At 39.4% G+C, this 563565-nt stretch overlaps 2 protein-coding genes and 5 long non-coding RNA genes across 8 annotated transcripts; 2 read left to right on the top strand and 5 right to left on the bottom strand.

Annotated features, from left to right (window-relative positions):
* Positions 1-11690: 11690 nt before the first annotated feature.
* Positions 11691-69891, bottom strand: LOC131578580 (uncharacterized). Its single transcript, XR_009277532.1, has 5 exons — positions 69635-69891; positions 66191-66299; positions 57708-57772; positions 14027-14122; positions 11691-12541 (listed from the first exon to the last, which is right to left on the bottom strand). It is a non-coding gene; the product is annotated as an uncharacterized LOC131578580 (long non-coding RNA).
* Positions 69892-101909: 32018 nt separating this feature from the next.
* Positions 101910-103603, bottom strand: LOC131578579 (uncharacterized). The gene is made up of 3 exons (XR_009277531.1): positions 103134-103603; positions 102832-103024; positions 101910-102416 (listed from the first exon to the last, which is right to left on the bottom strand). It is a non-coding gene; the product is annotated as an uncharacterized LOC131578579 (long non-coding RNA).
* A 6753-nt stretch (positions 103604-110356) lies between these two features.
* Positions 110357-130854, bottom strand: LOC131578581 (uncharacterized). The gene is made up of 3 exons (XR_009277533.1): positions 130488-130854; positions 116756-116826; positions 110357-115146 (listed from the first exon to the last, which is right to left on the bottom strand). It is a non-coding gene; the product is annotated as an uncharacterized LOC131578581 (long non-coding RNA).
* A 121-nt stretch (positions 130855-130975) lies between these two features.
* Positions 130976-495665, bottom strand: PPARGC1A (PPARG coactivator 1 alpha). 2 transcript variants are annotated; one of them, XM_058837699.1, is made up of 13 exons: positions 495110-495665; positions 194055-194234; positions 163784-163978; positions 162697-162819; positions 161595-161799; positions 157521-157566; positions 157339-157412; positions 148608-149520; positions 147960-148064; positions 147429-147549; positions 138183-138304; positions 137677-137828; positions 130976-134836 (listed from the first exon to the last, which is right to left on the bottom strand). In XM_058837699.1, exons 1-13 carry the CDS (start codon positions 495194-495196, stop codon positions 134733-134735), a joined length of 2427 nt encoding a protein of 808 aa, XP_058693682.1. In that variant the 5' UTR covers positions 495197-495665; the 3' UTR covers positions 130976-134732. The 2 variants fall into 2 exon arrangements, with proteins under 2 accessions (XP_058693682.1, XP_058693683.1); XM_058837700.1 differs by lacking the exon at positions 495110-495665 and adding an exon at positions 199316-199914.
* LOC131578676 (uncharacterized) lies at positions 224710-226158 on the top strand. The gene is made up of 3 exons (XR_009277549.1): positions 224710-224950; positions 225219-225275; positions 226039-226158. It is a non-coding gene; the product is annotated as an uncharacterized LOC131578676 (long non-coding RNA).
* A 166-nt stretch (positions 495666-495831) lies between the features above and the next one.
* On the top strand, positions 495832-498994 carry LOC131578997 (uncharacterized). Its single transcript, XR_009277616.1, has 3 exons — positions 495832-495979; positions 496074-496428; positions 498644-498994. It is a non-coding gene; the product is annotated as an uncharacterized LOC131578997 (long non-coding RNA).
* Positions 498995-508864: 9870 nt separating this feature from the next.
* Positions 508865-554479, bottom strand: DHX15 (DEAH-box helicase 15). The gene is made up of 14 exons (XM_058837089.1): positions 554269-554479; positions 548060-548408; positions 543169-543362; positions 541892-542051; positions 541313-541531; positions 530770-530937; positions 526963-527049; positions 525332-525481; positions 525061-525169; positions 523748-523939; positions 520548-520670; positions 518196-518386; positions 510654-510823; positions 508865-509431 (listed from the first exon to the last, which is right to left on the bottom strand). Exons 1-14 carry the CDS (start codon positions 554334-554336, stop codon positions 509314-509316), a joined length of 2298 nt encoding a protein of 765 aa, XP_058693072.1. The 5' UTR covers positions 554337-554479; the 3' UTR covers positions 508865-509313.
* Between the last annotated feature and the right edge of the window lie 9086 nt (positions 554480-563565).

The following is a 563565-nucleotide window of genomic DNA, read 5'->3' as shown; positions in this document are numbered from 1 at the left end:
TCTTCTGTCTTCAGACCGTAAGTGCTTCAGGACATAACTGTACATATGCATGTTGTCAGATAAAAGCAGCAGAGGCAGGCAAAAATGATGGTGTGGAAGAAAATAGTTGATCAAAATGGTTGAACAAATACACTTATAAATGTATCTTTATCTTCAAATTATTCATAAAATGTCTGGCAAGGAGCTTCAGTTCCTTTCAGGAGGTTTTGTAACTGAAATTTACCTTGAGAGCTGGAAATGTGTGTCAAGAGGAAGAGATGTAGGAGGAGCATGGCAGCAGCCCAAGGGTTAAGACAGCTGCAAAAAAAAAATCGAGGAAGATGGTAACACAGCAAACACCTACTCAGCAGAGTTAATGCCAAAGATCAAGTTATGGCATGTAGCTGGTAATATTGCTGAGGTCAAGAGGCTGCGAACTCTTTCATGATGGTTATCTCTATCTTTCAGCTTCCTATATTTTGACTTTACACTCCATTTTTCTTTCACCAGGCCTCATGGTAAGTGCCTAGTTGATGGCTATTCTGCTTAGCCTTTAAGAAATAAGGGTAAGCCCCAGCCAGCATTTCTGTGGTTTCTGTTTCCTGTGTCAGCAAATAACTCTGAGTACAAATGCATTCCGGAAAATCAGGGCCTGTTCATGGACAATTTGTGAACATAAGAAGACTCAAAAAATTCAATTAATAGCTGACTTGGTATGAATTATTATCTCCATCTCTTCTGTTTGCTGCTCAGCAACTGTGTGTGGCCAGTTAAGCCAACTCACGCCCCCAAAACCATGAGACGCATGCATCACTTCTGACCTTGTTCTTCCTATGACCTTATAGCACTGGCTTGCAGAAAGAATATGTGTATACAAATACCCTGGCGTCACTTCAAGAGCGGTTCAGTAAGTAGTTCACAACTGCTGACCATCTGGCTGTTAGATCTAAGAGGGATCTATTAATGTTAGAGCTAGAGCAGTGCCGAGTTGCAGCAGAAACTGCACGACCAAAGTTCATGCAGGCTGCCCTTAAAACCCTGACAGAAATCATTGCAATTGTTTTATCCACCCATTTACTCAAGTAATGTCACATTATTGCTTGTGCTGTCACATCCAGAAGTGCTTCACAGGAAGGAGCTCCAATATTTGATAGAACAATTATAGGCAGCCTCTAACAGCTTTAAATCTGGGTTTTTGTCTTGATGATATACTGGAAAAGACAAGTTTTTGTGCATTCTCCTGCTCCTTCCTGCCCTTTGAGATGATCAAAAGCAATGGAATAGATAGACATAGGTGCTGTTAAGACAGTGACAAGCATCAGGTAGAGGCAACATAAATTAAATGGAGCTCTGCATTGTAGGATGGTTTTACCCTGCCCTTGCCCAGATTAAAGCCTGGTAGAATAATTTTGTGTCATCCAGCAGTTTTACTGCATTGGCAAAATATACAATAAGTAAAGAACAAAGAGTGGGGGGTGGGGATACACGAATATATACAGTTTATGGGTCGATTTATGTATCATGGAAGCTGATACACAAAATCTGTACTCAGACATCTCTCCACACTTCTATTTTGTTGGTGTCACAAAAGAAATGATCCTGTGGGATTTGCCAGTATCATCAAGCGTGTCAGTTTACAAAGGTCCTTTCTTTTACTGGAAGCAACAAGAAATAAAAGCTGTGAGAAGGATAAAAAAAAGTATTGTATTGGCATTGCTACCAATTTTGCAAAACACTAATTAGTAATTTTGAGAACAATAAAATTTAATAATAAAGTTTGCATTTTATGTTGAAGAATATTTGGAAAACTGTCCAAATACCCATTCTTTCTCTTACAGATACATTTATATATGTTTGGAATATGTATTGAGTTTCAGGTAAAAGTTTAAAATTCATTTTCTAAGTATTTTCTCTTTTTTTATTACTGGCCTGATTGGTCTAACTTAAAATACTATCTCTAAGTACTTTTACCTCTTATGTATGCTTCCAATGAGTAGATCAGTCTATGAAATTTAGGAAGTTGATCTGAACCAAAGCCAGTGTAAAAACCTTTTGAGGTTTACCCATCACTGCTTACAATGCTGTTTTGAAAAATAACCTCAAGGCTATTTAATTAATTGTTCATTCTTTTAGTCTCCCAACCCAGGTAGATTAATACCTATGCTGCCCATGGATCAATGAGTTCTGGAGTTTCCTACAGATTAGCACATCTGTAGTTTAAAGCCATTTTGCCTTAGAAGGAAAGAAAGAAGCAAAGAAAGAAAGAACAAACGTATTCCCGTGAGGAACCTTTCAGGGATCAATTCATAAGCAAAGGAAAACATGCTATTCTCAGCAGGGAAACAAAGTATTTTTTGTCTGCTACAGTGATTAATAACATTCTATAGCTGGAGTCTATTTAAAGGGCTCCATCAATCCATGTAGGCCAAAAGCTGACCCACTTTAAATTCTTAAAATGCAATGAGAATTGCCCTCAACATTTTTTTTTTAAATTATAGGAGTAAGTAGGAGCTATAGAATTGCCACCAACAATATCCTTCATCAAGAAAATTTAGTATCACTGTTGAGAAGATTCAGAAATAGTGACAGAAATCCTAGAGCTCTAGGCGAAGCAGCTTAAAAATCTCCAAGTCTCAGGGTAGATAGGGACCACAAAGTATCATGTTGTTGGGTTTGTTATGCATACAACAATTCAGAAGAGGGATTTCTTTCCAAGATTTAATTTCAAAATCCCCAACATGGTTCTGCCTGTCTTCTGGCTTCAAGGTTCATAAACAGATTAAAAAAAACCAAAGTTCTCTCTGCCTGTTTCTGTGTAGCAGAGGTGGTGATGTTTTTCTGGAACTGAAGAAATAAATTCAGCACCTATAAGCATTTAGGAGCTCAGAGATCACATTTTAGGTTACAGTTAGACTCAACCCTCCGCCTTGAGCCTTCCCTCTTCCACATTAGCTGGAGATGAATATTTGCTGGTCTTCCTGGGTCATGACTCTGAAAAGGACCAAATCCTTTCAGGAGATATTTAGTCAGTAGCCCAGGGAGTGCTTGATTGTCTCAGATCAGACCCTTGAGCTCTCCTTCAGCAAAGTATATAGCTTCTCAGATGGTGAGTAATCTTGATATTAGTAAAACTACTCAAATATGCAAAGTCACATTGGGTTTTTAGTGGGTAGGGGACCTTCTGAATAAATAAATTCAAAAATCCTCAAAGCACAAGAAGGCTGAAAAAATAATTTTTAAAAATCATCAAAATCTTCAGTCAAATTAGATAAGGATCTCATTTTTGTATCTAGTGAAAAAGTGCAATTTACTGAAGACAAAAACTGAATTATTAATACACAGCCAATAGCCAAACATAAAATAGAGTGTATGCTAATTTCAGAGTTCAAATAGGCATTTATGATCCTAAATTTAGTCTCCCATTAAAAAAAGTACCTTGGCTGAGCTGTTTAAAAACACATCAAACCCTTTAAGAGTGAGGCAGACAAAAATAGGGTAGTGTCTCCAGTCTCAGAAAACCAGGCAGCAAAAGAGCAAGTGATCCACGCCTCGACCCTCAGCACTGCACGGCTAGCATGCAGCAGGAGCTGTGAGCCCCCACCCCACCTGATGGGATGGATAACAAATAAAGTTAGCAGGGATGATGACAAAACAAAATCCTTGACGTAAGATGGAACAGGTGAATAATGAGACAAATTCTTGGGATCCAAAATATTCTGCCATGAGAAAAGATGTGAACTAATGGGTGGGGAAGTGCAGCCCAGGTCTGCAGCCCGTGTGTGCATCTGGGTTATACCGCCTGCTGTCAGGCTGGGACTGAAGGAGGCCAGCAAGCAAGGCAGCAAACAAGGGCTACTTGTTTCTGTGCTCCAACATGCATCTGTCTGGTCCCTTTGATTCATGAGTGTCTCAGATTTGTTTTTTCCACCCTCTTGGGAACAAAGTCTTCATGCTCCCTTTGCTCTCTTTTTCATGTGAAACTCATGTGGTGCTGTAGGACTCTGGATTCAAAGGATTTAAGGCAGTTTATAGCATCTATATATCAGGCCCACAGCACTTTGAAAACTGGGGAGCTTAGGCTTATATGACTTTAATGTTCCCCCTAGATATGGTCCTACACTGGCAAGATGCACAGAGGCTGACATCACCTGCCTGTAGTACATAATGAAATTCATACTTGAATGGCAAGTACTTAACGTGCTTTTTTGTAGTATATCACCAATGATTTTCTCACTCTAGTTATTACCTATTTCTAAAACCTTCATTACAGAATCAGTTAAAAAATAACTTTCTCCTTTTAAAATGTTGATTTGTTTTTCTTGCAGAGAATGTGTTGCAAAATGTCAAGGTAAGCATTAGTTAAAGGACTACTACACCATGCCAGCAGGAGCAATTTGCTTCTTATGCATATATTCCTGAATATTATTTTGTTCCCTTTCTTGTTGTGAATGGGAACCACTTCCTTACAGGAGCTGAGGGTTTTCCTCCCCCCTCTCCTGCCCTTTCTTCACCAGCTCAACAGCAGGGGCACATTGAGGGCATGGGCAGTGGAGGCACTTATAGCATATCTGTACATTAAGATACAGTTGCCCTGAATAAATGCAGTCAGCAGGCATCATTTCAGTCTGAAAACTCAACATTTTCTGTGTGTTAAAACTATATTAAGCCATTTAATTGTTTTGTGATTACCAGAACACTTACCTTGCGAAGATATTAATTATCTGAGCATAAAAAGACCAAGTTTTTCTGTAAGGAGAGAACCATTCTTTTTTTTTTTTTTTTTTTTTTTTTTTTAAGTTATTCAAGTTTATTTTACTCATTCCAGCTAAATAGATCTTGCCTGGGAAAGAGGAAAAAAATGGGTCTAAATGCAAATTAACATTGCTGTTTAAATATCACAGACCATTTTCTCTGAGCCCAGTTACAATAACTAGTAATTATAAAAATTGCTTGCCTTGGGCTTCTGGCTAAGCCAATGCTAAACTTGTCCTTTTATTAGATCTGTCAGACTGAGTTAATTATCTTTATGATAATAGATGTGCCTTACCTCAAACAAAACAAATACCCTTATAATTAGCTTTTTAGTTAGAATTTTAATTTATTTATAAAGACTGTTTGTTTTGTTTCTTTTTTTTTTCCCTTTACAAAGAAGTTTTGAGCTTTAACAGGTTACTAGTCAGCTTAGTAATATTTAAGAAAAAACAGACCCATTAGGTAGACCAAAATGTTTTGTGGTTAACATTGTTCCCACCCAGCCACTGTGAAAGCTGTTGCGTTATGTGAACATTCAGGTGTATATTTGTGGAGAAGACAAGGGAGAGGGAGAGAGGAAGAATGTTCTTTTATTCCAGAAAGTTTTCTCGGAGCTGGTTTTCAAAATAGCGCATTAACCAAATTTAATGGTGAGGCATGCTAGCAAACACTAATCCTGGCTGCATATTTTCTTTTGAATCCTTTTTCTGAAGTCAGAGATGAACTTTTGTTAGACTACTGAAAATAGAAAGCACAGTCTTGTTTAATATATCTCTGTCTCCACAAAATCCCTTTCAATCTCTCTCTCTCTCTTCTTTTTTTCCTTCTTATCTTCCTCATATATTCTCAGAACTGATCCTGCAAGCCCTCCAAGCAGAGCTCCTGGTAAGAATTGAGGGCTTGCAGAATGGGGTCTGTACTTCATTCAGTATTTCAGATGCATTTATTCCACTAAATAAAAAAATGTGCTTTGTGCATCATGGCTATCTATTATTTAAAAAAAAAAAAGAAAAAGAAAAAAAGAAAACGTTTCAGATTTGGGGTTGGTGGAAAATGCAATCTGCAGATTAATGAATTAAAGAACATGGTTAGGAAACAAGTGCCTTGTGTATTATTTTAGTTCTGTCACACTGATAGGATCGAGATTAAATTTGTCAGATGAAGCCTGTTTAAATCAGAGTCATAGTGTAACTTCTCTTGATGTGATTGTCCCCGTGGGAGTAAGGCAGTCCTATCTGACAACATTGTCAAGGTCTCAGGTCATTAATATTTCTGTCAGAATTTGAGATCCAAGGATTATTTGAGGCTAACTAATACTGTTTTATCATCTTATTTCCTCTCTATCGTATCTCGTTCCCTCTCTACTGAAGTACTGGAACAGGCTTGATATGCAACCAATGTAAGGGGAATGTGGATAAAAAATGTGGTGGCAATTACAGTAGGAGGAGACATTACCAATATTTACTAGTTTTTCAATTAATAAAGTAATTTGAAAAGTAAACAGCTTTGCAACCAAATGAACGCAAATGCAGCTGTTTGGTAATGAAAAAAACCCAACCCATTACTATGCACCTTGTGTAAGCATGCAAAATGAAAAAAGGACCCACTGAAATCAACAGACGTATATCTTTCTTCTCTATATAACTTCTATATGATATATAATTTCTATATAAATAAATTTATAAGCTCCTCAGAATTACAGGAAATACTACTAAACAATGAAAATGTATTATTAAATAAAAGAATAGTGATAGCTAACATTAAAAGCAGCCCAATACTGATATATTTCTCTTAGCAATTAAAAAATCTTCATCTATTTTTGTAAGTTAAAGGTTTTTGCTGAAAACAAATATTTCTGTAGCTAATAATTAAAACTATTGAGACAGAAGGTTATATTTGCCTAACTTTGTACAGTCTATTTGACTCTCCTAAGTCACCATTAGACTGTATGTTTATTCTATATTTTTGAAAGATGGCAGAAAAAGAAGGAAAAGGAGACAGGAAATCAAAATATAAATGGAAATGTTTCAAATGTAAGGTGTGTGAAATATAACCTCCCTCCAACAGACAGTCTCAGAAGCAAGGTCTTGTTGCCAGCCATATTTGCTTGCAGATCTAGAAGTGATGTTAAATCTACTATTTAGGATGGCCGAGTTTATAACTTTTTGAGTCCTTCTTTATTCTTTCACTAGGCCCCTTGCAATTTACAGGGCTATGTGGCCACTTCTTTTTCTGGCCAAGGAGACAGGCAAGGAGACACCCACATCACCTTTCTGGAGAATCCAGAGCCCCTGGTGCCAGGTCTGTGCTGATTTCACAGGCTAGCTGACAGACCCATGGGCAGGGTTTCTGCACACACAAAGTCCTAATTATCCTTCTCAAAACCAAACAGAATTTGTTTTTCAGCACTTGTACTGCAGCTAGAAAAAGGTATTAGAACTATAGATAACCTCTCCTCCCAACCCCCATCATACCCAAAGGTGGCATTGTGTTCTTGCCGATGGAGAAAGAGGACTCTGGTTTGGTGCATCCCCTGGAGTCCCAGAAAACCTTTGCTGCTGACAATAAAAAGCTGATCTCTGTTTTTTACTCAGCAAGACGAAGTGCAATACTGTACCGACATTAGTGAAAGTAAGTTGATGCTTCTTCAGTCACCCCTCATTCCCAGCTCAATTTCCTGGTCCTTTGCACCAGTTCTGGTGCCTGTCTGATCCTTTACCGAGATGGTTCACAGAGCTGAACTAGCAGTAACTTATTTTCTGATTTAGACTTATTTTCTGATTTTCAGCAGTAGCTTGTTTTTCTGATTTTCAGTGACTCTCTGACCCCCCTCCCTGTGGCATCAGATGAATGCTGGTTGCAGGACAGGTGGGACTAAGAGGCTAGAGGCAAACTTTCAGTCGCTGCTGCTCACAGGTCTGTGACGCCAGGCATTGCTGCCACACAGCTATGCACCAGCTGGGGTTTTGCAGTGATTGCTGGGATTCTCTTTGCCCAAGCCAATATTTTATCTTTCCTGAGTAGTTTCTTAAACAAAACATTTTGATCTATCTATTTGTCAAGCAGTGTAACAGAAAAAAAACCCCTCACATAACACAAAACAAACTAGATAGATCCCAGCTTTCTGTACATTTTGGTTTTTTTTTTTTACTTTCTTATCTTTTCTTTCAGATGTCCCAGTTAGATGGGGAGAATACACTGTATACAGATAAAGAAACTGGGGTTAAATTGCATTGTTGACATTATTGCTTATGCTTGTACTAGAGAAAAATTCTGTATTTTCTGTGGCCATATTAGTGCTTTTTTGTACAAAAACCATAACAGCTTCTGTTCAAGGAATTGGTATTTTTCAAGGAGATGCTTCAGTACTATAGAAACAGACCTAAGATTTAGATATTCTATACATAACCCATAATAATAATAATAAAGATTATAATATGCACTCTGTTTTTAGTAGTCCTAGAGGACTCTACATGAACAGAAAAATTTGTTGTGAACTCTATCAACGTCAAGAAAATCTTCTTCCTCTGCAAAATTTTCCGAAGTTCTCATTAGCATTTGGAAGATCCTGATTGAAATAGAAATAATTTAATTTCCCTAAAAAACTAATGCACAACACCCTAGAATAATCTATTTTTACAATTATGTGGTCAGTTATATAAAAACAGAAAGCTTCTTACCATTGAGCAGACATCTTGAGGAAAAGTCATAGCTGTACTTGACTCTGTCCTGCTCTCTTACGAGTCTGATGTTCTGTCACCATCCTGCAAGGACACCTTGACACGGGCATGGCAGGGCTGGCTCTTAAAAAGACTTTAGAGTGGCACTTTAATCTTTTAGCATTTTAAAGTGAACTTCAAAATGGAATGGATCTGTTGCATATTTGCTTTACAACTGATGAATGAATCCGTCAGAATATGAATGTTCACTAAAGCAATGGGAAAACAACATTCCTAGTTTGCAAATTCAGGTTTTCCAGTTAGGAAATGTCACAGATAGGGCTGCAACTTCAACTCCACCCCCTTGGACATCATGATACAAGTTTTAATTAGTTCCAGTCTCTACTTTTCCACAGTACTATTGCTTTACTGGATGGAAGCACAGTATGCATCCCTTCTGGCTGCCCATAAAATATAAAATGATGAATAACATTGTTACACTGGCCAAATATTATTCCTAAAACATCTCAGTGAAAGGTAACTGGTGTATATAAATTCTTTGCATTTGTATGTACTGTACATTATTGTGAAAGTTACTCTTCTCATGAGAATAATAGTGTCAATTAGGCTGTCAAGGATGAGCGAGCCCATCATGTGAGCTTTGACAGAATGCTTGGGTTGATTAGCAGTTATCATAGCTTAATATTTACATTTGAGTGGCTAACATTTTACAAAGTCTCTTCAAATATTTTCTGCTTACAGAACTGCATTCATAAATATTATTTGTCTTGAAAAAGAAACATCATCACATCCTGTACATCTCTTAAATATGTTCATTTAAATAGGTTGTGGGCATAGTTATCAAATCAAGATTAAAGCACCATTTTTCCTTACTATATGAACAGGCAAAAAATGAAGCAAGTCACACTGTTTAAGACTGTTGAACACAAGGTTGGGTTTCTCATTCCTGTATAGTTTCTAAGACTTGTCCAAAATGAGTGATATTTACTGCTTGCACCTCTGGGAAAAGTAAAATCTTCTACCTGTGGAAGAAAAAAAGGCAGACAGTGTCCTGTAGGCTGGAGTGCATATCAGACTCAGCACTTAGCTTCATCCTTACAAGAAAAGGAAGGATTTACTAACCATCTCTTGGACACCGTGTCTCTTTTCTTGGGGTACCCTTCTTTCCAAACAGACATCTTTCAGCTTGGGAACTGGACAGGAACTGGTCTTCCCCTTCATGTAGCAACAATGGAATGAGGTGGACATACAAGGAGGTGTATTATATACAGGAGCTGGCAGCATAGCTCCTGCTTTGCTCTGCAGTCCAAAGGCAGAGCAGGGACCAGCAGGATCTGGAGTGTGTGTTTTTCCCAATTCATAAAAGAGATCTTAATTTTTTAAATGATAGTACAAGGTGTCAAAGACAGATTTCCTTGAGAATGTCATATATTGCTCTCAGCAGGGCTTTTAGTTTTCAATGATTTCTGTTATATATGCCATCTGCTTTCAGTTGCAACCTGACCAAATCTCCTCCTGGATGCTATTTCAGGGCTGCATATCTTGGACATTGCAAGGTCACAATTCTAGGCAAGGTACGATCACTGTGCCAAAAGATAAACACCTTCTCAATTTTCATTTGGTCCCTAGTCAAATTAACCTCTCATTGACTTCGACTCAGGACTCTGGAATTTCGCCCAAAATAATAGTTCTAATAAAATGAATGAATATCCAGTATGAAAGAGGATGCACAAAGGTATGCAATATTTTAAAACATTGAATAAAGCATATCTTATCCCAAGTGCCTCCTCCACATGGTGGCAAACACACAGACTAGGTTTTCTATTTTGTAGCAAGAATTTTCTGAATTCCTTTTCTGTTTAGGTCTTGTGTGTTCTCCAGTGAGACTGTAGGGGATGGATGCTGAGCACCTAAGTGCCAGGCTGTTACAATCTCAGTGTAAACTTCAGTCTTTCGATACCTGTCTGTCCATAGCATGAATGAGGACTGCCAATGGGCTAATCTAAAGCAAAGTAGTTAGTCATTCTCCCTCATACTGTGACATTGAAAATGTCATGGGCTCACTAAGTAAGGGATAAAGGCTGGTGGCTCCTATCTTGGGTTTTCACCACACCAAATCCTGCTGTGTCAGGGATACTAGATCACTGTTATGGGAATTAGTAACTATGTGGGAAAAGACAGGAAGAAGAAGAGTATTTTAAAAGAAGATTGAAAGAAACACCAAGAGAGGAAATGAATAAAACATGACAGAAGCAATCAGAGTGGTAAAGGAGACAAAGAAAGCATTAAGGTGAAAACATTAAGTGAATGATAGGGAGGAAAAGATGCATGGAAAGTAAAAATGGAGATCTGGGATAAGTAAGGTAAGATGGTTAGGGACTTGGCCTGTTCAAGTCAATAGCTTGAATTCCCTCATTACACATTTACATTGCAGCCATGTCAGGAGCCCAGGCAGCTGGCAGGAAGGTGGCATGTGACAAAACACAGCATTTGGAAGTGAAAGAAAGAATAGATTTGTCTGGCACCTTTAGCAAAAAACAGTCAGGAGAGTACATCTCTGATAAACTGTTCTTGAATATACTGCCAGAAATGTAAACATAGCTGAGATTGATCTGAACTCCTCATTTTTCACACAAAACCTCTTTCTACTTCTCAGCGATTAGGGTCACTAGAGAAATGGTGGAGGAGAGAGAGAAAGGCTCACATTAATTACAGATTTACTATGTCAACTTCATTATAATATGAAAGAACAAAACCCAGTGCTGTGAGACAAGTAGGGAGAGCACATATGAAAACTGGAAAGGTCTGAGAAGGCACCTCTCAAACTCCACATCCCTTACTGCTCCCTTCACCAAATAGTAGCCAGGGTAAAGCTCCAGTGAACTGGAGGCTGTAGCTGGGAATAAGAAACTAGGGAATAGAGTTCTCTCTTCTCTTATTCAATATTGTGGACCATACTAAAGATAACCAGAAGGGGATCATGGTAAAGAACCATATCTGCATATAAACTCACCCATACCCTCCCAGGTCTGGCAGTGTGCACAGCCTGATATGGGTACAAGGGTCATACCAATATGTAAAGACATTATATAATTCAAGATCATATTGTTCAATTCCCAAGATGAAAAATTACCTCCAATTCACAAATTACTTAAGCCCATCTTTACAGATCAAGGACATTTTCCAGAGGGGGAAAAAAAAAAGAAAAAAAAAAAAGTCACTGGATTATAGTTATCACAAAACCAGAGGGGAAAATTGCACAGTAAAGCAGTATATTTATATCTACAAACCATAGAGAGCAAGCAAAACAAAATAAAAATAAAATACCCCTAAGCAGCCTAAATTGCATTGCAAATAAAACTTTATATTAAGAGATACATTTACATACCAGAAAAATTAGATGTGAAAGTAACAGTAACCAGAGATCAAATCATTAAAAGGAAAAAGGGGTCTGCAGAAACCTTGATGGAATGATGACACAGAAAATACTTATTAAGGACTTCAAAATTTGACCTAAAAATAGGATTTGCACATCCAGTTTTAAAATGAAACCCCATGGAAGTCATTTTCTCTTGATACATACACATACTTCAGTCTAACAGTAAAGGAAGATATGTGAACACATTAAGGATGGAATATACCATGTAAGAATCCCAGAAGGACTTAACTGAGTTTAATTTAGATTAATAGGATACTATATAAATACTTCTTGCTTTTTAAGCACTTTTTATTAAGATATAACCAATGTCTAATAATTTTCCATCATTCACACTCTGAAGGAATAAAGAGAATAATAATTTCAAAAGCAGTGGAATTCTGTTTTCAGAAAACCAAGACATTCAAAGCTGGGTTTGTTTTTAAGAGCGTAGAAATGTCATACAACTCCTAATTTTAGTTCTTGCAAGGACAGTTTAATCTTGAAGTTTAATCTAGCCTTAACTAGCTGTCTGTGTGTCCTCTGCAGTCAGTGAAGAGCTACAAACACCTCCAACAAATTGTTCATCCATTGTAGAAGAGGAGAGTGGAGTAACTGGATTCTGTCACTCTCTGATGATGTTTATGAATGTCTCCTCATTAACACTGATGTCATGCAGATGACAATCTGAAGACAGATTTGTACATTTACACACCTAAAAGGAAGTTAGACGATCATCAGCTCACAGTGGAGTTTTCAAAATCTCCAATCTCACATTACCAATTATTTCAAAATTGCAGGCTCATATGCCCCTAAGCACCTTTGGATGGGACATTGGTCCTCTTAAATCATCTAATTGGTTAAGATTGTGTGTTTCCTACTGTTTAGGAAAACTATTAAATCAGCATGAGGACTGGAAGATGTTTGGGAAAGAAAATCAGGTCCTAACTTGTCACTGCTTTATGTTAAATGTATTAGCATACTCAGTTTCACCAATTATTGTGACAAGATATATGTGATTATTACTCTACGTAAAGAGTAATAAGCAGAAACTCTGCTTCTTTACTCTGAGCTGTGAGTAGTACTGATCACTACCCTTTGAAAATAGTGAAAGCTACACACAGTGGGATCCAAGTTTCAAATTTGTATTTCATGAATATTCGGGAAATAGCGACTATGAACTACAGCAGACAGATGATAAAAGATAGGAGGAAACCCACAAATATTTAAGTACAGAGAGAAGTGTAAAGGAACAGTGATTACTACTGCCAGAGAGACCTATTTTCATGTACAGTTTTCCCTTCCAGAACTGTTGTATCTGAACTTTTTTTTTACAAAATTAAGTGTTGTATCTTACACAGTATTCTGGGATGAGAACTATTATTTGCATGGTGAATAGTGAGGTTCAGAGAGATTAGAGACTTCAGCCAGATTAATTAGTGTGCTAGACTTTACTGTCAATGGGAACCATAAACTTGACACATGCCTAGAGTTTTACTCAATCCAGACCATAATTCTCTTCTCAGTTCTTCAAGGTAGCTAGTAACTAAGATGGATAAAAATTGTTATTTAACTGTGTACAAGTTATAGCTTTTCCACAGGACTAGATTTATTATGTATATAATCCTATTGATTTCATTTTTATTTAACTCCATTAGAATGCTACTGAGAATTAAAGAATTCAAACCCAGATTATTCTTACATTTAAAATCCCCACTGAAATATATTATTATTCACACTTGTAAAATGGAGATAAAGACTTAAAAATACATTTTTTAATAGCTCCATAATTACCTGTTGTCACCTAGAACAGAGAGAACAGAAGACAAACAGTCATCATGATATTTCTGACAAAAGTCAGGGAACTTTCATTACTGTCCTCCTCCAAATCCTCTGCTTCCAAAACATAACTTAGAAGCTGCTAAAATATCTTTCGTATAATAGATATTTCCTATGCAGCTGTAAAAAATATCTGGTTACCTAATTGCAAATATATGATGTTTATTTTTTTCTATTGTTACTGGTCTGTAAGCAAAGTATCCCATAAACCTTTTAGAGGAAAACATGGTTGAACTCCTTACAACCACTGAGTCTCAGTAGCTAGCAAGTTCCAGTCTTGCCAAGTTTAAACATTTTTGTAAAAGGATCCACATGTCTGGATGATTAAATAATTTAAAACCTCAGGCTTTATGATACTCACCTATTTCTAGTTTCTTTTCTTTGTATTTCTTCTTCATTGTCTTGTAGGGGGCTTTTCTTGAAGCAATCAAAATTCTCAAGGCAAAAGGGGATCTTCCTAATTAATGTAAGCTAACAGTAAGCATTTCATTAAAAAATGACACTTTATCTAAATATGGAAATATGGGGTAAAATCCTGATTCAGAAAGGGAAGTAGTTTGAAACCACCCATGAGCTCAATGTAATCAATGTGAACAGAATAAAATATATTTTTTGTACAGTTCCAAATACCATGGCTCCCCTTTTTACATGTATCCACCCATATTTAGGCACAGCCCTCTTGCTTAATGTTAAGGGATGCTTTCATCTGATGTGTTTTGGTGATCTCCATCCAGTTGAAAACATGCCACTGATTATGGTAAACAGATTACAATGAAAGCTTTTTGCATCTTTTGCGATCTTCAGCATCAAAATATTGTAATTACCTTTTTTCCTAAGGCTCATTCTCCTGCTCAGTATCTCAATGGCATGTGTTTTAATCCCAGCATTTTCAGTTTGTGACAGGGTTCAGCTAACCACAGTATCCTCAATTCAACACCACCCACGGTTTCTATCCATTCTGTCCTGTCAGAAGCACATCAAGCAGCCTCTGAGAGTAATCACATCAAAATCGATTTTCATGGCTGAGAGAAAAATAATGGAAATTTCTCTAATGTAGAAAATGTATGTGTTCCTTTTGGTTAACCAAAATAGACTATATATCAGGACTGTCAAAATTAAGTTTTCTTAATTCAGTGCTCTTCTCCAGACTTGTGTACAAATTACAAGCCCCCACTACAGAATATCTTTAACATGATATTCTGTTGGACTGCCTCAATGTGGTTCCCACAAAATGAACAATCTACCCAAATGGTGGACTGCAGATCATTCTCCATAGCAGATCTACAAGCAAATTAACCAAGGGATTATAAAGAGTATCCCTGAACCTATACTGAAATGGCCAGCCAGGACTTTATACTTGCACAGAGCCTTGTGATGTTGCCAACTGCTGCACAAAGCCAACAACAGGGTATAGAGGCCACACATGAAATCATGGGTCACTTCTCTGCATCTATAACCCTTCAAGAAATGGGAGATTCTATGCAATACTATGCAAGCAAAGCTCAACAAAATTTCCAAGAAGAATGCCTCAACAAGGATATTGTCTAAAGGAACAAGAGCCTCTTAAATATAACAATTGTTTTTAATTGTTTGACAGCATTGTTGGAAAATCATGTTCAAATTTTGGTTTGCTGTTCTGAATATTCTCCTCATCTGTGACTGCTCTAATCAGTTGTGCAATATTATGTTCCAGAGTTAGATTTGCTTACCTCCTTTAAATAGTTTTGAAATGTTGAAACGGATGCTTGTGAGCTTACTCATAGAGGTTCTGGGAGGAGCCATAACAAGAGAAAAGGCTAAAATATCTTACGGTATTTCCTAAGGTTATCTTAGAACTAGGTGCTAGAGAAGAGACTGGTAGCAGTAATAGCCAGGCACATGTATTTGGGATGCAACAAAGGCATTTTCTGTGGAAATACTTATTAAAGTATTATAATAACATAATTATAATAAAGTATAATTATAATTATATAAAGTATTATTATATATAATTTAATGTTAATATATTAAATATATAATAAGGAAGTATTATAATGTAATATCTTTTTTACTTACTATAAATTTTTAAAATTTATTAAAATTTATTAAATTTTGAAAATGGATATATATGGATATACCTACATTCTTAAAACAAGATTAGCTCATTAATCTAAGTGGTTTTTTGTGGTGCATATTGAAAAAAATAGAAATGGCAAGTTTTGATTTAGAAAGGCTTTTTTTGTTGCTTTGCTAAGGAGACATAGTCTAAATGAAACTGTGATGTCACGAGTGAAAACTTGGGTTAGAAACTTTATCCAGAAAGTAGTTGTCGGATGACATCCTACAACAGTCTATTCTGGATTTTGTCCATTGTCACTAATAATTCAGACAGTGGAATAGAAAATATGTTTTTTAAGTCTGCAGCCAATGCAAAGCTAGGAGGGATCACACACAGAATTAGAAATCCAGATGGTTTTCACGAATTGAAGAAATAGTCTGAAAATATATATGGTGCTGTTTAGTAAGTGGGAAGCATTAATGACAAGTCAGAATGAGCAGCTGCATTATACAAGAATCAGAGAAGCTGATCAGTTCAGGAACTGAGGGTGCAGAGGGTTATAATTTGAACATGGATAGCAATACCAAGCTGGTATGACAAAGGTTAATGTCACAACAGGACACATAAACAAAAGTTTAACAGTAAGGGATATAGCATGGTTCTTCCTGCACACCTCATCCTAGTCAGGCTTAGTTAAAATAACACATCCATTATATAACACAAACACATTGGGTGGTGTGCTTCAGCAAGGAGAGACTTGGAGAAATGTCCAGAGCAGAGCAATCAGAATGAGCTGAGCCCCAGGAAACACGATCTAACAGAAAAGATTGAAAGCCCAAGTTATTAAACTTAAGAAAAACTGTCATGAGACCTGACAAGGCTGTTGCACAGTGGAATGGAACAATAAATTCTCCATGATATCGCACAGGCTAAGAAGAGATGATCGTAAATTACAACACTGAAGACTCAAGTTACAATTTAGGAATGATTTTCTAAATATAAGGCAGTGAGGAGATGACTGAGCTTCCACTGTCAGGGACCTTTAAGAACAGGCTGAGCAAGAATGGCACAGATTTAACAGACCTTACCCATAACGAAAGGGGTGGACCAGAGGAAGCTTCTTCCAGCTCTATTTTTATATGAGCTGATGACTGTGCACTTAAGCGTCTGTGCACAAGTACTTGGACAGGTCTAACCAATTAACTTGGTCATGATGGTATGCAGCAGCTTTTAGTGACAGAAACACCTGAAAAAAACATCAGGTGGTGTTGTCAGCTCCTGCAGTTTTACATTGGCTCAGCTCCTGAACCCATACAATAACAAGAAAACCTTTCTTCTCACAGAGAAGAAAAAAAAGTAATTTTCTAATCTTGCCTTTGTGAAGAAGAACTTTAGAACTTGTCTCCAAATAGCTTAAAAAATCAGATGACAAAGAAAAAGGGACAATGTTTCTACACCATTAAATTCTCATGGTTTTGGGGGGGCCTGACTCACGGTTTTTCAAAGGAGTTGGCATTAATGGTAATGGGCTAATTTGAATAGACAAATTTAGAAATTGATATTCCTGAACTTCCTATTATAGAGAAGGCAATACTGCCTGAACAGCAGGTCTATTTCAGGAAATTAAAACCTCCCCATATCCTTTCAGATGACTTGATCGTTTCTACATTTCAGTCAATGTTACACAGGGGACATTGCACAATGCTTAACATGGTGGCAGAAAATTCACCTAGCAGAGAATCGTGAAGGCACAGTGTGTCTGCTGACAGACTCTCCAGCTGGGAGCAGACATAATAGGGGCACAAAGAATTAATTTTTGGGCAATCTCTGTTTGGAAGTTGTTGTCTCATTAACAGTACTTCTTCCACAGGGTGGTTCTAGGTAGAAATTGCATGCAGAAGAGCAGCTCTCTTTTGTACCAGGCAGGTTAAGACATCTGCATTCTCAAAAGACACACGAGTTAAAACATATAGATGTCAAATGTGAGATTTGTTTAAGTGAGTTTCTTTCCGCAGAAACACAGAGAGCTCAGAGCAATGTTTTAAAAAACCTAAATCAACCAGTATTCAAGATATGTTTCTCTTGAATAGCTATGATCTTCATTATAGATTTTATTTTCTTTCTTCCACCTTATGTCCTTGCTGTTTCTATTTCTACTTTCCCAGAAAACAGGTATTTTCTGTCATCCCTTCCTTCCTCACAGACGGAGGGAGGTAGGAAAGCCAGTGGTGTGACAGATCCCTTTCAAAGGATGAAAAGAAAAATAGTAGAAAAGACTTTTCTGATTAAGTAGTCAAGCTCTTGCAGCACTTCATCACAACTTGGAATAAATGTCATGCATGTTTTACAAAGCTCTGATTATTTTATTATCATGGTTTGGGCATTTTAAAATGCTATTTGGGCTGCACTGGACTTGGCTAGCCTTTACTAAAGCCCTTCTATGGGATCTCCTCTTTCCACTTTCACAAACTTCTGTGAGGCTCAAAATGCAGACATACCACAGAGATGTCTTGACGACTGCCAGCTTCTACCTCCTGAGAACTTGATTTTTTTTCTTTACCTTTATCTCTACATTTAAAAGGTCTTCCTGTATCACATATCTTCCCCAGGCATTGCTAATCAACTTGTTCTTTGGCTTCTTCTCTGCTAAGATGAAAAAATGAGTGCTGCAATTCTCTCTAAGTGAGCAGTATTTTTCACACTCTGAAGCATTTTCTGTAGCTCTTTTTCTGAATTCTCACCCAATTTTTATCATCCTTCTGATGATAAACTTCTCAGGAGAGAAGTTTTATCTCCTTCCAACTCAAGCTTCTCAGGAGACTCCAGCTGAGACAGCCATTCCATTTTGCTCCTCTTGCTCCAACTACCATCAATAAGGCCAGAAGCCACTGAAACTCCCCTGACAAGCAATAGCTGTCCTGCTGCTTCCACTGCAATTGCTTGTTTCTTGAACTTTCCAGTTCACCAAAGAAAAGCAAGAGGATCTCTGAAGCATTCAGAAATGCAAAGGAAGGGAAAGAGAGATGTTCTTCCTTTGGTGGGGCAAAGAAGCTCTGTATACCCACACCATCTCTAAACTTGTTATCTTCTTAGAAACAGCTGTGATCTGAAACCCTGACAGAGAAGGTACCACGATGGGAGTTTGGGCTCCACGACTGCAGGAGGGGGGAATTCTTCCTAGAAATCCTTGGAGCACAGTATTTTTCTCCCAGAGCTGGATTTAACCTACTGAATGCAAATATGCCTTAAGTTACATATAAAAATGAGGATTCTCCTTGCAAATGTTAAGCACAGTTATAATGATTCGTACATAAAGACTAGAGACCACAGAGAAACATCTATTATTGTTGCTGCAAAACACAGTAGCAACTCATGAGAGTTTTACTTTTATTATTCATGTTGCTATTAGGAGTTGCATTATTACTAGATCCTAGCTGGCACAGATGGCTGCTGTGCTTTGAGGTCTGCTTTAGTCATGTTTTTAGCCGCTTTTTTCTGCAGATTTTATAGGGTTTGGGCTGATTTTAGCTTCCTTCATTTGCTTGATAATTGTTTTGGGTTTTGTTTTAGTTTTTTTCTTAATTAGCAGGAATATGTTCATGTTTATAGTGTGCTTTATTCACTCTTTTTGAACTTGTGGTAACCAGAATCAGCAATGCAATTACACCTTCTGTTGTTTGTGTGGGACTTGCTCAGGCCAGATGCTTTGATGGGGGAGAAGTTTTCTTGGAAGGTCATATCAATTTGCTGGAACTGTTGGACTGGTGTTTCTCACCTGTTGGCAAATCCCCACCTTGTAAATCTTCTTTCCCAGCACCACTTCTCTCTACTGCTAGAGCAGGGGGGAACCTCTCATGCGAATGCTTCCGTTCCCCTGAGACCCTCTGTCAAATCACTATCTGAGCACTGGTGAGGGTTTCTGTTTCCTGGGCTCCTCCACTCACTTGTCTCAGCCATCACCTCCACTGCTGCTGTATTTTTCTTGCCTGACAGGTCATCTGCATGTCCAGTTATTGCCTTAGGAATAATGAGAAGCATCAGGAGAGGGTTACTTGCGCTTCTGCACATGGTCAGCTCTTGTTGTGGGTACCACTGAGCAGAACCTAAATGTCTGTGGTCTGTTAGGCAGAAGTTCAGGCTCAGTCATAAACAGCTGTGCTTGCTCTGCAGTTTGCTTTGGCTACATCGTCACAGCTCAGTGGTAAGAGATCTGTGTGCAAGCTCCAGCTTTCCTCTAAAATGCAGCATGTGAGCTAGGGAATGAGGTTTGGTGTGCTCCCACATGCCTTCTGCTCTGCAGGGTCAGTGTGTGACCCTCCAAGTCAGACACAGACTGACTTCCAGACCTGAAATACATTGTTTAGTTATCATCATGTAACATTTCCACACACATGCCATACTGTAGTCTTCAGTTATTTCCCACAGTCCTCTTCCTTGATTGCTAAATGTGTAAGGAGGATTCACAAAAAGCTTCAAGTACTGCCCCTGGTTGCACTACTTCTTCTCTTGGTTCCTCTGAAGGTCACCACCCCTTTTTGATAGGTAAAGAAAGATTTTAAAATACAAAGTTTGGAAGTAAAAGGATTGATTTTTTTTTTCTTTATTTTTTTTTTTCAGGAGTATGTGGCAAAAATGTTTTGAAAATCTGAGAAAAAAACCTCTCCAACTGCAGGAGGCAAGAAATTAATTACTAGTGTCATAGGATAGTTTTCAGTGTTATGACCAAAGGGAAAATAGCTCACTTAGGATGCACTAATTTACAGTAATTGGCTCCTAATCTTTTTCCATAGGATTTGAGTAACTCATCTTTAAAGTCCATGGCAGCGCTTTGCATGCTGTGGCAGAGGGCTGGATCCCTTAGCTTTTACCTGCTCTTCACAGTAACCTGACTAGAGTCTATGAGCCAAAACTATAATCCCAGTTCCAGATGCCCCCATAATTTGGATCTGGATAAAAATTTAGCAGATCGGGCCATTTCTAATTACATCAGACAAATTATTGGATAATTTCTTCCCCTTTATCTTTGCAATTCACTGGAGCAGTTAATTTCTCCAAAAGCAGGCACATCCTTTCTCATTAGGAATCCCTTTTTGGCCTTTTTCATTTGAGTTTCTTATATGAAAAACAAACACATGCACACATACGCATGTGCACGCACACACACACAGAGTTTTGCTTTTGTTTTATTAATGCTACCTAAGAGAATATGACATGCTTAACAGAAAGTTTTCTTTAGCCATTAAGTAATCTCCTTACTACTTCTCAGAAGAAGAGGAATTATGTTAGTCCATATGTTTCCACAGGACAGACCTGGTGGGCAACAAGGAAGAGCTGGAAGAGAAAAGGACTGATGGCAACTGATTTGAGTATTCATTTCATGGCATCATGGATCACAAACTTCTGGCTTCTCTTTTTTGAAGTTTCTGTTTCTCTCTTGCCTATGATGGAAGTGAGGTATTCGTTGGTTTCTAACTCTGATATTTTTATTACCTGTTCTTTCCCTTTTGGATATTTTTTGTTCACTACAGGTATACCCCAAGTCATTATTTTAAAGACCTTAACTGAAATATATTTCAGTCATCCCTAAGGGCATCAAGAGATGTTTAGGATACAGAGAGGTTACAGTCTGGTACAGACTAAACAAAAGCAGGAGCAGGATGTTTGTGCTAGGTGGAAGTGCCAGGCTGTGCTTCTATAGTCACCCAGAAGCATGATCAGACATAAAGCTCTGGATTCTTGCTTCTCTTCAGTGCCCTCTTGCTCTTTCCTCCCATTCATTAAAAAAAAAAAAAAAAAAAATACTGCTGAAAGGAAGTCACATTTTCACAAAATACCCTGGAAAAGGAAACCTTAAATATCATTCTGCTGTGCTTTATGTTTATTGAGCATTGCATTTTTCATTTTGAAATGGGGAACCCCAGGGGTTTAGTCTGAGACTTCCAGGGGACAAATAATGGCACCTATGCATTTTGAAGCTGTTGATTGTGATTTTCTAGTTTCAAGTGTTAAATCAACATTATTACTTAGGAAGTTCTGGCCTCTTGACTGAGCTACAGAAACGTATTCCTCTCCATTGCATAATATTTTGGAAATGCATGCTTCATTGAAGTGTCATTGATTTTCAACTAAAGTGAAAATACCCTCATTTAATGCTTTCTTAAGAGAATTACAAAGGAGGCTGGAGAGGGTTTGGACAAAGTCATTATTAATTGCACATCACAAAATTTGGAGTTATGTATTTATAATGCAGAAATTCTTCACAGCTCCTAAATCAAAATACTGTTCTAAAATTATGTCTCATTTTATAAATGGAAAGACCCTATTTTGTTCAAGACTTTCAAATTCCTTTGCTTTGTTCAACAAACCCCTATACTTGCTGTGAGGGGATTGCTGATTGCTTTGTCAGCAAGACCAATGATATTCAATCTTTGATTTCTGATTCATTTGCTTCTTCCTTCCCTTTGATGATGAGAATAAACGTCTAGCTTTTCCTCTCCTTTCAAAAAAATTTCTCTCGCCTCTCACTTCCTTAGTAGTGAGAGCGTTTTATGTGAAGCATTCTGGCTGCCTTTTGGACTATCTCCTCCTCTTCACCGAGCTCAGAGCTGGGTAAGTACTTTACAGTCTTTCGTTAGAGAAAACAAATTTTTTTATTTTTCTGTCATTGGCTCTGATGTTGGGGTGTCAGCTTCGTCTCTGACTGCAATGCTCCCTGGCTTCCCTCTGGCTGTTGCCTCAAGCTTTTGCCTGGGCATTTCTCTCTGAGGTGTCCCAGTCTACCTCTGTTCAGGTAGACAATGGGTAAGAAGTTCAGAAACAGGTTGAACATGAAGGAGACTGTGAGATTAAGGAGGGAATCTTAGAGCAGGGCCTAGCAGCTGCCATAAATTAGGCCAATCAACCCTGGTGTTGGCATATAAATTTCTGCTAGTCCCACAGGGAAAGGCCACGGCTTAGGTATGAGCACAGAGGAGCACTTTAAGTACAAAACTCACCAAACACTGTGAAAGTGGTGACAGTACCCTCAAGAGGGGTATGTGGTGAGCAACAGCAGCAGCAGGAGTCCATTGTCAGATGTGGCAGGAACCTGATAAAAACCAACCAAGAAGAGGGTGATTTCTACCTGCTCCAATGTCTGTCAGCAGTCAGAAAGCCTGGGCTTGGTCCTGGGAGCACCCACCAGGTGGTCCCAGCCTTGACACTGCCCTCCATGGCTTTCCCCCCACAGAAAGGTTGTCAAAAGGCTGGAGAACCTACCCCATGAAAAAGTACTGAAGGAGTCAGGTCCTTTTTCACTGAAAAAAAAAGGGGAAAATCACAATATTCATATCGTTCAAGGCCAGCTAAAAGGAGAACAGAGGGTCTCCATTTCCACAAGGAGCCAAATGGAGAAGACAAGAGGAAATGGGTACCAATTGAACCAGGAGAAGATTCATCTTGGCATAAGAAAGGAATTTTTTATGGTAAAAACAGCCATTCACTGGAATGGTCTCCCCAGAGTTCTTGAAGGCTTCAAGATGTAATTGCACGGGCTGTTAGACATAATCATCTAGGTTGCATTTCCCACAAAAAGATGATATTTTCATATCCTTTCAAACCTCTGCTATTCTATAGTTCTTTGTCATGAAAAGGTGATGAGGTACTGACACAGGGTGCCCAGAGAAGCTGTAGCATGTTCTTCTCCATTCCTGGAAGAGCTGAAGATCAGGTTTAAGGAGTCTTATAGCAACCTTATCTAATGGGAGCTCTCCCTGTCATTGCAGAGGGGTGGAACAAGATGGTTAAGGTCTTCCCACCGAAGTATTCTATGAGTCTGTGAATCCATGATAAGTGACTGATTACCTTTATCCGTCATTGAAGTGTTTTGGTGTCTGAGTCTCCACTGAGTCTCCACTCGGTCGTTTGGTCTTAACTCTGACCCAGGTTCCTGAAGTTATATCTTATTAACATTTGAGAAAGTCCTACAAACACCATCAAACTCAGTGCCAAACAAACATGTCAAAAGGCAGTTCTTGTCTTTCTGAGTATGATTTAAATCCAAGGTGAATACCAAAGGGGAGAAATGCACTACCAGCATCTCTGTTTAAAGACGGAGAAGGGGGGCTCTGTGGTATCACGGAATCATTTAGGCTGGAAATTACCTCTGAGATCATCAAAACTAACCTTTGAATGTTCACCATGTTGCCAACTAGACCACAGCTCTAAGTGTCAAGTCCAGTTGTTTCTTGAGCACCTCCAGGGATGGTGACTTCATCAATGTTTAACAACCCTTTCCATGAAGAAATTCCTTCTGATGTCCAACTTGAACTTCCCTTGGTGTAGTATAAGGCTAAGTCCTCTCACCCTGTCACTAATTGCCTCAGAGAAGAGACCCACCTCCACCTTGCTACAATCTCCTTTCAGGTAGTTGTAGATAGTGATAAGGTCCCTCCTGAGCCTCCTTTTCTCAAGGATACACGTCCCCAGCCCCTTCAGTCTCTTCTCATATGACTTGGTCTTTAGAACCTACTTCATTGCTCTTCTCTGGATGCTCTCCAGCACCTCAATGTCTTTCTTGAAGTGAAGGGCCCAAAACTGAACACAGGATTTGAGATATAGCCTTGCCAGTTTGGAGAGCAGAGGGCACAGAACAAACTTTTCAAGGATTGGGCAGCATGTCTGAGAAAACAAGAGTTAAAGCATGATGATAGGATTACAACTATCTTATGAAATTAGAATTGCTAAAGCTTGCCATACTTGGCTAAAATGTAAAAAGCAGAGTTCATATGAGCTGTAAAAGTGTTACACTATATTGTAGCTAATATGAATTATCAAATACTAATGGTTTGGCTAAAAATAAGATCTTTGACCTGTGAAGTCTTGCCCACTGTGCTTAATTGCTTTGAAAATCCATGGGTGCTTCCTCTGAAACACTGAGTACAGCTATGTTCTACCCACCTCAGTAAATAGTGGTCTCAAGAGAAAGAAAAGCATGACTCATTTCAGAGAGAACACCTTGCCATGTTTGGGTTTGCACTATCTCTGGACAATGAAGAGGTGTGAAGGTCTTCTTTTTGTCATGCACCCCACTGGACAACACAAATAACAGCCTTTAGGCACAATTCTTGCACCAAGATTTGTTAGCTGTGCTCCTAAAAAACCTGCTGATTTCAATCAGTCTGTAGAACTGTGAAGGAATATGTAATCAGAGGTCTGCAGGTGAGGCCAAGATTGAGAGTATATCTTAACATAAAAATGTCTGAGTGTGAGGAAGAAAAATCTAAATATTGATTGCAAGGTTTGATCAGTTGAGCTTTTCAGAGGAAACTTCAATCTGATTTGTCATGATATTGATTTTTTTTCTTGCTTTTTGAGTAATTATTTTCAGTTATTCTTAGCTTATTGCCTCACTTTGAACTACTATCAGATATCAGATTTAGGGGGTTTTATTTAAATGTGAGAAAATATTCAATTTAAGAAGGATTATAAACTCAGATCTGAAAGAGAAAGCTTGTATGTGTCCTTCCAGGAAAAAAATGAAAACAGAAGCACTTTCTACCTTCCTGTATGGCAAGTAAGACCATTCAAAAGTGTGAGAAAAGTTGAACGTTTTATTATGTTTAAAGGTGCAAGATAGCTTATCAGGTCTGTAATTCATCACATGCTTTAAGTGCTATTTACCTAGAAATCATTTCCAAATATAGCCAGAACATTTGTAAATATGTAATAACATATCTTTATTGCAATAAGTATTCTGCATGATTCAGCAGGATATTGGGTAAAAGTTTGCAGCTATATCAGTAATGGGTGGTAAATCTGGATAGACGACATACTGCTCCTTACTATCTTCATATCCTGTTCCTATTTTTTTTTCTTTCTTCAAAAAGAATGCATAATTTATCTTAAATTCCTCCTGAATATTGCCCTCTTAAAAAGGACTTGTTCTGAAATCTGTGTCTGTTTCCTCTTGTGCCACACCTGTAAAAAGAGCTTGGCTCGATCTTCTTTACAAGGTCTCTAAGGCCAACAGCAAGGGCTCCCCTTGTCTTCGCTTCTTAAGGCTCAACACCAGAAGTTCCCAGAGTTTATATCAAAACCCTCAGCTCCCTGAATAACTTGACTTTAGAACTTCTCAGGGTTACGAGGACAATATATGATAGAGTTATTTTTCATGGAGACATAACTAGGATTTCTTAAATGATGCTACAGAAACTGATAAACATGATTGTGTTAAGAGAATTGAAAAAAAAAAAATCTTATATTATGCTCCTCTGATTAATTACAGAACTGAGAAAAATAGCAGTTTAAAAGAGATTTAAGGTATTTGCTTGCAAAAGCATTACTCAGAGCCAGCTTTATTTTTTAAGTATGCAATTTTTCTGTCAGTCTATAATGTGGTACTGTGACTGGGTAATATATCTTGAGGTTTTAAAGACTCTTGGCATGACATACCCTTTGAGACAGTAGATCTTAATAGATCCTTCTGCATTAATCCTGGCTAATGAGAAGATGAATAGTTAATTAAAAATGCTTCACACAGACTTGGACACAGTAGACCATTTCAGCTTCACTGTGTTTTTTGCTTTGTCATAGATGAACACAACCTAACTTTCATTTTTTCCATTAGCTCAATATGGTTGAAAAACTTCCATTACAGTTTACCAGATCACTGATCTATGAACTAAACAGTATTTAAATATTTCCAGATTTGATTTACTATGGTATATGATCTCCTGTGCCTTCACTGAAACCATATAGTAAAAGAGCCATTATGTGATATCCTCAGTCACTGATCTAGCAGATCATTAAGAAATTTTTCCTTCTGTATACATTACACTTTACAGGCTTGATTTTTTTTCCTAGCATTCTCATCGTGCTCTGCACGAGGGGAAGTGCTTTGACATGGGTGGTTCTTCAAGTAGGGCGTGAAACCATATGCAGCAGCCCATATCAAGTTAAAATAGGGTCTTTTCCATCTAAAGAGAATCCTGTTTTTATCTCCTAAATTATACATTCACCAGCTTCTGATGATGCTGCACATTTGAAAAGTGCTGGCAGGTGTAAAAGAATGCAAAATGACAAGAGATGTAAGTAATACCAGAGAGAAAAGTAGCCCTTTACTCCTTACTGAACTCTCAGTAAGCTTTACTTGTGGGGCAAACTTCTGCTAATGACCCATAGAAAACCAGGAAAGAACTAAATAGCAAGGGTAATGTGACTGGTCTCAGACATCTACAGAATTTGGATTCAATCACATCAAGATATTGGTCATTGTAAGACTAATTTTTTGCAACTTAGTATTTAAAACATTCAGTCTTCAGTAGCAAAGGAATGGTCAAGTCTTTACAGAGGAAAAGACAAGACTTCATTTTCCTTTAAAGAAATCCACTCTGCTTAGGAATAATTATTACTCTGATCAGCAATCATTCCATTTTGTTTCATTTAGCCAAAAGCACATTGTCCTCTCTCCAGCTATACAATTTGGGGCTACTTCTTTAAAAGACAATATATTTTACAAGAGGGTTTTCTCTAACTTTTTGAATGTGAATTTTTCTGTGCACAGATTCTGTGTGCAGATTCTGCACACAAACAATACATTTAAGCAAGCATTATTATTATTTTTAAACTATCAGTATTGTATTACAAAAAATGCATCAAGCTAGTATCCTTGGTCAAGCTCGTAAGATCATTTGCCATGAAAATGCAAAGTGCTATTTGCCAAAAGTAGTGACCAATTGCAGTGTTCATGGTTTTGAAAGATTCAGCCTAACATATTTCCCTTCAAAATTTTGTATGGCTAGAAACAAGGCCCTCAAAGGAAACTGCAGGAAATCACAAAGAAGAAGACTGAGGAAACATACCTATACTAGACAATTTTAAAACATTGCTTAGATCAAATATGTAGGTTAAGGGCCAAAATTTACTTGCTTTTTTATTTAAAAATGTGTTCTCTCTAGTATAACATTATTGTGTGAAATATCTGTTGATAGTTCTGATGCCTCTCAGTGGAATCAAATGCCCAGGTTAGATTATGCCAGGTTAGAGTTTCTTGCGGGATATTTGATCAACTGTAAAAACATTCTAGACAGAATTACCAAACCAGTAGAAATTACAAAGAAATCAGTCATGGTAATTAACTTCCTTCAGGAGTCTCATGTCAGAACCTAAATGTTACTCCTTCATAGAATTACCTCAGGTATAATATTCTACCTACAGCTGATAGAAACAAATGCTCTATTAGTAAAGCAGAACTTTTATAAATATGATAAAGTTGATGCTTAAGAGAGCTGAACACCCACTAAGGCTGATTGTTTTACTACTTTGATGCCCAAGTTTAAGGCTGCCTACGTCCCACTTTATTTTGAAACTCATTAAGAAAAAGAAAAATGTCTAACCTGCAAGAGGTATTATTTTCCTTCCAGTAATAAAAAAAATGCTCTGCTGGAAAACGACAGGAACACTGACCAAAGAGCAATAAAGAAAGATCAGGAGAACTTCTGAAACATTAATGATGTCCTTCTGCCAAAGCTTGTAAAAATGTGCTAAAACTTTGAGCATTCATGAACATGGCAGCTTGAGATTTACCTCATCTCATCAACTCCCTGGGCTAAGTTTTCACTTACCCAATATTTTTCCCAGACGGGATCTCGGTAGGATTATGAGAGATAAGAGGGAAAGACATGCATTCCTTAGCCAAGAGATAATTAAACAGAGTCATCAAGGCCAGACCTCTGACTGGGTTGTGAAATCTACTGCCAGATGTTGCAGATACATCTGTCTAAGTACTAACAGGATCCCTTTTATCACAATATCTAAGCATTTCACAAATATTAATGGATTTTCTCTCTGGGAAAGGACTGTTTTTTCCATACTAGCATAGTACAGGACAGAGCTGAGCAAATAACAGTGGATATTTTTTGAGTTTTGCATTTTGCTTTATAACTTTTCCTATTTGATATTTTTTTTTGCACACAGGGAAAAAAACACCTCAGACTCTATGAAACTTGAAAATCTAGAGACATCTAGTTGCTTCCACTTAGCAGACTCCTTCCTCCATTATTCTTAGCTATTAAACAATAGCACATTGACAAATGGTGAACCATTTATTGATCATTCACTTCAATATATTTTTAGTTCTACAAGTCTTACACAGTGTAGTGGTAGATAGCTGTGGCCTAAAGAGTGAAAAACTGAAAGAAAAATATCAAGGATCTTCTATATGCTGATACATACATACCTATTTACAAGAATAAAAAAAATATTAACTATAATTAAATTGTGTATTAAAAATTAAATGCATATGCAAGCTTATGTTTTTATATAATTTAATATGTGGCTGTATATACTTATGATTACGCACATTAGGTACCTTTTATTTCGTCTATTGCATGACACATAGGAGTTGTCTCACATTTTGAATAGCTGGGGTTGTCCATCCTGAACTTCCTGCACTAAACTGAATATGATGTGTGAGAGAGAAAACTTCTGTTTCTTAAATAACTTCAGCTTTTATACATTGCTGTGGGTTATCATCTGCACAGTGCACAGTGAAAGAGATAATGGGAAAGGAAAGGTGGGAAAATAGCATCATGTCTTGTATATTGTGTCAGAAATTTGCATTCTTCTCCACAAAGATCCAAGCAGGCTTTCCTTAGACCTCCCAGACCAGTGGAGAAGAACTTGTATGCATATATGAGAGCAAAAATAGGACACTTCCATCAGGTCTGAATAATAATTTCAATAACTGAAATACCACCTGTAGGAGATCACTATAAAGAGCCAGGTGCTGCAACAAAATGTGAAATCATTTGTTTAAATGTCTGCAATACTGCATTTCAGTAAATTAGTACATCATAATTAGAGATTCTCACTGAGATTGTACCAAGCAAGGTGCTAGTAAGTGGGCAAGTAAGAGTAAGTTCACTCTTGCTGGAAGATGTCCAGGTTGCAGTAGTTGCTACTGTGAATAAAAAGTGTGTGTTTTCCGTCAGCTTCTGGTGTCCAAAAAAAAGGTACATTTCATGCGTTTACAGAGTAAAATGGACTTGATCAGACTTCACCTCAGACATGCCAGCCTTCTCCAACACTTAAAAAGAGAACCCAAATGATCATATAATAGGGCACATGTTGTCTTTAAAAGCTGAAGAGGAGGGGTAGGGAAACTTCCCTAATTCAGTAAAATCTGAATTAAAAGCCCTTTGTGGAGAAGTCAGAGCAACCTTTTGCTCTTCTTGAGAGCAGGGGAGTCTCTCTGTCCTGGGGTCTCCCATGAATGTGCTGAGGTCATCTGTGTGACAGACGTGCTCACTGGGGACATCTCCCCTCTGACAGTCGTCAGTCCCTGCCAGGTCTCACCCTCTACACTGAGCAGGGAAGCTCAGTTTACACTACACAAAGACTCAACTGAAGTTCAGTAACCCATTATGTGTTTTCCCAAGCATTGCATGCCAAATTCAATGGTAGCATCACATATATCACATACAGGCCACTGCTGCAGACTGAGCTGGCATTTCTATTGCTAGCTGAAGATGGAAGTTCACATGTTCATTTATAATGCAACCCTTGCTACACAAATACTTTTGGTTTAATAAAATTGTTACTGCTGCATGCAGAGTTAGGATGAAATTTTGAAGATTCTAGATAAATTACAGGGTTTTATTAAAATTTTGTTTGGTACACACTGTATATAACTTTTTACATAGTTATTATATTACAGATGAGCTCTAGATTTTGCCACTCTGATCTTATTGGTAAAACAATCCATTTGCTTTTTTGATCTTATACTAAGAGTTTGGTTAGACCTTGTTGGACCTTAAGAGACTATTGTAAATAAGGGGTTTCTTTTCATGTTTGAGTATAAGTTTTACCTCACATTATATTTTTAAGTGGATTTTTTTAATTCACTTTAGAAAATGAATTTGTGTCTGGCCAGTAAACACATTTAGAGTTGCTAAGCATTTCCCTAAAAAATGGGAAAAAAACTTATTTTGGGTCCATTTAGCTGTCAGTAAACTCTGATGCTCACACCAGAATAATAATTATATACTTGTGATATTGATGTATTTGAAAAGTATATGTACTTTAGGCCTTGTGGCTTTTTAAAATACACTTCCCAGGATTAGTTAAGTGTTTCCTGTGATGATGTATAACACAATTGATGTTATAAAGTACTTTACCAGTTCTTTTGGACACTGCAGGGACTTTTAGCGTCAATATTTTCTGACCATGTTCTCTAGTCTTTTCAAATCAGAAGAGGGAAAACAGCCCATGAAGAGCTGCATGTGCTGGGAATTACATAAAAGCCATGTTCATTGTACTCTTGGAGGCAGAGGTAGAATCTTGTTAAGTGTGTGCAGACTAAGTTGCCAATTATTTATTTAAAACTTTTAATTGGTGCCAGAGAGGTTGAAGGCCTTGGCTACATTCCCCAGCAAAGCAAATGCATAAATCAAAATAAGTGTGGTTTGAAGAATATTCAGTGCTTTGAAAAGAAATATGCCCTAGTTCAGTCCTGATCTTTGATTCCCAAAGCTGCCCAATTCCAAGAGGATCAGAAGATTGCCCACATATCAGGCTGTTAACTGTTCTTTAGTTATTTATCCTGTTTATTTCTGTATCTTTCAAGTTATTTACTGATGAAAGAATTCATGCATTCCTCATTAATGCAAATATTTTAAGACCTGTGTTAGATCTAACCCTCCACTGTGATCCAATGGCTTTGACCTGTTGGAAGCCAAAGCACATCAATTTGCTGGAGCAATGCGCTGGAAGATTTGGACTGCTGTAAGTATTTCTTTACCCGAATATAGTGCTCCAAATGGAACAGTATAGATTAGTTTCAAAAAAATGCATGCAGTACTTACTTATTAATTTCTTAACATTCTCTTCATTTTTGTGCAGAGATAACTCATACAAATCAGAGGTTTCACTAATATTTTCTTAATTCAAAAAAATTCAAAGTGGGATTTAAAAAGCATTTTATCAGCTAAATTAGAGTTTTCCAGGGACACATTACTTACAGATTCCTCTTCTGCACAGTCAATAACGGGGTTTTTATTATGTTTCTTGGGAGAATTTATAACAATTTAGTGTATTTTATCACTAACAAACTTGTTCGGCTTGTCTAGATTACTTTTTTCTAAGTAACTCTGTTACACTTATTTGTATCTTCCTACATCTTACTAAACATTTTTTTTCTACCCTTTATAAATATTTCCAAAAATCACTTAGAAATCCTTTTCAAGTTGTTTAAACATATTTTAAATAAAACAGATTGGTCTCAATAAGTCATCTTTCACATCTCTTAGCCATGTGTTTTCATAAAATATTCTGTATTAAATAGATCTGCTATAGATCACCAAATATGTTCTATTCTCCTTTTTAAATTGCTTCATCTTTGCAGACAGAAGATGCATTAATTTCAGCTCAAAGCAGTCATCAATAAAAAGTCATTATTCTTATGACGTTCCTTTTATCTGTGTATCCCAGAGTTTATGACAGATATTATACAATCAATTCCTCCTATTCCTCACTGGCAAAGGTGTGTAAGGCCCCACTGGTAAAGCTGGAAAACAAAGCATCCCTTAAGACTATAAAGTATTATTCTGACTTGAATTTACTCAGTTTGAAAATCCTTGAAATCAGGCAATATTGTTGTCAAGCAGGATATCAAAAATGAAGGAGAAGAAATTTGCAGCTGGGCTGCATTAATCTCTTGTACTTCCAGATTTAAAATCAAGCAGGCACATGCTTACATGTAAAAAAGTGTTCATAACCCACTGACTTCAACAGGACAAACATGTAAACACAATTATGAAGTAACAGTATGTTAGACCCACAGATTGATTAGTTTGGAAAAGACCTCTAAGATCATGGAGTCCAACCACTAACCCACCACTGCCTGGCCCATGACTAAACCGTGTCCACAAGTGCCACATTTACCTGTGTTTTAAATACCTCCAGAAATGGTGATTCAACCAATTTCTGACTGCACGGACACCTGGTATACCCACTGGGTACTTACTATACCAATTCACACATTACTGCCACACAAATAAGAATATAACCTTGCTTGTTCACAGAAATGTGAGTGTCTCTTCTTTTCTAGTTTTAGAGAGGAATTGAAAGGAATCAAAAACAATGGCCAGAAGACTCATTACAAATGGTTTTTTCATTCATAATTAAAGTGAGCCAGAAGTCTGAAAGCAAGCATTCAGAACAAAGTGGTCAAGGTTTCAAGGCTAACTACATTAATCCTTGGTGAATGACAAGCATAAATTCTCATCACTTCTAGCTGACAAACAAGAGAAATTAGGGTGATCCATCTCTTGCTTTAAGCAAGCATTCCTCACCATCGTAATTGATGTCCTGTGGTTATTATCGTACGTATTTTAAGAGATACCCCTTAATTAATTAAATTTTGCAGATGTTGCTTACTTTCACTGTAATAATTCATTCTCAAAAAAAGCTATGGATTTTTGACAATCTAAATCAAAAACATAAAAATGACAATTCCCTTTCCTAGCTGTCCTGAAGTATTAAACAAGCAAAATACAAAGTCCTGCTCTGAGCTCACAATTCCTGCAATTGCTTCCCCATTTGAGCAGAGGTCTGTTTGCAGGGGAGCAGGCTAGAAAGTCACAGCCACCTCCTGCCTGCTCATTCATTAGGTCATGGGCTTACATGTCTTACATGGACCGTGGGCCATCCTTGAAGAGCCTTAGCTACAGTGTGACCATGATTTGTTCTGAGAAACCAAGGCATTTGTGAGAGAGGCAGGGCTTTACAAGTGAGTTTGTGTAGCAGCAGCTCTGCTGTACACTTAAAACCAGAAGACACTAAAAGATGTGTTTGCAGAAATTATTGTATAGATATGCTATCAGCTGCTATAGAAGTGGAAAAAGACAGTTTTGAGACACATTTCCAGAACTACATCTAGCATCCTGCACATTAAACTGTTCGTTATCTAAAGATTATTTTGTTCCATGGATTTATCACAGGCTGAATACTGGCTTAAAAATAGCTAATATAAATATATATGTTCCATATACATAGAGAGCAGTTGGTGAGCATGTTCTTAAGCAGCATTTAAACATTATTTATGTGGTTTTAATTGACTGAATTATAGCTCTGTACATGGCTTTCAGCCTTGACAGTGAACATTCCGTTAACAAATCAAGATACAACCTGCTAGCTGTCTCATAAAGATAGGGCTACCTGCTCCTTTATTAATTTCATGCCTCTGAAGCCATTATTAGAAAAACATTTTTCCTCCCTTTTTGTAGATGTGCAAAGCAGAAGTCAAACAAGAGCTAAGCTGGCTTTTCATTCATAAACCAACTGAAACACAGAAACCAGCAAAACCTCTTACAGGCTGGTATCACAAAAATTCCAACATGGCAGGACAAGATGAATAATAGGAGCCAGAGATGCCATCTTGAGAAAGCGGAGAAAAAAGACTGTCTTTTAAATATATATGCCTTTTTACTTCAATAAATTCATGTCTTTGTTTTTAACTAAATCATTCCTACAATTTGTCTCTCATCTTATTTGTTTACTTCATTTTTGTGTTAGTGTTGTTGAAATTATTCATTATTTTAATAGCCTGACCTTGCAGTGTCTTAACACATATAACAGATAACCTTATTTTTATAGTGTAATTAGTAGAAAGTAAAATTTCCCTTTCTGGGTAAAAATCTACATGTACAGTCTTGCCCACAATTCATTCACTTCTGCCATGCAGCAAAAGTTCTAATTAACCAGGCCTCTCAGGGGCCTGGTTAACTTCTACTAGCACAGCTATATTGCTGAAAATTGTAATATGGTCAACAACTCCCTAAAAAGAAGAGGCTTTGCACTTTCTGGAATGAGAGAAGAAATGGTTTTGCATGGATCAGTAAAGATAGCAATAATTGCCATAAGGCTTACTGCAATTTATGCAGAAGAAGTCTCTCAATTGCTCATAGTGGACTGTCAGATGTGAGACAGCATGCAAATGGAGCAGATCATAAAAATAATTTCTAGCTTGGATTCTTAGAACAAAACTCTTGAAACCTTCTTTTATTGCTAAGAAAAGTAGGAATAGAGAAAACAATGTGACTGCTGGAAACGCAACATAAGTACATATTTTATTATTCATACTTTTTTACAGAGCTACAACAAGCTAAATAATACAGTTTCCCAAGATCTGTGCACAGCTATATCTTGGTAGAACAAAAGGTTCATAAATTGCCAGCACTGTATTAGTCTTCTTTCAGTTTAGAAACAATTAAAATCTTTGTTGAAAGGTTATATCTTTTTCTGTAGCCACTGGTGCCTTAAGACTTGGAAATACAGAAAAAATTCTGATCATTGTTCAATACTATACAGTTAAGTATCTTATTAGGCATTGTCTGTTTGATTAATTTCAAGACAGCAATGAAAATAAATTAGGAATATTTGGAAAAGTAAAAATTATACTGAAATAACAGCATCTGATCTTTGGCAATTATGTTAGGTGCTATCATGCAATTTTTGCAAAGCAGGGAATACTTGCTGGCAGCTGATTGTACAGCTCTTTCACTGAACACCTCAGAAGAGTAAGGAACATATAATATTGAATATAGCATTTGAAACACTCTCAGTCATTTTGTGACACCTTCCCAATGGTATTCAGTGTTTCAAGACATAGTTCTCTTAGGTAATTCTGAACATGTAGAAATACTGAAGCATGTCCTCCCAAGATGACTACCTCCTACCTGGAACTTGAAAATATCTTAAAGTATTTTTTAACTGCCAGTATTTATCTACATGCATTAGATGTAGGACTCATCTCACCTAAGTTTAATGGTATAAAAGCATACAATTTCTAAGCTAAAGTAGTTGCCTAATGCAAACGTCTTACAAAATTACCATCTTTCGTCTGTCAGAGGAAAGTTTATCCCTCATGCTTAGAGAGTGTCTAACATGGGTTTGAAGTGGAAAGAAAATTGTGAAGGAATAAAGATTGTGTTAAAGTTCTAACACTTTCTGACACTGATAGCTTTACAGCATCTTTGAACCTTTTCCTCAGACATTTATAGGCTTCTCAGAATCTTCACTCAAAGCAAGAGTCTGTTTTCTTTGTGGATGCAGTACATGCTGCATTCACAAGTCTCTAATCTCAGCATTTTGCTTAGGGGCTTGGTATGCCCAAAATCAAAAGACAGACACCTCTGGATGGACTGAGTGCAGTGATTCTAGACATCCCTCATGAGTACCTCACTGAGACATCGAAGCATGATGATAAAAGGCTGTTGTCTTCCATTCCCCAGGTTCTTATAAAGGTCTGCTATTGATGGTGAAGGAGAAGGCACTGACTGTCTTAAAAGGAGAGCTCAAAAATGTGCACCTGGCAGTGACCTATCTTTTTTTTTTTTAACCAACATTACGGAGCAACAGTAGACATCTCTCTTTCTTTTTCTTTTAGGAAAATACATTGCTGCTTCACCTGTTCCTCATCTTGTTTTACTTTACTTATCTTTGGGAATTATGCTTTGGAGGGATTTTCTGTGCTATTGAGTTCTTGACTGCTGGAGATCAGCAGCTTTAACATTTGCCTGTCAATGGCAGTTTTTGTAATCTCATGTTCCAAACTCAGAGTCCTGGACGTTACAGCCTTGACATTTGGCCTAAGATTGAGGACTTGCTATTAGTATTTCCCCAGGAAACTGACACTTGATGGACAGGTTACATAATCCATGCTTGGATACATTTCTTAGTGAATTGATCTCCATTTCAAATTGATGTGGGCAAAGACACAAATGTAGCACATCACCATCTATTCCCCACCCATAGTGTATTTTAATAAAATGCAACATACATCACAGCATAAGCTATGAAGCACATAAATCTGCAACATGCAGTTTGAAACTTGCTTACAAAATACCATAAATGCCTTCCACATTTCCCTTGTGTTTGTTTACTTATGCAGGAAGTCTAGAAAAATATTTTGATGTATTGCATGCCATAATTTTTAACATTACTCAAAATGTTCCAAAAGACTTTTACTGAAAGTTAACCCACATCAATCACGACCTTGACATGAAAAATAACTGCCAACCTTTAAATAAAAGAAGGAACAACCACTCTAATACTCCTGGCTGATGCTGAATTGTTGAAAACATTTAAAGTGTTATGCACATATTCTGTCTACAGTGGAACAATATAAAAGGGAGCCAATCACTTATTACCTTGGCAAATATAATTAAAGATCTTTTATCTTCTCAACTTATATGATTCCAGAATGTGCACTTTATATAGTGAGAATTATATTTAGTAACTATTGTATTAGTAACTATAGTAACTCTTTCTACTTTAGATTAACATAGATTCCAATGAATTCCCTGGGAGCTTTTCAAAGTTAGTAAAAATGTGTATTCAGGCCATGACTTTGTCTCATATGTTGCACCTTCCTTATTGTATATCCCCAGCTGAAGTTATCCAAACAAAAGGTGATACTAGACTAAGCAGGTTGACCTGATTTTCTGGTATTCCTCTTATGAGGGAACAACAAGGAATACATGCCAAGATCTGGTTGTCTCACTGGATCTGAATACAGAGATCTTTTTATTCATGGAAAGCACAAACAGCATGGTCTCCAGCTCTGTGCCAAAAATTCAATAATGTGCCTACCAAGGTGGCATATGTCCTTTAGTTCCTCCGAGAAAAGTAAGCTTTATCAGAACTCTGAGACTTATGTCATTGTGTCAAATTCCATACATCTCTGCAGAGTTTTGGTCAATCTGATATCTTTGGACACAGAATTACATATGAACCAAATGAGGAAATGTTTCTTTTCTCTGTTATTATGGAAATTTTCAGCCTTGAAATATTTTAGCTGTACATTCCTCTAGACTGTATGCTTTATAAAACCTTGTTATTACAAATCCAGCTTATTTCAAAGCCTTGATCCACAAAGCCTCTTTATATACAGATTCTGATGGTTTTTTGCAACACATCTAAATCATATCATCTAATTTATTCAAAGTTCTGACTGTGGTTTGCAGTGTCTTGCAGCATTTCAACAAGTTGTGCAAACTATGAAATTTTATGAAAATGTGGCATTTACCTGAGGATATGAAAACTGCTCTTCTGCTTCATCTGACTTGTTATTCTACTCTTGCAGTGGTCAGATTCACCTGTAAATGTTCTATCACACTTTTGAATCATGTAGTTATGGATCTCTTAGGGAAATAGATGAAGGCAATTCCCTTCTGCTCACAGTGGTAGCTTTACAGGCTTAACTTCAGCTCTTAGTGCCAATGAACTAAAGGCACTTTAACTGAGCTAGTAAAAAAACAACCAAAAATTGTTGTAAATTCCCAGGATTTTTGAAATAGTTGTCCCACATCAGGAATCAATCACATTGTTAATTTGAGAAAATCTGTTTCCAGAAAGTAAGAACAATGGACACAAATAAGAAAATAAATGTAACCAAAAGCAGATGAAATTAATCAAGGAGCTCTTTTCTGTGATGTCTTCTTACTGCCTGAAACATAAATGTAAATTTAATATACATCAGCTGTGTAAATAAAAAGCACAAGACTGAGTTTCTAAATATGAAACTTCAATACAATTAGTAAATTGAAAATGTTAAAGGAAAAACCTTATGAAGGAGAAGATGAGATCTGTGTAAACATGTTTCTCTTTGTCTTATTTCTCACCAGCATTTGCTGGTTCAACCAGATAACTACTGCTTCCCAGCATCTTAAGAACTGGTCAGCCTTACAGCTCAATTTTTCAAAGAAAAAGACTGGTAGCATGTACTCTAGCTGTTTTCAATCACTCTTAGAGTTGATCACCTTTGTTTTAAAGAACTCTAAAGCCTCTAATGAGTTTTAGTTTCTTCATTTGTCTACTTTTGTGGAAGATGTTTGTGCTGATTTTGACTGGGATAACTATTTTTCTCATAGTAGCTGCTGTGAGAATGTTTTGGATTTGGGCTGAAAAAGAGTGTTGACAGCATAGAGGTGTTTTTGTTATTGCTCAGCAGTGCTGACACAGAGTTAAGGCCTTTTCTGACCCTCACCACCACCACCACCACTAGCAAGGAAGCTGCAGGCGCACAAGGAGTCTGAGAGGGGACACAGCCTGGACAGCTGACCCCAATCAACACAAGGGATATTCCATATCATATTGCATCATGCCCAGCATATACAGCTAGGGGAAGAAGGAAGAAAGGGAAAATGTTTCAAGTGGTGACATTTCTCTTCCCAAAACACTGTTGCATGTGACAGGACCCTGCTCTCCTGGAGATGGGTGGCTGAAGCCTTGCCTGCCCATGGGAAGGGGGGGATGACTACCTTGTTTTGCTTTCCTTGCGTGAGTAGCTTTTGCTTTACCCATTAAACTGCCTTTATCTCAGCCACGTTCTCCAGCTTTTACTCTTCCAATTCTTTCCCTCATCCCATTGTAAGGGGACTGAGAGAGCAAGTGTGGGACTTGGCTGCTGGCTGGGATTTACCAACACCAGTGCTGAAAAGGTCTCTTCTCTCTTCTGCCTGTTCTCAGTAATTGTCTTGTAAAGGGAAGGAACACTTCAGGAGAATCTATTGGCCATGTTAGGTTATGTTTGACCACTAGACTGATGCTCTGAAGGCTATAATTCATGGGATTCTGTGCCATAATTTTTCTTCCACTTCATTTACAATTCCTATTTTTAGTATCAATGTGAGACAGACACAATTATACTTGAAGTTCAGTAGCATATAATAGGTGTCTGAATTTGACTCTTGAATTATTCTAATAATCATTTTCACAATTTAACATAATTTACACTAATCTATTTGGCTTTTAACGTCCTGGACTCGAAGTCACATGTTTAAAATCAGGTATTTTTCAGAAAAACCCAAACATAAATTACGAAGAAATGTATATAGTCAAGTACCTGTGATATGCTATGTTTAGCAAATACAGAGTAGCGTGTGAGAGCATGTTTTTAGCAGCTGTATTCTCCATTAATATTTTTTTCTGAATGCTGAGAACAACCATCCAGAGTGAACTTGCACTCTTTTGAAAAAGCTGCTGTAAATTTGAGTTTCCTTTTTTAGCTGTATTTTAACCCAATTTCTACCTGTGCTTCATCTCATTTCTATTGGCTCCTGTTCATTCAACAGCAATTTCCATCTCTTTGGAGCTGAGCTGAGCTCCTCAACATTCCAAGTGCAAACAGGTGGGAATCTGGAACCCTGTGTTTTTTTCTGACAAGTTCTTTCATATGAACCAGTAGCAATGAGTTTGAATTGTCACAGAATTCTTTTGCAGACCCTAAGTATCTGAAACTCAGTCTCCTAACTACAGGTCTACCAATTATTGCCTGGGATTTACTGCAGAGAAGCACCTTCACATGTGCAGTGAAGTTAATCAGGTGCCATTATAAGATAACTTTGACCATTTGGGGACTGGCTGGATTTATTTTATTGCATATGCATAAAAGAGCTATGCAGTGAAAATACAGTAAGTCTCTCAGAAACCTCTCCAAAATTTGCAGACACCTGGTAATCCTATAGGGCTGAATGCTGCTATGGATATGGAGCTAGCCAGGCTAGAAGATGTCAATAAATCACAGACACTCACTGCAGATATGTGCCTGGAGTTACAGGAATTCAAAAGCCAGACTCACACTACTACATATGTTCAGCAGCAAACAAACTCACATTGATGTGATAGCATAATGAGTAAAAATTATTCTACAAAAGCAAACAGTAACCTCTCAGATGAGTTTTCATCTGTTTAATTAAATGATAAATACATGATAACACAAAACACAACAAAAAAAGCCTCACCAAAATACTGATACATTCAATCACCTTTAGTTAGGCAAGCTACTGAGAGCAGGAAACCCAGAGGAGTGGAGATGGCCCCAGCAAGTCATGCTTAGCATAAGATTTACAGGTAGTACATTTTACAAGAATTTCTAAAAATATTTTTAGCTTAGAGCCTTCTGAACCCCTTTGGAGTGTAACTTTGAAGGTCTTAACTGAGTCATAACTAGAATTGTATCTAAAACATACTCCAAGAGACTAAAATATCACTGCTTCTTTCAAGTACAGATATGGAAAACATCACTAGTATTATCCTCACAGAACCTCATGGTAAATTTTGACTTGCATATGTGTATCTAAGTACTGTATACATATATCCTATTGATGTCAGTAGCATATCACAGCTGAGACCTGCTGTGCATATCTGAGAGGAATTTTTTGTAACTGAAAAGATTTCTTAGTGTCTAAAAGATAAAAAATTGTGATGAGATTTGGTCATTGTTCCCAGAGCTGTATAATTAGGCTTAAATGTTCTAGTTACAGTCTTGCTGTGGATTTGCATGTGTAACTCCTGGTGATTAAAGCGAAACATGAAGAGCAGAACTAAGCTTTTGCTCTTTGGGAAGCAATATATGAAACTGTGCCCACTGAAATCACTAGGAGTATTTTCTTTTCTTTGCTGGGTCAGGATTTTCTCCTATGTCTGGATAAGTGCTCAATAGATTCATTTTCAGAGACTCTATTCCCTCTCCCTTTTTTCCTGGTTAGATAAGATAAAGTATTTTCAAGAAAAAAAGTAAAAAGAGAACTAACCCAAATAAATGCATAACCTCAATATCTTATTTCTCCCCAGTATAAAAGGAGAAAAAGAGGGTTTATGTTCCTAATGTAGTTTTGATTCTAAATCCAATGTAAATATAGAATGAAATGTAAATCCATTGGGTTTTTGTGTGGTGAATTTTACAACATTTTTAATATTGATTCAACTATATGCTGGAAAGTGTCTTTCATCAAAAAATCCATAAACATTTGAGGAAGGAGTTGAGGTAATGTCTTTGTGTCTGCTAAAGCCCTTCTTGTATACAGCCAGGTGAAATCCAGAAGTGGGCAAAATTATGTAAACCATGTCCTTCTCTGATCTCCAAGATTTTATTACATGCTTGCCTTTACATTTGTAACTCCTTGGTTATAGTTCAATTGAGTTTTGCCTCTCTGTGTCACTGTCTTAAGTATTTTTCAGTTTTCTAATGTCAATAGCTCTTCTGTTGAGAGGACTCAACAGGAAGTGGATGCAGGGAGTTTGAGCTCTGATGAGATCCTTTAATCCACCCCTAATCCCCCTCAATTAAACCTCCATTGATGACAGAAAAATCATTAAGTGCTGAAGAACAGGAAAATGAGTGAAAACAACCCTGCATGAGGAATCAGATACACAGCTTTTAACAGGGATGTCCTGCTCTTTCCCCAGCACACCTCCTTTCTGTGCCATCCCTGGCGAGCCAAGCTCTTCACTCTTACAGGTGAGCAGGTAAAAATGTAGAGTCTGGCTGGCAGCTCTCACTGTTCTGCACAGAATACCTAACCACACAGCCCACTGCTGGGGGAGCTGAGGGGACCTGGAGGCTTAAGTGAAAGGTCCATTCAGTGACTGCTCTCTTCTATAAACACACAGCTCTAGTAAACTCTGCATGTCTGTTCTACTGATGCACTGCTGCTTACCTGTGTATTTCTAGAAATAATTTCTTGTGATGAAGTTTGCAGAGTTAGAAGGAAAACTACAAGTAAAAATATTTTTAAAATGTTGTCTTTAAATAACTTTTAATAGTATTCTTTCCTAATTTCTACTGTAAACCACAAAGGATATTTATTGTTTGATATTTTTACAATGAGTGTGTCCATTGTTCTACTTTATGGATTTTCTAATGAAGTGGGGGAAAAATTAAGCCAAGAAAGCAATATTTAATGTTACCTCTCCCCTTTGCACAACCCTCTCCTCCATGGTTTGTAGGTCATAGTGAAAGAGGAAGCACAATAGAGGGTGTACAAAGAACTAACAAGCAGCAGGTCTGAAAGATATTTTCCACTGGGAAACCTGGGAACCATATGCTGCAAATGTTGAGTACAGTTTATGTGGCTTGAAGCAGCATTAAATCCATTTACCCTGCATGAGCCCCCTCTCTCCAGAGTGCACACATGGGTCATGGAGCCAAAAGCAGCAGAGAAACCAGCTGGACCTTGTTAAGTGTTCTGGTGGTAGCCAAAGAAGAGCTTTTGATGAAGGCTTTTTGCAAGTCTATGCTGAGAATCTATAGCATCTTGGTCTTGATTTAATTGATCTTGATTTCTCATGGCTTCCCAGCCTTTATTTTCTTCCTTTCTTGGTCAGAAATAACCCTATTTGGAATCTCAGATAATCTCACAGACAGCAGAAGGGTATGAGGAAATTAATAGAAACTTAAGACCCTAACAACTGTAGTCTTCTTGGACTTATTTTGTTCCCCCCTGTGATTTTACACTATAAGGCAATATGTAAACTTCCATCTTTCTTCATCACTGCTTAAAAATGGAATGGCCTGGTACTTTTCCAGGCAATCTGTGTGTACCTATAAACTGAAATGCAGCTCATAAACATTAACCATGTTGAAACAATACATTCGCTGTTTGCAATCACATTATAAACAACTTAGATGTAAGACAGAACTTGTAGGCATCTGTAATGTCCCAGCACATGGAAACCCAACCTCCACACCTAAACCACAGAGAAATTATCAGCACAGATATATTTTGCCCTGTACATAAACTTTCAACCAATATGTATATCATCCCTATGTCATTGTTTTTAATAAGTACTTCTTCATGAAATATTGGTGGTATTAAACCTCTGACCACTTTTACACTCCTTTAATGCCTTTTCTCTCTGTTTCCTCGGTACACACTTACTGCTGCCTATTTCAAACTGCAGATTTTCAGAACTTCTTTGCTATGTGCTTAAGTGCTTTGTTCGATGCCTTGTATTCTAATTCCCATGTAGTGCCCCTAGGGGTTGCAGTAAAAACAATAATTCACGGATCCTGACCCTTCAGATACTTTCTAGTACAAGTACTATCCACTAACACTGGTAAGCATGTCCAAGAACAGGCTGATGATTTGTGCACTTGGCAGAGGCTCAAGAGATTCTTTAGAGGTTTCACTTGATAAGCAGGAGAATGTTGCCATGCATGTATTCCCTGACATTTGGTTGTATCAAAATAAAAGCTTTTGAAAGATAGGCAATTTCCAAGTATTGAAGTACCTTGTGAGTTGCTTGTAGATCTCCCTCAGACAGCTGGGAGTCATCCCACTTGCTCCTCAGCCACCAGAGTCAGCTGCCAGTCATCAGCTTCAGCTGGAAAATTATGGGATCTCAAATCTTCCACAACTCCTCCAAGTTCTATTTCTAGAAATTTACTAGGACCTACACTCAGTGGGTCTGCTCCTGTTGATAATTTTAGAGGGGACTTGGCTGATTTCTTCCACCTCTTTTTTTTTGAACAATTTTGATACAAGTAAACGTAAGGTCAGAGTCAAGACCTTGCAGAACAATTATCTGTTTTATTACAATGCAAACTTGTCCATTTTAGCACTTAGTGCTGTTGCAGAGTAGTCCACTAGCAGACACTATCTGTCAGTTTATTTTTGTATAGTGAAATAAATAAGGCACCGCTGCTGTTTTTTCACATGAGAAAAGGCTACATAACTTGATTAATCTTTCGAATAATACTCTAGACAGATTTGTTTTCTTTAAGTCAGATGGACAATTCAGTTACACAATCCTCCTCAGGAGTCAGGGAACACATATGGGGAACATGACACTCAAATGGGTGCCTGAGGTGTCAGTTCCTTTATCAGCTCTATTACAGATATCCTGCTTCCCTTTCTCTCAGTTTCCCAATCTGTTAGGTATGGTTGAAGTTCCTGATCTGTTGAATGAAGACACTGAGGTCTATAGGTAGCCAGGCTACTTTGCCCAGATAAATTATGGTCAGACTTCACCCTGTAAAAGACCCACTTGCCCGATGGCAAGAGGATATTAATGTTGACGTTTAGAAGACCCGCATAGTGTGTGCCTTTTCAGTAACACAAATCTAAATAGTCCTAAAGAGAAAGCCTACATCTCTAAAATGAGATGTGTTCATCTATTCAACATCTGCTGTTCCTAGATACCAGGATCTGTTCACTGATTACGGGTATTTGACCCTGCATTCCTTTAGAAACACAAAAATTATGCAGCCACGTAGGCTCTTTTGTGACCACAGATAAGGACCTTAAGCCTCTAAGCATCACCAAAGAAAACAGAGGAAGCTACAGATGCCCAGCATTTTCAATATGTCCTGTGTATGAAGTGAGGTGCTCAGTATGCTGCCCTAGGCAGCAGTCCAGGAGTGTCTGCAGTCCAGGAGAGACCCAGCCAGTGCCTTTGTGGCACCTAAGGGATGCCACCACCGCTGCCAGGGCATGGCTCAGAAAGGCAAAACCAAGTCTCTGCAGCTTTTCTCTCCTCACTTCTTCACTCTATTAACCTGCACAGAGAAAGTTTTGGTGCTAATCAGGCATCATTTGCTATTGCAAATTGATGAAAAAGGGTTTTCAAAGCACTTGATTTGGTATGCAGCATAAGTCTCTATGTAGCCTAGTGTAAGACATGAAAACAGGTTGGTGTCTTTCTTCCAACTGTTTTTTTTTAAGCACAATTTTGCTAAAGTCAGCATTTCTAGCATCAGGCATTTGTGGCCAGCCCAAACTAGAAAAGTATCTACACAATTTCTTGACTGTGAAAAACATTAGTCAAGGGAGAAGGAAGAGGTGTGTACTTGTTAGATGGCACTATGGCAAATCAGTAGGCTGTAGGAAAGCTGGAACTGCAGGCACAAAAAAAAAAAAAAAACCAAAAACAAAACATTAACCAGAAAGTCAAAATTCAGGTCCTGTCTAGTCCACGAAAGAAAACAGAATCTTTTCCAGAAACAGTTGATCAGGGACATTTGACTATTTGCTGAGCTAAGGAAGACAGCCCAACACTCATTGCTGATGGGCAGCACAGTGGCAGGCTACTGAAGTCCCAGGTGCTTTTCTCCCTGTCACTGAAGATATAAGATTGGAAGCAATCTGGACAAAATTTTGGGATGCTTCCATTCACACTCAATGAAATTAAAATAGTTTAAACAGTTCCTAAAAGCATTCAGTTGCTGAGACTTGAAACACTGGGTCACTTTTGCCTATGCTTTGCTCTCATTTCGTGCAGTTAGCACTGCAAGCCTCACAGACCCTTATACATTGAGCAGTGAGGAAGCAAGACCACAGCCTTGATCTAATACTAACACCATGAGATATATTCATTTATATCTATCTTGGTTTCTAAACCTTGTTTAACTCAGGTGAAGTGCAGAACTGTAACATTGCTCTACTTGTATTCACTGATTTCCAGCAAATCAGTCTTGTGAAATTTAGCTTGAGCAGAGAGCAGAAAGCTTCGAGAAAGATCTTTCCCAGTACTTTGAGCTGAACCTTCCTTCAGGTCTACTTGATGAAAAATAAATTCCAGTGAAAATATGAATGTTTCTAAGAACTTCTTACACAGATAAAAATTTCATTGATGTAATTCAAGAGGTTACTTCCAAATGCGACTAGTTAATGCAGAAACATCCAAAACAGTTTCTTAGAGACTGCTAGTGAGTTTTCATGCAAATTCCCAGCTCAAAGTTTTATAGAAAAAAATTACTAAAAATAATTTTGCATTATTGTATCATTATTTTGAAAATAGTGATTTTGTTTGGACTTGAAATATCAGGGTTGAGTGATGTAAAAACAAAATACATCAAAGGGATTTGGATACTCTCTTTGTATACTAATTTGGAAAAGTAATGTTCACATTTCTTTTTTCTTCCGGAACTCACATTCTTCTGAGAAAACCAATAGAAGTCAAAACATTCGTACCAAAAAAATGTGGGGTTTTTTTTTTAAGTAGGATCTTAGAAAATATTTTGTGTTTTTTTCTTGAAAAATGTATTTACTGTCAATAGCATTTAAATGATGTCCAGCTATTAGGAAAAAAAAAATTATAAGCATCTTTCCAATATAAAGTCAGATACAAAGACTAAAAACCAAACATATAAAAGACAGTATTAAGGAAAAAAAAGATGAGCTGCATTATTTGTTCTTATGGATCGTGCAACTTGGCTCTTTATGAGTTGTTGAATGACAACTTAATTTGCAAGTAGGAGAGCAAAGAGAATAATGGGATAATTTATCTCCAAATGAAGATAGAGCAGTAACATACACAAAATGTATCAACTCCTTTCACAGAGAGATTTTTTAGTCTTCCAGTAAAAAGTATTTTAGCATTTTTTTAAAAAACAATTGTAGCCAGCTGAAATTAATTTCACTTGTACTTTTAAAAGCCTTTTACATGGGAAACTAATGCACAGCTTGCTACTTCATTGGGCAGAGTATGGGTGCATTTTAGTTCCAGAGGAGAAGGGGGTGTTTTAATATGCAAATCAAATAGTGCTATTGGGTTTTCAAGAATCAGAATGATCTAACTGCCTCTTAAAGCACATCTAAATATCATGGTATTCAGAGACATGTTGTGTATTGTTAAATTTTTTCAGTAATATATAACAAGAACACAATTGCTCCAGTAAATCAAACTAAAATGAGTGATTAAGTACCCGATTTAATACTGTGCATTAATTTTAGTTCAGATGGTCCTTGCTTTGTTTTATAATACAATTGCATTCAAGACTACATCATTTGCATGCTACTGGAAGGTGCATTAAAAAATTATCTTAAATTATCAAGAATGAAAGGGAACAATTGTTAGGATACATAAATCCATAAATCAAAGACAAGTCTCTCAATTCTTACTTAAGAACACCTACTTCCTTGCCTTAGAATGCTTGAGTTTTTTCCTAAATCCAGTCACAGTTGTTTCCCTTCAGGTTTCTAGACTCTTAGCCATTATTGCTACACCTGCAAACTGTCTGTAACCTCTTACTTAGCAAATTTTAAATTTTCCTGCATCTATCTCAAAACTACAGGTGTACAGTATCATATTTTTCCAAAGGATTCAGAGCCAAAAGGAGAATTTAATTCTAAAGTACTGCTTTAAAGTTCTGTAAATCCACTCATCTATCTTCAGGGTCTTCTATCTCTATTCAAGCAGTTATTCCACCTCTCTTGGCTCCTAGCTGTTCATTGCTCCATCTGAAACCCACAACTGGCTTTGGAAGAAAGGCAAACAGTTCAGAGGCAAACACACGGTGTATTATTAGTTATACTGGTTATAAATAAAACAAAAGTGGCCAAGTAGAAAGATATCTGCTATAATCTTTCTGAGTGTTATGGTCATGTCACCACATGGAACCTATCCTGTGTCCATGGTCCTGCCTCCCTGTGATCCTGCTGCTGCTGCACATGGCTAACATGAGCAGAACATGATACTGAGCACAGCATCCATCAAGAAGAGTTTTAGCAATATGGAAAAGAACCTAATAATAAAAAAAAGAACCTTAATAAACCATCTAAGGCCCTTTCACTGTGGATTTCTTAATCTGTATCTAGTTTTTTTCCAGTGCTGAAAAAGGTGATAAAAGCCCCTTTTCGATGAGACAGTGGAGGAGCTCCTCTTGAAGCCTGAGGGTCCCTTCAATGCCCCAGGGAATAACCATTCAGCTTGTTAAGAACTGCTGCCCTCCACCTTCCACCTCAGCATGGTCCTTGAAATGCAACAGAAAGGCAAATGCACTGGGCTGTTAAGCTGAGAAAATAAGGGCCTTGTTGATCCAGTCTGAGTGGGTAATAAGTCTGTACATTTGTTCCTGTCTCCACGTGGAGGAGAAAAGTCTCAGTGAGTGTCAGCGACAGATACGGGGACCAGCAGATTGCAGGGCAATCCATAATATGGTATAAAATGGAAACAATGGGCAGTCATGGGAGGTATACAAACCCTTAAAAATTTTGTAAAGAAAGATATATAGATATACATTTTTTGATGCTTATTAAGCTATGCAAATCTTAACTACTTATTAATAGTTTTATTTAGAGTAGTACTGAGCAAACTAACAGATTAGAAAAATATTCATATTCATCATAACTCATGATCCTCTGTGTATGATCATTCCAATCTCCATCCTCTATGTAAAGAAATACTCCAAGAGCAACACAGATAAGAGAACAACCCAGCATTCACAGAAACATGCCTTATCACACTGGGGGAGAACACTGCTTCATGCTCTCCATGGATCTGTTTCATATAAACACAAGGATATCAACACAACAACACTGATCACCTAGTTCAACTGTTGACTGTAGAGACAACAATCTATACTGCAACGCACAGATCAACAACTTCAGCTCTAGAACATGAAGCTTCTTTACCCTTGTAACTCTTTGGCAGTAAGGCTGCAAAACTTCAAATGTTGTTCCTGTTCAAATGGCTACCTAATGCCTTTTCAGTCCTCCCAAAGGCACACTACATACATACACCTTCCTCTGCCCAAGTTTGGCAGCGTTAGCGGCCACTTGGTTCTCACCAATTTCCAAATCGGAGGAGGAAGGTCTCTGATTTGTGGAGATCTCCAGGTCCTACTGTGTTCAATTGGAGCTATGGGGTGCTCAGACTATCTGTAAATCAGCCTCTAAGTGGAATGTCCATTGACTGATAAAATATTAAAAGCCTATAATTAGTGCATAAATTTTAGGTAGTGCCACAGTTCCTCCAGTCACACAACAAACTTTTGAAATTTATCCATAACTATGCATATTTAGCCATCCTTAGATATTTCTTACACTTTATGTATCTATATTTGTGTAATGACAATTACTAAAGAAATAATATCTAGTAGTAGATACTATTGAGCCTGTTTCATAGAAGCAGCTACATCCCTGTAAAAAAGCTGCCAATTTGGCTAATAGAAAGCTCTCTCATTAACTTGTTTGCAGTACTTCTTGCTTGAGAAACTTCCTTTGTTCTCATCAATGTGACTTTGAAATGAGACTAAAGGGAAAGAAGCTGGCTGGAACAGAAACTTCTTACACACTACTCCAAGCCTTCATAGAAGAGTTTTTAAAGAAGACTACAGTCTTAAAAATCAACAGCATAGTTGAATGGTTTCCCATAGATGACAGGTCTCCAAAGTACCATAAATTTAAAGGTCATACCGTAAAAACATGAGTCTCTAATCTCCTTAAAACTGTGATGGATTTTACCTTAAATTAAGGATTTTACTTTTTCTGTAAAACTTATCCCATATGACTTTTGCCAAGTTGAATAATTTTTTGCCACTTTTTAGCCTCTTGAGATTCCAATTCTCCTAATTTAATAAAACCTGTGAATGCAATCAGCAGGCTACTCTTCTTCTCCCACATCCCTAATAAAAGATGTTGTATGAGTCTATATCCAGCAAAGATCCTCGCATCACACTTCTTGTAACCTCCTATACTGTTACCTTTCACAATGTCTCAGCAAAAAAAGACTGCATACTTCTCTCATCTGCATATGGAAAACCAAATTTGAGATGCATATGTGTAAATTCCTTATCTGACCTATATTAGAGAGAGAAGTAACAAAAGACCTGGAACTGGTTTCCCTCTTTTTCTAGCTGTTATAAATAAGCCTGTTTTTATTTATGTGTGTTTTCCAGCACTCATTTTCCTGTACTCAGTTTCCAGTAAACCCCCTAGAAATCCTCTAGCATTGTCTTTGTTTCTCTCATGTTTATATATTAATCATTTCATATGACAATGCAAAATATTTCAGAAACAATAAAAGCCAACTGGAACGCAGCTATAGCAAGCATAAAGGACCAAATTCTAATCCAGTTATATTAATGAGCTGCATGCTCGTGTCCAGCAGGACTCTCTTTTAGCTTGGTGTACTGCCTTATAGCAACAGAATAAATGGTGTGAAGTTTCCTCTTTGTTTATGTGAGTCTCTCTTAGTGTAAGTTCATGACATCCAGCAAGAGAGAAATATGCTAGAGAGAACTTGTAGCACCTCAAAAGTCTCATTTGAAGAGTGCCTGCTGAAGGAGGGAACAGGCTCCATATCCTATGGCAAAAGTCATATGAGACATGAATGGCCCAGGGTGAAGTTGGCCTCTTTCTCCAACCAGGCTTCTAAGAAAAGCTGAAGGTAACATGACTTTCCTCTCCAAGGACATAACAGGCCCTCTGGGGAGTCACAGATTTGTTTGGTGGAAGAAAGTCACACGCCAGCAAGAGGCCTGCATCCTCTCTCCTAAACTGTAAGTTAAAATCCATCGGTCATTTTAAAAATGTCATACACAGAATTCTACCCTACAGCATTAAAATAAACAGCATGATACTGCCTTTGTGTTATTTTTCTTTCATCATAAATAGTCATAAATAGTCTCTCTTATGCACTCCAATACTACAGTAATGGGCTCTGGATAATAACTTAGACTCAGACTTTAACCATATTGCAGTGTTTGTCCTTACAATACCACAGCACCATGGATGGTATTTTTCGGCAAAACACAAGGGAAAGAAATGAGAATGAAAAAATATGGTTGCAGTGTATTAGGAAACAATAGGCTAAATGCCAATCTTCAGGCATCTCTAAGTGATATCCTTGTGTTTATACTATTAGTTCAACCAACATTACTCTGCTTCAAACTAAAATAATAACAAGAACAGAACCGTTTGTTCAGCCTGACTGCTGGAAAAGGAAAATGACGTTGTGTGTAGAACTGCAGGAAATTATGTTGACTGATAACAAATATAATTATTTCCAAATTATTATGATCGTGTCACAATCATTCCATGAATGCAAAATTTATTTTATTTTTTTCTCCATTCCTCCTTTTCCCCCTACAGCACAACTCCTTTTCTTCCTTCTTTGTTCCTACCTTCTGCAGCAGTTGCAACGCTGGCACTGTGCCCCAGCACATGAAAGCTATAGTATTGTGGATTATCATACTTTTGCCTGCAATAAGATGGATGCAAAAACACTCTATTTAACAAAGGTCCCTCGTTATCTTTTCCCAGGGTTCTTCCCCCTACTCTTTGAAGTTTTACTAGAGTATATTGTGTCACAGGACAGCGTAATGGGTAGCTAGTTCCTGAGAGGGATTACAGGGTGCAGAATTAGTTTGGTTTTAAGAAAACAGACCTTAAAACAGTAACTCATGTCACTGTAAATTCAGGGCTGTGATTCAGGGCTGAGGTGTCAATTTGTTGGATGAAAAGGCTCATGAGATGGATTCTAACAGGAAAAGAGTACAATAAGGAACAATGATTGGAGAAAGCCCCCAAATTGTGATGTGATGATGCATGCTATAGCAACTGAAGAAAAAGGAGATGGATTGTGAAAATTAGACCTCGATGAGAAGCAAAGAACTGTAATAAAATAGTAAATTAGAGCTGATTTACAGCAGCCTGTTAAGTAATATTGGAAAAGGCCTCCAAAATGGGGGAATAGCTCAGATGCTGAATTCTGGTTTTGCGTTAACTGAACCATGGGAACTTTTTTTCGATGAGTAGTTATCATGACCTGAGACCTGTTCCAGCTACGCTGGTGGGAAAAATAAGTGACAGCTTCAGTTGTTAAAATTCACATGCTATTGTAGAGAAAGCCTCCGGCCCACTGCACAACGGGCTTTTAGTAGCACCCACACTAAATACCAGAATCTAGGAAATACCACAAAATGAAGAAATATCCAAAAATACTGCTAAGATTTCAATAGATTCATCTGCAGTGACTAAGCAGCAACAAATAGTGCAGGTTTACAGTGAAAAATTGCAGTGTGTGTCAAAGTTGAGTACCAGCTTCTGTGTGGAAAACAGCATTAGTTGGTAGCAGAGGCCAATGTCCCAGGACATAACATGTTCTAGTAGTCCCCAGGCACCCTTTTGTTGTGCTATGAGCTGTAGGAGCTGGAGGATAGGAGGCAGATTTGTTTATTTGATTGCTGAGCTGCAGAAGGCTGGCAGTGAGCTGCTGGCACCGGGGAGTGGTCACTCAGAACCGTGAAAAGTCTTTCTGCAAAAGGCAGTCACGACTGTCTGCCTCACACAATGTAACCAGTCACATCTCATCAGAGATGTCTGATGTCCTAATGATGTCTGCACTTCTTATTGACTGTGCACAAAAGAAAAGACTGTCTTAGACAAGGATACTTTATCCCAAGCACTAGCTCTGGACCAAGTCTACTTAAATAGGGTTTAAACAAACCCTATTTAAATTGTAGAAGAAGATTGCTGTTTTGAAAAGGGCTGTGTTTATCCTGAGCACTTGAGTGTCACATCTGTGTCTTCTCTTTGACTGCCAGGATCTGGAAGCTTGGGATCACAGCAGCAGCTCCTAATCAGGTTTTCCAACGTGGTGAATATCTTTTTGAAGTAATCCTGTTAAAAGAAGGGTTTCAGACAAAGCTTGAGGCACAAGTCCAGCCACCAGCTCTTTGAGACCCTGTTTTTTGTGGAAAAATTAAAAATATCTATATTTGCCTGGGATGTAGGTTTGCTTTGTAATAACTAGCTTAGAAGGGGAGGGTACAAAACTCCCATGTTTGACCTCTTAGGGTGTCACATGGAAGGGAAGCAACCACTGTCTGATCATCCCTTTCATAAAACACACGGACTAGTGGAATAACACAGACATCTCTATTTTATATGAATCCGTTCGGTCTCTGACCAGGCTTAACATCCATTCCTCCAATTATAATGCTTCAGCTACAAATATCCTGGCAACATTCTGCTCTTTCTATCTTCATAAAGATACATGGCAAATCTACTTTTCTCTCCCTTGCCTTGGTAACAGAGTGAAGCCTACAGTATTGTCCCCAAATTGCCTTGCTGCTTTGATTCCTTAGGCTACATTTCAGAGAGTAAATATCTTGCAGCACACAAGATGAACACGGGATTTCCAGTTTGTATAAGCTACTAGAAGTGAAACAATATGAAACATTCTGAAACAAGTATGGCCTCTTGCTCCAGAAAGCGATGTATTAAAGCTATTTTAGCTGCAACTTGACAGTGTAGAAATTATCACAGCGTCTTATATAGGGGAACTGCCAGTAAGCAACATTAAAGGAGATGGGTCACTAACTCCTCAAATAACAATGTCTTAAAATAATGAAAATGGAAAAGAAGAAACTTGAGACATCCAAAACCTGCATGCTTATCTTGGTAGATAAACTACTGTTACTAGCTACCTATTGAGCCAGCTAATGTTTAATTTCACTAACCTTGAGTGAAGGCCTGTGTAAGAGGCACAATCAGACAATAGGCGCTAAGGAAGAGATAAGGAAAAATGTAGAAAGATTAGCAAGGAGAAAGGCTAGTAGGGGATTTTGTCTGCTACAAAAAGAATTATGTCCTTAATGGGGGGAATAATACATAAAAGAAAGGACATTGGAACACACTAAAGAGATCTGAGCTTTACAAAGTGTACTCATTAATATATATTTAAATATAAATATATACACACATATATGCATTTTTTTGCAAAGATATGAGAAGCTTTATGCCTTGAATCATGTTCTAATCATACTTTCCCTTTCTGAAATATGCATGCTTTGATGTTGGCAATGGGATAACACTATTTGTGTTCTATTTATCTATACTGCATAAAACCAAGATATATATTATGCTAGAGCCAAGGCTTTGATAGACGGGAATATTTCCTCTTTTAAATTTTTACCACTCCTTTTTACTCATCAGGAGCTTCATCACAGCTACCTGCCTGGAAGAGACTAGATTTATTCAAAATGCCCTTATGCTTTATATTGATGTACCAGGCAATTCAAAATTGGGACATCTGTCTGTGAACACCTGGCAATAGTTTGCTGATAAGAGCAAAGAACATAAAGAAACATTGTTCTAGACCCCATCACAGGAGCCAAGTACAGAAGTGGAAAGAGACTGGTTCAGGCTTCCTTTCTCAGCTGTGAAACACACAGAGTAGGCAGTCACAGCTGCATTGCTGGCTAGTAACAAAAGCTTTGGGCTTCTGCAGCAAGTTTTGAAGTATCAGCCATCCCTGAAGCAGATCACTAGCTCAGGAAATTTCTGGACTCTTTGAAGAAATTCTAAAGTTGTTTCCTACTGCCTGGATATTTCTTAGTACCTAAGGCTTTCACTGGTTAGTGGAAAACACGAGGTATTTGGTGTTTACCGGAATTTTCAGCATCTGAATATGATCCTATCTGATAAATCCTCAAAGTGCTAAAAGCATACAGGAGGAAAGACTCAAAACAGTGGATTTTTTTTGTCCAAATTCCATCAGCCATTCCTGAGACCAGAGAGCAAAAGGAACTATGGAGCCTAAGAAACACTTCATTATACTGTGCACACTCATATTTTGTGCTACATGTAACGACCACAAGACATTATTCTGATCCTAGTACATATGTCTATGTTTATAAATTTCTATATGTACGTTTGTAATATATACATTTTATATAATTTTTTGGTAAATACCACATACCACATAACAATTCTACTGCTGACATGCATGTATATACTAAAATAGAGATATAAGATAATGTTACTGAGTGTAATGAGCAAGGATAGGAGTAGTAGTACTAGAGTAAGTAGAGCTAGGGAATTTATTGTAAGTTTTAGACTAAAGGAATATGTGAAGAAAAGACAACAATGAAGTCTCTTAAAGGAGCACACTATATGTGGCACACTCATCCTGCAAACATCATGAGCATAACAATTTAAGTATTTAAACTTGTTGGGTTGTTTGAGGATTTTACAGTCCAAGTGAGTTTCAGGCTGGACTGATTCCCTGATCTGTCTGAAAATCTAGCATAAACAGCTGTGCTGACAGAGAAGGAAGAGAGGGAATGGGGTGGGGATGAGCAGTCTAGGGAGGAACTCCTTCTACCTACTTTGCTTTGAAATTCCAGCCCTGGCAGCACCTGGGAGTGTTGTGCAGACAGATTATAAGAAATCACTTCTGTTGCTGCATACAGCCAGAGCCATATGTGCATATCAGAGCATTATAAATAATGCATTCTTTGAATCTTGTTACCAAAACAAACAGACCATTGTTAAAACACCCTGCCAGCATCTATCTCTTGTTTCCACTAAAAATATTCCTTGAACTTTCAAGTTGTAACTGTCAGCCTTATAAAGCAAAAGGCAAAGGTCTCTGACAACTTGTTAAAGAAAAAACTTTGCTGGAAACTTCAGGGTAAAACATGTTTTAAAACCTCACCTGTTCAAATCATCCTTTTATTTCAGGATGTTTTACTATTAGCTCAGTGGCTAATAATAACTTTCTGTGTGTTTATTGGAAGATGAATGTGTTTTATTTTCCTCTTTAAGTTCTAGAAATCTGCTCTATTTCAACCACATATGAAGATAGAATATATTGGTTGGTGAAGTATGAGCAGGTATCAGCAAGGGCATAGTCTGCTGGGATGAGACATTAATTCTTCCTATAAGGGGATATATCAGTACGTTCCAAGTTTCCACAGGTGCTTATGTTGTAATGAAGACAGATATTTCAATTTCCCCAAGTTTTAAGGAGGGGAAAATAGAAGTATTATGGTTAAAGATCCCTTCTGAAATTTGTATATTAGTTTTGGGCAAAACCTTTAAGTCTGTGCCTAAGGTTAAATCATCATAAATGGATATGCTCAAGGAGTGAAAAAAAAAAAAAAAAGCTGATTTAAATAGAGTACTGGTCATAGAGGACACATGGAGGAAAGGCAGGAAGGTAAGAAGACTCATCATCCCTTTTTCCCTTGAAGCACCTCTTCTGAAGCCTTGGGGGCAGCCATCCAAATTACTGCTGACAGTATCCACTCTTCTGTAGAGAGGATCTGGAGGTGACAGAGGAGGAGTCTTCCCCTTTCTAATTGCCACCTCTGCAGGTGAACAAGGTTTTCTCCTCTGGTGTGCATTGTTAGCCACAATTTGAATATGGTCCTGTGTTACTCCCAGGGCCAGATAAGATTCCCCAAACCAGTCATAGCTGCCTTGTTACTGTTTGTTTATACTGCAGTATAAATAGCAGTGCCTCTCTGTTCCAAGTATTTATATAGTTCCTATCATAGCTGAGCCCAAGTCCCTCCCAGTCTTAAATGTGTTTATTCTCACAACAGCACTGTGAGGGCAGTACTGCTAGCCCATCTAGGAGGAGGAAGCCAAGACAAAGGACAATTAAGGTCTGAACAAAAGCATGCAATCATCTGACTTCACTGACTCCAGTAGCGTTTATACATCTAACCAGAACTTCATGTCCATGCCTTAGCAGTCAGCACACCATCCCTTGACAAGTTATGGAGCAGGGAATTCAAGTCAGCTCCCACCACCTAGCAGATGTCTCTCTTTTCCACGAGGAATGTGCCTGGTGAAACATGGGAATAACACTGCATAACAAGGACACCGCCTGCCCTGAGGGGTAAATACTGTGGTCCCTTATTGCTGTGTAGATGATTTTCAGAGATGAAAGTGGAAGAACACTGAGGTAATGTAAAAAAAGAAGTAATTGTGGAGTGAAAAGTTAATCACTTCTTCCCACAGACTCAGAAATATCTTTCTAAAGTTACACCTCCTAGAGGCAACTTTTCCCCTTGTAGGGATCCAGGTAGGAGAGTCACATATGAGTGATGGAGTTTTCCTGCTGTGCTGTGGGTTTTCTTGCTCAGGACAGTCTGTGGTTCTGAATTTTTCCTACCTAATGACTACAGGATTTGGTCTTTTAATTGGTTTCTGTGTATTAATTGCATATGAAAAGCTAAGGTATTTATCTTTGTAAAGCAGATCTGAATGCTGAATAACCAACTATTTTTCATAAAGAGTTTCACTATACAGCCTGAAAGGGAATGCAGATTTATACGATAAATACAACTGCTCCAAAAGAGATGAGATTTATCTTTGCAACTAGCAAAGTCTCTCTAGGATTCATCCCTAGTCCCAGTCTATCAGTCAGTGTATCTTTCTTCTAAGGTTTCAATGCAATAAACCATACTCTTTCATAAATTATAAAAGTCTTATACTGTCAGAGACATGAGGAATTCATTCATGGGAGAGATTTTATCCCTTAATGAATCACATTAATAGCAGTAATATTAATAATTTACTTTTTATCCTAATCAGGATTATATCCAAATTATGAGGCACAGCCTTGAGCATAAATGAACAAGGGCAGGGGCAGCTTAGGGTTACAAGGCTAATACAGTCTCTAGACCCAAATAAGTAAATAAATAAATAAATAAAAATCTTACCAGGAAACAGCAGAATCTTAACAATTGCCGAGCCAGCAGGACACTGGAATCTTTTCGATTTCACCCTTTACGGCCCAGGAAAAATACATTGTTAAGCAATTTTGTTGTTCCTACCAGCAGACCTTGAAGTGGAAATTAACGAGTGGTGGTATTCTCTCACACCCAATCCCCTGTACATTTGCATTCATTTGCATATGAATGCCCAGCTAATTGTTTTGAAGTAACAATTAAGAGAACAATAGAGGAAAGAAAAGGGACTCCAGGCAGCAACTGACACCTGGGACTCTGTATTAAGAAAAGCTTTTACATATTTGAATTAAAAATAGACAAAGGAACAGAAACAGGCAGGCATAAAATTCATTACTGTAAGGAAAGTAGCACATCACATCCGTGCACGCTACCATGCTCCAGAATATGTTTCACACTCATCCAGCCAAGAGATGTACAATATACTGGATGGTAGAGGAGGTTTTTCCTTCTGGTGTGCATTTTAGAAAAAGTTGTTTTCTCACATTCCCCATATGCCTAAACCAAATAGTTTGAGTTCAGAAGGAAAGGATTATTTTGCCAATTTGGCATAAATTTCAAAGTGGATTAACCTTTCCTGAGAAGTTCAGATGTGCATGGATTCAGCAGTACCTTTAAAACATTTGCCTGCGGTTAGAACTGGATCCATTGGAATATCATAATAGAGGTTTAATTTCTGTATAACACCATCAGTGCCATCTGAAATTATTACTCAGGCTGCATTTCCAGTAGGGATCCAATTATACGATTGTTGGTGCAATGTGATTTCTTAGACTCAGTCCTCCCTCCTGGTAATGATGATGTAGCTCTTTTTATCTGGAGCAATTGCTGTTGTTAACTGCATCACTGGCAAATGCTTAGGCTCTGCTGTCCCCTCCTGCAAAGAGAAGCTCGGGGTTGGCAAGTAGGCTAGAAAGGGAGCTAGGCACAGCTTCGTTCAGTAATAACCCCTGCTACTAAAGAGGTTTATTGACTCCAAATTACTGATCACTAAAAGCACTTTTGTACCCAATAGGATCATCTGAGCCCTCCTGTAGAGAAAAATGCCAGCACACAGCAGAATGGAAGGAAGTTTGAGGCCACAAGAAAGACCCACAGCAGCCAAAGAAGTGGGAAGCAGTGGGGCTGGAGAATGGAATAAAGCTCTGGGTGAAGAATCGGCAGAAGTGGGTTCTCTTGGGGAGATAGACACAAGCAGAATCCTGATAAGAGCTGCAGCCCAGGAACTGCTACAGTTCTGTTACAGGACATTATTTTTAGCCTAAAGCTCCTTTCGAAAGATTTTCTTTTATAGAGCAAAGACAAGGTAAGTTGTATACTGTGTACATTTCAAGAAATTAAAACAAAAACAAAACTAAAAACAAACTAACCAAATCTACCCCCCAAAACCATATAGATTAACTAGGAAAACCCAGGCTCATGACCAGCTATTTCTGATCCAATGAGACCAAAGTCTGCAAAGGATGTCTGGGTGGTACTCTTAATGCAAAGATGAAAACAGTAATCTGACCATAAATTACATTTCTCAAAATGCAAAATTACTTAGCTTCGAATAATTGTGAGCTATGCTGCAGGTAATAGTATCTTGGTACTCTGGTGGTCATGGGTGGCAAAACTCCCTGAATGCCCCAGGCCTTTTCAAGTGAGATGTCTTATTATTATTCAGAGAAATAAAAACTTCCTCTTTTGCAGTTAAATAGTTCATTTTAAATAGAAGAGACATACAGTCACAGGATCAAGTTATCTAGCTTTTTTATTGTCCTTCCCTATATATCTGTAATTTCTGGTTTATTTTGATAAAAATTATTGTGAGATAACATACATTATACAATTGTATTTATCACACCACAGCTAAGGCATGTGAATGTACAACATCATGTTTGAAGATGATCCTAATCATGAAATGAAATATTTATAACACATTCTTCAGTATTGTCATATTTGAGTTGCCTGAATTGCTGAAAAATAAATGTCATATCTATATAGGCCTGCAATGGCTTTTCTCTTACTTGATCACAAAGGTAAGTAAGATAGATCCATGGAAAGGCAGATAGAACTTTCACTATAAAGGATTTGAAAAATATAGAATAATCCATCTCTACATTATTTTTTAAAATGCTCTGTGGGAGGCATTTCTTTCTCTTCCTCTTTTAACTTTTCCTGTTTTCACTTTTCCTGTTTTCTCATTCTTTTCATGTACTCCTAATACATTAAATAGAATGTTATGGATTGAAAAATAAAGGTCTCTGTTATGGATGAATTATTTTTTTCCATCAAGTTGTCTGAAGGTTAGACAGTCAACACCTACAAATTACACAGATGTGTCATATTCCTAAATGAATTGTATTATGCTGGCACACCTATGAATACTAAAAGAGATCTGCCACAAATCTCAGTATAAAATGCACCCCTCTAATTCATCTGGGAATATACTGAATACAAGAGCATTGTGCCACTCTAAAAAGCAACAACATGCTGTGGGTGATGCTCTTTAGCAATTAGTTCTTTATGTCTTTGCTCAAATCACATCTCTCTTTCCAAATTTGCAAATAAGGGAGTCACTATGAATTGGTGACATTATTACACTGTTTTTATATTAAAAGCCATCCTCATGTGTCGTGTATGAATCAGAAGTGAGGAAGGAAGATACTAGCAAGAACAGGGACAACTCTGCTGCCCATTCTGAAGGCAACTGTTGCCTTAAAATGCAATGCTAGACGTATACTTCTAAAAAGTCCTCCTTAAAATAAGATCTATCATTTTCTGTGAATGATATGGTAGGAAGAGAAAGAGTTGCCATTTTACAGCAGCAACAAACAATAACACTTTGTGCAAGGGAACCAACTCTGGAACTGTCGATTGAGGAGCCAAGATACATGGCAGTGTGTTGGTCAGCCAAAACTACAATGGGGACAAAGGGAAGAGAGTAGCTTAGCAGCCTCAAAATTTTCCTACAAGCCTGGTGAGAGCAGCACTGGAGAATGTTCTACCAAAACCAAGGACATTGACTGTTGGGATCAATTTAGTGGAGAAAAGACAGGGGAAAGCTGAGATGTGTGAACAAGCAGGTACAAGACAAGGGCACTTCTTTTGATATTATGGGAAGATAAGATGAAGAACAGACTGAAAATACGATTTTAGGAATATTTACTGGGACAGGTGGATAGTGGAACACCTGGAAGAGGTGGAGTTTTAAGGGTGATTGGAAGGATTTTGGAAATTGATCAAGACTGGTGCCTAGGCAGGGCGGGAGGACTGTAAATAGAGATAAAATTTTATCAGTTTTTCAGTGTCTAGCACAGCTGGGCCCAAACTTTCATGTGCTACCCTAATGCAAACAATACATAGTAATAATAGCTTGCCATAGAACTCCCCATACCATAAAACATTAAACACATGATGTCATCATGACTAGGGTATCTTCTAAAACTGGGGTATCTTCTAGTTATTTAAGTTATTTAATAAGAAGATAGCCTAATTTCCTCATTTTATGCCATTTTAAATTGTTAATTTAGTATTCAGCGTGCTATGAAGTGTCCTCCTATTTCATATTTATTAGTGAAAGCTAACCTAAGGTGTCACAAGTTGCAATTTTGTGGTGGACCTGGTGAAAAATAGATTCTATTTTCAACATTCAATTCCAATGGCAGTACAGTAGTAAAATAATTAGAATGTATACGTGAAAGCTGAAATAAAATGATACCCAGTGGGCGAGTGCTAATGCATATGGTACTATAGTAGAAATACATAAAGAAAGATTATACACTAGGTAGTCCAAAGAGATTTTAGTCAACCTACCATGAACAAGAATCATAATTGCCATAAACCACAGTAAAAAGTACACCTAGTCAGAGGTCACTTTGTAGTATGAGGAGGACAAAGATAATGAAGTGTGGTCAAATTGTAGAACCCACCCTGCAGGGCTTCGATTAGGGCACTTGCTAATTCTTTAATCTTTAATTGTGCATGTGTAAGGTGCACGCTCTGCCAAGACAATTCAAAGTTGCATTTTCTTCTGTGTGAATGTGTGAATCAATATTAGTGATTGAGTAAGACAAGCTCATCTGTTCACTCTGTCTTGAAACATGACTTATGTGGTGAGACTACATCTAGTGGGAGGGCAACTGAAATGCTTATAGCCAAATGAGTGAGAGCTTGCCAAACAGGTTTTCTGATCTGTAACCAAAGCATCTGGACAAGTGCTAGTGCTAAAATTGTCATTTAGTTTGGGATCAAAGAGGTCTGCATTTACCATAGCTTCTGCTATTTTTTTTGCCTCAACTGAGTTGTTAAGTGAAAATCAGCTGTGTCCATATGTCTCCATGTGGAGCCATGGACGCAACAGTTTCATGTTTTAAGAGAAATGTTTCTAAACACCTGTGGGTTGTTGTTTACACATATCAAATAGAAAAGAGGGTATAATACAATGCTTAAAGAGAGTAGTTTTGTGCCCAAAGTTTATGAAGTTGGTATTTTCTGTTCTTACTCAAACTGATTTCCAGCACTTCATATTCCACAGACAAGTAGGCAACTGTGCAGACCAAAGGCTTAGCCAGCCTCTGAATAGATCTTGTAACTTGTCTTGTATTTCAGGTTCTCGGATTTTGAAAAGGAAAAATACTTATTTTCTGTTAGCTGAAGGATGCTGCTTTGCTAAACTATGCCCTGATTTCCAGAGAGCATTGAGGCAATCCCCCAAAACCAAAGATAAAGAAAAGTCAGACTCAGAGAGTGTATGGGTAAGAGAAGAAATACAAAAAGTCATTAGGTATAGTAGTTTAAATGTTAACACAGCATATGAAACTCTCAGTCACTTTATATTCATTGACAGTTATTTGTCCATTCTATTTATGCCTGTAAGGCCATCCACTTGAATCATGGCACATGGAAAATCTGTCCTCTGAAGGCATGCTTTCTACTACTAATGCTGGTGTGGTTTCTTTCTTTGCTTAGAAGAGAATACATGACTGATGATTGTGAATTAAATGTAACCCAGTGAGTTGTCAGTGACAGATATGCCTTACGTGCACTAGTACTAGTCCAGATGTCATTGCTACACTCTACTATTTTTCCTTTAGCAGCTTAGAGCCCATAATTAAGGTTTAACTTTCTTTTTAACACTTTCAGATCCCAAGGCGGCATATAATAAAGTGAGCTTTTTGTATATTAAAGTTAGTTATTGGAGAAGAAAGAGGGCGTAGAGACACATGCTTAAAAGTATGCAATAATTTTGAAAAAAATAGTATTTCTTAATAAATGGAAACAGTAATTTTGATGAGTATAACAAAAAAGGAGTGCCACCTCCTAAGACATGAAAGATTGTCATTTGTTTTCTTTTCAAAATGTTTATGGGGTGAAAAAGCTAAGAGTAATCTATGGCCACAAGCATTACTCTCTGGGTGCATCCTCTTATTCTCTAGCAGCTTTCTTTTCACCCTTTTTTTTAAACCTAGTTTCCTGAATCTATAGTATTAACCCCTATGCTTCCCAAATTGCACACAGCATTCTAACAACATGACTCCCACTGACTTTAATGAATCTTGATGCTGAGGATTATGTAGTTGACTGATGGCTGAAGTCGACATGTACGGTAGGCAGTCACAGATCATTACACCGCCTTGTCTCTCTTGCGAGCTATAAGCGGTAGCTATAGTCTCTAGGCAATCAGCTTAATTTGCAATAGGTTTAATACAAAATATCATGAAACTGGAAGGAAACATTATGCTTCCCCACCCCATGCTGAAAGAAGACCTGATTTCATATTATCTATCAGAGAAAAGCTACCTTCCCTCAAGAAAAATAGCACTTCTTGTTTGCTTTTAACTGAGGAAAAGCTGAAATTTTAGCCAGCCTAGCTCCTTAGGTCCCAGCAAATTTCTCTTTCTGTGATTTTCCAAGTTAAAAGTTTTCAATTCCAGTCTAATCCACTATTGAAGAGAAAATTAAGAGAAAATATATCAGAGTTGTATGGGTCCTGAGATTTTCCTGTCAAAAATGGGTAGGAAACTGGCATTTTGCCTGCCTTCCCCCACTGTCACCTTGGAGGAGAATGGGAAAGCAGTGAGTACATCTGGAAAACAACCCCACCTTCTCAGACAGAAAGCCTGATACGTGGCTCTTCTGGGACTCTGTGAGAGCACCAAACTAAAATGATGATCTTTCTTTTCCTCTTTTCTTTTTTTGTCCTTTGTTCCAAGTCTGGAAAAGAAAGTCTGTCTGGCAGCAATACTCTTCTCTTGTCTGCTTTGTTCTCTCTGACAGGAGAGGCAAAGTTGCAAGTAACGAATGAGGGCTGCAGTCATTTGTAGTTGGTGCATTAAATGCATAAAATGAATCCAGAATGAATGTCCTGCTTGATCCTGACACTTTTCCCTTGGCATGGCTTAGTTGCTTCAGTAAAAGCACCTGAAGATTTGTATCTCCAGCACCAGCCCTTGTTCTCATAGGGGACTTTACCTTACCAAATGTCTCCTGGAAATTCAGTACAGTAGAGGAGACATTCTAGGAGGTTCTTGTGGGGAAGAGAACTTTCTGACAGAGCTGGTGAGAGACCCAACAAAGGGAGATGTCCTGCTGGAACTGCTGTTTGTGAACAAAGGTGGGTAATGTGATGGCTGGAGGCCATCTGGAGCCCAGCAGTCATGAAATGATACAAGTTTTTGATTCTCTGAGAAGGAAGGGGTTCAGCAGAATACTTTGGCCTGTTTAGAAGGCTGGTTGAGACAGTCCCTTTGGGAGGCAATCCTGAGGGGCAAAAGAGTCCAGGAAGGCTGGACATTCTTCAAGAAGGAAATCTTGAGGGCACAGGAGCAGGCTATCCCAATGTGCTCTAAGATGAGCCAGATGGGAAAAAGATTTTTCTAGCTGAACAGAGAGATTTGACTGGAACCTAGGATAAAAAGTAGAGTTTACGACCTTTAAAAGAAAGACAGGCAACTCAGGAGGATGAAAAGGATGTCATGAGGTTGTGTAGAGAAAAAAAGAAGGACCAGGGTCCAACTAGAACTTCATCTGGTTACTGTCATAAAAGAAAATATAAATTCCTTCTATAAATGCATTAACAACAAAGGAAGAGTTAAGAGAATCTCCAGCCTTTAATGGATGTGGGGGGAAACGTGGTGATAAAAGGGTGAGGAAACAACTGAGTTACTGAATGCCTTCTTTGCCTCTAATAGAAAGACCAGCTGTTCTCCAGGTACCCAATGTTCTGTGCTGGAAGGCAGGGATGGGGAGAAGAATAAAGCCTCCATAATCCAAGGGAAAATGATAAATGACCTGCTACACCACTTAGACACACACAGGTCTACTGGGATGTGTAGGAAGCACACAGTGATACTGAAGGAGACTGCAGAAGTGCTCACTAAGCCTCTTTCCATCATTTACCAGCAGTCCTGGTTAACTGGGGAGGTCCTAGTTGACTGGAAGTTAGCAAATGTAACACCCATCTACAAGAAGGGCTAGAAGGAGGCACCACAGGACCAGAGGCCTCTCAGCCTGACCTCAGCACCAGGGAGAGCTTGACTCCATAATCTCAAAGGACAACCTAATGGTTAGATGATTCTATGTTCCCAAGGTGCTTTTAGATTTGAAAAGAGAATCAAAGATTTTTATTTCCCTTCTGTTTTGTCCAACTCTTCCCAAATAATTAAACATCTTTCTTCAGATTGTAGTTTAAATCTGTTGCATTCCGGTCTCACATATAAGTTCACCAGCAGGAATGAAGCAAGAAGTATAATAAGAAGAAGCAATATTCCTGTGCAGCAACATTAACAATTTATTTAATTTTTACATCAAAGTTGTAAACAAATAGACAAATCAAGGTTATTATTGCTTCTAATGAATGATATGTGAGAAGTATATGTTTCTGTTGTATGAAACAGAATGATCATTAATTGGGATATCTTATGAAAGCCTTGCAAGAAGGATGTAACTTTGGTTTCTGGCAATGAAATAGCACCAAATTGATCCAAAATATATTTAATATAGGTGTATGAGTTATTATTGGACATTATACAAAAATTTGCAGAAAAGGACTGATAAATTAATAAAATTCTGAGTGGTTTGTAATTTAAAAGGGCAGGTAGGTAGTAGATACGTATATGATCATATCCCTAATGCACATAAAATGCTAATTCATGTGTTTTGTATATAAATAATGAATAATGATTATAATAAGCTGCTAATGAGAATATGATTAAACTTTGTTCCTGTAAATAATATTATGTAATTAATTGGATGTTATTTAAGCATTAACGTCTAGACATATTCACACAAAAAAGTAAATATCAGCGGGCACATGTAGGCTTGGTGTATATATGTCCAACCTTATCACATTTCAGAGCAGTCTTGTAATTAGTGTGCATCAGACAGCACTGGGATAAGTGCAATTACACACACACACACACACACACACACACACACACACAGACATGCTTTAAGAATTGGATATGACTCACAGTGTAAGGAACTGGAAAGTCTGTGCTGGAACGGTGAATTAAAGGCAGCTCTCCTGGATCTCTGGCTAAAGCTCTAGTCTTTTTAAGATCCTTTCAGATCAGGAAATACCTAGAAATATTTATAAAATTATAGTACTTATAAATGAACAAATTTATTTTAGATCTTGCACAATATATTTTTTTACAGCTATTTTCAATTCTGTCTTGTTTACAATGACTGAAGAAACATAAGAAGAAAATTCTTACCAATAAGAGTAAGTAGCTGTTAAGATTGTTCATGACATTATAAGAAATAGATTAGAAAATGAGCAAGACTGTTTTATCCAATACTCTGTACAACATAGAGCTTCCCAGGACTGCATTTAGGAAAATGATGATGATAATGATTAGGGAGACAAAAAACTTGGCACTAGATTGTCTGGTAAATCTGATAAGCTGGTTTAAATGTGCGCTTGGATCAACTTGCCTGTCTCCTGGAGTCACATCTTCATTTTTGTCTTTGGAATCTTAGGACTGGGCTCCTGTCATTTGGCTGCTTTCAGCATTGCCTTTCTATGGTGTTCTGTTGCATTTAGGCAGAAGACCCCCTTGTGCTCAAAAAAAACTGTTTCAATGCAGGAAGTAAAGCCAGCACTTCCTTTTAAATCTGATGTATCAATTCTCTGTGTCTGTCAGGGCTCTGTCACAGTGGGTTTTGCAAAAGGCCCCTTTGGCTTCTCCTGAGGTATCATGTACCTCCAGCTGTTGCATAAATACCTTAGCATCTTAAAACCAGTGCTTGCTTATAGATTTATTTATTCTTTCAACTCACTTCAGAGTCTCCTGCAAGTCCCATGCTGCATCACTGAGGTGTCTTAAGGTTTCAGAAGTATCTCAAGGGCATGTGCAGAATGCAAAAAATTACTGAAAGTTTTGCAATTTTTCCTTCATGTCTGCCAGCCTGAGCAGTAAGTGGCAATAGATACTGAATTCTTTCAAGTGCCCTGCTCAGTGGTTTTGGCTCAGAGCAGATCCTAGGTTTACATGAAGACTCTGACTACTTTTCAGCTGTGCTGCTGATTTACTCTGTCTTAGTTTCAATGAGCATAATAACATCTCTTGTTTGCAGCCTTGTCAGCTCTTTCTTCACCGGCCTCATCACAGCTAATGGTACTTTGCATTTCAGTCGTTCTACCTTGATTTCACCCTCAGAGTGTCCTGAAATATGTCCTTAGGTTTCAGTTTTTCACAGACCCCGAGATAAAATGCTCTGGTTTTCTCTATATGTTGTAAGTGTAAGTCTGTCCTGTTATGAGAGTACTGTCTATTGCCCAGAGGGGTGATAGATGTACCACCCCTGGAAACATTCCAGATCAGGTTGGATGGGGCTCTGAGAAACCTGACATAGTTGAAATGCCTCTGCTCATCACACTGCATTGCGGGTTGAACTAGATGATCTTTAAAGGTCTCTTCAATCCAAACTATTCTGTGATTCTATATTATGACTCTGTGAGCTGCTCTGCATTGTTGCTCAAGCAGCCACTGATATCCTTTTGTGTCGACAGCTATATGCTCCAAATAATAGCATGGCCTGCATCAGAATTTTTCTTATTGACAGCCTGCATACGTCCAGTGCCTTAGGAAGCTTTTACTAAATATAATCAGTCCTTTGTCACATTTCTGAAGTCTGATATTAGCACTCAGATGCAATGCTGGAGCTGTGCTGCAGTTGGCTCCACAACTCAGCTGGACTATTGAACAGCAATCGGCTGCTGATTATTGAGTAACCCAACCAATATGGCAGCTTTCAGTTGGCAGCCTTCTTCTGCTGTGTGTTTGTATATTTGAATTAGCATATAACTTTGAATTTGTCAAAGTCACTTTGCAGATGGTCTTCTCTGTATTGGAAATCACTTTTCTCAGTCACTGCATGTACTGCCATTTTCATTTTCTCTGGTAACAGTGAGATTAGGACATGCTTTTTTTTTCTTCACTTCTCTTGAGTGACTTCTTTTATACAAGGCTGAGCATTTTTATTTGTGTATTCGTATCTGCTTTACAGAAAATTTATGCTGCTTCTAGACCATTGCACTCTAAATCCATTCTCTTTTTTCTTTTAAGGTTATTCTAACCTATATGCTTGTTCTGTGCAACCAGCTGTCACTGTTTTGACACTGGGCATTTCAGCAGTCCATTTTTTTTGCAGAAAGCCCTCTAGGATTCAGAACTTATTCTACCACTGTCTCCCAGGGTCTCAGCCTGTCACAGGAGAACCTGTTTTCTTCCAGAGACAAGAGTAACTCAGCCACAGAACGAGAGTTCTGAGCTCTGCTGTTTAAATGTTCATCTTCCTTGAGATTTCTCAGATTTGGGTAAAGAACTTACTCTGTTGCTCCATATTGTATTACCTACCAAAACTTACCACTGATTCATGTTTAATGTATTTTTCCATTCTGACATCTGGGTAGAGACTCAGTTCCCATTTCCAGTATTTTCATTCTTGTGTAAGGATATTATAGAAGCAGCAATTTTATGGGAGGACATTTCTGGTGCTGCTGTCATGCTGCCTCTTTGGTTTTATTCTTATCCCATGTTTGCCTGCACACATGCAGTTTGTTGCTGTGAGACTCTGTGGCCTGAGTGTTGCCAGCATGTCTCATACACTGCCTGCTGAGTCAAATCATGGAGGCTTCCAAGGTTCCTACCTCATCCTGACAAGTCATGTCCACAGAGATGCTACAAACACAACCAGAACTTCAGGCTGGGCTTCCCTGAGACGCTTCTAAAATTCCTCACACCAGCTGCTTAAAGTATTTCCTCCCAGGGCCACGACATTTACCACAGGCAGATGCTGACAAGTAGATTTTTCTGTAATGCTAGTCCAAATATAATTAACTTACTTGAGAGATGAATAATACAGAGCTATTTGGTCAAAAAGATCTAGCAGCTCAAAACACAAGTGGAGAGAATAGTAATCTCTTTTACAATTCAAACTTCTATAAACTGAGATGAAAAGAGACTTCTTTTGCTCAGACTCCCAAGGAGGTCAGAGAAAGTGGATATTTGTGTCTATCAGTTTGTATCTCTCTGCTAATAACTTGTGACCTCATTAGTTAATTTCAGTCAAATTTGACTGAAGGGTACCTTTAACCTTCATTCTTGAAAATAATTAAATCTGCATTTTAAAATAATTAATTAATATAATTAGGTGATAATTAATGAAATAATAAATCTATACATTTAATGAAATTGTGAAACCACAAAGGGAAAAAAAAGTGTTCCAGCATTCCCCACACGGAAAAGAAGAATTCCCATGTGAGCATGAATATCTTTTGCATGCTCTAGACTAACAAATCTGCAAACGAGAAGTACAGTTTATAAATTACAAGCATTTTTAAAAATATATATAATTAAGGCAAGATAAAACCTGGTGGGAATACATGTTTCTCGAGTTCCAGGACTCACAGTAGTATTGGTAAATATTCTTGTCTTCCTTTCAGCACTCTTTCCAGGTTTGTCAACATGACAGACTTGTGGGCTGCCTGGACAAGTTAGCATATTAGTGACAGTACTCAGCCGTAAATGATGTAGAAAGGACAAGTGCAACCATTAGAGCATGAAAAATCCTAATTGCAGGTACAGCTGGAGGACTTCTCTGTTATGTCCTGAGTCTTCTGTCCACCATAGAACATCTGCAAAAGGAGTCATTCTGTCTTGCCTAACAGAGAGCAGATGCAGTGACACAGGATATCTTTTTCAGTGCTCTTATACTCCTATTCCCAGTGACTGTGACTAACTGACACAAAATCAAACAGGCTTTGTTTATGCCAAAGACTTTTTGTCTATTCAGGCTGTTAAACCATGCTTAATGTCAATGTAACTTCACTAATCTTGTAACATGATGCCATACTCTAGAAAAGGCTGCCTTCCTAATAGTATTTACAATGGATAATAATTCTCAGTAATTCATCTCATATAAAACTGGGCTGTAAATGGAACATATTTAATACAGAAAAACCAAAAAATTTATCCTTGCACCTTGAAGAATATTTGGTGATGATATTTACGCTGCCTGTTTTGATGAAGGAGACTCAGTCAAAACAGCTGCAAACACAGACCACCTATTTAATGTCTGCAGAGCTGCTGAATCTGCTTTGATTTTCCGTTCCTTGCCTCAGAATAACATACTGGAGTTCAACCTTCGTTATATGATTATGTCTGTACTTCTCATGGTAATTAAGTGACCTTCCAGAACAGTGAACAAAACTTTCAGGCTGAGAGATTAATTCTGAGAGGTGTGAACTTTTCTGTTCATCCCAATCGATGTTAACTCTGAAGCCTTACAGATGGCTTATATTTCAGACTCATTAACTATTTCACTGCTGATCACTTTGCATGAAAGACTCACTAATAAAATTGAGCCACAAAAGTAGCTTCCCCCAAATGACTGAGAGCTCCAGACTCACCAGATCCTCTTATCTGCAGCATCTATAACACAGTAGTTTGTACCAAAATAGGAATCTGTAGCATACTGAAGACCAAGACCAAAAAGGTGGTCTTCACCAAAATGTGAGGAAACCACAATAAATAAAATTTTATATTAAAATAAATAAAACAGGGGTCGCTGTCCTGAAATTATTATTATTCATGCTCATATTTATTTCAAGAAATACCTTTCTTAAATATAAAGGAAGCTGCTGCAGAATTTCCAAGCTCACTCTACGGGTATGCAAGAGAAGGCAGGAACACTGCAGCACAGCATGAGTCCAGCTGGAAAAAAGCATACATTGAGCCCTGATCTTAGCTAAGCAGATTAGCACCAAGATAGAGCCAAATCACTTTTACAGGTTATTCTGATTAGAAGCTATTTGGACAAGTAAGAAGGTGACTTTGCTCTCCATATAAATGGGGTTGAGCATGTTTAACTCTTGGAAATACTCAGTACTTCATAGCAGCAGTCCCTCTGTTACTTTTTGTGTCTCACGTACAAGGGCTTGTCTCCACTTTTAGGTTATGCCAGGGTGAAGTTGAAGAGGAATGTGAAGCATCTGAAACAGTTCCTCCGTAACCCCTCTTGCTCAGTAGCACTCTGGCACTGCAGATTAGACACCCACCAAAGCTCGTCCACCGCTCAGCCCTGCCATGCCCAAGTGCCGCGTGCCGCAGGGCAGAGTTTGGGACACTGGCTCAAGAGTTTGGAGGTGCTCAGCCCACCATCACCACAGCTGGGAGGCTGGTGGGTCTAACCACCCAAACATTCCTTCCAGCTTGAGAAGAGTGCAGGGTGCTTACAGCTGTGATAAGGGCAGGCTAAACAGTTCTCAGGGGAAAGAAGCGGATGGAACAGACTTGCTGAAATCTAAGCACGGGCTTATGAAATTTCTGTTCACGCTGCTGGAGCTAGTCAGCATTATATAGCCCCTGGATCATCGGGGACTTTATGATCTTAGTCTATTTGTGTGCTAACAATAACTTCAGCTGCTAGTTTCATGAGCTCTGCTCTTTGCAGGAAACAGTAAACGGTGCCTGAAAATCAGTATGTAAAATAAATCGTAAGGGAAGGGAATTAAACAGGGCCACCCCAAAAAAAAAAAAAAAAAAAAGAAAAAAAGTGACAAAAGGCTGTAGGAGATTAATAAAACTTAACTGGCTACAAATAGAAAGAAATAGAATTGTTAAAATAAAACTTAGCTGAAATGAGTTTTTTAAAAATTTTCATATCTGAGATCTACAAGGTTGTATTTGCTGACAAGTCCGTAGCTTGTTATTTTTATACTTTTGGGTTTCCATCTCTTTATATCAATCTGGTGAAAGCTTATTAAACCCTTATTTGAATTTTTGTATCTCTTTCTGCCTAAACCTTTACAGTGACACACATAAAAAGCAATATTTTAAAAATTCATATATAAAAGCTAGAATAGTAGCCCAAGTTTTATATCAACATATTTTGATTTTATCGGGTCTTGCTAAGCAAATGATTGGGAAATAAAATGCTATTTCTCCTTGAATATTTAGATGAAGTGAGTATATTTTGTGGCTTCTGTGGAGAAAACAGGACTCTACTGACATTCCAGCCTGAGAAGTCTGCTTTGCACTTGGGTTCTTTTGGAGATAAGTTGTTCTAATTAACTGTTCCTGCATAACTCAGCTGCTTGTCAAATGTTGTTCTTTTCCAGTCTTCTTCATCAAATCTCAATGGAACAGGTAGTTCATCATCCTGTATGTCCATATTTGTTGTTTTGCACTCACAGTGAGTAAATGTATTCAAAGGTTTTGTGAAATATTAGTCTATTCATTCTGTATTATCTGAATGAGGCACATCAGTTCAGCACAGGTAACTTGTTTTCATGTGCAGATTTTTTTAATGAGAAAGTGTTTGAGTAAATTTGCCTTTTTTGCAGTCATAAGGTTGGCTTAGGCAAAGGCGCCTCATTTTTTTTCCCTTTTTTTTTTTTTAACCACTGCATGATTTAGTACTTCACCTGTTAGTCCTGTTAAAATATTTGGGTGTTATTGAGATCAAGATTCCATGGAACTACTTTTCCATTAAAGAATGATTTGTTTCTTAACTTTCTTTACTAAAATCTTAGCGATGTCAACAGTGACTCACTCAGACTTTGGCATTTGTCTAGCACCATTGGAATGATGTTGCAGTATGGAAAAAAATCACATTCTTTGGCATATTCTACCAATTATTGAGAAGTCATGTAAATTCCATTATCTTAAAGTCAATCAGTTGGGATGGTAAAATGGGAGAAATGCCAATTATTTGAGGTGGTCACTGCAGTGATATCCAGTTAATCTCCTGATTTCCAAGAGGCTAAAAAGTGTTCTATAATGCTTTGGTCAAAGGGCCTATCTGCATTTCTTCCCAGTCCTTCAGGAACTCTGCAGATTTACATTAATTTTTTCTTTGAAACTTGGGCTGCCATTCACACAGTTTTACCAATTTTTATTTGTGGTGTCTGACCACTATTTGAAACAGCTTTTTCCTGTTCCATATTAGCTTCATAGCATTTCAGCTCTGGACAGTCTGAAACATGACATCGCAGCCTTTATGTGTGACATTATCTGGTGTCTTCTACAAATTAGTTACAGTGTGCTTCAAAGGAAAATGGACCGTCCTTTCAAAAGGACATTCATGAGCATCTGTTTTTGTGAATTTCTTACAAGTTGTCTAAAATTTCATCAGAGGTTCTTTTTAGCCTCTGCTCTTAAACTGGCATAGAGGTAACTTAGTTGATGCTGGCTGTCATTTCTAAATTGCTATGAGGTCAAGATTCTCATGTTCTCTGTCCTGTCAGGCTGTTCCGGATAGAAAATTTACTAAGTACGTATTGATCATTTTCTTGTAGTATTCATCTAAAATATGACATTGAAGCTCCAACAGAAAGCACCAGATATGTCAAAAAGCTGTTAACAGAATTGTGTAGAATGCTGTGCAGTGGGCATTTTCCATATTGGGTTTTCTACCTTTGAAAAACAGATTAAAATTTTCCCCATTTAAGAGCAATTGGAAGTAATTCCTCTTCCTATCCAATACGTTTACATGGGTCTGATATTTGGTGTGACTGCCACAAATTTAGATGATGACAATTTTTACCAGAATGCTTTGATTTTCAAAATATCCTGTGTGCACTTAAATTACCAGGTGATATTGCTTTTTCACATTTCTTTAAGAGAGATTATTAAAAAAAGAAAAGTGGAAATGAAGTTTTTAAATTACATTGCTACATTTTCCGGAAGTACTTAATATTGAACACTATTTTAAAAAATTACAGTTGACTGATATATGGGTTTTATTGGTAAACTGTCCTTTTGGATAAACATATTTTTCTGTAGTAGTGTCAGTGGTATTTTAAGTGTTATATTCCAAAATATGTAATACTAATATTAATGCTAATACTAATACTACTAACAATAATAGGTATTAATACAATACCTGTATTAATGAAGGAAATTAAGTATTTTTTAAATCACAGCTATTTCTGTCTCTCACCCTCATATGGAATCACAGAGAATTACAGAATGGTTGAGTTGGAAAGGCACCTCTAGAGATCATTTAGTCCAACTCCCTGCTCAAACTAAGGTCAAATAGAGGAGGCTTAGCAGGGCAGTGCCCAGTTGAGTTTGTAATATCTCCAGGAATGTAGACTCCAAAGCCTCTCTGTACAACTTCATGTGACTTTTGACTATTCTTGTAGTAAAAAGGTTTTTTCTTATATTTCTGTGAACCCATCAGGCAGGGCCCATGGATATATATGTACAGCTTGTTTGAATGTTCCTTAAACTGAGCCCCCTGCAGTAAGGGTAAGCCTTCCTTGCTCCAGACTCTCTCCGTGGTGTCATGGACCTGGGATTGCTGAAGGTCAGTCTTCCAGTAAGGACAGAGGGAAGAGGGAAGGAGACACTGAGTGCCTGGTGCCCTGTCCCCAGGTACCCCGCCCTACTCAGCCAAGAGCCTATGTATCCCGCTATGTTCCTTTTGCAGCTGGGAGATCTGTAGAACCCCTTCTTGTTACTCTTTGTACCCCATGCCAGATTCAGCTTTGAGTGTGCTTTTATTTTTCTAACCCCATAGCTGTACACAGAGCCTCTCCAGTCAACTCCCTCAAGGCAGCTGCAGTACATGGGCTGCATATCCACCCTTTGTGAGACTTAACCAGCCTTTTTAAGTCTGGATTTCTTGATACGCTCACCCCTTGAGACTCCCATGATATGTCACTTACAATTATAGAGGAGGAATACCATGATTTCTTTTCAAAGTATGAAAAAAGTATCTGCAACATATTTGAGGGAACTGGCCACCAGAGAAGTTAAGACATTCTGTGGAGCATAATGCGCCTTCCAATAGGGTTCAGGAAATTTCACCATTTCTGCTAAAAATGATGAGTGCATGGAGAAGTTTGTTTTCTTGGAAAATATAATCACCTCATTCATCAATGAAAAATGAGGGATTTTGAAAAATTTGAAAAATGGAATTTATTGTGAATGCAGTGCCCTGAAATTAAGAACACTAACTGCCAACTTCAAGGGACTGGCAGCAAAGTGTGTTCCTTTCACAATGTAAAGTATAGCCCTTGGACAAGCTGCATTTCTACAGAATGTAAAATGAGCCTCATACAGCACCTTGCTTCTGAGGTCACTTGTTCTTTTCATATGAAGATGCCACCCTATAAGCTTGGGAAATCCTGGGTCACAAAATAGCTGTGGGCTGGCCAGAGACTATAAATCATGTTTTGGAATTTGGGGTGTTATCCAATATGAATGAGGCCATTCCTTTTATATAAACAACTTTCTATTTTTTTCCTGTCCATTATGCTGGAGCTAAATATAACATACTAATGGGCTCTGTAGGCTTGCAGTGGATTTCCTCTTGTGACTCAATATTTTTTCTATTAATTTATTTTTTATGTGTTTCCACTCCTATTCCTAGCAGCACAGCGTGTATCTTCACTATAAGACAGAAAAAGAAAAAGAAAAAGAAAAAGAAAAAGAAAAAGAAAAAGAAAAAGAAAAAGAAAAAGAAAAAGAAAAAGAAAAAGAAAAAGAAAAAGAAAAAGAAAAAGAAAAAGAAAAAGAAAAAGAAAAAGAAATATTGAAAACCATGATTTATCTTCTATTTGAAAAAAACATCTGCAGAACAAAATGAGCCTCTTGATGCCGGAATTGTCATCAATGATGACTTTGACAAAATGAGCAATACATAATTTGCTAGCTCCCTTGCGAAGCTAAAACAGATTGTCAAATAAAACACTGGAGGAGATGCATATGGGGTGAGTAGACCAGCTTTGAATATGAACACATGCAGGTGGTCATTTAGTAGTGGTTCTAAGAGGCAGGACATCCCTAATTTGGAGGGTCATTTGCATTTGGAAATGCTCACTGATAATAGTGATGTATTCCCTATAGTAAAGCAGGACTGATACTGCCAAAGTACAGCTATTTCTGTTGCAGGGTAACTTGAGCAAACCAGACAGCCCAAGGCAAAGTAGAGAGTGGTTTACACTCCAGCAAACCTGCCATTAGTGGTGGGTTTGCAGAATACAGATTAGTAAGATTTGAAAAAGTGCTTTCTAAAAAATAGACAAATAGAACTCCTTCGCTCTCTGGTAAGAAATGATGGTTTTCTTGTAAGGCAAGGAGAGCAGCTGTATTGACTGAAATGTTGTGTAAAATAGTCAACCTTCAAAAATGTTTTATCACAACCTCCAATTTTGCCACTACTCTGAATTCTCAAATTACACACTCCACCGTCAGTCACTTGACAGAAGCTGCAACACTCAAATATGTATGTTCCTGTAGCTCTCTTACTCCTTTGCTTGACTGTGTGCCTGTGTATACTGTTAGATCATGAAGGATACTATTTTAAGAACATCTTTAGGAAATGTCATGCTTACCATGTATAAATTTATGCTTGTTTGAAGAAGGGTGGCATATGATCATTTTGACTAACATTTCATTGCATTCTTAGTATTTGCCTGTGTCAGCCAAATTAATTAAAATGTTCCATTAAGGAATTATTAATCTACCAATCAAGAAAGGTTTCTCTGAGATGCTGTTCCTGCAAAAACCTTTTGTTTGTTTGAAGCCCCCACAAGATGTTCTGATTGCCTTCAACCCCAAGGAGATTAAATGATATTGTGAGCTTTTCAGGACTGAGAACATTCTTCCAGTTTGGACAGAGGATGATATCCAAAGGCCTAACTTCTGACTAGGACCTTCAGATATTAGTATGCTATAAATAACTAATGATGATGTCAGCCTGGGGGCACTTAGCAATGTGTGAGAGCATGCTGCTCCTTCAGCAATAGTTCTGTAATCTCAGCCTTTTAGCATATTACCTCTAAAAGAACATAACTTCCTCTGGAACTTTCATTTTCATTTAACCAGCCTTGTCCTTTTTTTCAGATATACTCCCCTTGACATGTGTAAAAGTAATACCCCAATGAAAACTTGTTCAGAACCGCTAATTACTTTTGACCAGACCTCTTCCTCCATACCTTGGTTAATAGTGTAGATTGGAAAAAATAACAGCCAGATCTGTTATCCCAGCAATTATTGAGAAACGAAAGTGACAATTTGCTTACTTGCCTGAAAGATCAAACAGTAAAACCCTAATTTCAGTCACTTGGCACTGGATTTTATATATTGAAACTGGCAGGCACACTTTATGCAATGTCCAAGCAGAAATGACCTCAGGCTTTTATGGACTACAGCACAATGTTCTCAGAATCACTGTGCCTACTGACTGCCTGGGTTTTCAGGGACTTCTTTCCTTTTTTATTGGTTTGGCTTGGTTTTCTGTTCATTTGTGGGTTTTGTTTGTTTTGTTTTGGGGTTTTGCTTTTGGTTTTGTTTGGTTTGGGTTTTGTGTTTTGTTTTAGTTTGTTTTTGTGTGTGTTTGGGTTTTTTGTTTTGTTGTGTTTTCTGGGGGTTTTGGAGGGGTTTTGAGTTCATGTTGACCCTACATACATATAATCAGAAAGAAAATTTGAAAAAAAGAAAAAGTGACCTAATGAATCATACATCATCCAAATACAGTGTAGTGTGCCTTGGCACTGAGTGTTTAATAACCCATCCTTAGAGACAGTGGAAAACTGCAGTAATTGAAGAAGGAAGAATATTTGACTCTTGAGTATGACTTTATGAACACTATATAGTTCATAGTACACTAGGGATATTTTAAGTGCAGACCATTGGTGTACAGTAAGTTTACCTCTTTGACAAATTATTATTTTACCACATACTCATATAGGAATCTTTTACTACTGCAGATGAATGAAGATAAAAAGCTGCAGAGCATTCTCATTCCCTTTTTTTTGTGTTTCCCTCTTCCTTAAATCTATTCTCCATGCTGTCCTTCAGGTCAGGGGAAAAAAAAAAGCTTCAGGACTAGTGTGAGTCAACTCAGTTGGCTAAAATCAGCATGATGAGATTTTCTTTGGCATAACAAAATTGCTTTACAGACACCTGCCTTTCCTCCGCTGATCTGCACTCTGAAGTTGAAGTGCAGACCACTCACTAGTAAATTAACTAAAGAGTTCATAATCTTAGGCTATAACTTCTGCCTATGGGAGAGGTTCTTAGTTCATTGAACCTACATGAATATTGAACGATTTTTGGCTACAAACGTCTGTGCACAGCGCTATGTAGCTAGCTAAATGCTAAAAATTAGAAATCTTTACCTCAGAAAGAAATGGAAATCTGAATGCATTAAAGAGTTCTTCTGCAGAAAAAAGGATCAGTACTGCTTAAGCTTTGCACAATGCAGTCTCTTTTGAAGCCAAGTGATTCACAAGGCTATATATACACAACTAAAAAAGTTCTCTGCAGATTTTATCATATGGAAATCATAGTACAGTCCATTAATTACCCTCTCTGATGAAAGGAAGGGTGAAATTTGTTATAGAATCAGACCACAAGATAGGAAGTCCCAGGCATCCATTATATAATTTAGTCCTGACATAGCACATTAAATTCTGAGAAAGGAAGACCATTTTACTGTAAAGTCAGCAAAATGCCACCAAACTAAAACCCTGCTGCCTGCATACCACTTACCATATCTACAGTGAATAACTACTTTAATGATCACATCGATATTAATGCTATAAGAATTTTACAGTGGTCTGTGCTTTCACTTCAGCCTCACATAGGCATTTCTGTTGCTCCAGCAGACATTTTAAGCTTTAAAATTTTGATGAAATATCAAACCTCCTATTTACACCATCATGGCTTTTCAATCTGCAGCGGGTACACTAAAGGCACACCTGTTGAATTAACATGCCCTCCTGCTACCCCTTCCCAAATCTGTTTGCCAACCAGGGGAGCAAACACACCAGGCCAGAATTTCCAGGAGCTGGCTAGCGGTGAGGCTGTGGCTTTGGGCTCAGCCCTGAGCTAACAGCACTGCCTGGCTTGGGCTCTGCCACCTGGCACCCAGTATGACACACAGGTTTTAGAAGAGAACAGTTTCTAGAGCTCAGTACTGACCACATGCCTTCAGCCAGAAAACAGAGGGACAAAACCAAAATCCTGTCTTTTCCTTGCCTCCAGACAGGAAAGAAAGGTGAAGCGGAGCTGTCCCTAAATGCATGGTAGAGTAACATGAAATTCCATATTTTTTACTGATTTCAGTGAAAAATTTGATACTTTTTTGGTTATAATACTGTCCTAGTTTAGGGCAAATTAGGAAGGAAAACTCCAAAACACCACAGTTCAGGAGCGGGATGTGTGGGAGTGATGTTTTCTTTAACACAAACTGCGCGCTTCTTCTTCCCCCTCTCTTGCTCTCAAAGCCAGTCTTAAAGGTACAGAACTTAATATATAACATAAACCAGATGATTGGGGATACCAGTATCATAAAGTCACCCCAGGACAAATACCAAAACGGTGCTTTCACTGGTGTCAAAGTCCTAGCGCTCAAAGATGGCATCACAGGAGATGAAGACCTGCCCTGTCTTCTTTCACAGTCCAAGTCAAGGCATAGCCCAGAGCCAGAAAGGGGAACAATATTTGGTTTATTGTGTGCAATTAATTAATTTCTGCAGTGACGTCTAGTGGAATGGATTTAATGATTTTTGCCATGTTTATAAACTGCCCAAGAATGTGCTGGGTGTTTTGGTCACCCCTCGAGCTTTTGGACTCACAGCCTTTGCTATCCTAAGGCTGTATTTTCCCCCTCACAGCTGGCTGCACAGTGTGGAGCAGCTCAAACAGACTGCATTCAGCTGGGTATTTACTTAATTTACTTTTTCATACAACCTCTGATTTAAGTAAAATTATGAATAAATTAGAAAGCTACCACATGGCTTTCCCACCAGGACAGCACACATTCTGCTGCTATTTAAATCCAGTGATCTGTTTCTGTGCTAAGGTTCACAATGAGGCATTGCTGTCTGACAGCCAGTCAGGTCAAAGTCCAAAGATCAAAATGAGACCGTGTGTGGGTCGGTGTTGAGAACAAATGCAGTACAGTAATGGGGACAACATATCCTAAGACAACAAAGAGAATATTTGTTTTCAGCATGCTATTTGCTGAGCAAGGTTTTACCCAAATCCATTAAAGAGCCCAGCTAACAGCCCTGCTGTGGCTATGAACACCCTTATGTGAGTCTACTTCGTTACGTGTTAGCCCTAAGAGGCCTCAGTAGACTAAACAAGTACAGCTATACTGGGGGATGAAAGGATCAGAGATCAATTTATAGGAAAAACAAACTCTCCCCGTACCTCCTCCTTCTCAGAAGCCGGTGATTAGGCGCTGTGTAAGGCACTTGAGCAGCAATGCCAGCCAACATCAGCATCCTGCTCTACACCCCCCTCAGCGCAGCCCATCCATCGGAATAGCAGCAACTGGAATCCATCATTTCCCAGCAGCAGATAAGGCTCCCCCTGGTTATAAACAGTAGACTGGGGGTAAAAAGATGTTTCATGACAATGTTATTTGTTCTGTATCACAAATATTTGCATGATTTGCATGAAAAATCCCTCCTTAACTCAAGTATCTGATAGCCTCCGCATTATATGTCTTTTTTCCATTTTAATAGGAAGAAAAGTCCATAAGTTTGAGGTAATAGAGGAGCCGGATGTCTCAGAACAGACCTTTTTGTTCCCATACAAAAGCACACACCTTAAACCTTTGTCATGAGTTTGGAGAGTTTCCTGGTTTTTTGAAGTGTTCAGTTTCTCAATGTGTTTTTTTCAAAAGACAGTGTTTCTTTGTAGAGGTTTTCCTTGTTGTCTATCTAAAAAGTTGATCTTTTCTGCTTCTACTAGATAATTTTTTTAAAATTAAAGCATCAACCTTGGCAAAAAAAAAAAAAAAAAAAAGAAAATGAAAGGAAAGGAAAGGAAAGAGTCAGAAGAGAGAGATGCCAAATGCTAGTAAACATCTAACTGCAGCACTCTCTGCCAATAATAAAGGTATATTTTACTTAAGAGTTCTAGGAGAAAGTTATTTTTGAAATATCTTTTTACAGCACAACCTTCAGTGAAAGCCTTCTGAATTTATCACCCCAAATTTCTTTTTACAGAGCTGTGTCTAACCAAAATCCTTAAAAACAGCTGAGTAACAAGCTATCAAGGCTGTTCATGTTAACAACATACATAAAAATTCTTGATTAGATACTTGTAAGAGATATATTCAATTTAGTAGCTTATGTTCAGCATGGAAAAGGTAAGGTCTCTGTTATGAACCAGAGTGTTGCTTGTGTCCTCTTCCCTCATCTGCTACCTCAAAAAGAATGCCCCATGAAAGTGTAAGGAAGGCATATGTTATGTTCAGAATAAATTAGATTTTCCCTTGGTAATAATCAAGGCTGGTCAGAAAAATATGTCCTATCGTCCTTTGATTTCTGGAACTTACCCAATAAAATAACCACATATATTGTTTCCAAATGCATTGCACAAGAATCAGGAAAGTCTTATTAAAACCATTGCAGATGTTACCATGATGCTTAAAATCTCAGTGCTAGTCCTATCCATTCAAAGTCTTGTGATGGAGTTGTCATTGTTCCATACTGGAAATTGGAGTGAGCTTTGGGGCATCTCCCTTAGTCAGTGAATGTGAACAGATTCACAATAGCTGAGAGGCTGAAAAATCAGTGTTACTGGAGTATTCCATAAGCACCACACATAGTGGTGATTGACCTACTTCAGTGCTTCTGTGAATATGAATGAAGCATTCTCAAATCCTTAAAATGCTGCCAAACATATCTGTGACAGGGTATATCCCTTTCATTCTGTGCCAGGATAGCAACCTTGATCCTCAGGACTTAAAAAATAACCTCCAAGACTTCTGGATGCATCCCTATGAGTCAATTTAATCTCATCTTGACTATCATGGGTTTATCATTATTATTATTAATTTTTTATTTAAAATAATTACATAACAGTAATTATTTAGGAACTGCAAGAAATGGGGGAATATTAGACAGGTTGTAGTGTTTACCTCTAAGCAAATAACCTTTTATAAATGAGTGTTAACACTCTAAAACATGGCTACTCAAACATGCTATGAAAGCATGTTAAAATCAACAGCTCTTCTTCCACCTATATCTCAGAGATGCCCTTTGAAATCATTCCTCATGGGAAGCTATTATTCTGCAGAAACCTTCCTGAAAGCTGCTCCCACACAAGAGGAAAAAGCTAAATACGTTGTGTAACACAACAGCAATTACACGAAAAGCAAACAGAGACTCTGGCACTCTCCCGCATGCTGCAGCCCCTGTGCTCTGGTCTGTGACGTGGGCACCTACTTGTTGTTGGCATGGCTTGACCCCTTCCTGTTTTCAAGAGAAATACAGTTGCTGGACCAACAAACAGCCCCACGTGGCACAGCCCTGCGGGCAGGGTTCACCACAGCTACAGCCAGCACGTCAGTCGTGTGGGCTACCCAGCCAACAGCGCCTTGCCTCTGCCTTTGGACATCCAACCTGATCCCAGAAGAAAACTACCTTTATGAAGCCACCATCTTTGCCAGTTTTGCTGGAAAACCTCTGTGTGTAGCTTGTCAGACAGCAGGAAAGGGTTCTTGATGTGGGGTTTTGATTTTTCCCGTCAGAATTCCTGCACTAAAATACATTAAAAGATTTTTATGATCAATGACTTACACCAAGATTCAGTTTGATTTGTTGTCTGCTGATACACAAAAAGTAGAAATATATATTTTTAGTCAAAAAAGGAACTAATTGGCTGCTTTAATGCAAAATCAAACACCTTTTATAATTGCTTTATGTACACATAAAAGTTCCCTGCTAGCTCTGCCAGTGAAGCCTGTATTTTATCTGCATCATCTGCTTCTTTTGAGATCAGAGGATTTCTGACTCAAACCACATACCCTCTTTCTCAGTATCTCTCTGTACGTATATTACTATTTCTTCTTTCATATAATCTAACAATCTTCTGAAGATGTTATAATTGTACCTTAAGCATCTACATTATCTGAGTGGAAAAACCCTGTAAAAAATGGGGGAGGGTAGAAACATTTTATTTCAAAACCATGTTCCACAAAGCTCCGTTAATTTATGTTTGTGAAGATTTCTTTTTTCTCACCTTCATATATGGGCATCTTGGTCTATTTATCCCTTCTGAAATAACACAGTGGGTTTCCATTATTGTAGCTTGTAAACACTTTAGACTCGTTGTTTATGCTTGAACACCATTAGGAGGAAAGAAAGCCTTACTCTGTCTGATGCATTACTATGACTAACATCTGGAACGTGAATGCTGCATGTTTTGCCAGTCTCATTTGGTATAATCCTAGTTGTAAATGTGCTAGATGTACACCTTTATATTTTGTTTCTGGAAGCATCAGCTTATCCTTGTTACAACTGAAGAGCTAGGCGTCATTTGACCCAAATATCTGTGAAGAGCTGGTCACATAAAAGATTCACAACAGTCATTCAGTACAGTTTTACTATAATCAGCTGTTTCCAACTAGGCATTTTCTGTTTATCATAAGGAAAACAACTATTTGCTCTATCTCCTAGACCCTAGGCTAGCATAAGAAGTTAAAACTGGGTGTTCTGCAGGGGCTGGTCACAGGGTGGCAGTGATCACAAGATGACAGCCATTAAACTGATGTATAGAGTGGCCAGAGATGACTGGAGTTGATCCTAGCACATGGTACTAGGAGGAAAAGAAGTGCAGTGCACAGCATTAAGTTTTATTAGCTTTCCAAGTCCTAGGATCTATGTCACATGGAAGAAGGAGTGAGCAAGCCAGGTGGAGTACCAAGACATTGTCCAAGCCTGCAGGGAAGCAATTAGGAAGGCCAAAGCTCAGCTGAAGTTGAAACTAGTAAGTGATCTGAAAGACAAGAAAGAAAGCTTCTACAGCACATTATCAGAAAAAGTAAAGCAAAGGAAAACAGGATCATGCTGTGGGGCTGAGGCCCTAGTGACAGCAAAAAAAAAAAGATGAGATACTCAGTGCTTTCTCTGCCTGAGCTTTCACTAATAAACTGTGCACATACACAGCTTCTTAAGCCTTGTGAAAGACCTCAGCAGTGAGGCATGACATGAAATAGAGAAAGGTAGTGACCACTTTAACAAGTTGGGATACAGAGGGTATCAGTGGTGCCGTGGGAACTGGCCAATGTCATTGCAAGGTCACTCTACCATCTTCAGGAGGTTATGGCACTCAGAGGAAGTTCCTGATATCTGGAATAAGGCCAACACTGCATGTCTATTTCACAAGGGCAAGGAGGAGACTCTGAGGAACAAGAGAATTGTCATCCTAACCTTGGGTTTTAGGAAAGCAGAAAAAACAAAAGAAACAAAATCTCCTGGAAGCTATATCCAAACACACGGAGGACCGCCAAGTGAGTGGGAACAGCCAGCATGGATTTGTTCCTTTTCTACACATGAATTCTTAATTTGCCTGTAAGAATAGCAGATCTCCATGCCATTGTCCTTTAACCAGTGGAGAAATATCACTCAACAGTTCCATGTTTCATGAGCCTGACATATGCTCATGCAGGGGCAGCTCATGCCTGTCCAACACCAGAAGGACTAAATGTCCTGTGAACAGTGTTGTGCAGATGTGGTCATACTGCTGTGTACTGAGGGTTGAAGCAGTTGACACCATTTCAGGTAAATGGACAGTGCTCCAGGGTACAATGTCTGTAAAACAGTGAGTGCCTTGAGCTTCCTTGACTTGTAGTCAACTGGAACTGTGAAGGACAGTCACTCTTATCTGTGTCTATGGCTACCTGTCTGGCAAAGCCTATAAAACACAGTTTAAAAATTTTTCAAAATGGGGCTGGCTGTGCTTAGTTTAGCCTCTTATGGTTTGTTTCAATAGGAGATGTAAATCAGTTCTGCATCTTTGGCAAATTTATTCTGATTTTTTAATGTGGTATGTCCAAGAAAAACAGCAACATCTAAATAGTTCACATATCCCTCTATATTCAATATGGTTTCCAGTTGTGACCCCCATACATTTTCAAATGTGTGCAATAGGATTTATATCCACACCTGGATTAATTGTTCTGCAATACAGTTGAAGGGGCTAAACCCAGCTTTCCTACCTGGTGATGGTATCAAAAAAAAAAAAAAAAAAAAAAAAAAAAAAAAAAAAGAGGGAATTTTAAGCAAAATAAAAAGGAAAGGCTAAGCCGGCTGTTCCTTCCCCTGCAAAGTCTTCCTTTGTAGGTCTTTTCAGCCTGGGTGTCTCCAGCTGGTTTATACACCTTAGCAGGTATCCCCAGTTCCTCATTCACACCCTATTGATGCACCTACATCCCTACAGTCCTGGTCTTATGATTAAATGCTCTGGGAAGAAGTACAGCTGGAGAGCTGCTGGAAAGCCTGAAAACACATGGCTGTTTTCCACTAGCCTTTGGAATTTTTTTCTTTATTTAGTGAAAGTTAATTACTTTGGCATTTTCAGATTTTTATTCAATGTTTTGTAAATCTTCTTTTCTTATCAACAGTCACTTTCCAAATCTGTTATTACAAATTTTAGACACTGGTTAATGCAAAATGCAGTTAAAAAAATCTTCAGACAGATCTTAAACAATTCCCAATTTATGAAATGGATTAACTCTATTACACATTATGAAATCTAACAGCATTCTGAGTCTCCAAATGATGAAACAAGACTGTTATATTTAGTATATTCATATGGCTGTGCCCAAAATATTTCTGTAGAAATTAGGGAACGATTTGCAATAATATCAATACTGTAAATGCAATGATACATTATAATCTTCCGTTTCCAGATCTCCATCCCTGCCCAGCATGCCATGGCAAATTACAATCAATACAAAGCTAAACTTAGCACTGTTATGTCTGCCAAGTGATGGCCAGATGCAGGGGCAGACCTCTCCAATTTAGGGACTGTCCATTCTAGGGATACAACTCTGTGTGTGTTCATCCTCTGCGTTCCTGCAGGAGCAGCTCAAAACAGAGCTGTCAGCTGACTCAGCCCTGCTCTTCCTTGATGCCAAGGAGAGTTTTATCACTGATTTCAAAGGGAACATGCTCGAAGCTTAAAATATGAGTGGGGAAAAATTCAAGGTTGAATTTTCTGAGAAACAGCAAAGAAAATTCTATTCTCAAAACACAAAGTTATTAGGTATGTAACCACAAATTCCTAAGAGGATGAAAAATAGGGGGTATTGGGCCCTCTCTGAAGAAATTCCTGTACCAGAATCCAATATGACCAATTTTTCTAGCATCGAGATCTCAAAGATGTATTTTTCAGGGTGACTTAGAAAACTGCCAGTTCATGATCCAAATGAATAAAACCTATAGAAATTTGCTGTTTCCTAATGTCCCTGCCCTAAAAGCCTTGTCTGTACACTTAACTAGTGCAAATCAGTGTAATTGTTGAAGCCAAAACAGTCTATAATGATTTATACTAGCGGAAAATTAGGGTTATGATCAGTAGTACCTAAAAGGCATTCCTTTTAAAAATGCCAAAAAAAGTTTCAATATGTTGACTGAAGAGGCTTTTCCATTCTTATGCATGAAACCTTAGAATAGGGAGAGAGAAACTGAAACCTCCATTGCCATATCTCTCACATGAGATTAAAGTGTCTTCGTCTATCAGAGGTGTCACTGCTACTCCACCAAAGAAATTCAGGATACATTTGCCTTCACAAACAAGCCTTATCCAGCAGGATACTTACACTACACTAAATGATGGTGTCTTCTACTAATTGAGTCACTATACAGGAGAAACCAATACTATGACTGTACAAAGGGGTCTTTGTATACTGAGCTAGAAGACACATGAGAGCAGCATTCATAAATACCTAAGGCACTGAAGAGCTTTGTCAGTGAAATCAGTTAACAAATGCATAGTACATATCTCCTGAAGATGCAAAACATACAGTTCCTTCTCCAAGTCAGGCTCATAAAACATGGAACAGCTGAGTGATATCTCTCCACTGGTTAAAGGACAATGGCATGGAGATCTGCTATCCTTACAAGCAAAATAAGAATACATGTGTGTGTAGAAAAGGAACAAAGCAGCTCTCCTGTGTGGTGAGCCATGCCCTAAGGCTATTGACACTACCAGAGGACTCAGCACCTGAGCTTCTGCAGGAGGGACAAAAAGGAAAGCTCATTTTTTTAAAATTCTGTTATAAAAAAAGGGCTTGGGACTTATATTTCTCTGTCCTGACTTCACAGGTCCATTTATATGCAAGGAGAGGAAAGAATGAGGACAAAGTGCCTCAATTCATTTAGCAGTACTTCGAACCATTTTTTAGAACTAGAAGTAATTTTACAAAGTTCTATACAATGGCAGCAAACCACTAGAGTAGGATCATGATTTCTTTGTTGGTTGCCTCCCCATTAACGGATTCAGCACCTTGCAATGTTTGGGTCCAGTGTTAACATGAATTGTGAATGAAAATATTGACTTAACTCCAAAATGTTTCCAGTTGCATTGGAAAAGGATGTCTTATAGCCGCCAGAAGAAATCCTGTGAGAGCCAGGAAGCAGTTTTGATAAATTAGCAAAGTCAGTTTTTAGCATTTCTGTTTTAACTTGAAAAAGGTTTGCTGCCATATGCATTTGTACTTTGGCAATGCTTGCTGACAGAACAGAGGCTGTCTTGGCATATTACTTGTCAGAGCAAAATAGATTTGGCTGTCATTTCCATAATAAGTATAATTCATATTGCAGTATCTGAAAAACATATGCAAAGAGGGGATGTCAATATGAGATTAATTTGCCTTAAAAGAGCTTGTAGGGGACTCACAATAAAACAGGAACAGGTCCAGATGAAGTTATAATATGAAAAACTCCTCCTCCCATCATAAATATATTTCTTTTGTGTTCAATTAATGAAATGGTTAACTAAGTATGCTACTTCAAATATTTAGGGGCCAGTTTACCCATTCTTGCAAAGCTCATACCCATGTAATGCAATTAACCTAAGCAATTTATATCAAAGACAGAGCTATAAAAATGAATAGCAGAGGCTTCTATGCAGATAAGACATGACTTTTTATTCCTAGTGTGTGCATGCAGTATCTTGCCAGAGGTTTCAGCCAGCCTGTCCAGTAGCTATTGTTAGGAAAACACCAAAGCCAGCTTTATACAACCTGCTTCTGACTAGAGTTGGGAAGCTGATTCTTCATACTGTGCAACTTGAATTTGTTCTGCTCACACATAAAATTGAGGAAAAACAAAGTGAACAAGTATGAAAGTGTTCTTACCTCCCTACAAAGTACCATGTAGACAAACTTCTGATATAAGAAAGTATATGGCACCTTTGTATATTTTACTGGGGCTTACAGATCTAAAATCTGTTTTATATTTGTGGGAACAACTGGTGTTAATTTTTGTACTGGTACAAATAGTTGCACTGATACAGAGCCTAAGACCATAATCGCCATCATCCCACAGCTGGCAGCAGCGTGGAACCAGGCTTGTACAAGTTTTCAGTGACGCAGAACTTACTGAAAAATGCTCTTGCCTATAGTTGAGAGCCACATTTTTCTGCCACTGTAAGCAAAACAGGGTACAAATGAGAATTAGACCCACACATGTAGATACAAATTTACAAGTCCCTTATTGTCTTTTACTGCTTCTGTTTTTTAATCTAACTGGTTTTGTAATGTACAAGGATTTATAATACAAAGAAATGAGGACAGATGACATTCCATAGCACTGATGTCTGGCATACTAAGATTATGTAGTTCAATAAAAGGGAGTAGCTGGTTTTCAAAAGGCACAGGTGGATAAATAAAATGTGATGCCTATATCCCAACCTCCAAACATTAGAGATATTATTCAGCTTTTACACGTAGGCAAGAAATCAAACAGGCTGGATTTGTGCTATAACTGTGCTATAAATTCTTTCATTTTAAAGTTTATACATAGACCATGATAAGTACAAGGGACAGTTGAAGGAAAGAAAATAAATCACGTTTCAAAAGTATGTGAATTAGAAAACTCGGGTCCACCTTCAGAAGTGAATGAATCTCTTGAACACACATCATCTACCTGCTGTGCAAGCTAATTATGTCTTTAAGGGTCTCCATGATAGTGTTTCCTTTGCTAAAGATAGAGAGGAGTAATTGGAAGAATTTTTAAAATGCCTTGGTATGAAAATCCCTTAACATTTTCAAATTTAAATCACTTTAAAGATCTGATTCATGCTGCCCAAGTCACTTCGGAAGGTGCAACAAACTTCCAAATTATGTAGGTCTTTTTCTTTAACAGGTTTTGTAACCTTTAGTTTTCAGCTGTTGCTTCTAAGTTCCCTGTAAAACATAAAGGAATAAATGTTACACCAGGCTGCTCAGTTCCATCAAGCTGTCCAAGCCATAGTTTATGTCAAGGAAAAAGTAAAAGTTAAGGTCTAGCTGCCTGAGTACTTTGGTGTATGATTCTAGGATGATGGGAGTTGTTATCTCCACTTCAATCCCCCGATATAGGCCCTTTCTTTGGATGAAATATCTAATTCCTCTCTGCTCAGTCAGAGCAACCATTTCACAATTCCACTACTAGTGCATAGAGGCAACCTCACTATTCCCTTTCTTTCTTTCTTTCTCTCTCTCAATTAGCACACTGCAGCTGAATGAAAGAAGAATTAGGACATGTACAAACTGAAATTAAGAATGTCAAGATAGTCTAACAAAGTAGAGATGAATAACATGAAAAGTTTTGTGAAACTCAAATTTTCATTATAAAGTGGAACATAAGTACTATTCAAGTTGTTGTTTCTATGCAGCAGAAAGTGTAAGTTTTGATCAGGCTATTAAGACCTTATTTTTAAGGACTGTCCTCTAAAAGAACTCTTATATTTTGCAAAAGCATCATGTAAAAGGTGAATAAGAACATTCATTGATTTTAAAAAGCCACATTCATCCTGCAACACCTTAATGGTGTTTGAAGGCTTCCGTGCAAGCTCTGAAACAGTAACCCTCATTAATATGTAAAAACTTATCTTCCCAGGGATATATTATTTTAGGTCAGAAAAAAAAATTAAATTCTGCCAAATAAGAAAAATAGGTATCTAAAAATAGGTATCAAAAAACCCCTGAAATCTGAACTCTTTCTTAGAAACAGAAGAACTACAGAACTAAAAGGATTGAGGATAATGCTTTGCAATTAGAACAAATTAGCTTTCACTTTGCATAAATATACTATGTATAAGTTTTATGCTTAATTTTACAACATTCAGCAAAGGGACTACTTATCATAATTTTGATGTTCTATAGAATAACAGTGGCAAGAAGAAATAATAAAAATTATCTGAAGGTTGTTGCAAGTGGTTATTCACTTCATAAATGCCAAAAAATATTAAAAACAGAAGTGCTGCAGAACTTTCACACAGCCCTGAATCAAAAGTCACTGCAATGAAAATTGAGGCTGTGCTTACTCTTCTGTTTTTGTTTATCTACATTGTAAAGCAATGCTAACCACGATCCCGGGCGTACACACTCCTTGCTGAGCGGAAAAAGAGTATTAATCTGAGCTAGTGATACTACCAGTAGGAAGTTTGAAATGCACTGCTATCAAAATTTCAGCTTCCCAAAAAATGTAACTCATGTTCTTGTGTGTGAAATTAGCATATATATCCAATTTTATTAATCTAAAAACCTTAGTCTCCTTTGATGAATGCAAAATAAATCAATATGATTATCACAATGATGGGTGTGAGAAAAAGCACCCTTCATAGTCAATATATCTGACAAAACATGATCTCCTCTACAAGTTATCATTATTCTATGTCTAATGACTCTCAGACTTAAGACTTGTTAAAAATCTGTAAAAGCCAGTTGTCTACAACTTCTCCAGCTCACAGTGACCAGCAAGGGACTAAGGTGCAAAGTCAGCTTTTCGTCAACTTACTGTACCTGAAATACTTCAAGTGTTTGGCATATATCTGCCAACTCCTGTGCCAAAATTCCCTGCTTCCAACACCAGGCCATTTTGTTCTTTTCTTCCCCTCCTTTTTAGAGCAATGATGCCTTGAGAGGCTAACCTAGAACAGAGGCTAGACAGAGTTAAGAATAAAGTAGGTATTTGTATAGGCCTTAAAGGATACACCTTGGGCAATACAAGAACCTGGCCAGGGCTACACCCAAGATGGACCTAGGAATGGTCACAAAATGGATGCCTGGTCATGTGGTCTCAAATTTTTATAAGTTTTGGTCCATCTGCACATCAGGGTTAATTGTCCAATCACTGCTTCAGATTATGAAGTCCCAACCTTCTTGTCTTCCCTCTTCAGTCCACCATTGTTCATGTTTTTGGGCCTGAAACTTGCAACAATTGTCCTTCATATCAAGCTGGAAAAGGAATTGTTTTGTCTACCCTCGCAGCGAAGAAAGTTTCCTAACACTTAATATAAAGTTAAGAACTACACACCTAGGCAGCACTGAACCTGGAAAATATGAAAGCTAAAACTTAAATCACCAGCAAGAAAGAGGAATAAACCCAGAAGAGATGAGTTATCTGCAGACCAGTTCTTGTTAGACCTCTGCATTGCAAATTAATTGTTTTGGTGCAGCCATGCACAGTTAAATAGAACAGGACAGCAGCCTGGGGTCAATCCTCAAATTGAGGTCAATTGCACTCCTGTGGGGCAACCTGAGGTCAGTCTCAAAAATGACTTTAAAATATCCATACTGGCTTACTCATGGTACAAGAAAAATTCTTTTTTTGCCTCCCAGCCATCCAGTTTATTTTACTTAAAAAAAAATCAGATCTTTGATATTTCTTGGAATCAATAATATTGTTTCACTTTCATGACCAACGTTAATGCTGAGAAAATAACTTAGATTAGACACAAGTCAATTACAGAAGAGTAAGCTTTAATATTGTCAGTCACAGCAGCCTTCCGGGGTTTTTCCTTAGTAAATTAAAAGGCTCTTCTTTTCTTCTAGAACCATCTTATCACTCATTTTGCTATCAGAAAAACACTCTGAAGATAATAGAGAGAGATTCTTTTAAAGAAAAATATATCTCGTTTAATTTCATCTCCATTTTAAGAGGGAGGGTTTTTCTATATTATTAATTTGGGTTCATGTTTTTCCATGCATACAGAAGTGATAACAGCAACATTTATATAAGGTGAATTGACTGAGAACTGTGATTTCACTTACTGTGCTCAACTAAGACTGTCCCAAAATAAAGACTGTTCTTTACAGCCGTGCCTCTTACATTGCTTGTGTTTTGTATGATGTTTGCTTGTAAACCAGCAATTCACTCCTGCCCTGCCTCGTAACTCTTTATTCCCAGGCTCTACACTTTCTTCAGGATTTGGCAACGTTCATCATTTTGATAATGTCACCCATTTGCTCAGGAAGTAATTTATTATCTTCCTTTAAGAATCAAGATACTATTTCAGCGGTAACTTCTAACATTTAAGGCACTTAAGGTGCCAGGTCCAATTTACTTACTGCTAATGATTGATGCCTAGTTTCTCTCTTGACTTAAAACTCAAGTCTGGATTCCTCTGTGTCTGTTCCCACTTTGCCTTGTGTGCAGTGTGGATGTGGGAATTTCTCATATAGAGTAGTACCCCTAAACAGATACCAAACTTTCACAGTATTTCATTCAAATAGAGAAGTTCAAAATGCTTTCAACAGCCTTATCATCTCTGAATGTCTGGGTTTCATTTCTCAGCTTCAGTTCATTTCCAAAATATAACGAGGCATTGATTTTGCAAGACTGTTTTGTAACAGTCCCAAGATGCTGTAATCAGAGGTTTTTCTATCCTATAATCAGAAGAGAGGATATGACCTAATTCAGATTCCTTGCATTATGCATTATAATACCTTACCACATACCTGTTGCTTTCTTCACAGCAAGATAAGGCACCAGAGCAGTGGTGCAGCTGTGGAGCAGGGTCCTGCCAGCCTGGTTCCCTGCTTCCAGCTGAGGGTGGGTGCTGTGGGGAGGAACCCCAGGCAGGGATGCCATGCAGGGTGAGCAAAGCCCGCCTCTCCCACAGCACTCGCTACTGGAATCCTCAGCAAGGGTCAATCCTACACCTGATTTAGCTTTTCTCTTACCCACAGCACAAATCTCTTCTAAGGGCTTCCCCAGTCTTCTCCTGGGGCTTTGGAGGCATACAGTTCAGTGAGGAGCTTTACAGGTCTGTTACCTACAAGTGAAAACATGTCATGACACCTTGATTCCTGTAGAGGAAGAGAGAATGAGCACTCAATTCCCGATGGTACCTTTCCTACACCATTCACAAATTTCAAAGATGCCTCTTTCCCCACATGTAGGCCCTCTCTTTTCCAGTAAGAAGTTCACTTTGTTTTAGCTTTGCTGGTGCAGACACTGCCACAAAATACTTGTCACTCATAATTCTCTTCAGATTTTTCTCTGTCTTACCATACACTTCTGGAACAAGAGGACAGTAACGGTACAGAGTATTCAGGGCACAGTCTGACCATAGCTGCAGAACTGTAATGTTGTTTTCCTGTTTGCTTTTCATTCCTTTTCTTATTTCACCTTAAAATCCATTATTTTTCTCTGAGAGTTGCTGAGCAGTGAGCTGACATTTTTCTGGAGTTGTCTGTGACAAGATCCAAGGTCTCACTCTTTAGTACTAATAGGCATGTCAGAAGCCATTATTTAGTATGCAAATTTAGGATTATTATTTCCCATCTGCACCACTTTATCTATATAGAATTTTTACTTCCATCTTGCTTTCTAGTCTCATAAGGCCACTCTGCAATTTTTTAGAGTCAGCCTGGAGGCTGACTCCCCCAGCTCAGCTATTTTTGTCACCTCGCTGTTTGCTGTGCTTTCCAGGTCACTTACAGACATGTTGTATAGCACAGTTCTTAGAAGAGCCCTCTTTTCATTCTTGAAAACCCAAGATTTAGTCCTGCCTGCCTTATGTTTCTGTTGTTAGTGTCCATCCAAGATAGAACCTTGTCTCTTATGCCATGGCAATTTCGTTCTTTAAAATCCTATGTTGAGGGACTTCATCAGAAATTTCTTGAAAATTCAGGGTCATTCTTAATGATTTGCTCATTGTCATCTCAAGAGCCTTGCATTGTGTTTAAAGGGAAAGACTAGCCTTTATAGAAATTATGTTTTGTCTTTCCAGTAAGTCATTTGTCCTGGTTTCTGCTAATTCTATCTTTTATCATGTCTTCTGTTAATTTACCAAGTGCAGGCATCAGGCTCACAGGGTTGGTGATGCCATATTTACCACTCTGCTCTTTTCAAAAATGAGTGATATCTTAAGGTAAAGTTTACACACCACCATCAATAATTCAACTGTTTCATCCTTTAATTCTCTTAAGACTCTTGGGTGAGTATCACACAGTCACAGTGATTTCTCAGTGTTTATTCTACCTCTTTATTGAATTACTTCTTCCAGAATTTCTTCTGTTTCAGGCAATCTCTTGCTGAGTCCTCTCAAAGGGTTTGGGGCTCCCCTCAGTCTTCCTATAGTGAGCATCAGAGCAAAACACTTATTTACCATCTCTGCTACAGCCTTGTCCTTGCTGAGCTCTCCTCAAATAACCCTATCACCAGCTGACCTGCAGAGTTGGCAGTGTTTCCCTCTGCTCTGCTGGGAGAAGGATTTAGACCTGCCTTGATGTAGAGTGAAGCATATTGCCATAGGGCCTTTGCATATTTTCTATAAAAAGTGGTTACTTGGGCAAGGATTTCAGGAAGAGAAAGGTGGTCTCAAGTTAAGACAATTGAACAATGGTCTGGAAAGCTGGATTTATGTCACTGTCATATGAACTGGGCAAGTGATTTATTTAAGTCTTTTGTTGGTGTTATTTGTGCACTCCTGATTTCTCGAGTGACTGATTCGATAACTCTCGTATACAAGCAGTGCAGTGCAATTTAGAATGTGTAAAGTAGCACACCAAAAATTCAGAACTCATAACCTCAAATCTTAGAGGACTGGAGGGATTATTTTCAACTCTCTGTGTCTCAGTTCAGCACTTGCAAAATGGAATAATGCTACTCCTCACCTCAGAGGGGTTTTGTGCATATAAATTCATTAAAGTTTGTAAAATGTTCAGGTACTATAGCAACAGGCACCATAGAAAAACCTGGAAGGGACATAGTAATTATCTTCATAGCAAGTTTGGATACTGTGCAGTAAATAAGGCATGGGGGACATATTGAGCAATAGGAAGAGAACTAAAATTGAATATTTGCTTTTCAGTTAAGCTCCTTCTGCCCTATGCACAGACTGAAGCACAAATAATTTAGAAAAAAATTCAAATGTGACTGTGTAATTAGACAATGTCATAATGCTCACACCCACTGGGGCTCATTTAGGGCCATACAAGGCAATTCTTAGGGTTTGGCAAAGACACCAGCCATTAAAAATAGGGTTTTACATTAGACAAAAGGTCAGGAAACTGTAATGAAAGGCAGTCCAATTCTCTTCTGCTACTCCACTGAATTGCAGTTTGGAGGGGTAATAAATATTGCATACAATTTTCAAAAGTACTTTAGAGATTTGAGAGCCTAAACTCTACGAGTGTCATCATAAACCTAAGCTGCTATTACTCCAGCTAGAGGAAACTCTTCTCATTCCAGAAATGGATGCATTAGGATGATATGTCAGCATGGCACTCCATGTGGAGAGAAACACCACGAGAGGAAGCACGTAATAAATTGTCCTTAGCCAATATGTTCAGGCTAGTATCCTTGCATACTGAGCAACTCAATGTGGACAAGTAAAGTATTGACACAAATTTGATTAATACAATTGAGTTTGACAGAATTTGGTGCTGATTTACAGCCAATTTTTGCTGACTTTACTCAAACTGATTCTCAGACTACTCCACTGCTGAAATTGGTGGGGTTACTAACAGTGAATAACATTCAGTGTGAGGGGTTCACACTCTCTACATTACAGAGAGAGAGGAATAGAGAGGAGTGAGCATACAGAGGCATTATGAGGAATTCTTTAATTGTGTTGTTTAACTAAGTTGAGCAAATTCTTTCTCAAAAACAGAGAAACTGTTAGAACATTAAATTCCATGCAGAAAAATAATAATTCTTTATTTTAAAGTCTGATATGAAATGTCTATTTATATGTATGGTGTTGTGGTTGACAGTAAAGGCTCCATCGATTACCACTAGGCCTAACTTTCACCCATAAACAACTTAATCTACCTTGAAATTATGAACTCACTTGACCCTGCCAAAATTTCATTATGGAGTCCAAGGAAGGCAGGTATTTTGAGAATGTAGGAGGCAGCAACTTTTGCTAGAAATCTGAGCAGCAGACATTATTTGTATTTTTTAATAATATTTTCTATAAATAATAGTTTTTATTTGTCAGGATTATCCTTATGATTTATTTATTTTTGTTACTGTGTTGTTAATTATTTAATGTTTAAGATTTTAAAAACCTACAAGAAGTAGAAAATAACTTATCATCATAATAAACATCATTAGAGTTCTGGAATCCACTTTTTTTTTTTTTTTTTCAATAGGATTGCATTTGTTCTACTAGCATGCACAAATAGTTGATTTTTATGGCAGAATCTGATTTGGGCATTCGTTATCGACACACACACAATCATTTCAAGTGCATTTAAGTACACCATCTGCCTTTTCTTTCTGCCTCTGTCTGTGTAGCCATACACAGTGATATGCTATTCCAGGAGTGTCTGGTGCCTGTTATAGCTGCACCAGTTGCACTACAATCAGCTGAATACGCATTTCCCTTATGAACCCTGATTTTCAATGTTTAACAACTAATTTGAAATTGCATAAAGCTCAAACATGGAATGCACATTTGCAAACCAGATGTGTTTCTGTTTATTCTTTTACTTTTAAATGCTAAAAATGGCAGGGTTTAAAGAGTCCATACAAATAATATAACATTTACAGTCGACAAAGCAGATCTGGCCTCAGTTTGGGGATGTGGTTGAAAGATGTTTGGAAGTGGGTCTTACTTAGCCTTTTGGTCATTCTTTGTATCTCTCTTCCCTTAGCTAACTGCTACCAGTACACAGCATGGACTGCAAGCCACATTTAATGAAGGGGCTTGAGCACATCTATGACAAACCACTGGCATTTGGCATAGAGGGAAATTGTTCTGATTTACCCAGCAGCTAGACAGGCTTGATTCTATTAATCCCAGGGTAGAAGTTAAAACAGTCTTTATGTTCCTCTCTGAATCTAACAAACCTAAGGAGAGAGATAGAAAAGCCCTCCAGAGACAAATTTTGTGAAAGAATTCTAATTTATAAGAAGATGTAAAAAGGAAAGAAGGAGAAGAGGAGGGAATGAATTAAAAACATTTTCACTTAAACACAGTTTCCCAGTTTTTTTGACCATCTGAGCTTTATGTTGGGAAGATGCACTGCAGCAACATCTCTAAATTAGGGATTCTATACCTACCAAATATCTGCTGAAGAATTATCAGTCATATCCCAACTTCATTTGCAAGTTCCCAGGGCATTTATTTTCCCAGGCAGTCTTGCAAATGCTTGTCCTGGGGCAATGACTGTTTATCTCCTAGCAAATACTCTGCTGCAATCCAAGGCACCAGCTACACCCCACCTCTCCTTAGGAGGTCCTATTTGCAAACCAGTGCACTGGTCAAAGCACTCAGCACTCAGCCAGGTTCCTGTGCACAGCACCTGCGGGGTGCACAGCCCACACCACCTTCGGTGACACAGAGTTTTCAGCCAAACCCTGAAGTTCTAAAAGAATTTCAAGAGGCTTCTTTGCACATTCCCCACTAATTAGAGAGACGTGTTTGAACCATTTCATGCTGAGGAAGGTATTGAGCCTGGGTGTCTCACTTCCTCAGAAGGTGCTCTGATCTCTAACAGGAATTGAGGAAACCACCTCTCCCTGCCTGAACATTAAAGGGAAGAGAGAGCTGGGTCAATTCTTTGAAGAAATAGTTACAGAAGACTGCTGTCAGGAGAGGATTCCAGATCTATGATACCCAGTGCAAGAAGGCTCTTTCCAATTCCTTGGAGTGAAGCCAGAGGAGGGAAAGAGTCACACTCCAGGTGTCACCTCCTACCTGCTTCAACTTGACATGGTCAAGAACAGTAAGAAATTTAGATCAATGTGAGGAGTAGTTGGGTCTACTCAGAAGTCAGGCACTATCATCTATAGATATTTTTATTACTGAAAATAGTCAGTTTTTCAGTTTTGTGCTATTTTCCCCTTCACCCTCTGCTATTCCCTGGCTCCAGTGTGATGCTGCTGCATCTTCAGTCAAGGGCTGCAGATCCAACTGTTGGCCTGGTTCCCACAAAGAAAGGTCCAATGCTGGCTGATTTGTTGTGTGGTTTGTGGGTCACCAGTGTTTACACTGGTAAGCAAGATTATAGGTCTCACATCTGAGGCAGTACCTTAATGTAAGGTGAAAAGTGTTCTAAGAACAATTCTCCTGAAAATGTATCTTCAGCAGGGGAGACTATAAGTGTGTGATTGATCTTAAACACATTAGCAGTTCTAATGAAGTCAGTAGGGCTACTCACTGACATGAAATTAATACATAAAATCTTCATAGGATGAGAATATATATATGAGGAAAATTGCTTTGTCATCTCATTTCACAGACATCCAGGACCAGTTCTTGCTCTTGTGATGGCTTCTTCTCACATCAGCTACTCAGCCAACCTCTTATTTTCCAGCTGGTCTTTTTAGACCCTTCTATAATCTCTTGTGCTCTCCCTCCATGCACATACAAGGTGCCAAAAGGGTCTTTTTTGATTTCTACATTGGTCACATATTTCTTCTAAAAGACGTGTTCAGAGAGATTGTTAATTGTTCTTGACATTGACATAAAAACAGATGGAAAAAAAGCAGAAACCTAGTTAATTCATGTTAACTGAGGTCAGAATTAAGAAAGGGGCAGGTGAGTTCAGACTCCAGTGGGTCACTCTAGCCTCTTTGCTTTATGAGCCTGGATTCTTTTGATTTTATTTATGGACTAATCTTTATCAATATAATGAGTATTGGCTCCTCAAGGACATAGCTGTTACTCACATGAGACTTAACTACTGTTTAATACTGTGTGGGGTGTTTAGGGGGAGAGTGGGAGATGTACAGGAATGTCCCCTCGTGTTACTCAGCACTGAGCATATAAAGCAGAGGTTTAAAGAAAACAAAGAACGTGTAAATCAGGAGAAATTAAGAAAGTGAGAGCAAACAAAAGCAGGTGAGATGCAGATAATCTGAAAAAGGCACAGTATCATGAAAGATGGATGGAAAAATTACTTAATATTGTTGCCTGCCTTAAAGTTTCTACCACCATGGTGATTGCTTTAAATCCCATTCTTGGAGCCTAGCTGCAGTGTTTAGTCTATAAGGAATATTGATGCTTATCACCATGAATTCTGCTCCTTCATGCTGGAATTCTGGCTATTGCACAACTAAGCCTTGCACCTTGCCAAGTAGCCAGAGACTTTCCTGATACAGAAAAAAACTGTGCCACAAATGACACAAGCATTGAAAAATTATCAGCATTTTTAGAAATGTTAGGACTGGAATGAAAAATAAAATCTATATTTATATTCCAATCATATAACTGAGCAGTTTCTGCTATTTTTGACAGATTTTGCAGAGAGAATTTAATTCTGAGATAGATACAGATATGTATATAAAAATTTTCATTGGTAATTTAATAAATTTTGAAGTTGTTACATAATCTACTTAGAAACAATTTTTAAAAAAATATTTTGGAAAAGCAGTGTGAAAATTTTACAGTAGTGTGAAAACTACATCTGGAAAAGGTACACGTGGGCTTTTGGTCACAATTGGGTAAGTCAAGATACATCCCAATTCCTTCTCCAGCTGTCAACTGTTCCCTAGCTAATTTTCAGAAGTCTTTGCAATATACAAAATTGTGTGTTAGAAGCTCACATTTCTGGGCTGCAGCAACATCTCTCCTTGAAAATTGCATTACTTATTCATGTCTATCTTTTCACCATAAAGAAGGAAAAAGTAGATGGCCATAACAATACAATTTAAAGAGAGGAATTATTTGTTCCTGTTATAGAAACACTGTTTTCTTTTGAATTGGTTTGCGCAAAAGGCAGCAATAAGACTACTTAGCATGGTAAAAAGTCACCTACCTATATTTATTTTCTTTTCAAAACCCTTTATTTTTCAATTCAATGAACAGTTTAAAACTATTTAGACACATAAGTTAACGGTATTGGCAAATAAAATACCAATATGATGTACTCACCTACAGATCTCTCTTTATCAGTTTCTGTAATGCCCCACATTCCAACCATTTCTTTGTAGGATTAGATTGCAAAATGGATATCATTCAAATATGTCAAGAGCATAAATCTTCTCAAGGAAAATATGGTTCTCATGGAAAAGACTGCAATGTTTATACACTCCATACATTAATGTACATACATTACATTACTCCATACATTAAGTTGTACCTCTACTTCACAATTAGTGAAACAATACGAAAACTAGAACTAAAGAGGACTCAAGTTGATAACAAAAAAAAACCCAGTACTTTTGGAGAACTAGCAAACAGAGCCAAATGTGCTGTTTGTGTTCCATATATTCTGTGTACAATGTTTCCTAAGACATTGTCCACACTGAGGAATGATAGCAATTGCTGAAGTTCATTGCATCACTGTCTCCAGATTTCAGCACTGTTCCCCTGAAAAGGTTATTAGGTCTGAAAGTGCATAAGTGGACTAAAAAGAAGAAATTCAGTGTTTTTAAAAATAAATAGGATTATATCATTATGGTGTGCCTAATATACTGTGCATAAATAACTAAGAACAAGTTCCAGATGTCATAGGTTCTACACCCATATATAAGAAGACTCCAAACTTTATTTACCTGAAGAAGGACCTCATATCTAATTCCCCACCAAAAAGGTTGTTCTTATTTTCAATTTAGCTTCATTCAGGTGAGAACACACACATTTTCTGTGAACATCAACTTGGATTACATCACATTGGTCGCACACCTGTGCACAGGTTTTCAGCTGAGCTCACACAGACACAGTAGCAGGTAAGCTTAGCCCTGAGATCAATGAGAGAAAATTCATGTCAAATATTACAGGTTAGCCAAAGGAAGCAGCTCACAGATTTGTATAAGAAATGGGATTCAAAGGGTGCTCTGTGTCCAGTCACTTCGGGAGCAGAATGGAATTCTCTGCTTTCTGTGCTCAATCAGAAAAAGCTCATTTGTCAAATGAATTGCTTTTCCACAGTATACTTGAGGACTGAGACAGAGGCAATGAAATATTCACAGAAATGCAGACAATTCATGAAAAGTCTTTTTCTTTAGGATCCTGCAGTCCATTTTGAAAAGGAGCAAGAAATGTAAACCATGCTATTGTGTGGCTCCTGTGTAAATTAGCTCTATGGGAATCCAAAACAGAGAAAATTTATGCAAACAACAGGCTGAGGGAGATTACTTGCAAACAACAAAGGCAGCAGGGCCAGCAGTTTAGGCCTTCTCTTGTTAAGAAAATTTTCCCATCTGTAGCTAAATCAATTAGTTATACCAGTGCAAACCCCTGATAGAGACATGCTGCAGCAGCATGAATTGGGGCTTAAAGCCATTTAGGTTAATTCAATAAATCCTTGTCAGCATTGCTTTGAAGGAAAGGATACCATAGAAGCAAAAGTTTATTTGGGGTAAAGAGACTGACTGACATGTAGGTAGGTACCAAGCTGTCATTCTTCTGGCTACAAGCATGTGCAGCTGAGTGCAGATATGTGGCAGGCTGGATTTGGATCTCATCTCAAGCCGATGTAATGAAGAATGACGCTTTTCCCCTTGCAGCCTTTTCTATTCAATAACTGGTCTTTAACTCATTTTCAAATGCTTTAATCATGAGATGCAACAAGACAATTACACTTGCTGACCCTCAGCACCCCACGCCTCCTGGAATAACACGAGACTGTCATCTTCCTCTCCAGCTCTCTCGTCCCAGCCCTCCCCATTTCCATGTGCCATGGTGGCCAAGTCTAACACTTCCATTCTCATCTGCAGGAGCACAGTGTCTGAGGAAACTGTCAGGGACTGCAGTCCCCAGAAATGCTACGTGGGCTAATAGCTTGCATATTCAGAGGTGTGCTCTGGGGAGGTCATCAACACTGCTACAAGAAGAAAGAGCAGCTACAACAAGGCGTGCTGCTGTCTCCCCCTCATTAGTGCTGACACTGGTCACTGGCTGGGGCTGGGAGAGAGGCAGCAGGGTGTCAGAATCAGATCAAGAGATCTCATTTTCTCCAAGCTCTATTGTTCGTCCTTCCCAGCTGTAGAAGAGAGTTTGTTTAAATTGACTGCTTGTCCAGCTTTCCTAAACACCTGATGTTCTAGAGAAAAAAAATTTAGAAGTTAATGGATTATAGAAAATTATTGCGTCAATGTTTACCTGTGTCACCTATAAACCATACATTAAACATTTCATCTGGTTCTCAAAAAGTCAATTCTTGTTCCCTGGACTTCGTAAAACAATGTCTGCAGAAAAATACATGTATTTGAAAGAAAAACCTTGTACTTGTTAGGTGCTTGTTACAGGCTGGTCCTCAGCATGTTGCTTACATCAGATACTTGCTACTGCCCAGGAACATAGGACTGAAAGCCTCTTAAGACACAGTTCATGTCCCTGCTCTTACAGGCTTCATATCAAACAATTTTTCATAGCAAATCAATCTCCAGTCTGACAATAACAGATTTTTTTTCCCATCAGACAGATGGTTCTGGAATAGAGCTCCCCCACTTACTGACCTGGCATTGATCTTTTTGGAGCGTGTCTTACTAGAGCTGTGCACACCACCCGCCATGGCATGGCCTTCATATATGGACTGACATTTGCAATTGCTTCACTTCAAACAGCTTCCAACCTCTATTCCTCATGTACTTTCCAGAGTGTTCCTGTTGTGGGATCCTGCTGCATCACTACCAGAGAGAAGGCAGTAATCTGTGGTGTGGAGACAGGAATGTGTGCCTTGTGAGACATGGGAAAAGAGGAACGGAAAGAGGAATTACTGACAAACAGAACACAGAAGGAATTTCATTTTCCTACTCACCTATAGCCAGAGAATAGCCCCAAGTCTTTTCCTTCTCTTTATTTGTTTCCAAAATATAGGCTGACAATCCTTGGCAGAAGTTCTTGTTGGGCTGTGACTGCATGACCTTGAACTTTGTGCTATTAAATTTCATCCATTTCTTTTTATTTCAATCTTTAGTCATCCATCTCATTCATATGATATTTTGATCCTCCTCTACACAGGCAGTGCCACCCAGCAGTGGGTCACCAGCACAATTTTTAGTTCACTGCCACTTTTGATCCTCAGTTTAGAAGTAAAAATACTAAACAAACACAGAGGCTTGTTTTATTTAGCCACACGACCTTCCAGAAGTAACCTCACTCCTGCCTACCACTACCTCTTCAACACTCAGCAGGGACATGCTCACTTCAGTCAATTTTTACCCCTCTTGTGTAAACTCAGCTCCTTCCCCTAGTTTGACTGACATTAGTCAGTGAGAATGTGAAAAAAATTAGTTAGGTAGCTACTAGCTGCTAGATTGGTCTTAAGAATATATGGGTTTTCAATAACTTTTAATGAAAATAATTGAAGGTGAGGAAATAAAAATATATTTATAGAGATTAAATGCAACTTCAACCAAGGGAGATTGTTCCAAATACATTTGACACTGCTCTTCAGTGGAATTTTTTTTTTCCAGGAAAAGAATCCCAAATAATCAATGTCATTGGCCCGGGCTTCAGTAAAAGGACAGCAAGTGAAGACAACTTAGCCTGTGGAGTTTAGGCAGGGAAAGGGCAGAGAGAGTTAGCATAACTTCATACCAGTTAAAAATAACTGTTGGAACTGAGAGTGACTGCTTGGTTGAGTGATGCCATTTACCACAGCTTTAAATTACTGTGGAATTGTTTAGGCATTAGTTAACTGTCTGCCATGAATCCCATGAAGGATCTCTTAAGTCAGGGTTAAGGAATGGTTTACCATAGCCTGGTTAATGGTTATACAAGCTGTTCTTTATGTCTGATTAGTTTTTGTCTTTCCATTATTGTAATTGTGTGATAATTAACTAAATTCCTTTACTTTCTTTTTTAATTTTTGTTTTTTATGTATTTTGTGATTTTAGGACTAGCAGGTTTTTCCTGGGAAAAACTCTTCTATTACAGAGGATTCCACCATATCCATCTTAGGAAGCGGAACATGACACCCCCACTGAGAAATATGAACACAGAAATTACAGACCAGCAGAAATCACAACTACCGCAGATCTGTGCTTTGCTTCATGAACCTATGCACACACTCTGAGTTTGTTGCTTGGAAAAAGAAGGAACAAAACATGGAAAAAAAGATTTTGTCCATGTTGTTGAATATATATCTTCATGAACTGAGGTGTATTTCAGAACTGATGCCTAAAAATTAGTTCCTATGATGTAAACAAAGTCAGAAATAAGAAAGTTTTCACGGTTTAAACTTGTTTCCTTATTTTATGCAAACTGTAATACTGGGAAATCCAGAAAGTGAGGTACGTTTCAAGACATCCATGGCCAAGAAAATAAGGTCGTATAGCAACAGGTGCAGAAAAGGGTCACTGACATCATCAGGGGACTGGCATAAGACTGGGGTGATTAATTCTCAACAGTGTACCAAAGTGAGGGCTTTATTTATTCGTGGTAAAGCAACAATATATAGTAAAAAAAATCACATAGCATTATGAATTAAAAATGTAAATGAAACTTCCACCATACATATACACAAATAGCTACACCAATCCATCAAAAAAAAAGTTAAAAATTTTAAGCCATCTCTAATTCCATGAAAGGCAGTTTCACCTTCTGTGAGTAGGCAGCAGATTTACTATCATGGGAAAGCAGAATGAGCAAGTCTGTGAACAGGAGCTGATACTCTTATTCATTTGGGAATTTTTTAGTGCAAAATTCAGATTAAAAAATATGAATAAATACAAATCTCACTATGTATGCATTTATCCAGAGGTAAAATTTCATGGATAAGCCCCTTTGTCTTCTGCCCACTGATAAAAGTTCCAGCAGTGAATCTTCAGTCTGTCAGGTCTAATGTGCTCCTTCAGCTCAAGGATTTGAGCAGCCATTTGAGTGTTTTATAACAAGCTGCCTATAAGTGTTCCTACCATGTGATGCAAAGCTATGTGGGTCCAGGAGCAGCACCAGCTGTGTCATCCAGCTTGCACGGCATGGTGATAATCCGGCTGCCCCAGTGCTCCCCTGGGAAGCAATACCAACAAGCCACTTCCACAAGCAGGCTATGAACTTGAACTATGTTGTTGAACAAGAAAATATTTCAAATAATTGTCACAGAAAATCACTGAGCCTCAATTCTGGTGCAGCATGCAGGGTAAATTGCAGGAGCGATGCTTTTTCTGTATTGCAAATTATACAGGGTACAGCTTGTTGGAATAGTTTTAGACAGATTCACAATGTATGACCAGCAGAAAGGGAAGATCCTCCCTAGACACACCCCCCCACTTCTTTTGTCTTGATGCTCCTGTCTCTGTGTGGCCACCATTTACCACCAGAGCTTGTCTGAACAGACTCAGCTCACTGGCTCAAGAAAAAGACTAAGTAATGGAGTTAGCTGCCTCTTTAGTTAGTGGAAAGGCTAAAACCTACCTGACCTAGTGGAAGGGAGAGGTCAGGATGGACGCAGCTGGGTGCAGAAGAGGGACAAGGAGACAGAAGAGAGAACAAGTGAGAGCTCTTTTGTAGCCCTACATGGTTAGACTCACATCTGTAGGCATCACTGTAAGCTAAAACCATAATTATTTACCTCAGACTACCAATGCCAGTATTGAAAGAAACTCTGGGTTATAAGAAAATGCTGATACCACAGTATAAGGTGGAATTCAAGCAATCTTTTGGTCATTGGTTGAACTTTCAAGACTATTTTAAGAGAGCCTGTGAGGTCTGGAAATGTCAAGAGCTCTGGACTTCAAAACTCAGCAGGTCTGAAAGTTGGACATCTGCAGTACAGTTTGTTGCCTTATACTACCAAGGGAGAAACAAGTTCTATTTTTAGTTCACCTTGTGCAAGAAATGAAGTCATTACAAAGATGAAAGAATTGGTCTGCACTAAAAATAGTATGCAAATGAGGCAATGCTTCCTACAAGCTTATCTTTTCCTTTCACACTCGTAGCCATGGTCAGTAGCAAACACTTTCCCTGAAAATAGCCATGGCATAGACACAAATATTGTTAGTGTTCTCTGCACTCATGAGGAGTAAAAAGGGAAAAAACTCAAAAAAACAAAGCAGTGTGCAATGGAAAACACAAATTACATGCACATTTATTTAAATAAAAGATAAAATACATTTGCAACTCCAAATAGTCTCTTATTTTGTAGACCAAGGTCAAAATAAACATTCTGAAAATAAATCTTTCTTGCAGCCATGAGAAGGAGTATCCTGGTTTCCAGCATATTGTATCACAAGTTAAATACTTACATGGTCTCTTATGCTCTTTCTTGTCCCTTTCCACCTGAGGAAGAATAACCAGCAATATGGAGTTTCAACCTCAGTGCTTTTTTACCTATTGATTGTCAATCTTTTAAAAGTGATTGAGGAAAAAAAAAGCATATTTTTAGAGAAAATTAGTGCCAGGATGGAGAATAATTGTATTTAGCTTCATCTTGATTATACAAATTAGAATGGTCTTGTTACAAACATCTACTAATAAAACAGTGTTTGGCATAGAAATATTGACACACGCTTGACTATAGTTCTGCTGGCAGTGCCATTATAATAAGAGGCTAGGATACAATGCAAAAATGGAAAAGAACATTCAGCATAGGCAATTTCTGTTGTGTTGGTTGGCTACTGAATAGCTGCTTTAGAGATTGACAGAACAAGATGGGGCTTTTAAATGGGACAAAGACTTAATTCAATAGAGAAGCAATACAATACAAAACAAAAAAATTGAATCCTGTTCATTTACATGCAAGCTAGTAAGTGGATGAAAAATGATTTTTTTTCCTTTAATTTACAGCTTTACAGAGAAATTTTGGGTTTGCAATGTTTTTTAAAGTTGCTATCATATTCTATTTTTTCTTTGAGATTCAGAATTTTTCCCACTTCATTTAGAGACTAAACAAATTGCCTGAAATGGTGAGCTGCTTCGTGCCCAAGCTTTATCAGTCCTCCTCCATTATTCTTTCTGAACTCAGCTGAGTCAAGAAATGAGTCATGGTTGTGTCATATGGCTCAGCTACTTCTGAGGACATCTCAGTTCCAGAAAGAAATACAAACTGCCCTTGACATTCACAAGCCAAAGAGAATACTGAAATTTGGAGAAACTCTTCAACACATCAGTGTTTCACCGAGAACACTTCCTGGGAAATCAGGATATACCTACACTGCAGAACTTCAGTTTTCTCCATAGTTATCTGTTCCTCTCGGGACTTCCTTTTAAATTTGTGATCTGGCACCTTGAATTTTTTCTTCCAAAAGTTTGGCCATTCCTGTTCTCTGTATTCTGACTTTAGTTATTTAGCAGATTCTGTGTATTAATGAAATAACTGAATTTTGTCTCTGTTATCAACAGCAAAGGAGTTCACTTCAGTGAAGTGAACCACTCTAAATTCACTTGCTTGAGTTGTCACCAGTGCTGATACATTTAATGCTGAGTTAGATTAGAAGAAGGGATTGAAATAAGTAAGGGGAAGAAATATACAGAAAATTATGTATTTCTAGGACTAGGAAGCAGGCAATTTTCATTTTCAATGAGAGCATCAGGAAAGAAATGGGTGTTGTCACTGGAATAAATGTAGCGCATAGCCCCTCACAAGGCTTCGAGTCTTTGTGAGACAGATCTGCATGATCAAATAGAGTACCTCAGTGATTTTCCAGGTATAAACCTATGCCCTTCACACTTGCATTCAAGCTTACATCATTATCAAAAGAGATAAGGCAGCAGCAAAGGAAACAGGATTAACCATGAAAGTCATTAGGTTTTAAATTACTGAAGTAAATAAACTTCCCGCACTGTGACCCAGAATATCTAACTTTTCCTTAAAAACTGTTAACACAGAAAACTTATCAGTCATTTTAATACTTTCTTCCATCAGGCCTAGAGTAAATACCAAGTGCAACAGCCTGGTGCCTACAGCTCTGATTCAGAGAGTCATTCACATATATATATATTTATATATATATATATTTTTATATATACACATATATAAATCTGCACAGTTGTCACTGTGTCATTGCATTCAGTCTGGAGGAGAAGAGCAGTAGCCCATTCCATGGGAAAAAGGTGGAATAGCATGCATTCAGTGACCAGAATGAGAATGATCGTGGATGAATCTGCCCCCTCGCACCCGTGCATTTCTCACCAGCAGTCCCTCACTGTGTGACAGGACACACAAGGACTCACATCCAATATACAACTAACACACAAGGCTCCCCTACCCCTCTCATGTCATATAGACTGGTACATCCAAGCTGTTTTGCATTATCAAGTAGCCTCATGTCCTGGGATTCCAATTCAGAGATATAAGAAGGCATAGTGAGCGTGTCCAGCCTATTCCTTCACGTCCAGCATGTACGTGCAGGTGCTCTCTGGTTTCTGATTTCAGATGAGTCAATCTTTTCCTACATGAGCATTCCTTGAGTTCAAGAGCATAACGTTCATTCTCTCACAGCCGCTGCTATATTAGTACAATGCTGCTATATTTCCATTTTTATTTCTATCCCCTTCGGGCTTTCAGTTCCCTGCAAGCATATGAAAACATTAAGAATGATAAAGCTTAGTTCTTATATATCATTTTCCATGTTTAAGCATAGAAACTAATGATGCTGTAAGTCCCTACAACAGTGCTTTTTAGAGAGTAGTAAGGCAAGAACACCTTATTGGAGAACCAAGAAGGTGTGAAATGACATTTAGTTAAGAGACTGTAGTGTAGATTAAAGAGACATTAAAGTGCTGGTTTTCAGCTAAGAGCAGAATCTAAATTAAAATCCCAAGTTTGCAGGGGAGAAAACAGGACTAATTTGATATATATAAGTGTAACTATAAAACCAATCTACTAGGTACTTACAGCAACACTGCAGTGAAGACAGTAGTTGGAATATGACAGAAGGCATAAAAGACCTAGCATTTATATTGTGAACTTGGTTAAGAAATGAACTCAAATGTTTTTTTTATGAAGCTCATCCAGTCACTTCATTGGATTCTACTGGTCTGCTATGATGTACCTATAAGTTGGGTCTCTGGAATTGTAAGCTTTACTTTGTGCCTGGACTGCCTCCAGCTATCATTTCTGGGTCTAATTCATTCTATTAAATAGAACATTATGGGCTTCTTGCTTTACTTGTAAATAGGAGACAGTCTTACAAAAGAAAGCTCCTAAACTAACCCTTCCCATATGTTTGTTCTTGAGGGCCATTTCACTTTTAGTCTAATGACTTCAAGCTACTGGAAGCAGACAACATTCAATACCTGATTTTTATGTATTTCACATAAACCAAGATATACAGTTTTATGCAAAACATGCAACATCTCCATCTCCACCCTCTTCCTCAGAATCCCAAAAATCTTACTGACCTTTGAATTACAGGTTGCTCTTGCTGTAATGTATTACCCAGATAGAGTCCTTTAAATGCTGTGCTTTGTTTCTTTCGCTTTCTCCAGTGTTTCTGTTATCTTGGAAGTCCTTAACTAAATCCATACCTGTGTGACTCCCTGCTTCTCAAGCCTTTTTTTCTTTTTTTTACTTTATACATTCTCTTTCTTTGTTTCAAGGGTTTTTCTAGTCCTTAAAACTCTTAATTGTCATCTGCAGACAACTAGAGAAAACCTGTTTTGCTGTGATTGAACCCATTTGATTGTGATGAACTCATTGCACAGTTTTGGTTGGAGAAGAGTAATTTCTAGTAACAGTTTTAATGCTCGTATTCAAGCCCACTATCCTGCCTCCTTGACCCAAGGAGGAAGTAGAAAGGGTATCTTAAACAATGATGTAAATATGCAGCAAGACCACAGTCCAGAACAGGATTTATAAACACAGAGACAAATTCCCGAATGAAAGTAACATTATTAATCATTGTGGTCATTCTGAAACAGGAGCTGCTCTGTAGTACTAAGTATTCAATTGTTTTCTTTCACTGGATTTTTGTTCATTGACAACAATGATGATTAATAACAGTCTGGCCAATAGTGTTACTTGCATTCCAGAAGATTAAGTGCTACAACATCTAGCAAAAGAGAACAAAACAAAAACACAGACATATGGGTTGTTAAAATAGTATTTTATTCAACAGTAGTGATACTCTAACAAGAAGTACATCCTCTGATTGTAATGGATAGTCAGATGGTTGAAACAATTAATCTGGGTTCCATGTATAAAAATGAAAGAGCCTGATGCACCAGAAATCATTAGGATTTAAAGTAAGTAGAACTTTCTCTGTTTCAGAATTCAAAGGGCGAGGGTGTTTTTCAAGCTGCTAAAATACCATGGGTTGTTAATACTGCTAAAGACAGTCATCAGCCTTCTTGTTCCCTCTAAGCTAAAGCACACATTTCCCGCTTAGTTTCAGACAAAGTTTCATGAGTTTCTATTTTTCTGAGAACTTAAGATAACTCTTCTGGAACTCAATTTAATTTTGACATCCTATTCATCTTCCTGCTTATTTCCCATCACTGACCCTGATCTTATTAAAAAAACCTCAGAGAATGTCAGCAACTGCAGGGTGGGGTTTTTTGACAAGTTACTCTGGAATGTGTTTAATGCCCTAAAATTGTCATTGATTGAAACTAGCAATTCTAAATGAGCAATTGAAAACTAATTTCCCTCTATTATTTATTTCTGTTTCTCTCCAGCCATATATTTGGCACTCCTGGGATGATTTCAAGATGGACAGCCCCATGCCCATTAGGGACACATCTTTCTTTATCCTAGTGCCTGATTTAGCCTCTTTCGGGTTATAAGATCAGGATGTTTCTATGGCACAATGGACTAACTGGGCCAGCTGAAAAGACTAAGCACAGGTCCTGTTCCATGGAATAAGGGCACCACAAAGAAACACAAAGCTGATCATACCCTCTGCATATGTGTGTTTAATATATAATATAAAACCTAGTGAGGAGTGTCAGGACAGGATAAGCTAAATGCAAATATCTAGACAGTGGTGTTTCCCTGTGGTAAAGTCATTCATCCTCTAGTGACCTGCAGCTTGGACTTTTCAAGACTACTCTTGAGTTAAAAATCCTGGATTATTTCTTTCCATAAGTTTGTCAGGTGCTTTCTGAACATATGCAAAATTTGGCAGTAACCACATGGACCTCCTGTGACAGTGAAGTCCACAGTTTGACTGTTCACAGCGTCCCAAAACTTCCTCCTTTTGTGTCTGAGACATCCTAGACAGTTAGATTTTATGTCCTTTATTTTGGTATTATATTACTCAGTGAATAATAATTTTCTACCTGTCTCCTCTTTCAATTTATTTTTTCTCCATATCCATCACATCTGTCCTCATTAGGTCTCCAGGCTGAACTGTTATTGCCCATTTTAGTCATTTTTCATACAGAAGTTGGTTGTCTCATAATCTTTTCTCTTTCCATCTTTTTTAATGCTGTGATGTACTTTTCAAAACTGAGGACAGAGAACTGTGTGTAATATTAAAGTTTAAACAATAGTTTAAACAGTGATATAAAAAAGTTTGCTGCTGCTGTCTTCCTTTTAGTACTTCCTGCCATCCATCTTATTTGTTCAACCAGTACAGAGAATTGAGCTAACATTATGAATATAATGTCTAGATATTTTTTGAAACACATGTCAAATTGCATTTATAAACTTCAAATATATCTGCAATTTTATTGCTGGATGGAATTGACTCTGTAGAATCCCTTGGCAACAGTCTGCCATTATTCTGGTCTTCCTTAAACTGAATAGCTTAAAATCCTCAGCAAATTTAAGCTAATTTCTAGAGCTTTTTATGCATATGCCATGAATCATAGGCAATTTTCCCTTTTTGCCACAGATTCTCTTGTGAACTCTGCTTGCTTCTTATTTCTCTTGGTTTCTCAGTCTATGGAAGAACTATGAATTGCCTGTGAATGTAAGGATGCTGCTAGGAAAGTCAAAGCTCGCCTGGAGCAGATGCTTAAAAGGGACATCAAGGGCAAGAAGAGTTCCTAATGCTGCATTCATAGTTAAAATAGTAAAAGGCTAAATGGGAAAAATGTGAGATTTACATCTTTTAAATATCCACTCTTAATTTTCACTTTCTGTTGGATTTTGGAATTCAAACCAGGTTTTTGAATATAGGTACATCATAGGCTTCTGTGCTGGTTTACTGGTAGCAAAGTTTCGAACCAGATCTTCTGGTAGTACAGAGTTGCTTTTCTCCTCTGGGATGTCTGGCTTTCTCTCCACTAAACAATCATTCATTATATCAAAAAACTTAACCTTGGCATCATATTGTGTCTCTGACATCTTAATTTACATCCTAATTTACTACTGAAGTACCCTATCATAATAGCCTCTTGGATCTTGCTGTTTGTCACAATGAGGTATTATAACTAACCTGAACAGGTGGCTGATGTCAACAGGCAGTGCAGGCATTTTTCTGTGTAGGTGCAGAGTAAAGATCTGTACAGAATCCATACTATCTGTTGATATCCTTAAATTAATCAGAAAGTTTAACTCTTTGAATGCTGTCACATGCTGTACCACTACTTGCTCTCCAGGAAATCTTTATCTTTCCTGAAGACTTTGCCCCCCTGACAACACACAGTTAGAGCACAAGTCTTACGAGGAACAGCTGAGGGATTTGAATTTGTTAAGTCTGGAGAAAAGGAGGCTCAGGGAAGACTTTATCACTCTCTATAACTACCTGAAAGGAGGTTTTAGCCAGGTGGGGGTTGGCCTCTGCTCCCAGGTAACAGGATGAGAGGAAATTGTCTCAGATTGCACCAGGAGAGGTTTAGATTGGGCATCAGGCAAAATTGCTTCATGGAAAGGATCACCAAGCATTGGAACAGGCCACCCAGGGAAGTGGTTGAGTCACCACTGCTGGAGGTATTTAAAAGACATGCAGGTGTGGCACTTGGGGAAGTGTTTAGCCGTGGGTTTGGCAGTGTTGGATTTACAGCTGGACTCGATGCTAAAGGTATTTTTCAATCTAAATGGGTCTATGATGCTAAAATTCTAATTATTGTATTTCCATAAAGTTTATGATATTCCAAATTCATGTTTGAAGCCACAAAATCCTCTTTTTTAGGCTTCTAGCATTTGTAAAGCAGTGACAGTCCTTAGTCCAGATGACGTTTGGTCACCTGACCTTACTATGAGCTGGTTTAATTTTTTCAGCTTTTAATGTGTTCTAGCTTTGAGATTACAGCATCTCTATGGTTTCAGCTGAAGAGCATATCCAGAAAACTGTGATTTTCTACTTTTATATTTTTTCTCTTTATTTTAAAAATTCCCCAGTCATCTTTCTAATTTTAAATGCCATTTCACTGTTTCCATTTTGTTTTTAATGAAGTTATTTTTGCTTCCAAAATCTTAGTTATTCAGTGGATATGTGCAGAATGTTAATATTTTTTACCAAAGGTGAGCCCATATGCCAGAATGGTTCCCAATTAGAAAACTTCAAAACACAGCTGCAGAGGAGTAGCTATGTAGTATCTGCTTTCACTTTTTCAAAGAACGACATGCTGCCAAAAGGAGACTGAGGATGATAAACATTCAAAATAATGGAGAGACAAATTTTTAAAAAAAGCAAATAGGCAATACTTACCTGTAAACTTAATACTGATTCCTTGTGGTTTTTATGTAGTCAAAATCCTCAAAAAGATTTTCTCTTTTGATAGCTTATTGAGTTATTTGGCAGGGCAGGAGTGTTTCATCTGAAGTGCTGGTAGAAATGTGAATTCTACTATTACACCTTTATGGTTCTTTTGCCTTACAGAAACCCAACCAAAATCAAGAAATGTGTCAAATTATTCCTGAACTTCAATAAAGGTTTGTTTCCACTTTCCTTCCTACAATATGCAAGAAAGGCTTTTGTCTGGACTGTTTTTTCTATCCTGGATTTTCACTCTATCTACCTTTGAACAGAATATTTTGGATCTGCATGAATTCCTACATTCTCTTCATAATTTGTACAGACTTTTCTCACGGTATTAGGTAGCAAATGCAAAAGCATCAGAGAGAACATCTTATTAGGAGCTAAACTTTAATCCTTTGTAAACAGTTAACTGCAGAGCTGTGTGTATTATTTTGACAGATACATATACTATGCCTCAAAGCCACCGTTACTTGAAAAATACCAACATAAATCCATCCCTCTGAATACTTTCCATATTATTTCCAGCTTAATACAATACCCAAATGCATTCTGTGAAGTAGGTCCATGCTGCAGCTAAGGTTTATTATTACAGATATATCACAGAGGCATACCCCAGCTATCTTTCAGATGGAGAAACTTCAGCAGAAAGTCTGTGTGCAGGGGTTCAAGGAAACAAATATCTGAGGATGTATTTTGACAGTAAAATGGCATTGAAGCAGCTAGACTGCTAGGCTGTCTCTGCAGTTAAAGGTAGACTGGATAGGTCATATCTTAATGTCAGTGCGGATAAACAATAAGAAATTAAAATAAAAGGGAGGAGAAAGAAGGATTAACTAGTGTGGTAGCTCTTTCTATTTCCCCCCCCCCATTAGAGATGCACTGATTTTCAGAAATACCTAAGGACTGACTTACAGGCTGCTAATGGCACCTGCCAACAAGCAATGACAAGAATTGCTTGTATGGACCATCAAGAGCTTACAGACCAGTAGCTAAATAGCAGTGCACACCTTCTGAATCAGGAAATAGTCCAAGGTCTGGAGCTTCATCTTTAGCCAATGTTTTCTGTTCTTCATCTCCTTCTTTATATCTCCTTCCAAGCTGTTAAAGGAGGCTTTTCCAACCATTTTATTGCCTCTTGCTTTTTTGTCTTCCAATGAAAATATTGGTCCTTTCAGTATGGGCAGGAGATTCTGTGTCCTTAAAGTGACTCTTTGCATCAGAAGCTCCCTCCGTATTGCCCTGGGATGTCAAAAAGAAACCATTCTCAAAGGCAAATATAGCATATCACTAAATGAGGAAAGGAGAGGCTGTGAAGGGACATAATCTGAAATACATTAGAATATGTGTGCACATAGGTGTTAAGAGGAAAAAGAGGGACTTCCTCAGCTATCCTGTACCAGTCATTTCAATGATCCTTTGTTTCAACATTTCCTTTAAACATTTAGTGTATTAATAGATGAGTCCTTTGGTGTTTTGTTGGGTTTTTGGGTAGTTTTGAGCAAACCGTGAATGCTGCAGCTAAAAATCATACAAAGACAGCAGAAAGCAAGCTAGAACAAAGATGAAAGTACAGGGAAGCACAAAGGAAGTAATATAATGGAATATTTCTCTTTTTTAATATTCACCTGGAGCCAAAGAGAATTATATTCCACACACATATAAATTCATCGTTGAGTCAATGTCTCAATAAAACAAAAACATCTGATGCTTGTATCTCTTCAAAAGCTTAGTATATACCATACTGTCACTTGAAATGTTGACATCAAGGACTTTAAAGGTGGATTGATAGTCAAGGCAGGGACTTCTCTAAAGATTGGTGACCTTTCCTCCAAACCTTCCCCTTCCCAGTATGACCTAGAGTACTCATAAGAGCAGAACTCTGCTCTGTGCATGGAAATTTTATGAATCAGATCTAAACTAACTCCAACATTCATTTGGAAGTTCCTATATAGCCAGTGCTACATGTCTAACTCCAAGACTGAAATCCATGGATGGTAAAGGGTGCTGGTCAACAGTAAAATTCCTTAAAGGTCAGCTAAAATATTATGATGTGATACAGACTTGTGACAAAAGTTAGCTGCTCTAATTTTGCAAGATTTTTCCAAATATGAATATTTATCACTAAAGGTTCTATTCTAAGCCCATAAGGTCTCTTAGGTCATAAGCTGTGGCTTTGCCTTTGGCAGGGGGAAAGAGAAAGGAGAAAAGAAATTCCTGAAATGCATTATAGGAACATTAAAAGATGTATTTATGAGTTATCATTAGTAATTATTATTTTAAGTGTTGGGAGTAAACACTTTTAAATGCCACTAAACCTGCATTTGCAGGATGTAATTCTGGTCTGATTTACACTATTCAACTCTCATTTAACAGAACAAAGTTACTGTCATGCACAAAAGAGCAAAAGTGCAACTACCTCTTTATTCCCTAAAAAAATCCTCCCTGCAGGGAGATACTTTCATAATAAAGCAAATTGGTATGTCCATTTGTGTATGTATCATAGGTGATCTGTTTATCAAGAAATGAAAGAACATTTCCTTCCAATTTCTGTTTTTCTTGTGATTGATATTAATTAGGTTTTCTGCAAAGCACAGCTTATCTTGAACTGAACCCAAAGCACATGAATATGTTTCTGTGCAGTAAGATTTTCTTTTCTTGAAATGAAGAATGGGATGAAGATGCTTATCTGAGATCAAACAGGCTTCAGGTAGAGTTTACATCAGCAGCACTTTGAAATTCATTGTTAGAGTATAGTTGGTATCAATAAGGAATGAGAATGGTATCCTGGATTGTGACTGCATTTATTAACTTTTTTTCCAGCAACTAAAAAGGGAAAGCTGTCACGTACCTCCAGTCATAGTCTTTTCTTCCTGAGATGAAAGAGGCAAGTATAGTTCATAATTAAAATTAATGGAATCACTGAGAAAGAAAAAAAATAAAAAATAAATCACTGAATCACTGTTAAAAATAAAAGCTTGTGAATTTGAGGTCTAATGTTAGTAACAGAGTTGAACAGAAGTTTGCAGTGTAAGGGCTGAGAGTTTACTCCACTGCCCTCTTTGTCTCCTGTCTGTATGCCATGGAGAGCTGTTCTACAGGAATGCTCTGACCAGCCAGGGCTTAGGACATCACCCTGACTGCACCAGCTCAGGTGCTGAATGCCATGCCTGTGCATCCCACTGCCAAGCTACCATGTCCCATTTCTCAAAGTGGAGCACCACACTAAGACTCTCCTAGTACTTGATAGAGCCTGTTTATACCTAATATTATAGTAGAGTCTTATTCTGAGCCTTGTTTTAGGAAGGTTCTAGGTACAGATGCTAAATCTTTCTTTTCTATTGTACTAGCCAATATCCTCTGATGGAATATTATGAAATAGATCCAGTGAGTTAATTTAATTCTCTCTTTACACCACACTGATGTAGGCTCTTTTTCCCCTTCAGCTTCCCTCTAATCCCCTGCTTAGTGGTTGTGCAGCTGCCTTCACCCCTCACTGAGCTCGTTGTGCTCACACAGCCCATGCAGCTATCGCCCTCTCCTTCCTGTGCAAGCCCTGGTTTTCTCAAATCACCTCTCTGCTAGAGCTTCACCACTCCACCACTGGCAAAATAGTTTACACTACTCTGTTGTGTACAAGTGCAGCTTATCCCAGTAGTGACACCTTTAAATCCCAGGACAGTTAAACCCTTCAATAGTGTGGTCATGTATGACATGTAACTAGATAGATGTATTACCCAGCAAGCATTTCTCCTGCTCTAGGATTCAGAGAGAAGAGCTTTTGCCAGCTTCCAACATCATTGCCTTTCTCCTTCGGCATCTTTGTTCCCCCCCCCTTTCTCTTTTTAGCAGCATCCATTTGTTCCATGTACCAGTACTTTCACCATCACTCTGCCACTTACGGTAGTTACTAATTTCTTAATAAAAGAGAATAGCTGCAAATTAGGGCTGCCATATGGCTTTTATTACTAGAGAATGAGCCTTTTCCTATCCCTTATTTTTATTGTACCAAAGAAATGCTGAAAAAAAGAAACAATATGGTTTGTGTATTTCTTTTGGTCTCAGAGTCCCAGAAAGGGCCACTCTGCTTTACAGCTGAAAGAAGTGATTTAGTTTCCATGCTAAATCACTCTTCAACTTCTCCTAAGCATAGACAGCCAATTGTGCCTAATCGTGTGTGGTAGTTCAGTGATATGGACTACTGTTCATTGGGGATTGAGCTGCTCATTTTAGTTAGGACCAAAAATTGAACTCAAACCAAGGTCCCAAAGAATAAAGCATGTGTTTTATACATTAAGTCATTCCTCCTTTCTTACTTGGCCCGTGAAATGAATCAGGGAAAGATTATTTTCTGGGTAAATTGGTAGTAAAACCCTGATGCAGACAGTTCCACCATTTGATTGCAGCCTGACTTCCACTTATTGAATATCACATCAGGCAGTGGTTCAGGGGTTTCATATGACAGCTTTAAAATCTGCAAAGTTTTCAAAGGTACTTACTACATTGTGATCAGGTCACAGATCTAAATGTCAGTATTGTATGCCTGATTTGCGCATTTCAAAACGATTTAGTAATTTTTTCATTTTATCTGCATGCATGAAGTGATTTGGAATACAGAAACAATTTGGAATCATATTTAGTTTGTAACAGTTCAATTAACGTAAGTGCTGAAACATGCTTCTTTCTTAGTAACTAGTTTAATTGGTTACTATTGCAAGAATAGGTTTTGAGAGAATGCCTAAAAGGCCAGGGGCAAAGTAAAGCCCACTCTAGAGAATCCATGTTCCTGCATAGGCATGTGTGAAAAAGAAATAGCAAACAGTCTTTGGGGTCACGGTGTAATGTATGATTGCCAGTGGGAAAAGGAGCAAGAAAATGGACCTAGTAGCAACTGCTTTTCTTTGACATAGTTACTAGCATAACTTCAGTTCCCTTTGGCTATTTTTATTACTGTTTGATAAGCAAGAATGGTAAAGCACAACAAGGTCACAAAAATTTAATGGTTCATTATATAAATCATATATTTAAACCTTGGTCTGAGCAATAAGTACAAGGATAAGGTAAAATAATATAGTAGTGTGATTTATAGGACATTACAATGTGCCATTGTTAGGAAGTGTTTGTCTAATTAATTTAAGGAAACATCTGCTTTTCTTTTGAAAGTCCGACTTTTATTTTGCTAGACCCAGAGATCTATTTTTTTTAATGGATTTGCACTTTGAAGCTTTTTTTTTCCCTTAGGTTTAAAAATAAAAAGGACATAACTTCTTCAGAATTAGTAAATCACTACGAACATTAATTCTCTTCTGTTACCAATGAATAAGGAAAAAAAACCTGCATGGATTTTGGTATCTCTGTATCACTGCAAAGGAGTGCCTGGGATTTTGGTGAGATTTTAAAACTTCATTTCTTTCTCTCACAAATCTGAATCATAGCTCAGTGCAATGAAATAATGAATGTCTATGTTGGATTCTGGGCAGAAGAGAGGACTTGGAGCTGTATTTCTGTATTTCAAACTCTTCCAGCCACAGGCTTTTTGCTGCAGTAATCCAGCTGCAGTTGGCTCAGAGCACTGACTGTGCCCACATTGCTACAAGGAAGAAGTGATGTCATTCCTCTCTGAGATACTGGGAAGGAGGAAAACGAGTAATATCCTTCTTTATGGGGTGGAGACTCTACATATCAAAACTTCCTTTGGTTCTTCAAGAATGGGCAAGTTATTGAGTGCTATTTATTTGGCACACAGAGGACTCATACACATGTTTAATAAATAAATGAGCATGTACTCTCCTCATTAGGTAATGACAAACACAGCTACTGCCAGGGGCTGAGGTAAGGTATACCACAAGAGTAGGTGTCATTACATATGATTTCATCCATCCAAATTTTAGGTCTCTAAATCATCCCGTCCTTCCTATGTAATTAATGAAGAGGAATCAGTACCTCAAGTGACAACAATTCACTCCTAATCATTGTAAAAGCTGCATGGGCTACGAGAGTTAGGAAATGGCACAGAAAGTCCCCTGACTGGGAGCAAGTCTTGGAACCTGACTAGAGTAGTTCTAGACCTAAGACTAGGTGAACTACAGCCAGTACACAGCCTATACATTCTGAAAGTGTATAGGCAATGCACTCTGCAAGGATAAAGTCAGTCAATCCTTTAAGTGAGAGTATATCTTGACAAAAAAAGGAACTCATATTGTTGCCATAATCAGATTTAGATATACTCTTGGCTTTCAGATAGTATGTTAATAGATAACAATGACGTAATGTTGTAAAGATGTGGTATGATAATAATGATGCAGGACAAACTCAAATTTCAACTAAATAAGCTTGGAAAATGAGGATTATATAGTATGTATCCTGAATTCACTAATAAGATTAATAAATTCAATATATGGGAGTTACAGTTTCTTAATTCAAGAAAATTAATTAAGAAACTTTATTGTGAATAGCTATTAACTGTTGGTTGCATCTTGATGAGTTTAACTGAAATAGCAGTAACATAATTTTGGATATTGTTTTAAAGATTATTTATCTTTTCATTAATTAAAAAGTTGAGCTGACTCTCAAGGAAAAAAAAGGTCTTTTTTTAAAAAATGAAAGTTTCCTTTTTAAAATGTTTTCTTCTGCGGTAAGAGACGGGTTCAATAAATCTGTTGGGCTATCTTTAGATTATGGTTTTGACCATGAGACTGACAGAAGTTGGGCTTCTGGTAACTGGAGCTGCAGGGCTGGGGAGGAGCAGAGATGGGCCCATGGGTCCACCACAAAGGTGGGAGCTTCTTCTTCTTCTTTCTGGGGAGATTTTGCATAACTCAACACAGACATACCCAAATGCACAAGCTCACACTGAAAACTTTTATCTACCAATGGTATCAGTTCAGTTCCCAGCTCAAGGCACAAAATGAATCCAGAAGTCAACTGATCCAGGAGCAGTGATCTAAACTGGACAAGACTGAAAAATCTGTCATTTTTCAAGAGAAATAACCCCACCTGTCCCATCAAGGGCTGCATTACATGATGGGTCAAGAGGAGCACTAGATGAGAGCAACAAAGTGCCTGTAGATAAATCTAGACAAATACCTGATGAATAAGAAGCTGTTGTGACCACAAAGATGGAGACTGGAAACAAAAGACAAGGAGAAGATGAGAAAGAAATGAACAGAGAGAACACTGCAGGTTTTCTCAGCCTGTGATCCAAGAGCCTCTCAAGTTAACTTTCACCAGAACTCTGGAGGATAATTAAGGAAAGTAAGTATGCATGTAACAGATAACATTTTGTGACAGAGGTGCCCACTACTCCACTGGAAAATTCTTAGGGACTAAAAGTTGGCAAAAGCTAAAAAAACTGGTTTTAGAATTACTTTCCAGCAACCTGCTTTCTCCCATAGCTGAACCCAAGTTTTGATTGTGCCCCTTGGCCTAATATTTGGCCTTTGTTTTCTTATGTAAATCAGGATGCTTAGTACAAATTAGCATTATGGAAAAACAATTGCCATCCAAATTAATATTGTGCCTTTCATTTAACACCAAACCTGCTGGGCTTTTTTAGATAAACCCTGCATCAACTTAGCTATAGTGTTTATGACTAAATTGATTCATTTTTTTTGGCACAGTACGCCCATTTCTCCAATTGCATAATGCCAGTAGCAATTCACATCTATCAGACCATCCTCAAGGGTCATCTGGGGTTTCTCCTGTGAAAGGTATTAAGCAACTCCTTCCAGAATTTGTTCTCCTTATTCAAACTGGGAATATTTTCAGAATAAAGATATATGCACATATATGCACACATATGCATGTGTTTATATGTGTGTATATATATTTACACACTGTTAGTACGTGCCACTAGACACAAATAGTTTTATTTTTATTTACTTTGTTAATTGCCTCCATTTATATACCTGCAATTTACCTAGATATTACTGGAAGGGAGCACCACATAATAAGGAAAATACACAGAGAGGGAAAGTAGAACAATGTTTGAGTGCAAAAGGATGCCAAAAATAAATCCAGAAGAGGTTTTTAATCAGATCTTCAGCCAAATGGGCTGGCTGGAGACTGTGCTTTGCCCCAATACATAATTGCTATGAAGTTCAATGAGGAGGCAGGAAAAGTCCTTTGTTACATATGCCCTAGGAAAGTAAATTTAAAAAAATGATATAAATGATGTCTTTTCAAAGTAATATGATGAAAATTTTGATGTTATAACTCTGAAGACTTCTGATGAATATTTTATCCTCAAAGAGCACTTAATTCACAAAGAAATATCTCTCTAGCAAAGTAACCCAAAGCCTTGAAAAACAATGTGAGCATTTGCAAAGATTTTGTAGTATCACCAGAGAGGTCTAAATATGTAGACTGAAAAGCATGAACATCTTTGGAACAAACTTGACTTTGGGATCCCAGATAAAGCACTTTGCCAGAGCCCATTTTTTCAGTGATTTCATCAAGGAGGTGATTTCATCAAAAGCTGAAGGAAAGCTAGTGTAATGCTGAAGTGATAAAAACACAAGGAAGAAATTGTAAAGCCATTGAAGAGTGCAGCAGGGGTATCTTCAAATCTTTAAATACTTTTTTCCTTAATAATAGACAATCAGTAGAACTGAGCAATTATCTCCCTTTACAGATCTGAATAAAAAGATTTCTTAAATGGAAGTAGATAGATCTTATTAAATAAATAGTATAGTGTCACATATTGTAAATGGAAAGTCAGACATCAACAGAAATGACATACACTACTTACCCCTGAAGGGCCATGGTACCAACACCCAAAAATAGACTGGGAACTTTCAGTGCTGAGCCTCTATGCAACACAGTACAAAACTTAGACTTTAGAGTAAGTAAGTGTTAGTGTGGGTGTCCTGGGCACTCCTGCAGGACTCAACATGCTACCACCATTTTCCTCAAAGCTGTAGTGATTTAAGGTGACCTAGGAAGGCTGTGCTGAGAACCCACCTGGTGTTGCTACATGTAATGTGAACTATTCCAGTTTAGAGACACTATTGAAAAGTACCAAAATGTGCTGTAATAAATAAACAATCAAACAAATAAATACAATTCTTAAATACAGGAGCTGAAACAAATTCTTAAAATGTCATCACTGTTAACTGAAGGGGTTGAAGGAGACCATTTACTGATTTATGACCAGGGACTGGAAATGGCATTTAAAATACTGCAGCCAGCTATAAATTTAATCACAATGTGAACATATGAAAATGGGGGGAAAAAATCAACCCCTTTTTCAGCTGTGAGATCTAGCCCTGTCTAAATGGAGAAAGGGGTTCATAGCAGTTTGTTAGCTAAAAGTAATTCTTACCAGTTCACATATCTTGGACTGGCTGATACACCATCCCAGATTCTAGGACACTACAATTTCCTTCATGTTGAAATAGTGCCTGATTATACCATCATCATGCCAAGCCTGGCACTTGTTGGATCCCCAGGCCAGTTTCTGTTCCTGAGAAGAAGCCAAGATGGTGTGGAAGTGCTTTGGACTCCACAGTCTTGGGGACTAAGGACACCTACAGAGCAACTTCAATGGATGCCAGTTCAGTGTGAGTGAAAAACAGGCACAGCTGCTTTCCATCTTTTAGCTGGTCATGGGCTCATTGGGTTAAACTCTGAGAGTCTTAGTCTGCCCATTACTAATAGTTCATGGAGCACACAAATCTGTTTCTAAATAACATCTTAAGGAACAATTATTTCTTTCTCGGACAGTCCTGAATTAAGTTACTGTAACTGCAAAGCTATAAATTACCACAAGTTAAGCTGGAACTGTGTATTTCATACCAGTTTCTGAACAACGGTGTGGACACCAGTGAGCTGCCATGACCACAGAGCCCAAGGCATTCCTTTTGACTCCACTCATGATGGTTACCCTGTCAGGAACGCTTTTTGCAATACTCTCAGCCAGAGCACAACTGAAATCAGAATTTCTTGCTGGCCTAAAGGACAATTCTTCTGCAATATAAGGGTGTAGATATAGCCCATGGCCTTGTTTGGAGAGAAAACTATTATTGCAGTCTATGCAGTCTATGTTTTATTGTTGTAGGTGACAAATCTCAGATGAGGGCTCTACATGCTTATACATATTTTAAATATCAGGGTAATGATATGCATATGTGCATATATATAATCCTACTTATCTGGTATATATGCAGGCATGTGCATATGCTGGCTGAAGAGCAGGCATGACAGAAGGGTTTCTGAAGATTAAACACACCTTAAAAGATTAGATATTAAACAAGTTTTACAGCCCTTGTAAAGGAACCAAAGATCCGTATGACTTTCAGTTTGACCAAAGGAATATTTTCCTTGGCATTACCTGAACCTGTGTGAGCAAAATGGAACAATGAAAATATTGCTCAATGTTTCTCTCTGCACACAAGTAGTTCCAAGAACCAGATACTGCCCTTGGCAATATAATATAATAAAGACAGATATAACCAGGAAACAGAGAGAAAACATCTTCTGTTCCTCTGAGAAGAGCCACTTTAACAGGATTTGACAATCCACTTTCCCACATTCAGAGGTGCTTGAATTGACAACAGTACTTTTCTGTGGCAAAGGACAAACTCTGGTGCTGACCATACTCCTGCTGCACTATGTTCTCATTATCATCAAAAGGTATGACTCATTCCTCTAGCTACAACACTAACCAGCATAATAACAGATGCATTTCCATGCTCCCCATTAATCTGCATCTTTCAAAGAAGTTCAGATTATTGCCTTGACCAGTTAAACCAAACTTTTTGTTTCTCCATCTTAAGCATTTTAGACTTCTGAACATACTAATTTCCTGTCTTGTAGAACTGTCCCATGCACACTGTGGCAGAGAAAAAATCCAACCCTAAATCTAAATAAGAATAATGAAATCCCTTAATTAACATTACTATTAGAGAATAAGAATAGCATCTGTGTGTTAGATACAATCAACACAAATAAGTCAGAAGAATCTCCAGTCTCATATTAAGATGTAAATCATCTATTTATTACTTTGTGGAAATGTTCCATTGCTATTTGCACAATGATTAAGAGTAGTTTTCAGAAAATAAATCTTTCTCTTAATAGTGCAAAGAATGAGAAGGATGTGAGAATAAATGTGAGTTTAAGGGGATCCTAAAGTCCTCCCATGAGCTTGGATTAGATTTATGTGCAATGTGAATAAAAAATGTATAGGACAGCACAGGATTCACTTTGTTGTTGGTTCCCATTCCATTTGTTTAGTCTAACTGTATTCTTTGCCTCCCAGAAATATAGTGAGTCTGGCATTGTTGAGCAAGTGAGGGAATAAACTGTCAGTCAGCAGCTATTTGAGGCAGCTTAACCTCATCCAATCTCATCAGACCCAACACTGTGTAGCAAGACCAGTGCCATGAGACTTGGAGTAAAAGCATAAATGCTACCTGCAAAGCTGCTTCTGCAAGGAAGAGGCATTCTAGGAGTCTCACTACAGAGCACTTTTTATTGCTATGCCTTTTCCATTTTTAAATGATTAAGTTCTTCAATTATGTATCAGCTTCTGTACAATGTCAACAGCTTAGTAACAGGACGAGCAAGAGCCAGTGGGATTGTGATATATGTCTGATATGGCTCTTCATGCAGCTTCAGAGCTGTGAGGCTTCACACTTGATGCTTGATGTCCGTTCTCTATCTACTGTCATTAAGGTTTCCACATAAATCTCTCTACAGTTGCCTAGTTGCAAATCTGAAACTACGTATTTGTTAGATGAACAATATCATGGGGCTAGGAAATAATACCAATACTATTCAGCCATCATAGTGGAGGATTCTACTGTGGTTTTTCCCTCATTTCCTGAGAGGATTGAGACTCAGGTGCTTCTGCTTCCTGCCTGTGTTGTTCCCTCCTGGCCCTCATTCTCCAGTACCGTCTGATCACGTTAAGCCCACTTAAGCAAAGTTTGGTAGCAGGGTAGAAGCCTTCAGCATGGAGTTAATGTAGCACACCACATTTTATTTCAGGAAATCAAGGGAAGAAGCAGAGGCAGAAACACTCTCCATTATGTCTGCCACAGAGCCACCTCAGATTATTACAGATGAGAGGATCCATCCAGCACAGGGTAGTGCTGCAGTAAATGAGCCTGCACATGATCTACCTCTCAAGGAACTACTTGTGGAAGAAAAATCATATTTTCAGCTGCAGAATTATTCCAGCTGTTGACTGGGCATAGAACAGCCATTCCATGGTGTCCATCATGGTTGTACAGCCACCCTCCTGCCAGGGTGGTGGCACACTCCATCAGGCTCCTGGAAGCCCACAAGTGCCTCATGGTTGCCTTGTGCTCCCTGAATAGAGATGTCATGGGATGCTGCAGCTGGCTTTGCCATGTTGTCATGGCACAGAGATGCAAATCCAGGACTTCCCATCCTCTCCAGAGAAGGAAAAGGCCTATTGCCTACCAAAGCCCATGTCAGCCTAATCCTAACCCTCTAACACCTCAGATTTCCACAGCTTAGTTGCTGAGCTTGATCAGCAGGGCCTTAGACAAAAACAGTAGAGATCCTGCCTGGACAGTCAAATGACTCTGGCTGAAACCAGGAACGACTAGATGTCACTGCTCTGCCAGTGATGCTGCCAGCTGTGGACCCAAGAACCCTGGGACAAGGGTTCTTGTTTCCAAGCCCTTCTTGTTTTCCAGATAGCAGGAGCTGAGAACAACTAGATCACTTTCCCCCTAGGGTTCAGAAGAGCTGTGGCTCTAGGTTTTAGAACAGTACTTCTGAATGCTCTTCTTCCTTAGACCAAATACAGTTCCTCCACCTTGCAGGGAGGAACTGCATACCAGCTTCCCACCAAGAGGCTGGACAGGTGTCAGCAAAAAATCCCTCTCATACAGTCCACACATAGTGGCAACCAAGTTCCTCCCAGAGTTTGTCTGCAGGTTGTCACAGGACAACTCTGAAGTTGAGGCTGGAGATTCCTGAAGAAGCCATCACACTGTTCTCATCCAAAATGTCAGCACTGCAGAAGAGCAATGGCAGCACTTCAGCAGTGCAGTGACGTTTTGTACCCTCTGGCACACAAGGTATGTAAGTAAATGGGTTTCTGTCTAAATTCCATTGTGTGCAGATTTGTACCAAAGAATTGTTGTGATGTGCATCATTATGTCTCATTATGTGATTGCAAGTAACCTTTTGTATAGCAGACACAATCCACGTAACATGCTGTGTGACCAGTTTACAAAGCAGGGCTCCTTCAGAAGGGCGAGTAATTAATCATTATTCAGCAACAGCACTCACCACTCCATACTTGCTGGCAGGAGTGTGTAACCCAGGGCATGCTTAGCTATGACAATAAATTATTCATGCAATAGAAAACTAGTTAGCTGTGGTGCTGTTCCAGTAAATGGTTAAAACAAGAAAGCACTCCGTTAGTTTTCAAGTGTGGGGATGATTTTATTTTTTTTTTAAATAAATTTACTGCCAACACATTGCATAAACAAGCATAGGCCTGAGTTGCAAATGCAGTAGGAAAGAATTAGTATAAGGCACCAATGTGTGTTTTTCATAGTGCCAAAGTCAATAATCCAAGGATGAGAAGATCTCTTGAAGGTATAGTGCAGTAACTTTATCGCTGTAGTAATTTTATTACTTTATAAAGTACTAATTTAATAGAGAATGAAACACAGATTGTCAAAAATAAACTGCAGCAAATATTTTATTTGATGACAAGTCCTAAGAGAAATTTGCATATTCTGCTCTTTAGGAAAAGTTTTACTTCGTACTTAGCTTTGGCTTTCATTTACATTATACCTGGCTAACAATCTATCATGACGCAAATAAGACACATGAGATTATTAACATTTGATCACTGTCCACTATTTACACAAGCCAGGGTTAATGCAAAAGGCTGACGAGGGTTAGAGTTTAATCACTGATTTTGGAGAGGCTGGAACAGTACATGTTTTCTCGCCAGTTGCCTTTTCTCAGGGCAGCTCAGTTCCTCTCTACTAGCAAATAGCAGAAGAAAAGTCAGTAAAGCAAGCACAAATCCTTCTACCATATTGTACTTTGCCATGCATGTCAACCAAAGGTACATTTCATCTCAGATTTCACTGTTTACCAAACCTGTGAGTATAATTTTTTCAACTGAGCCCATTATTAATTTTTTAAAGAAATATTTACCTTTATATTAGAGTATTTTTCTCCCCATTATTCCATTTGAATTAGGAAGAGCTTAATTCATCAGATCTGGTCGCATCATTAAGATTATAGATTTCTTTTTATAAAAAGAGAATCAGAAATGCCTTTGCACAACTATTATTCCAGTAGACTGTTGAAAGCAAGCTGCAATAATTCAAAGGAATCTCAAAAGCTAAACATGTTTTGAGGAATATGCTTCCAGCTGAAGAACAAGTATTTTTAACTTCAAAATTTGTCACTGAAATAAAACACCTTTCACTTTGCTTTGGGTTCACAGACTGCTAAGATTTTGGGTTGAGGTTGTTTGACAATAAAAGCATCATTTGAGGAATGAACACCCATCAAGTGCAACATGTAAGATTTATATATGTATTCCAGCTGGTTTCCATAATTGCATTGCACAGACACCAGCCGTTTAGCAGAGCACATCATGTAGCGAAGGATGAGTTGGCTTTCTCTTTACCCGGCAGAGCAGTGTAAGGAGAGCACAGCGATGGGAAGCAGAGGACATACTCACTTCCTCTCATGGAGGATTTCATTTTCTTCTTTGCTGAGAAGACTAGTCTCCTTTGCCCTGAAGTATTAACAAATATACCAGCTCCCAATGAAGACAGGCTGCCCTATATCTATCAATAGAATCTATATAGAATCTTTTCCCTTAGGGATTAATTCAACTTTTGATTCAATCTTTCTGAGCTTTAAATTATGATGTTACAAACCTCCAAGGAACTGCTGTACTATTTGTGACCTTCTTTATTACTTTCTGCTGTTTGATAAAGCAGTGAAAATTGATTTATAGATTAGTTTGCTTGTGAACATTGAATATCAATGGTGAGAATGTGATTCATGGAAAAGCAGGAGAAGCTGGCATTGGCTAAAGTTTAATATAGCAGTTTATTAATTAATGGTGAAGGACAATAGAATAACTGCACATTAATCTTCAATGAGATTCTGGAAGTGCAATGTGAAATAATAGCAATGAATCAAGGCATCTTGCAAGAATTGGATTTAAGGTTTTCAAAACATTTTCCACAAAGAATAATTTTGTCCATTGCTTCCACTTCTCTGCCCTAAACCCCTCTCTCTTCCCCTTAAGTAAGACCTGATGGCTGTTTTTGTGTTTTCTGTAAGCATTAAAGGTTAAAGGTGGTAGGAGAGGCAGTTTTCCAAATGGAGCCTAAAATTAGGTGTTGGTTTCCATATTTGGAATCTTAGGCCCCAATCCAGGAGTCTATTTTTATTCAAAGCAGCCGAGCACTTGACTTCAATGGATCTAAAAACTCTCATGCTTAAGTGCTTTGCTGAATCAGGACAGACTTAAGCACAAATGTAAATGCTGTGCTGAATTGGGGCTCTAAATATGCGGCTTGATTTTTAAAAGTGCTGAGAGACAGCAGGTCTAATTGAAGTCGATGGGAGCTGCGAGATGCTCAGCGTTTCTGAAAATCAGGCCACTCGTAGAGGTGCCTGAATCTGATTTCAGGTGCTCAGCTTGCAGTATTCACCATGGGGAAAAATGGTGACCCAGGATAACAGGCAATGGAAAACCCTGATTTTACGCAACAGACTTTAATAATGCAAAAGGAGGAGATGGGACGCAATAGTTTCCTGGAAATCTAATGTGGAGTGCTTTTTTTGGCAAGCATCAAAAGTGCTATGCAAAAATATGAAATGAATAAACAAATGAAATTAGAAAGCCTAGTAACTGGAGAAATACTGGGCTAAATTCATGCCTTGCAGAAAAGCAGCAAGACTGATGAAGTACATCAGGAATGATTTGGCCTACTACGTTTTGAGCATTAATTTGATCAGGAGCAGTGAGTCAAGAACGCAAATCCCACAGTGAGGAACTTCACTCTACCACCCGTGCGAGAGCCAAGCAGAACAGTTTGGATTAGTAAATGGTAAAAATGCAAAAGCTAAACATTTTTGCAAGTTATGGAGCATAAATTAAACAGCAATGTTAGGAACAGAGATGAGGTGGAGGCTGGTTGTTTTGAGAAAAGCAATTTTTTCAAGTGAATTCAGTAGTCCTTTCCTTAAAAAGCACTGCCAGGCGGTTGAGCAGCTGCCCTGTGCCGCTCCTCCCATTGCAGCTGGGTCCCTGCTGAGGCGACATCCAGCGAGAAGACTCAGCCACACCATGCTGTGCTGTGAACCCCTGGAGAAGGCTGCTGTCACAGCAGGACAGGCCTGCAGCCATGGAATGGCTACCTGTGAATGAACCCTGGACAAACCAAACAAAAGTAATTCTTTCCCTACTTCTGTGCACATAAAGGAGAGGGGTGAGAATACCTTCATTCCCAGGCCCACCTGCTGCCTGCCCAGTGGCAGAGCTTCTGTGGAAGCCCATATGCTGCACACTGTATCATCCTCAAAGGAATCAGGAAAGACATACTTGTCCAGCCACCTACCTGTCTGGTCCTCCTGGTCTGTCTGCTGAGACAGAGGCTGGTGAAGGGCTCTCATGACAGGTTTACTCCCAGTACAGGTGGTTCTCATCCCAGGATGGAAGATACCGACCATTTGGCACTTCTCTACCTGCACTGGGATCCACTGTGGTCAGATAAGAAAGTCCTTAAATTCCCCACCCCCTTCTAACTCAAACCAGCAACTCTTAAACTCCACTGAGAATTTTTTGAAAGTTTTCTTACATGGTTTATGGCACAGCTCTTCAATAGACATGGGTACTCAAAGCACAGAGACACACAGCACCTTTCTACGGTCAAATATATTAAACCTGATGATGCTGTGCTCTGTACAAAGTGCAGTAATGCAGGCATGCTCTGGCTGATAATCTGAAATAAATTACAACCACTAGAAAGAGTAACAGAAAACCCACTACACAACCAATTTTGGGGGAAAAAAACCTGTCACTTGTAATAAAAATGAGAAACAGAAATGGATTTGAAACATTCGTTTCCCTTTATTTTCTCAGTGAGGCTGATGTGTACTGCACATTAAAAAAAAGAAAAAAATCACAGGAATTTTCATACAATGAATTAAACCACAAAAGTACATGTAGAATTGGCAGGTGGAAAATAGCCCAGCTTGGGCTTAACTACTATCTCACTTCCCCTGTTCAGCATAGTCCAACCTACAACTTTACATGTTCACCTACTGTACAAATCTTACAGTAGTTCCATCAGGTCAGTGGCTCACATTATTGAAAATGTCTGTCACATAGGTACAAATTTAGAATCATTGTATTATATTACATGGCTATTCTAGGTCATTTATAGATCAGATCTTACACTACAGTGATTGAAGTTCTCATTACAGCCATTAAAAAGGACACATAATCATTACCTACTGTAGGCTTACATCTAAAGGGATAAGGAGGAGGTGTGGTTGTTTTATGTTTGTTGGGTTTTTTTTCAACCGACCCAAATATTTTTACCCCAGAGGCACAAACTCTCCTCTCAGTGCTGCTCTTGGTGATGGCAGCCCAACTGCTTTTCAGTTTCAGAGTAGTTTAGCACACGTGTTTTTCTTCAACTTTAGGCTCTCTCTGCTTGGATTAGTATTTAGATAATTTTCCATTCTGTAGGAATTACTCAGTTACAGCTCTAGGGAAGACCACAGTTCCTAAGTACCAGTTCTGTTACCTGTATTGCGGATGTGGTACTTACCACAGCATGAAAGCAACAGTACAATCTTCATATAAAAGACACACAGAGCTACGCTGCAATTTGCCTCTGGTGACAATGTGGTATATTTGAAATGTTCTTGGGGAAGAAAAAAAGAAAAGTAAACACTGAGTCTATATTTTGATGGATTTCCTACTACAGTGTCTATGAAAGATCCAAATAGCTTTATTCAGCAATCCTAGTTCTATTAATTTCATATGTAATTTGTAAATCCACAGAGGAAAGCCATCTTCAAGATGAAAATGTTTGCCAGGCCAGTGAAAAAAAAAAATAAATTTACTCACACCATTATGCCTGCTTGGTGAAAAATAAATAATGCCCGCACACAAGCCCCACACCAATTTATTAATATCAGCAATCTAGGGCAAAAGAGAACGTCTTAAAATTTAATCACAAAAATGTAAAGGCAAAATAGGTAATGCATCTGGTCCTTGAACATATAATATGATATACTAAATATTGATTTCTTAAAAATAATTTATTGCTTTTAATATTTTTCTTTACAACAGAAGATACTCAAAATCCAGAAAGAAAAACTGTAAACTTTTAGTTTGGCATTCACACAAAGTTAAAATACCTGCATTTTTTAACCTACAGAGCAACAACAAGAATTATGCAGAGTAAAGGATGTTACATTTGTAACACAGAACCTCCAGAAAAGTTCTTTTCTTTTTTTTTTGTTTTTTTTTTTTTTGTTTTGTTTTATTGCTATCTATCTACTGAGAAATAAGAAGCCAAAAAATCAAGCAAGCATCCAACAGGACAGACAGTGGAATCTCTCAGAACACAATATGCTGGTGATAAAATGAATGCAGCCATCAAAATCAACTGCACTGGTATGGGGGTAAGAATCAGTTTTTTAAGATTTGGAGTGGGAAGGTAGATTAAATAGTTAGGTGTGCCATATTTTTAAGAGGAGACATGAATGCCAAAGAGTAATAGAATAACAAATCTATACATTCACAAGCAAATTCCAAACTTTGCTGATTCAGTAGAGACTCCGAGTTCAGATGAAATTCTGATGCTCAGAATAGCAGTAGTTTATACTCTTGTGGTTTTTTATTTCCTGAAATTTCTATTTAATTTAACAGAAGCAATGTCATCAGCAACAATGTCCTGGGCACATCTGAGGCCATGCTAGTGCATAGTGAAAAAAAAAGGAAAATACCCAAAACCAACCCACTGCTTCTGCAAAAGCGGAATTTCCAAACAAAGCACTTGCTTACTCCAAACTGACAACCATCATGCATCCTAGGTATAAAATTTCCACTGGCCTTTTTATTCTTTTAGTCATCTCATAATTTATAATAAATAGGATAATTATAACTGATAAATATGTCTCTTTAGTAAACAAAGGAATGAAGGATTGGTATTTATACAGGATGCATAACTGTAAAAAATATAGATAAATACCATCATTAAACTCTGCCAATGAAAAGATTACTGGCTTCAAGAACAGTGTTTAGACACAGAATTACTGTAAAAATCATACTGTACTTAGTACCTCAGCATATTTTTATCAAACTAAAATCACAAAAATTAAAACAAAATAGCATTTTAAAAAGATTTTTGACCTCTAGTTCCAAAACTACTGTTGATACATAAAATAAAAACATTTCTTAATGATTTCCCATTTGAGAGACTTTACATAAAATTATGATTTTTCTAGAAAAATTTAGATGAGAAAATTTCATTCCCCTAACAAATTCAGTGTATAAAACTGCAAAAGAAAATCAAGCAATGAGAAAAATGTGGAAAAATACTGCAGAAGGTGGTTAATATCTTTTGGGCTAGGATAATTCTTGACAAAATTCTTATATAAGCTCACCAAAGAAGGGATGAATGTGTATAATGCATTTTTGCACTCAGACACACATGCACACATATGCACACTCACACCCTCACCCACACGCTTTTCTCTTTTTTTTTACAATCAAATATATATAAGCGTAAGTTCAGCTTTCTACATATGTTAGTGTACAATAATTGTTTCACTTCATATAATTACATTTGAGTATTCTTGATTAAGAAAAAATCAGCAGTTTTTGAAAAGAAGGCTGCATTTACAGTGCATAGCTGTAACAAAAAAGAACATCGTCATACAGTATGTACATAAATAAAAATACTCCATTTAACATTTGTAAATACTCAACTACTTTAGAGAATGTAGCAAATAAACTATCTGTGCACACACCCAGATAGTTATATCCAACTCTCATTAATAATGTAACACCACGTCCGCTCATTAGAATAAATCGCTGAACAAGCTGCACATTTGACCATTAACAAGGCTTTGAAAATTCTGCTGTGGAAGATCAATGTTGTAGACATTTACATGGGTGTCAGAATTAAAAGATGAAACTTCAAAATGTTAGGGAAGCTTGAGCCTTTTAATTTTCTTCTCTGCAAAAAAAAAAACCCCACAAAAAAACCCAAAAAACAGACCAACCGAAAAAAGAACAATCTTAAAACAAAGCTAAGACAGATTGCAGGCTTCTGGGACCTGTGGTTTCTTCTGGATTGTCATATTATCACCGTGTTGTGAGAAGAAGCTTCTTTACATAAAAAAAAACAAAACACCACGCAGTGTCTGATCCCCAGACATCAGCAGCCATAGTTCTCACACTGGGGTTATTTTTCTGTTTGTTTTTGTTCTTTTTTGTTAAAATGCAATATGTACAGATTTTGCAGTTCATCATTGTACGTGTATCTCTGTGGAACTGCTGCCATGTCTTGTGATTTGCATTGAACTCGCAAGGAACTCCCGGCTCCCCCGCCACCGCTCGCCCGCGAAAGCGCAGCTGACACCCATGGACATGCGTGTGCTTACTGGACAGCATCCTGCCCCTCCACTCCTCGAGCAGCTGTGTTCATGTAAACCATGGTTTTGAACAGAGAGTGTGAAGTAGGAGAAATTCCTAAGTACGACTTTTTAGTTGTCCATTATTGAAGGACGTGATGTCCGTGAGGTATTCGCCATCCCTTTGTTTTCCCTGGATGACATGCTTGTTACCTACGCAGGCTCCGCTGTGCCTCTTTAAGTAAACTATCAAAATCCATGGAGTCATACTTGCTTTTAGTGGAAGCAGGATCAAAATCATCTGAGTTTGAATCTGAAACCCAAAGGATGCAAGCTTAGGTAAGAGGCAAGAACTACTTATTTTCTCTGTATATTGGTACAAATGAGGCACTGTCCACTTACAAACACAACTTTATGGGATGATAGAAGTATAGAAATGACCATCACAGAAGCTTTAGGCATTCCTGGTAAGAAGCAGCACTTAACAAAAGTGGAACACATCAGCAGCAGTGGGGAGAACCATTAATTGCATATACATTTAGAGCAGGTTAAAACAGTTTCCTCAAGGACTTGAGCACCAGTACACTTGTATATAGGTCTCAAAGTAGTCCAGATAGTCTTGACAGATGCCTTAACCAAAATTCCACCTTTGTCTTCTAACTCATGTTTCATAACATGCCCAAGACTTAATTCTCATGAGAAAGGTTCTGAAGAAAGCCAGGGCAGCCTGTGAGCAGCACATGGAGGATACAGCTACCTCTGCCTGCCTTGCCTTGGGGTCTTGCAGAAGTTTTTACACCTTCCTGAATCTCTGGTTTTGCTTCGATTTGTCTTTTTGGGTTTGCTTGTTTAAAGTGTGAGCAATTCTGGGTAGGGCCCCTACATGGCTGCATGAGCAGTCTCAGGTGAGCTTTTGGCATCACATGGGATAAGCCATAGCAGCAACAACAGCTCCTGTGGCCTGGGATACCTGTTCCAGCTTTGTCAGGCACTCAGACATGGACATCAGTCTGTTCCCAGCACAGAGGAGGGATTGTACGTTTGTGGTCACACAGCTCCAGTACAATTATTGACATGGCTGCAAGCAATGAATTTCCTTTTGGAGTCAACCCTGCTTAACACTGACTCTCACCAGTTCCTATGTCACAGCTCCTTTATGAGACTGCCCTTTTCTTGCCATTTCTTGTGTTGAATTAATCAGAAATCCCCATCTACCACTATAAGACACACTGCGCATTAAATGTTCATTACAAGTTCTGTTAAGACAATATCTTCTCACAGAGGAGAGGTGTTAAACTTCTGACTACTATTTTCAAGTGTTTTCTTTCTTCTGTACTCAACCCAAAGCTGATTAATTCTCTCTGTCCTGGTACCAGCTCATGAATTTTAAAGTTCATCCTGCCATTTCCTTATGTTGCTCTATCAGATACTCTGCAAAATACAGGGAATGCAGTCTGAAGTACAGAAACTCAAGCTGTCAGCAGGACAAAGTGAAAACAGTCTGCTCAGATACTCTGGGAATTCCACTCACAATGGAGAGAGCTGACAGGGAATACTCCCAGTGATGAATAATGTTCAAGAGGGTTCCCTTCAGACAACTTATTTTAAACCCCAGATTTTCTGAGATACAGAGATGACCTTGGCTTCCATTGCTGAAGATAAGTCAAATCAAGGCAAGACTTCAATCAGGTTTTACTGTTTTTATCAGCCTACATTTCAACAAATGCCTTGCTACCTTTTATATTTTCTACATCAACCCTATATCTCTTCAGCAGTCAATTGCCTTTTCTTAGCTTTACATTATCTGTTTAGCCACTGAAGTGAATTATAGCATATTCATTGTGAACAATGTGTATCATCTTTATAATTTATTTTGAAAAGACATCAATTGGTTAGAAAAAATGTATCTGTATTCACTTTCTGCGTTGTACAAAGCCGAGGGCAGCACATACAAGATTTCATTAGCACTGTGTTACAGGGTTATGAGAGATTTTAATGACTGTGGTCATTTATTCATAAAAAAATCCACAATATCTGATTAATATAGATTCAACAGCAAAATGTGCCTTGCTATATTATTCAGAAAAGAGTATTTTCCATGTCTTTAGTCTATTTATACAGGTATTAGGAAAGGTTTGACATTTAATGAATACTTTACATTTTAAAAGGTAATTAAGTAAGAGGTGAGTTTATCATAAATTGTAATATTACAGAGGCTGTTTTGGTAGTCTGCACAGTCTCTTTATGCATATACTTAACATCAGTATTCCTGCTGTAAGACTTTGAACATCTCCAAAAACCCCTGCAAGGGGAATCACCACACCCTGACCAGGAGCATAAGACAGAACCATACTTTTTTGTCCAGGCAAGACTCAGACAGACCCAGGTGTGTTGTCACAGCCAGGATACACACTTGGGACTGGAGTTATCACAGCATACTGCAGGCTGGAGACTGGTATGCATAAAGCCCCGCATCACCATAACTGCAAACACCAAGAGATTTGCTAAGCTCTCCACAGGTTGAAGTCTCTTACATCATGACTGGAAAGCCCTCCAAGGTGACACCTTCATACACAGATGCTTATGCACTATTTTAGAATCACCAGCTGATCAGTGTCTTTTGCCACACTAAGGGTCAAATTTGGCCACAAGCTCTTCCAGTTTTCAAACTATGAACTGTGTTTAATAAGTGTCCCTGGCCAATTCTGCCCATCCACAACAGAACCCACGGCAAAGTAAGAATCATGAAATTTTTGGGTTGAGGCATCTACTTTGTCCTCTGTTTACTGCTCATATAGGTTAGTGAGGTATTGGAATCAAACAGTTACAGCAATAAATAGTAAGGCATGTGTGAGGTTTCTGCAGTGCTGTATTTTCAACTTGGAAGTGTATAATTGAATACTGGGCACTTATTTTTGATAATGATGGAAATGAGCTTTAAAAGAATATTCACAGTTTGGAATATCTGAAAGAAGCCAGCTGAGATCAGTAGACTTGTAAACTTCTTACAGCAAGTGAAAACCACTTTCTTCAACACCGCTCCAATCATTTAAATGGTTATCAGCAGTAAACAAAAAAGAAGCAAACCTTAAATTCTCCTGAGTTACAAGATTCCAGTTATGTACTTCAATTCACATAGAGCAAAATACCTACCTAGGTCTGCATAGTTAGACTTGCAAAACTGCTTGCGTCCACAGAAGTACAGCTCAAAATCAGGCTCATTTGACCTGCGTAAAGTGTATCCATTTTCAAGAGCAGCAAAGGCGTCACAAGTATAGCGGTAGGTGATGAAACCATAGCTGTCTCTGCCATTGAAAAATACAGTTGTGAACAAAAGCTGAGAAGAGTTAACACACATTAGTGTAACCCTTTCCTGAAAGCAAGAACTTGCCAGAGACCCAGCAGTGGAAATGCCAGAAGTACTGCATCCATTTATCAGCATGATTGTCCTGCCATGCAGCTAAATACTTATTTCTGGGACAGGAAATTTCAACTATCAAGATTAATAAATAAGGATGAAAGAAAATAAGTACAGTTTTGAACTCAGCATGTCATCTGTCACAGGACTTGTACTGGTAACTCCCATACCAGTAATCTTACTGCCATAATTTTTTACATATGGCAGCTCTCAAACAAGAAGTAATCTCAGAAGTTCCTACCCATCATCCCGCAAATTTACAGTGCACTCCTCAATTTCACCAAAAACTTCAAACCGGTCCCTCAGTTCTGTTCGGGTTGTCTCAGGTCGGATTTTACCCAGATAAATCACACGACGTTCTTCCTGTTGATAAAGAGCAACCACGGAGGAGTTTTTTTAACAAATGTGTAATAGAGATGAACCTACACATACATGCACACAAATACACACACAGATGCGCAGAGGATCACAATTATAGAAACAGTCTTTTGTGGAAGCCCTACTGCATCCTGCAGGTACATGAAATAGTTCTCTCCTGGAAAGCATCTAAGGTATTTAAGTGACACTACATTTGTCAGGTGGTGTGGTCCTGGAAGGGTGCACCAATTGCTGTTACTGTTCTGTACACTGACAGATGCTTCCCTTTGTATCCTACTGCACCTTCTTTCCTCTTAGCCTTTCTACCACTTCCCCTCCAGCACTGCAAATTCATTCAAACTAGGAACTCTTTTTCTCTTGACATGTATACAATACTGAGCAAAACTCGTCTTAGTTGCAGAGGAGCAAAAAGTAACACAGTAATTGCATAAAAGTACCACAGACAAAACATATTACAAGCATAACATTATAAACTCATATGACTCAGTAGCTGATTCATCCTTCAATCCTGTTCCACCATAATCCATACCTCAAAATAGAGGGAGAATTGTTTAAGGTTGTCACCCCAGCCAGCAACTAAGTACCATGCAGCCCCTAGCTCATTCCCTGCTTGCCAGTGGAACGGGGAGGAAAATCAGAAAAAGGTGAAATGCCTGTGTTAAAATCAGCTTAATAAATGAAATAAACTAAGATATAATAACAGCAATAATTATAATGACAGTAATTGTAATGCAAAGGGGGGAGAGAGTAATAAAGCCCAAGAAAACAAGTGCTGCACACTACAATTGCTCAGCACCCACTGACCAACACCCAGCCCATCCCTGAGCAGTGGTCTGCCTCTCCCAGCCAACTCCTTCTGGTTTATATACTGGGCATGATGCCATATGGTATGGAATATCCCTTTGGCCACCTCAGGTCAGCTGTCCTGGCCATGTTCCCTCCAAACATCTTGTGCACCTGCTCCCTGGCAGATCATGGGAAACTGGAAACCTCTTCATTTAGAGTAAGCACCACTTATCAACAATTAAAACATCAATGTCTTATCAACATTAATACTAAATCCCAATCACTGTCCTGTACCAGCTACTAAGAAAAATTAACTCTATGCCAGCAGGAACCAGGAATTGGCCCAAAAGTTGTCTTTTATTAAAATAAGTATTTTGGGGGAATGACAGGAAATAAAATATATCCCACTGTCACCACTACCTTTTGGTTTATTCAGAACAAAAACCACCTGACTGAAGTCCTTAGGCTAGGGTATCTTCTGCATGTTCTTTCAACATTTGGAACAAAGCATCAGATACTTTGTTATAACAATCAAGACACGGTCACATCATTCTTTCCTCAGTACAAATGCTCAGCGGAATGAGGGAAGGACTAGAAAACCCTTTAAGAGTCACTTAATGAATTTTAGGATAAACACTTTTCTGAGGCCAGAGCCACTTAATGAGCTGGAAGAAAAGAAAATGGGAAAAGGAGATCTTTAAAACACTGACCTTAAGGAAACCAGGGCAAAGAAAAACCAGCTATACATGGCTTGGTTGTTCAGCCTTCCTGCCTCCAATTGCCTCTGGCCTGGCACTACCGGCCCTACTGCCCATCCCTTACACACCCACACAGCAGTCCCATAAATTGAACTACCACCACATACTCAGCTGGTGTAAATCTGTCAGTCAGTGGAGCAATGTCAGTTTAAACCATCAACTTTGGCACCTGAGACTTGTGCAGAATTTCAGTGCCGAATGCCGAAGGAGCTACACTGACTGCTGAGAATTCATGACTATCGTAACCTGGAGGTGCCTAAAGGCTAATGGCACCTCAACTGTGCAATGCAAAAGGCACTAGGGACCTAAATATAGACTTGCATTCCTGCTCAGAAACATTCTAGCCTGAAGAGACAGGTAGTTTATAGTGTTACAATTCAGATATAGTGAGAAATGTATCTTTTCCATGAGTCCCCACAGAGGTATAAAGCACTAGTCATTCTTGGACCATGGACAATACAATTGAGATTAGACCAAAACATAGGTAAAACCAGAAATTATACTGATATCATTTCTTTACTTGTTTGAGTATTCATTTGCGATAAAGAGACCATCAGAACTCTTGGTTAAGGGTGCTGAAAATCTTGTCTTTCTGTTCCCAAAAGAGCACTTTGCTCTGAGGAACTATTTAATGCAAAATAAATAAACAATTCCTGCAGCAGGAAGCCAACACTAAAATATCTGTCTCCCAACAGAAACTCCTTCTTACTAGCACATTCAGTTAACTATTTTTGCTGACTCTTTTCCTGGACTCACAAATCTCAGGGGCTCAGATCCAGTTAATCTAAGCTCCTGAGAAATGAAAGTTTAAAACTGCAGAAAACAAGAGATAAAAGAATCAAACATTCCTACCCAAAAGCCCTGCCTGCTAAGGAATGGCATAAGAATTATCCATGTCCTTTATAGGTCCCTGGTCAGCCCAGTGGAGGCCTTGGTTGTACATACCAAAGTACGTACCAGCTCTCCTAAATCAGTGGAATCAGGTAAGGATCTCATTTAGATACTTGAAACTACTCCCTCTTGATTATGTAAGTGCCATAGGTGGAACCAAGGTGAGTGCCTTGATAGTGTAACCATGCTGGGACAGCCATATTCACTTTTAAATGTTACACCTTCCAAAATGCAAGGTCCAAAAGCTGCCCTTGTTCTCTGCCACAGCAGCGCAGTTTAGAGAAGCTAGTGTGGCTAAAAGGACTGGTGCTCATGGGTAGCCATACATTTAGGGCACAAGGGTACTTTCCAGCCAGCTGCTGCTTTTTATCTCTGTCTCCACTGTGTCCCAGTCCACAGCCCTGACCTTCCTGACAGAGGAGTTTGGGTAGGGCTTCCGTGAATCAGGGACTGTAGAGTGCAAGCTACAGAAATATGCATTTCTTCCATTTTCCCCATTCTAATTCTGCTTATTTTCACTATGGTTGGGTGCCATAAACTTCAGAAACAGGAAAATCTGCATATGCACAGTAATTACTTTTTCAGACTGTTTTACCAAATCAAGGATTAAACTGCACTGAAACACTTGATAAGAAACAATTCCATTGATACTTGCTATTGAACATAAATGACTGACCAGATGGAGCAGAACATAACACAGCAGACTGCCTAATATACTTTAGCTGAGATAATACATCTCGACTGAAAAAAACATAATGTTTCACTCACTGACATGGAGATTGTTATATTACAGTGTGATGGAAATATCTACTGCACACTCTTCCATAGGTCTGTCTGCATGCCTGTGCAATTTTTCCTTTTTCTGTCCCTCTAATAACCTTTATATCTAATATCCCTTTAAGACAACTGTAATAAACCAAAACTGAACAATTAAAAAAAAATGCCTGTTAAAGTACCGTTAAGGGAATAAGTTAAACCTGCAAAATTAAGGAAATTCAAATTTAAAGCTGAAATGTACCATATGTTCTCCAGTGTGTACATATGAGGAGATGGGTTCAAGTAGTTTTTTAAGCAGAGTGCCATGACGGAATAAGATATTGGAGAACACAGGATTCACACAGCATTGTCTTTGCCTTGGTTAACTTTGGCTTATTTAATGCAACTATGAATATTAATATTTACAGAGATGCCTTCCTTTTATTCCCATGAATAATACGAGCTATAGAAGCCTAACAAGATTGCAACACACCTCTAAATGTTAAGGACCTTTTCTTGATAATAAGTTACATGTGTAAGTCTATATGGACATATCAAGATGTTTACTGCAGTTTTGAGAGGATATGACAGATGACTTGGAAACTTGGAGAAGTGCAGAAAAAAGCTTTTGTTTTCAATTTCATGTGGGCAGAAGGAACCTGCAGGAAACTTCAGAAGCTATTTGTTCATATTTCCCTCCCGAAAGTGCACATTATCTGTTTTGCATCATAAGCGTTAAGTGTGGCTCCTTGCTCTGCCAGGTTAAAAAAAAAGAGAATAGTCCAACCAACACCCTGGGGCCTAACATGTCTGCCTTCTTCCATAATCCTGCTCGTTCTTCATCACAGTAAAAACATTTGAATTAGAAAATGTGGCAGAAAATCTCAGAATGACAAGCAGTATTTGAAGTCTCACATGAAAATACTAAAGCATTAGAATAACAAAACATGAGAAAACAAGACTGGAATATACCTTACACATCAAAGGGTAAATTAAAGGGACCACGCATCCTCTAAATACTGACTGATGCTAAGGATCTTTTTGTCTTGCAAAGGGCTTCTCCAAAACTTTATTTTCTTTATGCTTCCTTATTACTCAGTCTTTATTTCATAATTATTTCACTGAGCACTGACCACCAGATGTTTTCCCTTGGGTTTTTTTTTGCTTCTTCCCCAACAGGCTTTGCCTGCCTATGGTGCTGCTGAGCCAGGCCCATCGGAACTGAAGGCAGACACTCCAGAGGTGCTGCTGTTCCCATTTTTCCTTTTGTCTGCATGTCTGTGGTGCATGCCTAGTTCTCCAAGAGCCAGCTAATGTTTTATGTGAAGCTGAGAGGAGAAATCCAGGAGCACTTTAAAGCTGTGTTCTGTTACGGATTTTGAAGGCTCTGCTGCTCACTCCAGCACAGGTGTCTGGCTGGGTGCACACCCCATGTCTGTGTTGCCTTCCATGCCAAATGATTTCTCTGCCAGTAGAGACTTGAAGCCATGAAGACTTTTATCCTTCGAGCTGAAGGCCAAATACCATTTTGAAAATGCAGTGGGATTGTTTGGACAGAGCTGCAAAAACAGAAATGCTAGGGGTGGAAAAAAGCCATTAAAGCTTAAGCTTCTGATGTAATGATGATGAGAAAAAATTCTTTAGACTGAGTAAAGAAGAATTAGTATGGCCTGTGAGTAAGTATGAATGGAAAAAGTAAATATCACAAGAACTGGGGGGGGGAAAAGAACATCATTATCACATGCTGCTGTGTGGGTAACTGAGGGCTGAACAGGACAGACACACTCCATGGTGACTGCTAGAAAAATAATGATGGACCTGTAAAACTCAAAATTTAGGTAGAAACATATACAGCAAAATTAGAGTACCTGGGATCTAGAGCAACAACAAAAAAAAAAATCCAAACTAAATATACAACATATATTGACTCCTTCATAAGTGGAAATGCATTCTATTGTAGGCTGACTCTGGTTTTAGACTTTAGAGAAGGCAAGCACTCATTTATGAAACCACCTTTCTCCTGCCTTCCTGTTTTAGAGCAATTTATTTTCTTTGAAACCATGTGTTTCTTTCCACTGCAGTGGCCTCACAGCACATTTATCTTCTTATGTCTGTAAGCTCTCTGGGACCAGGACTCTTGATACTTGTCTCAGAGAGGCTGTCAGCATTTAGGAATGAAAACTAGTAATGTTAATTGTAATTTTCTACTTGAGTATAACCTGATTTTGTTACATCTTTTAGCAGTAGCCAGTGCACACAGTAAATGAGCTGCATGAAGGATGTGACTGTAAGTCAGTATCATGGCCAGAGTTGTAGAGTAGCAGACAGCCACAACACAGCTTAACCTGCAACTCTGGTGCACCACATCAATGAGGAATCACCAACTAGTGACTCCAGAACTGGAATCTGCTATTTCAGGTGCCATGCTTCAAAAAGCATTTGCCACATCGTCTAATGAACTGCTGGAGTAAACACAACCCAGAAATTTCCTGGAGTGTATCAGAAGAAAAAAGGGGTCCTCAGGCCTTTTGGCAAATCATTGCCTTGGTCTGCCTTGGTTGGGGGTTGAATCCCAGTTTCTACAAAGCACTAAGCAGACTGCGCTGTCCTGCAATGCTCCTCAAGTTTCATAGTCCATGTGTCTCCACTATGATCTGGCTTACATGATTAAGCAAGTCTTGGCAGACCATTCTTATGTTCAGTAAGGATCCATTCTAAAAAAAATATCATGACCAGATGAAATAAAACAAAACAAGATCAAGCTAAACTATGCTAACATTTGGTCAGTTAGGAAAGGAATGACAACCAAAAGTATAAATGAATGAATGAATGAATGAATGAATGAATGAATGAATGAATGACAACTTATTTTTTTTTAACTCTCTAAGTACCTTGTAGGCTCAGCCCATATTTCTCAATCATGCCTGCTCAAAATTAAGACCTCAATCCACAAAAAAGGCACTGAATCTCCAGTAACTGGAGAGGGGAAAAGAAGAAAAGGAAGATGAGAAGAATATGATAGTACCTTTTGAAGTCAAATCACCTGTATACAGCTGTAAGACTAGACAGGAATTCAGAATCTATACAGGAAAATACTATCCCAGGCTTCTAGCTCTGAATCTTCTATGGCAAAGATTGTGGTGGTGTGTGTGTGCAAGACTGAAGGGGCAGTGTTCAAACATGCCCGTGCCACACAGCATGAGCACAGGCTTCTAAAAACAAGCCTCTTCAGCATTCTGCCAATATGTCTTCACATCTGCCAAAATACAAGCTGCCTTCACAATCAGAGGGCATTGCTTCACATATGGTTTTGACAGATTAAAATTTTTTCCTCATTTCTTTTTCCTACATTTCCCGTGACTGTTGTCCCACAGAGACAAATTTTAGATACTGCTTCCACAGTACCTAATGACTTTTGGCTCTGTCATAACTTCTGTTCCTTCTTTACTGTGCACCCTTTCTACAACTATCCCTTTAGATCTCAGCCCAGTGCTTCTCATGAAGAAAGTCACCTGCCCTGTGTAATAACAGGCATTAGTCCTGCCCAATCTTTGGGCCACTCTTCTAACAGTATCTGGAAGTATGTGGCCATAAATCAGTTCTGGCAGCATGAGAATGGGCTAGAAAGAAAATAAAAAATTCCCCAATACAGAGAGCAAAGAAATCTAAATTTATGGGACTGTAGAAAGAGCTCAAGGAAAGAGAGAGAGGACATTCTTGTGGCTGAACGATAAATAAGTTGAGTCCCTCAAGAATGAAAAGAGTAACACAAAAGAGACCCATAAACCAAAAGATATAAGAAAAAGAGCAGAGAATGCTAGAAATTATACAGATTTTATCACTGAAATAATGAGATCAGAAATTCCCTTACTCTGCTGTCTCCTAATCCTTACTGTTTTCAGAGTATAAAACAGCACAATTCAGTACAGATTTTTAAAGTGAAAGTGCTGGTAGACTTTGGATAAAGAAGTTAATAGGACTTAATCTACATTTTCTGCAGAACTCACACAGATGACTGGATTTTAGATTTTTTGCCACGTTCTGTTTATTGATATTTATTTTTAGTTTTGATTTATTTATTTATGTCTATTAATAAATAATTCCATTAATTAAGTTAATTATAATCAAAAAGCTCACTTTAGAAAGAAAATGAATTCAACCTTGGTTTTGAATTGTCTAGAATTTTTAATGCAGTATGATGCAGCATATCTGGAGCTTTTTAAGTTTCTTTTCTTTCCTTTTTTCTTTTTCTCTTGATTAGCTACTTGCCAAATATTTGTTTGTTTTAAACTAAATCAAATTTTCTACCTCCTCAGCAGGATTCATGTTTATTTATATGGGTAAGGTACAGTAATTGAGAAGTAGCAAGATACACCCATGACAGAGGTCTACTTGAATCTCTAATTTGTGGTAGCTCTAAGAGAGAACAGCCAGTATAACTTACAATTGCTGGAAGGTAGTGTTCATCTCTAAGCAGATGGAAGCTAGATATTTTAAAAATAACTGCAAAAATTGACTTAAATATGGCCTTGTCTGAAGCTAAATAAAATTATTCCATTGCCTTCACTGCATTCAGAGCAGCACAGCAGAGCATATTATAGCTCTAAATCTTGTGCTTTACAAAACACACCTATCACCCACACTTTGTAGACAGGACACCTGAAATGGAGAAAAGTGAAATGATTTGCTGAAGCTCACTAAGAACAACAGTAGCAGAGACAAAAAACAGGCCATAAAGTTGTCTGTTCACTCCCAGAACTCCCCATTGCTGTAGACTATGCCTGTCTCTGTCAATCTCTACACACTCCTGGTTCTGTAGGTGCATTAGGAAAAATGCTGCCAAGTGTGCGACAAATCACCTTTTGCTACAAAGTCCACTAATGGCACCGGGAATAAGACCTATTCATTTTGGTGACCTCTGGACAGAGCACTAATGGAAAACCTGGGAACGAAGATGAACTATCCTGGTTTGTACCAGCTCATGCAAGAGCCAGAGCACAGCCAGAACAGCCATGTAGCTACAACCAAATGGAAAGAGTAGGACACAGAAAATCAAAATGTTAAGGTGAGTCACCAAATGGGCTTAGCAACTTTGACAGCAACAGATTTACAGCAGATCCCAGTTTATGCAGTTGTCGATGGGGAACTCAAAAGGGGAAAAGGTCACCCATCCATTTAATAGCCATTCTTCCTTCTGTCCTACTGCTACAACAGCCAAGAGAGCTACTTATCCCCACATGGGTTATTTCCTTTGCTTCAGGTATTTCAGTTGTTTCATAGAGAACACTGATGAACAAAATAATTAAATAATACATGTTCATTATGAGAGGGCCAGTGCTAAGTGACATTTTTAAATTGCATCATGTCTTCAGACTATTTTGCTAAATATAAATTAAAAATTAACCAAATCACAGACACTGAAAAAACTGTAATTCAAGTCAAGTCTTTGGATCCCAGTTTTGAGCTCTGCTGTCTGCACCCTCTGTATAGACAATTACAGACACTCTGAGAGTTCAGGAATTGGTAAACCACCTGACTCCTTATTTTGTGTATGTCTGGTAGGAGAAATACAGTATAAAAGGCGGGTTCACTCATTGATGTGTGAAAGAAATAGACTAGTTCTCTTCTACTATTGTATTGTCTGGGACAACCTCTTTTTCTAGTAAGTTCTCTTATCTGTTCATTGTGAAAAACTCAGAGAGTTGCAATTTATAGAACCTGAAAAAATTAGTAGTGTGACACCAAACCAGAAATTATTATGAAAACACGTATTTGCTTAAAATGAAAAATACTAAGAAATACACATAAGCAAATTTCTGTATTTTTATAAAAAAGAAAACGAAGTCTGAATTCTAGAGTTAGAATCTATGAAAAGAAACAGAGATGTATTTCAATATGTAAGTTTTTACAGTACTTACAATTGCTTTCTGCCTCTGTCTCTCCCTTTGCTTCGCCCTTTCAGATTCCCGTTTTTCATACTCTTTGCGGTATTCTTCCCTCTTCAGCCTTTCATGCTGATATTCCTCATAGCTGTCATATCTAGGAAACACAACTTAGTCATCAAATCAAGCACCTACATTTGTGAATGCAAAATTAGAAATACAGTTTCTGAATACTTTATTATCCCAGGCAATTAGAGAAAGGACAAGAGGAAATGGCTTCAAACTCTACCAGAGGAGATTCAGGTTGGACATCAGGAAGAATTTATTCGCTGGAAGGGTGGTTGGACATTGGAAATGGGCTGCCCAGGGAAGTGATGGAATCACCATCCCTGGAAGTGTTCAAGATATGAGCGGTCGTGCTATGGTTCAGGTGACGTGGTGTTGTTTAGCCAAAGGTTGGACTCAATGAACTCAGAGGTCTTCTCCAGCCTTAATGATTCTACGATTCTAAAATTATCTCCTGAGGACCAGCTGCAAAGCAAACCAAATGCAGGCCAAAAGCCCTACCTGGGTCTGCGACTGTACGGTGATCTGGACCGTGATCTTCCACCTAAGGGAGAACTTCTGTATGCTTGGTGTCTACAGTGGCTGGACTCACAATAGCAACAAGATCTGCAGGAAGAAACACATTCACCTCTGTCATTTCATTTGAGTCAATTGACACCATTTTCTATCTCTTCCCTGAACTTACAATGTCCTCTAAGCTACCACTGGGATTTACCAGTGACAGTTTGCAACGTCCTAGTCAACTAAGGAGCCCCACTGGCCTTCAGTAATGTTCCTTACTGAGGCTAACACAGAGCAGTCAGCCACTGTCAACTCCATCTGACAGAGGCTGCAGCAAGATTGGCACCAGGCAGCTCACAGATAATGGGGAAGGTTAGTTGTATACATCTCTCACCAACTGCTCTGCCTCTGACCTGACTGCCTCCAGTCAGAAAGTGTAAACTTGGCAGATTTAAAGGATACTGGAAACAAGTGTTTCTGTAGCAAACCCGTAACCTTCAGAGTTAATCAGCTCAGGAGCAATAGAATGAGTTGCACTGGATTAAGTTATTTCTTACTTTTTCTTCCTTCTTTCCTGTAAGTTTCTTTATATTTTTGCTAGTCCTCTTATTAACTACAGTGATCATACATGAATTTGCTGTACCATACCTTGAAGAGGATCTACTACAGGGCGACCTTGATCTCGATCGGGAATATGGAGAACGGGAACAAGACCTGCGTTGAGGAAAGGACCTTGATCTAGAGCGTGTCCTTTGGGATCTTTGAGAAAATAAGGATTTGGGTGGAGACACTGAATCTCTGCATGGAGAGTTAAAAGAAGAGCAAGAAGGTGATACATCAAATAATGAATAGGCTTGTGTCCCATCCCAAGGGTAGCATAGTTTATCACTTTCGTCTTCACTGTCATCAAACAGACCATCCATTGCTAGTCCTGAATTTATAAACATAGGTAGTTTGGAGAATTGTTCATTACTGTAATCACTGTCCCTTAGTTCTCTGGTCTTATCTGCTTCTTCATCAAAAACAGCTTGGCTGGGGTGACCAAAATGCTTATTCAGTTCAGCCCGAATTTCCTGGTCTTGGAGCTGTTTTCTGTTATTACCATGGGATCCCTGGTTATTTGTCTGTAAAGTCTCTTTCTTGAAATACTGGTCTTGTTCTAAAGAAGAACAAATCTGACACTGCCACCCAGGTGAAGAATCCTTAAATTCTGGTTGTCTGGAGTCCTGAAGTTCCTGGGATATTTTAATGTGTATTTCCGATTTCGAATTCACAGATTGACAGTAGTCATGGTCACCAAACAGCCGCAAACTGGGCCGTTTTGTCTTTCTCTCCTCATGTCCACTGGACAGTACTGTAGTCTTGTTAAGCTGTGTGTACAGCTCAGACGGTACTGAACCCTTCTTGATTGGGTTATTTCCTTGAGAACTGGAAGACTCACTATAGCGGGGCTTTTTTGAAGGTGGTACAACAGTCTTGCATGATGACTTCAATTTAGGTGAAGTCCTAAAAGGATTATCTTGGTTGGCTTTATGAGGAGGGGTCGTAGGTGGAGTTAGGCCTACAGGGAGTAAAAGGAGGTACGGAATGCTTTTAAGCACACATACAATGTTTATAAAGGTGGCTCATATGCTTCTTAAAATAGATACAAAGCAAGTCCCATTTATGTCACTTCAACACTGCTAATACTGAGAATAAAACTACCAAAGGTCTGGTAACAACAAAAGCAACAATACTAACTCATCACCATCAATATCCAGTATAATTTCTGCCCCTCCCCTTCCTCCATGACATCCGCCCCTCTCTCTGTAGATTTTGATAGAAAAGATCAAGAGATAAAACCCCAAAGACATTTTTGTTAAATATAAAATAGATTTTGATGTAAAAATGAGAAGTCAAAAGACTGGCGCCATCAAAAACATAAAGAACCTAGCAAAGAAGAACCTGGATAAAAGCAAGACCAAGAGAAATAAATGAGTGATACCAAAGGATGTAGAACTTAAATGCAATGAAATACAGCCCCCCTAACTCACTGGCAATGACTCTTTGTTTCCAGAGTTCATTAACTTAGAAAACCATTGTGAATATATAAGACACTCCTTAAGTATAACTAGTACATTCTGCCTGAAATGTGGTTCTGCAACTGAAACCCCAATGAACAATAGGACAACCACAACTGTAATGAACCATTGCATTTAGAATGAAATCTTGGGGAGAACTGTGCAGTAGGGACTAAAAATGAAACAGGTAAGTATTAATATTAGTCATTAGGTTAGTATTAGTATTGGGTTTGTATTCAATGGCTAAATATACTGCTAACAAGATTATTTACATAACTGTAATAGATTATATTACTGTGATGAGACAAAAATTGCAGGAAGGACTAGAACACATTACATTAAAGTCTGGGAACTGAAGCAGTATCTTCCCATCATTTTTTATAAGGGTAGAATACAACTTTCAATATTTTCTATAGAAATCATATAATTTTTTCAGACTTTACAGAAGGATAACCCCAGACATCAGTGCAGAGTAACAGCAAACAGCAGACACTGTTCAGGAAATAATTTCTCTTCAGGAAGGTACTTAGTATGTTATGTTTGAAAAATTTGCTTCTGTCCAATTGACACTAATATAATTTAGTAATAGATGCATAAAATTCAACAAAATAGACAGAGATTAGGGACTTCTCCAAGGTAATCCAGACCATCCCATAGCAATCCAGAGGCTCATGCTGTTCAAGAATACTTCTAGCAATAAGCTTTCCATTAGTTCCTTAGCAAGAATGAAAAGAGAGAGGCAGAGAGAGTTACAGGAAATGTGTGCTTCAAACACAGCTATAGAGCTCTGGTTTGTATTTTTAAACATGCATCACAGCTCGGCAGATCAATGCAAATGGAACATGTTTTATAGTGTTTTGCTGTAAAGAAGGAAAAGCGTCCATCAATGCACAGTACTCCCTAAGGAGCATAAATGGAGACTGGGAGTCCCATTGCATTATCTGCAATGAATTTCCTTCAGAAAGTAAGAAAATAGAAGCACTAAGGCATGAATACTTGATGTGAAAGACATGCTTGATTTTGTATGAATGTTTGGAATAAATGCTTATGAGCTCCTCATGGCTATGTGAAGACTTTGCCTAATTGCCACAACATTCAAGGAAACTGAGGCAAAGATTATGGCACCTAAAACTCTAGTTATCCCAAATTTGAATTTAATACTAAAAAAAGTCTGTGCAGTCATTACTGTTAAACGATTTCCTCTACATGTTCAGTTTTTTTCTTTCTTCTTCCCAAAAATTCACTTGAGACAGCTCTAACTATTTCATACGGTATGTACTTCCTCACTGACAAGTATTTTTTACTACCAAGTGAATTTTTGCTAAAATGAAGAGAACAGTCCTATTCAAAAATCTGCAGTAATACTTTCAAGGTTAAAACTTCAGGCTCAGATTGAACAAATACTTCAGTAAACAACTTTCTAGAAAAAATATTTAGAAACGACACTTTTACTTGAGAAATTATACGGCCCATGAGAAATTATGGAATTAGTTACTGGGTTTTTGGATGAAGTTTTAAAGAAAGAATGAAGCAAAAATACAACCACTCCACAATGAACATGTATATTTAAGAATTTCAGGCAAAGAAGCCCCAGAGATAATCCAATATTCAAAATATAATCTTATTTCAAATTCCACTTCTTTTAAAGCTTGTCCTGGAAGGAAGCAAGTAAAACATACTGTATAACATTTCTAGAAACCTGACAAGGAGCCCAATAATCTTCAGAAAAGTGGGGGTGGGGGGGAAGTACCAAAAAAACCCCTCATGAAAGTACAGACTGAGCTAAATTTACTGGCACTTCCCTTGCTGGCAGAACAGGGCTGGGACAGCCTAAGAAAGGGCTTCCTCATGGCATTCTGGCTTTTTTCCTGGTTTTTAGCAGAAGCAGGAAGTGCACCAGTGAGTAGAAACAGATAAAAGTTGGAAAATGTTCATTTAACTGTTGAAGAAACCTACCCTGGGGGATGGAGGAGGGAGTGAAGTTTTGAATTCACATCACCACTATGGAGTCCACCTCCAGTGTCCCATGACCAATCTCCAAGCCATGAATTCTGAGAAAACTACTTGCCTGCACACTTGTTCATCTTCACTCTAATCCCTGGTAATCTTCACCGAGGGCCATGATCCCACATCAACGGCATTACAATATTCTATAACCACTGGATTATTTCACACGCACTGATTTCTCCCCAATGTGTACATTTCGGCGTTGACAGTACAAGGTATATTCTGTACTCTCTCTTGAACTTAGCAGGTTTTGACAGATTTATGGAAGGACAGATGGCCATTACAGGCTGAAGGCTGACAAGAGGCAGTTCAGAGCATTGTTAACACACTTGCACAAACTCTCAGCAGTGCAGCGCTGTGCAGAATGTAATTCAGACTATAGCTTTTTTATTGCTGCCTATTTTCTTTTGTCAAAAGAGCCTGCTGTGCACAGCAACAAATGGCTGCCATTACCCAGAATGTAATGGGTGTCAGACAAATCACGTAACACAAACAATCAAGAGTATGTAGGTCATATTTCAACAGAGCACAACCTTAGCAATATTTATGATTACTGCATTGAAATGTGCTCTATAATAAACAAGTACCTCTACATCACTCACACTTATGTACTTCTGCACAGCAAATCTGTTAGAAGTGGTACATACTCTACAATCATCCCCCTTAAACAGTCTTTTTTCTTTTTAAAGTAAAAGGCAAGTATTTTTTCATGACATGCTATAAAACCATTTTCTTTGTAGGGACTTTTCCTTAATTGAATAGCTTTGGTAAATGGTACGTTTGCACTTTGCCTTGCTCTGTCTATATACTATGAACTCACTCAGTGATCTTGTGCTAGAAAACAGCACACATCAAATTGCCAGCACTGCTGCCAAAGCAGCACCATCCTTCCCATGTCTGTGCAACAAAAGGTGTTTGCATACGTGCCAAATCTTGACACCTTGGCCAAGCAACTTCTTCCCAGAAAGTCTCTGGGAGGGTGAAACTACTTTTAATACATTCCAAAACTCTACTTCAAAAAAAAACTTACAGTGTAACTCACTTAGCCAGGTTGATAAGCAGAAATTAGGGGAGTGTCTTTGCATTAAAAGTGATATCTGGACTTCTTAGGACTGATTTTCAATGCTGTTTTACATGGAGACATATTTCTAAATCTCTACAGTAACTCAGCATTCAAATATTTGATGGTGCTTGCTGTGTTTTCAGGGGCCTGGTAATTACTGTCTTTTGGCAAATGCAGCCATGGAACCTTTCTACACATACACTGAGCTTTTGAGAGGCATTGCAAATGTATTCTTTCATACCTTTTGAGTTTGAAAATAGATTGTCAAGGGAAACATCATTTAAGGCCACTTTAAACACTGACCACAAGATAACAGCTCAATTCAGTAGAAGAAGAGTGTTTGTATGGCACTAGATTGCAGAAGCTAGGAAAAGATAATAAAATTAAATAGTCATCATATAATAAAAAACTACATGCTTGTTGAATATTCAGTTTAATCCTGTTGTCAGTGCTGGAGAGAATAAACACAGATGCCTGAAAACGTCAAATAATCCACTAGATCTTGTTCCCTCTGGACAACTCTCTCCATCTCATATCTCAGTTTATCAGAAATCATTCTGAGGTCAAAGAAGTTCTTAGATGACAGATTTTAAGTATTTGTTCTGACAACTAAGAGGTAACACAAATCTAGAGGTGGGCAAATAGCAGGGTATCAGTATCCTCAATGATAGTCACAAATTCCAAATCACTCTTCAAGCTGACTGTGTACATCAGCTTTTCTGATGGCAAAAATATAGCTTTTTCTGCCATCTTTTCAGAAAAATCAAAATTTTCTGCCAAGACCAGTGAGGAGTTTTACACTACAATAAATTGCAGGGATCTGTATCAAATGAGAGACTTTTCACCAAGAGGGTGGAAATAGTCTTCTAGTTACTGATTGAGCCTTAAGCACATAAAACAACTTCATGTACTTAAATGATGGCTTTGAGTATTTAGGTGTGAAGGCTTAAGAAGACACAGAGAACAGAGACATTAATTAGAAGCCATGCTATCTAACATCTGGCATTCAGAAGTTTGTCTAAGACAATCAGAAGTCTAAAACAATGACTGAGAAGCCCTTGACTGCCAAGAGACACACTGTCTCCTTCAGAAGGTGACTCATCCTCCTACAGTCCCTGTGCTTGCACAGTCCCATCCATCCCCCGCCCCCCATCCTGACAGGTAACAAAAAGGAAAGAGGTGACACAGAACCATCCCAGATTTCTGGAAGACACTGGAGAGGTTCAAGCCCATGGCCTCTTTAGCAAGGCACTGGCAGTGCAGCTGGCTGTGGAAACAAAGAGAGACGGACCTCTTCTGAGCCTCTTACTCAGAAGACTCATCTGACACAGGAATTTAATTCACTAAATTATCATCACCTAGGAAACCCTCCATATCATCATGTTCAGGCCAGGCTTCCTTAGAGTAACACTAGAATAACCAGGTTCAAGAGATAGAACTTTAGATAGCAATCCACTTAGGACACTCATTTAAAGTGTATTGAAAGAATTCCTATGTGTGGAAACACTTCAAAGAATATTTGCTCCTTATAATTTGACAAATCAGTGTTTTGACAGTTTTAGGGAGGACAAAGTTACACTCATGACTACAAACAGATCTGTTGTAAAGCAAGATATAGCATTGGCAAGAGAATGGTTCCGTTTGACTTTAGATACATCAATCCAAAATGTGTGTGTGACAAAGATTGATGGCTCATGTGGGAAATGTTTTTATATATTTATTTTTCTGGTCTATAGTTAATTCATCAGTGAAGGAAGCAATGTTGTTTTCAGCAGAGAGATCAAGGGAGTTGCTATTTGTATTAAAATACTTTGTGCTTCGATAGTGCAAGCAGCACTGCTAATGGTATTTTCAATTCGGTAGTGAGATCAAGGTAACTCCTATTTAAATTATTATAAGTAGTGTTTGTACAGTGCAAGCTGCCCTATATAAGGACAATGAGCAATGCGGTTATCTGGATATAATTTGGAGTTGCCAGGGTCTCACTAAAGAACTTCAGGGTATTATTAATCAGTACTGCCACTACTTTTTCCTTATTTTATATTTGGTTGTTTTTTAAACTGAAGTGGGTCCCAATTCTGCCATGATTTACACACACACACACACATGTTGTAAGTTCTTCAGTACTCCAGGCTGTTTCTATTATGTACTTTGCTTCCAGCACAAGCAGACTCAGGACACAACATAACTGCAGTACAAATTACTTAAAAAATAAGACATGCATCTTTTTATAGATTTACATACATGCATGAATATAAAAATAAAAAACATGTGAATATGCAGGCAGAGAATAATAGAGCTACCACATGATCTCCTGAAACCTCCTCACCAGGCATTGTGAACACCAGAGCAAGTGTAACATGAAGTCCAAGAGCCACCGTTATGTACACTGCTTGGTAACACTACCCAGCTCCCAGGCCACACAACACTCCAAATCTTATTCTTCCTGAATATCATCAGTTTATTTCCTAGCTAACTTCTATTTATTACCAGAGGGTAAAAGAAATCATAGAATCATAGTACAGCATTCCTGTTTACATATGTGCCCAGTCATGCTGTTTCCCAGCTCCTGTTGCTTTTTTTTTAATGCACCAGTTCTCCTGGCTATGTTGTCCAAGCAACTACAGAGCTGTTTTGTTTCCTCCTCTGTGCACAGCTGATGGAGCGGAATGAATTTGGTAATACCGAGACCATTCCTGTTGCCACCATGGACGCAATACTGGAAAGACTATCCAGGGGTCAGCCTGACTCCCAATTTCTGTCTAGTCAGCTGATGGGAAAAACAGGCTGCTGACTTTTTGGCTGGGAGAAAACACTGCTTCCTTCAGTGATTTCAACGGCTGCTTGTACCACTCTGCTGTAGTCACCTCATCTGCCCCTTTCTGTTGGCAGCACTAAGCAGTGACTTATCCATGTGCTTACAAATGGGCACCCTTGTGCAGACTTGCTGTCCAGTAGTGACGGAAGAAGCTTCTCCATGCTTCACTTCACTCCACTTATTGGCACTGAACAGGATTATCCTTCTGCATACAGTGAGTTTTGCCATGTTTACGTTGGTCTTACAAAATGAAGATGTATAGAAAGAATACTTCCTTTTGTCACGAGAGCAATGATTAAAACTGCAGGCATTCAGGAGACAGCAGGGAAAACTGCTCATGTTTTAATGCTGAACTAATGAAAAAGTTTCTGAAAAAGTAAAATCATGGTTGTAGGAGGGTGAAAGCCCAGTGCACCTACCCAAACCCAGCTTGGGCCTGCTGCCACTGAATTCAGGAGCACCAAGCTAATTTGTGGTACCTGAAGACATATTTTGCAATACACCCCTCACCCTCAGTGCTAGAGATCACATATTTTACAATCTACTGCTATCCTGAGAGGAACACATGCCAAGTACATCTCTTATTTTTCAATATTACACAACTGAGAAAGAAAATGGGCTTGGCAATAGCTCAGGTGGAGCTCAATGTGTTCTTTTGTGCGTGGCTCTGGACACTTCAAGAAAAGAGAGGCAAAACAGAGTGCAGAAGAAAGCCATAAAACAGATCTGAGACTAAAGGAACTGACTTCAGCATAAAGAAGAGCATATGAATTAAATGATTGATTAAATGGGTGGTGCGCGAACTAAACCACTACATGATAAAAAATCCCACAAATCTTCAAAAGGTACAAATCCAGGGATCAGAAAGGAGGAGGAAGATAAAGGGAAGTTGTGTGAAGCGTGTTAATGGAAGAAAAAGCAAAAGCAGGAATATAAAATACCACTTTTTAAAATTACCTCTAAGCTATGGAACGGTTGCTCAGTGGTAGAGGAGAAAGCTGTTATTTGTGACATATTAATCTAGAATTGACAAAGCACTGAAACATGCAGTCATGTACAGCCCTAGACCAGCTTGGAGACAGACTGAATGACATAACTTTTACATCTGTAACATCTATTACACTGTGCTCTGGGTTTTGTCTTTGAAAGATGGTGCTCAGCAGTACACAAATCTATGGGGAAATGGAGAAATATAACAGATAAATGGTTTCATTCATATTTTCTCAGAAATTATGCTCTCCTGTGTAGGTGTGGAGCCGTATTTTCAAACACATTTCTTCTCAGGTAGCTGGATAAAAAGTAATGCTAAAGTGCACTGAAGTGAATCTGCTGGAGACTTCTGTGAGATGTCAGCATACCTGTGGTATATTAAAGTAAACAAACACACACAAGCCATGCTTAAAGGAAGAGCCATCATTCTGCATTTCTCACCTGCAGTTCCAGAGAGTTCCACACTTAAGGTTTGTTCAATAGTCTTGTTCTCAAATGGGGAACCCTTGGGATCACTGGAAGACAGGGCACATTTATAAAAACAAGCTGAAATGGAGTTGCTGTAGCCAAAATCTACTGAACCCCCCTCCCTTTTATAAATGTTTGCACTTTTTAGTACTTACTTTGGTGACTCGGGTGTCAATGGAAGTGATAAACTTGTTGGTTTGGCTAAAGTAAAAAAAGAAAACAATTATGCAATATTTAAACACTCTGTACAGTATGCTGTAAACATTTCTTTATATTTAGGCATTGGAATCCTATGGTAGTCATTTAGGGCCAAGCTCTGATAATTCAATTGTCATTTCAGTGTATCTCAGATAAATAGGGACTCATCCTGATTCCTTATTTACTAGTACCAAAAGGGTATCTAAATTTCAACAATTATTTACATCAATTACCCTACCTCTGAAATACAGTACACAACCCAAATGACAAGTCCCTTTCAGAAGAAGAGTGGTACATGTTAAAAATCAATGAAGAACTCTACAGGATATACTGTGAAAATGTTATTTCTCCCAGTGTTAATTTAGACTACAGTTCACGTTTTATTTGGAAACAGAAGCAGCAGAATAACTACAAAGTAACAGAACGTTATGAATATTCAGTTAATTTTACTTCTACAAGATACAATTTTATATACAGCACTGAGAATAGGTTGTTTCTATGAGGCCAGAGTCCAACCAGTTATAGTCCTAATTTTTGCAAATTAGCCTGCAAACTATGACAAACCATGGACATAGTCACAGATGGTTAAAATGGGGTTGAAGCTCTCAGCACTACAATCCCAACATAAGCAAAAAACAAAGCTCTGGCTGTCAAAATGTAAGTCTTTGCAGCTTTTACTCATGCAAAATTCTATTTTCTCAGAGCAAGCAAAGAACCAGGATATTGTAATACAATTAAGATTCCTTTAAAATTTAAAATTACAGTACTTGCAAATTTTACTTTTCAGAAGTTAGATTGATGTTTTAAACACAGAGAGCATTGTAGCAAGAACAACAGCAGGGGATCTCTTCTGCAGATTAATTACTTAAGACAAAATGTTCCCCTTGAACACTCCTGCACTGCAGATCTTTTGTCCAGAGTGTCACTACTGCATATTTCATATTCATTACAGGCTTGGAGCTCCCATCAACATTAAGGGATTTTATATGCAAATTGATTACTTTTATATGCTCTAGAGCATTCTTGAAGTAATATAATGTTTTTAAAAAAATTAACTCAATTATCAAGAGCTGCACATTGTTTCCTCTCCTCCCCAAATGAAAGTTAGGAATGGAAGCTCAGGTGTTCACCTCAGGTTCACCTTCCTCAGAAGTCACTGCTGGAGTGAGGAGATGCACCTCAGTGAGTTATTTGTCTGGTCCAGCACAGCCACTGATTTGTGCATTACACCAGGTGCAGTAAAACTGAATGTAACCTGCCACATCTTTGTGTCTAATTTATATACATCTAGGAACACTAATGTTTGCCTGTGGCTACCTAGAGGTAAAACTGGCTTAAAAAAACCCCAGATCTTGCAGTAAGGCTCTGGAATAAAGTTTTAGACAAATGTTTCCTTTTTTTTTTTAATAAAAATCTGCATACTCTTAACCAATTTAGGCTAAGGAAGCTGAATGTGTAAAAGATATTTACATCTCTAAAAATTGTCCTTCTAGCTCTTATTATTCCCATAAATTAGTCCCACATCAGAATATACACATCTTCAATTCTGAAGCACTGAGGCACAGTGCAAATCTGCCAGAGATGGGCACAGAATCAAGGCATTATCTCACACTCCCATGTATTAATTTTAGGCAGATATCACTGATCTCTCCCACTGAGAAGTTCGCATACCAAAACACCCATCAGTTTTCTTATTCCTAGGCAAGAGCTTGACCAAACACTCTTTCTGCAAAGGATTCATACTCACATACAGCTATTGATAGTGAAAATATTTAGCCAAGGCACTGTCATTTTCCATGGTGCCTGTTTATTAGAGTTTCAAGGTCTACTGTGGTCTGTTTTTTTCTTATTAAAAAGAGTTCACATCAAGTTGCTTGTCCCTGTAAATTGAAAACATTCAGGTTCAAAAGAACTACGTTTCCTCATGGGCAAATTTCAGTACAAAACCACAGATGATCTTTGGCATGAATGCGTTTGTGGACATTCCCGTGGGTTTGCAATATGTTTGCAACAGTAACCCTAAAGGAAAATAACATTCCACTTACCCTTTGTGAGTTTTCCCTAACTTTGAAAGAAAATCTCAGACTGTGACAGTTTTTTTAAAACAAAAGGAGTCAATTTTCTTGGCTTTTGATTGAATGTATGAACCAATGACTGCAGGTCTGCAAATATCAGTTAAATTTGCCAGGTTGATTCTGCATGAATTGACTGTCCAAGCTGAAAGCATTATATTCTTGTATTTGTATTATATGCAAATCCATTGATATTGAAGCTATATATTGGTGTATGAGGCAAATTTGCTGAAAAAACAACATTTCACAAGCCTTTAAATTAAGGCACAGGAAAATTAAAGAATAAGGTAATTTCTCTCTGCCTGCAAATTCACCTGTAAGACCACTAAAATCACAGTTGATAGCTCTGTGTTCCTCTGGACTTTTGTAACCTCTCCTCCATGCTGTTTCCACAACCCAGTGTGCTCTGACTCTTCAAACTGAATCTACACAATTGCTCAGCTGGGGAAAAAAAAGCAGCTCTGATCTGAATAGAAAGACTTTACAATCTGCATATATGTTTGTGTGCACATACATCTATGTATGGGTATACTACACATGTTCATATGGCATGTTGTACACGATAAACCTCATCACCTACCACCTTAACATCCAACAGTGTTACTGTAACTTCTGACAGTTCTGTTTTTCTATACCATTGAGGTAACAGACCCAGGTTTCACATGTAGAGCTCAGTCTGGATTCTGCTGTGAAAGCAGACTGCTGAAGCCACCCAGGAGGAGTGGCAGTTGGCATAAGGAAGCTTTAGGGGCAGTTGGATTTCCTTCTTATGAGAAATATTGCTCAGATAATTTGAGACCGCAGTGGAGAAAACCCATACTTAGAATGTCAGAATGTGCAGCTGCAAGAACAATATTAAGTGACAGGAAGGGAAGATTATTTTTATTACATTTGCTTATACTTCCTAGTGCAGAATGAGAAAACAGATTTGATGGAGGCTGAAATGCAAGAAAAAAAGGAGAGGAAAAGAAAAAATAACATACAGTTTACATCTGTTGCTTTGAAAATACCAAACAACACATTTAGGGTCACATCCTGATCTCTGCTGCAGACAGGGAACTCCCATTGACTTTAGTGGAGTCATCCAGGATTTGCACTGATGTGTTTGAGACAGGCACATAGCCTTCCAGATCCCAGGTCAACATAAATACATAGATGTATTTTAAAGCAGCAATAACTTAAAAAGCTCCCTTTGGGTTTGTAAGCTTTTACAGCTTTCCTTTATCTTGGGAAAACAGATATGGGAAGAGAGGGAGAAAAAGTGAGAGAGAGGGCTTTAAGTTCTTACATCTCTGTCACAGAAGCTACTTGCAACAGAAACCAGTTTTTTATACATCCGGGGACACTAAAAGTCAACACAAGTGTTTAGTTTTGACCATAAAGAATCCAAAAACGAGAGAGAAAGATCAGGATGGCATCTAAACTTTCAACTGTTTACAAAATAAAATTACAAACCAGCATTCCAGCTTTAACAGGAATGACACATTTATTGTTTTCTCTGTAGCAGTGAGAGCACTATTTATTGTCTCTTAAGGGCTATGTGGCAGGTTAACAATGCCTTCAGTTTTACTCTGGCAAAAGAGAAAGCAGCTCACTAATGAACTGGCCTGCCGAGCTTGTTTAGGGGTATAATGATTTCTTGGTGGTACAGTTCTCTGTGAATAAGTATCTCCAGCTAGCTTGGTACATTACCATACAGTATTTGTTAAACTTTTCCTGAGATCCTTTTCTGAGGCTTGGGGCAATAAATAAAAGGATCAAATATATCTAAAAGCTAAATCTAGCTAACTAATTCCAACTTCATTATACTGTTTTAAAATTCTCTTTACACAGAAGAGATGCTGGATTTCCAATACTAGTCCAAAGAACACGAGTATTGAGGGCATTCCCAAACATGGTACTTCAGCTTCCCAGCCTTACTGCTGGTACCAAAGCTGTATTCTGCAGTCCCACACCTACCCTGCAGATGATTTGTCTGAGACTGCAGATGGGGCTTCCTTTTGGAGGTGCATTTCTCTTTGCTGCTGTTCCTGTTCTCTGCTGGTTTGGTCTGAGGAGGATCATCATTCGTAGTCAGATATTTGAGAAGTTCAGAGCAGGGACGTCTTTGAGGCTTTTGCTGTTGACAAATGCTCTTCGCTTTATTGCTCCATGAATTCTCAGTCTTAAAACAGGGTAGAATAAAATAAAATAAAATAATAAAATAAAATAAAGCTAAAATTAGTGAGCTGAACCTTATCAGAATGGATATAGGTTTTCTGAAGAGATGAGATTTTCAATGAAGTGTTCAGTCTAAGTGTACTAGATCTATGAGCTGTGAATAACTGTTTGCAGAACAAGGAAAGAAAATTACATTTAAAATTCCTAAATGACATTTATGCAGCTTTTTATTTCATTTCTCCAACATTGCAATGTTCCTACTCAGCAACATGTAACTAACAAGACCCTACAGCGCCTTTACTGTGAACAAAAAAATAAGCTGGTTTAAACCTTAATTTGCTGCTGATTGCTTGGGCCCAGTATTCACAACTCTCTTAAGTACCCCTAAATGGCCTGTTTTCAGTTACACTGAATGGCAAGACAAACATTGTTTAATACTGCCTGCTAACAGAATTATGTCTAAACCCCCCATTCCATCCAATCAATGTCTAATATACATCTTTTGCCAAGAATCCAGTGTCATTTGTCTTAGCTCAGACAGCTGGGAAAATGGCAGTTCCACATCCTGGAGTCACTCATAAACAACACCAGACCATCAGCAAATTTTATCACACCCCATCCTACTCTGTGTATCAGTAAAGTAGGTAAGAGTAACAGACGGTGTGACTACAACTGAACTCTGCCAAGAGAAAAGGCATAAATGAAATATTCAGAGCATAAAAGAGCTCAGATGATTCTCAGATGAACCCAGTCTATAACTCACATTTTTTAAAAATTATTTGCAAGATAGTAAGCATATTAATAAAAAACATTCAGATCTACTGCTTGTTTGATCACTAAAAGCATAAAAGACCTTGTTACACCCTCTTTTTTTTCCTTATTATAAAGATTAAGTTTGTACCTTAACAACCACAGGGCTTGTTCTGATCCTGTGATTAGTGTTTGCATGGTTTTGTGTGCTGAGACCACTGCATTCATTGTAATTTAGCTGAGTGTTGGCTGGAGCCAGCAAGAGCTTCTTAAGCTACAAACAAATCAGGGAAAGGGAAGTGGAAGGAAAAAAGTAAAGTTACACATCTATGGATTAAAATGACTTATCAACATTTTTGCATAGTTCCTTAAAGTTAGTCATATCGATTTCAGCAAGCAAAGTACAATAAAACAAAAAGCAGGACTTGGTATTCCTCAGAGTAAAGAGATTTCATTTTCTTCTGTCTTGGCAGCACATTTCTGCTCCCTTTACTGCAGTATACTGCAGGACAAGCAGAAATGACAGGGATCTTGGATTTCTGAATCCATGGCAAGATGAAATTCTCAGTGATCTGTATGACAGGAAGAGGCCTCTGATCTACACAGAGACATTAACTTTAACAGACTAACAGATACAGTGTCAAGATTCAGGTACCTGGCTCTGTTCCCACTGAAACCAGTGATAAGAGGCTTTCAGCAGAAACAGAATCACATCACGGACTAGATTTACTGGACAAAATGCATATAATGTTTCACCCACATCCTCATCCAAGGTTCAGTTTTACCCTGGTTAGCACTAAGCTGGTGCTTACTGGTCAAATCAATGTTAAAGACATAAAATCAGCCCTGCATCCCAACAGACTCACTGGGCGTTTCTTCTCAGATCACCAAAAATTATATCTAAACATACACAACAAAAAAGAGCCCCGAGAAATGAAATATGAGTTAAGAACCATTACCCCAACTTATCTGAATAGAATGATAAGCAAAAGTGTCAGCCCCATTAGCATAAGACTTTCAAAAACAACCTTTTCAACAACTTTTTAATAGACTGCCATATTAATCATCCTATGGCTATTTGGTGGGGGGTTTTTCCCCGCTTAATTTTCCGTTCTTTACTTGATTTTCCTCTCCAGTCTAAATGAAAAGTCCAGACCTTACTGTGACTACATCATACCCATGCAGCGGGTAGCCAGAGGCACATCCAATTCCTGTTAAACAGTAGGAAGGGTTCTTACTAGAGACGGCTCTTCTGCCTCCTGAGCTGGAGGGGTGCCGTCGGGCATTGGGGAGGGACTAGCGGCATTTTCGTTGGTCACATCTCCATCTGTCAGTGCATCAAATGAAGGCAATCCATCCTCATCCACAGGGATGCTGTCCAGTGTTTCAGTGAGAACAGCTAGCAAGTTTGCCTCGTTCTCTTCATCTATCTTCTGTGGGAGAGGACAGAAAAAAAAGAGGAACCAGGTGAGAAAAGGAACAAAACGATGCCCCTGTATGGGAACAAGCAGACAACAGGTAGTCAAACTGACCCTTGAAACAGTAACCTGCAACAGAATCTCAGACAATGTAACCAGGTACAATAAAATGGTCCATCTCTGCTCAAAGGAAATCTCTTTGCACTCGTAGTGTATTGCTGGTTTACCTTGCTTCCACAATTCCTTTTTTTTTTTTTTTTTTTTATCAGGTATTAACAATGGTAAGTAATCATCCAGGGGATTGTATTACAGGATGAGCCTAAAATGCTGACACCTAATGATGGTGTCAGCCCAGACTGTCTCTTTCTTTTGCTCCTCAACATTGAAGACCAGCTAATTGACCCGACAAAATTACGAGAATCAAACAGCTAATCAGGACACCAAAATGAATCACAGTAAAATACAGAAAATTTCATTCACATATATGGTTCAGTGTAAGCAAGTAAGGGTTTCCCTTCCACACTTCTGCAAATCCTTACTGCAAAACCAAACGAACAGCTTCTAATTTCTGAGTATTCTGGTGTAAGAATAGCCAGCAGCACTCACATGGTAAATGACAGGTTGTTTGGGGTTTCTTTTAAAGAAACGTATTAGGCAGGTTGCCTCTGAAGTTGTCCTTTCGAATTATGTCATTTGAGTGCTCAATGCACTATTGTATGCATTTATCAAATTCCAACTGCAATTATAAAAAGTAGATTAATTTCTAATCAGATGTCGCTGCAATGTTAATTTATATCTTATTTCAGCAACAAGAGTTCTTTTTGTCAAATTGAGCAAATTTAAGTGCCTCCTGATTTTTTAATGAAATATAGTCCCTACTGTATATTAAGATACAGATATTTTGAGTGCTGAGAGTTAGAACTGAGAAATAGAACTGTGTAAAAATCATTATATTTATTTTTCAGAAAGATTGGAAATTGATCTTGACAGATCAATTATCTAGGACTCCTAGGCTGATCCTAGCGCCATCGAAGTAAATGAAAAGCCTTTCACTGATTCAAGTGATATCAAATTGGGAGTTTTTCCACCTTCCACCAGCTTCAGAGTAGCTCATCATGTTCCAGGTTCCCACTGTGAAAAAATTTCAGCTAAGTTCAAATCTCAAAGTATAAGAGTGAACTAGCCAGACAAATAAACAAAACAAACAAAAAAAGACAAACAAACAAAAAAGAATTTAAAAAAGCAACAGCAAAACATTGCCAAGTTACACTTTGGAAAAAAAAAATTAAGTGGATCTGGGTATCCCCTTAGCATGACTTTTTCAGTAATACTTTTATCTAGCAGACTCTGTACAGAGATGATCATAAACCAGACAGATAATTGCTCCAGCTAGGCTTCTTTGCCAAATCACACCTCACGGCTTCTAACATAAAAGCTGCCTTTGAGCTAGAAAGCTAAGGCAGAGCACAAACTGTTCTGGTGCTTACAGCACCATCTGCAAGAAACAAATAAATACTCAGGCAAACTAAGGTAAGGAGAAGCATTTATTTAAAAGGCCTAAAGGTACTTGGCCAGAGAGAAAAAGTATCCAAATTTTGGTATGAGGTGATTTCCACCATACTAAGCAGACATATGTATACAGCTCTAATAACTATAATAAATAGTGTGCAGAGGATGGAAAGGCAGAAGGGTGACAAATAAAACCACACTTCAAATCCATCTTCTCACAGCCACTTTCTGAGAGGAAAAGAGGAAAATTATGGCATCACTTCTAGAATAGCAAGAATAGGCATTATTGGGCAAGAAAGTGTGACCAGCGTTTTTTCCCAATGGCATTTCAAGTCCTTCACAGGTGGTGTGATGAATGGTGTGAGAGCCACCCTCAAGCCTAGGGTGTCCATGAGCTGGTCTGTCTGCCTGACCCCCAGCCTTATCGAGGAACTTTTTCAGCAAGTCCAGCTGGTGGGGCACACTGCTGAGCCTTGCATCTCATAAAGCTGACAACAAAGCTGGAAGTGTTGCTATTTCTAACAGGGAATGCCTTCTTTAATAATACCATGCTAGGAAAAAACCTGATATTTGCTGTTAGCTACTCAACTCTCATGCCTTAAACAGACATTCAAGTGCGCTGACATTCAAGAACAGAAAGTTGAGCGGACACCGGTCCTCATCACAGCAATTTCAATTAGTTTTGTACAAGTTTCAACATTCAAACACCCCAGAGAAAGCAGAGGATGTGACAAAGAGGACTCTGTTAAACAATTAATGTCACTTTCCATTATTGCTTCAGTCCCAATTTACAGAGCAAATAAATCAAAGTCACCACAGATGAAGCACACTAGCTGGCTAACACATGTCTATTCACAAACGACATGGCAGCAGGAACACATTAGTCAAGAAAATGACATTGCTAGATAACCTTTTAAAGGTTTAACTATGCTACTGCTCCTAATTGTCCTAAATTACTGTTTATAAAGAAACACAATTATTAGATACAGCAGAAATGGTGCTAAGGAGAGATGCAGGGGGAGAGACGGTTGGGTACATCAATGTCTAAGCAATAATCACTGAAGCAGCAGCTTTCTCCTTTGCTATTGCAGCCTGAGTCTTGGTGTTGACAGCACTGGGGAGAAGCAATGCCATGGCCAAATGCAGGCTCTTTCACAGTTTCAGCACTGTCACTGCAGCAGTTCACATTCCAGACTGGCATGCAACCTGCTCATCACACAGGCTCAGAGGGACAGGAGGAGCTGAGCACCTTCCACCTCTGCTGAGGCCAGAGAATGTGCCGTGTGCTCTCTGGAACTAATTCTACAATGTCCCTACCTTCAAGCAGGATCCCACAAGAAGGATTTGCTTCTTTTTTTAGGGGCAGATCCAAGGTATTTAGACTACCTAAATGAACTACAGTGTGTAAGAAAAAGGACCAGAGGATAATCTCAAATGCAAAGCTGCATGGCAAATATATGCAATTATTAAACTTTTATGAAAACAATTCATAATGACTGCATACTAACTTGCCTTTTTAATGCAGAAGCAGTTATGCATCACTTCCAAATCCCACCATTATGTTAGCATAAAGACATTGGGGCCAGAGATGTTTTGATCCCTGTAAATTTTCACCCAAATGAAGGCTAGGAACACAAGTATGCCACTGAATGCATGTGCTTCTGTGCTTCTGACAAAAGAAATCTCCAGCATATCCAGAATTCCATTAGCTCTGAAAGGAAAATTTGGCATTTGTGTCACTCTTTATGGGTGATTGCAACAGAGGTAACCTGCCAGAACACCAACCAATTTTCAAACGTGAGTAATCTAGGAGTCCAAACACCATGGAAAGTTTCTAACTGTGTTCTTCTCTGCTTTTACATGCTTTGCTCTAATACTTTAGTATTTCTGCAGCACTAAAAATAATTTTCTGTCTGAAAACACTGTAATAGTTGTGTAACAATCTAATTGCATTTCTGCCTTCAGTAAAATGTCTCCAGAGATATTCTCTCTTTGGCCAGTGAAATGAGTTGATAATTTACCCACACAAAGGTATTTAAATCCTCTACCCCTGATGATTCCTTCTCTTTTGCTTATTCTGACTATTGATGGATCTGGGTTCACCCTGTGGTTAGCATTTTACGTCCATAATACCTGTTACTTGCTGGCAATCCACAGAGGCCATAGACTGAGCTGTAACAGAGGCTTGTCCATGTTGCCATTCACAGGCATCTCTTTAGGGGGCATATAGGGAGCAAAGCAATAATTTATCCTTAAATTTTCTTCCTTTGAAAAAATCATGCAACATTTTAAAATCTCTGTCATTACCATTAGATTGGGTTAGAGAAAACCTAGGAAAACTTGAAATCCACAAGCCCATGGGACCTGACAGAATGCATCCATGAATGCTGGAGAGAGCTGGCAGACAACATAGTGAGCCTGCTTCATGGTCACCTTTGAAAGGTCATGGAGATCAGGAGAGGTATCTGAGGACTGCAAGAAAGCAAATGTCACCCCAGTCTTCAAAAATGGCAAGGAATCATGAGTGGGGTCATGAGTGGTATCCCACAATAGTGGCCTACCCACGGAATGACCAGCCAGTCAGCCTCGATCCCTGAAAAGGTGATGGAGAACCTCATTCTGGAGGCCACCTATATCCACATGGATCACACAAAGGCGATCAGAGGTCAAGCATGGTTTCACTAAAGATAAGTAAATCATGCTTGACCAACCTGATTGCCTTCTATGATGAAACAACTACCTGGATGGATGAGGGGAGAGCAGTGGATATTATCTACTTGACTTCAGCAAGGCTTTTGACACTGTCTCTCACAACATCCACATAGGCAAACTCAGGAAGTCTGGGTTGAATGAGTGAACAGTGAGGCGGATGGAGAACTGTCTGAACAGCAGATAGCAGAGGGTTGTAATCAGTGTCCTGGGCTCTAGTTGGAGGCCTGTCACTAATGGTGTCCCCCAAGGTTCAATACTGGGCCCAGCACTGTTTAATTTATTCATCAATGACTTAGATGAAGGTCCAGATGTCTCCTCAGCAAGTTCATGGATGACACAAAGCTGGGAGAAGCTTTGGGCTGATCCCCCTGACTGTGCAGCCCTTCAGAAGGACATGGACAGGTTGGAGAAAGGGCAGAAAGGAACCATCTGAAATTCCACAAAGGCAAATGCAGGATACTGCACCTAGGGAAGAATAATCCCAGGAACCAGGACAGGCTTGGGGCCAAACTGCTGGAAAGCCCAGCTCTGCAAGAAGGACCTGGTGGACACCAAGTGTCCATGAGCCAGCAGTGCCCTTGTGGCCAAGAGAGCCAATGGTACCCTGGGCTGCATTAGGGAGAGCACTGACAGCAGGTCAAGGGAGGTGATCCTGCCCCTCTACTCAGCCCTGGTGAGGGGCATCTGGAGTGCTGTGTCCAGTTCTGGGCTCCTCAGTAAAGAGACATGGAGGTCCTGGAGCAGGTGCAGTGGGGGGTGACAAAGATGATGAAGGGACTGGAGCATCTCTGTTAAAGGGCAGGCTGAGGGAACTGAGCCTCTAGAGGACACAACTGAAAGGGGAGCTCATCAAAGTCTTTCAGTATCTGCAGGGAGGGTGCCAGGAGGATGGAGCCAGGCTCTGCTCAGAGGTGCCAAGCAATAGGTCAAGAGATAATGGGCAAAAATTGATGCACAGGAAGTTCTACCTGAACATGAGGAAGAACTTCTTTACTCTGAATGACAAGAGTACTGGAATAGGTTGCCCAGAGAGGTTGTGCAGTTTTTGTCACTGGAGATACTCAAGAAGTCTCTGGATGAAGACCTGTGCCACATGCTGTAGGATGGCCCTGCTTGAGCAGGGAGGTTGGTCCAGCTGACCCACAGTGGTCCCTTCCACCTGTGTTTCTGTGATCTCTTCTAGAAAACCCTGAAGCCAGTGTGCAGATGTCCTGACTCAGGATTATCGTGTAGCTCTTGTCATCAGCACAGGTAAGCTGATCCATTCCAGAAGAGGGTCAAGCCCATTTTTTAGAAAATATTTTCAAAATATTAATAGTATCTCCAACATCTTCCCTTTGGGTGACTTCTCCTCTCCCTTTCAATTGTGATTAGTACATGCACAACTTCTGCTGACTATATCTCAAGGAGTGAAATCAGCTAATGAATGATGATGCTCTGAAGTTTCTTTACTGACAATCTGAATAGTGCAAGGCCCCATTGTGATTCATACTGAAAGATCAGGATCTAAACTGCCTTATTAATCCACAGCCCCAAGGAGCTGGGAGCAGTGGCAGCTTGCCACATCTTCATAAAAAGCCCAGGAAACTTCAGGACAGATCCACAGCTGGTAGAAGCTGTCACCACTCCAGCAGCCCAGCTTGGTAAGCAATTCAGAGCAGCCAGGTGTACCAGAACTCACAAGAGATCACCATTTCAACATATCTACTCATTTCTCCTCATCAGCCTAAGACCTATTCACAACACAATTAAAAAAGAAAAGAAAAGATTGTCCTCCAGCTGAAAATATCTGAGTGATCTAAAAATAGTAATACATTATGACACTAGTTTCAAACCAAAAAAAATGACTTGTGAGCACATCATGGATTTCCAACAGGACTTAATTCCTTAATGACAAATTTTGGAGCAAGGATGTCCGTAAGATTGTCTTTTCCTTAAGAAATGAGGGGTACAGATTCACCCCTTTTTGCACATATGGATGCAGAGGTACTGAAAAGCTCATTAACACCACTCAGGCCCTGAGCACCTCCTGTCAACTAACATGCAGGAGTAGGGGCAGATGGTGTCTCAGCCCTGGCCCCACAAACCGAGCTTTGTCACAAGAGGAAAAGGAGCCACAGGCTGGACAGAGTCACCGGGAGGGTAGGAGGCGATTAGGATGCAGGCTGGTTGGTAGTCTTACTCCTGACAGAGAAAAATGAGAACTGAAATCAAGGATGATGAAAGGGAATGAAAGGATGAAAGCCCAAATTTTCCCTCTTCTAGTACAGAAGGAGCCAACCTGCCATGGCATGGCACACACAGAACTGTCATGTTGATTTTGCTGCCTTTTCCATGTGCTGTCCAAGGCAAGGACTTCTTTCTCCTCAACTTAGAGCTGGCTTTACCCAGGGCCAAAGATTAATTAGTAGTCCAAGTGGTGAACCACTTGTTCCACCTTACCTGCTCACAACCAGTCCCACGCCCTTATATATCTGAAGAAGTTTCTCAGCTTTTATTTTACTGTTCAACTGCTTTGCAAATCCTTAGGCGTCCTGCATTGTCTTACAGTAAAAATTCACATGATGCATTTGCATTAGAACATCTTTCCAAGGTCTGTTACTCTGGTCCCCAAGAGACACTCCCATAATTGAAATGCTTAAGTCCAGAGCTATCAATTATCTTTAAAAACAAAATGGAGTCCCACTAGGAGAAAATTACAGTCAGATTTCTTTATATGAAGTAGAAATATGGGGATTAATTATCACCACCCCTGTGCAAATGCCTTTAGGGTATGGAAAGGAAACAAGATATTTTCTTTTCTTGAAGGAGACAGCTATATCCTCACATGCACATGCAGGCAAAGACCACTTGAATCCAGAGCCTGCCTTCTGATTTCAGCAGCCCCACTGCCCTTCATATGGAATGTAGGACCAAACACTTGCCCATATTTACATAAAAGTTTCACTCCAGTTGGATTTCTCCAGATAGAGACTTACCAAATACCATACCAAAATGCTCTCCCACAGAAACAATGTTAAATAAATACTGTGATTCTACACATTGCAGGTACTGCAATGCCTAATATCCAGAGCTAGGTCTCAGAGGGGCACAATCCCACAGCATCACTCCCAGGAACATTATGGCGCAACTGGAAGGATCTGTTAAATGTCCACAGGCTGAAGGAGATGGGAGCACCATCAGCATCCGTGCTCCCCCTCCCCTGTTCAGGGTATAAAAACATAAAAATGGAATGGAATGGAATGGAATGGAATGGAATGGAATGGAATGGAATGGAATGGAATGGAATGGAATGGAATGGAATGGAATAGAATAGAATAGAATAGAATAGAATAGAATAGAATAGAATAGAATAGAATAGAATAGAATAGAATAGAATAGAATAGAATAGAATAGAATAGAATAGAATAGAATAGAATAGAATAGAATAGAATAATAAAAATAAAGTAAAAATTTTTTCATCATCATTATCAACATGTTGCTTATTTCTCAGAAAGTTTTACGTGTAATCTTGGTAACTCAACTCAAATTGCTTTCTCTCTGTGAGATGCTCTCCTGACACTGTAAAACTTCTGTCTAGTACTTGGTATTAAAGCATCACAACTCAAAACCACAGCACAGACCAAGTAAGTGAGCCACTACAAATAGGCTTTTCTTTGAGACCATGCCCTTGTATCACTGGAAGTTATGCTACCATAGCTCCTGTGGGATGGACCGCCTTTTCAAGTGAATGATCTAACCTTTCAGCTGTAAACTAAACATGTCAGTTTAAAAAAATCTACTGAATATTATTCTACCACAAAGTCAAAGAAGTAATTTTTTATTACTTCTAATGAGTTGCTGCAGTTCAGAAGTTTCCATTACAGCCTGAAAATTAAGTTTATAATAAACTGAAGACTATTAATTGACTTACTCATCTCACTAACATGAGGATCTAGCTAACAACCCATGCTTTACATCTTTTGACCAAAATTCATCCACATTTTGCAAGCCATTGCAATTTGATTTGTGTAAACTGCATCCTTCCCCTCTATCATAGTAATCTTTGATTCCAGAGAAAAGATAAAACAAAAAACAATCTGCAGGGAAGCTATTGTGCTATTGACTGTATTATGGGGACCAATGATAAGATATTGTGCTGGATTCATTTCACCGGGGGTAGACCAAATACCAAAAATTTATAGCAAGTGAAACCACAGAATCTTTGCAAATGCAGTCAATTTGACTCAGCATCAAAAGGTCACTCGATTCAATTTATACTTGATCCTGAGCACAATATTGAGAAAACACCTGAAAACAAATCATCAGTTTGGGCCTCAACATTTGCTGACTATATAGACTAATTTGCTGGTAACTAAATAAATGCTCTACCCATGTTTCTTACTGAGTTAGTTCACCCAGGGGGGCTTTTTAACTTCTACAGGACTTGACACTGTAAATGAACCATGTGTCTGTAATACTGAGCGAGGCACACCATGGAATTACTATTGTGTTGCCTTGTCCAGTGCTCACAAAGGCCACCTGGTCTTCATGGGTAGGGAACTGCAGCCAGAAAAGATCTGGCATGTCTTGTTCAGCCCACAATGGGCTATGTTTGAGCTGAGCTCCACAATGAAGCACAAAACTCCCTCTGTGTTTCTGGTGGGTAAAACCAAGAGCAGGGAAAGTGCAGAAGTGCAAAACAAAGAAAGCGCCTGATGAAGCGCCACAATAAAAAGAAAGGCTGTGAGTTCTTCTCCCCTGTGCAAGAGTGAAGCCAGAGAAGCTGGGGTGGAGGTGAAGTTCCCTGTCTTCCAGAACTGCTGAGGAAGCACAGGTGAGCAGAGGAGCGAGTGAAGGGGAAGGGGATGCAGGACAGGTAGCCTGACCTGCATGGGTAGCTCAGTGCCCAGGCTGTGAGAGGTTAGGCAGGCTGCCTCTGAGCTCACCATCCAGAAGCTTTGCCACTTGGAGAAGCAAATGGCTCCTCTTACCCACTTTCCCTTCCCCACACATAGACTGTCACTCATGCATGTAATAAGGTCCTAAGCAACAACTCAGACAGCATTTTTTAATTATTATTATGCACATAAATAATATACAGGAAGGTAGAGAGTTAAACATCCTGGGGTCCCAGTCTGGACAAGCTCTAATACAGAGTGGGTCTTGTATAAAGAAAAAAAAGGGAAAGGCAGGGTAAGCTTAAGGTAGGGAAGACATTTGGGACTCTCCTGTTGCAGAGCTTTCAACAACAGTGTCAGCAGTATTTCAGTCCAAGGAGTCAAGCACTGCTTGCTCAGATTTATTTATTTACTTGATTTATGGTCCATGCCCACTCTAATCTCTCTATGCACTGACATAAGATTTTTCAACATTCATATACCTTTGTAAGGCAGCATAGTATATCCTGGAGAAAAAAGAGCTACATATATTTTGCAGTGCTGATTTCACACATGTAATTGATGTAAAAACTTGTTTGTCCTCTTTATCATGACAAATATCTCTAAAAACTGCACTTGAGTGGCAGTATGGACTCTTCCTTTGCCAACAAGAAGCATTATCTTGTCACTTTTGTTCATTCTCTATTTCAGTGCTGCATTTCCTTTCGTTTTAATTATAGTGGATATGTCAGGATGTCTATAATCATCCCTACTTCTATCTTGAGATTTACGACTCTAAAAAAATACAAATTTAAAGGTAAAATAATACACAATATAACAGAGAGGAGTTTTCACAGATTTTTAAATTTTGTTCATTTATGGGGAGACTGTTTTTGTACAAATTAAATATACACTCAAAAATTCCTTTTTAAGCTACAAAATAAGACACTTCTATCTGGTGCTTTTACTGTTATAAAATTGGAATTTAATTTGACCAGGAAATTAGCATTTGTGAAGTATCAACTTCATTAAATGCTTTTTATGATGTTTTAATTTCTCAGCGTGTTCAGCTTCATCAAGCCTAACACATGCCCATTGAACAGGTATTACAAACACAAGTCATGTCTCACAGGAAGAAAAGCACTGTTTTCCCTTACAGTTGAAGCATGAGTGGATCACTACATCATTAATACCTCTGGACTTCCCATCACTTTTTATTGTAGTTTAACTGGATGGCAGCTATCTGGTTGAGTTGGTTAAAAGAGTTTACTCAGATACAGCATAAAAACTTATTTACAAGACTAAACATGTATTTCCTCTGTATATTTCACCTGTGTAGCTATACATTATTTTTAGATGGCAAAGCAATGTCCTTCAATGTCCTCCTTGTTTGTACATACTAGCAGGTGTGTTGACTGACACACACACCATTTAGAGAGGTGGTTTAGATAGATAAGATAAACCTCAGGTACCTGTACTATGAGTGTCCTAGGCTGAAAGCAATAAAGGCTCCCTTATAATGAAGCACAAAATGAGAATGTGGAGATCCCATAGTAAGGAACATACTAGCAGGTATAGGGTTTAAAAGCACAGATCACAGGTGAATTTTTCCTTTTCAGAGTGCCTTCACAGTCCCACAAAAATAAAATGAAAGCCTCTCCCAGCAAGCAGATAAATCCTCAACTCAAAAGGCAGTGATTGAACAGTGAAACCTGGTAAACCCCTACAACCTTCAGGATGAGGAGATGCACCTGAATTTTCCACCAGCTAAACTTAGATATGTATATGTCTGATAATATCCTGAGTTGTGTATCTCCTTGATTTGTCATTCAGTGCTAAGACTTTATTGGTTTTTAATCCAATTTTGTGTATGCAAATAGAATTTAAAGTAGAGATGGTGATTTTAAAACAGAAAACATAAAAAAAAAATATCACAGAAGAGCTATCTGTTGCAGTTTCCTCCAGGGCATGCCCACTGTTGGCTTGTTTCTAAGTTTCCTGGAACCCACTAGTCTTCACAGATAATATTAATAAAATGGGGTTGACAATAAAATGTAAAACTAATTTGCTAGTTTACATTACCATGTCCATTTCCCCTCAACCACTCTGGCAGAGTTATGTAGTGCATGCAAACTCTGGTGCACACTACAGTTCCCACTGTAGTTGCCTCTCCTCTATTTACTCCTTAGTCAAGACTGAATTTATTGCTCATTCTCTACTAGTCTTTTAAAAGTCTGCATGTTCCTGATCATGAGCCCTCCATCTGTGTGATGTAAAAGACTGCATTTTTTTTAGTGAGGGACTGATGTTAACCAGTCCCTTTTTCACCAGAAATGGCAAAAATCAAACTGGGCATATTTTTTTCATCCTCTTAAAAGATGAACAGAACAGGCAGTCAAGTCCAGATGTACTTACCAATGCACTAAATAACATTATTAATTAGGCCATAAGTTCCTTTGGACAGGGACTGTCTTTTTGTTATGTGTTCACACAACTCCTTTCACAACCATGTCCTGCTCTACCACTGGGCTTTGAGATGCTGCCACAGCACCTACAATAAATAATTTGGGGTACCTCTATTTAATCCTGCTGGTAACCAAAAGGAAAATAACTTAGACACAGATGTTCAGCTGCAGTAAATTAGGGCCTCTCCACAGGTTTTAACAGAGCTATGCAGATTTACATTAGCTAGGGACCTGGTCCTCTGCTCTTTTTGCATGTTGATGCTTAAGCTGAGAACAGCAGGTCCTACAATGTGCACCAGTACCAGGACTAACAGCAGTCCAGCCACAGGCCAGCAAGGGCTAATTCTCCTCTAAAACCAAGTGGGTTTTGCAGCTGAGCACTACCTTGTTATGACTAGGACACTGAGTTTTTAAGTGACTTGGGCTCCTCTTGCCTACAAAGTGGTACACGCTGTGCTTGCAATCCCTACTGGAAATACACTGACATTATTTGTTCATGTCAAGTGCATCTTCAGTTTAAAAGTTATCCCTGCTGAAGTTAACACAAATTATAATTTGAGCCTGCGTAGCTGCTAAATTCACAGCCAAAACCCCATGGGATGTGCCTAACCCCAAGAATAGTAAGAAAATTGAAACCATTTGAATACTAAACCAGAGATGGGACCCCGCATATCACTGGGGTCAACACAGCCTACTTTCCTTGGCTAAGGAAGCCTAGCCTCCCTTTGTATTGACATATTTTTCCCTGCTCTTTCAGCACCCAAATTGAGGGTGAAGAAAGAGTGGAAGGGCACTACAGATTGAAAAGAGTCCAAGATGAGAGTGTCCAAGCCTTGCTCAACTGGCTGAGAGGAGCGGGTGGGACTACTCATGTTTAGGAAGCAATAAAATCCTGTTTTGTAAATGCACATAAAGATTACACATACCACTGGGGGTAGGGAGGGGAAAAGGGGGGAGAAAGAGGAAGCAGGGAGACAAGAAAGTAAACATAGCTGCACTTGAGTCTACACACGAGGGAGTAGGGGAAAGGACACCCTACCACAGAGTATTTCAAATAAAAAAGGACTAGCTACCTGTAAGTGAGCAATATTGCAGTCTTATCCTCATGAAGCACCAAAACACCAGAGTGCAATGAGCACCACAGTGTTTTACAACTGCATCTGGCCTTGGCCCATTTTGATGGCAAAGGGTGCTGTAAATCCGAGTGCTGGTGGCACAGGGAGCACAACGCCAACTCCAGCTTGGCTTCCCTTGGATTAGAGCATAACCTGGAAAAGCCGATGGAGTTAAACAAGGACAGATTAAGTGTAAGTGAGAAGGAAATCAGACCCTTTATGTCTGCCCTTCCTCCCCTAAGAAAAACTAAATACATTCCTTTTTCTTCAGACACATCAATAGCAATAGCTTAAACCGCCCTGATCGGGTTTCACCATTGGCAATGTGGAAATGTTTATTTCCATTAGGCTGAGTCTATAAAATCTTCCTTTCATTCCTGTGCTTCTACCATTTCCAAACAGCAAACCCTGACAATTTAGTCTCTGACAAGCAAGCTTAATACTGAGACATTTGGAAAAAAAAAACCAATCCATACAAAGAAAGCTCTTAAGACAAGATAGGCTGAGCGTTTGCACCACAAATGGTTTGTTTCAGCTATCTCTTTGCCTCCTGTAAGACGGAAATCAGACAGCTTACTGGCTTAGCTTGTTAGGCCAGGTTAAAGGGATGCAACGCTGAAAGGCTCTTACAGAAGCTTACCCTTGGACTAAAAATAGCAGGCACTAGAGAATTATCTTAAATACTACCAAACTTGTTCTGCACTGTGAATGCAGATAACTGTAATATGTTTCCATTTTTGGTAGTTTTAGAGCTTTTTTTAAGTTATGCTCGCTTTAGCTGACTATTTAATTAGTTTCTGATTCTATTTGCCACTTTTTCTCTCAGAGATATAGCCTGAGGGGTATTTTGCCTATGAATCCTTTGTATTTAGCAGTGTTGCTATTGTTAACATCTAATGAGCTGTTGGATTTGCCAAACACTCAGTATAGGTACAAACGCTTCTTTGAAATATAAATGTTTAACACATAGCAAATAGCAAATCAAAAGATACTCTAATGCAGCATCCTCATGCTCTCATTGCGTGTCTCATCAAAAGAGAATAAAACTAAAAATCTCCTTTATTACATTTAATTCTGAAATTCAAAAATGCATATTTGAATGAGTCAATTTTAGCTCCTTGTCTATGACTTTAGAAGAAAACTAAATGATTTTTAGTACCACAAGAAGATTTGTGCATATGACTGAAGCTCCACAGTCTGACATGGATCCCTGCCAGCTGAACTGTGGAGCTAGCCGTGTTTCCTTTGGAGTAAAACTACAAGATCCTACAATCTTTAATGAAGCCATCTCATCTTTAAAACACATAAATTGAGATTTTGGTGGGTTTCTTAGGCTACAAGCAGTTTCTCTTTAAGCTCTGTTAAGCAGGATACCTGTTCATCTGTTCCTCACTGAAAACCATGACAAGATACCAAAAAAACCCCAGAAACTCCAAAGCAAAGCACAAATGTTCTCTGTCCTTACATACATTTCACTCGTGCTACAGCCAGTCTGAAAGACATCACCACAGAAAGCAGTCATGCGGTGTAACACCCCTGCTGCTGCTGTTGCCTCAACTTTGCACCTCTGCAGATAACACCGTTGTGGGTACTCCCTGTACGAGCTCAGATCAGAACACCACAGGACTGAAGCAGCAAGGGCCTCTGCACACTGATTCCTGCCCACTGCCTTCCACATGATGCCCCTGGTACTACACCAGTCTTGGCACCCAGATTATTGCTATAACAAGAATATCAAATGGAAACTGATTCAGACACACATTTTAGTATGTTTTCCAGTACTTCTTCCTTCCCTGCAACTCTTTAGTATAAGTAATTTTTAACATAATTTTAAAATCTCACTTTGAGTGAAGCCAATTTCTATGCAGAAAAGCTGGGCAAGGTCAAGCTAAAAGCCATCCATGCAGCTGAATGGAAGTGTCTTCCCTTACTGGGAAGACACCACATCCAACTGCTTTGGAGCTGGTAGAGCTTGTCCTCTCAGACACCATTTTTCTTTTACTTTCTTTTCAGAGTGAGGAATGTTTTTACTCTTAAATAGTGGTGGAATTCACAGATTCACTCACCAGATATACATCCTGTGTCTTTCTAAACTCAAAAGACAAGACATGTGGCATAACCCAGACACATGTCTTAGAAGCTGCCATTAAAACCCTCCATATGTCTTCATTTGGGAAGCAAGTTTTCTTTTTGAGTCAGGAGTTAAGTTCACAGACTCTCTGTCAAATAAACAACATGTCTGTTGTCACCTGATGCATGTCTGTTGGCTGCTGAGCAAGTCCTGTTTTTGAAAGTATTCACTCAGTGATTTTAGATATGTATCTCTCAGCCTTTCCTTCTGCTGCCATACAGCAAAAATCATGCTCCATCTTCATTATGATCATTAACATTACTATCCATCTCCTGAAATTAGAATTTTTAAGTAGCATGCCAGCACTACCAAGGAAATACCCCTAATACACTGAATGATCTCAAAGGAAAGTATCTGCAGGAAGTACTCACAGTTCAAACAGAGAAGATCAAGAAAGGAGGATTATAATCCTTGCTTTATAGAAGGAGATTTGAAGCTCACAGATTAGTCAACTTCTCCTGGTCAGAGTGCCTGTAAGCCTTAGTCATGGTAGGAGGGCAGGGCTCCAACAAGCAACACCACCACTCCCTTCCAAGCAGAGGACATTTCACCAACACCAACAGTGCACACATTCCCCATCCCTAAGTACTTTCAGTTGAACTTTTATTTGTCAGAAGAAGACTGAAAAAATGGTTGTCAAGAGTGTTGGAGTCCCAGCCCACAGCTAAGAAGCTCATTTTGTGCATTCATGGAACTTGGTGATTTTGCTGGTTTTTGTACAGAAAATGTCACAATATTTTCTGACGTAAGTCTTTATCTGTACAGACAATCATATCAACTTGTTTGTCCCAAGGAATGATATGAAGGAGAAAGTGAACTGAGGGTGCAGCAGAGCTTTCATCTTAGAAGGTTCCCAAATTATTATAAAGCTAAGTAGGAAAATATTTTACTTCAGACTTTGGATGGCCATTGGGATCAAAAATAATCACAAAAGCACTCCCTGTTGATTTCCATCAGGCTGCCATGATGGCAGCTGTACTGAATAAGGGTCCCCAGGAGCAGAGCCTACAGGAGGGCAGAGCATGGGGTGTCTGCAATGGGTGACCACCTGCCAGTCAGAAAAAGAAAATTAAAAAACAGTGTTGTGTTACTTTGGTTTTTTTTTTACTGTATACTTTTCCCATTCTTTTGTTTGCTAGTGAAGAGACTACACTTGCTTACTATAGTAGTAGCTCAGGATCAGGGATCTGCTGCCAGGGACCTTCAGAGCCAAAGTGACAGCCTGGGATGTGGCACCCATTTGCAGACTTTTGTATGTAAGAATGTGTCATCTACCACAGCCTGGAAAAGGCCATTATGAAGTCCATAGAAAGTCAAACAGCAGCGACAAAGGAAGAAAGTGTCTTCGGCACAGTATCAGGGATAAAATGCCTTTCTCAAAGGCATTTGTGGGATATCAGGCAGAATGAACTGGAATTAGGATGAGGAATTGTGCCATTAACACCAGCAATGGATTAAGCGCTGATGGTTTTCCGTGTGTATAAGGTGGAAGAAGACAAGTTAGATATTGTGTGTTTATTGAAGCAAGGTTAGAGATAAGATATAATCTAACCAAATCATGGAACGCAATATGGGAAGATAGTCAAGAGTTACCGAGTCTGAACCAGTGGGTTTGTCTAATATCTCTAGGCACGATTACCCCAATGCAAAACAATTACTGGATTTCAGAGAAGAACACCAGGTGAAGTTGCCCTGACCCTTCATTAGTTGCGTAGCTTTAAAAACCGGAAAGGACACCTGCATATATCCAAAGCAGCAGGAGGAAGAAATCTCCAGGAGTTTTGGAGTGTAGAAATTTGGCACCAGGAATTGCATTTTCTTTGCACAGAAACAATTCAGATGTATTCAAACATTTTAATATTTTCTAGGTTTCCATTCCAAGTCTGTGAGCATTTTCACTCCTTTGCTATAGAAAAAAAGCATGTTATTATACTACAGTACTGTCTGCGTGAAATGCAGAAGTTTCTAATGAAATCTGTTTTTCTTTTTTGAGGTCATTCACACTCAACTCTTAAGAGCTGACTCTCTAGGGAGAACAGTGATGAAGACAAAGGTAGACTATCTCCAAATCCCTACAACTTTGATTTTCACAAAGATTTTTTTACTTATTTATTTTTTTATTTGGAATACACCAGCATTGCTGAGGGGGAATCTAAAGAAATAACAGCGCATTATGAGCCTGAATCAGAAATGACTAGAGAATATAATGGAGTTCTGCACAATACATTTGAGAGATGTCTTTATAAGAGTTCTTTTAAAGACAGATTTTGGGGAGGAATTGGGAAAACCCAGCCACTCCGTTGAAAGGGATAGAAGGGCAATGAATTCTACCGTAGGATCTCTTCTTTTGCTGACTCAGTGAAGACACATTTGTCATTCAAAGACAAATTAGAAAAGGGCATGGATCGTGCTACATAGATGCTTAGTCTCAGTTATCAGCCACATACAGGCAGCTTCCAACACATCTACCTCCAAGTACACCTGAAAAAAAAGCAATCTCTTCTGGTGGATGTGGACAGAACACCTTTGTCAAAATTTGAGTTTGAGCAAATACGGCAAAGCGGTTTAGCACAGGGAGGATTTGTCCCTGCAGAGATTGACACAAATTCCTTTAGGATGGGGCAGCCACCCCAGCCACATAGCTGGGATTGCTAGCAGATAGAATTAGGGGAACTGGAAGGTCACACTGTGGCCTAATGTAAACTCTTAAATCTGCTGTAAACAGAGAAGTAACACTGGCACACAATAAAACTGGTATCTGTCACTACACTCCCAGAAGCAGGTATAGGGAAGGACAAGACACATGAGTGGATTTTTGTCATCTCTGTGAATTTGGTTTAAGAAAAAATACAAGCTGACAGAAACTGTGGCAAACAGTGATCATTCTAGTGATGGAGGGTAGCTGGAGTGATCATGCAGGAGAGAATAATGAGAGATCAAGTGGAAGGGTCCAGTTTGAAATTCTGCTATGGGCATAGAGCAACTTGGAGTAGCAGCCCTCAGATGGCAGCATTCCTGGATGTTTCAAGCTGGAATGACCAATACCCACAAAAGCAATTTATTAGGAAGTTTCTGACATACATATCTTTAAGAACATACATCCATCATTTCCAAAGACACGGTTTAGGAAATAGGAACTACTACAGGCTTAAGTTTAGGGACATGTCTCTTTCCTTTTTTAGCTCTTGGTTTAGAAATCAAAGTTTCACAAGTCTCATCATGTGAGAGATCCTGAAAGAGAAAAACCTCTGCACATCATGGGGTTTCCCATAACAAGCCCTCTTGGGTCCAGATGGCATCCACAGAAAGGCAGCTCAAGTACATCTGGACCACTTCAGTTCAGAGAGCTGCACACACCAGGAGCAGCTCTGTAAAGTGATGCTAGTGATCCAGCAGAGAATTAGCTCCCTGTGGTCTATTAGCTCTGACCATACTGGACTTGAGCTGACCAGTGTGGAGACCCTGACGTGATTCCAGCTGCAGTGGAGTACAGATTCCTGGAAATCATTTGTGTCTGTACAGGACATAGCCAAATAGTCCTTCCCCGTACAGTTCTGAAAACACAATACAGAGATACTAACTCTGCAGGAATCTCTTTGGTACACTAGTCATCTTTAGCTAGAGCTCATAGCCCAGTAGGATCCCAACTCACTCTTCCAGATCTACTCCAGTATTCCTTCATCACTTCTCTGTGTCTCTATGCTCCTCTGAGAGAGATGTTTGCTGTCACTCAGAGGAGAGCCTCGGAAGAACATCAATATTGAGTGAAAGCTAATAAATCTGCCCACAGCAGCCATCAGCACAATGCAGAGGCATATATACGGCCCTGCAAGGGCTCGCCCTGATCTGCTGAAGAACACTGTATCACAGATAACACACCCTCTCTGACTAGTTACAAAGGGACCAGAGCATCTTCCATTTCTTAGTTCCTAGTCTTCTGCGGGTTTCTGCCTAGTTGAGTTTTAAAAATTTTTTAATTTAGTTTTCTTCTTCATCTCAGGTTTGGAGATAAGTAAGTCTCCATGTTCGGATATACTACTTAAGCAGCTTCTCCTTGGGTTTGGTAGTCCCACATCACATTGACACAGCTGCAGCTCTGACCTGTGTTGTTTCCTGGAGTGGGCAAGCTCAGCAGGCTGTAACTGCCTCCAGCTGCCTGGGAGGAAGAGGAGTTTGGTTAAAGTGCTCACAGGCCTCTGAAGGAAAAGTAAGTTGAGTTTATCTTCACTCATAAACCCCAAAGACTAGCTCTTTTCTTCTTTGCTCCTTCCACGGACTTCAAAGTGCACAGCATAAAAATGGGATGGGCTGGTCACTAGTACATACAGACTCTCCCCCTACTACATTGTAGTTATTACATTATAACTATATATTCAGTAATATTCAATATTATAACTGAACTGTGTTCAGTTGTTAAACACTGTCTTTATTTACTTGATTTGTGATAATGCTTAAAAACCCTACTACAGGGTTTTTAGGCATTATCACAAAACAAGTAATAAAGACAGTGTTTAATAATTGAAGGGGAAAAAAAAAGAGTATGGCCCAGCATCACAGCCATGGAACTTTGCATGCCAACTACTAAAAGGCCACATGCAAATACTTAAAAGTTAACCTTAATTCATGGAATGAGATTTTCAGGAGGGTTAGGTATCCAGTGGCAATGTTTAAAAAGTAAATGCACAAAGAAGTAATATGCCTCCAGAACTGTAACAAAAAGATTGCATAGAAAGTTATGCATTATGGATGATTTAGCAATATCATAGATAGCAAAGGCTCCAGCAAAAAGAGTGAAATCATCCCTATCTTTCCATTTGTCGCAGAATTTTACCAAGGGGCTCCTGGGAGCTCTTGGGGGCTCCTCCATGGCTCAACAGACAAATTAACTCATCAAAGGGAAGGTAGGGATGATTAACTAACAAGAGCCCCCTCCAGCCCATCACTGGTACATGGTTATTTCACCCAGATGGTGTTCACCTACCTGAAACTGGTAATGACAGTCTCAGATCGGGTTTACAGAAAAACATAGATAATAAGGTGCCACAAGAGTGACATGATAGGAGTTATTGGTCTGTGATGCTCCAGACTGCGCCAGAGGCAGCAGAGCTGTTTTGTAATGTTAGCCTCTGTTTTGTAACATTATCCTCTCCGCCCGAGAGATTTCCTGCTGCAAATGGGAGACTTGGTCTTCAGAGAAGCATTTGACCTGACCCTTCCTATAGGAGAGTGGGATCAACAGCAAAGAGAATGACGAGACGTGGCAACACTCCCATCACATACAAGCAGAAGCACTTTGACATCCTTTCACTGGAAATGGATGAATGTTTCTGCAGTGCTAAGGAAAAAAATCCACAAGTTTTTTTGGCTTTTTCCCAGATGCAATTGATGTGACAATTGCCAATGTTTTGCCTGATGTCTTCATACTTTTGTGAAGAGTGATTGTTGGGCTTTTAAGGACAGTCAATACAGCCAAGAAAATCCTCACCAGTCCTGGTGAGAGAAAAAACAGTAAAGCAAACACAAAACCAGAAAAAGAATTTCAAAAATGCATATGTTTCCCCCAGACAAGTAAAAATAAAAGCCTATTGCTCCTTTGTGTATGCCTGGAGGGTCAAATGCCTAACAGAGCACATCCAAGAAGAGGTCAGGAAGCATGCACTTATGTTTTGTTTATGAAAATCATTGCACATGCACCAATTTCAACCTGACAACTTTACAGTTTCACTAGTCCAACAATAAGTCATGAAAATGGATAAGCTCGGTACCTGTGGAAGCTAAGATTAGCCCAAGAAGCAGGTTTCCTTATATGAAAATCTGTCATGAAAACCATGGCCAGACTGCAAACGCTTGACTGCTACCCATCTTTCTCTGAAAACTAGGATTTAGCAATAATAGGCTTCTAGCTATATACAGGCATGTCTCAAAGAAATTCCATAGCTGCTTAGGACTATGGGCCAAGATTTTCAAAACGGGATCAGAAACTCCTTGCCAGTACTAATAAAGTAATTTCAAGGATAGAAGAAGCAGTAACAGAGGAACACAGAAATATTTCCTTGACTTCTTGTTCCATGTAGTCCTTCCTGAACTGGCTGGGTTGGGCCAAAATGGCCTCTTGAGATCCCTTCCCACTTCAACCACTCTATGATTCTGCAAAGCCCTTACCTGCTCCAAGTTCATTCTCCATCCTTTACCACCCATGCTGTCACCTGCACTACCTGGCTGCCTATGCCTCACCCAGAAGCCCTCAAAGTGGATACCAACAGATCAAAGACCCTGCTCATTCAGTCTCAACACACAGGGCCTGGTAGAGTGGAGAACATCACTGCTAAATCCACCTAGCCAAGCAATACGTATTTACAAGCAAAAAAAACACCAAAGAAAACAAACAACCCCTAATACTAGAAGAGTTTTAAAGCTCTGGTAATATCTGCTTTTCACTTCTGGTCACTGACTGCTCTGTGGAAATATGCAGCCTGCAGCATTCTCACCAAAGTAAGAATTGTCTCACTTCCATAACATTTATTACCTAAGGCCTCTGATGCACTTCCTGAGTCATTGTGTCACTGCTTATACAGCAACATGGGAGAAGAAAAACTAGATTTTTTGCACAGGTTTTGGGAGAACCTTCAGAAAAAAATTTTTGTCTTCCGTTCCAGGAGAAAACTTCCATTGTTTCTTTTAGCAGCTTATGTGGAAGCTCCTCTGACCAAACCAATCCTCCAGATAACCATTATCACCACCTCCTTGACGAGAGGTGAGAAACTTTTCTACCCAATTTCTCTATTTTTATTCAAGTATATCTCCTGTAGGAAAGATCTGCAGTCCCTCACGCCATTTGATGGCAGCCCCTCCAAATCCTGATAAAGATCTAGTATCACTAAGCCTTCAAGGAGCAGATACGGCAGCAGCCAGAAGTAAAAGTCCTCCCTGCCCATTTGACGCCTCTAGACCCATAATATGCTTGGAAGGGATGATCCTCCTAAACTTTATGTGCTAAGCTGCATGGCTGTGAGCAGTTCAGGCAACTCAAACCTGTCATAAATCAACAAGGCAACAACACTTGCCTGAGGCTGCCACCGCAGTTCCTCACAGAAAATACTCTGTTCTTCTGATTATCATCTTAGTGATTAGAAGTACCCATTATGGACCAGCACCCCATTGTGTTACTCACAGTAAAGCACAAAAGCACAGATGTGTGTGACGAAATGGAAGTATTATTCTAGTGCATCACACAGCTCACGCTTCATGACAACACCAAAATCTCAATAGGTTTTCGGTTTGTGCATTCATAAACAAAACCCAGTGATTACTGCATGTGGTAAAAAGCAAACTCCAATCATGGCCCTTCAGACTCATCACTGCCACAAAGTGCTAATTAATTTCTCAATCATTACGAAGCAAGACTGTTGCTCTGTTGTGTCAGAACGGAAAATTCAGCCAAAGCAACCAGCTATGCGTTGCAAAGGGGATGATTTCCACTGAGACCTGAACCCAGCCTCCATGGCTGAGTGTGCCTGCACACACAGTCAGATCTCCATGCCTGCCAAGGCTGCAGCCCATCACTTGCAAAGGCATCAGGATCCTGTATGCACCTGCACAAAGCTACCAAAATAAAAATTAGATACTGGAGAAAAAGAGGCCTATAAATTTGGCAGGGGGCACTTCTCCAGAAAGGCTGCAAATTTCCAGTGCATCTGAGGATTACCCAAAGTAGTACAAAAAAGCTAAAAGTAGGTAAGTTTTCACACTCATATAAACTCCTCTTTGTATTTTTCCTCTGTTCAAGGGGAAAAAACAGTTTATCATGATTCAATACCAAAACTTTCCCTGCAACAAATATGCTCTGTGCAATTTCCTCCTCCTGACCTACACATGCACAATAGGTTAGTGGCACTAAGGAAAAAGAATTCCTAAATGAAAACTTGTGATAATTTTATCCTTCTGTAATGTCATGGGCCAGTCAATGTTAAATGGGATGGGGCAACAGGGAAAGAGCATGCCAGGGTTAAGATGGACTATTTAGTAGCAATTAGCAATGTTGCATTGAGCAAAAATAGCAACAATGGAAAAAAAGAGGTTACACTAGAAACAAAACCATTAATAGAAATAAATTTAATTTAACCAATTAGCGTTTGTATAAGAAAGGCAAACTTTCTGTTGCTGTTGGTAAGCCAATGGGGAATTAAAAAACCAGAAGAATCTTATCAGAAATATTTACTTCCCACTAGCAATGAGTCTGGGATTGTTTTTCCAACAAAAGACAGAGCTACTGTCCCACATTTTTGTGACCCTCTCTGCAGTTCCAGGGAGAAAATATTTAGTTCAACATTATCGTAAGCTAGAATATGGCTCTATTTATGTGACAAGTTGACAACATACAATTTCATGCTTGTTGAACTGATCTGTGTTATATATTCACTGTGAATATTATGAAGCCTCACCATTATAAATATGAAACAGTATACACTTATTCAAAATAACTCCAGCAGTAGCAATTTATAGCTGGGTTGTTTGTGTGCTTATGAAGTCCAAACGCCACCCTAAGAAGCTGCATCTCACTAAAACAGATGTGGAGTGTGACTGTGACCAAAGTGGATTTAAGATGACCTCTGTGAAAGGAGGATATTACATTTTTGTTTGCATGCCAGCTGACACCAGTTCGTATTTAGCTACGTAGCCAGTGGGAACACAGTGTAACGCAATGTCCTCAAGGGCTAGTTTTAACACAGGCCAAGACATCCATCTAATGACCTAATTAGCTTACTACTGTTCTGGTGAGTGCTAGTCTTCTCTCTCAGAAAAAAGGGCAGGTGCTCTACAGAGCTGCAGCACAGTGAGCATCTCAAGCCACGGCTGCTGTAGGTGAAATGTCCCCTTAATGGGACCGTGAAGTGGATCGGTCGCCTTCTCTTGATTGCGCGCCTGGGGAACCATTTTGCTGGCCACATACATCAAACAAATTCTCAAAGCAATTGTTTTTTTGCTCATTTGGGACTTCTATCCTGCCTGAAGGTTTCAACCAGCATGCCAGGTGGTTCTTGCACTAAAGCATTGTAGTTTGTCCAAGAGGGAAAGAAAAAAGGAGCAGCAGCACACCTTGGTAACACTAGATACAGAACATTTGCATAAACTCTTTCCAATTACATAGCAGCTGGTTCAAATAAAATAAATTCCACTTACTGCTTGAGCCTTTTTAAATGTCAGCATAGCTAATCATAGATTATCGTTTACATACATCATCCCACATAGACAGGATGTTATTGTCCTGGTCTCCTGTTTAGCAGATGTAGAGCCCTGAGTCAGGCCACAGACATTCGTAAAGGTAATGTATTCAAACACACAAGAAATGTGACATTGCTCCATTAGGAATATAAAAAGTCTGGCACTTTTGTCAAGTGTCTGCTGTTTTCTTTCCCTAGAAATGAGGGTCTTCTCCTAGTTTCACAAGTAGGCTTTATGATACATTGTTACCTTTTATCATTCTTATAAAGTTTCCTATCCCAAATCTGCATCTTTTGCCCTTTATGTTTATTGTTGTATTAAACCTATGACGTTGTCCGTTTCACTATTAAATCTATCCCATAACCACATACTGTACATTCATTTCTCTAGGACCTCAGTAGCTCTTATCTGTTTGCTTTTATGATCTCTTATGAACTGTTAGGAATAACAACTTGCAGGAATGTTTGTAAAGTCATCTCAGACTGAATGCAGCCTTCCCTTTTTTTACCATACAGTGATATTCTCTGCAATGAAATCCAATTTGCCATGGAAGCAGTTCATTACAGGATGCATTATAGAGGGACACAAATTCCCGAATACCCAAATACATGTGCTTATCATGTAAAACATTCAATCTGCATGAATCTGAATTTCAGAAAAGCCTACTTATTAGAGCAGGGAAGTACATGTTGATACAGCTTGGTCCTGTGTTGCTTCCAGATTCACCAGTATGCTCTACGCTACTGCCCAGAGCTATTTTGTTCATGCCCCCTGGGGCCTCAGACAGGCTGCTGTGTGGTGCACACAATCACAGTCCTTTCAAGCACTTTGATAAGCTTTATTCTGCCATTATGCCATCTAGAACATTAAACACAATGTTTAAGTTCTATGTTAAATCACAATCAGCTCCTATTAACTGTTCCAAGCTCCTCATTTTTATCAACAGTTACTTTATTAAATCCTTAATAATATAGATGGAATAGTTAGTTAATTTGTGTGTTGAGCCATGGATGTTAATTTGTAAACATAATAACATACTGCAATCATTTGCATAATAGCATTTTAATCTTTTTAGTAAAAGCTGTAATTCCCTACAAAGTACGCTGCAGTAGAAACTAAGTGACTATTGGTAATAATAAAAAAGGCCTTAAAATTCTGATCCTATTATAGTGTTGGAACATACCCAAACTGCTACCATAATCTCTGAAATGTTACTGTTCTCTGATTTAGGTGTCTGTGTCAAGAATAAAAATGAAGTATAACTGGTAGCAGTAGACTATTTCCTAAATGTAATTTAGTATTCACTAAGCACCAGCACTTTGCAAATAGCTTTGAGGCTTTCCTTCAAAGTTCAGAGCTCTAGTTATGCATATTGTGTGAGGTACACCATGCAGCTCACCTCCAGCCTCTGTTGTGCTGAATAGATGGCTATGATAAATCATGCTGATTTGGCACTGAAGGGCATCAGCCATCAAGGATTTGACTACTATGTCTTTTTTTTTTTTCCCTGAGATTGTATCTCCTTGAACTGCCTGCCCTGGGCTACTAGTTTTGGAGAAAATTAAAAAGGGGAAAAAATGCTAGGGAAGGCCACTACAGAAAGTCTGTATAGGCTCAGTTCTCTGGAACCCATTAACACCAGTCACAAGACAGGCAAAGAAAACATTGGTGGTTGTTTAAAAGTCAGGCCAAGTCATTTTACGCAAGATCTGGTAATTCATTAATCAATCTGGCTACAAACCTTGAATGAATAACCTGCAATGGTGAAAGAGACTGGCAGCACCACAGAACACGAGCAATTTTATAATCTGAACCAATGCAAATTACCCTGGTGATGTTTAAGGCTTCCCTCAACACTCATCATCTCCCTGATACAACCCCTTCCAAATAAATAAGAAATCATTTATCTCCATGCATTCCTCTGCTGCCAGGGGAGAGAAAGTCTGCATTTCATTGTGTATTTCTTTCTCTCCTCACATTCTCACTGCTTGTATTACAGCCCTTTTTGGCAGTCTACAATAAAACAGTTATCTTTTTAGGCTTTCCAAATAGGTAGCACATGGAATGGCCTTGAGAAGTAACCTGGGATATGCCTATACAAAACAATCAAAACCAAAGCCATCAAATATGATAGGCATCACTTTGGAACATAGAATTATGTAAATAAATCTGCAAAAGGGCAAGCAATGTGGGTTTTCTGAAGTCCTTTTAAAGGCTAAAAAAAGTGTTTTGCCAAGTACAAGATTTATGAATTTACACAGGTTCATTGTAGTTTAACAGGTTATTGCCTATCTACAGGCTGAACTTTCTCTTCCCATCAGCTGAGTTACTTGCAAAAAATGCCAACAAAGAGAAACATCCTCTGTAGATATCTTCCCTCTTCATAATGCTAGGCATGGATCATAAATAATTTTAAATATGACTAATCTTACATGATATGGTACAGTATATTTCAAGAAGCCTCAAGGGACAACAGTTTTCATGAACAAAGCCTTCTCACTCATGGCACATGAAGTTGTATGTTTGTTCACAATTTCACATAGCATTGGCTTTGAGAATGAAAATTTATCCATTTTGATTTTCTGAAAGTAGCCAAATTGAACTTTTCACAAATACAATTTTTTTAAGTCTAGTTATTAAAAAAAAACAAATCATAAAAGCGAATGGTGCAGCAAACCATCTAAACAACTGGTTTTGGGTGACCTGTTAACTATTTACTTGCATGAACTCATGTCAATAGACAGTGCCCTGAGGGGCAAGAACTCCTTCATTTTATCTTTTCAAACAACAGGCAAAGAAAATCAGGTGAAAACCAGAAGCCATCAAGCTGTCAATAGAAAGAAATTACCTAATTCATAATGTACATAAGTACAAACATCAGTAAGAAGAGCCTCTGTGCTGGGGCAGTACAGCCTTGATTTGGGACTCCTATCGGTTACACTGGCATGTGAGCAGGATGATGCGGTGATGAATTAGGTGTGTCTGCAAAATACTGGTGTGTTTTAATCCCAGAGTGAAGGCCAGTATCTCATCACACCTAAGCGGATGAGAGCAGGGATTTATACTTAACACTTACATACTATCTAGACTAATTGGACCTTTATCTCACTTGGCTCCAGGTTGCTACCATAATTATTAATCATTTCTAGTCCGTGAGACTCCCAGTGCCACTGGGAGTGCCTAAGATTGTGGGTGCTCAGCTCAAGTGAGCTTTCAGGAAAATGATCTGCAGAAAAACTGAGAATTCACTTTATGAAATACAAATCTTTCTTTAAAAAAAAAAAGTGCACCAAAGACACCCAGGAACTTTGTAAAGGGCTTTTGGACACTGTCCTTCACATAGACAATGCACTGCATTAATACCTCAAAGGAGAGAGTGTGTTTCATTCAAGGCTAGATTTGGGAATTAACACTGTACAGCTTGAGCAAGTAATGCTGCTCGTGTACTTCCCATCATTTCCTCGTCATTCTGGTTCCTTCCTTTCCACCCCAAATAGTCTGTATTTCTATTTTTGTATGACAATGCCTCATCTGGAAGCTTAAGTTAGATAAAACATACTACTCCCAAAATAACAAGAGAGAAAAAAAAAAGTAAAAAAAAGGTATAAAAAGACGTTATTTTCTTTTTTAAAAATCCAGTGATTACCAAATAAGAAACTGCACAAAACTTCCATTCTCTCAGCAAAAGAAATAGTTCCTCACAGAGTATGTGAGAGTCTCTGGAGGAAGAAGACATCTTCTGATCTTGAGCACCCCCAGTCGTCACATTACCGAGCAGCAGAGGCAAGAAATAGTGCAAAGTATCCAGCTGTACAGTGGAGAATGGGGACAGGGTTAACGTAAGGGAGGAGAAAATAACTGTTTCATTCCCATCTTCCTAGGCCAAGCAACCAAGAAATGTAAATGCAACACTCAAAGAAGCTGAAAATAGTCTAATTTTGCACTGCAGTACTGTAAAATACCATTAGGGCACAATTTGTCCCTACAGGTAAGTGTGGGCCAAGCTGTGATGAGACAGCAATGCAGCCTGCAGCTGAAGTCAATGAGTGTGAGAAAAGAAGCAGTGTATTTCATTTCCAAACTATTATTTCTGACCTATTACTTGCTGTGTAGATTAATTCCTCCAGCTGCATTGCCCCCATTTCTCCACACATATCCCTGTTTCTTCACACCGGGGCAGTCATCCTCAGACAGACCCAAACGTGCCCATGAGATGTTGCCCTGTCACCATCTCCCAGTGAGGTTAACTACCAGCCTATCTGGCTGTCCCTCTGTTTCCAACATACTGAGATTTTCAGAACAGGAATTGTTTTCCTCTACAAGGTATGTGGGGGAATGGTCACTACCTATCTGAGACAGCTTTATACTCCGCAGCTGTAGCCATCAGAGCAGACAGGCAGTAACACACAACAGAAGCAACGAGGTGGTCGAGTTCCATTGGTTTTACTGCAATAATTTGTATGCTTAGATTTGGCAAATATGTAATTGTATTACTTATCTGGAACTTACACTTCAAAAGTCTACATCTTCAACTGATTTTTCCGACAGGAAAATGCTTCTGCATTTTTGGATTTTGATGGATGTGGAAAAAATATGTGTCCTCAATTACAAAAAAAGCAAAACAAGTGTCCAGCACATTTGCTGCAAATGTGGACCCTGCCCCCTGCCTCCCCGCTGCCACCAACATGCCCTACCCTGCCTGAGGCAGTACAACTGCAATTCAAGAACCCGATGGGATTTGGAAACTTTGTAAAACAAAGTGTGGAACATTATACAACTAAAGAAAAAAAGAGGGCTTAAATACAAGGCTTTGCAGGGCTATTTTGATTCAAATAAATTCCAAGTTACTTGGATGTAAATTACAGAAATTAAAGAGAGAAGACCAGTTTCTGCTATCAGTTACACTGGCTTAAATCCAGAGCAGTCCATCATCTGCATCAGGGAGATCACTGTGGCTTAAGAGCTGTATACAAAGGAAGGAGAATTTTATTCAGAACATCACATCCTAGGTAAGCATTTTACCAAACAATTTCAGTTAATTTTTTCCAGCCTTCAAAATTCTACCATGATAATCAGGGGCTTTCTGAAACCAGCAGGCTAGCTGTACTTCCTGGAGCTGTGGTACCTGCTGTGTAAGAAACAGCACCCATAGTTTGCTTTTGTACAAGGTCTTCCTGCCAGCTAATCAATTTATTGTCCAATTTCCCAGTCAGTGAACGATCTATGGCCTCTCCCATCAACAAGAAGGGAAGGAGGTTAGAGTTTAGGAGAAGCACAGCTGCCCAAAACCACAAAGTGGAGAATTATGAAGCCTCTACACAACAAAAGAAAGAAGACCAAGACAGAGATAAAGCCGCCAGAATCCTCCTCTTGTACACCCTGATCTCTCGTACAACCTAACCCCCAATGCACAATTGGAAAAAAAACAATTAAATCTCTCCTATCACACTTTTATTTTTAGAGTGCTCGCCACCAGGAGATCTATGAGACATCAGAACGCTGAGCTCGTCCCTGAGCTGCTGACTGTCCTCACTGCCTTCTCTGCCACACTCACCTTTGCTCTCCCCTATACATAAACAAATTGTGGACCTATCAATTTGTGTGCAAGTAACTTGCATGGTAAGGCTCTGACTGGTAAAAATCTTTACTAGAAACGTTCCAGCTACTCATCAGCTAGCTCTTGTGCAGCACTCTGCATCTTGCTGAGGAATACAAGTGGAAGGCAACAAACAAGTTTCAATTGCTGTTTTGCTCTGTAGCTGACAACAGTGCAACTCCTCATCTTGACACCACAGGGCAGTGTGCTCTAGGCACTCCTTAGTTGTTTCCCCTCAAAAAATCGGAAGTTCCATTTAAATCCTTTTAAGGCTTCTCCCCCATACCCCTCAGGGTTGCAGGTCTGGTTTCGCTCATGAGGATTAAAGGAACCAGTCAGAACCCGAAATACACCAGCAGTTTTCTTGTCTCTTAATGGCAGAAAAACAGTAAACTGTTGTCCACCAGGCTAATAAAAAAAAGAATCAGAAAAAAAAAGCAAGCAAGGACTTTGCAACATGCACTTGCATCACCTTGCCTTACCTCGAATATATTGGCGGGTTCATTGCTGTACTGATTGGAGATGATCTCTGACTGGTCGCTGTACCACTTGAGTCCCCCCAGAAAGCTGTCTGCGTCCAGGTCGTTCACATCTAGTTCAGAGAGGTCAAGTTCTGGGAGATCTGGGCAAAGAGGCTGGTCTTCACCAACCAGAGCAGCACACTGCAGGATACAGAACCACAGAAATAGTTTCATTAATTACCAGAAATCTATTAACTAATATCATGTGATAAGAATTAAGCCTCAATTAAGCTGTGGCACAGGGTCACCGGGATTGACTTTGTTTTCTGAAAAAAGAAACACATAGTATTTGGTCATTGTTAGCTCTATGTAAAGGGGCAGGGAAAACAGCAGGGCATAAGCTGCCTTCTCTATCACATCTCTGTCCAGGGACAATGACCTTCCTTCTCCCTATGCCATTTGATAATGATCAGATTCAAAGCTTTAAATCCAACAGCAGAGGCCAAAGCATGGCCTTATTCTCCTTTCAGAGTGAACCAGTGCAGGTAGAAGTTACAGATGAATACCTCTGGGCAAGGTCTGTCACGCATTTCCTGATACATTCAGGTTAAAGAGGCACAGCCTGTTACAGCCCTCAGCCCTGGAGGCTAGCTCAAGCTGGAGACAGTCACAGTTTCACTTCTACAGAACCTTACTGTAATTCTTACAGCCATTCATGATGGTGGTTACGATATGGGCAAAAAAAAGTATGGGTTAGTGGCGCTGCTGTACTCCTTTCCTGATGCACAAACCACAGCCACCCAGGTTTGCATAAGGGTCCTGGCAAACAAAGTGTGGCTTGAAATATCCCTATATTCTCCTCTCAGTGATGGGCATAGTTAGTTCATGCAGCCTTTCACCTGCTTGGTGTGAACATATCTATTATCCTAGCTGGTTTCCTAAATATCTCCAGAGAGAAGCTGTAATCAGAAAACCAAATGGGTTTTCCTCTTCTAGCAGCCTCTGATTCAGTAATCCTAAAAGACGGTCTGTGAAACATTCAGGTTGAGGCAGTTAGCAAAGTTTGGTCTGCAGGAATCCTCTTCAGCAATCCAAAATGTTTTTGTCTGCACAACTTAGGAAGAGAGTGAGGATAAATAATAACAAACTTGGAGTAAGTTTCCTTTTATATGACAGTACAAAGCTACATAGGATATTGACTGACCTACTATGGAAGAAAAAATTAATAACATACATCCACTTCAACACAGCAATTGAAATGTTAGAGTATCCACCAAAACCATTTCCTAATTATAGAAAACACGTAGTAACAGTTTGGCAAATAGCCGAGTCCCATATGTCAATGCTGCTCAATTAAGCAATTCCTACTGCACTGCACCGTGTATCCTTGTAACTCATCTCCGAACATCTACGTCGATACGGGCACACAGCAAAGCACATGTGGAGCTGCAGAGGCACCAGGCACTGAATGGTTAAAAGCCATCTGAAGTCAACTGAGTCTAAAGGCATCTACTGTGAGTATTTCTAGCACTCTGTTAAGGATGGCCAACAGCAGGACCTCCTCAACTCCTCTGTCAGTTGACTGGGTGGTTTGAATGATTCCCCAACTTCTACCTGGACTGAAGTCAATGGAGAAAGCGCCACTTTCTGAAGGCAGATGTCTGTAGGGCACTAACAGTGTCCGTGGATGTGCACTGCTCAATACTGGCTGTGTCACTCTCACAAGGACCGCCTTTTACAACAATGCAAGCGAGAGCTGCTGAAGGTGCATTTCATTGAGGTTTTTGTCCCTGGAATCTCGGTGCGTCTGCAGTGCACGGGCTGGATGCAGCAGCGCAGCCGTGAGCAAAGATTTTGTCTGTTGGCACAAAGACTCGGTGCAGCTGGTGTGAGCTATAATTTACCAGACAACTTCTACATCCACCAGGACACTACAAGATAATCATAGAGTAGGCCAAGGGGCAAGGAAGCTGAGAGGCTGCAAAACGAGGCTCTGGAATAGCAGTTGGTTTTCTTCCTATTATTTAAGGGGCTGTAGAATTATAAGAAGTCAAAAATCCCACTTAAGTAATCTTAACTTCTTTTTTTTTAATCTGGATTTTATAACTATAATTTTGAGTGTAAGACAAAAAAAAAAATCCATTTAAAAAAAAAAAAATTAAAGAGTTTCCTCTTCTTCAGTGCGAGGCACAACCTTCTGGCAGCAATCTTACAACACAGAGTTGACCTTTTTTGATGCTTGGCCGAAATCTCTGATCTCATTAAAGGATAATCTAGTTTTTGACTGAAAAGGTAGATTCTCAGCATCATTCTCAGGTTTGTGTTCTGGAGGTCAGTAGCTTATAACTGATGCCATAGACTTCTAAAGTATCCTGCTGATCTGTTACTGCTTTCATTTATAAAAATAGCTTCACCCTGTGAACCACCTACTTAAACATGTTTACTTTTGGTAATCTGCATTTTTAAAGTTCCTACAGTGGGCTTTTGAAGCAACATAAACAATGGTATTAAAAAAATATCCTGCTTATTGCAGCTTTCATTTACCTATAGTGACTGCGACGTCACCTAAAAATGTGACTGCTGAAATGAAGTATATATGCCTTGCCAATGTTGACATGATAATAAAATCAATGTTTCTGAATATGACATTATGCTTCTGAGCACACAGAGCACATTAATCTGAGACACATTAGCAGCAAGTGTTCCTGTTATTAATTTATATTTGGCCTTTGGATGATGCCAGATTTAACACTCCAAGTCCTAAAACTGTCCTCATCTGACATGCTGATATTTGCTGTTTGCCTATACATCTGTAACAGGTGCACCTGCATTGCTACCACACATTTTACTGTCTTTCCACTGTTATTTGATATGATAGTTATTCCACGACTATAGCCCTCATTTTACAGTAACATTTAGGAGGATAAAGCAGTCACTAAACACAAAAGGCTAATTACTGTGCGTTATTTCACTCCAACGGACCTCTTTTCTTAGTTCAGGCGCAAACAGTAAATTAGCTTAACTGCACTGATGGTAATGAATCATTATAATTAAGTATAATTCTCCATTAACCTATTAACCTTTTGGCTGGTTTTGCGCCTTTGAAGGTAAATTAAAAAAAAAAAAAAAAAGAAGAAGAAGAAGACTGGAGTTGTGCCATATTAATTATATTAATGAAAATATAATCTTTGTTTTATTTTTAACAAGTTTTTCAAAGTGCCAAGGGGATGAACTCAGGAAAGAAAGAGAGACTTGACAAAATGTGTGTCATGTGGATTCTCTCTATCAATCTTTGCAACCTTACTGTACATCACCTTCATTAAGCTGTGAAGCACTGGGGACGCTGATCAGCTACAGTGATGCAGGCCTTTATTAAACAACACGCCATCCTGTCATTATGTGAGCGAGAATATAATACATTTTACATTGACAGCAAATATTAATGATTCAAAAAATGAAAGCTGCCTCCAGTACTTGCTGCCTGTGTTATTTTAGCTCAGTAAAGGTGATCCCCTGAGCCAAAGCAGCACGCAGATGCTAGTGTTGCTACAGGAAGTGCAGTGCAGGAGCACACTGGCAAATTCCTACCCACAGTTAATCCATCCACCACACAATTAATATTAAGATCAAACTCTTTTTTTTGGTTCTTTTTTTTTTCCTCTCTGCACTATGAAAAAGTCATTGACATGAATTATCTATTCTGTTACTAGCTTGAAATTACTGCAGGAACTCTAGTGATTAAAATAAATCTTCAGTATTTCCACATAAGCTGGTTCCACAATCAGTTCCTAGCAGCATTAAGAATAATACATGATGGAAAAATGAAGCTACGGCAGCTGAGACCCGTGCTACGAGCCAGACAACAACCCACAGGATACTCCAGCTACTCAGAAACAATTAGGACTTTGGAGCCAGAAAGTCATCCACTTACTGCCTTGACTCATAATAGCTACAGGACATATGAATTATCCATATCTATTCCACTTTACCAAGAAATCAAAACAAGATAAGACCAATTACAATATGCAAACAGAAATCTGCGGATACAATGGCAAGCTGCAAATATTAAAAACATGACAAAATTACTTGAGAATCCACACACATGCTCTGCCAGATAGAAAAAAATTTACTGGAGAACATGGAAACAGTTCACTTTAAATGGGTAGGTCTCTAAACGTGAACATCTTATTCAAAAAGCATTGCCTGTAACCTGTTTTTCCCTCCCCCATTGCCCAAGGGGAGCATTTTAAGTGCTTATTCCAAGCCTGAAGCCAGAGGATTAGTTCCTTTGAGCAGGCCTGTATTCGGGATTCCTCTCCATGGGGTCCAAAGAAAGTTTGCCTCGCTTCGCAAGTTGCCCGAACTTTCAGGTAATGCTCCATTTTGCTGAATGCAAACATGTAGAAATCCTCAAACCTCACATTATACTCCAGAGATTACTGTGGGGCTGCTTGACTTTTTTTTTATTTTTTTCCTTTATGAATTGTAGCCAGCAGAAGCTGTGGATTTGATGTATTGCCGTCTATTTTTACACAAGCAGCAGCAGCAGCGGCAGCAGCAGTTCACACAGTCCTGCATAAACTCTATTCTCATGGTTCATCCTGTTGTCTCTGCTGTACAGTGGGATTTAACCATTTCTTGGACTACTCAGATTGACTGCGAACCCTGCTCTACGGGGCATTAGCTACAGCGTCAGTATTCCAATACCATAAGTAGCAGGGAAACGTCTCCTTCTAGAAATCTCTTTTAAAAAAGCATCTAAAGCCAAACAACAGGGTATTCATTCCTGTGTGCGTGTTTGCATTCTGCAGCTCATAAATAAGGAAAAAACCTTCGACAGAGCACAGTGAAACAAGGAATTAAAATATGAAGACATGAGTTAATTATAACTTTTTTTTTTTTAAAGAAATATTAGTCTTATTCTAAATAAACATGGCATTTTTCCAACCAGGCCACTAAACGCCACTGGAAACGCCACTTCAGACACCGATTCATATCAGTATCTTAGAGCATAAATATTGCATATGACGGGAAAGCGAGCCAGAGGCACATGAAAATAGTTTCCAACTGCAGGAGATACTATACTGATGACAGGAGCTCAGCTTTGATTTGCTCAAGGCATCGCAGAGTAACCTTAAAATAGCAAACTTACTGGAGTTAAGATAAGATACGGACTTGTTTGCAAAGTACGCCGCCTCGGCCGTCCTGCCGGTGCCCCGGCGAGCCCAGGGCCCCCGCCAGCTGCCGGCACCCCACGGCCGCCCACGCCGCGCCCTCCTCACCTCGAGATCACTCCATACAGAGTCCTGGTTGCACATGTCCCACGCCATCCAGCTGCGGAGCGACGGCAGGAAAGCTGGCAAACTACAGTCCAGAGGCAGGCAGGCAGGCAGCAGACACTCATGCAGGCAACGAGACCCTCTCTGAGAGTGAACCGAAGGCACCTGTCTTACTACTGTTCCCCGTCACATGACAAAGCTATTAAAAAGTAGGCTGGGCTGTCACTCATCCAGCCTTCTGGAGCCGCTGCTCCAGCCCGTGACGTCAGCCAGGGGCAGACCCAGCCTGAAGTGAAGTAAATCTTCGCAAAAGCCGCTCCGAGCTCGGCGGCCGCGGCAACACGCAGCGATTCAAAGCAGATTGCCGCGCCACACCCCCGGAGCGCTGCTCCTGCCCCAGCGCACCTCCTACCCCTCCCCGTCTTTTTTTAATTTCTTAGCTTGCTTTCTTTGTCCTCCCCCCTCACCGCAGCACACAATAGGCAGAGCTGTGCTTATAATAAAGAAAAAGTGAAGTGACTCCCAGCCGAGCTACAGCCTGCGTGCTCTGAGCAGCCCGAGCACCTTTCCCGTGCCTGCGCCGGCTCCCCGCCGCCGGTCTCTTTGGAGGGGCTGTCCCAGAGTTCGGCAAAAGTTACACCCCCTCCCGGCGTTGTTTTGCCCTCGGAGATTTTGCACCTCCCCAAGTATTTTGGTTAGGTTATGGTTTCTCATAGGCAATTGCAACTCAAGTAAGTTTTTTCACGGTAAATGTATCGGCAACCCCGCCCCCCGCACACCCCCACCCCAGCACTTCTCTGAAATGGATTCAGCATCTATAAAAAATGTTCCTACAGTTCTCTCACCTGCTCCGAGGGGGAAGCCTGATGCTGTTCCCAGATGGATTACAGTACTTGGAGCTGCTCTTCAACCACTCCTCTGTATCCGTGCATTCCCCAAGAAACCACGGCAGTCACAAGGAACTGCCTCCGTCCTGCCCACGGCCGCCTCTATGAACTGCCCCAGGGCACTGCTCTACCCTCCTGACCTGAGTTCAGGGGTTGTTCACTGAAAATAAATTAATTAAAAAATCTATAAAAAGATTTACGACAAGTCGTGTGAAAATCCAGACACACTGTTAACACCTGTCTCCCCGTCAAAGCTTTTCCCAGACAATAGGGGCTGCTGCAGGTGCAACTGGTTTATGATACCCCTTAGCATTGCATACACAACAAATTCCATGTACCGAGCTGAACTGAAAATTGTTGTCCAGAACAGGGCAAGAAAACCCAGAAATAAAGGTCTTGTTTAACTATCCCCACCTGCCTGCTTATTGTTTTAAGCTGCAGTTCTTTTAATTATCTGGGCACAAAAATTCTCGTGAAATGTAAATGCTGGCTCCCTTGTGCTGGGCTACCAGTCAAAGTTACAAAACTATAGCTTATCATCCTCCATGTCATGAAATATTCATTTTCATTGTTATTTGCAAACTTGAGTATTCTAAAGACTAAATGAATTCAATTATTATTCAAGGCTATGGCAATTTTGCTGAGAGGAAAAAAAAAATAAATACGAAGTACAATTCTTGAAAAAGCCTTTTTCCCACAGACACTGGAACCTTCAGAAATGGTAGGAAGTATCAGATATATTCTTAACTTATTTGTGTTTCCTTGTAATTCATTATTACCAGTCCTGATAAAATGTACATTTTTCCAAGCTTGTGCTTAAGTTGCAAATCACATCGCACTGTCGTATTTTTACCAAGAACTGATGACAAAAAAGGTATTGTTTTTACTTTATTTAATTAAAAAAAAACCCCAGAAAAATAGAAAATAACTACAGAAAGCCTTTCCTACAAATAATAAAATTAATGGTATTGCTTTGCTTCACAACAAAAAAACCCCTAATTTCCTTCCCAATTATATGCTGATTTAATGATAAAACTGCAGTAAATTATTAAGATCTGTGGTAAAGGTGAGTACCTCTACCCCCTGAACAGTCAACTGTGAAATAATACTGGGCACCTGCCTGCCTGGAGTGGAGTCGGTTCTTATTAATTATTATCTGTGGATCCATGGTTGGTGGAATATTCTCCTTCAGTACCTACTTATAATTGTGTTCATTGACTGTGCCGAATCCATCATCTGGGGTTTTTTTTTGAAGTTTCATTCACACCTTTTATAGAAATGTATTTACACTGGAACATTTCATATTGCTGTTTTGGATATTTTGACCTGCTCATGTTGTTTCTATTTTCTACATTTCCACTTCAATGCTTTCCCTTCAAATTAGCAAGTTAACTGATAAATATAAACTGTGACCTTAGTGGTGCTCTCACCATACAAGCTTTAGATATTGAAGAACTTTTCTAGTGCACTATAGAAGGAGCAACCAAAAGTGCTAATTACAGGGCCCCCAGAGCTTCTCAGTGTCCCTGTCCACATTAGAGCTTGAACTTTGCTGGCACTTCCATAGTTACCTGGAAGAGATGCCAAGCAAAACTCCAACTACAAAAGACTATGAGATTTCAACAAGGGTTCCAAATTGCTTGGGAAGAATTTTATTTATTTTTAACTGAAGTGTCTAACTCCAGCCACAGTATAAATTTACCCACTAGGACCTTTTTTTTCCCCATGTTTTAATGTGGGTTTTGAGCACAGTGCCCCAAGGAGGAGAAAAGCAAGGAAGACAGCTGCAGTGGTGGTGTAGTTTGGAAACGACGCAGCCACCACAAATGCAAATGAAGCCTGTGAAACCCAGCCAGCACCTAAGCTGCTTCCTCAAAGGAAACCTTGTCTTCTGAACATTCCCTAGAAGCTTTAGCAATGCTCTTCCCTCTGTTTTGACAACACTAAAGAATTGCACAAACATCTTTTGTGGAGCAATATCTGAGCACATACACACACGATATTTGGTTCCATAACAAACACATACAAAGAAAATTCTCCTTCAGCTGACAAAGTCTAGGGGTCCATTTCACACAATTTGCCCTGTTGAAATGTCCTTTATCAGACCACCTCTTCAATCACTGCATTTCCCCTGTTTTCATGTTAGTCTGTAGCAGGTCTCAGCAATTCCCAGATTTTGCCTTTTGTTCTTTAAGGGCCATGATTAAAGAAAGTTCTGATAAGCCTTCCAACAGCATTTGGGCACTAATTCCCAAATCCTAATACATTTCTAACAGGACTGGAAGGTACGGCTGCCTGCAACAACAGGAAATACAAATCAAAGACCAAAGCCTTCAAGCCGTCTGTCCTTGACTTTTTCCTGGATTCAGCAATCATTTTATCTCTTTCTCCTCCTCTTTCACCCACATTTTCTACCTATGGCTCAGGTTTTCCTGTTTAACCTGTAATTTAGGGTTCTCAAAGAAGCTCCTGATTTTGGAGACCTCAAGACCAAAACTTAGCCCTTTCATTATGGCACTGAGGAAAAAATATTTTCTTTTCTTTCCCCCAAGACTATGGTACTCTGATTTTTGGGAAAGTTTGCTACTTTCCCAGTGGAGTAAGGATAAGCAAACTTGTACAGAAAAACAGTGCTGGAGTTTCAGACAGATGAGGTTTGCAAATCAGTTCTCACATTTATTCAACCCTTTCTGCTCAACCCTCCAAGAGTGAATGGCCTTAGAGCAAAAGATCGGCCAATGCTGTATATAAAAGAGCAAACTGCACTCCAAAGATGTGTTAGCGTGAATGGTGTTCTATATAAAGTATATGTACCCTATTAATTTTTTATTAAAAATCTTCCTTCTGTGCATCTTTACTCTTATTTTTTGCACAGTCCTGTATTTGTTCTCCAGTCCATTCTCTCTGTTCCACTTCTATCCTATTTGTTTGCTCTTTTTTTTTTCCCTTTCTCATCTTCTTTTCCTTATTTATCCAGTTCATACTACCCAGAATACACCCTCAATAGCGTAAGCCAGTGAAGCAAACTCCTTGAACTTCTGGGTTCATTGGTGCAGTAATTCTACAGTGGAATAAAGCCATCTGCTCTCTCTGATTTTGTTAGGGCAGTTATGATTGGAGAATTATTTTTTTTTTAAAACAGAGAAACCCAGGATAGTGCTCTGTACCAGCTCTGTGAAAAACTCAAGGGCCAAGTTAATTCTTGGCCCAGCTCTGGGTCACAGGCTGAGGAGCTGTATATTCGAGAGTCCAAAATAACTTTCTCTGAACAGCAATGCGTTACGGACATTACTGACACCAGGCTGAATTTTGCCACATCTGCCTCCACAGACTGGGGGCTCAAATAAACAGCACTGAATGCCAGGGCAAATCACTTGCTTGTGTCATGTGCAACTGGACCTGACTATGACTATTTACTATCAGTGCAGATTACTTGATTATCAGCATTAACCAGGCTTGCAGACATGCAACTCTTTCTAACTGGGTGCTTGTAATAAAGCCTTCCAGGAGTGTTCAAGTGAAGCAGGAGGATCACAGGTACTCAGTACAACAAATCTTATAATTCTTTTTATACCTCCCTGAACATCACCCTCTTTATAAGCATGTTTCACTTATTCATTACTATAAACAAAAAAACTAACCCACTCCAGCTGATTACATAAAAAAATACATTTGTCACTTACTTCCCTCCAACATTTGAAGCTTTCTCCAGAGCCCTCATTTGCTGTGATTTGCAGGAAAATCCAGCTTGTCAGGCTTGCTAAAAGCAATATGAACAATGTCTTTCACTTGGATGTTACTGTTTTATAGAAGGCCTGATCTGTAAAAGAGTATCTACCTTTAAATTTATGACCTCTATATGTTTGAGAAACAGAGCCATGTAAACACATCCATTTCCTGGGGAGGCTGTGGTGCTGTCTGAGCACAGACATGCAGGCAAGCCAAGGAGACAGATTCCAGTTTTGCACTGTCTTGCAGGTTGGCAGAGCAGACAGGACCACATCAAAATCGCAGACCGTTGCAGATCTTCATCATCTCTCCTTTACTCACCTCACTGCTGATATTTCCTTGGAACAAAAGAAGTCATAAAGTTCTTATTGTCCCCTTATCCTTCCACACATTCAAGTCCCTGGGAAGAGACCAAAGCCTGCTCATATCTGATATTATCAGACCCAAGGAACTGGTTTCTGATATTCCTGTTCAGGGGCCTTGGAACATCTACCCTTACTCAGAAGTTGAGCCCTTCCTGTCCCACTCCCAGCCTTGCTGGGATGCTCATGCCCTTCCAGCAACCAGGAATCATCTTCTCCAGCTTCAGACACACAGGGCAGAAAGTGGGGAAGTTTCAGGAGCACACCTTCCCTTTGGAACACTCTGCAGAGCTCTGAACACCCCACCCAGGCCTTTCTCATTATGTGTATTACCATCCACCTTGATCCCTTTCCCTTGAGCACCTAGAGAATTACCCTGGAGCTCTTCCTCCCTGACTTGTTCATAGAAAGCCAATCTAGTTTTTACTGACTTTTCTGAGAGGGGTCTGAAGAGGATGATTCCACGAACAACCACCATGGATTTGGTATCTTAGGGCACAGAAAAGATTCTCTGGTGCAAGCATAAGCAAGTTTGTGGGAGGTATCAGCCTTCAAAGCTACCAGCCTTCACTGAGGTGGCCACCCAGCTGTCACATTACATTTGGGGTTTGCTCTGCCATCTGGCCATTTAGTCACCCAGACAGGGCCTCCCAGCCCAAGGGGGATGCCCAGGCTGCAGTGCAGGAGAGCACACTGCCTTACCAGATCCATGCCGAGGCTCGCAGTAGCTACTGGAAGAAAAAAATCTCTCATTTCCGTAACATTGGCTATCCCCTCTCTAAAATGGCTGGGTAGGCAACTGCAGTGGAGCACACACAAGGCTGCAGTACAGCACTGGAGAGAACAGTAACCTTTAAATACTCTAAAATCAAATCTTGTTTTACACAAAATCGCTATGGTAAAGTCGATGTGAATGAAGCACCTTTGAGTGAAGGAACAGAGGGAAAGGCAGTGGACAGTTTTAGTGCCTCCTAGCAATTCTTTTTAATAAACTAGAGATGACAGCCTTACCAACACATCCCTCATCTTCAAATACGACTTTCTTCAGACAGAGCTCAGTGGAACTGAGTCAGCCTTTTTTCTTGGGCCTAGCTCTTGGCATTTTTCATATTAAAACGAAGTATAATGCAGAAATAATTCTGGACTCTAGTAATCTGATGGGATTTTAGTAACGCAGGCCACAGATTAGATCTACAACAATTTTAGGCAAACAAAATAAAATGAAGATATCACACAAAACACCTGATGTGTATGGGTTTTTTAAATATGCTTATGGATCAAGTTACCCTTTATAGGGTTATGCCTGCCTGTGGAAGTGTGCAAGCTTTTGAGGAAATTCCTGTCAGTGGAGAACATAGCTCCACTCATGCAGCAGCCAGCACTCACTGCTTGGCCTCTGAAGCTCCCAGGCTCCAGCAAAGGTCCCCTTCCCCAGCTCATCACAGCCCCTGCACCCCATTTTCCTGAGTCAGCCAAGGACAAGCCAAGCAGAGATGGGATCACCTCCCTGCAACACCCAACAGTCTCATGCAGATAAGGCTTCTTCTGAAGGATCAGCTTTGCCTGACCTCATAACTAGTAGTCCCTGCCAGCCAAAATTGAGCCCTGGAGTTATTTTTAGCCAGAACCTTTCATGAATTGCAGTTAACTCACAATATGCAAACTAGTGACTACTAGAGGAATCCCTATGGGTTTCGTGGTTCCACTGCCTGCTCAAAAGTCCAATTATTCATTTTTCTTGGAGCTGCAATATTAATCTAAAAAAGTTGCACAAATGGCAAGAGATGTCATCCTCCCCCCATCCCCAGTTCAGATAACTGAAAAAAAGGAAGATAAGCATTTAGCTCAGGGCTTATTAGCTATACAAAGTGCAGCTGTAAACCTTTAGAGTCTGACCCTCCTCCAGCAATGCCTTTGACAAGAAATTTGTCAGTACTTTCACCTCTGACTCGGGGCCAAACATACTAGTGCAGAGATGGAATAGGACAGCTAGCCATAGGAAGGTATGGGTGAGTTACTACTTTATTTTTATTTTATTTTATTCTAGCCAAATCACTTGCTTCGATACCTGTATGAGAAAATGCAGTAAAGTAAAAGGGGAGGTTAAAGTAGCTGGAAGGGGTGACTGCTCTAAATCCTTTGGAAAGGAATGGAAATCTTTAAATGGATTTAGGCAGGCTTTGAATCAGACCTTATCACAGAAGGAATGACCAAGACAGTTCAAAGCAGAAACGCCTTCACCTTTTTTTTTCTTTTTTTTTATTTTCATACTATTCAGGCTTCCCCAGCTTTCCCCTGTGAATACAACAGGAATAAAGCACATAGATTGCATCACCTATCACCATTTTAGACATCTTTGTTCCCAAGAAATTTAGTATTTGCTGGACATCTTTACCCTGGGACACTGATTATATATTATTTTGTAAGAGGGTACCAGGAAGATTCATGCTTCCTCCCCAAAAGAGCAATAACTGTATTTTCATTACTTCATGTCTGTCAACAAATATGGCAAGTTTGCTACTTCTGTGTTTGTCCCTAATGGATCTCTACCATTGGAAAATTCCCCAACAGTCTGGCTCAATTAAACACTATTTGTTGTTTCTGCTCTTTTGAACTCCACATGTGGAAGTGCAAGTCAGGGCAATACATTTAACCAAAAGCATTGAAAGGACTGTGTGAGTTTCACTCTGAAACAGAGATTTCATCAGAGTGCACCTTTTCCTTTTGCCTGTTGCAACCTCCCCCCTTCTCTCTGAGGAACAAAGAACCAAGTAAAAATAGGAAACTGTTAGAATGGAAGATTATTTTAATTTCTGTTGGAAGTTGCTGTGTAGAGAAAGCCCACTGAAACAACAGCAAACCAACCCCAAAGAGCACTTAATCATAATATTATTACCAATTTATTAAACTAAGATTGCATAGGCTGGAGAAATGAGTGTGACACATCCCTGGGGGTTTTCTGGAGGTAGACCTCCAGCTGTTTTATTCACACATGCACTCCTGTTTACAGGGACTTGGAAAAATATTTGCACTTCAGTTCAATGCAACACCATTTTATATTGTTTACTGATTTTCCTTAAGGAAGGGTAGAAGCATGCACAGCAAGCTGGAGATGTACACTTTGGGAGACAGGGCTACCATCTTCCAGGGAAAGTGGGGGAAAACACATGGTGGTTGTTAATTTATATCCTGGACAATGCTATAAATCGAAGCATCGCTGACAATTCCTGCCCAGTAAACATGCTCAATTTCATCTCCCGTAAAAAGGCGAGCAGGCACTAAATAGCAACACATTTTGATTTTCATTTAGCCACTTTAATGATAGGTGATGTTAGTGGAAAAGATCATTTATCTTCAGATTTATTTTATACGAGATAAAAGGCCTTGCCAATTTTTTAAAATTCATTTACACAAGTGAATAAATCTTCCCAAACAATAAGTAGCAAAGTCATATTTCTTTAACTTTGCTAAAATCTGAAAATGCTGATCTTGGAGTGAAATAGACAACACTGGCATTTTAATCAAGATCATAAAGACTCCTCTTCTAAATAAGAGGCACAGCTATACTTCAGGAAAAAAAAAGTCTGATTCAGAGATGCCTTTTTTAATGCATTTTGTAAAAAAATCTCTGATAAATCAGGAGAGACACGTGCAATCTTTATGTCCCCTTCATTTTTAGATCAGTTCCAATGTGAAGGCTACCTAAAAATAGACAGAACCTAACCTTTCAAATATCTATACTGCTGCATACCACGAACACAAGCTTTCAGTGCCTCTCATGGCTTTCAAGAGCCTTGTGCTGTGCCTGTTTGCTCCTCTAGCACATTACCCCACAGTGCCTATTGCACCCAGGCATGAGACAAGCTGCAAGTTGCAATGCGCGGTGCACTGCAATATGCGATATTTGAGACGCACAAGCAGAAAGATCATGAAAACCAGCCTTCCCTTTTGGCTATTTGATTTTTGCCACGAAAAGGACACTGACAACATTGAACCTAGTAAGTGAGGATGTGAAAATGAAGCTGTGCTGGCTGCCCTAGCAGCTCTGTTCAGAAAGCACAGGCTGTCTGGTTTGCAGCACACTACTCTTAAAAATATGAAGGGAACAATAAGCTCTTTTATTGTTTTCTACAGCGCTTGCAGACACAGTTCTACCCATCTAAAGGAGAGATTTTGTAACAGTGCACTGAAGTGAGTAACTGGTGTAGAATTACAAGACAACAGAATACTTGGTAACTATTTCTTTGCATTACACTTTCAAAACTGTGATTCTGTTTGGCCTAAACTGTATAGGTCAAATACATCCCAAGTACAATCCCAGCAATTTCAGGTCAGTGGTACCTGAAAAATCAATAGCATTTAAGTTGATGAAGTTGTAACAAGGAGGATTTTGGCCCAGGCTGTACAAATACTTATATACTTATTGTATATATTCTTCACTCGGTATTATGCTATGTTTAATTGTTCTCTAACGCTAAACACTTTACTTAGCAGGTCCTAAGGCCACACTAGGAGCTGGAATAGGAGGAATCTGTACTAAAATCTCCTTGTGGGGCTGCCCTGGAGGCTTTGAGTGACTGTGACTTTTGCTTACACGAAATAGAAAATCACCCTTGTACCAGTTGTTAGCTAGCCACTCCTAGCAGGAACGAGCTCGTAAGGACTTGCTTTTCTTTGTTTACTGTCATGCTCTGCTCTGACGGAGTCACAAGTTTGTCAAGGCATTTTACTCTGTCAAGAAATGAATAAAATAACTTACACTGATAAAATAATGAAACAAAGCAGCATCAGACTAAATGAATTCCTTCAAAGAATTTTAGATGGAAAATGTCTTACCTGCTGACAGGAAGGCAAGAATAGCAAACAAAGGCATAGGAATAAAAGCTATTCAATAAAATATCGATTTCATTATCACCACCTATTCAACTTAATTTTCTTGGCATCCATATCCCTAATGCAGGTTTGTGATAGATCGTACAATCACTTTTTAATTAAGCCCTACTGTGCCTTGTATTAAGAACAAGACAGTATACATTATGGCACAATATATCTACCAAAATATTTAATGCTTATCCTTTTCATTTTGGTATTTAAAAGTTGTTCTCTTAGGAGGTGGTATCAGTATTTAACAATATTCTTGACAGTAAGTATAAAAACAAAAAGCTTCATACTTAATCTAGCCATGTCAAAACTGAAACTCCTTAAAATAATTGCTTTCTGAATATATAGTATTTCTATTGCATTATTCCATTACTACTCAGCTTTCAACATCTTAAGATGCAAAACTTGTTCCTTCTCCTACATACTGATGAGATAGGAAGTGGCACAAGGATAGAAAACTCACATTTGACCAGTTGAATGGTACATGAAACAGATGTTATCATGTTACAAGAGATATTTAATGAGAAGCTGTAGAAGACTGGCAGCTTCCTGGGCTGGCTATATTTTTGTTTCAGGTCTCTCTTGGTGTCTTGCAGTTCTGCTGCTTGTGATGGGGCAGATCCTCTGTAAGAACAGCACTCATCTTCCACTGTCGTACTGGCACTTTTCAGAGGGCAACATTCACTTTAATTACTAAAATTTACCCATCTTCTTCCAAGTAAGAAAAGGCTGTTGTTGCATGTATAGTGTGGTTTTATTTTTTAATGCCAGAAATGAATCAGTAAACATAGTTACATTATGGTATACTATTTCTTATTCTGTACCCACAGTAACCAAATTAATCTCAAGGCACTGCTGGCATTAATTCAATCTGAAGCTCATACTTTGGATTTCACATAGGTGCCTTCATCCTATTCTTCTCAACTAATAAAATGTTAATATATGGCCATGTATTTATTTCTGGTTCAGTTCAAGTTGAGGTGTGCACTACTTCGCAGAAACCTAATTAATATGAATCATACATTAGAACATTCTGTTTAGTATACAAAAAAAAATGATGCTAGCACATGAGTATGAAACAGAAGACCTAAGAATTCATTTCTAACTGTAACTTCTCTGTCTCTAGCATAGGGAAGGCCAGTTCTCCTTACCCTTAAATCTCCATTAAAAAAAAATCCCTAACATATGGTGCAGCTCTTCACTGAAGAACTACACCAAACAAATCATATATTATTGAAAAAATAACAGGACTGAAGAGATCTTGGAAGATGAGATAGTGGCATCTCCTCCTGTACTACTGTGAGTTTGGTGCACACTAGCAATGAACTGGTTCCCACAGTGATCCAGGTGTACTGTCTTCAGCAACACCCACTGATAGGAGTTTTTCCACAGGAACAGCCTTCAGCGAAAAGTACCCATCCAGTTGATAGTGAAAAACCATCTCCACACCCCAGGAATTGTGCCTGAACTGCTCAGGAGACATAAGCAGCTCAACAGCTGAGGTGTTGACTAGATCTTCTCTAGACCTCAACAAGAAATCCAGTTTGTTTGTCAGAACTTAATTTGGGCAATCTGATACGCCCGGCATGCTACTATCCCAAATACTGCTCTTTTGCTCAGAGAGGTTTTGCAGCAACAGTTCACATTTCTTGGAGCCCTTCTTACCTAGCTGTTCCCAGTCCCAGGGATTCCCAGGAGCACTAGTGTCCCCACGTATTTTGGTGCTTTCAAAATACCCAGCTAAGAGAAATTACTGCACTAAACGGTGCCCAACTTGATCCAACCACTGACAAAGTAACAGGGCCAGATTCTGCCACTCCTGCTCACCACGTACAACAAGCAGTCCCATCAAAAGGGTGAGCTGATGTGAAGAGCTAAGGCAATGCTTATGGATGATCAGAGGGAGTGTAGGTGATCTGTGGCTCACCAGGTGAAGATCCCCACTCTGAAAAGAATCACCATCATGCCAGTGCTGCTCTGCATGGAAGCTCAGGCCCCAACCTGCAGCAAAGCTTGTATTTGGCTGACAATGTTCTGTTCTTACAATGTTCTGCTTGTCATGTTTGGCAAAAGCCACAGGGATGTTCGAGCAAGCCCACAAACAGGTTGCACTGGCAGCCCCACACCCACCACTGCAGGACACAGAAGATTCAGCGGATCTCTTCATCAGGCACATCACTCAAGGCTGTATCAAAGAGAAGCTCAAGCCCAGCCTTTGCAGAATGGCCCACCTCAAACAAACCTCCACAACACAGGACCGCATCAAACAGCTGGAGTTCAAAGAGCTGGCGATCATTTCAGGTTCTTGCCTTGGTAACTGAGCAGCAAAACTCTCAGGGGGCCCTGGTGTGCCCTGGGCACTCCCATAGGGCTCCACTGGCCTTGAGCCCTGCCTGCATACTGCACCCAAGGGCACGATACAGTCCTTCACTTTTACCAACTGCTACAGAGTAAGAATTCCTAGAACGGCTCAAACACACACCAGTTCAAATATGGGTGCTTTCAGACTTCTTTTCTATTCCAAATTATGTGCTTTGCCAGCTTCAAAAAAACAGATGGAAAACACATCCCTAAATGTGCACCCTTGTGATCATTCCAAAAGGAAAGCAGCACCAAGTAGCTTAAAATGTTTGCTAGAAAAAATCTTTTCCATATCATGCAAATAGCAGACAAAAATAACCACTAGGCAATTGATATACATACAAATATTGGTTATTTTAAACAGTAATTTGTTATTGAGGACATCTCACTGAAATATTATAATATTCAATTTCCTCTGCATTTGCATGGAAAAGGAGCTGGAGAGCACATGATCATTCATTTAACTATTACATAAATACGTCTATCATAAGATCACACGGTTTTCGAGCCAGAGTTCAAATACATGTTTAATGCATGAGAGTATGATGAAGAAACTTGTGAACTCACAGGTCTCGTAGCACAATCTCAATCAGATACAAGCTTGGTGTAAATATGTACAGTATCGTGTGCTTTCCAATAGCACCATGTCTCCAGGCAGCAGTCTGACATCAGCAGAGGAGACAGGTGGTTCCCTTTCCAGCCCCGGAGGGGTGAAAAAAAGGAGTTAAGACACTGTGTAAATATAGCAATATTTTTTCCTCAGTGTTTTGCTACACTTTTCAACCCTTAATGAAACTGCAGTGCATGAACAATTCTCATAACATCTTCGCTACAAATCAGTGAGTGGATGTCATGTCCTAAGATATTTATAACCTTAAAGGTAGTGGTAAGTGATACTGTTTGGCAGCCTCAGTTTAGAAGTGCTGAAGTTATTTGCCTTTTGGTTTCATAAGAAAGGAGCTCCAAAAAGCCACAAAAACCCAGTTTCCTTGCTCTAAATGTATCCCTTTCCTATAGCAGATCACTGTTACTAATAATGCCTGTAAGAATGACAAACAGCAGTCAAACACAGGCACAGAGCAGGTCACAACTGCTTTTAGCTAGCTCAACTTTGTAAACTCTAACAGTGTGAGATATGCTAAACCCTGCACAATCCACAGTAGTTTTATTTTGAATCTCACATTACAAAAGTTCACACATATGCTAACCTGCATATAGAATAACCCAATTTGACCTTTTTTTTTTCCTATCTGTACATAAATAGATTTTATTTTTTTTTTACACAGTGACAGCCACTGCCTCTTAAACCATTTTCTTTTGTTGCATTTCCTTAGAAACACAAATCTTGTTCCTTGGCAGCAGTCGCTGTAAGTGCTGTACCACATGCCCAAACTAGTTCTCACTCACAGCTTTAATTCACAGTAAGTGGCACGAAAGGAGGTCAACACTTCTCAGAAACCACTTTCAGTTCTTTGCTGCTTCAGTATCTATTCTATAAAGCCATCCGCCCTAACAGAGAGAAAGTTGTTTCTTATATTGTGTCCCTTGCTTTTTTATTATTGTCATCTTTATGGAATGGGCTGCAGAATATATCTGATGGAATAAAAGAAGATTATTCCTGAAACCACATTCCTTGTCTCCCTTTTGCAAGATCCTAAAAATATAAGTAAAAAGAAAATAAAAATTAGTATTTTCTGCAATGAAAAGAAAATGGCCCTTTCTTTTTCCATGCAGAAAGACTTTAAATAAATGGCAACTCAGTGTCAACCACCGGGTCTTACTTTCAGTTCAATTTACTTGCTTACAGAATGTTTATTTTTTTTATCAATCCAACCAAGACATCATGGAGGTTTAAAATCAAACAGCCTTCTTTTTGCCATGATGCATCACTGGTAAGAGGAATGGCCTTGCTGACAATATTTTGCTGTCACATTTGCCTCTACAGCTTCACTGCCTTCTCTGTGATCAATGAAAACAGATTTTGACCTCATCTATTTCATTTCAAATCATATTCTGCCCTGAGGCACACGAGTACAACCTATCATAGTTATAGTGGCAATTGGGGCAGAATTTGTTCCTTTCCTGACAATTCAATATGTGATTCATGAACCAGAATTGAATCCAGTTCTCCCTTCCTAGAGCTCCTCTGGTTTTTGGCATCAGTAAAAAAAGCAGCAAAGATGAATTTATGTTGGTCATATCAGCAGAACTGGCTGGGTAGTCAATAATCAGACTGCTCAGCAAGATGCTACCTGACCAAAAGTTAGTTACTGTATTTTATTTACACAGTTTATTCTGTAGTCTGCTTGCTTGCTTGCTTGCTTGACTTCTCCCTCTGTTGTTTAATGGGATCATAAGACTTGGAAAAACATCTCCTTGTCTTGAACATTTCTAATTGGCTTAATAAAGCAAACCTAAAAAAAGATAATCCTCTCCACAACCACCACCTTAAAAGCACACCCCTGCCACTAGACATGGAATACCCGGTGTATTCACAGGGTATGCAGTTGGAGGCAATAACCAGATGATCAACTTTCTCATTAATCCCCAAGACAATGGACCACTTTTGAAAATACAGGCTCCATTATATTCACACATGACTCCATGTGCCAACACCTGCATGCACTCTTTCATACAATGCGCTGCACAGCTGAGGCGAGCACACTTCAGCACACGCTGTCTCACACGGACACGCAGCGATGTGAGGTGTGCAGCACACCTGGGCTGAGGGACACTGCACCACCTACAGAAGTAGGAGAGCCTGTTCTAGACCACCCTGGGAGTGCTAGCACTCCAGAGCCAGTACCAGGAGCTCTTTTTGAACCCTGGGAGTCCCCAGTGTCTCAGTGTCTCACTCAGGATGACAGGCACTGCATGCATCGACACTGTATTGTGTTTTTCTGCAGGACTCAGTTCTCAAGTAGAGGCAAGGTAGACATCATTTTGAAAACCACATCCAAGACAGCTAATGAATTGCATACAGGAGTCTAATCTGTAGTAAAGTTGATGTATGGTAAAAATAAATTCCTTATTATAACAAAAGCACTAATCACTAATATTGCATATTAGGCCTGCAAAGCACCCATTATCTGATGAAGAGGAGTAATACTAGATAGTTCATTTCCCCAGCTATTTAACTACTTATGTCAATGGAAATCAAGGAAAACAATGTGTACGGAACCATACATGAAAACACATGTGAAGGATTTCAGCCAACATTTCAGTTTAGATTTGAATATAAGGAGAAAAAAACTATTCAACAATAAAACAACAAAAATATAGATCAGGACCTTGAAGTCCTGCTGCATACTGCTATTGTACCAGTTATGAGAAAACAATTTTTGGAAGCAAATTATTCTAATTTCCCTCACCATTTAAGAAAAATGCATTCAAAGCAAACCACAGAGCCTGATCCTGCCCTTCTGCAACCCCATCAATAACAGCCTTACCACAAACTCCAGTGAAGCAGGATTTATCCTTTCCCATGGGCCATGCCCTGAGTCCTTAATTCAACACCTTATTCACCAGCTTGTTCCATGAGATTAGCTGTGGTTTCAAGTGTTATTCATTCAAAGCAATGGGTCTACAAACACCCTCTTTCTCTGTTTTGCCAGACTGAAGAAGATATGAACAATTTGGGGAACATTACCAAAGGCTCAGAGAGAACCTCAGTATCTTCTGTGCGGTTTTCTTTGGAGTGAGAGAGCTTCCTGAGTTTGAAAATCAGGCTTGTAATGAAATAAATAGAACTCCCTTCTCTTCCTTTTTTTTTTTTTTTTTAGGTAACATGACCTAAAAAAGGATTTGAAATACACTTTCAAATGAGGAGAGCAACCTTGCGTTTATTGGATTTTTGTTTATTTTCTGCAGTTATTTCAGAGAGTTTCTCAGAATTTTCAAACGTCTTTCAGTCTTACAAGGTTCATCTTTTCCAAGAGCAATGTGTCTAACTTAATTTTCTTTTATTTCTTAGTGTATTTATTACACTTACTAATCATTACCTGAATGCCCACACAATGTTTTAAATGGGGCTTCAAATATCACCTTGATCACCATCTGCAAAAAGCTTCTCCTCCTAAAGCAAAAAAAAACCCAGTGCAACTTTTTGATCTACTGTTTGCTGTTTTTTAAAACTGCAGGAAAACTTGTGCCTTAAGGGCCGAGCCCTGTTCCTTCGGCAGCAGAGCAGCCCAAGAGGGGTCTGTGTGCCGCATGCTTGGAAGCAGAGCACGGGAGCGACAAGCCTGCCAGAAGTGCTGATTCACTGCAGCCACTGAAGAGGTTGCTTAGTAGCTAAGCTGGGGAGGAAAGATGGCACAGAGCAGGGGGCATCTTCATTGGTACAAATAAATAAACAGGAGGGAATGCCAAATCTGTTGCAGGGACTGGATTCCCTGAGATCTCTGCTTATTACATGCGTGTTAGTTCATTTATTGGAACAAACCCTGTTAATACAGCTCTAGCCATAGGGGGAAAAAAATACTTGCAAATGCACAGAAGTCATGTAAATCAGAACTGCTGCTCTATTTTACAAGAAATTTTCTCCATTAATTAATTTCATGACTTAGAGCAAATGAGCATGGTTGGAAACAGGGGACCCTGCTGATACCAATCTCACAACATAGGATACTTTCGTTTCCCTCTCTCAGATATATAGCAGATGTACTCCCTGGCTCAAATCCAGGTGCAGACTAGGTATTTTTGTGGCTAAAACACCACCTTCTAACCTGGTCAAGTCTACTAGTAACCTTCTCTGGTTTGGAGTTAGAAAATATCCCATAAACCCCCCAGGATTTTAAAATCCAAATTCTCAGAGTTGTCACATTTATAATTAGAATGATCTGATACGACTGGCATTAGTGTGAGGTAGGAACATATCACAGAGGGCCAAGCAGACAAACTAAAATATTTCTCACCGTTAAAAAGGGAATTCTTCCAAGTAGAAATGTCAGTTGAGTCACAAGGGCTCTGTGCAAAAGTAGCACCTCTTCATCCCCATACCTACTCTTACAAAGTCCTGTGCTGCTGCCTAACTTAGCCCAACAGACCACACCACCTACCAAAGCCCTGTCAACAGCTCTGGCTCCCTGTGCTAAACCCAGATCTTCCTCCAAGAAGGAATTACTTTTCTATAAGTGCAGGTTTCAGACCTATTTGTAACATCCCCAAACCCTACATAAAGACAGCATCTCTGTTGATGCAAGAAGATATGCCTCCACACTGAAAAAAATGATGTTTGATAAAACACTTTGTCACAGTATTCCTGGATGCAGAACTTGTTGCAAGAGTAACCTTCCTGCGTGCTGACGGAAGTACTTTTCAAGTTGTTTACCCCTCTACTGGAGAAAGAGAAAAAGAAAGTAGGAAAGAAAGAGAAGAAAGGAGGAAAGGATGGAGGGTACACTATTTTAGTTACTAAATTGGCAAACAAGCCAGCAACTGACAAAAATGTGAACAGCTGTAAGGAACCTGGCAGCACCAGCATGTTCAGGGAAACAATAAAAAGGAGCCTGGAAGACAAGAGAAACCCTGGATGCAGATGCTAACTTTTTTTTTTTTTTTTTTTTTTCCCTGGAAGAGGATTTATGATACTAGATTTTGGTTGACTCCTAATACCCACACCTGGATAAATACAAATTAAATTAATTTTACAGCTGCAATCTTTCCACATTTTGAACATGGTGATTTGCAGTAAGAAACCCTATCACGAGGTGTCAAAAAGGAACGTAAAATATAACATGCAATATTTTTTGAGCGACATCAATTGTAATTATATGAAAGCTAAGCAAGCAACTCTAGGGAGAGGTGGATGGAGTCACACAGCAGAGTGCCTGGCCCGCGGTGCAGATGGCAAAGCTCAGTCCAGGCAAATAGTGGGAAGGCCACAGGAGCTCACATGTATCAAATAATAACAGTAATGTGTCTCTTCCTTCTGCCATCCGGTCACTGAAATCAGCGTGAAAGCAGCATGGAGATGAAAATGCTATGGTCCAGGTATTAGCTTAGAACTTCCTACATGACCTGAGATTACAACCATCATCCTTCATCCCTCTTACTTCCAGATGACAACCCTCATCCCTCTTATATCCTAAACTAAGTCACTGGTCTCAAAAGTTTTACTAGCACACGACAGCTAGTCTTCATTCTAATGTATTTAATTTTTCTTGAAAATCAGTAGTACATGATCTGTAACATAGACTTGGTATTAAAACACATCACTGATGTGTGAAGAGGTGGTGATACTCCCCAAAGACAATACGAAAAAATTTCAGAATACTATGTCTGAGAAACAATGGGTGATACTTAGAATTAGAGCAGGAGGAATTCACATGCTCACAGTGCCTCCTGTCTTCCCCTATGACCAGACTGGCAAATTTTCCAGCACTTGGAAGAACCAAAACAGGTTCTGTTCTTTAGTCTCTGTACCACACCTACAAAATACACCTCCAGGAATGTAATGTTTTCCTTGTTGGCTTCTACTGATGAGGTTCATATTATTAATGTATTTGGCTCACCTTCCTGTAGCCAGACATTCCCACAACAGGTGTGGACACCTACAAACTGGTCACACTAGTACCAAAAAAGCATCAGGTCCTTTATAGCACAAAATCCATGATTTCATAAAATGGGTCAGTGTTGAAGAAAAGTCTCTTTTCTGGGAATTAAAATAGGCAATTTGCTTTCTGGTATTTCACCTGCCTCCCATATTGTCACAAGCATGACAAATTAATGGTATAGCTACATTATAGCACCAATATGCTCTACACTGCCATGAACACTCAGAAGGATATTGCCCCTGTGAGAGAGAAGGCAAACCACTACACTAGCTTTCCTGGATAAACTATGGGTAAAGAGATGCCTTTCAAACTAGGAAGAATGACAACCAATTTTTACAAATACACCAAAGAAAACTTTTTGTAAGGTTTGGGTTTTTTCTTGTTTTGGTTTCCAGTATTAACACTTTGGGCACCTGATATTAATCCCTCCCGTATTTCTCAGCTCTCATGTGGAAAACACAGTGCAGTCCTACAGCTGCGGTATTTTGAAGTCTACACAACATGCTGTACATGCCATTGCTTGACATTTTATTGACAACAAAGGCCCGCAGCACAGCAGCGCTTTTAGAGATGGGATTAACATAATGAACTCCATCTTCATGGCTTTTTCATGGCATTTCTTTATAAGAAAGAGCAAAGAGAGACCCACACCAGAAACAAACAATTTTTTTTTAGTCTTTTAGGACACAGTCCCCTCTGAAATAATTGCATAGTCCTAAAGAACAGGAAAGTCTGCAAGTAAAGGAGCACATTTGTACTTGTAATGAGAATATAACTGCTGAAGAACTAAGGTGAAAAAAAGATACTGACCTTTCTGTAGGTCAAGAAGAGCTCAAGTGTGGGGCCTGGACTAATACAACATTATAGCTGATAGAGTAAGCTCCATTATGAGAAAGTAACATGAACAATACTGAGCCTTCCACATGGGATCTTCTACTACTCAGGGACAGGCTGAAAGGGTCTTGCAGCAATACATACACCAAGATCTCAAAACCCCTAAAAATACATGTACAAACCCCAGCAGATATTGCTTTTTTCAGTCCCAAGTCAAATGGTCCTCATGCATGAGTAGTCCAGACAAGCATAGCCACTGAACGCAGCCTACGTTTGCCAGATGTCCAGCCCATATTTGCAAGATGGCCCTAAATGCAGGAACAAGAGTAGAACTCTGAGCAGGAATCAGCAATTTTGTCTGCAAAGCTCTGATCTTTCCCTCTTAAAGCTTCAAGAAAACTCTTCAATGAAAAAGTGCTTGGCAGAGTTTCCATCTGTTCTTGGCTGGACTCACTAGCCAAGTCTGAAACACACAAAGCTTTGCTTTATTTTTTTCCTGGTACATAAGTAAAACTCCACAATAGTACTACTTTTTACAGAATGAAATAGAGCAATCATACAGCCATCAGTCCAGCCTAACTGCAGTTGCTAAAAAATTAATTTAGACAATTAGAAATTATGGTTTCTGATTTTTGTGAATTTCCTTTCCTTTTCTTTTGGTCTGTCCTTTTCTGAAGTCCTGTACCCCAGACTTCCTTTTTGTAGCCTTCTACAAACATGTAAAAAAACTAACTAAGTTTCTACATGAGTAACTTATTCTGAACCTTTTGAGCAACAACAAAAGAACACATCAATTTGGTATGACCTCAAACAACAATTTAATCAAATAATGTTGCAAAGCTACCTTAGTAAGAGATCAAAGAAAAAAGATCACGATAGTCACCAATTGCAGCAATAACCCATCTACAAGTGAATTCTTGGCTTCAAGCTAACACATTAAATCCACTTAGAAATTAAAACTGCAACCTCAACATGTGAACTCCTTGCAAAAATGGGGAAAATTACTCTAATCACCGTCAAAATAACAGGTATTCAGCACCTGTCCTAAAAGCTCTGTCAACTTGCAGAATCATAATTCAATTTCTCTAGGAAGTTCTGAGATGCTTTCTGAAAACCAAACCTCCACCCTGGTTCACAACCTTTGTTTAAGGAAGACAAGTAATCTACACTGTGAAAAGAGGCTGTGCTCATTTTCCTGATGTACTTTTCTGTGACCTGAACCCTCAGTTATATAAGAGTAGGAAGCATGGACAATTCATTCTTAATGCTAGCTCAGTCCTGGCCTCTCCTGGGCACTGGCTGAAAATAATACTAAACCATGCTGAATCATTTACAGTAGCTTTATGATGTGGATTATCATTCAGCAAGGACTGATCTGACCCCATCACACTCATTTCATGCAGCAACACAGACTGGACTCCAGAATCTAACAAATGTGACTCACACTGGCACCAGCACAAGTCATGCATTCATGCAGAAGGCTCACTCTAGAATAAAGTTGCTTTAAATTTATCTTGGTACTAAGCCTTCGGTAATTGTCATATCCACGGCCTCTTCTGTCAGCATAGGCAGTGCTTTAAAACTATAAGCTGGCAGACACATATGCAGTTCTTTATTTCAAGGTGCTTCCCCACTTCTGCTTTCAGAAGGGTACTAGCCATTATGAGAAAATATTTTGTTAATCAATGTTTCCAGCAGTTACACAGATTTCTAATGCCTCTGCTAAAATAATGTTCCTTTATTCTGCTTCTTCCTCCAGACAGAGATTCTGGTCACAAGGCATGGGAACAATTTACCTCCTCTTGGACACACAAGATACTGTGTGCTACAGTGCAATGCAAAAATGTGAGCTCCTCAGTCATGCAGGACCTGGTCATATGGCTGCCCACTGAATTCCTTCTCTTTCCACCATCATAAAAGGGAGTACAAGATGCTGTTGCCATTTATATTCCACTGATTACACAAGCTATTTTCATGGCAGGACTCTGCTACTGCATTCCATCTCACAGGCTGAACAGATTGAGGTTTTTTAGTGGATTCTATTAAAATAGATGTTCATTCCAATAGGACAAATTCATCAGGTAGGGAGCTTTTACAATGAGTCATTTTAAGGCAGTCTTTGTACACATCCTTTTCAAATAGCCTGAACTCTTTGAATGATAAAAGTGCACAAAAACAATAGTGGCTGTGAGTGGAGAAGAAACATTTTAAAAGCTGGGTTTGTTAAATGTTAACAAACATTGTCTGATTGTCAGATTTTAGATTGGATCTTTCTATGTGTATTCCCATCCCTACTGTTTTCTTTCTACTTTAAACTAAGGGAAACAAAGGTTTTAATTGCACTTTTACTCATGAACTGTCATTATCAATCATTTATGTTTTCTAGTGAACTCTTACACTAAATAAAAAGAGAATATAAGAATAAATCTTTTAAAAGGAATCAATTTCCTGCATATCAATCCCTGCAGGCCATGTGCTCATAAGTCAATAGTTTAAAATGAAAACATCTGATCAAGGTAATACACCTGTTAAAGGAGCATAAAATTCCAAACCCAGTGGTAAAATATAAAGATTATGAAGCCTCTTAAAGGAGCCATCAAAGTAAACTATTACACAGGTACATCTGCTTCATACCAGCACCCGTTCCATCAGTGCCAGTCACGATAAATAAGCATTAGGACAAACATTTCATAGCGCATCTGCGGAAAATAGTTTTTTTTCCAAAAGTGAGTAATTCAGCTCAAGAAAAGAAACAAGTAATGATTTAGCCTTCCATGCAATTTCTAATACAGGATCTCCAAGCAATGCAAACTCCTAATGATCTGAGCTCATCACAGATCTGCACATTAGCAATTTATCAATCGTGTTTTACAGACAAAGCAACTCCCATACATGATAGGCAGGGCAAAGTGACCAGTATGCCTGAGTGCTTTGAGAGATGGGCTCAAGCACTGACTAAAGCTCACAGGGAATCACTACTGTCACTGCTTCTATGATTATTACTATTAAATAGTTCAACCACTTGTTCTCTTGTTTCCTACTCAGTGGCTCTGTCTTTTGCAGCTTTGCTGGAAGAGGGAACAAAGACCCTCACCAGCACAGGCACTTCTGCACTTTCACAGTGTGTCATTCTCCCTACCTCTCAAGCAACACAAATCCCACATGTGCTCTCTGAACACATACTCACTCGTGCATGAGCTGTTGGTAGAGCCAAGGGGATTTTTGTTTGCTCCTTTTTTTTAATTTCTTTTTGTTTTTAATTGAAACACAGTGTGCTCAGGGATTTTTTAACCCCTTTCCAAAAGCTTATGGGCCTTTTGAGTCTCAGTTGCAGTTAGTCTCAATCAGGTTTTGTAGTGCTTGTGATCACACTTGAGTTTGCCCTCAGTTTAAAATGGAGGGAAGGGTTGCTACCTGGTGTTCCTCCTTCAGACTTTCTCCACCTTTCTCCCTTGTTTCTTCCCGAGGTTTTGCAGACAGGAGACGAAGAGAAACATAGTTTCATACAGAGGGCCAGGGGAGCAGCACAATTTCTTCTTCACACAATACCTTTCTGTTGGCCTTCCTCCTGGCTCCCAACCAAAGCAGTGGCCAAACCTCCTCTGGCTTCACAGCCCCAGGGAAGGCTTTCACAATGCTGAAAACACTGATTTCATAATCTTCCATCTTCCCTTTGTGCAAAAGAAAGCTGATAAATTTATACCACCCTGCTCATGGATGCTGCTGGAGGGGAACAGGGTGGCTGCAGGCAGCCCCCAAAGGGAGAAAGTGAGTGTCTCCTGTCCAGCAGCACATGGGCCCACACAGGGATGTCACTGTGAACCCCATCCCACCAGTGTTTCCCTTTTTACTCCAGAAGCTGCTGGTGTAATGTTACCCTCTGTGTTATCACGTAAGTAATACCACTCATGTGACCAGGATTTCCAGGTGCAGAGTTTAAATTCTTCGCACCTTTGACGTTACCTCACGATGGGGAGACGCCATGGCCCCGGTCCCCACCAGGAGCCCAAGCTTTTTTGTCCAGGATCCTCACAACACAGCTTTTAACACATCTGCGAAGTGGCTGAGCAGTCAGGGCCACTGTCATGCTTTATATATAATGCCACATTTTTTGCATTGTTTTTGAAATGCCTGGTGCAGGTGTCAGCCTGTTTAAAGGGTACAGTCTGTGTGCACACCTCGCCTTCCCTGTGAGTGCACAAATTGTTACCTCTCAGAACACATTGCCTTGCCGCTGCTGACATTTATGTAGAACAGTGAGGTCTATTTTGCCAGCTATGACTTCAGTGTCATTCTCAATAACTTTAAAGATCAACCATAGCAAAACAAAAAGGCTTCTGAATTTTATTGGCACGTGCTGACACAGGAAATATGAAATAGGGGTACCTGTCATAACTGATCCTTCATATTCTGAAGAAAAAAAAAAAAAGGGAGAAAAAAACCCAACCAAACAAACAAAAAAAACTAATAATAAAAAAGCAACTATAGAGAACTGCTCTGAACTGTAAGGCCACATTGAAACAGGAATGACTCAAAAATAGCCTTGACTGAAACAGAGCACCCAAGGTAAGCGTGGCACGGGAGCGCTCACAGGCAGGGCAGGGCAGGGCAGGGTAGGGCAGGCATCTGCTACAAGCGTCGCTCACAGGGCGAGAGAGCTGCTCTGGAAAGAAAGGGTTAATATTAGCCACATGTTATACTCAGTGATGCCTTAAATAATCATCACATGGCTCCTGTAATCTGTTCCATGCTGTCAGCACTGGGTTAGTCATAATAATATCAGATAAGAGCTGTTCAAAGTGACATACTAACCAACATGAGAGCCACATGACTTTCTGGCTACATGGCTGCCCTTCACCTGAACTTTGGCTTAGATAGTTTTATACCAGCACAAGGTGCACTGGCGTCAGACCCCCTTCCCTGCATGGGCAGTGGGAAACTGCTCCCCCAAGCACTCTGCAGCCGTCCCCTGCAGAGGGGATGTTCTCCTGCTGGGACACCCTCTGAACATCCCCCTTCATTTTTCTAAGCTGGCTGCAGGGTAACAGAAACACTTCTGGCACGGGGCATCCAGGGTGACTTTTCCTTTTTTAACAGTACTTCCTGCATCTCCCCTGCCTCCTTTGTTGCAGGCAGCCAAACAGAAGAGCAGAGAGGCACAGCAGCAGGAGGGACCCTAGCTGGGGAGCAGGAAGGAGGCAAGAGCAGGGGAGAGGAACATGGAGGGGTGCAGGTGCCAGGAGGAAAAGCAGCAAGGCTGTGAGGATCTGCAGCAGAGAGGGCAAAAGTGGGCAAACTGAGGTCGTCAAAAGACGGAAAATAAATCTAGGAAGCAGAGAAATTGGTGTGAGAAATTGAGTTTAAAAAAAATACTGACAGAACTGGTCATTATATGCCTTGAAAGACACAAAAAAAAAAAAAAAAAAAAAGCAAGAGCACCAGCACTCAAAAGGTGCCCATGGCCAGCACCAGACACAGAGAACAACTTCCTCTGTACATTATGAGCCAGCTCCTACTCATCACTTAGCTGCCACGTCAGCCCAGGGGGAGTTAATGTGATCTCCCCAAATAGCTGTCTGCTGTTTTCTTTTTTAGGCAAGAGAGTGCCTTTTTTTGTTTGTGGGTGTAAAGTTTCCTGCACAATCATGCCTTGGTATTCCAGGAGGTTAAATAAGTACTAATAATTAATAACAGCAAACCAAATCCAGCAGCATGCTATAAACTGGTGCTGAGCAAACCAGGAAAATGGTACAAATGCCCTGTTTATAGATGAGATGAAAGGAAATCCATTGCAGTGTCACAAGAATGTGAAGACATCTTTCTTGACAAGTATCATGTTATCCTGCCAGAGCTCCAGTGGCACAAGAATGCTCATGTCCTACGGCTCCACTCTCAGGCTCTACTAGGGTGCATCTCAGTGAACAGCAAAGCTCCAGCCGCTGCCAGCCTGGCCACACGGTGTGGAGCAGCTCTCTGGAGAAGGCAAGGGGACAGCTGCACCACCAAGAAATGAGAAGAGCTGAGCAGGTTGGTGCAGAAAATCAACTTGGGAGGAAGGCAAGGGGAGGAAAAGGAAATGCAGAAAGGAACCACAGTGTGAAGGAAGGGAATTCAAGGGAAAAAAGGTAAAATGAGTGAAAAACACTGGGGAAAGAAAAAAAGACAGGGCAGCACAGAGAGAGAGAGGTTGAAAGAAAATGGAAAAAGCAGTGCCAAAGTATATTTTGTTTTATTTTTCTGAATTATCTTTTCCCTTATAAATTGCAACACACTCCATCTATACTCCCTAAACCAGCAAGTTTTACCCCCTGAGGAAGAGATCTGGATTTTGAATCTTACCGCCAAATGTCCGGTAAGTGTTTGTCTCTGTAACATTCAACTGCTGTGGGCACCTAACACCCTCATATCCATATAAGACCCCTCTAAGCCAAAAAAAGGATGGTGTCGAACAAGATTGGTGAAGCTAGGGCATTCCAAAGAGAAGGAAGAAAAAGGCAAGTGTTTGGTACCTATCTGCCAACTCAGGCTAGCTGCAGAGACTGCTCATACAGATCTTGTCCTGGAGACAAGGGATGGCTGGATTAGGCCCTGGCTTGCCAAGAATGATGATCAGTCTCTCATTCGGCAAGACACCTTCAGCAGAGAGAAAAACTGCATAATAGAAAGACATTCCTTCCCTGGCACTCACAAGTCTCTTGAGTATTATGTAAATACCTGCTCTCCTGGATATTGGAGTTAAGGAAAAGGGGCACTCACATTAAGACTTACGTACAGAGGCTGGGCTGCATACAGTCAGTGGACATAAACTGGCACCCCTTGGCTCAGTTGAAACTTGAATTGCTTTATGGATGTATCTGTCTTGTTCTCTTCACTGCACAGGGAACCAAAACCAACTGTGCCCTTAAGTCCTTAAATTAAATTGAACAAATCGAGGGCCATAAATTTGTTTCCTAAGATTAGGTGGTCTCAGTTCCTGCATTGTTTTTGTGAACAATCTCTTCTAGGACACAGTCTGGATACCATGGGGAGTCTTGCTGGTGTCATCTCCGAAGCCAGCACTCTTTTTTTTCCTACCTAACTGAAACCCACGTGTGTTTTCTCTTCTGCTAATGCAGGTCAAGACCACTGTTACACAATAGTGAAATGGTTGAAAACAGCTCCCTGCTTTTTTAAGACCTCTAACCCTAGGCAGGGTGCTAGGATGCACTCACATCTCCTTCCATGAGATGTAGAAGGTATGTTTGCCCACTTCTCTTACTGAGCTGTGCAAAATTGTGTTCCAAACGATGCCATTTATTATTCATTATTATTTAATGGGACCAAAGAATGCAATATGTGTAACCAAGAAATGTGCCAAGTAATGTTCTTTCTTTTAATGGCTAGATCAAAAGGAAGTTTATGAGGCTGGTGCTGTCTAAGACAGTAGTCACATTTGCCCCTCTGCTGCATACCTCAGTCACCCACATGTTTTAAAATCTTCAAAATCAGGGGCCAAAAGGTGTGCTAGACATCTTAAGTTCACTTGCCTTTGCGAGTTTTCTTTCCCTTTTCAAATAAATGCTTTTGGAAGACATTTCTCTAAGCCAACTTGCAGTTGAGTGCTTAACATAGCATCTCGAGTACTCAAACAGTCCTTGGAGAACACTCTTCCTACTCACACTCTAATGCATGCAGTGGGTGATGGAAAGGCTCTTAGACATGCCAGAAAAGGGATGGTTTTCTGATTTTTCTCTTTTCTCCTTGAGTTACCAGCTGCTTTGTCAACAACCAGATATCCCCCGCTCCCCTCCCTGCCTTGCCCCCAGTAAGATTTGTAAATGTCTCTAGAAAAGTTGTAAAACTAGCTCTAGCAGGATATGCATTCACACTAATGCTGAAGACTCTCAACTGTGATAATTTAGCAGATCATTAATCCCACTCTCTAAAGGAGGCTGTAAAGCAGAACTAAATATGCAAATCCTCTTGTGCTTTAAACTTGCATCTGTCTGTCCGTCCATCCAACTATCTATCTATTGTAGTGGAATTCTCCTAAGATCATGCTGTATTCTAATCCATTAATGTAGCTCAACTGGAGCATACAAGATTAAATAATAATTAAAAAAAAAAAAGATATAAAAATAACATAGAGACCTCTTTACAGTGGGCAGTCTCTCAGACTTTATGATCTCCACTGCACGTGCAGAAAGGGGGTGCGCCCAGCACTGGGGGTGAGTAAATTAGCCTTTTATCACTACCCACTGACATTCAAGCACCTATTACTGTAAGGGACAAGTGCAAATGAGGTGGGTGGCCTCTTTCTAGTCCACTTCACTGCACTGCAACGCAATCTGCCATGACCTCCAATTCCTATTCAGGACAGCAAACACTGTGGTATCAGGGGGTTTGGGTATTCTGGCATGACTGCAGGTGGTATGCTTCCGCAGTAACTACCTGCACAGTGCCTGGGGCTAGACATTTTGCTCACATGAGCAATAAACTCTCTCAATCAAACGTAACTAAGTGTATAATTTACTATTTGCAGCTATTCTAGCATGGAACTATTCCTGCTTTAACTTACGATTCTTTTAGGTTTTTCTTCTGGCTTTAAATCAGAATCCTAAATGAACATTTAAAAACGTAATGATCTTTGCTCCTTAAAAATTGCAGTATCAACGTCTATGGGGCACCTTCACAGCGAGCACTGCAGTGACTTTTAAGATGCAGCACAAATAAGACTGCTAACAAATGTGAAGTAACACTGCGGGTAAGAACTCAACAAGCAGTCCTGGACCCTACCATACGTATGCAATGTCCAGGTGGTAAGAATGTGCCCCAACTCCTGAGCAGGTCTGCAGAGCAAAACACAGGGAAAAGAATATGCAAAGCTCACAGAACCTAACCCAGTGGAAAATACCAGTTCCTGCTTGAACCACAGGAGCTCTGGAAGGCAAGAGATGCCTTATTTGTGTTCAGGGGAAAAAGGGGCACTGTACAGATGGGGAAGACCCAGCTTCAGCAGTTTGTGTCAGAGAATAACAGATTTATTCTTGGTTGGAAAGCCCTGTGGGGAGTTGCAGCAATCTTAAGGCTGGAACTAACACTATCTCTCCAACAGCCACAGGACTCCACTCCTGTCTGGAAGTGCAGCTGATGCTCCCATATGGGATTTAGCTGCTGGCAGAGAAACTCTGATTTGCTACAGAAATCTCCACTCTCCTCCCTCAGCCACTTCAGTGTACTGTGAGGAGAGCTACTCATCTAGGGAGACCTAATGGACTGTGTCTGCCTCTTACACCTTTATAACCCTCCTAATTCCCTCACTGAAAAGCTCATGTCCAGAATATTTCTCTGAGAGGCTTTTGGTCTAAGGAACTACTTGGGCTTACAGAAGGTCCACCTCTGGCTCCCCACTGCTCCAGCAGAATCTGGCACAATGCTATATGGAGCTTGCCACTGGATTGGGTACATCAGAATCCAGCAGAATAATGGTTGAGAACTGTGGATATACTCTGGTGTCTTGAACACAGAAGAAATTACCTACACGTGCCGTGGGGCATTTGTGTGCATGTGTGGGCACATGAGAACTTTTGTATTTTCTTATATATACAATAAACCTGCAAGCACTCCAGAAACCAAACAACATAATCTGAAATATCATCTAGACTTTTTTTCCTTCTCTCCAGCCTGCTACAGGCAATTTCCTCTTCCCACTGTTCATGCCAAGATCCCCTGGGTTCAGCTCAGCTATTTGAGCTAGACCAGGAACACGATTTGCTGTGCACAATGGATGGTCCAGTGACTGCTAGGCAATGGAAGTAATGCAATACTTGTATCATTTCATGTCAGACATACAGGACAACACAAGCAATTGCTTTACAGTAGCCTATAAAGGTAAACAAACAAATGTAGATGGCTACTGTTCTTGCTACTGAAACCACAGATTAAAGTAATACACAAATATGGGCCTTTGGCATATTGACACTTCTAGCTAATGAAGCAGGACATGGCTTTTGTTGGAGGTGTTTGATAAAACAAGAGAAGAAAAAAAATGCATATATAAATGTATATGTATATATAATTTAAAAGTACACAAGATGCAGCTGGATTCACAAGCAAGAAAAGGAATAGTAGAAGCAAGTACTGTAATTTATTTTGAAATTAAGTTCAATATAGAATGACAATAATGCTAAACCAGTTCCTTAACCTCTGCTCCAGTGTAGCTATTGTCTTCTGATAATCCCATGGCTCAGGTCAGGAAGCACTGGGCTTTGTCAGTCAGCGTTGATGTATGAACTCGGAGGGAGGGAAGGAAGGAAGGAGGGAAGGAAGGAAGGAGGGAAGGAGGGAAGGAGGGAAGGAGGGAAGGAGGGAAGGAGGGAAGGAGGGAAGGAGGGAAGGAGGGAAGGAGGGAAGGAGGGAAGGAGGGAAGGAGGGAAGGAGGGAAGGAGGGAAGGAGGGAAGGAAGGAAGGAAGGAAGGAAGGAAGGAAGGAAGGAAGGAAGGAAGGAAGGAAGGAAGGAAGGAAGGAAGGAAGGAAGGAAGGAAGGAAGGAAGGAAGGAAGGAAGGAAGGAAGGAAGGAAGGAAGGAAGGAAGGAAGGAAGGAAGGAAGGAAGGAAGGAAGGAAGGAAGGAAGGAAGGAAGGAAGGAAGGAAGGAAGGAAGGAAGGAAGGAAGGAAGGAAGGAAGGAAGGAAGGAAGGAAGGAAGGAAGGAAATATGATACATATGTGTGCATATCTTTTCTCCTACCAACTAAAATGGCAATAGAAATCCAGCCAAAGCTGTGAATATTCAGTGGCTAAATATTATTGTTGTTTCCCATTGTTCCAATATGAAACAGCTCAGAAATTAAAAATAGGAACAATAGGGACTTAAAAAAATTAAATCCTTGCTCACAATGCACACAAACACATTAAGCTATTTATTTTTATGATACGTGTCAGCTCTGCATTGAGATAATTTCACAAATAACTCTGAATGTGTCCCATGCTCTATTTCATGCATGGGGTATTCAGAAGAACAAGGGTTTACTAACCAGACACCATTATAACTATAAGAAATTATAGCAGGTTTTGGGGTATTTTCTGCAATAGTTTAACATGATTTTAATTATATATGTAGTAAAATTTGAATAATTAGCTTTATAAAAAGCTGTCATTTACTTCAGTAAGTGTTTAGCTCTTTTCCTTAGAACATGAATCACATCCATCCAAATTTCAGACTCACAACAATGAGCTGCTCAAGAATACAATGCAACCTATTCTGAAAGCATCTTCTCATTGCTGAAGACAAGGAGTTTACAAAGGGGACAGTAAAAGTAAGCAAGCAGTCCTACTCGGTCTGCTATCTAAAGGATCCTCCCCAAATCCATCTACTTGGTGTTTGTGTGCCACAAGCATTATACTGAGGGGGCATTTTATAGATTACTACAACATTCTGCAGAATGCTGCATGCAGTATGGCTGAAAGCAAAGTAGAAGATCTAATAATTCTGCTCTTATAACACCAGCATAAAATGCACCCCTGCAAAGGGAAAGATTAGCATTAATTGCCTGTTGTCAAATTCATCATTTCCCACAATTTATTGGAAGTTTTGTGCATTGCAGCACCACCAGAACAAGTTTGTGAGTACTGCAATAGACCAATCTTTAGTCTCTCTTTGGCAAATTAATGCAGATATTTTGCCTTATGATAATTCCTAATTAATAAGAGGTTTAGGGAAAAGTCCCACTCATTTGGAACTTCAGTGCTACTATCATTCATTTAAAATTCAACTCTTAAGTTAAAAAAATAAAAAAAAATAAAAATGCAGCTCTCTTTACCACATCCCATTTATTGCAAGAATACTTAATATTAGTAAATTGGTCCCTTTGGGAATCTAAATGTAGGCACATATAATCATACAAGTTGAAAACCATAATTCTATCATAATCACTTCTCATTCTGGTTTGTTGGTTTTAGGCTTGGGGGGGGGAGGTTTTTTTGGAGGGGAGGAGTTGTTAATTCAAAAAGGAGAGTTCTGCAACTGAGGATGTACAGTAAGATTTGCCTATTTACATAAACAGTTTAAGTTTGAAGTGCAAGCTCATTCATGCACAAATAACCCTTTCACATATGAAATTCTTACATGTAAAGCTAGAGAGTCTGGACTACAGATCCAATTTGGGTAGTCTGTACAATTTTCTGCATAAAAGACCTTTAGGTCAGCCTGAAAACCACTTGTGAATTATTTAAAATATAGGAAAAATAATACAAGCCTGTAGATCAAAGCCCGGGGCTGTATTTTTAAAAGGTGTCTAGTGTAGATGACTCATGTGCACAGTATGTCCTTACATCTTCCAGGTTTTTGAGCAGTGGTAAGAACAGGCAATTTTAACTCATTTTGAGTCTGCAGCCTTAATAAGTGAAAAAAACTGTGAGGGGGACTCCACAGTCAGCTAAAGCTTCCCACGCAGCGCACTCCAGTGAGCAGGAAAGAAGGGTATGCGCAGAGCAAAGACAACCGTGAAGAGGCTTAACCTGATTTCCCAGTTTGTGTTTCCAGCCCTGCTGACGCACGCCCGAGAAGGCTGCTCGCATGAGATGTGCCGAGGTGTCGCTGCAGGGATCTCGTCCCCTGCCACCCGCTCCCTCACCCTCCGCGGCACACGGAGCGTCTCCAGCCCATGGCCATCAACGGGGGCTGCAAACCACCACTGAAGCAAGAGAGCAGGGGCAGCATCTGGCCTGATGCGCTCCTCGGAGGCACTGGGCACTCGCATTTTAAAATAGGCAGGTCTTCCACAAGAGAAAAGGAGGGGAGGATAGAGTATTGTCTTTCTTTAAAAGGATAGTACATTAGTGACGATGTTTTTTTGTTAGATCCCGGTTTGTCTAGTTGGGGAATTTATGGACTTTTAAAAATAGATTTTGCCAAACAATTGTGTGGGCAACTGCTGACTTGCAGTCTGCAAGATATCTTTCCGTCAGCCTCGGGAAGATTAAAGCAGGTTCTATTTTCATCACAAGGGAGCTAAGGATGTAGGCACAAAGGAGAAATTCACTTTTTGTCCACATCAAGCTGAGCCTCTTGCCAGACGATGCAGCATTCACTGCAACAATTGCCAACATAATGTGTTGCCTTCTATAGCTCCTTCAGGTTGAAGAATAGCCTTGTACTGCTGCATGTAGAGAGCAGGAGAATTTCCCAGTCCCTGGGTCTATAGTTTAACACCAGGACAATTTCTTTCCTAATTTTGCATGCCAAAAAGCTGACAGAAAAGTAACATTGGCATACAAAGGAGTAACATCTCCCTGCATCACGTGTGTGTGAAAGGAAATAGAGATGAAAATAAAACATCCTCTGAAAGATCACAGCATTATGTATTCCTGTATCTTCAGTTAAGTCCTGATTCTAATCTCAGCAGTCCAATGCTCAGAGAGAAAAGCATATCATAGCCTGGTATCTACCCGTCTTAGATGGAAGAGGGGGAAAGAAGCCCTGCCAGCATATCTGTACAAGACAAACCTTGCACTAAATAGGGCAACAGGGATTCAGGAATGAAAATTATCTTCTTGGTCATAAAATCCAGGACCCTGGTGTCACAGGCTACAATGTGATGCATTCCCTCTTGGAAAGCAATCACCAGCTTCCAGAAGAAAAATCCCCTGCTACCATCAGCAGCAAGCCCTTCCAGAACTTGACTGTTCATGGTTTGAACTTTCAACAGTTTTCAACCTGCCTTCACTCATGGCTAGTTTATATCCTTTTATTCTTCTGGCAACATTGTTTTGTAGCTTGAACAGTCCTTTCCCTCCATGGTGTTTATCCTTCTGAAGTATTTATGGTAAGCAATCAGATCCTCTCTCTGCCTTTGTTTTGCTAGGCTATCCGAGCCAAGCTCTTTAAGTCTTCCCTCACAAGACAGACTCTCCATTCCTCTGATCTTCTTGGTACCCATTCTAAACTGAATTTATCATTTGTGCACACAAACGACCTGAATTGTACATAGTATTTTTGATGGGGTCACATCACTAAATAAGCCATGGAAATAGCATAAGCAGAAGAGACGTGGGACCAGATCTCTGGGATGTTCCTGTTATTCTTGAATACACAGACTCATAAATGTATTTGGCATTTTCTGACTCAAAATAAAGATGTAAATATATTAAAACACAAGTATTTAGACAAACAAAGACAGGAAGCTTTTCCTTTGCTTAGCAAGAAAAAAACATATCATTATACCCTGAACCTAAATGAAATTACAGAGAAAAAAGTTTACTGTGCAATCTACTAAACTTAAACCACAGCTGTGCTCCCATGAAATATCATCTCCCTGTTTATAACAAAGTAAGGGCTCTGTGCCACAGTTCCTATTTCAAGCCCTGATATATTTTGTATGAAGTGCAAAATGTAAAAGAAAACTTGGGGAGAAGACCAGCATCTCCATGTTAGCAGCTGTATCTTTTTCAGTTTGACCTGACCTGTTCTGCTGCTGCAAGAGAAGCAAACACAGAGCCTAAAAAGCAGAGCAGCTCACCAACTTCTTGGTCAGGCAACTGAACCTCTCTCACTTGTAAGCACATGAGAAGAGCCTATTACTAAGGGCCCCAAGCACAAAACTAAAGTAAACCAAACCAGGCAGTACCATACAGGTAGGAATTGTATCAAGGTATGCCAAAAGTCAGCAGGATTTCAACAACGTCCCACATACGGCTGCAAACACTTGTGCCAGTTAATTAGCAGTGGCATTAAACAAGAAAACGGACACTGAGCAGGACATTGGAGTTAACCTTACCCTATGTGATCTATGCCATATGATCTTTTATTCCATCTGTTATCAACATACTTCAAGAGATTAATCCAATACTCATAATTTTGAATGAGCAGATACCATTTTGTTACTCCATATCATACTTCACAAGTCTCAAATACTCAGCGTCTGATTGACAGCTTGAAAAGGTGCCACAAGGTTAAATGACAGCCTATAAATTTTTCAAGGGCAAGAAACCTTTTATGAGACATTCAGAGGTTTTTCCTTCTAGCATTTTTCCATTGTTTGCCTAACCTAAACCTCAAACATACACCAGAGTTTAAGGACATGCTGCTGTAACAGAAACCATCAGTCACCAATGAAAAAAACATCTCAGAAAGATGCACCATATGCCCATCCTGAAAACCCACATCAATTATGGTAGTCATATGAGATCTCATCGGCTCTGTTTCTATGGCAGAGCCACTGCCATTAGTTACACCACACCCAGTGCTGGCACCCACTCCAGAACCCAAGCACAGCCCTCCCAGCAGTTCTAGAGGGGACTTCTGTAGGCACCACTCACCACAAAGACACCTTGCTGCTCTAACCCTGATAAAAAGCTTTACACCACACCAAGGACAGCACAAAGAAGCTGATAGCTTTACTAGCCACAACAATGCAAGAGGAAGATGAAGCTATGACAACCCCTGCGCTCAAGGAGCCGCTCTACTGGACTGTGAGCGAGGGGAGCCAGACACAAACACGCAGCCAGGCACAAGCAGTGCTGCCTTTCTTTATAGAAGGAGACAAGTGATTTCCTGGCATATGTGCAAGTGCCTTGGAAAGTACCAGCAGGAACATATGAACATTGCCTGGTAGTTGGCAATGCCTGTGAGTGTGGACCCCCACTGGAAGGTGCCCCTTGTCCACCCAAGTGAGAGTCACTTCTGGCATGCATACTGGGCACTGCTTCCTGCCTCGTCCTGCCTGGCACCCACACCGTATAGGACAGGAGCTGGACAAACATCAACAGCAGCTTTTTATCAGCCACTGGAAATAGGGCCAGTTAGTATCAGCAAGTCATTAATCTGGTGTTATGTTGTAGGTCAAAATGTCCTTCTGTTTAGACCTTATTGTCAAAGTCTTCTTCAGCATCATGATTTAGTGTTTGTAGCGATGTAACTTCATGTCACTGTCACTTTTGCTGCATGTGTTCTGCTCTTTGCCTCTGAGACATCTTGACACATTGATATACAAACCAGAGATGCAAAGATGGTTGTAAATACTGCACTAGGATCCATTCCTAAAAAGTTGAAGAGACTCTAACACAACTAATTGCACACGTACGAGGAAGAGATTGATGTGAGAAATTCATAAAGAAAAAATATTGCATTAATAAATTAAGAGCTGCAACCTGTCTAAAGTTCAGTGGTATCGACTGCTAGAACATCTGAATGATTGCTATAATTACTGTAGATACCAGTGCCACTTTGCAATATGGCCGCTTGTGTGTGCATTGTCTGTTCCATCTCTGCAGCAGCATTACAGCTTCAAAGGCAACTGTTGCTGAATTTAAGCCGGAGTGCCTGGAAGGCAAGTGCTGTATTTTATACCACTATGCTTCTGGTGCTTAATTGGGTCCTAAACTAAATATGCTGAATATATACTTAATTAAATGTGCTAAAGAAATATTCTAGGTGCATTTAGAAAAGATTTGTTTGGTCAACTAAGATGTTTTGCAACTGTAATTGCATTATTGTTATTGGCATTTCTAAATCACTCTCTGCATTTCCTTTGGAATAAATGTCTTAGTAGCTCAACAGTATAATGTATTGCTATGCTACAAAACTGGAGGAACACATTATATATTCATGCACACTTGGCTTTAACCACTTACAGTATAACAATGAAGTCTGGATTATTATGCAGTAAGTTTGCTGAACCATCATCCTTTTAAACCATAAATATATTTGGCATAAACCACAAGATTCAGCCAGTAAGAAATTGGGTAAACAGAACTCACTTATATTTTGAAATTGAACGGACAGTTAAAACTGAATTAACTGGGCAAATAATAGCATATCAAAAATATCAAGTATAGGTCACAAACTATGGTATAACACCTACTTCTCTTGCCATACAGGCAAGAGAGAGTTAGTATCACACATGTTTCTGACACCTATACACTGATTCAAAACCAGGTTTTGATAGTGGTCTTAAATAGCTAAAATTATAAAAAGATATAAAGTCCCTTTATATTAAATTTTTGAAACATCATCAACACTGCAGCAGAGCAAGGGCAATCCAAATCCATTTTATCAGCTTCTAAATGTAACATCTATTACCTCTGTGATAGTATCTTCTGTCAAACTGTATCCAGGACATCTACTTTCTCAAAAGCCAAAATCAAAAACAAAACTAAGGAACACAGGACATTAAAACAGAAAAGGGATGGCCTTTAGAGCAAACCGGCTATACTGAAAGTTGATGGGAAAAAAATAAAAGCGTATTTAAATTTGGCACTGTAGCAGTTTTGTAATGTACAGGGATTTTTCACTGTTTCTGCGTATTGCAGTTTTGGTAATAGGCAAATCCCAGGCATATGCTTGCATAACACAAAACATATCTGGTTTTAGTATTAATAATTTCTTTAATTACTTTTTTATCACTTGTGTCATATTTGAAATTTTCCCTTGCATCATTCACACTTTTTAAATATTTGATCTCTTGAGAACCTTCTCTTCAATATTTTAGGGTATTTCACATGGCATGAAACACAATAAAAATTAGCTGACAAGATTAAAGTTCAGAAGGCACAGGAAGCAATCCTGCTGGATGTGGTACATCTCTTGACAACAGATCTGATTTTGTATGGTGTCTGAAGGAGTGGGACAGGCCACGCCCCAGCCTGGCAAAGCTTTTAAGCACACACTTAACTTTGAGCATATGATTACTTAAAATTACTTCAATAGGATTATTCACATACTTAAATTAAATGCTCTTCTCAATTTCAGACCTTATGCATGACACACAGTCTGACTCTCCAGGGGCTCCCAAAATGCAGAGGGTACGTGGGAGTGGAGGATGAGACACCTGTAGGTATTTCCAGGACCTCATACAGCACCCAGGTGAGACGAGGCAAAGATGTCTTTTAACATCAGTTGGAAGCTGCAGCTGCTTTCCATTGCCGTGATGGGTGCCTCCAGGGTGTTGTTTTTTTAAAGCCTATTAAAAATGTGTTCATAGAAAGTCATCCTTTTGAAGAAGTAGAGTTATTGATCAGAAATCTCTCTTTTCAACTCACATTTTATCCAGACAAAACCCATTCTTCTTATGAAGCTACTCATTTCATTGTTTGGTACTGAATGCTTTTCAATAATTTTTGGGATGGGGAGGTGGTACTTAGCCAAGAAAAGACAAAAAAAAGCCCATCTGCTAAGAGGAAAACCTTCCCAGTGTTCTGATTTTCAGGACTTAGGAGTGTTAAAATACAAAAAAAACCCCTTTTTTTTAATTTCCTTCTGCTTAAGACAGAATAGCAACTCCATAGTATTTCATGGCCAGCTTTTGATTCCTGATTGCCCGCAGCAGCTCTGTTACACACTTGTGCATATCTTGGCAGACCAAAGGCTGGATGGAGCTGGGAAAGGGAGCTGCCCTTTAAATAGACACACAAATAGCACAACTACAAGTAGGTTGTTTGGGGATTTACACGGCAACCCCTGTAACTATTAATGGGAATTTAAGGTGTAAAGAGATACTAGAAATCCAAAGGTGGGGGAGGGGGAATCTTTGATGTTTCTTTGGCATCAGGATCAACACAGAACAACAGCATGTACCTGGTAGCTTTCACAGGTAGAACAAAATATTAAACCCTTGTATCCTAATATACTTAATTTCTCCCAATGAGAACTGCCATGCTAAAGATGGTTCTAAAAAACAAAGACATGTAGCCATTGCTGTTCAGAGTGGTTTAAAATCAGGCATTATTTGTCTGTGTCAACATTTAGAAGTAGAAAGTATGAAGGCATTTGTTAATTTTGTACTAATGAAGATCCCAGAAACCTGCAAGGATCCATAAGCTCCTTCAGTCTTTACAGAATATGCCACAAGACCATGTCGTATTCCCAACACTGAATCATAGAGTTCTGCTGCAGTCTTGGTACTTTCACTATGTGTCACTGTGCATCAGCATTAGCTGAAGAACTGAGAGCAAGGCGAACGGCAGAGAAAAGTAGAATCAGTGATTTATTTTTTTTTTCTGAAACATCACATCTCTTGTCTATATACTAGGAAAAGGTTATGTTCCTTTTGTTTGTAATTATAAAACAAAAATGTTAATACTACAAAGGTTCAGCATAAATAAATTTCAAACTACTAAGTTATCAGACAGTGCTTGCAATGAATTATATTAAATGGGTAACAAATCCACGGCTAGGATTTTTTGCTGATACTTTCTAATTGTATCAAAAACACTAGATAACATTTATGTTTCTGTTAAGAACTGCTAATTTTTTTGCACCTTACAACCACTGGAAATACATTTCCTTATCTGCAGTGAATACTAAACAAAACTGATTTATACTACTAGAATTGTGTTTGAAATTAATAAAAAATAATTATGATGGCATAAAAATCTCAAACTAAGTTATATATAGAATTTTTAAATGTGCAAGGGAGCTATTTTAAAGGCTATCCTAGATTAACAGTTGTTACTACTCCTGTTCTTGAAATTATTGTTACTATTAGTATTAGTAGCATCATCATAATAATATACAAAGAAAGGCTAAAAAAAAAAACAAACAAAAAACCAACCCAAACCAAAAAAAAAACCCAAAAAACACCCAACCCAGAAATCATTGATGTTGCCCTGTTTAGGGTCTGAACCAATGCCTACTAAAGAGATCTCAACGAATATTTCAGATATACTATTAAGAATGAATCAAAAGATCATGATGATTTATTTTCAATTCTATAATGGTATTTTAAAGAGCAGTGATATATTTCTATTATACAAATATATATATATATATGTATATATATGCATTTCTAGTTTAGAGTTAAAGCTGGGATGCAGCAGTTCACACAAAATCCCTTTAATTAACAGATAGTCCAGCATGCTGGCTAGGCTTTCCCACCTGCTTCAGATGGGAAAGCAGTCCCTTATAAGAAAGAGAGAGAAAGAGGGGGGAAGGGAAGGGAAGGGAAGGGAAGGGAAGGGAAATTTTTCTGTCTGATGTAATGTTTTACTGCAATACTTTTTTTCAGATGTGGATATTTTAAAACATATTTTAAAAGATAGAGGATGTTTCTGTTAAGAAATAAGAATTTTTATCTTGATGCACAGGAGTTGTGCAGTAATCTCAGGAGCTCTAATGAGAAGATACCTAACCAGTTTGTTGCAGGAATTGTCCAAAACCCAAAACTGCTGTAGCCCGTGTCCCAATATTGGCAGTTACCTGTTGGGCAGACTGACAGGAAGAAAATACACAATCTAAAGAACTCTTCCTTCGCTGTCTGATCAAAGAAAGGTAAATAAATGGCATCATGGTGATGGAAGGGGAGGTATCATATTCCATGTGGTCACACAGAATGAACTCTGCAAAGAGTGAGAAGCTCCTCTTTTTGACAATGAACTAGGCAAGCATGTCATTTAGCAAGTCATAGGACACCTGGTCATTTAAAATGCAGCAGGATTGGAATGTCAGGCCTGTTTGCCAACCTGCTGCTGCAGTTCAGAGCCAGAAGAAGTAAAATGTGTTTCCCTTATGCATTTCAGCTGTTATGCTGTATCAGAAGGCACTCTGGGCTGGAATGTGAAAACAAAGCATTGCACTGGATTGTTTTCCCACAGTTCCTACCAGCTTTCACACTGTAAAAACCCATCTGACAAATACTGCCATTAGTGCATTACCTTCAAATTAGGACTAATAAAGTCCTGTCCCAGCTTGATATAAAACAACACATACTTTTTTGTAATTGCATAAAGCACAGTGTTAATTCCATCAATTGCATGGGCAGATGACAGACTTGTGGGTACGGTAAGTACATCCAACCTGTAAAGTCCAACATGTACTGGTAATGAAGAAAAGCTTGCAGTTTTCCTTTGCTTGGCCCAACTCACATCAGCAGTATACATCACCCATAAAAGTAACTTCCTGCACTTGTTTTCAGCAATTCTTTCAACTCCTCTGAAAGCTGATTATATGAACAGTGCCTGACAGAGACCACTAGCACCTCATGCAACCTTCTCATTACTCCTTATCCTCCCAGTCAGAACCACAGCAAGACATTTTGGTGCCCTTGGCATCTTCCACCCAATGCTTGATGTGTCTGGGCTGCTCCCATCCCCTGCAGCTCCTCTCACCTGGCCCTGAGGCATCATCATACTCTTGGTGCGCCACCCAACCTGCACTTCACAGGGTCCTGCCACTTCTCACCAGCAGCTGGTCTCACTTAAGATCAGAAAGTCCCAGTTAAGTCTCTTCCATACACAGACACAGCCCCCACACTTTCTGTAGAGAAAAGCTCTTCACTATTCAGCTGCATGTTCTACAAGCAAATATCCAAATGCAATGGCATTCATCAGAGGGAGTTACGGGAAACATTTACACTAATTATGCTTCTGTCTAAATTAGTTACTAGTCTTAGATTATAGTTAAACTACCAGAAGGATTTCTAAAACAATAGATTTTTTTTCTACTTAGTGGTTTTTTATCAGACAGATATTGGGAGACAAGAAATAAATAAACTCAGGGAGGTACAATTACATCATCTTACTCTTTCAGCATGATAAAGAAAATGGTATTCACTTCCCTCCCCAGAGTGCTATGAGGCTTATGCCATTAAGGTTTGTCAAGTGCTTGGTTGGAAGGCCTTGTAAGTGCATGGCATTATTAGTAAATATTAAATAGAAAACCAGATTCTAATTATCAGGATAAACAGGCTAAGTTCTGCTTGGCTAAATGCACTTGGGAGAGGAGCCCAAGACCACCAGCATGCGTTCGTACTGTGCATCCTTGTCAGATCCAACCCCTCTTAGCCTCCAAAGGGTCAGGTTTGCTCAGGTGCAAACGCACCAGAACTAAAATTCATCATCCCTATCTCTTCCCCAACACTGAATAAAAATTTTACTCCCACTTTAGGGTGTATTATGCATAGAAAACTGATGTAATTTATTTTTCAGGCATCCCCACGCCTGCTCATCACCACATACAGCTGGGACAGAAACACAGCACACAGGTAAAGCACAAAGGACTCTTCTCCTTCATGTAGTGGGGATGTCTGCCCCTCTGAGTACAAGGTTCACAGTATCATCTGTCACTGGCCTTGTGACTGCCTTGCCCCTTACATCCCAGCACCAGAAGGAAATTCCTGTTTCATGGTCTTTCTGCCTTTTGCCACAACGGAGAGAGAAAAAAATACTACCCTGTAAACATTTCACCACAGATAAAAGAGACATATAAAGTATTTGTGTTACACTGCATTAATGAAGCAAACTGCCTTTAATATCATGTGTGGGTAAAGGAAGGTCAAAAATATTTTTTGTATTGATCACTCATGATTAAAACTAATGTCATCTAGTAGCTTTTGTGGTGGGTTGTTTTTTACCTTTGCTGTCAAGTCAAGCCTGTGCTGGGCACAGCCATCAGGGGCTTTACATCTTCCTTGAGCATGCTATGCAGTCTGATGGCATCTCTTGCATAAAAGGCAAAGACTGACAGGGATTCAAAGGAGACACAACTGCTGCAGTAAAGAAGCTTCTTTCACATCAGGGGAAAAAGGTGGGGATGGATAAAGCTCTGAAAAATAACAGTTCCGGTGGGTAGAATAGGAATCCTAGTAAAGATAGAAGGGCCTTCACAAACAGGATTATCCAGTTTTTGGGGAGCGATGATTTTGCCAGCTTTAAATGACCTTTAAAGGGAGTCAGGCAATCAGTGCCTACAGAACTTCTCCCAAAGATTGCAAACAACACAGAGACCCCAGACTGCAGGTGAGGGGTATTAGCTAGTTTCTAGCCATGTATTTTGTTTGAAAGGAAAACTGCCTTCACTGTGCTCAGCATTAACTTGACCACTGCAAAGAAAGGAAGTTTTTTCCTACCAGAAGTAAGATCGAAGGTATTTTGAAAATATAAATTTTGGATTACAGTGGCCTCTCCCTAGTGGGGACTACTTACTGAAAAGCAACATTTGCAAGACTGATGGTTTAGGCTTTCATAGAAAAATCCCCCATTAGAAACAGGACCTGAAACACCAGCAAAACTGGAAGCACAATCACTAAGAATGATGGTTTGCAACCTTTCTACCTCTCTTCCCCAAAATCTGTAACAACAGGCTGAATGCAAACAAACAAATAAACAAATAAACAGACAAACACTCTGTGAAGATGTAATGTCAGTAATCAATCAGTAATCTGCACTGAGTAACACCAATAATCTGCACTGAGTGATTCTCAGAATGGAAGACTTTCAGCCACAGTCCTTCTGAACTGAGATGGAGGGAGACTGGGAAGGCTGTTTCAGGCACACCCCGGTAGCCAAGCTGCATGGAAAGCTTGGTTTTAAGAGAGAAATCACCATGGATGCCCATTTATTAAGTTCTCTCTTCATATAGTAGCTGTAGATTTACTACAGCCCTTGCAAGCAAGCCCTTGCTCTGCAGCTACAGCATGGTCAGGCATGAGCTGAGGCATCCTGAAATGGTGGCACCATCTGCTTTTCAGAAACCACCTTCCAACACTAAGCAGCCTGAATCAGGAGTATGGACTGAATTGGAACCATGCAATTTTTAATGCATCTACTTATTGAATTTTTAATCTGCAGATTATTGACTGTATGGACTGTAATGGCTTTGAACAACAGGGTGAGTGTGTATGCCAGACATCTGAAGTAATTCTATGTGAAAAGAGATGGCAAATTGCTGGAGCCTTTAATTACACAATTATTTGATAGTATTTAGGGCGGGCCTGAAAAAACAGAATACTCTCCCCCTGCACATTTAGCTACATCTCAATAAAATAAAATGTGATTTGTGTGAGGGGAAGGGAGCAGTGGCTCTGAATATATATACTGTTAAACATCTCTGAATGGTTTGGTATGAAAAGACAGACCATAAAGAAGTAATGGTTTCACTCTATGGGATTTTAACACTTGTTGCTTCTGCCATCCTATAAGCCCTCAACATCAAGAAGCCATTAAATGAAAAGTAATTGGTTTTCTGACGTGCCTTTTTCTACACATATGAAGATCATAAAAAGAATGATGCTGTCACTGATCCCCACATGTGTCTGCATATTGTGTGCTTTATAGATATAGGGCCTGCTGCCACCACAGAAATGGGGACTCCTAGGTATTTTGGGCAGGCTCTTGACAGCACATTCAGCACGCAAATCAATTCTCAGTGAAGCAGCAGCAGCCATGGGCTGGCCGCATCACCACAGCCAGCCCATGTCATGCCAGGCACTCCTTCCCTCCCTGGCAGCAGGGTACTGCTCTTCTTTTCTTTTTCATTATTTTATTTGGAAACAAAAAGAAACAACATCCTGTCATCGAACATCAGTAAGGCATAATTATTATAGCTATGTTTTACCTACCACAGTGAATGTTATTACTATGTGAGGATCACAAATATCAAGCCTCCAGGAATGTCACATGAGAATGTCATAAGTAAGCCTATGTCTAAAATAAACACTCAGAAAAACCCGTTCGAAAAATCACTTTGTCTACCTACATGCAAATGCATGTTACTAAGGGCTGTACTTTACAAGATTAGAGAAACAACTTGTGAATGAAGAAGTCTGTTATTTCAGGGGCAAAACCAGCAACTGTGCAGAGCTAATATTTTACCATGATTTCTCTCAGACTGGTGCTGTTGGAAGAAGCCCTGAATACCGGCAGGCTACAGCTCAGCTGAAACCCTCTGCAGCTGCTCAGGACGTGCTGCCATCAGAAACAGGTCTGAGGCCTGGCTCTTCTCTCTTTCATGCCACCGACTATGAGCCTGACTCGTATTTCTGCTGCCCTTTGCCAACAGCCACATCTCAGGCAAGGAACTCAAAGCTCCATGATAAAAAGCACCTTTGCTAAAATTTAAATAAACTGTGCCCAGCAAATGAATTTAAAATGAGTGAGTGTCAGTGGCTGCTTTAGATAGATACATTTTTACTCACTGCTGACCAGCTCATGCATTTAGGTCTAGCAGTGTTGAAAGATGACACAGGAATACATACCTCACTGGAAACGGAAATGGCACACAGCAGGACAGGGTTTGTCAGTGCCAGGATGAGCCAGGGAAGGGAATTTTACAAATTCCTTTCAATGTCAGGTCCTTAACTTTGCAGTGTCAGTTCTGTATGCTGAAGTTTTGTTTCATGCCCTATATATATTCCCCTTTCATAGAGAGAAGGCTGGTGACTGTGCTTACTATTCTTGGAGTGCTGTCGTGAATGGGTGGAATACTAAGAGAACCACATCTGAAAATGTACACTCACAACGTCTTATCAGTATTGGACATACATAATTTTTTCTTGCAAAGTTTTTGCTATGAAATTGGTTGTCACACAAATTCATGTGCTTCTCCTTGCTGTTTTTTTTTTTTTAAAACCCGCTACATTACTATATTTTTGATGTCCATTTTAATGTTCCTTACAGATAAAGCCAACCGTCTATACTGAAATTTCATGCACCCTTTTCTTTGGTTGAACAGAACTGCATTCTCACTAGACAGTAGTATTTCACATACATTTCTATAACTGGGTACACTCCACATGGTTGAAAATATCCACCTGTAAGCACACAATACTTCTAACTTAATTGAATGTAAATGCAACCTTCCCCAAGACACCTTCTCTAGGCATAAGGAAGTGCGAGCTCCTTTGATGTAAAGCACCACTGTTTAATTTGCTGTTGTGGGAAGTAAGGATGGTTTAGCTGAATAGCTGAAACACTGGCCCTCACTTTGGTCTACCCTTGGAAAACTGAAATCTAAGAGTAAAAGGAGTTTCTCTCAGGAAAAGTTTTTGATAAATCGTAATTTATTGAAATAATAACACCAGCATTTATCTATTTGATACAGAGACTTCATGGAATGGTTTAAAGGAACAGAATGTATGGAAAATTGACGTGTTCATGGAGAAACACAACCTGGAAGCTAGAACTGATGGTCCATCAAGCATACTGTTCTTTTAGTGAACTCCACTTTTGAGCTGAAAATCACTACAAATTTTCAACCCACTATAACTGAGACAATGGCAGCATTAGTCTGCAGTTTTGTTTGAAAACATGAACTATTATTGATTAAATGTGGAAATGTTGAACAATGAACCAATAAATTTGACTGATAGCATTTTAATCTCTTGAGTTGAGCAAGGTGGTCAACCAAGCCTTTGCATGCTCTTTGCAAGACTCACATGGAAGTGACTGGCACACAGTGCAGAGCTGCAGTGCTTGGAGCCGAGATCTAGGTAAGCAGTGCAGAAGAAACCACCAAAATTACTTATTTAGTATACGGAGGGTCTGAAAATGAGCATTGTTTTGAGCACTGTGCATATTAAAGTTCTTTGTGGAGGCTGGCTGGGATCACACCAGCTTTGATAAAGCAGGGCTAAGAGAAGTTGTACAGGCTTCAGTCACAGAAGAGCAAAACACAGATGCCTTCCAGAAAAATTTTAAGGTAAAGGACTTGGAGTAGAGCTGGCCACCAGTAGGTCCCAGGATGATAATGATGGTGATGATGATGACAATGATACTAATAACAACAGCATCACCACCCCCAAATTCTTTATTACAGGGCAGATATTAAAGTAACCAAAGCCATCTAACACAAACATGTAAGTTGTTTTCCTTAAACGTGAAGAAGGGGAGAGCTGCTTCTGTATCAAGATATAGTCACTCTGATTTCAGAAAACAGCTACATTGGACACAGCAGTCAGCAAGCAAAGCACCTGAGAGAAACCATGAGAAACCAAAGAATTGAGACAGCTGAAGCACAATGGAAAGACACAGTGCTCTATTAATAATGCTTACCTTTAAAGAAGCATGATAGGACCGTGGCATTTAATATCAGCGCTTATCACAAGCATCTCAAGAGATTTCAGCTCTTTTAATGTATGTCTTACAAAAGAAACACCACTAAAGAGTGCTGACTTCAATGTTTTCCTACTGCTAACAGCTGCCTTTCAGGCAAGATCCCATGAAGCTTTCCTCTTCCACATTTAACTGACTGTGGATTTCCACGTTTAATTGAATGGGATTCAATAGCAGGAGCAGAGAGAGTTCAAACTGTCCCTTTGGGGATTCGCTCAGGAGAAATTACTCATTCATACCATGACATTTTGAGGGAATATCATAATGTCGTTTTGGACACGGTGTCATAACTTAGAAGAACAGAAGAGTAAGATGGAAGCATCAATTACGATAAAAGAAAGGGTCTAAAAATTCATGGTTTGCCCTGTTTGCCTCCTTTCACAGGCAAGTCCCAGTCTGAAAATGGCTGCTGTGCATCTGAAGTTGCTACATGCATTCACCACCCGTGACAGGTCGCCTGCAGGCTGTACCCTGCTGACTCCTGTTCACCCCAGCCACTCCAAAATCCTGCTTGGCAGGACACAGGACAGCAGTGCCATGGAGACCAGTACAGCAGGAGACTGGTATTGGCTGGGTCTAGCCCTTTCCCACAGCACAACATTGTCAAACAGAACTGATGTGGACATGGTGGGCAGAGAGGTATGATGGTAGCACAGGGTGCAACTAGAATGCAAAACCTTTCTATACACAGGTACACATGAATAAGTATATGTACATGTATACATAAATATGTTTCTATGTATATATATATATATATATAAAGGGCACAGACAGTTATTTTTCTGATTCTATGTCATGTGCTGATACTGAATTACATTAGCAATACCACTCTACAGTATAACATTGTGTCCTAAAAACATGAAAAATAAATGTGAAAAATAAGGCAGATGTAGAACTATCATGGCAAGGCTTGGAGTTTGAGGCCTTTAATACAGGGATACATGTACATCTCAGAGACAGCCCACCAAGTCCTTTGTGAGGACAAAGGCTCAAAACCCCTCCCAGAAATATTCCTTCCATGGCTGATGAGCTGGGAGGTAAAAGGGTGGAGGAATGTCCTAGCAGGTTTTGTATGGCTTGCTGAGAAAGTTGACTCAAGACTAGCCTGCATGTAGAAGACTGTATCATAATCCCCCCACCCCCCGTCTCTGTTTGTGTTTTCAACCTGCTATCTGACTTAATTAAATATAAATGTAAATAAGACTCAATTGTTTTCATCCTGATTAAATATGTTAAAATGAATCCATCTGGTTATGTGGTAATCAAACTTCAAGGAACAAGAGTTTAAGTTTGCAAAAATTTAAACCAGTGCAAAGCGACGCCTTTATGTTTGGTATCTGATTTTAAATTACTGATTATTTTTTATTCATTATTTCACCTACCATATAAATTTTCACTTTTCATGAACTACAGCTGCTATGCCAACATTAAAAAAGCACTAAACATTTTGCTGTAGTGCACTGAATGGTGTAAATTATAAAAATTTCAATTAATATTTGTAGAAAGGCTCTTTCCAGGTTGAAGGGACTACCCAGTCCCACTGCCACCTGTCCTGGCTGCCTCACTGGCAAGCCAAGCAGTGGGAACCACCAGAGGACAACATACTCCTGTCCTCCATGAGCAGCTCTTTGCAAAGAGCTTAACCAGGAAAGAAAACTATCACACTAGGGTTTTGTTTTCAGGATATTATAATTATTCAGTTTTTCAGTAACTTCTGCCACTTCATTTAGCAGTAGGCTTTTTAGATTACAGTCCATTTATTATCAATGTGTTTTTTGCACAGAAGGTTACAGCAGTTTATTAATCCATCAATGGGCTTCCTAAAAATATGATCAATGATGCTGTATGAAATGCCATTCATTAGACACTTTAGGAGGTTTGGCAATTAGCACTTCAAAACATTATGACTGCATTGAAGGTTTAAAAAATACTTGTACAGAAAAAACCCAGAATCATATCCCTGAAGAATTCTGCTGAATTAGAACAAAACATTGTAAATCTTACCACCTGACAACATTACTTTTATGAAATTATTCAAAAAAATGCATGTTATTTGCAAAAGTTATAAAAAAAAGTGTTAGTGTTAGGATTTGATTAATGAGGATGTGTCTAGAGCAACTCCATACTGCTGTGGTTTCTCAGAATCATGTTTCAGACATACCTGAAAGCTGGGAAGCACTGCTATTTTCCAAAGCATCTTTTTAAAAGAAAACAATCTGACAGGGCTGCTTTCTCAATACAGTGCAGCTATGAACCGGGAGAGGCTATGAAACACATTATAGTTCACTTTTTTGGATGAAGAGAGGCCCTTCAATTATAGAAGAGTAAACGGGTGAAGATTGAATCACGGCAGTGAAAGTCCCATAAATACATCTCATCACTCACTGCACACCGTGCTGCAGATACAGCAGCAAGCAACACCTTGCTAAAGGTGAGACAGAGTTAATGTTATCCACTTCCTGCACAGCACTCACGTTACATTCAAAAGACAGCACACTCCTCTGAGCCTTGTTTTAAGAATACCACTTACTGTAGCAGCATGCCAAATATTTTGGTTGATATTTAAATAATTTATGAATGCTAAACTCATCTCTTTTTTTTAATAGAAGAATAAAACTGTCCTATTCGGAAGCTGACCTTTTTACTCTGCTATATAAACCCATTAACAATACAGAAAAACATATCCCCAACATAAAAAGCTTTGAAATATCAATTTTAAGACTACTTTCTGCTATATCCTTTATTGTAAATGCTACCAAGAAAAAAACAGAAACCAAAAAAATCAATTTTTAATATATTTCTTCCTACCACAGGGCATCGGAAACATTAATGGTTTCTATATCTACATGGCTACTCTTACAAGCTCTGCTCTTCCCACATTCTCCTTTAAAACATGATTAATGTATGTTTGCATATATATTTGAAGCACTTCTGGATGTAAATTAATTAACAATAACACAGTATAAACAAATTTCCCATTGTTTGATTACCCAGAATAACAGTTTGATATTTATATAGCTGCTGCAACTTAGGCAAGAGAAAATGTTGCACATTTTTGATTAGCTAACTGGATTGCAAACAAACCAGGAATCCAGGCAGGAACCAGACTGTGGAAGTTAAGTTTTGAAGCCATTGTTTTTCTTCAGAACTCAAGTACCTCTAGTCCTACTTTTTGGGGAAGTTTTCTACCTTTAAATTTCCAATGGTCAAAGAACAACTCATTAAGTTGTAGAAGTTCTACTGAAAATAGGCATCACAATAAAATTATCAAGCAGTAGCTAAACCGAAGGGAGTGCATTTGAACAATAGCTATGAACAGCCTTATGTAATCTGAGTGTAGAAAAACTCCCTTTCTTTTTCTTTTTTCTGGTGCTTCTGAAAAGTCTCCCCTTTCCATCATAAACCCATACACACAGACACTTCTGCATAATTTTTTAAGTTCCATATCTTAAGTAAAATTTCATCCAATTGTTCCCAGTCACTCCAGTTTCCAGGCTTTCTTCACCACTATTGTCCAACCCACTCCATCATGTTTTTGGAGATGAGGGTGGAAATTTTCTCTGTAATCAACAAAGAGAAGTAGATGCCTTTGAAAGCCTGCACAGAGGGAGATCTGGATTAGAAATCTAATTAATTAGGGATTAGGAACCTAAATTACATAGTCTTCTCTTCTGTTCATAATGCATGTATTTATTTCAGGAGGACTAGTTCACTGTGTGCTTAAATCATGAGGACAAGATATAATCTAGATATTTTCCCTAGGTTCACATCACGTCCTCTATCACAGATTTCATGAGACATTTTTTTTCTCTCTTTCCAGATGAGCACTATGGTATATATGTATGTTATTAAAACAATACCACATGCAAATCAGTACTATTAACATCAGCCTGGAAGTAGCACACTGGACTGAAAAGCAGAGAAGACAACTGGAGAACATTGAGAGGCTGTGAAACCATTGCAGAAAATCATTAACCTACGTTTGCTTGGGCTTTGTTTTTTTCTCTTTTACCTACTTTTAAATAGCAGCCACTTTTTCACATTGTCCCACAGTCAGAAGTCTTGGTCAATCTACTGGCTGGCTTGTGGGAAAGACTAACCCTGGTATTACTGGAAAAACCTATGTGAAAATATCAGTATTTCATAAATATACCATGGTATTGTCACAGTAATACTGCAATATTACAGAAGCATTAGAGAAAATTCTCCTGTTGCCTATAAACACATCATTTAAAATCTGTAATGAAAAAGCCTCTTCTCCAATCAACTAGAACAGACCTGGCTCGACAAATGCAAACTGGAAAACTACTACTCTTAACATATTAAAAAGAATCAATGACATAACCAATTTTCAATATCATATGAAAATCATCAAAGTATGTCACGCCATTTTAAAGTGATCTTTTAAGTGTTAAAACAAACAGCAGAAACCTACACAGCCATGAAAAGTGGTTTTGTTCCTTTTTGGAGAAGGAAGAGAGTAATCCCAGGGATTTACAACTAATTGTATAGTTTCAGCACTGAATAATTGGAGTAAGTAAAAGTCTATTTGACTATCTCACATTTGTCAGGTCAGTGCTGTCAGCTGCAAACTCCACTCACAGGGTATCTCAGTTGCTTTGTACCTACTGCTGCATACTGCAAATACTATTAGAACATCTTGGTGCATCACACTAAGAACAGACTTGTCCCCAGTTTTAATGATAATCAAAATCTAGATTTTATTTTTGCCATGATCCCTGTCAAGCTGCAGACATGGGAATATGCCTCTGGGAAATCCTATTGAGCCCCTGTAACAGAGACCAATCTCTGACAGTAAGAAGGGAGCAAAATATTCCTAAAACAATGTGGAAAATGTGAATTCTCTCAAGAGAAAAAGGATTTAATTCACTTTTTCATGTTAATCATTGCTACCTATTGATGTCCTAAACCTGCTGCTGAATATTGGGCAATTCAGAAGAAAAAACCATAAGGTAAAGCTTTTACCAGCATGTATCTGAGCATTAATTGAAATGCCTTAAGGCAGAGGAAAACTGCTTCTGAAACATTTACATGAGATGAATAGAGCTTGGATAAGGAAAAAAAAAAGGGGTATTCACAATAGTTTTCCTTATAGCTATCCCCATCACTTAGTCTTTAAATACAAGGACTTTATTTTTACTTAAATTCTCAGAACTAAAGCTCTTTGTAAAGAACCGCAAAATCTGAGAAAATATGACTGGATGAAATACCCCAGAACTATTTTTAACAAAACAGTGCTTATAGGATTGGTCTTTTTAATGGCAGGTTTAAAAGGCACTGGTTTGGGGTTTTTTCTATTGGAGACTATTGGAGACAGAGTGTTTGTCAGGGAGCCTTTGGGGATACATAATTTAGGTACATCATCCTCTGTGTACAGTACACAGCACCAGACACGCAATTATGACTGAATCTTAATCCTCCTTCCACTCTATCTTTTGAATAATAACCTGTGTTATTACAGAAGAACATTTTTTACTGCAAATGAGGTCATATGCCAGGATAACTTCCCCTCATTCCATTTTGTCTGCAGTCTTGGTGAGCTACATCAAGTCCCAGGTAACATGGAAGACACAGCATGAGAAGCCTGACCCCAGGGTCCCTGTGGGGCAGGGGGCAGATGCCTTGCTGCTCAGCAGGGAAGGATGGTGAGGAACTGGCTGGAAAGCACTAACCCACACCCCATCCAAGCAGTCTTTGGGGAGGAAATTCTAATTCTGGAGGAAATTCTAATTTTGTTTTTTCAGAAGTGACATGTCCACACTGAAGTGTAGTAACTGCTATCTGCTGGCCCCTGATAACAGGCAGGTTTTGGGACCATTAAGCTTTGGGCAGCCTAGCATAGGCTGGTCTCATCCACATGCTTTTTAAGTCTGCTTTTCTAGCTACTCCCTGTCACCTCTCTTGTCACTACCATGTGCCACATATACCCACATGTCCACAGCACAGCTGCTGGGAATGGCACTGCTTGGGTGAGATTTCATGTGGCTGGAAGCTGCAAGGCCAAAACTGGTAAAACTTCTTGAGGGCAAACTTCTGGGTGCACTTAGTGCAGGGAGATTTTCCATAGGTCCTGGCACCAGGATTCCAACAGGGTCCTCTGCCCCCTGGGGAAACAAGGCTCTGAAGTTGTAATCTGACTTAAAAGCTCCCAGCAGGGAGCTCATTCCCCTCCCAACCAACTCATTGTCACAGAAGTTTGGGATCTGACTCCTGAGGAAGAGTTGCCAAGTCCTCCTCTGAATTTGCTGGGATCATCTTTTAACCCTGGCATCTCAGTCTGCCTTTTTCACCTCGATTAAGCAGCTATCCACTACTGACCATATCGTCTTCAGGTAATACCTTGTAGACCATCATCACATCATCTCACATCCTTCTCTTGGACAAAGTAAGTAGATTGAGCTTCTTAAGTCTGTAATTGTAGGACCTATTTTCCAAAGATTGAGTGAATTTGCTGCCGACTTTAATGCTGTCAGGATTTACTCTCAGAGCCTCAGCTGGGGTAAGTTCTGTGCTTAGAGGTCAGAAGAAAATGTAGCTAAACCATTGCTGAGATTTTCTGATTCTAAGTATCTCCTGCAAATCTCTCACTGTACACTTACTACTTTGCAATCTGCTTTAATTAAGGCTTAGCAATCAGAAGGAAAAAATCTTTGAAGTTTAAAAATTCAATAGTGTGTGAAAATGTTAAATGCTAAGCCCTTTTGTATAAGCCTTATTCTGTTCGTTAACAAATTTTCAATATATAAAAGCATTTGTTCAAAGCAGATGAAGAAAAAAAGACTGGTGTGGATAATACCTTGTGGCTAGCACACTTCTTAAATTCAGTTATTTACCAAATGTTATGCTGGTGACAGTGGAGTGCTTGGCAAAAGCCAGACAGTAAATCATATAAAATTATACTTCCATGCAACCTTAAATTTTGCATTTTAATTGTCTTTAAACAGATCATGCCAGTGTTATAGCTTAAAATATGCAATATAGTAACAGTATAACAAACAGAGTAGGTAACAGTAAACCAAACAGAGATCAGAGAAGAGCAGCAACAATTATGGTTGGATTTGTTTCCTCCCAGGGCAGTGCATTTTATGCCTCTGAAATAATGAGTGGGCAAAGTGGAGCCTCCCTGTACCTCCAGGTGGACTGGTCCCTAAGTACAACTTCCTGGCAGGGAAGGACATGCAGTAGTCTATGTAATGGATATCTTCATGCCTGAAGAGCTCAAATCAAAGTCTTGCAGGCATGTGACAAATCAAATCAAGGATCTTAATATTTGAGAAGCCTGGGGTTGCTTTATTTCCCCAAGAGTTGGGCAGAGAGCTATAACAATATAGTATACCTAAAGCATGTGGAAGGAAGTACAACAGACTAACCATAACTTTTTTTTGTGTTTTGGTCTGGTTTTGTGGGTAAGAAGGTACTTGTACAATCCTGTCTGCATCTTCATGAAACATGCTACCTAGTCTAGTTTTCTGGAGCACCTGAGTACTCTCACAACCAACTGAACTCGATACACAGGAAGAAAAACCTGGTCAGAAAGTACAATACAAATGCTATATTATGTATCCTAATAGCTTTACTGCTGAGACACTGGTGTTTGGTTTCCTTGTTCATAAAATTTGTATTGATAACTACTTAAGCTATACTAATGACTCCCACATATGACTTTCCTAATAATCTACAAGGCATGAAATCTACCATTTGTGGTAGGACCCACCCATGAAATCAGGCAACTTTGTCCAGAAGTTTTTAAGTAATACTATTGTAAAGGTTTCGGTAAAGTATGTAATATAAATGCAACTGTACCAAAATACCCCCAGAGTATGTATTAATGCAACTATTAAACAGAATAGGACTGCCACAACATTAATACATTTTAGATTACAGCAGCAGAATTAATACACATTAGGTTACAACATTTTCCTACAGTAATTACTGGAGTACTACATTACCCATACGAAACTTCAACCTGCCTTTGAGAACCCAAATTTACCTACCCTTTCAGAGCAGCAGGAGCACAGTTTGCCTCTCTGGAGACAGAGCTCCAGCAGAGGAGCAGTAATACGCATTTCAAGAAGAGCCAGAGGTTCACAGGCCAGTGTTTTGGTGATGCTGACTCTTTGGAGCCAGGTAAGTACCACTGACATGGGAAGCTCTTCGGGAAATGTTTGCTGCTGAAGCAGTCTCTCTTGGAAGCTGCGGATGCCTGGCACTTGTGTATTCTCTAACTTCTGTTCTCAGCCAAAAAAAATCTGATGAAAATGCTAGAGGACAGGACAGGAAGAGTTTTGCTTTGTGATGGTGAGAGGCAAAGGCGTTTTCAGATTAATTTACCTGATTAATGTTGATCCTGATCAATGAAGATGATGAAAGGCCATAAACTCCTCCTGCGATACTCAGGGTTTTTCAGCTTACAGAAAAAGCATAAATATTCATTTCCCTAATAATGTAAACTGAAAATCTTCATTTGACCAGTTTTAAGGGCTGCCCTAAGTTCTGTCCAGAAGGAATCCTCAATTGCTTAGAATTTCAGTTCCCAGGAAAAATGAAATGACAGCCTCATGGCTCTGATGTGTCTGCCCTTTTGGGACTGAACTGAGCATCTCCTGCCACCAAACAGAGTGTCTTTGTTTCTCAATGCACAAAATGGAGAATCTCAATCCCACAGAGTATGTTCACAATGGAATAGGCCTGCTAATTAAACAGCTTTCTGATTACCCCAACTGGAAAAGTAAAAACCTTTTTTCACAAAACTACAGAAGTACTCATTTCAGTACAAAATATTTTCTACTTGCAGAAAGTGTGCAGAACATGAAAAGACACTGGGATGAGCCACACAAAAATTCTAGGAAGGTAAGAAAAGTGTTACATGACCTGGAGAGCCAGGTTCTCCATTCCAGCATCTCACATTCCCATGTTTGACTCCAGTTATTTTTATGTCACTCATTTGTAAGACATCTAAATCAGTAGCTCAGGACTTTCTAGTACCTGCAAATCTTGCGTGATATTAAAATGCTAGACATGTGCAAATACCATTAATTACTAACTGAAGTAAATTTTCTTCTGGGTCTCTCAGAATATCTTTCTACTTCCATTTTCTAGATGAGTACTTCTTAAATGGGCACTGCATTTCCAGAGCAGAAACGTGATAGGTCTGGATCAGCTCAGGCATGGGCTGGGCTGCAGAGAAAGCTTTATGATGGAGGATGGAGCTTTGCTACATCCATGATTTACCCCGTGCACTGACAAGTCCTTCTCCACTTCCAAAAGAACTCTGAAACACATCTCATTTCTTCCTCCTCTCAAGAGGCAAGTGACAGAAGCAGCTGAGTTGAGGACAGGGATGAGCTTGATATGGCATCAGTTTGCCCTCTCTTTCTCTTCTCAGTGCTCCCTGCTAACTACTATGGAGTCTTCACTGTATCCCAGCCACATCCAAAGGATGCCTCTTGGCAGGGAAACCACTGTGAGAAAGTGCAAGCAGGTGAATGTGAAGAAGTGACAGAGTTAGGAATGAAGTTGCAAAGGCAACTAAGGCCCTCTGGACTCAGGTGGCATCTCCCACTCCATCCCTGCTCAATATCCTAATGTAAAACTGGTTCTCGGAGAGAAGCAGAGACACACAGTATGGCAAAAGAGAGAAAGACAGTCAAGTAAAGCAGAACAGCATCTGGTCCAAGAGAATCTTGCCCCTGTAACTATCACGGGCAAGCCTGTAAAGCATAAAAAAGTCCCAGGATGCAAACTGTGACCTTCACACCAAGGAAGAACTCCCTTGCTGTTACTCAGTTGATAACAACAAATCCTGATGTGCAAGGAGAGTTGGTATCCTAGAAATAAAAGGTGTGCCTGAACTAGAGTAGCTGCCTACCATGGTACAAGAACACTCAGGAGGGCTCAGGACAATAAAAACTCTACAGGATGCTGAGCTGCTCCAGACAGCCAACGGGGAAATCCCACATCCCTCATGCTGCAGAGCACTGCAAGGACACCCATGTGGAGTGCCCCTGTACTATCCAAGTTTATGCTTGCCCTTGGGAGATGAGGTGAAGCGCACGCACCCACACCTAGCTCAGGAAGCTCCAACTCACCCCCTTGTTCTCCCCACTGCTTGAAGTGCTTATCTGAATCACAGAATATTCTGAGGGAAGGAGCCCTAAAGGATCATCAAAGTCCAACTCCTGGCCCTGCACAGGACAGCCTCAAAGATCACGCCATGTGCCTGAAAGACTTGTCCAAACACTTCTTGAACTCTGTCAGGCTTGGTGACCACTTCCCTGGAGTTACTGTTCCAGTGCCCCACTACTGTTTTTGTAATATGCAATCTAAACCTCCCCTGAACAACTCTATGTCATTACCTCAGATCCTGTCACTGGCCACCAGAGAGAAGAGAAGAGATCAGTGTCTGCCGCTCCTCTTCCTCTCACAAGGAAGTTGTAACTGCAGTGAGGCCTCCAGTCAATCTCTTCTATCCCAGTCTGTGCAAGCCAAGTGACCTCAGCCATTCTTCATACAGCTTCCCCACAAGGCCCTTCACCATCTTTGCTGCCCTCTTTTGAACACTCTCTAATAGCTTCCTATCTTTCTTACATGGCGGTGCCCAGAACTGCCCCCAGCATTTGAGGTGAGGCTGCCCCAGCTCAGGGCAGAGCAGGACAATCCCCTCCCTTGCCCGGCTGGCCATGCTGGGCCTGGTGCACCCCAGGACACGCTTGGCCCTCCTGGCTGCCAGGGCACTGCTGGCTCATGTCCAGCTTTCTGTCAACCAGGACCCCCAGGTGCCTTTCCTGGCACTGCTTTCCAGCATTTCACTCCCCAGTCTGTACATACACAGAGTTACCCCATCCCAGGTGCAGAATCTGGCACTTTCACCTGCTGAACTTCACGTGGTTGGTGATTGCTCAGCCCTCTGTTTTGTCAAGGTCTCCCTGCAAGGCCTCCCTGCTTTGAGGGAGTTAACAGCTCCTCCCAGCTTTGCATCATCTGCAAACATGGTTAGTATCCCCCCGCAGTCCTCCACTGAAGTCATTTATGAAGATGTTGAAGAGCACAGGGCCTAGGATGGAGCTCTGTGGAACCCCACTAGTGACAGGTCTCCACTCTGATGCAATCCCATTCACTGCAACCCTTTGTGCCTGACCCATGAGCCAGCTGCTCACCCATCCCATGTGTGTTGGACATTTTGTCCAGAGGAATCCTGTGAGAGAAAGTATCAAAAGCTGTACAAAAAGATTGCATCAACTGGCTTCCCTTACTCAGCTAGGTGGGTTACCTTGTCATAAAAGGAAATCACATCTGACAGAATTGAAGATGGGAAGCTTTGAGGTGACCTACAGCCAGTCACATCCACAACACACAAAGACCCCACTTCACCAACTCCTTCTCAAGTGAGAAAAATTCAGAGGAGAGAGAAGGTGGGCCCCTTTAACAGACAGATATAATTAACCATTCCAACAATTTATCAAGGTTTCTCAGGCATTTCCTACCATGGCAATTTTAAATCAAGGTTGGATGCTTTATTTCTGAAATAAATGCTCTTGTTCAAACAAGAATTATTTCAGGGAAGTTTGATAGTATATGTAGTAAGACGAGGTCAGACTAGATTATCACAGTATTCCCTTCTGGCATTATAATCTATGAATCTATAAAAGAGAAAGGATTTAATTGATGAAGTTTAGCCCCATTAGCCCCTCATTACCAGATGACATTCTCATCATTACTCTCTGACTCCAAATGACTATAGATCCAAATTCAACCTTTTCTCTCCCATTTTATATACATTTTATATCTATGATATACACACATGGTTTCAAGGGATTATAAAATCCACCCTTTACCCATTCCCTGCATTAAGTACATGGAAAACATTACAGATTTCAGAATTATCCTATTTGCAGGGCTCTGTCACTTTTCTTTTTTCTCAAAATTCAGGCTGTTTTTTCCAGTAGATTTCCAAAACAAAGGAAAATTGGTTCAGACTGGACAAAGACATCCAGGAATTGCTGTCATCTGGGGGTCTGCAGTAAATCAAGTGCAAATGCCATGCCCAGGTAGATGATACAAGTTACTATTTTTTTTTTTTAGCTATGTGATAACCTTAAACAGACATCCTCGTCTGGATATGGAGATTATCCTAACACTGCTACCAGGGAATAATGATTTACAATTCATTGCTGAAGTCTGGTTTGCATTGTTTACATTTCATTGTTGAAGTCTGTTTTGGGGTATCATGTAAATTCTCATCAGCAATTTTTGTATATCCATTTTTAATCCACTCTCCCCCTCCAAGTCTGCAAAAGAAACCAGGAATAATGGAAAGTCTTCAGACAGTCCATTAATTTTATACCCACTCGTATCAAGTAATTCCAATTAATTCCTCTGGCATTTAGTTCACTTTTTAACTACTCCTCCTTTCCAAATTCCAGCCTCAGATAAGAAACACTACTTAAGAAACTGGACTGTAGTGGAGGAGATATTTCATCTGGCATCATTACAGGCAACCAAAGAAAACAACCTGCTGAGTTCACTTCTGTTTGTATTGGCCTGCTTCTGAAAAACTACTGTAATTTAAGGATATCTGAGACATGGAGTATTATAGATAAAGAAAATGAGCATGAAATATTGAATTGACAGTGGCAAAGCTGTTAATTTTGTTTCATTCCAAGCATAGTCTTTCCCCCACCCCTTCTCTTTATTTCACAGTGCTATTTTTATTTTTAGTAAATAAGAATTATTAAGAGCAAATGTGCAATATATATTTTTAAACGTTAAAACAGAAGTTTATGGAGACAATTTCTTCAGGTATAGGTGGAACCGTCTTCTACCTTTGGAAACAGAGGCTGTACCTTCCTGACGCTCAAGAGCAGTCAGCACTGGGTGCCTCATGCCCATGGCTGCCTGAGGGTTAATAAGGCAACAGGCAGCTTTACAACAGGAGGCACTCACCAACTGGAGGGCACACACCAAAAGCCTTGTCTTTATTTTTCTCTTTTCCAAATTAGAAGTGTTTTTTTCTCTCTTTCTTGAATGGGCAGCTGAAGAATGAATCCATGCAACATTTTCAACAGTTTGCTTCTCAGAAGAACAAAGTAAAGGAAGATATTTATAGCTCAAATCTAAAGTAAACCATACCTGAGAAGTCGGATTAGACAAAAAGTCCTTTTTTATCTGAGGTTTTTGCTACAGATTAGGGAGGATTAAGAAAGCATCCAGCTCTCACTGTCGTGTGAATAACTGCAGCAAAGTGGAAGTTTTAGCAGGCTCCCATTAACACGAAAGGCCAGCAATGTTTAGCAGTAGGCACGAAAGAAGTTTTTCTACCAGTCTGTGTCACTTCCCAAGAGCTGACAACAGAGAGAGTTCAAAACAAGTAGTTTGGGTTAATAGTGTACTTGCATGTAAATACATAAAAGCTTCAGCTGCCGTAAAGCTAATTTAAAAAAGGACATTTCTCTTTATAGTTCCCCTGAGTATAATAGAAGCTATGATATTCTTTCTACCATAATGTACGTTTCATTAAAGAGCTGGAGCTATAATTGTCTACATCAGTATGTGGCGGCAGACTGGATAAATTGTCCACACAAATTGCTTAATACAACTCTGAGCCCCATTCCAGAACACTGGTGGCTCCTACAACTGCATCAGTGAGTCCTACCTGAGGTTATGCCTCCACCTGCATCTTCACAAGGCCTAAAACACCCTAAACAACCCCTAAAACCACCTGGTACTGAACTCCACAATGGACACTACTCAGACTCATTCCCTATGTTCCACAATGGACACAATACCTACCAGTAATATTGCAGATTTATGTGACAATTATGTATATGAAGTAATACGCAGGCTATAATCATTCTTAATAAATCAATAAAGTCAACTGAAAAATTAAACTGAGCATGTGTAGAATATCTGACAGCAAATATATTTCAGTCTCTTAAGAGCTGTCATTTTCATTGCAATTTACTGCCTACCCTACAAGAGGGTTAAATCAGAAAAGTGAATAAAGCAAGAGAAGAGGTCTCAGAAAAGAAGTACAGTTACTGAATTGTAATTTACCAGTAAATCAGCATGGGAGGAGGGAATTTTTTGGGCTGTTACTTTTTTTTTAAAGCCTGTTTTGTCTTTAACTTGAAGATAATATTCATTAATGACAATTTTAGGACTGTACTCAAATATAACACACACTACAATCGTAGACATGTAATTTCATTGGTTTAAGTTTTCTGTGCACTATTCCTCATAAAATATGAATGCTTTTAGCAACTTAGTAGGTAGGATGCAAAGAATCTCCTTTTGAAGCCAAAGAGAAAAGAGGGAAATCTTAGAGACAATGTGTAGACTCTCACAACCGAGTGTTTTTTTCATCTTAACCACATTGTGATATTCTACAGTAGGTCTTTGCATGAAAAATCTAAGTTCGTCCATTTTTCATCCTGAAGCAAAACCGAGAATAGAACCATTTAGAATGTATGGTCTCTCAAATCCTACACAAATGCAGCAATGAACGGTGGGCACTTATACATAGAACTGACATAAATATATTCATAGGAATGCTACCTCAGACAGACATCCCTAGCAAACGTGTGAAAGTTTGCTGTTGTTAGTTCACAGTGTTTTAGGCCAGAGAGCAGTAACGAAGTAGGCAGCATATGTAAGCACATTCATATGTACCAGGATATTAAATGCTGTTTCGGGAGCACCTTTATGAGCCTCCGTATTCCCTGCCCTTTTTGAGGAAGTTATCGCTGTATTAGATGTTGTTGAACATATTTGATATGAAAGCATTGTCTGTTTGCTACCAGTATCTAACGAGTATCTCCCCTAGAGTTGCCAGCAAGGTGCTGATTAATTAACTGAAGTAGTGAAGCTGAATCGTACAACAGCTGTTAAGAGAATTGTCATTACCTCCGTCTCTTTCCCCATCTATTCATTCCCTTGTAGTGCTCCTACGAAATTGTAATTTGGGAAACTTTCCATTGCTCCTACCTTCACTTGTCCACGCTCCATACCAAAGGGAGAGGCAGCTGGTCAAGGCTTATTAATAAAAAGAGAAGGGAAGCAAAAGAGGAAGGGAAAAGAAGATAAACTTCCTGTAAATCACAGCTCTGCTGTCACTTGTCAATAGCAGCTGACAAAAGATGGTCCTCCAGGCAGAATATCAAAACAGGAATCACGTATATCCTCTGTTGATTGAGAAGTTCAGGTGTCTGACAGCCCTTCCCTGGGACTGCTGCGTCCCAGGGAGGCGGCTCAGCTCTCTGGGCCAGCAGTGGCTCAGATAAGGGTGGCTAAGCAGCCACAGCCCACTCCCACGGCATAATGGCACTTGGCACAGGATCCCAACCTGAGGACCTCAGCTGCCCCGCCGAATAAAGATGATTATTCAGGAGAGTATAATCGGTATTAAGGGGCAGACGGAGGGGTGGGGGAAAGTGTTGATAGGACACACACTTCTTGTTGAAACACACAGGATAAGCTTTCTGCACTTGGAGTAGCTGCAGATTCCAAAGGAGAAGGTGTGATGACCGTTTTTTTCATTATAACCTGAGAGAAATTAATGCAAGGCAAGGTTTGGCACACTCTCCTTGGGCTGATCACCTGATCACCTGAGTAAGCTCAGCTTATTCCACTTGACATGCTCTGCCGTGACACGCTAGAGATCGAAATGTTAACACCAGCTGCATCTCTAACTGCTACTCTGTGCAATTTAATTTAATATTATGCTTCTTTACATAGGCCTCGCTTTATTATGCTTGAGAATTATGAAGACTAGAAATTACACATGTGATTAAACACCATCTAATCACTCCATGTACTAAATAAGCCAAACTGCATTGGAAAATAGATCAGGTACAATTTTGGTGTGAAACAAATGAATGCAGGAATGTACTGCATTGATATAGATGGAGCATCTGCCTCGTGATAAAATTAAGTCTTGTGACAGAAATAAATCACTGTAGGGGAGAATGCAAACCATTATCCAATAGGATTTTCTCTTTTCTTCTTATGTGACGGGAGTTATTGGATTCCCTGATGTTAGACAGCCAAGTGCATCCATGATATGATGATAAATCAGGAAGGCTACACAATTTGAAATTTAACAGCTACTTATTTTTGAGATGTTAAGATAAAGGAGAAAAATACTTTGATTTCTGAAAGTAACTATTAAATTGGGAATCTCCTTCTCTGATAATCTGATACTCTGTTACTCTGTCATATCATCAAACAATGCCAGCAACCAGCAGTGGGTAGAATAGATTTTGGACTAAGATGAATACAGGAACCACTTATCTTTCTTTTTTTCTTTTCCAATATTCAGAGTTTTATCTAAAGAACACCATTTAAAGGTTACTGTTGACATAAGAATGCACAGTTCTTATTACATTTTCATTTTTGCATGAATATGTACTTAAATGGAGGGGGGAAAATGGTTTTGTTGCTACTTTCCACATTTGAATGAAAAAATCCATACACTATGTTAAAAATACAGAATAAATAATAGAACTTCAGCATGTATAGTGGTTGATAAATGTGATTCACAAAACATACCTTCATGTTTTAATAGCTTTCCATTGTTACAAGAATGCTATTAATTAGTGGGAAAATGGATTCATCTATCCAGGATGTACTTGTATTTCTTGCCTTTAACCCTTTTTTCGCTGTCATGACTTTTGGCTAATATCTCAAAACATTAGCAAGTTCTGGAAGGGATGTGACTGGGGGAAAACAACTAAAAGGACTTCTCCATGCATCCTTAAGTAAACCTGTGAGGAATGCCACTTAAAACAAGAATCCAAATTACATAAACTATGAGTATGTGATTACAATACAAATGAACAGATGAAGATAAGGAGTATCAGTACAGCACTGCTATGCAAAGTGCCATTTCAGTTGCCTTTGGTGGAAATACAGCAATAACCTAAACCCAAAGGTCTTGCAGGTAGGCAGTGATGTCACCCTTCGGGCACAGTGTCTGAGAGTGGCTGTCACCAGGAAGGCACTTTCTCCAAGCAGCCTCTCTGCAGTCTGACCTGAGACAAGCCGTGCTGGGAGGGAGGGCGGAGGGGAGAAAGCACTGAATGTTGATCACTTGTAATTATGGTAATCTCCATCAGAAGCTTTAACTGCTCTAAACTCTGGCTGTCTTCATACAGACCTAGCTCCATGAGACACCGCCATGAAAGCCTTTACAGAAATGCAAACTGCTACAGCTGAGTACCACCTGGAACGAGCCTGTGGCGTGCAGACACGGGCGCCTCACGCCAGGCAAGGAGGTGCTGTGACTCAGTAGAGTCACAAGCTGATGGGAGCAATACCATTGGCAGACCCCTTCCTGCCACAACACAGAGATAGCTTAAAATCACAGGCTAACTGAGGGGGTTTCCTCACAGATGAAACAAGGAAAAACCAGTAAGTTTTTAATTACCTGTCCCACCCTGTTTGAGAAGCACCGTGCTGCACAGGTGAATGCTACTTATTATTTGACATCCTTTGGCTGACAAGGACATGATAACTGGCACTTGCTGATGTACCTCTGGACAGGAAAGGCATCAGAGCAGACAGTTAAGCATTCCTGCAACACTCGATGTTAAGAAACCCCAATACACACCAATGCCTGCAAGAGGCATGAAGGAGGAAGACAGAAGATAAAGCAAGCACACCAGCCATCCAAAGCTTAGTCTGGGCATGAGGAGTTTGTATCCAGGAAGAGTTTTTCTATGGGAAAACAAATGGAGGATGGATCAGAAAGCACAGTTGAGCTTGATGTTCTAGCCTTGGTCAAGTACAGGCCATAGAATAGGCAACCATGGATGTGAAGGAAAGATCTAGAAAAGTACAACATATGCTGATATCAAAGTTTTTGAAACTGTGTAGTTTTGTAAGGCTGCCAAGTAATGCAAACAATAAGCTGATTCTGTAACTGATAGGAAATTTTTGCTTGGGGCAGTCACTGCTTAAGGCTGTCACTGCTTGGGGTTGCAACAGTATATAAATTGAACTTTAAAATCAATAGATAACTTCAATGACTTCAATAAACTACTTCAACCCCTTTTTGCTTAGACTTCAACTCAAACTTCGACCTCTTGCTTGGGCTTTGATTTCTTTTTGCTAAAGCTTCTTGCTTAGGCTTCTTTTTGCACCCCTCCTTTGGAGTCCTGTCTCTCAGTCATGTGGCATTTTTCCAAATTTTCCAACACACAAGTAAATTCAGACTAAGGTAGAGAGACCACTGGCTGTAAGGCTGCCTTGCATCCAGCCTGACAGGAAACAAACCTACACTCTTGGTCAACAACCCCATATAATATGTGGTTCCAGACACACGGTATAGGCAAAAGCAGGTGGTTTAAATCAAGTGCCATACCTGAAAGCCATGATTATTGTTTGGACAAAGAAGCAGACTTTCTCCAGGCATGTTTGCAACCATTTCTTTTACCTCTTCAGCAGGCAAGTTTGACAGATGTGTTCAGAAAGAGCAAGTTTTAAGTGATTAGAATGCAGCTGATTATCCTATTTGTATCACTACAGGTGTAAACTTTCCAAAAACCTCCTAAGGTAACTTTTTTTAACCCTGAAATAGTGGCCTACCCTGAAACTACAAGTCTCTTAGAGTTGCAGCACCAAAGCCATCAAGAGTTTTAGACCTGACAGAGCAAGAGCAATGCCAGATGTAAGTGTAATTATCTGTCTAAAGCACACACAACTCCCAAAAACATTCTTTGTGGTGTTGTAGCACAAATGTTGAAATCAAGCACTCAAAAAGGCAGGGAACACAGAGCTTGAACAGATTATTCAACCTTACTTTTGTCTGTGCTTATGCCTTTCAATAATTTGTGTTTCTTTAATTAAACTGATAAACACCATTAAGAAATCTCAACAGGAAATACCACAGGTTGACACAAGAACATTATTATAATGCGGTGTTTTGCAAAGAAAGAAACCACAACAGTGTGCCAGAAAACACAGATTTTTAACTCATGCTTGCTGAAAACTGTTGCATCTCATGGGGGTTTTTGTGTGTTTTGATTGTGGTTCTTCAGCTCTTTGCACTGACTACCCCTTGCAGTCACCTCCCGTGGCTGCACCACTATGAGCTCTAGTGAGAGCCCCAACCCAGTCAGCTGCAGGGAGATGGAATCATGCTGCCATGGAGCCATGGATGGAATCATGCTGCCATGGAGCCATGGATGGAGTCATGCTGCCATGGAGCCATGGATGGAGTCATGCTGCCATGGAGCCATGGATGGAGTCATGCTGCCATGGAGCCATGGATGGAGTCATGCTGCCATGGAGCCATGGATGGAGTCATGCTGCCATGGAGCCATGGATGGAGTCATGCTGCCATGGAGCCATGGATGGAATCATGCTGCCATGGAGCCATGGATGGAGTCATGCTGCCATGGAGCCATGGATGGAGTCATGCTGCCATGGAGCCATGGATGGAATCATGCTGCCATGGAGCCATGGATGGAGTCATGCTGCCATGGAGCCATGGATGGAGTCATGCTGCCATGGCATTTGGTCCCTGGAGTCCCCTTCCACTGTGCCTCCCCTTACGATGGGCAAATTTCCATGAATGCAAAGCCAGCTAACTTAGAGTCACCTCAAAGCTTAGTCCCACCTCAGAATGGGGGAGGTAGTGTCAACCACTGAAGTGTTTGGACTTCCCACATCACTCTGAAACCTGGGATATCAAGATACTGTATTCACAGGTAGCCTAACTCAGTTTCAGGACCACTCTTACATCTACTAAATTTACGCTGCTAGCTCAGGAGCGGAGATGCGTTTTCTTGCAGATCCTTCATTTAGATAGCTTAGAGTAAGCTCAGCTGGAAGACTAGTGAGATGGGCCATGGTGGAAATTGGTGTGAGATAACCTTTTTAATCTACTATAATCAATATATCAATGGAAAAATCTGAAGAGCAAGAGGAGAGAAGATGAATACATGCATAGCAAATTGCATTTCAAATTATTTCCACAGAAAGTTTAAGACTAAATTTGTTTTAACACCCATCTATAAAATCAGGGCATAAAGCAACCAGTATTTTATCACCAAGAGCATTCAAGTTTGGTTGCCCTTCAGAAATGAGGAAGATCAGACTATAATAGCTTTATATGTGAAAACAGTCTTTGATTGACAGAATCTAATCATTTGAAGGGCAGCAAACCCACATTAGGAAAGCAGAATTCTCTGTTCAAGTTCTGGCTTGCAACATCTATTAGCATCTTAACATTCGTCTGTATGAGTTTTTGCTAACTGAACATATTATTATTCTGTTACTGTGGTAGAAAAATAGCAACCTTTCTTTTCTATGATAAAAAATATGTGGGCACGTTTCCTGTAGTTTATATATCTTACACTATAGGTCATTTTTAAAGGGTTTTCTTTTTTAGGTCCACCATTTATCTTTTTATTCTGAGAAAAAGCTGGTTTGTTTAGCACAACAAGACCTTCACATAACTTTCCGGTATCAATTATTACAGCGACACAGCAACTCCCGTGTGAAAGGTTTCCTGTAATGTGTCTTGTGCAGACAAATAAACACAGGGAAAAAAAAATTAAAAAAAGACAAAGTACACATAATCTTCTTGCTGTCTATCTTATAAAAAAACCTACAAGCAAAGAGAATTAATAGAAAGTTTGATTGTAGAAACAAAGCCTCGTACTGGCAACCCAGCATTAACATAAAATTGCAAACCAAAAAAATCTGAAACAAAAACCATGATACAGCATGTTTTTCAAAAAAAGGCTTTTGAGTAGGGTGTGGGGATTTTCTGGTAAATGTGTATAAGAATAATAAAAGTTTAAGGACCCTGCACAGAATCTTGTGCACATGAAGAGGTGTTGAGACTGGGAAGAGGCTGTTTCTTGTGGTGTGTGTTTCTATTGCTGGCTTTGTGCTGGTGTCCCCTACAAAGCAAAACTGAGCACAAAGTGTCTCGTTCTGGGTGAACAAAGGATTTGGGTTGACTGCATGGGAATAAAACTCTGTTTTAAATCCAGCAATTACCCCAGGATTTGAGCCTCTCCAGGCTGACACATCCTCCATATGTCAAGACTCATCACGAAGAAACTAAGGAAAGGTGAGGGCATCTGCCATAGCTCAATTTGGAATAAGCACAGAGACAAACCACAGGAATAGCCACAGAATACAAGAAGACAATACATACTGATTTTGTGAAATAGTACTGGGACACCACGGGTTTGGGACAACAGCTTGAAATTCCAGTATTGCTGAGTACACAGGTTATCCAGGAACTTGGAGCCTGAGCAACTGGGCTGGCTTTGTGGCATACATTTCATGTGAAACACGTTGCAAACTCTACCTTTTAGAACAATTATTGCCTTTTTAAGGACAATTATGTATTATGTACGATGTATAATTTATTCCGGAGGTTACTGGTTTATAAAAGAGTAGTGGGCAAACTGCCAAGTTATCATCTGAACTGTAGTTATGAGTAATAACAAGGGTTATAATTTACATTCGTACTCTGTTTTTAAGTTAATGAGCTATCCAATACGAAACCCAGCACTTGGCTTTTTGTTTCTGTGCTTTCTTATATTCATGAATACAGATTTGTTTTACAATTTGCCTATTAAATTTGTAGCACCCCAAATACCTTTGACTAAACTGTCAAGGGAGTGACCATTTCCCCAAACAGAGACACCATCGTGTGCTGACCCATGGTTCTTAGACAAAGACCATGACATTTGTACTTGCTCTGGTCAAAAACAAAATACCACCAGGACAATAGGAATATACCTCCTTCTTTAGAATAAAAAAAGTAAAAATCTTCTCTGGGATATTTCCACTTCTACCTGGCCACCAGCCACCAGGACAAGGTGTTTCAATGCAGCATTTCATCTACAGTGCTGTTCCTCAAGGAGCCTGGCACTCAGCTGCAGCACTGGGGATGAGCCATGTCCTGGTACAGGACTAATGGAAGTACAACCTTCTGGCCTAGGGGAAAGGATGCCAGTGAAAGAGCCACAGTATCACTGCACTCAATTTTCCCAGCTGACCAGATAGATCTTTCATATTAAAAACCTGGAATACAGGTTTTCAACTTGCAGTGAAAGACTGCAATAACACACCTGGTAAACCATCTTTTTCTTTCTGGCAATGGAGCAATAAAATAGAGTTTAACACCAAGGATAAGACTGAAATCAAGGAAGTAAACTCACTGAGCTCAACTGAGAATGAGCTACTAAGACATCCTGGCAAAATATTAAGAGACAGAATTGATATGAAGGACAAGAACAGAAGGGCAGAAAATACATAAAGGCTTGTTGTTAACAGGGCCACTTATGTCTGTCACCAGAGAATAATATCTATAAATCCCAAGCCAGGCTTTGTTGAATGTAAGCCTGGCAGGATCACCAAGCTTAATTTGCCCTTCATACCCATGGCACTGCTAATGGTAGCCCAGAGGTACCTCTGCTTCCCATAAGAAACTCATAATCACTTCTTCTTCCCCTCGAAGAAGTAACAAATTATTAAGTCCTTGGCACATACAAAAGAAGCAGTAATTAGATGATGCCAGGCTAGACTTTTCATCAGTGATCTTCCAGTCATGGTTCTAAAGTGCTACTGCAGAGCCAAGTATTAATTATCTGAAAATTAGTGCTTGGTGATGGACCAAGTCTTTTCTCATCCTAACTCAGTACCATCAGTGTATGAAAGAAGTGAGACCAAACACTAGTCAAGAAATGGAGGGTGGAAGTAAGCATGGCAAAACTTTCAATGGAAAGTTGGTTCACTTGATTTTTGCTTATTCCTCTCTCTGAGGCCTTGCTTTATCCTCTCAACCCAAGGACTCAGCTAACCTACCCAAGTCAGGATGAGGAGGATCCCACTAAGTTAAGGAGAGCCAACTGCCGAGTGTGATTCTTTCCAACTGAAGACCTAAAGAAAAAAGCTGAAGAAAAAGCTCTGCAGGTACCACATTCTGTGCACTGACTACTCAGGGACTCAAAGGCTGCTCCACAGTGGGACCAGGTTTGCCACCTTCCCTTTCAAACCTGTTGAAGCCATCATCTCCAAGCTAGAGGTAAAAACTGTGTCTCAGCCATTGCTCACACGAAAGCAAGAAAATAACTGTTTCAGTAACTACCTTAGGGGAAGAGACAGATGAATGCTAGAAGTGGAATTCACCTCTATACAAAAACGGGCTTTCTTCTGCAGCTTTCCCAGTGCTCTGGCAGCCCTGTGGACCCATGGCAAGCCTGAGAGTAATGCTTAGGCAGTAAGAATGCACACCGTGGGCTCAATCCTCCTTTTGTTTTACATTTTCACAACACAAGATGAGTGAAGGAAGCTGGATGCTTTCTTCTGCAACATCCATGTTCCAGAAAAAATCTCTTTCACACAGTTACTGGATTACCGACTATCCTTTTTGTCCTTCTGCTTTAAAAGATTTGCTAGTCACTACTGCTGTATTTCCATGGGACAAAACCTTCTCTTTCTATGCAGCCTCCTACAAACAAAGCAGTTATTGTAGAGTTCTACAACCCAAGCACAAGAAAACTGGGGAAAAAGGATTTTTCATGAAGAAATGAAGGATCACAAGCCTTCCAGAAGACAAAGTCAAGGGCTTTAGGTTCAAAAAACTCAATAAAAAAGTGCCTAATCCAGAATATTTTTCTCTGCTTGACAGGTTTTGAAAAGAGACTAAGGTTTTGTAGGTTTCTCAAGACTCTTAGCACTACTGTTCCATGCACAGTGAAACGTCATTAAATACTCACTAGAAACCTGGAAAAAACTTCCAGACTGGAACCCCAACTCCTACACTATGCTTGAAAAACAGCACAGTGATGAGAAAGATCTACCACAGAGCTGCCACATCCTGTGGCTTCATCACCACCAGGGGAGATGCAGGAGCTGGCCAGCTGATGCTCCCTGAGGCTTTCAGCCTCCCAGCCCAGTCCCATTTGTTAGGACACAGTGCTGCTCACGGTCAGTGCTGCTGTGGGCATCCTCCAGAGAGTCATTTACAAGAGGACACACTACACCTGGCAATAAGCCTATGAAAGGCAGAGTGGACACAGTATTAGGCTGACATCTCTGTTGAACCCCTGCTGCTTGAAAGGAAAGAAGGAAACTTTGACATGATGGAAGGATGAATGAAATCTGGGAGCAGAAAGAACAGGAAATAATGGGAATGAGGGAGAAGGGTGCCCCTGAATTTTGCAAACTGATGGTGTCCACTAGGAGTGCAGCTGGCTGCTCTTAATCAGAGAAACCCTGAAGCTACTATCATTTATTTGGTTTCCTGAGCAGTAATTGCTTGAGAAGCATGTTGTCATAAATAGCTCCCTGACGGTCCTCCCACTCTGTGCTGGCTACTGCTGGAGCAGCAGAGAATCCTGCCCTGTACTTCTGATATTTACTTCCAAAAGGTAAGAGCAACAGAAACACCCAAACCATTTATGTTGGCAAAAAAGGCTTACTAAATCGTTAACAGGTGCTTTTTAAACATAAACATAGAAAGATTTATAGATTAGAAAGATATAAATACAAACCATCTATATTAAACTGAATTGCTTAGCATTTGTTCCTCAGCACACAAGACGCCTGTATTCATACACACATGTAGCAATATATGATACTGAAAATTAAATTAAAAATGTAAACTTAAATTCCTCCCATGATAATTGCATAGTAAGGATGTATTAGAACCCATCTTATCCCCAGTCTGCTTAGCTATAAAAGCAATGCAGCTCATCAGTCACTGTTCTATGTTACTCAAATTACAATATGGGAATTTTTATGTCACTTGTATCACTCCTCTTTAGATAGGTTTAGCAGGAGCCCACCTAAATATTAATGTCCTCCACTCATGCTCTTTATTACCCTAAATCAGTTTCAGTCTCTGACTGCAACATCTAGTTGTCATCACCCTCAAAAGCAGGACCAGCTGCAGGGTGATACCACTCTCTCAGAAACACATTTCAAACCACTACAGAACATTTTCCCCCTTTTCAGCCTAGGCAACTACTTGGGATTTTGCCTTTCATTACCCAGGATGTCTGGATCAAGCCCTTTGTTAAGGGCTTACATGACTAATTTAAGTTGGCTCGGGAATCAAAGAAAGAAGATACTTAGAGAACAGCTGTAAAACCTAACAAGGAAGCAGATGGAGTTTCTGTAACTACCCTAATACTGCAGGTCAGACTTTGCCAGAATAAAGAAACACAGCTGAGGAGTAAATGCAGACTTTCCACCCAGTCTGTTAGACACCAGTAAACAAGGGTAGTTTTGGTAGCTTTATCAATCACTCCATGGTACTGCCATTGCAGGGCAAGTGTCCCATGCCTCTTAGAGCAAAGACATTAGTAAAGAAAAACACAGGAAGGTGAATGCTTTCTAAGTGATGGTACTGGCACAGTGTCTCAGTGTTGTTCACTGAATGCCCTTTGCCAGTGCTGGTATTGCCCACCCATGCAGCTGTTCCTGCACTTGTCCCTGGCATGAGCTCGGCTGTCTGCTTGCCTCTGGGACAAAGATAAAACGTGCTGCCCTGGTCTTGCAGAGTAGCAGCTTGTTCAGCAGTACTCATAGACTACCCCAAATTTCCCTGATTTCGATAATTCTTTGCAATTGTGTTTGAACTGCTGGGAAAAATACCTGAAATGAAATAGTTTTTAAGTTCTCTCCCTCCCCACAGCAGTGCAGCTCCGTATCCATGCCTCTATAGATGTAGAACAAAACAAGATTCAGCAAAGTGTTTAAAATGTCACAGGTTACTTTTTTCATATTTCTACACAGATGTGAATGCTTTGCAAGATGTAACCAGGCTTCTCCTTCACCCCAATTTATGAAAACTTCAATTTAAAAAGAGGGGAAGGAAATCATGCCTTACGCTGCCCCTAAATGTCAGTCAACCTTAAGACTAGGGAACCGGTCCCTGCTTTTCAAATGTCAGTAAGACTTCTCATAAAAAAAACATGGTTGAGATGTCTGTATAGTTCACATGCTGTATGATCTCATTTTCAAATATTTCTGATCTTTCCTTTCTTTCACGGTTTGGCTGTCAGAGTAAACCAATTCACAGTTCCTTCCCATCTGCTTTGCCATCATAAAAACAGTCATATGCCCCCTGATATCTCCATCTTTTAACACAAGCTTTTTTTCCTCTCCCCTTTCCCCCCATTTTAAACAATACCCTAAAGTTAGCTTTTACACCTCAAAAAGAATGCTATAAAAATAAACAAAAGACGCAGGACAAAAATTGAACATAAAAGTTGTTGAAGATATTGTTTCTTGACAAATAGCCTCTCCAAACATCATAAATTGTCCAAAACATCTTAAACCTTTGCTCTACATCATCCACATCAGACTGCAAAGGGAATACAGCCAAGGAACTGCAGGCTAATTGAAAAATCATTCACTTGAGATACGGTAAGTATCATGCTCCAGTTCTATGAAAGTATACAGAAACTTGACACAAGTGACATCCTCCATGAACTAAGCAATTGAATAATCAGAAAACTCAAAAGGAAAATAATCTGTTTTTTCCTCTTTTGCGTTGCTGAATTTGCATTTAATAATTCATATGAAATTAAAAAACAAAAAAGAAAAAACGGTCAAGATGCAAGTGTGACACTTTCCCTGCCTCCAAGACTGTTACCTTTCAAAAAGAAAACTACAGTATTGACTGGTAAAGCTGGTATAAGGACCCAGGAGCTGCTATTTCTAAACCCCTATTATTCAAAGATCATTATCACAGTTTTCCATTAGCAGAAGTAAGTAAAAGCTCTGCTGTATAACTGACAATGTTATTTTGGGGGAAGGGGAAAGAAGGTTCAATATTGTACTGCAAGACGTATCCTATAGATCCTGACTGCTTATAAGATTTTTGTGCCTTTTTTCTTGAGGCCATTTAGCATCGACTTTGCCTATTATTAATTTTACAGTCAGTAGGAGGTTCTGGATTTTACAGGTTCAGTACAAATAGAAACACCTGTAGAATCTGTTATTAACATGATATTTTTAATATTATGCATTCTGTCCCCCCAGATCCTATTTAGTAGATTTAGTATATCCCTCTATACTACAAAACCATCGGACACTCACATTTCAAGCTCTGTCCTTCCACTGGGTTCATGATGCAGTGAAAACAGGCCACTATGCTGTGATTCCCAAAAGTCTGTTCTGTGCTCTAGCTGCATTTACTTTCAGACTCTCCTTTTATGCCTCAGTAACTGAATTTTTCACTGTCACTAGTTGCCTCATCCTTCTACTCCCTTTGAAGCAGTAGGTAAGTACACATATGCTTGGGCATGTATTTCTCTGCCTCATATTGAGATAGTATGATAGTAGTCATACAGAGAAATATATCATACTGTCCATTTTGCAATCCCTACGAAAATAACATCAGGGATACTGACATCATCTTCAGAAGATCCCTCCATTATCTCTTTTCGATGAACACAGTGTGGGTCATCCTCTCAGCACAGCAACAAGCTGCTAACATGACAAGCCAAAATATTCCATTTTTGAAGGCTTAGAATCAACTATTGATGAGGTAATTCCAGTTAAAGCTCAGTATATATTGTGTCTTGCACTTTAAAATACATAGAAAAATGTACATCAAAACTCTATCAAATAACCTGTAAAAAAACGTACTTTGACAATCTCCAGAAAAAGAATACTCAATATAGACATAGCTCAAGCAAACAAACAAAAGAAACCTCAACAGAAAAATTCTATTAAAAGTACCAGTTTACATCATAGAACATCATACCACTTTTTAGGTATAGCATGAGTCAGCAAAGAAGGCAGACAAAAAAGGAAGCAGAGGGAAGAACTGGGTGGATGAGAGGTATGTACACATGGTCTGGGAAGGGAGATGCCAGATGATGGCCACAGACTGCACGAACCCGGGGAGAGGACTGATTCCAGCTTGAAATCAACTCTTTCCAGTTACATGAAAAAAAGCCCCTGAACTTTCCATAGTATAAAGCAAAAAGGATAGTCCCACAGCTCGTGTAAGAAAATCCTTATGCAGCTCACATGTATTTATTGTTTACTTAGGCAATCCAAAGATTCCTCCTTAGAAATGTTTCTAGAGATTCAGCAGTTACCAGCTCTGTAATTAGGCCCTTGAAATTAGGCCCTCTGTTTCAAGGCCGTTGAAACAGTGCTTTCCAAGCTGTGGTCCACAGATTCTTCAGCATCTCCATTTCTAAGGACTTTAGGAATTATTATTACCAAACCTGAGACTTCTAGCCATGGTCTTAATGTTTCTATGCAGAGCTTAGTATGTCCAATATAAGTATTTCAGAGTTATTCATATCAAGGATGACCAAAGACTATCAAGGTCTAGAATTCACAAAATTGTTTACTAATTCATTTCGACTTAGAAAAATCTGTTCAAATGCACCACCTGAAATTATATTCTTAGTTCACTGGAATATCAGTTGCTCAGTAATTTCTTGCTTTTCTTCCTTCATGAGTTGTATTTCCTCCCCTTTTCCAAGCCATGACCCTGCACCTGTCCCTGTGAATTCGGTGCTCTTGGACTCCAAAGAATTTCCCACATATCACAAAGCTTTCACAGCACTGGCTCTGATACCCTGGGGTTCGTTTGCTGTGCCAGACACCAGACAAAGTGTTGGGTTAATAAAATAGTTATTGTAAGTGTTGAATGTTGAAACAATACCAGCTGAGGTACATTTGGGCTTCTGAAAAAGCTTCAACGGATGTCTAAAACTGCACCTCCAAAAATACAGGCCATCTTTAAAATAATGAAGTCTAGCTTTCTGTGCACTGCTTTGCATAAGCTAGTAATACATCAATTTCTGTAACCCATTTTGAAATTTATGGATGGAAAAAGAGACATAGTCCAAATTTTAAACTGATGAGCAATCATCATCATCTTACACAGGAGAAACCTTGAGAAACAAAACAAAGGGAAAAGACACCCTGACTGCCGAGCCCTGTTCTAGCTTACCCATGTCTCACCGCACCAACACCCTCAGGATGCACCTTCCCAGCAGGAGACACCCAGCTCCCAGGGAGCAGCAGAAGAATCCATCCCTGCTGTCTCCAGGCTAACCAATTTTCATACTCAGCCACTGAGACAAACAGACGGTATTTGTACTTTTTTTTTTCTTCTGATGTCATTAAAAATGAAGAAAAATCAATACAATTAAATACAAAAATACAGAGAAGGAAATTATAAAATATAATGCTAAATATTTAAATAGACAGAGTTGACCACTAAGATCTTGAAGGTTTTATTACTCCCAGATGAGAGTGTAAATGGATCAGTTACTTGCATAAGATAAATAACAAAATTGTCTTAACTTGGCAATACAAACTGGTAACTACAAATAAAACAACAACTGAATCATATCCTAATTCATCCTGATGCTTCCTTCTGATTCACAGCTTTTAAGCTGCAGCAGTTTCCAACCTGAATATTCAAATGGAGATAATACATCAAAAATTGTGGTTTATTGAGAAACCATTTTGCTTGGGCAGTCTCTTTTCCCAGGTGACCTAAAGGAGTTAAACATGTGTGTCCCCAGCCTTCCGAGGCATGTGCCGTAATGGGCTACATGGAGCATAACACAAGGACAGAGAAACACTGACAAATATTTGTTATGCCTAATATTTATGTACATTTATTTAATCTCCTATATAATACAGGCTGACAGTATAAACAGGCCAGCTGAAGCTAATCTGTGCATGTTCTTAGTGTATGTAAATAGTCTTTTTCTCAGTTTGTTTCCTTAAAGTACAGAGCCTGCAATTATCTTGCACAGTGACAAAGGCATGACATGTTACTTAGTACCTTTAATAATGATAAATTCAGTCCTGGTGACAAGGGAGTTTAAACCTGCCACGCTGTAAGCTGCAGTGTAAGATTTTCCAAGACACCCCAAGAGAAATCTTCTTTCCTACAGGCTCACTCACTTTAAACCTCTCTACTTGTTCTGTCCTGACCCCCCTCAAAAACAAAATTCCTTCTCCAGTCATTCATTAAATCACTTTCTGAAGACTATTCTTCAGCTACTAAATCAGATAAATTAATTCAACTATTAGAAACACTAAATGTGTTCCCGTGTAAACGGGACTTGAAGAGAGAGAAAACCAAACCCAAATAAAAACCCAAAAACTAAACCAAGAACCTACAAGGCACATCTCTGCATTTCATTAACATTAAACTTCAAATAAACACCTGTGAGACTGTTGATACAGTTGAATGAACATCATCATCTTCATGTCATGGTTAAATCATTGTGTTTTGAGAATACAACAGCTATCTAACAAGAATGGGAGATTCTGAGATTAGACAGCCTTTTCTTCCACTCCTCCTCTTGCAATTTTTCATGTTTTGACAGGAATAAAATGTCACCCAGATTTTCCTGGGACTTTTTTTTTGTCTAATCTTCTCTGTTTAACTTAATTTGACATGCCTGTAATACCTATTTAAAACTGTCTCTCCCTCTGTCTAATACTTCACCCTTTAACAAATGGATATTTTAGCCTGCACGTAGTTACAGGCAAGGCATCCAAGAAAAATACAATGCATATGGTACAGGGTGAAGTTGTGGTTGAAGCAGTGGTTCAGCAAAATCTGAGAGCAAAACTAACTAGTCACAATAATGCTTCAAAAGTAAAAAGGAAAAGGCAAGGAAAACCTGGGATTAGGATGCTTCAGATGGCACAGAGAGCTTATTGGATTTATTAGCTATTTGGGCTGTGTCTGTATGCTGAAGGTCACCCTGGGTGGTTGACAATCACATCTGAGCTCCATAGCACAGCTCTAGCATGACCTCTCCAGCTGCAAGCTATTTTAATGTATCTTGATGCTCCAAACTTCTCCTTGTGGCTATATGGAAACACAGCTCATTGTTTTTTGTGGCAAGACACAGCAAGACTCTTTCCCCAGGTGACTGTGTCCACCATGAAACAAATTGCACATCCCCCAGGAAAATGGTGGCAGTAGATCTGGGGTTTTGTTGGTCCTCAAGGGATGTGGCTGGCCCCCACATGGCAAAGAAGGCAACTTCTGCTTAGAACCCAACCCTCAGCTGGACATTTATCCCATGTTTGCACCTGGGTAGACTTTCTCCTGTGAGGGTGGAAAGACAATATGTTTAAAAGTGGAATAAGAGTGAGGATTAACAAAGCAGGGTATTAATAAACCAGAGTGAAGAACCAAAGGCTATGTAATATTTGCATATAACTAACCTAGCACAACTGATTTGGCTTAACAAGGGTGAGCCATTACTGGTTGCAGTGCTGTGGAAATGCTGTGGTATGAGCAACACCTTGTTGTCATCCTCTGAAGGTTTCTCATCTGTGGTCTGTCCTCTTAAATATTCATGGACTGCTTGCTCCAAACACACATGCTAGTCCAAATAATATTCATGTGATTGATGTAATCTCCAAAATTAAAAGGCATCCATTCACCGTGGCATGTGCTACATCTAACTTTTACCCAGGATGTGACTATTTGCTCTCACATGAATTTCAGCAGGAGATAAAGATGAGAGCAATGAATAACTAGAGATGGAGCCCTGAAGAGCCCAGGATTGGCAATGCAATGTCCTGCCAGGATACTGACCTTCTATTTTTCTGTAATGAAAATACAATAAAATGGCACTAAAAAAAAGTGAAACAGTCACTTTAAAAGCATTTAATATCTCCAGTCTCAATCCCTAGCTGTACCACCCAGTGCTTTGAAAACTCTTTGGAAATCATCCCCAGTGCCACTTCAACCCTTGCCATGTGCCCTTACAGCTTTCTGGCTTCCTGTGGGAATGGCAATCCTAGGTCTCACAACCCAATGGGAACCTATGCAGAACTAATCAGACGTCTCTCTCTGTGCCTGTGAGCAGTGTCCCTGCTGCATAGGGGGAAGTTCAGTCACATCCCTTTTTCATGCTAAACATCCCTTCAGAGGCTTCTGCTGAAGGCTGTCTTGTTGGTGCTACGGGTTCAGGAGGAAATGGACTTAAGACCATAACTTAATTTTATCCAAACCACACAAAGCCACTGGGTCATGGTAACTGATACAGCTCGAATTCAGCCGAGGAACCTCAGGCTGAAACTTTGCACAGCCCATTGCTGCTCCCCGTACCAACCCCAGCATTAGCTTTCGAGACCCGTATTTCTTGCACAGTGTTATTTGAATTTATTTCTTTGTAAATCATCTGCTTTATGCTTACATAATCACAATAGCAGCACTATCATTATCAAGCTGAATTTCATGTGGTACGCAGGGAATTTTATGGCTGTTCTAATAAACATTATGCTGGTTGGAAATTCTATAAAGTAAACCATTTTTCAAGTTAAATACCCCTTTCTTAAGTGCTAGGCTGCTAAGAGGGGCAAGCACACAGAAGCCTCACTACAGATCTGATTGCCATGAATATTTGTTCTAATACAAAGATGAAGCAGCAAAGAATGTGATACCTTTCTGTTGTGAAACTTTCCAGGCATCCTTCATCATTAATTTCTGACAGCATTTAAATGTCCTTTCTTCTCCTGCTAAGTAACATTATATATAATGCTCATTCAATACTTAGAGATTTATAGGTTCATGCATAATGTCATTTTTTCCAAAGTTTTACAAAGCCCTTAATTCTCTCTAGTCTTAACCAGGCCCTTCCCAATACAGCAAATTCAACCTGACTGCCTAACCCATTCTTCATGTTCTAACCCAAAACTGACAAGACAAATGAAAAACAGAAGAAAGGACAGTGAAAAAGAGCCCTTCTGGATATCACTGGGAGCACTCCCTCCTGTAGCAAAGTAGAAGAAAGTATAACAGGGCAAGCAGCTTTTATTCACTCTTGCAGAAAACCCTGACCCATGAGCAGACTGCAATTTAGCACTGGAAGCATTGTCTTCTGCTGAACAATTATTGGAGACAGAGTTGCTACATATGATATTTCCCAAAAGATGTATTTACCTCTAAAACACAACTAGAGCCAAAAAATACCAATAATCCAGGTTCCATTTCTTCTCCTGCTATATTAATAGCTCATATTTACTTTAATAGAAAGTGAGATTAAAAATCAAGCGAGAGGTATTCACATCAAGCTGGAAGTGAATCAGACCCTTGGATTATCCTATTAAACACAAAAACCCAGGAAAATGCTGTAAGGAAACAGTGTAATAGAGGAGGTAAATATAACATGTTGGGCTTTCATTGAAAGGGAGGCTTGTAAAATAAAACCAGCATTGCACAAAGATCTGATTAGCTCCCCAGCTTCTATTCTTAGACAACTGAGGCACAGATATGACCACAGCAATGTGTTTCATACAGTCTGAAGACACCGTCTTTCGAATATTGAACTTTACTATCATCATTCACTAAGGTGACTTTTTATGAATGACTAAAAGAATCAGGTCATACACAAGCGGATAATTTGCATATGCTACTGTACTGAATTTAGAGATGCTGTGGGAAACTTCAAAGGGTCTATGCACTGGTCAGAGTAACCACCTGAGCTACAGCTGCACATTTGGCATCATTATTAAGAGTCACAATGTTTCCCTGTGTTGGGGAGTTAATGTAGTTTACCTGCACTAAGTGCTTCATGCTGGATGATGCCTCAGCCCACCAGGAGAGCTGATGCCATGGGCCCACCACAGCACACTGGTGCAAGCACCAGGGCTACTGCTATTGACAGAGGGAGGGGGATACAGCCCCCACAGGCTCCCTGCTAAATCCCTCCTTTAACCTTTCAGTGTATGGCACAGAGAGCAGAAAGCTTTTTTTGTTGTAGTTAAATTAGGATGTTTAAACTAGGTTGAACTGGTTCCTGTGAGTTCTGGCATGTGGCACTCCAGGCTGCAAAGCCCCCATCCAAGGCTCACTAGCATGCACCACTGAGACTACCCACTGCTGTCCTGCCCCTGCAGCCAAGGGAAAACTGGGTTTAATGGAGATTCACCTCCCCTCACTGCCAGTGAGGAGTTTTCCCACTCAGCAAGTCAAACAGGTGAGTCTGGTCACTTTTTTTAAAGTCCCCCAGTACTCTATCTCCTTCCCAAAAAGCTGCTGTAGGATACTGGGTCACATCTGGATATACTGACCAGACATTTTGCTGCTGTTGCACGTGAGCAAAAACCACAGTCTTTCTCTGATATCAAATCCCAGTACTTACTGATGGAAAGTTTCCTGTGAATATTGTTAAAGTAGGTCTTGCTTTAACAAAAAAGCAAATAATTCCCAGACATGTAGAATTATTCCATATTTTCAAAAAATGAGCAGTTAACTGCCCATTTTCCTGCTTTGTTCCCTACTTTACAATTTTCTTTACATCTTTTTTTGTTGTACTATCTTTGTTTTGAGAGGGGAAGGGAAGGCAAATCCCAAAGCTGAAATACTTTATTTGGGGTTGCCAATTCAAGGGACTTAATACTTTAACATTTTCATGAAGTGGAATTATTTTTTTTATGAGGCATTAAAATTGTATTTATCAGAGCTATCAATTTTCAGACTTAGAATATGACCTGTGGTTTTCAAGCTACATAGTCATGACTCAGGGATTATCAATGGAAGAGATGGTTAAACCATTGAGTCTTAAGTACAATTAACAAAAAATTACCAAAATCTAACTGCAAAAGACCCTCTATATTCTTTTTGTACAAGTATTACAACTTCAGTTCAGCACAGACAAGGTTTCTGGTGGGTTGTTTTATTCCATGGTCCCTCAGTCAAATTCAATCCTCACTTTACTGCATACCAGGCAAAATCTGTTTGCTGATCTTCAGGGTATTATGCAAAGCATTTGGAGAGAATGACAGGAGAGAGAGACTGAATTTTGAGGCATTTGTTTGATCTATTGCTTTGATGATTTAGGCTGATTTATATGATGGGTTTGGGTTGTGTGCTATGGTTTGCATTTTACGCAGTACTTTTCTATGGCTGGATTCTCAGTGGTGTTCAGTGTCCTGCATCTCTTAGTATGAAACACAGATTTCAAATGAATGAAAATTTCCAACATTTAGCACCTGCTCTCTGGCAACTCATACCAGAATTTAAATAAGAACTGCACTGGCTGCATTTGAGGGCACTGACCACTTCAAAATCTGGTCTTAAGCTTGGGTTTATGCGAATTTAAGCATCAAACCAACATTCTGAATCCCATCTGGGGAATCCAAAAGAAGACAGAGTAGTTTTCCATATGTGCCTGCTATGTGGTCTCAGGAATCGCTCTTCTATGAATAGAGAACGAAAAGTCTTGGCCTATCTATTTTAAACAGCTGATAAATAAAGAAGGGGCATAAAAAAAAAGAAATGCTTTCAAGATTGATTCTCTGACTGCTGCAAAGAACGCTCACTTCTTATTTTTCACATTTATTTTTATAGCTTTTTCTTCTTTTCTTCTTTGCCTTCTGTTCTTTAATATTAAGTCAGAAGCAAAATGTTCTTTTGGTCAGAAGCTATTGTTAGCATGAATTTTACAAATCTAAACAGATGGGATGGAGGAGTTTCCTTTTTGGAAAACTTATTCAGTGCTGGATCACTGAGAAGGAGCATCTCTATTCAAAGAGCTGCACTTCTAAGTCAATGTCAGGATTCATAACTAAATTCCATGCGTAACTTAAGAGGTTTCCACACAGTCATGTCCCAGCAGAAACACATCTCTCATGCTGCTAGAAGCAGCAAAATAAGAGAAAAATCTGCTAATCACCTGAAAATGAGAGGCATCAATCTATGCAACTTAGTTTACAAGGCTTTTGCAAAAGAAAGCAGTCACCAGAGTAAACATCTGTGATCAAACACTAATTTAGCACCAACAGAAAATTGACTTCAAATCATCTCTTTGTCACTGTAATTGATTAAAAGTCAAATGAAAATTGATAACATGATTTTCTATTTGTGAATGTGTATGTGGCACAAACTCTCAAGAGCTCTATTGGCTTCATATATTGACTTTTTTCCAAATAAAGCCTCTTAAGAGTACATTAGTCAGGCCACTACTAAACTTAAAATGCAGACTAATTACAACAACACAGGGCATTAAAACACTCTTGAGACTGTTGAACTTTGGTGCAAAAACTAAATTCTGAAGAGAACTTTGAACTCAAGTAAAGCAACAAAATGCATGAACTATTCCATTATTGCTGAGGTTTTTGATGATGAAGGAAGCTGAGTGCTTCTCACTTAATTTACTTTTCATGTAAAACTTTCTCAACATTTTATTAATTCTTCTCCAGTCTGAGTGCCACATGCAACTGTTCTTTCCTAGTCTAAAGATGCTTTTTTTTTTTGCAGGTTACAGATGTATGTATCTTTTTTCTTTAACAGATTATTTTCTGCATCACAGAGCAAATGCCAGTTTGTATCGACCCTTGAAGAGAATGTAGCCAACAGAGAACTCAAATGTTATTTCATCTACTCTATGGAGAGTGATTTTTTTTAATATCACATATGTAAATCCAACAGAAAAAAATGTTCTGCCCCAGAAAAGTATTTGCTTTATTATTGCATATTCCAAACTGGACTGAAACTGGGAGCAGAAACGTCTTGCAAAGAACATCAATTACACTAATTCAAATTTTCAACTTCTTCTCTATTGATGGGAATATGAATAGGTATGAGAAATGGAGACAAAAGCATATCAGATATTTGAATTTATGAAGAAAGCAAATTTCATCCCAAATTAAAACATAATGCAAGAAAAACAAACAAACAAAAAAGATTAGTAAATAAGCTCTTTAAAAGAAACATTTTCAAGGCTTTCCAAATACCTTCATTTTACAGGCAAGATCTGTTACACCACCGCAGTCATGCCACTGGCCAAGGATATATACACAGGTCAAACAGAAACCTGTGGCAGACAGGTCCTCTGCCCTTGCCTCAGAGGAGGAGGACTAAAATCTCCAACTGCAGATTTGAATTTTGGCTGCTAGCACTGATCAGAAGAGAAATGGAGAATCCACAGATGAAAGGGATCCCATACCAGATGGCAGCAGTAAAGCAGTAAACATCTCAGAAAGAGCTGAAACAAGAGCAGGAGGCTTTTACAGCTTTTGAGGTGGACTGGCCAAACTTAGAAGAAACCTAGGTTTAAAGAGAGAGCTAATGTGGTGCTGCTGAGTGAAATGGTCAGCTACAGTCTGTGAATGATGCTATCACATTCAGCAAGATAACTGCAGCAAGACCTATTTTAACTTTAAACCTAAAAAGCTGGCAAGAAATATGACCATTTGATACCAGAAAGAAAAAAAAAAAAAAAAACCCAAAAAAAAAACCCAAAAAACAAAATAAACAAAGCAAAAAACCCAAACAAACAAACAAGGAAACAGAACCACAGCTAATCACTTATTTTGTGGTGTTTTGCACAGCGAAGCAAAAACAAAAGCATCAATGGAGATTCAGTTGGAGATGAGTTCCAGCACGACGGTATCACTTAAAACTCTCTTGGCATGATCTCTCCAACACGAGCTCAAAAAGAATCTCATAGTGACTGAACAGGTGAGCAGATCTCCTCGAGCCCCTCTGTCCAGCACTGAGCCCCACAAATACCCTGACTACTGTGGTGAGGCTTTCTGATCACTACACCAAAGCACTTGCAAAACTTGCAGAATTGAACATTTCAGGAGTGGGTGTATGAGAAATCAGATGCAGGTTTTTCCAAAGTACCTGCTTATATTAAAAAAGCACAAGCTGGGTGATGGACAGCTGAATTAAACACTGATTTGGGCTGCATGGTCATTTTCACCAAAAACCTGCTGTCCCTAAACTGCAACGTGCCACCAGAACCTGCAGAAAGTTTTGAAGGCTGAACAAACTGTTTTGAGTAGCATAGAAGTTTTGTATTCCATACAGGTAGGGCTTAAGGCAAACAAAATGTAATTAAGTGTCTTAAAGGTTGGAACTTCCATGGCTACAAGGAATATTCCATTACTCCCAAGCAGCGCCAGGAGGAATTTCAGTTTATAGTATGTCCTGGACCCTTCATTCCTCACCTCTGCAACCAGATGCCCTATCCTCTGCTCCCAATATCTGCACAGGCAAGTAAGCACATTAGCTGATCATTTCAGAGGTAAAACAGAGTTTGCACATGCAAATGTTATCACCTGTCTATTCAAGCAGTGCAACTCACACAGACTTTAATGCCTGTGTCCACTTTCACATTTGCACCATCGTTTACCTTGGCTCTCAACGATTATTATTCAGCATTTCAAGTGCCATCTGTACTGCTGGATAAGTAAATGCCTTCAAGTATATTGAAAACAGATTTTCTGAAGTTTTACCTTGTACCAGGCACAGTCATAATCAGTAAGATGTTCTCTACAAATGCTGACATGTATTTAGCTGTTTTTCCATAGGGACCGGTGTATTTAAATTTGAAATATGTATATCCCAGTTACCAAACAGAAAACAGGCACAGATAATGAAGGAAAATCACTGCATCACAAAAAGATCTTGCTCTCTGTGGATCAAATTCAAATCCACAGACACAAGGGAAACATTCGCTTGCTCAAGGAGTAATTTAGTCTTATAATAGTTAACTGTATCTTGAGACAAAACCCTATTAAATAAGAGAAAATATCCTTAAGTTTAATGTGCAAATGCCTCAACGCTTCTTGACATCTACATCAGTCGTCATTAAAATGAAAATGTGAACTATAATGACTGATATCCACAAGACACATGAAGCTGACTATTCTAAGATGCTTGGTGACAGTTTAAACTAGTCAAAGTGACACATGGGAACAGATCCAGACTAACAAGTCTCTGCCCAACATCTTAGTGTAAATGTCAGCATGGAAGTAGAGTCTGTGAAAAAATATTTTAAAAAGACTTTTTCCCCCTTTAAAAATCAATAATTAACCACTGTTTGCTAATAAGTCATGTTTTCTTTTCAACTAAAATCATAGCTGGTTGTAGCCAGCTATTCACTCATTCTTAGACGGATAAAGCCATACAAGCACATAAAAAACACCCAAACCTAAGTAAATACTATACAGTGAGTTTTCTAAACCAAAAAAATAAACTGTGGGGAAACCACAACCACATGGACAGCTCTGAAGTATTTCAAGTCACTGAACAAACAGACCATGATAAAGCAACAGCGGGAATCTCCTTCAGTTTCCACTCCTGATGCTGAACAGCATTCCCGACTGCAGTGACATTATTTCTATGACAGTCAGGCCTGACAATGCAAGGCACTGCCAAAGTCACTCGGAGAAACCCAGCAATCCATGGACTGGGCACCTGAAAGGTTTAGTGAATGAGAGAGGTGGGTTGATACAGCCCCAGCACCAAAGTCAACAACATGCAGTCTAGGACCTGGGCAGATCTGATGCTGTCTGGGGCCTGTAAAAGACTTGAAATACGAAGTAAAGTGAGAGAGAAACATTCCAGCCCACCCCACATGCCAGGATGCCTTTCCCAGTGGAGATCCACCACCTCCAGCACAACCAGCAGCCACCTCTTCCCCAGGATGGAGGAGAGGAGCCGAGAGGCTGCAGGGAGGGCCCTAGCATGTCCTCTATTGTCCTTCTTCTTCCCACTCACCTCGAGTCAGAGCTCTGCACAGTTTAATTACAAACCACACACATGTGCAATTCTATTAGCCAGCCTAAAGCACTGGCATTAGATAAGCTTGTGCTCTGAATCCAGTTACTAAGACACTGCCAACAAGCTCAGAGATTCGGAGCCTCTTTTCTATGCAGGTCCATTTGGCCTGGAAATAGCATACATATACACTGACTTGAGCTTAACAAAGAATGTTAATTTGGGTCAGTGAACTACCACTAATTGAATTCTAATAGATGTCACCATAACTCAAGTGCTCCAGCTCTCTCAAGCAAAATGGCAGAAGACTGAAGCAGGCACTTCTACAGCACCGGGGGAGAGAAAGTCTGTCCTTCAGCTGCTTGGTTTCCTCCCTTTCCAGTTTTAACTACTGCTCAGATGTAATAAAAAGCAAATGAGATGCTGGTTTGACAGCTCCCTCAAAAGATCTTCAAGAGGACATTTTAGGTTTTAAAGGTGATGCTTGCTCTTTTCAAAACTGAACAAACCTTGAACCACTCCATACACAGACTTGGCTGCAAGGATTTTGAATACAGAACTAATACACTTTAAAAGCATAACACACTAGTTCCCCAGACCCTCTTTCCCAAGATCACTTATTTGAAACCCACAGTTTTGAATTGTTTTTACTCAAAGCCAGCATCCCTGCAGTGGGTAGGAATAGTAACCCCAAAGCACAGTTTTTCTAAGACTTGATCCTGGCAGCATGGAGATGCTGCTGTCCAAGCTGCACAAACACCCAACCAGCAGAAGTATTGAGAAGCAAAACAGGATTTTATTTTAGCTGAGGTAAGCTTAGTGTGATTCACACTAGCTTAGCCATGGCAATGCTCCTTCTTACAAGGCTCATCTAAAAGTAAGAGATTTACAGTCAACAGACCATGAGGGTGCTGGTTCGTGCCTTGGTTAAGATGGAGCAGAGAACACAAGGTAAATTTTCCAGCAGCTTGCATCCTCTATAGTCAGTCATCCCTGCGCAAAATGGATGTGAAACTGCTGCAGAAGGACAATGGTGGCAGTCTGCACAGCTACGAGTAGTGACACAAGGGGCAGGCTGGTGGAAAATCAGACCTTGTGAATTCTATCTTCTAGGCAGGTCTGTGGTAGCAGGTGGCCACATGAGTGATGCCCACCAAAAACATTATGCAACTGCTACACTCCAAATGTAAAAAACTCCAAAACTGAAATGTCAACCTAAATGCACTTTTCAGTCATACAGGACAGGGAGTTACACATCCAAGCACTTAGCTGAACCTCAAGAGTGTAGGAGCCAAATGAACACAGAAAATATTTGAGTGGGTGGGAAGGGAAGAAGAGAACTTCTATTTTATTTGCTGAGCAGAAAAGAAAAATCAAAACTAGCAGATTAAAGATACACAGCTTCAAACAGGCACTGCAGAATCTTTTCAGAAAATCATCCCCTCTCATTCCTCTGCCCTTTAGCCACATATTACCACGTGGCATTACAGAGAGAAACACAGCAGAAAGAAACAAAGCTGACAAATTAATTCTCAGTCTGGACTAGTAAGTAAAACTTCAGTTCAGTGGGACACAGGCATGCACACACAGACCATTGCTATAAAAAAGCCTTCCTGGAAGGATGAAGTTGTGTGGGAGTTGCATGACAAAGTTTTTGTAGTGGAGGGGCTACAGGGAAGCCTGTTCTTAAATGCAACCAGAAGCTTCCCCACATCTAACAGAGCCAGTACCAGCTGGCTTCAGGAGGGACCCACAGCTGACCAAAGCCAAGCCCACCAGCGACAGCTGTAGCACCTTTGAGATAACATAGTTAAGAAGGGGGTGAAAATGGCTGTGCAACAGCAATGGGAAGAGAAGTGAGAATGTGTGAGAGAAAGAGTTCTGCAGACACCCAGGTCAGTGAAGAAGGAGCGGGAGGAGGAGCTCCAGGTGCCAGAGAAGATTCCTCTACAGCCTGTGGTGCAGCCCATGGTGCAGCAGCTGGGCCCCAGCAGCCCATGGAGATCCCCAGGGGTGCACAGACAGACCTGCAGTCCCTGGAGGAGCCCACAATGGAGCGGCTAGATGCTCAAAGGAGGCTGTGACCCTGTGGAAAGCCCACCCTGGAGCAGGTTCTGGCAGGAGCTGTGAAACAGTGGAGAGAGCAGCTCATGCTGGATCAAGTTTGTTGGCAGGACTTGAGGGATCTCTTGGGGGATCTATGCAGGAGCAGTCTATTCCCGAAGGACTGTGCACCATGGAAGGGATCCAAGTTTAAACAATTTGTGAACAACTGCAGCCCAGGATTTGGAGAAGTTCATGATGGACAGTTTCCCATAGGAAGGACCTCACACTGGAGTAGGGTGGAGTGTGAGACATCTTCTCCCAAAGAGGAAGGAGCAGCAGAGAAATATGTCTGATGAACTCACCACAGCTCCCATTCCCTGCCCCCTGGGCCACTGTGGGGATGAGGTAGAGAATCTGGAATTGAGTTTGACCCCAGAAAGAAAGAAGGGGTGGGGAGAAGTTTGTTTCAAGATTTGCTTTTACTTCACATTATCCTGCTCTGAATGATTTGGTAATAAATTAAGCTAATTTCCCCACTTTGTCTCTGTTTTGCCCTTGACAGTAGTTGGTGAGTGATTTCTACCTGTTCTTATCTTGATCCAGGAGTCTTTTGTTATATTTCTCTTTCCTGTCCAGATGAGGAGTTAAGTGATACCTGGCATCCAGCCACAGTCAACCCACAACAAACACGATGCCTGAAATGGCTCCGAGTCATCCCCAATTAGAGAGCCATCCCTTGGTAATACATATGCAACTGGTTGTCACCTAGGGAATGACCTGATTTTGCAGTTTGCATCAGGGGTATCAAACATGGATCCTGCAAAGACTTCTGGCTCCCCAGAGAGCAGGATGAGCACGCTGCACACACCAGGTCCCTCTAAGTCACACGCTCCTTAGCATCTGTCCCACTGGAGATCACCTTAGCACATGTGTGCTAGGGCTGGCAAGCACTGAGAGCGCAGATCCCCCCATCCCATGGGGAACACTGTGCCACCAGCCACTCTGTGATGACATGGGACCATCAGAAAATAACACAGCATCAGCTTCTGAGGAGCCACCCTACACACAACCTCCAGTGTGTCTCCACTGTGAGATGCAAACGTATCAAAGGTGAGTAAATTCAAAACCTTTGTAAATATACAAAGGTGTCCACCTTTGTAATATTGCCTAGAGTTAGCAGGACAGAGACACCAAATAAGACAGTATTCTTCCAAATTCTGCTGTGCCTTTGTGTGCCACAATTTAAAGTATATTCACTGGAAAACATGGACGTGCTGAGCAACACCGGGGCCATTGCAGAAACTAACCCTGGCCTCTCCCACACTGTTACCTTTCTTGTGTTATTAATCCCATACCATCTTGTTCTTATAGTCTGTTATCACTTAAGTTTTCCATCTTCTTCATGTCTCCCTTTTGGCCAGATCCCACAACCATCAGTTCAAGTGTCTTCCCTTCCCATCACCCATTTCATACACCCTCCAGTTAAACTTCCCTATTCATGTGAAAATGAATAGCCCTCAACTAACTACAGATAATATTCTTTAATGAACAGGTCACATGTATTAGCTTATTCCAGTAAAAAAACTCATGCCTTTCTCCAAATGTCTCACACAATGAGCTTTTCTGCAGCCGATGTCCACCAGTAGTCAGTGGGTTCATCTCTGCATTACTGCAGTAAAGACAGATGTAAAACTGAGATCTCGATCATCTGCAGCTTAAAAAAAAAAAACCTCTGGCAGTTTTCATCAGAGGAACAGTTTTAAGCAGCCCTGCTGCACAAATTCTGGCTTCTGTTAACTTTTACTGCCATTTCAAGGGGACCTGTAATATTTTGTCCTGAACTGTTACACATCACTGCAGAGTTCAGCTGAATAGCTGTCATATTCTGCACCAATACAGGAGGTGTCTCTGTGGAGAATAAGATAATCCTTATGTGTAGTTTCTATATTAATTTATATAATTTGTAAAGCTCTTTGGGACTCTGTAAGATGAAAGAAGCTACATAAATGTAAAATATATCACTATTATTGCTATGTTCCAACCAGCATCTTCCATTATGTAGTTGGTATTTTTCTCCCATAGTGTATGACCTTGTATTTTATCTAAATTAAATCTCATCTTGTTAATTTTTGCCCAGTTCTTTAAACTCTCAATATCCTTTTGTTATCTCTCTCTTTCTCTGCTCTCCACTGTGTTTATGATCCCTCTTAATTTGGCATCATCTGCAAATTGTATTGCTCTATATATTGTTTAGGAAAGTATTAAACAATATTGTGATCAGCACTGACCCTTGTGAAACCTCCCCTGATATTTTTCCTAAATTGACGTTTTAACATTTATAATTAGGTACAAGAGGACACAAGAAGAAGTAGCAGCCAGCAATTAAGGAAAGGAAAATACAAGCTCTCACTAAAAACTCTGACAGTGAAATCTATCAGAATGTACAATAGCTTCCCAAAGGAAGTGTTGAAAATCCCAATACTTACTAAAAAATACATTAATAGTAAATAAAACACTAAATAATAAAAATGCTTAGCACATGGTGAATATACTGCTTGACACGTTCAAGCCTATTCACCATAAATAGCTAGTTCGGGGAAATGGTGAAAATTCTAGAAGACAAAGCACCCAAGTATATTTTCTTTTCCTTTTTGCATATGTAACAGCCTCTCCCCAACCAGCGTGACTCAGGGACAAAGCATTCCTGCAAATAAACCTGCGCTACCAAGGGGATACGTGTATGCCTGAGAAGAGGACGGGATGACCTAGCACTTTTCATTTTCTCGGCTGCTGTACCCTACACATCCCACAATACACACTCTATGGGATAAGCTCTCAGTCACCAAAACCCACCTTTACAAATCCCTGTTCTCTTGAATGTTTTTTTATTATTTTTCTTTCTCTCTCTTTTTTTTTTTTTTTTTGATACAATAAACATAGAGGGTAATTTCAACCTGCTGGCAAAAGATAGGACTAAATCCCTTGTGAAGTGAGCCTTGAGAATCGACATTTTGAGACTCAACAACTGCCAGGAAGACTCCTCTCAAAAGTGTTAGTTAATCCATTTATTCTCTACAGCCAGCGAGAAAAGAATGAAAGCAGGGCAAGTCTCATACCTGTGCCTGTATTCAGGAGACATCTCAGGACCAAATCCATCAGGATGAGGGGGACTCTGAGCCTGCTAATGGATTATTCTACACCAACATCTGGCCCCTCCTATCCTTCAACTGAAGCAATTAAGGGAGATCTTGGAAAAAAGAACTGGGCACTTGGAAGGATAAAGATTTCTGCTACAGTATCTTCCAGAGGTGGACAAGTGCTCTTCCATTTCAGCCTTTACATCTCAGCCCTTTCACCTGAGATGATCATCTTGTTCTCAAACAGCAGCAATTCTAGAAAGCACAGCCATCACCCACAGGATCCACCAGCCAGTCCACATATACACTCAAGGAGCGGCAACCAGCCCTTCCAATTAAATTCTCGCTCCCATATTCTGGAAACAATGTGCTCCACTGCAACAGAAGTCTTTCACTTACTTAGACAATATTTCAATTGTCTCACTTCCTAATCCATTACAGCTTTTGACCTGGGAGTGCAAGTAACTCAGATGCTCCACCAAACCATGGGAAATTTAGAATATGATGAAGATTAAGTGCATTATTAGTCTAACCCATCTTCACTCAATTGCTGGCATACTTAAAATTAAGCATATGGCCCAGTGTTTGCCACTGCTCTCAGATGCCTGAGAGCTCACAGCCTGAGCACTTACTCTCTCCAGAAGTTATGGCAGCCCCTCGGTGGCTTGATACCTACATTGCATCATGTGGTATCAATGGAGTTTATTTCTGGCTCTTACTAGAAAAATCTGTTCCACAAATAAGTAAAACTATAGCAAAAATTGTCATGTGTTCCCAGTCCTTTCACAGATTTAGTAATAAACATCTGTAAAGCAGGATTTATACTCTAGGCATGCTTATGCAGATAGAGAAAAATAAACAGGATACAGGTGGGAACAGAGAGACCTCTAGAACCACAGCATATGAGGAGCAAAGCAGAGAAAGAAAGGAGAGCCTAGCAGGATGCACAGCTACATACCAGTATGGTCTGGATGATTAAAGAACAGAAAGGACAAAGAATGCTCCAGGAACTACAAATCTCACATTAAAAAAAAAAAAAAGGAAAAAAAGAAAAGGAAAGGAAAGGAAAGGAAAGGAAAGGAAAGGAAAGGAAAGGAAAGGAAAGGAAAGGAAAGGAAAGGAAAGGAAAGGAAAGGAAAGGAAAGGAAAGGAAAGGAAAGGAAAGGAAAGGAAAGGAAAGGAAAGGAAAGGAAAGGAAAGGAAAGGAAAGGAAAGGAAAGGAAAGGAAAGGAAAGGAAAGGAAAGGAAAGGAAAGGAAAGGAAAGGAAAGGAAAGGAAAGGAAAGGAAAGGAAAGGAAAGGAAAGGAAAGGAAAGGAAAGGAAAGGAAAGGAAAGGAAGAGTAGAGTCATGTTCCTACTCCTACAGCCAGGGAGAATTTGCATGAAGCTCTCCAAAAATGGGCGAAAGAGGGGATGGCTGGTCCAGGCACTCTGATGGGAGAATAAAGCTAGAAAATAGTGAAACTAGAAGGCAGGGATAAAAAGCTGAAAAGCTCAACAGCTGAAAAGAAGAAGTATTTTGAGGAATGCCACCAACCTACTATGCTGCTTGGTGCTACTTGTAAACTCTGTCTTTGCTAAAAACGGTTGTCAGAAACATACAACATTCAACCCTAGACACTACAGGCACTCAAGTGACAGCAGATGAATGCTTGTTCTTTCTGTAGCCATGCTATATTTTGATTTCCAGAGAATGAGCTACAGGATGGAAGGTTTCAGCACTCTGGAAGACTGATCTGAACAGCCTCAGCCATCCAGCCTCACTGACCTCTCCTGCTGGAGTTCATGTGGGGTGAGAAGTAGGTCCTGGTCACTAAAGAAAGAGGACAGTCATCACAACATCTTGAAATCTTGCTGTCCTTGCAAGGCTGTAAGCCTTGTAACCTAGGCATAACGAATAGGTGCAATGCCTTTTCTGCTGCAGAAATCAAGACAGCAAATTCCAAGTGGTGGATACACTTCCAGATCTTTTGCAATCCTTACAGTGCTGCCATCTTGTGTTTCCACCTATGCCTCCCCACCTAAACCACTGCTTTATTTAGTTCTAAATAGATTTTCTACCCAGTCATGTAACAGGCATTGCTAATGTTTCAGAAGTCTCCTACTCTGCAAGTCTTTTAAAAAAAAGAAGATATTTTTTTCACTTCCATATATTACCTCAGGTTCCGTAGAAGTACATGTGATAAATGTACTGAATTTAAGAACTAATGCCACATTAGAAGGCATTGATTTTCTTTACAGTAAGATGAGCATCTTTGGGAGCTGGATGGAGGTAGCGAACTGAGCAGACACAGCATGATTCTGGCGAGGCGGAGCATTTGGGGAATTGCTCCCACAATAGGAAAAATTTGTTTTAATTAGGTTGGTTGGTGGTTCCCAAAGCAACGTGCTGTGAGTGGGAAGGAGAAATGAGGATGGGACTGTAAACAGCTTGTTGTGCTCTCAGCATCTGAGTCACAGCACAGAGAAAGAACTTGTGCTCCTGGCTCAGCTGCCAGAAGAGTCTTAGGAGCGTGAGGAGAGGCAAGGGAGGTGATACATAGAAGTCCTTTCCCTTTTACTTTACTCCTCAATTGCTTATAAAAGCAGATGAGGTTTTGCTTTCCTGGACAAGGGAAAAGATTCGAGGAAGAAGATAGTAACAAGCAATTAAGGCAACAAAAATATCCAGGAACAAAACTGACCAAAAATAATAAAATTAAAAAGTGAGTGAGAGAGATTTTGTCATTCTGTCTTAAATTATGTTGAGGAGGCTGAACTCAATTTTATTGAGAAATCAATTCTAATTTGGCACTCCACATGCTATCTGGCAGAGGACGCAGGTAACATTCTCCATTGAAATCTGCCAGCTAATTTACTTCTGCTGACTTTACACTAGCAAACAGAAGCAGGAAAAAATCGTGTCATAGGGATGACATTTCCCACTAAATATCTCATACTAATATGCATTCTGAGTCCTCCTACGCTCGCTTTAGAAACCCATCACCTTGCAAAGGGAGACAACAAGTAATAAAATCCTCCCCTGGAGAAAATGGTCGGAGCACTTGGCTAAAGGTCCTGCACATACCCTGCCCACTGGGTTTGCATGTCGTAAGTTTAGCTGGAAAGAAGGGCTCGGGGACATATCAGCTGCTGTAGGAGTTCAGCATCATCTGTCCTCCAATTAAACTGACCGTGGAAGTCCAGTACCAGCAACTTTTATAGACGCTATGTCCTGCTATTGATTGTCAAAAGGCAAAAAAAGCTTTTAAAGGGTTGTGAATTATTGACGAAAATGTGTCCATAGATATTTCAGAAATGTACTGCATAAAATTTATCATGGGTTACGTGTCTGGGAGCACAAAATGTACTGTTTAATGCTATGCTTTACTGACCTTTAAGCAGTGGCAGCTATCCTAACTGTATTCACAGCTTCTGTGTATTCACTCAGCATTTATATAAAATATCATTTATTTTTACGAGGTTTGTGCCACTGAAAATTTTACTTGCACTAAGAAAACTATTGCTGAGTGGATTGTTCATAGCATTGTTTCCAAACATCAATATAAGCAAGAGGTGTGATGTTCTCAAACTGCATGCTTAGTAGCACTTAGTTTATTTTCTGAAGTAATTCTTACTTGTGGACAGAATTACAAGGAAGGTAGAAAAGAAGGAAAAAGAAAACATTTTTATTCTTGTGTTTGCTTATTGCCTTTACTTTCACTTCTAATGAAGCCCAAGCATTCTTACCTACCTGGCACAACTGCATTTTCTTTTTCAGCTAAGGTTTCTGTCTTCAGTTAAGTAATATCCATACAAAAGTCCCAAATTTAGAAGTGCACAATGACTTACATTTCCTCACTCCATTTATAAACCAGGTTCAGTGTTCCATAAGGACCCGATTTCATCCCCTCCCTCTCAGTAACATTCTTTAAGTCTTTACAAAGATCCATTTTCTCTTTCTTATTCCCAGAAGCCTGCTAAAACTAGGGCAAGATGGCCTAAAATTATTATTTTCCTCAAAGTCCCAGAAAACCTAAGGCCACTGGCACCTCTCCCGTCCAGCAGGGCTATAGCTGGATGAGACGCATGAGAGCGATGCTGGGAGCACTCAGGCACCCCCCATCTCCACCTCTGGAGAACTTCTGCCTCATCCATTCAAGGACACGCTCCCACTTAGTCTCACGACCTGGTTCATCAGAAAGCTGATGAATGGACTTTTGACCCAAGCAGGCATTTCATGCCTCCAGAAACCTGATGCTGTAAAGACTGAACTTTGCCTCTGAGAAAAGAAATAGGGTAAAAAATGAATATAATGACATTGTTCTAAATAATTGATGTTGCAATCTCATGCTATTTCCTTTTGTATCACTGCAATCTTCTTAAAAATATATTCTCAAGCTGTTTATTATAGCAATAACTATAATTTTTCCTTCTCTTTTAGCAACAGTGCTTTACCCATAATGTTGCCTACCGATAATGTATTAAAGATATAAATAAAATAACACAGTATACGTGGTACAGCAACATACAGGTCGTTAACCAGCCAAGCAAAGTGTGGTTTAGAGCTGGATTAGCCAGAGCTGAATATTTGAGTGCCTGTTGTCTTTTGATTTATCCACTGTCTGCTTTCTGTCTATCTCTATCTGCATTTGCTTTGACATTATGACAATGCTGTGAATAGAACCTAAACACATTCACACTTTTCTTTCATTCACCTCACCAGGAGGAAGAAAGGAGATGCAGCAAACAGCTTTGAATGACCAGAATATAGAAATCCATTCCCCAAATGTAAACACCCTCTTGTCTACCAGTTTTTGTCATAGCTCAGAAGTTTTTCCAGAAAGCTGTAATTTCCTTAAATATAAAAATCCATTATAAAAATGTCTCAGTCTCTTCTAGGATGGACCAAAAATAACCCTGAGTGCAACTATTACCCCCTAACCTCTAGCTTTGGTTCAACCGCATATGCCACCTCAGGAAAATCGCCAGCAGCAATCAGCACTGTTATTTGTATTACAGCAGCATCTCTAAACCCTTGCCAAGAGTAAGCCCCAGTGAGGTAATTTCTTACATGATTTTAATGTAACAGATAGGCCCCATCCCAAAGATTTTAAATGGAAAAGAGATTTTGCCATGTTTATGGCCACATTTCCACCTAAGCAGGGAAGTAGACCCAGCTGATAAGGAGGAGACCGTTCACTCCCTCCACTCAGCCGAGTGACCAGCGAGTACCAGCTCCCTGAAATGCTGCAAACAGCACCTCCTTCACATGGTGGTGGTGCAGGCTGCCTGGCAAGGCTCCCTACCTGGAGACACTATCCACATTAAATTTCTGTATCTGCAATTCTGAAGTGTATTTCAAGACAAATGCTGTCCTAATTTGCTGTAGGCACTGAAGACCAACATGCATTTCAGTGGAGAAAGTTATATGTTTTAATTGCTTCATGAAGACAAAGCATATGCCATGACACAGTTAAATGATTAACAGATTTCTACGAATGCCTTTGGCATAGAATATCTATACATTCATTAGCTGGAACAATTCATCTTCTTGATAAAACTAAAATTAGTTATACAGCAGGTTTACTTTTTATGATTAATAAATGATAAAAATCTAAATTATCCATCTGAAATTACTGTTTTCTTAGCTATTAATCTCACATTTATCAGCTCCTATAATTCATGTTATTAGTTGAAAAATCTGTTTCTGAAATATTTTTAATTTCCTACAAAAACCCAAAACATGGAATATTAAGTTTTACCTCTTTCACTACATTATTTTGAAATTAATTCTACATCAAGTATAAAAAGAGGTAGTAGTTGATGACTTTATGATAAAAACCAAATAGAGAAAATATACAACTGCATTTATATTGTCAACATCATAAATAAATAAATAAATAAATAAATAAATAAATAAATAAATAAATAAATAGCTCAGTAATAAAGTAGCTCTAACAAAAGATGTATCAGCTCATTTGGATTTTCCTGCTCTATATAGTTATTTTTGCCAAGAAGCAAAATCCATCTCATTTTCCAGAAAACCAGCTTAGGGCAAAGCAGAGCGGATAATATGGTAAAAGTTCAAAAGTACAGCACTGTCTGTGTCCTGGAGACGGATTTGACACATCACAGGTTTAGCTAGAGGGAAGGGGTTGAGAACAGATACCTCTGTCAGCTATTTAAAATGTTGAAGACCTCCTGTCCTCCCATTACAGTGATCAAGGAAGTCTGCAACAGCTTGTGTAGAACAACTGTGCAGCATTCCTAGTAAAGATCAAGTTTAGTCGTGTAATTTGTGGTGTCAAACAAAGAGTGTTCCTACATCCAGCAATATTAGAAGAGAGGATTCTTCTCAGAATCAGAAAAGCTGACCATTTTCCAAAACCAAAGTTTACCATTTTCTGCTATCTGGCAATAAGTGGGTGGGGTTAAAGAAGAATGAAGTGGAGGCATGTGGAGGAGTGCCCAGACAGCTACGCCTTGGGTGGTGGTTGAGTGCTGCCAGGGGCACTGCCCTCCCAGAGCCCCAGCCCTGCCCTGGCTGAGGGCTGGGAGTCAGCTGAGAGAAGTGTGCCAGGATCTGCTGGAAGGAGCAGATGCCAATGGTAACTTGCTGACCAACTGCCCCTTCTTCCCAGCTCAGAGTGAGATTCAGGGCTTGTGAAAATCCCCCAGCAAAACAAAAGTGATAAGCTAACAGCAAGATTAATTCTGTGCCACAATGTTGTGGGAGATAGGATTGAGAGATGTACGATTCATCAGCCAGAAGTATTTAGGGGAGAAAAAACTCCAACAGTATTTTTTTGTAAGAACATGCATGAATTACAGAAGTTTCATGAACTCTGAACTGCACGTTGACCACATATCGCTATCTGAATTACACTGGAACATATTTTCAAGACCAGTCATACAACCAAGAATGTTATATTTTCCTTTGGAGAGAATTTGTTCACCTCTTTCAGGCATGCCCGGCAGTAATCTTCTATGCAAGTAAAAGACTAAATTAGCAAAGAAATGTAAACAGGTTAAACTCTGCCTGGGATAACCTGGGAAGAGGGAGGTGAAAGTTTTTTCTAAGGCGCCAACTATCTGCCTCCAGAGCTGGCATATAATTGCCTCGAGTCTGACAGAAAGCAGAGCAGCCACAGCACAAAGCCTTCAGGGAACATTTAAACTGTGGTAACACCAGAGAAGTGAGTTCATGATGGCAACCAGTGTTTTCATATGAATTAAAATATAATTCATAGAAATTAAATATGGTTTATATGTAAAACATTTATGTCTGAGAAATACTTCTCTAATATAGATGTTTCCTTATAGATTTTGAGAAAATAATAAACAGAGAAGTTGTTCATACAGCACAGTCAAAAACGTTACTTGATTGGTTTTTTCAATTGTCAAATAAGCCCTTTTCCAGGAACAAAAGTCTGTAGAAGATCTGAGTAGGTACAGAACAAAACCACCAGCACAGCATGATGCAGGAAGCCCCCAGGTTTCTATCAGCAAACCAATAGCTCCTTGCTCTCTACAGCTTCCTGAAGAGGGGAGGTAAAGAGAGTAGTGCTGATCTCTTCTCCCTGAGATCTGCTCCAGAACCTGAGGGATTGGTTCAAAGCTGTGCCAGGGGACATTTTTACTGGACATCAAGAAGCATTTCTTTACCAAGAGGGTGGTCAAACACTGGAATAGTTTTCCTAGAGAGGTGGTTAATGCCCAAGGTCTGTCATCATTTGGGAGGCACTTGAACAATGGCCTTGATAACACGCTTTGACTTTTGGTCAGTCCTGAACAGATCGTGCAGCTGGACTAGATGGACATTGCACACTCACTCCAACTGAGTTCTATTCTATTCTATTCTATTCTATTCTATTCTATTCTATTCTATTCTATTCTATTCTATTCTATTCTATTCTATTCTATTCTATTCTATTCTATTCTATTCTATTCTATTCTATTCTATTCTATTCTATTCTACTCTACTCTACTCTACTCTACTCTACTCTACTCTACTCTACTCCATCCCATTCCATCCCATCCCATCCCATGTTTCTGTCAAGCCAGAAAGTTAATGTAGGCTCTTCTTTGGCACATGCTTAAGGGGTTCATTACTGGATGGATTTAATTCTGCCTCCCAAGGCTTTGCAGGAACAGAGCCACCCATCTACAGATTTTTCTGAAACAACACTGGTATTAAAAGATGGAAGTATAAAAGGTGGCTCTGGATGCTCATCCTAGTAGTGCAGGGGGAAAACACAAAGCCTGACTGATTCTATGAACAAACCCAGTGAAAAAAGGTGGCAGTTTAATGAATGTTATTCTCAGACCCAGATGTCTGCCCATCAGCACGCTTCACATTCATACCTCAGGACAGCACAGCCTTCTATTAGCATATTTAAAAGAAGCTAAGTGGTGTCCTGGCAAAACCAAAAGATAGCATTTTTGTCACTTACGGGAATACACACGTGCATATTTTTAATATAAATATGTCACAGAACAAGTGATCTTCAAATGAAATGTTCTTTTTTACTATCAGATGTCTTTAATGTTACAAAAACATAAACTCAGCTTATAAATAAAACTGCATAAATGCTTTGGTACCGGCAATAAATTGAGAATAATTGACCTTGTCCTATCAAAGGATGAGTGTATCTTTAGATCTTAAGTGCTGTGAATGGTTATGAACAGGCTTAAAGTACTGAGCAGTGGCAAGCTAAGCACAGCATGCATAGTGCATTTCACAGGATATTAAATAGCCAAGGTTGGTAGAATCTCTTCCTTGGCTTAGTCTTAAGGCATTTGATTTCTAAAACTACAGTCCATACAATATCACACATTGGTCCTATCTCTCTTTACACTAATTAGGTATTTTATTATCAAAAAGACACCTTGTACTATCCTGGTGCATCAGTGTCTCTTTGCTCATGGCTACAAGCCTGATCCCAATTCTTAGAAGGACTGACACCATCTTGCCTTACGAATATTTCCCCTTACGAAGGAGAAATATTCCCCTTCTGCTCCACTTGATGAGGAGCACCAAGGAGAGAACATTTCCTCTGGTGTGATGAAAATAAGGCAAATCATTTTGTCCTCATGGTATAGGGCCTAACCCTCACCCAAGAACCGACAAATCCTTGCCAGCAGCCTGGAGTGGGATTAGCATGTCCACCCCTTCTAAAGGCCAGTGCCTCATGGCACACCAGCATGTCTGTGGAAGGTCAGAGGTTGCCCAAGTCACATCACAGTCAAATACCAGCACCACAGTCTAACAATCCCAAGACATAACTGCACTGCCATTCCTTAACAGCCTCTACCTTATGTGTAAGAATCATTTTCTCACAAATACTCCTAGGTAACAGTTCCCTATGTCAGTATCACCCTTGGAAGCATGATGTATATATATTACATATATGAAACAAAATAAAGAACAGCCAAAACAGCAACTGTAGAAAGAGCTGATAAAGAATTTCCAGTTTATATGCTTCTGCTCAGTTGCCAGTCATGTTGTGAAGCCTCCACAATATCCTTTGTCATGGTAACCCATGTGGATGGAGAGGTTGGAAGTCCATTCAGCACACCCACCCCTAGACCATGAAACTTACAGCCATGAACCTTAAATATCAAAACAGCAATAAAATACACAAACTTAATCCAGCAGTAGATCTTTTTATGATGATTGTTTTGAAAACTCAATATTCAGAAGAACAATAAAAAAATAAATTTCAGAAGTTACTGGTCTAAGATAATTTGTGTCCCTTCCTTATTTGTGCAAACCCAAAAGAACCCAAACCAACCAAAACTAAACCTGAACAAAACAAAAAAAAAAAAAAAAATACCCAACCACATACACAAAAAAAATTTACTCAACTTCACTATTTGAAGGCATTTAGTGTTAACAGTAAATACAGTACATTGGTGCTATTGGATATACAACACCTGAATCCTGCCTTTGTTCAGCAACCAAGAAAGATTTTCCAGCACTTTCACATCCAGTATCATGGACAAACACAGGGAAGACTTGTGAAATAATACAAGAAGTAACAGGTAATATTCCATGCTAGAATCACTGGGTGTTTAATAGCACTGCTTTGGTAACCACTAACACAGAACTGTGCCACCAGCACTACTGTGATCAGTAAAAATATAAATTAAGAAAAAAAGAAGAAAGAATCTGCAATTCTTCAAAGAATTTTGCCTATGTTTCTAACATCACAGAATGGCATTTACATCCTCATGAAACAAGGAATAAACAAAACCCAAAATTTTTGATGGCTTAACATTTTGCATTGTATTAGTAGATCTGAGAGAGCAAATACTTAAGAAACTATCGAATTAGGAAATGGAAATTTTACAAGGTTTAAGAAAGGCTACTCTAGACAAAACAGGAAGTAACATGAAAATTTTACACACTACTTCAGAGAGGGATTTCTGAATCTCCCTTTCCAGAACATTCACTCTTCAGCACTGCCATACCTTGAAGATGTGAACACACTACATGCACATGCCCACACATATGGACAGATGTACACCTGCACATATAAGACATAAACATATCCACTGATTACCCAGTGTTCTTTTCCAATTAATATTAACTTTATGGGCCATACTGGAAAGGAGAAGAGAGGTTATTGTGTCTCTTGCACTTCACACTATGTGTTGCTGTGTTCCCAGCCTTCTGAAAGCCTGATAAGCTCTCATTTCAGAAAAATTACTCCTGCTCTCCACAAATGTTTACGAGAACTAAAAATTAAATGAAAATGGCAAGAGATGTCTGCTTTTATTATTCCATAGGAAATGATCATCAAACTGCTGAAGGCTCTGAAAAAATGCCTGTTTTCCATCAACAGCACGCCTATCTTGATGAAAGATCCCAAATTATTCTGGAATGACTTAAATTTTTCTTGTTCTGTACCCCTCCCTCTGCAATACAGACTGTATTTTAGGCTATACAGTAACTCAGCACATCAAGGACAAAGCTTAATGTAAGCTTGAGACAAAGGCCATACTCTGATTGAGCCGTCAATTAGGAAGAAAATTGTAGCTCTCAAGATCTCAGTATGTCAGCAGAGGGATTCATGGCTCTGACAAGTTGCTGGGATAGGTGCACTGTTCTTTTCTCAGGACATTTGGATTACTGTTTGCTCTCAGCTGCAACAGAAAAATTCACATTTAAACCAACTGGAGTTACTCTGTCATCTCAGAGAGCACAACTTTCTCTGGATGGGTAAATGTGAAGGAAAATCCATTTGTTTCTATAAATATGCAGGACTTCTTTCTTTAAATATTGACATCTAGACCCTTATAGATTTCTTAACCTTTAGTCTATCAGCACAGTTGCGGTCACCCAAATATGTGCCTGGTCTGTGGTAAAACTGTGCTAGCTTTGTGACAGCTATAGATCTGTCAGATGTCAGAAGCTGTTCCCAAGGAAACATCAGGAAAAGGGGTTATAGGAGGTTTTGAAAACCTGTTCTGAAGGTCTGCTAAGAGGAGCAAGAAAGCCCTCCTTTCTCCATTAAAAAATCAAAAATAGATATAGACCACTACAGCAAAGTCCAAGATGATGGGAACAACAGAAGACAAAAATTTGAAGTTCAGTGATAAAAACATCATTTTAGCACTACTTTTTTTTTTTTTTTTTTTTTTTACTTAAGAGAAAACTCACTCCTTTTGGAGAGAGAATGTGATCTATTTCCAAACTGTATATTCATTTGAAAGAAAAACTGTAAGCTTCTTCCTTCTTTTACTAGTATGCTGATGTTTATTCATGTGCATGGAGCTACCGCACAGACCTCTCACAGCATGACGAGTGTGCTGGCTGAAAGGTATGATAGATGACGACTATCACCAGAATTTTTAAAGCAGGATGCTCAAGCTTGGCTGCTTAACCTATATTTAGCCTGCTAAATAAGCAGCCTGATTTTTCAAAGTGCAAAGTGAGAATTGCCATGTCTCTCACTTTGAGAGGGAGACTGGCACACTGGCCCCTCCGTGGCGCTTGCCATGTAACACCACAGCTTGCCTCTGACCCCAGGACCATGCCACAGGTACCCACCACTACACACCCTGAAGCACAGCTCTCACATGTTGAAGACCAAGAAAACTGAAATGTCTGTTGGCTTCCCAGGATACTCAGCACTTCAGAAAACCAGGACACTTATTTAGGAGACTAAATAAGGATGTAAGACCCTAGTGCTAAAAAAAATTGGCCCATTTAAGAAGAAAGTATGTACGCCATCACCTTGGAGCTCCCCAGCAGACAGGACTGAGGAGAAGCTCCGGCTCTGCAGCACTCACTCTAAATTCAGCTCCTTTCAAGACTGATGCTCTGCCCTACCTTGGGACTTCTGAAGACCTTAAAGCGTGAAGAAATATGGGATGAGTTACAAGCAGAGTGAGAACTGGATAACCCTTTCCCAGGGGCCTCTCTGAACATCTCACTCAGATGTAACAGAGTTGCAGTCCCTGAACAAAACATCTACTACAACTGCCATCCCTGTGTTCCTGCTGAGGGGAAGCTGAAAAAGTCAGCCTGGGAAGGAGAGGGACATTTGAGCACCCACGCAGGGGTAGCAGGGTACATTGTCTCCTAAGAGGTAAGATTTTACCTTTGTCCATCTCACAGCTGTAGGTATGGCACATACGGCACACATAGGTGGGACTCCTTCCCTCACTGCGCTGCCACCACTACTGTGTAATGGTGTGACACTCCCTGACCCAAAAAGAAGGCAGAACCACCTGACTGGAAATTGTTGCCATGGCATGCTTGGTTTGCAGCCAGGTACTAAAGGAAAATTGTTTCCATGTTTTTCCAGCTCACTCTTCACTCTGACCCAGCAGAAAACAGCAGATACCAGGGAAGCAGGACAGATTTCCAGATCATTTGGAGGCGTATATAAGCTAGCTGCAGGTACCTCCAACACACCAGATCTCTTCCTGCTTTGTCCTTATCGCCTCCATGTCTTCCACTCCCTCACTCACTTGTGGAGCCCAATCCTTTGGGGCAGTGGCAGTCTCCCATGCCCTGCCCACAGTGTGACCATCTCCTTTACCTCCACACACCTACTTTTACAGCTTTATAGAGAAAAGGGATCATTTGGCCTTGATATTCACGACATCCTGATTTTAAACTTATTTTTGCCAGTGATTCAGAGACATAATCACAAAGGCACTATAACTCAAGCCACAAGCAGTAGTGCATAGAGTATCATCTCCTCTGAAATTTGTATTTGCTTCTCTAGAACAAAGTTATACAAAGGGGACCAAACCAAACCAGTTTTTCTTCTGGGGAAAGGGAGTACACTTTGTAGCATTTAAACTACTGCAGTAATTCTTACCAAGCTGAGACTCTTGCACAGCTTCATCTGATAGGAAAAACTCAAATCACCACTTTTTCTGAATTTGGTATGATGGCATAATCAAAATATAGTAATAAGTAGCAACAACAACAAATCTTTTAAAACTCTTTGTAAGAAGCAGAAAGGGAAAAAAATAAATAATTTTATTACACAACTCGTGAATATTGTTGACTGACTAATTAAATGCAATAGAGCAGAAAAAAGTGCACAGACCATGCTTAGGATGTAATGTAAAGAGCAATCACAACCACTCAGTGGGGCTTAGCAGGTCTGAAACAGTATCTAATTCTGCAAACTCCAGAAAGGTACTGCATAATGTAAACCCTATTGCTCTGCACACTTTAATGAAAAATGCCTGCTTTTGGATTGAATTGCATACACATCTATTGTGAGTCCAGCATGATAAAGAAAACACGCATTGTGCATTTAAAGATGTTGCCTCATTAAAAGAAGCTGAAAGAAATCCATTGTTACAGTTTCTATGACAGAATTAAATAAGAGGGTGACAGGTGGTCTATTATTATTATTTTTAAATGGACTAAACTTGCATATATACAGACACAAGGTACATATTTCCTTTGATATTACACTAGGCACCTGCAACTTGTTATTGCAAGGATCTTTATTAAGCAAGTGTGCATTTAGTAATGTCTACAGATTTATAAAACTACTTACTTGCCCTACAATTTGGAATACATAGCTTTGGAATCTTACGACTATTCTTTCTAAGAAAATTACAATGATAACTGCTCTCATAGGAATATGCTTTCAGGCATTGTTACAAATAAACATACATGTTTCACCTATGCTTAGGTAAAAAAGTTCAAAGATTTTTAGTGCTGAGATTTAATCCACTTGCAAGCATACATCTTTGTGTCACTAACCTGCCAGCTAGCTTCCCGTCGCAGCCCTTTTATCCAGTTTTCTTCTAAGTCCTTATTCTCTCTCGTGGATGTTTCATCCATAGCTGATGGAGCTTGCACAAACTCGATTGGCCACTGGCTGTTACACTCTCTTTGTGAGCCTTTACCGAGGCAGCAGCAAGTGCAGTTCTGTGACAGACTGTCATGAAGAAAATGTCACACCACGGGTGGGGGGGAAACAAGGGGGGAGAGGGAATGGGAGGGGAGTGAAAGGGTCGACACGAAGGATCCACACGTGAAAAGACCTGGGGGAGTGTGACCGCGGTCTGACACATTCCCGCTGGTCCAGCAAATGCATCGCTGCAGCCAGGGAGTTCGCAGGCTAATGACAGAGGGTTGGTGACATTGTGGAACAGCCCTAATTAGATGTAAAGTATAGTAGAACTGCTAATACTATCCAAAGCCTTTCCCAAAAGTGTCTTTTTCACGTATTGCAATAATTGTCTCATTTGGTGTCACTATAATTAAGACTGCATTGGGGGTGTGGATTCAAGCAGAGGAAATACAAATAGCTGCTGGGTCTGTTTAAAAGAAAATATTTCAGCGTATCTGTTTGAAAAGTGCTTCCTGAACTGCTCTGCAGCCAATAAACATGAATAATAATACAGGCCATTTTGATAGAAATGGGCTCATTACCATACTGGCTGCTGAGCTCTTTCAGAGCGCAGGTTCAGCAATGCAGAAATGGGTTCAGCAGGACACAAGTATTTCAACCCCAAACCAGAAAAAATTAGTCCCAATGTAAGCTATTTTAAAAAAACTGCTTGCACTTGCTCTCTGTGCATCACACTGAGAGATGCCTGCCACATACCCTGAACATGGCTAGGTTCTCTTTATGATGTTCTTTATCACTCCTTCACCAAGCACCACCATCTTTCGTCAAGAGACAGCTTAGTCTCCCCATCAACTCCTTAAAACATACTCCAGGTTTTTTTACCAAACTAAAAAATAGACAAACAAAAACAAACGAACAAAAAACAAACAAACCTAGAGTTTTTCCTGCTACTTCAATATAGCATTTATCACAGATTAGCTGAAAATATTGAGCTCAATGCACATGGAAATCAAGGTTTCAGTCAGTGACAAGGAAAAAACTCCTGTTTCAAAGTACTGCTTCGGTACAAAATCAAATATTAATTTTTAATTATGCTTTTAGCTGAAACAACTCTTTCCTGTAGAAAAAAAAAATACTGTGATAACTTTAAAATTCATAAAGTTTGTGACTATTAAGATGAGATTTGCTTTTTAAAGTGTTGACTATCTGTCATTCATATTGTTTATTTACTAAGCAGACAAAAAGAAATGGATTCATTTTTAGGTTCATATTTTCTCCTGGGGATTTTCATTTGCAGATCCCAGCCATCCTCCCTGGGCTGAGCAAGACCTTTGCACAGGGCTGCTGAAATACAAACAAAAGCCCTTCCCTTTACACATTTCTTCTAGGATGCTGGAAAACATTTCCATTTTTCTCAGGCTTCACACACACCAATTGTTAAAAATTTGGGGTCTTCCATAGGTTGACAAAGTCTTTGCCATAAAACTAAGTGAGCCAAGCAGTACTTAGCATATGTTGCTCCACACTGTGGCAACAAGCCATGAGCCTTCTTCCTGCAGCTCTGAGTTTCTCCTCTGGTGTTTTTTATTTTCTTCTCCTTTCTCCTGATAGTTAAATGATCAGAGAAGCTTGGGCAGTGTGGGTTTCTGCTGCATTCAGTGTGACTTTTGGAATTGTGTTACGTACCGGAAATGTGTGCGGACACCACCAGTATGGATATTTTATTTTTAGACCCAGCAGCACAAGGTAAAGCAGTACAAACACCAGAAGGAGCCAGATGCTTGCACAGACACTGAGGGAGCATCAGGCTGGTAACAGAATTGATGCAAAGGGATTTTTCCTTCATAAATTGTTACAAATCTGTTGTCTGGATTTAAAAACATTAATTTTACTTAATAAAACAGAGACACCAGGAAAAGATAACCCAAAGACACTGACCTGGCCCTAATGGAACCCTGTGCCAAACACTACCCACCCACTGTTCAGCAGCAAAAGAGTGCTTGATCTACATCAGCAGGGTGACAAAGGGCCTGCAGTACTGCCAATGCCAAAACCTTCCTCCCAGATGACAACAAAATATAATGACACAGATAACAAATCCTTGAGACTTTTAAGAGTGCTGGCATTTGCAAAAGGCAGCATCTAGGCAACAGCTGGTCTGATTTTGGAGGGGTACAATAAAAAAATTAAAAACAAAGCAGGATGATTTCTTGTCTTACTCTGCATATGTCACAGACAGATGCAAACCGACATACCGACATACTCACACTGGGCCAGAAGCGTAATTCTAAATCTAAGATGGACAGTGCACAGAAAGGGCTTGGTGGTAATTGTAAATATTAGCAATGCTCCCAATCTAAGCTCCTCTGGATTGCAATGAATTGTTTTGTGATTTTTCCCTTGTCTTTTTTACCACCATGTAAGAGACAAAATTACGCGTGAGCTGCAAGAATATGCAGACGTTTATTGACAGAAATCAAAGTACCTTTTTCACCCACAGTGTCTTTGATATGTTAGAGCCTGAAGCAAAGAAAACATAATAAAAACAATATATAGATGAGAACTTCAATTTTCCCCTACATATGAATCTGTCACTTATTTGCTAGGAATCAAATCTAACTCCACACAGTTAAAGAAGCTCCATGCATCATTCTCCATAATCCAGTACTCAGCTCAAATGTACCTTGCTTCAAGTTCATACAACATACTTGATTTTACACTAAACAAAACATCTCTGGATATTACAGCTTTGAGTCTAAAAGGCTTTTGCTGCAATTCTACCTCCAATAGTAAGAAACAGTGTGAGAATGGATTTACCAGAATGAGGTAACAGGGATGCTTCAGAAATCCATCCTGAGGATTGGTTTTGACTTTTAACAACAGGCTAATTTTTTTTTCAGATATCCCCACTTTATCAATGTGGTACTGCTATATAGCTGGCAGCAGCATGAAGAAACAAAAGTGAGAAAAACATAAAGGTGTTTTTGAATACTGAACTGCTACCCATGCATATCCAGTTTTTTCAAAACACTTGAACTGTGAAGTGGGTGCTGCTCCTGGGCAAGGACTGGCTTCTCACACTCACACAGCCCTTCCCTGCCTAGCCAGATGAGCACAGTAGCACAACCTACATTGGATATAGTCAGGAAGATACATCTTCACCACGTCAAGGCCGCTTGGAGACCTCCAATGGCATAATCAGGAATGACAATGAAGCAGGAAAGGATTTGGGTGCCTCCTGATGACATCAATGCTACAAAGGGTCTAGTGGAGAGCTGAACTCCACTCTTAGGAGATGCAGCATCATGCTGGATACCAGTAGACTAACTTATATGGCTATCGAAGGGATGCAAGGACAAACACAAGTGATTTTTGCCATCTCCTTCAAAAGCTATGGTGAGGTCATCTCAGACACAGCACAGAATGGGTTCATAAGACTTCAATGTATTTCTTTCTAAGTTCTCCTTACAGTCCTAGATAAGCTCACCTTTCATTTCCTTTTCCCCAACCAAACACTGATCTCTGTTACCAGTTCCACATGTATTAAACCCTGAAGTCTACTACCTGATATGCATGAAGTTCTTGCCACAGTTTTGTTTTCCTGCCATGCATACCCACTGCAGCCTTGCAACAGCCCTCATTTCTGAGTTTTCTCATCCGAGGATGATGGAGTGAACTAGTGAACTTACTATGGGATCCTTGGGATCCCTCAGTGCAGAACATCTCTATGCATTTCTGCCCCTTGGATCACAAGTTTTCAGCACAGACCATGTTGTCAGTGCCAGACTCACGGCTGGCACCTTAACTCATGGAGGTATGAGATTTAAATTAAAGAGACCGCTCTAGCACTTTATAGGAAACCGAAGAGGAAGAACTGATAAATGTCTTCAAGTATAACTCGTATCAAGGAGCACTGTGTGGTAATATATGAAAGGAAAAACTCCTGAAGTACATCTTAAGTTTTAACTATTTTTCTGAGGGTTTCTGAGGGTAAAATATAAGTTGCCCCTGAACTAAATCCAAGCCATAGCTGCATAATTTCCTACACAGCCTATATTAAAGCTACTCACACAATGTTCTTACTCGTCAGCCAGGCTACCTTTAAGGTGTCTGCATAACAGCCCAGAGACAGTAAAGAGTATTCCACAGGGAACTGTTGTCAAACTTGCAGTACTCAGGTTATGTCCCAAACACAGCAAGGACAGTTTCTGATGATGATATTCGTCTCAACTGCATTGTGGAATGTAAGTGCCCTCTGTCCACACTTGATTAAGGTCTCTTTACTAAAGGTGAGAGAAGAAAGGCAGCTATGGAGAGCAGGTCACCCCCCTTTAGCTCAGGCTGACAGAAACCACCCACCCCCACAGACATGCCTTTGCCAACAGTGGGAGAACTGAAGGGAACTCCCAGACGTGCACACCTATTGCCCAGCTGGTGCAGCAGAATTCCCCACTCTTGGATCCATCCAGAGTTGGTATCTTTCTGGATGGAGTTTACAGTCATCTTGTCTCTCTAAACACCATGCCCACATACTGCGCACAGCGTATGGCCAAGACTGAGCCGCACACAGTGCAAAAGCGTGTAACACCTTTCTGGCTACCACTGCAAAGCACAGCATTGTGTGAGGGCTGCTGTGGGAAAATGAACTCCATCTCAGCCAGACCCAATACAGAACCTCCTAAGTACTAAGAGCTCCACAGATCCCATTTTTTTTCCCAGGCCCTGCCACTAAGGACTCCAGCATCTTCTCACATATATTTGATACTACATAAAGCTCGTATCTCATTCCCAAACTTAAAACTTAGCTTAGAAAGTACCAGTGAAAAAGGAGACCTGATTCCTCCCCTCCAGTGAAACTCAGACTCATAAAATCTCCTGATCACTTCTAGAAGGATAGATCAGACTATTACCCCCAGTAGAGGTTTTGGGTGCCAGTTGCTGAAGGCAGCTCCCTCCTGATGGAGCCCCTGAACACTGCTGCAGCTGCAGAACTACAGCACCTGGCAAGCTGATGGTGTGGCAGATCAGCGCAGCTTGGATGTACCTGCTCTCATATGTATTGCTACATGTGCTGCCTAAATTGATTACCTGTTGACAAGCTAAAAATAAAAGTTGCCATTAGAGCACCACAGTGTGACATTCCACAGGCTGAAGCAGAGCTGTATTTTCCCTACCTTAACCTAAGTGTCCTCTGACTAGAGGAGCTTGCTTTGTCTGCTAACCACTCAAGGAGGAGCTTGTTTCTCTCTGTCTTGCCTATCTTGCAACTTTTAAGCTCCTGCCTGAAAGAATTACTCATTTGTTAGTGCCAGACTGTCATCTCTTTGAAAGCAGAGCCACGAGATCTTAACAGACTGGATGTACATGGCTGTTAAATTTATTAGTTAAGAAAAACAGCAAATGACAAGTGAATAAAGCACTCCTTGGGACATTTGGACTACAGATTTTGTATAAATCAATAGCAAGTGCTATAAAATGTCAGAAAATACCAAATGAGGAGAAAGGAATCAATAGATACCTTCTGGATTAAATGAGTGATGAATATTCTTTACCAACAAAAATAAATTAAACTAAAAAAACCCCTATACTGAAGTGTTATCCAACCTCTTATTTGAAACCCCAAAGGAAGGTAATTCAGGGTTAAGGCTGGAAACTCTGTCCTTAAACAGCACCACTGAGGAAAAGGGGGATAGAAAGAAAGAGCAGGAAGAGAACAACTAAATTGCTTTGACACAAGTTGAAAATGAAATATTAACTCAGACATGTTCCTCTTCATCCTGAATTCGCTTCAGTTTTCTGGGCTTGAGTCACAAAGACAGTGACCGTCTGATTGTAATCTGTCTATGTATGCTCTGACTAATTTCAATACCTGATTTCTGATGTCAATAAAATAATATAGTCCTGAACAGTTTAATGAGGTTATAGATATTTTGTCTTTGTGGTTCTGGATCCCACCTTCTGTAGCTAGCTCTGGACCCTGGCTGCTGTAGCATCCTAGGCCAGGCACCCAATGGAAACCCTGCTGCACAGTCAGGATAGTAAAAGAGAAAACAGAAGACTTGGGTTCACACTTAAAGTTTTTTAACAGCTATGTGTCTGCCCTCAATGCATGGTATCACTTCATCAAGGTACTTATTTCTGCTTCTAATTGGCCCTGTTTACAAAAGTCCCCTTGTCACACACTGTCACACACAAATCACAACCTGCCATAAATTAATGCATTAACTTTTTCTTTAATAGTGAAACTAGAATGCTTGCAGAAAAAAAGTCTGGTATTACATATAATGGAAATGCACTTATATATGTCTTCCAGGCTCCTGATGAAGACTGCATATTACTACATACTCCTCACTCCACTTTGCAGAAGTCGGTCAAAGAAGGAAAATCCCTCCTATGAAAATTGACAGAAAAGGTTAGTTTTTTCTTTTTAGTATCAGGAAGAAAAATTATTAGCACCAGAGATTATACAATTTTCTAGAGAAGGGAACGGTAAAAAGGAACAGGACCACTCTTTCTGATTCTCAAAAGGCAAGAACATACAACAAAAGCCAAGGGTGGCAGATTCAAATAAACAAAATAAAATGTTTTTTTCAGAAATATGTAATTAGAGTGGAATTCAATGATGAAAGAAGTGCCTGAGGGAAAGAAGGTATCAACTTTCTACAAGTATTAGTGCAACTGTAATAGTAAGCTATCCAAACTTTACACAGACACCACTAACCAAGATATGTTCTTCACAGTACGTGGCAGCCTGGAGAGCTGGAGGTTCACATCAGGAGCAATGCAGGATGACATGTCTGATCACCCTCATGATCACCCAACACTTCTCCATCCTTGGCTGAAAACAGCTGGTGCTGGCCTCTTTGAGACCCAAGCTCCATCTACTCTAGGTGCACTAGAGGGCTGAAGAGATGTTGCAATTCCCATGGCCTTACAGATCAACTGGATCCTGTTGCTTTACCTGAGTAGGCAGCTATTGTTCTTGAGGTAGACTACACTGGAGATGTCTGATCAGGGTGTTCTCAGGGCTGACAACAGTTATAGTTTTATTGCATTTATAATCCTCAGTGCAAAGGGATCGAAAGGTAAGCATCAGAAATCAATCTTATTTCTCTGTATCCTTCTCACCTCAACACCTATTCATTAACCACCACTTAAATCTTTCCAACCTCCAAGCAAGACAGGCCCCAAAATCTAAGGTGCAGCCAAAAGAAACTGAACAAGTCTACAAAATTGCCTTCAAGCTCATGATCCTGCTCTGGCAAGACTTGAAGGACTCTGTTAGGAACAGCAGAACTAATGTGATAACTCTCCCACTCCAGGGAGCAGAAGGCAATGTTTTCAATTTGTGAAGAGAGGAACCCTTCATCATCTGAGGGGAACGGGAACACGGGCCATCTATCATGCTGCACTGGGCTTTGGGAGATCTGCCTTCCTTTGCCTGGGCAAATGGATCAAGCCAAAGATGCTGCCTCATTTCTCAGTAAACCAGAACCAGTAGAGAGAATACAAAAGACGATGCTGGCACATATTGCTGCATCGAGAACGCTTATCAGCGTTTCTCATAGAACTCGAGCAAAGCAGATTTGTCATCAAGATTTAGGAGAGGCTGACCAAATGCAGGAGCACTCCACTCCCTATTCCTGCCATCCTAGCACAGCCACAGATTCTAGCTAATGCAGCAAAATGGCCTTAATTTCACTCTGCCCTTTCCTGACCTTTCTAAGGAGATCTCTTCTGCCACTGAAAGAATTTCTGGACAATGCTAATGCTTTCCACTGCATGGGGTCTGTGTGGCAAGGTTTTGGCAGTGGAGGGGCAACAGGTGTGGCTGCTGTGAAAAGCAGCCAGAAGCTTCCCCCATGTCTGACAGAGCTAATGCCAGCTGGCTCCAGGACAGAGCTGCCACTGGCCAAAGCCAAGCCCATCAGCAATGCTGGTACCACCTTTGGGATAATATAGTTAAGAAGGGGGGTAAAACTGCTGTGCAACTGATGCCTAAACTTTTTATATATTTTTCATGTATTTGTAGCTTTGTAGATTTCTAATACATAGCTGTAACTCCCAGTACTTTTCTTACCCCTTTTCCCCTACATCTCAGAACAATGAGCTAACCTTTTAACACATATTATGATACATTACTGAAATATTATTTAGTCTTGCATCTTCAGCCAATGACATCTTATTTTCTTTTGTCATGTATCCTAGGCATAATAAATATGGGGCTAGAAACTCAGGGGGAGGGCCTCCAAATGGGGCAGAACACAAAAGAGGGGATTACTTATCTAACTACTCTTCTAACTGGACACAATTGTCAAATATGCTATTTTTTTAACTTACAAAATTGTAGAAGTCCTGTATCATGTGTGCATTTTGCCATATTTGCACCTGGAGACCTGCAATTTACCTGCTTTTACATTACTTCCTTTATAAAGTACCTTTTTTTATAAAGTATCTGTTTTGTTTCTAGATTCTTAAAGGCATCACAGCAACAACCAGAAGAACCTATGGGAGGAACAGCCCTGCAGACACCCAGGTGTGTGAAGAAGGAGGGCAGGGAGGCACAGGAGGGCACTGGAACAGAGAGGAGGCACTGGAGGGCGCATGGTGCAGACCACGGTGAGGCAGGATGCGCCCCTGCAGCCCATGGAGTTCCACAGTGGAGCAGAGATCCACCTGCAGCTCATGCCAGGGAAAAGTGGATGCACTGTAACCAGTGTGTGATCTTGTGAAAATCCCACAACGGAGCAGGCTTCAGGCAGGACCTGTGGAACAGTAGAGAAGTTCACGCTGGAGGAAGTTTGCTGGTGGGACTTGTTAGCCCTTGGCAATCCATGCAGGAGCAGCCTGTTCCTGAAGGACTGCACCCTGTGGAAAGAACCCACACTGGAGCAGTTAGTGTGAACTTGAAGAAGGTCATGGAGGACTGTTTCCCACGGGAGGGACCCCATGCTGGAGCAGGGGAAGAGTAAGAAAAGGAGGAAGCAGCAGAGATGAAGTGTGACAAACTGATCACAAGCCCCCTCATACCCCACCTCCCTGTGACTCTGAGAGAAGGAGGGTTATATTTCCTCTTCCCAGTCTAGCTGAGGAGAGGGGTGATGGAGGAGCTTGGTAGGCAGCCGGCATCCAGTCAACCCGCCAAGATTACAGCTGGCTTCACACACTTGCTCTGTTAATCCCTTGTGACCCTATTCCAGTGCTGGACATATACTAGCCTAAATCTTTTGCTGAAGCCTCCTTATTCCTCCTAAAACACCTACAGGGAGACTTTTGGAGATGATCCCTGAGCAGCTTGAATAAGAGACCTATTTTGTTCAAGCCCTACCTGTTGTTTGTTATTGTAATAAGCCTTCTCAGTGGAAGCTGAACTGAAAGCACGCCAGCTCACTGGTGCTGCTTGCTATTTCAGGCAGTGTCATGAGCCATACAGTCTGCTGGTATTTGTGCTTCAGTTTCACTGCATGACTCCAGCCACTCAGGATCTTTATGAAAGTAATACATTCCAACCTAATCTACAACTAAATTAATGTCAGAAGCAAGACAGCGCCCAAGTGATCAATAAGTGGATTTTTCCCTATAGAAATATTAGAAGCAACTCACATCAATAAGCCTCAAATTTATGGGGCAATTCAGCTCTTCCATTTACAGCTTGAATAACTGGCCTTTGTATAAGATATTACATTACTAAATAACGTGTGCTAAAAGGAGCTTCTCTGGTGCAGTCCCTGCCCTGCAGCAGCCACAGATTTCAGGGGCCATCAGCAGATGTAGTGAGGGACCTGAGAGGTCCACCTCAACCATACCCCTTTCAAAATCAACACAAAATTATTTCTAAATGCATTATAGGCAACTAAATGCATTATACTCAAACCCACTTCTGGATTTAAACAGAGTGTTGATACTGGGACCTTTGAAAGACAAATGAATGACTTTAACTTTGATCTTACAACCATCTATATGGCCATCTTTAAAATGAGTTTATCAGAGACAATATGCTCTTGAATATTCTTGTTCTTATCAAGGAAGTCATATAAAACTAATCTACAAGAAGAATGGTGTCTACGAGAAAAGAAAAATCCTTCACTAACAGGACTCTATAATTTCTTATTTTTATGATTGATTTTGTACAAATTAGAAGACCTGATAAAAGACCTGAGTCCAAGGATCTGCTTGGCTAAAAGTAAGAAAGTACAGAAAAACCCTTCCAGGTTTTTACCCCATATATTGGTATAGGTAACGCAGCTACTGAAATGAGAGAAAATAAGCTGAAAATGCTATGGCAAGCCATTAATTACAAACTCCCACTCCCCTACCCAAATAAGCAAACCCCCCCCCACAACTCTCTAAACACTTCTTATAAAGTCCCTGTTCCTCTTGCAAACCTAACAAGCATGCTGCTCAGATTTAACAAGTAAATAATTATTGACTGTGGTGAAGAGCAGAATAGGTTGGTGTGCTTGGTGCCCAGTGGAAGCCCACTAGACTGGCACTCCAAGGGCAACAGACAAATTCAGCCCTTCCAAAGGAGGACACCTCCTCCCCAACCACCCTGCAACTGCCATGGGATCCATGGGGAAAATGGTTGGGAGTTTTCAAAAAAATGGTTTTCAATCTGTTAGAGTTTTATTTTCCTGGGGTCAAATACCAATTTAGCATCACTAGCCAAATATTCCAGCATTATTTTGATCAGATCCACGTATTCAGCTTCATTCTCTGGGGTAGGTTCACCATTTTCTGCTACATCTCTCTGGACAATATAAAGCTTCATGGGAATCACAGTACAGCTATTTTCTCCTCTTCTTTTCCCCAAATTGTTGGCTGAGCTTAAGACTTCTCTTAAATTCTTTGAAAATTATTCTTCAAAATAGAAGTTAATAGTAACTAAGGAAGGTGTTTGACTCCAACAGAACTGCTCTCTGCTTAGGAAACTTGAGGAGCTCAGTAAGGTCACCAGTGGCTGTTTTCATTTATAAAAGGGCAGCAACTGCTGTGCCGTGCTCAAGGCAGAGCCTTGTCTTTCACACATGCTATTCTCCTCTCTCATTTAATATGCTGATTTTATTTAGGCATTATAATAAAAAGCAGGCAGTCCTTCAAACTAATAATCTTTAGTTTCTCCACCTGATCAATGCCAATGTGGTGGAAAATTTCCAAGTGTCTTCAGATTAATTTCTCACACACCATCACAGACACTTGGGCAACAAATAGCCTTGATTATAGAAGATCAGTAAAATTAACAACATACAGAACAGACAAAGGGAAAACGGTAGAAAACTTTGAGATTGTGTCAAATCTTGAGGCAGGTATCCTAGTGACAGGTGCGAGTTCCTGCAGCCTTTGTGTATGTCTGTAGGAGACACCCTCACTTTGTGAAAAGGAAAGAGAACAAGAATCAAATTCATTGTCATTTTCCTCTCATGTCCTCTTTAGAGAGGAACTGGAATGAAATTTGCCTACTTTTCTTTCCGAAGTAGGCCTCAGTGCAAGTACTGCCAGTACATCTCCATGTGACACCAGCCCTCAATGTGATGACTATTGTGGAAGTGTCACGGTCTGTCAGGAATTTGGCCGCAATTGAAAATTACTCCTTTTTTACTTATTTGAGGATGCAAATGCTCAAAAAAAAAATAAAATTAAAAAGGAATCCTGACTTGTCCCTTTTCCTTCCAAAGGAATATTGGGAAATCCAGCTAACAGTGCAAGAACTCTGACTGGTCTCTGAGGTTTCTTTGCCTCCCCTTTCACAGTAAGTTTTTTTAAAAACAAGCAGCCGTAAAAGTAGTGTTCATCTTAAATCACATAAAGCTTTCCTTGGCTCAACATGAATGTGTCTGGAGTCTTCTAACTTTAGCCCTAACCTTCAATTGTAGTGCTATTAAGAACTATTATAAAATTACAATTTTAATGATAGAAGGACAGACTAACAATCCCCACATCAAGAGAGTTGTCAGGATCATCCCTAATCACAGAGGATAAAAATTCTTGAAATGGTAAAACACATGGATTTGAGTGAGATTGCTTTGATTTCTTAATTTTCTTTAATCAGATGTGCTGCTTACTTACAGCTAGAGGTAACCCCTAAGGTGCTTGGCACCCTGTCTTCCTCCATAGCCATTGGGTCTCCTCTTTCACCTTGCCTCACACAAACCTATAAAGGTTCTCATGGATAGGAACCCCTTATGCTGAAATCTTTTTCAAGACTGTGCCTGGATTTGTTATAAAGCAATATTGCTTATATATATAAAAATATTATATATACTTATACATGTAAGCTCTTTCTAACATGCTTCTGCATCTTCTGGAGATTCTTATCACCCTGTGTGGCTTCAGGAATGCTAGGAATCCATCAGAACAAGGGCAAGAAGGTAAGCACATCTCAAATATGGGGTAGCAGTGTCTTTAGTAAGGCTTTTTCATTTTTTTGGTCACAGAAGAGGTAGCACTGGTCACTCTAGATGGTAAACCAGGTAAGCAGGCTGGCAAAGGTGAACAGATGAAGTATTTTTCATCACCAGTGCAACATGGAGAATGTGTGCAGAGGGAGAAGGGAGGATGAAACCTTGTCATAGCTCCCTCTTCACAAAGTGCAAGGCAGCTTCATTTCAAATGGAAAAAAGAAGACTCAGATTGTTTATTCCACATGTTCCAGCATTCCTCAAACCCATGACTTTAATCTCCTTAAGGCATCAGTACAACATCACCTGCCTTGTTCCCCTTCATCTATGTGAATCTGAGCAGATAGACGATTCTGAAAAAAAGCCAGGGGATACTCATCGATTCATCACTTTTATCTACTCCTCTCATTTCTTTCTTTATTTGAAATATTCTGTTTTGTTTTGTCTGAGTGAAGTCATCTTGTCTTTACCTTCTAGGCCTGTTTCTTTTGTCCTCTTTTTTTGGTACCTTTTCCTGCAAAGGTAGCAGACTTATAGCTGAGAGCACTCACGTATGTTGATACTGACAGCAAAGTGGCATCACTGAGTTGGGCAGCACTTTCTGATGCTGCTCCAGGAAAAGCATGTCAGCTGTACCTGGGCTTTCAGCACAATGACAGTATCAGACATAACCAGCCACTTCCTATGGCCTTACTGCAAAACATCCTTTACCGACCACTAACCCACTGAACCATTCCCTGAACTCCATTTCCTTTACACTTTCTTTTACTTCTCTGTCCTTTTAAGCCTCATCTCTCTTTATCCTCATAGCCAGACACTCTCCCTCCCCCATCTTCTCCCCAAAACTTCTTAAAAGAAAATAGGTAAAAAAAGAAAATTAACATGAAAACTAAATGAAGGTAGTTTTGATCTACTCTCTAAAAATCATCTATTTATTTGTTTTGCCTGCATGCTTTCCTGCCAACCCCCTCCCAGTCTGCCCTGTCTGTTTAAACAGAACACTTTTTAGCAGACATTACTTATGAATTCCTATCACTGCAGAGAATAATTCAGTAGGGTCAACATTTCAGACATAGTTTGCAGTTGCTGCAGTTAGATGATATTATGTCCACTGCAACTGTAAGAAGATAAAAAGTCATAACTGCAGTGACTGGGTGGAGAAAGGATGAGAAGAAAGGATAGATAGGTAGCATCTAGTTCAACTACTAGATTTTTATAAATTCTTTGAAAGTAAGTATTTGGCCTGCAGAAAATCCCTGGAATTATTCATTCATCACCTGATAATAATCACCTAGGATTATAATAATTATGTGACTATCATAAAGTTATCCCTCAGCATCTAAGGCTCCAAAGAACTCTCATGTGGCATACTGGGGAAGAAAAACCTATGAAGAGAGCAGGTGTGCTGTTTTTGGGATTCACTGAACTGATCCAGCCTTGGTGGTAAGCTACTGTCCACTCTCAGCTTCTACCATAAACCACATAAAGCATATTCATAAATGCTAAGATGCCAACATACCCCACAAGAGGAATGGCTGTACAAAGAACAATGAGTAAAAGAATAGATGTTTTATTAGGGAAGAGCCCTGCAGCTACTCATATTTTGGCACCAGGCTGAGCAGAGGCGCCTGAACAGCCCAGCCTGCAGTGCAGTTGTGGGCAGCTCTGTACAGTTGTGTGCAGATGTGTGCAGCTGTGTGCAGCTGTGTACAGTTATATGCAGTTGTGTGCAGCTGCGTACAGCTGTGTGCAGTTATGTGCAGTTGTGTACAGCTGTGTACAGCTGTGTACAGTTATGTGCAGTTGTGTGCAGCTGCGTACAGCTGTGTGCAGTTATGTGCAGTTGTGTACAGCTGTGTACAGCTGTGTGCAGTTGTGTGCAGCTGTGTACAGCTGTGTACAGCTGTGTGCAGTTGTGTGCAGTTGCGTACAGCTGTGTACAGCTGCGTACAGCTGTGTGCAGCACTAGCAGCGGGTGGCTTTGGCACAAGGAGTCCCAGCAATGCGCGTGGCCTGCAGGGACTGCCGCTGTCAGGGGCACCCGGTGAAGCGCCAGCCTAAGGAGCTTTGTCAGCTGTGCAGCAGCAGTGACAGGGACCGGCAGCAGGAGGGAGCAGATGAGGAGGGGAACTAACTGCTGGCATCTGGTTTGTGCCAGCGGCAGGGCACCGGCTGGAGGGCAGCTGGAACAGGGATGTGTGCCTGGGATGGAATGGCAGCAGCGCCAGCCTGGGGAAGGATACTGCCCACACAGAATGACTTTCTACCGAGACTGACAGCTCAGGGACTCTCCTTTTGTTCTCATTTTCTTGCAGATAATGGTTTCCTTGTACGCCTACCAAACAATATTTACGCAGGACTGGATATATAGCTCTCATTAGAGCAATGCTACTACCTAAATAGGGCTACTTGTGACTCTGCACCTCGAGTTTCACTCATCCCTGGTTTGAAGTGCACTAAAAGCACATTATTACTGCTTAAGATGCTAACTACTATGGTGAAAAATATCACTTTTTACCTTCAGTGAAGGAAGTTAAAAATTAATGGTTAGTTGAAACTAAGGTGAACCGTAAACAGAAACTCCTTGTGACCATGTGCAAGCTATTCCCAATCTATAATGAGGTTATACTTACTACTTAGATTAATTACTCTTTTTCGTCTATCTTAATTTATTTTATGCTTTAGGAAACCAACATGTCCACTAACCACTCTGTATGTGATAAAGAAACACAATAAAAGCAATTTCTCTCCTAACCCCCCCAAAAATCTGTTCTCAGTAATGCTTTTTTGAATCCAGCATACTTTCTCCTAATAAGGTTTTGGTATGCCATAAATAACACTAATGAGACTTTGTCTTGCCTATGTAATATATTTCCTTAATATAGCTTTAGATTTTCTTATGTTGCATGGAAAACTAACAGTCACCGAAAGAAATGTCCTCCAACAGCACATTAAAGCCAAAAGTACAATTAAATATAAATTAATTCAGTAATTTAATTGCACTATTGTCATTTTTAAAAATTCAGAAGAAAAGTAATGGTTCAATTTTTTCTATTGGTAAATAATAAAAGTGCTGAGGGAACTGGATAATATTTAAATAAACATTATAGTGACAATACATGATACAGAGATACCTTTTATTGCCAGGTAAATTCTGTGCTAATGAAGATAGAGTTCAAACCATTTACCTTTGCAAGCTGAGGGACCAGTCCTGCAAGTGTTGTGCAAGCAGTCCCAGGTAAGAGACATTAAGATTTGATTCCGGTTTTAGAGACCTCATAGTCTAAGTGCATATTTCCAGCCTCAAAATGCAGAAACTTTAAATATCATCTGCAAAATTCAGCCTGCTAAGGAGAGGTTTACATTGAACCAATCTCTTAGGTTGACAAACAGTATATATTTATGCCATCTGCAGCTCCCATTGTTCTACAAGCAGACCAGCATTGGGTAGATTTTTCCTCATCTAAAAATAATAGCTTGTGGGGTTTTGCCCCTAAAAAAAAAGACAAAGTGTACTACTGCAGAAAAATTGAATTTTTATTTGGGGCAGTATAGATTTGAAGCCTATTCTGTTTTCAAATACAAACACATCTGTTACCTGTTTTTGCTCAGAAAGCAATACAACACTTGTGCAAAATTTCAGTGGGAAGTAACATGCACACCAAATTATAAACCAGGCATCTGAACAAATGATTAAGCCAGGATAGAACTATATGGCTAAAGATTAGCAATAAAATGACTTACATACTTCAGGAAGGGAGATTCATGAAAACATGAGCCTATTAATCTCATTTTACTAGCATGTAAGGCTTCAGAACAACTCTTTCATGAAGGAATACCTAAAAGAGGTGTAAACAAATGGCAAAAGGCATGAAAATCAAAAAATTATCAAGAGAAGACTAAATCTAACTAACAGCTTCCTTTGGTGTGATTAATTTTCAAAAGAGCATAATGACCTTAACTCTCTGGACTCCAGCAAAGTGATTTTTATGTATATGGGAAACCCTTAGTTCAAACAAAGATGAATTTAAGACGATAACTGTAAGGGAAACAAGAAGCAGAAGGGAAGGGCAAGAAGATGCATACATGGCTCAGGTAAGAGCTTCTCTGGAAGCCCAAGCACAGCTTCAACTGCTGGCTCCTGAGAAGGATACAAACCTCACTGGGTGCAGAAAGAAAAGGATTTTTAAGAGAATGCTAATATGCAGAAAATAAGCATTTTCTCAAAGTAAGGGAATTCTCCTAGACTGAGACACACTTAATATGTGCTGATTCTTCTTTCTGGTTTTTCCGCTTTTTCCTAGCTAAATATGTTGATCAAACAAAAGAATATTAATCCTCCACAAATGTTGCCACGTATTTTTGGCTTTTCTCAGTTTACTCTAAGTTAAACAGCAAAAACCCAACTGTTTATGGCACATCTATGTGGTCTATTTTGATGGGTATGCATAAAAGACCCCCACAAGGTCATGCTTTTGCATGTCTCCTGAAAATTCAGAAAGTTTTATTAAATCACAACAAAATGTTGGGACTTCAAGCTCTAAAAGCTTCATGTTTCTTTCTAAACTTCTCTAGTGCCTGAGCTCACATTACACAGTTTTAAACCAAGAGCCTTGCAAGGTAAGTATGTTTCTCCCATGTGTTTTTTCTGAAGAAGGAAAATTACTCCTGACAAACCAGATCTTCATGAATGCTTGCTCAAAATCACATTTTATTTCTACAGGTATAGGCAAGAATCAGGTTATTAGAAAGATCCCATGAAATTGCGAAACATGGGTCAAAATAGAGCCATGTTTTTTTCAGAAGAACTTTTAGTAAAAAAATATTTTTTACTAAACTACCTTTAAAATATTAGACCTTCAGCAGAAAAAGCTACAGAAGTAATATTAACTGCATTTTTTCAAGACTCCACAGACTGGTGCCAGTGGGTGCTTCCACTAAGAAAGAGGGCTTTTTGTGATCATAAAGTCATAGTAAAATGCTGAATTTGCCATGTAAGACCAAATTGCAATCCATGAAATCAAGTACAAGAGAGAAGCCAACTCTAAGGGCAGCTAAGAGAAATGACAAAGGGAGCAAGGCTGATCAATATTAGGATTTTGATTCTAGCTCTAGATAGATAGAGAGATCATTCCCCCATGTCCCTTTCTGGCAGGCAATATTAGCAGAAGTGATGTCAAATATTGTCATTTCAAATCCAGACAATTGGCATTACTACCTCATTCTCAAAGTATGGAGAGGCATGCCTGGACATACATTGGGCCACAAATCTGACTAGACATCTCTGAATTGAGAGATGCATCTGCACTTTGTCAAACTATTTTGACTCACTTCCAGTTGGAATCAGACTCAGGATAATAGTCCTTGTATTTCATCAAGGTTATTTATGATGCATCTCTTTTTATTTTCCCACACAAGATACTGTCTTTGAGTTATTTTTTATTCTTGCATCACTGCTGTTTTTTGAAGAGCGACATCTGAAAAAAGATTAATGACCATTACTACTCACTTTGCTGGGACTGGGTGGCTACAGCTTAGCTACAGCCAGACTCAGGGCACCCCAATAACACCAGCAACCTAGAAGAAATTAGCCTCCACATGCATTTTACATGATGTCAATGACAGAAACCAGACAGTCTGATATTCCTATTAAAAATACATCTTCTCTTCTACAAGGACTACCAATACTACACTAATACTATAAAATGCCTATAAGGGACCATCTTAACCTGGGGCTCTACACAGGTGAAAATCTTGTATGAATATACAAGGTCCAGAGAACAAAGACGCATTGAAGATCACAGAAATCCAGAGTTTCACAGTAAGTGCTGTGTTTCATTGGGTTGATGCTTACAATAGTCAAAGCACTTGGAAGTTAAAAGTCCTCTTCACACTTTCAAGACTACACAGATTTTCAACTGCGCTCAAATCTCTGCCTTGGTAAATTCAAACCCAGCCAGCTCCAGATCACGCTGCTCCAGCAGCCTGTGCTGAAGACCCAGCAGCAGATCAACCCTCACAATCGGTACCCAATATCCACAGCACCTCAGGATTTCAACCCTGTCTAGGACATGGCTTCCTGCTAAACCTGCACGTCCCAGGTCAAGTGCCTTGGAGTTTGACCTGCCTTTGCATGTTAACCCTAGACACATCACTTATGTAAAAAATGGCAAAAATCTCTTTCCCAGTTCAGAGGCTGATACTGCTTCAGCAACCACTGACAAATATGAGGTACAGCAATAACAGAATTCTGCCCCCACAAACACACACAATTTCACATGACAGATTAACTGGAAGTCCTGTCAACATAGTATTGTTTTCATTCAGTTCTGTTTCATAACATGACAGGAATACTGGCTCCTAATACAGAAAATATCCACTCGATGTACAAATATCCAAGATGAGCAAGGAAGTCATCTTTATCCTGCTCTTGGTAGAAGATATCTCCTGTGTATCAGCAGTGGTGGCCTATCAGGAGCAAAACCTTCTACAGTCAATGTGTGTCTTTGCCAGGCACTCATTTATGAAGAATTTAATTGCATGCTGCTTTAACTTAAATTGATGCATACAGTACATATTTTAATTTAAGTGTCATAAAATCTTTTAGGCTGGTTTCAGTTTAATAACAGGATCATTAGATAATACTTTCTTCAGTAAAGATTATGGTAGTCTTTATTTCTGCAGCAATATTTGTGGGCATGCCCTCCCTTTATTATTGACCATTGGACATTTGTTTTCCTTAAAGAAAAAAATCTGTTACAAAATGTTTTCAGAACCTGAGAAGTTCAACACACCCTTTAGCTCATCACTGTAATATCTCCAATACAAATAAGATATTATCTATGACACTGAACTTAATGCATACACAAATGTGATAGCATACTAACTTTCTTGTGCCAGACTCTGGGTAATCTGTGGATTCACTGAAAAAAGAACAGACAGTGCTGCACTTCCAGAATTTTAACAACAGGTTTATTCTTCTGCTTTTGCACTCAACCGTCTGTTATTTCAGACAAACACGAGGATCTAAAATTACTTACACCCTTAAAACAAAATGTTTTAGGAAGCTGAAGAAGAAACAACCATATTGAGAAGATAAATAACCATATTGAGAGAAGTGCAGAGAAGAGCAGCTCCAGAGTGCAGAACTGAGCTTCAGCTGGGTCACCAGTCACCACAGAATCCAAACACCCTCTGAGAGAAGGAAACCCTTTGAATCCATGTAAACTTAAGGGAAATTTTGTGAGAATATTCTTGAGCTATTGCTTACATTACTCTGTTTCCATTTTTCTTAGAAATATTGTGAATAAAGTCTTTTTCAAGGTACTGAGTAATCCAAGGCAAAAACAGAAACCCTAAGAAAGATACAGCAGTAAAAAGCGAACAAAAACAGGTATTTTAGAATTTTTCAGGAAAGTTTAGAAAATTCTTAGCATCAAATTTTACTTTTCTTTTTTCTTTTTTTTTTTTTTATTTCCCCCTCATACAATTTCAGCCTTTCTACCAGTAGTTCCAGATAAGGCATTATATACAGTAAAGATACCAATACAGTCTTCAGTTTTTTGTCAGATCTCTCACACATTATGATTTTTGAGAAGATGAAAAATTTATAGTGTCCATCTCTCATTTAAGCAGTTTCATATAAGCATAATATATACATAATCCACCAAACTGATGGCAGGATTTTTAAGGTCCAGGTTTTGAGGCACATCTGGTATTCACATCTTTAAGGAAATTTAAATCAGTGCATCTCTGGTATTTCTGCTAGGTGTCCTTGTGACACATTGCAAACATGCCCTTATCTGAATGTGAAATGCCTGTTATCCTGTAGACAACATGTATTTTATCATGTTGGATCAGAGCCTGCTCTGTGAAGTAGAACCTCCATTTTGTAAGAGCACATTTCTGCTTCCTACAGATAAGAAGAGAAAAATCACGAATTATGTTTTTTCCTGTGCTCTGGCAAGTAGCTCCATTGCCTCTTAATGGCTCTCCACACAGAAACCAACAGGCAGGACTAATGCTCGGGATTTTTATTACCAAAGGCAAAAGAAGATGGAAAAATTGTAGAAGAGAATCAGTTTGTGGGGACAAGAAAGACTTATAACCAGAGGCCACTAACCTTCCAAAGCAGAGGAAAGGAAAGTCATGGATCCAAGGCAAGGGCTGACTCATTATTTTCTAGTTTCCCATACCACTTGTATGTGATGGGTAAGAAATTACTGGGCCTTTTTCATTTCCTTTTTGCTCATGTTGTCCTTGAAGGAGACCATTGCTCTGCAGCTGAAGGAGGCATAGCTTGGGACATGGGATGCTGGGCACCCAAATTACAAGAGCTCTTTTGCTTAGGGAGGGTACTGGTATCCTTAGTCTAGGATAGACCCAAGAGACCTTCTGCTGGACAAAATGACAAAACAATGCACTAGGAAAGCCAAATTTATTAGAACTTTCTTCCTGGAATTACTTTATTATATGAATTTTTTTTATGTTCCTACCCTGAAAGTAAGAAATCCATCCTCTGGTTTTACTGAATCAGTAAATTTTCCTTTGTCCTTGATGATACCAAAATTCTTTAGTCCTTCAGGACAATAGCTGTTAGTTAACCTAACAGGGAAGAACTTCCAGATCTCAAAATAGTTGTCTGTTTAGTGCCAATCAATCGACTACATATCCACAGGGCTCTACAACTAACATTTTACAAATTCTAGTTATTAATACTTGCATTTAGCTTCAGTGTACTTAGAAATAATTAATCTTTTCAACAACACTTTGATTTAAGCATGTTGTATTATTCACCCTATTTTGCAGGCTGGAAATGAAAATGCTATAGTCTCCAAGGATGCCACAGGCAAAGCTGGGAATGAAGCTTGAGTAGCTACTCCTCACCCACCCACCATCTCACTTTTAAAAAAACAGAGAAACCTGACTGCCCACTCACTTGAATCTTAAGTTTTGCACCCATCCTGCAAGCAACCATACATTATGCAAAACAGGCAAGAACTCAGCTCCGGACTTTTAATTTTCCTCCATCTGGGGACCAGTCCTGCTTTTCTGCAATCTCAATGCAAATCAGAAATGTATCCATTGGAGTCATTAGCATTGCATCAGTCAAATCACCGCCAGCAATATCAAAACTGCAATGTTTTATTTTAATAATGAGGAAATACAAGCATTTTAGAATAGGCTATCATATGCGAACAATCAGAGGAAGACTTTCAAGGATTTTTAGTGGAGAAATGGGATCATCACTTATCAGTGCTAGAGTCAGCCTTTTTCTTAAAAAAAATAAAACAAAATCTAAGGGTGCAGAAATATAATCAATTCAAATTAGTATTGATTTCTAAATAATGTGGAATTAAGTTAGACATTTACAAACTGTAAATCACTGTTATTTAGTAAGAATCAGCAACATATGTTACATAGCAATGGACAGAACCACTGATAGATTGGAGACAGGAAATTTGCTTCCATGAAGTTGGCTATGGCACTGACATTGTAACCAAGTTCATGTCCTACATTTGAAGTAAAAGGATAGAATAATGTCAGGTCTAAGCCAAAACTGACTGCTTCTCATAGCCTTCTCTAAGCAAAATTAGAACGATATCAAAAACCAAATAGAAAATCCAGACAAACTCCCAAGACGTCAGGCAAAGTACTGTGGATTTATTTCAGCTTAATTGAGACCAGAATTTTGCATCAAGCCTGTGATGTACTCATACAGGAGTCTCAAGGGAGATGCAGGGAATAATATCCAATCAGGAAATGGTGGTACAGAGGTGTAAATTGGTGACCTCTATAGGGCTACACAGCTTGACTGTTACTAAGCCAAAAGTAGAACACAAATCACTGGGACTTTTATTTTCAAGACAGTGAAATTGTCTTGTATTCAGACATGGGCTCTTACCAAGACTACACCTAGAGGATTGCAATTATTTTCATTTTACACTTTTTATGTGCCTGTGTGATATCTGCTTTCCAAAGCTGATTTCACTTCCTTTTAAAAATGGATGTTGAGAAATACCACTTATAGACAGCTCCCGTGAAATCATATCATGCAGTACAAAGCTTTGTCCAAATACTGGGGGTGATTTCAGGTTCCTCTTGGAACCATCCAAACAGCATGTAAAATCCAAGCCACTTCCAAAATGTCTGCTTTTGTAGAAGAGGAATAAGGAAATCTGTCTCTTTGTTGAAATATGGAACCAAGAACCATGAAACAGAGGCTCTGCATGTGTTATCAGCAGTTTGATAATACAGTGCTAGGTGCTATACTTTCCACAGAAAAAATACTCAGTATTTCTGTGGGAAAATTCAAGGCAAGCTTTTCAGGAGCAACTGAATAATGTGCCTCCAGTTTCCAAAACAGATGCAATTTTTAGAAAGTTTTTTGTTTATGTTTGGGCTAAAACATGGAGAAAAGCTTTTGCAATCACCTTCATAACAGTTTCTTCTGCCCTGGTTTTCCTGTCCCTGAACAAAAGCAGAATACCACTATATGCCATCAAAATGTTTCATTAATTCCTGCCTAAAAAGGACCTTGGATTTAGGATGCTGGAGAACTACACAGAACCTTCATAAAGCAAGGGGTAAGTGAAGAAACAGAGCTGCTTATGCATTCATTTCACTGCTTGAAAACTACTGTTAAGGGACAACAGTCATGTCAAACACACATCAAGAGTTGTTATGAAACATCGGGAGGCAAAACTCAGCACTCACTGTGGGGATTTACGTATGTCCCAAATTCCAGCTCGATGACAGTATCTGCAATCCCAGACTGTGTCGCAGATTCTTCCCACTTCATAAACTCCTGTGGTATATATGCATACAAACGTGTGCCTGCATATGAATTACGTATACAGTCCTGCGCTCAGTTTATGTAAGTAAAAAGTGAGCTGAGAGCAATTTGCAGGGGACAACTCACCCTTCCCCTGCTGCCTCTTACAGAGATTCTCACAGAGCAAGTAAGCACTCGGGAAACTAGTGCAAAATATGTTCTGCCTCTGAGCATTTGGCTACTCTCATCTCTTTCTGGAATTAGAGTTATGACCATCTCAAATACCCAGATGAGAGGCCACAGAAAATGTTTTAAAGAAACATAGAGTTATCACTACTTACACATTCCAGACTTCTGTTCAGCTGCAAATACATTAATGCAAGCAAGAAAAGAAGAGTGTGATGTGGGAAAGGAGGCTGTCTACAATTTATCACTGCTGTGCAGACATGCCCTGAGAAGAGAGCTGTGCTGAAAACCCAAATATAGGAACATCTATATTAGCAGCAGTTATTTCTGATTTGGTCTGAGGGACTTTCCAAACTCAAGGGGCTCACAATGAAGGACTGGCCAGCCATGAAGAGCCTGCAGTAAAGCTGAAAGGACATGTAAATTGCTCTGATATCCCAACAGACTTCTGCTGTTTCAGGGATGCTATTCTAATCCCTAGAAACAAGGAGTCCCATTTTCTGCTTTGCTCACTAATGCAGCAGGTTCCTATTTGGGCTTTATCAGGGGATTTTATCTGCCAAATTACAGCTGATAATTCAATTTGATGCAATTTCTTAAAAATGCTGAGTCTGAACTGGATCAGATTCTCAGCTGGGAAAAGTCACTGCTTCTGTGTAAGATCCGAGCATGAAATGGGTTAAAACTCATAAAAAATAAGAGTATATTCTGTATTTTATTAGAGCATTAATAAAGAAAGGCATACAAAAATTATAGTTTTCTAAAAGGTCAAAAGACAGCTCTCTGCTCCTTAGAACATATTTTGCACAATATAGAAAAATGATGAATAACTTGGGGAAGTAACTCAACCGTATCTTCTTCGATGCCTAAAAAGACTGCCTTTGAGCTGTTTGGGAATTAAACATTTAACAGCAAAAAATGAAAATGCCTGTCAATACTTTGTGAATCAGCTACATGAGCAAAAGCTGCCAAAACTGGCCCTCTGAAATTGCTCCCACTACTAAGTGTTTCTCCTTCAAGGTTTTCTTGGGTACAAGTAATCCAAAGCAGTTTTTCTAAAATCAGGTTCTGTCTTGCAGTACTCTACTTTTAAGTCTTTACTCTTAAGTATCTGTATATATTACATATATATATAATTGTGGAGTTTTTCAAACTGTGTCTTTGCCTCTGCGTTCAACTTTGGTCTCTCCTCTCTCCCTTACAGGACTTTTCTCCACCTCTAAAACCAACATATTTTTCCCCCCATCTAGTCTCAGAATCTTTTTCCAGCTACAGACTGTCTCTTCCCAACTGCTCACAGGAGCAGCTCCAGCCTAGTGCACCAAGGGCCAACGTTCAGCCTTAGAAGAGGAAAGAAGAAAGACGTACACTTACTACAAATGAAAAAAAAGATCCAAAAGCAAGCTCTAATCTCACTATCTCCAGTTGTTCCCAGTCTGTGGTTTAATTTACTGCTGGGTTAGCAGGGTGTTCCACAATGCCTCTCATAATTACTTTCTCGAGGCTCTAATTCAACTGCAATTACCCACTGCGGAAGTTAACAGAATTGGATCACAGCTCTGCTAAGATCCAGCTAAACCACCTGAGCGAGTGGCCAGCCCCCAGAGCTTCTTCCCTCACTAAGGTGAATCCAGACCTTACTGATCCATGTGGGGAGACCATCTCCTAAGGGACTCTTCCACCTACCCATCCCAGACATCTTGCCTCTGAGTCCAAAAAATCGTTTTTGCAAGAAAGGAAACATTTATGTATGGTTTTTAATGTGGACTAAAGAGTTACACTAACAAAGCAATCCGGCAAAGCTTCCTTTCACACCCACAGCTGACCAGCTGGGTTCATGGCTCACAGCTGGCCAAATGATCTAGATAATTAAAGAAGAAAAAAAACCTCTCTTTGTTGTTCAGGGATTTCAAGTCTGTTTCATCAAGAACATTATGTCCTTGATCTATCTCTGCTCTTTTTTGACTTTTTTTTTTTTTTTTTTTTTTTTTTTTTTTAAACTGCCAGATTTAAAGGCCAGTATGACTCTATGGAAACTGCCTATCAGCCATCACGGGCCATACCTACATAAAAGAAATGTCAGGACAGAAGGATCTCTAACGAATGCTCAGCAGAGTTCCCTTTACTCACAAAAGGCCATATACTGTATAGGGCAAACGTTTATGGGCAGCTCCAAAATGCCCACTATGGGATGGGGGGGTAGCAAAGCAGCAAGAGCACTCTGCATTCAAACAGCCCATTGCTCTGCCCGGCTCCCCCTGCTTAACCTTAAGCACATGGATCAGTGTGTCCACACTACACCCTCTAAAGAGCTTTCTGCATCACACGTGGGGGTCTGGCCATGCAGACAGACCCATCACAGTCTCCACGGATCCTACAAAATTCAGCAGTGTCAACACCAGTGTCTGCTGAAGCAGCTACTTGTCGGGGAAGGACTGAAAAAGGCAATGGTACGGATTAATTTATCTCTGCGATCTGCTTTGACTGTCACTTTGCTTAATGCCCAGCACCCCATACAACTTTCAGCGCAGGCCCAGGCTTATTGCATTTCAGGAGGACACAAGCTTATGGCACAAAAATGTATTTACTTGATGATTTAGCAAAACCCTCTTCACACATTTTGACTGCAGAGCCAATGTCCAAAAATGTACGCTCTGCTGGCAAACAAGAAACCTGTGCACATTAAAAAGATTTCAATTACAGAGCAATTGCAGGGGGAGAGGAGAAAGAAACTGACTTATGAATTTCAGTGTGAAAAACGGTTTGTAGCAGGATGACTTTGCCAGGACAACATACCCTGTAGCATATCTCCATAGCTAAGTGGTGCAGAATTGTCAAGTAATACAGCGCTGCTAACAATGCTGTCATACAGATGCTGTTTAGTCAGCAACTGCACCTCTATGACACTCCACACTTGGTGAATGCTTAGGTTCCCAAATGAAATGTGATACCTTGCTAATGCAAAAGACAGCCTAAACCACATTACCCCCCACGCGCACCCTACTGACCTTAAATTCGGTGCCTTTCACGATTAACCTTCTTGCAATTGAAAGATTTACCATAATCCCACTTAGCTATTTTCAAAGTGTACAAACTCCCTACGTCGGCGCTGTTACTGCAGCTGACTGCACAATTTCTTCCAGTTTTCAGAAGGCAAACAATACCATTTCAGACGCACTTGGCTCCTGTCTCCACCACTTGACCTCCCTCATTTAGAGCGCAAGCCCCCAGCGTGGCAGTGGTGGTGTCTTTGTTGAGCTGTTGCCCTGTGATAGCTAATACATGCATACATTACTGCTGACATTTAAAAACATTCCTAACAGTTTGTGTGAGTACATGGTAAACAGATGCTATGGGACTTTTTACCCATTATCAGTCATCTCTGAAGACTGCAGTAAAGTGACAGGTTGTTTGAGACTCTTCGGTCTAACAGTGAGAGATTTATTTTTAATAGAATATTGATATTATGGCACAAAATGCCATTTGGTGTTTACTTTTTTTTTTTCCTCCTAGAACTGCAGTTTATGGGTTTTTTAAGCTTTTGCAAGCCTCTGTTATATCTACTACTCTTCTTTTTATGAAAAAAAGTTAGAGACTTTTATGAACTCTCTGATTAAAGTATCTCCATCGGAATGTAGATTAAAAGTTCCAACACCTGAGAGCATTAAAACCAATGAATATTTATATAGAAAAACAGCAGATGAATGCACTTTAAATCTTCAATGCAAGTCTAGTCATGGGGTTTATCTTATTTTAGGGCTTACTTTTTATTAAAATGAACTCTTGCATATTTACACTACAGAAATAAATTTTATTTGCAAGCACAATACAGTAAGAATCTTACAAATTGATGGCCTTGGTGAAAAGTAAATGTACTCCTCAAACTAATTTATTTCTTTTTCAAGTATATATTTAAGAGGATTTTCATTGTGTGCTGCTAACACAGTTTGGTGCAGAGTAGGTGCATTCATTGGACTGGTTCTGATTTCACACTCATGTAAATCAAGCAGTGTCCATGGAGCTATGGTAACCACATCAGTGGTCCTCGCTCTTTTGGCAAGGACCACTGCATATTGTTATCCCTGGACTTCAATATTTGTGTGATACCACATGCGCTTGGTTGCTACAACTACAAGCAACTCACGCTGTACCTCCAAGTTGCCGTCCTTCCTGATAGAAGGCAACCAAAGTGAGCAGGAGCCAGTCACCAAACCAGTTCTTCCCAGAAATGGTATGGGACTGCAAGGTCAGCCTAAACCCTACAACCTTCTTGAATGCTGACCCCAAACCTGCCTCACTCAGCACGTGTAGTAAAAGTCAACATCATCACTGACCCAAGTCCCATGGCAAGTGAACCATCTACAGAAAGGGTGCAGTAGTGCAAATGAAGGTGAACAGAGACTTCTGTTCTGCACAGAAAGGAGCTCCTAGACTCTCTGCATCCTTTTAGTGGCAAAAATCCCACTCACTTACTCCAAGATTTGTTCCTCATTTGAATGGGAAGAAATACATGGTTTCAGGGAGATGCAGCACAACTGAAAATGAAATCTTGATGCAGTCCAACCTTTTAGCAAACCCTTTTTCTCTTCAGATCTAGTGCTTTGTAAGAAGATTTGTTGCACTGTCTCCAAGCCTATGCTGTTCTATTTTGGTTTTAAATGTAACCTTAGAAATAAATGTTTACAAATCAGCTCATTGTGTCTTTGTTTTGAAGCTTAAAACTTCACTTTGATTGCTGCCTTTTTGACATTTTGCATAGGAAATATGTTTGCATGTTCACAGCACTATTGAGACAGCAATTAGATCACCATATTCCAGCTGTTACAAGGTTTTGTAATGCATTTTCCAATAAACATTTTGAAGAAAACAGAAGTATTTTAGTATGTCAAACAGATACGCTGAGATTTTGTTTTGTTTAGCTTTTTTCCGTCTTATGCTTTTCTGCATGGTACCATACTTTTTTAGATTCTTCTATTTCACTTCCTTTAATTCACCCAAATAAAAAGGGTCAGGTTTTCAAAAGTAGTGGTTGGAGAGCTTCTGATTTTGGGGATATGGGAAGATGAGCCAAGACAATTTTCCGAAAATTGACCTCTTTGTCTTATGCTACCAAGCACTACAACTGGGACAGCTTTTAAAACACTTGCTATTATTTCGCTGATCTTCTTTAAGCAGGAACATTTTTAGCATTTCCAAGAAATGTCTACCTACCCAGTTTCTTTCCATTCTTCCTCAATAATTTTTTTTTCACTTCAAAAAAGAAAAAATACACTTTTTTTCCCCTGCCTGTTAAAATGAAATGCCCAGCTCCCTTGACACGGAAATGATTTCCAGCCATGCAAGAGAATATGTTACACATTTCACACCAAGGCAAACAGCATCCAGGCACAAGGGGCAAAGGCAACGGGACCTGAGCCTCAGTGGCCAAATAGATCAGACAGAGCCTTGGTTGCGAAAACCTTGGTCCCCTTTTCTAACTCAGCTCATGCCAGTCAAAAACCAAGCTCATGATGCACACCAGGCAGCAGCAGTTTCCTTGGTGAAAGACAAACAAATCTGCAACCTCTTGCTTTATGCTTAGGATCAGATAACAATTATGGAATTCTTTTCTTCTTATCTGGTGTTTAATGCTTCCTGGTATAGATGATTAAATGCAAGAAAACTTCCTTTTCATTTATTTTATCTTTTTCTGATTCCGGACCTCACATGTCACAATTTTTGCCTTATCATTTTCTTTCACAAGAATTGCTATGAAAATATTCATACTTGTTGCTTCGTGCGATAAAAAGAAAGTCCTGTTCTGTCTAAATTTAGTCAACTAATTGCAACTGAGATGGCTGATTTATCTTCTGTGGTTTTCAATTGATCACTTTGAATCTGGTATACTCTAAAGAGATCTATACATTGACTACATTTTTTGGGTGTTGTATATAATTTTCAGTGTGTAACTGGAGTCCTTTTCCTTATGGTAAAAAGGCTGATAAGTACCGAGAGAAGAAAATAAATTTGCCAAAAGACTATGCAGCTGTGGTGGGAAACAATCCTCCTCAATCAATTTCAGTATTTCAAACATGGTTGTCAACTAATTTTTTTTGATGGCAGTTGTTAGAAATTTAACAGTAGTAGCAAGACAAGGAAGACTTGCAAACCTCTTGGGAGGTTTCCTCTTACCTCCAGATAACTTCCACACTTGCACTGATGCTCACAGCAATTCCACCATACAAGAGGCTGGTACATACAACCCAAAGAAGAGCAAAGCCTAGGTCTGCACAGGCCAGACTTTATGCCTGCCCACTGCTCCAAGGGGATTGCCATTGCTCCATCTGACTCAAAGTCTCTCAATTAGAAGTGCAAACATATGAGAGCTGCAGCAGAAGAGTTTATTTTAAGTTTCCCTCTCATCTTTCAGGAAAATGAGCCATTATAAATTCTGCAGCTGCCTGTCTATCACTGGTGGGACAGCACTGACTTGGGGCCATTTCAGCCTCCCTCGGGTTTCAAAATAATTATGCATGATTTTGTCACATCAAGATGAGTTTATTTGCAATTCCCAGGTGTCGTGCATGTCCAACGCAACCTTGCAGAGCACTCTAGTGCTGATAACCTAAACATACTCCTTGTAAAAAGGGTTTGCTCTTCATATATTTCACCCAGTTTGAAACTAATACCTTAGCTGCCAGTTAAACAAAAGTATTGATTTTAAAGTTGCTCTTTTAACCTACAAGGTACTACATGGCCTCTGTTCAGTTTCTCTTAACTTTATGTTCTTGGATGTGCACTTGCATCTGCTGAGGGAAATCTATCACTTGCACTTAGTTTCACTGGCCAGCTTTAGGAAGTAACAGCCTTTCTTCAGGAATTCTGTCCTGGAAATGCAACAGGTAACAGTAAAAGAAGTTAAAGCAGGCTAACAGTACATGTTTTACACTAGATTACAAGGCTCTTTTTATTGCTCTTACTGTCTGATGGACTCTGTTACAGCTTCTATATTGCAACATTGTTTTATTACCAATTAGTTACATAAAATACTCAAAGACACACAGAACAAATGACAATATAACCTTGCAAATGCATAGTAGTGAGGCAACTTTAACTCTTGCATCCTAATTATCTTTACAATGAAAGGAATCAAATAGTTTTTGCAGCTGGCAGGTACTCCAGGTTGTTTTTCCAATAGCTTTATTATCAGAGTACAGTGTTAAAAAATTCTGGAGGAAAAAAAACCTAATCTGGACGGCAATCCATATGTCATTTTAACCTCATAGGCACCGTATCTTTCAGTCAATTAACACAAAAGAGTAACTATTAAATTATTTAGGCCATCTTCTTGTCTAAAGGATTACTCTTAGTAATCCTGTCTCTAGATCTACTAGATCTACTGTCCCTAGATCTATTGAGACAATTCTTTGCAGCTTTTCAACTACAATCCCTGAATGCTGGGAGCAGAACACAGTGTTCTCTTGCTTAAAAACGGATGAGAAACCCGAACTTGCTTATGAAACCAGACAAAGAGGATACACGTAATATAATCAGTTCAATTCCTTCTCTTCCCATGTCCTGCACCTGTACTACTCTTGCAATTTTACTTTTCTGAGCATTAATATTTAAGAGAATTGGAGACAGATACCTATCAGGAAAATATCTGCAGAGAAGCTTAACAATTCCAGAAAAGAACCTTAAACTCTGAGAGAAATTGTCAGGACCAGGCTCTAGCAAAAAGCTGCATAATTAGCCAGGACATTCTATCTAAACTGGATGATCAATAATATATTTAGCCATTTTACTTTCTGAAATTATTGAGAATGAAAACATGACCCATGGAATTTGCACATCCCTAGTCATTGATGCACTGATTGTTGGAACATCTGTGACAATGAAGCATCACCCGGTGACTAACACATTCATCTGGAAAGCAAGCAAGCTGTTGCTATCTAATACTCAGAGCAAGATAGGCTTTTGGTTTTTCTTTGGATGTGCCATTACAAGAACTAGAAAATGCTGAGCCAGGAAACTGTGAGACAGTTCAAGAGAGAAAAGACATTAGAGGACCAGAGGAATTTGACAGAAAATATGTCCCTTGTTACTGCCTGCTACTACATTAATATTACACCAGCAGGGCAGCCTCTAAAAGGTAAACTATTTCTGTTCAAAATTTTTAAGATTAATACATGTCTTGTGTAGAGGGATAAATTGCATAAATGCTATTCAGGAACCTCCAAGGAAAGAACTGATGGGTAAAAAGGTACGAGAAAGGAGCAGATGGTCCAATAGATGTGAAAGAAAGTCAGTTATGAGCAAATACAAAGCTGAAGTCTGTGAACATTTCTGAAGCCTTCAAATGGAGGAGGTGAATCACACAAACCTTATAGCTGTCATAACAAATTAGTCTGTCCCAAAATTGAGGAAATCATTTGATAGCAAATTACCTGAAATAATTAAAGAGGGATAAGAGGTTAAGTCACCTACGGGAACAAAACAAAAACCATTTCTAATATCCTTGACACTCCTCTCTTACTGAGATCTCCTCTCCACATCAAGTTCAAGCAATTCATCTTCACTTCAGAAGCTGCTCAGTTTTGACCCTGCATGCATGTTGATGTCCTGGTTGCTGGTATGTCTTCCTGCTGCCTTGGCTAGCCCATGTTCTCCATCAATGTCCCTTCATGTCTCTCCTTCTTCCCCTCCTTCAGGAGTAGCACACCCTCCCCTCTCTAGTGCCACACTCCTCCTCAAAGTCATTCAACAAAACACAGTAGGAAGCTTTTTCATAACACACCAGAATAAGACAGAAATCAAGAAAAAAAAACTCTGAACCACCTTTAGACCAAGTCTTTGTCTAATCAACTAACATCTTGTAAAGATACAGGACAACCTCCTGCTGTGGGGTCTCAAGCTCAGCGCCTGCCAGGACTAGGTCCTTTAACTGAAACTTGTCATGTGCTCAGGGATGGGGAGAAGGAAGTTTTTGAGCTCTGAGGGGCTTAGGAATCCATATGTCTCATATTAATCCATCAGTACTCAAAACAACAAAAAAGCAAATGCTCCAGCCAGATCTGAAACACAGAAGAAATGAATTCTTTAATTTAGTATTTTCCGTTGTACAAAATGAAAAATTCCAATAGAATGCTGTTACAAGAAAGCATTTGCTAATAATTCTTCTTACTTGTTTAGAGAAAAAATTGGCTGTTATTAGAAGAGTTTCAGAGACATGTGGAACTGCAGTCATATGAATGCAGAGGCTGGAACCTGGCATTAATTTCAGTTTGCTGGTTTACTGCATCTTGTATGTATCTACAAGAGAGAGCTGTATTTCTGCACACACTATTAGAAAACCTATTACAGGAAAGTCATTTAGGATGAACACCCCGCACTCGTAGCCATAGGTGTCTTCTTCAGCTGAATTAAAAACCATTGTCTTTTCAGGTCATAAAAATCATCAAAATTTTAGTTACAAATTACACCATGGTAAGTGTCAGCATCTTTTCCACAGATTTAGCATTGTTTGAAGATAAACTGAAACAGATCGGTGCAATACTTAATTGAGCTCTCAACAGCATCATTGATAAAAGAGTATTAGTACTCTTTGGCAGAGACTTTATTGATAGCTACTAAGATGCCATACAGCAATGCTTCTAAACAGAGTGGATCACATTTTCTCTGGTGCCCTAAGGCCTTTCCTATTGCTCTTGTGGCATAAAGAGGCTTAAAGACAGCAGACCTCAACCTCAGGGATATTTCCTGCTTAACAAGATTTCTCAGGTAATAAATAGCTGCAACTACCTCTGTTCCTCAGCATATTAAGTACATGAAATAGGAATGATGTTCTATTCTGTGTCTCTTCTGCCAACAGCTCCTAAGGTAAGGGTTCAAGCAAAATTCAGGTAGTCTAAAGATCTCAGCCTCTGACAAGCAGAGAAACTACCCCAATCAAAAGAAAATCAGGAACAACATAGATAGGGGCATATTTGTTGCTGCTTCTTTTTGTATGCAAAGGGATGGACAAATCAAGTAGTGAGGCCGCAGTCACATCCTAAAGCTCTGCTGTGTCAAAACTTTGTTGTCTGGACAGATTTGACTGCCAGATACTACTTTGATCCTAAGCCCTCTTGAATACAGTAGGGCCATCAAGAACTGTTCAAGCTCCTCAGAGAGAATGAAAATGACCCCAGTGATGTTACTGCTCTCTACAGAATAAGAGCTAAACAGGACGATGAATACCTCATTTTTTCCCCATAAGATCTGGTATTTTGATTTTTGCAGGAAGTATATTAAAGCCATACAATAGATGTAAAAGATGTTTATGTATTCAATAGAAACATACCTGCATCTGAATCTATTCTTGCACGTTTTACAGAAAATCTGATGGCACAATACTAGTATTCAGTTGTAATTTACTGATTCCCAACAGAATGAATGAGTATCTTTCAAGAAAGCCCTTGGAAATGCTGATGACTAGCAACTATTGGTACAAACCAGTTTTACAGATCACAGAAAATCAGTTACTCATAGAAAGCATGACAGATACAGAATATTCTTACTGCAGATGGGTAAAAAATTGTGCGCTATGATCCGTAAATCGATAAATATCCAACAAATCAGCAACACAAACAAGATGAGAGAACTTTATTTCATCTTCAATCAGAGAGTAAGATATATATACATTGGGTGAGAATACAGTGAAATAGCTACCATGCTAATTTTCCACTCATCTAGTAATACAGATCCTTTACATTTCAATATATTTTTTTCTCTCCTTTGTGATCATATTTGTATCTGCAGAGCTTTCAGGCCCAGGACACAAGCTGTGAAATATGTTAAGCTGGTGCTGGTTTTGTTTTTTAATAAAACGGAAAAACAACAATATAACGCTTTAAAAATCAATATGCTCTTTTACATTTAAAGTACCTTAGGATAGTATTTTAAAACCAAAATAACAGCAAAAAACGGGCTGGATTCAGGTGATAGAAAGCAAACACAGAGGTATGCTAAAGAAGCCTACACATACATATAGCCCTCTACCTACAGAAAGAACATGATTAAGCCTTTATGCAGCAGGGATTTAAGCAGCACTTCTTCAAGTATTGGGATTTTTTTTGCAAATCCACAATTTAACCTTCATCTAAGAGCTGTCATAAGTCCCAGCTTCCCCAGGAATGACCTCTTTTTCTACCTGAAAGTTGATTTCCAAGTGACGAAAGAGGAATTTGGCCAGATGCCTTGGACATACAAATCTCTACAGCCACAGATGCGGATGTCACAAGTCCCAAGCAAATGGTTTCAGCGCATGTGCAGGCCACCTGTATAGGCCCCTGTGCCCATTACTCTATCCAAGAAATGATACACAAAACTAGGGTAAACCCTGCTCCCTTACTCCATAGGAAAAAATATACAAAAGCAGAACCTATTTGTAGCTGGACCCACAGCAGCAAAATTCAAAACTTTTGTTGTGTGCTATCCATATAAAAATTCAAGTATGAGGGGAAGAGACAGAAATGCATGTGTAAATTTCAGATCAGAAGGGGCAGTCTAGGAATCTTTAGTAGGCAGACACAGGACATCGTTTATATCCCTCCCCCATGACAGCAGACAGTGGTGCTTTACTGCAAGTGAGAATCTCTGGTGCCTTCTGCTTCAGCCCTTCAGCTGCCCTTCTAGAGTATGCGATATGCACATCTGGAGACTCAGAAACCCTCCTGCAATCCAGCAGCATCTTCCAGCACTGGGATGGCTATGGATCAGCTATTCCAGTGGCAGAAACAACAGCATTTTTATCTTTAGCACTTATTTTTAAATTACATTATTAGCTTGTCTAGACACGATTACATTATTATCTGTGTCTTTGCCAAGACAGGTTGGACAAGAAGATCTTTGAGGGCCCTTTCAACATGGTGTTCTACAGACTACAGTTCTGTAATCTGTACAGCATCCTAAAAGTAGTGAAAAATCTCAAACTCTTTACAATTTGGAGCAACATAAAATGACTGACATGCTTATCAAAACAACCAGCTCAAGATTTTACATTTGTTTTCTAGTTGCTCAAGTATTTCTACAGGCACTACTTGGGAACTAGCATATGTTTTGAGAAAGTCATTTTCCCACTGTATGCTAGCTTGCATGCATTATGGTTTGTACTTTTCTTTAAAAAGAAATGGGAGACTACTGAGATATTATTGTACTCCACATTTACCCAGTTATCCTTTTTTAACCAGACACATTTTTCATTCTGTTGAAAAAATAAGTGTTTGATACTTATCATATGCTCACAGACTTCAGCCACAGTTACTATTAAAAAATGCAGGGTAGCTTAAGAGCCCTTTTATTATTTATGTTTGCTGTGTCTCCACTCATACTCTACTTCTTTCTAAAGCAGTAAGACCAGTGGTAATGAGGGCCAGACTCTTAGCCTGATAAACATAGTATTTTCCAAACCTCCAGCATAGGTTTGTAAAATACTGTGACCCGTAGGTGACTACTGGGCCTACCTGTGTAACCACAGTGGCTGCGAACTCTTCATCTGTGAGCTGCTGAGAAAGCAGGAAATTCCTGCTGGGACACCCAGAGCACATCTCCCTCTGGCATTCTGGCTCCATGCATGGTTGAGACCACCAGATGATGGTGGTGGTACCTGTTCATGTGGAAAGAGCCTGACACTGGTGCAACAGCCTGCAAGGAGCATTGCTTCACCTGACACAGCAGACAAGCAGCCTGTGCAGGCATGGTGCTGGAAACAGATTTTGATACCCTCCCTCCTAATGAGTCATGCAGTGGGCCAGGGGATAAGCACAGGGCTACTTGTGGGATAAGGCATTTTTCAGTGGAAGGTTCTGATTTGGTCTATTCTTTAGTGTTTTACAGAACAACAGACAAACAGAAAAGAAAGCCTATCTGTTTCTATATTTGATGCACTGGAATTCTTTCTGTATTTGATGTAGTTGACTAAGTTCTTGGTTACAAGTTTACATTAAAGGAAAGCAAACTCCCAGGAGGCTATGTATAAAGACTTAAAAAATATTAAACATCTCACAAAATAGGTCTGTTTCAGGAGAAAGATATACCCATCACGTGTCTGCATATGGTGTTCAACATGAGCGCCTAGATCACAAGGCTCAGCCAGAACTGCCTGGTCCATGACAGCCCCCCTCAACTCTTCCAGCCTGATTCAAGAAGATCAAAACTGAAGTCTAGAGTGACATACATCATCTAAAATTGCTTCAATATTTTTTAGATAAAAAGGAAAGCTGGGGGGATCTAGATCTGCTGCCAGCTAGCTGTAGCATGGGCTGACAGCTGTAAGCAGATGATTTTCTTTTGGGTGGTTGCCCAGCTGCAAACACTCACTGGCAGAGGTGAAAGGCCCCTGACTCACATGTTTCCAGTTCTTCAAAATACACCCATTTGTCAAAAAGTGGCATATTAATTACCATGTTCCTTGTTCAATGCAAACACCGTATTCCTTGTCCTCCAAAGTCCCTTCCAATCCCCACTTTTGGAGCATCTCCCAGTGATTAAGTCAGGAAGTAGGGAAAGCACTCGTGGTGCTACCAAACTTTCATTTGCTGCAGATAGAGCAAAGGATAGATAAAACTTTCCTGCTGAAACATGCCCCCACAGAATCCACCCTCCCCTCTGCCTCCACCTCCAGACGGCTTCAGCTGTCCTAAACCCAGAGTTCCTCTTCCTACTCAGAGCAGGCAGCACATCTGCCCCCATCCAGCCTCCTCTGCACTCTGCCTGCACCTCCTCCTCCCAACAAGGGCAGCCCAGCCAACACTATTTGCTGCTTCCTGCTGGGAGAAAAGGAGGCATTCCTCAGAAGTCCCTTGTGGCAGGCACCAGCATGTGCCATGTGCACTGGGAGCTGGGTTATCTCCTTCTCTTACACGGCACTACCCTTTGTGACTCCCTACAGCTCTGCAGCTGCATGCCAGTGAGAGCCGTATCCCTCCTTGCTGTTTTACTGCCCAGGGGCCTGCTAACTTTTTCTGTGGCTAACTCCATCAAGCCGCCAGCAAGGAAGGATCCCAAAAACACTGCTTACCTCAACCTGCAAGTGCCTAAATGAACAAGTTTTGCAGAGGCAGTGCTAATGTCCAGAACCAGCTCTATTGTGGCTGGCCTTGAATGGGCTCAGGAGAAAGGACTCGTGAAAAACAGTATCCATCACTCCTGAAAACTGCCTGGCACAGTGTGATAAGTTCAACTGCCGACCACATGCATTTTCTGGCTTTGAACAAATAGCACAAGTCAATTCTCCATAAATTCAAAATGCATATTAGAACAGGGAAATATATTTTAACTGGGTTTCACATCCTTCCTCTCTTTTTCACCCTAGCTGCTGCCTGCTTTCACCCTGCCACTTCACTGCTTTGTTCTTTTGCCACATAACAAGACATGAAGAGAGTTCGTTGCCTTTTGTCACCCCTGAATCACCTGGATGAGACACAAGGAAACAACCTGTGCCTGAGCTGGGATTTTGAGGGGTAAGGGATGGCAACAGAGGGAGGGTATATCGGGAAACAGATTTTTAATTGCGCTTCCTGAAAAATGCTGCTGTAGAGAAAATGACTGACGGAGAAAGCAAGACAGTCTGAAAGCAGTCACTGTACTGCAACCCACTCAGGGAGCTGAAGAAATAAGTGGCATTTTTGTACTCTGAGTGGCCTAAACAAATAAATTACAGTCTTGATAACCTTTTATTTCAGAGCTGTGCCATTTGTGCTACTCCAGTTGGACTGTGTCATTCCCAGGATAAATCCTCAATTGCAAGGGCTTTAAAATTGAGCTATAAAAATTTCCTCTGGGCAGAAATCTGGCAAAATGTAGCACAATGGAAAAAAGAAGCAAAGGGAATCAGTCTAAAAATAGAAGTGAGTAAAAGAACTTGAGAACCTTTAGGTGGACAACAATTTGTCAAACTTTTCTCCCTTGCACTCTGGTAAGCAAAAGAGAGGGTGGGGGCCACATTGGAGAGACAGGACAGCTTGCCTGCAGTTCCTGAGAGAAGCACCTTCACTGCCAAGGTTTGGGAAAACAGGACAGTGGCCAAAAAGTCACTGTGAGTGAAGGAGGTCTCAAATCGGGAAGGATGAGGCAGGCTGAAAAGATGCCACAAGCTGCTCAGCCCCAGGTGATTACCCTCTCCAGAAGCCACCCCAGAAGCTGAGTCACCCTCCTAAACTTAAAGTCAGCCTGCCTAAATCTCACCTACATTCCTATTCCTGTTGTTTCCTACTTGCTGCCTCCACATTTAAACCTTGCTGTGGTTCTCTCTATCCCTGCTGAGATGCCTTCAGAGACACCCTGCTTGGAAGCACTAGGCGTGAGGCTGACTCTGTGCTTTATTACCTCATAAAAGCTTAGTTTCTCTCCATAGCTTAGTTTTTATGTGCAAATTAAAATAACTTTTGTTTAAGTTTGCTGCTACCAGAACAACACAGACATGGCTGGGAGAGCAAATTCACAACAAGTGGGAAGTTAGTCCACTGAGCATTCACCCCATGACAGCACTCAGGGCAATGCCTAAATTACCTGTATTTACAAGAATAAGAAATAATGCCTCAAATATACCAGAACAGGTGGCAGCACTGAGGAAGGATGGCAGTTACAGTGGAAAGTGAAAACAAAAGAAAAGCCAATCCTGTAAAAGGCTGTTCCTCCTGCAAAGCTGGGCAGACTGCCCTTGAAATGGAAGGGCTGCTTGGAAAACACAACACAGCCCCACAGCATCTCACACACCACAGTGCCACACAGCCATGAAGGGGCTGAAGGTGACACTGTCAAGCCTTGCTGATATCCATCCTATTTTTAAAACTGCCAACAGAGCTCAAGTTGGCTTATGACCTCCATGCTCCCGAGGAACCATCCACACATGCGGGACAGACACACTGGCAACAGCTCTCCTGTATGACAAGGCAGCAAGGCACAGGCCAAACGTGGGGCTCTGTCCATCCCCAGCTGCTGTCACAGTGTTAGCTCTGACTAATTTTCACAAGGGCTTCTTAGCGTGCCCACAACCTGATGGTAACACAGTTTCTGGGCAACAAGAGCTGCAGTAGAAGGAGCTGGCTTGACCATGCACACCACCCCTGATCAGCTTTTCAGCTTGTTTCGGGGTGTTACATGAAAGAAAGAAAGAGCTGAGCTGCAGTCAGTGTTTAAAAATAAACAAATTGCCAGTGTCAAAGCCTCTGTAATACTGCAAGCCCAAGGTAATACTTTTTATAAAGGGGAAAACAACATTCAGATTTAAAACACGTTTTAGTTTTAATAACTTAAGGTGTCATTATTAGCATATGCAAAGAATATGAAACAAACAAACATATTTTCTTATCTTCTAAGCATTCCTCTAATAATATAATGTTTCATACACGTGAGGAATAACACATTTAGGTGTTGGCCGCTAGAGTTAATGACATCAGGCACTGATGAAACGTCTCGGCATGCCCCAAAGTTACGCAAAATAAAGAACTACTGATTTGAATTGCATCCAACTCTGCAACTCTCTATCTTCAGGGCAATCCAAGAGTAGATTTTCTTGAATGTTTTTCATTAAATGCCATCGTGCCATACTAGATAAGAGATTCTATTTGGACTAGCAGCTACTTCCAATTTTCGCCCCAAAATAAAAGAGGGTTTATCAATTCCAATCAGTTTTATCCAGAATTAGTTGTCAAGTTTCAATAGCTGGCATGCATCTGAAAACATAAATTCAGCACCAGTGTCAAATGACTAATACAGCCTTATAGAAGAGGCCTGAATGTATAGTCCTGCTGGGATTGACCAACTGCATTTAAAATATCAGCACTTTTATGTTATAATAGCTCCTATTAACAACAGTTGGCTGACATTAGATATATTCAAGCTAAGCATCAATTAAAAAATTGCTTATCTGTTTGAAAATCCAGAAAGTGGGTATGGGTTCTCACATGGGCAGAAAGTAATACAAACGAAATAATTGCTGTGGTGTCCTGGGACTGCATCACTTTGCCTAACAGACACTGCTATTTTTCTGCCTTCTTTAAGACGAATTCTTACATATATATGTGTGTTCCTGTCATGCTGTGATGCATTTCTTAGCCATCATCTTTTATTTTTAAAATAGCATCATTTAGAAGCCCTATAGAAAGCCAGGGGCAGAGGGAATTACACAAGTAAAATGTACTAAAATGGTTGTCCCATATAGTTCAGAGTGCAAACAGACATGAAAGGTATCCTGCAATCACCATCTTTATGGGAAACTGAGGCACCACTACATTCAGAGTATTGCCCAAGGTCACAAAAACAGCCACTCACCTCTCCTGAACCCAGGACCATAAAGCTACACTAGCAGTAAATGCTGATATCCAAGAGAACTCATTAGGGACTCATAAACGAGCTCAAATAAGTGCCAACCAGTTTAAATGTTAAATAGGTCATCGCTAACTCTGATCAAAATGCTTTATTCTTCATTGTATCTGAGAGTGATCTAAATTAGAAATGCAGACATATTCCTGGGAGCAAGAATGCATGGTTCCCTACCGAGCTGCTATAATCACTGCCCATCTTTACACCCTGCTGGATGTCTCCCCAGCTCTGGCAAACTTTTGGACAGCACTTCAGCTTACAGGGGTGAGAAAAGTGGAGAAGATATCCTGCTCCCTCCCCACCTGCCCCCCAGAACCAACCTTCATCCCACCACTGCAACCACACTCCTGAGGGTAGGGATGCTGGTGGAAAACCACAAAAGAAAAAAGACAATCCAAACCTTCAAACATCTCCATGGCCAAATTTTCTGATCAGTCAGCTACATTGTAGAAGTGGAGATGGGTTTTTTCAGCTGTCCTCTGAAGTCAAAAAAAGCCAGTCCTGGCTAGTTTGTCCAAGGATACTGAAGAGTTTTTGAGAAGAGTGCTAAGGGCTCTCTCAAGTGGATCAAGACACTTCCCTGCAATTATTCAGTAAATATTCTGTGTCATTATTCACTAAATAGTCTGGAATGCAAAGTTAACAAAAGAATTATTCTTCTCTAAATCTCATATGGCTCCCACTGTCAAGACATCAGCCTTGTACAGGCAATACCAAGGAAGTCCATATGCCTGATAAACATCTCTAGGTTCAAATTTAGGGCCTTAGAGTTGGCCACATTGCCTTCTTAACCATCATCAGCACCACTGTAGTCAATAGGAGCTAAGAGTAACAAGAACTTGACACCCCCATCACTTTTCCAGCAATCTCTGGCAATCCTTCAGGACAGTTAATGTAGAACAAAATACTCTCTGTGTCAGCCAGGAGAGGTGTACAAAAATAGTAGTCAACCACTAGCCTCAGTTGCACCATTGTCTGTGTGAGGAGCTTCATTTCTGGTTGTCTGGTCAAATCTCCCATTGTTCACTTCATTGTACACATTTCTCATTCATTAATGTAACAACAACATGCTCACAGTAACAGGATCTTGCCACTAGAAGATGATTTCTTGCTTTCAAAAATAAGTATCTCAGTTTCACCTTCACATTGTTTTTATAATACAGTAGGAGATCTGCATCCTGTCAAGTTTTATTTTCATCCTACTGACATTATTTCTTAATTAAACGAAAAGATAAGTAGATGGATTCAACCAGGTGCTATGACTGATATGAAGCACAGTTCTTCAGGAAAATAAAAATAATCAAGTCAGAGAAGAAGGGAGTGTGCCTGGAAGTCATTTCATATAGCATGGCATAAGCAGTGGTAGGTGGCCTTAACTGGCTCTTCTGGTTGTTTGTTGTGCAGTTTTGCAATGTCTTCCAGCTGTCTTTTCATTTTCTTTATTGTTGTATTTATTTTTTAATGATTCTTCACTGAGGAGTTTCAGCTAAGAGAACAGAGAACCAACAGCAGCAAAGCATCATTTGTCTCCTCCCCATGCACGGGGCAAGTGAGGATTTTGCATTTCATACATCATTTACAACTTGGGGATGTGAGGCTGCCACCAAGCCTGTCGTGGCTCAGACAGCATTCCAGCACCAAAAACCTCAGTTGGCAGCCAGAATTTTACTGAAAAACACTGTGGGGAGAAGTACATTATAAAGAACTACTGCTTTTGTAAAGTCTCAGTCACTGCAGAAATAGAACATTTTAGTTTGTATGAATATTCTCTTTCATAACAAATCAGTGTATGCCAAAATGCCCTATGTATTAAAGGAGATGCAAAATGCATAATGCTTTGCTCCCCCAGAAACAGCGTATATTTTGAATGTGTTTGAACTGTACCTCTTCCCCCTGGAGACCAATATAAGCACTGAACAATAAGTACAGTATTGTTTCAAGACAACTGAAGAAGTATTAGAAACATGCTGCTTACTTGGAGAGACAGAGGCCAGCAACAAAACCAACCAAAGAAGAATAAACTACAAAAGTGAAGAAGTCCTACATTTACAGAGTTTCCTCTAGAAGAGAGACATTAATGAGCAGCTAAAGACTACAAAAAGAACAGGGTGAAATTAACAGGATTTTTTAACTAAAAGATTGAGCTTCTCTGGTTTCTGGGAGCCAGAGTTTGGGTGCTCACACTCATAGATTTTTGGGTGCTGACAACACTATGCAGCAGAACTGAAACTCTCATTGTGTTAGCATCACTAGAAAACCACATAGAAGATGCACTCCAGGAAGAATAAAACATGTAAATAAGAGGGTTTAGGGGAAAAAATCTACTCAGGGACAAGAAGGTAAGGGAAGAAAAAAGCCTGTTCAGGAAACCACAAACTTTCACAGAGCTGGTGATTATTTTGCTTTAATTCAGGCCACAGAAATGTTTGATCCTCTATATAAACGTAAAGCCCTGAAACAATCTGTCCTGCAAGGCAAATCTACTAAATAATGCAGAGTTCCCAATGGAAAAGAAACCTTCTTCCATCTACGGAGGGATTTTTAAAGGGCTACATCAGAGATCTGAGCTTTTAACTGTATCTTGCATTTCAATTTAACAACAGACCTATTGTTTTCTTTCAATAGATTAAGAAAAAAGGCACAATGACTTTAACAGCATTCAAAGTAAAGGCAGGATAACAAGGAAGACAAAATTTGACGCAAAAGCACATTCAAATTGCATATCCTTAACTCTTCTTACTGTGCAGGCAGGATCTCACCCCTAGATGCTGGGTCACTGATAGTCTTAGAGCAAGTCCACTTAGGTTTACAGCTGAAAATGGAGCAGACTGGTGACTATGCAGGAGGCCCAAGCATATTAAACACACTTCTTTCAGTATAGCATGAAAGAAAGAAAGAAAGGCACAACTCACCCTGTTCTGGGGGATAGCTGGAAACAAGGGATGCCATCATTCAGTGACACCAGCACTCAGTATGGAGAGCAAGGACGGGTCGGATGTTAACTGGCATTTCTAGGATGCGGGTGGACACCCATGGAGCACCCCTGAGCAGAGAGGCTGTACAGCTGTCCCTCTGTCCCCCCTCTGCACCCTTGGACAATGGAATCAGGCAGGCTGACCCCCCAAGTCTGCCCTGCCTGTTAGGACACCCCAGAGCAAGGGTGGGACTTGTGGAAGCCCAGTGGAGCCCACCACTGCTGTTAGTCACAGTGTCCTACCAGGTGATGCACAAGCAACCCCAGCAGCACAGACCTCTCCAGACCCAGAAATTCACCACTCTGTCTCCTCTAACAGCTGCTCATGGAAAGGGGAAAGAGAAGAAGCAGGATAAGATTATTTCATTTTCTCTTTCTGCTTTTTCCTTCTATGATATGAATAGCAAGGCCATGGTTTGCAAAATTGTATGTTATTTCCTCCTCCAGTTAACCTACCAGTAAGCATGGAAAATCCATTATGAGAATTAAGGAATTTAAAGAAATAAAATAACAAATTTAAAAACAGTATTGGAATATGTTTCCCAACACAGAGTTTGTGTTAGTGTCTTATAAAATTTAATATATACTTAAATTTAAGCACAGAAGACTTTGCAGGATGAAAGGAACATACTATTCAAATCATTCAATTCATCTGATACTCATAGCTCTTTTATTAACATCACTTCAACTGGAAAAAAAAATCTCATCTTCCTTTTTATTTCTTCTCTCTTCTTATAGTATTTTGCATTTCTTTTTCATGCAACAAAGTCAGCTACCCTTTTATTTACAATCAGATCCACTTCCATGTTCAAAATCCTTTCTGTCTGAAACTGCATGTCTTTTAGAATATAGGAGAAGCAGGGAGGAGGGACAGCTCTGTTGATGCTTCTGAGAAACATCCATAAAGGGATGTATTTGGCAGTAAGAAAAAGAGCTGTGGGGAAATCTGTGCTGGGACATGAGAGGCAAAAGGGGACATAAAGGCACTGGGGGTACTGCTGGGCCAGGGAAGACAAAACGGACAAAGCTGCTGCCTGGTACATACTGATGGTGGGAGCACATCTGACAGCTATTTCTGGGGAACCCCAAAGGCTGGGGCCATATTTTCTGTAGGGCTGTACAGAGAGTCACTGTCCTGGTGCTTGACTGATTTTTTATGGGAGCTTAACAATTAATTATAAAAAACAAAATTAAGTGAGAAGATAATTTGACAAGGTTTCAGTTTGCTAGGTGCAGCATAGGCACAGGACACAACAGGCTTCCCAATACTGCTTCTTTCATATGGTTTTCTTCAGGCAGATACTACTGGACTCAGGCTCTCCATCCAATCCAGGCCAGCTCAGTCCTTCCCTTCCCAGAAGGCTTGGGAAGAGCTGTGTCCCCAGCCTCTGCCCAGAGTGCCCATCACTCTGGCCACTGAACCTGGCAGAAGCATCAGACACTGCATTGGGATGACTTCCAGGACTCCAGCGAGTAGCTCAGGACTGTAAGTTACATCAGGGCGGTTTTGACTCCCAGGATCCTAAGAGGTGACTCAGTACCACCTTCCTCTCCAAACCATGCACAGAGATAGAGGACAGAAGGAATGTTTTTTAATGAGACAGTAATAAACTGGTCACAGTCAAAAAGCAGCTCTGTTTATGTGTACATATATATACACACATATATACATACATACATACATCTGCAGAGGAACCCTTAATAAGATCAACACTCTTACTGAACATATTTACCTCGGTATGTGCTTAGCCTTTCTAATAAAATGATTCATATAAAACACATTGAGATAAACTGTGCGCTCAATACACTATTCTGGACATTCAGCCCTCCTTCAGACATCCTCCTCATACCTGAAAGTTCAAGCAACAGCACATTTCTTCATTTTCACATCTGAGTCACCAAACAATAATCACCTCCTGTATGAGGAGATGTACATTTAAGTTTTGTCATCTTCCAGCTTACAGAAAATGGCTCCGTAAATGTATCTGGCACAAGGCAATCTGTCACAAAATTCTCATGGTATTTCCTTGCTCCATTTTATCTGCAGAAGTGATGAAATGCAAACTAAAATTTTTCTGCAAACATTATCCTTCCTAGGAGTGGAACTCCTTTTCATTGGTTCTTCTTAGATTTGACTTTAGAAAATATCTGGGGTGTTTGTTTATGTAATCTGCTCTGTCAGGTGAGGCCAGCCTGCCTGTGATACCAGAGCTCTCATCTGTCTGCCAGTCTCACTTCTCTTTCACAGACACTTCATTCCATTGGAATCAATAGGTAAGGATCAATAAAATGCAAATGCTGCACTTTATCCTGGGTGCTCCAGACTGCCTTCCTTCAGCCCTGGAAATGCTGTGGCTCTCCCTTCAGCCTACATAAGGCAGTGTAAGGGACGAGGAAAGAAAGGTCCCAGGTAGCCAGGGGGCAAGAAAAGCACCAAGGCTTGCTCAGCTCCCACCCAGCATCAATAGGCACCCAGATATCTTTTTTGCTGGTACTCTACTGCTTCAGGAACCAGCTGCGCACTGCAGTAGCCTCCCAGGGAGTGGCTTTGCCAAACATCAGCAAGAGCAAGGGCAATGGTGTACTTTTAGAAAAGCAAAACCTGGGAACTGCTTCTCTAAGCTCAGCAGACTTCAACCATTGCCCAGGCCAGATGGTTTAAACCAGTCATTGTTTCACCACGGCCATGAGGCCAAAAGCTGTACTCATCCATCACCACATCCTTAACCCCAACTCCCTCCTCACTCTCTTTCTGACAGACTGCTGCCTCTGACAGCTTCACCTTCTGCAATTTTCAGACCCCACAAATCACTACTGGCAGAGCAGGAGCTCAGTAAAACAACCCAGTACAATTCCCTCTCTAAACTGGCCACCAACTGTACAGACACGTAAATAAGTCAGTCTTTCAGCCTAGGATTTCCAGAGAAATCATCATCCACAATTCATGCAGGGGATGATGGACTGGCAGGGGGCTGTGGCAAGGCTGTGGGCAGCATTTCTTGCCACAAGTCAAATCGATTTGAATACTCCTATTATTCCAGTACTTGTTTACTGTTAACTTATCCTGGTTTATTTCAAACAATAATATAATTTGTATGGGCATGGTGCATTTTACTTCACTGAGAAATTAAGGTCTCCGGAGACTCAGACTAAAATCATACTGATATTGTCAGCAATGTAATTGCCACATGGTCTCCACAGACTTCTATTGAAATTGCTTTCCTCTCCTAATCTCAAGAAGTAGGAACAACATCCCAATAGAGACACCAAAGACTTGCAATGGAGTCATGTTCCATCATAAATGGTCTCATAATGATCCTCTTTAGACATCCTTCAAAAGTGCCAAGAGATTGGTGCTGCACGGTATTTATTTTCCACAACGTTCTGCAAAGGACATTAATGTTCTCTCCCTTGAATCCTGGAACTCACGTCCTATTAAAAAACTTTATGAGCAGTAACTACTGCTTCACGGCAGTCCCCCACAGAGCCTTCAGTATATATATTATTATTTCACAAACTGCACTACTGAGTTGCAACTGAATTAGGAAGCATACCCTTTACCCCACAGACTGGAGCAGATCCCAAAGATTTGTTTTTCTCTGTGAGGCAATGACAAGAGGAGGGGAGAAGTCTTTCACCCAGAAAACAGACTGTCTCCTTGGGAGACACATTGGCCCATGCACGACAGCCCTAACAAAAGGGTTAGCAGCACACTCAGTGACGAAAGTTGCTGGATATGTACAGTGGAGGTTGCAAAGGTTATTTTCCCTCTCGTTTCCCTTGGTTATATAATACAGACAGCAGGCTGAATTCACCTGAAGCAGTGTCATGCTGAGAAAGGGGATTTAAACCCCCCTGAATGTAGGAGGAGGCTTAAACTGCACGATGGAAGACAGATCCTAAATCTGGTCCACCTCTCTTTATCTTTGACACCTCTTCAAATCAGAGAATAAGCAATCAAAGTTTCTGAGCTTCTGGAAAAAGTTCTTTCTCAACAGAAAAGCTAAACATATGTTCAGGTTGCAGCACACAGAAAATTCTGAAATTAGGTTTTGAAGTTTTTCATCTCAACAGGTTTGGAGTGCAAGTATCAGCGAGATTTTCAATACTCTACTGGGGCATTTCATATTTTAGAGAAAGGGACACACAGAATCATTAGGCTGTCATAGAATCATTAAGTTGGAGAAGACCTTTAAGACCAACAGGTCCAACCATTAACCCAGCACTGCCAAATCTACCATTAAATCATCTCCTTAAACGCTAAATCTATACATTTTTTAAATTACCTCCAGGGATGGTGACTCAACCACTTTCCTGGGCAGCCTGTTCCAATGCTTGACGACCCTTTCATTGAACGTTTTTTCCTAATATTTAATCTAAACTTTCTCTGTCACAACTTGAGGCTGTTTCTCTCATCCTATCACTTGTTACCTGGCAATAAGGTGAGAGCAACCCTCACCTCACTACAGCATCCTCTAGTTATGAAGAAAGAAGGACCAGAGATGAGCAAAGGCTTAAGGGACAGAACTCTTAGATTCTTTTCTTATCTCTGTTTGTTCCAGGGTTCATGCAGTGCTAGTACTTGATGGCTTCCAGAAAGTCATCTCAGGCGCCTCTGACTCCCCTTTTACAAAAGGATTCAAGGATAACCACCTGCCACATATGACACAGGAGATGAAGCTCCTTAGTTTTCATAAAGGAAACTAAGAACACAGAACAAATTATTCTACCTTCTGGGATATCAAAATACTCCTATGTAGCAGAAAATGGAAGAAAAATCCTTTAGTCAGTTTATACTTACCCCAGCTATTCTACTCCAGCAGTCATGTGCTGGAAATCCCATATAAATGTCAATTCTAGCCTTTGGCTGCATTTGGCATGATATTAGATGGTACAGAGGCATTTCATACTGAAAAAAAAAAATGTTTTTCTGAGTTCAAAATAAAGGCTGATCAGCTTCTTGTAAAAATAACACCATTATAAATGTCTATTTCATCCATGTCACAGACATGAGATGACCTCTGAGTCAAATGACCTACTGGGAGAATAGCAAGGACAGGATTATTTCTTTTGCTTGGTATGTAGTATAAGAAACTTATTAATATATAGCTGCATGTAAATGTAAGATATAATTACTACTAATAACAATTATTCGAGCTCTGGGGAGAAATGGATCAATGGTCTTATCCTGGTCTTGTCAGCACCTGATCTTTACCATGAAAACTTATGAGCCGATCTACAATGTGAATTAACTGCGTCACACCTTGTATTCACTAGAGAAAGAGCCCTGATCTGCTGCCATTTCACAGTGCAGATCTTAAAATCAGCAAGCATTTTAGTTTTATGGCTGAGTAAGATCTACTGCTCAGCACTACATGCTTGTATAATACTGAATATTGTAAACTATACTCTGGCTTACACTGGTCCACTGTAGGGTAAATAAAATAGTGGCTACATCTAAAATTTAACAGTCTTAAGGCTTTGGTACAAGCCATTTTGAAGTATTAGATTATTTTTATGTCACAAAATAGTTCATTGTTTTATTTTTCATTCCTAGTCAAAACTGCATCTTTTCTAGCTGTTAATGAACCCTGCCTAAAGTAGACATTTACATTCAGCCTATTTACCTGATGCATGATGCTTTATGAAAAAATCAGCTCTAAATGATACTGCTAGAATTTTATTACAGACTTTTGGTGCAAATAATAAAATCTTTCTACAGCTAATGAACTGCCCAACAAAGCAAGTTTGTTAGTTAGTAAAAATAAATGCTTTTAAAAACAATCAAGATATTAGAGAAATATGGGTTTCAATAAAGACTTGTTTGTACATTTTATTTAATTGACATTTATTATTTTCAGATTTGCTGCAATTCTAATAGCATGGAAATAAGCAGCAGGGATGGTGACTTGCAGCACAACTAATTTATATTAAAAAAAACAGTCAGAGGACTCAAAAAAAGGCAGTATTTGCCTTCCCGGATTAAGGGTTTCCACCATTCATATTTGTAAATATAGCACAGTTTCTTCTCCTATAATCTCCTGCCTCATTTGAGAAGCTCTCCTGGTCTTTCCACTTCCTATTCTGCTAAGAAGGATCACGCCAAGGCGGTGTGCTCACATGCATGTGTGTGCATGACACACAAGATTAAGCCTTTGGGGATCACAGCCTCTCTGAAAGTACTTTAAGAGATGTATGCTTATTGACCAGTTAATAATAACGTGAAGAACATGAAGATTTAACTTTCATTCTAATTATCTGTAAGAGAATAGTTTTCAGTATTCCTACACAGAACAGACCACAAGATTATGCTATGCAATTTCTGTTAACCCACAGATTATCACCTTTAACACAGATGCTCTACATTCAACCGAAAATTTTAGGTAAATTACACCAGTTCAGCTCTCAAATGACCAGAGTTAAACTTTTGATAAACAGAAAGTGAAGCTCAGTCAAATACCAAAGATCTTGCAAATAGGAGGAAATCAGGTTAGAACCTGGGCAGCAGAAAAAGAGCTTAAGAAAGGTGACCACACATTCACATCTGTCTGTTCTGAGAGACTTCTTCCAATCTTCCCATGATGATACACAAGACTGTGTCCATGTCAGTCAAACACAAGCAATGAGGCTCAGGAGTGAGCATTGCTACCCCCTGTTTCAGAGCCTCACCTTCAAGTGCAGAATACATCAGGCTTTAGAGATAAACAGTTATTAAAACAATAACAAATCAAATTAATTGGGGGGGGGGGGGGGGGGGGAAGTCCAGCTTCCTACAGGTGACTGGCCAGAGTCCTGACGCACAAAACTTTATTATAACCACTTTCCTGAGGTGGGACTTCAAGGGTGATGGATGTGCTGAAAGCAGTGAAGGTGACCCAGTTCTGCCCACACATCCAAAAGAAAAGAGTAAGAAGTGCTCTGAGCACAGAGCTTAAGGAAAACACACTCATACCTCACCAGGGCTCCAAAGGACCATAGGTACCCTACTACAGGAGAAAATAACTTCTTCCAAAAGGACATTCCAACTTTGTCTCAATAAACACAAGCTTTGGAAAGCCCTGCACCTCGCAGCGAACTGCCCTCATCCTGCACAATAAATGTGTATTATTCAAGGCTGAATTAGTCAAATTTCAGCCCCTGGATTTCTTTGTGTTTATGCAGGCAGACCAAAAAGTCGTTACCCTTGATTTCCAGCTGGCATTACTTTCCCAATGCATGCTTCCCCATTCTTTTTCCAGCTGTATGCAAGCTGCTCCTTTATCCTTACTTGGAGATCAATTACACACACACACCTCAAAGTTATACACAGCTCACCCTGAAGAGACCAGGAGCTTTGCAGTCAAGGACTGCAAGTCCAGATGTGACTTAGATGAGACTTAAGGTGATTTGCAGGGCAAAATCCAGGGGACAACTGCCACTGGCTTCTGAAGGGCCAGGATTTATCCAGGCTAGTAGTTTTAATAGAAAAATCTCAAGAGTGGGTATTTCAACCAGTGTCTTGGCAAATTTTCAGCTCAGGTAATCATGTTCTGCCCTCTTAAAATTCCTTTGAAGTTTCACTTGGCAAAGTTAAACCTCCATGTCCTTTCCTGGACCTGCAAAGACATGAAACTGTGAGAGCCTATCCCAGAAGCAGCAGCACATCACAGAGGCACCAACAGTTTCTCCCTGGGCTGATTTTGAGGCACTTGGAAATCAGAGGGAGGAAATGTTAGCTCAGACACAGAGAAAACTGCAGTGATGCTCTTAAAAAGGAAACTGCAATAAGCTTAACAAGAGATTTGTGAACATGACAACAAAATACGGACAAACAAAATCTTAGTTCTTTCCCTGGAAAGACAGGTGTTAGCAGGTTTCCCTTCCCGTGAACAAAGCAGAAGTCTACAGGTTGTGTTTGCACAGTAACCTTCAGAAATCTTCACAAAGAGCAGGAGGTTAGCACCACTCACACACACATTGCTCAGCTGTAAGATGGCAGCACCTTATGTACTCGTCTACGAAATTACGACGCTCTGTACGTACACAATTGATGCCTGAGTGCAGTTCTTTTTCAAGGGCAGTAAAACCTGAGAGTTGCACAATGAGCAAAATGAGAAACGCAGCAATGTAAAAACATCCAAAGGCTTAGCATTGCTTTTTAAGAATTAGTGTGTACAGTATAAATTCATTGATGCTTACTGCTGTTTTGAACTGATAAAACATTTCTTTAAGAGCTGTATATTTTCATTTTAAATATCTTTCCTCAGAGTAGTTAAAAGTATTCTTTAAGAAAATATGCTCTTCAGTGCAAAATCAATCACCTCATTTAATGCAATCAATTATTATTAATAATACAGAACAGACTATATTGTAATATTCATAAATATTACACTTTTTGCTGGACCACCACTAGAAAGTTCAAGCAGAAAATGAGACCATTTCTTTTAAAACGGGGTATACTGTTATTTTATTCCTGATGTTAAATTTATCTTTAACAAAAGAAAGAAGTCACTTTAACTATCCTGTGTTTAGACCATCCTGAAACTGCATCTGCAGAGTAAACTGTTCTTGCAGCACAGCAGAATCTCCTGAACACTTCTGGTGATTTTTCCATGTATATCAGTTGTCACAGCCTCAGTCTGGCATCAAAGACTAGTGACAAGTATGTCCTGAAGACACCCCTCTCTCCTTCCCCAATGACATAGTGCCTAAACAGTTGGCTTATCATGAACAGCTGTCTCATGGATGGTTAAAGGCATGTGAAGTTAATGCTGTCCTAAAAACTAAACCCTTTTCCCATGCTATGATTCAAAAAGAATAAACACTTTAGTATTTAATGTTTATTAATTAGGGAAGCCTACTATAGTTTGTTTAAATTTAAAAAAAAGCCAAACCAACGCACAAACCACGTAATTTGCAAGTGAAGACTCCCTCAATTTCAACAACTTTGGTATGCACAGCTTCCTAAAGGTGTTTTTTTCCTGGAGCAGTAAAATGTGCCCTTACACCAGTAAATGGTTCACTGCCTACCTGGGGAAGAGAAATTTCAGGTAGGCTTGGGGCTGCAGCAAAATCAGATCTGAATGAAATGCTAACATGGGCAGAAGCCCCATCTGCACTTCTGAGCTGCTGCTCTATCATCATTTTCATCCTCTGCAACTGCTTGAGTGTTCTGGGCTGAAATGAGAGTAGGAACCCCAAATTCAGAGAGAGAGAGACGGGAATCACTTTTGGAATTCTTTCCCTTTCCTCACCCTTTCTGCTGGGAAGGAAAAAAATAAAAAAGCAAGTTGACATGAGAATGAATTCTACTTTTGTAGCCAGGATTCAGAATTCATCTTCGTCTCTGGAGCTCGATTCAAGAGGCGGTATCTTGAAGCGAGAAGCCTCCAGTGTACAAGTGTTTTAAAAGATGTGCTCAGTAGTTTTGTGTATTTTTTACTGCTGCCTTAGAAGAAACTCCTGCCAAGATAGTACATTTTTTAACAAAATGCAATAGCTTCCCTTAGTAATTCTAACTCCAGTGATGTCTTCTGCTCTCACATCCAACCTCATTCTCCCAAAACATCAAAAAAGAGCACACAAGACATACAGTCCTTAAATAACAAAGATCATAAGCAACTCACAGTGTAAGTCCCATAAAGCAAATCCAGGTGGCATAAACATGGGCATAAGTCATACATTTTGGGCCTCACAAACATTGCAGGGCCAGGAGGAAGAGCAAGTCACTTGAGGGACTGCCACGTGCACAGGAATGCACCACGTCCATGATATGAACTTGCACACCCTGCTCCTTGCTGTGCCTCCAGGCACTGTCTGAAGACACAGCACGTAAGCCTTGCTCCCAGGAGATGATGAAGAGAAAGGTCAGCAGCACTCCTGAGTCGCACCTGCAGCCTGACTCATCACAGACCAATGCTCCCCACATCTCCATTGTTGCCAGTGACACAGCCCAGCTTAGCTGGGGCAAGGAGCTGGGGCTAATTAGCTCTTAGCCTGCAGTAAGGGCCACTCCCCCTCACCACCATGTAAGCAATGGTCAGTAATAATAAATCTTCCCCCAGAATTGAGACTGACTGCCATTACCAATGAGCCGTACCTCTAACCAGATTCCCAAAAAATAAACTTATAATCCCTTCTGTTCTTCCTACATGACTGAGCCATCTTCCTGGTGAGCAAATAAAGGTTAAAAGCATTCAGTTCTGCAGGGGTATGCACCAGGAGAAATAAATATGTTGCCACTAGAGAAACTCTGACCCTTTTGGGATACTGGAGCACTATCAGGCTCATTGCTAGCAGCCATAATAAATACAGTGCTCCTAAATTTAAAAGGCCCATTTAAAATATTCCTAGACACAGTGACCATTTAACAAGTTTATACTGAATAGCGTAAAAGAAAACAGAACAATTTGGTTTTCAAACACCCAGCACTGATACTATTGACATTTAGCTCCCCCCCAGCCTTAACCTTATCTTCTTTGTCCTTGTCTCTCCCATTATTCTTCCTTTCTTTGTTTACTTGATCTTACTTTTCTCATCCTGTCATTTACACAGTAACATTATTTTAACGAGTACATTTGAACAGGAACTACACCAATTACTACATCATCCATTTTTGCTTAGCCTTTATAAAGAAAGGGAGAGGAAGGAAAGTAAAAAGATTAAACCAAATGCAATAGTTTTGAGTTCCTTGCAAAGTGCCACCTCATCTCAAGTTAAGCCTGCTCTGCAGTGAATGTATAAAATATATTCAGTGCCGTATAAGTAATGACATATCAATTAACTGTGTCACAAGGTCTAAAAATATGCAAATTACTGTACTTCAATTAGAAAAATCTACATCCTTGGAGAATATTGTAAATCAGGAAATTTGGGAGACATTAAGAGTAATCAGTGAAGGAAAGCATGCACTTTCCCCCGTATCCTATTTTTATACATACATAATGAAATAATTATAGCTACACTGTATTTATGCCTCTGCAAAAATATTAAAATCTTAAGATCTTTACAATGATAAATTTAATCCACATTACGTTTGCAGACAACATTAATTATATGAAAAAGAAATCTATTATCATTCAATATAACTAAGTTGAAACTAATTTGGACATGTAAATTAGACATACGACTTTCCCATAGTAGCAGTATATTAGAAAACCAACTAAAAGAGATAGATTAATTGAAGAGGTCACACGTGTGAAAAAGGCAAGTATGTTTCATTTGCTTCTATGACAAAAAATATATATTGAGAAAAAAAAGTATATATTCATTTTCAGAAAAAGGATGTTTTTTATGTTTTAACAGCAGCTCTTCAATGAATATTTTTCTGTTAGGAATGCTACATCATACACAAAGCCTATCAGTCCAGGGTGTGCACCTGCAAATGTGTATGGTAGTGTCAGTTTGCAAAGAATGGGTCATTCACCACTGTAGCAGCTGTGGTGATATCTTTTGTTTGAAATTCAATTTGCATCTGTTTCAGAGATGCCATAAGAATGCATAAAAGGAGCAAGCACATGACTTGGATCTGCAGTGGCTTCATTCCCCACAAACCACTGTAGCCTTCAAAGGACTGTACAGACCAGCAGGAGACAATTCCCAGGACTGCTGGAAAGGAAAGGGCTGTCTTGCTTACATGTTGGAGAGCCTGTTGAAAAGGATCTTGTTCTATCTTGCTCACCATGGAGTTTCTCCATCTCCTGAAAGTGCTGATGGTGATCACTATGTGATGAGGACCTTCTGAGGCATTCAGTGTCTTTTTGGGAAAACGTGGAAGTCCACCACAAAAAGGCAGCCAAATTAGTGTATGTAACAATTGCAAAGAATGAAGCAGTCCAATATTCCAACATTAAAAGTGTGGGGTTTTAAATAGCACAATTATGGTCTTGAGTTTACCTGAGAAATAAATTTGAATTTATCTGGGGCATCCAGTGGCCATTGCAATCAATCAGAGGTAAACAGGCAAAATCAGTAAGGACCCAAGAACAGAACTGAGTCCTCTAACAACCTCTGACGTGTGAGCTGAGGCCACCAAACCCTGACAAAAGGTGCTCAGAGTACTGCAGTTTGCAAATATCAAAGACTACAGAAGGCTCAAGGCTATGTGGGATTATTCCTGGGGTTGTCCCCAAGTCACTCAGGACTCAGTTCTGCTCTTAATGAAGGTGACTTATTTCCTCATTGACTTTGAGGAAAACAGGGACCAGCCCTTCAAGAAACCCATCTTAAGCCGCTGCCACTGACCTGTGTACACCACCACTATTAAATAGTATCACACATGTCTGTCTAACTCACATCAAAATCAGAGCTATAAATGGATTTTTAAAATGTATATAGGCCAGTTTTACTTAAGCAAAGGAGATTTCTGATAAACATGCAAATAGGAATTTAAACAGCAATTTAAACACCACGAATTCAATTCTCATTACATATGCAAACTATCATGGTCTTGTCATGCTTTATTTCTCTGCCTTATCATTTTATCCATGGTATTTCCCCTCTGTTGCTGTATTTTCTTTTTTTCCTGTCATCTACATTTTCTGGATGCATTTTTAATGTCCTCACCTCGATATTTTAACCTTTCAGGTAATACAGGATTTACAGCAGCAGACAGGGTACAGGCATTCATATGTAAGGAAAGGCACCTCCTGTAATTCCTGATACATAATTGCAGGAAACAGAAAACTTAATGATATTATCGGGCAAGTAGTTTATCATTTGAACCTAAGGGCATTTATAGGCTGCAAGCAGAAAACAGATAAGACAGATTTACAATTGCATTTCTACATTTTAAAACTTTAAAAAAAAAAAAGTGGTTATTTATAGGGAATAGCTGTATCTCCTTTAAAAAATATTTTATTTAGTTCAATCTGTGTTAGATTTATTTGCCATATTTCTGTTTGTCATTATAGTTGAGGAAAATGCCAGAATATCCATCCTTCCTGAACTGTAGGACAGCTATCAGATAAGGATCAGAACAAATTCTAAAAAAAACCCTCACGAGTTATGATTAACTCTATGTAAAAAGAGGACAGGGAAGGGGAAAAAAATACAAGGAAGAGAAAACCATAATCACCGACTACCATTCCTATGGGATGGGAAGGGGAGGAAAAAACCAAAGAAAAAAAAGCAGAACGAACGAGAGACAGAAGTATATGCTGTAAATATAGCACACATTTTATTACCGCCTGTGTGCTGCTACACCCCAAGACCTTGCAATTTAGTTGCCTATTATTTGCCTTTAAACATTAGCAAAAGAGATCTACCATTTTTGAAAGGTAATTATACTGTAATGCAGATGGCAGTAAAACAATTACACAAGATAAGCCCTTGCAATGATCTTTACAAAGCAAACCAAAAGTAGCACTGAATCATAAAAGACCCAACGTGGAGAAGGCTGCATTGCAGCACTACCGCTCTGCTACGAGCTCCCCTGCAAAAGTGGCAGCGCAATATTGCAAACAGCATAAGAAGCAGACACAGTGAAGGTTAAGCACTTCGTAAGTTTAAAGGATTCTTAATCCCAGACTAATCCTTTACAGTCCCTATTTGGTGTAGATCCTAAAATACTCCAAGTGCTACAGAAATGCTTGTTTGGGTGGTTTTTTTCCGCCAGTATAGAGTTTAACTTTTACACCCTCCTGCTATCTACAAGCTCTGTTGGCACACTGTCCTTTCAGGATTTTTCCTGCCTTCTGAAAGTTGTTGAGACACAGTGAATGCAACTGCTGAAGAATCATTAATTACTATTAATAGATGTCTCTGGAGATGAAATGAACTATAACAAGTAGTTTGTTTGACTGTCACATCAATGCACCTGGTATTTTTACGATTTGTTAGTGACTAGATAGAGATTTCAGATGGAAAAAGGTGCCTCATCAACCCATGTTGATTGAAACTGCCTACCAGTTCCAAACAGATCCTTCTTTTAAACTTGGACCAGCTACTCAACAGATCAGGGCACTCTCCAGTGATACATTACAGACAGGAGCTAGCATCAGACATGCACAGAAAAGAGGACACAGAGTAGATAGGATCTGATCTTTGCTATTTTCCAGTGCATAAAATAACAGCCTATCATCTACCTTTTGCAGGTCATTTTTATCAAGTTGCAGGCCAAAATGAAATTTGACCTCCATCTTCCAGCTAGCCCAGAGATGATAAATTTAATGCAGACAGTGTAAATGAATGGGTCTCTGTTAGGGAAAAGCTGGATTGGTGAGAATTATTAGCGGTGAAGTTTCTGCCCCTGTACTTCTCATTTCATTTTTCTCCTACAGTTTTTGTCATCCTTTTCCTGTACTTTCCTTCCTCTTTCACCACAGTCTGACCCCTTTTGCACCAGAAAGGATAACATTTACTGCAGCCATGCTCTGGGTCACTGCAAGCATTCTTCTCTTTCTGGACAATTAAGAGTGCAGGGCAACAGGGGGCCAAGTCTGCAACCTCACCCCAAGGAGTCAAAGGGACTACCTGTATGTTTCAAGAGAGGCTAAGCCACGCTAAAGCCAGCAGATACTTACAGCAGATCTTTATAGCACCACATTTGTATTATTTCTGTATTTCTCAAGGAAAAACACTGGAACAAAATGTATGCAAAGTTGTGCCTACTGAGGACAATCTCCTAAACCCACATGTATCTTTACTCACACACAGCATCAGGACCTCTTCAGAGCAATCTACTTTCCATTTCAGGTTAGTAGTGAAAATGTTCCTGGCCAGAAGTGTTGGCTACAACCATGGCTGGAAAAAAACAACCTCATCAGGTTATAGATTGCTCTAAACCCTGACCTGCCTTCCAACAAAGGCTGTTCCACTTTGCCAGCTGAGTGTGAGTCTTGAGGCTGACAGTCCTCTCCCATTAATTGCTTTGGTGAAGGAAAGAAATGAAGACTAATGGTGGAGCTGGTGGACCCCTCCATGTGGCTGCAGTTTCCATGCACAGTCAGCTGTTCCAGAAAATCTTACAATTATCTTGGATATCTCTCTCCATGCTATTTGAAAATAGTGACTTACTGCCAATGTAAATCTGATATTCCCTTGCTTAACAAAATGTGGTTTTATTATTAAAGCAAGATGCCTCACTGGAGAAAATTTAGCACCACAGAGAATAGCAATGGATATATTTCATTATTATTATTGTATACAGGGTGCACTGGTTGTAAGAGGAACATCTGTGCTCCTAATTTTATTATAACTTCCTGTATTTACGATATCCAGTGAGGCAAGCAGCACACACCATGTGTGCATCTAAAAGGGACAAGAATGGATACATGACAAACTCTGAAACTCTGCACAGCTCCACCTTTTTCTCTGTGACAGAGGAGTCACTACACACAATGGGGCCATAAAAACCTGATGGAAACCACAGCTGAATTCACTGGGCCAAAGACCTTGCATTTCCAATGGTCTCCCCCTCTGGAATTCACCCTCAGTGAGGAGATGAGATTGAGCACAAATACTAAAACTATCAAGACTGCAATTCAAAGCTGGCAGTGGATCTTCTACATCACTAAGTGCTGAACAGTAGAATGGCCCCAGGAGTGTAATCCTGAATTAAACTACACAAATTCAAGTACCCATAAGCAAAAGATGTATAACTGAAGCAGAGGGAATTAGAACTAGTTCCTTCTCTTGAAGGGACCAGATGCTTTACAGGCATATTGTAGTACCTCTCTACCATGGTGACAGATGCCTTTGTGATTCCTGTAACTGGTGGCAATGACAGTGATAAAGGTATGCTGCTTTTATCCCGCTGGACTGAAAAACATTATCTTTGAATCTCAAAGTCTGGAAAAAAGGGAGAAAGTCAGATACCAGTTCTGTGACAGGTAAACACATAAAGTAAATTGCCATGGAAAAAGAACATAAAAAAAAAAAAATCCTTTCCCAACCCTGCAGAAAAATAAGGAGTTATTGTGGGAGGGAGGGAAAAAAATCCTGTAAATACAGTTTTAACAAGTCCTTGAGGTTGGCCTGTTCCTCATGTCCTGTCCCAGCAATGTATCATACAGCTGTTTGCACACCCACTGATCTGAAACAATTCCTTGCCTCTCACATCCCAAAGGAGCCAAGGCAGGTCAGAAAAGTTTACATTTTAAACAGCAGTTGGAAAATTTTTCCAACAAGTACACACTCAATTTATCTGCCACTGAATCCCACAGCCTGTGTGCTTCCCAGGCACACTCCTAGCCCCCTGATACTCATCCAAAGGATGCCTGGGAGCTGGGGTGGACAGAGAGGAGAAGAATGGTTGGCCAGGCTCCTATCCCAATCTTTGCAGTATCTCCTTTAGCCACTGTCAGAGGCAGTCTATTGTGCTAGGCAGCCCACATATCTGACCTATAGAGCATTGCTCTTATGTAGTACACCAACCTCCCCAGGAAAATTCCCACTGAGTCTTCTAACACAAACACTACACTCACAGGAGTATCTTGCAGTCACATATTCAAGCCTGCAACCTGATTTTCAAAGTGTAATTGTTTCCCCGAGAGCTCCTATACCACAATTATTCAGATAAAACATCAGCTGAAGAGAAAGCAGAGCCATATTAAAATATAACATTAACTGAGCAAGTGGAGTTAAACTCCACCTAGGTAAAGGCATCAGGACTGCTGGAAAGAGGGAGGAGGGCATCCAGGCAAGGACCAAGGCCAAGCCCTTGTCTGCTGCTGCACTGACACCTCTGTGGTGAGGTCCATGGGGTTACCCCCACTGCAGTAAGAGGGCGACTCTGACAGCAACTGCTCATTCCTTTGGAAATAAAATGGGAAAAAACACTGTACACTGGAAAAGAAAAATGGGAAAATCAAGAAATTAAGAGACAATGCATATGAAAGTCTGTAATAAAGTTTGATGCTTTCTTGTGCAAATTGTGCTCTGACTGCACCTTTGCTGCCAGTGAAGGTCCCACAGTGCTGAGGATGAAGTGGGAATAAGGCCCCCCTGAGGCACACAGGGTCTCTATGAGGTGAATGATCCCTGACCAGCACAGCTATGCAGGTAAGGGCAGCAGCACAGAGCAATTGTGCTGTCAGAGCTGTGCTGCTGCTGCTCCTTCTGCAGGGACAGGCAGGCGCTGCTGTAATAAGCTATCTTGTCAAAAAGCGCTGTTTTGCCAGGACAAGCTATTTCCAGCAGTCCACCCAGGACTGCTTTACTGTTGCAGTGTGTGGGTATAGCTGTATCAGCAGCCTGCTCCTCATGGAGACAGAGCTTCAAGGCTGCTTTCCACATGGAAAAGGGCAGAACACAGGGCAGACGTCTTGCCACTCCACCTCCTCCTAGTCCCAGACCCTGTAATGCAAAGGAACCAGTTTCCCAGTCGTTTTTTGATGTTTCTGGCAGAAACAGGTCATACTAGGCATATGGCTGTGCAAACATATGGATCAGGATTTCAGGCATTCTCTGACACAGAAAGAGAGAGCAGAAAGTGTTAGTACAACATTTAATACATCCGTGGAACGGCATGGTGCAGAACATTGCTCAGGGGAAAAAAAAAAGTTGGAAAGATGATGTCTTTCAATTCTGATTGATTTGAGGAGAATCACAGAGGGCACATCAAAACTGCGGAGTTGTTTTACAGCTGCAAAGAAGAAAGACCAGAGAATTACAGACCTGCTGGCCTTGACCATTGCCAGTTAAAAGCTTTACTAACAGCAACTCCATGGATCTAAAAAGCTGCATTCAACACCTGGAAGGTACAGTATGTCCAGCACTTTTTCTCATGCAGACTTGACCCATCATCTGCCTAATACAGCCCTGCAATCCAACTGCAACAAACAATGCCAAGTTAAAATTAGCCATGATTTCTGTATTGTATGATCCATCAGAAGTCTTCTATCATCACAGAACAGCTGGAACGATTTAAAGCTAAGCACTTGAGCAACAGCCTACAGCCTTGCTTATATCAGAATTTTCCAGTGAAGACTAGATCAAAACCTTCTGATTTAGGTATTTTAAAAATATTTCTGAACATAGAAATTACAAACTTAGCTTCCTGTGCCCATAAAGAAAATGAAATAAATACATTATTCTATGTCCTTTACCTTCTATGGTCTTGATGGAGAAATTTCCTTAACAAGTTGAGACACGTTCATCTACAGAAGAAGGAGTATTTTGAGATAGAAACTGAAAGAAAAGGAGGTTAACACCTCCCTTTGAATTTTTACATATCATGCAGATGCTAATACCACACTTACAAGTTCCGAGCATTTCTAGTACTAAAAAAATACCACTTTTTTCACCTGGAAGTATTTTTCAGGTTAGAAAGGGCATTAGCTGAATCACTGCAAAACACTGCCCAAGTGGCACTGAGCAGACAGAGCTGCTCACTTTCAGGCTCAGATTAGCATTGCCCCAGAGCAGCTGTGGTGCAGGGGCTTCTGTTGGCCTCCCAGACAGCCCCCACAAATGTTTGCTGTCCAGAACTGGTGAGTGTTAAAAAAGACTCATGAAGTCAAGCAAAATCCCCAGGAAATTTTGAGGTTGGCTCCTGAAAGGGCAATAAGACAACTTTTTAAGTTTAGAATTGAGTAAGATCAAGACTCGGAGAGAAACAGCAGGAAACAAGTGACTGATCCTGCTGGGGGCTAAAGTGCCCTCTAAACTTAACAACTTCCAAAGGATCGGCACGTTGCGAGAAGGGCATCACTTCACAGGATCAACCTCCTCGGCAGATTTGTGGGTGCTACTATTCTTGGCACTCTCATGGCTTCATGTATAATTTTGTGTAAGTACATCAACCTTGTTGTGGCTGAATTCACCCTCTGTGCTTTTCCCTCCCTCTCCCTCAAAGAGCTCTCTGATCTTTGGAAAAGTCAATATGGGTTGTAAGATATCTCATTATCACTGGATGAAAAATGGAGGGCACGATTCTGCCATCCCTCCTCGTTCAAGCATCCCCAGTTCTTTCAGCTGTGTTAGTAAATGCTACTGGCCATGAATAAAATGCTACAAGGTAGGACCTTTAGCAGAGGGGAAAAAAGGATACTAAATGTCAATGCTAGAAACTTTCCACATCTTAAAGAAGCAAGGAATATTTAAAAATGGAATTATGCATTGAGTATACAATTCTTAAAAATATCTAGAAGTCACATTCCCATTAAAATACTGCAACACACACACAGAGACAAAAAAAATTGCTCTCTGTTAGAAAGAATGCTCTTCAGGCAATAAAATCAAGGCTCCAACATTAAGCAATGAAAGAATTATGGTTGCTGATGCAAACTTAATTTGGTATCCTTTGCGTATACATTATCATACACTCTAATTTTGTTAACATTTTTTTAAGTGCACTTCTCCTTCACAGCACAGGATGGATGGTGTTGAATTAATAAAGCAAGTATTCAATATTTTGTCTTATCATTGTTCAGGGTACGGCCTTATGGCTTGTTTCCTGCTAACTATTCAAATAGTGCTCTGAAGACAAAATTATTAATTTCCTTATGGGTTTTTCTGTAGCACTCATCACTAAAATAAGTGAGGGTTTCACAGCCACTTCACTAATCTTCACCAAATCCCTGAGAGTTGAGGGAACTATTATTCTGCTTTATACATTGGGAGCTTAGGCGCCGATAAATTAAAACCAGATGTACCCACTAATTTAGGAAAGTCTGCCTTAAGATGTCCAGGCCATGATTTTTCAGAATCTTTAACATTATTCAGTGCTTTGTATTTTCAAAGTGTGAGTCTCACTGCTTTCAGTCACAGCCATGCTCTTCTGCAAAACAGGCCCTAGGGCTCAGGTTGGGCTTCCAGAAAAATGTGAAACATACAATTAGTGATCATCTTAAAAAGTCCGATTTAAGGGGCTTAGCATGTCTGACAAAGCTGTGACAGAAGGAGAGACAGAACCCAGTTCCAGAGGCCCAGTAGCTAAATAGTAGGCTAACCAGCTCCCTACTGTCACTGTCACTCACCACCAACCTCTTGTACCCATTTCAAGGGATAACAGTCCTGTTCAAGAAATCTTGGCTTTTCCTCCAACCTTTATCTGCCCCATACAATTAATGGTGCTTAAACTGTGGGGAAACAATGTGTCATTACGGGCACAAGACTATTACAATGTGTAAGGGGACAATGAGTATGGCATTAATAACTTTGATTGACATATTTATTAATAATTCCAAAGCTTATTGTTTTATTGCAGATTGTAGATGCATTTTTCTTTATTTGTCCCCCAAAAAGCAGAAAACACCAGAACTGTAGCATCACGTGGATATCCTCCCACTTACTCAATTTGGGTTTTAAGTGTTAAGTTCTACCACTTAGATTCATGCAGCTTCTAGAGTAACTGACAGCAATAATACATTATCTTCACTGATGTGGACAAACACTTGAAAATGGATGACAAATACTCTTACAAAGAGAATTTAGAGGTATTTGGGAACAGCAAAAGACAGATGAGTATGACCTTCCCAATTTCCGTTCCTTATGACTGTCAAAGGGATCCCAGTCTCCTTGCTAGGACTAACCGCTCTCTTTGTCCTCACTTTCCAACCCATAATCTTTTTACATCCAGTTAACTGTCTCTTCCCTTTCCCCCTTACTCATCCTTTGTACCTCACCAGACCCTGTTATGTCCTCCCAAGCCACTGTCTCTCCTCTCCCTAACACTTATCCCAGCCACAGAATCTCCCTGTTCCAGCCTCTCACACATTCCTCTCCCATGCTTTTTAACACATTAACAGAACCTCCTTCCTTGCATCAGGCCCTAGTCCAAAATGATCTCTTTACCTTCTCTAGTTTCCTTTTCCAGCCAATTCCAGTCCTGCATGATCCTTCCAGAGACGAGGTAGTTCCCCTTTTATCCACAAAGCCCTACTGGACCATCAATTTGAGTGTCAGGTGTAACTTTAGATTTAGGATTTCCTGTTCTTTCCCAACACCCCTAATTATTAGTCTCACTCCTCCAGTTGTTTTTTAGGCCCTTCATCAAGTCAGTCCCAGCACCTTCCTCCAATTCCATACTACATTCCTCTCCTTTTCTTCCAGCCCAATTCTGACCAATTCCCTGGCCAGTTACCCTACCATCCCATCTTTTCCTCCACTCATTTAACTGAGGTCCAGCTTTCCCCTCTTTTGCGCTTCCAGTTTAATTTTCTGCATTACCTCACATAGCCAGCTTATCTTTTTCAGCTTTGAAACCTGGGGGTCAGCCAGAATGGGTAAGGTTCTGAGACCCACTTGTCCTCCACCAGTTCCACATTCACAACACCTCATGCAGACACAATGGCTTTTACCAAGCCCAAGCACAGGCAGAGAGATTCAACTGTAACATAAAGAAAACCCTAACAGAATCTTCAAAAGATGCATTCCAGTCTTTTTCTCCTTCAGGATTCAAAAACTGATTAAAAATGGACTAGATTTCATGAGCACTAAAGGAATATATCCTTGATAAAGGAGACTACCTTCCTGCCTGTTATCAAACCACTGCTCTGAAGCGCAAGCTGTTCAGAAAGTCCAAAGTGTTTCTTAAAAAGAGTAGAATAGCATGCTTTTCAGCACTTCAAAAAGTTGTTCACTTTATATAGTATTTGCAAGGAAATTTTGCCAGAAAGTGTTTTGGTAAAATGGTTGAAGTTCTAAGCAGTGGAAAAAGGGATCCTTTAGGACATACTACACAGCCTTAAAAACCACCTGTCCTGTCACACTCCTGCCCTCCTTAGAATAAATCCAATAACTTCTCATTTCAACCAAGAGAAGCAAAGCCGGGAAAGAAGCCAGAGACATACTTTGATGCAAATAGGGTCAGGAGACCTTATTGGACAAAATCTTCTTTCTTCCATTTTCCTGAAGATGACCTGAAAGTCACCAATGCTAATTTTGCTCATTCTACCTACAGATGCAAGATGAAAGGCATCAGCATTTGTTGTTTTGACTAAAGCAATTAACTAATATTCAGGATTCAGCTGCAGCTTCCATTCAAAAATATATTGCTTAGGGAATTGTGTTTGGCTTGAAGGCAATTCTGTTTCATCAAGGGTACTGTACAAGATACTCCTTAGTAACAACAAACAAGAATTAAACGTTTTCCTACTTCTGTAGCCCAGCACCTTCCTTTGGGCCTTCGATCATGCTAACAAGTGTTTTGTTTCTGTGGGCTGGAGTTTTTTAAAGCTTTCCATCATAATTACATTGTAAATGCTACTCCTATTGCCCTGTCTTGTCACCACTGCCTTGTTATGCCTCAGCTGCTTTTGCTCATGGCAGCTCTTGCATTTATGAACACACACACACATGCCCATTTCTGCCACACCAGACAGCAAAACAACACAGAGCCAATCTCATTTCCACTTGCCTAAAAACACTTTATTTTTAAGGAGGTTCTGACTCAGACTATGATAAGAACCTTCTGAAAACTTCCTTTTCCTTGGCTGAAAAAAGGGTCACCACATCTACCAGCTCCCTCCCTCCAGGTTTTATCACAATCCTGGCATAAAATAACATCAGACTGAGCCCTGTTTAGCTATGTAAAATACAGGTAATTGCAAAACAAGCAACAGGCAATGTGACTTACCCAAAACGGCACAAATTTCTCATCTGATCCTCTATCCCAAAGATGCCCACGTTGTACTTACAGACATTCATATCACAGATATGCTGCTATGTGCTTCTTTTAGACACAGTAACACCAAAGACATGCACTCAGAGAAAAAAAAATATATATTTAGTAACTATTTCCAGTGTTTTTAAAGTCTTAAAAAAACCCCAAAAATCTTAAAAAACAAAAAAACACCTAAAAAAATAAAGAAAAGCTTTTAGTTCTATTTAAACATGTAGATGACAAATATGTTAAATAAAGAAGTAAGGCCATGCTCTGAACAGACTCCCAGCCATTTGGCTGCGGTGATCTGCCTTTGGGTGCCAGAAGCACTCTGCCAGCCCCAGGCAGGAACCTCAACTTTGCTGCAACCTCCAGCCTGGTGTGAGCTGCTGTGTGGCTTGCGTGACTCCAGCCTGCTGAAAACCAAAGCTACCGAGGAACAGAGGCGCAGCAGAAACTGCCGTGACATCGTGGCCTTTTTCTTGATCGCCAGAAGCACAATAAGGGTTGCACTTTGTCAGGCTGTGGGTATGAAGTTGGGAGATTACCAAGAGAAGGAGAGAAGGAGAGTGCGGGCACAGGTAGGCGTGTGGATGATGCTGGTTGCTTCAGAGCTTCCTTAACTTAGCATCTCACAGAGAATTTTCATTTGAACAATTCAGTATATTAGAAATATGTCTTTCTTCAGAGTTAGTCTATGCTTCAAAGTATCGAGTAAGAGGGTGGAGAAAACACTGACATACAGCCTAGAAACTTCCTTTCAGTGGGTTTGATACCAAGAAAAAACAAAATACAAACCTGCAGAGCTATGTGACTGAACATAAAAAGAAGCAGCTCACTGAGCACTGTAGCTATCTAGAAAACACACATAAAAATTCAGAGAAGAACCGAATGAGAAGGAATAGCACAATTTACTTACAATCTGGAATATCAGCAGGATTTTAGTTTGTTGTTTGTGGGTTGCTGGGGTATATGGTACATTACAGTAGAGCATCAGCACTAATTCTACATGGCAGCTCCTCAGAATACCATCTGCTTCCCCGGTAACTGTTAATATAGTTGTAATTATCTACTTCTAAGCACTTTATTGGGAATATCATTTGCAAATTAATCAACTACAGACCGGTAAAACAAATGACATGCTTGTCTGAAAACAACAGCATTATTTCAAATTATTTTCCTGAGGGTTGGGAAATATCAGCCATAGCCAAAGCTGGAAACAGGGCAAGGAAAAGTCTATGTTCAGCTTAAAAACACTCATTCTAGCTATATTTAACATGAATTTGTGAGTATATGAACAGATGACTGGTTTTCAGGAGCACCCCTGAAAACCATTGCTCCATACAATACATTCTCATTGCTCCATACAATCTTCCAAGACTTTGCTTTCTCTGCCTTGGCATCTTTCCTTGATTCAGTCTACTCCAGCCTCTTTGCCCTGATTTCTTCCTTTCTGCCACTTTTGCGTGGCTCATACATCTTACTCTGACTTCTGTACCATTGCTTGCTTTCTTCAGCAAGGAATTTTTAGCTCTGAGTACCCCATCAGCCTAAGATAACGTCCAGTTGCAGATCTGTGATACAACGTCAGCATGAGATTTGTTCTTCCAAATCCCAGTTACATGCTCACCAAGTTGCAAAACTGAAGGCTGCCCAATGCCAGTAAATACCAGGTTGAGCTGCATCTTCCCATAGAATGAAGTAACCTTAATTATTTGAAAGATGTTTGTATGAGGAATTATGAGAACCACACAAAAGCATTGTCCCCACCAAAGTTTCCAACAAGCTATTAGGAAAATGAATTTAGAGAAGCACAATAAGCAAGCATGCTGCTATCAGTTTACTCATGCAGATACCATAAATAGCCCTTTCATGGTAATGCTGTTGAGCTAGAGATTTTTAAAATCACTTAACTTGGAACTCTTGAAATATTAGAAGCCTCTCAAAGTTAATGCAATATTCTAGCTCAATGAACAAGCAATACGTAAGGCATGTTTTTTGTGGCATCTGTTTGCAGTGTCCTTTGTTTGACAGTAGGTCTAAGTGAAGCGCTGTCAAATGGCAGACAGTGGGGTAAGCTGATCGATAATTGTAGAGTGCCATTTCTACATTCATGGTTGAAAGCTCACAAATAAAAGCAAACAGGTTATCTGCTCTGTGATATAAGTGTCCTCAGATCACTGTATTCCAGCATCTCAGCACTTTTCTTACGCTTTTCCCATCAGTGCCTCTATCATCTATTAACACAACGATCAAGGTTAAAAGCAAAAAGAAAGAACATTGTTTGGGGAGAAAAATTAAATTAATTTCTTCGGAGTGATAACTTCTGTGTATTGCTTCAGTATGCATAGAACCAGCTCCCCAAGCACAAATCCTGTTTTTTGACTTCAGAAATATGGATCTATTTTATGTTTCTTCAGCTGTACACTATTCAAGGACCCAAATGTAACTTTATTAAATAGCAGTTCAAAGTAATAAGAGTTTATGTTCTTTAAAAAATTGAAGTCCTTGAACAGAAATCCACTCAAGAAGTGAAGCAGCAGACAAACAACTCAGCTGGTAAACCTCTGCAACTAAAAGGGTTTCTCATCGCTGTTCAAGTGAGCAAGAGAGTTGTCACCGATCATCAAGGCTGAACAGCTACCACTAACTGCTACTTTTGTGCATGATGAACCTTTTCTTAAGGGTTACAGATACTTGACTCCAACAGTAGGCATTTCATAGCAACTGTAATAAAATGGTATTCTACCTGTGGCAGTCCATTCATAATGAACTGGAACTTTGTGTATGATTCATCACTTCTGCTTTTACTATTTCATTTAACTTCATAAAATAGTCTGGAAAATTGGTGTGAAACTCCATCCAAACCTTTCAAATTTTTACATTGTTTTACAGACATACTTATAAAATATATGCATTTTATTCATAGAAGGCTACGTTCTTTAATAGTATGATGAACACCTTGAAAAAACTTAATTGTTTCTAAAAAAAATCATGCAGCCTCTCTTGTAGATAGCAGGTTTCAGCAAATGTCAGCTAAAGCAAAATTTTTGCCAGATCCGTAAATAAATGGCTCAAAAGTTACCATCTGCAAAGCAGGCAAGAAAGATCTTTTTTGTTTAGCAAAATGGGTATTTAGAGTATGAGTTCATTATAGTATATAAAATTTGACATTTTTGGGGGAACTCACTGCACTCTATAGAATAAAACAGAACAGAGTTATATCTTTGTTGTTTTCAAGGGCCAATGTCAGTAGACATCAATTAATATCTGGCCCATGAACTGTTTTTCACATATTGCTGAGACTGAAGCTCTAGGTTTTGAGCACAGACTGCTGGAGAATAACATTTGTAAGTTAAAGACCTCTGTGCAGAAGTCTAAATCACATCTTATGTCCCACTTACATATGAAATCTTCAGCTCATTACACGTGAATTAGCAAGCTCAGTGATATCTCTATTTCTTGCACTAAATATGTCTTCCCAACTACTGTGCATCACAACCTTCTTTTCTCTCATCCTAAATGAACTTTACTTATTACATTCTCATTTATCCTCTATTTAGTGCTGTGCTGAGGCATTAAACAGCGCTGCATGCCAGCAATTCTTGACCTTCTTTCTCTTACCCAAAGTAGCACAATGGTTAGGAAAACACCTCCCTCGGGAGTCAAAATTTTATACAAACTTAGCGATTCTTTTTCTGATGTTATTTATTCATAGGAAGCAGGTCATTTAGTAATCTAGATGTGGTTCTCAAGCAACCCAACTTCGAAAATTCTAATTAAAATTTTCAACCTAAATGGGCATTGGAAAGAAAGGAAAGGGTGTCCCCATTTTCCTGTTATTTCCAAAGCATCAATAAAAATAAACAAGCAAAAGAAACTTCAAGAAATGTGAGAACACTGGAGATCTGACACCAGCCCAGCAGAACAAGTCAGAGCTAAGATAAATGCTCTAACCTTAATGCACCTTCACGGTGCCTAGTCATCTGCAGAGATCTTTGAACAATGAGTGCTTCTGCATAACAAGGGAACAGAAATACCTTGAGTGGATGTAATAAGGCAAATTAAAATTGCAAGGGCAGCTTGAGCTCAGAGTGCTTGGGGTTTTGTCCACCAAACATTTGTCTTTGCGATCCCTTTCCTATGCAGGGTTAATTTTGCAGGAGAATGTAAGGGTGTGCGGTGGGAACATCCCGGGCACAGTCCACAGAAGGCGCTGGGAGGACGGCAGATTGTCTGGTCTGCCTTGGCCGATCCACCTTGTGCCCAGTTCCACACCTTTTGCATGCGAGAAGCACCGTTGTGAATTGGGATTTGCTGCACTGAGCTCACAGGAGTTCAGGTGGCAGAAAGAGGCACATCATTTCCAAGCTTAACTTGAATCAGTTCTGAAAAACCTTCCTACTAGTTTTCTCTAATATTTCTTTGCTAGTAGCAGGGCTTTTCTGCTGCATAGGCCATCTCTTCTGTTCTCCTGAGCTTCTGCTCACTTTATAACAATCCCTTGAAGGCTCCCTGAGGTTGCTCTTTGTGAAACAAAATATTTTCTGAGTGGGCACAGACATCTTTGCTAGCTCTTGCACTGCATCTTACTCATTTCCTTGCTCCACTGTGGTTCTAACCTTCTTTCAGATTAAGTGCAATTTACATCTCTTTAACTAGACATATTGGTGTTATTACCATTGCAGTCCTATTGATTGCAATGCTGCACTTAGCACCACTGTTCCAATTTTATCATCCTTAGTCATTCTTGCATGACTGTGTATTTATGTACAAGTTCTATTATTTAAATTAGCATATAACATTAGAAAGGAAGCATGACAGAATTAAAACAAACTGAAAAGCACAAAAGAATGATATCAACATACTGAAAATAATACCCTCCTTTTCTTGGATATATCAGTACTCAGTTATTTGGACTTCTCTTTCAGGAAATGCTGTTGTTGGTTACTTTAAGACATTAGAGCCATAAAACAATGTAATCAACCTTGAAAACAGGGAAGTGGTTATTTTTAAGTTTCATATTCTGCTCTACAGTATAATACAAAAAGGCAAAGAAAATGTTATGAGTAGATGTATCAGTAAAGTACTAGAAAGACTTGTGACAGCCAATGACAGAGTAGAACAAACACTGCTAAAACCAAATAGCTGTTTCTGCCATTAACTAAGAAATCATGAACTTATAGTCTGGAAAAATAGTCTAGAACTTCTGTGGACTCTGCAAAGATAGCAATAAGGTGTCACAACATCAGTCAGATTCCATCACCCCATTAGGTATCTCATGTACAACACAGGGAAGCAAAGACAATCCTTACTCTGAGCCAGAGGTTTCATCCAATACTCAAAGTACAATAAAACAGATTTTTCTAAATTTGTGACATGCCAGCTAGGCCTGTTCCCACCTTTGCCTCAACTCTTTCTGTCTACACATTCTCATTCCTCCTTCTACAATAAAATTCCAAAGCTATATGTCACAAAACGCTGACTGAACCCTGCAGGTTCTGACACATTTGCTACTACTTTGAATTGTCCTGCAAAGCTAAAGAAAAAGCTTATGATAGTCCTAAATGCTCACAGGTTTATTGATCAGTTTGAATTACAGTACCTGTGCTCCTCACAGAATTCTCTCAGTAGAGCTCATGATGAACCAAGCAGAGACTGGTCCTATTCCTTTAACCTAGTACATCCATAATTCCTTGTCTCCCTTGAAAATACATACCCAGCTTTCCCCTAAGGCCCACAGTGACTTATCTGAAAACAGTGCCAGTCATTCAAAGAAGAAGCAGAAATATTTGCCTTTTAGAAAAAAAAAAAATCATCATATGGTCATTGAATATTTGATAAACCAAACAAGAACACACAAAATGGCACACAAAAAATTCAGTAACTGCTGTAATCAATAAGCAGGTCATTCAGCAAATCCACTCTCATTAATTAAGAGAAGGAAATGTAATTTAAGACATGCAAAATGACAGTCACATGCCCTTACTTCCTGATGACATCTTGATCCAAGCTGCGGAAAAATAGTATGTCTCATCTCTTTTAAACAAACAAAAACCCCACTTATGATCAGTAGGTGGTCTGACAGCATTTTAATTTCAATGAAAAATGTACTTTTACAGCCAACAAGGCCAACCAAAGTCAGTCCATGAGTGGTCTCAAGACTGGTTTTTGCTTTAAAGCCCTGCCATTCATTTCTGTGTGGACAGTTACAAAGCATAAGCACGTTACTGCTTAATGCTCACAGCAGGGCTGGGGCCTAACAGATGCTTGGGCTTTCCATTTACAGGCAGAAGGGAGACAACATAATACAGGCCTTTTAAGCTATAATACAGGGTCTTGTATGCCACAAAGATATGTGAACTGGAAAGAGAAACTGAGATGTCCAGAAGTTTCATTATCAGCTGCCTGTGTACTTAGAAGTTGCTACCCACTAAGACCTGACAGTTAACATTTAAACCACTACAAAAAGTAATAATGAGTATATGTACAACTACAGAAGAGATCAGACCCTCTTCCTCATGCTGTCTATCATGCTACTCATTTTCTCTTTCCCAAAGCACATGTTTTTCACGGAACCATGAGGAACTACCACTTCAAAGCATCTTCACCAAGCTACAATGAAAAGCCTAAACAATCATCCAGTGACTTGCTCAGATTCTCCTAGCATCTACCACACCCTTGCACTGCTCTTCCCCTGAACAGGAGCTAGCAGTGGCTTGGGACATTTGGCACCAAGCACACCCAGATGGGGCACACACCTCTGGAGAGGCAGTTTGTGTCTGCCTCTTGGCATGAAGCGCTCCGAGATGCCCACACCCATGCATGTCCCATCAACTCTGCCCACGCTTACCAGGACCATGTGTAGGACTGTGGGGAGCAAAGTAGGCCAGCTGCAACAAGTGGAAAAGACAATACAACACCTTATTCCACCACTGTCAGCTTTGGAGAGAAAGCCTAGTTCTAACAAAGAGAGAAAATGTCCTCCGAGAAAACATGTTTCAGCACCTGCTCATGTCTGTAAACTTAGCCTTTCAATTCCCTCCAGGCAAAACAAAGTAACTCCTAATTCCCCCAAAAAGAAGGGAGTCATAATCACATTTCTTAACTTTTTTTTTTTTTTTTTAAATCAAACAGCTCAACAGGGACAGCCTTTCAAAATAGACGAGACACACTCAGGAGATTAATTCAAACAAATCTAACCTAGATGCTCATGACAGACCAAAATCTGGCCTGACATAGGTTCAGCATTTAATAGTTCGGTAAATCAGAAAGACAGGAAAGATCTGATCCATATAATCCAATGAATGTCAGGATCAGGATTTAAAACTCAGTCCAGCATATAACTAAAAGACAGTGTAACAATAGAAGCAAGCAGAGGAGTATGTTCTCCACAAAGCTAGTACAGGTTAGCACCTTAGCTGTGTAATTATCCTCTAAGCTATTCATACTCTGAGAGATTCATCAAAAATAAAGCACATGAGAACTACAGAGGGTGTTCACTGGTTTATGACACAAGCAGGACAAGAATCTATAGGCACAATGCAGTACAAGCTGTCCAGGTCTCACTTTAAAAAGACATTCATGTCTGCACAACAGACAGCAAGGTTAGTTAATAAAAATATATCTCATCATACAGCAGGTCAAAATGACTGATGTATGACAAAACAGATTTGATAAACTGAGTTAGTAATCTTCACAAAGTTAATTTGGCATTCATAACAACTCAGAATTTATATTTGCACTACCTGATGGAGGGCAGTTCGTATTATTATTATTAACAAAATACCAACAACTGATTCAGCCTCCAAGTCAATTCTATTTACAGTTTGTCATTCCATTATAGCAAAGCAGCACTGGCAGAGACACAAGAAAAAGACTTCATCTTCATAAAGATCATTTTTTACATACAAGCACAGACAGGCAAACACAAACACATTTTTTTAATAAAGGAAGGAGGAACTACAAATTAAAGAAAGATTGGACAGCTAAAATGGAGAATTATGTAATTTACACTATTCAAACTGGACATCAAAGTGTGCACTGTAGAAGTACAGTCTAGACATTGAAGAAAATGGACTCCATGTCATCACATCCTCATCCAACACAGCAGACAGTCCCCATGAAGTTGTAGTCTGGGATATCTGCAGACATTTTAACAGCAGAGTAAGAGGTAAAGCATCTTCCTATAAAGGTAAGACACTGGATTTTCTATCCACAACCTTTTAACATGTTAATAAGACAGCAGGTATTAAAGTAGGAGAACATGTGCAATGGGATCCAATTCCATAACCTTTCACTAGTTAATCATATTGCACGCCATCCAGAATCTTCCCAGAGGAAGGTTAACACTCCAAGAGTCCAATTAGTTAAGGAAATATGCTTAAGTTGTGTGTTGCCACTGAAACACAGCTACTTTCATTGCACAGACAGTAGCTAGAAGGGTAGCACTTTTATGCCATATGCATAGCATTTGCATCTGTTAAGATTCGGTGAAGCACTTGGGTTTGTCTTTCCTTTTACAAGAATCACAAACCAAAAACCACTAATAAAAGAGTAAAATTTAAAATTTAATATTAATCTTATTCACAACTCTTAACTTAGAGGCTCTAACAACTCTTCTTCAGCAGAGAATCAATTCAGGATTTACGCAAGTGATGGTTTTGGCAAACCCTCACAGAGTTCAGTGTACTGAAGGTACTCTTCACAGACTATCAGGAGATCATGATGCCCTTGGGAGTCTCTCTAATTAACAATAAACTGCTTTTACAATTGAAAATGCACCCTCAAAGCCTGGTGACACTATGGATACGTCAATTCCTGATCCACATGCTTCATTGTATGCAATGTCTTTGGAAATCAAGGGCAACAACAACCTAGAAAATATTTTTCAACATTTGGACTGTTGCCACTAAATCAATAATGGTGGAACAAAATGAATTACAAGATTCCACGGCTTCAATCACAGAAGAAGTAGACAGTAAGCCAAAAAGAGAAACCACAACTTGCATTGAGAGACTAGTTGGACGGAATTGTATGTAGACTTGGATCTAATTAAATGAGACTAAGGACAAAAGGGAGGCAAAATCATTTGATAGCCTGCATGGAAATGGTCAACACAAAGGAGTACTCAGCTCCTGAAATATTTAAGTAATTTCTCTTGATCGAGCCAGAGGATTTACACAACCTCCATCCTGAAGGACAGACAGTGAATGACACAAGGAGAGGAGAATGCTTAACTCTCAAGATTATTACAATTTTCTTGAAAAGCTTTTCCACAGAACTCGGGTTTTCAACACTTCAGGAGCACATGTTCAAAATTATTTAAGGAATATTCAAATTAGAGAAGGCTGTGAAATACATATGTGAAACACAGCAGTTTTCGCCAAAAAGAAATTATGCACACTGCTTTGGTATGTCTGCACTAAACATTTCTGCCTTGTCAAGCCTCAGCTTAATCAGCAGCCAGCTTCTCTTACTTGCTCTCCACTAGCTTCTCCCTTCAGCAACAAGAAGCCTGGAATAAGCAAGAATATTGGATAGCAGCATGTTTGGCTCAGGTCAGAGGGCAGGAGCCCACACACTGGAGATCCTGTGGGGAGCAAGAAAAGTGTACAGATCACAGTGTTGTCTAGCAGAGAACTAGATAGCTTCCTCTGTTCAGACACAGCCTTCAAAAAGATCAATCCAGCAAAATGGATTTACTAAATGACTGGACTTGTTCTCCAAGTATCTTTAACCCATCCCTAGAACTACATACTCTGACTTAAATTCTATGGTCAGCTTTAGCATCAGCTATGGCTTTAAAATACTGCATTTTTCTAGTGCCCTCCAAAACTTTTTAAGTGGGGGTGTTGAGGACAGAGTGCTCATTTTACCTTTGATGCTGCTACTATAACCAAACCTATGTCTAGAATAAGGAAGTCCAGCATCACTGCTGACCTGATCCTTGTGGGAATGATGACTTGTGCTTACACCTGTGTGACTACTGGGTACACTAGAGAATATTAGATTAAACTTTCATGGCTGGTGCTTAGGTCAAAGAAACCACAGCAAGCTGCTGCTTTTTCATAAATGCACAGGGAGCCAGGCAAGCTCATTACCACTTACAAACACAGACTCAAAATGCATATAAGTGATACTGGGCCATTTGAAACACACTTCCAACAACAGACAGGGACAGTAATTTTAACCTTGTATTACTGAGTTGTGATTTCCAAACATGATTTGCCATCTTCTGCTTCCATCATTTCCCTACAAAAACAATAAACTGTCCAAATAAGATTGATAGCTTTAAAATTAAAAGTAACAAGCAAAATAGTACCTAGTAGACAGATAAATACATGTCTCTCCAAACAACCTTTACTTTTTCCAGATTCATTCATTAAAGGATACAGCTAGCTCTAATACAGGAAATTATAGACCTCCTGTAAGAAATGTATGTCAGGTGCCAAAAGCATTTAAATTCTATCTTTTTCCAATTCATGAAGCTCACTGTAGCATTGTATTGTTGCATTATTAGATTTATGCATTTAGCAAGCAAGCATATTATAAGAGTGGCTGTAAGTAATTACTCTTTTCTAACAGCAGGAAACATAGTATTGTCCATGCTATGTCATTTTCATGAGGAAAATAGTCAGTCTTTTAAAAGAGACTTCAATGCTTATGAAAATGTCCAAATATCTCATTTATTAATAAAACGTAGTCCTAACTTGTGGGAAGAGCAAGGCAGACAGACACTGAAGTTAAGTGACATAACTCATTCATTACAGCAAATTAATTATCAGACTTCATCTAGAAAAGCTTATTTATGTACTGACATCACATTCATTTGAGGATTATGTCTTGTAGGACATACTTTTTAATGAGATTTTGAAAACTAGGAAATTCAAAGATAATTTGTTGTTCTTTGTAACTTTTTGGTTTGTCCTCTTGAAATGGTCACCATATGTATGGTATGTTATGTCAGGAAATTATGGTGATGGAACACTTGATTAGTCTAATTGCTTAATAGTTGTACCAGTATGCTAAACATTCTATGTGGAGTCTTGCAGAGAATGTTCTCCCAAAACCCCCAAAATCCTTCTTTCAGAACATCTACCAAATGCTCCTTGTTGGAAATGTCTGCACTGGGAACGCTGGCACTCACTATATAGAGCTCTGGACTTAGTAGGTGACTCTAGTCTTTCTTTAGACAGTTTTACACAGATCAGCAAGAGCTTTGCATATGAAAGATGTCTGGGATACAGCCTTAGATGTACTATATGAACTTACATACCTAATCCATCTGCTTCTCACATTCATGACTCTCTGCAAACTCTTTAAAGATGGTACCATCAATCTATGATGTTCTTTTCACTCACTGTACAAACAAAGCTAAATAAACTTTATGAGTTACCTGTATTTGGCATGGTGTAACTAGATCCCAGGGACATTTTTATAAATTTTCTAGTTTAAATACAAAGTTTAAACCCAGTTACTAATGCAATGACATTTGTGATATTTGAAACACAGGAAGGGACTTCCTCCAGTTACAGACAAAATAACGTCTGGGTCTGTTTAGATACTCAAACCTTTGCTTTCATTTCTCATGTAAGAACCTCACTGGACACAAGCAGGTTATGTAAGCATGTCAGGACTGAGTGTACCCAGGCTTGCCTCCCCAGGACATTACACTTTATCAGCTCCATAACAGCAGTATAACACAAAATGGTGCAGAACTGCAGCCACGTGGCACTTATATCTCAGTGCTACAAATTCTGAAGTGTACAGAAACTCTGCTGGGATTTCAATCAGCTAATCACTGAATCCAATGAGCAGATCCTAAAATCTGTAAAGTCTGCTGTGGTCTGCTGGAATGGAAGTCACCACCAACATATGGCATGATTATTAGCGTTTTACATGGAAAAATTCCTCAGGAGGCAACCGAGTAAATGTTTCTTTTCTCATTTAATTATCTGATCCTCATTTGATTCACTCTCCTGTCACCACTGAAGAGCAGCATGAAAATAAGACACCCCAGAAATAAACCCATTGGCAAGGCTAAAGAGCAGCAAAAAGAAGATAAAAAGTTGTGTGTTACGACACTCTGCTTTTACAGATGCTGCTGAAATGCTATTGCTAAATACCTGGGCAGTTTATATTTATAAACCCTTCCAAAAGCCTGCTTTACACAATCACAAAATAAATTAAACTACCCAAAATTCATGCTGCTAATTAAAATAGTCCCTGTAGGAGGGCAAAGTAGCTACAAGGCTGAGGTAAACATTATGCTTTTTTATTGAACAGCAGCTGATTCATTTTATATCCTATTTACATATATTTGCTAGTGTCATCAAAACCTGCTAAAACCCACAATTTTGTACTCATCAGTTAAAGACTCCAAAAAGATACTAGTTCATCTTTTAGGACACCAGCAAACTCTCTTGCTTTTATAGAACGCCAGTAGCACTACACTTCCATTCTAAAAAAGAAATCTGCCAGCATAGGAAACTAGGAGTAAGACATATGCAGTCCTTTATGTATCTGGACCAGAACATTTTATGCCAATCATAAAATTTGAATTATAAGAGTTATGAGACACCTAGAAGGGCCTATAAAGGGTTAAATGGACATTATATTACGTGGGCTCCTAATAGAAAAGTGATGTTCATGACAGAAATAAACTGAGCACTTACCATGGTGCCAGGAGCAAGTCACTTAAAAGTCACTTTTATTCAGAAATGATCATTTAAATTTTAATAGATGATACAGTTTCCTTTTAAACAGCTGTTCAAGATAAATTTTTCTTCTGACAATACAGTTTAGAAAAAACTCAATACTTAATATCTGAATCACCTAAAAAGTCAATCTAAATACACCTCATGACAAGTGACAACCTTGTCATGGTTGGTTACACAACTTGTATCACAACCTTATGAGTTCATGGAAGCCCATGAACCGATTGAGCTTACCTGGCCTAAAAATGAGCTATGGATACAGAGAGCTCTCTTTTTGGCATCTTTATACCAAGAATCAAAGTGAAAAATTAAGATCTGGACCATGCAGACCTCCGCACCTTGCATTGGCAGTCAGCACGCAAGGCACTGGTGCATTTCAAGGTCTTGCAAGTACAAGGTCTCATTAGATACAACATCTTTAATAACGTAGCAGCAAGCCACTCTCAAGATTGTCTTTTACCCTATATTCCAAATAGCAATTGAGAGCAGTCACAATGCCCTTGTTTCCTCTTGGGTGAACAAATGAAATGGACCCAGGGAAGATTTCTCCAGTGTAGACCCCGACCACAAAATTTTTTTACTGATGTTTTTTTACTGTAACCTATGGCTCAGCTTTTCCACAATAACTTAATTATTTAATTTCCCTTTCTACACTGGACAGAAGTATTTATCAGACTGACGTCTGGCAGGGAGGTTGCAGTCTGCTCACTGGTCCTTATTTTTTAATAGAGATGAATGAAGTGCACCAACACTTGGAGCAGTGGTGGCTGCTTAGTAAACCATAAAACAACTGAGCAGGAGAATCTCCCATTACATTTTCATGCCTGCAATATGCTGCAAAGACTCCACCCTTCTTCTTTCCTTTTGCTCATTTACTAGCTTATTTGCAGAAGTCAGTGGTTTCCTCTCCCTCCCTCCAGGCTACCCCTTCTCTTGGCTCTACTGGCTGATGGAGAACCTGAGGATGCACCTGGCATAACTTTACGGATAATTGGCTGCTGGAGCAATTACCCCAGGTTCTGGTACACTGCCTATCATGGGCAGTTTCACTATCCAAGATTTTCCTTAAGAGAGAGGCTCTAGAACAAGAATGAATTGATTCTGGTGAGCTCATGTAGTATGTTTATGTTATGGATCAAAGCAGATGGCCAACAGTGGTCATTCCAAGCACTACCACCACAGACCCACGTGCAAATTTTCCTCCAAACCTAACTCCCATGTGCTCACACACTTCAAAGGGAACAAGAACCAAACCTTCAATGAAGAGATGACAGTGCCAGAAACCTGTAGCATTTTATCAACATAGATGTTGCCCTTGTCCTTTGTTGAATTCCTTTAACAAGCAGAAATTCCTGTGGATAAGCACTGCAAGTAAAATTACTCCCTGACAAGAGGTCTGACAATGGGACTTGTGCACTAAAACCCAGCACTGGGAACACTAATTGCTCCAGTAACGCTGAGCCAGCTCTCTCCACATCTCCAGCTTTCCACAGCCAGGCCCAGACTACACCTCACTTCCTGATATTCAGTTACATCCCATCAACTCTGGAGTGAGGTCAAGACTCTCCTAAAGAATAAAGAACAACTGAAAGTTAGGAAAATTCCTATCACATTACCAAGCGGGATCACATTACCAGTCGGATCAGCAGTCCCCAAGCCAGCACAAGAGGCTGCTTCTAGTCAGCTTCCCATGGTCAGCTCACTCAGGTAAAGGTTTACACCACTCAGGAGCAGGTAGTGAATGCACACCCAGGGGATCCAATGATGTTCCCCTCTCTGCTGCAATGGCAGCAGAATCCTCATGAATAAGGAAGTGGCTCTTTTACTTTAGGATAGATCACATAAAAAGGACTTGTATCATGTGAACAGAGGTTGTTGTGTTGCATGACATGGAGACTACTGATTTCAGGACCTTTTGGAATGTGGCATTTCTCGACAGCACACTGAGTCCATATCCTCCCAATGCCACATCATGCAACATCCTTTAGAGCTTTACATCTCCATTGTTCAGCTGCCACAGTGGAAACACATAGTAGAGCTGGATTTTAAATTATGTGAAGGTGGTCCTTATGTAAAATTTTCAGTGCATCTTCAGAAAGTCTGTTTTACACCCCAGTTTTACCTGTGACCATCTATTCCAGTGGTGCGGACAGCACCGGCCACAGCACAGCAAGAGGTGAGGGTGCTCTGCTGCCCACACCACTTGCACCGCCCAGCTCGTGCAGGCCAGCCATGAGGCATCTGGAGAAAGCTATACAGCCAGCTTCAGGGCATCAAAAGGTACCTGACCAAACACAGGAAGAGGTCTTTTAGGGGCAGTGCTTGTCAACTCAAACTATGGCAGGCAGTGCCTGGCCAGTAGGCCACAGGTGGTCAGCAGCTCACCACAAGGATACTCCAGACACACAGCTAGGTGGAAGCATGGCTGGGTCTCAGTCCTGCTGTAAATGAGCCAACAGAACCCCCCTCAAACCAAAACACGTGGTTACAGCAAATCCAAAACGGACAGAAGCTTTAGCTCCAATGTGATAGCAGATTTTGCTTAGAAAAGTGTCATTCAAGTCTTGTGTGTCTTTTCTCAGTCAACATCCCTCCAAAATCTTGTGTCCAGAAGGTATGTGGTAAAGGTATGCTGAGTTACAGACAAGCTTTTGGACAAGAGAGAGCACATGTGGAAGGCATGTGTTGTCTGTCTTCCATTTCAGACTCCACTGCACTCACAGCAAACCATTTTAAGGAGGTGTCACTTTACTAGAAATCTATGGGATGGTGATTGCCCCAATTAATCTTCCTGACTGTAGCATAGATTAACTTTTAAGATCAGTTCTCAATATAGGCAATTACAGTTCACCAATTAGGCAGTAACACACAACAGTGCATTTCTGAGCAGTTAGAGCACAGACCAGTACTACAAAGTGCAGTCCTTCAGGACAACCAATTGTAACTGAACTGTGAGCACAATTATCTTTTGCTTGATACTTATTATAGTTCCTATTAAACAGAGTTTTTAAACACAAATAAAGAAGTCAGATATACCTGTACATTGTTCAGACTTTGTGACTCATTCAGAGAAAAAGCCATCACAGCCTTATCCATAACTGCAATATGGCAAAGATTAAGAACCAGCATTACAGAACCAGCATTTTGCCTGAAAAAAGAACTATGACAAGAAGCGCATTATTGGTAGACATATCCTATCACTGACAGCCAAAAGGAAAGCTCAAATAAATTTTGTGAATCCACTTCATAAAGACATCAAAAATGCCCAGCTCATGTTCCCATACATGAAATACATTCCGCTTTACCTCTACAGACTATCCCAGCTGTACATCCAAGCCCTGGTGCAAAATTTGCTTCCCAAAATACATACCAATAGCGACCACTCAGATTTAAGTGACCTTTGAGGAATTCACAGGACAGGACAGGAAGACAGGATAATAGCTACATTCTCACTTTTCAGATATGACAGGAGGCAATCAAACAATCTCTCACTCCACATCCCCACCAAAACATATCAGCATGACACAGCCAAGCCACCACACATTTTCTAATCCATCCTAAGGCTTGCCATTTCTGGACTTTGGAAAGCAACAGCTCAAAAATATGTTAGGGGAATATCCCTAATAAGAAGATGAGGGGTGAAAAAAAAGGAAAATATACAGAGATGCAAATTGCATTGCCTTCTTCACTTTTCTGCCTTTTTTTTTTTCTTCAGCTGGTGCAGGAGTCTGCATAAATAGGAGCCAGTATACCATGTGCTCAGCAGCCTGATTATCATTACAAAACCTTCTCTCCTCTTTAGCACTGCATCTTCATATTAAAAATAATGTTCCTTTGCTTAGACTTCTTATTTTTAGTGTACTGGAAACACATAATCTGTGAGTTGTATGTATATTCAATAGCACCGTCAAATAAATTATTATGGCGTGTGTACTTTCCCCTCCTTTTCTGATTTATAATGGATTTTAGCATTGTTAAAACTGCAGTTAGTCTGTCTATAGTCTCATAATTCTTCTCTCAGTCAAATGAAACTACAGTCTTGCAATTTTTGAACCAAATTACTACTAAAATGTGTAGAAATAGGAATTTTAATAAGACTTCTATGTTACAAACATTTTAGCTCAGAAATATTTGGAGTCAGTCTCTGAATAGGATTAGCTTCTGCATATTTTCTTCTAATTTTACATATAAATGAAATACACGATATCTCATCATAATTAAATTTGAACTATTCAAGATTATGACTGTGAAAGTACTCTATATGCACATCTACACAGATTACTCAAAAGTCAGTAGATTCTGTAGCCTACAAACAGAAGATGCCCACCTCAAAGTCTACAGTTCTTCAAACCCCAACTTTCAGAAAACTAAAATACGAGCAAGGAAACTTCTGGGCTTGGGAGAAACTCAGAACACAAACTTTTGCTCGAAGGCTTGGGACTGTGCACATTGCATGTCAGCAGGTAAACTAACAGTATGCTGTGTTTTGATGGATTTTCAGATCATTAAATTAATGGTGATGATCTGACTGATTAGGATAAGCAAAACTTGGGATTTTTCCTGCATCACTAAGGTCAGTAATAGATCTGCCATTGATTTTAATGAGATGAGGATTATGCCACTGATGAAGTGCAATAAATGAGGGCAAGCCCATCAGAGTGGAAAGACACAAGCTTGAGTGGAACAAGATAAATTGAGAGCAAAATCAGAAACAACATCGCTTGTCACCAATCTGCCCTGCAGGTAACCAAAACAGTTCTTTATCTCAACACAGCACTTCACATTTGCCTTTATGTTCATATGGTTAAACACAGACACAGCTTTTCATCATGATAGTACTTACCTGATTACTTGGGCACTGTATTACAGCTAAAATGGCTTCATTTCTTTCCTCCTAAATCTAATCCCTAGTCTCTCTTTTTCACTAGGATGTATCTTACACAAAATATCCCCGAACAGCCTAAAAGCCAGATAATTTCTTCTGTCCTCGTACATATAAACTTCAAAAATGCTTCACAGATTCAGGTTCTAGAAGCTTCAAGGACTTCACCTCCATTATTGTCTTTCATGACAACATTGCCCAGCACTGGATCCAGCTGTTTTTCTACTGTATCTCTTAGTGTTTGTAGCTAACAAACCAGTCTTGTACAAAGCAGAATTTCTCACTGTCCAAATGGAAATACAGCAATAAAACTAGGTTTACTGCTGCTGTCTCACATAGACAGTACTCACCTGAACGGAGTGCTGTATCTAAGTTTAAGTGTCTATCTCTGCAGTTCTAATTATTCAAGTTTCTGCTGTCATCAACAATGGGAAATAAGGTTTTAAGGAAATTTCCACCCCTGAAAGTTACTCATTAGCTTGAATTTCAGCTTCTAGCAAGTTCTGGGCTTAGTAAAAGACAGATGGCATCAATCCAATCAAAAGCAGTAGGAGAAAGCAGCTTTGTTTTAGCAAAGCAAAATATGGTTGTAAGATACCTCCTTGTCCAAAAGGTGCATCTTAAGCAACCTCCTATAAAGCTTCCACTCTCTGCAGCAAACCATTTTCACCCAGACTGGGAAGTGCCCCTGTAGGAGAATCCTGCCTAGTATGTGATACATTTCCATCTAATAATAGTTACAGTGTCAAACTGTGAGCTTCAACCACAGCAACTCCTGTATTGTGACAAGGAAATAAAGTTCCCTATTATGGAAATCCTATATTGTATTTAATTATGTAATTAGATTTTATTGTATTAGTGAGTGGTTGGGCACAATAGCAACTGCTGGGATTTCTGCAAATTAGGAGCACAGAACTCATTCTTTCCAACAGCTGATTATTTTTTATGATTCTATGGGGTTTTTTCCTAAGCTATGGAAATTATTCTATTTTTGGTTTATTTCTCTTAAACACTCTCCAGAAACAGTGATCCCCAGTCTTGACAACACCAAAATTCACAGGCACACAAAGAATTTCATCTTAGCAGAGTCATCAGGGCAAATTGAACCCTAGCATACACTCTAATAATTTATGAAAATGCAGGGTGGTGATGTTTACATCTAAGTTCAATTTGACCCCACCAAACTACCACACCTAGGTTTTTGTTTCATTTTTTGCACCAAGTCAAGTGTCCATTGAACTGCAGAGTGCTTGAATTCAGTGGCTGCACTCAGAGCATACAATTTCTAAGCATCAAACACAAACTCCCACGGAACAAAATGGTATTACATCTCCATGCCCTAATGGCTGGCAAGTCGCACAGGCCACCATCCTCCCTTTTAGCCTGGGGCAGGGTTTTCCTGATAGTCCCTGCCTTGAGCTCACACGTAGCAGTGAGATGGAAAGGCAATGAAGGCAGAAATGAGCAGTATCTCCTCGTTAACCTGCTGCTTTCTCCTCTGGCCAGCACTGACATGGCAGAAATAGGAAATTCATTTCAGCCAGGAATGTTTTAGTAGCAGGGCACATGGAAAGACAGAGATGATAGGTCTGCTTGAATCCAGGAAGGAAAATGGGAACTAGATCAGTGACGCACAACCTAATACACACAGCCCCACTGTATTCCACTTTCTCTGACATCAGGGGCATGCACATGCTTCAGGGCTATGGGACAGCTACAGAAATATGACCTTATAATAAACATGAATACATTTATATCCATACAAAGCAAAACACTGACTTGGTGAAACAAACAGTAAACAATCTTTTATTCAATCTCGTTTTTCATGCCATAGTGTACAGTCTGTGTTATCATGAACTCTAAAACCAAAAAATTAAATTCATAATTGTCCTTCCTTTACCTGAAATTCTTCCTGGATGAAGAACAGAAGTGAGGGATGCAGTGAAACAGGGCTCCATAGGAAAAGTGTATCTTCAGAATGAGAGATACTGACCAGCTAGAGAAGATTGTGAGCAGCATTTTCAGCATGGAAATAAATGGGACGCATTTAATGCTCAGAAGCTGTGAAGTCCTGGCAGCCAGTTATGTGCTTCATTGTGGCTACACCAGCTTGTTCCAGTCACCCACCATCTCTACCTTAGAGACTTTCCAAACACACTGTGTTTGGCCCTGTGCTCATTTGCTACACATATTTTTCAGTACTCCTGGTGAAAACATGGGTAAGATTCAAATGCTCTGTATTGTAATAATAAACACTACTTGCCTGTCAAGTTAATTTCCACCAAAAATATACTCCTATTAATTATCCTGCTTCTCTCACCTCTTTTGTTCTGGAGTGAGCCTCACAATGAAATTCTTGACTTCTGTTCACCTTTTGACCACTGTCTGAATCACATTTACACTGTTTAAAAAGCTCATGTTAACCTGGACACACTCTGCAAATCAGATGGGTATGCTTTTCATTATAACAGCCTAACAATCACTTAAAATCACAAAAATAGCAACTTCATTTTGCCTACCCTAATACAGATTTCATATAGCCATAAAAAATTTGGCTAGCACTTGACTTCAGCCTAGCATACAGCAAGCAATTCAGCTTCTGACTTTTTTTGTTAAACAATCTAGCAGTGGGTGCCTGGAGTTGCTTTTCTTTATCTACATGACATGATGGCATAGACAGAAATTACTGGATTAGGAAAAATTTCATTCCCGAAATGAAGTTAGAGGGTCAGTGTCTAAAATGAGTCATTACAGATCTCTACAAGGAGATTAAATATTATCAACCAACTGAAAATCATTGATATAAAATATGCAATTATTCTGCAGTATGTGATTACAGTATATTCTTCACATCACTTATTTCCACTCTGTAAGTGCTACCAACCTTTTTACAAACTAAAAACTAGCAGAAGAGGTACCTAAACTAGAAAATATGCTACAAGAAACAAACTCACAATGGGATTACACTGGGGATTTTCCATCTAGAGGTTTCTGGTGTTGAAAAGGGGAAGCATGCAAGGATCTTATTTAAAAATCTATGATTAAAAGAAAAAAAAAAAAGTAATCAAGATCTCAGTTCTCCTTCCAAACAAAGAAGAAAGGCAGTTTCTCCATATAAAAAAACAAAATTAATACACATTCCCAGGAGGAGGAAAAAATACTAAACAACCTGCGACAAGCCTTGTTATAACCCTGTTCTGACATCATAATTTCAATTAAATAGTCTCAATAATTCTAAAAAGCATCTTAAAATATAATTAATAAGGGGCATTATTTAATGTCAAGCAGATGAGAATCCTAACATGAACGACATGGAGCCTGACTGCCTCTTAAGGTACACTGGCTGTGAACAGGCACTACTGATGCACTGACTTCAATGTTCAAAGTTGGAATGGCTTACTCTGTTAAGTAATTAATAACATATGACAGTCATGCAAAGAAAGATGTAAGATCAGCTGGTTTTATCTCATGTCTCAGGCACTTCACTCATACCTCTGAACAGATTTATTATTTACTTGCCTGTTAATAAAACTAGCAGCTCTACCAGTCAGGACTTTTTTCCCTAAGCTTTTGAACTCCACTGAGATTTGGAGGCAATTAACATTCACCAGTAACAGAGCAATCAACACAGGGATATCTAATGGGACTGGACAGAATCCAAAAACAGGTATTAGGATAATAGTGAGTCACTGACATAAGGTTATGATGTTAATTTTGGAGGGGAGAGCAACAGTGAGTTTTCAATAGCAGTGCCTGTGATTGCTGTCACATTAACATAACATTCTTTTCTATATGGCTGTCTTCTGAATCTGAAACGTGTTTAAAACTGAAAGCAGCTGACAACACCGAGAATTAACTCTCTATTGCCTATTGTGAAAAAGCTTGCTCAACTAAATTACTTACAGAATGGTTTCCAGATGCTTTTCTTCAATGAACAAATAAAAATAATAATTTTTAAAATGCCAAGAACAACCAGGGGCTGTGCATGGTTCAGTCATGACTGGTACATTCTGAGACAGACCTAGCTAATCCAAGAATCTTTAGTTTTAAAAGGCTGGGATATTCCTGGAAGCAGCATTCATTCAAGGTACAGCTGCTGCCTAATCAGCTCTCCAACTAAGCAGGTTTAAGATGCAGGTTGGATCCCATAAAAGGCTTGGGCACCTACAACTAGGCTTTGCCAGTCATACATTTCTAGAAAGTTGGTCCCAAAAGGGAACCTGAAATACACTGACCCCAAGGGCATATAGGAGCCAGCCTGCAAAGAGTACTGGAGAAGACTCATCTCAAGCACGTCCCCATGTAACCAAAGAGGAAAGCTTACTGCTGACTATACTCAAAGCCTTATCCCCTTCCAAAACTCCCTGATCAAGGCACCAGGTGGCTACCTCCATCCACAGCCCAGAACCTTCTCCTAAGCATAGGTACCTACTGCCATCCTCTGAAAGCAACAGCAGCAGCAGCTCCACCCAGGACCACCTAGCAGAGGAGGTGATGTCACTAGCTGTGTTATGCCATACACACATGTTAATGGCAACAAAAAGGTGGGACCCCAGAATCCAAATCTTTTCTTAGACTGAGAGCCCAGATTCAAGCATATGTCTGCTGTGACAGCATCACTGCCAGCAGGCCACAGGTGCCACTGCTGATGGATGAATACTTTCCTTTGGCAGCTGTGTCACCTGGGAGGATTTGAAGTGTCAGGAACCACAATATAAAGGACAGTCTCATTTTGTAGCACCATGATTAGAGTAAGGGACATTTCAGATGGGTACTGTTAGGGTCAAACCTTGGCCTTGAGGGGGAGTGAGTGCAGACCTACATGTCCAGATTCATTCTGACTGCATATATTTCACAGAAGTTAAAGGACAAAACCAAGAGGCCAAAACCAGAAGCATTAAACAGAATTGTTATTTTTCACAGATTAGCAGGTCTGAGAAAAAGGCACTGTGAAAATGTAGCCTCTTCTGCAAACATATGGCATTTGCTATCAGCACCATATGTACCTTCTGTACTTAGCGAAAGAGCATCCATTCTCGTAACATCTATGCTGTATTTATTAAGTTTTGCTTTGCCTTCCATAAACATCCACTGTTTTTGCAACGTTATGTTCTCTATACAAAAGCCACTAGAATTTGCCAAGTAAAAGCTAATAAAAGAACAGAAAGGAACTCAGTGTTTGGCTTATAGGGCTCATTTCACTTCATCCTCCATCCAAATACAGACATCGGGGTGGGACACATCAGACATTTCACTCAGCCAGCATACCAAGAGCAGCATATATAAAGTAACTAAAATGACAAAAATATTTAGCTTCTCACCATGAAAGGCTGGCACAATAGCATACAAAACATATGGATTACACAGCTTTACTCTCCTAGCCTGAAAAATCATTTAAAAATTAAAGATGTCTACATGGCATTAGACACACTTCCAATTTAAGCTGTCCATATTTTTATAAACGCTGAATGTGCAGGCACTTCACTGAAGGACCAGACTTCTAATGCTGAATGATAATGGGAATTAAGACAACTTCTGGTTTTGGGAGTTGTGCTTTTATGGTGGCCTAAGCTCTACTGAACACAACAGCCACATGACTTTCCTGCCTTTTGAGCCTTGTAGAGATTTCATTCCCACTCCCAAAATGGGTGAATGCCACTGCTTCTTCTCTAGCCCAGCCACCCCAGCTCAAGCTGGACAAGAGGTAAGGCTTTTGCTCTTGCTGAAGACCAAGAAACTGCCAGCGAGAAGGGTTCTTTATGTTCTTTATTCATTTGCTCTTAATACCCAACCTTAGAGGCAAGTTTTAGAGATTTCCTCAGTCTCAAAGCAACCCCTAGCTTCTTTCTTGGGAAACTGGGAGTAGCCTAATGCAAAAACACCAGCATACTTTAGGCACACAAAGCTGAAATTGTGTTGGGGACCTTTGCATACTTGAGGACACCCTTCAGGTCCCACAGCATCCTGCATCCCACATCCCACTGTTCATACCTCTTATGACAATTTTCACCACCTTGTCCATATCTTATGTTCCTTACTAAATGTATCCTTTCTTGATTGAGACTTGAGCAAGAGAAATTTCTCAGATTCCCATTTATTATTAGCTTTTAATTCCTATCTCTTTACTGACCTGCAAATAATCCAAAACCAAGGTTTAGTATTTCATGCTTCTGTGTTCCTCCTTTCTCCAAAAGGGCATTTCTATACTTGGAATTGTTTTTGAATAGCTCTGTCTGCAGCCTCTCTTATGCACAAAACAGAGCATTTAAACATAAATTATTCAAGAAGTCTCCAGAAAATACTTACTATTGTCAGCCTTGGGGAAAAAAAGTCACTTTAAATATACTCTGTCTTAATACCCCTCCACTGACATCTGCTGCTGGTCTGAGACATGGTACTAGGTTTCAGAGCCCTTTGATTTGCAGTATTGGCTATCATGTACTTACATTAATTTCAATCACCAGCTTACCCAGTACTGTGTTTTGAGCAGGGGCTCAGGCTGCTCTGAGTCAGGCTGCTTCCACAACTCTGGAGGGGAGAATATGCAATTTTTATTTTCTTTACATAATAAAAGGTAAAATAACTACTCACTACCTATTTCTCTGCTGCAACAGTTAAGTATTTTTCTACAACAGCCTCGGGACTAGAAGATTAAAGAGCTAAGTGCAGTCATCCGATTCTTCAGCATGGTCCCGCCACACGTCTCAATCACTGGCTTCCCCCAAAGCCACAGCGGTAGAGATTAAAGTGCTTCTGGTCCATGGTAATCCAATCAGAGCTAGAAGGCCTTTAATCTCTGCCATTTTGTAGACAAACATTTTGGCAAAATGCCTTCCTTACAGTATTCTGAATTCCACCTGGGTTGCACTCTTGCTTTGACAGGGATTGGGCTCTGTAGGATTATCACCCCTACCCAGAAGGGTGACAATTCCTGCCTTTTCCCTTGGATTAAAACAGAAGACACCCAGCCACATATCCTCCTACATGGACAATAAACAGTTCCCAAGTTGTATACTAGGAAGCAATGAAAATTTCTCTGGACAAAGGAAGATTGAGAGAATGCACTTTCTAATATAAACTGGGGACAAATGGGGTTTTATGGTTCACAGTCCCAAAGAATTCAATGTTTAGGTCAATTGTCCCCTCCTGACATAAGGAAGGAAACCACTACAACACAGCTGTGTTGAGTGAGCCCATTTTTTTAAAATGAGGTGACAACCAATTGAAATTCTGGAGCAAAACCAAGTCTCTCCAGCCCAGGGAATTTGCATTATGCCCACAGGCTAGCACAAGACTGTTCAAATTCTGCCCTGTCATATAGATAGGATATGGCATGATCTTCCTTGAAATGTTAGATTTATGTACATCTGTTTGTGTCAACCACATTACTTACAAGCAGTAGAGGAAATCTTAGCCAGAAAGGCTGACACAGTCATCCTAAAAAAAAAAGCCTGTTTAAAAATAAAGAAAAAATATTTTTTCACTGGAATGGGATTCTGAAGTATTGACAGTTTCACACCTATTTTTAACTTTTTTTTTCTTTTTTTTTTTTTGTGGAAATCACCAATGAGATAAAGGATTTTCAATACAACCTTAATACTCACATATTATCACTACCTTCACATATCACTCCCCTGGACTTATGCCTGTTCTGTGAGTAGGAAGGGATCATCATGCCTGCTTCTCACTACAGAAAGAGAGGCACAGAATTAGCCTGTCGTTTTCATTAAAAGCAAAGGGGGAAGTCTGGGGAGGGAATCAGTAGTGGGCAAGAAAAAAAGGCAAAAAAAGAGTAAAAGAGAGATGAAGCAATATTATTCTAAAGTCAGTGTATAAATCTTTAGCTGTACAACTCCCACTTGCATTAAAGGGATTTGCACAGCTAAAACCTCATGTATCAAGTTGACAATACAGCCATAAAGATGTGAAATCTAAAGGGGGGGGTTGTTATGGTTTGGGATTTATTAAATTTATTTATTTGGAAAATAGGTTTTTAAATTTTTACAACAAAAAGTGAAAGCAGAAACAACAAGATTATTCTATTAAGCCCACACAGTTGGGACTTGGACACCTAAAAGGATTTTTTCCATTTGGCAACTAAGTATGTGTCCCACCTGCTCTCTAACAATGAGCTATTTGCAGAATTTGGGCTAAATCTATAGAATTCATCAAGGGTTAAAATGCCTTCACCATCTCAAACCAATCCCTTCACAAGGAACATTGGTTGCAGGAAGCCTGAGAGAAATAATCTAAGATGCCTTTGCTTTTTCCACCAACACTTTCCAGTGAGGGTGCAACAGCTGGAAACTTCCCATGCAGTCAACAGTCTTCACACAAGTTATACATCCTCCTCACAACAACTGCCAAAATTCAAGAAGATAAATTTATGTCCCCCAATCTCAGCCCTGGTGGTGGGCAGGGCCCACAAAGACAGGAAGACAATGCTGTTGTGCCTATGGGCAAGTGGAGCTATAGCTGGGCTACAGAAATCTGAACTGGGATGCTCGGTGTGGCTCCAGAAGAAGGTGACAGCTGGGAAAATTGTTCCCACTTTCCATTTGGCTGACAGTTGGCTCCCTGAATGTTATGTCAAACTGCTGGCTACTGGCGGAGTGACACCATCGCAGCAGTAATTACTGAATAAGAGTGAGGAGAACTGGGTGTCACATTCAACTACAGCACTGCTGCTTCACAAGGTGCAGAGGAACACACTGTGCATAGGAACACGGGCATGGGGACCTTTTCTCAGCAGAAGTGGAAGAGGGTATCTAGCTCAACACATTTACTGGGAGCACTGCTACACCACATGGTTAATATTAGCAACAGGTTGCAAGAAAAGAACAAAACTGAGCTGTGTACTCTCTGAATAAGTGGGGCTAACCAAAAGTTTCTAGGAAGATTTTAAAACTGTGGCAGGTTATAATCATTTTCTGCTTTTGAGTCACTAAGTCAAGTTTTGTTAAGTACTAAAAAGGCAGAAATATTGGTCAGCATTATGCTGGTAAGATCATGTTAATGACCCACATACCATTTGCACTCTTCTCAACAGCTGTCTGCTTCTTGATTATCACTGCCATTAACCATCCCAAGAAGTGCATCAGTGAACACGTTTTTCCAATATGACTCAAGTGACAGGCAGTATTTTCCTCACATCTAAGATCAGCAGATTTAAAAGTCAACAGGCCATGTCTCAATCCCACTGAAGCTGATGGAGTTACACCAGTTTTGAACAATGGAGTATCTTGCCTTAAGCACTCAGACGACAGTGTAAGCCTGTTTCCTCCTGTTCAATTTTCCTGTTGTCATCCAATGTCCTAATACAAGCTTTCACTATGGCATAAAAAGCCACCAATCACTGAACCAATATTGCATGCCAAACTTTCAGCAATAATTTGCTCTAATCAATAATTTTCATGTAACATTAATTGGCACTCTCTTTGCTACTTTTATCTCCATGACTTACATTATGCAATTTGGCCTATCAATTTACTTAAAAAAGAATGATAACATTTACTATCATGATGAAGAGCTTATTGACAATGAGGATTTTTTACCCAAGTCAATAAAATACAGATTACTGTTTAAAAATTAAAAGTTCAAAGGAATTGCTTAAGAAGCCAAAATTGTAATAGAAACTTATCAAAGCTAAATGAGCAATAAATAAGACAGTATGAAAACTGTCAGAGCAACTTAGCGTCCCCATTCTATTTGTGCTTCATTTTATTAGCTAATCAAAGTGTCATATTATTTCTACTGGCATCTATTTACTGCCATGTAATTTTGATAAGGGCACCATCTGTATTTATAAAAGCATTATCTTAATAGCTGTCTAGCAATCTACAAACATAGGTGATATTTAACTTTTCTAAGGGGATCAATTTTAAACCAGGCAAAAGGACTGATATAAGTCAATACGCTCTGCTAACACATCAAGGGTCCGATCTGGATCTCCTGCTGCCACGTGCCATTAGAGCAGCCTTACACTTACACCAAGGAGGTGAATTTGTTTGACACGCTGTGCACTCTTCTTTGCTTTATTAAGATGTACAGCCATGAATTTTGTTTAGCAGGGCTTAGAGCTGCCCAGATTTTAAATCCCTGGCAAAAAAAGGAATTGTCACAGAGAACTATTTTCCCACAAAGAAAGTTTGTTTATGTGATAGTGCTATTTTAAATTCTCTACGAATAAGGGCTTTCCCCTGTTTAAGGATTCCATGGATAATTTAGGGATATCATTTTTTATCTGTTAATATGTTTGTTTGTTTCCACCTTTTGCATTGCACTGGGCCTATCAGTGGAGTGAGAGCCTCCCAAATGCACCCCAGGTCAAGTCTCTCCTGTCCCAGAAGTGCCTCTCAGATGCCTGCTTTTCCTGGCTCCCAGCTCTCACACTTATCTGCAGGGCAGCCCAGCTTCACAATGGAAGGAGTTAAGTAACTTGTAACGAGACCCTGCACTTGGGTTCATTCGCAGGGGACAGGAGATATGGCTCCAATCCCCTCCTTACAGATCAGGACCCAAACTCCACCTTCTAGTCAAGTTTTCACACAACAGAACCAATATAGTTTTAAAGATGCAATGCATAGTACTTTGTGCTTTGGATGGTCTCAGAGGAATGCAAGAGTCATGCTGGGATTTCTGTACACAGCTTTGGTACCCTCTTGATGCTGGCTCTTTCTGCTATCACACAGGGGAAGCTCCCTGGCAGCTCAGCTCTGCACAACAACAGGTGATGCCAGCTGCAGCCTCTGGCTCCTTTGGCTCCTTTCTGCTAAGGCACTGCCAGCCTTACAGCTCAAAATGCTTGCAGAACATCTCCTTTTAAAAGAATTTGAGCTATGGGTAGCAGAAGAACATAAACATCTCATTTAAAAGCAGTCACTAAAGAAGGGACTTTCTGAAATGCTAAAGCAGAACAAGGCACCTAAACCCTGAAACCTCACTCAAGAGCTAGCTACAGAAGACTCTGCATTTTGCTCATTAGTTCCAGCTCTAACCTATTGGACAATGGGATGGTGAAATGGGAATTTCCACAGGATTAAATCCTGTGGGATCTCAAACACATTGTGTAAAAGCATGGTGAGAGGGAAAAGAGGAGGAAAATGCACTCCATGCACTACATGACAAGTACATGTCAAATATTCTTAGACTGAGTTTAGTACATTCATTTCTAATATATTTCAGTGTTAATTGCCACCTCCTATTTGACATAATAATTATACATAACTGAATAACTATAAAATTGCTGCCTTATATTGCAGATTAGTAATTATAGTAGTAAATATTAACAACATGCCATATCTAAAATAGTGATGTGTATATTGAAATGAATTAGAAATAATTGCAATATGTGATAATTAAAATTATGCTAACATTAGCTATCTAATTGTTAGGTTGATTTTCTTTTTTCAGTTAGATTCTCCTTTTAGAATTTGATATCATTATCCAAAAAAATTTTAAATATGTAACTCAAAGGCTTTTCATAAAAATCCAAGGGGGAATGAAGAAATGAAACATGTTGTGATTGAGCCCAAATGGGGATTTGAGGCAATACTCATGCACACGGCAATCCATGCAGAGCTATGAAGAGAAAACCTGCAAGAGTATCTTCCCAAAAGAAGAGGAATCCTTTTCTTGTCCAATCTGCAGAATGTGTCATAACCCTTACAGCTCAGAAACTTGTAACCAGAATCAGTCATCACGATTAGTAGCGACAGCATCCCTATCTTGCCACTGTGACCTCCTAGCAGTTTTGTGCAGAAAACTACTTGAAAGCAGCTGTGGAATATCCACCTCAGGCTGCAGCTGGCTTCTTTTGGACATGTCTTGTCCTCTTCCTGTAGGAAGCACTTAGATGAGCACCGATGCATATCCTCCTCAGACCCTCTCTTTACTACAGTGGTGCTGTACCTCTTTTTCTCCTGTTCCATGGTATTTGTGTCCCTTGATAAGGAATGACAGACCTCTTTCTCTCTATTGATCATCACAAAGTTTACAAATACAGGGTTAACTTCAGAGACAGGGCTTTGAAAACTCTTACCTTAGATTTCAGTTTAGGTGTATGTTTGGTAAAATGGTAGCAACTGCAAACTGGAAAGGAACATACAGAAGTTGGGCCAAAGTTAAATTAATACCTAGCACAACCTTCAAATGATAATGGTAATCCAGTACTGATAGGTACTGAAGATCTGCAATACCTATCACCCACACTGGGAGCTTTAAGGACTGTTTAGGTTCAAGCTTTGATTCAAAGAAAACAGGAGGAACTTCTGTCCTGGCAAAAATTTCCAGCTACTTTCAACTCCTCCCTTCATATTTTTGTATCCTGTATCTTTGTCCTCTTCTCCTCTAATGCTCATCTTCCTCCTAGCTTCATTTTTGCAGTTCTGTTGAAGCCCTAATGGAGAGGAGGGGTTTGGGACATGAAAGTTGCTGTAGTGTGCAGGCAAGGAACAAATTAGGTTGCTGAAATTATGTGATAACTCTACATTTATCTGCTAAAGAACATCTTCAATATTAGTGTAAGACTGGAGAACTAATCAGAAAACAGTCCAGATGCATTATCACCAACCGAGCAGTGAGAGGAGACAGCCCCTTTATGAAATTGTTTTCTTTGATAAAGGGAGTTTCTTAGTGCTGTAAATCTAACTCACATGAGTGATCATATAGCCACAGGTACAACATTCATTATTAACTAAGTAAAGAGTATGCACCAAATCAATTAAAAACAATCTTTAAAAGAAGGTACATAATTTAATTGTACCCAGGTACAGCTCTGCTCTAATTTATCTTCTGGTCACTTGCAAGGGATTTTACTTAGATATTTAATCTAACATTCATTGCAAAGGGTAATTCTCATGAAATTGCTATGGCATCTCCTGTATCACTTAATGCAAATGCTTCAGTGCCTCGGCAATGGAGAGGAGCTTTTTCAATAAAGACACACATCACAGTGCAGTATGAAGAGCTCTCTTTGTTCAAGTTGTTTTAAAAGCAGCAAAATGTTTCACAGTAACGAGACATTCAGACTTTAACACCAGCTACATTTAGATGACAAATCACATTCCAAATAGTGGATGTACATCACATGTCCATCATGCAGCAAGGAGTATGGGCTCCAGACATGTTTTGCATATAAAAGCTCATGAACTTGCACAGAAACACTAGACACTATCAATTGATGTGCAGGATTAAAATATGCCTCTGACATTAAAAAATCAAACAAACAAAAAACCAAAAATAACAACAACAAAACAAACCCAAAACGCTTATTCATGGTTCTGAATCCAGATTTAAGACACTTAAATAAGCAGCCCAGTCATTAAGGGTCATGTAGCTGTCAGCACCCATTAACCACACTACTTATTTATATGTAGGGAGTGAATTTCAGCAGGTACCAAAGCAAAGACAGACCAAACATACCATATGCAAGCAGGAGCTAAGTTTTTCATCTATAAAATCATGGTGGTTAGCCAATGGGAGGGGAATTGCTTCCTGGGGAAGGAAGACTGACCCCAAAAGGGAAGATGAGAGCTGCAAGAAAGAGCCTTCACAGACTGGGATACCTGTAGGAGCGAACAACAAGACATCCACATTTCTGGGCAGTCTCAGATGAAATGTGAAGGACTTGTATAGTAAAATGTCAAGCCTGAGCATGCTCTCATTCCATCTTCAAAAATCCTTAAGGCCTCTCACATCAGTATTATTTCAAATTTAGACTGGTTTTGTTGCTTGGCACCACATACCCAGTCTGGGAATGCAGTGAGCTGGGGCTGATTGCTCCCAAGGCTATGGGATGTACACACACTGCTACAGCTGGGGACAAAAGACATGCAGCTTTCATGACCAACTCCTCTTCCTGGGGAAGACCACAGTATTTTACAGGAAACAAAGATCTAACTATTATTATCTGCTGTTCAAACATATGTAGGGAAGAGGTTTAATGAATACTATCCCATTTGACTTATTTTTGGGCTGTTTAGCAGGGGTTGGGAGGAGACAAAAGAGAAGAGAGAATCGGCACAAACACAACCTTCAGCCCTGAGTACTGATTTTCCATCAGCATATTACCAAAACCCTGATGGAACAGCACTCATTGACAGGCAGCAGAGGGGGTTTCAAGGCAATCTTGCTGATACCTGCACATGCATTTTCTCCATCTGCCAATTTTCTCTGGAGAAGGAGATAGTCTGTTTCCTTACTCCAGTACTCCTCATTATTAGAAGCAAACAGGTTGGGTTTTATTTGGTTTGATTTTAATTAAGACCCCTACCAATAATGCTGTCCATCATCTCAGAAAATGGTTCAGGAGGACATCTACTTCCTTTCACAGTTATTTTTCACCTTTACTCTTTTGCTGAATGTATAAAACATCACAGTGGGTACAGATTCCCATATTTAAAGAATACCGATGTAAGCAGCTATAAATCTTTTTACTTAGAAGCTCTCTCTTCAGGTTAGCATTACAATCCATCTGCCTAATAAATGTATTTAAAAATGTGCATGTTTTCACACCTCTCTCACCAATATGGTGTCACTGTGCTTGCTAGTCATGATACAATTATTCAAGACCAGCAATGTAAGTCTGTGCTTTCTTCTTTGATACAGAGAGCTCTGTACCTGTTAGCCAGAATGGAGTTTTTTTATCTAAAAATGCTCTTAAATTTTTTCATTCTCCTGACATAAGTGAAATGGTTTTGTTACAGGGAAGATTAAAATACCTTACTCTGTTTGTAAAAAATAAACCCCATTCACAAACTCAAAATACAAACATTGCCCTACTAGGGAAAAGACATTTATGGTCATGTTTGCATAGTCCAAACACCAACTCATCAGTAATTTGAAATCATTACCAACCTTTAGTTTGTACAATGGAGTAAGTAAAAACGTTAATTTAAATATCCTTCCACATAGAAAAACTCTACTGGCATCAGCATATTACCAAAACCAATTTTCTTACATCAACTCACATCTTCCCCTAATTCTGTAGCATAGCTCTTGGGACTTGCTACAAGGTCTGTGTAAACTGAAAATCTAAATAACATTATGACGGCTGTTACAGAACTAATTTATAATCTAATACCCTAGCTGAATTTAATATCCTACTTATTTATTCAAGCAAAATATCTGGAAAAGATATGTCACATCATAATGCAGTTTTTATGAAAATGGGAAAAATAAAGAGGAACTTTAAATACGCATAATAATAATCAGTAGGGACAGGTACAAGCAAGAACTGTTGCCTGCCCATCACATGAACAACAGCTACAGTGCCTTAGTAATTGGACTGTTTGTTTCAGAATTCAATTATTACCAAATCTAGTATTTTACATTAGATGTGCAAACTGAAAATGCTTCTTGTATTAATGCTATTAGTTCCACAGTACAGCAGCATGTAACTGGTGGACAAACTGCTGCCTCCTCATCAGCCACCTTTAACAGCTTCTTTTTTTTAACTGAAGAATTGAGCTTTCTAACAATATTTCTAAACATGCCCTTTTATTATAAACACAGTCATACATGCATCTTTACTTTCAACCTAATGAAAATAGACTGTGTCAGTGAATATAAAATTTACCTCTTAATTTGCCTTTTCTAAGACCTTCCAAGCGAATACCTCTCTCAAATATAGTTTTGTAAAAATATTTAGAAACACAGCAGGAGAGAAAACAAATAGGCTAAAATCATTCACAAAACATGTTGCTATTGAAGTGTCATTGCTGGATAAGCCTTGTTAGCTATTCTGGCAGAAACAGCAGTTTATAAAAACTTAGTAGACTTGAATAGCATATTTATATGGCAGAGCCGAATGCCCCGAAAAAGGACAGCATCCATTCTTAGTCAACTTACTACCCACTGTGGAGACCTGCATAAATCACATCACAGCAAATGCATAACCTTGCTGCTTAAGCTTGAGCTGTGCTGCAGTCCAGGCTTTCAGTCTCCACCTGGCCTTTAGTGGACCAGAGACAGTCACTGGCCATCAGGCTCTGGTGATTGCCAGGAGGCATCAGTAGCACACACCACAAGGACAAATAAATTATATATGTATGTAGAAGAAACTATATATATGTTAATTTAACCCCTCTTGCATAGTTAAACTCCTTCATTTAGATACACAATTCACTCTAAGTGAAAAGTTGTACTAGAGGCTACTATGAAAATGTCATTACCTTATTCACACAATTTGTTTCTGTGTGCAGAAACAGGTGCAAACCATCACAGAGTAGGTGAAATTCACCTGTTTGGACATCCAGGACACAAAACCAGAAACTGGTCAACTCTGCTACCCTTGATGGTGTCACTGTGTTGGAGGGCACAGGATATGCCTGGTTGAGTTTAACAATCACACCTCTCTTGCAATAGTGTTTACTTTGAGGAATAACTATCAAAAGAAGATGAAAGGCTGCTGTTCAAGACAAGTCACAGAGTGACAAATTAGATAATTCCTCTTCACTTTTCTCCAAAAACCTGCAGTTCCTTATCAGAAACACACACTCCACAGAACTACTGATTAGAGAGATGCTACATCCTACTCCCTATGAGTATGTTCCTAAGGTTTCTCTCAAAAACAAGCTTATCATTATCTTCCTTCAGGAAGTCAAAGGCTTGTCAAGTACTTGCCCTCCTATGATGCTGCCTCACATCCTCCACCAGCCCCTGAAGGATTGGCAGGCCTGTGCTCCTGGAAGCCACACAGTAGCCAGCCCCAATGGCAGTAGGAGCTCCCCTCTGCCGCTCCTGCGCTCACATACCCTGCAGCAGGTTTTGTTTCAGCTAAGAAAAGAAACAGCAGGCCAAAGAGCCTGGTCTCCAGGATCACAGCACTCGTGCAATGGAGGCATGGGCAAGGGTGCAACAGCCACCAGCACTGCTCTTCTCTAATTCATTACCCCAGAGGTAATGAATTACCTCTGATAGCCCCATCCTCTTCCCACATCTGTACTGCTTCAGAGACAGTAAGGCAAGAAAGGTTTGTCTAAAAACAGCCAGGAAATTGGCAGAGCACTGACAAGGACAGGCTTTTGCACTCCCATCTCTCAGTGAGGTGAGGTTGCAGCAGGAGCCATAAGTGTTTCTAGATATCTTCATATTTATATGCTTGACTTAGTTTAAAAAGAGTTATTTGAGGGGAAAAAAAAACCTGTAATATGAGATTTACTTCCCTTATATTTATTAAAAATAAACATTATGCATGGACTCCACTTGAGTCCAGTTAGCTATAACAGACTTGAGGTAAAATCTTTTTCCATCAACTTTATAAAAATAATGCTCAGGTTATTAAGTTACTTGACATCCTAGAGAAGTGTAAATCACATCTGGGAAAATGGGGGTAAAAGTGGAGGGTTGGGGGAGCCTTGCTTTGTTCGTGTTTCTTCACTGTATCTCTGCTCTTTGCATTTCTGAAGTCTACCAGGGCAGAAGCAGCCCCCAGAACACATTAAATAATTATATGGGGAATCCCCATAAGCTGTCTTTAGGCAACTTTAATTTCTTTTTTTCACCAATGGTACAGCACGGGAGGGACTCATAAAATGGAAGATCCTCAGCTCTTGGTCCTTCAGGCAAGCAATAAACTTCCCCCGGCCATGCACAGCATGAAGGCTTCTCTTCTTTTTTTCAACAAAAGGCTAAAACCTGTCTGCATTTTTCTTCACTGATCCTTCACTGGGGGAAATTACTTTGGACAGCATCATGGCCAGCTGCTCTTAATTATAAATCAGGTCTCCAGCATATGTGCACAGTACATGGGGCCACTCCAGCAGTCGGGGAGATAAAGGTGTACGGGTGAGCCAGCCCTCCCCGCAGCAAACACTGGCGTAGGAGCTGAAGGGGTGCAGCTCTGAACCCACAAAGCCAGCCCACAATGAGTTCAGCCCCTGAACAACCTTCCCACAGGAAATGCTCCTGTATTTCTTACTGCTGCAGGAGACTAGGGCTCAAAACCTTCACTGCCTTACCATTTCCTTGCCAACTTTTTCTCGTTTGATTTTAAGACGTTCATGAAGAGCCAGATTTATGGGAGGTTTCTTTTAAGTAAAAACAAACAGGCAAATATGGCCCAAGGACCAAATGCATCCCATGAAGTTCTACACTACGGCCTGAGGCCATTCTCTCCTATTCGCTCTCAACTCTTTCAAATATTTAAGGATTGCAGAAAGGCAGGAACCTCAGGAGAACATCTTGCCCAACATACCAATCACAGCATTATTTCAGCAGAGAAATATCTGGTATTAACAGAGTCCAGGTTTTTCATCCATGGGTGCCTCAAGCACTAGTACTCATGGCCCAGACTAGTCTAGTCTATCAGACTGATTTACACTAAATGGTGCTGAGGGCCAAGGAACTCCCACCAAAGTGAACAGATTGCCTCAAAATCCTACCACATCCTTAGATTTTTTGATGTGGACTTACAAAACAATTTAGTCAATGAGTTTGAGTTCACAGCTTAAATCATGTACTTCTATTTATGAATGTTTTCACTCCTTTTACTTTTCTTTTCCCCCAAAGGCTGTTAAGTTTAAAAGAGGAAGATTTTGATGCTGTCCACTGTACTCTGGTATGCCTGCATCCAAGTTCCAAATATTAGCAGGTATGCTTGTTATCCTTTTTATGTCTTGGGGTTTTTTTTCATCCTTTAGCCTTAGAAGCAGACATGAATGAAAACTTGAGTCATGCTCCTTTTTGTTAGCAACATGGCACTTTATATCCCTATAGCCAAAAAGCAAGCATCCATCTAGTTGAGGAACAAAATAAAGGAGACTGCAGCAAACAGTGTAAGACAGGGGAGGAAAAAGACAAAGGAAAAGGGCATTGAACAACACAGCACAGAGAAAGGATGCAATATTCTTAATTTGTAATAAACATTCACAGCTGAATGGCAAACAGAAAGCACTGGCTACTGCAGCTGAGATTGTAGCTTGGTAAGCAGTGTGTTCACTCCATATGTCCAGCAAGCACCAACCTAAGCCATCTGCTTCTTGGGTCTGTGGTAAAGGGAGCCAAAATATACCTGATTTTTCATACCTGCTCCAAATGGAAAACATCTACAAAGAAAATAAAGCAGTCCTCCTCGATGGACACAAACCTCCAGAGAGCATGTGTCTGTGTTTGTGTCTTGGGTGGGGGAGAAGAGTTCATTCCCCTGCGTTGCATAACGTGCCAGAAAAATGCATGACATCTTCTAATAACTACAGGGCAGATTTTTCAAGTCAGGCATGTGCAATTGGGCTAGCCTAACTTAGGCATGCAAATAGCAGATGTGCATGCACGGATATCTGACCTGCACACACACACACAAAATTCGTATTTCACAGCTCTGACAGTACTGGGGCACAGGTTTATCTTCAAAAGTTGACTTTTACTTGTGGAATTTTGCATCCTGATAGCAAGGAAAATACATTCATTTATGTTAGTCAGTTATTATTCTGGTATTCAGATGGAATTCAAAGCAGTCACCTAGAGCAAAAATGACCCAATGTTTCAGAAAAAGCAGGAGCAATGTATTGTAAGGAAGAGATTTAAATCAATCTCTACTCCACTATATTAGCAGCACTGCTGTTTATATAACATTGTACCTAAAAAAAGGCTCAAGAATTATTATTTTTAGTATTTGAGAATTAGATCATGATAGAGGGTAATTTAAGTGGTACATTGAGTGTTTTATGAACATGCAGTGACAAGATTGCTGTACATGGGCAAATGTGAAAAACGAAATGAAAGAGCCAGGAAATAACAGAACTGAGAAGCACAGTTGTACAAGGGGTAGATGTATCTTACATCTTTTGTCCTGTGATGGTTTGGTTGCCATTGGCTGATCTCACCAGCAACTGAGGAAAGCAAATAATGGGAAAAAAAAAATAAAAATGAAAGTATCCTCAAAGCTGCTGAAAAAGAAGTAACAGATTCAGGCTCTGACCTGACAAAGTCATGGAGCCAACGTCCTTTTGAAAATCCGAATATAGAAATCTAAAGATGTGACCTGATTTCAAAAAGTACTGAGCACTCAGAAGATCCCATTGACTTCAGTATAAGTAACTGCAAGAGCACAGCATATCCTTTCAATTGCTAGTAATTCCATGTAGTGTATTTGTCACCTACTAGATCAATGAGATGGGTAGGTGCTAAATATCTCACAAGATTAAGCTTATCTGGCTAGGAAATAAACGAATCGCTGCCTGATAAACCCTTTGTTTCTCAAATGTAGGTTCAAAAAAACCAAAATTCCAAGTTGTGCCCAATGAATAGTACTGATTTGTGAAGCTTTAACACCAATTAATATATGCGTAATCAATACATTTACACACATAAAATGCATCTCTTAAACTCTTCACAGTGAATTTAATTCATGCACTTCTATTGTTTGAATATTTTTCAAGATTTTCCTTCATTAATTCTCTAGGCTGTTCTGAATGTCAAGACTGCACAACTCAGGTCAAGAGTTTTGTAACAGATAAACAAATGAGCAAATCCAATTTGATTTAAAAAAAGGAATTATTTTTTCCCTGAAGGAGAACAAAGGTAGGGTCCTCTCAGAATGACAAATATTTTCTATAAGGATCCAAGTCCACTTTCACTCTTTTTCTGAATTTGTATATTTATATCATTTAAAACAACATGCTGGTATATTCATATTAACCAATGGCTGCTGTTCTCAAGGCAAAGAAATCCATTGTCAAAGCACTAATAATATACTGTTATACCAAAATGCAAGTCAGCTTTGAATGTTTCAATGGCCTGACACCATCTGACCACTATGGAATCAGCTTTTTGCATTAAGCTGACACCAGAGTGTTACTGAACTGCCCTGTTCTATAAAACTTTTTTTCATTTCATACCACTGATTTGCTATAGAAAAGACTCCTGGTTCTGTCTTAACAAAGCTTTCTGGTGTTGGGCTTCAATTAGAATTTCATAATAAACATCCTGCTTATTTTAAATGCTGCAAATACTTTATAAAAAAAGTTAACAGCATTATTCTATAATCTGGAGCAGTGTTCTTCATGGTTATGCATTCACCAGTGTAATACTGTACACTGCTACGTCTACAAAAACACATACTCATACACAGTAGAGTAAGTCAAAATTGAAATGTAATCCCAAAAGTTTCTCTGTGCAATCAAATCTAAATATATCTCAGCTTATTTTATTTTTCCTAATATGTGTTCTGAAAGCAGAATATGTTTCTGGGTTTGACTTTATTTTTTCACTGGAGGGAAAAAAGAAGGGGCAAACAGTAGCTTCTGCTTTAAAAACACCACTCTTTACCTATGCCTTAACAAGCTGTACAATTAAGAGGATCAAAAGAAATAGGTTTACAACAGAAGTTCATGAAAATCAGAGATTTTACATCAGACAGGGGTCCTTCTTTCACCACCAGACCAGTAACATCAATTTCCTGTAAGCTATTCTTACTGGCTGTGTACCTGTGGAAGTACCTGAGGAGTGCATAAGTAACCAAAAATAGGACCAAAGAGCATAGGCAGCATCTGACCACCCCTCCGGTGCCTGACCTCCACTGCAGGTCAGCCTTTCGGATCCCCACACTTTGGAGAAAGACAAGGGATGCAGCAAGGGATGAAATGAGAGTCACTGGAATCTGATGGTCAGGTGCTACCTATAGAGGACCAAGGCAGACTGGGAGCAGAGACAATACATTGCTGATAGAAATGTAGTTCAGCTGCCTGCCAAAAGGCTTCTTTTTTTTTTTTCCTCTGCCCAGCTCCCTAGATAAAAGGAACAGTTATTGTATCACAAATAACACTCTGCTACCACAGTTAATCTTAAATGGAAGGGCCGCATCCCATTCATCAGCACACAGAAGCCAGAGAAAACAAACGGGTGAATCCAAAGCTCCTAAATACTGACCCTTACCAGACTAATTTCTAATAGTCAGACAAATTCAATTTTACTCAGTGAGAAAATACTACAGGGCTGCAACAGATTATTTTACATCCACCTGGTAGCAACATGACTGAGCGTCCATTTTGCGTTAATCTCAAACAACCACAGCTAGAATTGCTGTTGCAATTGTGAAGAGTTGCTTCAGCCAGGAATATTGGATAGGAGGCACCTGCACCTGTGACATGTAGATGTAAAGGCAGATGCAGAGCTTCCTGGTGGCCAACACCACCCATCCTGCATTACCAGGCTCCACTCCAGCCACAGTGACCAACAGGGTCACTTTATGATTACTGACCACTCTACTACTTTCAAAAGAATAATTCCATTCTAATAACCTCTTATTTATTCTTTCAAATAGCAACTTTTATAAATTTTATTGCCTCTCTTATTTTTGGTCAATTCCTAGATTCCTTTATAGATAAACATTTTAAGGTAATTCTTACTAGAAAGAGCATTTACCATTCTTTAGCCATCTATCTAATCTACGAACACACAGGATATACATTATTCAATGCTGTATTTGCTGGCACAATGATCTCCATAATTTGTAAGAATTTGAGAGACATTAGCTCTGGAGACTGAATATTTAACCATTTCTTAATATCAAGCCTTGAAGTACAGACACAACTATTGACTGTCAGTACAAAGCCTTTTTTCATTCAAACAAATGCAAATTTCTGTCAAATTTTGCCATTAAAAATGTTTTGGAATAATTTCCATATTTTCAGAGAAACTTACCTAATTAAGTTAAGGTAGTTCTGTTTGCCAGCATCAAACTGTGACACGGCCATTTATTGGAGAGCTGCCTCATGTGCGCTAATGACTGAAATCCCTTTCACCATTTTGTTTTGCTGTTAGGTGTTTTCAAACAAGATACATTTGTAGCCAAATACTTGCCCTCAGCTCTTTGATACAAGCTACCCCTCACATAAAGGTTGGCAAACTGACATATCTCCTGCAATTTTAAAACTCTGCTGTCACTTGCAGAGAAGCGATTGAAAATTGCTCCTTTTACACACTTTTCAAAGCAGCTGGTGAATGACATGCAGCGTACTCTCTCCTGCTATATGGAATCACAGAATTATGAGCATTGCAATTAGCCAGAAACATATATTCTTCTCATCTTCCATTATTCTGTAAGCAGAATAGTGTCTCCAAAATTTTCATTATCAGCTGCAAATTGTGATACACTGTCAAAGTTTAAATCACATTATTCTAGTAGGCTTTTTCTTCTTCCCAGTATTATTTTCTTGTTTGTATTCCTGTACTGAAAAACAACTATATTTAATTATATAGTAAAAAAAGCTATAAGAAATGTTTTGCCATTTCCATGCTTTCAGACACCAGTGGTCTCAAATAAAAATACATGCCTTCGACCAAATCTTTGCTTTTCCAACTGAAAGCAAAGTGACTGCTGGCAATACTTACAGCTTTTGTCCCACCAAGACATGTCACTGTAACTATAGGCGAGGTCTGGAAAGCAATACCATATGCTATTATAATGAGAATTTTTTCATACCTAGACTAACTTCCCTGTACTTCAATTATCAGAGTCCCTTCTGGCATCACAATACATGCAGGCATGTAATTTAAAAATAAATATATCATCTTTGAAACATAAAAATTATTAGACTCAGACACTGACCCTGCTCTACCAAACTCTTAGCTAAGCAAATAAACTTCATATTGTGCCTTGTATAGTGTTAAGCTTACAGAAAGTAAACTCTTAAACAAAGAACCCAAAATACGTATCAATCCTAGATACAGTTTTTAGCATTTTAAAGCTATTACAGAAAACACACTCCAAATACATGATTCGGGATTTCAGTACAAAATTAAGGACAATTAAGGAAAATTTTAGTATGTATATTCGGTACAGGAATTGATAAATGAAGTATTCCAAAAGCACTGCAGACATGTAAAATAGGGCTATTGGGATTGAATATGTATGATTTGGTTTTTAACCATCAGAAAGTTCACTGAAAGAAAAAGCACTGAAAAAAGAGTTTGAAAGCAGCAGCTCAGAATTCCATGTGATTACATTATTACTCCTAATACTTCCCCAAATTTATTTCCATTCCTCCAAACAAATTCTCTAGTTTTCAAAACTGTCTAGCCAGAGTGATGTTCTCAACCGGCTATTTGTTTGTGGTTTGTGTTGTAGGGTTTTTTTGAAGATCCATCCATCCCTTGTTCCTCATTTCCGCTCTGAAATTCTTGCTGATCTGGATCCAACACTTGCAGAGCTTTCCAGTCTGAGCACAGTTAAGTGAAGTCTCCCTTTAGAAACTTCTTTGTAGCTCAGCACAGCATATCAAAACTGGTACTGGAACCCATCACTACTTTTATGCTGTTGAGCTTATAATAAAAATTTCAGGGAACCAAAGTAACTCATGTAGAAACTTCAGGGCCTGTCAGAAGATGGCTTACTGCTTTGTTCCAAAGCAAAGCTGCACACAGTACTCACTGAAACTTCTGCAATAAAATGCATTTATATGTAAAAGCACCTAATACTAACAATGTGTGTGGTAAACCTTTCCACAAACTTTCCTTCATTTCATGCACATCCCTGTGTATCTTACAAATGGAAGGGCAGTAGTTTTAATAGGCAAGATCTCAGACAGAAATCACCAATTTTTCCAGGGTGTAAGCTAAGGCACTTCTAGGAAAACATAAAAGCACAACTTTTGCATGACTGCACATTTATACAGAAACAGTGACTCAACTCCCCTGCAATGAACAGAGGCATCTTCAACTAGATTAGGTTGTTCATTGCCCCATCCAACCTGACCTGGAATATTTCCAGAACTGCGATCATCCCTCTCAGCAAACTTTCTGGTGTTTTGCCACCCTCATTATAAGAAATACCTTCTTTACATTTAATCTACCTTCTTTAAACTAAAAATCATTATCCCCTGCCCTTTTGCAGGGAAGATGAGGGAAGCTGGGAGGACAGCAGCCTCCTCTGTGGTAAACAGGAAAAGAACAGGAGGGAGAGAGCAAATCCATCCAACCTCTGAGTTTATTCCCCTCTGCTTCAGTTTCAGTTTACCCTACATGATTTGTGAGATGGGTCAGGAGGGAGAAGTAACATAGGAGACAGACAAACAAAAGGACCACAAGAGCTGACCCTGCCCCCAGCCAAACTGGGATATATCCCTGGTCTGAGGGCTTGGCATCATCTCACATGAGCTCATCTGCAGCCCAGTTTGTCTGACAGCACCATCACTGACAGCTGTTTATGGTAAAGAGGATGAAAGTGAAAGGAATGGATATTTTAACTGGTGGGCCACATTTGCCTCTGTATCAGGAGCACATGTCTAAAACACAGCAAATTCCAGTACCTGCTAGAAGGAATAATACACACAAGCCACACCAACTGAACAGTCAAAAAGAGTCCTTCCACTTCTGATTTTACAGCCTACTAATGAGACTAAGCACAAAAATTCTGCTAAGGGACATCCTGTGGATTTGCACCATCTCTAGGGACAACATGTCCACAGACAAATGAGCAGATTAAGTTCATCCATATGTTTTTCCCCCACTATGGATACACTACAGATCCCAGTCGCAATTTAATATGTAAACCAGATACAATTTGAAACTTTATTAATGTCCTGCAACCCATGTCACTAATAAAGCCACTTTCACCATGATTACTTCCCTGAAAACCCAGCACACGAGAACATCCAGCAGAGAGCCAGAAACATGTTCAACAAAAGGAGCTCAGCACTCTCCAGGAAGATCTTGAGCCCAACAGGTTTCTAGTGCTATCCATCCTACTGCAAGAACTCCTCAAAGATGTCTGTGTACACCACATACCCTCCTCTCCAGCTAAGCAGAAATTATCATAGTCAGGGAAACAAAGACCTATGCCTTCATTGCTTTAGGTGCAAAATACACACAGTATATGTGCTAACTTAACCTATTCCATATATATTAAATTTTGCTTGACATGGATACATCTGGAATAAAACCATACCAGCAGTGAGCACGTGGGTTCAGGAGCAGGCTTCTGTTCCTGCTGTCCTGCACAAGACATTGCCCTTTAAAACAGCAATAATTATAAGCTGTCCCTTCTTGACAACTGCAATATAAAAATAAAACTATTAACACACTGACAAGTCAAATTGTACAGTGATGAATAAATACCTAGATAAATACGTTAATTCCAGTAGGATGCTTCCCTCCTCTCATCATTCAGAGAAGATGAAGAAAGAGGTAAGTAAGGAATCTCCCCAGGCTTTTCTTGTACCATTACTTCCTACAGCTTCTACCATTAATCTCTGCTCAAAATTAAGTGATTCCAGCTTTTTATTTCTCTCTATTGGAAGTTCTTCCACAGATCTAGGTACTTGTAAGACATATTTTCATTTCTGCACACAGCTGTTTTGAAGCACACATTTATGCCTAAAACTTCTGGTTTACACAATTATCAACAGAGCACAGTTCCTGCAGGAATGTACCAATTAAATATAAACAACTGACAAAACAGCATTTGTACCCCCTCTATTTCCTTCTCACATAGGGTATCGCTGTGTATTTCATGCACAAAATTTTCCACTCAAAGGCCACCCTTCAGGAAAAGCCTACTCAAATGCCACCCCTCCAGGGAAAGAGTGCTTGTTTCACAAAATGCTCTAAATTACTTGGATTTATGTTTCAGCTATTAACAAAATCAGCAGAAATTCTCTTCTAGACTGGATAATCAGAACATGGCACATAGGAAAGGTCAATGAAAGTCAGCACACAGTCATAATTTAGGGTTAAAAAAGAACAAATATGGAAAAACCTTGCTGCCACAACTGCTGAGTGTCTGCGGATCTGGAGAGGAAAGAAGTGACAGTCCTCAAAACCTTCAAAGTTTACAAATTCCATGCATTAAATTTAATGTTTTCAGTACAGAACAGTACTGAACATTAAGCTTTTGTGTCTGTTTAAAAGCTCTCAGCCATATGTCAGCCACACTATACCACCAAAAATATATGTGCTCATGAGTTAATTATCAACTCTACTTGATAACTAATGATATAAGAGACTCCCTGGCTTATGCATGCACACACACATCTACATACACAGATACATATGTGTACCCTTGTATGCATACATGAATTTTTGCATATGTAAAGAAGAATGCATGGAAACATTCACTGAAATCTAGGTCCACTGAGACTCTAGGTCTCACTAAAATGTCTTGAAATATTTAGCCATTACAGGCTTGGATATCTATCACTTCAAACTGCATATTTACACATTAAATAGTACAATTACAATAGTTTATTAAGTAATTGTTCATTAGTAAGTCCTTAACCAGGAGACGTCTGAAATTATAACTATTTCAAGCCAAGTAATGGACAAGGACGCAATACGTGGTTTATGAGTACTGCAGAGCAGCTCAAGGCTGCTCTGAAAATATGACACATTTCATGCTTCTTATTGAAATACTTTTTGTTCATATTCAATGCAGCAAGTCCTGTGTTCAGATTAATTTGGTTTTTGTCAATTTGGACTATTTTATGCACTGTTGTTATTTATGATTTCATCTATTTATTGAATAAATAAACTCAAGTTCTATGAAGCTCATATCAGAAATCACTGAGGTTTTAATGAAGTACACTTTGAAAATATACATTCTTTAGTTTGAAACAAAATTTAAAAACCTAAAGGCAGGAGCTATAGAACAAACTGCTTCTCTATTTTCAGGAACTATTTCTGGATTTTCAAAAATCCGTATCCATTTTCTGTGGTTTTCATGCACACAATCCCTTAAAATAAGTCAAATGAAACAATCCTTCTCAACGATATGTTACTGGTACACAGAAGCTCTACTCAGTTTCCATTTTAGAAACCACAGTACCATGTTTCTATTTTCTCTTCCTGAATCAACTTAAGACTCAAGACTTATAAAAACCCCACTTCTTAATTTATTCATCAGCTCAAGGAAAAAAAAAAGCTGGTGGTAAAATAATTAATAGTTGTTATATCTGATCCACTATAAAAAGCTTGAATTCATGAGCACATACCACTTGAATATACCAAAAATACTATCTGAATCATACCCCTATCCAAATGCTGTAATAGGACACTGCACAACTATTGTTTTAAAACTTACAAGTTTAAAATAATGTACCAAAACTGGCAGTAGAAGCTTATAATATGTGAGGTATTAGTGTCCTGCTTCTGGCCCACCTGGAAAGCAGGTTGGTTGGAGAAATGGAGGCTGTGACAGCCACCTTCTTCTCTTGAAGAAGCACCACCTTGTATCATCTGGGATCAAGCACTTCATTTTGACTGTTCTTCTGCATTGATGAGAAAACAAGCTCCTCCACCATGTTTGGTCCTGCTACTGAACACTCACCTTAGATTTCTTTATAAATGCAGTAACAACTGTGCAAGTTACAAGGCAAGTTAACAGTGACCAGACCTTGACAGCAAAGGTTTCATCATGACAAAGAAAGACAATTGCCTCTCCAAAAAATGTTTCCTCTTCAGTGCCTCCAGATTTAGAAGAACCAGTAGGAAGAGGTAGACATTGGCTTCAAAGGGAAATAACTTCCTGTGTGTGAAGAATCTGCCTAATCATTTAGGGGTAAGCAGAACTCTAAATAAAAAGCAGCAGGGAAATTGCAGTGTAAGGCACACAATAATATAACAACCAAGTTGTTACCTACTACTTTTAACATTAATGACGAAGCAATGGCTCTCATGGTATTGTTAAGGTTGGAAAAAACCATGCAGAAAGGTTAAAGATGGAAAAGATCATTGAGTCTGGTAGCCCAGCACCACTGTGTTCACCCCTACACAGTATCTCCAAGTGCCACATCCACATACCTTTAGAACACTTCCAGAGATAGTTAATCCACTACTTCCACAGACATCCAGTGTTCCAATGTCTGGCCACCCTTTCAGTGAGGAAATTTTTCCCAGTATCCCATCTTGGCCCCTCTCATGCAACTTCAGGAATTTTCTTCTTGTCCTAAATCTTGTTACCTGGGAGAAAAGACTGACCCTCTCCTCTCTACCTCCTTTCATGTCATCATAGAGAGCGATAAGGTCCCTCCTGATCCTCCTTTTCTCCAGGCTAAACAATGTTGCCCTCAGCTGCTCCTTGTAGGACTTGCTCTCCAGACCTTTCTCCAGCTTTGTTGCCCTCACCTGGACTCACTCCAGCACCTCAGTGTCTTTCTTGCTATGAGGGGCCCAGAACTGGACACAGGATCTGAGGTTTGCCTCATCACTGCTGAGTTCATGGGGATGGTCACCAGACAAAACCAGGATTGTGTTAGGCCATCATGCTCCCATCGTTTTTATGATCAGAGACAGAACAAACTCAGATGAACTCACCACCACCCTCTGGGCCCAGCTATCCAATCAGTTTTTTACCAGCAAACTGTGCACACATCTAAGCCATAAGCAGCTGATTTCCCAAGGAGAATGTAGAGCAAAATTATGTCAAGGCTTTACTGAAGTCCAGCTAGACAACATCCACAGCCTTTCCCATACCCATTAAATGGGTCACCCCGTAACAGACGGAGACCAGGTTGGTCAAGCAGAACTTGCCTTTCACAAACTCATACTGGCCAGGCCTGATCCTGGGGCTGTCCTCCAGGTGTTGAGTGACAGCACTTAGCATACAAAGTGAGCTAGATACATATCATGAAAATAAACTGCAAAAGAAACACATGAAGAATATGATTATAATGTTATGGCTAGGAACAGCGTTCTGGCTGAAAGGTAAAAAACTTACTTTGAGGTGGGCAAAAAAAGGGAGGCATAGCTCATAGAAATTAGCTGCCACAGAGTGTCTAAATGGAAGAATTATCAATCCAGATCATGATGTGGCAGTTTTTAATGAGAAAGGCAGGATGCAAAAATAACATCTCAGTACAACTATTAAGCTGGAATAGATGCTGTTTACTGTATTAATGTTGCCTTTACTGGTGTAAAAAAACAAAACCAGAATTGTAATAGGCCATCGTGCTCCCATCTTTTCAATTACAGAGATAGAACAATCTCAGATTCCAAAGCTAACTACAAATCAAAATTGTGTTATGTTATCTACTGAGACACAAATGGAAAATAAATACTGTTAACTGTCACTTTCCATTAGGTAACAGAAATTCAATTACATTTCAAACAAGCCTCCATGTCAACAGAATAAATCTGTTTCATAAATGAGCAGGTAACCATTTTTTATTCTAACTTCCCAAAGGGAAAAGATCAATTTTAATCACAATTGTTCATTTTTTTCCCATATTAATGTTTTGAAGCAAAGTACATCATCTGACCTAATAAATACCATCGTACAGCACTAAGGTTTAGGGAAAAGGGATGAGAAAAGGTGTTATGAAGAATTATTAAATTCATCTGCTGATTCATTGTGCTGTGAAGGCTCATGTTGACCAGCTGACCTACGGACCACCAGCTTTCCTAGCCTTCTGACTGCATTAGAAGATCAGAAACCCAAGTAAGCATCACTAACTACTGAAACAATTAAGAGTTTATAACAATGTACCAGCCACCATAAAAAGCAATGTGTTTTATCAGGATGATTACAATTCAAGAAATTGAGGTAAGTAGTAAAGAAGCTTTTTGGAAAGAAAAGACCCCACTCTCCTCTCAGATATGAAAGAAAATATATAAAGTAGGTGGGATGGATTTCTTCAGAAATACAGGACTTTTTTGTATTCAAAAGTACCTTCTCATCTGAGACATCACCAGAATGGGGACAGGAAAATTAAGAAATCTGAAATTGGCACTTGTATTTGAAATTCCTTTGTAAATCTTTACACCAGGCCTTGGAAATTTCCCATTTTACTTGCATGAGAGCCTCAGTTTGTCAGAAGCATGCCCTGAAGCAGAGCAGGAGGCAGATTCGTCATCAGAGTCTTGAGCACGAGACCTCCTCTATTTTCTAAACACAAGTGGCTAAAAAAACTGGCTTGATATGAAAAGCAAGGGCACTGTGACTTCAAATTCACATCTTGTCCTCCACATGTAGACAAGAAGAACAAAGCCCTCATTGCTTGATGTGGGAAAATACTGGCCCTGCATCCCCCTTTGATTGGGAAGGGAAGCCAGAACTGCAATTCAAATGTGTTTGGCAGCCGTGGGTGCCCACAAACAGTATCAGTTGCAACAGAGACAATGAACATCCTCAGCTACACGACTGCCAACTGGCAAAGTGTCACATTAGGTTAAAGAGGGAACAAAAATACTCCCAATGCCATAAACTTATTTCTTTCTATGGAAACCCATTGTGGAGCTCACAGAAGTCACAAAAGATGTGTTTCTTGTAACACAGTGGAACTAGTTTGGGAAGTAAGATTCAGCCATTAAGCAGCACTGGTCAAAATGTAATTAAACTGGATCTCTCTTAGAGTCATCACGTCAACAGACAGTGCATTAAACCTGAAGTATGAGAGAGGCTTTTTTATCCTAAATGAGAAAATTAGGTAAAGCCTAAAGGGGAGAGTTAGGAAACTAAAACCCACAGAAATCCACTAAATAGTATCTTATTAGAGTCACAGGAGGTATGTATATGTATGTATATACGTATATATGTATACATATATATTTATATATTTATATATTTGTATATTTATATATTTATGCATACATATAAAAAGTAAAAAGTCAAGAACAAAATAGTATGGCTAAATAATAAAGCACCCAAAAAACCACAAACCAACAAAGAAAAACAAAAAACAACCAACTAAAAACCCAAAACCTAATGAGAAGAAAAGCAACAGACAAACCATACTGAGTGTAAAAACAGAATACAAGGGTGAACAGACTCTCCAAAACAGTCAATTACATCATATAAGTAAGGTTCTGGAAGTACAGCTTCCAGCAGGATTGCTGTTCCTATTAAGCCATGTGGGTATCAACAGTTGGGTTAAACAAAGCAATTGGCCAGGAAGCTAATTTTTTTCTTGAAATCACTATCCATCACAATTAATAATACCTGGAATGGACAACCCTCCATCACATTGTTGTTGCCAGAGACAGGATGATTAAAGAGGGTGAAATTTGACAAATTCTACTGTCTGCTCCATTCAGGACCAAGACCTTTCCTCAGTTTCAAACCTGTTTGCAAATTTGATCCCACTTATAGGGGGGGTACATACATACCTTAGATACATCTGTCATCATATGACACAGCAGAAAGAGAGACGGTATTTGAAGGTCAAGCAGAAGAAAAAGATCCTATTTTGAACGTTCCAATATCATGTGCTCCACAGACTGCATGAAGTTTGGATTAATATTTTTATCATTTCTAAGAATTTAAGAGCAGCTGAGCTGGTTCAGAACAAGTGTGAGCTCTCACCTGTTTTCAACTGTGTCCTCAGTGTCCAATCTCTGAAGAAGCCAGAAATGGGCATGAATATATGATACCACCTCCTTTTGAAGTCCTTGCCTCACCTTGGCTATTTCTAGTTGATGGAATATTCTGTTCTTGATGCTGTTTGACTGTTTTGTTACTCTCAACAGATCTCTCTTCCAATTACTTGCTCACTATAACCTTGAACCATCATAAGCCTTTTGTGCCCAAGAACTCATCACGTTTTCACAATACATGTTCCCTAAACAGTATCTTAAGCTTAGCAGTTTCCAGCCCCAAAGGTGGGTTGTGAAACATTGCACAAGTTCTGAAAGAAGCAAGGATCAAGAGAGTAGAGCTAACACAGCTGCATTAATATATTTCCAGCCTCAAGGATAAAGTTGCACTCTATCCACTTAATTAGAGGTACACAATTTTTACTCTTTAACCAGAAAGAATATTGGTTATCTACAACAGAAGTCACGAGTCACAAAACATACAGAGTTCCTTATCCCACCAAGAGTGCCCTGAAAACCCATCCATAACAGTCTGAGTGAAGAAAATAGTGAGCAAAGGAACATTACACAGACTCTCTAGAAGCTACTTCATATTAATTTACTTAGAAAACTTGAACATGCAGTCTTGAAAGTCAAATATTCTGGAGGGGTGGGGAAGGTCTCCAAGGGAATTCAGTCCACCTAAGATTATGGTGGTTCTGGTGTCAAAGGCAACTTACTTCATTAAGGACACCTTGAAGACCAGCCCTGGTAGCTACTCTGTGTCTCTAAGACTATTCAGTGTGACCCAGTCATTTACAGGTGCATTCCTGCCACGCTCTGAAAGACTAACTAAATGATTGGAAATAGGAGCAAGGAGGAAAAAATAACCAGTGCATGAAGAAAGCATGTCCAAATGATCAATACTATGAAAGGCACAGTTATTCATATTTACTAATAACTGAAAGCTGACATGCTATAAGTAATAAGAATGTGAAATCTGCTGACTACAGAGAACTATTTAGGGTAGTCAAGACTACAAAGGATTGTGAGGAACTCCAGAAGGACCTTTAAAAAACTAGGTAATTGGACAACCTGACAGCAGATGAAATTCACAGTGAAAAAAGTGCAGAGTAGGGTACACTAGAAGGAACAAATTTAAAGCCACTTGTACATACTGATGGGTTCTGAATTAGTTATAACCTCTCAGGAAAAAAGATGCAAGATTCATCACGGACACTTCAATGAAGACATTTGCTCAATACACATGAGGGGTCAAAAAAAGTGAAGAGGATGCCATGATGTATTGAGAAGGGAATACAGAATATGAAAAATATTAATATACTGCCATTTATATTGCCATCACTGCAAATTAATGACATATACTCCCCTTGAATACATTACCTCTGTCAAGAAGGACATTAAAAAATAGTCCAAAGGACATCAAGGATAAACACCCTCCTGTATCACAGGAAAAGAGGGTTTCTAAAACAGCTGAAAGAGAAAGTTTCCTTGCAGACCAATTATTTCACTGTCATTAATGTCAGCCTGGTTCAGAGGATCCATCCTCTGAAGAAGTGCAGAACACCTAACAACAGGAACAAGATACCAAGCCAGGGAGACCTTGACCTTTGTTCACAGAACAGTGCCCATGCTGTTAATTAGAATCTTTAAAAATAGTTACCTGCTTCTCATAGAAAACAGCAACAGAGGCAGGTGACTTAGTGACCATGCACAACGGTAATCCTTGGAGGTACTCCATGCCTTCTTTGATCCAGTCTTCACCAAAAAGGTCCTTCAGGCCTCAGCACTGAGAGGCAGAGTTGGAGAAGGGGATGCCCAGCAGTGGAAGAGGACTGACTCAGGTATCTCATGAAAACTCAGCCCATAGGTGTCCATGGGACCTGGCAGGTGCATCCAAGGCTGCTCACTTGCAAGGGGCACCCCTGAAAGGGGGACAGACCCCCAAGAACTAGCAGAAGGCAAATCTGACACCTGTCTTCAGACAGAGGTAGGAACCTCCTGAAATTCAACAAGGACAAAAGCCCTGTCCTGCACTTGGGAAGGAATATATAATACAGGCTGGGCTCTGCTGGGAAGCAGGCCAGTGAAAAGTCCTGGTGTGTATGGAGCTGAACGTGAGCCAGCAGTGTACACTGGCAACAAAGGCCAGCGGTTTCCTCAGCTGCATGAGCAGGACTACGGCCAGCAGAGAGAAGGGACAATGGCCCTGCACAGTACTCATCAGACCACATCCAGAATACCACAAACCCCACCCACAAATACAAGAAACACATCAGAGAATGAAGGCAAATTTCAGCAGAGGGTTTCAAGTTTGGTTGGGGTCTGGAGCAGCAGACCTCTGAGGAGAGACTGAAGGGCCAAGGCATGTTTTGCCTGGAAAACAGATGGCTTTGAGGGCACCTACCAACAGCCCCCCATCACCTGTGAGGAAGGTCACTGACGAGATGAAATTGGGATCTTTACAGCACAGCATGATGGCACAGAATACAATGGGCCAAAGGTAAAATAAGAGAGGTTCAAACAGGATATAGAGTAAAACTTTTCCCTGCAAGGACATTCAACCAATAGAATGAGCTGGCCTTAACAGTTGTTTAATTTTTTCAGAGACTTTCAAGATTCAACTGGGTCAGTACCTGAGCAACCTGTGGTCTGACTTGACCACACTGTATGAGGTTGGACAAGAGACCTCCTGAAGACTCTTTTATACCAATTTATTCTATGATTCCACTCCACCACCTCTGGAGGTGTTCAGCAAGCATGCAGATGTGGCATTTGGGGACTTGGTTTAGTGGTGAATATGGCAGTACTGGGTTAATGGTTGGACTCAGTGATCTCAGAGGTCTTTTCCAACCTTAAGTATTTATGGATTTTAAGTAGTTCTTTTTTTCTGTCATAATTACAACATGGTGAAGGAGTTCATTTATAGCATCCAAGTACCTGGAAACCCAAGGAAATTACATTTCTACATAGCACCAAACCTTATGAATTTTAAATTACAGCAGCAAGCAGATCTCTGGACACGCTATTTCTCCTCAAGTTTCCATCTGTTCTCTTCCATCTACTTCAGTTTTATATGGCCCCCATTAACCACAGCATCTCAACATCATCTTTTTTCACTGCATTTCAGAACCATGATTATCTTTACAATGAAGAAATTAGTAAATTCACTTCCATGTATTATTGCTTGCTTTTCCTCACTTTTCTTGCTGTGGATCATTAAGTTTTCCATTGTCAAAAGCTTGTACCTTGTATATGTTCACAACAAAGGCTTGCTCATAAATTGGAAATTTTGATATATAGTCAAATAACACTCTAAATTACAGGACACAGAGTAGAAAAACCATGGAGTCCAGAACACTCAAAATTTCATTCACACATTTTTCTTATTTTATTTTACTCTGATGCACTACTTTGCGATAGCTTAAAGATGAAATGTCATCTTTAATTTTTGATTTCTTTAGCACTTTAATGGTTTTCATCATATACATCATGACATTGAAAAAGAATGTTTTTTTAACACATTCTCTTTTTTAAAAAACTTACTATTACTAGAAATACAACACTGTTCCACAGAGTACCTCAGCAGGAAACATTTTGCCTCTATTTTACCTTCATTCCTATAATTCATCTACATTCAAAATTCTGAGCTTCCCACCTATATCAGACACAATTAAAATTTATGGTAGAGTATAAAAATGCGGATTTGCTTTGACCTGCAGAAGTAGTGACCCAACAACAATGGAGCTGTGCAAGTTCTGTTTCTTAGAAAACAACACTCTATTGGCACAAAACTGGCTTTGTTCACCCACTGTCTTCTCTGCTTTTCCTCCCCTATCAGAGCAATTCATTAATGAATGAAAACATTTGGCTGACACACCCGTGCATGACCAGTTTGAGATGGGGTCACAAGTCCCCTCAGGCACAGGCCTGATTTTCAAAAATTTTCAGAACTTTTCAATTTTCATTCTTGAACATTTCTGTTGCCTGTGCTTGACTCAAGAGTACTTGAGAATCTGCTTGAATACAAGGGATGTCTTGCACAGCCTGTCCTGTCCTCACCCCCATTTCTGCTGCACCACTTCCTAAGAAAATGTCCTCCATCTTGAAAGGCTGAAATAATTACTTATCCCCTTCTCTTTTTTATTAATTTTGTTCATTTTCTTCTCTATGTTTCATTGCTCACTCTTTCTTCAATTTCCTTTTTTTTACTTACAATTCTCATTTTAAATACTTTTCCAACTTCTCTTTCCTAAAAACATAGGCAATATGTAATGTAATCAACAGTGACACACAAAGAAATATCACTCTTTTTCTGGAATTAATGTGCCAGGTATCCTGGCAGGTAAAATTCCCCTACATTGCAATTAGTTTACTTAACAAAGGTTTTCTCAACTGGCATGAGATCTAAAAATTTCATATTTGCTTTCAGGGTTGGGTTTTTTAAAAAGAAATTAGATATTGAAAAATATTGCAAGGGCCAGAGAGTTCACTCTGCAGATCAATCTGGTATGGGAACCAATATCTGACAACAATTATGTAAAATTTCTAAATGTAAGAGGACATATTGGGGGGAGTGATATTTTCAGCTGACAGTCACTAAAATGATAACACTACTGACAATACAAGAGCGAGAAAGACCAAAAGCAGTACAAAGATGGGAACCTATGTAATTAAACAGGTATCATCAAAGACTTTGAGGACCAAGACTCTTGAATTTGACAGCATTAAAAGTCACTTGAATTTTACTTGATTTGTCAATCTACTTCTCCTTTTGAATCTGTTCCCCAATACACAACACCACTCAGCAGTGATGAGCACAGTGATTCCTCGAGGATTTGACTGTTCTGATATGTACAACCCCAGGCTAATTTTCTATATGGGTGATAGTATTCTTTTCCCAATGGAAATCTAGAGCTAATTTAAAACAAGGAATAATTTATGTTAAGATTACTGAACCCATAGAATACCAAGATTGAAGCTCTTAACAATCCTAGTACAAACTGAAGTGCTGCTGAGTAAATCAATTAAGTGCACAAGCACACAAATATGCTAGATATACACATACATACCCCTTTATGCATACTGATTGTGAGAATGACACACCAAAACTGATTTGAAATTATTAAATCTAGAGTTCATGAAAGATCAAATGCAGATCTATTTGTATCTTTATTCAAGAATAGATAGTTTCCACAAATTTTTAAGTATGACAAATTTAAACAGAGGTAGGCAAATAAAAGATTTTCATTATAGTAACAAAAAACATAGTAAAAAATAGTATCTTCTTTAGCTCTAAATTGTTTTTAGGCTAAATATGAAATATTATTTGAAAAATTTTAAGAATGAAAAAGTCAAAAAGTAATGTTCAAACCTGAGGATTATACAGTCTGTTTGGCCTCAAATACTATACTTCTATTTTAAGCAATTGTCAAAAAGCCTGTAAGTGATCAAAACCAAGAAAATATTCCAGCACTGAAAAATTTTAGATACTTTATTTTGAAATCTTCTAAGCTAAACATCTCCCTAACTCTTCTGGAACTCTAAATGAATAATAAAACCAGTATATGGCTTAGCCTTTTTGTGTCACCTAGTCAATCTCTTGATTAGAAGAAAAGCTGCATCAAAAAAATGTCAGCAAGGGTTAATCAACAATCTAGTGGGATTTACTCATGTAAAAAGATACTGACCTTTCTCCAGTTACAGCTGAGAAAAACAGAAATTCAAACCACAATTACCTCTGTCCATTTGTCTTAGTTAAGATTTTTTGTTTCAACACTAAAACTATAGGACACAGAGCTAATAATAGCATTTACAGGGGGTTTTCTACTGCTGAGTTGTTAAGGCTTGCTTAGGTTTGTACTGTTCTCTGTCTTCAGACCCAGACTCATTTCAGTTCTACGTACCCAAGCAGACAGAGTAAAAGAAGAAACATGATCCATTTAAGCACCCACACAGTGGGTGAAATCCTGCAATTAGAAAATATAGGAGTGGTTTTGCATATTACTAACACCACAAAAGTAATATATTTTCCTCCATTTAAAGTGGTGGAGAAAATTGATTTAAAAACACTTCAAGATACTGAAACCTGGTTGATATCATAGTTACGACAAGTAGACCTGAAATAGTCAAATCTCCCATCTTAAGGAAGCTGCTGATTAATTTGGGAAGATGAACACTCACTCACGTCTCTTCCAAGTGATTTTTTGCCAGACTCATCAGTTACTTTTCTTTATTACGCCTTAAAGATAAATATTCTGTGCATTTCTATCAACTACTATGATTCTGAAAATTTTACTCTTTTTGATACATTAATTGGCTATCATGAAAAATGGAGCAGAAAATATTATTCATAGAAGTGTTACTCTGCTGTGCATTGCAACTTCAAAGCATTTCACAGGCTTTCCTTACCCTCCACAGCATTCCTGTCAAGCAGATAAATACTGGTTGCCCCATTCTCAGGCAGAAGAGGAGGAACAAAAGAAATAAAGACCTGAACCGCCAAAGGGTTTCGTTAAATGAGCTGTTGCAGTGACCAGTTAACATAGTACCTTTCAGACAGAGGTTTTAGACAGCTACACAAATCTGTCTAGCATTTTTTTCAACATCTAAGGTTGTCTCTGCAGGTTAGCAAACCATTATTGGCATCTTGGTTTAGGTCAGCTAACAGAATACAACAATATTAAAACTTTAAGGCCATCTCATCCCTAATCCTGACTAGTGGTCATTATGTCATTTGTTCTATAGAGCAAAAGATACAAATGACCTCAGGCATTCTAGTTAATTATTTATGCACAAGGAGTAGTATCATGATTGGAAATTATGCAGAACAGATTAAATGGACCACATTTTATTATGGAAGAAAATTACAAGCAAGATTTCCAAAACATGGTTATCTAAAAATAGTCTTCCAATTCCTTACTGAGACACTGGACTTTCCAACTGCCAAGTATACAGAGGTTTTCCAAATTAAATACCAAATAAGAAATTCACTTCTTTCCACCAGTCTCCTCTACGAAAAGCTGCCCTAAGTAATGCTGGTAAGAAAAATTGGGTAATGAAAGCAAAAGATCGTGAAAAATAAGCATTGACATGAACAAATAATCTGCCTTAAAAAACTTGACTGTAAAGACATTACTTGTATAATTTGAGATGCTGAAAAACATGAATTTGTGTTGGGCCATGTGCTGTACAACATAGTTTAATTTCTTGTGTCACAAAGAGTATCATTCACTTGAATTACAGATGATGGCAGAAGATGCCAGTTCCCATTAACTACACAAAGAATTCAACAGCAGATATTACTTGATGCTTATGTATTTCCATAGGAAAGCTCTTAGCCAGCTGGTGCTAGGAGTCAGAATTTGTCAACCGAAGGTGTTCATGCAAAAATGTATTAGTGACTAATCACCTGAGACCAGTTAGGGTTAATTTAGCAGAACAGCTTCTAATCTCCACTTCTTTCTTCTCTCACTGGTAAATGGACCAGTAGAGACAGCAGAGTAAAAACATGCTCCTGCTTCCTGAAAAAAAATATCTTTTTTTACTATGTCCATCTATCACAACCTTTTACCTTCCAAGATCATTATGAAGGCCACGTCAGTCAAGGAACCATCCTTTGAATGTAAGACAGCATTTCAGCCAAATGCAGCAAATTTTGGAGAGGCAAACAGTCGAGTAGGGGAGTGGGAGATTTAGTGAGGAGGTAAAGCACAAGGGTGAGAATCCACAGAACAGCAGTCATGTTTTAACAGCCATTATGGGGTAACAGGCCTGTTGCAAGAATGGCTTGCATGGCCGGATGAGGAAAGAGCAAGGCAGGAGCATGTAAGAAAAACTGGCTTGATGGGGAAAAGAAATGCCACTGAGTAGCGCTCGAAGAAATTAATCTTTACAGGGAATGTCTGGATCATTGTACCATCATGTTCTGAGCTGCAACTTAGCTCCTCCTGGAAAAGTAGATGAGCTGCTTCTGAGAAGCAGGAAGGAAAATAATCTATTGAATGGGCAAGAAAAGGAGGGGAAATTCTAGGACAAAAAATGAGGAGTTGACTTACCCATCACAAAGACTGATGGAGATAAATACTACTAGTGATACCATTTAAATGGTATAAGACACGGGCTAGATGGATGAATCCCATAGGAATATCCATTGCATCTTCTCTAGTGCTGATCATAATCACTTGGGGACACACCTTAGTGGAAATGCTAAATTAATAGCTGGACTTGATGATCTTAGAGGTCTTTCCCAACCTTAATGACTCTGTGATTCCAAGTCCTGAGCCTGAAGCTGAAGAAGAGAATGACAACAGCCTAAGAGTACACAAACCTTTGAAAGAGATTTGCCCTAAAAACTGAGGGGGGAAATTAAATACAAGGTTTTTAAACCCACACAGATTACAGAATTATCCAGAGAAATCTCCCTGCTCTACAAGGGTTTGTAGGTAGCTTTCCCATCTTGAATGGGATAGTTCAATCTTGCAATGAGTTGTGATTCTTTGCTTTCTGATAAGTGGTTTTCAGACAAGAGTGGAATACAAACCTATGTATTCTGAAATGCATTTAAGCACAGATAAGAAGCTACCTCAGTCTGGGACAGCCAGGTGCATGAAAAGAAAAAATCTGGTTGTAGCCACAAGGGTTCTTCTGCCATTAAGAAGGACACCACCACTAACTTGTAACAGTAGTCCCTTTGGGCATTCACTGGATCTTGTTTTTAATGGATTTTGCTACCCAATAGTTTAAAAAATTACTATGCAAATCCATATTAATGAATTGACTTCTTAATGCTTCTTCCATCCAGTCACTAAAAAACAAAGCATATTATTAAAATGAACCACACAAGTAAAAATTAAAAGGCACTATAGGGTTCTGCTGAAAGTCAAAGCTGGGCTAAGCTCACTACTTGGCAGAAATTCATCTTGCTTACCAATTATTTTATTTATAATTAAAGCAGCTTCCTTATTACACTCTTTTCTAAGCATGGCTGTAGCTCAACCATCCAAGAATTACCTGGCCTTTTAAAAATCACATCTTTCATCAGCTGGCCTGTTTTGTTGTTGCTGTTTTAAGAAATTCCCTCATGATGTAGAAGTAATGCTTTCAATCCAAAGAATCCTTTTTAAGGGACAAACTAATTGAAAGGAGAAGAGAAGGAGAAGCAATGTAACAGCTTCTGGTTCTATTCTAAATGTGAAAAACAGTTTCTAATACGCTTTCCACTAATTAAAGTTCTAATACCATACAGACATACCCAATGTCTTCTTCTTAAGTCCACCAACAAAACTTTCTGCACCACCACCTTCCAAAGCAACAATGCAAAAACGTGTTTCTTCCTAAGGGACAGACATTTTATTGCAAGAAGAGCAACCTCTGAAAAGCTGCCATTTTGTATTTCATTAAAATGGGAAGAGAAGCAATATTACTTAAACTGCACATGTCCCACAGCAGTAACCACAGGAACGTTCATTCTTTTAGAAAAACAAGAGGTTCAACTGTTTTGTTGGATTCTTTTTTTAACAAAACAGCTGGGGATTTTAGCCAAACAGCTCTGAATCTAAATCCAAGGTTCTGAATATACACCCCCATAAAGTCTGACTTAATACCATAGGGATGGAGATAGCAAATGTAATTTAATTTTGTGCAGAGCATTGTTACAAGGCAGATGTAACATTTCCACCCCATTGCAGCCTGCAGTGTAGTAAAGCAATGTACACCCAATGCCATGAATAGTCAACAATCACTGTAATGAATGGCTCCAGTGTTATGTGCTGATACCTCTTCACTTTGGGCACCTGCCTTGGTTCTTAAAAGCCCCCTTAGAGTATCACTGAACCTTTTCTGACCTTGTCCACCTCTTCCAAGGATACGGATGCTCCTATTCCCAACTTGACCCCTGAAGCTGCACCAAGACAGAAGCAGCAGTAGTTGCAATGGGACACAGGAAAAGGTGCTAGGATTCTCCTCGGAAGGAAGAGTGGCAGCTGCCTGTCTCCTTTAAAATCACTTAGGATATGGCTGAGCACTTTCAAACTGTGCTGTTCCTTCTCTTCTGGCAAGGATAAGCAGAACAAAAGGCATTTAATATGATGAGTTACACAAACTCCTACTGTTCCCACCCTGCATACTGTCTTGCACTATTTTTCAAATCAATATACTACTATTACTACCCATACTTCGTGCTATTACCGTTGTGCTACCATGATACTTGGCTTAGTAACAGTACTATGAAACCCCAAAAAGTATTTTTTCTTCACTGTCACATGAAGCACAACAGAAGCAGCATTCAGGTGATACACAGGCTCTGTTCAGGCACTCTGAAAAAGAAGCATTTCCCCATAGAAGATGCATTTCCTTTAGGAGAGTATTATGGAAAAGGTTCTAGCTTCTAAAATTAATTCTCTAATAAGAGTGAGAAGACAAGAAAGAAGTTTTACATTTCATTTACAAGTCAGTCTATAAGTCTACATCCCAGAATTAGTTCAGGTCCCTCAATTCCACTGCAGAGGCAAGGCCCAAATCCTGTGGTCCCTTCCTTGGGAGACTGCTTCTGGAAGTTTGCTAGAGATAGCCTTAATACGGCATCACACCTTTCCGGTGATAGCTCCTTGTATGTAACACTCACAGTAAAGAAGAACTATCTACTTTACAGATGTTTTTCTAGCAGATATTTCCTCTATTTTTCTGAAAGGCATGAAATCATGTGATATTACTACCAGGCTGTGAATATGCAACACAATTTTACTTTTTTAATTTTGTATTTGCATGGCAGATCAATTCTGAATCGCTTACATTGTCCACTGGAAGCATAAATACAGCTTAGGGGTATCAAGACAGCATGAGTCAAGATTACTGTCCCAAAGCAGACAGTCCAGTGCCAATCTAAGGCCCAAACCTGCATGTTTGACATCTGCATGTGCAAGACATAGGTACCATCCACCATCCAAAAGCTTACATGTAATTTTTGACATGACTGGACCATTACATGAAAAAGCTGGTCCCAGAGTTCCCCAGAGAAATGCCAACGATGGTGACTGCAAAGGTGTCTGTCTAATTGACAGATGCTGTGGAGCAGTAGAGACAAGTGGTACTGCATGACAAAACCAAGGAATTGTCTTAACCAGCCTTGCCAAGATGCCTCAGCTCTGAGCTAAAATGGATAAGTACATTCAGTCTTGGCTCTCTTCTGACAAGCTTGACAATTAGTGTCCACTGATTAGGGTGCATATAATGACATGTTTTTACACTGATATCAATCTGACTATATTCCTGTTACTTACAGGACACTTTAAAATACAGTAACTCTTTCATCTATTTGAAAACAAATGAAGGAACTATGGTGTTTATCATAGAAGCGCAGTATCTAACCTTTCAGTCTAGAGGTTTTTCCCATAGCAAGTCAGGAATGTAAAATTAACGGGTGAAGGAAAGGTTTAGAGCAAAATTTACATATTCCTCCTGCATCCTGTTCACAGTAGCACCGTAAGAAGGTCTGAGCAGCACTGAAGTATGCCTCCTTACACCTATTTAGCTCAGCCTCTCCTCCCATATAAGATTCTTTCACCTCAATTTAAACAAGATGAACATGGATCATACTGGCACCAGATCCATGGCTTGCTTTCCAGAAGATACCACAAGATATGCAAAGAATCAGCCAAGCTGGTCCATTTGAGCATGCAAACCTGTAACATAAACACAAGCACTCAAGAATTCCACTCCCTAAAGGTTAATTTAATCATAAGCCTAAGTAGTTTTCTAAATTGAGGCCTATGCTGTTTCTTAAAAATCTGAGACATCCTAGGATCCTAAAACAAATGAGTATCTTTCACTTCAGTTGATTTCATGCTGCTAAAAATTCCCTTTAACCACCAGTGAACTAATGCATTAGGATGTGTGCTGCCGTACCAACAAAAATGCACCACCATTTCCTTTTTAATGGCATATCAAATATTTTGCTTTGTGTAGACATCAAGATTTACAAGAGGCTTTTTTTAGTTACATTAATAGTAATAGTGCTAAAATCTTAAGAACTAAGTAGCATTATATTTAATTATCCTTCTATAATTACACTGATTAAATACAGCGTAAGGGACCATAAAGATAGATAAAACATTATGGCTAAAAAACTTCTCAAAAATGACCATAAAATTATTATTAAGCCTGAGGTGAGAAAATTAATATCACAAGCATGATTTTATAGGGTTTTTTTATATCACTTCCCCTTCTTAGAGTATCTCATCTGCAGTGGCAGCAAAATTTCCTCCCAGCAGTAATGGAAATGAGAACTAACTATAAAAAATGTTGCAACTTGAAAGCGAGGTCAGTTTAGACCTCCATACCAAGGGAGAGTATTTGTGCACTTGGTGCTTCAGGCAGATGCCAAAAACAAAAACATATTAAAACACCTTTGAGCTCCAAGCACACTGGCTTACACTTGGGTAATATTTGTTTTCCTCATTCTCTTTTCCTTTCTCATCTTTTACAAACACTCTGTATGTGCAACAATCAGCACAATATAACAGTCACCTCTATTTTCCAAGTAATGATCTAAAAGGAGAGATCCAAGGTTTTTTATACTGGATGACCAATACTGTTATAATCTTTAAAGAATCTCAAAGAAAAATCTGACCAATAACTAATATTAAGCCAAAGAACTAATACTGGAAATCTTCAATTATTTCAAAAACAGAAAAGATCCGATTATAAGGTTCAGATTGAGCACCAAAAAAAAATAAAACAGATTTTTCTGACCTACGTATGGGATAAATCATTTCAAGTAATAATTTTCCTGATTCTTTGAATTATATGTTTAATTAATTTTATTACACATAATTACCAAAATGTATCATAATTATCTGACACATTTCAAGAAATATGGTCTCATTTTACTTAATTATATGATTAATTAACTATGGTAAGTAATTGCTAAACTTCAAGAAAATTACATTTCTCCTTTTCTTTCAAAATTCAGAAATCATCCACAAGTGCTACTGCCTGTGACTGCTTCCCACAAACAGCTCTGTGGTCATCAAACATACATTTGTTTTGCAGGAACGTAGTGCACAACCTCCTACTTCTATGCTCTTCTACTGTGTTATATTCACTGACTGGCTCTCAGCTCTTAAAAATAGCCACAAATGTTTTTCCATAAGGGCTGGTTTTGATACAGACGTGCCTGGTTGTCTTCAGAGCCATCACACTCCCTGGAAAGTCTGTTATTACATTTCCCAGCCCACTGCCTTGGCTCTGGTGCCTGCAGTGCATGGAGAACATGCTCCTGAAGATGCAGGACCAGCGCAGCCCTTGACCTGGATCTCAGGTGAAGAGCAGGAACAGCCATAGTGTATCACCCTCCCATGCATGTGGGTTGGCAGAAAGCATCCATATGAGCCCATAGAGCAGGAATGAATTGAAGACAACCTGCAATCTCTCCAAGTTATCCCAGGGGCCAAACCAGTCACCAGACACATCACACAGCTGGCACATCAGCATCTCTGCTGTGCACCACCACTCCTGCTGCTGCCCTTGGCTGCCAGTCATTACATGAGCCAGGGTGCAACATTCAGGATGCATCAACAGCATCACAAAGAGACCTCAGAACTGCATAATAGAGAAAAAATACTAAATCTTATTAATCCAAAATGAAAATCTAGGTGTAAAAGGAGTAACAGCATATACTGTATCATGGGCCCTGGTAGATAAAAATATACATTTGGGGAGTTGTACATCCCAACCAAAGCTAACGAATCAAGAATACACAGAGTGAATTTCTTGTCATTCAAGAGCTAGGTAACAATATTTCAAGGTAAGTAATTTGTAACACTAAAAAGAGCCTTAACTTGTGATATTTTAATACAAATTGATTGCCTGTATTTCTGATGTGTTATGATAAATATTTTACAAAATCAACTGAAATGCATTAACACATCCAGACCTCAATCAACAAAATGTATTCCTGCATTTTGATGGAAGTAGCAAGTCAGTTATTAAACAGAGCTTTCCTATTTTTCACTACTTTTATGCCACTATTTAATACCTGGCACACAATCTCTGGATTTGAGTTGCATGCTAGACATTCCTAATCCAACTAGTGCCGCCAAGAATTGAAGCAAAGACTGTCTAATGCAGCAGGATCTTATTATAAGTCAGTCCCAAATGACACTGGAAAAAAAAAAATCCATCTTTTTTATTTTAATCCCCATTTTTCCCTAAATAACAAACTCTGATTCTTTTACAAACTGATGAGGTGCGTATTCTGCAGGCCACATGCTGTAGGGTGACTGGTGAGCAAAATAAGGAAATGTGTATGAGAAGCCTAAATGCCTGGCTGGCTATGAAGCAAAACAGAAACCAAAGATTGTTCACATCAGTGGCTTGCCAGGTCAGTCACACAGACTGCTCTGTGTTTAATGTCTCCCTGTGCAAAACTGCCTATCAGCATTTTAACTGGGTATCCAACAGAATTGTTTTTATGCAGTGTTAGAAGTAAGGACACATTTCCCAATGTGTCCTTACTTCTTGATGGATGATTTCTAATAAGGTTCTTAACAAAACCTACAGAAAAAAATTTTACTTTGATGATAAAGGATAAACTATGGAAGCCAATATAATTGTTAACCTTGTACCAGCCATAGATAAATATCAAAAAACAACCAGCTTCACCACAGACCAAGTACAGAAATGAGAGAGATTGTTTACACGGCATTACGTCAGCGTTTTTTGCTTATCCTCAAACTGGATCAGCCTCTTGCATCCATGGACACACCTTCCTCTTTCCCATACCTAGAACTCCCTACTGTCATGATCAGGTATCAGGGAATGTTTTTTCCTATTATTCCTCCTTCAGAAGTATCAAATTCAGAAAAGCCATCACACACAGCCCTCTAGATATGGTTTCATACTGCAAAAGTGATCTCTTCTTCCAAAATTCAAAGATTGCAGAAGTGATTTAGAACTACGTCTGCCTTGCCAAATGTGGGCTGTGGATCTTGAACAGCTCAAAAGCTCTTGGGAAGGTGGAATGATTAACAGTTAACACCTTGGCCATTTTAGTACAATTAATTTAGTATAATTGTCTCTCAAATGCAGAATTCTTTCTCACTTCAGCATATCTGAATTAGCAGTAAACATCACAAATCTCTCCCTACACCTCTCTTCATTCTGCCTATAAAGTGAAAAGCAAACTAGTTATCAGGAACCTTTTCTTGTTTGTATTAATTGGAAGTCTAATGGCTGTACTGCTCTTAGAAAATGTGAGAGATATTAGGCATGTGTGGTGATACTGATGTCAATATACTAAAGAGCATCAGCCCAGGAAAAAGGGGGAGCCAATAATGGAGAAGGGGAAAGCTGCATTCACCTATACATTAGGACCTCAGTTCAACCACATATTCTCCAAATAAATCATATTCACAAGGCTGGAATGCAATCTGCAGTCAAGTTTATCATAGAACTGCTCCTATTTTAACACTTATTCTTTTCTTAATAAGTAAATGATACTGCTGGATTTACTTCTGTTTGGAAATTGTCATTTTTGGTATTTTGTCTCGGTAACTAGACACATGTTCTGTTGAGCAGCATTTTCTGATAAACATATTGCAAAATATTACACATTTGAAAATCGGCATACAAAAACAGGCGACACTAGTGAATGCATGATTATACCCAAGTTCCCATCAATATTCACTCACAATATCGCGATCTTCAGGAGAGCACAAGGTACGTACATAACCACCAATTTATCTTGTAGCTGAAATTCCCACACCATCTTTCCCCAAAAGGGAAAAGGCCTCTTCTGGATTCTTTGGCTTATTTTCCTGAGAGCCATTGCCAACAAAGAGAACAGGTGCTGGTAGACTGACCCCCATCTGAGGAAGAACACCTGGACAGGCAGCTCAGAGTGTGCCCCATCCCCACCAAGCAACCCTATCCAGCATACCTGGGCTGCCAAGGTGAGGGAAAGACACTTGCCTTTAGTAGTAACTTGCCTTCTTTCAGTTGGGGTCATTCACCAGATTTCTGGATGTCCGGTAGCTTGGGAAATCCTTGACAAAGGGCTACTGTCCCTGTACAGAGCAACCCTACACCACAACAAATCAACCCTTTCTCAGACAGGACAGCTAATCAGCCAGACCATTTTCTCCAAGGCCAGCACATCAGCCTGCACAAGCATCTGCAAATCAGACACAACAGGACAAGTGCTAAAGTATGCATCTGACAATTGCATCAGGCTTGTCAACACTGGAAGGCCCACCTAAATCACACCTTGAAATAGCCACTTGCAGTTGGGGCAGATAACATGTGAAAAACACATGCCATTCCATAAAGTTTCAGCCTCTCCATTCTGGTACTAGGCCTCCTTAAGATCTAAGTTATTAGACCTCATTGACAGTAGCAAACCAAGCTCAAATCAAGATTTCTCTCCAAATTTAATGGACTTTCCAGACCTCTACTCTTGCCTTCTCCTATCCTCTAAAACCAGAGAATTTGTTCATATTTTTATGTTCATTAAGGCAAGGGTTTGTGCCTAAATGTCTTACAGAGGGTCCTTGATTTTAGCCATTTTTATTTTTTAGTGGAGGTTGCAGTTTTGGTTTTTTGTTAGAATCCTTCTTTCTTCAACTGCTGCACAACTTTAGGGCATCTAATTCTCTTCCCTAAAATAACCACTTGACATAAATATTTCAAAACATATTGAGATAAATGTATGTTTCATTACAGTTAGATCACAATGGAACTTCTATAGAAGTATTTCTGACACAAAATGAACCTTTGTGATTAATGTTAACAAGATATTTCATATAATAATAAGGTGCCATAATGGTTTCAATGTTATTTTAAAGTGTTACTAAACCATCAATTGCTCTAAAAACACAGTGAGGTCTTGCAGCAGAATTTAGATTTAAACACACACTTTTTATAACACTTAACATATTGCACTATATGAATCACAGTAAATAAGCCCAATGGGAATGTTTACTGAGACACAAAGAAAGAAGATCTGCATAAGGAACTAGTTTATCATAAACAATACAAATATTTACTCTATTATTTAATGTGTGCCCAGCATGCCTATCCTTAATGCAGCATTAGCTGACATCAGGCATATGCCATATGCGCAAATAATTAATTCAAATTATGTTTTCTTCCAGTGTGTTGTCTCAGAAACGAGCTGAATTAATGCAAAGCTATATTCAACAGCAAATACTGAGATGATCTCTCTATGTAACAATGCAGCCATGTCTGTCTTCATGAGCACGCAGTTTTTAATACTTCACCCTCATTGTTATTCCGAGCCAAGGGCTGATGGTATGTGAAATACTCCTGAAGTGTTCTTCATATAATCACTAGGATGACTAATACAGTGATTTTAAAAAACTGACTTGGTTAAACATTTTTATGTAAGACAAATTTTCACAGAGCAAAGTCTTTAGAACACATCCACCTTCTTTAAAGCAAAAAACCCCTCAAGAATAAACATGCAGTAGATTGCCTACAGCAGCTTTCCACAGTTCAGGGACAGATCAACTGTCCATACACACTCAGGTATTGTCCAACAGAGAGACCAGCAGGTTATTTCTAACACAGACAACGTAACCTGTGAAGGCATTCTTGAAAGGGATCACATGGCCCCTTTCTGCCATGAATTACTGCACTGCAATTTCCTGTACTCATGCCATTTCAGATGCAATTTTCTTATGAAAAATTACTTAGGCCCAAAGTGCTACATGAAAGAAGTTAGAGCCACTTAACTAATCTTGAAAGGCACATTTCTATGTCATTCCTGTAAAATTTTATTCACATCTTCTCTGAGAGCTGCATGTTACCCCTGTGCTTTTCTGTGTGGTGCTAGTGCCAGCCCTCCACACCTCCTAGCTATCCTTTTCTCATCAGCTTTTCAGCTGATCATGGAAAAGAACTGACTGCTGAAAAAGGAATTTCTCCATCCCAAAATTAGCCTGGAGAAATGCCACATACAGCTGCTGGAAAACAGCTTGTCTTTATCACATTGGCAATCCAAGTAATACTGAAATTCAGTCCATTCAGAAATATTTGAGGAAAGAAACAGTGAGATAAGGTAAAGAGACAGCCTTGTTAAGCATCTGCAATGTCCCTACTGGAACAGACCCCATCTGATGTTTTGTGTGTCCTTTCAAATTAAGTTACTAATCATACTTCCTGAAGTTCAGTCCTGCTCATCTTGAAGCTGTTCACATTTCCCACACAAATGGAATCCCCAATTCAGACTACATTATTCATCCATTTAAATACACAAATTTGTGAATCAAACAACCTTTCAGTCTCATGCACAAACTGGGGAGAGGTTCACTCTGGCTCTGTCGCATATCTAGATCTGATTTGGGACATGAAAGATCTGGAGACATAATCTTACAGACTAGACAGGTCCTATCTATTTAGGTATCTCAGGATCCCTTCTCTCAACTCCTGTGAGGTGCCTAGAAGTGCTGGTAGGTGCCTTACTCACACCCTTACAAATTTGGCCTTTAGTATTTGTCTGTATCCAGAGATGTGCTGGGCTTCTTGGCAACAACTCACAGCTCATCACTTTGGTGGGGCTCCCTGTGGCTGCCCAGGTACAGCCTGGACAAAGGAGGCCAGGATTAGCAATGCACCTTTTGCTACAAGAAGAGAACAGACTGATGGCAGGGCAGGCACAGACTGGATGGTGCAGGAAAGACCACATTATACTCTTATTTTGGCATTACAATATGACATACAAAGGAAGAAATCAAGAGTTGGTTGCATATAGTTCAGCCAGACAAGACCTAAAGCAGGCACTATTAATGGTGTTAAGAAGTCTACAAACATCTGAGTAGCATAAATAGCAATATTTGAAACATGCAATCATGCCCAAAACTAATCAAATACAAAAACAAAAAGTAGAAAGCATTTTCTTTTTATTTAAAACTGCTTTACATTTTAACCTCCTGCTCACAGCATGAAAAACTAAATCAAAAGGAAAAGCTTGCATTTTATGACACTGCATATTAAGCAACCAACACAATACCATGCTTAAATGAAAACTGTATTAGAAAGAAACACAGCAGCACACCAAGACCTACAACACTGTTTCCTGCACACAGTTCTAAAAGATAAATATTAACATAAAAATCTGAAGGTGTACCTAGTTCCTTGTTTTACCATGCTTAGCCCCAAGGAGACACACTTACCCATTTATTGTTTGAAAAAGCTGCCAAGACTAATACAGAAAATTTATTTTAGACTCAGCTTTATTTTACTCTCAAGATAGTAAAATAAAAACTACCTTTCACATGAAACCAAAGACACTGGAAGTACTTTCACATACACTTGAGTTCTTGGAGCTACAAGCTGTTTCTTGGTTTTCTTTACTAGTTTATGTTTTGAACCATTGTAAATTATGTTTTACTGATCAAACATGGAATACAAGTTAAGAATCTACATGCACAAGAACCACTTTACAAAGGCCATCAGAGCATGAAACTGATTTTGGCAGGTCAGACATGATCTATCCAGCACCATGATTATAGCAGGACAAGGACTGTATTTAAGACCAATAGATACAACTGAGCTTTCCAAGGCAATTCTTTCTCAAAAAGAGTACATGCTTAGGGTGACCAGAAGGTAGATGCATATGGTTACATATGTAGGTAATTCTAACATAATTGATATAAATATGTTAAAGCAAGCAAAATATTCTATTGTTTTACTGAAATATAGGAACTGTATGGTATGAAAGCCAACAATAACAATTTTCTTTCACACACAATCAAGCAAAAAGAAGAAATTAATATGACAGCTTTCCTTATCCAGAGTACAAGGGGTTATTATAGACAACAGCAAAAAAATGTCATGCTGAAACTATGAAAAATACCTTGACAGTGTCCTTTTAAAGTCATAACTTATTACAGAAAATCAGCATTCACAAGCATAAATTTGTTTCTGTATAATTCACTGCCCAGTGACATTTGATTCCTTCCTAACAAACCTGTATTTAAGAGGAAAGTCATAAAACTGAAAAAATGGCAATGACTGAGTAATTCACGGCTTGGTGCTCTATTAGCAATTAATAAATTCACCTAGCAATATCCAGAACCTAGTCATCTGCCACTTTTTATTTATTTCATTTCATTTTCTCTATCTTGCATATACTCTGGGGCAATCATACATAGTGCCTTTACCTTGCTTGCAGAACACTAGTAATTCCTCATTGTGCTTCAGCATTTCAGGCATCATCTTTACTGCATCATTAAATGAACACAAAATAAATGCATCTTGTAATATAGTGGAGAGTGTAATACTTAACAAAGGCCCCTCAACTGTTTCACAAATAGCTATCAAGTTTCTGATGTTCAATGTGTTCAGTTATATTTCATTATCTAGGATGGGATTTGATTTGCTTGGGAGTATTTTTGCCTTAAAAAGCTGCAAAAAGAAGTTCATCAAACCCAAAGGGGAGCTTTTGAATCATATTCTTGGCAAGGGGATACACAATAAATGGGTCTTGACAACTTTTCTCTCTTTTGTCACTTAATGAGTAACCATCTAAGTCAGTAAGAGCCCTGATGGAAAGCAAAAATAATCCAAAAATAAAGAGACTCTTGAAGAGATCACTTTATCATTAGAACCTTTCCTCCCCTCACAGCAAGTCAAACACCCAAGCAATCCAAACTGAAAGCAAGAGTGAGGAGGAAAGGCAGTCTCTTGAAGCAGGCAGATACTAAGTCACTTACAGCTTTGCAAATTGCAGAAAATACACAATACCACTTCCTGCATTACACATTTCATACCTGAATTTAACAATAAATTATAAACAGTTGTCAGCAATCAAGGCATGGATCCAGTAAGAACCATGCACCAGCAGCAGTGTCAGCCACTGTGTCATAATGGACTTCCTTCCTTACTTCCCCACCGGTTCTCAGGGAAAATGAAGATACTTCAGCCAGCCTGTATTTCCTAGCATTTGAGGAAAATAAGCAAGATTCTGTTCCTATTCTACTTCTATGCTTGCTCCTGTGAGAGAAGAAGCAATAGTTCTGGACCCAAAGATGGAATGATCCCTATTTAGCCTGAGCTTTCTATGAAGTCTATGCTAATACATCTGATACTGCGTTTTACTGTTTCTTTTCTTTCTACAGATATCACGGTGGTACACAGAACTCTAATAACAAGTATATAGGCTCTGGAACAGCAAAAGCTGTTATATTCAAGCAAAAATAAAGAATGACCAAATAAAACTAATTCTGGCATCTGGCTGTGTGCTGGTATCCACTGGAACGCCCAAATAGAAGGAGCTCTCAATTCCCCTCTTATACATCAATGTCACTTCAACAAAAACAGACTAGTTTATCTACTCTAGCAAGTACAGAATCCCCCACTCGGGTGCTGCAATTTGCCTGACTGTTTTAGGCCATTTTGCGCAACAGTATTGAGAACAGCACAATTTCCAAACAGTCTAGGGGACAGCTTTCAGGGGGTCAGAGATGGTGTTTGATTGCAGTATGGTTTCACACAGAAGGTAAAAGTCTGCCCCGTGGCACACCACTGGAACTCACAAAGAGAAGTAATTCCAGTCATTAATTGACTTGCACACAGGTGGCAGATTCAGTTTAACACCAATGCCCTTCCTGTAACGATCTAGCAGCTTCCTCCAGTGCAGTCTCCTGGAGTGGCATCATTCAACTGCGCTGCTACTGAGATGCAGTGGGAAGGTAAGAGCCCCCCGTATCTGAGGTGGTTATCCCAATTCACATGCTTAGCATTTCTTGAGAAATCTACAAAAAGCTTCAACACTGTGATGAAGCTTCCTTGAAAAAGAGATCAATAATTCACTATACTGCAAAATTTAATTCAATTCCTGTTGATAACAAGATACAAGAGGGTAATATCTGATTTTGTCTGCCACAAGTTCTGGGTTTTTTTATTTAAATATTCTTACTGGTACTACCTTATTTTGCTTTTTCTCTGGCCTTTTCAGCATGATTTCTGGCAGTATCTCTCAAGACAGGCACATTCACCTGACAGTTTTAATAGGGCAACTAAGAGAAAGCTTCACCAGTACCACTCAGTACTTACTCAAATCTTTTTCTCCTCTTTCTTTCTTATCTTCATCACTGGAAACATGGGAAGTGAAGTTTTATTATATTTATAAGCCAGTATTTTTATGCACATTTTTTTCTCAAAAGTTACCTTAAACATTATGAGAGACTACTTTAATAAGCAGTATTATCTCAAGTATTTCTCCATAATTTTACCTGGTAACACATAAAAGGGGGAAATAATTTTAATCTAAGTGAAAGAAGTCGCAACCTGAAAACTGCAAAACCGTGTCTTTTTCAGTGTCTTCAGCTAACTTAAACTCAATTCGCTAGACAATGAAATTGCGGCTGTTACAGTACGTAACTGGCAATGGAATCACTGGATCTGGTAATGGTACAAAACTGAATTACAACTTTCAGACTTGTACTTTTGAATTCTAACATACTGCAATTGAAGGGGTATCAACAGAAGGTTAACAGCAGTTCACCAGTAACCTCAGGAAACAGCAGGCAAATTCAGAAGTTTGGGGATTGTTGGCTTGGTTTTTTGCACTTCTTTCTTCCTCTCACCTCAGATTCCACATTTAGTCTTTCAGTGTTAAAATGTTCATTCTTACTGGTTTGGTTTCTGCTGAGAAAATTAGTTTATTACCAGTCCTTCACAGTAATTTTTCATGATACTCCTCTGCAGGAAGAGGATAACTTTTTATGTCAGTGTGAATATGATTCTGTATATCTGTAGCACTGAATTTATAGCACACATGTGGAAAATCTTGTAAACTGCCCTTCTCTTGATAGACTGTGCAGTAAACTGTACAGTATTTTAATTAATTTCTTAATTACAAACCTAAAGTGTGGTAGTTGAAATCTCACATGCATGCACAGCCGAGATTGTTGCTTTAGCCTGACTAACACTAGGCAGATCAAGGCAGAAATGCTCAAAATATGGAGAACCAGCTGGAAAGATAGATACTGGCTCTTGCCTGCTTTTACTCACTTCCTATTTTATTCCTTCTCTGATAATTACAAGATTACTTTTTCCAAGCCTTATGTTTTAGCCTTCTAAAAATCTCAGAAGCCTGAAATACCACATCAGAGGAACCAGTACCAAACCGGGGACATCCAGTTGACTGAGTTACTTCGCAGCTGTACCTCATGATAAAAACAAAATGATTTGTGTATTTGGTGTCACTGACCGATCCAGGTACCTGCTATCACAGATGCATGTGAAGCAGGACATCCAGGTGCCGTGAGCAGTGAGTCATGCAGAAATTTCCATTTCTGTAATGTGGCCACAGAGCAAATACAATTTTCTTTCAGATTTTACTCATTCGAGTTTGAGTTCCCATTGCTCATCTTTACTCTTGTAAGGTTGAAGACTATGGACTTATCAACCCAAACCATCTTGCAGTGACAAGGTTACATGTAAGAAAGGCATAGAAGACCAGCCTATCACTTCAGGCCAAGTTTCTATCTCATGTTATTTTCAACAGTGGACAGATGTGTAAGCCCTCTGGAAGAAGATATGGTCTTTTCCTCCTTTTCTCTGTGAGCTTTCAACAGTTCCAGATAAAACGTTTCCTGAGCTTAATGAAGTTGCTTTAATTATGAAATCCCAATGAATCTCCTAAGTTCCCATCCAATTTTCTCATGAAAGGTAAGGTAGAAAGTATGATCTGGAAGATATTCTTCCAAAACACTTAGGGTTTTCCCCTGACCTCTCATGTGCCTAACAGCTTGGACCTAGGCAAGTCTCAACCAAAGTACTGCAGGAGGACAAGAACAGTTCTTATGCCCAACAGAAGAGCATTCATGTGAGTCCCTACAGCAACAGTGGCTCCAAGTGCTGCATTCACACATTCCCCAGGTACCCACACAGAGATTAGCTAAGCACGGCACCAGCATGGAGCTAAGTCCTGTGCCCTCTGCAGCAAACAGAACTGATGGAGCCTAACCAGCACAGGCTCTCTCAAACACTGTTACAAAGATAGATTTTAATATATAGTAATTTGACATGCCAACCACAATAATACTGAGGGCTACGGGAACAGGTGCCGGCTGCAGAGCCACTGCTGCTGCTGCTTCTGAGGCTGCAGGGGTAGGACTATGTAGGCAGCAGCACAGACCTGCCTCTGACTGCAATGCTTGTGCCCTGCCAGCCCCTGTGCTACCCACCACTATCCTCACTGCCAGTTTTCAGCTGCTTTACACTTCCCAGCCACATTTAAAACATGCACCATGCCCTTCCAAGCAAGGCCCACTACCTACGCTCTGAAAAGATCTGTGACTAGCTTAATACTTCATATATATATATATATATATATATGGACGGCTAAAATTAGGCAAGAGTCTGCAAGTTCCCTCTACTTCTTTAAAGCTTTTAATACATTTTATTCTGCTCTTATACAAAATATGCCTGCTGTAACAGCTTGCAACCAAAGCAAAAGCACAAGGCACCAAGATTTTTCAGAGAGGAGTTCTGTATGAGCTAAGGAAGAACCAGACTCCTGTACAGCTGCAAGATGCCACCAGGGAGGTGGCTGGGGCTGTTCCACCACAGAGCCATGCAGCCACTCTGGGGCTTGGCCTTGACATGCTGCAGCAGCACACAGTGGGGATGCACAGGTACCTAACACAGCACAACCACACCTATTTTGCTGCATTCAGAGAATTCAGAACCCTACCTTTACAGCACGAGCATCCTGTGCAACTTTATGAACAGGTTACTGCCCACAGCACATGGAGTTTTGTTGGTTTTTCTTTAAAGTACCCTTACTAGCCAAAGTGTCCCTCAAACTCCAGTGCTGCTTTGCATTTGATGCTCAGTGTAGCACTGCTGGTTGATACTATAGTAGTATATGCCAGACATGTTGGGTTTTAAAAAAAATGTTTTAAAAGCAGTAATAATGGTGCGGTCTCCTGAGAATACATTTATTTCTGCAGTATAAAATAAAATTAAATTCTTCAATCTCAAAAACTATTAAAAGGTTGTATTTAAAATGCATGAAGCATTAAAAAGACATCAAAATTAAAATAATCTCATAAATCTCTTCATTTAAAAGACTTATTAGAATACAGATAGAGGCGGAAAACAGCTGCCCTGCAGACTAAAGCAGTAAATTATGACTATTTTAACTTTTTTTTTTTAATTTTCATCATTGAAATTTTCCTCACAGAATTACTGCAGTAGTATAAAAAGACCAACTGCCCCTATATTTAACATGTGAATAGTAAATTATTTTTCAGTGGACTTCACAACAGATAAGCTGTATATTCTTTCAAATGTCAGCAGACTGTGGGATCGTTTCCAGACAAAGGAGGTGGGGAATGTTTTCAGAAATCACTATTGCATGCAAAACTATAGAATTAATCAGCAATTCATTCTCTTTGACACAACAGCAGCGGGAAACTGCAGCAATTGTGATCCAGCACTCCAAACTCCTCCTGCACTCTCTTGGCTATTAATTTTTAACAGAATTCCAAAGTTAGGTATATTTAAATATTAGCAGGCTGACTTGTGAATTGCTAAGCATATAACAGCTCCAGGAAGCTTGCTTGTTTAGGGACCTAATCATCATGTTAAGAATCTCCATTTAGTCAAGAATTCGGCTTCTCTTAAAAGCAAAGAGCCTTCTTCTCATTGGGCAATACCGAGATCGGTACAAGAAGATTCAAGGGCAAAGGGGGAAGACACGTGAGACAAGAAAATCAATCAGTAACATTCAACTTTTTAAAACTGACAGACAAATTAAATTTTTCAGCAAGTGCCCTCAATTTTCAGACCATCATTTGTCAGTCTTGATGATACCAGAGCATTCCTTGGAGTACAATTAAACATTAATGCTGATTGCTCCTCAAAGTAGCTCAATCCAGGGAGAAGGCAATGAAAAAAACCCAAGGGAAGGAGAGTTCACACCATTTATCCTCCATCTTATCAGTTTTCCAGTGGTATGATCTTGGAACATCCAGGCTGTTGATATCCAAGCAGATTACAGAAGGAAATGCTAAGGATGCAGAAAACTAGGGAAATGAACAACAACAACAACAAAGCTAGCAAGGAGGAATGGAGGGAAAGAAGTTAAATCAAGAGGATAAAGAGTGCTCCCACATAGCAATTTTCTGGTTTTGCTTCACTGCAAATTATATCATATGATATTATAAACCACTTTTCCTGACAGCAGTGTGCATTACTGTGCACTGTAACTTCCTTCCTGCTTACAAGAGATAAGATTAGTAAATGTTTGCTTTATTAACAACAAGTTGAAATGCTATTAAACCAACTTAATTGATGGTACAGTTACACGGAGTCTGCTTCTTGTTTATATTTTTCAAAACTTACACCTGCAACAGAAGTTGACTTCTCTCCAATAAAAAAAAACCAAACCCCATCCGCTGTTCTAATTTCTTCCAACACCAGCACCTGTTCGGATTGTGTAAAGATCCTTAGCTGTAACTCCAAAAGGATAACAGAAGTGCTGAAGGATAAAAACTCCATGTATTTTATTTACCTTTCTTATTGCTAGACTACCATTATGTTTGGTCAGTGAGTTTCATGTTTTGGGCTTCAAATAAAGCAAGTAGTCAACCAGAAGTTTAAACCCAGTGGATTAGTGCATCATCAATAAAAAAACACTTCTGCCCTTCTTTTACTTTAGCCTAAGGTTAGCTTCCTCATGAGTGGCTCTGGATGCTTCTGTAACCTTCCCTGCAAAATGCTTATGCAGAAGAACATTGTGTGTTGTACAGCTGCTTCAGGAAACTGCTGATAATGCCAAGCTTAAACGTACATCACTAAGAACACACCAACTCTACTGCAAACCCAGAGAAGAACTCTCTGTGGGGAACAGAAAAGCCCTTAATTTAACTGCCAACATAAACTGTAAAAGATGATGGTGCTGCTCATCTGACAGGGTTCTTGTTCCACTTTGTTGGTTCCCTCATCCTATGCCTGAACCAAACTAATCATTGTTATTTACAGCAAATAAGACACAATTTAAAAGTTAATCTATTTTTTTTAAAGCTGCAAAGCAAGTCAACTATACAAATCTCTAAGTGCAATTCCCACTTAATATAAATATACCAGATAAATTACAAGCCACATCTTATTTAGTTAGTAATACCTTGACAAGCAACATTATTAAACCTTTAATTTATTATGTCTTCAATTGATCAGTCTCTTACCTGATTGTTATAAGAACATAACGATCGGTACACAGCTGTCAAGACTGTCATGTACACAAGATAGTAAAAGCCAAAAAGAAATTCAGTCTTTTCTTAATAAAATCCATCAAAACATATTTTTTATTTACAATGATCATATGCAAGCTAGTACAATCTGAAGAAAGACAGTAATTATGCTTCCTTACAGCATTTTTTCTTTTAACAACTTTGACATAATAAATTTTGATGTCTGCTGGAATCTTATCAAAATTAGAGTCGTATGACTGTAGGCTCTATTATGTTTGTCCACATGATGGGAGGGGGGAGCTGACTGGTTCACAAGAAATTTATTTTGATTACATAATATTATTTTACATTTCAATCAAATGGTGACCTGCCTGGTATAGTGTCAGAGTGACAGATGAGTTTGTATCTGGGGCTTCAAATGTTACAAGAAAAAAAAAATCATAGCAGTATTTCTTATGACTTATGAGATGAAGCAGTAGAAATCACTTGATGTAGCAAATTGTAAGTTTGAAGGATTTACACAGCTAGATCCTCTGTAAACTCAGGGTAGCCTCATTCACATCAACAAAAAATACTGCCCAAGAATCTGATGCTCCATCATCTCATACACTACCAAGGTTCTGCAGAAACTAAACTTCAGTGTTAGCAAAATGACTCCATCCTTCTTTATTATGAAGGAGAAAGCCAGAACTGAATACCGATGCCCGATCCTTAGCATACACTAAAAATGAAATACACTTTCCTTGTGGGCCTGTGAAATCACCTTTTCATCCACTTGTATACTCAGCTCCAGTGAATGGGAAACCCATCAGAGCTGGAAATGGTCATGGTGGTGGTGAGGGTTCAGCCAGAGAATTCCTTGGCATAAGGAATTACTTTTTAAACTAAAATCTGAAATGCAACTGTGCTATATAGTACTCTATGTACACACACAAAAAATATTCTATGTATATACACACACACAGCTACACACACACTCACACACACACTCTTTTATGAAGATTCAGTGAAGTGCAGTCTGTAAGACTGAAGGATGGCATTCCCATTGTCAGGTTTCTGCTGCAGGAAAGCAGAAGCTGTCTGTAAAAGGGAACACAAAGGTATTTGCTAACATTACACATCCTTTTTGTAAGGCACAACTGTGCAAACAGTTTAAGGTCTGCACACTGTTAAACCCTTATCCCTGAAGATGCTGTGAGAATTCCAATTAATTTTAGACTTCATTTAGCAACTTGAATACATTAGGAAAGCAATCATCACAACATCCTGCAGAGTGCTTCACACAGCTCTGTATCATAAAAAGTGAAGGCTCACCCTTAGATACAAGGTGCAGGAAATATTCAAGGTAAACCAATCTCTAGCTGTGAATTAGCAGGGTCAGGAGGTGCACACCTAGATTTGAAGGTTTCACTCATATTCTTGGGAGAAAACCAGAGAAGTGGGATGGAACAGATATGTCCAGGACCCCTTCTGGCTTCCAGCAACTGATTCTTGTGACACGGGGTCACTAAGACTGCTCTGATGAGTGCCTGCTCCTGCACAGAGGCAGCCAGTACAGCCACTGCAGTCTTTGAAAGGCACCTGCAACCAGCCCTTCACACAGAGTCAACAGAATGTTCCTTCAGAATGACCTTGTATCAGCTATGATCTCCAGGGAATCTGCAGTAGTATGTATTTTCTAGATTATTCTTCTTGTCAATGGGCTTCTCTACTGCATTGCTTGAAACCCCAGCATACACCATCAGCATTTCACCTAACACTACAACCACATACCCAGCCAGGCAGTTGTGAGCACAATTTTTTTTACCTCTACTTTTCCATCCAACAGGACCTTATACTGCCTGTTGGCTTGACTTTTCCAGTTTTTTTTTATTTTTAGAAAGAATCATACTAGGAAATACACAGTGGAGGGCCAATTTGGGAAGACAGGAAGATCCCAGATGGTGTCAGTTGTCATAGATTGACTACAGGGCCATGACAACTCACAGCAGCTGAGCTGAGGGCCTGCTCCACTCCATTTCATCACACTGAATATTAGGTTACATTTTAATGCATATTTATTAGGTTCACATTTGTCCCCCAGCTTCAACAGTGAAGCTTTGATTTCGCTTAATGCATCTGTGAGACTGAAATTCCTGGTTATCCAAACTCCTAATTGTCTTCTGGTTTAGGACACTCCCATGAGACCCTCAGATAACCATGTTTCCCCTGTATAACACAGCAGTCCTATAACCACATTATAATGCAGTTTTGTCTCACCTATAAAGGTCAGGGCCGTAACACAATTTAGCAGTGAGGGTAAAATATGATTTACTTCCATCCACAGGCAAGACCAAATCATGTTATAACACTGAGGGTAGGGGAAAAACTATCAGGTTACAGCACAATCCTCCAAAGTCATTTTGCCTGTTACAACCATAAACTCTGCGTTAGCACCTGATAGCAGAGGGAGCACAGTACTTAAGCAGGCTATCTCAGTTCGTGGGAAAAATATAACTCTGCACGCTGTTAAGGGAATCCATAATTTCAACTGCTGATAATGCACAGAGTGGCCAAGACCTCTATATGCCCCATCTACTGAAATCAATGAAGCCAGAAGAGGCATCAAGGTCACAAATTAATTGTTTGTGTATAATATTTCATGATCTCGCAACTAGCAACCTAAACATTCATTTCACTCCTGGCCCCTCCAGCCTCCTACAGAGCATGTGCTAGAAGGCTACAGTGGAGCTTCCCGGAGCGGTCAGCACTTCATCTGTGTTTACCTGTAGGAGGTCCCACTGGGACAGACCAGCTTAAGCTCCAGATGCCTACACTCCACCTTGGGATCAGACTCAACAATGCAAAACACAGAAATCAATTCCCATGCAGCCTCTCAGCTTTGTCATACCAAGAAATTCGCAGCTGTGGTGGGGGGGGTCTAACTGCTGACACCTACCATTCCCCTTCAAAGAGTTTTCAAAAGAACAGAGCAGCAAATTCTGGACCTGAAACTAGGCTAATCCACTGAATAGCCTTCTGACTGCTTTCACTCAGGCATGAGCCACCATCTTGCTTTCATGGTCAGTGTGCCAGGCCCAATTCTTGCTGCTTAGCCTGCTTTTTTAGCTCTGCAGTCAATCTGGGACCTCAGCTCAGTTGTCTATGCAAAGACATCTATCTATCTGAGAGCATCTCCACAAACCTGGATCCAACACGCTGTATTTGGGATGCCTGCACCTTTCTGGGAGAGCAAGTAGAGGCTTTAGCTATCTCAGGTCAGGCAACTGAATGATGCCTTAATGATTTCTTCAAATATCTAAGCTTGTACAGTACAGTTTTAGAATTCTGCAAGTCATTCTAGAGATCTTAACAGAGGAGACACATGACATTAATACTTTCAAGTGGTAATCAATTGACCCAGAAACAAGGCTGAAGTAAATACAAATTAAGCAGAATTTCAAACCTAGATTTCAAAACTGGAAGAAAATTTCATTCTCCACCCTAAGACCTCACTACAGTATTTCCTTGGACCTTTAAAAAGTCAGTTTTATATACAGATTCTAAGATACCCAATATTGCACTTCGCTATGTTTAAGAATATATGTTAAAATTATCATCCAAAAATCCAGCAAACTTGCTGTTGAACCTCAAAACTCTGAATGAGTGCTAAAGAACGTAACAATGTGGGGAAGAGTCCAACCACCTGGGCAACCACAATCAGTTCAGGAGACTGTAAGTCTACTCTGGTCTCAGTTTGTAGCCCTTGTAAGTTAATTAACTTTTTTGTGCCTCAGTTTCCTCATCAGTACATCACAATACCCACTCAGATTTGCACAGCTCTTTAAACACTGGCTGGCTACATTACACTTTCAAACCATATGGACCCATCCTACAAGACCTGCCAAGGTCACAGGGATTATGTAATTAAGTAAATGTGTATGGGGCCACTTGGGCTCCTCAAGGTGTTCAAAAACAGCTCGCCATTTTCAGTTTTCTGTTTTAAAATCTTGCTTGTTCCCTTACAATATTTATTTGTAGCTGCTTAGTATTCATTCTAAAATACATAAAACAACAGAGTCAGGAAGATCTTAATAAAATTTACTTAAGATGAAATTCTAACAAAGTTCTTCCTACATGCAAAGAAGTAACTGGCAGTGAATGTTTGGTAACTTTGACATGAAAAAAAGGGGAGAGATAAAATGCTTTTATGCAAATTTGATTTCCCTATAATAATCTAGAGCTATTCTGCTAGAAGGAATTATCTCCACAGGCTGGCAGCTGCAGTAGGCAGTGAATTAAAAATGGCTCTGTATATGGGAAAATCTGTTCTATAATCAGTGCTATTCTTAGAGAGGACATCAATCTCACCAGCTCCCACGATGCTCTCTTCGTGTGAATGACATACCACTATGATGTAGAAAGCTCCCATTACATCACCAGCATTGATTTCCTGAGCACAAGGAATATGCCACTAACATGAAGGGAAATTTTTTCAGGAGTGACTGTATGGCTTTGTATTTTCCATTTAAAAATCTGCAGCAGTCAAGTGACCTTATAAAAAAAATTCCACACTCATTCATGCAATTGGACTTGACCTGCACATTCTCACCACAAGGCTCCAGTTTCTGCTTGCTGTCCTTGTACCATAAGCTCCATTCCCAGGTCACAAAACATCAAGATAGCAGATATTGCAAGAGTTTTCTTTCAACATTAAAAAGGCACGTGCCACAGGAAACTATTTTACAAAGTAAGCACCTGCTGCAGTTCTACACAAAATGCCACTAATGATGCAGCTGTGTGTCCACCAAACAAAACCACAACATGCATCTAGGCCTTGCAGATTGTATTTCAGCCTTAACTTGCGTGCTGGGTGTAGGATCCAGTCGCACTGTCAAATCAAAGGAAGTTATATTGTAAATAAATAAAACCTCCTATGCACAAAACAATGATTCTCAGCTACATCTGACTCTAGTGTTTCCTCAGTAATCTTTGTCCTCATGCTTCACACGTACAGTAATCCTTCTTCTACTATGTCACATGCACTGTAAACCATCTCAGCTTGAGTGATGAATTTGAAAATTAAACAACCTAGGGGGGCTCACTGTTTTTAAAAATAATTTTATGTATTATTTTAAAATAACTTTAGGTAACCTGACACGAATGCAAAGCCACTGGATCTATTAATTCAAGATTTACTCTCCTGTGTTACAGTTTTCTCTGACAAACTGACTTGCAGAAATGTACAAACTGCACTGAAAAAAGCTAAACACAAAATATATTGAAAAAATGCCAAATAACCTCTCCAATTCATGGCACTTACTCAGACATTCACATCTTTGGCACTTTCATGAGGCACAAAAGCATCCAAATCAGAAAGTGCTTTTTCTTCAAAAGATGAAATTTCCTCAAAGATTGAAGTGAGATAGTACACCTTAACCAGAGAAACAGAATTGTTGCTAATTAGCACTAGAAGTCTTTAAAAACCATGTCCCTCCTTTTCTTACATCATGAAACTGTGTTTGCATCATCTAAACACATCACTCTTCTGTTGAATTAATATCCTGAGAGTTATTCCGTTGCTTTCTCCTGGGGGTTTGTCATTATGACAACCTGGGCTCTCTGCCAATACAGACACATGTCCCTCCACCCCTTAACTCTCAGATGCCACAAAGAGGCAGGCTTTCCTGTTCTGTAGGGAAAATACTGAACACCCTGCACTTCCCTGGGAACTCCATGCCTGACAACTCTGTGGGGTTAATCTAAAAAACAGCTGCATCCATTTTGTTCATTTCTCTCTGTAGATAAACAGCAAACTGCATTTGAAAATAAAATAAGTTATTTCTAACCTTTCATCTGGCAGCCAGTATCTTGGTAAAAAAGGACATCATTTATGACACTGATGATGTATGGCTGCCTTCCAGAGACTGTAAAACAGTTTCCAACCTGCTTAAATGCTAATTTGACAATCAAAGAGTTTCACTATTTAAATAAATGTTCAATAAAATGCAAGTTTTTGAGTGAAGTTGGTCCCTGGATTGGTATCTGAAACTCAATGGTTCCCAGCCACTTCTCGCAACACATACGTAGCAGCAGTATTTTACTATTTTATTCCCTATGCTTGGAACACGAGGTTTCTCTTTCCTTCTAACCTGTAGGTCCCTGAATGGGGAAAAAACCTTCTGTGCAAGAGAGGAAGGCATGCATCACATCTAAAGTCAGGTCAGTCAGGAAAGTGGGAGCAGGACGTGCTCATGTGGAAGAAGTGAAAGATTCTGAACCCAGAATTGGCTGATTCCAAAGGAACCAGAGCAGGCTGGAGAAATCCAGATGTTCCTTTTCTACTTTTTCGAAGTCTAGCCCCAAATTAAAAACTCTTACAGGATCCATGTTCCTTTAACTACCCTACCCTGATTTACACTATTTAAAATACCTGCAACAAACCCTGTCTACTTACAAACAGTGCAGAAAATTTTAACACCTCTGACCTACTAACTTAAGTCTGCTCTTCACCAGGCTTGGAAGTTGGGGCCCAAAACTGAGGTCCAAGGTGTACAAAACTCATTGTTTGCTTACAGTATTGTCCCAAACCTACAGCTGCTATGGAAGGTTGAGACAGAGAATCAGGTCATTAAACTGTAACACCCTGCAAAAGGATATAGGTGATGCCCTTTCCAGATAAGCTGCACAGTCATGCTTTATCTGTACCTTCCAAGTTATAGGACTGTAAGTGTCTCACCTGTGACTCTGGTGCGGGGCTCTGTGATGCTGCAAGGGCCACTGAGCACCAAGATGCCTGGCTGCGGAAGGAAATAAGGCTGGGCAAGACCAGTGAGGCCAGTTGTGATGTTTGTGATGATAGATTCTGATAGATCTTATGGATCCTGATCAGCCACATGAGGACGGTAGTGGTGCAGCTCCCAGAATGGGAAGCCCCCTATTGCACAGGACAGCAGCTGGCTTTACCATAGTGACATGGGTGGCCACACCACAATCACCTCTGAGTTTAAACTACATCCATACAACGTAAGTCATTTATCTATACATCCTCTGAAAGGCAGCCTAGCCAATTTCCAGCTTCTGTCATTGCAGCATTTCATTTTCATGTTGAATTCATTCTTCCTCTAACAGGATTTTAGCCCCATGCAGAACAGGCCAACCCAACCTGCAGTGGGCCAAAATTCAGTGGTGATGGATGGTGTCTATATAATTTGTAACTTAGTAAGACTTTAGATGCTATGGCTTAACTAAGAGAGGATCTGTCAACCTGATTTAATTGGATACAACATAATACTTTTATTTCCAAATATGTCTGGGGGAAATGCAGCCCCCCTTCTAGTTTGCACTGGGATCCTGGTAGCAGTCCATTAGCCAGTAAATGGAGACCAGCTGGGCTGCCTATCCTGCACTTTTATTTAACTAACTTTTGTCACCTAAATCCTTATTGCTTGAAGATGTACCTCTACACATAAATAGCATGATTACCACATTCCTGTGACTATCCAGTCCTGTGATGTTAATGATAATATGCTTTTTGCTCCTCAGCTCTGAAAAACTTACCCAGCCAAGAGAATTCAATTTGTTGAACGCTTTAGGTCATCATCAGAACTGATTTCTAAATCAAACCAGTTACCTCTATGCAAGACCAAAATGGGTTTAATAGACCTGTTTGCTCAACCATCTTACTAACTGGGACAAAACATTAAAAAGAACAAGCCCAAGGTTTATTTCCTAAATTCAAAAATAAAAAATAGTCTTATAATTGAAGTAGCTGCTCATTGGGATAATAAGTAAGAAACTCAGCTGTATTTATAGGGCATTACTTTCCTGAAGACAAACATCACAAATACGATTGAAATTTAAGCCACATTAGATTTTCAGTCTTTTCCATTCTGTGAGGATACTGCCTGAGATTTTCTACTCAGAAGCACAAGAAAAGTAGGGAGGTCACACACCAGCACACCACCTAAGATTATCTGGAGGTGAAGTCGTGATTCTGATACAAAGCCTTAGGTCTCACATAATAGACAGTCCACAAAAATTGACCTAGTAACTCCTGCACAAAGCCTGTACCTGCTAAGCTACTTACAGGGTATCTTCTGGAAAAACATTCTACCTTCATTTAAGACGTCTGCAGGAGTTGCTACATGATGAAGTAATTAGGTTTGATGATAAGCTGAAACATAAAAATATGGCGCAAATAGTTGAAGTTTTCTAACTTCAGTTACTGGATGTTAAGAGCTACGTGTTTATTTCAAGAATGAAAAATTTCCTGGTCAAAAAACTCTCCTTATGGAAGGAAGGGCAGACCTGAAGAAAATACTTTCTAAAAGGTATGGACCGACATCCGCACCAACACAGTTTTTTGTAGTTTAATGAAGCTATTTTTAAGCTTTTAATTTAAAATATGCAGCACAAATATCTGGTTTCTATACTCATTTTTGTCACTGGTACTCCTCAAATCAATTCTGGTCTAAACATGGGCATAAAAGCATATTGCAAGTGTTGACCCTGTGTTTTCCCCTTTACTGCTCACCTTTGGCAGCAAAGAGAACAAGCTCCAGGGAGTGAAGAGAGAAACCACAGCATGCCCTACCTAACCAACCTTCATCTATGAAGTTCCAGTAAAGTTCTCATCCAATTCTTCCAATGAGTGTCTACAAATAAAGACATCCCTTTGCTGATAAAGAATATGGAGATGAGCAACCTGCCTCCTCTCCTCTGTGTTAAGGCTCCAGTAGTTCAAAAACAGCAGACCACAGCTGGCTCACACCAATCCAGCTAAAAAAGGCTTGGTGATGCCTCCCTCTCAACTCTGTACTCAATGATTAAATGGCATGAGAAAACCCTTTGTAATCCAGCTGCTGTTTGTCTCAAAGTTCATGACTGTATGATCCGAAGTGGCACTATGCAAACCAAATTTACAAACCTTTGCCACCTACAGCTACTTTACACTCACAGCCCAAAAAATGCACAGGCGGCTGTTTCACCGTGGAGGAACAGTGACATCTAGTGCCCGGTGCCTCGGCGGGCTCTGCTCGCCAGCTGTGGCGGGACACGGCACATCTGGCCACCCAGCGCCTCTCCTCCAGCACATCACCACTGCCCAAGAAACCTCTCCCCGTGACATCCTGCGTGCCTTCACATTCAGGGTGAGAGACAAAGGAAGGAGACATTATCTAGATGCGAGGATCCGCAGGAATCAGGAGCAGCAAAGGAGAGGCAGCCTGACAGAAAAGCAGGTCTTGGAAATCAGCAATTTACAGACCCCCATCTTTCAGCAGTGTAGTGACATCTGGATAAAATATCTTTAAAAACAGAAAGGTTACAAAGGAACCTTGGCATTTTATATTTGTATGAAGTGCTCAATCTATATTTCATGTTGGAAAAGTCACCAATTTTTGTGACTGAATTACACCCTTGGACTTTACGGAAGACTGCGTATTGCACCACTGCGTGTATGCGCAGCTCTCCAAAATTACAAGGGACAATAATTTGCTGAAAACGAGAAATCCTTTACATTAAAATAGAGTCTTTCAATAAAACAACACACCTTTGAATAGGATATGTACCATAGTTAATTATGCTATATTTTAAAAAGGTTAAGATACGATATGCAGTCATTTTAATTAGAGTTTAACATACATTAACATTTCTAGATGATGACCTGCCATTCTATGAACAGTTTTAAATTCTGCTTTGATTTTTTTTCAGAGCACTGAAGCTATCATATAATTGAAAAAAAGGACTAACAATGTCAGATTCTTTGGTAATTAATTCTGTGTCCTACTGCAGACGTATGAAATTCTATCAGCATTATCTTGACAGGCATGTCAACTCTTCTGAAAAATTCCTATCCATTATTTTATAGGCTTTATTACAATTTTGCATTTTTATTAGATATCAAATCTGTAGAATACAAGTTGTACTTTTTGAAATTAAACATAATATAAAGTTAGTTACTAGTGCCAGGAAATAACAACAGCATTGCCAGTATAAAAGGAGCATAAACTGCAAGATAATTGGGTCAGATTTTGCACAGTATCTTTATTGCATCAGATCTACAACACTCTATTGCACAACTGTTACCTTCTTTGTAGCTTTGCAATTCATATTATATGAATTACAAGTGTCTGAGAAGTATCATAACTTCCATAATATTGCAAAAAAAAAAAATTGGAAATCACAAGGAGCAAGAAAAATAAAAGAATGAAAACCTCTTGTCATTTGTAAATGATTAAGTAGGCATTTCTGCTATCCTAATACATGGTACTAAGTATTACAGCAATCTAATCAAAATTGGTCAGCAGGACTGAAAGCATATCTTTACCTTGATCGTTACAGTAAGGAAAAAATGTAATTCCTGAAAACCCTGATCTGTTTCTATATATTGCATTTTCTTCCCTTAAAATTGAAACGTCTTTCCCTCTTTTTTTTCTCACTAGTAACAGCAGAAGCATCTCTTCTTTTTCTTTCTTTTCTTTGTTCTCTACATCAACAAAGATACTGGCAATTAGCAGAGAAGAGAAAGGGAGTAAAATCTTACAATTGCCAAACTAAAAGCCTATAGATGCACCAACTTGCTGAAACTGTGTCTGAATTCATCACAAAGGGAAACACTCTTTCTCTTACTAACCTCATATGTGAGAAAACAGCATTTGACAAGGGATCTGAATGACAAGCTGACTTCTATTCTCAGGTACAACAGTGTGGATGAGGGAAAAATCCAGCCAAATACCTTTGAACGCTTCTCCTAGCATGATCTCCATGGCGTTTTTCCCCATGCAGCGAGAAAGCACCTAAGCACATGCTTTAGCTTTACAGGTTCAAGGTGTTAGATGATTTCATTAGAGCCACCCCATTTTTAAATCTGTGCTGAATGGCCTTGCCAGAGGATTCCAAGATCATGACCAAGGAGAAGAAGTAACACAAGGAATATCTGGATGTCTCTTGGATTCTTAAGTGGTACCAAAGCTATTTCTGTCCAAGCAAATTAAAAGGAAGCAGAGGCTGTATGTGACAAAACTGATGCTAGAAAAACAGATGGTTTGCACTGCCAGCAGGCAAAGACTACTTCACCCACTGAAGCTACTCTCAAGACAGAAAAGTACATCTGAAAATAAAAATCAAGACAGTGTCAGTTTTAGCAGCCAACCTCATCTCAGTATGTCACAAGCACAAGGGAGATTTGCCATAAAAACATAATTTGAGTATCATCTCTCATCATTCAATACAATTTTTCAACTCTTTCAAAATTGCATTGAAAAATCTATATAATGTGTGCTTAGATTAATGAACTGTTTGAATCTGGATCAATACGCACTCAAAGATTTGAACTGTTGACACCTGCTGAATACAGCTGTAAGAATGCTTCATTCAGCTTATAGCCAATCAGTACTTTGTAACTACAGGGGTTCCACTTAATAAACAAGCAATCTAATATATGACCTCTGTAGATTAATTTCCTGAGAGCAAGTAAATAATCTGGATTCAAAATTTCCATGATTATACACATAATTACAGTATCACTTACCAATTAACACATTGATTTAAACCTTCTTGGGATTATGTACTTAAGTATAAAATAGGTGATTCAACCATCACTCAAATACTAAGCATCTCTTTAAGATGGCAAAGTCGTGAGCCACAGAACACTACGCATCTAATTTCTCTTGTGGAAGAAAAATGTATTATGGTAATAGAGATTATGAGATATATGATAATTATGTATACCATGGCTAGCTGGGGCTATTATGCAGTATCTGGACCATACTGATAAACAACATGAAAACTGCTCTTCTTTTGTAGAAGGAGCAAAGCTTCTATACTGTGTAGTTCATCTAAGTCTCCCACAGTTCTTTACTTAATAATAAAGCTGAGTGTGTGTTTAGACTTCAGTTTTTTTAGTTTGTACACACACGGAGCAACCTTGCCATAGTTACCAGTTGTCTAACCGATATATAAACAAACAAAGATCTATCTATGATGGTTTATTGCTACTCTTCTAACAAGGACAGTAATTAATGCAGATTTAGATTATATAGTAGTTCTTGACAAAATTGCCTGTTTTAAACATTAATATAACTTTCTATACAGCAGCACTGCAGTACATGAAGACAAATGAAAATCACTACACAACTCTTGCAGATCTTACTGAGTTAAAATATTAATTCAGGAGGACAAATGAAAGCAAGGGTGAATCTCCAAGAGACTATGCTTCTAAGGTATGTTTCCAGTCCTATTTTGTTTAAAATACTAAGATCTTTTATCCACTGTTCAGTTGAGTATCTACCATTCACATATATATCTTGAGGGGAAAAAGAATTCACATCTGAAATCATTATGTTCTTCCATTTTATCCTTATCTCCTTCTTGTAAGTAATCCTTTCACACACAAAATCAGAATATATAATAAACAGCCACATTTCAACACATTACATTGTTTGCAGTTTCAAAACTGTACAACAGAGATAAGTAACTTCCAGAAACAAATTTTCAAAATCTTGTAAAATTAAATATAAAATACTAAAGGAAAAAGAGTAATAGAAATACAAAAATTCAATAGCAGGTTTTAAATGTTTTCTTTTTACATAGATCTTTTGATGCTATGCATATTTCATATCAAAGAAGCATGCAGTGTTTTGGGTTGAGAGGGACCTTGTAGATCATTTAGTTCCAACCATAGGCAGGGGCACCTTCCACTAGAGCAGGGCTCAAAGCCTCATCCAGCCTGGCCTTGAACATTGTTACGGAATGGTGCATCAACAACTTCTCTTGGCAACCTGTTCCAGTGCCTCACCACCCTCAAAGTAAAGAATTTCTTCCTAGCATCTATTCCAAGCCTATTCTGTTTATGTTCAAAGCCATCACCCCTTGTCATGTCACTACATGCCCTTGTAAGAATTCCCTCTGCAGATTTCTTGTAGCACCTCTTTAAGTACTGGAAAGCTGCTCTAAGGTGTCCCCAGAGTATCTCACTTCCAGGCTGAACAACCCAAATTATAGGACATGACTATCACTGAAAATCACAAATACCTGATTGCTTAAAAAAAAAAAAAAAAAAATATTTGGAAGATTAGATTAACTATCTCAAGTTATTTCCAGAAAGTGCATCAGTAGTAAAAGCTGTACCATAATGCAGAATTTTCTGTTATCCTTGAACTCATTTGCAATACCCACATAAATAATGTAGTAGGTATATGTGCATTCTCCTAAAACATACACATATACAACAAAGCCATAAGATGGTTCTCTGTCTCAACCACTGTAATCCATCTTGAAGGGACTTGAGGTGTTGTCAGCAGCTATTCAGTAAAAAAGGAAACAAAAAACAGTAAAGAAACAATTTATAATAGCAATAATATACAGTTTTCTCAGGCATTAACTATCAGATAATGACCAGTAGTGACTTTAAACTATATATTATAGCTTAGGTAAGGTATGATGCTCACAGCAGTTTCATAGCTAGAAAGTAAGTAATGCAATCTTGCCATAAACACTCACACTGTTACAAAGCTAGTTTGCACACATGGATTTCTCCCTCTGCAATGTTATCCCACTAGGCAGCTTTATAATGATCCAAAAAATACATGCCTTGACTAATAGTAATACACTGGAAAACACCAAGTCCAGTATGCTGAATCAATTTTTAGACAACACATGTTGTAGGGATGTTGGAACGCTCACCTCCCATATCTCCTCATGAGAGACAATAGCTCCTATATTGTGCACACTCTTTAATACATTTCACTCTGTACCACTCACTACTGCTTCCCCCAACTCCATTGCTATCTATAACTGCAGCCACTCAGAAAAAGCAGTTTATCTCAGTACGAATCCAATCCACTTCTAGTAAAAACTGTGAGATGCTGAGTCTTTCCACTGACTGTGAAGGTTAATAGATCAACACTGAAGTGCCCAGAAAGGCCCTAATTGGATGAACTCTGACCATGAATGAACCTCTTGGTTGCTATCACAGGAGCCAAAAGGTATTAAAGAAACAAAAAAGGAAAAAAAAATTACATTAATTTGGGCAATGGCCTGAAATACAGGCGATTCAGACTGTATTCCTAGTTCTACCAGCCTTAGTTTTACATCTGCAACACTGTGCCACCCTCTGCAGAGACAATCAGGCTAATTCTGAACTGTAAAATCCTATATATCCTCCTGGAGCAATCAGTACATTGACATAATTAAACTGCCTCCACAAGTGAGCAGCAGCTCAGACGTGTCAGCCAGCACTTCACTGTGCTGTGCAGACATACCCAGCTTGGGACATTAATCTATTTGTCCACACCAATAAACCAGACACATCATGAGTACACATGCAATGGTACTTGGGAGAGCCTCAGCTACCATGATTTTAAAATACCTATGTAAGCTCAGTGGCACAAAATTTGAGTTAAGGCAAGGTAAATGCAAATTCCTAGAAAAACAAATTGTTCAGAGCACAGATTCACAGAACTTGTAAGCACATGGTGGACTTAAACAGCAAACCCCAATTTTGACAACTTGAAAGTTTTTTTTGTGGCTGCAACTGCCTGAATATCCTCTCATTTTCAGCTGCATTCTCTAAACAGGGGAAAAGAACAACCACCAGCCATTTATGCTCTCCATTTACAAGATGTGGTTGCACAATTTTGAATTTCCATTTCTACTGGCTCAGCAGTATGGCTTCATAATCGGCCCCATAAGGTTGTCTGCTCTATGAGTATTTTAATAGAGTGCTCCTGCAATGCTCTGAGTCTTAATCACAAACAACTTGACAAATAATGGGCCACACTGTCAAAACAACTCATCTCCCATTTGGGTACATATGTGGGAATAAAAGTAGCTGCTGGATGCTGAACACTTTTGCAAATCCAGCCATTTAATTTAGGTACCCAAATGGGAGCTGAGCTCTTTAAAATCTGGCCAAATATATTCTTGAAAGGAAGAAATACAGTGAAGCTGTGTAAAGTTCATCCTTTCTTCCAGAAGAAAAGGTCTGGCTTCTTCATGCCTATGAATTTATAAGGAAAAACCCTTTCTCACCATCTGTGATTACAGGTCATGAACATTTCCAAGCTCACGTTGATATTCCTAACTACCTCTTTAAAAGAATTACAGAATTACCTATTTAAACATAATCAAAGAGAATGGCACAGAGAGTCTACAAAGTACATGTACAAATGTACAATCCACATTTGCACTAAAACTTCTCTAAATGTTTCTCTCATCTGTTCTTGGGGTTTTTTACATCCCTCAGGCCTTCCACAAAACACAGCAATGATTAAAACATTTTTTCTACACCAATTATCACAAACTAGCTCACAATGGTGAGCATGATAACATAAACAGGGAAAGAAACAAGGAAGTTATGAACAGAGAAAAGCAAAATGGTTCAGTGGTGAAATATGCAAGCAAATCAGTCATTGCTCCAGCTGCTGGACCACACAGCCTACTTCTCTGGAAGTGTAGCAATTAAAAAGGCTTTTGAATGCTAACAAATACAACTCAGTGTGAATTTTTCCAAAATTTCTGTATACATAAACCTATAATAATAAACATATTTTTCTGCTGCAGCTGCCCTTTGATAGAAAGCATCATTAGTTCATACAACAACTCACATAAACTTTACCATTTTGTTCTCCTACTGTTACAGGAAATCATGGGGTTCTTTCTTGTTCTGTATTATTCACATGAGTTGAGTCTCTAAGGAACAATCAAATTTCCCATTTAATTTTTCTAAATATGATTCCAAGTTTCAGGATGTTCTGGTATGATTTGGCATGTAACACTGCTCTCTATAAACAGGAAGCAATTTCACCAGCCAGGATGATATGCCTGTTCAGGAGTTGAGCAAGCCATTGGGATACTTCACATGTAGCCAGAGTAAGAGATAAGTTAACAAAAAGATGTATTGTATAAAATAAAGTAAAGCTAAAAATAATAACTACTCCAGTAGCAAAGCACATTCCTATGTTTCAAATGGAGCAAACAGCCAAAGTGTTCCCTAAAAAATCTGTATTAACCCTTTTTGTATATTGGAAGATGCTCACTCCCACAGCCTTCTTACCAACTATATTAAATATAAATAAACTACAGTTTATTTACTCCTATTAAATACTACTTATTAAATTATCTACTATTATTAAATAAACTAGAGTTACCATCTACATCTGAGCACATGGCTGACTCCTCAGATGACCCAATTTCTACTGCTGATATTCAAGAAGCTGCTAATTCTTTTTGTCTGGCAAAGCCCCAGGTCCCAAATAGCTTACTACTGATTTTTATAACACCTCTATTGACAAAATGATAGAGAAGCAAGTTAGCTTGCATAATGACTCCCCAGCCCACCTAGTTAGCCACCTATCCTCCAGCACAGACTTAATGCATAGCATGGACAGTCACATGCCAATACCTTGGAACAACAGGAATGCTGAGTACATCTCTTCCGCTCCAAAAGCTGCAGCAGCCTCATGGCATTGCTAATAATTCCAGGACTAGAAAAAATTAAAATGGAGATACATATATAGATATATAGGTAGATATATAGATATCTGTATGTATGAAAAATAATAAAAGGTTTAATCTAATGAGAAAGCTCACCTGAACCTCAGTCTCCTGGAATGGGTTTGTTGCTTTTTGTTTTGTATTAGCAGTTTGGCAATAACTTCAATATTAGGCATTTCCTAGTAAGGAGAGATAGGATTTACCTGCTGTGCTGTTACCATGGAATGTATTTTCATATGACTGTTCTTCACTGCACAGTAGTTTCTCACCAAAAAAATTATCCTGCAAGCCAGTCATTGCTACTTGCATCCATTGTTCCATCCATAGGATGGAAGCCCAAAGAACTATTAAAATCACTGACCTCCAGGTCAGCAGTTCAACAGGGCCAGGCAGCAAAACATCATCTTTAAGTAGATCTGATCTATCTTTCAGTCTTGGCTTTTTCTCTGTAAAATGTCATTAGCATTTGGGAGAGAATGGAGGGAGATACCTCCTGTGACTTGAAACATAAAACCTACAGACTGAATTAATCAGTTCCCCCAGAACAATTTAAAACAACATGGAGTAATGATGGTCCTGCTTCTCCAACAGGTGCTGAATGGACACAGATTTTCTGAGCAACGAAGTGCAGTTCTTATAGTTGGAATTATGGGAGGGGAAAAAAAAATCTACCTAGAGGATGACATAGCATCATCTGCTGTAGCAGATTCAGAAGGTTCTATGCTCCTTCTGGCCCCCAGGATAGAGCTCTTTTGGCAATGCACTCTTTTGGCCAAAATCCTCTCATATGCATGGAAGCTATATAAGTGTAAATTCACGTAACCATTGCTTCTGCCAGGAGGTTGAAAATGGTTTTATGCTGAAATTCTGGACTTGGCATTCAAATAAAGTGTGCATTATAAGCATGTTTTCCATTAAATCACAAACCAAAACATTTTAAAATAAGCATCTGAAATTAACTGAGAGTCCCTACTGTCAACTCAATCAATGCCCCAATATTTAGTGTGTTTCCTAAAGCCACAGCTTTGTGACAAAAAAGTACAAAATTCAGTTTCACAACTAGTTTTTCATTAGCCATTGTTTTTAATTGTCATTGAAATTGCAGTTTTTGAATGTCCCTTAATGCCAACAATCTGATGACCTCTCTTTCTGCAAGACAAGTTTTGTAGAAGGAAATGTGCTTCTCATACATTAGAGATTGCTGAAGAAATCACAGTGCATGCAAACATAAGAGATCATTGTGAAAAAGTTTTCTGAGAAAATTCTCTCATTGACTGCTCTGGGTGAAGACTAGAAGTCACTTGGGTGGTAGGACACGTGGGCAGAAATAAGGTAAAAGAAAAGGGAGAGGAGAGTTCTTCAAAGGAAAGACTCAGTGAAGTCCTGCAGGGATCTATTCCAGATCCATAGCTGTTGCTGTCCAACATACTGCCAAAGAATCCAAAAAAAGCATGAAATGAACCTTATTTTGAATTCTAACATCAAGGTTTGTAGATGCCACCAAGTTATTCAATAAATTAAAATACAAAAACTATTTGACAACAGTTACCAATGACTAACAATATCATGACCAAATTACAAATGAAATCTATTCTTAATAACTGCTTAAAACAATCCTCCATGACTTACATGAAATAGCTGAAACAACACATGACAAATTTTGAGGTTATAGTAGAAACTTTATGAAATCTAAGCTTGCTGCTCACAGATAGACAAACATGCAAATGAAATTTTAGAAGTTTTTAGGACAGGAAATAAAAATGAATATTATGGCACAACCTAAACGAGAGGTTCATCTGTATCTTGAACACTGTGCACAAGGAAGGATGACCAGCTTGCTGAAAAGCATGGAACAGCCGCAGTGTGAGAATGACTAAAAAGAGAAGGTGTCTTAAGCATGGAAAGAACTAACTGAAAATTTATGAAAAATGCCATTCAGGTCTACAAATTCACATGTGAAAGAAGTTAAAAGAATGATTTTTCACCATTTCCTTCAAAAGAAACAGAGGTTGCCAAATTAAATTAGCAAGTGAAAGGTTCATGAACAAATTGCTTTACTTCCTACAAAATCTAGCCAAGTTGTGTCATCAATAGCCAGAGAATGAGGTTTATGCCAAAAATGTTCACAGGTTAAAAGTTCAATTTGACCAATAGATGGAAGGTGGAAAAACAAAAAAAAAAGGCATGCCAAATCATTCAAATATGAAACCTAGAGCTAAGGAAGTCCCACACAATTGGAAATCAGAATATAAAGTTGAAATACCTAAATGGGTTTCCTGGTTCTTACCCCGCCTTCACCACTGACTTTTGCTACTGGTTATCAGTTGAAACAAGATACTGTAAGATACTTGCTATGAAAGCTCCAGTCAAAGCCCTAATATCTTCCTTATGTCCCTTACTGAAGAGAGATGTCTTTCAAAAATGGATGGTCTCTCCCAAATTCCCAAAATTCAGCCAGTACTCCATCCTTCATGTCAATACCATACCTGTTCTAGTTACTTCACCCTCTGATCAACATCATAGCTAAGTTCCTCTGAACAGCAAGAGCTGCTGAAAGACAAAGTTGAGAAGATACATGAGTAATTTTATGCTTTCCTTACTGGCAGTACAGCATCAACACAAAATAGCTGCTTCTCCTTCCTTTTCCCATGCTTCTCTGCATCCTTTTACTATGAAAACACTGCAAATAAGGTTAAATTACTCTTTTACAGCAACAGTACATTTGCAGAAGTTAGGATATGACATGACAGAAATTAAGTCATTGTCAGATTTGGTGCAGGTGTTGTTTTTCTTTAGATTGCATACAGTATTGCAGCTTTTTCCCTCAAAAACCTTACGGAAAGGTTTTGAATAGACATCACGGGTTGCAAAAGCAGAACAAGCTTCTCATAAATTTCTACTACCCAGGCGCTATAATAAGAGCTTTTTTTGCCATCTACCTCATTTCTTTGCCAATGGAATGCAGAATCATCATTAGTCTTTCCAGCATGCAGCCAATTAAGTTCCAGTGAATTGTCTCTTCCAGTTTCAGGTGTGTGCAGATAAGCTGTTTTCCCTTGCAGCTCTCCTAAGGGGCATACTTACCTTTTACTGAACAACTACAATCGGTGCAGATTTTAAGAACTTCTGCCAGAAGATGCACTATATTAGTGCCACTTTAAAAAATGCTATTTAATCACCAGATATCAGGGCAGTGCAGAATGTGGTGTGTCAGAATTAGCTATTCAAAGACATGGTGTTACACTAACATACTCTGATGTAGGCTGACTTCGTGATTTTCCTTGAATATGAACTCAGTATCCAAAGGTGCTTTATATCACTGTAAGTCTAGACATTACTGTGGCATATAAGACATATCAGAAAGCCTTTGTGGCTCACAAGACACAGAAGGATATTCTCAGAGCACCTCACTAGACATGTAAGGATGTTCTCAGAGCACCTGTTGACAAAAGAAATGTCACACTGATCACAGGAAGTGGAAGGGGTAATAAATACAGACTGGTAAATAAGATTACAAGATATTTATACAAGTCTGTATAGACCTCTATTCTGACTCAACACAGCTACTTGTTTGTTAGGCCTTTGAGACCAGGCACTTCAAAACTCAATATTCTTCTTTCTATGATCTGGAAGTTGAGAGTATATCGAATTCCACCTGGCTCTGTACTGTCAGTGCACGTTCATCTTGCTTCCTTCAGCATCCTGTACGTGTAGCACACAGGCAACCCATGTATGTATTTCCCAATATCATACAGTTTCAGTGACAGTGAGCTTCTAGTATGTCACACTGGGGTCAATGTTTTTAAAACCATAAGAAGTTATTCAGGAATCTAAAAAGAGCCTTTCCAATTGTGACTTAGATTCCCAGAAGCTTAATCCTCATGAGAAATAAAATAAGACAAGGGCATCCCAAAATTCCTAGTCATTTTTGAGAATATGGCCATTTCTACAGACATCAGCTTCTCTCTTCACTTTATTCATGCATTTTTCATCTGTTTGTTCTCCTACCTCTCCAGTTTTCTTTTTTAACCAACCTAATTATCTGTTTTCTTCATCCTTTTATGAGAGATGCATCTCTTTACACATTTACTCTTTCCTCTATAACACCTGGAAGTCTGTGTATACATGAAAAAGAAAAGATGGTATTTTAGATTCAAAGGCTTCTTTTTTTCACTGCAGTAATGTTCCAGAAGCCATTGTTATGTTGGCTCCAGAGTGAAGGATAAAGAGTCATACAATGGTTATTGACACTCCCAGCTCATGAGCTGCACACTTCATGTCAGCGCACTGATGACATGGAGACATGCTCCCTCTTCCTGAAAGCCCTGTGCCACACATGGGATCCATCTCACAGACAGAATGAAAGCTGGAATGCCACAGTTCTCTTCCCCCTTTATCTGCAGTAGGACAGAGCCTATTTAAGTTATTGTGAAGAACTCTCAGGCTGCAAAGGAATGCACTGGTCCATCAGTGTGGTATGCTGGACTGCACCCCACTTGCTTTAGATCTCCACAGAGATCCCAGGCTGGCTCCATCTCCACAGTATTTCAAGAACTGCCTCACTTTGCTCTCACTACACTCCAAATTTAAAGGGCAGCAGAACACCATAAAGTGCAAGGCTATTATCCCTGGGTCGTTGGAAAGCCCACCAATCTCCAAGCAATCATGGGCTCAGGTAATAGAGAGGCACATTTCTGCAGGCTGTTAAAGTATGAAGGAGGGGTCTCGTGAGCCAGCACACAACTCACGGCCAGTTGGCAAGCTCTCCTACTCACTGACAGATTCCTTCCCCGAGGCCAGCTGGCTCAGAAGGAAGCAACAACAGTGCTGCTCTAGGGCTTCAACATGGACAATCATATAAGAGATGGAAAAGACCTAGTAGGTCACCAAGTTCCTTTATCTGCCAATACACAGAAAGATTTATGTGCTGAGAGCATAACGAGTGCACCACCACTCAAAGACTTCTATTTTCATGTCAAACCTTTGTGATCAGTTCTTACACTTGGATAACCAAAGTTTCTGGGCTACAATGATTCACATCACCAAGGTCTGATGCATCAGAATATGGAAATACGGAATTAATTCTCACCTCCAAATTAATACAGCAATTAGGCACTGCCAATATATCTTGCTTAGTTCAGGAAGAATTTACTCTACAAAGCTGTTCTTCTTCTTTTATGTGTGCTTTATCACCTGTTGTTCTACTGAAAGTGGTTGCCCTGCTGGAACTGCCCATTGACACATCTGTAATACTGCCATAACAGGCATTCCTCTGAACTTGCATCCCTGTACTAAAAGAAATGCTTCTTCTCACAAGTCCACTGTACCTGAGGGGAAAAAAAAGATGTCAGACTCACAAAAATGGTGTGTATTAGAAGTAACTCTGTGATTTTTGCAAAAGCATCGAAAGGACAACAGGGACAATGGTACTGTCAGATCTCACAATAAGCAAAAGGAAAAATGGTCTAACGCCGATCAAACATTGCTGCTCAAAGAAGAAACATCAGCTGGTTACAGAGGAGCATTACAAACCAACTGGATTATATATAACATAAGCAAGCTTGCAATTCTGCCCTGTCCTACCTCCAGATTCTGTCGTTTTCAGCAGAAAGGCTGACACATCTGCAATCGGATGCAAAGGTAACACAGGGAATTGTTAAGAATTCCTAGGTGAAGATTCTTTGAAGGAGCACAAGTTGCTCCCTGCAAACTATTGCATTTAACAACACAGCAAGAGAGACATACACAGAACTGTGCTCTGGCAATGTGCCTCCACCTTCAGGAACACTACCCACACCTGCCTTCAGCTCCTCCTGCAAGACACAGCACCTATGGAGCTAATGGATTTATAAAGTAAGGGAAAAATTATAAAGAATCACTACCCATGCTACATTCCCTTCTATTAATGTTCATTGCATTCAGATCACAGGGAGACTGTAAAACAAGTCCCTGTCATACTACTGTGACGTGTGCCCTTCCTGCCACTGGTATTATTTGTTCACAGGTTCATAGGGAACAACATGCTAACTGCACATGAAGCTTTCGCTTTTGAAAAGTAAAAGGATATGAAAAGACATGATAAACAGCAGTAAATGCTAGTGGGGAGAACAGAGCTAAACAGTAGCAGTACCCCTCCAAAACTACAAGCATGACCTTAAAAAAGAAAGTCCATTTGTACACTTTTTTTTAAAGTAGTTTACCACACACCAAAAAAAAAAAAAAGACAAGGACCCTTTCATGGAGCCACTGATCTTATACAAAATAAAACAGTATGCCATCATTCCTCATGCTGAAACTAAAAAATACCCTTCACAGGGTATTTCTTTACTATCAAGAGCTACCTGCTGTCTTCTAAATTCAATATAATCTGAGACAAACCTTCAGCTCTTAATGCTATACAGTGGAATCACTACACACATATAGATCTATGTACATGTAAAATTAAAACTTGCTGTACATCTCTGTCAGGGCACTTGCCTTTCAACCTTTGCAATCTTCTACTTACCTGTTTTTTAGCAATTCCTGAACACTGCAAATTGGGTTCTCCTACATCACCAAGATCATAAAGGAAGAGTGGTTCTCACCAAAAGTTCTTACTTCTAAACTGATTAGTGTACATGACAAAAAAAAAATTAAAAGCTGTACTTTGTAGAAGCTATTGTGCCTTCATCTACAGAAACAAGCTGTGCTCAAAAACTGCTTAGCTTGGTATTTCCAAACCACCCACAAGCTCCATGGAATTTGATACAGCAGATATGCATAATACTTGCTGCACTTGAGACTACTATAGGAGATATGCCTGCTGAATCAGCCTTCAAAAGCCAGACTAATCATAAGCCGTGGATAGCACGAAACTGTTCTCATGAGGGCACAACAAATTAAGTGTGCACAAGAAAGTCTGCCTCACTAATGGATCCAAGGTATAAGGCTTTGCAAATTCACCAGAAGATGATCACCCGAAGTGGAAGAACTTTGGGTAGGCAGGAAAGGCAAATCAACTGACAGCAGAATAATCTTCTCAGCTGGGCAAGGCACAGGGAGCAGCTGCTCCATCAACCACCCCACTGAACTCATTTCCCAGCAGTGGTTAGAGAAGCAGTTCTGTGAGTCAGAATTTTACAGGCATCAGCAGCAGAAGAAATCTGGCTGTTCCTCTTTCAACAGCAAAACATGCAGAAGGAAAATGGTACGTATCTACATTACTGAAACCAAGAATTTGAAGACCTGCATATTTGAATACCCCAAATATCCCTTTTGCCAACTTAGAACAAACTAATTCACCTGTCCCTATGCAAGCTCAAATTCCAAATTACTTGGTATGGTGGGAAATGTTACCAAGTCAGAAAGCCAGACTGTGATCATTAACAGAGACATTTATGTAGCTTCAGAGAGTATTTCTGCCAACATTACGAGCATGGAGTTGAGAGTGGCAACATCAGCTCTTACCCCTAAAATGCCTGTTATAATGCATGTGATGGCAAACACGCTAACAGTGCCCAGTTCAACTGTGATGAAACCATTTGATGTGATACCAGTAAAGGCATATTTTATGTCATCTTCACCCATCTAGAAGTAATGCATTTTAACAAGTGCATTAAAATTCAACCACTGGCTGAGGGTCAGTCACCCTATGGATACATTTCTTTCTTCTGAGGCTACAAAGGGAGCTCAAACAACTGCATATAGACTCCTGGATAACATTGCCCAAGATGAATTCCACCTCAGATATGTACACTTATCCAAATCCAGCTGCCAAAAAAGCTCTCCAACACCACAACAACTTTCCGCCTCACGGGATATGTTTTACATGCACAGCCAAATGTTGTAGAGAAAACTGAGGACAGCTGCATGTGTGCTTATTGATGTGACATCAGGCTATAACAAAAGAAGTGAGGTTTCTATCTCCTTAACAATTCACTGATTCAATTGGTCCCAATGGAAATTAACCATTCGATACTTTGCATAAGACACGAGCATCTTCTGACACCAACCACATGAAAACCATCAGAGTTTTCTCTCCTCTGCAAGGCTGTTCCTGCTGCTCCCCAGCATGCTGATGTCCCATTCCCACTGACTGGGAATGCACCAGCACACTGCTCTAGTCAGGATGGCACATGAAGGCCTCACTTCACAGATCACATGCATAAGGAGATCATACCCCTTCTCCCAGGCTTCTTCTGGAGACCAGGACCATTCTGTTACTTCACTGAGAAGGAAAACAAAATTAGAGCACATTTTTTCATTTGTAAATTATTCTAACTGATTTAACACCACTATTATTGGTAGTAACCATACAAGCTTTGTGGTCATCATGCAGAACCCAGATACAACTGTCACGGGTCCTGTGTAAGGAACAGTACACAGGTGCTCTGCTCCAGGCGCAGATTTGTTAAGATTCCAGTTCTTCCTTCCTCCAGGCAAAAGAAACCCCCACTGATATGAGCAGTAACACTAAACACCCTTCCTTTATATTGTCAGGTGCCAGAGCTGAGTCCATTTTCCTACATACCCACATTTGCATGAAATGGCAGCATGCAGAGTGGCTACTCTCCATCCTGCTTCCCCATCCTGTCACACACACAGCCCAAGAAATCTTTTTATGCCTTCCCTCTCTTCTCGCAAAAAGCAAGTTACAAGACTACTTTCATTTTCCGTCTCTTCACAGACACAACAAATAGATGGCTTCCCATCATGGCCCTGCATGTTTATTCTAGTAAATTATTCAACTTCTTCTGTGTGGAGCAAATTAATTTCTACAGCAATTCAGCTGCTACTCCATCTACAGCATATATACTTGCTGAAACAGATTAATTCTGCCATGCAACATCATCTTTCGTTTTCTTCAGCATCTGCACAGACCTTTTATTCAGATAAAACTATTCTTCTCCCCTTGACCCCCCCCATTCCCTGCCACAACTGATGTTTCTTGGACATAATATAGTGCTTTTTCTTGGGAGTGAAAAAATATTTTCAAAAAGTTGATAAAAATTCTGTGAATCTAAAAACCATTTTACATTTTCCAAATCCTCTCCACTTGATTTGCTCATACCTAATTTTCACAGATATTCATTATTTAACTCACAAACACATGGGTTGCAATATATCAAATCCTAAAAAAAAGGAAGGGATTTGAATGGAACTATTCTAAAAGCAGGAAATGAAAAATGAGGTCCAATCTGCGACGCTCTGTCACTGTCATTTAGCCACATGGGATCTACTTATTTGTACGTGGAACCAACTGCTTAGCTGCTTGCACTGACCTCCTGAGTGGTAAACAAAGTTACCCAAATGTCACCAGATTATCTGTTGTCAAGCACACAATATTTTCATCCTTTTCTAGCATGACAATATCCCAAATTAACTTGGTTCTTTGTGTAACACTACATTGTCAGGTTCGTAATGAAGGGAGTTTACCTGCTATAAACATGAAAAAAGTTGAGAATTTTTTAACTAATCAGGGGGGAAAAAAGCAAAAGGAATATACATGCTGACTGGATTTTTTGTATACTATCAGATTATCAGACTGGGGTTGCAGTTTATTTGTTTACAAAAGTCTGAAATGGAATCAAATAGATTCACTACTTTACCTGACACTTGTTGGCATAAAAAACTTCTGGAAAAGTCTGAATGGTTTTAGGATTTGCACATAGTTAATGACTCAAGGTGACCTTCTCCTGCCCAATTTAATGAAGACTGCTTTCCCAGGAGCCAGACAGCAATTCTTCAGTGCACATAAAAGATACCTTCTGTAAAGTTAGACACATTGTTTTAGAACAATACAGAAGTTCAAGTTGCAAAGGAATACACTACACCGTGTTTTGAAATGCTCTGATTCACTGCTCTAAAGTATATATAGCCACAAGCAAACTATTATTAGTCACTTCAATACTTTTTTTAAGAGTATAGAGACCTATTATTTCACCTGTTGTCCTACGACATCTCTCCAACTTTGCTTGCCTTACTGAAGCATTTATTATATTGACACAAGTCTTAGTCATACCACTGGTACAAGGAGGTGCTGACTTAGTCTCGGGGCTCTGTCAAAGCTCTTACTAAAAGAAGCTTGAGCAGTTCTGACACATTCCCCAAGCAACTCCACTTAGGCCAAAGAGAAAACAACTGCTATAAGCAGCACCAGGTCCTCAGGAACACAGGTCTCTGCCCTGTTTCCACAGCAGGACCAGTACAGGACAGAGATTAGAAATGGCTGTTTCATTGTCCCTTGCACCTCCCTACCGGCCTGCACTCACCCATCATATCTTCTAGGATATCTGCAGGCTGAGGTCTATCAGGTACTATCTTTCATTTGGTATTTGTGCATGTCCCATTTTAAGAGGGTGCCTACATATGCCTGGGTCTGCTACTGAAGAAAACTATACCACTAAGCAGAGCTGTGTCTGTCCATGAAGACAACACTTTTTGCATTCTCCTACTTGAGGGGGGACATCACTCTTACTCATCCTTTATCTATCAACATCTATCAACAGCTCAAATACTTTGTCTGCATCCTGTCCACTCCTTTTTATGCCCTTCTACATATCATCTTTGTGCCTAACACAGAACAGTCCAATACACTCTCCTAATTTGCTCTAGATTACATATCTGAACATGTTTGAAATGCAACAGTGCAGGCATTGTGTAAGATATATGTCAGTATTTTCCAAACAACAACATAATTCACTGGTTTCCATATTTTTATTACACTTCTCTCCACAGGGACAGCAGAACTCTCTCTCAGTGGGAAAATCACTCCTGCTGTTGGACACCAGCAGCAGTTCTGGCATCTAACACCAACAGCATTATCAATTTATGACTTTAGGAACACTACTAGAATCTAGGAGTAGCGTCTCTAATATTACAGATGGCCCATTTGTCCATTTTTTCCACACGGCCCTTTGTGTCTTTTCTTGCATCCTTATTAGTGTTTCATGAGAGCACTTACCTTCTCTCTCACATAACACAGCTTTCAAAAGGCTCTGTCCAGCTACAATTCCCACTGTAAACAAGAGGAAACCCACAAAGAACTCCTGTTGTCTGCAGAGGGGTAGGTCCTCAGCACAAGTCAGCCAACTCCACCCACATCAGCTGTACTCTGGCCTGATATTTTAAACTCACTACAACTATTTTATATCTCTGCTAGCTTAAAATAATCAATTTTATTTTTTAACTCTCCAAAAATTGTGACCTTTAGTTTAAAATCTGTTACCGAATGAGAAACATTGTAGCTAATCCTAATTTTACTCAAAATATTTAAAATTACTGCTGTCCTTAAATCATATTTAATACAGCAAAAGGGAAAAAATATAAAACCAGTTATTCAGAAAAAGAAGTATATATATTCTGCAGACTGCTCAACAGATCTAATTCAGGTGTGTTTTATGACTGCTTTTACTTCAAGATTTGTATATATTTATGGAAATTACTGATGAAAGAATTGCATTTATGTTGCACTGAAGTGAGAGTCATGCTGTGATAAAAATGTGTGTTTCTTTATACATCAGAGAACTAGAATAATAGGCTATTATATGTGCAATATTTGATTTATGATTTAAATTACATTTATGGTTTTCTTATTTTTTAATTTACTTGTTTGGGTTTTTTTTTAACATGAGTCCTTGACTTAAAAGAGATTATATTAGTAAGTACAATGCCTAGCAAAACAAGGGTCTAGATCTCACTAATAGGCTTTAAAGACATCAAATTCCCTGAGCTAAGTGATCATGCTACATGTGTTTTAAGTAATTTTGGTTTAATTTCTAATTTCTACAGGTAAATGGTACAAACTTTTAGTCACTTCAAAGAAGGTCGTTTAGACAATACCTGAGAGTTTCTCAACATTCCTGATGTTTCATATTTCTAATTTTTTTTCATACAAAGTAAATGAAATTTAATATTCTCAACCACTTTAAACAAATAGCTACAAAACAATATGTTGACTGCTTGTGGCTGAAGACAACAGAGACAACTTTGCCTCTCTTGAGACAGGTAGTTCTGGTTTTGCCAACAAAATTTCCTGTGCCACCTTTTCTTTGTGCCATCCTAAATTTCCCCCCTAAAGTATTCCAAAAGGGAAGAGATAATGAGAAATGAAAGGACAGGAGGAAGTGTAATCCTGCAAACCTTAGGGATCCTTTCAGTTTTGAGAAGGGTTATTAAAGCCCTGGAATTAGCTCAGTTGATAAAAGCATTGGGCTGATAATGCCAAGGCCACAGGTTTGATCCCTGTGTGGGCCGTTCTCCCAAAAGCTGGACTTGAGGGTCCTTGTGGTTCCTTCCAACTCAGAATGTTCTGTGTCTCTGTAATATATAGTGTTCTTCAAGTTCCCAATAAAAACACCATCCCACTTTCATATGTGCAGCAAATCTGCTGACACAGAAACATGTCTGCTTTTTAAATAATGAAAATGTCTTCAACATGTTCCTGTCACTGGAAATCATTTCTTGCAGGGGCCATTGTCAAAATCTACCCACATGTAGACATGTAGACTGGGGGGGAAGAACACAAAAGCACTCATTAACCTGGAAAGAATAAATGGAAATATTTTAAGTCTTTTTAACTGAAACATTTTTACTTATGTTAACGCAACATGTTCACTCAACAAACAAGACAGAACACTGAAAAATATGGAAGCATGAGATTTTTGGAATTAAAAATTAATTTTAATGTTAGCATCAGAAGCAAACTGCCAAATTAAATCGGAAAACACTGAATATCTCCACAATATTTTATATATATATATATATATATATATATATATATATATATATATCTATATCTATATATATATATCTATCTCCAGGTCTGCCCAAACAAAAATCAGTGTAGAAGTACAAAAATGTGTATGGAAAAAGTGGACAGACATAAAGCAGCTGAAGCTGAAAACATCAGCAACCTATACTGATGATATAATAAACCAGCAGAGAAAGTAGACAGAGCAAGGCTAAATTATGAAGGTGCAAATATGCACTTGCAAGCCAAAGTTTGAGAATGAGTGGGAAAAGGACCGGGTTTTATCTTTGTCCAGCTACAAAGGGGGAGGGTTCCCCAGTTGTAAAGTGTATTTTGCAACACATCAGGTAGGTTTGTGCAGAAGAAAATAAGCAATCTTGGAAAGAAACTATGACAGAAATAAAGCAACTTAATTATTTGCCAAGGGCAGAGAACATATCAACTTCTATGATTTCGTAAGTCTCATTATGTTAGAGCCTGCCTTGATCCAGAAGCCAAGAAATTATGTGACTTGTCTTTTCTTATTTCAATTTCTAACATTCCTGATCACATAGAAAATTGAAAGAGCAAACCCAGCAGTTCAAAATCCTGAAAACAATATTAAAAAGTCCTCAAAAATCATTAGAGACATCATGATTTTAAACAAGCTGATTTTAGACTGCTGATTTATTAAAAGCCAAGCATGGTTTTATCTGCTTTCTGAATGAATCATGGCTATTTATGAAGACACTGAAAGCTGTTCTGAGCAACAGGAAAAAGAGCCAACAGTGAGGCAGACACAAAAGACCCAACCACCAATGAATCATTTGAAGGTATCCCCAATGCACGTAATTATCATATCCATTAAGCAACATTCACTGCAATTAAGTATTGTTTGGCTTAAATCAGTTACCTGGAATGTCTTCTGATCAGGCCTGTTCCAATTAAGTGGCACTTACTTATTACCCTAATCATGCAGTATCAGTTCAAAGCAGCATAGTGCAGCTTCACCTTGAAAGCAGTCAGCCTAACATTTGGCAACCAAAAGCAAGAGCCCTTGAGTTTCCAAATGACAGAAAACTTACATATAAGTATAAAGCATCATTACATTGTCTTCTCTCATTTGCTTTTATTTCTAGAATTCTCCTCACATAATTCTTAAAGTTGCTACCAGTTGAAGAAGACCTGTTTAAAAACAAAAGAGAGATTAAACACTAAATGCCACATATTGTGCTATTCCTGAAAAGGAAGTTGCTGGGGAGAACAAGAAATACAGAAACAATGCTTAAAACTTTCACAGAATCACGGAATCATTTAGGCTGGGAAAGACCATCAAGATCATCAAGTCCACCAATAAATCATGTCCCTAAGCACCACATCTACAGATCTTTTAAATTTTTCTAGGGATAGTGACTCAAGCACTTCCCCTGGAAGCCTGCTCCAATGGTTAATAACCCTAACATTTAATTTATAAAAATGGAAATTTTTGCACTCTCCTCTGCCAGAGCACTGACTATACATGACTCTTTTAAACACATTTTGCAACTCTTTAAGTTAACTCTAAGTTAGTTACTTTTATGGTGTACATCTCTTCTGTTTCAGAGAATTATGTATTTTTTGCTCATTTGAAGCCTGTGCGCTTCACAATACAAAGGTAATCATCTCTCTTACATAAAGAACTTCATTAAAGCACACATATGAAAGTTATTGCAGAAAATGTTTTGGATGGAATTTCTATTGCTTCACACTAGAGTATTTAGGGTTACTACACAGACAAATACATCTAAATTAACATAAGTTAGGCATTTCAATGTGTACGTTTATTTTGGCTTTAAGCCAGATTAACCATTTTAAAAAAAAATTTAAAACCCTAGACCTGTCAACAACCCTTTTTTCTTCAGGTAATGTAAGTCCATGAGCCAGCAGTGCCCTTGTGGCCAGGAGGGCCAACAGGATCCTGGGGTGCATTGGGAAGAGTGTTGCCAGCAGTTTGAGGAAGGGAATCCTGCTCCTCTCCTTGGCTCTACTGAGGCCACATCTGGAGTGTTATCCCCAGTTCTGGGCTTCTCCACACAAAAAAAGACAAGGAGCTACTGGAGAGGGCCCAGTGGAGGCCACAAAGATGATGAGGGATCTGGACCATCACTCTTCTGAGAAGAGACTGCAAGAGCTGGGCCTGTTTTGTCTGGAGAAGGCTCAGAGGGGATCCCATCAATACATACAGGTATCTCCAAGGTGGGTGCCAACAGGATGGTGCCAGACATTTCCATGGTTCCCAGCAGCAGGACAAGGAGCAATGGCCATAAACTAAATCACAAGTTCCACCTCAATATGAGGAAGAACATTACACTGAAGGTGGCAGAGCACTGGAAAAGGCTGCCCACAGAAGCCACGGAGTCTCCCTCCCTGCAGACATTCAAAACCCACTTGGATGAGCTCCTGTGTCACCTGTTCTAGGTGGCCCTGCCTTGGCAGGAAGGTTGGACTGGCTGATCTCCAGAGGTCCATTCCAGCCCTAATGAGGCTGTGATCCTGTGATGTGGACAGCAGACAGGATGAAGGTACACTGACACACTGGCCAGCCTGCAGTAACTAATCCACTGGAAGACTGAAGTGCAACCTACCTCTGTTGCCTTTGTTATTTGAGCTAGTTAATTTTAAGCTATCTCAAATATTCCTACACAGCACTACATATTTTAGGAGAACTTTACTCAAGCCTGAAAGGCGCCTTACTTCTCACATCCATGCACCTTCAGAAAGCAAGCCTTTGACAAATGTTACCTTAAGTCCTCTGGGCTCAGCTCTAAATACAGTTGTCACTGCCAAATCCAAACTCTTCGTGGTCACTGATAGTTTACAGGGAATTATTTCAGGCTGTTTTATCTCATGTAAGTCTAACACATATATCAGGACAGGCCTGTTCCAGTGTTCAGTTTCAGCTTACAAAAATCTGCAAGCAAAATATATGTCATCAAATCAGACTGGGAAACAGAGCCCTGCACTGTGGAACAACATAAGAAACTGACCATGCTAGGTCTGTTTCCAAAAACTTATACAGCAGGTCTTCAAAGTCCTGCCTGTGATTTAAAAACATCATAAACATACATTATTTAAAAAAGGCATCAGTTACAGTAATCAATTTCTGTGACTACTGGCAATTCTCTGCATAATCCAGCCTAGCAAGGTTTCCATACAGCTTTCCCTGAAATCTGGTTGCAAGCTGTCTTCACACATTAAATATCAGAGGCATGCATGTCAAGAGATATAGATTCTTGTTGTTTAAGTTTTGGTTGCTCAAAAATGTCAAAAATTCAGTAAATACTAAACAATTAGCTGCTGAAAATCAGCCCTATTTAAGATGTCTGAAGCTGAGCTTCAAAAACCTGATCACTCAAAATCATTACCTCCTTGCAAATGGGCAGGGGAAAAAATAAAAATCACAACCTCAACACACACCAACAGAAAATTGATACTCTTCAGTGAGGAAAAAATCCACACCTACTGAAAAAAAACCCTCAAAATGTTCTCATCTCAAATCTTTCCTAGAAAAAACTCTTCATTCTTATTTACTTAGTACCTCTCCCAGTTTAGTGCTTTTACAGCAAACAGGCTGAATTCAGTGAGTCTCTTGAGGCTGCAGCTGACCCAGGCTACCACCCCTACAGACCTCTAGCTGCTCATCACTTCTTGACGATCACCCAGCATGACAGCACATCACTACTGTACTCTACCCAAGCTCGTTCAAAATAAAGGCAGGTTTGCTTGCTGTTGTAAAGATGCATAACAGTAGAATTTTTTCAATGTTGTATTAGTTCAGGTCATTTTAAAAGAACCAGGTTAGGGAGAAAATGAGTGAGCAGTTAAGCCTGACAATTTGGATGGAGAGCCTTCTGTCCCAAAGTCACACTAACGCAATGGGGCAGCAAAGGTGAACAACTGGCATGGTAACTTCCTTAGCACACCTGACTGCAGATTACAGCACTACAGGCAATCACCGATGCTAAAACACATGGATTTGACTCTTCCTTGCTTGCTCACTCTTCAGCCTGTTTGGAGAAAATAAAGCAGTAAGGTGCAGATCAATGAACAGAAAATGTAACACATGTACAGGGTAATAGACTATATCCTGGATAGTCATGACTCAGTTAACTCAGCAAGTACTGAAGTATACAAGTTATTCAAAGTGAACTGTCATGGTGATACTGCAGCAAAAAATGAATTTGAACCTTGAACGTAACAAAGAGAAGCAGGTAAATGAATTCCTCTCTGTAGTACTGACAGCATTGTAGAGACCAAACTGAAATACCATCTTGTGCTTCTGGCATCTGATTTTCTTGAAGGGAAATCAAAAAATTGGAAGGAAAACACAGAAGTTATGCAAATGTACTTGAAATCTGCAAAAAATGTCCTCTGGTAAGAGTCTTAAAGAGGTCACTTTGATTAGCTAAAAAAAAAAAAAAAAAAGACACACTGGTGTCTTGAGTAAAAGTACTTTTTGTAGGTACGAACAAAAACATACTGAAGTGCTTCCCAACTTACCAGGTCAAGTCATAAAGAAAACTTTTGCCTAGAAAATTAATTCTGAACAACTCCAATGAAAACCAGGACTTTCTAAAGACAGTAAACAATGAGAATGATTAACCAATATAGTAAGTAGCAAAAGCTTTATTGAATGCTTGATGCCTTCCTTCAGATAAATACTTATATTTTATAAAATATTTTGGTCAAATCAAACTCAAACACTAAGCACAATTTTCAATTCAATAGAGATAACTGAATAGTTAGTCATGGCTCAATTACCTGGTCAAACTGGCTAAATATGTGGCTTTATGAAATTGTATTATTCTCAAAACCAAATCTCTTCCATTTCCTCTACACATTCAAATCATAAATATGATCAGTTCTTAAAACAATTCTTAAAAAGACATCTTTAATTTACTGTATATTTTACTGCTGAGGACAAGACAGCTAAAGAATTTATCACCTTAGCTACCCTGGTTATATCGTTTCATTCAGACAGTGTTATCTCCTTGTCTCCCACACAAGAGTCATGCTGTTATCAAAGTCTTTCTCGCTAAACAATTATTTCCTTTTATGATTTCTTCTGGCTGGTCAAAGATAAGGGCTTACAGTGAGGTTGATTAGTGTTGCAAACAAATAGGAGTAATACTAGAGCAGATATAACTAAGCTGAAGTAATCAGCACTATTAATAACCTTTTGATTTCTAATCAAATACAGCTCTGACTTTTGCTGCCACTTTGCTTTACATCTTCTAAACTACAAAAGAATTAATATTTTATAAAATATTCTCAATATGCCAGTCCTTTTATTCTCGTTTGCTTTTTGTCTTATACTTAATAGTCTTCACTAAGAAAAAATAAAAATAACAAATTATTAAAAAAACAGTTCTATACTTTATACTGACTTTCCTGGTAACAAGATTTAATTATATATTGCAGTAAGAAATTCTGCATTTTTTTTAATCTACTAACATTTCTGAGGACAGTAAAATCACATTTCTTGATATTTGCATAAAAGAACCCAACACAAAGACACAAAACCAACCAAACAATCCTTGCTTGAGACATACAACTGTAGCAAAAGCCAGTTCATACAGTTAACATATGGCAAAATTATATCCAAAAATAGGAACCTAACATGTTAGACCTTAGAAACCTGCACTGCAGGTAGCACTGCCACATCCTTTCATTATCCTGGGTAACGACTAATCCAACAAATGCTCATTCTGCTCAAGTAATGGGCAATGTCCCTTCCAGAAAACACCTAAAACCACTAGAAATAAATCATCTCCTCATCCTCTGCAAATCCTAGATAGGCAACATACTCTTCCAAACATGCAAAGCCTTTCACTGAGACTCTCTAAGAGGGATTACATCCCTCTTAGCATCAAATAAGTCCTATAGCTCAATCTACTCATGGGAGAAGCTCAGTCGTTTCACAGACACATATGTTTGTGATCTCCACAAGTATAATTATTTTATAATGGTCCCTGCATGATCTTTCCAAATATTCTCTTTTTCCCATGGGAAAAAAAAAGGAAAAAAAAAAAAACCAAAAAAAACAGAAAAAATGCTTGCATTGCTATATTACAGTTGCAACAGTCTTATGAAAGTTGAATGCTGCTCAATGAGTTTATAGTTCATTCAGACATGGAGGTTTAGTGGTAATTCCATAGACACTTCTGTACACTTGGGGTGCCCTTGCTCCATATATCGTGCTGCCCCAGCATGTGCACAGGAACAACATCCTTGCTTCAGGATGCTCTAATAAACAGATTTCCATTTCATATGACACTTATTTGCAACAAGAATAGCATAAATTAAACAAGTTATTTTTGTTTGATTTTTGACAGCAATTTTTGCAATTTATCAAATTTAATTTTTTTAATTAATTTTAACAGCAATTGCTGCTGTTTGGTTTCTCCCATCTTTGCCATTTATTTTATGCAACAATCATGAACAAGAAGAAAAAGAAAGAAATCACAAAACTAAAACCTTCTTCACATGAAAAGCTCTTTTTTCACAAAATTGGGTTGTCTACCAGCAGACTTTAAAATAGACAGACATCAACGTTAAAAGTACAAATAACTACACTAAACACAAAAGAGAAAACTGTATCTGAAATACAGCAAATATTTTCCAGTTTTCACCTGAAGAATTCCTTTCAGAGATGAAAGTCAAAGATGAAGAAAACAAAAAGTTTAATGAGATGTGTGTTAAACGTTGGCCCACACAGATTTGAAATGACAGTGAGCTGCCTTTCAAAATGGCAAGATAGCAATATTAATACACAACATGTACCAAGATAAAGCAGTCATTTTTATTTTCCATTTTTGTCTCAACTTTATTAGTTATCATTGTAAAGAGTAAGTACTTCTTCTTTTCATTTTTAACTTTGTTTTAGAAGCTAACATGCAATTGAAAGGTTCTTTTTGTCATGGATATGCCCAAAATCTTCTTTTTAATGCTGTTTGTCCAAGTTGATGTTCATAAAAAAACCCAATCTACTTTCTAAAGGTATCCTCTAACCTCACAGTAAATAAATAAAAAATAATGTATTAGTTTAAACAAAAAAAAAAAAAAGAACCAATTCATAAACAGTCCCTAATTAACTGTACTTCCCAAAAAAGGCACACATCTGTTTTCACAGCTGGACATGATTCAACCACTGGTAACCAGAAAAAAGCCCCAGTGTGTTAAAATGTTCTAGCCAAAAACTGACACTCCAGCAAAGATGGCTACTATGCCAGCACAATCTGAGCAGCTGTTAGGACAACCTTTCTTTATACTGAAAGGGCATGAGACATCCTGATGCTATTACTATTAAACCAACAAATCTTATTGGAAAGACACCACTGGTTGAAAATGGACAATGCAAAAGCGCAACATGCATTTTACCAATCAAATAGATTATAATTATGTGAGAACAGTGATGTATAATAATCCACTCTCTACCCACTTTTCTACAACAGATTCTGCAGGGCTCAGCTTCTGGAAAAAAATTCTTTGTAAATTATTTTTAATACAGCTGTTATTATGAGTGTCAGAAAAATCAATTAACAATGCTGCCCTAACTCTTTAGTGAAAAAAAGGACTTAGATAAATAGAAAAAGATTATGTTATTTCTTTTACAGCATTCTTATTCTGTAAGTGACATCAAAGAGACACAACCCCCTCCTTTTCTTTCCCCCCCCTCTTTTGGTTTTGACATTACACAGAGAGAAAAGTATTCCTTTCACTGTCTCTTGTATAGCTGGAGCATCCAAGCTCTGCATATTGTTATCACTTGCTATCCTTGAATATGAATTATTTTAATCCTCCAGCAATTAACAGTCTTTTGGATGAAAATAAAAAAAAAGGCTGGGAGTGCAACCTTACTTTTGTTTTTCTAATTTATTTGGTCAGTAGCTCATTTTCTCATTGTTTCACAGGGCTTAAATATTTAAGTGTGTGCATGTCCTACTTACAATCTTTTTTTTTTTTTTTTTTTTTTACCATTACATGTTTACAGCCATCTTTGTTTTTTTTCCTTTTCCTTAAACCTGGAGTTTCCCACTCTCAAGTATATTTCATGGAAGGCTTTTTGTCAAGATTTTGCCTTTTAGGGCACCACCTATTCATTTAATCACACAGTTTTTTGTTTGGGAGTAATCATCCTTTATTTGTTAAAACCATTTTAAAAACAGAGAGACTGAAGTGCCATGGAGGAACTGGCATGCTTCCTCTACCATGAGCAGGTCTCCTTGATCTCCTCACTGCTTTCTTGCTCCTACCACCATCATTACCATCACTTGTAATGCAGTCCAAGCATGGCAAGTTCATGAAAAACAAGATGAAAGCAAAGCTCTCTGCCCTCAAAGTACAATGGTTTAAGGCCCCAAGCTGACACACCACACATTCATTTTAAACCTGCAGGCAGTTCTCCTGACTTCCAAGTGTTTACTGGTGAGCCGTAAGTGGTCTGCTGGATCAAGGCCTAAGCAGACCATGAGACAAAGAGGTAGCAGGCAGATACAATAAAAAACATCATGAATGACAAGTCAAAGTTTAGCAGATATATCAATTCATAATGTGCTGTTAGACTAAAAAAAAAATATAATTAAAAAAAGAAACAGAAAAACAAAAGAAATGGTTGAAGTAAATTGTCTTGTTGGAGTGAGTTTGTGAGTTTTACAATACAAATAAACCTCTGACATTGTGAATTGCTCAGTCCAGGGAGCCTGTGACAACTGTGGATATGTTTTATGAAGCCATGCACTCATTCCTAAAATAAAGTTCCATCAGCCCTTCAGGAATCATTACACCAGACACACATTCTAAGATTCAAAAAAGTTCACTGCAAACATACAGTATCATAACACTGACCTGCTCTAGCCCAAGTCAGTTTGCTCTGAAAGTCAAAAAATGAGCCAAACAAATAAACAGACTCATAGTCAAAATGTGAAGGCAAGTGAATTTTTATAACCAACAGCTGCCTCAAAAATAAAATTAGGAAAAAGCTCCACCTTAAACAATAAGCTCCATGGTCTCAAAAGAAGGCTAAAAGGCTGAATACAGGACCCTGAATTGCTAGCTATACTACTCCAAATCTGTCTGTTTTTCTCCCCCCTTAATTACTTCAATGTTTGGTAGAGTGAAGCAAATGAGAAAATACATCATTAGGGGGTTTTTTTTTAATTATTAGAAGAATTAAAAGGTATTGTTCATCTGATCTACAGACTGGTCCAAGTATGGCAGCAGACATCAACCTAAGGAAACAAGCAACAGATGAATAGAGTGAAATGCAGCAGAGTCATGAGTGGAGTTTTGCTCAGTTTGTTCCACAGTTTTCCAAATGCAAAATAAGATTACCCATTTTTAATAATTAGACAACAATGGCTTTAAAGACACGATCTTCCTCAATGGGCTCATGACTTCAATGAGTCAAAGGGGGAAATGTGAGACAGCAGAAAGTGTTTGTTCAGGGAAGCAGCCCAGCAAGCATCAAATCCAGCATCAGAAACAAAAAGAGATGGTATTAATGGTAAACAGGGAAAAACTAAATTATGCAAAGACTTTAAAAGGACAAGAGGTGTAAAGCCTAAAGTACTAAATGAGACAAAGTATGGACTTCAATTTGTACTTTTAAGTAAGGGTAAGAGAGTAGGTAGGGGCAATCAAGACATTATGTACCATCAGGGCTTATATTGTATACAGAATGGATGGATACATTTGGGTTACTGGGGATGACTGTGAGAAAAAGGCTCATTAATTCACAGTGACAGGAAATGATGTAGGCAGTGACTTTAAGGTCAGAGCTTTAGGGGATCAGAAATAAACAGATATGCAAGCCAGTATGTAGAAAATCATCAGAATTTAAAAACAGCCTCTTTGAAAGGAAGGGGTTGAAAATGACACTTGGATTATGTCCTTTAGTTATATGAAGAAAGTCTCTGCAATGGGAAGAGATTGAGTGATTCTGAGCTGTTTCTCACACTGATTTTGTCTGTGGATTGGTATTTTTCCAAGTATGAATAACTCCATATAATACAGAAACACATCGCAACAACTGACAGTGGAAAACTTTCTTTGTGAAATTCAAACTAGGAAACTCATTTAAGTACAAGATATTACCTCCCCCTACAGTAGAGACTGACAGCATTCACTCATTCTAGCAACTGTAATAATGTCTCTTCTCTTCTTTATCCTTCTAATAACCAGAACATAAATCATGAGGTCAAAAGTGGCAGAAAAATTTACATCACCTTCAGCAGGCTCTTCATACAGCCTACAACATTTACTTTTAATTCTTCCCTCCTCCAAAATTTCAATCTTAATCTACTAATTCCAGAGTATTGTGAAACTCTCTAATCAGCAGCAGCAGCAGCATGATTTGTGGTCCAGTGCCCCTCTGGAACATTTGTACAGGTAAAAGTATGAGAAAAGCTTCACATGGAAATCTACAGTTCAAAAAATCCACATATTTTCTGGCATGTATTTTGTGAGGGGGATGATGAAATATTCTATAAGCAATTAGTAAATTGTCAATAGAATTCAATAAATGTTGTTTTTAAAAAAATCTAATTATTTGTTACAATAACCACCAACTATTGCCATTTTGTTTGTGAAGGTTTGTAAACTAGTTCCATTTGAGAAGTAATTGATTCCATTTTTATCATTTGCTCAAGTTTATGTGGTTGTTCACATCCAAAGAGATGATAACATCTATTTGCAGCAAATTATACATTAAATTCCTCATTCAAAAGCTGTAATGGAAAACAAAATGCTAATTTGTGCTGTAAACGGAAGTACAGAATCATAATCACTCATTGTTAACATTAGAAACTAAATTGCTCTTGCAAATAATAAAATGGGTTAAAAACGCAGAGAGCTTTTGCAAGCCAAAGTACCAGTGCCTCTTACTCGCTCATGTTATATTACAAGTGGTGAAACGAACCTTTCCTCTTCATGCCAGCACAAACTACCTCTTTTTGAGGGAAAGAATAATGGCCTTATGATTGCAACACAAGGGTGCATGTCAGGTCACCCGTTCTATCCACAAGTCTCCAACCAGCTTCCCAAATATGGGCTTCCATGCAGTCTGCTAGACAAACTCGACTGGATGCAGGGGCTGTCTGCACCAGCAAGTAGCGTAGAACTGTAAAACGGGAAGAGTCAGACAGCTGGTGCCGAGGATCCGACGTCTGCGCTACCTGCTCTGCACCACGCACTTGAGGGTGCGCTTTGATTATTTAACTTCACCCTAGACCTGATCTCATCTCACTAGCTGAATATAAATGTGTAGCTCAAGTGCGCTAGGGGTAATCCCAGAACACATCTCACAGTCCAGCTTTATCCAAAAGGAATTCTGATCAATTGCAATGAGAGCAGCCTACAGCACCAGGCACAGCAGTGTTGGGATGAGCACAGCACACTCCTGCCTTCAAGAAAAGTGCTAGCGTAGACACACCTCTCATCATTTTGGGTCACAGTTAGGTCACGTGGAACCGCAAATACCCAATTTCTCCTTCCAAAATTAGCACCAGTGTCACAAGTGCTATAACCAGAGCAAGGGTCGCCCGGCTATTAATCTCTCTTCACCTTAATTTTACCTTTAGAGAGGAGACAGTAACACACAGCTATGTAGCAGAAGGAGAATCTTAACTGCCACTTGTACAGAAGACAGAGTCTAAGACAAAAAATACTGTAGAATTATTTGGCTTCTGTACTTTTTAGCAGTTTTACAGCCCTGTAAGTTTTAAATGTAGAAGGAGTTCTGCTCACACAGCAAACAGACACATCATAGGAAATTAAAAAAACACCGACACATTAGGACTGTGCACCTGCTCTTCCACATTTCATTAAGCCTCTACACCTAAATGTACGTCAGGTTCTCTCCTATGTGCATCCGTTGTGCTGGTATCCCTCAGTGATACCTTCTGGTCATGGCGAGACAAACTGGATCACAGGCATCCTTACCGCCTCAGGAAAAAAACATTAAAAAATCCATTAACTTTTGGTAAGACAGATCAGATCATTATGATCTAAATTATAAGTGCCAGATAATATGTTAAAAAAAATATGTATATATTTGTAAATAAGCTGCCATTTTTTATCAAGCCTTTCCTAGCTTACATTGTATAGCTCAAATCCATGTAAAATAGCTCATCTGCCAGCCTTTTCCAGTTATTAGTATTAAAAAAACATAATTATGTTATCAAAAAATGAAAATTGCCTTTTAGGTGACCAAAAGAAAGTTCCACTGCTTCATGTAGTAAATCATTTTACTGCTGCCCTTTTATATTTAATACCCTTCTGCAGTACACATTTATCTCTACACTAGCAAAGTGTACTCATTGATTTCCTATGGTCTCTCTGGAAGAAGGTTCTGCTTCCCTGATGATGAGTACAAAGGGTGGATGACCCCATTCTCATTCCAATGCAAACCCTGCACTTTTACATTTCTGCTTAGACCACATGAACATTTGACCAGCTAAGAACTCCCTGCCCTCTTCCTTCAGAACACATTGCTAGAACTACTGACATTCTCTCCTGAACAAAACCATATTTTTGAAAATCCCATCTTATGTATAAAGCACTGAACTGCATTAGCTCATCGCAGCCATAACTGTAACTCACAATCTGCACGAGTTTTCCCTCTAAAATAAGATATGACAATAATATCTTGCCCATTTTCTGCATGTGCTTTAAACTTGTGCTATTGTGCTCTACCGTGTAACTATTTAGTTGCTCTTCTCTGGGGCATGAAAAAACGGTTCATTCCCATTTTAAACGGTGCTTTTTTCTGTTAGATGAACCTGCCATCAGAATACACTTTCCAAAGCTACTGTTTTGAAGGAGCAATTTAGGCATTAATCTCTGAAAGAAAGAGAATCATGTTTAACAACATTTTTAATACAGTCCACTATCTGTGTTTAATAAACTACATCTTTCTCATTATCTTATCATTTATCTTTTGCTGGGATGTCAAGAAAATATGTGTCTTCAGTTTCACTTTCATTTTTACTGCTATTTTTTCAGCTTTGTGCACAAACATCCCTTGGAGTCAGGAAAACTTCAAATCCATGATTGACTCTTTATTAAAATTATGAAGTATTTTCTGTTAATATTAAACCAGGATTGCATTTTACTCTTAACTAATTTAGTTTTGACAGCCTTATTTTCATTTGCACAGGTGTTACAGGCTCTGTTAAAATGTAACTGCAGTTGAAAGATGGTATTATTCCATTGGTTTTCTCCACCGAATAATATACAACTATTGACTGAGTCTTTTTCCATTTAAGAAAAAACATCTTCAAAAACCATAGTTCACTTTCCAGTCTTATACAGATTGGTATCTCTCATTCAACAATTTCAAACACAGACATACCCCATATATGCTATACATGTGCAGGGCATTAACACAAATTAACCTAGCATGTTTCATATTAGAACATGAAACCTGCGTAGATTTCATGTTCTACTACTCAAATAACACAGAATCAAAAAAAAAAAAAAAAAAAAAAAAAAAAAAAAAAAAAACCTCCAGAAAATATGGAAAGAAAAGTAAGTCAGAAAGTAGATTTCGGCCCATTGCCCCTGAGAAGTGGCCACTGGTCATACTCTAGGTAAAAGAATAAAAATGCATAAAAGCAATATACTACACACAGTTCATCTCCCCAAAAATACTGGCAGAAAGCTACAGTAGGGCACTTCTGTCCCTGCTCATGTAAAGACAGAGGCAAACCACAAGGCTGGCTCTTAGCTTCGTCTTTCACTGACTTACTAATACCCACGGAATACATTTTGTGTGTTGTACAATGTACTGCTATGTTTGAACACACGGGACAAAGAAAATGGTGCCAGTTACTAAGTCCACAGCTGAGAGTTGCAGGGGGAAATCTCTGAAATAATGGCATCCATCAGGCAGCATACTCCTCATCTTACTTCTATACTGCAATGATTTTGAGGTCAAATTAAAATAAGTATCCAGATTTATGCATTAGTCATAGAATTTCATTCACGAACTACACTTCAAATTATTTTCAAGCACTTCCCAACCACATAGATTAGTAACACAACAACGTATCCAATTCTGAACCAGAGAATGAAAAATAATTAATACAAATAATGCTGCCAGCTCAGCATAGACAGGTTATGCCGAAAAATATTATTGCTCTTGCAAGGCTGAATACCTCTTTGCAGTACTGAGAAATAGCTGTTCTTTACTCACGACTACTAATTAAGAAACAGATGTAAAGAGAATTTCCCGAAGATGTATTGAGGAAGGTCCCGGCAAAAATGAAAAACCAGAAGTAGAGTGACAGTCTAAAAATGAAGACTACAGAATAAATCAACAGGAAATCTGATGGATGTTCCTTCATCTCAGTTTTATACACACTGGCAAGACAACACAGGTAAGTTTATGCAACCACAGTTCAAAGTTCTCAGGATTTAAGTCTACAAGTTTGCCTAAGCTGGAATTCAGCATAATGGTTAAGTCTCTGTACTACAATAACTATAAAAATATGCAGCAAGCTTCAGGAGAACGCTCAATCTTTTTGAAGTTATCCTTAGTAATGTAAAGACTTATTTGTAACTACACGTACCTATTTGCAATATGAAGCCTTATATTCTGGAAGACTATCTAAGAAATTGATTCAAAACAGACTTCATAAAGTTTCTAGACATGATTTCTCCAATACAAGCCTTTTTGTGATGCACTTTGAAATTTAATATGCAATGGAAAAGCTCCTTCCAAGAATATTACCAACAAATCACACATATAAGCTTGTACTTAAAAAAGAACTGCAATAATGTACCAAAAATATAAAGGTTTAAACATATCTCTCAAACTCTCTGAATTATAAAGCAAACATCGTATCTCTCCTTTCACAGCTGCTAGACAGTATATTATGCTTCTAGAAGTCACTGTTCTCTTTAACCTGACTGGTTCCATTTTTGAGTCGTATTTTGATTACTTATACTCTCATTAAAGCCTTGAGATGCCAGGAAAAGATTCTTTTAGTAAGCTATGGCTGAGCCGCTATTGATATTATACAAGGGATCCTTTTACCTTGTATGAGATGTTGAGAGTGCATCATATTGATTTGGAATAAAAAACTATTTTTCCAGTAGTCAACCCATCTTCTCATCTCAGCACTTTTTTTTAAAGTTTTTCTGTTTGCTGTTTTGTTTTAAACAAAACAAATTCTATTTCGGTTATGTTGCTAAATTTAGCAAGAAGGAACGGTTTGCAAGCTTTTTTTTTTTTTAACACAATTCAGGTAAAAACAAACAAACACAAATATGGCTGACAGTGAAGTCTGAGCCAAGTCTGCCTTTTTAAGTGCTAAAACTTGTAAGAAAAATCTATGTGCAGCAAAATCCCATATTCATTTTGATTTCATATTCAGACTAACATCTACCGCTAATCCTCAGCTGATGAATTTGACTGATATAAATGGTAACATAATACGCAAAAGATGAAAATAGAAAGGAGCCTCGAGCACCAGAAAGAATATGTGTCTTAAAAATTCTTCTCATCTTCACCCTGTAAGCTCTTGCAAGCTCATCTGTTCGTCCGTTGTAATGCTATGTAATGATTACACCTTCTCCTTCGGAACACCTTTCCTAATCATGCATATTTAATTCAACTTTGTGTATATATCCTACAGTTTATATAGTCCTGCTATAAATAGACCTTCTGCATTCTGAATTATCTCCCGCGTTTTCCCTTAGATACAGTTCAACAGTGGTATTTAGAACAGATCAACTCTGGATTTGCCAGCAATTCTTCCTGCTTCCATTGTGATAAGGCTTGCTCTCCTGAAAGGGGATGTAAGGGAACCTATCATTTCACAATGACATTCTTTCACCGAACTGTTTCGCTACAGAATGAAACTAACTTTAGATAAAGGAGCTGGTTTAAACCTGATTTTATTGTCTGCGTTCCTAAGCATTTTCCCCCTCTGATGGTTTCAAAGGAGTCTTCCCTTTGACTGCCTGCCTTTTATACCAGGCATGAGCCCTTCTTATATCCCAGGGACTTGCATGGGCTGGCATTTAGCAGGACGATACCGCGCGTTCTGTGTTCATACAAGCACACTGGCCCCGGTGTGTGCCCTCGGTACGTGCAGAGGAACACACACCCGAGCGGGCTCGGGAGCACGGGCCACCACGAGCCGCGGCGAGCGGCGAGCTGGGCGCCAAGTCCCGCCGAGCCGGCCCCGGGCACGCCGAGCGCCGCGGTCCGGGCAGCCCCGCCGCGCTCCTGAGCGGCGGCTCCGGCCGCGCCCTCCCGGCCCCGCCACGGACGGGCCAAGCGCCGCTGTCCCCGCGCACCGCCCCGCCGGGATACCGGAGGGGCTCCGCATGGCTTCGCCGAGCCACAGGGGCTCCGGCGAGCCCGGGCGACGGCGTTTCGGCGCTGGTTCTACGCTTGATGCGTGTCTGGTCCCCACACGAGCCCCCCTCTCCTCGGCGCACGCCGGCCTGACTTGTTCCCCGCCGGGAAGGCTCTCCCGGCCGGGGCGGCACACCCGGCAGCAGCTGTACCCGGCACGGGGCGGGCGCCTGCCGCCATGGACCCGGCGGGGGTCCGCTCGCACCCGGGACGCACACATTCGAATTTATTTATTTATTCGGCTGCCTCGGACGAGCAGGCTGTCAGGGCTTCGGAGCCCCACCGCGCCCGGGCTCCCCGGCCGGCGGCTGCCGAAGGGCGGCCCCGCTCCTCGCCGCTCGGCGTTTGCAACTCCCGGAGCAGGGAAGTGCGCGCGGCTTCTCCCTGCCTCGGCGTGAGGTGTAACCTCAGGCTCCTGGAAACTGGGGTCGTAGGGCTGCGCGTTTTCCCCTGAGCTCAGCAGGCTCGCAGGGAGGAAGCGGGGAGCTGACCCCCCTCGTCCCCCGGCTCTCCCGTCCCCCTGCGGGCACCACCGCCCGCACAGCCCGGGGCGCCCCTCGTCCGCTCTGCGGCCCGCTTCCATCCGCTGCCCAACTTTTCCTGTCACGCCAGCGCCAGAAAACCCCTTCCCCACGCACGCACGCATGCACACACACACCGGTGTAGTTTATAAATGACAGTTGCCTGTAGACTTTCACCAGACAAGCAGCGGGGGCAGCAGACTACAACAGTTATTTAATTAAAGGCGCTTCGGAGGCTCCCAGAATAGCTCTCTACCTCTGAGGCGCGATTTCTGGTTTCCCCCCCGCTCTCCCCCACCGCCTCGCCAGCCGCCCCCCGCTGCCCGAGCCCCGGCGCGGGCGGGAGGGACAGAGCCGGCCGGCGTTACCCGGCTGCGCGCTCCGCATTGCACAGTCATCAAAGTTAAGTGCGTGCAGCGGGGATCGGGGCTGAATCACAGGGAGAGACGGGTGAGCCGAACTATTTCCACCTAGGCAGGATCCGAAATTACGGATCTGAATGCGTATGCAGCCATTTCTGAGGGAGGACGAAGCGGATGCGGGGGGGGGGGGGGTCCCTCTCACTCGCAGCCTGTCACTCGCACCCTGCTCCCCCTGCCCGGCAAACTCGCCCGGCTGCCTGAGCGCGGTCCCTCAGCGCAACCGAGGGCAGGCTCGGGGCACTCCGATCGAGTTGCCCGGCTGAGCCCGAGTTGCTCCCGGGCAACACACAGCCCTCTACGGGCTACGGCTCTCGTTCCTTAGTCCTCCTCACGCTCCTCTACCTCACGGGAGGGGCGGAGGGAAGGGGGCTGCAAGGCACACGGGAAGAGGCTCTGTTCTCTCATTTCTTTCTTCGGCTGATTTAACCCCCCCACCCGCAACGCACACACGCGCTGAACAGAAACACTTCCAGACCCTTCCTGCACACACTGGCACCACCTTCGTTTTCCCCCAAGGAGCCGGGCGGGAGCAGCGGCGGCGAGCGCGCAGCACCGGCCACCTCTTACCTGGTTGTAGGAGGTCTCCCAGGAGGAGGTGTAGTTGTAAAAGAAGGAGGAGAAGCAAGCGTCTTCCGACAGCCCGCAGCCAGCCATCCTCTGGGTGCAAAACCTCTTCGGGAAGGCACGAGCAGCCCTCGCAAACTCTTGCCTCTTGCGCGGTCGCTGCCGCCGCCGGCGCTGCCCCCGCGGAGTGCTGCCGACAGCTTCGCGCTGGCGGCGGCCGGCGCGGTGCGTGCGGGGGAGCGGGGCTGGCTGGCTGGCTAGATGGATGGATGGATGGATGGATGGATAGATGGAGAGATGGATGGATGGGTGGGTGGGTAGGTGGAGGGATGGAGGCGCGGGTACCGCGTGTGTCTGAGTGTGTGAGCGCGGCCGTTCGCGGCGGCACCGAGGGGCCGGGGCCGGTCACGTGCGCGCGCTCACTCCGCCGCCGCCGCCGCCGCCGCCGGGGACGGGCCGCGCTACAGACCCCGGCACTGGATCGCCAGCGCCGGGCGCCCTCGCCATCCCCACCCGCCCGGCCGTCCCCGCTCGGCAGCGCAGCCCCTGCGCACGGGAACGAGGAGGCGCCTGCGGAACCTGCGGCCGCACCGCGGCGGGGAAGGAGCGGGCAAGTGGCGACGCGCGTCCTCCCCCGCCGCGCCGGGGCAGCGCCGCCGCGGGCGGGCCCGCCCTCCCGGCCGCGGCCCGGCCTCCCCGCCCCGCCCCGCGCCCAGCCCCGCCGCGCCGCGCAGCACCGCGCACACAAAGTTGTCGCTCGGTTCGCAGCCGTGCGGACACGGGCTCGACCCCGGCGCTGCAGCCCGGCCGCCTGCGCCCGAGAAGAGGGGGCGGGAAAACCGACGGGAAACTTCTCAAGAACCGTCCTGACAGGTGCGATTTCCGCTGATTCCTCCTTTGGGGGCTGTTTGCTTCGGCACCCGTTTGCAAGGAGAGGGAGAAAAGCGGGGTTTTTTTCCCTTTTTAGCGTATCGGTGATGACAGGAGCGGCACCGGGACCGCTCCCGCCGCAGCCCCGCACAGGCGCCCCGGGCACAGGGCACCCTCCCGTCCTGGGGAAGGATAACGCTGACGGCCCGTAAGCCGTCGCCAAATTGCTCATCGGACACGGCGAGGTCATGCAAGATATCATGATCTTAAAGTATTTTCCAGGAAATTAGCGGAAATAGATTGGATTACGTTGACTCCGCTCCTTGCGTATGCCTTATCCTGCTTGCAGACCCAGTACCTCGAGCGTGATCCTCTGACAAGGGGAACATTGTCCTCATCAGCTAACACCGATATCACAAAACTCAGCTAATTGTAAATGTAAAGTAGATAATGTAGGTGGGGTTTTTTTTTTTCAGAATAACTGTTTTGTTTCATATAAAAATATATGGTTTTACCTTTTTAAAAATACTGTGTTTGTTTCCAAAGCTTAGCTGAGAGAAAGGGTAGTTTTTGAGCAACACCCAGTAGTGATAACAGCCCACAGCCATCAGTAAAAACACTAGACACAGTTTTGTAGCACAGCTGATCAGAAGCCCACTGAAAGTCCTCACTTCCCCTCACCTGATACTCCAAGGAACAAAACATCATTTAGTAATACCCATGGAATCTTTTGGCCATTCCATTTGTTGAGAAAACAGCCGTGGCATGAGTATGGAAAGTATGGAATCCTGTGAAACACACTTGAGCGTAGTAGAAATTCAGCTTTTTGACGTGAGTTGACTTTGTCCAAAAGAAGACTAGCCAAGAATTCATAATCCAGAGGAACATTTGTGACAGGCACTTCTGTCCCAAATGAGGTCAAAGAGCCTTTCATCCTGCCCTACACCAGGAAAAAATACAGCATGAAGATTCACAGTAACAAAATGTGGAAAGCAGATCAGGTGTTCACTATGTTCACAATGATATGCTTCTCAGATTGCTCCAGTATTTGCTTTCAGAGACTTCATCCTGTTTAGGCTGCTCATCAGTCACAAAACTCATAGGGCTTAAGAATTTATTTCAGCTTTTCAGACAGCAAAATTAAGTCATAAAATTTCTTGCCACTTCACCATCATTCTTGAATTTCCCTTTGTCTGAGGGGGCCAATGTTCAAAGCATCTCACTTCTAAAATTTCAAGCAATTTCACATTGCATGTTTCATCTTCATATTAAGTCTTAGTGCATAGTATTCTGACTCTATACTCCAGCATAGCCTGACCTCTGAGCTATTTATTCTATTCAGGCAAATTTTGCACTTCCCCCTCCCCTCCCCCCCACCCCCCCAATATCTGGCGGATTTATACACTTCAGTAGGTAGCATTTTACCTTACTTTCCTGTCCTCTAGTGACTGATATACTGCCATGTTCTTTAAAACTCTTAAAACAGATTATGGGCTGTTAACTGTTTGGGATTTTTTTCTTATCTTTTTCCTTCAAACATTGTTCCTCACCCTGCTGTTAACCATTTGGTCTAGCTCAAAATCTCTTCATTTGAATTTCTGAGAGTTCCTCTAGGGGACCATCACTGGTAGGAGGTTAAGCTTAATTGCACAGAGATCAGTTACCAATTGTAGTCTACCGGTTGTAGTCTTTGCTGATAGCTGTGAACTACTCCGAACCTATTCAAGGCCTCTGAAGACTGCACTACTGCTGGCAGCAAAACAAGATCTGAAAATTTACAGCCTTCTGTGTTGCTCCTCCAGACTATTTGTAGTGTTTTCAGTCAACCAGTTACTAAAATGGCCAATAATCTCTTTGTCTGTTGTGTGAGTTAGTTCACTAACATTGTCACCGTGATGGTAGTGGTGAAGTAAAAAAACCTTTATGCTACTTCTATTACTAGAAGTGTGTAACCAAACAACAAAATCCACAAATAGCTCTTGTCTAATATCCCATCCCAGTTCACTAACAGCTCCACAGAAAAGATGCTAGAAATGTATTCAGTTCTGTAGACAGGAAGAAGTGGAGATAAATAAACCCTTGTAAAGAACTTGGAAAAATGGTTGGGTGAGGGGTGGAGGAAACAGCAAAAGCCATTAAATGTTTGAATAACAAAAGTAATCTCAGGATAACCATTAATACTCCACCAGTGCTGGAAAAAGAAAAAAAGGCCTGGTGCAGATGGAACAGAGACAAATCACTGAAGAATCTTCAGAGATGCATAATACTGAGCATTAAAATGTGCCAGGGTACTAGATAAAGACTGTCAAAGCAGCTAGAAAACCATCTTATTAAATACCATCTAGAATTTAATTCGCTTTGCTCTTTGCTTCCATGTTTTCACCTTAAAGATTTTCAAAATCTAAAATATAGAAACTTTTCTTGGAGGAGTAGCAGTGGGGTGGAATTTATTCCCAAAACAGACAGGTTTTGCCAGTAAAAAAGTGAATCAGGATGGAACTTTTAAATTAGGCTGGTCTTGCCTTGTCATAGACAGCAAGAGGCTGAAGCACTGTGTTTGGTTTAGCTGGGATACAGTTAATTTTCTTTGCAGTAGTTGGTGTGGGGCTGTATTTTTGATTTGTGCTGAAAACTGTTGATAGGGTTGTTTTTGTTATTGCTGAGCAGGGCTGACACAGCATCAAGGCTTCTCTTCTGCTTCTCATCCCACCCCACCAGTGAGGAGGCTGCGGGTGCACAGTGAGTTGGGAGAAGACACGGCCAACACAACTGACCCCAGTTGACCCAAAGGATATTCCATATCCTATGGCATCATGCTCAGCATATACAGCTGGGGGAAGAAAAAAGGGGAGACATTTTGAGTGATGGTTGTCTTCCCAAGTCACCCTTCCGTGTGAAGGAGCCCTGCTCTCCTCAGGATGGCTGGACACCTGCCTGCCCATGGGGAGGGCTGAATTAATTCCTTGTTCTGCTTCATCTATACACATGGCTTTTGCTCTGTCTGTTAAACTGTCTTTATCTCAGCACATGACTTTTCTCATTTTTATGATTCTCTCCGCCATCCCACTGGAGGTGGGGAGGAAGCAAGTAGCTGCGTGGGCCTTTATTGCTAGCTGGGGTTAGACCATGAAATGCACCAAGACTGAGGCCAAGGACTGTTGTTTGAGACAATAAATAGATCTGGTATCACCAAGTGCCAGGTTGTGTCAGAGACCTCTCCAAGAGGAAACTAGTATCTCATTGTTACAGGCAAAACCAGAGCATATTCCTTTTCTTTATGCAGAGTGATCACTTTAGAAATTTCTTGGAGAGAAAAGAAGGCTCCTAAAGGTCTTTGGACTGAGAAGCACATGGAGAATTTGAGATAGAAAAGCCATTCTTGTGCAACTTATACATTCCATGTAAGAAGAGAGATCACCAGAACAATCCCAAGGAATTGGGGTGTAAATCAGCTGTAGCCACTAAATTAAGATTCTGTAACAGAAGGTGATACTCCTTGGCTGTACATTTTGTTTAGGTAGCTTAGTGTCCCCCCTGTAGTCAGTGTAGCATCTAAACTGAGTGCTGTGTTCCCCATTGTTTTAAAGCTTGTGATCATAAACACCTCAAAATGTTTTTTGAGTACTATTCTTTTATTCATTGTTGTCACTTGTGTTAGCAGATGTGTAACTTTACCTGAATTCATTAGTTGAAAATCTCTTCTTAGAGGCCAAGTGTATAATATCAGATATTCTAAAATAAAGTTAGAAGCTGTCCATCTATCTTATTTGCAGGTAAAAGGGAAAGAAGAAAATACTTTCTTCCTAGCCTATTCATAAGCGCATAAAAAGTCAATTAAGACAGTCCATAAAAATTGAAGAGGAAAGGCTTTAGAAGTCCACTGATAGGTTTTCTATTAGGCTAATACCTTAAAGCTTCCTTAGCACTTTCCAACAAAGCATTTTATTTGGCTTTATGAACACCTCTGGAGCTAGGTATTACATCTTTTTAATATTTGAGGAGATCAACAGTCTAAGTACCAGACCCTTGGAAAAGTCAAGCAACATTAACATTGTTAGACAATGTTTATAAAAGCAATTAGCCCCAGAGGAGTAAAAGCTTACTTTAAGCAGAAATAAGTGGAGATTTCAGAGTGTTTAGGTGTCTATTTAACTTTACAGATAAATCTTATCTGTAATACAAAAATGTAAGATTAGACATAATTGAGAATCAAAGTACAAGTGGATGAGAACACAGCAACCATGGTCACCTCTAAAACATCTTTTCAGTGTTCTTTTTGTCCACTGCTTTCTCACTGTATTCTAGATAAAATTCAAATAGCTTTTTTGGCCTTAACATGGCTACACAGCCCAGTTCCAAGCTACCTGAGAGACCTTGAGTTCCCAAAACAGCTTCTGCACATAGGATTCAGCAGCCTCAACTACAAGAGCTATGGGTGCAGATTTTCCAATATTAGGATAACAGCTCAAGATTACTCAAAATACAGGTTTTCAAAAGTATCCTAGGACACCACTCCCAAACTTCAGCTACACAACAGCACTAAAAAATACTTGTAGTTACTGCACAAACAGGTTACATCCTTGTTTCAGAAAGTTCAGCTACACCAAAGAAGTAATTGGCACTGGCTTTGGTACTCCTGGTCTCCAATCCCAGTGCTGAGTTCAGGCCGTAACTTTTGAAGAAGATAATCAAGGCCTGGAATGCAACTCATTTTTCTAAGTTCACGAGATGGTAAAGACTGCATAAGATGTTATGCTTCATACAACAGCTAAAATATAATTGAAGCTAGATGCTAAGATAGGATAGCAGCTCCAAGGAAAAAAAAAGGCAGTAAAAAACTATTTTTTTTTTCAGTGCTGCTACATAAGACCATCAGAAATGAGTAACAAGGTTCTCTAAAGCCATCTAAATGCAAAGACCAATCAAAAATACACAACTGCCAAGAAAATGGTACATTTCTCAAAATGTATTCATCTCACCATCACTCTATTATTTGCTTTGCCTGAGTTCAGATTCAGTTGCTTGCTCTTCATCCATGAGCTAAGCATTGGGTCATCATGATAATTAAAGTTACATGAAAAAGGCAACTGAATGAAGTAAAGCTGATTATTCAAAAGGAAAAAAAAAAAAAGTGACAGGAGTTTTAAAGCTAGATTACATAAATTTTGCTCATCTCAAAAATGCAGGAAATTATTTTCCTTGAATTCTGCAAGATCAAGTGTGCCACTGATTAAAACTTTGTCTACTGAAGTGGAAGAGCAGAACACTGATGAGTTTGATTGTCCTGCAAGCAAGATATTTTCAATGAGACTGTTAACAAAATGAAGCCACTATGATAATTTAATTCCTAGTTCAGGCCTTCCAGCAGCTTTTCAACATGAGTAATCTCCATCGGTTCAATACCCCCAAAATTATAAATAACAATCAGTGAATACATGCCATTCAAGTGTCAGCAGGCATGAACTTATAAGGTAGTTCATAACTTTTACAGCCCCACCACCAATTAACAAGTAAATAAATTGCTAAAACCCTATCAGATTATAATTTTCCCAAAATAATATTCCTGTGATTATAGTTATGAAGTAACTAATCAGAGCTGGGAGAAGAACCCTAGAATAACCCAGATTAGCAGGACTCAAGACAGTTGGCTTGTCTTGTGTCTCTGGCTCTAGTGTATCTTTACATCTGAGAACCACCCCCAAGCTATTCTGCCAGCTTCTGGGTACATTTGGCTCATAAGCAAAGTACTGAGTGATGAAAAAGGACTGGGCTCAGCATTATTTTATTGGTCACAGTAAAGATGTCTAAGGACAGATGTACTGAGAGGTGTGAAGGGATCTCAATGCTCAGATAATGAAAAAGGCAGGAGGCTACACCTAATTCAGCACGTTATTCAAAGCTCATTGATACAACAGTAGCACCTTCCCACTTCAAACTGTATTACAGATTAAAACAGTATTTAGCTACTCCTTTGGCACTACACAACGTATCACATGGGAAAGAATGTGGAGGAGGGAGGAAAACAGACTCCCAGCCACACATGGTAGAACTTGGGGAAATTGCTTGGGGAATTTAACTGTCTTTTGCACAATCCCAAGAAAAGCTTTGATCAATACAGAATTCCATTTTTACACAAGAAATACCACAAAGAGGCAGCAAAGCCTCAGAAATAATTGATAGATATTTCAAAGGGTTTTGACAGAACACTAAGTTTGGATTTCTTCAGTGACATCATATTTGAGCCAATTAAGAAAAACAAACCTTGTTAGGAGAAAACCTAGGCACGCATTTGTATCAGAAATGGCTTTGCAGCTTGTAAGCCCATGTTCTTTTCTTTACATATTGGCGAAAATAAAGGGAAAGAATAAACTATTTATTCTTACAGCAGGTTTTTTTAATGTTTAAGTTTTTTTAAGTAGGAAGAACAAAGATTTGCTGTTGATTTTGTTCCTCACTTAGGAAGTTCTACTCGGAGTCTAGAAAACCCAGCATTTATAGAGTTGTTTATATGATCAAATTAGTTTGCTAAAAATAAAAGCAAATTAATTTCTGAGACTTCACTGTACCTAATGAGAGATCTAAACATTACTCTCATATCAAGCCATTAGACTACAAACATTTGGATCTTTAAACTCTACTTGCAAAAATAACCATTAGAGGCAATTATTTTGTGAAGAACAAATGTGATTATGAATGAGATCTCAAAGTGAGATTTTCCTATTCACTTTTCCTTCCATAATTCTCCTCCAGAAATAAGCAGGATTTCTGTAGGCTGCAAAAGAGTCAGAACCACATTACTGTTCAACTTTGTATTTGACAATGCTTGAGAATGTAGAGAACAGACATTTGATTAGTGCTTGGATTCACATAGCAGCAAGTCCAGCAAGGAGCTTGAGAGCAAAAACACTTTAACACTGGTTTCCTTACAAGGAGAAACTCTTTCATTGTCCATAAATTTACAGAACATTAAATGTCAGTTTTCAACAGAGTACATATTGTGAACATCAAGACTGGAATTTTAAATTCTTGACAATTCTTGTATTTGGTTTCTGCTCTTAATCAAATTATTTGTTTAAAATATGTAGAAGTAGCACTAATTTGAGTTTACTTCCACTATACTGGTATAACCAGTAACACATTGGAACAAAGCTGTCAATACCCTCTTGGACAGCTGCTTAGAGAAACATGTTGTGACTCACACTGCTTCAAACCTGCTGCTGCTGCACAAATTGTAAGCTTTTCTGTACAAATTGTAAGCCTTTCAGGAAGGGTTCAAAGGGCATTAATTTCTTTAAAAGAATGAAACTATCCCAGTCACAGTAAAGGCTTATCAACTTATTCAACATGCAAAATGAAACAACCTCAAAGATACCATTCTAAGGTTTGAAAGGTCAAATTAAGTCTGTGATTCTTTAAAGTAGTATATGAATTTTGATAGCAAACACTAGCATCTTCATAAAGCTGAAAAGGTTGGTATTTTTGAGGTTAAAACCGGTTACTAATATAAGTAGAAGCGGTTTGACTGCACAGCTGAATATTTAAATAGACAAATCTTTCAGGAAATACATCCACCAGTAACCCTCCACTCAATGCAGCCTGGTAAGAGCTGATGCTCTGTTTATTGTTTATGCTCCTGGAAGCAATGAGGCTGGGATCATTAATGGAATAGGCTCACAAAATAAACACTGAATTCAAATGGAAGGTAAGAGTCCTACTTTAGCTGAAGGAATAAGACCAACCCAAAATAACACATGTTTAAAGCCACAAGAAATATTTATTATCAGCATTCATTTGTGCTATGTTTTATTTTTCTATACAACAAAACTACTGCATAGCTTTCACAGCTGGAAGAACCACTCAGAGCTGAGATGTACACAAATGAAAATTATTTTATCATCTGTCCAACATACATTCAGTGTTCCTGAGAAACCACTGTATTCCAGTTGAAACTGCAAAATCAAACACCTACAATCAGCAGAACTAGTCTTGTTATCACTTCTACAGGAATGTTATTTTACCTCTGTTACCATATTTAGTTTAATCCCTTGATAGTGGAAGCTTGGATCTCCTTGATGCCAACCACTTATCTCAAACACATCAGTGCCAATTAAGAGGCAGCCCAAGCTTGTCATTCGTAAAAGGAAAAGTGAAGAGAGGGGCAAATGCTCTCATAATGCTTTCATTCTGCTGGTTTTAAAGCTGCCTCTTTGAATCTTAAAATTATGAGACATTTGTATTACTGGGAAGCAATGCCCAATCCTAGAAACAGCTCCAGGAAGCACACATACCCCAAAACAAAGTGTCAGAGGTACTAGAAGAAAAATGAACTAGGCTAACCAAGTAGATCATTTTTCCCCCTGCTCCACATAAATCTAATGTCACATACATAGTCATGAAATTAAATAAATTTAGGTCAATAAACTACCAGAGTAAGTTGAATAATTTTGAAAGGTCAACAAACTACCAGATAAGATTATACTTCTAACAGTAAAATAAGTTTCTTATTAAAACCCTTAGCTGTTCTAAAACCAAGATGAATGTCTAATCTTCACAAACTACAGTATGTGAATAAATTTGTGTACTTCAGAATATAACTATCTGCTTTCTACTGTCATGGTGTGCTATGGCTTCTTATTGCTATACATTATCAGAAATGAACTAGAGCAATCTGATTACAAATTAGTAATGGTAGCTGGACTGGATGGAAAATTCCTTGCCTTTTGACTTCTGCTATGGTATTTTTTCAAATGAAACCACGACAATAGTGAAAGCTAAAGTATTTTTGCTTTAAGCTGCAATTCTTATGGCAAATAATGAGCAGTTTCCAGTATGCACTGTGTAGTAGTGCAGGCTGCAAGTTACACATCACAAACCAATGCTGTGTCACAAGCCCTTGTCCGAAAAGGGAGGTGGTGATTAGACAAAACTGACCACACTGACCAGGCTGGCCCACACCAGCTGCTCTCTACCTTCCAAGAATGGGCACAGGTACAAAGAATGAAGACACTCCCATTAACCCCAAAGCAATGTCAGCATCTGTCTTTAGCACTGCAGTACAGTGGTTACTGTACAGTACAGATCTCCCAAAAGCAAGAGTTCAGGGGCTTTTATGACATCAGAACATGGCAAAACATGGAATCACCATATATTCTATTCCCTGACAAAAATTCTAAGTGCTAATCTAAATACAGTATTAACTGGTCACTTCTTTGTATCTCCGTAATGAAGATACGTGTCTAACCACCTGTACTTAGCCACTAGTAACTACTTCTGTATCTAACAAACCTAAATACAATTACCTCACACCAATACTAGCCCTTTACTGCTGAGGTATTACACAGCAGCACAATTAAGACGGAAGACTTCCTCTTTTCAAAAAATATACTCCTTTCACTTAGTACTGTTTTCCTGTCATCTAATCCATATTCTGTATCTTCAAAAGTCCCACACTATAAATAGTTTATTATATACAAATCAAATATTTTCAAAAAACATCAGAATGTCTCTGATAAAAGATCACTCTAAGTAAACAACCTATCACTTCTAGATTGTTCCAAAGCATATAACCAGTTAATCCTAAGGAGCAGTTCCTCTCTACTGCAAAACACACGTACACTCTCGGCTAGCAGTCTGAACACTAAAGTGGTGTCAGTAAGGCAGGGAACACAGCAGAACAGCAAATGCTGCAGCTGCTGGGGGCAGCTCTGTACTTCATTTGGGAACCCTCCCTCCACAGACCAGCAGAAAGAGCCCCAGAGCCTTGTAGTCAGTTGTGGTTTTTCATGGAACAAAACAGAAGCTGAATTTCTATTTGACACCAGCAGACTTGATTTACAAATTTTCCCCTTATTTACTGCATTCTGCATAAGTATGTAAGTATAAGCAGCCAGAGCTCTGATGGTGGCCAGAGCTCTGAGTATTTTTAACATGTTTAAGAGGGAGGCAGTAACTTTCTTATGCTCACAGATAAAGCAGTCTCATTAATATGCCTCCTTCTTGGTCTCCTTTTGTTTCTCTGGGCAACCTTTTTAGACATTTTTCCCATCAGAAAAAAGGGAACAAGGTTTTACCTTTCAACACTGAATTTAAAAAAACCCAGGTCTACTTTCAAACCCAAGTTCCTCTGCATGCATCTGCTGTATCCCTGAGACAGCAGTAGCTAAGGAGGTAGGTCCTGATAGTTTCCCTGTAGGAGTCAGAAAACATCTTACTTCAAGAAGCCCTGCTGTCTCTGTCATTACTCCTTCAGAGATAGTGACTCCTTAGACACCTGGCTCCCCTCCCACTGTTATATGGCTCTAAAATTACATCAAAAGTGAGATTTGCAGTAACTCTAAGGTATCCACAGTGATTTAAGTGAGTCTGTATTTCTGCCCTGAACCCCTCAATGGCCTCAGTCGAGATCAGTACTGGGCAGAGAATAGACTGCACAAAGCCACTCTGACCCCAGGGCCATTCTCCACTACTCAATTCTTAGCAAAGGAGTAATTCCATATACAGCACACACAGTCCCCTGTAAGAAACTGCTTTAGTCCTAAACTCAAGTATCGCATGTGCTTTGTCAGTTCTTCAAGAAATGGGGGGTGATTTTTAGGAATACACAAGTGTCATGTAAGTATCAAATGCAACAGGTTGCCCAGATGTCAAGGTTTCCATGTCTTCCTGAAGCACTATCCCCCAGATTCCATCAGCATCCCAGCAGGAAAGCCGTTTCCCGTTGCTTGCAGGAGGGCTGGGGGCACCTGGGCTGCTCTGTCCCCAGTGACAGCTGGGACACCACCAGCCTTCCAATTAAGCCCAGGTGTCACAAGCTTAATTGGAAGGTGGCAGGGTTGCACAGCTGTCAGAGGACATTAGTTTGGCCAGTAGCATTTGCATTCCTGGTAGCAAAGGCAGAGCAGAGTGAAATACCCCAGGTCAGCTGTCACAGCCCAAGCTGAGCATGTGGGTATGACTATTCAAGGAAAAAGAAAACCACCAAAAACAAGTCAAAGTCTTTCCTGTGTTAAGTTCCACTCACAGCCACAGCCATCTGCTCCCCTGTCCCCAAGGACCCAAGCTACAGCAGCTGATGCCAGCTGGTTCTGGGGTCCCCAAGGCATTTAATGTGGAGAACTGTCTGTGGCCCTTGCCAGACCTAGGGAAAGTCATACAGAAAGTGGTTCTACACCATTTGGCTGAAGGCTGCACACAAATACTAGAGCAATTCTTACCTGGGGAGCAGCTGGTTTTCAGCATTGCACAAAGCAGCCCCCTCTGCCTCACCACATAGACAATAAGCAAGTTATCAGGAAACCCCACATATCCAGCCTGAATTATCCTAGAGCAGCAATTTGAAAAACCAACATTTGCATGTTCAGGAATACTAGTTTGAGCAGTTGCTTAAGAAGTTCAGAATCCCTATTTTAAATTAAACTTCTTCCAACTGCAGTCAGAAAACACAATGCAGTTTGACATTTTATGAAGCTCTCTCCTTCTTTCCTACTGAAAATGGTTTGGTAGGGTAGGAAAGTCCAAACCCATCTCACACTCCCACTTAGCAAACCCGAGACAGACTCCAGAGTCCCACTGCATATTATAAATCCACTCAAATTGTAATCTTCTGACATTTTTATCTTCATTATTTTAGTTGCTAACAAAGTTTTCAAAACTTCTCTGCTCCCCATCATATAAATAGCAATTAAAAAAAATAAGAACTGGAAGAAAATCTCATATTATTCTGAGTAATTTTATAGCCTACTGCTGATTTAAATAGAACAGGATACCCCAAACATCAGTGCTTAAAATTAGACTGAGGTTAGTTACTAGCTCTGCAAACCTAACCTATTTTTGCTTCAGCCTTACAGCACGACAGTGGCACAGATATCTTCCTAAGGGAACCACTTTCAGCAAGAGCTGATCCAGCTGCTCTTTGCCAGAAGGACCAAAGCTCAATGTATTCCAGGGGGAGGGAAAAATAGAAATCTGATCAAATACATACATTAAATCACAGAATGGCTTGGATTCAACCAGACCTTAAAGATCATTTACTTCCAAACCTCCTGCCATGGGCAAGGACACATTCCACTAGAGCAGGCTGCTCAAAGCCCCATCCCACTTGACCTGGAACACTCCAGGGATTTGGCATCTACAACTTCCCTGCACACTCTGTTCCAGTGCCTCACCACCTTCACAGTGACAAATTTCTTCCTTATGTCCAATCTCAATCCACACTCTGCCAGAGTAAAACCACTGCCCCTTGTCCTGTCACTGGTAAAAGTTTTTACCACAGGCCCTGGTAAAAATCCTCACTCATTCTTCTAAAATCTCTGAAGGTATTTTAAGGCCACAATAAGGTCTCCTTTTCTCCAGGCTGAACAATACCAACTTTCTCAGCCTGTACTCCAGCCCTGTGATCAAATTTTACTGTAAATTCCTCATGGGATTATGCTGTCAAATCATATTTCACAAAAAATCACTACAAAATTACAACGGTGCAGAGTGATTTGATCTACAGTGTCACTTAGGCTATTGTTTGTGTTGATCCTAAACAGTACCTTATCATTGTCCAAGCAGGACAATTTCTACCTGGCCACACACACTTCACTTTTTAGGACACACTACTACAGTTCTGTCTGAAAAATATTTAGGGCTATGTTGGAAGAAAGCATCCTCCTAACACATCTGCATGCATTTTGAGTTTTCATTAGTAATTTTAACAAGTTTGCAAGGGATCAGCATTGTATGCATTGTATTATATCATCATTGTGCTGCTTAAACATCTGTACTTTTGATATTAAAATATTAAACTACTGCCATGTCAATCGAACAGCAGTTTAATGAGAGACTAAATGGGAATCTCATACTTCAATCAAAACAATAGAAATACTGACATACTGTGGCACAAAATTAGTATAAATAGACTTTATTGAAGTCAGTACCCTTGTACTGAAGCCGAAGATTGTGTCTACAGAAGCACAAGTTGTAACATTTCACAACTTCTAAAAGGAATGTCAACAATTACAACGATCATGCATACCATGGTCGATAATCACATTTTTTAGAAGCATTTTCAACCATTTCTAAAGAAATGCTTATAACATTGTTATATATAGAACTACTTTCAATAAACTGCAAAACATTGATTAGCTTTTCCAGTATGAGCTACAGTGTCAACACAAAAGGGAGGCATAAATGTTTAATTTATGAAATCAGAATGGAATATTTACTGTAAAGAAAAATTAAAAAGCTTTCAAATAAAGGCCATTATTGAACCAAAGTGAAGAGCACAACTTGAACTTTGAATCCTTTCATCTCTTAAAGCTGTCCTCTGAATAACTTCAGTTCAAAGCACAAATTCAGTACTGTGAGTATTCCTTGGACTGAAGTTTGGCAATGATGCGATCCAACTGTCTCTTTGCTTCACACTGTGGAAAATTGCTCATGTCATAATATTGAGGGGCAATTTTCACCAGCCTGTCAAAAAAGGAAAAGCTTGTTATTGATACTCAAACTTTAAGATGCATCTTACATGAATTCTACAACTGAAGGAAACAAAGGTTATCCATTATTTTCAGCTCATTCTTAATTCTAAGACTAACTGAAATTCACACACATTTAAAACGGCAGTGCCATCCTGAGCAAGTGTCCAGGTCCAAAGCAAAAAGCACACACCCAACTTTCATGAGATGCTCCTGTCTGGCCATGTGCCCCTTACAGACTCTTGCTGCTGCTTCAGTACCTGCCATGGTAACCCACATAGCCAGAGCCTCTGCTTAATGTCAGAGTCCGTCACCCACAGAAGTCTATGCAAGCATCCACTTTTGTCTAGAGTACAGTTCAGCCTTAGCTGTTTTAAACTTAAAAATACAACCAAGGCCATAGAATCCTGCTTTAGGTTAGACAGTGTCTGTTGGAACAAGATTTCTAAGCAGGGATTCAAACACATTTTCCATTAAGATACTACAGACAATATAAATATATATGCTCTGTTTTCCAACTTATGAATCTTTAAACTCTTCTTGCCCAACAATAAAATCACATTACAGCAACTGAAAAGCTTCCCATGTCCCCAGAGCTTACTACAACCTGGTAGTTAAGGTACAACTTTAAAGACAGGCAAGATGCTTCAGATCTCTGCTTGTCTCCAGAGATTCAGGCTTCTGATTACCTTGATATACTTAAGTTGGTGAATAAATATCATGACTTGGCAAGGTTTACCACTATTATCACCTTATTCCTTAGAATTTTAAGAAAGCATGAAATGCTATTCAGAGTCTTCTGAAAAAGTCAGACAGAAGTCATCCTAGATCTTGAGAACAGAAGCAGTAATACTGAAGTACTGGTATCTCCTAACAGGTTAATTGTTCAAGTGGGTGCTAGGACATACCCCCAAGCCTCACAACTCCAAGCAGCTCCAGGCTTACTAAAGTAACTGCTTCTAAGTGAAGCTGCGCACTGCACACAGAGTCCAGGCATCAGAGGTCTGAACACAAAATCCATCAACAGGCACAAGTACCCACAAAGAAAACCTTCAGTCATCTACAAGATCTCAAGCCCATACCATTGCCATTCCTCAAACCATTTTTGTAAAACTAGCTTCTGGAAAAGTGAAAAGAATTGCCTCAACTTAAAAAAAGGGAAAAAAACCCCAAAGAACTCTACAGTAGATCATGACTGTTACAAGACTCTGGCTTACCATTCAGGCTTGATGTCTGTACATGTCCGGATGTAATTCTTTGTTGTAAGGACAAATTCGTTATACAGCACCCATTCTGGTTTGTGATCAAGAACAGTGGAGGGATGCAACTGCACCACCTGGTTATCTTTCACTGTTAAGTAATGCCCTGTTCGCTCCAAATGTGCCACCTAAATAAAAAGACATTTTTTCATTAACACAGGCAATTTTTAAATGAAGCAATTTCAAGCTGATTGTTAAGTGTTCTATACAAAACATACTAACCCAACTTTTAAACCTCATCTAAATTTGGCACATTACTTGACCACTTCAAGTATTCATGGTTTTTTTATAGATACAACCAAGATGCCAGATGTTTTTGCTAACTACCATGGTAAGTGTATATATTCTAATACACAATTCAAACAACATACAAAAATAATTGTCACCCAAAGAGAATAATCATTATTAGAACAGCAGCAATGCAAACACAAAGTACTAGAAGGGACTATATACTGGACAGGTTTGCAACGTAACACGAAGTCAGCTGTGGTCTACTACAGACATCTGCTTCAAGCATTTCATTTGCACTAGCCACTGTGGGACCAGTCAGCCACAATGTTATCCTTTTATGAGAGAGGTCTCACTACAGCATGAGATTCAGAGCTGGAAAATATAGGTTCAGCAACACACTTGTGCTGTGACCTTGGTGAAAATCAATTAACCTCCCTCTGACTAAGCCTCTTGCTCCATGAAAGGGTATAATGCCTGCCTTGCCAAGATGCTCCGATACCTAGCTCATTAAGATTTGGTAAAGCAGACAGTTATCCTTAGAATGATATCCTCTGAACGAACAGCTAATCTCACAGAACAAGTTTCTAAAATTAACCCTCTGATACCAGTAATTGAAAATAACCTCATCTCATTTTATATATATACACACACAGAGTAAAAAGATTAAATAGGCTGGGCAGTGGCTGAAAGACAACAAAAATACATTTTTAGTAAAATCATTAGCTGTTTTCCTTTAATATAGACTGTATACTTCCTTGTTTTCTTGAATTCCTAGGTATATTTCACCTTTTTTTTTTTGCCTAGTCAAGAGCAAATTCCACCTATTACGTTAAAACGCCAGGCCTTCTAAAGCAATAGCTACCTCCTCCAGTTTTAAGCCAGAGTATCTCTTTACTAAGAAATTACTTAGAGTGTGCTTCTCTTTAAAATGTTATGACACTAATATCCAGAACATGTTTTAGGAGAAGAACAAAGTATTTCAATAGTTTGCAAATTTTGTCACACAAGATTTGAGAGATAACATTTCCAGGCTGGGAAATCAAAAGAGGTTCCTTTACATGAAGATTAACAGCAAACTCTCTGCAATGATTTAGGCCTAATTTTATTTAACTCAATACAACATCTGTATATACATACATAAAATAGCATCTATATATACAATATTAAATAGCAGTGTAGGTGCAAACCAAACTAGACACTCATCTGTCACAGGCCTAGCACAAGCATAGCACACCTTGCTGTGGGATGATTTTTTTCAAAGAAGTTTTGTTTAAAATCAATTTTATTTTTCAGATCAAAAGTATACATGCATACCAAAGTATCTGTTTTACCTGTTCTAGTTCTTCCTAGAAAAGGACAGAACAATGCATTATTTAGGTTTCATTCTAGTAAAGTGTGCTGTTGAATTCAATACAATTTACCTTCAGCACCTCAGTCGCACCCATATGTATTAAAAGACATACTCTACCTTTCCCAAATACAATTTCTTTTCCATGTAATTTGTAATGGCAGAGTTATGCTTCTTATTGACTTTGTATAATTCTGAAGCATACTCAAAGGAAAATAAATGCTATGGAAACATACAGTTAGCTCTTAATTTCCAGGGAAGGACAGGAATCAGAAGAATCCCCAAAGAAACAAAGCAAATGTTTCCTTAGACCATTGATATCAGGGAAAAGCCACCTCTAGGTGGTTACTTCAATCCTTAACTGGCTTCAGTGCTGAGCTGCAGTATTTGTCCTCTTTAAATGTTTCTACAGAGTGTGCTTGTTGGCACACACCTTGGTAAAGAATTTCAGGGTCGGTGATGGCAACTATCTGGGGAACTACACAGTGAAGCTACGGCTCCAGAGCAAGCCACAATGATCTGCCAGCTGCTGCATTTTCCTGCTCAATCCTGGTCTGGACTATTCCAGCACAGCTGACCAAGCCCATTCTTGCTTCCACTCTGTAAGTGGCCTGCCAGGTCACTGAGCTAGAAGAATTTAGAATGGTGCAGGCAGACAGCAAGGTTGACATAAGGGAGCAAACAAGGACAAATGGGTGACAGCTTGTATCACTCCTCTGAAACCCTGGCCCACAAGCAATACCAGTGCCTGTAAATACAGGGGCAGTTGGACCAGGTCCTCCAGAGGGCCCTTCACCTCAGCCATTCTGTGATGTTCTTCAGAGTACAGCGAGCATGAGTTTCTGCAGAAACCACAGGATCACAGCAAGTATGTCTAGGAAGTGGGTTCATTTTTTGATGAGTAGCGATAGCAGGCAAGATACTACAGAAAATACCTGGACCCTGAGATCACCAAAGAATTAGGCTATCTGAACATGACTCTAAAAGAATAGGCAAGTGCCAAGCCAGTCCATCGCTGCAACAGATTGCTCTGCAGCCCCAGAAAGCCCACATGGCTCATGATTTACAGGTAATTATAGTATTTTTATGAATATGACAAACCCAAATGGAAACAGTGGCACACACCACCAGAGGAAAATGTTTCACTTCCAAGTTCTCATCACAACTTTACTAAGAATTACACATCCTCTTCTGAAATTTTAAGTATGCTTGTTTTTACTTATTTGCTATCATGTCATTGAATCTAGAGGGTAAAGTCAGGGGTCTTCAATCACACATTAACACTAAATCCAAATGCACTTGGAAAGGTCAAAAGCAAGAGTAGTATCACAAGATCCAGCCCTTTTACATTGAATGCTATACATTGTGGCATGCTAGTCTTGACAGACAGTTTAGAGAAATGACTGGTCCTTGTTCTCTCTGACAAAAGAATGTTAGCATGCAACAAAGGAACCCTGGCAGTTTCCTGGATTTCCAAAATTTCTCCTTGCAGCACAGACAAGAATGTTTCTGAATTTATTGAAGAGTTTTACACCACTCTTCCGCATTTTTAAAGAGCAAAATTAATACTATTGTATGCACCAGTGACCACCTTTGTGTCATAGGTTTATTTTATTACCATTCCATTATTGTAGGAGCCTGATTATGTAAAGACTTCAAAATACACATAATTCCATACAAGCAGTAAGCACCAAAGACCAAGGAGCATCAGGAATGAGATTTTAATTAGAAGGCAAATCATCTGATGTCTTACTTCCTGTACAGTATTGGTCATTTAAGTTTATCCTCAGTAGTGACCATGATATATACAGCTTGTGTTTGGCTAAGTCACATCTCCCAAGAAAGTTTCCAAGCTTGATCCCTATACCTTTCTAGCCAGGAGGGCCAATGTACCCCAGGGTGCATTAGGAAGAACATTGACAGGAGGATGAGGGAGCTGATCCTGCCCCTCTACTCAGCCATAGTTAGGTCCATCTGAAGTCTTCAGATCTGGGCTCCTAAGTACAAGGGAGATCCAGGAGCAAGTCCACAGAAGGGCTATAAAGATGATGAAAGGACTGAAGAATCACTGTTATGAGGAAAGGCTGAGGGAGCTGAGCCTGTTCAGCCTCGAAAAGAGGCACCTCACCAGTGCCTATCAGTATCTGAAGACAGGGTGGCAGGGGGAAGGAGCCAGGCTCTTCTCGTGGCGCCAAGCAATAGGACAAGAAGCAACAGACAGAAATGGACTGAAGTTCCACTTGCACATGAAGAACTTCTTTACTGTGCAGTGACAGAGCACTGGGAGAGCCTGTCCAGAGTTTGTGGTTTCTCTCACTAGAGATATTCCAGAACTGTCTGAACACAATCCTGTGCTGTGTTCTCTAGGATGACTCTGAGCAGGGAGGCGGACAAGATAATGCAACTGTGGTCACTTCCAACCCAACCCATTCTTTGATTTGAAAACACAAGACTTGCTTCCACCTTTAAATTCTGATTTAAATTTTCAAGTATCAGTTCTTGTTCTGTCTTCAATACCAGATTGAAAATACAATGATAAAAACCTAGGTTACTTATAATAACTGATAAAAAACAAAATCCCTAAGAGGAAGATGACCCATCTTTAAGATATTCTGTCATTTGCTTGCGTTTTCCCATTTGTTTCCTTAGCTTACTTTCTGTAGTGTAACTCTTTTTTTGCTTAAACACAGTTACTTCAGCTACTATTAACACTTTAAAAGATTCCAAGCTTAGTTTTCAATGGATATCAGGGATAAGCCTCCATTAAGGGGTTACCTATTCTTGTGAATTACTTTGATCCCCAGCTAACACTAAGCTACAGTATTTATCCTATTTAGATTTTTCTATGAAGTATGCTTAGTTACTTAACAGAAGTAGGAGAAATAATCTACACTTAGTTCTGGAACTTTATTACTGAATTACAAATGTATTACAGTTGTACAATATGCCAATTCCCCTCCCTTTCTAAGGCAGCCTATGTTCAGAACAAATAATTGAAAAATCAGTACTCTTTTTACAAGGATCACCTCTTGCTGTATCTCACATATCCTTTGCATAGTCTGATGTGTGATACAGGAAGTTTTTAAGATAAGTTTTGCATTATAAGAACTAGAAGAAATCTGAGACAAAGCACAAAAATTTTAAAATACATTTAACTTCTTATCAATATCTATCTTTCCAGAAGTTCTACTATATACAGAACTGTAGACAGTTTTAAATTATTTTACTATTCACTTTACTTGTCTATGGCAGATTTATTGGAATTCAAATTTACATTTAAAATATGAAGGGTGAAGAGATGATTCATCACCAGCAGAAATTCCACAATTATCTGTCTCTGACACACAACTGAAGGCAGGTAAACACACAGTACTTAATACTAATTACATAACCAGTAGCAATACAATAGTCAGTGCAAGCCTATACTGTCTGACCTAAACCACAGGTCTTGATTAGTACAGAAAACTACAGTGAAATTTTGTGACTGGCTTTAGGACAATACACAATTACCAAAGTATTAACAATGCAACAAATGAGAAGTATTTCAAGTCAATAGCTGCTACTGCTTTTTCCACTTCACACTGCCTTTTTAAATTTGGGAAGTTTAACGGATCAACTTCTGCCATGTGTTATCCACAGACCTCAGTACTTTACATGCAGAAGCTGTCTACAGTACATGCACACATTTATCAAGTGCCCACACTTGGAATTCCACACATGTTCTGTACTAAGAGGACAAAGGATGATGTATGCCTTTTGTTACTAAGGTTTTCTAAACAAGAGCCCCCAAATGCTACAGCCTGAGTATTAGATCAGAGAGGGTGTAACGTGTATACAGACTACAATTTTAAGTACTTCAGCTGCTGGTAAATAACATCTGAGTATTTAAAATTTTTCTACTGAAGGTTTCTTAAAGCAACATGGAACTCATCATAGAAGGTTCAGAGTCAAGGTCAAATAGGTACTACACTACATCATGGAGGTTTAAAGAGCTGAAGAAACTCAAACTAAAACAGACTAAAACACTTTGAAGAAGAGTAATGGCTAAAATGGCTTCCACTCCAAATAGTTTCAACATGTCTGCTATAGTAACCTCTTATACACTCCAAAAATTCAACTAGGCATTTTGGGTGAGTGAGGCAGTAAACAACCTACTGACCATGTAAGCCCAAGGAGACTTCTGGATAGGCTTTAATTTTCATCTGCACAAGCCACAGCAAGAATACTAAGTCAGATCTTTAACTCCTAAGACACAGAGACAAAAAAATCTACTTGCACCAACACTGGTACAGCTCCCCATGCATGGAAATAGGTGTTTTCTAATAGGGACACTCCAATTAGAGGAAGAGTTCCACTAAGTAACATAAAGCAAACTGAGAGCACACTAACTCCCAAGTACATGGCCCCTCCACAGGTCCAATTAAGTGAAAGAAGGCATGGGGTATAGTGCCAAACAAAAGTGCAGCTGTGGCACTCAGATCTGCCTGGGGCCCAAAATGGAATGCTGGGCAGAACTATTCTTTGTCTTTCAAAACATTTACAGAATTAAAGGTGTAGGTGGGAATGTGTTCTAAAGCTTTTGCCAAAAAATAGGCAGAAAACATGTTCCAAATTCAAGGACTGAACTCACTTACAGCCTACGTGTCTGAAAGGTTACAGCAAGTAAGGCTTTAGAACCACTTAATTATTTAAAAGCAGCCAACAGCCTTAATCTCCCATTTGCATTACAGTGAAATGCAGTTGCTGACATTGATATTTCTGTATTCTGAAAACCCAGGAACATGTTTCTGCTGCAGACTGGCTGGCTGAGCCCTGGAGACAGCACTTGGCAGGGGCAGTTTAAGGACAGGGTGCCCAAGTTTGTGCCCCAGTTTGTGAGTGTAAGTGCAGTGCTTGTCAGGCCCATGCCATCTTCACCTGCACAGCACTGACTGGCAAATGTTTTTGTTTAAACATCACGAGAGTGCACCCCAAGGGAAAAATTAGGAAATTCCATGGGAACTGGTCAGCCTCTTAAAGATAGCAAGATTGTGCTCTCCCGAAGCAAGGTATTAGGCTCTAACAGAGATGTGTCAAATGCTTTTTTTGATATGAAAAGCATTATCACAACAGCCCAGAGTCAATGGCGAGGAAGATTCACAATTTGTATTTGCAAGAGCTACCAGAGACTCCAGCAGTCCTAAGGATGAATGCTGAAGAGAAAAAACACAGCAGGATGGGACTAAGGGGGAAAAAATCCAACCCCAAACAAACCGCCCCCCAAAAAAACAAACCCCACAAACAAACAAAAAATAAACCCAAAAAAAAACAAACCTAAACAAACAAAAAACACCAAAACCCCGAGCAGCCTACCCCATTCTAGTCTGGGGCATGCTTAACCTGCATGAAATGCAAAGTATGCAGGTAGCAGCAGTGGAGACTGGCTTCCATAGCATCCTGGCTCAAGTGGCAAATGCATTTCAAATAGTATACATCTCAAGATCACAGAAGTGCTCAGTATCTGACTCATGTAATTGAAAAGTAAAATATAAATATGGAAAAATATATGAAAGAAAATACTCTCTGTAAAGATCACATTTTTCATATTTATATACTATACTTCCCCTTTTGGTATCAGATTACAAATAACTTTACATAAAACATTTCAAAGTAACTGTAGAATATGTAGTTCTAGTCCATGAATGGTCATGCCAGAAACGAGATTTTCATACACTAGTAAGACTGCCTACAACTTTCTTTCTATTTGACTAAAGAATGTGCTGCTTGAGTCATCACCTAGCAACCTGACAAAGACTACAGGGCAATATAGTTAGCCACCTGTGATTTTAAGTAACATTTATTATGCTTTAGTAAATTGTAACAATGGTACTTACATTATGAGTCACATAAACACTAATTTCTCTATGAGAATACACACATACCTGCATGAAATACCCAGTAACTAATGCCTTTCTTATGTTGATGTAATAGTCTCGGCTGGTAAAATCTGTGCTTCTACGAGGCAGATTAAATCTATCCATGATTCGTGACAGCTGTTGGCGTACATTGTCTGCAGACATCAGGGACCTGTAGTTAATGAAGTTGTCATAACACCACTGAACCGATTCATGATCTGCAACATAAGAAAACATGAATCAAAATTAGAACAAGTAAATAAAATAGCAACTAACTGATTCATCAGTCAGATGAACCAGAAAAAAATATCCACAGATTTTTATACATGGTAACAGCTCTTGGTTTATTCAGTTGATTTCTTGCACTAGGTAAGTTGTCAAAACTTTTCCACTCAGGAAGCACATGGTCAGGACAGAAGGAAAAGCAGGGTTTTTTTCCCCTCAACAATACAACATAAACACAACCACTGCTATTTTACTGAAATACCATACCAATAAAATTTGGACTTAAAAAATCCCATCCTTCAACTAGAAAAATCATCTTCCAAACCTGACATGTAAAACATAACATGATATCAGGAACACTGCTCACAGCCTTTAACTGCAGCATGCAATGAACACATAAGAAACCTGTATGTAATTACACTGCATTTGAGAAATGAAACCCTACTTAAATTAAGCACTCAAGTAACAGTTAAGAGCTATACAAACAGTCTGCTGTAAGTGTAACACACCTCACAGGAGTTTCATTAAATGCGACTAGTAAAATACAGCCACTGTAACAGAACTCTGTACTCTAAATGTTCCTACTGCTGATAGCTCTGAGAAATCTGATGGAACAGCAAACCTCAGCCATTCTGTCAGTATAAATACCTGCATGTTCAAAATCAAGAAACCCAGTTCTCCCTAGCAATTCTCTGACTTTTCAAGTAAAGCTTGTCTAATTTTTGTCAGTTTAATAATCAAACAAATCCAGCCTTAAAAATTAAAACTTAGGTAACTCTAGGAAAGAAAACTCTTCTTAATTTGCACTGAAAAGAATGATGGTTATGGAAGTTGAGGCAAATCCAACTTCTTGCACTTTGTTTTACAGAATATATTTTGAATTAAATATGAATGAAGCTGTTGTACAGTTATTATTCTACTGCACAGTATCAGAGCATACTACTTTTTGAGCCAACTGAACTATGTATCATAGATAACCTACAGATCTTTTATATTGTTCTAGATCTACAAACAGTAACAGCATTTTGTCTTCTGATCCCAAAAGTCAATCCACAATTTCACAAGATGATTCCTGAAATAATTCCATCCCTCAGTAACCTGAGTATTAAAGCAATAGTTTCCAGAAACATGCAAAAATTGCCCACCAGATGTTCTGGATCCTATTAATGAAAAAGTTAACGGGAAAAAAACAGGCAGCATGTCTTCAATTTACAGATGTTTAATGAAAGTTTCTCAGCTATTGTTCATATTGTAAACTGAATGCATTTGTTTGTACTTTTGCACTTATTTTGGGCTGTCACATAGTGACACTGTTAGAAGGTTTCAATACAAAATTTCTAAATCAAACCTGTAACAGAAAGAGGCATTAAGCTGTATTTCTTTTTACTCAGGTAAAAAGACCGCTTGTTTTTTGTTTTCTAACAGGAAAGTATAACTGGAGCACTTAAGTTTACATTGCTGAGAGTTCGTAAGTCTTTTTATTTGCCACCAATATATGTCACTGTTTTAAAAAGTGGGTCACTTTCTCATTTTCCAAGAGAACTCTTAACTTCACTTGCTCATTCTCATCTTCTTTAAGCTGCTAAAATAGACTTCAGCTGTGTTGAAGAGGATATATTTTCTCTAAATTCCATCCACAGAAATTATATAATTGAAACATACGTATCCCATAGTTCTACATTAGTTCTTCTTGATGCATCATCCCTTTGCCTCTCAGTCTATTCCAAAGCATTGTTACAGAATCCCTAACTACACTAAGAAGTTAGGATTAAAAAGGTTTTTGTTCTAGGAACATAACCTTTTCCAAATTCACAGTTTTTTCTGCACTGCTCTCCCTGAAAAATCACTAAGCAATTGTGCAGACTTTTTTATAATTAATGTTAGATAAACTTCCAATATTTCTTAATTACAGGAATACTTGCTTCCTTCTGTCCAAGGTTACCCGGCATTGATTTAGAAGCCTGGCTTGTTTGCATGCTCATCAGTTTATTATGAGATTGCTTGGGTAGTTTTTTGGTTTTGTTTGACCCCCAAAGGAAAGTAGCACTTAAAAAACAAAACCCAAGCCTTTCAAGTGTCCTTGGAACCCAGAAACCCAGAAGTTGGCAGCACAAAGCATAACAAATAATTTTACTAAAACAGACACAGACTTACTTTGCTTGAAAGCATGGTAGACATTCAGCAACGTCAAATGATCTCCATCTATGTGGGCAAACCTCATCTTGGCTTCATCTGCTGCTTTCTTTGCTTCCGTGGGGCGAACAAAACACTGTGGGACTAAACAAGGTTGGTATGGGCCCAACACAAACGCCCATATCGATGAGTCACGCATTCACAGATAGAGGAACAAGGCCTAGCTAGGTCAGTTCACAGAGCATAGGGCAGGGCAGGATGGCCTCCAACTGCATCTTGGACTGTTTACTACCTTGATTTGGTACATCAACACCTAACCACATCTGTAAGACAAGAGGGTTTCAAAGCTACAGAGTACCTGATTATTTTAATAGAATTATATGTACGCATCAAAATCTCTAGTCTGAAGGCCATCAAGGTTACGGACACAGACTGGAAGGCTAAACAAATCTTAGTTCAAATCCAGTGCTGATAGCTCTACCAGAAGCTAGTACCCTGTGGAATGAAACACTTCAATAATTACAAATTTGCTTCTTCAGAAAGCCCCTGCAGACAAAGCAAATAGATCTGAAACTGTTGTGTACTAGCACAGTCTAAACCAACTTGAGGTTGGATTATCACAAGTCTGTTACTAGACAGAACACATCAGTCAAGTCTCTTCTCACATGGTATTGCTATCAGCACTGGTATACAGAAACATGTGAATGAAGGTATTAATAAGTCTAAAGGCTGTGATGGTAGCGGTAGTGGTGGAAGGTTAAACCGTCCTTTGGCACTACTTCAAATAAAAAATATATACCAAAAAATGCAACATGATGAGCTTTCTCTATCATTGTATTCTCTTACATACATCTGACTCCTCTCACTTCCATCCAAAAATCATGTTTTACCATTTATTTTCCAGACACAAACTAGGAAGACCATAAATAGTATTGCTGCCAACTTAATTCATGTCAACATAGTATGTTGACAGTATGTTCTAAGATTGATATCAATCCACAAGATCTTGGAAGTAGTTGTACGAGATCGGCTGGAGCAGGGAAGTTGCATCAGGTCACCCACAGTTATTCCTTCCAACCTTGCCCATTTTGTGATTTACTTTATAGAGATTTACACCAGAAAATAAATCAGTTTGGTCTTAAGTAGGTGTAATTTTTATGAGGTTAAATTTCAATAAAATTAATGATTAGATACTAAAAAATCTTTTATCTTTGTCCAGCTGCTTGGGACTACATTAGTTTTCTCATTAACTGAAGCCCTGCAATCACATGAGAACACTGCTTTGCATAGGACGTATCCCTACCAAACGAGGGCTGTTCTGTGCAGTTTTATGTACTTTTTCTTTATTCTTAAATTTGCATAAAAGCCCAAAGCACTAGATACTGTGAGCGAAATACTAGATGCAACTTGGGGGAGGAAAAAAAAAATAAATCACACTTTAGCAGTGAATCATGGTAATAAATCAATAAAGACCAATGCATTAAAGAAAATGGAAATGCAGGTGTGAAATAAACACCCTGTATAATGGGCCCTGCATTTGAAAAAAACAGATAATATCAAGTGTATTTTAACTTCTAACTTGTACTAATAAAACCAAAATTCAGATTATTCTATCACTCTCTTAACTCAGTGCTTTGAAAAGTAATAGTACTTTCCATACCACAGCATGACACCATGGCTCTTATAAAATGTGGTATAATCGTTTAATCTGCTCATTTATTTAATGCAATTTTTGCTCTTTTCTGTCACCTAGTTTCCCGTTTAGTCCAAATTAAATACATGGATTGCTATCAACAACCTGACAATCTTTATGTGCACTTAATGCACCAAAACATACTATTATGCCACTGGTTTAAAGTGCTTACTTTGGGAAACAGCCCTCACAAGGACCAGGACTATGGGTTTTTTCAAGAGTAGAATTTTAGTTATGACCCATACATTCACCAGCTTCAACCCATTTTTATTTTCCCCCCAAAACTTATTTATCATTATGTTAATTGTGGTTTAAAACAAAGAAAGTATCATGGCCTGGGAAAAAGTAAATTGGAAAAAGACTAAGTCAAATCAATTGAAGGCCATGGACCAAAATACTAAACAGAGTTGTTCTATAGTAGATACTGGGGGCAGAAGGGGGAAGAGAAGACGAAGACAGGCACCAACCTACCACCACCTCCGCAATTAAGCCTACTGTTTAATTAAAGAAAAATATTATGATTCTGCCCTGCCCATCTGCTCTGAGTCTGAACAATCATAACTCTGAAACAAACATTTTAACTTGTTGTTAAAGACTTTCATATAAATATATTGTAAGACTAAACTGAAACAACAGATTTTACACTTGGTCAAAACTTTCTTTTTTTTCTCTATCCAACCAAGTTAAGCATGTCAGCAATACACCTGCACTGTGCAAAGTCTGGTAAATTACCACATCCCAAAGACGAAAGAGTACTTATGAGTAAGAACGTTCCCATTTTTGTAATAGATTAAAACCTGCTGCTTGTCCTATGACCTCTAGTTATAAAACAAAGTCAGTTCTACACAATGGGAAAATTAAATAGGTTTAAGATTTGCTTGGTAACATTTCTCTCATTAAGCTCTTTCAGCAAGCAGCTCTGCTCCAACACAGAGTTATTCATGTAACAGCGGCAGAGAACAACTGAACACCTCAGTTAATTCTTATAAAGATACATCTTCCTTCCAAGCTTCTTTTTTTCCCTTTGAAAGTACTGACTGCTGTCCAGTTTTGCCATTTAATATCTGAAAAATGTACCGTGTACAAGCTTATGATTTAATATAAATTATACTCTTATCCCTTTGGGAAGATTTATCAAAGTGCAGAAGAATGCACAATACAAAATAGATGTTACTGCCTTAAAAATTAGTAGCTGAGATGACATTTCTAGGCCTGAATATGAACTGAAATAGAAACTTCTATTCCACTAGCCTGACTCCCCACCCCCAACAATTCAAATATATAGATTTTTAACTGATGTTAGGAGCAAACTCTTATAACATTTTATCACAAGTTTTCAACATTACTACTCACTAGCTTCAACATCTCTACATAAATCCGTAATAACTAAACCCATATATGAAATTTTAAAAAGCAATTCTAATTTTATTAAAAAATATATTTATGTTATTTTTCTGATGTGGGAAAATTAAATTTTCCCCAAACTGAAGATCTGCAATTTGTTTGGTTTCTGTTTTCCTGCTATTACCTGACAACATGGCAGTAATAGATAGGACCTCATTAGAACAGTTGTAGTCACAGCTTGCAATAACCATTTTAGCCAGCTGTGGATCCAATGGAAATTCAGCCATCATGGATCCCAATTCAGTCAAGTCTCCATCATCATTTAAAGCAGCCAGATAATTCAAAAGCTCTAAAGCTCTCATCAGAGTTTCAGGAGCTGAAAGGAAAAAAGAAAAAAAAGAGTAAATTCACACATTAACCAAACAGCTCTGAATCAGCAAAAACTGAGGAAGCACAGACTGTTATTAGGTATCTTTTTTTTTTTTTTCCCTCCATTCACTAGCATCCAAATGCAAAATGGTTACCAAATCCAGCAATACACACCCAAGCATGAATGAATGGAGGCGGCAGGGAGGGAACACTTATTTAGAAAAGCTTTAAACTAAATCACAAGCTTTGAATATTTGAAGATTACTGCTTTTCAAAATTCAGATAGCAGTGGCATTGTGAAATATTCAGTACCAGTACTATCACTTCTCCCTGCGGATACTTTTTCCCTTGTTCCATACTAAATAGATCAACAGCCCTAAAATTTCAGCCATGTCAACTCTAGATACCTAAAGTCTTTCAGAAAGCCAGTAAGAATGTTCTCTATCTTGCATTCCTCACACAGTCAGTATTAAGCCACAAAGCAAAACAAAAGGAAATCTCCAAGTCTTTCTGCTAAGCTATCATACATGTTGATAAGCTAAGCTATCATAAATAACAAACTGTTCTGTAGAAATATTTAAAAACTTACAGACTATGTCAGATTTTTATTTTAGGGGAAAAGAAACTACCTATTTATATATAATTGATTTACATTTTTGATTAGCACTATAACAGTGCAATTTTGAAGCATCTATGAACATTTAACACTCAGAAGAAAGATGCATATAAACTACAGTTTGAGCGAAACCATGTATTCAGCTTTAGAAAAGTCCAGCCCGTTTTATTTACAAACAGTTGTTAACTGATTGCACAATTAGGATGTGTAATCAAGGTGATAAGTAAAAAACCCTCAAATAAGAGACTTTCTAATGCCAAGAATTTTCTGTTATTCTCTGAAGGGAAGGGGCCTTCAGTAGCATCCTTGGTTCCACTAAAAGCTCTTACTCAGAAAGAAAAGGCTTGCTTGGATATGACACAGAGCATTAAATTTCAGGATAAACAAAAGACATTCCTTACAGGTTACAATTTTTAAAAAACCCCAGAAAAAAACAATGACAGAATTTATTTCATGTTGTCATTATATAAAGTAGTCAAAAAAATAAAGATCGGAAAGATGGAAAGAGATACCTGGAGGATCCATAAAATCAAAGTGCACCAAATCATCTATACCAAGCTTCTTGAGCTGTAATACTACAGATCCTAAGTTAGACCTCAAAATTTCAGGGTATGTGTTGTCCTGGGGGGATGAGGGGGGAAAAAAAAAAAGAAAATTTGTAACACTTCTTCCAGACACTTTACACTTCAGAAGCATTCAAATTCTAATTTTGTTTAATAGCACAGCACTCAACAACCTGAATCAGACATTCTTATGAACACAATGTAAAATCCACAATCTTACCTGCATTTCAGTTTTGTAGGCTTTCTCTGTATAAAGCCTGAAGCACTTGCCTGGTCGAGTACGACCAGCACGGCCAGCTCGCTGCTGGGCAGATGCTTTACTGATCGCAGTCACCAGCAGAGACTCCACCCTGATACGAGGATTGTACACCTATTTCAAAGAGGAGGCAGAGCAGGACAGAAGGTAAAAGAATAAACAGTGTTCAGGACAACAATCCAAACTGCTTTATGCAACTTAAAAATAAGTTTACGTTGTATGTATCTGAAAAGAAAAGGAACTGGCTACAAAAGACTCTGGAGAGCTTCAAATACAACTGCCTAGAGAACTGAAATTTTTATTCATCTGTTAACAGCAACTCCTGCAATTTATAAAAATAAGTCTTTATTTTTAAATAAGATTTTTATGGCAAAAGGAGTATGTCCAGTTTGTTCTACAGAGTGCTGAACACTCACGATGCTCAAAAAATTCCATAAAAACATTGTCTTGCTATAAAGACACAGTTGAATAATCATATTCTAGAGACCAGAAAAATCCAACATTAATGTTTTATGCAACTGTAAAGATCAGGCCAATGACAAAAGAAAATTGTTTCAAGGGTACATGCAGACTATCACAGTACAATATATCTGCTGGTATTTACTGTAAAACTTCCACTGCAGTCATACCTAAACAGCAGCCCTGCCAGCTCAGTAGGGCTTATGGAAAGGAACATACTGAAAACAAAGGCAGTAGGTCCAACAGTAGTTCCAGCTGAAGACATTCTCAGTCCATGTTTTAAGACATTTCTGGTATGATTCAGTATAAAATATGTACAGAAACCTTAGGTTTTATACCAGAAGAATACCTTCTATCAAAAGAATTATTTGTGAAAAAAGTTCAGCCTTAATGGTGATGGAAATTTGTGCATAAAAACACACTGGCTGTTCTCACATTCTGCTGTGTGTCTGTCTCATTTTGCAAAAGTTAAAAAGGCTGACAATGTGTACCACTATTAAAGGAAAAGACTAAGAAACTAAGTTATAAAGAAAGCTACATTTAGTCAAAAAAACAAATGAAGACAATGACATTCATATTCTATTTTATGTAGCTACTGGGTTGACTGTCAGAAAGCTACTTCAGCTCCTCTGAACACTCTACGATGTTCCAAGAACCACAATATGATCCTGATTACAATCTTCAGGCCTGCAACAGTATATGATAAATACTGACAAGAAACAGCAGGGATCATTACTTCTCATTTTAGTGCTGGGGTTTTCTATGTTGACTTAAAAGAAGAGGAGGCTTCTAGAACCACTTTTATTTACTTTCATACAATTTGTTTTACTTGAGCATCCTCAAGCATAGACACAGTACAAAACTACCCTTCCTATAGTATCTAGAGAAACTTAATTCCAAGACTAACAAAATTTTCGTATTTCTTTATTTTTTAAAATAAAATTATTCTAGCTAAAGTTTGTGGACTAAGTGCAAATCATACGAAGTTTAAGTTAAAAACAAAACAAATCCAAATTAACCCAAGTTCAAGATTTCAACTGTAAAAAGACCTGTCAGTGTTTGCAAAGGGAAGAGCAGCCAGAGCAAGCCAGATTCCATCAACTTTCCTACTATAAAGATACAAAAATAGTACTTACCTTCTGTTTTGCAAAGCCAGGATCAATCACAAACACTACACCATCTATTGTCAATGATGTCTCAGCAATGTTAGTGGACACCACAACCTGTCAAAAAAAAAAAACAAAACAAAACCCCAAACAACTAAATGAAACTATTTCATCCTGAAGATGAAGGGCTCCAGTTTTGTCTCAGCACAAAAAATTTTCAGTAAACTTCATACCACTTAATAACTATCAGAGCTGTGCTCCAACACTTTCATGGCATGATCTGAAATCAACCAGAGGAACTTCTAATGAAAAGAAAGCAATTTTCATCCATTGTTTTTTGCTCCCCTATGGGTCTATTAAAAACATAACAAACTGTTGGTTGAGAAAAATTAAGAGTAAAAATTTAACTTATGAAACCACTGTTCAAACTTTTTTCTCGCATCTCTGTTACAAAATGACAAGCTGTACTGGAACCCTTTAACATCATCTATTAATTCTAGCTTTTTACCTTTTTCTGAAAGCCTGAACAGGGTAAGCCAGTTAAATCAAAAGTTATATATGCTACCAGCACAGTATTTTATTTGTTTTGAAATAAAGTTGTTACCAACATGTTCTAGCTAAAATTGTGAACAATACGTATTTAATTTCTACGTTGTCTTTCTGTATTACCAGCTATTCAAACTCCTTTACATATCCTTAATGTTACATTCTTAGCTTTTCAGAAGATTAAGTCACATGCAAAAATTGAAGCAAAGGTGACTATCAGAGTTCCCAGGCTTTGTTAGCCACCATTTCAATTTTTATGTCCAGAGATGCAGTGTAACAGGCTATGGATACAATTAGCTCTCATTCATTCCAACAGTGACCACACTGAATCAAGTTATTAGTGTGTTATTGTCTAAGAAAAGACCCAAAACCTGTTCAGCACTTCATCAAAAGTGCTTAGCCTTCACTTCCTAATTTCAAAGCATTCTGTCATCACTACTTTCATTTTATCAATTAGAACTGGAAAGACCCCTAATACTTAGTTCAGAATTGCAAGGAGGCCAGTGACAGCTGATTTCTCTTCCTACTGGCTGATCACTTTGCCAGTCAGCCACTTATCACACTCAGCTTGTCTCTTCTTAAGGTCTAAGCTTGCCCAAATACTACAATATATTGAAAGCAGTACTCATGACATGCTACTTAGTATTCCTCAAACAAACAGAAAATACTGTACACATATCATTCACAGGTAACCTGCACAAATTAATCAAAAGATAACAGTTACAAACATCAGTGCAAGTCAGTGCAAAATCTCAATACATTTTCATAAAAAAAATTTTAAGGCATTAAATATACAAACTAAACTCACAGTCTCACATTAAAAGTCAAGGCACATTTAGCTTGCTCTTACAGAGTATGCCTCAAAAGTTTTGTGTTCTTCTGTTTCTGCTAATGTACAGAACCACTCAAACCCAGATTCTTCAAATACTAATTACAGAGCAGAGACAAAAGGTTTTGATCCTGCTTTTAACCACTGATTTCTATGAGGACACTTGACAATACCAGGAACTCAATACAATTATTATGCTTAGTCCACAGTGGTGCAACAATTTAATTTGTACCTGAAATCACTTAATCTATACTGAACTTTCCTAAGGTAGAAGAAAAAAAGTTATTTATACAGTGGATTCTGTTGCACATAAAGATATAATTTGTTAACATCCCATTGCTCAAAAAATGACAATTAATGACTGTAGAAACAAGAAATTTTTAAGAAGGTTGAAATTATAACATTTTTCAAGTCTAAATCAAAGTACAAAGTAACTTGAACATCAAACAATTGAAATTAGCGCTAATATATAAAAAAATATAATTTGTCTCAGCTATAGTCTTGCAGTTTCTGAGATGAATTTAAAACCTTTGTTTTGAATATTAAAATATACACAGTATCTACATCTAAAAAGATATCTGTATTGCATTATATTAACTAGTAATGCTTAAGGCTGCTGAAACAGGAACTACAACACAATTCGAAAAGAAGGGATAAGATGACAAGGAGCCTTTAACACAGGACAATAGAAACATTAAGTCATCTTCATCTTCCTGAATGAAAAAAATATTCTTACTAGTTAATCAGAATATTTGCCTGTAATCTTAAGCCTTCTCACAATAATAGCTGCTTTCTTAGCTCAAAGAGGACAAAAAAAGTGTGAAGTTGTCAAGCTGCATCACTACTAGGTGTTACCATCACTACTACAGCAAAATGCCACACTACTTCCAGCATCTCTCATTCCACAAAGTTAAAACTAAGGAAATACTTATTCAGTTACTGTAAGCATATCACTTGCACTTGTATGACCATTAGAGCATTTGAAAGTATTTAGATCACTTACTAGCTCCCCCCTCAGCAATTCTAAAATCTAGGTTCAACTCCCACAAAGGACTGGATGAACATAGACATTTTCCTAAACAGGCACAGCACCACATGGTTTTACTTTACATACCTTGATCACTAAGACTAACTGAAACTAAACCAACATTTAAAAAATTTACAACATAGATGTACTCTCACTCATAGTTATATGGAGATAAGAAGTAAAACATGGAAGTCAGAATATTTCAGCCAAAGCAGGCAAGGATGAAAAGTAACTCCACAGGTCTGAGTCTGTTGCCTACATGCTGCACCTGCTTTTGCCTATAGCAGGCATCTTTTGGGCATAATAATTTTTCTTATAGTAAAACAGCTACTACACCAAGAGACTGGTACTGGCTCTGTCATTTCAACATAACAGAAACCATGTTCTGCACTTGTTATCCTCTAATGCAGAAAACCAAAACCTGCCTGTTTTGACGGGCACAGTTTTAAAAATGAGTGAAAATTTAATTAAATACACAACTATCACTTATTACTTAAAAGCAATTTCATTCACTTAAGTCATTTGCAAATACAATTTTGTTGCAGAAGAAGTTTCATGATTTCAGACTGAGTGCTTTCTGCAATCAACTTCTACAGGAAAAGGAAGACAATCTCACTAAATTTAGTAAGCGATTTATTCTTTCAGAACACTAGAAAGTTGTCACTAGTATTCTACATGCATTGTACTGCACAAAAACAACAAATAATCAAGGAACAAACCCTGCCTGGAGCACACAGTATGATTCAGCTTTGACCTTCAAAATCTTTGCTTTGTGACTGCCAGCTCTGTAGAGCAGTTTAGTTTTAGGAAGCTTTAATATGACTCCTTTCTAATGAAACACATAGCTTCTACTATGGATTATTCTGAGCACTGACATATTAACTTTATGAAGAACATTCACTGTGCCATTTCAGGTTTTTCAGTTTCTCAATCGATTTTACCTAATGTAAGAACCTCAATTCCTCATTTATTACTACAAAAATACAAACCTTTAACTTGAACATACTTGTTTTAATTTGCACCTTCTCATAAATGTTTAAGAAACTGATAGAATCTGCCTGACAATCTACCCCAAAGAGACAGCCCAAATTGTCTCAAAAAAAAAAGTACATCTTAAAATAACCACTTGTAGAAAAAAATTCCATCCTCCATATAAATCCTATTTCACATAAGAAACTTAAATGAATGCCATTTCCACTCAGTCAAATCAAACTGTTATCACTATAACAAAACTTTGATTCGTACTGAGACAAATTTCAAGTTATCTAAAAATTACAATGTGATAAAATGCTGCATTTTTAAGACTTGATAAAAAAAAGCCTTGTACTTGTTGCTGTCCAAATATATTTAAAAGACCTGAAAGTTGTATTTCATAGCCAATGCAACAGGGAGTACCTACTTAAAGAACTGAATACTAGCACTGCTTAGTATTTACCTTTCTTCCTATTGCTCCATTTTGTTTTTTTGGTGGGGGAGGTTCAAATATCCTCTGCTGTTGCTGTGGAGGAAGGGTGGAATATAATGGAATGATTTTTATGTCACCAACTTCAGGACCTAAGTCATCAATTTCACGTTTTATCCTCTTGCAGGCTTCATCAATCTCCTGCAAAACAATAGCACTGGTTAAAAGAAAACTCCATGAAAAAGGAAGCATATTTAGAGCGCTTATGACAATTAGATTAAGTATACAGCCTGAAGAACAATTACAATAACTTCTACTTTAAAAAATAAAAAAAAAAATCAATCAAGGTGCTTACTGAATCTGCAATCAAATTTCCACAATACTTCAAGATGTTTCAGCTTCTATATCCTAATGAACAGCCTAATTTGCATTCAACATCCTTTTTCTTTTAGTCATGTTTCCTAATTAAATCTCTACAAATTGTACTAAAATTGAAATCTCTCACCCTGGAATATTAAACTGCACTCATGACCTTTTCAATTTTCACAATCTGAAGGAAATTGATGTGCAAGATATTTAAAATAAGCCAATTAAGCTTTAATGTCACGTATCACTAATGCAATTATATGGAAGATTTGCTTCATTGTACCTAATGAGAACAAACACCTTTATAGTATAAACATGGATACTCAAAACCAAACCTCTCAATCCTGTGTTTCAGATCTTACTTTAAAATTAACTGAAATCCTATTTAAGCTTAAGAAAAATCAGTGAAATACTCTGAAGATGAAAGATGTTTTGTATCTTTTTTTATCATAGAATTATCTAGCCTATTTTCTGTTTACCATATAAAATGGTTCACCACAGCCCAATTGTTCTAAGTCCATTTAAAAACTGCTACATTTAAGACAGCTAGGTGACCAACAGTTATGACAGGATCTAAGGAAAACTGGAGTGCACCGAAATTTAGTTTAATAAGTAACACCATTCAATATCTTAAAAATCGCATTAGAGCTTTCACTAGTGTAACTAAGAGACACACTGACCAACTATCCATCTTCCATCTGAATAACTGAGGGGAAAACAGTTATGACAAAAAGCAATGGCATGCAAAAGCAAAGAAAACATTACTACAACATACTCTTGAGAAAAGAGGGGAGACCTTCATTACCACATTCACTAGCCTGAAGCAAAACTTAAGACCCAAAAGCAAGTACAGATCTAATACTAGTACATCTACTTCCCACACAAGTACTCACAGCACAAATCCTACCAGAATCAAGAAACATTTGGACAAAGCCCTCTGGCACAGGGTTTTGAGGCCAACTTCTGGTCCTGCGACCCTTGGGGCTATCCTGTACAGGGCCAGGAGTTGGATTTGGATGATCCCAGTGAGTCGCTTCCAATTCAGGATAGCCTATGATTCTAACTGTATCCAGAACCACACACAGATTATGACCAAAACCTGCATTCCTAAATATACAAGATAGAAGGATTATGTGCAGTAAGAGTAGTTTCAAAGTGTTAAGGATACCTTTGAGTGTTCAAGATTTGTTTGCATCACATGAAGATATTTAAATCCAGAAATATGAGACATGTAATTGTATGTTATCTTTAATCCTTTAAAGATTCACCAAGTCTAAATCAATCACTCCACTTTATTCACGTATGAAAGGTTTTTTAAAAACAAACCAACAAACCATACACCTTTAAATATTTGCACACCATCTACTCCAAACAAAGTAATTATAAAACCCCTTCCTGGAAGAAAGATTACTGCAACAACCTCCACCAAAGAAGACCATTCTTTTAAGGCACAACAACTAGAAGGTAGTGTGAACTTGCACTGTATTTGGATTATGCCTGAAAAACTCCTCAAAGCCCTGAACTACCACACTGACTACCTGAGATAGTGGGTAAGGGGGTACAGGAAGTAGGAACAGACACAGGATCCAAGGGCCCACACTTAAACCCATTATGCCCAGTGCATCAGCACAAGAGCCAGCCTCAGTTAAACAAAGAAGAAAACAGGCCTAACATACAAAAAACATGAGACTTTCCGCAATGGTCAAGTTGAGCCTAGTTCTTCACACACAAAACTTCCCAGGATTAGTAATTGAGAAATAATTCTCAGCAAAATCATAGTCAATGAACTTGTCCATTTTTGAGAATGCACTCATTCTAAAAAAAGCTGACTATCAAAAGGTAAAAAGCAAACGGACCACAAAGAGAGGAAAGATTACACTTGCATTTGCTCATTTTTCTCAAGCTGCAAGTGTCACAACACACACTATTTCACAAAACCAGTAATCAGATTTGTTCCAGACAGTCATCCCAAGTACTTCAAAGCTTCCAGAAACTTCCTCTTGATCCCATCAAAATAAATTTACAACACACAGGCAATAGCTACAGTTAAGCTGCAACACAACTGCTGCTTGATTCTAGTTTCCATAAAGAGCCCCACAGTACTACACCCTCAATATTAACACAGAGTCCTCAACATTCCTCCACACCATCAGGACCTGAAGTGATTTTCCTTGGAAAAGCTTCTAAAACAGACTATAGTCTGTTTTGGGTAGTGGGGTGGTGAGTATTTTTCAACCAGGAAAAACAAAGTCACCTCAACATCCAAGTGACAAATCAACAATTTTTTGTTTTGAGCTTACAGCTAAGTAAAATAGCTTAAAAAAAAAAAAAAAAAAGAGCTGCAATTGAGAAAATAATTCTATCAAGATTATTATTATTAAATCAAATTTAAGCTAATTGAAATGGTGATCCTTCCAACAAATCAGTGCAATGAAGACTGACTCCAGACAAAATCCTGAACAGGCTTCTTGTTTTTTCAAACAACTGGTGGACAACAGGCAATTTTTAGAATATCCATCCAATTAGGTGAATTTAATTCAGGAGCTTAAGCAATTATAAGACCCCAAAAAGCTTCAAGATTTTAACGTCAACTTCCATTTGTGCAAGACCTAAGTCTGTATGGGAATCAATGCTTAGCACTGTATTGTTTAGAAAACAAAGCAAGACCAGGATGCAGTTACCTTTCAATTTATGAGTAACAGAACAGCAACCTGTATTTTCACAGAACAGTAAGTAGGTTACTCATGCCTCCTGAATCTGACAAGAATTTTATTCCATATCTTAACTCACTTTTCCAAAAAAAAGGCAGGCTAATTGGTAGTACCTAAAAAAACCCCAAACCACCTGGATTCACTAACTTTTAACAGTGAGTACTCCTCTCACTGAAGCTGTTTTTTCTGTGCACCTAGATACACAAAAGTCCACCAGCCCAGATGCAAACTTTTGCATACGAAGCCTGTTAACAAAACGAGTACTGAACTCTCAGAATGCCAGAACTGAAACCAAGAGGACCGTAAGTTTTCCTGTGGCTTAACTTCAAGAGTACCACCTACAGCACTAATGCTTAAGTCTTCGCCCCACCACGATCTTTGATGTACACTAGTAAATACTAACCAGACTGAAAGCATGAACAGGACTTTGTTCATGTCCTGAACAAAGCATTATGAAGTAATATTTAGCAATATTCTTTTTTTTTCCTAAAAGAAATGTAACTTAAGAAAGCCTTATTACTAAAAATCTTCCAGGTATTACTTAAAAACTGTCTGTGCCAGCTCCTGTTTCCTCAGGCTCTGTGTCAAAACACAAAAAAGAGAAACCTGGAAGTAAATGAAACAAGCCAGTATCAGCTGCCTTCAATAACACATTTCCACTGCTTTGTATCATCTCACTACTCCAATACCTAATATACCCTAGCTCTGCATCAAAAACAAAGGATTTGAATGTATTATTAGCAGTTCATCTAAAAGGAGCTGTACAGAATTAATCACACAAGAGACTGATTTTGCCTATCATGCACATTACTTTTTTCTGCTGCTGAAAATTAAGTCTTTATTACATGTTCAAGCTGAATGCTCAGTAGAAATTCCCTTCCATTTCCTTTCCTGATGGCATTTTTGCAGTCAAAAGTAAAGTGCTCATACTGAAGACCGTGAACAACAGAAAAATATTACAGGAGCAATTGCACCTATTATTGAGTTAGCACACCACGTCTTTAAGAAGCAAGTTTGTGCTGAAATAAATCCATGATTCTTACTAGTTACACTGCAAGTTCCATTTAACGGTAGGCCAAAAAAACCCAACCCCAAACCCACAAAACATTAAAGGAAACCCAGAATGACAAGCAGCAATGCAGTTCACAGAATCACAGAACAAGAGGTTGGAACGAACCTTGAGGACCATCAAATCCAACCTTTCTTGCCAACAACGCAGTATAGGCAAGACAGCCCAACACCCTGTCCAGCTGAATCTTACCTGTCCAATGTTGTGGAATCCACCACTTCCCCTGGGAGTTTATTCCAATGGTTGATTATTCTCACTGTGAAAAATTTTCCTTGAGTCTAATCACAGTCTCATCAGGATTAACTTTTATCCATTACCCCACAGATTTTCATACAGGTCCTTGTAAAAAGGGAGTCTTCATGTATGTTGTAGCTACCCTTTAAATACTGGTTCGTGATGATGAGATCTACAGTGAGCCTTCTTTCTTCAAGGCTGAACAAACCCAGTCCCCTGAGCATTTCCCATTCCTTTGAATTGATTTGTGGCCTGAAGTTACTGAGTCACACTGAGAGCAGTGCAAATCTAGCAATCCCTGGCTTGTTTGTGTGCAAGACTCATCCGTGCTGCCATGGAGAAGATACAGTGAAAATTACACTGCTACTAAACAGCAGTTACTGCATGACGGACCCCAAGTTACCCTGAGCCAAAGTAATTCCAGTGCCAGCATTCACTCTAACTCACAGGCCAGACCGGTCTCTGTGCAAACAGCCTGTGAACTTGCTGGCCAGGCTCTACTCAATCCTAAAATGTAAGCCCTTTACAAAAACCCTTTCTGCAAAAAGACGGTGACTAGTGATGTCATCTAAGTACCTTCAATGGGACAATTTGAGCACTTGGCATGCAAAATAGGGTTCAATGATTTTGTGAACATGGTTCTTGGGAACATTACTGCAGAACCCCTTTCTGCAGTTGACCCTGTATTTGGCACACTTACAGAATCTCACAGGATGAGCAAAACTTCCAGACTGCTCCAGTTAAAACATACTTCAAACTCTTCTAAACAGGAGATGATAGACCTATCTATGGAAGATTAGCTGCTACCCTATAAAGTTAGACTCAGTTTCACCTTAGATACACGGGTCAAACAGACCTTACTCTAAAACCCCAAAGGAAACTAATGCTGAAAAAATCATAAGGCAATTTTACCTTGTGTGAAACAAATATGGGGCAAAGGAAACAAATACATAAGTAAGAAGTACTTTGCAAATTAGAAGTATTTGGCAGACACTTTAACCTGTCCCCTTCTGAGTTCTATCACATGCAGGGCGCACAGCTAGTCGCATCTGGCTTTGATGAAAGGAATCTTTCTAGAAAAATAGCCTTTGTCCTCAAAGCCTGCACGGAACTTCCCTAATTCCCCTTTCATTCTCTAGAAATAAAAGGAGACTGCTACAAGCTAAAATGACAAAACAGCAGTAAAAAGAATCAGCATCAAGAGCTGCAGCACTTCAGACCTCTGAATACAAACTGAGCAAAACAAAACTCTGCAAAAATATGTACAGACAAAAAAGTAATACATGGGAAAAGTCAACACTTGAGTATAACTAAAACTGCTCTGTCAAGTCAAAACAGAATTTGCCTTGGCATAATTCTCATAATCAGGGTATCTTTGACCTGATTTATTTGTAATATTTAATACTGACATCTTCCCAAATGAATGAAGAGCAAAAAACCGTCCTCCTCTTAGCATTTGAACAAAATTGGTATTACTGCTCTTTTTTCAATTAATTCTTCCCAACTCCCCAAATACTTCCTATCTGAATTTAAACAGGACAACTTGTGTTCACTTTAGCCCAGTAGACAGACTTCGTCTTAACATCACCCAGCCACTACCATTGACACTAAAAGAGTTGTCAATTTTTACTTCAATTTCCACATAAGAAAGTCTGTGTTTTCTTCCAGTTCCAGAGTTTAACCAGTCTCACTGTGATGAAAATACTGTACTTTTAAAATAAACCCTCATTTACCAAACTTTCTATCAAAACATCAAAATGTTTTGGAAGTTTTCTAAACCATCAGTTTTACCAATATTACTTTAAGCTTTTCTATAATACTGAACTTCACAGCAACTGTTTTAAGTTTATTTATCTACAGTCAAGAACACTGCTGATCTGTATTTCACATCTCCAGATGCAGCTTGGATTCCACCTCCTAAACATGTAACAATGCATTCAGCTTTATGAAAAAGGGTGACAGAGAACACAATTCACATTTGTAAATGCCCGTGCTACCAGAACATACAAGACAGATCCTTACAGTTTCTGCATCATTTTTTCTGTCTTTCCCACCCCACAAGTTTAATCTGCAAGCAAGTTAGATGTAACCTACTCTTGGATTACTGATATTAATGATGTGTAAAATCTAATACTGTTTTAGAGGAACTCCAACAGAAAATAAACCACCTGCCTCTCAGATCTGCAAGCTCAACAAATGTGTATCTACACAACCAGACTACCAACTTTGCAATCCCAAAGACTGAGAACAAGTTTGACAACACTTATTGTGTAAGAAAGACATGTTGACTGAAATGTAATTATGCTTTTCCCTGGTGAAACAAAATCCCTCTCAGTTTCCAATTTTGCCTGTGACTGATGACAGGCAACCTAGCTTACAGCTATCCAGGTGTAGTGGGTTGATGCTGGCTGGGTGCCAGACACCCACCAAAACCTCTCTATCACCCCCCTCTGCAGCTGGACAGGGGAGAGAAAATTTAAAGGTTCATGAGCTAAGGACAGAGAGAGAACACTCATCAAATACCACCACAGGCAGAACAGGCTCAGATTAGAGATACTAAATTAATTACTAACAAAATTAGAGCATGATAATGAGAAGTAAAATAAAACGTTCAAAACATCTTCCCCCACACCCCTCTCTCCTTCCCAGCACTCCCTCCTATACCAGCAGCAGAGGGAGACAAGGAACTGGGGTTCTGGTCAGTTCATCACAAGTTATTTCTCTTGCTTCTCTGGAAGAGCCTTCTCCTGTTCCAGCATGAGATCCCCCCACAAGAGACAGTTCTCCATGAACTTCTCTGACCTGAGTCCATCTCATGAGCAACACACCTCGGAAAGCTGCTGCAGCATGGGTCACTCCTCCACAGGGTGCAGTCCCTCAAGGACAGACTGCTCCAGAGAGGGCTCCACTCTCCACAGGCCCTCGATGTGGTCACAGCCTCCTCTCAGGCATCCACCTGCTCCAGCATGGGTGTCCTCCACGAGATGCTGGTGGATTCTGCATCCTAATAAATATCCACAGACTGCAGCGGCATAGCTACTTCACCACGGGCTGCACCACCAGCTCCAGGGGAATCCCAGCTCTTGTGCCTGGAGCGTCTCTTCCCTCTCCTTCTGCACTGACCTTGGTGTCTGTAGAGCTGTTCCTCTCACATGCTCTAACTCTGCTTTTCTCTGGCTGCAATTATAACTGCTCAGTAATTTGGTTTTTTTCTTCTTAAATATGTTATCACAGAGGCATTATCACCATTGGCTCAGCCTTGACCGGTCGCACATCTATCTCTGGAGCTGCCAGGGATCGACTCTGCTGGACACAGATGAAGCTTCTAGTAGCTGCTCAAAGAAACCACCCTGCTACCAAAGCTTGGCCATGCAAACCCAATACACCACGTTATACTTTTTATGAACGCTGGCATTAAACATGAACACTATTCCCGTGTTCTGAAATTTTCTTGATATACCAGGAGGGTGTTTGTTTTAAAAATCAACAAATGAGCTTTCCTCCTTACAAAGCATGTAGGACAAGTCCTGTTTCAAAATGTTCATACCTAGTAAATTTTGCTTTTAAATATCCTCTTTTGTTATTAATGGACTTAAAAGCAGTTCATACAGTGTAATCATATACTTTCGCTCCTTTCAGGATTCAGGAAGGAAATTTTTACTGAATACATATTTCTGCACCATTAATAACAATTTTATCATCATCCAGAAGCAGGCTAATACAATTAAAATTCCTTTAGCTTCCAAACACATTTAAGCTTCTTTTAATTTTCTGGGCATGACAACAGAATCTTCCTTGCTATCTCCAAGTTTCATCATCTCCTCTATGTCTTAACTAATCTGTACTAATTAACTGCTATCTATTTTAATTCCCATATGAAATTACTTCAAATTCATTTGGACGAGAAGACAGTAGCAATAAAAAACCCCATTCTACTACAGACCGCTGCAATTACACCTCATTTTTACCCTCTTCAATGCTGAACAAGTCAAATTTGCATCATTTCAGCTAAAGCATGTTCCCTTTCCATAATTTTATTTAGCTTTGTATATGCACCTTTCTGACCAGAAAAACAAATTATCTTGCATCCTGTTCATACTGTTTCAAAGAATCCGAAAGAACTACAAACCACTTCTGACTTGCATACATCAATTTTAGCCTAGCTACTAAGCCTAATGAACCTGAAGCACATAGTGGTAAATGGTACCTAGAGCCCACTTTTCCATTCTTGAGTACAGGTCACACCACTTTACATTCAGCAGTGATACGCACGGAGACTCCATTACGATGCTCGAAAGAGCCCCCAAAATATCATTAATGTAAAGGGTTCAAGTACTTCCAAGCTTCTGAACAGAAGCTAAACCAGAAGTGAATTTCATGCTAACCACCCAAACTAAGACTAGCTCTAGGCAGACTCAACTGCAGTGCCCCTGGGTAGTACCATCAACTGACAACATGGACTGGGCAACTCTAGACTCCAGAGCAGAGGATGCTGGCTTAACAATGCATGTTTTAAAGTGATTCAGTAATACAGTGTTAGATGCTTTCATTATATATTATTAGACGCTTAATTATATACACTATGAGTATATATTGTGTGCAGAATTTTATTCAGAATTTATTTATAATACATGTCCTGAAAATCAACCCAGTGAAAATCAAAGAGCCTGTTTGTACAAAAAGAACAGGTTACATCTGTAGCACTGGCAGGTCTGGAGTCTAGAGCCATTTGCAAAAGGAAGACACTCAGTGATAGTTTTAACAGGTTATTTAGAGTAATACACAGCAACTGATGTAACAAGCACATAATTCATAAATTAGAAGGCCATGTATTTGTGCTTTGTGAAAGGTTGAAGATCAGCCTGATTTACCATCTTGCTAAGAAAATAAAATCTGCTGAAACAGCAGGACAGCAGTGTTCCTTTCTCTTGCCACCAATTTTCACCCTTCTGCAACAGCTGTTTCACTAATTCACACATTTAAGTACCCAACTAGTCTGAACTACAACTTCAAACTAAAACCAAGCAGGCAGGTTTCAAAGCCACTATCACTAGCAGTATTTCTCCCTACTTGTACTTTAACTTACAGCAATACTCCAATCAAAGAAAGACAAATGTAGAAGTCAGAGTATTTGCTTTTATAGTGACAGTCACTGCTTTCATTTTTTAAGGGAGATGACCTGCCAGAGATAATTAAATCAAATGTCTTAAAACTCATGTAAGAGGCAACAAGACATTTTTATGACTGTCAAGTCTACTCAAGAAGCCTGGGTACCTTTAGCATCACAAATTACTTGTACCACCTTCTCCCCTTGGCAGAGTTAAGGTTGTGTATTCTTAGACGAAAGGCACTGAATTGTTCCACATCCCTTGAAAGGTATTTCTTCAAGAGTAGTAACTGCAAGAAGAATGACCTGAAAAACGTTTTTGCCAGCTGCACTTCTTTGCCTACTAAAAACATATTTAGGTTGACTGAATCCAGCAAACTCTCAAAATGCCTATGGTTTTTTAACTTCCTCTCCATCTCAGTTTACCAATATGGACACTAAAAAGAGCTTCAAAAGACCAGGATTAAAAAAACACCCCAGTTTATTTCAAGTACGGTATTTAAGATTTCCAGAAAAGCCTCATTTTCTGCTGTAGTTTAGCTTAAGTGCTTGTATACAATCCCCTTTTGCAGGGAACGGAGTCTATTTCTGAGACCTAACTCCCTGAACTTATGGTACAGAAGGTCTAACTCAAAAGTTACAGAAGGTAAAACTCAAAACTATTAATAAAAAACCAAAACCTGAACATTCTTTTTAAAACTACTACCGGTAGCCAACAGAACCAAATGGTTATTCTTCAGTTAAGCTGTACAATACATGTACAGAAGTGCACAGAACTATCTTTTCAGTAAAAACTAAGGATACTCTCAGTACCCAGATCTCAGTTCCCACCAGTACAAACCCAGGGATTCATCCCCTGGGTTTCTGTTTTTGAAGTACTTGAGTTGGTGAGAATTGTCATTTTAGGAAGGCCTCACACAGCATTTACACTGCAGATTCGTACAATGTCGAAGGACCAAAAGCGTATGTCAGGTAAACCTTAGGTCATCCAAATAATAAACTAAGAAAGGAAACTAAGTGTTTTAGTCTACACAAGTCACTTAAAGCAGTTTCTCAATGGAACAATGAACAGAAAACAGAAGAAAGTACCTCTTGTCCAGTAAGAAAGAGTAAGAGATCTCCTTCTTCTTCTTCACACATGTGAATCTGTATTACTGTTCGAATGGCAGCCTCAAGGTAGTCCCTTTCGGGTTCTGGAGTATAGAATATCTCCACAGGATGGGTGCGACCCGGGATAGTTAGAAGAGGACAGTTATCAAAATAGATCTGAAACTTGCCAGCATCTAACGTAGCACTCATAACTATAACCTGTAGATTTGGAGGACAAAAAGTTGCTCAACATTAAGAAGAACTTGTGACATGTTATGCATGCAATATGTCATTTTAAGAAAGTAAATTGTTGACTGTGATACAAGAATGCTTTTATTACCTGAACACAGCACACAAACATTCCAAAACCATCCAAATCAAATACAAAAGGTTAAGCTACAATTACACTGTTTCTAGGAGCTTCCTCGACACAAAACACATTCAGAATTTTCTAGGGTTAGCCTTCCAATATACATTATCACAGAACAAAAAACAATTATAAAAATCAGCTAATGGTAAGCACACATACTTTATCCAGTATGACTGCAACTAGAACAAAGATGCTTCATCATTACTGACCTTCAAATCAGATCTTTGTCTTACAACTTCCTTCAAAACTCCCATCAAGATATCCGTAGCCAGTGTTCTCTCATGGGCCTCATCAAGAATTATAACACCATAGCGCTCCAGCAAAGGATCATTCATTGCTTCACGAAGTAACATACCATCAGTCATATACCTGAACAAACAGAAACAATTCCAACACACGTTCTGCTTATTAGGTTTGATGCAGAATCCTCTTCCATCTTCAATAGGTTGCTTGAACTAAGCTTTAAACCAACTTTTTAAAAGTAGGAACACCAGCAACCTACTTCCAACACCGTAACAAGTCCATTTTAAGTTTTCAAACAGAAATAGAGTATAAAAGAAATCTGGGATTATAAGAGGAAAGCTCAAAAAAAAAAACAGGGGCAAGGGGAAACAAGGTTTAGTGACATTTAGAATAGTTTGTAGACTATTAATGGCAGAGTTCCACACCTAAGATCAAGAGACAAGAAAAGAAAGGAGAAAACACCCTCTAAAATACAAGATAGACTGTTTCTGCAATTGCTCTCTTTCTATCTGCAGATCATCTGTTCACTTCTTGCTTTTCTGCTGTTACATTTCTTTTTCCATATTAACTTTATGCCTAGCCCTTCAACTTGTACGATGAAAGAGAAGACATCTTTTGATAGAAAAGCATTAATCCCTGAACCACACTGTGGTGTTTTTAACTGAGCATTTTGACTGTAATTTGCAAATGCTGTATTAAATGCACCTGGTTCCTGGCAGCACAGGAATCTATTGCAGCTAACAAGTAAAATACTCCTGACTATGTGTCCCAGAGCCAGCTATAGGCCAGTTTTGAATCTTTGGAAAGTTCTCTTTACTGAAACAAGCTACTGAACTTCACCAGAAGTACCCTGAGTAGATGACACCACACATAAAATCGTCTGAATGCACAACGAAGAGAAACTGCACATTTAAGTGCTTTATTACAAATAGCACCTTAATAATAAAATCAGATCACCTTCTTACTCAGATCACCTTCTTTATGGATCATTCAAAATTCATTTCTATAGGGTACAGCAACTTCTTTAAGAAAAATTAATCATTTCCAGCTCTATTCATGCCTCACACCTCAGACTTCTCTCAGCTCATGCTACAAGCTCCCATGTCTCTTGCACACCCAGACATAAAGCACCAATCCACAGTCATTACTCCTTTCATAACTTTGCTCATACCCTACATTGCCCTGTGACTCCTCTACCTCCAAGTATGCTGTTACACCTTTACCTGATAGCTGCCATACTTACTTCAAAATGGTTTTTGCGCTACTGCAATCTTCAAACCGAATGGAGTAACCAACCTCCTGGCCCAGCATGACATCCATCTCATCAGCAACACGCTGTGCCACGCTCATTGCAGCCACTCGCCGGGGCTGGGTACACGCAACTCCCCTCTTTGGGCCAGGTAATGAGCGCATGTAGTCAACACACCATTGAGGGATCTGTCAAGAATAAAATGCAGTGATAAACACACTTCAAATGGCCATACAGAATCTGTAACCTTTGTATTGAATCCAAAGTTACTTAGAATTCCACAGAGGTGTCAACTGCACACACAAAAATACCCAAAGCAGGAGAGCAGACAAGACTAGTTGGATCCAGTGCCACTAAATAAAGCAGGCTCTTGTTAAGCATGTATGTAACTATCTTTGAAGTTATCAAGAAAGTACATAGGTTCATAGAACATTTTAGCCCTGTCAGATCAATGCCTTTCACAGGTACTTAGCAGCAGCCAACATGCTCCAGAGTAACCAAAATTAAAGCTAACACACTCAAAATTTGAGATCAGTAGCACAGTTAAAGCTTTACAGTAAGTAAAATGTATATTGTATCTTGAAAAATAAAATGCTTATTAATATGTTTAAGCAAAAATAATTATTTTAGTAATAAAGAATTGTCTTAGCCAAGAAGTGCAACAAATAAAATGAACAGATAATTATGTTCATTAGGTTTATTACTGTTCTTTAGAAATTACATCAACCAGACAGAAAACGCCTATGCTTTCCTGTGTTAGCACTCGCTTTATTTGCCAGTCAGTAGTTTTCTGCTTCTATTAGGAATCTGGAAACAGAATTCCTACGGTCAGTAACAGTTTGATCAAGATAGATTATTCTCAATACATTCTCAGTGTGACACTTTATGAGGAGACATCTCCAGGCCTAACTAGTTCAAGCCTACAAAAGACCAAAAAAACCCACTTGTTCTTAGTAATTACTTTCCAAGTATTCTTAAAAGCACAAAGAGGAAAAGAAAACACACCCTTTATACATTGTACCAATGAGGAATAAGAGAGAAAGCAGTATAATTTAAACCAGGAAAACGTTGGTTCTTCATTATTATATTTTCACAGCAAAATGGACATGAGTAAACAGTAAAACATAACCAGAAGCAGTTGAGTGTAGTCTAAAGCATTTTTAATGAAAAATATACTTCCACTACAGGAACAATAAAGCAAACAATCAAAATATCATAGGAGACTACTAGACTGCTGTGAAGAACTCAAATTTCTGAAAATCGTATTCAAAACTAGAACTAATAGCAGTTCTTGAACACTAACAGTAGCAACATGAAACCCTATCCTGTAACATATACATGGCTCCCCTTCTCCCCATGTCACTACTAACAGCTCAACTAAGTATATTGGTGCATATACAAGTATATAAGGTGAAACTTTTTGACTTTGGACAGAGCAAGTCCTGATATAAATTCTGAACCAGGTTTGTCAGGCTACTGCAGCATGAAATAAAACCGATTTAAAAGTGATTTTCCAGTAAACAGCAAAACCTTCAGCACTGGTGTCAAATGAAAGAAAAGAGCTCCACAGACTTCCTTGTGCTCAGCTGATATAGACAACCACCCAAAGATTATTCCTGTCCAGCTTTCAAAGACATACAAATACCAGTAAAAAGGAGTGTGCCATACTGCATTTTTTACTTCAGTCATGTCTGGGAATATACAGAACTTTTCTTATAATTCGGTTCTTATGAAACCTAGCCTAAAATTAATTTCACTGACAGAAAAAAACCCTATACCATCATCAAAACCCCTGACCTTCCTTATAAAAAAGGTCATTTATCAGTATCAAAAGCAGGAGGAATGGCTTTAGTCAGCATCATTTAGTCTCAAGGACTTTCTCAATTAAGAGACTTTCAAATATAACTTCCATAAACACAAGAAGGTAGTGACTACACATACAATGGCCTCTAAGATCAAGGATAAATGGACTAAAGGTTGTTAAAGACTACTTCAAAGTCAAAGGAAGGTCATTATTTTAAGGAATGCATAGCAAGAGAGAGAGGAGCACTACCCTCTCTGGCTTTTTTTGAGCCTCTCCAACTTACTGAAAACTTCCTCAGTTAAAAGCTACATGGTAGAATTGTCTGAATTTTCATTATTTGCGAACATGTATCAAGTTCTCCTGCACACTGCAAAGGACAAGGATTAAGCTATACTCAGCATCACCTTGCTTCTGGACTTTGCCAAGAAGTCCTGCTGAAGAAGTGGCATCACTTATGCTACGTCAATACGCAAAGGAGATGCCACTCTACCATTCTCTTTACCAAACAAAGTGAAACCATTATACCAGAACCACCTATGATCCCAGATTTAGAAGAGAGTGAGCACTGCAATTTCATTAATAACCCCTTCCTAAAAGAAATATGGCACATCCATTCCACCACTAAGCCTGTTTCCAGGCATTTAGAAAAATCATTTAACGTCGAAGATTAAGTAGAAATTACAAATCAAGCCACTGAAGACACTAAATAACAGAAAATGTCTTGGCTTCCAATATACTTCTTCAGTACTTTGGATTTTAAGTCTATGTGAAACAAGTAAGAAAAGTTTCATCTTCTGTTTTTTCCAATGTCTGAGTCAAGCATTTCCAGTCCTGGGTGCTCTACAAGACTAATGGGAAAACATGCACATAACCATAGAATCACAAAATGGTTTCAGGTGAAAGGAATTTTAAAGATCATCTGATTTTAACAATCCTGCAATGGCCATGGATGCCACTCACCAGACTGCTACAAGCCCCATTTAACCTGGCCTTAAACACTTGCAGGGATGAGACACTCAAAACTTCTCCAGGAACTTGTTCTAGCATTTTACCATTCTCACAGAAAAAAAAGATTTCCTAATATAAAGCTTCCCTCTTTCAGTTTAGAAGTAATTTCTCCTTGCCCTATCACTAATCTGCCCATGTAAAAAGTCACTTTCCATATTTTTTTCGAAGTCCTCTCTAGGTACTGAAAGGCCACAATGAGGCCTCCCTGGAGCTTTCTCTTCTCAGGCTGAACAAACCTAAAACTCTGTCAACCTGTCTAAATAGAAGAAGTACAGATAATAATCAGAGAAGGGACTTGAAAGGCAGTACCTAACTACCAAAAAGATTATCCACTACTGTATAGCCTTCAACTATCACAATGATAGAGAAGATATTCATTTTGGAAATAGTATTTTTCAAATGTTGTTTTATTAGTATAAAGCTGACATTAATAGCTTATGTACACCTGCAGTTTGAGCATTAAAGGAATTCTTAGCTGCAGAAAAGCATTTATCTTGTTCTGATCAATGAATTTGAGAAGAAAAACAATCATCCCAACAGGTTTTAAGACAGAAGCTGTCCACAAAAAAAGATGTGACACTATCATATGCAAAACGAAATTTTCATTAGGTGGCAGCAGGACAATTTTCAGTGGTAAGTCCCTACAGAGACACTGTCAATTGTTTAAAAATGTATCTGCAACTTCAACAAGCAAATTCAGAGAAAACAGAAGCTTCCAAGACAGCTTATGTGCTTCTGGTAGCTTAAATTCCATTTTAGGAAAGATGTGTTAAATTACTTAAATCCTTTCAGAAAGTAAGGGTTAAAGTAGTAAGGTAACTCAAGAAAAGCTTTATGCCTGAGGAACGACATTGACACAACCCTTAGACCTTTAAATTTTCAGATCACACAAGAAGTAATCTTGTTTTCATTTAGGCAGCCACCATTTTTTAAGATAATATTCAGGATACTGACTCTCACAAATAACAACATAATCAAACCTTTCTGAAGAATTCTATACATTCCTGATCTTGGCTTATACAGTTTAAAAAAACCCAACAGATAATGTCGTAACGCTACCCACTAACTTAACACTGGTTCCTAGAATGTGCAGCAAGGTCCTGTAACTTTAGATATTTCAGGCACAGCTATAAAAAGATATCCAATATACTACTATGTCTTTCACATTTTCTCAACATCCAAAATTGTATGACCAAAAATTTACTGACTGTAAGACTTAAAAACAGAAGAATATTTTAGTCTTTTTAAAATGGATTGTAGCTAACTTTATTTTCTGCCTATATAAAAGAATTTTATCAGATTACAGAACAAAAACCTTTTTTACATTACTTTTCGACACAGACTTTAAACAGCAAACTAGAGGATAAAGTTTTGAAAAAGTTTGCCCTGCTATAAATACCCAGTTGATCCTTGTATCATAGATATTCCCTGTTTACTGGCCCTCAAAATTTTTTGTAAGGCTTGACGAGGCTCTGAACATCTGTTATCACTACTTTTGGTGCCCAGGAAGACTTTTAAAGCCATCAGTCTACAAAAAAATGTGATTTCTAACTGCAGCACTAAAAAGCTCTACAAGCTCTGAGAAGTTTCAGCACCAAAGAAACACAAGACTCTACCTCTCAAGTTTGAATATCAGCAAAAGCTCATCAGATGTCAGAATAGTATTTGACATTTCAATTCCTTTAATCTATAGCAGCAAGCTTCACAAAACATGAACAAGCTCATACCTTGTAGCTGCCATCTACACACACAGTTAAATAATTTGGCACCACCATTTCGGTTTGTGGATTAGTAGACTTCTGTCACAGCATTAAAGCTCTATCTTCCTCAACCAGAAATCTATTGATTATAAAGTCCAATGGAAGCAGAGGCCCAAAGCAGTACTGGATTTTTGAAGTGGAAGATGCTACAAGATTCTCCTCACCTTTTGCACTCATTAAGCAAATATAACATTCATCAAATTAGTTTTGCTAACAGTTTGTGAAGTGTTCTTACACAACTGATTTCTCACACACACACGCAGCAACAGCCAGAACCCTTAAAAAATGCAGTATCATATAGGTAAGAACTCACCTGTGTTGTTTTACCAGACCCAGTCTCTCCAACCAGCACAAATGACTGATGCCTGATCAAAATATCTGTAAATCTTTCTTTATATTCCCAGACAGGAAGTTGTAGCCTTTTTTTCAGGATATCGTAATATCGTGGGGTATGTGGTAGATTTGTGAAAGGGTTAATACTGTGTGGAATCATTGCTGGTTTTATAGCTGGTAACCCAGCAGACGCATAATATGTAGAGTTAGACGAAGGTCGCAGATCTTTTTCCTTGTCCCTTTCTCTGTCACGATCTCTATCTCTGTCACGATCCCTGTCACGATCTTTCGAACGGTCATCTCGGTCCCTGTCCCGGTCTCGATCTTTCCTAAAATGAGTTAAGAGACACAGCAGAAAATGAGACACTTGAATATTCAAATGCAGAGGAGGATTTTTAATACAACACAACCGTAAAGGTGCCCACTGTAAACTGGATACAAACCAAATCTTTAAAATCTTGCAGGCAGCTACCTGAAAGGATAAGCACCAAGGAGTAACAACAGTACATATGATGCATACTCAGCATTAGATATACACAGCTACACTTACTGTACCTAAACACTACAACAATTCCTCTCATTACAGGCAAGACTGAATAAAGCTGTCACATGGAGAGACGAACGTTTTATCTCCCCTCATCTAATGATTATGAAGAATTAGCTGTGCAATGTAGATGTCCCTCAGATCTCCCCATCCCCACTTGCTGCTGCAGAAAAATAAGGGAACACTATAAAGGAACAAAAGGAATAAAATAAGAGAACACTAAATAGTTTTGCCTCCTACCAAAGGAATTATACTCATCCAAAAAAAAACTAACTCAAGATAATAACCAAGCTATGGAAGGAAAGTTTGATTTTATTCTTCCACAATTACTATGTAGGTTTTTTTATTTTTTTGTTTCAAGTCTTAAACACAATTCTGACTCTATCAACTTTGATATACAGGTTGTTGAGTCGGAACTTAAGACTTAAAGCCAGCCACTACAGGTCACAGAATCAGAATAACTTAGGTTGGAAATGACCCTTAAGACATGGAGTTCAACTGTCAACCCAACGCTACCAAGCTGTACAGCATCTTCTCCAGTACCACTTCCTACCACACACTTAAGCAGCATTTATGTATTCGCATTTGTTCCAAATACTATGTAGAAAAATTCACTGCATGTGCAAAAGAAAAACAGCATTCTCAAACTCTGACCTCAGTCTTTCTGAAAGTTTTTGATTCTGTAAGTTCATGTACTTGTTCTTGCACATAAATCCACTCTTCCTACAAACACACCCACAAAAGAATCCATAGTTTGACCCAAAAACTACAGCTACATGCTTTTAATAAAAATTCCCAATTCAGGATTTTGAAACAAGCTCTACTTTACAAAAACAATCCATCTCATTTTAAACAAGATCAAGTTAAAAAGATTAGTGGCATCTTTGCCTGCAAAACTGAGGATATCCTCAGCTTTGTCTCTTTTTGTGTATTAACTGAAATCCCATCAAAAAGGCAAAACAACAAAGTCAACACCAGCTTTACAATAAGTGCAGACAAACATTTCTAGGAATATAAAGCAAAAAAAAAACCTCACCTCCTTCTTCACCAACACTCAGGCATGTCTAAGAGATCATGTCCAAAGAAAACTCTTGCCAACACTCCTCTCCACAGCTTTTTTTGTTTTAAACATGCATTTGGCATTCAACTGTAACTACTGAAATAATACCAAATTCCGATTTATAAAGAAGATGCAGTAACCAAGATTATATCAGTACTGATTCTGTAAATTTTCATTAAAAATGTGCTGTGCTTTGGAAAAAACCACCAGCACTCTTGTATAAATGAATGTAATGCATGCAGCCTTTTTATTTCCCCTCAGTACTTCAATATATCATGACAGCAGAGGTCATATTAAGATTTTTTTAACATGACTTCTTTTAACACAGACTCTTTTCTTGAAAATAAAGAAGTATTACAAAGCATACTGTAATTTTCCTAAAGATTCAGACGCTAAGTAATTTAAAAATTAATACCCTTTCTAGGGCATTTATTTGAATCTATACTCTAGATTTAACAATACTTCTAACAGTCAAATATTGTACAAGCTAGAAATCTCCTCCTGCTGTAAAATGCCAGGCAGATATTGCAGAACCCAATAGGTTCACATTCTCCATATGGAAGCTACCCCTAGGAACTAGGCTCCACCATGCTACTTGGAAACGTGTACAAGTCTAATAGCATTTATCAGTAACAAAGCTTTGGAGTTGGCTGATGAGCGATTCACCTTCTAAACAGACACAGGTATATCAGGACATGCATGGTCAGACAGTAACATCACCAGCAGGAAAAAGAAATAAAGGTGTAAAAGCAATTCAAGAATGATAAAGCCAGGGTAAAATGCAACAACACACTTCACTAAAAGTAGAAGAAGTCACACTACTAATGTGCAGGTTCATTTTGGGGTTTTTGTGCATTCTTTTGTGTATGTGTGTTTCTAAAGGATTTGTATCCTTCACTGATATCCACTTAAAGTGTGAATAAACCACACCAACAAAATCTATTCCTCAACCATTTACTTAAACAGTATTACATCAGCAGCTTCTGCATTGCAGACCATCAAGTATACCTTCCCCATAGCCTCAGCTCCCGTGAAGCAGCCCTAGTGCTAAAACAAATAGATGCCCACCTCCCACCCTTCCCATGTGTCAGTACAAGCATTTCACCAGCCTTGTGAAGAACCAACCTTCCCATCAGCATTACTTTTAACAGGCATCAGTATCTCTGATCTAGCCTCCTAAACACTCCCTTATAGCACTTATATCCTGTGTTGGTAGCTACTTGTGTGGGTTTGAAACAAACAAAAATACAACCTCATGAATAAAAATCAAATTAAATGGACTAAAAATACAATCTATCATGGAAAGTACCATTAATCCCCCATTTCTCAGTTTCTTCACTGAACTCTTACAGCTTTTTAATTGTACAAACAGAAAGCTTATCAGGCTCTATGTACATTTCAGAAGTAAAAAAACTATTGATGTGTTAATAAAAGGAGTTGAGTCTGTTTCTTATTTTCAAAAAGCAGAAGAGAAGCAGGGGCAACCAGATCCTACCATAGAAACATTACAACATATAGCATGCCTTCTAACTTACTCTCTAACACTTACACAGCAGCACTTTCTTCCCCTAAAACTCTTCACCAGTCTCCCATTATTACTGAAGCTTAGAAGAGACACACTCCCCTGGTCAACAAGCAAAAAGAGGAATGACAGTTATGCTGCCATATTAATTTCCTTAACCTTTAAAAAAACGTGGCTTAGCAGTTCTTCACTTACAAACCATCACATTTTACTTGCTTTTTCGTTATTGCACGGAGAAAACAGAACACAAACAAAAAATTAACGGTAAAATAATACCTTAATCACACTTGTCTTGTGACTGAAAATAACAGCCTCCATTAATAGATGGCAGTTGGGATATTTTGCTCTGCTTTTTAAGTAAAAAAGTCTGGTCTGCCATTTGCTTTTACTTCCTTACACTCACACATATAACATATATGAACATGAAAGAAGCACTATAACAATCAAGTTAAATAAGAGTGCTTTTTTTTGGTAAAAAAAACATAAAAACAGAAACAAAGACTCAAGGCAAACTACTGATCATCACAGTGCAAGTGTAAGCCCGTCTAACAGATCATCTGTATTTTTCCCCATTACTAAACACGGCAATAGTTGATGCAAAAAAAGCAATACAGCTAAAGGAATTTCTGTTCTATACAGAAATCAACCAAGTACAATTAGTCTGAATGATACATCCCACTAGATCACTAACTGATGTTACACAACTCAAATATATTTGAGAAGAAATTAAATATATTTGAGAATTTTTAAAATAGTATGTATGTAATTCACAGAAGCACTGTAACCAAAAAGCTGTAATACAATTTCTGTTTTTCCAAACTGTTTTATATTTCACAAACAATACTTCAAGTCTGGAAGAAAACAGATGTCATGCAGATGTTTAAGATTATACCAACCATTACAAACCTGTTGGCCAGGTAGTGTCCATGTGGCACTGCTGCTGTGTAGATCCACCCACACCAACAGAGGCCTCCATTCAAGAGGAACTAAAAAAATACTGATTCACTTGGAGCACCTTTCTTAACTTCCAGTTTGGAAGTAAGACACACTACTGTTCTGAATGTGAAGTGGTAACCATGCAATGAGCTCATCCAGCTTAATCCTGCTCCAAAATCACCTAAACTGCAGAAAGGCACCCTCGGCACAGAGGAAGACAGGTACACACACGCTTTTAACAAGACTCCACGCATCTTCCTTACAGCCTTGCATAAGCTGCAAAACTACTCGAAAATAAACCAACCATTCAACATTAGTATGCCTCTTGCTACATGAATTATGATTTCAGGTCATCTAAGAAATAATCATGCTCAGGAATTATGCTTACAGTCAGTTCTTCTCAGTCCTACACCATTTAATGCTTTTACCAGCAGAGGAGGGGACAAAGAGGGGGCTCAAGACCAGCATTTCTACAGCTTTTAGGTGCCATAAAGGTCAATGTCTTCTAGTTTAACACTGGTGGGAACTCACTGCAATACATACAAAATGGTAAGACTAAGAGTTCAGAATGACATTACATGACCAGTAAAAACAATAACAAATAAAGCCACTCCAAAACTATAAAACCCACCAACATACAAAAAAGGAAATACTGACCTGTGATTATCTTTACAACCAGCTGTAACAGTCATAACCACATTTAAATAATGCCCAGTTTTGACATAACCACTTGATAATTTTACAAAAGCCTCTACATACAGAAAAGCTGCATATGTACAACTTTTCTGTAGCCTAAAGCCATTTCAATCTCTGGGAAATCCTACAAAAATGCACTGACTGAGACAAATAGCTCAATATACTTTTAAAAATGTGATTATGATGATCCTACAGACAGGAAATAAGAATTTAACGATAAATTTTTGTTTTATTTAGCTGAGAAAAATGCATCAAACTCTAGGGGCTAAAAACTGAAGCTGTACAACCTTACCTTAAAAAAAGGCAAGTTTTGCAAAGACTGTTTATCAGTTAATATTAACTGCTATATTAGACTTAGAGTTACTGTAACCGTTGAGAACAAACTGAAGGATTTTTCTCTAGATAAACAGTCCAAAACAATGTTGATAGACTTTAATAATTGTTTAATTCACGGAAGTCTCCCGTGCTCCATAAAGAAGGCCAGACTAGATAAACACTGCATTTCTTTGTATTCCTTGAAACGTCAGAAATTTATTTTAAAGAGCCGCCTGCCTTTCCTCCCCCTCCTGCCCAATTAGAGAGGAAAAGATTATGTAAAGAGAGCTCTAAAGCAACGCTGAATTTAAGCATAGCACTAGTGCATTGTCTGTGTTCCTACAATTACATTAACCTCAAAAAACATATGCTGAAGTGTGTGCAGCACAGTCCTAAAACTTCAACCTTCGCAAAACTAAGAAAAAAACCCCACTCCCTTTCCCCCTACTTCAAACCCGTTCTCACCATCGATTCCTACTTCAAGCCAAGCACATCACCAAGGGTGACTGGGTGAAAGACGTTAACAAAGGAACACCAGCGCAGGCACTAATAACACGGGCTGCACACAAACCTCGTGTTCACCTCTAGGCCCACGTCTGCCAAGACCTTTCAAGCCAGAGAATAAGTAAACAAATACAAAGGAAGGGTGGAGAGGGAGTGGGAAGATGAATAAAAATATGAAGGCGAAGAACTGCAAACAAAGCGTGGCGCGGGGGTGCGGGCCCAGCAGCGCGCCCCCCCGCCACGGGCGCCCAGCCCAGCCCAGCCCACTTGCCCAGGCGGCCGGGCCGGCGCCTTCCTCCCTTCCCCCTCCCGGCGCCGCCGCACGAGGCGCTCCCGCCGCCATCCGCCCCCCCCGAGGGGCCCGCCCGGCGGAGCGGCCGATACCGAGCCAGGCCCAGCGCCCCGGGGAGCCGCGAGGCTTCGGGGCCTACTCGGCCGAGGCAGCGCCGCTGCGGCCTGTCCCTGCCTCGCACGGCGGCCTCACCGCGCCCCGGGGCGCTCCGGCTCCGGAGGGGCGGCCGGAGCCGGGGATGGGGCGCGGATGGCGCGGGAGCCGCCGCGATCCCCCCCACCCGCCCCGCCGCGGGCCGCGCCTCCCGCGCCACCCCTCACCCGTCGGTGGTGCGTTTCTTGCTGGAGCTGTAATCGTCGCCCAGATCGAGGCGATGGCGCTTGGACATGGCGATGGCGGGCGGGCGGTCGGTCCGTCTGGCGCTCGGTCCGTCCGGGTGCAGCGGGCGGGCGCTCTGTGCTCCCTCCGCGAGCAGCGGCGCGGCGAGGCACGGCCGACAAAATGGCGGCCGGAAGGAAGCGCCGGGACCGCGCGAGGCGCTGGCGCGCGGGCCCGTTGGCCAAAGCCTCCCCTGGGCGCCAGCCCGACGGCCCCGCCCCTCAGCGCGCGCTCCCGCGGCGGCGCGAGGGGAGCGGGCCGCGGCCCTGCCGGGAACACCCCGTCACAGCGTCAGTGGATCGCAGGATCTCCGAGGGTGGAAAAGACCCTTAAGATCATCCAGTGCAACCGTCCACCCAGCACTACCACTGTAACCCCTAAAGCACATCACCCAGCCCCAGATCTAAACACTTCTTGAACACCCCCGGGGGTAGTGACTCCACCACCTCCCTGGGCAACAGATTCCAGTACCTGAGCACCCTGACAATGAAAGATACTTTCTAATATCCAGTCTGAATCTCCCTTGTCTCAGCTTGAGTCGGTCTCCTCCGGCCGTCTCGCTGCAGACATAGCAGAAGAGACCAGATCCCAGCTGGTGCAGCCTCCTGCCAGGGAGCTGTAGGGAGCCTGAGGTTCCCCCGAGCCTGCTCCAGGCACCACAGCCCCAGCTCCTCAGCCGTTCCTCATAAGACGTGTTTTCTAGACCTTTCGCAAGCCTTCTGCCCTTCCCTGATCACACTCCAGCACGTCACACAGTACTAGAGGTGCAGCCTCACCAGTGCTTTCTCCCTGTCCCTCTTCACAGCCCTCCTGCTCGAGATTACAACCTTTGCTCAGCCACTTGAAGCACTCGCTCCTGCTACCCGACTGTTGGAGAAAGGGTGAATTCACAGAAATGGCTCAGCTAACAAACATGAAAGTAGTCAGGAAACATCACCTAGCTGCAGTGACCTGTTCCACAAGTACAGCCAGCTCAGCAAGTGGGGCTTTGTCCATAGATTCACGTTCCAAAGATTTGCTGGAATTACTTTAATATTGCTATTAAAGTATTTAACTTAGACAAATCCATAGGTTATTTTCTTTAATAGAAGAACACTTCTGTCCCTAGTTTTAGATAATATAACAAAAATAGCACACACAGCTGTACTGGAGTTCTAAATGTTAGTATAACAAAAATAAGATTATCTGCTTAGAGTTATCAACCAAAATAAATATTCCTGGAAACTGGAGTTTGAACTTTTCCCATGAAGCTCAAAGTAATTTTTAAAGTTATACTACAAAAAAACACTGGAATTCACTGTTTCCAGAGGATAAACACTGCAGAGTAATTCTCTCTATACCAAATATCAAGCTTACTTGTTATGCTATGGTAGTCTACACTGAGCTGCATTGGCTGAACGCAGCTAAAGGAAGACTTTCTACACATATTTCCAAGTGAGTTATAAATTTTATATTTATTTATTTTTATAAATTTTATTTATTATGTCTATCTTAAACAAAACCAAGTGTTTATTGAAATAGAGTGCTTGAATAGGACACCTTTGGGAGGGGGAAATAGTGGCTAAGTCTCCCTGGAAAGTAGCAAGAATGGGAAGAATATAAAAGCATTACATGCATTAGTTGGGACGAGAAGCTAGTGCTGGGAAGTTCTGAGAATGTTCTGAGAATGCAATGGAGAACAATGGGAGTGTGGAGAACTCTGCAGCTGTTTCAGATCTTTATTTCTCCCCACTGTACACACCAGCATAAATCTACTTGCTATCATCTTGCTCTAGATTACCCTGTGGCCAATATCAGGGAAGTCTCTGTTTTAGGAGGTAAGAAAAAGCAGGTATATCAGCTGGTATGAAGTCTGAGGCTACAACTCAGCAACAAATGCAGGAAAGAGGGGAAGAAGATGTTGTGCTAGCTGGGGTGAACAACTACTTGTGTGCTAAGCCCCAGGCATATCCCACAAACCAGTTCACTCTGTTAACAATTGTTAACTTCACAAAGTTTTGAACTCATCCTCCACCCAACCACGCTTTGAGATATCTGACTGCATAATAACTGATCTGGTCCCACCCCAAAGGGTTTACAAGAACTTCCTCATGAAAGCACACACATGCTTTATTTTGCTAATGCAAATAATCCTTTTAACTTCAAAGGGATTAACAAGGAAGGAGTAGCAAAACTAAGCATGTAGGTAAGTGTTTGCAGGATCACAGCCTAAATATGAGACAAGAGGAAAAAAAAAGACTGGTAAGCACAAATTGACATAATGGCAAAGTGATAAGCATTATACTAAAATTCTAAAGGATGAAAGGAATATGTAAAATAGAGCACATTTAAGCATATTTTCTGCCTTTTGGAAGACATTTGTTAAAAAAGAGGTTTTTATTTCCACCACCCCCCCCCCCCCCAGGCCTTTTATATCCATCCATAAAGGTAAAAATCTTAGGTTAATGAAACAGGATACATTTGTATGAGCTTCCACTTGACTATCTAGTCTTCTACCCTTTATTTCTTACCCTAGAAGTTTTAAAATCACCAGTATCAAAATCCTCTTAGCTAACTTCCATTGAATATTTCTTTACATTTGGCATGGGCATATTTATTATGCTATTTGTGTTGAAAGGAACATTAACACTTAAAACTGAAACAATGGCTTAGGGGAGTAACATAACATCTATTTTTTTTTTCCCCTGATTGTGCATTGCCTTCTCTCTTAAAGAATGAACATGGGTCTCAGACCAGCTGTAATTCAAAGACCCTGGAACCCTCACCTGGGTGGTGTGAGGTTTCTGACAGGGAAGTTTAGTGTCATAGTGTCACAGTTTAGGTTATTATTGCCTTAGGCTAATTGCTTGACCCCTTTCTAGAGATTACAGAGTCTATAGAGTGCATGAGCGCTATCCAGTCTAGCTTCTTAGTCAAAACTCACCTTCTCCATTGGCTTAAGCTAAAACAGGGGATGGTGAAGTGAAACCACAAACCTCTGCTGCAATGGAAGCCATAATACTGAGCAGAGCATTAAGACAGACAGCTAAGAAAGTTGTGTGTTAGAGTCCTAACACCTGTGTAATATGTATTTCTTTTATGGCTGGCTAGCTTGCAAAAGACCCTAAGCTACAGCCTATATATGCTCCCAATACCATGGACACACTTGTACTGCCACTTTTTTTATACTTTTTTTTTAATAGTTTCCTTTCTAAAAACAGGTATAACTCCTATTTTTATAGATATACAAAGCATTATATGAAAAATTTCCTGCAAATGAATTAAAATATCAATATGAAATACTTATGATAATTATAATTGCAATCAGTGTTTAAAATTTTTATGTGTGTATATAAAAATGGGCAATACCCTTAGAAAATTATCCAGGAATCTTAAATGCAAATGCTTATCACAGACAAGCCCTCATTCTATCCTCCCCCACCAAGCCCATGTGAATAAATGGATATTATCTTCATGTTTCGTCATATCATCAGGGAAAGAATCCTTGAGACAAGAACCCACAATCAGAGCATGTTTAAAAAGTCAGATTTCCACATCGTTCAAATTAAAAATATGAAGATGAATACATGAACTGATCTCAATTTCTGCAGTGAAGAAAAGAGGCAGCTTCTCTGTAATTACAGAAGCTAAACTTTGCAACACTTCAAGTATATATAAATCAGGACTTTGAATTGCTCTGGGATGTATGCTGTAGGAAGACAGCATGGCAACAGCATTATTGCCGTGACAGCAAACTTTATCAGCCATACAGACACACATCAGAATTTTGTGAATGGTTATTAAATGTTATCCCATATAGAACACACCCCTGTGACTGAATCTGCAGGTCAGAAAGGTCTGAATAACTTCAGTAAAGTTTCATAAAGAAGAAAGAGAGAGAGGAAGAGATTAGAAGAGAAAGATTGCAGCTTTTCTATGTCTTAGAACAGAGTAAAAATCACTTTTTAAAACGAACTCTGTTCTGTAGAAGGAAACATATTGTAGACAACCAGCTGCTATTCTGAGCCCCTCAATCACCTCTTAAGGCCTCATGATCGCCTTTAATCCCCTCAGAGAAACCCTGCAAGAGCAGGTATTCATTATGTGCTTTGAATAGAAATCAAAGAAATAGTGTAAAAGCAAACCATCACTCCCAAGTAAATTAAATTATGTCTAATTTACATGAGTTACACAGAATTCGTGCATTGTTCTCATAACTTCCAGGTCTTCATGGTTAAAGCGGCATTGTTTATTACCTTTTTGTCTTGAAAAGACATGTGTCTGCTAAGGAAGGCAGGAGCCTCTCTTGAAATGGAAAATGTAAACCCCATGCTAAAAATTATTAAAATTTTGAAATTACAGGGCTCTCAGGCAAAGATATGGTAGTAGGAATAACAGTTCTTTATTAATATGTATAAATTAAAAAAACAACAAAACAACAAAAAATCCCTACAATTTAATAGGAAAATTAAAAATAAAATGCAGTAGTACAAAAACCACTGAGAGAGTCAGAACAGAAGCTGACACCCTGTTGGTCAGAGTGTTGTAGTCTGATGAAGTGGTGGCTGCAGTCCTCCTGGAGTGACAGATGTGGTTCTGTTGAAGCAGTGATCCTGTAGAAGGGTGTAGTTTTCCTCTGAAGGTCCAGTGGTGGTGCAGATGGGTCAGATCTTCTGGGAATCCAGTGGAGAACGGCTGACTGCAGTGTTCCAATCCAGGTAGGAATGCTTGGCTGGAGCTTGGTTCCTTTCCCTGGGTGGAGCATCTCCCAATGGGATGATGCAATTTTATCAGTCATGCAGTGAGACTCAGTGGCCCATTAACAGAAGATATCTCCGTGGCGGGAGAATGGGTCATGGAAGAGATAAAGAACACTGCCACACCTGGATTTAACAGATGGTAACAGAATACATACTTTTGGTTACACCTTGCATTGCAACCTAAGACACTTTTGCATTTGGAAACATCAGAAACTAAAGGCTGATAAGTTGCATGTGCAGGCAGTTTGTCTTAAATTCCATAAAATCTAACCACTTTCTATGCCAAGTCTGAAATCTTGTGAGAAGCTCCCTAAATGTAAAGTGGTTTTGGGAAGTAGTAGCTATTTCACAAAGAACTGTTTAAAGCCAGAGAAGATCAATTTCAAGCATGTTATTTGCCCTTGTGCTAGAATATTAAAAGAAAAGCCAATGCAAGCTTTTTAGTTGGCACTTCTTTTGCAAAGGTCTGTGAAAAACAAAGTTCACTCTTTAAAATTTTTAAAAGTTTAAAATTTTTAAAAGTTAAATCCAACGCTGGGGTGTTTGGCTATCTTCCAAAAGCACACCCTTCACTTAAAACAGGTTTCTTTATATACTGTTACTTTACAAGGGGTACATGCATATTGATAAGAGTTTGTACATATTTAAACATTCCTTTGAGTTTAGATGTTCTTTTGCTTGGTTTTGGTTTGACTTGTCTTCATGCCATCTTGTAGATTAAACCAATTATTTTATTTCTTCTTGTGGTTCCATCCTATTGTTTTTACACTCCCTAATAATGAAGAGTCAGTAAATTGGGTTCTGGTTTTTGTTACTGTTATCTTATCACTCAGATAGTCTACAAATGCAAGGAACTATCTAATTATCTTACACCATTTTCTGAGTTAGTTTCATAAAAACATTTTACCATCACATAGCCTCTATTTTAATATTATGGTAGGGCCTAAGATATAATTTATTTATCAAATTACTGTTTACTATTTATATAAGCTATATGGTGCATACATAAGCTCACAGATTACACTGTACCAAAAAGCAGTTAAAAGGAAATATAAATTGTACCGTATCAACATCTTTGTGATTAACAATAATATGCAAAAGCTAATACATAAATGCAAAAGCCAATACTATATTGTCATTTATGACAGGTCTGATTCTTTCTTAATTTTTCTTTACAAATTTTTCACATCAGCAGAAGGGAAAATGACTACATTAGTATAATTATTCATTCCTTTTGTGTTAAGTACAATGATCTCTTTCTTATTCACTCTTGCATTAGCTCCTTAAGACTATTTTTACAAAAGTTCGGTCTTTAATACAATTTGTAAAACATTCCTATTCATGCCTAAGATTAGCCATGCTGGAACTACCAGTGATACCTGTTCACTCTGAGTATGTGCTAAATTATTAGGAAATATATATGCTTAGTTCCTTCTGTCTCTATAGAGCATTCACGGTTTCAACAAGCTAGGATTACAAAAAAGCTAATGAGCAGTGAGACAGGTGATCTAATAACCTGGACCTCATGGGCTACTAACATCTAAAGTGGTAAATACTAATCCCTATTTCCAAAATTATTTCCAGACTAAATTATAAAATAATAGCCATAGAAAATTAAGCACACTAAAAATCCATGGTATCCTGGAACTGGTCTGTAACAAACATTAACAGTCATACCTTAACCCAGATGGGTGCAATTTTTAACAAATGGCCTTACTTATTCTTACCCCATATGATGAAGTCTTTTTCTTCCAAATGTATTAAAAGTCCCCTTGCAGAAAAATCCTCAGCAGTCAATAAAAACATGTAGATGAAAGTGCATTTAAACTTCTGCAGCTGCACCTTCCTCTTTAGAGCTTCTTATCAAAAACCCCCAGCCTGGCAGAAGCGAGGTTATTTTATTAGTGTGCATCATTTTTCTATTGCCAGCTTCCATCTGGGAGTAACAACCTTAGTATCATCCAAAAACCAGTGTAAGTCCCCTAAAGAAGCTGAAAGAAGACACTGAGATTTTGGGGAGAACATGGGGATTAATAGACTATGACCCTGTGAATGTAATGATATCCTCTCTAATAAGCAAGACTGTTCTCAAAGGTAAAGGAGAAGGTGCTGCTAGAGCTGCTCCTTGGAGACATGAAAGAACAACACAGTGCTCTGGTGAGTGATCTTTGTAGATAGAGCAACTTTGTCGCTCACCTGCAAAAACAGAGAATGCTATACCTGCAGCATTTATTAAAATTATTACGGTCATATCTAGATTGAAACAAGAATCGTCTGACATGCCCTTAGGCTTATTTTTGTAACTAGAGTAGTGGTGACCCTGTCTTCTACATATTCTTCCTTTGCAAAGTTGAGCTATATGTATGGCCTCTTTCTTGTCTTGTAACTGGGCCTGCCACAGGCACACAGGACAGCCAATCTATACACATGCAGGTTGGATTTATTATGCAAGTGCTGCTTCCTGCCCACATCTGGAAGGTACCAGGAGAGAGGATGGTGGGGAACATGCTGTTGCCAAAGTCTTGGTCAGACTCTTTGGGCCTGGGCTACAAAGCAGATAATTTGTTCTGAAGCCAGCAACTTGCTTCTAGAATTCATTTTCTTGGGTCCCATCTTGATCATCGGTGAACATTTCTGTATTGTAGGAGAGTCCTCCAGGAAGAAGAAGAGCTGGGACTCATCTGTGCTTCTGGGATGCTATTCAGACTACATGGCTGAAATAAAGCAGTGCTGAGTCAAACTTGGTTTTGCATTCTATGAATGTGAAATACTTCCCTGTTGTGTATAGTCTCATATAGCATCATGTGTAGTATTTTCATATACTACATTCATTATTATATGAATGTGAAATTCTATCATAGCACCACTTTACTATTACTGTAAACCTACTGTAATCAGAAGGGAGGTAGAGTTAAGAGTATCACAGGCAAAGAAGTGATTTCTTCTGCAACTTAAACATTTTCTTTAAATGTTTCTTTTGTCTATGCAATGGTACATGCAATATCTAACACACAGACCATTCTTATATTTAACATGCAGCAAGTAGTTCCCTGAGTAAACAAGGCTTTTCAAGATTGTGCTGTAGCATGACCTAAGCAGTCCCTGACCTTCCTGATGCTGACTGCTCTGCAGTATCCTCTCCCTCTCTATGGCACAGTTGTCTGGATAACCATGCAATGCGTCAGGCTGTGAAGTCGATTTGGCTAAAAAACCAACCTAGCAACAACAACATAAAGAGAGTTTCTTAGCCTGTTTGGTTTCCCAACAAGGGAACAGATAAAGCAGCATGGAGACACAGACACAAGCAGCTAGAGACAGGATACCGTCAGCTGCCTGGGAAAGTCCATGGCATAGCAGTCTGACACTGCTCATAGTGAGTAAAGTTCAGTACTTGAATATGTCTTTGGGGAATCAGGACCAAAGAATTGTATTTACAATTTTTTTGTAAAAGCTATTTTTTAATATGCATTTTTCATATCACATGACTGATCCTACATTAAAGTGACATCTTGATTGATTTGGATACATTTACATGAATCAGATTAGTTTAGCTCCACTCATTCAGCATTTTTTTGCAGAAATATTCAGATATTTTACATTAGCTTAATTCTAGTGGATTCTAGTGGAAAGTAATTAATAAATGGAAGCAAATTTATGCTGGAGAATCCTAGAGAATTTAATTTCCTTTAAAAAAGGCAGTGCTGCTTAGCACCTTGTGTGGGAGAGTGATGGGATAAGGACTGAATCTTCAGTACAAATATCCTCTGAAAAGCATTCATAGTCTATGAAAAGCACGCAGTATCCTACAGTGAAGCATGTTGATCTGGGAACACTAAAGTAGGAAAAAAACATTTCAAATCCTCCAAGACATAGCTGAAACACTGTGGACCTTGTAGATGATTTTAAAACAAATGAGACTATATGTACTCATCTTTTTAACGGTGTATCTATTTGGACACTCAAAAATACCCCTAAAATGAACAGAACAAGTCAAGACTGTCCATTGATAGATATTCATACAGAAGAAAGCTCTAATATCCCTCCCACACATCCTTTAACTCTAAAGTTGTCCCACAGGTGTAGTTTTTATAAGCTTTCTGATCTACTTTTGTAAAATAAACTGCATTAACAAAGACCTGATTTTTACATTAGTTTAAGTTAACCTTTCTAATCTGGACAGAAATTACTTAGGGAACACTTACATAAATTGCTTTCTTCTAAGATTATGGTAGCAGGAAAGTATTAACAGTCCAGCAGAGGGACATTGCTAGGAAGCTGATGGCAATAATGTCTTCTAATCCTCAGGATGGATCTAGGAGAGGTTTGCTGCTTTGTGATTTATGAATACCACTGCACAACAACCAGTATGGATTCTGCAGGCGGTCTGCTGTAGCTTTGTTTGTAACCACAGCATCACTGTCTCCATTGTGATTGAGAGTAAATGTCACCCGATTTAATGCCATGTTGATTAATACTTTTGAATTAATATGTTCTCAGTAG

The sequence above is a fragment of the Poecile atricapillus genome, chromosome 4 (assembly GCF_030490865.1).
Source record: "Poecile atricapillus isolate bPoeAtr1 chromosome 4, bPoeAtr1.hap1, whole genome shotgun sequence".
In the NCBI taxonomy this organism is placed as follows: domain Eukaryota; kingdom Metazoa; phylum Chordata; class Aves; order Passeriformes; family Paridae; genus Poecile; species Poecile atricapillus.
The sequence above is the reverse complement of the archived record's forward strand: the minus strand, read 5'-3'. Positions and strand labels throughout refer to the sequence as shown.

What these genes read in the sequence shown, in the direction of transcription:
- PPARGC1A (XM_058837699.1), bottom strand. Translation starts at nt 495,196, where the DNA reads ATGGCTGGCTGCGGGCTGTCGGAAGACGCTTGCTTCTCCTCCTTCTTT. An exon ending in CCGTACAGTCGCAGACCCAG is followed by an intron (nt 147,550 to 147,959) that starts GTAGGGCTTTTG and finishes TGTGTTTCCTAG; the next exon opens with ATATGACAGCTATGAGGAAT. An exon ending in GACAGAGGCAGAAAGCAATT is followed by an intron (nt 138,305 to 147,428) that starts GTAAGTACTGTA and finishes CTTTATCAACAG; the next exon opens with GAAGAACGTCGTGTGATTTA.
- DHX15 (XM_058837089.1), bottom strand. Translation starts at nt 554,336, where the DNA reads ATGTCCAAGCGCCATCGCCTCGATCTGGGCGACGATTACAGCTCCAGC. An exon ending in GACAAAGATCTGATTTGAAG is followed by an intron (nt 541,532 to 541,891) that starts GTCAGTAATGAT and finishes CCAAATCTACAG; the next exon opens with GTTATAGTTATGAGTGCTAC. An exon ending in CTGGCTTTGCAAAACAGAAG is followed by an intron (nt 525,482 to 526,962) that starts GTAAGTACTATT and finishes TCTTTGAAATAG; the next exon opens with GTGTACAATCCTCGTATCAG.